General features: G+C 40.8%; 2 protein-coding genes, 2 long non-coding RNA genes and 2 pseudogenes across 6 annotated transcripts; 5 read left to right on the plus strand and 1 right to left on the minus strand.

The window, feature by feature from the left end:
- Window positions 1-10,128: 10,128 nt before the first annotated feature.
- On the plus strand, window positions 10,129-38,941 carry Bfsp1 (beaded filament structural protein 1). Its single transcript, XM_004840852.4, is given in 9 exon segments — window positions 10,129-10,478; window positions 14,325-14,385; window positions 22,233-22,328; window positions 24,987-25,079; window positions 25,981-26,088; window positions 33,350-33,570; window positions 34,892-34,977; window positions 37,833-38,712; window positions 38,714-38,941. Coding segments are annotated over 9 exon segments (1,962 nt in total). The 3' UTR covers window positions 38,781-38,941.
- A 9,792-nt stretch (window positions 38,942-48,733) lies between these two features.
- Window positions 48,734-324,070, minus strand: Pcsk2 (proprotein convertase subtilisin/kexin type 2). The gene is made up of 12 exons (XM_004840850.4): window positions 323,526-324,070; window positions 286,181-286,285; window positions 169,966-170,079; window positions 167,935-168,043; window positions 158,999-159,036; window positions 99,435-99,511; window positions 81,764-81,852; window positions 71,193-71,368; window positions 63,945-64,160; window positions 62,300-62,400; window positions 56,052-56,279; window positions 48,734-51,666 (listed from the first exon to the last, which is right to left on the minus strand). Exons 1-12 carry the CDS (start codon window positions 323,700-323,702, stop codon window positions 51,180-51,182), a joined length of 1,917 nt encoding a protein of 638 aa, XP_004840907.1. The 5' UTR covers window positions 323,703-324,070; the 3' UTR covers window positions 48,734-51,179.
- LOC110348341 (ras-related protein Rab-5A pseudogene) lies at window positions 72,530-73,535 on the plus strand (annotated as a pseudogene).
- LOC106009029 (vacuolar protein sorting-associated protein 26A pseudogene) lies at window positions 135,277-136,073 on the plus strand (annotated as a pseudogene).
- On the plus strand, window positions 148,934-162,706 carry LOC110348342 (uncharacterized). The gene is made up of 3 exons (XR_002393489.2): window positions 148,934-149,274; window positions 155,908-156,060; window positions 157,920-162,706. It is a non-coding gene; the product is annotated as an uncharacterized LOC110348342 (long non-coding RNA).
- Window positions 324,071-413,282: 89,212 nt separating the features above from the next.
- Window positions 413,283-444,488, plus strand: LOC147824631 (uncharacterized). Of its 3 annotated transcripts, XR_015441954.1 has the most exons (5): window positions 413,283-413,525; window positions 414,110-414,148; window positions 427,193-427,356; window positions 437,995-440,201; window positions 442,715-444,488. It is a non-coding gene; the product is annotated as an uncharacterized LOC147824631 (long non-coding RNA). The 3 variants fall into 3 exon arrangements; XR_015441953.1 differs by having other exon boundaries at window positions 437,995-444,488; XR_015441955.1 differs by lacking the exon at window positions 437,995-440,201.
- The last annotated feature ends 132,228 nt before the right edge of the window (window positions 444,489-576,716 follow it).

Genomic DNA, 576,716 nt, shown 5'->3' on the forward strand with positions numbered 1-576,716 from the left:
AGTGCCCACCATCACACTGAAGTGTTCTTTTATCCCTACAATAACCTCATTAACAGCATACTTTTTATTATCTGTGCTTCCTCAAAATTTCTTATAATTTGCATGGTCCTCTTGAATGGAATCCACATTCTTCTTGTCAGGAAGGTAAAAGAGCTGTTTCTGTCTGGTAATTAAGTCCCAGTAATCAACAAGCCACAGTTTTAGCTCTTCGGGGATCTTTACTTTAACTTCACCTCTGTTCATAAGTGTTTCTTTATTTTCAACAGTAGGATCTACCTGGGCCCTCTTCTTCCCAGGAGGCTGAGATGTCTCACTGGGACTGCCACCATCTCCATTACCAGGGGCTTTTTGTTTGTTCTTTTTTGTTTTCACTTCAACATTTTTCTGCTGCAGACCAGATGTCCTCTTTCCTGGAGCAGCCCCTCTCATCTTTCCCTCTGCGTATTGCTCCTGATTGGCCTTTTGAAGTTCTCGCTGTTTCTGCAGATTGGTGTCCACATATTTGAATGCTCTGCTTTCTGGAACCCTTTCAACCCAATTTTTATTCCAACCACTGTAATGTATAAAGTATTTTACTTATTTGTCCTTTATGCAACCTGTACACACTTTGCTTCATAAAGAAGAGGCCTATGAAATCACAGTACTTGTTCACCCTCCTGGAACTCGGGCTTTGGGTCCTGCTTGGGTGCCATTTGTAAGTGACTCACTGCCTACTTCTCTCACTGCGCCTGACTACCTACTGCCCCCGACTCCACCTCACCAGAGCTTGCCGCTGCACTTACTGAGCGTGATTTGCCAGCACCCACAGACCTCACAGGGCCACAACCGTGAATCCACCGCCAGCCAAGGGCACCTGCTGGGCACCACCACTGTGTATTTCTTAAGAACAAGTCATTTTCTATTTTTTATTTTTTAATTAATTTTATTGGTACATTTTAGATATACAATATAACGAATGGAAATTTGCACCTTTACATAATCTCTCTTGGTTCTTATTTTTTCCCCGTTCCCCAGGTATACAAGTCATTTTCTTACACGTCATAATTTGATTGTCAGAATCAGGCACTCTAACTCGGTTGCAATGAATACCTAATCCTCATTCCATCTTTCAGTTTCATCAGTTATCATAATAATACCCTTCCAGCTTCTCTATATCCCGGTCTAGAATCCAGGTCAGCACCAAGCTTTGGTTTTCATTGTCCCGCCCACTGTTGGTGCCTGTCAATCAAGGAAGCAGCAGTTCACCTTCATGGTGTAATTTGTTTTTAAAAATTGCTTCAGTTTCTGTAGCAGACCCCAAGAGGAACAGGCTAGATGCTCTGTGTCTTCCCGCCTCTGCTAGTGTTTGAATCTCAGGCTTTGCTTCCTGGAAGCTGATTTCCAGAATCCTCTATGTGTGTGCAGCTGGAAAGAGCCTTTCTTGGAAGTCTCCACCCTGTTACCCTTCTGTCACCCTTCTGTCACCCTTCTGAGCCACACTGAGCACGCCTCTGGGTGACTTTAGAGACTGGGCCTGATGGAGGTCCCCAGCTTCCTGGCCCTGCACCCAGGAGCCAGGAGTCTGCCGTTTGCTTCCTGGGTCATTGGCCACCTTACTCAAAGTGCGACCTTCTGTGGCTAGCTTTTGGGTCGACCCTGGTTCCTAGACAAGCTGTGCCACCGTGCATCTGTTTGCCCCCCGCTGTCTTGGTGTCACCTCCAGGACCCTAGGGCAGGATGCTTATTTCAGTGCAGTGTGGCCCCCTCGTGGCAGCCGTCTGCATATTCAGGAAAAGGATGGGCTGCACTGGGTGCAGATAAAGAGGTTAGAGTGGTCTGGGCTTAGAGTTTGCTAGGACTGCAAAGCAGTAAAGACAGACAGGCCATGTCAACACTGGAAATGTGTTTCTTGTGGTCTGGAGGCCGGAAGGCTGAGATCAAGGCGGTGGCCATGCTGGTGTCTTCCGGACCCCTCTCCTTGGCTCTTAGGTGGCTGTCTTCTCCCTATGTCCCTATGTTGTCCCCCCTCCATGTGTCTGTGTCTTAATTTCTTCTTATGAGGACCTGGTCATACTAGCACACATCTCGTGTTGGCATTTTACCCTAATTACCACTTCAAGGGTTCTATCCCTACACATAGTCATGTTCTGAGGAGGCTCTGAGTTTTGGGGGGACACAACTCAGCCCATAGCAGCAGGATTGAGGTGGGCGTGGTGATGCATGCCTGTAATCATAGCACTCAGGAAGCTGAGGCAGGAGGATCACTGTGACTTCAGTGCCAGCCTGAGCCACTTACTGAGTTCAAGGCCAGCCTGAACTGCGTAGAGACCCTGTCTCAACCCCTCCCCCAAAGAAAACCCCCAAACAACAAAATAAGCTTTGTCAGGTCTCTTTTATAAGGGCACAAATCCCTATGTCACCATTATATAAATAGGCATTGTCCTCAGTTGCTTAGGGAATAATGACAAGAAAGAAGTCTGGGTGTGTTCAGTACAGAAACATTTTTCTTTCTTTTTTTTGTTTATTTTCAAGAGTAGGTCTTGTCATGTAGTTCAGGCTGGTCTGGAACTCACGACAATTCTCCTGCCTTAGCCTCCTGAGTGCTGGGATTACAGGTGTGTGCCACCACTCTGTGCATAGTATTTTTACTCTGAGTGGTTTCAATATGTGATTGGTTGGATCTGTGGATGTTAGGTTCACTGCTAGGGAGTCCCAGCTACATATTTGCATGTTGATTGATTTTAATATGTTTCTAGGGAGTCTGAACTGAGATAACCAGTTAGAAGTGAAATCCAGCCATGGATTCATCTCGTTATCATGTTTTTTGAGCTCCATCAATTTAATGTCTTTCCTCATGGGAGATAAAAATCCTATAAATCATAGCAAAATTCCAAAGAGATATTTATACTTTAAATAGCATCAATAGATAGGAGTCAGGATATCACAATGGTACCACAGTCTGGTGTGGGATGATGGAAATTATACAACTCTTAGTGAATCTATACTTTTTGAGAAAGGCATTAAGTTTCCAAAAAAATTTAAGAAGAGGAAAATTTAAAAGATCCTATGATACAACAAGTGAAGTTTTATTCTAAAATGAACCTTGGCCTGGGGGTTGATGGCTTGGGTTTGAATCACCTTGGTGCACACCATCCAGGATGGACCAGGCTGGACAGAAAGCCAAGCAGTGAACGTTCCTAGTTGAAGAGCTGCCAACCTTTTTCTCCAAAGTCATGGGTTTCCCTCAAGACTTGTCCCACATCTCCTGCCTAGGGGGATAAACGCCAGGTGACTAGGGAAGCAGACTCAGCCTTCACCAGGCCTCTGCTTCTTCAAATCCCTTGTTTTCAGTGTGGCCTCCTTCCTGCCTCTGCCTGTGCCTGTGACCCTGGACTTAGTGTCATCACTGAATAACTTCCGGGTCACCTGTCGCCATAGGGCTTGGGCAGTCGCTGGGTTGTGCCGCCAGAAGTGAGAGATTATTCCAATGCTCAGTAAACCCCTGGAGTCCCCTCTGTGCTGCACCCTTTCTTCTGAAATGTCAGTTCTGGGGTATGTCTGTTTCTGTGGGGTAAACGGACTGTGGTCCACTTCCTCCTCCTAGTGTGACGGAGTGACGCACTTTAGCTATACCCAGCTTTTCTGCGATTCTCTGTGGTTTCTTTTTCCCAGTCCCCTCTTAGGATCTTGGCTCTCAGCTTTCTCCACCTTGGGGAACTCCCTCTGTTCAGTCTTCTGAAAGATTCTTGACATGCACTGTCCAACGATATCTTCTATTCTTCTGTGGAGTTTTACACTAAAAAAAAAAAAAATCTTCTTTTTGGTTTTTTGAGACAGGATCTTACTATGTAATTATTTGCTGCCAGTTTTGAGTGGGGCTTGGAGTAGTAGCAATCATTCTGGGGTTCAGTGCGGCCATCTGGTATGGGGCCCGCTGCCCCCATGATCTCTATCATTTGGGACCCTGGGGTCAGCCTCACCAAGTTCAGGGGCATGGCTTACTCTGCCATTGCTCCAATCAGCCCCTTTGTGGTCCTCCCCCTTTTAGGACTCAACTCTCCCTGCCCACATGCTAAACAGAGTGCCTTTTCTTTGACCATAGAATTTTGTGAGAATCCCTATCTCAGCTTATCCTGACTTTTTTGTGTTTTAATTAGTTGTGTATGAATTATGTCTTGCACCCTGAGGGCCAGAACTTGACCTTGTTCAATAATTCTCATCTGGTGTGGAGGTGCAGGCCTCTAATCCCACCACTCTGGGAGGCTGAGGCGGAAGGGTCGAAAGTTTGAGGACTGCACAGGCTGCATAGCAAGATTAAGGCTGGCCCAGACTACATAGAGAGATGCTGTCTCAAAAAATAAAAAGCAAAACCAAAAAATTAACCTCTTGGAACTACGCTTTGTAGATTGGTATTTTATAAAATTTGTCCCTGTGGATTAAATGGGAACAGCACTGTTCACTTTGTTGTATTTCTGGAGTATGTTTGTCTCCAGGGTGATCACTCTGTGTGGTAAGTCAGTCTTCCTGGTCCCTGTCTTCACCTCACATCCTCATCATGCCCTCAGGGTGAGCCCGCCTCTTCTGTGGCTCTTGACTTGGCTATGACCCTGTTATTTGTTCTGGCCAACAGGATGTGAGCACTTGTGACTCACACAAAGCCTGGGAGGGCTCTTGGCCTCTGCCTCAGCTCAAGCAGGAGGAAGGGGGTGGGGTGGATTTGGAACTGATCAGAAGCCCTGCAGCTGGGAGTAGTGCTATCAGCTGCCAGCCCTGGGGACCTGGAGTGTGACCATGAATACTTGTCACTGTGTGACACTTAACTTTGGGGTGGTTTGTTCTGTAGCCATACCACTCAATGTCAAAAGGAACTATGACTTAGTTCTTCTTTGTGTATCCTCTGCTCTGGAGGGAGCCTGAAACCTATTTAGCATCACCACCAGTGAGGTATATGTGGACCTTCCAAAAATGCTCGTGCAACTCTGATTTGGCCAGAAAACCTATTTTTAAACCATTTATGAGAAGGAAATAGAACAATAGCCCCCACCAGCATGGTTTAGAACCTTACATAGCTTTATCCTCCACTTAATCCATTATTTCACAGCTCTTTGGAGCTGCAATAAACTCAGTGAAGAAGATCCATGTAACTTTCTATCTTTGATAGCTATGACTTTAATTTGTAGTATAATTATGTGCAATTCATACAGCTAGCTGGTTATTATATGGTTCTGCTAATCCTTATTTTTAAGAAAATACTTCTTTTGATAATGATTTTTAAAACTGTAGATATGACAAAATATTTATATTCAGGAACATTCTCATCAAGTGGTATTAATTTCTTTTCATACCTACCACAGTTCATTTTCAAATTTCTCAAAGCTTGGCTATTAAATATTTAATATATATGAGCTTGTCATCAAAATCCATTATTTCCCTAATAATGATTAAAATGAAACCCAGTGGCCAAAATCCAATTGAGAGTTGGTCTATTTATTAAATTTAGATGGTATGGATTTTTCTTTAGCTCAAAGAATCTATTCCCTACATCATGAGTAGTGTTTTACTTGTTTTTACGTTTTTAATCTTATTCCCCCCTGCCCCTTTTTTTTTGGTACTGGGGATCAAACTAGGGACCTTTTGGTTGCGAGACAGGTGGCAGAACCACTGAGCTAAATCCTAAACCCCTTTAATCTTATTTTTATTATTCCACGCTTGCAGTATACAGTGATCACATTCATCAGGGGGCATTGGTACATGCACATAACACATCTTAATTCTTTTTATTTCCCCTTCCCTCTCCCTCCTCCTGTAAGGCCGTTGGCCTTACCAAACGCTCCGAGGAGCTGACTGCAGCGAAGAACACCTGGGAAGGAACACACCGGACAAGTTGGAAAGTAAAACAGACCTTTATTAGTCTGGCCAGATGGCACTCCCAAAGCAAAATAGCTTAGAGAGGCAACTGGCTCACAGTCCAAGGCTGTTTTTATAGGGGGTTGAGGGGGAAGTTAACATATAGAATTAAAGAAAAGGGGACAAAGGTTAATGGTCGACTGTCACGTATTGAGGGTCAGCAGACATTTGCAGCTTGTTCTATAGATTGTGGTGTCCGGAACATCAGTTCCGGGCAAACAAGGAGTTGAGTAGTTTACTTTGGGACTTTAGGTCTGTTACAGATTTTTATCTAGTGTCCCAAAACTAACAAGCATCTTTATCCATTAACTCACATTTAATCACAATGGGGCTGGAGAAAAGGAACAAAGGTTATGCAGTCCCACACTCCATTCCTTGGTTCTTTTCCAGTTCCACTTGTTTTTTTTTGTTTTTTTTAGAGGGGAAGAGGTTTATTTGGCTTACAGTTCATAGAGGTTTCAGTCCATAATCAGCTGGCTCCAAGGCTGGGATGGCAAAGAAGCATCACAGAACAGAAACAACATAGGGCACATAAGGCAGCAAGGGTAACAAAAGTTATCAGCATCTTTCTGCCCCTTTTATCTTATTCAGACTACCCATATTAGGGGGGGCGCCAAACTAATTGTTTACATGTAGTGATTTAGTAATCACACACCCTTAACCCCAGTGTAAGACCGAGGGCCTTACCAAACGCTCCAAGGAGCTGACTACTGAAGCACACCCAGGAATCCCAGCGGTGCCTTCAGAATGTAAGACCAAGAGCCTTACCAAATGCTCCAAGGAGCTGGCTAGTGAAGCACACCCAGGGATCCCAGCTGTGCCTTCAGAATGTAAGACCAAGAGCCTTACCAAACGCTCCGAGGAGCTGACTACAGCGAAGAACACCCGGGAAGGAACACACCGGACAAGTTGGAAAACAGACCTTTATTAGTCTGGCCAGACGGCACTCCTGAAGCAAAATAGCTTAGAGAGGCAACTGGCTCAGAATCCGAGGCTGTTTTTATAGGGGGTTGAGGGGGAAGTTAACATATAGAATTAAAGAAAAGGGGACAAAGGTTAGTGGCCGACTGTCACATATTGATGGTCAGCAGACATCTGCAGCTTGTTCTAACAATTGTGGTGCCTGGAATATCAGTTCCGGGTAAACAAAGAGTTGAGTAGTTTACTCTGGGACTCTAGGTCTGTTATAGATCCCTATCTAGTGTCCCTAAACTAACAAGCATCTCTGTCCATTAACTCACATTTTAATCACAATGGGGCTGGAGAAAAAGGAACAAAGGTTATGCAGTCCCACACCAGCATTATACTTTCCAGATTAAACTACCTCTGAAAAAGAAAGTTCCACTTCATTGGCATGAGGCTTTGGTATATGTGCTGCTGAAGTGAGCACTGGCATGAGGCTTTGGGGGGCACAGCTAAACACAAACCATAACACTCTGCCCCTGGCTCCCCAAAGACTCATGCATATCCCTTTATGCAAAAAAGCATTTAGTCCATTTTTAAGAGTTGCCAAAGTCCTAATAGTTTCAGCATTGCTGAAAAGTCCAAGTCCAAAGTCTCCTCTGAGATTTAAGGCAAACTCTTAGTTCCAAGCCCCTGTACAAATGAAAAGAAAGTCAAACATTTCCATCATTCAATGGCACAAGATAGACATTACCATTCCAAAAGGTACAAATAGGAGGATACAAAGGAATGGGACCAAAGTAAGTCCAAAATCCAGTAGGGCAAACATTAAGTCCCACAGTTCCACTTCTAGCATCTGAGACAATCTGTAGCAAGTTGTGAATTCCAAATGGGTTGGGTGGCTCCACCCCTGTGGCACTGAGGGTTGTTATAGCTCTCCTGGCTTCTCTCCTGGGCTGGCTCTGCTCCCTCCTTGCAGTTTTCCTCAAACGATTCACACTCCTGGGTTCTTCAAATGTCTGTGATCTCCATTGCACCTTTGGCTTCACACTCACAGATTCATACACTGCCCTCTCAGGAGCACACTTCCTGGCCTCCCAGGCCTTCTTCGGAAATCTGGGTGGAAGGCTCCCTGAACCTACAACTCTTCCATTCTGCATGGACCTAAAACCAGCACCATGTGGATGATACCAAGGTCTGCTGCCAGCTGGAGCAGTAGCCAGGCTTCTTTCTCTCTTGGCTTTAAGGGTTGAGTGCCTGGATCACTGAGCACTCTGAACCCAATCCTGAGAAACAAATTCCCTTGGCTGCCACTTTGGAACAACTTTCCTAGGTCGCTGCCATTCTGAAACATGGTGCTCTGGGGCTTTCTTTTCAAAGCAAAATCTTTCACCTTTACAATTCTGAGACTGCGAAGGGTGGAGTCCTTCTGCTTCCTGTGAGGTCCTCAAGCCATCTTTTCTAGTCTCCTGTTCCTTATCAGCAATCAAGATCTCCTCTGCTCTACCTTTGCAGACCACAGCTATACTGGAACTTCCTTTCTTGCCAAACTCAAAACATTTTAGATCATTAGCATGGCTCTTCAATCTTGATTCTCAACATAGATCTGGCTAAAAGCCCCCAACAGTAGCCATACTACTGCCTCAATATTTGACTGCCTTGAAATTTCTTCTGCAAGATTAATTAGTGCACTGCCCCTAATCTCAGTCTCAGGCAAAGTCTCTGGACACAAACAAAATGCAGACAAACTTTTTGCCAAGCCATAACACACATTGTCTGTGTAAGACCGAGGGCCTTACCAAACGCTCTGAGGAGCTGACTAGTGAAGCACACCCAGGAATCCCAGCGGTGTCTTCAGAATGTAAGACCAAGAGCCTTACCAAATGCTCCGAGGAGCTGACTACAGCGAAGAACACCCGGGAAGGAACACACCGGCCAAGTTGGGAAACAGACCTTTATTAGTCTGGCCAGACGGCACTCCCGAAGCAAAATAGCTTAGAGAGGCAACTGGCTCAGAATCCGAGGCTGTTTTTATAGGGGGGGGGTTGAGGGGGAAGTTAACATATCAAAGAAAAGGGGACAAAGGTTAGTGGTCGACTGTCACATATTGATGGTCAGCAGACATCTGCAGCTTGTTCTAACAATTGTGGTGCCTGGAATATCAGTTCTGGATAAACAAAGAGTTGAGTAGTTTACTCTGGGACCCTAGGTCGGTTACAGATCCCTATCTAGCATCTCTAGACTAACAAACATCTCCATCCATTAACTCACATTTTAATCACAATGGGGCTGGAGAAAAAGGGGCAAAGGTTATTCAGTCCCACAGTCTGGAGTCCAACAGCCAATACAGTCCTTCCCAACAGAAACCTCCAGAGCCTGGTCTTTACCGGCCTTCTGGTCTTCACCTGCCTTCTGGTCTTCTGAGCCCTGACCAGAATCTTCCATACAAAACAGCCTAAGGCGTTCCAGTGCTGCCTCTGTAGCCAACATCTCCTGATCTTTCCTAACTCTTCCCCTTCCCACAAGCCAGTTCCAAAGGCTTTTGAGCCACATGGCCAAGTAATGTTACAGCAATGACCCCACTTTTCTGGTACCAAATTTCTGTGTTTGTTACTTTATTCTCATTGCTGAGACAAAATACCCGAGACCCAAAGTTAGAGGGGAAGGGGTTTATTTGGCTTACAGTTCGTAGAGGTTTCAGTCCATGATTGGCATTGCAGAACAGAAACAACATGGTGCATACAAGGCAGAAAGGGTAACAAAAAAAAGCTCCACTTGTTTTTCCCACTGGAGAAAAGACATCAAAATCCTGGATGGGGAAATTACAACAGCTCACCGCACATGCTCCCTAAGTTACAGTGCCGGGGCATTCTCCCCAAATACGCTCAAGCGGTGTTAGTAGGAACTCCTACCATGGAGCCCCACACCATGGTCGCAGAAAGGAGCTGCTTACAGAACCAGGGGAAAAGACAAAAGGTCACTGTTTCGGGCTCTAACAGGAAGAGGAGAGAAGTCCTGGGGCCACACGCTGGCCTCGGTGGCCCTCGTAGCTCCCAGGGATCGGTGGACAGCACGCCCAGCCCCCCTTGTCCCCGTACTCACTCCACTCTGGGGCCCCGGGTCTCCCAATCAGGGAACAAAACCCTGGCGGCTGCGGTGACTTCCCCACCCCGGCGCTGGATGCGCCGCTAATCCGCTCACAAAGCGCCCGCTGCCGTCCCATTGTCTATGCCCAGGCACAGGGGGCCAGCGGCGGGCCGGCTCTGGAACGTGCCAAGCGCAGGGGGCCGAGGGGTTATATACAGGAGGCCACGGCCGGGCCGCCGCCCTCACGGAGTCATGTACCACCGCAGCTACGTGTTCCAGGCCCGCCGGGAGCGCTACGAGCGCGCCGCGGAGCCCGAGCGGGATGCGATCGCCGGGCCCCCTAGCCCCGCGCCGCTGCAGGGCCTGGGGGAGCGCGTGGCCGCCCACGTGCAGCGCGCTCGGGCGCTAGAGCAGCGCCACGCGGGGCTGCGCGGGCAGCTCGACACCTTCAGGCGCCTGGGCGAACTGGCGGGGCCCGAGGACGCCCTAGCGCGACACGCCGAGTCCAACCGGAGGCGCGCGGGGGACCTGGCGGCCGAGCGCACCCAGCTGCTGCGCCAGAGCGTGGAGGCACAGCGCGCGCTCGACGAGTTCAGGACCAAGTAAGCGGCGCGGAGGGAAACCGAGGCACAGCCGAAGGGACGCACAGCAGAAGGGACCCACAGCAGAAGGGACGCATGATGTGATCCCAGCATGCCAGGAGTTGGAGGCAGGAGGATCTTGAATGCAAGCCCAGCCCTGTCTCAAAAAAAGTGGGGAGGCTGGGGAATGTAGGTCAAGGGGAAGGCCCTGGGTTCAGTCCCAGTATTGGGGGTGGGGGGAAAGTAAGGCAAGCTTTCATTTTGATGGCTTTTCACAGTGAACATGAAATGGTCTCATTCGCGTCTCATGTATTTTAAAATTCAGGTAAAAATTTACAGTGCACAGATTGTAAACTCATAGTTTGGTGATTCTGGACGGATGCATCTATCCCGTGTAGCCACCCAGGAGTATTTCCGCTCTCCTCTTGCCAGTCCTTGTTCCCAAGCCCAAAGTTTTCTCATTTCTGTCACCGCAGATTAATTTTGCCTGTTCTACAATTTTGCAGGACTATCTACTCTTTTATGCGGGCCTTCTTTTAGCACAATGATTTTGCGGTGTAGCACTGTTATTTAATGCTTTCAGCTTTATCCTTACGGTGTCATTTTACAGAATGGAATTGAGGGTTTTTTGGGGGGTGGGGGACACCAGGGATTGGGCTTAAGACTTTTGTCCTGAGCTGCATGCTCAGCTGTTTTTAACTTTTTAAAAAAATCTTGAAACAGGGTCTTGCTAAATCACTGAGTTTTCCAGGCTGGGATTGAGCTTGTGATTCTCCTGCCTCAGCCTCCCAAAGTGCTGGGATTACAGGCGTGTGGGACCATCCCCGCCTGATACTGAGGTTTAGTCACATAGGGATTTGGGGCCAGGTCACCCAGCTGGGGAACTGCTGCACAGGAACTGGAACTCAGGGCTTGGGCAGCCACAGCTATTTGAACGGCCCTGGCTGGTGGCATTAGCCAGCAGGGAGCTTGCTCCTGGGCAGCACCCATGTCCCAGGCTGCAGCGTAAAAGAGCAGGAGGGATGCTGAGGAAGAGACAAAGAGCATCTATCCTGTCGCTAACCAGAAATACTTGGAAGCTGTCCCTTAGACTTCTGCCTCCCTCGTATTGGCCAGGATTTAGTCACATGGCCATGCTTGGCTGCAAGGATTGCTGGGAAATGTAGTTTTTCTTCTAGACAGTTGTGGGCCAGCCAGACTTCAAGGGTTGTAACTCCTAGGTGAAGGTAAGAATGGATATCAGGATGTGAGAAACTGAAAATGTAAATAAGGACTAAAAGGTATAATAGATAATATGAAATAGGAAGAAAAGGGGCAAAGGGGAAGGGGAAGTGGGAGGAGTAGGGGAAAGGAAAGAAGGGAATGGAATTAATATGAGAAAATGAAAAAAGGAAACAAAGTCTTTGTAAATAGGGAGGGATGGAGGGGTTGAAGGGAGGGGAAGGGAAGGAGGAAAATAAGAACAAAGAGAGATTATGCAAAAGTGCAAATTTCCCAAGATGAATGCCTTTATATTGTATACCTAAAATGTACCAATAAAATAAAATTAAAAAAAAAAGAATGGATATCAGGAGACATGTGACAGGGAACAGAGAAAAGGTCATTTGGGAAGGAATCTTCTCTTTTCATGGGTAAAATTTTGCCAGGGGGAAGCCTTTGCTGACCAGAATGATTTCTGCTGTCTGAATACCTTTTTTTTTTAAAAAAATTTTATTTTATTGGTACATTTTAGGTATACAGTATAATGACATTCATCATTGGAAATTTGTACCTTTACATAATCTCTCTTGGTTCTTATTTTTTTCCCCTTTCTGAATACCTATCATTTTATGGAAGTCTGGAAAGAAACTGACTAGGAGAAAAAACACACCTGCTCCTAGAATCTGTTGCTTGATTTATTGTGTGGATGTTCAAGTGTGGCCCTGGCCCAGTGGCATCAGTCAGCAAGGAGCTTCTGTGCTCTACCCAGGTGTGGGTGCTTGAGTCCTTTCTTGTTTGGAGGCCTCTAGAAGCCAAGCAGGAGATGGGGATTCTGGCACCAGTTGTTATTTGGGAGGTGACCCAGGGGCCCTGGTAGCACGGGAGAGCTGGGAGGATGGGGGAGGTGGCCAGTGGCAGTCACCTTTTCAAGCGCATTACTGTCTAGGCGCTTGGAGCTCTGCCTGCTGGTGTGGTCTGTGCCTCAGTTGTTTCTGCTGAGCCTGAGGGAGCTAGGGTATGTATGCAGCCACGGGTCTCCATCAGAGTTGAGGGCACTGACTGCACACAGCCTGGAGGAGGACTTTGTTGGGCAGAAACAGGGCAAAGTGCTGGCTGCATTGGTGTCCTCATCTTCCCATGGGCATAGTAGTAGCTGCTCTCTTTCAGTTGTTGTGAGGAGTAAGTGACATAATCTGGAAACATGGCCGCCCACACCTGCTGCTGCATACTATAGGCAGTAACGGGCCAGGGCAATGGTGTTGCTGCAGCCTGTGCCTGGTGGCCTTGTAAGTGGTGCTGAGCTGTGTTTTTGTTGCACTTGTGCCAAAGTAAAACCCTTCCAACTTGGGCCGGCTGGGTGGGAGGTAGTTGGGGGGCTGTTAGGGCGAGTCTCATCTTATTTACCTTTTCTAGTTGTCCCTCACAGTGTGCAAATGTCACCACTTTCTCATGGACCATGGTGTGTGAAGGACTGGGAAGCAGTGGGCAAGTTCTCTCCTCACCCTTCGTACAAAAGCTTTGTTTCCATTTTTTCTTTCTCCTTTCATTTTCTTTCTTGTCCCTTCCTTCCTTTCTCCCTTCCTCCTCCCTTGTTCCCCTTCCCATTTGAACATTTTCCTCCCATTTCCCAACATCCATTATACATTTCAGTCCTTATTTCCACTTTTGGTTTCTCACACTAGAGAAACAATGTATTTAAACACATGTGTCTAATTTATTTCACTTAGGAGTATAGTCTCAAGGCCCATACATTTAGCTATAAATGTCTAAGATCATCCTTTATGGCAGAGTAGTACTCCATTGTATAAAAACCCCACATCTTCTTTATCCATTTGTTAGTTATGGGCACTTGGGCTGTTTCCAAGATTTATCTATTACAAACTGTGCTGCTGTAAACATGGGTGTGCATATATCACTATGGTATGATGCTTTATTTTGGGACTGGGGATAGAACTCGGGACCTTGAGCTTGCGAGGCAGGCCCCAGAACCACTGAGCTAAATCCCTGGCTGATGCTTTTAATTCTTTTGGGAAGATACCAAAAAGAGGTATAGCTGGGTCAAATGGAACCTCTAGTTTTAGTTTTTTGAGAAATCACCACACTGATGTCCATAATGATTGTACCAGTCTACACTCTCACCAACACTGGAGAAGGGTTCCTTTTTCCCACAGCCCCTACAGCATTTGTTTTTTTTGTTTTTTTAGTTTTGGTGCCGGGGATTGAACTCGGGTCATTGCGCTTGTGCAGCAGGCGGCGAAACCACTGAGCTAAATCCCGGCCCCCTTATAGCATTTGTTGTTGGTTGATTTCTTGATAGCAGTTATTCTTTCTGGAGTGAGATGGAATCTCAGTGTTTTCATTTGCATTTCACGAATGATCAGTGACGTTGAACATTTTATCATGTATTTATTTGCTGTTCTAATTCTGCATCTGAGAAGTGTCTTTTCATTTCAGATGCCCATTTTTGGATTGGGTTTTTAAATTTGGGGGGGGTTCTGATTTTTTTGAGGTTTTTTTTTTTTTTTTTTTTTAGCTACTTCTTTATAATTAGTCAACTTCTGAAAGGAGAGTGTGCAATGTTGTTTCAAAATGACCTTCATGCTGACTGTGTGATCCACACGTGGAATCATGGATGCTGCCGACTTTTGCTTTTGTGTCCACACACAGGTATGAAAACGAGTGTGAGTGTCAGCTGCTGCTGAAGGAAATGCTGGAGCGGCTAAACAAGGTGAGTTGTGCATGCCTTTGGGTTTTGGTAGTGTGATTACAGCCTTGACTAAATGCTGGAAGCAGTTATTTTTGTGTACTTTCTGTTTGTGTTATTACAGGAGTTCCCTGTTTCTTTTGCTGTCCTTCTCTTCCTGAGTGTCCTAATTTCACTCATGCTCATTTCTGCACCTTTCCATCATAGAATACTCAGTCTCCTGGGAGAAACATGGACCATGGAGCTTATCTGTTATGCCAGGTGTACTAGTCTGTTTTCCATTACTGTAATGAAATACCTGAGGCTGGCTAATTTGTAAAGAAAGAGACTTCCTTACCTTACATTTTTGGAGGTTGCAAGTCCAAACAGCGTGGTGCTACATCCAGTGAGGACCCCTGGCTCCATACCTCATGGTGGGTGACATCTTGGTGGGAGGCCATGAGGAAGACAGATCACATGGCAAGACCGGAAGCCAGGGCCAAGGAAAGGACTGGCAGTGACCTGCCACCAGCACCCACATCTTGGAGGTCCCCCCATCTCTTGATGTTCCTATCCTGGGGACTCAGTTTCCAACTCATGAACCCTTGGGGACCACTCAGATCACAGCACTAGGCTACCAATATGTGCCAGTGCCATAGTGACCAGCTGGCATCTTCTTATTCAGACACTGATCCCAGATAGCAAATTGAGGAAGGAACATGGTTTTGGGCAGTGGTTATTTGGACACAGATATTCTGCTGTTGGCTAAGAGTCTTGACATTATTGTTTCATAAAGACTCAAGATAACAGAGGAAGAACTTTCCATTTCCCATAAGCCCTTTTGTCAGAGTATGAAAAGTAGCCACACATGGGTGCAGGAATGAACAAGGGAAGCTCAGCTTCTCTCTGGAGCCCTTCCTGCAGGGCTGTGTGGAGCTTGCCTTCATGGGGCCAGTTTCCCTCTTCCACTTTTCCATTGTGAGCTTGATTCACTGGGGTTTTGGGGCAGCAGGGAGAACTCTGCTACTGACAACAGAATAATCTTGGATGAAAGGGTTGGACAAAGCCAGAAATGGCAAAGAGCCTTAGGCATTGTCCTTTCTGGTCTTTTCAAAGTGGAAGGGCCAGTGGAGATTGGGTTAAAGTGTTGCTCACTTAGAGCTCATGGGCCACCATCTCCCATCCCCTTCAGGCCTGTAACCTAGTTACAGTGCTGATAAAACACAAGGCTCTTCCCTCTGTGCCCAGATGAGCCTTAGGATTCTTCTCCACAAGAAACTCCATGCCAGACAGCCATGCTTAGCTCAGGGTGTTTGCTGTTCCTAGCTCTTCCCAGTTGGTGTTGTCAAGGCCTGTTATGCTCATTGGTGGAAAAACCAGGATTCGAGTCCAGGGAAACCACGTTTTGCTGAGTGAATGTCACCCTCCTCTGGTGCCCCTACTCCGTGTGAGCACATGAAGTGTTGTCCAGCCAGGATCCTGTGAGAGGGTTGTCATCAGTTTCTATGTCCTGGGACTTACTCAGGCCAAGTGGGACGCCATAGACGAAGATGGTGGTGAGATGCACTTTGGGAAGCCAAAGGACGCTGCTCCTTCTTTGGCCCATGGAGTGCCAGAGTGAAGGCTCTGTGCTCCTTGTTGTTGGAGTTGGGAGTGTCATATTTCCAGCATCTGGGATACCCAGGTGCTCTGCTAACATCTTTAGCTCATCCCATTCTTGGTTTGGGTGGTGATAGCAGGCTGCCAACTGGGGCACCATCTTGTCCGCAGGCCACCACTTTCAAGGACACCGGTACCTAACGCCCTTCATTTAGGTGCCAATTGAGGCCCTCAGGCCCCTCCTCAGCCCCACTATATGGTACTTAGTGAGTGTTTGTCCTCACTGCGAGCAGCCCTTTCTCTGGACTTCCTCCCAAGACTGCCCCTTTTGCAGTGCCATCTTGGGCACACCTCAAGGAAGAGGAAGAACGGAAACCTTTTATTTTTCTTTTTGGCAGGATCTTACTGTGTAGCCCAGGCTGACCTTGACCTCACTGTCCTCCTGCCTCAGTCTCCCAAGTGCTGTGATCACAGGCATGCACTACTGTGCCCAGTTTTGAAGTCCTTCTTTTTACCCTTGGTGCAGAGTGACAGTGGTTTTAAAAACCTCTTTATCTTTTTCTTACAATGACAGCAATACATAGTCTCAGTAGAAAAATAAGACAATATAGACAGTGAGAACTAAGGAAAAGGCGTCTCACCATTTACTAGCTCCAACACCTTTGTGTACAAGTATATTGTGATGTAGAGTGTGGGTGTTTGAAGTGTCTGCCTCACAAGAACATCAGGAAGGTTTTGGAAAAGGATGATGCCCAGAGCTCCGATGAGGACCAGCACAGGTTGGTGTGACCGCTCCCTCCTGCTCACAAGGAGCTGTGCTGTCCAGAAGAGGAGTGTAGTCTGCTAACACGGCCTTGCATGGCTGTCATGTCTCTCTGAGCCTTGTCTTCCTCGTCTGTGAAATGGGAACCATAATGGTCCCTACCACCATTAGCGTGGAAGGACATCTACAAGCCCAGTGCTCATTAAGTGACATAGTTCTGTACAAGTATGTACCTTGCCTGTGACAGGGTGGTGGGCAGCCTGTGGTCATAGGACACAGCCCTTGATGTGACAGGCACCACCAGCTAGTTTCTCCCAGAGGGTGCCATGCCCAATCCTGTTGGGAGGGGAGATGAGTTTAGAGGGTGCACAAGAGAATAATGTTTTTGATAGTCGTGAATTTTTATGATTACCTTTTATTTACAGCAAGTGATATAAAATATTTCTTTTCAAATAAATCTAAGTAAGAGGGATTCAATCTACAGAAAAACACAGAGAGGCTACTGGAACACCTGGTACTTGGATGCAGTGGAAATCGTGCCCAAGCATGCAGATGCCAGCCTTGGAAAGTCCTTGCTCTCATGGGGGAGCCCTGGAATGGCCTTTGGTTATTAGCAGGGCAGGTGCCATCCCTAGACACCACCCAGTCCAACCCCTTCCTTCTGCTAGTGAAGAAACTCACACTTGAGGTTCAAAGACATCAGAGTCCCACAGCCCTCACACGGCGAGTGTAGACAGGCTACACTTGTTGATTCGGGCTCCTCCTCTCACTCCTAGGAATAGTCATGGAATCTGCAGCCTTCAGAAGCCAGATGCAGAGCTAGGTGCTGTAGGTTAAAGATGCCCCTTGTTCTTGACATTGGTCCCCATCCACTGTCACCTAGACATACTGGACACGCTGATGGCTTCCTGTGTCTCCCCAGCTCTGGGAACCTGTACAACCATGTGAGGCACAGTCCTGGGCGTTGACACCAGGGGCCGAACCTCAGCCACTGAGGGGCTGGGTGGGTGGATGACTCCCCAGGTGTCCTGGCTCCCAGTGACAGTGCAGCTGAGAGGCCCACAGAGCCCCTCAGAGGATCCCCACACTGAGCCCTGCTGTCACAAGGTAACCTGCTCAGGCACATGCCCTCATGGGCTTTTTTCCTTTCCCTGCCTTTCTTCACATTCCCAGCTTCTCAATGTAGCAAGACTTTCAGCTGACTCTAGAGCTTGTTGTTGCTAAATGAAGACACAGGAGCTTATTGGTCCCTAATGAGCCCCGAGTTTGCTTATCTTAAGGAAACTTAGGAGCAGACTTCAGAGTTTCTCTCTTTTTTTCTTTAAAACCTCTAGAATTTTAGGGATGAAAATTCAAGTCAAATGCTTCCACTTAAAAATGACTTACACATTTAAAGGCTGGCACAAGTGCTTCTCCCACAGTTTGTGCATCTATGGGAAAGAGCAAGGGACCAAGGAGGGCAGAATGTGAACGGTGGGACACGAAGCCCCACTGTCAGGGCTGGCAGCTTCCTGGTCCCAGAGGTCTTGAGGCTGGAAATGAACTTCCAGAGATGAGGAGAAGAATCTGGGAAGAGCAGGGAGGCTTGAAGGAAAGAAGGGTGGAGCAAGAGTGCAGAGGGAGAGAGAGATTTTGACACCCAAGATTGAAGGTAAAGTGTTTTTTGAATTAAATCTTAGCTAATTAGTCACTTTAATGAACTTGAATGCTCATTCTGTAGCAGCAAGGTTTTTAAAGGAATTTCTAGGTCCCCATGAGTAAGTTGTCAAGGGTAATTTTCAAGGGTGCTCTGAACTCTTATTTCTCTGGTCCCTTTCTCAGAAATGGGTGTCCCTGTCTTAGACCAGTGGTTCTGAGTCTTCATTGTGCTTCCACAACATTCAGAGAGTGTTAAAACCCAGATGGCTAGGTCCTGGCTCCAGAAATCCTGATCCAGTAGGTCTGGGATCCACAGGGGAGAGAGTAGTTCCATTTCTAACCAGCTTCCAGGTGGTGTGACCTAGGGACCACACTCTGAGAATCACTGTTCTAGATCCAGAACATCCACAATGCCAGGGTTGGATTGTTTCTAAAATGAACCCAGAGTATCAATTCAGAAAAATCTAGATGCTCCTGCTGGTGAAGCTTTGGAAAATTCAGCTGACAGCATCCCAGACATAATAAAAACACCAGCGTCTACACATTTCTGAATTCTGGTGCAAACAAAAGAAAATATTTCCAAAACGCATTCTCCCCAGCATACCAGCAGCTTCCATTCTACTGGCCTGGCTCACCTTTGGGGCTTGGAGGGCATCATCAGGAGATCTCTTTCAAAGCAGGACCCCATGAGTGGGTTGTAGAAGCATCCCACCCATGGGAACATGTGATTGGGCCTGACAGAGGACAAGCACTGACTGGTCTTTTGTTATGGCCATGAGCAGTTTTAAACTCTTATCAGTGGGACCCGGAGTGTTGCTGTGGGGTGATTCTGAGAAGGAGGTGGGAAAGGATGGCCGGCACCCACAGGATGGTGCCCCTCCTTGGCACACAGCTCAGGGCTCAGATTCCAGACCATGATCGTCTGTTAAGTAGAGAATGGCCCACTGGCCCAGCTGCCATTCTCTGAGCTGCACTCAGCAGAACCTTAGGTTCTGGGGGTTGCTTGTAGGTCTGCTGGGAGAACCAGGCCCTGTGGTCCACTGTGTCCTGTAAGAGGAGGATCTCTGGCTGTGGGTGTAGCTCAGTGGTACACCACATGCTTAGTATGTGAGATGCCTTGGATTCAGTCTTCAGCCCCTATCCTCCTGCAAACAAAAACAAAAGCAAAACCCCAAACATCCCTGCTTCGATTCTATACATTGGCTTCCATGGGATTCTTAGAAGGAAGGCACCTGTGACTGAAAACCAAAGTTTGAGGACCCATGACCCTGAGGGTTCCTTCTATTTCTTCTTCTTCTTTTTTTTTTTTTTGGTACTGTTACGGAAATCTCGGAAAGAAATGCACAGAGACACAGAATTCGGATAAAGTAATAAAATTTCTTCTCGAGAGTGGACGGAATGCCAGAAACCAGTCTGGTCAATATCCACGCCCTTTGTTCAGCATTTCCCTTTTTATATCCTTTTTAGCCATTATCTCATCCCTAGTGGTCTTTGATAGTAAATACAATTCCAGTTCCTATTTACAAGTCACAGACACAAGATCGGCCATATACATCGTAAATTTGCATGGTAACTTTGTTAGGTTAATGAAGTTACTGGTTAGAGTCAGATAATTTTCACCTTAAACGAGGAGTTACAGGAAAAGCAAATCTTAAAAGAACACATTACTTATTTTGCTTTTACAACTACCTTAATATTCAATCTATTAAATTATCTAAAACTTTTCCATATCAGTACCAGGGATCAAACTCGGGTCCTTGCGCTTGTGAGGCAGGTGACAGAACCACTGAGCTAAATCCCCAGCCCAGTTCCTTCTATTTCTAAAATTCTGAATGTTTGATCTCTAAGTTGATAGGTCCCCCACCACCTCAGCAGCTATTATGTATAGTAGCTGCCCTCTTCCTATGGTGCCTTGCCCCCTCCCCTGTGTGACATCATGCCAAGATGGTTGCTCCCACCAAAGACTAAACCCTTCTTCCCAGCATGCCCCTGTTCCCGCCTAGAAAGTAACCTAATACTCGCTCACCTCCTACCACCTAGTGACATCACCAGCTCCTCCATTCCCTAGTCACTACCTCACTCAACCCCACCTCAGCCCCTACAAACCCCACCCCAATCTCTATAAAAGACTCTCCCTGCCCCAGCCATATTGCTTTTGTCTCTCCTTTGTTCAGAGACAGCCCGGCAGATCTATTCCCCTAATAAAGGCTTGTTGTGGCCTGGTCTGGTCTTGGTCTTCAGCCCTTTTACCTGACATAAGTAATAACAAAAAAGGGCCCCTAAATCCTATTTCCAGCTCTTCAGCTCCAGTAACTGCAGATAAATTGTGGATGAATTTTGGTGAGACTTGAGATGCTGGAGAATTCTCCACCCTCCCCATCCTCAGCAGGCTTATGAGGGTCAGAGGGCAGATTGAAAACACCTGGAGAAATGGGCTCCAGACCTCTGCCCAGCACCCCTTCCCCTCTCCCTAGGTTGAGCTGTGCCTCTATGAGGGGTGTCCCCAGCTCCCAGGTAGAGTCCCTTCTCAGTGAGCTCCTCCTCTCGTGGAGTGGGCACACATCTCACATGTTTATTCCAGCGCAGGTCCCCAGAGTTCATGAAGCTGGCTTTTGTTGGCTCCACGAAGGTGTCACAGGAGTGAAGCTGGCGTTGAATGGAAAGCTCACTCGAGAGCCCTTGCGGTGGTCAAGCATTCCCACATCCTCATGGCCAGCATCAGTGATCCGAGGTCTTCCTAGGCCAGGGGCCTCTACAAGGATGATGGAAGAATCAAGTGCCTTTCCTGAGAATGCATCCCAAGGCCTGTCTAGAAATATCCCAACAGTGCAGGGTGGCAGGTCCCAGAATACCTTGGCCAGACCTTGTGTCTTGACCATCTTACCTGTTCATCCCAGTGTGGACAGTGCCCTTAAAGGTTTAGCCAAGCCACACAGCCACCTTCATTAATGAGAGTTCATTGCCAGTATTCATCCTGCCTGTTAACACGACATTAATAAGCCAGTGAGATCCCTCTGAGTGAAGCTTTGGATTGACAGATGCGTATGGCACAGATGTCGGGGTGAGGGGTCCCCCAGATCCCACTTGTGCCCATTTGAGGTAATGTGATCTATCCAAATAAGACCAAAGAGATGAAAACCTGAATCATGGGAAAGTTTGGGGAGCAAATTCATCTTTCTACAATGAATCTTATTTCCAACTCCAAAGGAATGGATGCTGTTCATGACAGTGCTCAGTCTAAAAAATGCATTTTGTCTTAAAGTTCTGTCTCAAGGTGAATGCTATCAGATCTTAGGAGAAAACAATTAAAATACAGGATTTCAGTACTAGGGGAAATGGTTTTTTTGAGTAGCCTTAGAAACTCAAGTCACTGATGGCAAGACCTGGAACAAATATAGATGTTACTTAGATGCTAAGGTCACTTGGTTTATAGATATTTCCTAACTCTCAGATGTTTCTAGATCAAAGTTTCAACACAGAGACTGTAGACATTTTAGGCTAGAGCATTCATTGTGGCTTGTGGCATGCACGTGTGTGTGTGTCCTGTGGACTGCAGAACATTTAGCTACCTCCCTGGCTCTACCCACTAGATACTAGGAGAAGCACCCCACTATTCAAGCTGTGACAATGAAAAGTGTCTCTGGACATTGCCGAATGTCCCTGTGGGTGTGCAGTCACCCTTGTTAGAACTGCTGTTCTACAACAGGTCCAGTGGCTGAACTGATTCTTTGCTGGAACACAGAGTTGCAGACCCCCCTCACAGACCTGCGACGGAATGGCAATCTGCATTTCCTGGGAGGTCCGAGTGCTCATACACCTGACTGACTTTGCACTTCTACCTGACGCTCCCATGGTGCCTGTGACCCCAGTGTACGACTGTTTCTCCTTGCAGGAAGCTGATGAAGCCTTGTTGCATAACCTGCGCCAACAGCTCGAGGCCCAGTTTCTGCAGGACGATATCAGTGTGACCAAGGACAGGAACAAAAAGGTAACTGTGCCGCCTCTGCAGCCCTTCCCCAGGTTGGGATCAATCTGTGAGCCCAGGTGCTCATGTCTGGAGATGAGTGGCTACCTTTGGCGTCTTTTCCTCTGAGCAAACGGGGGCTGGGCCGAGGGGACAGGCCGGTCACTGGCAACACTGGATGAGCCAGGCACAGAGAGGAGTAGGCAGTTGGGGTGCGTTGGGGTCGTGATGTTGGGAACTCATATCTGTGCGTCCACTTCCTCCTATCAGCTCCCAGGGACGGAGGTTCTCCAGCACCTCCCCATGGGACTCGGAGCAGCTCCAGATGTTGGGAGGAGCCCTCAGAGGTGTGGAGATGGTGCAGAGGGAGGCATCCTGGGTCTGTGCCCCAGTAGACTCCACCTCTGTACCACAAGGGAAAGCTGGCATTGCATTTGAGGATGAGGAAGCAGCCTAGAGAGGTCGGCCGCACGCCCACGGTTCCATGGCTCCAGGATTCGGTTTTTCCAGCACTGCAAGACCCCCAGAGTCCGGCCTGTGAGGCTGGAGAGCTGGAGAGAACTTGGACAGGACAGGAGAGGAAGCTCCTGAAAAAATGTGTTCTTCCAGAACTAAGAGCTATAACACTACATATATGTGTGTGTATATTTGTATGTTCTGTACTTATGCATTTTCTGGGCTGAAAAAAGTTGACTATTCATATTTTGACTTAGACTGTACCAGTGATGGTGAACCTTTTAGAGCTTTCAAAGACAAAAACAGCCTGCTGTGGCACTTGTGCCATAGGTTTGCCACCACTGGACTATAGCATAGACTGTCTATACCACAGACTAGCTGTAGATGCTGTAGCTTAATTAAGGGATCAAAATCACTTTGTAAAATTACAATGACAATATATGAGGTGTAATGGAAATAATGGTGAATGTTTAAATTTAAAATATTTATTATAGTAAAAGGCACATTGCCATGAATCCGCCTCCAAATGCTCCTCCTCACTGTGAACACACTTATCTCATTGTTCTTGCCACTTTTTGTTTGAGACAGGGTCTCATGATATAGTTCAGGCTGGCCTTGAACTTACTGTGTAACCAGGCTGGCCTGAAACTTGTGGTGATCCTCCTGCTTCAGCCTCCCAAGTACTGAGACTACAGGAGTGCACCACCATGCCTGGCCCTTTCTTGGTCCTTTCTGAAGCCATTCTGAATGTCCTCTTTCATGAGTGTCTTTAGTCTCAGTTGTGGCTGCCTTGATGTCCTCAGTTGATCCAGAAGTTTTACTCTTCTTGGTCATTTTGACTTTGGGGAAGAGCCAGAAGTCAGACAGTGTGAGATCCAGCGAATAAGGTGGATGAGGACACAGTGTTGTGTTTTCATGAGCCTGCCTTTCCTTTTAGCAGCACCTGGTGGCAGCATTCACTGTATGTACTTTTTTTGGTACCAGGGATCGAACTCAGGACCTTGTGCTTTCGAGGTAGGTGCGATGCCACTGAGCTAAATCCCCAGCCCTGTACTTTCAGTCATACCTTGTAAAGACACTTGTGAAAGAAAATTTCCAGAAGTGCTTCAGAAAGTGGCAAGAACAATGGGAAAAGAGTGTTTGAGGTGAGGGAGAAGATTTTGAGGTGGATTCATGGCAATGTGTCTTTTACTGTAATAAATTTTAAGAAGTTTAAGCACCCACCATCTATTTCAGGCATCCCATGCATCAACACCCTGGCTCCCTCTCACCTCTGTGGGGAGAGGCTGCCCGTTTCTCTGACCTGCCTAGCATGGAGCTCCAGGTGCCCACTGGCAGCTGGTTGGTGACATCCTCACTGGCCACCCTCCCTGCTTCTCCCCCCGCCCCCCCCGGCCACGTTTCCTGGCTTCATCCTCAAATCACCTAAGTGCACTCAGGTCCTTCTTGCAGGGTCTGCTCCTAGGGAAACCACAGTGAGTCGTGTGGCAATGCACTGGAAGCTCATGAGGGCTCTGCAGGGCTCTGTTCCCTTCCAGTGCTGTGTGTGCTGAGCGCTTGTGTGCTGCTGTGCACGAAAGCACCCTCCCCTCCTACTTGCAACCCTCCGACTTCTGAGATGGGGACTCAGGTTGGTCCCTAGAAGCAGAGCCAGGGAGAGGATTGGGAGGGAGCCCAGCCCAGGGACCCATCCCTGGAACCCTGCATTAGTCCTGCCAGGGGTGGGTGGGATGAGGTGGCCATGTAGCTTCCTGGACAAGGTGCCCAGGGTTGGCCAAGGAGGGGGCTGTGTTCTCAGTCATCACTCACAGCTGGGGACAGGCAATTGGCTGGAAAAGGGACCCGGAAGACCTGCAGATGGTGACCCTGTTTTATAGCTGAATCTGCCAGGCTCTGCAGAGCAAGGCTACCCGCTCATGAAACACTGTCCTGGGCTGGCATCAGGAGGGGGTCCATTGTCCCTCCAGGTCTTGTGCTCCTGCTTTCTCTGTGAAGACAGCAGCCCAGCACCAAGGTAGCTGAAGGGAAATGGCAAAATGAGCCATGCCTCAGTTTGCCCATCTTCTTCAATGTTTTCATGAAGGTTAAAGGACCTGTAGTGTGCCCACTCCATGGGGGACACATGCTGGGCCCATCAGTTGCAGCCCATCCCCATCTTGATTGGAGTCGGGGGAGATACTGAAGAACCTTTCCTGGGCTCACATGAATGCTCTCCCTGTCCCACAGAATCTTCTGGAAATCCAGACCTACATTGGCATCCTGCAGCAGATCATCCAAACAGCACCTCAGGGGCCCGCTATCATGTGTGAGATGAGGGAGGTGAGCATTAGGGTTGCAGGGGGACCCTTTCCTCACACCCTGGGGCCTCACTGATGTTGGGGTGAACTGGGTCAGATGCCTGGGTCGCTTCAAGTCTGGAGTTTCCTCTTCTTTGCTTGTGCTGTGAAGCAGCTGTTTTGACATTTGAGGCTGTTAACTTCCTTTGAGGTGGTTTCTCTTGGAGACACAGTTGGTTCCCTCTGTGTGCTCCACAGGAAACTCCCAGACCGCCTTCCTGCAGCCTGGTGTCTGCTGCCAAAAACGCTTCCAGGCAAGTGAGAAAGGAAGGTTACTTAGGCTCATGGTTCCGGAGGTTCCAAGGTCAAGGGCCACATCTGGTGGTGGCCCTCATGCTGGCAGAGCCCAGGGTGGCCCTGGGCATGGATGTCTCCTCTGATCTGTCTTCTCACAGAGCCACCAGGAGTCAGTCATGGGGCCCTCCTGGGAAACACCATCTTCCTGTGAAGCTTCCAGCGTCTCTACCGTACATTGGGGACTGAAGCCCAGCATGTGTTCTCACAGGGGACAGGCAGATCCCACCCACACACGCCCCACTGCCCCCCAGCTGTGAACAGGACTTCCTGTTGTTCTGCATCCTTATCCCACTTGCTGTGTCAGCCTTTGCTTTTGTATGTGAGTCTGACTGTGGTCTGATTTTGCATCCCTAGTGATGAACATGCTGGGTGTTGCTTCCTCTTCTCACGGGGCTCCAGTCCTATCATGCCTCTCAATGTCATGACCACAGTTGGCCCTCATCACCCCCAGAGGCCCTCCCTTGTGATACCATCCCCTGGGCTCAGAGATCCACACATGACCTGGGGGACACAGGCATGCGTCTGTCACAGGCCCCTCTTGCTCTGGCGTTTCCTCCATGTGATCTGAGCTTGGCCTTCTTTTGCAGGAGAAACTCCTGACGGAACGAGAGGTGGCCTCACTGCAGAGCCAGCTGGAGGAGGGCCGGGAGGCGCTGTCCCACCTGCAGGCACAGCTCGCGGAGCTGCAGGCCCAGGTATGTGCCCCACACGGGACGTGTACTTTACACATTTTGTTGATGAGTTGCAGGTGCGTGCAGGTACCCAGCTCTGAATTGTCACCCACCAAACACACCTGTGTCCTGCAGAAGCGGCCTTCCGAGCAGGTGACAGGTGCCCTGCTTTCCCTGACTGAGGTTCCCTGGATGCAGGACATTTCATGTCCAACCTGGGGGAGTCCTGGGCAAATGGAGGCGGGTTAGGGGACTCCCTGGTCACAGGAGTTGCCTGGGGTTCCCTCCCCACCAAGGGCGAGGCTGTCCAAGGTAGCCCTATCTTCAAAGGTGAGGTTGTCTCAGTGTCAGCGACCACTCAGGTCCATGTGGACAGGTTCATTGGTTTGTCATGTATTTTGGTGGACAGGAAGAGGCTTTCCTCAGAGCCACCTCAGCAGGAGGGGCCACTTGGCTTCTTGCGCCTCCTGTGTGCAGGTGTGTAAGGGTCTTTACAGCAGGGAGCAGACTGCTGTGGTCCGGGCCACCTCTGCCCTTCCCTGTTCTGTGCACAGGACACTGGGCCCCGCCTCCCAGGTCCACACCTGCCCTTCCTTGGAGGAGGAAAGGAGGGGGTGGCCTTTATGCCCTAGTCTCAGAAGATTGGAAGCAGACATCCTGACTTCTGAAGCTCCATTCTGTGGTGCTGGATGCATGACTTCTCCATGGTGGATTTGTTGTGCCAGGTTAAGAGTGTGTAGAATAGAGGGGCTGGCCTAGGTTTACACCTCACCATTTTGCTTCCTATGTCTCTTCTTGGGGTCAGTTTTCCTTTGGATGTGACATGAGCCTGATACAGTGGTCAGGGCAGTGTTTGCCTCCTGTGAGGCACCATGAGGTTGGGCTCCAGGCCACCCTCTGGGCAAAGCCTCCTTGGAATTGCAGCAGCCCTTGTTGGTAGCTTCCTTCTCGGCCAGGCCATTGTAGCTCAGTGCCCCCTTCCTCCCCCATTCGGTCCCAGCACCACATAGCTGCCCGCCTGTACGGGCAGTGCCGCACCTCCGAGAGGCTGGGCCCCGAATCCTGGCAGACACGGGTGCACACTGGGCTGGGGGTGGAGGCCATGAGACTCGGTCTGCCCCTCTCAGCCTCAGCTGAGGTGGTGTCTTTCACCGCAGCCACACCCTCCAGCGTGCTAGGTGGGTGCTGGGGACCTGAGCTCTGGGTCCTGCTGCCCACCCTGAGCACACTGTGTGTGGCTCCCACCCAGCAGCTGGGGGTCCGAGGTTAGGGACTGTCCCCAAACTAACTGAGGTCACAGCAGGAGAAATGGAGACTCGTCTTCTGAGGAGACAGAGTGTGGCTCAGAACTGTGACTGTGCTTTCCTGTGAGGTCTTGAGGGAGAGAGGGAGAGGGAGGAGAGGAGGAGAGAAAAGGAGAGGACAGGAGAGGTCAGGAGAGGAGGAGGATGTGTATGTGGTGTGTGAATGTATGTAGGATCATGTGTGTGTTACTGTGTGTATGAGGTATGTGTGGTGTGTGTGTGCCGTGTATGTAAGGTGTATATGTAGTATGTGTGTGTGTGTGTGTGCGTGTGCGTGCACGTGCTGTGTGCCGTGTGTGGTTGAGGAAGTAGGCACAGGCCCAGTCATGGTCTGAGACCAGTGTTTCTCACACTGGTCGTTACAACTCATTGTAAAATGAATTCAGCAGAACTGACTGGCACAAAAAAAGATGAAACCACTGAACTGCAACAATGTAAGAACAGCAGAGTGTGTACAGGTGAAAGGCAGGGCTTGTCTTGTGAAGCTTTGGTTTTAAACACTTACGTGTATGTATTTAAGTGCACATTTGTTCAGCACCCCCTATGCATTTCTGTGACGCACATGGCCTGTGCTGTGCAGTGTGTCACTCTTGTGGCTGGGGAGATGGTGTTGGAAACCACTGCCCTAGACACTGAGAAAGATGGAGGGCCCAGCCTGACATGGAAAGTTCTAGTTCCAGGGCAAACAGATTTCTGCTCTCTGTCCGTGTCTGTGTTGGCCGAATCTAGGAAACATCATGAAGGACCAGCCTGGTTTCTAAGGGTACAAGGTGCACTGGTGGGCACCCCAGTCCCCAGCAGAGGACTCGCTGGCAGACCCTGGGCTCATCCTCTGTCCAAGCAGGGTCTCACCCTTCTCTCCTGTGCCATCGTTCGGACACCTTCTCAGGGAAGCGTTGCTAAAGGCATGAAATGAATGACAAGTGAGCAGCTGACACTGAAGGGAAAGATCATCAGTGGAACCTGTGGGAAGTTGGGGCTGTCTGTGCTTATGTGGTCAGGGGGCTTGGTTCCAGGACCTCTGCAGCTCCCAACTCCCATATATGCAATGGCATTGTACCTGCACATAGCCTAGGCACAGCCTCTTGTGTACTTGAAATCACCTCTGGATTACTTAGCATACCCAATACAATGTAAATAGTTGCTCAATAAACAGTTTTACTGCGTTGTTTAGGGAATAAACAATGACAAGAAAAAATACCAGGGTGTGGTGGCACACACCTGTAATCCTAGCACTTGGGAGGCTGAGGCAGGAGGATGTCCTAAAGTTTGAGGCCAGCGTAGGCTGCACAGTGAGTCAAGGGCAGCCTGAAGTACATAGTGAGACCCTGTCTCAAAAAAGCCAAAAAGAAAAAAAGAAGAAAAAAGAAAAGGAAGGAAGGAAGAAAAATGTCTACACATATTCAATACAAATGCAATTAAAAGAAAAATGTTTTTCTACTCAGGTTGGTTGAGTCTTGGGTCAGGATCCTGAGATATGGGGGGTGATACATTCTCTGTCAGAATCCAACTGATGGGTGCATGAAACCCAGGTTTGCTACCTCAGTGACCACCACAGCTGAGGGCTTGAAGTAGCACCAGTCTCCCGCAGCTCTGTCAGCTGGGCCCTGTGTGGGCTCTGTGGGTGTCTGGGTCTCACGAGCTGGAGCAGAGGTGTGGCCTGCCATGCATGGGTGTGGCTATGGCCATGTCTGGAGGCTCGGGGTGGGGTTGTTGGTAGCACCCAGTTCTGGCCTGCAGCCCCGCAAACCCTCATCTCTCCTGGTGTTAGCTGGAGCGGTCACAGTGGGAGCACCCTCCTGAGCCCCAGCCTCTCCATGTCCATCCCTGCACAGTGCACAGAATCCACAGTGTCTGTCCTCTGACTTCCTCCTGCCCTGCTTTGATTTCCTCTGCTTTTAAGAGCTTGTGTGATGAGGATTAACTTAGCACAATTTCCCTTCTTAAAGGCTAATGGATTACCCACTGTGGTCGCAGCTGCAGAGTCCCCGGGCCGTGTAAAGTACTCTGGGTGTAACATAGGAGGCAGAGGTCCTGGGCTGAGGTTTTCCCTAATTAGCTCTTGGGGAAGCTCTGCTGAGGCTGGGTCCATGAGAGGGATTGAGGGGAGCCCGGGAATGTGCATTTTCTGTTCCCAGGTGATGCTGTAGGGGCAGAATGTTTGCATCTGATGGGTCCCAGGCTTGTGCCCTGCACAGCGGCACTGGTGTCCACGGCTGAGGTTTGGTGGCTTCCCAGGTCTCCCCGGGGATTCAATTGCAGGGGTCTAGCAGAGTCCTGGGCTTTAATTGGAGTCCAGGTGGGGGTGAGGGACCCAGGGCGCGGCACCTGGTTCCGCCTGGTGTCTGTGGCAGTGGCACCCGCGGTGACATCCCTGGCCCAGCAGCACCTGCTGGGGACTTGTCAGAAGTGCACCCCCCCCCCCAAGTGCCACTTCCTGGGCAGCCCAGGGGTGTGGCTGCTCCCCTTTTAACCTCTCTCATCTAAGTTAGCTGAACACAGATGCAGTAAGACCACGTGGATGGCACCTCTGACAGGCAGAGAAGAAAGGTCGGTCAATCTGGGCTCCTTAGATTGTACCGACTGCGTTTCTGTGGGTAGAAAGTGAAAACATATTAATTGCAAAGTGGGAGGGAATCGCCCAGGTCTCAATTCTCATGAAAAGTCCCTTTGCGCCATCTAGTGGTAAGATTTTGCCTAACAGTGAGTAGTCTCTGAAAGTGATGATTTCTTCCCTCCTGTTTCTGAAAAAGACCCCCTCCATGTGCCCTGGACACCCTGAGCCTTGATGCCTCGATGTCCCTGTGACAGAGCCACCTCCCTGCTGTGCTGTGACTCTGGGTCTCATTTTCCAGCAGCCAGCTGATGCTGATGGCGATGTGACTTACACCTCTTCATGTGTGAAAGTGGGGCTCATCCTGTGTTTTTTCTTTGAAAAAAGCTTCCCCCCTTTTTATTAATATGGATTTGTGATACATGAGAAATACACTTGCCATGGGGAATTAGTACATAGACATAACGCATCTGGAGCCTTATCGCTGCCCTTTTCCCTCCTATCTATCCATCTCCTCCATCCCCTGACCCCTTTCCCATCTTCAGGAGCTCTGCCCCACCGAGGTTCTGAACATTTGCATGGATCTGGAGGTGGAAGTCCAGGTCCACAGAGCCAGCTTTCAGGTCCCTGGACACTACCAGGAATCTGGGCTGACCTGTTAAATCATGCTGCCCGTTAAATCATGGGTCCTCATATCACGAGAGATAAAGATTTGTCTCCATGGGGTAGAAAGACACTCAGTGACTTTCCTGATCTCCCGTTTCTCACTTTGTGACAACTCTTTGTTCCACTTACAGTCTAAAGGTTTGCTGGTGAAAAGGAAGAGGGTCTATGTGTGGGTCACACTGAGTCCCCCGTGTCTTCCTCGAGAGCAGCTGGTGTTCATGCCTGTGGACATGTGTCAACGCCAGGCTTTCTAGGGCCCTGGAGTGTGTGTGCAGGTGCCTCTGTGTGTGTGCACGTTTACATGCATTGTGTACATGCATGTGTGTATAAGAAGGTGTGCTGCCCCTGCTCACTGCAGCAGAGGGAAGGCTGGGGTGGGGAGGACCTGCATTTGCAGGGAGCATCTCAGACCCTGTGCAGTTGGGTCGGAGTCCTGCTGTGGCAAGATTGCTGGGCAAGTCCCTCCACTATGTGCCTTAGTTTCCTCATCTCTAATGTGGGAATGAAAACACCCCTCTTCAATGAAGTTGCTGTGAGCTTGGTGAGTTGAGCCATCAGCTAGACCTGGTCAGCACAAACCCCGACTCAGCTCTGGGCTGGGGATCCATACCCTAAGGGGGGCAGAGATTCTTTTTGCGGTTTTTTTCTATTGCTCTTTCATCTGAAACAGTTCGAACCTACAGGAAAGTGAGAGAGTTGTCTCTTGAGCCTATGTCCCTGTTCCCTGAGACATAGGTCTTCTTATGTCATCTACCCCCCTCCCCAGTTCAGTGAATCTGAGGTCACTCTGAGATTTGGGCCCCCGAGGTGAGGGGGGTTTTCAGTCCCCTTCCTTCTTGGAAGTGTGTCCCGGAGCATGTGAATACTGGTATGGGTAAGAATGTGTCCCTGTCCCAGGAGCTGGCAGGTGTGCCATGGTATTCAACATTACAGATGACTGTTGAGTGGAATTTTTTTGTTTTGGAGGAACAGAAACCTGATTAAACCAGCTAAACAGGAAGAGTACTTTTTTATTTTGAAATAATTTTAGACTTCTGGAAAGTTGCAAAAACAACTTTGAGATTTCCCACATTCTTTGCATCAGCCTCTGCTCATGTTAGCATCTTAGAATCACAGGACAGTGACGGAGACCCGGAAATTAGCAGTGACACCATACTAGTGACATATGGTGCCAGCTGCCCCATAATGCTCTCTTCTGGTCCAGGGTCCTCCTCATGTCCAGGCATCTGGCCTCAGTCCTCTCCAGTCTGAGACTGTTCTTGGGCTTTCTATATTTCTGAGCCTGATGCTTTTGAAGAGACCAGAGCAGCTCTGTGTGGACCGCACTCCCTCCATGTGGGGTCCCTGTGTTTCCTCAGGATTAGTCTGAGGTTCTGCACTTTCAGTGCGTGACCTTGGAAGTGTCCTTAGCGTATGACATTGTGTGGCTAGATCTCCATACTGAGGATGGCAACTTTGGTTGCATGTGCCCCAGTGAGTCTAGAACCTGCCCCAGTTCCTGCTCCTTTGAGGTCCCTTTCCAAGTTCCCAGGAGAGAAAGCATATGGTGGGCCATGTGAGTTTGATCCACCCCCATTCCAAGCTGTGGACAGGAGGGTGAGGTCACACTGCTGCCAGGGTCCCCCTGTGACTCCCCTGTGATCTCCCTGTGGCTGGCTGGTTGGGGTGACATGGGCTGGACAGACACCTTCCCAACATGTCTGTACTCCCCTGCCTCCTCTGTTATATTTCTGAGCACCTTTGCAAGCGAAGTTTCCAAACTCATCACCTAGTGGATGTCACTGGCCCAGTGATCAGGTTGTGACAGGAGAGATTGTCCTCCAGGGCCCACATGGAGGCACCTGGTGTAGGGCGCGCTGTGTGGTGCACATGCAGACACCTGTCTAGGTGCTATCGAGGACTGGTGGCCAGCGTCTGCAAGAGCTCCTTAGAGATGCAGACTCTACCGCCTCACCCCAGGCCCCGAGTCAGAATCCAGGTCTTACCACCCGTGGGTGGGTCTTGTGTGTTGCAGCTGCTCCAGGTAGAAGTGGTACTTTTTGCTTGTTTCATTTTGTTTGAAGACATGCCTCTGTAATTCTTTCCTACTTGAGAATGAGATTGTAAAAGTATCACAACCACAGTCAGTAAGCTTGTTAACAGGGCATTTTGGGGTCCTTAGCATGGCTAGAAACTCCTAAAGGGAGTAGAAAACCAGCTCCTATTTTCCTACCTTAGTTTTTACTTGCTCTTTATTAATATGAAAATAGCACTTCCTTAATATTATTGTTATAATTTTATTGGGCCAGGAGGTTGGACGCGGGGCTTCATGAATCCTAGGCGTCTAACACTGTATCATATATAACATGCTCACATACACATTTTAGCTACATAAATGTAATTCTGCTGATCCAAACTCAGGAGAAAATTAAAGCACCCCAGTGGCTAAATAAGAACACGGAAGCATTGTCCTCTTAATTATTTCAGTGAAGTTAGCATTTTACCTCTTTAGCATGTGTTCTTTTCATGTATTGCTTTGGCTGCCAGATCAATGCTGTCATTAAGTGTGGAAAATGGACTTTATTTGGATTAAACATATATTATACAGGTTTTCATGCTCCACTTTGGTGCATATTCCAAAATCAATCGCTGCTAATCTGTCCCTGGAAGAGAAACAAATGAGGGATCAAAGAGAAGTTCACACTCTGAGGCAGAGCCTGCGGCCAGTGTGAGTCCCGAGTGAGGGCAGGGTGGGTTCCTTCCAGCATGTCTGTGCCCACAGACCTTGGCCCTGGAGCAGGCAATGAAAAATGCCCACGAGTGTTACAATGACAAGATCCAGCTGTACAATGAGCAGATTGAGAGCCTGCGGAGGGAGATCGAGGAGGCTGAGCGGACGCTGGAGAGGACTTCATACGACTGCCGGCAGCTGGCAGTGGCCCAGCAGACCCTGAGGAACGAGCTGGACCGATATCAGCGCATCATCGAGATTGAAGCCAACAGGTTCGGTTGCTGTCTGTGCCGCTGTGCGCCCTCCCCACCAGTTCTCATCCCACAGATCCCAACTGTGTGCCGAGCACAGTTCTGGGCAGTAGGGAGGTGGTGGGGAAGGGACACAAAATCCCTGACCTCATGGACCTCTAGGGGATGAAACAGAGACAGTGAATTTGGAGCCAAGGGGTGATGGGCAGATGCTTGAGACCCCAAATAGGGTGATCAGAGTCGGCTTTGTGGGAAGGCTGCCTTGTGCTCGCTGGGCCCCGGGCACACGGTCCAGCAGGCGTGTGTAGTGCTCAGCAGGACTGGTGTCTCCGTCTGGCTGGGCCATCTGGCTGTCACAGCCCCATTTGGTCTCCTCCATCACGGAGCTGTGACTTGGACCCCGCTTCCTTGAGACTGGGAAATTCCCTGCCCCGTGCTGATGTTGACATCCATATCCAGAGAACAGGTGAGGTATTGGGTTGTGCTCCTCCAGTTCACCAGCCCCTGATTTTCAGGGTTTGAATTAAAAGCAGCCCCTTCCCTGTAGAAACCCCAAATGGCCCTCTCTTCCCTTTGGCCCCGTCCTCTGTATGGGAGTGTGCAGTGGGGAGAGCAGGGCTTCCTTTTCCTTTCTGTATTTACAGTCAGTGTGTTTTGCACAGTTCCCTGTTAGACTTATGCCTCTGCAAGAGCTTTATGAACACATTAATGAAATCAAGTCTTGAACTGCATTTAAATGTCCTTGTGAAAAATTTTTTTTGGGAGCAGGGCATGCCTAAAATTAACGAGGTTCTCCTGGGTGGGTGTGTTCCTAACTTCTGATTTCAGTAGTTTCAAATGGAAAGAAATGTTGCAAGAACGGGAGGAGGAAGCCCTGAATACTCTACTGAGATTCCCCACTTGTGTACATTTAATTTCAATTGCTTTAACATTTTCTTCTCTCTCTCTCTCTCTCTCTGACTTATATTATTTTTTAAAAACAAGTTGGAGCTACCATATCTTCTTGGACCTAAATACTTCAGCTTGGGTTGGCTGCTCTTTAATTAAAAGCAAAAATGACAAAAAAAAATCAGAAAACCACCGTCTCACAGAGAAGTGACCCTTTAGATTATTAGTCTTATGCAGTGTTCCCATAGCTGTTCTGCAGGACAGGACTTGAGTTCAGAGGAATGACTATTTATGTCCTATTCCAGTGTGTTAATGCATACGTGCTTATCAGCTCACAGCCATCTGCCACTCACGAGCACTCTGATCAGTTTTGATCGGGGTCAGGGAGCGGTGCTCGTGCCCTGACCCTGATGGTGACTTAAAGATGGTGCCACCCTCTGCTTCTTTACACCAGGCTGAGCTCCGCCTTCATCGAGACTCCGGTCATCCTGTTCACCCCGAGCCACAGGACTCCTCTCAGCCTGGGATCAGGTGGGAAAGGTAATACTCCCCAGCCCTGACGCTGCTTGTTTCTTCTTGGAAAACAAAAATGCGAAAAGTGGGTCTCATTCCTGCGCCTTCCAACCTATCTGGAAATCAAATGCCTTTTGGGCAGGTCCCTTCCTCCCCTCGCTGGGAGATAAATGACCAAGCTGAAAAGTTTCTAAGGAGGAAGATGGGTGGGGGAACAGCCCACCTTGGGGATGCCATCCTCGGACACGAGCTGTGTAATGGGTAAGAGATAAGATTCCATTTTTGCCTCCTGCTTCTTCACTGTGGCAGGAGGGGGCACTGGATTGTATTCTCCCCCCTTATTAAATGAATTCATTTTTGCAGAAGCTGGGTGCAGTGGTGCCTCTCTATAGCCCAGGTACTTGGGAAGCTGAGGCAGGAGGGTCACTTGAACTTAGGAGTATAGAGATGATCTGAGTAACATAGTGAGATCTTGTTTCCAAACAAACAAACAAACAAACAAACACAAAAAAGTGAGCTGAGACAGCCTGATTGGAAAATGTGGCTCTACCTTTGGCGTCTGGTCTTTTTGGAATGGTTTACCCTGCCGTGAGATGTCTCACATCTCAGCCTCCCAGATCTGGACAAGTGCAGTGTTTTAGGAGAAAAGAGAAGGTGGTAATGTTGATGCTCACAGGGCTTTTTTTTTTTACTATTTATTTTTATTATAAGTTGGTAATTTATGATTGCAGAAATCTATGGGTCACAAAGTGATGTTGTGATCTACAATCAAGGTGGAGCAATTAAATCGAGCTATTTACCATATTCCTCTCTGCAGACACTTAACGTCTTTTTTTTTGGTACTGGGGATCAAACTCAGGTCCTTGCGCTTGCGCAGCAGGCGGCGAAACCACTGAGCTAAATCCCCGGCCCAGAATGTCTTGTTTTTTTTTTTTTTTTTTGGTACCAGGGATCGAACTTGGGACCTTGCACTTGCGAGACAGGTGCCAGAACCACTGAGCTAAATCCCTGGCCCACTTAACGTCTTTTGTGGTGAGACTATTTGAGATTCTGCCGTGGGATCCTGTGACCTTGGTCTTTCCATGCCTAGCTTACTCACTTAGCTGATGTTGTGCGATTCCATCCCCGTGTGTCACGTAACAGTGTTTCCTTCTTGTAGAGGCTGACTGGTTCTCTTCTCTGTGTGTGTACACCACTTCTTTATCTGCTCATCAGCCACTGAGCTCTGGGATTGATCCCATTTTGGCTGTCATGTCTGTCTCTTCAACACACTGATTCCGGGTCTTTGGGGTCAGTACTTACAGTGGGATTGCTGGATCTTATAGGGCCCTTAATCCCTGTTTCCTGGATAACTCAGGGGTGTGTGCCAATGGGCTCTGAGTCAGAATGTGGCTGGAAGGACAGTGCTCTGCTGCCACACACCCAGGGCACTCCATGGGGGAGCAGCCCACAGGGACCAGGCATGGCTTGGTGCTCTGCTGTCGCTATCCCCAAATGAGCTTGGTGCAAGGGACCCTGCATTTTCCTTCTGCAGAGGCCCTGAATTCCAAGCCTGGCCCTGTGAGATCCTCCTCTGAGACCAGCTGTCCTCTGACATGTCCCTTCCTGTAGCCTCTTCCCCTTTCTGGCTTTCTGACTGTTGCTGCCCTTTTGGGCTTCCCCGGCTTGCCCCATGGTGGGTCAGCCCACGCCAAGGGTTTGTACTCTGCTTGTCTTAGTCCTGGGGTGGATGAATTTCCCATTGCTAGGACAAAACACCTGACACCCACAGATTAAAGGAAGAGAGGCTTATTTTGGCTCACAGACTCAGTGGGTTCAGTCTGTGGTGGGCTGACTCCAATGCAGAAATGGTGTAGTAGAAGGGCCTGGCAGAGGAAAAGGTGCTCAACCCATGGCCACCAGGAAGCTGGGACAGGAACACACCCTTCCAGGTCAGCCCCCAGGGACCACCTCCAACCAGGCCCCACCTCCTAACAGCACAGTTAGCCACAAACTTGTCCATGGAGGAATGATGAGTGTAGTGCACCCGTGATCCAATCACCTTCCAAGCACATGAGACTCTTGGGGGACACTTTAGCTCTAAGCTGGTGGGAAGGGATGGAAAGGACTTTTAGGATGAAAAGCTTCTCACTGTGTGAGAGGTGCTAGAAAGCCTCAGAAATGAGGCAGGGTAACATTTTTGCATGTTTTCTTCATTTTCTAGTTTTTCCTTTCAGCTAGGAGTATGAGAGGATCCATAAGTGCATGGGGACAGGGGGTTCCTGTCGCTTCTGAATCAGTGGCATTGCTTCTCCTGTTGGCCCAGGAGGAAGGGATGCTGACAAGCTGGGGCCTTGTCTGTTTGGGTTGTTGGGATAAAGATGCATGAGGGAGCCACACTATGCTGGGTTCCATCCCCAAGCCTGCTGTCATCTGAACGTGTCAGAGGCCTGGGCAGCTCTGCCGTCCCTTCTTTGAGGAGTCAGAGAGACGAAGGACTTTGTGGAGTGGCTTCCTGGGTTCAGGTTGTGGATCCAGATGCCCTCTATGGGCTCAGCAGGGCACAGGAGTGTTGCTCCTACCTAGGTCCTGCAGTAGGACTGTGCATCTCTGATAATTGTTCCAGGGTGTCGGAGTGAGCAGCTCTTTCCTATCCTTTGCAGAAGCTCAGAGGGACGGAGGGACTTGTCAGAATTTTGTGGCTGGTGGCAGCGCTGGGGTCTCAGCTGGGCTGTGGAGCCGAAGTCCCCCTATCCTGGGTTTGCCCTGGGTTCTGATGTCCCACCCTGGGACGAAACATTTGCTTCCAGAGCCATCAGCATAGTTTTGAACAAATACATTTTCATTCCCTTTCATTGACAATGATACTGGAGTTACCGCCTGTGTTTTTGTTTTCTTGTTAGATCTCGCCAGGACCTTGCAAGACATCACAGCAGCTAAACCAAGGCAAAAAGGCCTCCCCAAGAACGTTCCATGGAAGAAGGAGATCATAGCTCAGGATAAAGCAGATAAAATTCTGGAAGACCCCCCGGTAAAAGATCCGGAAGACCCAAAGCCAGGACAGGGGGCAGCTAAAGAGGAGGCTGAATTCAGGTGTGAATTGGGGGGTGGAGAAGCAAGCTCCTCAGTCCAGGGAAGGGGTCTGGAAGATGTGCCAGACGGGGGGCAGATCAGCAAAGCCCTCGGGAAACTGTGCAAGAAGGTCAAGGAAAGAGTGAGAATCCACAGAGAACCAGCACCGGAGCCCCCCGCCGACCTCTACACCAAAGGGCGTCGCGTGCTGGTCACGGGGGAGGCCAGCTATGTGGACCCTGGGTTCTGCTCCTCCTCCATCCCCACTGGAGGTGGGGTAGTGATTTCCATTGAGGAAGGCTCTGTGTATGGTAATGGGCGCGTGGAGCCCTGTCCTGAGCAGCCCATGCCACCTTTGGAGAATGGACCAGGGGGTCCCCAGCGGGGAGAGGGGGAGCACACAGGAAACCAGCAGTCTGCAGACAAGGGGGAAGAGATAAAAGCCCAGGAACCGAAAGACCCTGGGGTGAAGGACCAGGGCCAGAAGGAAGAGGAGAGCCCCAGGAGACCCTGTCCTGTGGCCATACCCGGTCCAGAGGAACCATCTACACCCCAGCCTCCAGGGCCTGGGTCCGCTCAGGATGGAGAGGAGAGTAAGAGCAGTGGCCAGCCAGAAAGGGGCCTTCCCAGGCCTATGGCTTTCAAGAAGGTAGAAATGGTGGAATCCATTGAGCAGATTTCAATGGAGAGCATCGAGACATACGAGGAGACCTCTGGTCGTGGAGACCATGACCGGGAAGACAAAGGTGAATAAGAAACTGGGAGAGAAGGGCACGTAGGATGGCTGGGCTCAGTGGAGGAGGAGTCGGTGGGCCGCTGTAGGGAAATGCTTTGCTGTCTTAGGGCAGATGGTAGCAGTGTAGTTCCTGTGTGGGTTTGACTATAGATGACTCACTGGTGTTATCGGAGAACCTGCACTAAAATGTTTTCTTTGCTTGCACCCTGTGCCTTGTGTCATCCCTTGGGGCTGTGGGAAAGCAGGGGTTGCCACCACGCTCAGGACAAGGGTGCTTGGTCGCGTGGCCACCAGCCTGTCCTCACACACTTCTTCATGTGCACGTACAGACACATTCCGTCTCGAGGCATCTGGGTTTCACATGGAAAGATGCTCATTGATGACCTTGGGCCCCTTTCATTCCATTTCCACAGGAGTCTGTGCAGCTCAGCTTGGGCTCCCCTGGAAGCTGGTTCTGTTGCACAGGGTCAAATGCCAGGAGTTCCTGTGGAACAGCAAGGAGAAGCATGGGACCAAATTGGTTCACTGGGAGGACCGGGGAGCACATGCCTCAGAGTCAGTCTGTGCTGGGCGGGGTGACGGCATGGGGTTCAGCTGTGGAGCCACCAGTGCTGTCACGAGTGGGAGGCATCTTAGGGTACCAGCAAGGCCCTCACGTTCTGGAAATGTGTGGAAGGGGCAAGGTCCAGAGGAACGAGGCAGGCAGGGCACAGGGCCCTCTGACCCTGAGTAGGCACCTGGGTGCTGTTGGGTGCGAGCCTCACAGTTTTCTCACTTGGACCCTGCAATCCCAGGCCGGTTTCCAGAAGCAAACTTGAATGTCGCTGCGTAAGTTCCTGGGTTAGAAGTGAGTGGATTGGTCTGATGAGCATTCTTTGAGCACCTGCTGTGTGCTAGACTGTGTTTGGGACGTTTCTCAGATTTAGTAATGATTTCAATCAGCAGAGCAGCCCTGTCACACGGGGGCATCCAAGCTCTTCTGTATGCCTCAAGTACTTACTGTTTTATGTCCTAGGAAACAGAACTGATACAAAACCAAAATCTTTAGAAAGATTTTTTGTGTGTGTGCAGGGGCTGGAGACCAGGGCCTTGCACCTGTTAGGTAGGAACCCTACAGGAGCTCCATGCCCAGCCTGCAAAACTTGTTGCTCGTGAGCATCCATTTTCCTACTGACAGTCAAAAGCCAGTTTTACCTTACACGAATTAAAAAACCATTGCTTCCTGGAGGTGCTGGAGAAGGCACTGGGGATGCCACCTCCATGTGCGAAAGTAGTTTATTGCATTGGGTTAAAAAAAAAAAGCCACTGTGGTTTCTTCGTTATGAATAGCAGAATGCTAAATGAAGTCACCTGTCCTTTCTACTTAAGGCTTTACACAGTCTTGTTCTGAATTCCTTTGAGGTTTTGATTTCAAGAAAGAAATATACTCCTATTGTTCTTTCTAAAAGATGAATGGAGAACTCACTCCATCCCACAGTTTGAAATATAACTTAAAAGCATAAGCAAGAATGGTGGACACCATCTGTGGGAGCCCAGGATGCAAGAGATTTGGGCTGGCATGTCCATGCTATTAAACATCAACAGGGCTGCACACGTTTTCCCCCATTTGGTCTTTTTAGTTTTTGGACTATGTGTTCAGTTACTGTTCTTATTTAAAGAGGCTGGGTATCTGTTTTGGAATAAAAGGTCCTTTTTCTATTGTACTCAACCAACAAAGACAAATGGACTAGAAGTGTGTTGTAAGCCAGGCACAGTGCTGGGCACTGAAGAGACAGCAGGGACAATCAGATGTGGCCCTGCACACAAAGACCTGACATTCTGGTGGGGGAGGAAGAAAACAGAAGCTAGCAGAAAATGAAGTGAGGAAATTAGCTAAAGATGATACGATGAGGAAAAGCAAAGAGGGTGACAAATAGTGACCAAGTCTGCTTGGGCTGGGGGGCCCAGCGAGGACCCTGTGGAGGATGTGATGAGTGTCTGGATGATGACACGGGGCCTCCTGAGCAGATCTGAGGGCAGAGAAAACCGAAAGTGCAAAGGGCCTAGAGCAGAATGGATGTGGCCTGTTCAAGGGGAGGAGTGAAGGATACTGGAGTGGGACTGTGGGAGGGGGTGAGGTCAAGTGGGAGGTGGGGCATGGAAGCCCCATTGCCTGCTGTGTTCCTGTGCATGCTCCAGGCTTCTGCAGGTGCTGGGCTTCCTATGGCCCCGGAGACTGCCTGCTGCACACCCTGGGTATGTGGGGCGTCTGGGGAGTTCAAGCTTCTCGGGTGCCCTCAGCCAAGCCAGGCCAGGTTCTGGTGGCAAATATGTAGCTCTCATGCCCTTTGTTGGAGGACGCAGGGGCAGCATCAGCACACTTTGTGAGAGTTCACCAGGGGTTTGAACCCCGATGCCCACAAAGAAACCCGGTTATCCCTGTGCCCCATGGGGGCTCCTCTCTTTGCTGTCTCACGTTCTGCTCCACTGCACAAAGCTTCCTTTCAACAAAACCACTTGCCCTTGACTGCTGTCTCACAGTCAGCTTCTGGGGACCCAACCGAACACAGCTGCTTGGCCTCTGTTGCGTTCCCTGCCCAGCTTCCTGGGCTCTTCCTTGGGCAGCTCTGAGTTGGTATTGAGCAGCGTCCCTCCCTGGATACAGCCCTGATCACATTGCCACACAAGACACCTGCCTTCCTCAGGCCTCAGGCTGGGGAGGTGATCAGAGCCACGTTAGTCAGACCCAGTCAGGTGCCCTTACCTTGAAATGTGAGATCCAGGTGCATTGAAACCAAAACCCATCATGCTAGGCTGGCCCTCTGCAGGATGTGTCCCTTGAGGCCACCTGCTTGTTGCTGCCTTGTATCCTATCGCGCTCCAAACCTGCCAGTCTCCTCTGGAGGTTTGGGGCTGGGACTCTGCAGCCTGGGCCTTGTCCCTAACTTGCTGGCTGCTCCCAGGGTGGCTGCAGGAGGGGAGGGGCCTGCTCACTTCCCTTTGCTCTTTGTTCCTGTCCACATCACCCTGGTGATGCTTTTGCTGTAGTCTGAATGTCACCCCAGATTCATATGCTGAGACCCCCACTCCCAGGGCACTAGGATTCGGGGCCCTTGGGAGGTGAGGTGTCATGGGGAGGGGTCCTCCTGGACAGGGTTAATTCTCCTATAATAGAGGCTCCTGAGCCAGGACCTGGGCCCTCACCAGGGACCAAAGCTGTCCTTGTTGTCATCTTGGGCATCCTGTTTCCTGTGGGAAATCAGTTTCTGTTCCTTACAATCACTAACTTTCTGTTCCAGCAGCCTGAACAGAGGGGAGCAGCTCCTCCCCACCCCTTTTTGGGGCAGCAGTGGAGTCCAGTTTCCATTCTTTGCATTTGCAGAATGCAAATGGAGGTGGCCATGGAGGTTCCACACTGGCTTCTTGACACCCTGCTCAGAGGCCCGGTCTCAGCTCCATGGGCCTCCTTTTTGGGCCTCCAATGGCATGACACAGGCTGATCAAAAAATACAGTGAATTGTAATTTAAAAGTTATTACATTAAATGAAACATTGCCATCAGTCCCCCTCAAAGAAATGTCTCTTGCTTCCAACATTCATCCCAATGTCCTTGCCACTTTCTGAAACAGTTCTGGAAATTCTCATTCCTGAGTATCTTTTTGAGATATGATTAAAAACATGGTGAATGCTGCTGCCAAGGGCCATGCAATGGAAAGGCAGGCTTGTAAAAACATGATGGTGTCCTCATCCACCTTGCTCACCAAATCTGGTACCGTGCGACTTCTGGCTCTTTCCCAAAGTCAAAATGGTCATGCAAGTCAGTGTTTTGAATCAATTCAGGACATGGAGGAAGCCAGAACAGTGCAGCTAAAGACATTCAGGAAAGAGGACTTGCAGAACTTCTCCAGAAAGTGGTAATGGGACAAATGTGTTTGAAGTGAGGATGAGTTCTTTGGGGGGGGGGCGGGTTAATGGCAATGTGACTTTTACTGCAATAATTATCTAAACATGTACTGTATTTTTCCATCATACCTTGTTATTCCACCCTCTCCCCTTTGGGAGCAAATGGCTGCTTCCTGAATTCCTATGGTCCGGAGAGGCCTAGGAGCACCAGGGGTCCCTGCCCAGTCCAGCCCAGACACTGTGCTTTCTCATTCTCTCTGCCTGGGGTCAGGTCAGCCCCAAGACTTCCAACTGTTGCTTTTACCAGGTCAAACCAACCAGGCTCATGTTCTAGATAGAGAGGGGAACTTCACGAGAACCAGCTGCCTTTGCCCCCAGAGCCCTGGGTCCAGCTCAAATGGCCAGTGGGTTGTCAGGATCAGTGTGGACTCCACCAGAGTCTCTTCTGGCTTCACCTGCCCAGGCACAGCCTACCAGCTTTCATGTCCTGATGGGTGTGCTTTTGTGGCACCCTTGTGTTGTGGGTGACATAGGCCCCGTAGCCATGGGATCACCCTAAACTGGAGGCATACTGCCTGCCTCTTCCTTACATGGGGCAGCTTCCTTGTGATTCCCCAGCTTCCACTGCCTTAGACTCTCTGGTCCATGAAATACATGTGTTCCCTTTTGTCTTTGAATCAACTAAGTGCTCTGGTTTGGATTAGAAATTCCCTCCAAAACTCACGCTAAAGGCTGAGGCTTTTGGGGAAGTGATTTGATCTTGAGGGCTCTGCCTCAATCATACCTTTTTTTGTTTTGTTTTGTTTTATTTTTTGTGATAGGGTTTTGCTATGTAGATCAGGCTGGCCTTGAACTCACTGGGTAGTCTAGGCTGGCCTCAAACTCACAGTGATTCTCCTGCCTCAGCTTCCTGAGTGCTGGGATACAGGTGTGTGCCACCAGGCCCAGCTGATGCGGCCATACTTTGATGGCTTTATTGGGAGGTGATGGGAACTGGGATGAGGGAAGGGATCGTGGGGGTGTGACTGTGAAGACTGTACCTGGTCCCCAGCCCTTTCCTCTCTGGCTCTCTCTCTCTGTTTCTTGGAATGCCATGAGGTGAGCAGCTTTCCTCCTCCTTGCCTTTCCTCCATGCTGTTCTGCTTTGCCATAAGCCTAAAAGCAATGGAGCTAGCTGACCATGGACTTAAACCTCTGAAACCATGAGCCAAACCTTTTCTCTTTAAGTTGTTACCACAGATACTTTGTTACCACAACAGAAAGCTGACTAACACACAGGTAACTGATCTTTATACTCAATTTATGGTGCTTTATTATTTTTGATTCTATTAGGGTCACTGTTGTGGTTTCTGTCTCCTGACTGTAGAGGACTGGAGCATGAGACAGAGAGGCATGTGTTGACACAGGGTGCATGAATGAGCAGGCCACCATAGTGGGCAGTTGGGGCTCCATCCCCTTTACCTTTGAAGAGGCTTAGTAGAACATCTTCACATTATCCCAACCAAAGATGAGGAAGCTAAGATCTCTCTTCTCCAGCTCCCATCCATCCCCCATGGAAGGTGGCACCTCAGAACTCATATGGCCCTTGGCACCTTATGACAAAGGGCATTATTATTCAGCTACTTTGATGTCCTGCTCCCCCGCCTGCCACACAGTAGGCCTGGTGCATCTCTGCACCAGCACAGTGGCCACTGGCAGAGACAGAGCAGCTGGCCTTTGGCAGGAATGAAACCTTCACTTGAAAACTGGGTGGGCCAACAAGATATAGGGCAGAGCATGGGAACTTTTTTCTTGAAGGATCCACAGTCCCTGTCCTAGCTCCTAGACTTTGCTGTCAGAATGTGGCTCTGCCAGTGCAGTAGCATGCGGGTGTGGCTGTTTCCAAAACAGCTGTATTCATAAAACCAGGCTGTGCTGGATCTGGCCCAGGGGCTGCAGTTTGCTGACTCCCTGATGCACCAATGGGGTCTGCTACGAAATCCAGTTTGCACACTGGAAGGCATATCTTACTTGGCGTTCTTGATGACTTCCTCCCTCTCTCCCATTGGGAAATGACATTCAGTTCTGTCCTTGAGTTGGAACCTTCACGGAAAGAGCTTCAAGCAACCATTCCAATCATGGCCATCCTGAAATTAATTCCCTGTCATAGGTTTGTGGTTGGGACATGCTGGTGCATGAAGTCACCTCAAACTCTTACGTTACTTGGCATCTTCATGACAAAGCACGTTGTTGTTCAGATACTTTAATGAGTACAAATTCTTGGCTCCATTTTCTCAAGCTTGGATAAATGCACAAAAAGCCACACTGACAGGTTTTATTCAAAAAAGGAGATTTATTCCCTGATCAATAACTCCACTGTGTGTGGGCCCTTGATAGTTACACTACACTTTCAGCCTCATGCTTGAACCAGGAGTTTACCAGGTGGCTTTCTGGTCACCTGTGGCCAGTCAGCATTACGGCATGAGACCAGTAGAGGAAAAAGTATGTTTTCAGCTCCAGCTTGGACTAGTCCAGGGGATGTCCCCATGGGGATGTCTTTGGGACAGTATGAGTTGTGACTCACTAGGTCAGGGAGGGGAGATGGCACTGAAGATCCTTGGTGGAAATCGGTGACAGTTGACATTGGACAAGGACATGGCAGCCTCCCTGGGCTATTCCGACATTGGAAATTCTGAACTGAGATTTCTAACGCCTTCCTTCCTGGCTGTAACCCAGATTACGCAGGATTGAGGACTGGGAACTCAGCAGCATGGAATCGTCATCTCTGGGCTCAGTGCATTTTCTACTCAGTTCTTTCTTTCTTTTTTTTTTTTTTTTGGTACCAGGGATCGAACTCAGGTCCTTGTGCTTGCGAAGCAGGCAGCAGAACCACTGAGCTAAAATCCCTGCCCTCTACTCAGTTTTCTATCCACACTTTCAGAATGACTCTTTTCTGAGTTCTAAGAGAAAAACAGAGCTGGCACATTGGCTCAGAGAATTGACTCCAGGTGAGACTTTGATTCTTGGTTCCGTATAAATCCAATTTGAACCCAAATCTCATCAGAGTTTTTGGAACACAAGGAAGAGGTTCAATGAACTGCACAAGAGACTAGTGGAAAAAACCAAGTACTGGTTGATTAATTTGCAGTGTATTAATTTTTTCATTTTCTCAAAATAGGGAGGGATGGAGGGGTTGAAGGGAGGACAAGGGAATGGGGAAAAAGAACCAAGAGAGATTATGTAAAGGTGCAAATTTCCAATAATGAATGTCATTATATTATAACCTAAAATGTACCAATAAAATTAATTTTAAAAATTTGCAGTGTAAAGGTGGAGGGTGCCCCCTTCTGTAGACTGTGGTGCGTGTATCACTTAGGCTGGTGTTAGTGTTCTCTGGAGGCTGTGGGTGGGCTCAGCCTGGACCCCTGCAGGGGTGGTGCATCCTGTTGGGGCTGGTTTACCTTGAACATGTCTCTGTCCTTGACAGACTTTTCCTCTTTAGGAACTGGAGTTCCAAACTCTGCCTCTGTCTGCCAGCTTTCACCGCCTGACTCTTCACCTTTCCAAACTCCCCAGACTGCTGAGTGGCCTCCTTCCTCCCGCCCTTTCTGGTGACCCATTCTTTCTTTGAAGATAGAAAACCACCTGCCGACTACAATCAAGTCAGCTGCATGGCCCAGGAGATGCTCTGTGCTGATATTATATCAAGTTCCCAGAGATTTTAGAACTCTTTAACTTCTACCTTACCTAATCCTCTATCACTGTCCCTAATCTTTGTGTCTTGCTCTTTAGAAATTTCTAGCAAACTAGACTCTTTGCATCTAAAGACCTATTCTGGTTATGAGATCAAGAATTTCTTCAATTCAGCAGTTCTGTCTCCCTAAACATAAAGTGCTTGATATATGTCCTGAAGAATTGTTACTGTGTGGTTCTTTCTCTTCCCTTCCTTTCTCCCTTCCCTTCCCTTCTCCTTTCTATTTCTTCCTTCCTTCCTTCTTTCCTTTCTCTCTCTCTCTCTCCCCCCCTGCCCTCTGTCTGCCTGTCTCTCAACTGTTATTAGTACATGTTTGCAGTACATAATGATTACATTCATTGTGGGGAGTTGGTACATGTACATAACACATCTTAATTCTTTTTACATTCCCTTTACCTCCCCTTCCTCCATGTCTTGGTCCCCTTCCTATTTGCAAATGATCTATCTCCCTGTTCCCTATGACGTGTCTTTTATACTGTGTGGTTTTCATGTAATCATTCTAATCAATGAACATATTGATTCCATAAAAACCTATCATTAATTTATAAGTGACAATGATGACATAGAATAATAACTGCACAAGAAATTTATATATTTTTTAAAAAGCTTAATTTTTTAGGAATCAATCTCTGAAGTTAAGTATTGAACAGAAGTGTCTGTGTCACTTTGGGTGTTATCTATACTCTTCACTATCTGTTTTCAGTCAGAGGCTTTCTTAGGATTTTTTTTTTTTTTTGGTACTGGGGATCAAACTCGGGTCCTTGTGTTGGTGCAGGAAGTGGTGAAACCACTGAGCTAAATCCCTGGCCATCTTAGGATTTTAATAACTGAAATTGACAAATGCTGCATCAGAGAACAAATTATAAATTGTTTTTGCAATGAACTACTAGGATTTTTCTGTGCTAGCACGTGGTCCCATGGTGTAGGGTACAGCTAGTCTGAAGCAGTGCTCACAGACCATCCATGACTAGGGATTACCATGTGTGATGGTTGGCTTGGGAGCCACCTAGGGGATTAGTAAAGCACACTTCTGGGTGTACCTGGGTGGGTCATAGAGGTATGGCCTTCTGTCTATATCTGGTCCCTGGCCTCTTCCTCTCTGGCACTGTTCCCCTGTGCTGCTTCCAGGACACCATGAGTTGAGCAGCTTTGGTCCACCACACCTTTCCACCATGATGTGCCTGCCTTGGGGCCAGCTGGCCATGGACTGAATCTCCTCAAACTATGAGCCAAATGGAACGTCTTCTCCTTTAAGTTGTGGGTGTCAGGTATTATGTCCTAGCAACAGGCAAGTGATTAATATACCATGTCAGTCAGAATTTAGGAGTATGTTTCAAGGCACTGTCCAGTACTTTGTGGCAGAGACATCAGTGCTCATCAAGTATCATCAGGCATCTGACATTTCCCAGTCATTCTGTGTTCAAGTGAGATCATTGACCAGTATGTGACCTGTCGTCTCCTTCAGGGTGAATGTGGAAGAGTGGCTGAGAGTCTGCTATGGGTTCTGGAGCAGCCTCAGTTATGATTACAAACCACAGGATGGAAGCAGTGTGGATCCTGCCTGGAGACTGTGGCCTGGGGGAGTCATCTTCAGCCTCCTTAGAATTTGTGTGAATGATAAGCCTTGGTTGTATTAAACCACTGAAATTTTGAGGTTATTTGTAACTAGTATAATTTAATCTAGCTTAGCTAATGTATTCTAAAATGATGTTTCTGAAAAGTTTGTTTAGTTTTGTTTTGCAGTGCTGGGGGTTAAACCCAGGCCCTTGAGCATGCCAGGCAAGTGCTCTACAACCGATCTACATTCACAGCCCTTTTAAATTTATTTTGAAACAGGGTAAATTTGCTGAGGCTGGCCTCAAACTTGCAACCCTTCTGCCTCAGCCTCCAGAGTAGCTGGAGCTACAAGTGTAAGACACCATGCCTAGTTCTAAAGGACTTTTGACCGTGATTCACAGTAAGAAATATATTTTACATTGTGATCCAGCACACACACACACACACACACACACACACACACATGCATGTGCATGCATACATGCACACACACATGCACACATTCTGGAAACAAATATTCCATGAAACAATACTTATCTTTAATACACATAATCTAGTCTATTCTGCTCTATCCTCCTACAATATTCTATTTAAAAAATGCTGGTATCAACTTCCTAAACTGGTTTTACAATCCACTCATAGAAGTAACCTGAGTATGAAAAATACTGCTGTTAATCATTATCTGTGTATGATTTATATGCTAATCATGCCTCCAATGCATATTTACTAAAGTAGGCTTTTTGGATCTCTCTTGGGCAACCTTTTATTATCTGCCCCTTTAATGGATGGAGTGTTTCAAGTAAGATAGATATAGTACATCTCACATAATTTCTGGAAGGTTAAGTTTTATTGTTGTGCCTCCTAATTTACAACATATCTTTTAAAATTTACTTATAAAATTTTGTCACAGGGAGTAACAATGGCAACTTGAATAATTGTTATTCACTTATTTTCATTTTTTAAAATAAATGGCTATAAATAGCTGTCTCTTGTATTAGGATCAGGAATATCATAAAAACATCACCAGCTGGGCATAGTTTAGTGTTAATACTGCTGCAAAAAATGAAATAGAGACCAAATATTTATATATAGGACTATATATTATATTTTTATATACTATATACTCATATCAAAACTTGCTGTTTCTATTAAGAAGCTGATAAGTTATTCTCTAATTTCATAAATTATACCACAACTGTGAAAATATGGACAACTATTTTATATTTTTGTTGCTTATATAAGACATTTAATATTTATACAGAGAGCTGCAAAATCACAGAGGTGACATAATGGGAATTGAACATTTTCACCTGAATTTCCACCGACCTTTTTCTTCAGCCAGAATCTTGATATTCTCTGAATATTCTTTTAGAGATGAATATGCTATCTGTTTCTTCAATAAATACACATACACACATTTCAGGTATATGTGTGTATATACATTTATACAAGTGTATATATACACATATATACACACATGTGTATAGTCTACATATGTATATATATTTCTGTGTGCACTTGTACATACATGCACACATAATGTCCTTTGGTTTATTTTCAGACCATTAATGTGAAATGAATTTTCAATGATTTCCATTATTTTTTTTTCTTGAAATCTAAACTGGTTTAAAAAGACCTTTGCAACAAGTAATAAATTTCTTTTAAAAAATCATAAGTTGTATTACACTTTAAAGCAGTATGCGGAGAAAGTCACAAGGTATTGGAGAAGACAGATATTCATGCGAATGTGGGGCAGAAAAGAAAGTGAGGTTTCCAGCTTTCTTTCTCAGGGATGCCACTGTCAGGGGATGGAACCCAACACCCCCAAGTTGCTGGCTTTAGTGAAGGGACTCAGGCTGGGCGGGAGGGATGGGGCCAGGAGTGGCTGAGAAAGAATCATTTTGTGGGAATGGCCAGGTTCTGGGATCGGCTGCAAGAGGCCAATCTTCAGGAAGGAACGCAGTGACCATAGGCCACTTTGGTGATATCTGTTTGGTAATGAAATGGTGTGTTTGGGATTGGCAACCCTAATGACTGAGTTGTGTGTTAGATGTTCTCATGGATCTCTAAATTGCCAACATGGCAACTGTGTGCTTTGCTGGAGGCCTCCTGCTTCCTCCTGGCCCCTGGCTCCTTGGGGTGACATGGCAAAGCCCTCGTGGGACACTGAAGGTCTCATCTCCAAAGGTGCTGCTCACCCTTCCTGGCCCATTGCAGAACAGAGACCGCGTCTCCCACACAGAAATCATCACCCCGTGAGGGACTACATTTCCCTCCAGTGATGTTTTTGGGAGATCAGAGCCCAACTAGATGTGTGTAAAGCTGTCAAAAAAAACAAAACAACAAAACAAAACAAAACTCATCTTATCACATCAGATCAAGAAGTCTCAGAGTGATGTAGGAGAAGGAACATTTCCATTTTAAAAGCTAGCAAAGTACTCATCCAGATGTGTCACCAGACCTACCTTAATTTTTTCTTTTGGACAGTTTTGGGAGGAGCCCCCCAAACTGGCAAGAGTGCGGGGGTGGACTCTATTTAAATGGGGGGGGTTTGGGGCTGCACTGGCAGATTTTGCCATCACTCAGAGCTGCAGTTGGCGACAGACAGCCACGCCACTGAGGTCCTTGTCAGCTGCCTGCTGAGTTGATGAATTACGATCGTGGCGGTGGTGAAAAAATTTCCAACATTCACGCTTTTGAATCTCTTTTCCCAGTTCGGTGATTAAGGCTCTCTATGGACGGCACCTTTCTCATGATGTCAATGTAACCTCTGTCCCTGACAAATCTTTCTAAATTCCCACCCTCTTTGAAGAAAGGGTTTACAGCTCTCCCTGTGCTTCAGTGGCTGCAGAATGAGCCATCCCCACCAGCTGTGATTTTCTTGTGACTCCTCAGATGAGACCAGACAAATGTTCTTGGGGTCCCTGAATGTGACTTTTCTTCATGCATTCTTTACTCAGATATGAAAAATACCAGGGAGAGGGGAGCTGTCCCAGCTTTCCTTGTGGGACATCACACACTCAAATGACAGAAATAAGGAATAGTTACACATGGGGCGAAGATGTTGGTGGGAACACTATATTTGGGACAGAGAATAAAAAAGATAGCTTCCATCATAACGAAAATAATCATGGACAGTGGGCGAAGCTGCTGATAGAGAAGACAGTCGCCTGGGTGGGATGACAGTGATTGCTGGGTGCCTGCCAGGACTGTGGGGTGAGGAGGAGGAGGCGACACAGAGTGAAGGGTGTGGGAGGAGGCGGAGGTGGCTCTAGTTCTTGCCAAGGATGCTCTTCAGGCTCCTCTCCACGGCTTCATCCAGCTCTTCCTCCAGCTCCTGCTTCTTGGACATGGCCAGCTTGGACTGGTAATCCCGCACCACCTGGTCGATGTACGGGGCGCTCTGCGTGCCGTGCAGCATGAGGGTCCACTCCTTGAGCACCCCCTTCTGAGGTGCGCTGCCCACGAAGCCCAGCTCCAGCATCCAGGTCCCCCGGGCGTCCTCCCCCCACGTGTGGGTGGTCATGAAAGGCCACTTGTCGAAGCCCACCTTGGAGTCATCATCCCGAGGACGCCGGCTCAGCAAAATGGACTTGGTGCCCATGGGCGACGTCATGTTGATGTTCAGGTCTCCTCGCCTGGTGGCGTTGACTGTGATGACGGCCTGGACATGCTCGAGGTAGCGCACGAAATTCTCCTTCCCCTCGCAGGCAGCCGTGGTGAGCGTCAACACCAGCTTGCCGGTGGGTGGGATCTTCCTGGAGGCAGAGGGAAGAGGAGACAGGTGAGGGCAGGGGCAGGCACCATGCCAGGGCTTTGCAGGCAGCTCCAGGAGCAGAAGGAGCAGGGGGTTGGGGCTGTCACACAGATGGGGTTTAATTCCTGTGCCAGCGGTGTCAGTTGGAGGAAGTCGCAGATTGTACCTTCCCCGGAAGAGGGAGGTAGCAGGCAAGCTTGGGGCCCTACCAGTCTCCTGAAGCCCCCGAGAGTCACCTTGAATCTGTTACCTCAGCATCCAGAGGTTTCTTCTCTGTGCAGCACAGCCCAGGGGAGCCGGGCGCTGAACCCTCTACTGCTGGTGGACAGCATCGTTCAGTGGGGGGTCGCTCTGTCCCCGGGAGGGCTGAGCCTACTTGTCCACAGGGGCACTTGCCCTCCCTTCCTGCCTTCCTTGCTTTCTTCCTTTCATCCCCCTCTCTCTTCTTCCCAACCCCTCCCTTCCTACCTTCTTTCTTTCTTTGTAGTACTGGGGATTGAAACCAAGACCTTCACACTGAGCTATATCCTCAGAGCCCCCCCCCCCCCTTTGGGTACCGGGGATCGAACTCAGGACCTTGTGCTTGCGAGGCAGGCGGTAGAACCACTGAGCTAAATTCCCGGCCCTCCAGAGCCCCTTTTTTTTAAAAAAAATTTGAGACAGGGTTTTGTTGCCTAGGGAGGACTATAACTTGATGAGGCTCCTGCCTCAGCCTCCCAGAGTGCTGGGATTAAAAGCATGTGCCTGGGTCATTCACGGATTCTTTGCTGGCCTTTTCTCTCTTCCCTTGTCTCACATCTCCCTTTCCTCACTGGTGTTTCCTGGAATCATCTCTCAAAAAACTCAACAAGTGTTGTCTTGGGGTTGACTTTTGGGGCTGGAGTTCACACTGCCTTCCTTGGTACACAGATGCTGCCACCGATATAATTGTTATTACAAGTTGAACATCCCTTATTGGAAATGCTTGGAGCCAGAAGCATTTTGGATTTTGGAATATCTGCATGCACATAATGAGACATCTTAGGATTGGATCCGAGAATAAACATGAAGCACCCCTTTGTTTTGCGTGTGCCTTATACCCATAGCCTGAGCCTAATGTGGAATAGTGTGTTCAATGCACCTGTGTTTTGACTGGGATTCATCACACAAGTCAGGTGTGGAATTCTCTACCTGTGGCATCTTGTTGGAGCTCAGAAAATTCTGGACTTTGGAGCATTTTTGATTTTCAGATTAGGAATCCTCAACTTGTTTTCCCATTAAAAGAAGCTGAAGTCGGGTTAATGAATTCCAGAGAAAGACAGTCCTTGAAACTTTGCGGGGTGTCTTTGGCCCTAGGGTTGAAGTTCCTGGGGGTTCAGCCTAAGCGTTCCCTACCATGTCTCTCTCCATTCCAGTCTCCTCCTCAGCTGGCCTCCTACCCACATGAGAAGCTGGGCACATCATGTTTGAGGCACATCACATCTGAAGACTGTGCAGTTGACGGGAGGACTCCAATCTATGGGAAAACACCTCACTGGGGTAGAATTCTGCTTCTGTGCTTAGGGTCATGGAGTTTGGGGAAATTATGTAGGAGCTGGAAGTCTCACTGGCTTTGTGGGAGATCTTGAGAGGTTGAACAAGATCACATGTGAAACCCCAAGTGCAATGTCTGGTGGGCACATGGCACTGGTGCCCTTTCCTCAGTCCCTGTGCGTGCTAATGCCCTTCCCCATCTTTCCTGGAGCAGTTCTGGAAGTCCTCTGGTGAGTGTCTTTAGTAGTGTTGTAGTGGCTGCCTCGATGACCTGAATTCATTCAAAGCATTCACCTTTTATGCTCATTTTGACTTTGGAGAAGAGAAAGAAGTTGCACAGTGCCAGATCTAGTGAATAAAGTGGGTGAGGACACACTGTCATGTTTTTATGAGTCTGCCTTTCCACTGAATAGATAAACGTGTTCAATTCAAGGGGAGTATTTTGAGGGTGATTAATGGCAATGTGGCTTTTACTGTAATAAATAGGAAAACATTTAAATATTCATCATATATTTTAATCACTTAAACTATATTTCTAAATTCACTTAAAATTCAGAATTAGAGTCCACAGTCCCACAGTCTTAAGGAGTTGCAGAAGGATTGGGGTGCACCTGAGCTTGACGCTCCTTGCAGCCTGGCCAGCAGGACAGGTCTCGTAGCTCAGCTCCTTCCACAGGCAGGTGCAGCAGGGTGCAGCTTCTGAGGCTCCCCTTGAGCGAAGCCAAGCATCTTTTGTTGACTCCCTTGATAAAGCCTCTTTGGAAAATTGCTTTTCAAATTGACTCCTTCTCTGGCAAGATAAATGCCAAGGAAACCCACAAACCTGACACTTGCCACTCTGCACTCCTTCTTGCATGGCATGGAAAGTGGCAGTCGGGTGGGCTGTCTGTTGCTCTATGCAGCCCCCTGCACGCGTAGTTCCAGGGAGTCAGAGTGTAGCCAGCCCTGGGTCCCCGCTGAGTTCTCTGCTATGCACATCTGCCCTGGGCCTCACTCACCTGCCTCTCAGGACAAGTTAAGGGAGCAGGGTGGGTGAGGACCAGAGGGAACTTAGGGGATGCAGCTAGCTGCTGGCCCTGGCCATGGGGGCTCCTTCCTGAGTTCCTGGCTGGCCTGCTGTGCCTGTGGACACCATTTTGATACCTTTCTTGTGCCCAGGGATACTGGCTGAATACTTTCATCCCTCCTTCATTCAAAGCATAGTTATCCTGTGTCCAAATGTCTGTACTTGTAGAGGCCCTGGGACAGGGCCAGCCAGAGCCTGTCTCTGTGGAGAGCCCAGCTAGGGTCAGGCCAGGACACTCTCTGCTTCCTCTGTGTTGGAAACAGTGAAACCCTTTCACACTGACTTGAATTAAGTTAGTTACTGTGGACAGGATGGAGCATTCACCCAGAGGTTCCTGTCTTATCGGGGATCCCACAGTGACAGACCCTCTGGCATGGCAGTTAGGGATTCGAGGGACAGTGAACACTCACTAGGCAGGTTTTCCGGAGATCTTCAGGGAGTGCTCTTTAGGGAAAGCCCCAAGGCCTTATCTTGGGCATATTGGGTCATTCAAATGGTCTAATCATTTAGATGAAAAAACCCCTCATCTTAATATTTCTATCCCATAATATGTGTTCATAATGTATGATGAACATTTAAATTAAAAAAATTTATTACAGTAAAAGACACATTGCCACTAATCCCCCTCAAATTCCTTCCCCTCACTTAGAATGCACTGATCCCATCATCCTTGCTACTTTCTGAAGCAGTTCTGGAAGTCCCATTTCACTAGTGTCTTTACCAGGTGTGCTAAAAAACAATGTGAATGCTACTGTCGAGTGCTATCCAATACAAAGGAAGGCTTGGAAAAATGTGGTGTGTCCTCATCTACCTTATTTACCAAGCTGGCACTGTGTGGCTTCCGGCTTTTCTCCAAAGTCAAAATGGCCTTGAAAGGAAAACATTTGAAACAATTCAGGATATTGAGGCAGCCATGACAGCACAACTAAAGACATTCAGCAAGCAGAGCTTCCAGAGATGCTTTAGAAAGTGGCAGGGACAATGGCATTAGCGTTTGAGGGAAGGAGAGTATTTTGAGGAGGATTAACGGCAGTGTGTGTTTTGCTGTAATACAATTTAAAAAATTTAAACATTCACATATTTTCTTTCTCTCTTTCTCTCTTCCTTCCTTCCTTCCTTCCTTCCTTCCTTCCTTCCTTCCTTCCTTCCTTTCTTTCATTTTTTTGATACCGGGGATCGAACTCAGGACATTGAGCTTGTGAGGCAGGCAGGCGGCAGAACCACTGAGCTAAATCCGCAGCCCATATTTACATATTTTCAATCATACTTCACATAATAGAAACTTAACTCCTCTTTTGATGTGAATATAGCCCTCAACTCAGTGACATCAGCACTTTCTCAGCTTTGCTATCAAAGAGCCCAGATTTTCATATTTCAACCCAATCACTGCAAGTATTTCACTGCTCTGGAATTACCATGGGCACTAGACCTGCCACTAGAGCTTTTTACTAATGCCTTGTAATCTGATGCAATAATCTACTGAGTATAAAAACACTGTATTACCATGTATTACCATGTAGCTTTTCTACTGCTAAAGGGGGCAGGGTGCAGAGGTCGAAAATTGCTAAAAGAGAGGGTCAGAGAGGTCAAAAGTCTTGTCTACAGTGGTGAAGGCAGGATTCAAATTCAGGTCTCTGTGACTGATTCTGAGAGTGGCAAAGAATCCCAGACCAAAGGAGAATGGAGGAGAGCATGGGCCTCAGACCGGGTGTAGATGGGTCAAGCGCAGATGACTAACAGACACAAGGCAGAGGAGCACACACCCCTGAGATGGAGAGGGGCCATCCCTGGGCTCTGTCCCCACTTACTCTGGGTCCTGCACGGTGCCTCCCACACAGTGGAACCTCTCTGGCACGGTCTTCCAGTCTTTGGCCATTTTCACCATGGCGCCGGCATCCAGGACCCCGTAGCCAAAGAGATGATTAAACTCCAGGCCAACCCCATTGCGCCGCCACTGATGGACCTCATCGTGGAGCTGGTTCCTTTTGGAGGTGAGGACCGTCAGGTGCTGCATGTCTCGCCAGGTCAGCCCCATGCTGGGTGTGGGAGGCAGAGAGCACAAGAGTAAGGACAGGGGACAGGGCGGAGAAGGAGAGAAACACACAACTAAAATAAGTGATGCACAGGACACAGACCCTTGGGAGACTGCGGAGCATTTGTGCACTCCCCACTGGGGGAAGGGGTTCATGCACCAGTTAGAAACGCTGTCTATGTCAAAGAAAAGACTTTCTCGCCTATCTCATTAAACACTCATTCAAAAAAATGTTCTCACATGCGCATGCATGCGCACACACACACACACACACACAATGGAATGGCTCAAATGAAGATTGGCAACACCAAGTGTTGACAAAGATGTGGGGCGGCTGGGACCCATGGACTTTGCCGTTGGTGTGTAAATGGCTGCAACCGCTAAAGTTTTCTACATGCCGAGCCCACAGCCTAGAAATTCATTTCTAGATCTGCATCTGACCTAGATATGTATGTTTATCAGACATGCTCACAGCCCCAAACTGCCAACTACAAATGTCACCTACATTAGAAGGAATAAACCAGTCGTGGAATAACTTAGACAATGTATGATACTAGGAAGCGATGAGAATGAATGAAATATAATTATCCCAAATAATACTGACAAATCCGATAAATACAAAGTTGACCTATGGAAGCCAAAAAGAGAAGAGCAGGCTGTGGTGTGGACATGGTATGGGTGTCCCCCAAGGGCACCTGCACCAGAAGCTTGGTCCCAGGATGGCCCTACAGGGAGATGGCAGAACCTTTAACAGGTAGAAACAGGTAGGTGATGGGGTCACCAGAGACACTGCCCTCAAGAGGAATTATGATGTCCTCAGGGGACCCCAGTTAGCTCCAAGAGAGGATCATTACAAAAGCGCAGGATGGGCCCCTCCCCACTCTCTGGCTTTTGGTCCTGCCGTGTGCCTGCTCCCTGTCACTTGCACTGCTACCATGATGCCATCCACCATGATGTGATGTAGCTAAAAGGGCCAAACTAAAGCTGCTGCCTGGTCTTGGACTTTCAGCCTCCACAACTGTGAGCTAAGTAAACTATTTGTCTTTATTAAATACCTAGCATCGAGCACTTTGTGACAGCAAGGGAAAGGCTGTAAAAGCAACAAACAAATTGTTCAATTCCATTTGTGTAAAGTATAAAAACAGGACCAAGGAATCCATGTGATTGGGAGTTGGGTTCTTGGTTTGCTGTAGGACTCGTGAATAGAAGGAGACCTTAGGGCTTTTGAGTGCTGCCAGTGTTTGCTTCCTGACCTGGGTGCTGTCTACACGGGTCTGCTCCAGTTTTGAAAATGACACTGTCACCTTCAAGGGAAAAGGCGACTCAACATTGTTGTATGCCCAGTGCCCAGGAAGGTCCTTAGCACAAATCAGTCTGCTTGCCAAAGCTCTGTTGTGGAAACTAGAGTCTGCTATACCTTGGTGTCTGGTTTCAAATTTGCAAGTTGTAGCTCATTTGTGGGCTGAGGAATGAGCTTACTGCACAGGGTATCTGTCTGGGCTTCTCATTAAAATCTTTTCGGAGTGGGGACAGAAAACCCCCCTGCTTCCACCATCTTCAGACCAATTAAATCAGAATCTCAGGGAGTGAGAGCTCACTATTGAAAATTATTAACATTTCCCAGATCATCCCAGTAGACAAGCAAGGTGGAGAATCAGTGATTTTATGTGTAGCTATTATTTAAAAAATGAAACTGAGCAGGAGATAATAACAAGGGGCACTGCATGTAATATTCTGCTTTAATATTTTCTCATGAGACTCAAGTGTGCACGCACATGTGTGTTGGGTTCAGTGCAGAATTTATTTCTCATTGAAGGGCATGGTGAAAATAATTGGCAAAATTGAATTGCTGGCTGTTCTTTTCAGAAGTCAAACAATTTAAAGGACTCTGAACAACGTAACTCATTTGATAAAATTTGAACACATGCAGAGTTCATTGGTTTGAAGCTCTGAGTCAGAGGCAGTGTCCCAGTGATCCACAGGCACTGGGAACACAGATCTCTTTCTTTTAAGGAGAAAGGTCAAAGGAAGGTCAGTGCTTATTTGAGACTGTTCAGAACATATCTGGGACATATGGTCCCCTAGGACCCAAGAGAATGGTGTAAATCTTCCTGAAGCTGATTATGGCTAAAGGCACTATGCTTTGCTGGAATGGGATCATGAATTTACTAATTCCAAAGGTATGGACCAATGGGATCTAAATGACCTAAGGGCTGGATAACAGGAGGATGGTCCTTTAGCTGTGCCTTGAAACTGGGCGGTGCTTCCTGAGAGAGAGAGAGAGAGAAGAAGGAGAAGGAGAAGGAGGAGAAGGAGGGGAAGGGGAAGGGGAAGGGGAGGGGGAAGAGAGAATATACAGGACTTGTCACCTCTGAGATAAATGAGATAAATCAGTGTAGTCTCTACCCCAGGGTCACTATGTGACACTGTTTGGCTGCCCACTTGCATATGTCTGAAAAGTAAAATTGGCTTCCTCCTAATTGCCCTTTCTGAGCAATTTAAGAATTGATGGCATAGACTAGTCTGCAAAAGTGGATGTTTCTGCGACCTGTGTTAGTTAAGCTTTAACCCTACAACATCACCTAGACTCACAGGCGATTGTTACATAATAAAAAATACATTTAGAGTAGCTGCAATATAAATGTCATGGCGTTGGAGGTGGTAGGACAAGTAATGTGAGGTATTCTTCCCTGTTCTTGAGAGTTTTACACAACAGCTGGGAAAGCAAGACACAGCCTGTGACAGGTGCTGGGCGTGAAGGGATTCCGTGTGTGTCCCCCACCCAGTGCTGCACTCATTCTGAGAACGTCACGAGGAGGCCCTGCCTGTGCAGAGGCTGTGGCCTAAGGGGCAGGGGCAGCTCTGTAATGAGACAGTGAGAGGATAGTAAGGGAAGCTCAGGAGGCAGAGGGAACTCAGTGGTGCCTTGTGGTGGTCCTCAAGGCCCCCATGACGAACGCACATTCCCAGCCTCCTGAACCAACAAACGGGAAGGTGTGGCCCTGGGAATTTACAGTCAGACCCCTGCCCAGCTGTTTCTGCATACTGACCTGGAGAACTTTGGTCTAAATGATGGTTCTTAACTTTGGCTGCACAATGGAACCATCTGGGCACAGTTTAAAAAATAATCATGGCAGGGCCCAAAGGTCTGGATGCTATGGGCTTGTTTTTGACTCCATGGTAGCAGTGTCTCTTCTAGGTCCAATGGTTGGGCGCAGGAAAGATCTCAGCCCCGGAGCCCAGGCACAGTAGGGTTCAAATCCAACAGAGTGAACTTGGGCATATTGTTTTAGCATCCTGACCTCCAGCCTTCTCATCTTTAACATGGGGGATGTGCACACATGTGTGTTGGGCTCCAATGGAGAATTTATTTCTCATAGAGGGGCATGGTGAAAAAAAAGTGGCAAAACCCTGAATGACTGTTCTCTTCAGAAGTTAAATGATTTAAAGGACTTGGAATAACATAACTCATTTGATAAGATTTTAACCCATGCAGAGTTCACTGGTTTCATAGGTTTGTTGCAGAGCTATGTATAGTTCACGTGTGTATTAAGTACCAAGTGCAGGGTGGGCACTCGATAAATGTTTATTATTAACAATAGTAAAGTCAATCTTGTGTATTGGGAATTGAAGTAAGTTAGAAGAGAATGTACACTTTTCCCAAAGAAAGTATTGGTTATAATATTTAAAAGTGTATAAATACACATTTTTTTCAGTTTTAAGATTAAGTCATCCTTAAAATTTATCCTAAAGAAATATTCCTGAGGCTGAGCAGCAAAATTCCAGGAAGTCATTTGAATCTGATGAACAATATAACTTTCTATATCTTGCAGATAAGACTCAGAAAAGGTGGATGATTGCCCAGTTAGACACTTCTTTCCTTCCTTCTGTACCTACATTTCTTTCCTTTCTTATTAGTCAAACCTGAATTTATTCATAAGAGTATTATGCTCAGCTATAAAGCTCTATTTCCTGGCTTCCCTTGTAGCGTGGGGTGGTCATGTGACAGTTCTGGCCAATGAAAAATAAGAAGTTATTGAGTGGGATTTCTTAGAAAGCAAGCATGTGTTAGTGCATGTGTGCTAAAGGGATGGTGAATAATCCGTGCAGAAGCACGAATCTCTAGGAATACAGCAGCCTGGGCAAGTGGCTTTTCTTGTGAGAATCCCAGGGGACTGTGTGTCAAGTGCTGCCTGCTGAGGGTGGAAGGAGAGACCTGTTTCTGCTTGCACCTGGAGTGAGTGAGACCCACTCAGACTCCAGAGTCCATTCAGGCCCTGAGATGAACAAGGTCATCTTTAGGAAGTGTACATCACATGTAAGTTTTGGTTTCTGTTCTTAATAGGGCAGAGTATCTGTCTTTAATCCATAAGTTGTGACCAGTGTTCCTCTCCTGGTGTCCTCAATTTTCCATCTGACTTTTGCCAGAATAATCAAAGTTTTGACTGGTGTCAAAAGGTCTTATCTACAAAAGGAGAATAATTATGCCTGTGTGCTTGAAACCAGAGTGTTGGACTGGTTAGTCTTCCAAAGTTCCTCCCTATTCTAGGAGGTGACTCTTGCCTATTTTGTGAATAAGAACATGAACTGCGTGACGGAGTGCCTAGAGATGGATGCCTAGCAGCTGTGACAGGGGTGCGACACCCAGCTCCCCCTCCCAGGAGCCTGAAGCCAGCTCTTCACAAGCTGTTGGTGCTGCTGGCTGCTTCTCTGAAGGTCCCTGCACAGCCAGCAGTGACATTCATAGTATGTGCGCCATGTCCCAAGCCAGAGTGTCCATCCCTTGAGTGCAGGGCCGGCCACTGGCTTTGCTGAGGGACCTGTGCAGTAGTGTGCAGTGGCTGCACCAACGATCAATCCAAAGTACAGTGAACCCTCAAGTTACAATTGGCCTGACATACGAACAACTTGGGTTACAACCAGAATTTTAGCTTTAACTTATAAACAAAATCTTGAGTTATGACTCGAATGCTGGCTACTTGTGCTTCCAGACGGTCTCAGATACATATTTAATCCTTAAAGAATTCTGGAAGGAACATTACAACATTCTTTCCTCTGTGGGGTTAACTGAGAAATCCTGGGACAATGTCTTGCTAAGGACCCTGAGATCTGTCTGTACACAGACAAGAGACTTTGAAGGCTGTGTAGAGGAGCCTGAGCCTTCAGTTGACCAACTTGAGTTACAACCAGCCCTTGGGAATGAATTTAGTTCACCAGTCAAGGATCTACTCTATATGTCCAGCAGGAGCCAAGGTGCCTCTCCATGAGGATGAGAGCCAGGGAATGGGCTTCTCTTTCCCAGGAAAGCCCACTTCTTGGTCTATACCATGTGATTTCTTCCACTTTGTCACAGTGTTAAGAAGTGAATGCAGGGTAGGTACTAGGGAGCATAAATATGATCAAAACACATTATACACAAGGACCTCCACAACAAAACCATGTGGCACTAGGTGGAGGGAGAGGTGGAGGGGAAACAATTAAAGTATGCTGTGTGCCAATACAAATCTGCCAAAGTGCAACCAGTTTATCCGTGCAGCCAATATGCACTGATAAAAAATATGGGGAAAAATAAAAAGGGAAAGATGGAAGTGAATTCACCTCACAAATGAACAGATGTGGGGTAGGTGCATCCTGTTTGCCAAACGTTTTGAAAGGCCTTGCTAGATACCCAGCTTGGTGATTTGATTTTTCTTTGCTTATCTGAGGGTGAATATTCCTACAGGATAGAGGGGCAAGGAGCACAGGGAGGAGGATAAAGGGTGGACTTCATGGTGAGAGAGATCGCTGTGCCCCTGTGCGGTATCTGATACGTGTGGTCTCCTAAGGAAGTAGTTGTATTGTGTGTGTATGTGTGAAGGAGAGACAGAGATGGGGGAGGGGGGGGAGAAGAGAGAGAGATGAGGCTCATGGCCATTTAGAAATGTCCTGCAGAGTTCAGGGCCCTGACTCCCAGGCTGTCCCACCACTGTGGAGTGGAGGGGCACATGTCTCACCACCCTTCAGGGCCCTGAGTCATACACATACTTGGCTTCCAAAGCCAGCGCGAAAACCCCAGCTGCTTCAGGAGCCGCTGCTGATGTCCCAGAATGCCGCAGGGTGCAGTTGCCATACAGATCTGTGGTGGCCTAGAAGGGAAGATATTGAGTCACGAGTGAATAAATCACACTATTTTTGAATCCCCAAACAATGTGGAGCAGAGGATCATCTACTTATTGTATTTAAACTATGCCTTGTTCTGAAGAAGATTAAGATGAAACTAAGGATAAGCTTAAGGGTAAGGATAAGCTGTGTACTTATCTCTTTAGTCTGAGCTTCCTAGCAGCCCATGCAAAAAGGCAGATTATCATTATAGTGTTCAAAGGTAACTCAATTGTTTAAAGAAGCAAATGTATTCTGACTAGAGATTAGAGACATTTATTGCCTGAATCTGAAAAGGAAATATGATGAGGTGGAAAATAACAAGTCACTACCTCCACCTCATCAAGGCAATGGTTAAATTTGTTGCATTGGGACTCCAAAGAGAAAAAGTCCATTTTCAGTGTTTGTAAAACCTGGAGGGGCTGGGGATTTAGCTCAGTGGTGCCACCACCTGCCTCGAAAGCACAAGGTCCTGAGTTGGATCCCTGGTTAAAAAAAAAAAAAAAAAAAAGACCTGGGGGCTTTGTGAAGATCAAATGTAAACCACAGGAATTTGCCTTCTCCTCTGTCGAGCCCATCACTTGAGGAACAAAGGGTTAGGGAGGTGTAAAGGTGTCTATGGGGCAAAACTACCTTACTCAGAAGTCCAAGGCTCCTCGCTAGCCCGAGTAGAAAGAGCCATTGATAGAGCTGGAGATGTCACACCAGCGGCCTGGCAGGGAGTGGCTTCTAGTGGGAGGAGCGAGGTCAGGGGACAGGAGGATGGCGCCTCCCTCAGACCCCTTCCTGCCCCTCTCCCTGCCTGCCTTGGTAGGAGGAGAGGGCCAGGGCTCCTCTACCAGGCGGGGCTGATGCTGTCCAGCCTTCCCTGGGAGTGGAGGTGTGGGAAGAGCCACAGTGTGAGTGATAGCTCCAGACGGTCGACTTTACAAGTGGCTCGGGAATGGGAATCTCCCATGATACCCGGTTGCCCAGGGAAGATATTTTGCTTAGGAAATCATAGAATTATAACCTAAGTCTTTGATTCTTAACTTTTTCAATTAAAAAACCACGAATGGATTTTAAAACATTAAGAGAATCACAACTCTCTCTGAGAGGACACACAGGTGTGTCCAGTTTTAGGGGCTCTGGGGACTCGGAGAAGCTCATCCGGGGACGCTGTGTTTTAACTGCTGCCATGTGTGGGCGGGGCTTGGCTGAGGGTGCTGGTGTAATGTCCCAATTCACGCAACAACTTATTCTTCTGAGTCGCGTGCTGGGGCGACCGGCTGATAAAGCAGATTCCTTATTATTTGTGGGCCAAAGCAATGCACCAGAAATGCTCCAGAAACCGAGCTGGGAAGAGGCGGCGGTGGTCTTGCTTCCGCTTGCGGGTGTCAGTCTCCACGTGGTCACAGAGCGTCACCAGGCGTGGGGACAGGGGGTCCTCTGAGCCTGCCTAACTCTGAGGGGGGGAAGGGAAGGGAGCTGCGCGTCCCCCACGCCCCCAGGGCCTGGCCACCAGGGAAGGGGACAGGGAGCCCACGCTCACCACGCCCGCCTCGGGGTTCCTCTTGCGCCCGTTGCTGAAGGTGGACGCCAAGGTGGAGGAGCAGCTCTCGTCGTACAGCGCCGTCCTGCCGTCATTGATGGCCGAGTTGATGGAGATGGTCCACATGCTCGAGGCGTAGCCGTCGCAGTTGCAGTCATCGTAGCTGCCACCGTCTCCAGAGGCCCACACGTAGATGCTGCCCTTGCCCCCGCGGCCCTGGACAGCAGGGAGATGCTGCTGCTGAGCCCAACACGGGGAGCCAGGGCGTCCCAGCCCAGGGCAGGTCCTGGGGGGAGGGGGGAGGGGGGAGGGGGAGGGGTCTCACCCCACGTAGGGGCGGGCGGGTCATGATTTGGGGCTCTTCAGCAACTGAACTGAAAAAGGCTGGATTTGCTTTTTATCTCAATGAGAAATCACACCCTTTTCATGGGGGGGATGATGGGTAATTTTTTTTCAGGATGGATCCAACACAAAAATCACCTGGGTTTACAATTTAAGCTGGGAATAATGAGGTAAGAAAACTGAAAGAATCTTCTTAAAATTTACAAATGAGCGATTTTTTAAAAAGGCTGTAGTGGGCTGGGGATTTAGCTCAGTGGTGCTGCTGCCCACCTCACAAGCGCAAGGTCCTGAGTTTGATCCCCCGTACCAAAAAAAAAAATCAAAATATATGAAAGGAAAATGAAAGATAAATCTTTCTAGGGTTTATTATTTAATAACTATTATGATCCCATTCTTATATATCATTTTCGGCAAAAATGTAAATATACATATATATTTCCATTTAGCTATGTAACAGACACATAGACTCCTGTCAAACACAGTACTATATGACATTTCACCTGTGCAAGGGGCACCAAATGTAAGGAGGAAGTCTAACACCATCAGGTAGCGAGACAGCAGCTCAGGTGTTAAATACTCAAGGGTTAGTGATGTGCATGGTGATCCTCACCACGTGGTGCCCAATTCCAGGTGGTGAGCTTTGTCCTAAACAACCATGCTTAGCACTGTCCATGTGTCACCTCGTTCTTACCGTGTTTATCCCTCCATTTTCCTTTCCCTGACTTGGGGGAGTCTTCTCCTGTCTACAGCAAGAATCAGGATGGGGCCACCTGCCTCTGGCCTCCTCCTCTCCTACCCTGGAGGCAGAGGGGCTCGGGGTGCGGGATGTATGGAGAGGGGAGCAGCTGTAATGTCACCTCCTTGGAAGCCTGGAGATGTGAGAGGACAAAGGCAGGGAGAGTCTATCCCTGCCTGGCTGCCCAGGTCCATGGTCCCCATTGGGTGGTTTGCAGTAGAGACAGCCCTCAGGTCCTCCTGCCTCTGGCAACAAGAAGTGACATCTGCAATTGCTGCTAACAAGATTGGGAATCAATTAGCCTGTGATTAGTGGAGTGGATAAATGAACAAATATTTACCTAGGCCCCAGCTGGGGAAGGTCCTCACCTTTGTGCAAGTGCACAATGGCCCAGACTCTTTGGAATGCAGTTTAGCAGTTTCTTAGGACAGTAAATATACTTGCATCATAGGATCCAGAAGTTGTGCTCTTTGGCATGTATGCAAAAGAGTTGGTGATTTATGTTTGCATAGGACCTGCAAGTGGATTGTAGCGGACGCCTCTGTCCAATATTAGCAGGCTATAGTGGCACAAGCTTCCTGCCCCTCTATAAATTGGCAGTGTAATATGAGTGTGACCAAAGCTTTACATGAGTCAAATGGGAATGTCAGATGGCAGAGTTGGGCTAGTATTTCTCCTTTGCTAGTGGCTGCTACCAAAACTTAAGTCCTAGTCTGTGAAGAAGCAGGGCTCTGCTTAGTTCGCTTCCAGCCAAGGTCAACTGACTCCAACTAAATTCTTCCCTTCTAAATTAGCCATTTTCTCTCTTCTGCAAAAGAGATGCTAGTGCCCCTGCTTGCAATACTGTTATTAGCAGTTGTCCTGAGGCCTGCCCAGCTTCCGTCCTTCCCACCCTTGTAATGAATAAACACTGGACCTCCTTGATGTCTTTGTCTTTGCTGCCCAGAGCAGTTTAGATTGGGTCAAAGACCCAGCTTCTCTCAACTCTCTGTCTCTGTGTCTTTTGTTCTCTCTCTTTCCTATTCCACAGACCTGGTATTGTCTCTTAGGAGATCGAGACCCAGGACCTGGGTTTTTGATAATGTCTCATATAGTGGGTGTTTTGCACAGCCTTACTCATGATTGCCAGAAACTGGAAGCAACCAAGATGCCTTTGTAGGTGAATGGTACATAGAGATGATGGAATAGTGTTTTGTGTTACAGAGAAATGATCTATCAAACCATGAAAAGACACGGAGGAACTTTCAATGCATATTACTAAGCGAAGGAAGCAACGAAAAAAGGTTTTGCACTGTAGGATTCCACCTTGGGCAGTTAAGGCTGGCCGAGTCTCAGGAAGGTCATCTGAAGCCTTTTCTTCTATCTCTCTTCACAACAGAAATGAAAGGTGGAATTGAACTGCCAGCAGCTGTCTCAGCGGCTGAGCTGCAGACCCCACACTGCAGCAGCCTTTATCTGGCTGCGGGGCATAAATCAGGGCTCACAAATGTCCCTGTGCTCTCCCTGGCAGGAGGTCTTCATCACCTGCTAGAGGCTCTGGCGCCTGCTGCCCCTGGGTTTGACCCATGTGCTGATTAAATTTTAGCAGGTGGCACTAGGACCTCACCTTGCCTGGGCCTGATTAATCACTGCCTCCTCTGGCAGTCCTGAGCCCCTCCTTCCTGGATGGTGGCCTTCTGGGTCCCTCTCTTGCAAATGGCCTGTTCCCCACACATCCCTGCCTGGGGGCCAGGGGTGTGTGCTTGTATCCTTTGTAACCTCATCTCCTCCTGGTGAAGAAACAACTCATGTTCACACCCGTCTGCACCTCAGAGGATTTCCTGTAGCCCCGACTTCATTCCTAAGATTTTCCCAGTAGTAGAGACCTTAAAAAGTGAGGGATCAGGGGTTGGGATGTCATCATCAGACCCATCAGGGTAGCTGAGCTTCCTGCAGATGTGAGGGGACTTCGAGTTGCCTGTCACCTGGTTCCCCAGTGCTGTCTGAGCAAAGCAAGAAGCTGCAAAATAGCCATGTTCCTTGAACCTCAGACCTTGCACCGGCACCTCTGAATCTTGGTGCATGCATCACTGGGTCTTGGAGCTTCTTCCCAGGACATGCAGGGTGCCCAGTACCCTTGGGGAACAAATTTCCACCAATAGCTTTTATCTGGCACCCTTGCCACAGTCTGTTTCTGGGAGACCCCAAAGTGAGATGGAAGTGAACCATTGGGCTCTCTGACCCCTCACAAGTCTGTCTCCCCACTTTCCTTCTCTAAGGTGAAAGATGCTCTAGCAGGAAACCCAACATGTAGACCACAAAGTTAAAGAGGAAAAGACTGCCATAAGTGAAGGGAAAAAGATTTCCTTCTTTCCATCCCTCCTGCTTGCTCTTTTGTGCTTCCTCTAAGCATTTATTTTATTTTATTTTTTTGTACCGGAAATTGAACTCCGGGCCTTGGACTTGCAAGGCAGGTATGGTGACACTGAGCTAAATCCCCAGCCCTCCAAGCATTTATTGAACAACCCTAGGAGACAGTAACTCAGATCTCTAAGGAGCCAGGTAGGCGATGTTTATCTGTGAGGCAGGGACAGGCAACTGGGGATGGTGGGGTCTGGGCCAACAGCATGTCCCCGGTGAAGGCCTATTCCCCTCTTCTTCTTTTTCCTCTTCTTTTTTCTTGTTACCATATTGGTCAAATAAAACACAGGACCAGGATGCTAAGATTGAAGGAGACAGAAGAGCTTCCTTGGAGCGACACTCATTGTAGATGCCTTTGTTTAGGTGGAGACGACATTTCAGAGGTGGCTTTTTCTTTAGTGCAGATGAAGCAGCTGAACGAGTGACACATTGTCAGTGACAAGATTCTACAATACTGTCCGAAAAATGTCACTCTGAAACAAGGAAAGACTCATTCCCTCAGTCTGGGGAAAAGTTGAATGAGAATTCATGTATTTTTCATCATGAGCACTTTCCTCTCTAAAATATTTACAGGCTGTCATCTGAAGATAAGTCATAATAATTTTTCTCATAATCTTCAGCATGCTTGGCATGTTATGCACAAGAATCACGTTTTAGGGAGGCTGCGGATGGAGCAGAAAGGAATATAGTACCAGCTTTGCCATGTGGTAGGGACATTCAGAAGCTGTGGAAAACGATAGGAGCCACACAGGGATGCTCTGCACGGTGTCGTCTACATTGTAAATGTGGATAGAGCACAGAGTGCCTAATGCCTGACTCTCTTATGGGTTCAGGTGACACAAAAAGGTCTGTCAGTGAAAATCCATGGGAAGAGGAGCATCTGCCGCCTGCTCCTGAAAGCACCTCTGTCACCTGGTCTGTGCTTGGGCTGCAGTCACACAGAGGACAGTGAGTCGAGGGTGTGAGCTGCCCGTGTGTCAAAGGTTCCAACCATATGCTTCTTAGGGAGTCTGGGCATTGGAAGGCACAGCAGCTACACCTTCTGCTGCCTGACCTGTTCGTGGTAGATGTCCTTTATAAACTGCCACGGGTCACTGCCAGGCTGCCGTGGATGGGCTGTTTCTCATGGCCTTGGGATAAAACCCCGTGGATGTTATTTCCTAAGCAGGCTCTGTCCATGCACAGTCTTAAGTGCTTCTCTGAGGACCTAATTCCATTCACTTTAAGGACTCTTTGCCATTCCTGACTGTATTTCTGGGGCCCCTGATGGAAGGTATGAGTGTCGACTCTCCTAAGGCATAAGGTTTTGACTCAATCAGAAAGTTCCCTCCACTGTCTTGGGGCAACTTATAACTGGATGAAAAACTTGTCATTTTGGGGAAATTTAAGCCTTGGGGTTTCCAGCGCTTTGCCTCCCCCTTCCCAAAGGGAACTTCTAGCCTCAGGAAGGCCAGTGGCTCACCAGCAGGAGGACTTGAGCACATTCAAATGCTGTGGTCTAAGGGGAGCCAGGCTGTGTTGCAGAGTGGTTAGTGGAGTGTAACCCAATATGATTGGTATCCTCAGGCATTCTCAGTATCTTAATTCAGTATGATTGTTACTCTTATTTTTTTTTAAAAAATGAAATGGGTCACAGAAGGTACACATGGTGAAGGCCATGTAGAGATGGAGACAGAGGTGCATGAAACACGTGTCAGCCAAAGAACATCCTTAAAGTGTCTGGCAGAGTCCTTAAAGTGAACCAGCTATCTGACGGAGCACAGCCCTTTTCTATTTGTGCTGCTTGCTAATTTCCATTTCTAGTCCAAGGTGTCAGTGTGATGTCACCAGGAGCCATTTCCAGCACGGCCTTAACTCAGGAACGTCCCTCTCTCCTAGGGTTACATCACAGGATTCCTGCATGATACTCCTTGGAGGTAACTAGGCCAACAATGGAGGAAGGCCCTAAAGGAGGGGGAAAAAGCAGGCATCGTCTGCTGAGCAACCATCTTGGCTGTACAAGAGAAAGGCAGCCGATGTCCAGTTGACCTTGAGTAGTGACCGGATCGTTTCCACAGTGCTGGAGCCTGCTGTCCATCCCAAGATGGGAAGGGTATATTTGCTTTCTAGGACCACCATAACACAGGGCTGGAAACCTGATGGCATAAACACCAGGAATGAACTGCCTTGAGGTTCTTGGGCCAGCGCTGAGGACCAGTGTGCTAACCGGGCTGGCTCTTCAGTTCATACCATATCAGTTTTGGTGACATCTGTCACAGTCCTTGGCTGACACATGTTTCATGCAACCTCTGTCTCCATCTCTACATGGCCTTCTCCATGTGTGCCTTCTGTGACCCATTTCATTTTTTTAAAAAATAAGAGTAACTATCTACTGAATTAAGATACTGAGAATGCCTGAGGATACCAATAATACTGGGTTACACTCCACTAATGGCCTCACTTAGCTAATTACAGCTGCAGTGACCCTCTTTCCAAATGAGGTTACAATCTGAGGTACCTAGGGCTGAGACTTCCATGGTGAATATCTGGGTACACAGTTTGACCCCATAACAGAAAGGAAGCATAAGGTCTTGTTTCCATTCAGGCTTTTGAAAGACACTTTTCCATGCCGGCTGTAAGCCTTTCCAAGAGAACCCCATTTCTTACCTTGGAAGCCCAGTTTGGGGGAGGACGAGTCCTCTAATTTGGGACCAGAGTTTCCCCAAAAGCATCGGGGCAGGAGTGACAAGCGAGGTGTGTGGGGGCAGTGATCAGGTGGGGATGTCACTGAGACAGAAGCCTCAGGACAGGAGGACTGGGCTCAGAGCAGAAACACAGAGCCTTGAGGAGCCAGGCAGGTGGGAGGGCAGCCCCGGGACTGCAGCACCTGGCAGGGACCCCGTCATCCTCACAGGATACCACTTTCCTGGAGCTACCTGGTCCCCATTCCTGTGACACAGACAAGTGCATAGCTGGGTCACTAAGCAATTCACCACCAGGGATGTAACAGGGCCGCCACGTCCAGAAAAGGTCATTTTCTTTTCATTGTGGGGTTGAAACAGCCCTATCCCAGTTTCTTGGTATCTCAGGTTACAAGATATGGATCCTAGAGGTCCTTTAGAGTGACACCTGGAAAACTTCAATGGCATTTGTTAAAATGCAGGGGTGGGGCACACTTTGGGTTCAGGGCATGCTCCATCAGGGGTCTCACAACACCTTAGGCCCACAACTTGTGAAGCTGAGATAAGCCACCCCCAGGGGCTCTGCACAAATTCCAACCCACATGATCCACAGGCCTGCGACAGTGGAGTTTCAGGCTGGGAAGTTTGGGATGGTAGGGTCGGTGTCAGTAGAGACAGAACAGGCTCTGATGGAGAAGCGGGGACTCGATCCCAGGCATGTCCCAGTCTTTGAGCTGCGATCCTGTCTGTCTGGGGCGGCCCCTGCCCTGGGACCTCAGGGAAGAGGCTCTGCCTGTGTCCCTTGTCCTCAGTTCTGTCCCCTTCTGGGCTCAACCCAGGAACCCATTGCTCAGCTGTTCTGCCACTGGAGCATCGCCAAGTCTCACTCCTGGCTGTGCCTCCTGCAGGGCAGGCTGGATTGCTTCCTCCCCAGCCGTCCTTTCTCTGCTCACCTCTGCACAGGGTCAGGCCCTGCCGCCCTCCTGGCTTTGTCCCTCACAGCCCTCTGCCCAGCCCTGCCTCTTTATCCACAGCATGGTCACCACAGCTTCCCAGTCCTGTCCCACCTTGTGAGCGGGCCGGGGCTGGTGGTGGCAGGGACGTCTTTACCTTGTTCACGCCATCAGCCATGGCCTGCAATGTGAGCTCTCGGGGCCCGTCCACCGTCTTCCCGTTGTCCGTGGGGCCCCAGCTGGCGCTGTAGATGTCAATGAGCTGGGGCATGTGGCTGATGGAGGAGGCTTCGATGACATCAGTCATGAAGGGCTGGTCCAGCATCCGGATACCTGTGGACAGGTGTGACACAGGGAAAGGGGCTTTGGTACCCACTTCTCAGGAGACACGGGCATGGGGAAGAGCATGGCTCCTGGGTGTGGTTGGAGAGTTGGTGACCTCGGGTGCCCTGGGGGCCACCTTGGAGTCCAAAGACCCAAAAGGATGCACAGGGTGGGTATGGTGGTACAGGCCTGTAATCCCAGCTGCTTGGGAGGCTGAGTCAGGAAGATTGCAAGCTGCAGGTCAGCCTGACAACTTAGTGAGACCCTGTCTTAAAGTAGAATAAGAAGGGTTGGGGATGTAGCTCAGCACTCCCTGGGGTCAATTGTAAGTACTGGAGAAGAAGAACGGTGCACAGAGGGTCCCCCCACTCCTATGGGCCCCACCCTCGCCTGTCCTTGTGAGTCTCCTTGAGGGAAACTTTATCCCTTAGCAATCCTGGCCAGGTTCCCGACGGGGAGGGTGGCCTTTGGTGATGATTTCTGGACAAGCAGAAGCTCTGCCTGCAGTGTCACTCACAGGACTGCTGTCGCCTGAGGGTGTCCCCTAAAGGTTTGGGTGCTGTGTGCTTGCTCCCTGGTGTGAGGATGTGGCGCTCACTGGAAAGTTACTGGGGCATAAGGAGCACTGTCACAGGGGCATTGATGGCATTCTTGGGGGACCCCCATTGACTCCCAGGCAGTGTGTTGTTGGAAAAGAGCAAGGCTGGCCCTTCCCTGCTTCTAGCTTCTGGCCTCACTGTGTCATTTTCCTCGTGGGGATGTGCCACACTGCCATCGGCCACGAGGTCCTCACTAGAGGCAGTGTGATGAGGCCATACAATCTTGGCCTTTCATCCTTCAAAGCCATGAGCTAAATAAACCTCTTTTCTTTATACATTACCCAGTTTGGGGTGCTTTGTTATAGCCACAGAAAATGGACTTTAATGCAGGGACTATAAAATGAAGGGACAAGTATGAGGGGTGCAGAGAGAGGAGGAGATGCCACCGCAGCTGCAGGCTTGTTCATTCTTCTGACCACGCCTGGGCCCTGCTGCCAGGAAGCTGCGGCCCCGTGACTCCGAGTGGTGTGGGCTCAGATTTCTATACTTCCAGAAAGAAAAAAAAATCGACACCTTGGATCTTGGAAGTTCATTTTAGATTTGAAATTAGGGACTTCTTTCAAATCTGGACATGGCTTATCAAGGAGCAACAAGACCTAATGGGCCAAATACTGGAAATAAAATATGCTAGTTCAAACTAGTACTTCTGGGAGAGTCTGCTGTTGGCAAATCAAGCCTAGTGCTTCATTTTGTGAAAGGCCAGTTTCATGAATTTCAAGAGAGTACCATTGGGGCTGCTTTTCTAACCTAGACTATGTGTCCTTGATGACACAACCGTAAAGTTTGAAATATGAGATACAGCCGTCAAGAACGACGTCAAAGCCTAGCACCAGTGTACTACAGAGGAGCACAAGCAGCCATAGTTGTATACGATATCACAGATGAGGAATCTTTTGCAAGAGCAAAAAACTGGTTTAAAGAACTTCAGAGCCAAGCAAGTCCTAACATTGTAATAGCTTTATCGGGAAACAAGGCTGCTCTAGCAAATAAGAGAGCTGTAGATTTCCAGGAAGCACAGTCCTGTGCAGATGACAACAGTTTATTATTCATGGAAACAGTAGCTAAAACATCAATGAATGTAAATGAAATGTTCATGGAAATAGCTAAAAAACTGCCAAAGAATGAACCACAGAATCCAGGAGCAAATTCTGCTAGAGGAAGAGGAGTAGACCTCACTGAACCTACACAACCAACCAGAAGTCAGAGTTGTAGTCACTAAACCTCCAGTTTGAACTAGCTGGAATATTCTGCTTCCTAAATGTCAAATAACAGTGGAACTGGAGCATTTAACCAGCCCAGTATGACTCCCCAAAACAAAAGACTTATGATAGAGTCAAGTTTCTAATGCAGAATTATTCTAAGTGTTTTGAACTTAGTTTTTAATAACATGCATGTGTCCCTCTGACTGATGTTTCAGCAATAGAAAGGGAAAATGAGATCTGTGTGCACTTGTTTCCCTGGAAAGTTGGAGGGAATCATTTCTCATCATTAGGGATAAAGACAAATGACTATCTGGACCCACAGTTAACCATCCAGTTTCTACAAACTGGGACAGTAATCACCTGTGAAAAAATTAGAAATTATTAATTTGAGCTTTCTGAGAAAGATTTTTAGAGATTATAAAGATATTTATGCTTAGCTACAGTATTCACGTAAACTTTCTTCTGTTGTCTAAGATGTACATTCCACATTTTGGTAAGTTAACCACAAGAAAACTGTCCCACATTTCCAGGAAGAAAAGGAATATTAGCAGCATCTAAGTTATAGCCAGTCCTTTTATTTTTCTAAATGGGATGAAGTCAAATTTTAACTCCACCTTGCTTAGGAACATGAAAACTAATAAACGCATTTTAATGAATAGTGTTCCCTTCATGTGAGCTCTTCAGCAGAAATGAAGCAAACCAGGTATCTGATTTTTTTTTTTAATCACTGCTGGCCATTCATAGGTCTTGTTTGCGGGCAGGGAAGAGGCTTTTGTTCCCTTTGGACATAATACAGTCAGTGCACTAACAATTATGTACGTTCAAACTTGATTGTTTTAAATTTTATCTTCAGTTGTACTGTAAATAGGGTACTGCATTGTAGCCTCCATGTATGTTTATTATTTTTCTGTAATATTTAAGAGTTGCTTAAAAGTATACAAAGTGTAGTTACTAAAACAGCTAATTCTTTCTCTTACCCTTTGAAAAAAGGGGCTTCAGTTCCTACATGGCTAGCACCGTAATAAGCAATGTTATCTGTAATTTGTAACATAAATATTGCAATGTTAGTAACAATCTTGCAGCCTTGTTTTTCAAAGTCCACTCTATTTTGATGTTCCGTATATTGCACTAATTTTTAGATATTTTCATTATATGAAATCTACCATGTGTCAGACGATTTACTCTATTTAAGTGTAGAACTCCTAGCAGACTTCTAGTACATTTTACAGTAATTCAGAATTAGCAAGGAAAACAGTTCACCTGTGTTTAGTTTTATATTGAGGTGCTCAGGTTGGAATAAAGTGGTATATATAAAAAAAAAGAAATGAAGGGGCTTGACCGTTGTCTTGGTCACTTTCTTTGTTATTGGAACACAATCCTCAACACCTACATTTAAAGGAAGAGAGTTTATTTTGGCTCACAGTTTGTAGAGGTTTAGTCCATGGTTGACTGGCTCCAAGCCAGGGAGGAAGGGACGGGGCATGGTGGAGGACAGCTGGTCAACTTATGGTGGTCAGGAAGTAGAAAGAGTCATAGGAAGAGTTAGGAAGGGAGAGAAACCCTTCTTGGCTATGTCCACAGTGAGAGGCCACTTGTGGCCAGACCCCACCTCCTATAGCAAGTCAGCTGTGGTGCCCATGATCCAGTCACGTTCCACAGGTCCCGCTTATGATTACAAGAGGCCACAGGGGGACATCCAGATAGAAACCACAACAACCACGCACAGCTGAATTCTGAGTGCTGACACGCCTGCTTCATTCCCTGTGATCAAAGGACGCAGTCATGCCAGGACATTTTTACTTGGGCACCGCTGGAGCATGCCACGAAGATTGCTTGGGATAAGGACCGCCCAGGGCAAAGGTCATTGATATGAAATTGCTTTCTTTCTCAGGGGCCATTATGTTCAGACCTCAGGAGTCTGGGCGGGCTTTCTTTCCACCCCAGTGACTACCAGCCTGCATCATGCTCACATTGCAGTTTTCTTCCATGCTCCTGGACCCTCCCATCAGTTGCACATTTGAGTATTTTCTACAAGAGCAGGCAGCAAGGCCTTTTTGTGTGCATCTATTTTATCCATTTCTGTGTCCCTGGAGACAAGCATGATGCTTGGTATTTTCCTTAAGTTCGACAGATATTTGGTGAGTCCATATGTGGAGTTATTACTTGATTGAGTTGAGTTTCTCCCCAACAGAAATAGTAGATCCAGATTGTGCATCCTCTACCATGAACCCGCAACTCTAGTCACCATTTTTGCCAACAAACATCCAATTATAAGTTCACATCTTTTTTTCTTGGAGAAAGCTTATCTAGAACAAGCCTGGTCTTTGGTTTGAACTTTTGGGAAGCTACATTTTATGGTTCATTTTATAAGGAGATGGGAAGTTTAAAACTACAGTTTGCTCTGAATGCATCTCTATTTTATTTATTTAAAAATGTATTCAACAGCTGGGTATGGTGGTGCATGCCTGTGATCTCAGCACTCGGCAGGTTAGGGCATAAGGATTGCTGTGGGTTCAAGGCAAACCTGAAGTGAGACCTTGTCTCAAAAAAAAAGGAAAAAAGTATCCAACAAAGGTGGCCACAGGATGCACAAGATAAACGGAACAGCATCAATTTCCTGTGAAATTACACCTGGTCTGTGGGTGTGAAACAAGCACAGCACTGCTGGCCTGCGAGGAAAAGGCTAAGTGGACGCTCTTGAACTTGTCTGGTGCCCAGATGAGCAGGACTGGCCAGCTCACCTGGCCAAATTCAACCCTGGCCAAGGTGGGTCTTGATGGTTCCACCAGGCAACCAGTGGCCACCTGGGATTCTGTCAGAGCCGGTGTGGCATACCCAGGGGCTGGGCCCTCTCTTCCTATTTGCAGCTCTGTCCCTGTGCCTCTTCCCCTCTCCCCCTGCTGCAGGGCTCCCTTCATACAGAAGAACAGAGATCAATTTGCTGACCTCATTAGCAGGAAGGAAGCACCAGAGCTGGGCTCCTGGATGTTCTGGGGCCAGGTGCCTGACATTTTTTTTTTTTTTTTGCTACTGGGGATGGAACTCGGGTCCTTGCGCTTTTGAGGCAGGCCCTGCAAAATCTTTTTAAAAAACTTTTTTATTTTTCAATTGTATACCATGGGGCGTCCTGGAACATATGCGCACAGGTAAGAGGGTGCCACGCCATGCCTAGTCTTTCTTGGGGCTGCTCTGAGAGCCTGCCAAGCCCAGGCCCAAATCACTTGCTCTTCCCTCCCTGCCTGCTGTCTGTCACCTGCTGTCTTCAGCTCAGTGCACAGCACTATCCGCTGTCATAGGCTCTGCGCCTGTCCTGGTCTGTGGCTGGTGCGCCGCCCTCTCATGTCCCCAATGCAAGGGCAGGATGTCCCCCTGCTTGTCCTGCACTGCAAAGCCTGGAGGCCAAGGCTGGTGCAGTGCTGAGCGAGCAGAAGTGTAAATCAGGCAAATTTATGAGCAGTGATTGGGAAAGGTCATTATTTATATTGGCTGTGCGCTTCTCTGGCTTTGTGAATTTTCAGTCACACATTTTAAAATTTTAATTTCTTGTCTCAATCCCTTTGACTGAAGAAGTCAAACATTGGTATAAAAATTAAAATAAAAAAGAAAAGAATTGGGTTATCTTTTCGAGAATTACTTAAAGAAAGGCATCTTCAACATAAACAATCTTTTTCTTCAATATTTATGAAATTAAAGAAGTAGGTAATGAAATGGAAATAATGAAACTTTCAAACAATCTTTTTGGTTTTTTGGAATTTTTTTTTTTTTTGTTTTGAGACTGGGTGTCACTGTGTAGCTCAGGCTGGCCTTGAACTCACTATGTAGCTCAGACTAGCCTTGAACTCCTGGTGACCCTCCTGCCTCACCCTCTGAAGTGCTGGATTACAGATGTGTGCCATTATGCCAGGCTGTTTTTTTTAGAAATTATTAAAACTTCAAGACTGCACCAAGATGCTTGGGACGGCCCAGACGTCTGGCTCTCAGTGTTGCCCGTAGGCACTGCTTGGGGGCCAGGCTGGAGGGAATTTGTGTTCCTCTCCTGCTAGGCGGCATCTAGAAGAGGTGGTGACCGCTGTCTACATGGAAAGTGGGGCCCCTGTAAAGAACAGATTTTCAGAAGTCACCCGTGCCCAAAGGTGGAGCAGACTTAATGGAAGGAAGGAAGGAAGTTAGGCTCCTGTCACTGGAGGCACACAGGCTGCTCTAACCCACTTACTTTGGGAGAGTGAAAGTTTTTAATTTTCTTTTTAAATTTGAGACAAGGTCTTACTAATTCACTAAATTGCCCAGGCTGGGCCTCAACTTATGATTCTCTAACCTCAGCCTCCCGGAATGCTGGAATTATAGGTGTGTGCCACCACGCCCCACCGGGCAAGAATTTGGTTTTTAAAAAAATTTCATGACAAAATAGAACAAATTTTCATTACCAAATAATAAGAGAATAACAATAATTATTACACTGTGAGCTGTTATGTTCAAAGTAGTTACTCAGTATAAGATATAAATAACCCAAAAGATTCTAACAAAAGGAAACAACTGATAATAACACAAACTTTCCAACAAACTAAAATCAACTATTAGTATAAATAAAAAATTAGCATATATTTTGAAATTTTTTTAAAGCAACAGAATACTTAATTTGGGGAAGTATTTGAACTTCTCCCTACTACCTAATTATCTCTATTCTATTTTTGCTCTTTATCTGTATGTATATTATGTTTCTCATATAAGAGAAACCATGTGATATTTGAGCTTATGTGTCTGGCTTATTTCACTTAATAGAGGATTATGTTCTCAAATTCCATGCATTTACCTATGAATGCCTCAAGTTTATCTTTCTGTATGGCAGCGTAGTATTCCATTGTGTCTAAATACCACATTTTCCTCATCCATTTGTCTGTTGATAGACATATACACTGTTTCCAAGTGATAGCTGTTATAAACCATGCTGCTATAAACATGGGTATGCGTATATCCCTGCAATATGATGACCTTAACTCTTTTGGGAAGATGCCTAGGAGAGGACAGCTGGGTAGAATGGAATGTCTACTTTTATTTTTTGAGGAATCTCCAAACTGATTTGGGAAAGAGCTTTTAAAGGATACACATCAGCTGCAAGATTATTCCACAATTCACTAGCATGTGGTCTCCAGATTTCAATTTTGTTCCCTGTAAAAGCAGGATAATAATATATAACGATAAGGTATCTAGAACACACAATAAGTATGATGGGATTTGCAGAGTATGGAAATGGCAGGGTTTTGCCTGGGGCTCGGCATACAGTAAGGGTGAGTCACCATCATTTCCAGGCAGTAGGAGTTAATTCTCACTGTCTTCTTTCTTTGGAGTTGTTCTCATTATGCAAGCATCAGTGGACATTTGCACTAAAGGATCTTTAGAGTCCTTTTGGGCCCCAAGATCTTGAGATGCTGATAAGCTGGTAAGCAGGCAAGGTCAGCCCTGGAAAGTCACACCCTATTTTAACACCTGGAGGACACCTGAAGTTGGGGGCTGAAAAAGCAGCAAAGGTGAGCGGTGCTGGGAGGAAGGCCTTTTGCTTTACGGGTTGAGATGCTATTGGCTTTGGGGCTTTTGATTTTTCATCCCTGGACGTCACAGACCCAACCATTCCCATGAGCCATCCCTGCTGGCATCAAGGGCTCATCCATGGGTCTCCCTTCTCCTTCTTTGCTTTCATGGATTTAGCAGCCATGCTGGGGCATCTACTGTGAACCTGACCCTGACCTGGGGGGACAGGGCCCTGCCTGGTGGAGATTGCTGTCTCCTGGAGGACAGAGATTGGAGTCCCGGAGCCACGCTTGGGCTGGTGCATTGTAGGGTCTGCTTGACTGGAGCCCTGGGAAGGCACAGCTCTGGGGGGTCTGTGAGGGAAAAGCGGGTAGCACTGTCCTCATCCAGTCATCAGCCAGGGGAGCGAAAGCAGAGGAGAAGCAGCCGAGTGCTCTCTCTCTCCTGGAGCCGGGGTACACCCTTCCTCTGCTCTTGGACATCAGAACTCCAGGCCCCAGGCTTTTGGGCTCTAGGACTTCACCCGGCAGCCCCCTGGCCTCAGGCCTGCATCCCAAGGTCTCCAGCTGCAGATGGACTGTTGTGAGGAGCCCCAGCCTCCATGATCATGTAGGGCCCAAATTCCTGGCTACTCACTGTCATCTATCATGCATGTATGCATGCATGTATGTATGTATTCTATCAATCATCAATCTTTTTATTAGAACTGGGGAATGAACTCAGGGCTTTTGCACTGAGCCATATCCCAGTTCCCTTTTAAAAAATTTAAATTTTGAGACAGGGTCTCCTTGAGTCACTAAGTTGCCCAGGCTGCCCTCAAACTTCCAGCCCTCCTGCCTCAGTCTCTTGGCTGCTGGGATTACTGGTGTGCGCTACCATGGCCGGCCATTCTATCTATCTCTTATTACTTCTATCTCTCAGGAGAACCCTGATTAACATAATGTACAATAATCTACGATGACCAACACTAGGGAGCACAGGGAAGGAAAACTTCAAGGTGCTTTTATCTAGTGTAGAGGAGGAAACTGGTGGAGAGGTGATGTTGGAGGAAGCAGCGGGGTTTCTGGGAGCTGAAGGAGGAAGAGGAGGTGCCAGTGGAAACAGTATTCTGGGCAGAGGAAGTGCACAGGGGAAAATCCAGGTGGAAAGCATTCGCTGTGCTTTCTGATTTTGTTTGTTAGGAGGTTTTATGCTAACAGGGCTTTACTTAGACCTGAATACATGTGTGTATGGGAAGTTCATCTACAGCGAAGCGGGAGCCAGAAGTCACGGGGACATACAGCTGGGAACACCCATTCAGTAGTCACTTAAACTTCCACGTTGCTGCCCGAGGCGGGGGGGTGGGGGGGGTGGGGGACGGGGACGACGAGCAATGATCGCAGTTGACCACCAGGTGGCGCGCGAGCCCTCTCTAGTTCAGAAAGCTCCTGAAAGGAAGATTCTTCCCAAGAGTTTGGCTCATTTTTAGCAAATAATTAAAACCCAGCCAACTCCTGCACTTGTCAACCGGAGTGAGTAAAACATCCCCTGTAAATCTGTAAGGTCTAGGGGACTGGAACTCTGGTTTTGTTTGTAATTCTTGTGCAACTCTCCAGAGCTTGGGGTAGAATTCATTTTGACACTGGGGTGTGGAAAGGATGCTGGAGGGATGTGGGTTCTCCAGGGTGGACTGGAAGATCAGCCTGCTCTGCTGGAGAATTAGCCCATTTGATGGGCAGCCCAGACGTATTCGGAGTGCACAAAATAAAAGAGAAGAGAAAAAGAGACAAGAAGCCAAGGGGAAAAGGGACCCCATATGCTCTCAGAAAGCTAGGAGCTGCCCCCAACTCTTTCCCTCTTGCGGGGTGCCCTTCTATGGGTGTCTTGGTTCCAAAAAGCCAGATACTTCCAGTGTGAGGAGCCCTAAACATTATTTTGAAGACAATCATAAGATTGAAAAATACAGATTTGAATTTTCCTGTGGCCCCTGTTCCTGCCCTGTGCATTGAGAGGCTGCCTGGCCTCAATACCACCCAGGGGGTGAGCTCGCTTATAAAATACTGTACGGACCAAGAGGTGACCCTCCCTGAGTGCAGCATCTGCCGATCTAATGCTGCATTTTGGATGTCCACAAAGTAAAAAAGGGCTGAGGCCCCAGAGACAAAGGCTCCCTGTGTTTACATTCTGGAGAACCCCAGGTGGATTCTTTTGTGACCTTCTGCACCTAGATTAGGCCAGGCTCTCGCAAACGGTAGTGAAAGCTGTTCACACTGGGCTGGAACAGGGTATGCTGGTTTTATTTAGGCTCTGGAAATGTGAGTGTCAGCACAAAGTAGGTTTATGTTTCCATTAAATTGCTGGGAAAAAAAAATCAAGACAGTTGTTAAAAAAAAAAAAAAAAAAGGAAAAAGAAAGAAAAACAAAGTTGGGTGACTCAGCCTGAATAAATTAAGAAACAATTTGATGCAAAACTTGGAACAAGCCAGGCACCAGTCCATTCTTGGGCATCTTGTTGAAAGCTTATGAATCTCTTCCTCTCTCTCTCTCTCTCTCTCTCTCTCTCTCTCTCTCTCTCTCTCTCTCTCTATTTCTAAAGCCCCTGTAAATAGGAAATTATTAATTGTTAATATCTAGTGAAACTTTGGAAGAAGTTCTAGGTAGAACAGGTCTCCCTGAAGAAGTGATCCACCTTGCAAGACATTCTAAATGGCTCGGAGTATCTTTACAAGTCATTTATACACATATTATATTCTAAAGTCTCCATTTGCATCATATTAAAATGCTGTTGATGTTGAGATAGAAGAAGAGTGACTGTGTGAGTCCATTTATACAAAGTTCAAACACTTTGTATGATGTTTGCTATTAGAAAATAAGACTGTTGCTATTGGGTGAATGGGTAGTAACTGCAGGGCAGGGAGGGCTTTGGGGTCTGGTTAGATTTTATTCTTGTTGGTAACATGAGTACTGGATTTGTGAAAATCCACTGGGTTATGTGGTCACCATCTATGGGTGATACTATATTTATCATTGATTCTGCTGTGCAAATTAAAATTAAAAAATGTTTCCACTCTTGTGGTGGTGTGACAGAGCCATCTTACCTGCGACTTTGGAGTTGTACGCCACCCCAACCCCGCAGATATTGTTGTTGGCTGCTGCTGAAACTTCTCCTGCACATCTTGTTCCATGGCTGTGGGGAAATAAAGACAAATTAGATCCAGCATCAGAAGCTTGGAGGAGAGTCCAGAAGTTCTGACAGCTGGAAGCAATCGATTCTCTGTAATGGTTTGACTGGGGATGAGTTGGCCTGGGGTCACCCCATCTTCTGTCTGTACATCCCAACACCCTGGATCCTTCCCACTGCTTGGTTCTGTCATGAAGAGGTTTCTGAGAACATTTTTAACCTGAACATTTGATCTTTACTTTTTTTTTTTATTAAATTCTTTTATTGGTACATTGTAGGTATACAATACAATTACATTTCTCATTGGGAATTGTACCTTTACATAATGCATCTTGGTTCTTATTTTTTCCCCATTCCTAGACCTCCCTTCACCCCCTCCACCCTTCCCTATTTACAAAGACTTTATTTCCATTTTTTCCATTTCTCAGCATTTTTCCTTTCCCTTCTTTCCTTTCCCCTGCCCCTCCCACTACCCCTACCCCTTTGGACCTTTTCTTCCTATTTTGCATTATCGATTATTCATTCTAATCATTGGTACATTTTAGGTATACAATATAATGACATTCATCATTGGAAATTTGCACCTTTACACAATCTCTCTTGGTCCTTATTTTTCACCCTTGCCCAGCCCTCCCTTCAACCCCTCCAGTCCTCCCTATTTACAAAGATTTTGTTCCTATTTTTCCATTTTCTCATATTAATCCCATTCCCTTCTATTCTTTCCTTTAGCCCTCCCACTTCCTTCCCCTTTGCCCCTTTTCTTCCTATTTCACATTACCTATTATACATTTAGTCCTTATTTATACTTTCAGTTTCTCACACCAGAGAAACTATTCGGTATTTATTCATGTGTGTCCTATTTATTTCACTGAAGAGTATCGCCTCAATGTGCATCCGCTTAGCTATAAATGTCTCTAATTTCTCATTTTTTATGGCTGAGTAGTACTCCATTTTATAAAAAACCCACATTTTCTTTATCCAGTCTCCAGTTGATGGGCATTTGGGCTCTTTCCAAGTTTTAGCTATTACAAACTGTGCTGCTATGAACATGGGCACACATATATCACTGTGGTATGATTCTTTTAATTCTTTGGGGAAGATCCTCAGCAGTGAAATAGTGGGGTCAAATGGGACTTTCAGTCCTAGTTCTTTGAGGTATCTCCATACTGATTTCCACAGTGGCTGCACCAGTCTACACTCCCACCAGCAGTGGAGCAGGGTTCCTCTTTCCCCACAGCCCCGCCAGCATTTGTTATTGGTTGATTTCATGATAGCAGCCATTCTTTCTGGAGTGAAGTGGAATCTCAGTGTTTTCATTTGCATCTCTCGAATGACCAGTGATGGTGAACATTTTTTCATGTATTTATTTGCTATTTCTACTTCTTTGTCTGAGAAATGTCTGTTCATTTCAGATGCCCATTTTTGGATTGGGTCTTTAAATTTGGGAGGTCTAATCTTTTTAAGTTCTTTATAGTTTCGGGATAGTAGACCTTTGTCTGAGGAAGAGCAGGTGAAGATTTTTTCCCACATTGTGGGTTGTCTCTTTGCACTGCTGGTGGTTTCTCTTGCTATGCAGAAGCCTTTTAATAAGAAGAGATCCCACTTGTTGATTGTTTGTGCTAGTTCACGGGCAGCTGAGGTTTTGTTCATAAAATCTTTTCCTACACCGATGTCTTCAAGGGTTCTATCTAACCTCTGTTCCAACTGGTTCAGAGTTTCTATTTGAATATTTAGATCTTTAATCCATTTTGATTTTAGTTTAGTGCATGGTGAGAGATACAGGTCTAGTTTTAATCTTTGGCAAGTTGAAGCCCAGTTTTTCCAGGACCATTTATTAAAGAGGCTATCTTTCCTCCAGTGAGGGTGTTTGGCTCCTTTATCAAAGATGAGATGGCTGAGTGTGTCTGGCGTTGTTTCTGCATCTTCTAATCTGTTCCACTCGTCTTCAAGTCTGTTTCTTTGCCAGTACCAGGCTTTTTTTTTTTTTTTTTAATCACAGTAGCTTTGTAGTATAGTTGCAGGTTGGGGATGGTGATACCCCCTGCCATGTCCCTGTTACCTAGAATTGCTTTTGCTATTCTGGATCTCTTCTTGTTCCAAATGAATTTTTGGATTGTTTTCTCAAGGTCCAAGAAGTATGCTGCTGGGATCTCAATTGGAATTGCATTAAATCTATATAGCACTTTTGGAAGTATGGCCATTTTCACTCTATTAATCCTTCCTACCCAGGAGCAGGGGATGTCTGTCCATTTTCTGATATCATCTTCAATCTCTCTTTTCAGAGTGCCATAGTTTTCAGAGAAGAGGGCTTTGATTTCTTTCATTAGGATGATTCCTAGGTATTTCAGTTTTTTGGATGCTATTGTGAAAGGAATTATTTGCCCTATTTCTCTTTCAGTGAGTCTGTCATTTGTGTAGAGGAAAGCTATTGATTTTTGTGTGTTGACCTTGTAACCAGCTACTTGACTGAATTTGGTTATTAAGTCTAGAAGACTTTTGGTGGAGTTCTTGGGGTCTTCTATATAGAGTATCATGTCATCTGCAAATAATGACAGTTTGATTTCTTCACTATTTATCTTTATTCCTTTTATTTCTTTCTCTTGTCTAATTGCCATGGTTAATGTTTCCAGAACTATAATAAACAAGAGTGGTGATAGTGGACATCCTTGTCTTGTTCCTGATTTTAGTGTGAAGGATTTCAGTTTTTGACCATTTAGTATGATATTAGCTGTTGGTTTTTCATAGATGGCTTCTATCAGTTTGAGGTAGAGACCATCTATTCCAATTTTTTGTAGGGTTTTTATCATAAATGCATGTTGGATTTTGTCAAATGCTTTTTCTGCATCTATGGAGATGATCATATGGTTTTTGTCCTTGGCTCTATTGATATAGTGTATTACATTGATTGATTTTCGTATATTGAACCATCCCTGCATTCCTGGGATGAATCCCACTTGATCAGGGTGTATGATCTTCTTGATGATCTTCTGCATTCTGTTTGCCATTATCTTATTAAGGATTTTTGCATCTATGTTCATTAGTGAGATTGGCCTATAGTTCTCTTTTTCGATTGGGTCTTTCTCTGCTTTGGGGATCAAGGTGATGCTTGCTTCCAGGAATGAATTTGGGAGGATTGCTTCCCTTTCAATTTCACTGAAGAGTTTAAACAGTAGTGGCAGCAGTTCCTCTCTAAATGTCTTGTAGAATTCAGCAGTGAAGCCATCAGGGCCCGGGCTTTTCTTAGTTGATAAGTTTTTAATTACATTTTCAATTTCATTGGTTGATATTGGGTTGTTCAGAATTTTTAGGTCTTCTTTGTTCAACTTTGGTAATTCATATGTATCTAGGAATCTGTCCATTTTTTCTGTGTTGTCCATCTTATTGGTGTATAGTTTCTGGAAGTAGGTATTGATGATCCTCTGGATTTCTGCTAGGTCTGTTGTAATTTCACCCTTTTCATTCCTAATTGCATGGATTTGGGCCTTTTCTTTCCTTTTTCTGACAAGGTTGGCTAAAGGTTTGTCAATTTTGTTGATTCTTTTGAAGAACCAACTCTTGGCTTCATTGATATTTTTGTATTGTTCTCTTAGTCTTCATTGCATTGATTTCTCCTCTGATCTTTATAATTTCCTCCCTTGTATGAGCTTTGGGGTTGTCCTGTTCTTCTTCTTCTAGAAACTTGAGGTTCAGAATCAGGTTGTTTAATTGGGCTCATTCTGTTTTCCTAATATGTGTATTCACTGCTATGAATTTCCCTCGTAAGACTGCTTTCATTGTGTCCCATAGATTCTGATATGTTGTATTGTCATTGTCATTTAATTGAAGGAACTGTCTGATTTCTTCTTTAATTTCCTCTGTGACCCATTGGTTATTCAGCAGTGTGTTGTTCAATTTCCACATGTTTATGAAATTTTTTGAGTTTCTTTTGCTATGGATCTCCAGTTTCATCGCACTATGGTCTGATAATATACAGGGGATAACTTCAATTCCTTTGCACTTACTTAAACATGTTCTATGTGTGAGTATGTGGTCTATTTTGGAGAATGACCCATGTGGAGCTGAGAAGAATGTGTATTCTGATTTTGTGGGGTGGAAGACTCTGTAAACATCTGTTAAGTTCATTTGTTCAAGAGTTTGATTGAGTTCTAGTATTTCATTACTTATTTTTTGTCTAGTTGCTCTATCTATTTGTGACAGTGGGGTGTCGAGGTCCCCCACTACAATTGTATTAGTGCATATGTGACTTTTCATGTCCATTAGTATTTGTTTTATATAGTTGGGTGCACTAGTGTTTGGTGCATAGATATTTATGATTGTCATCTCTTCCTCTTGGATTGTTCCCTTTACAAGGATGTAGTGTCCTTCTTTGTCTCTCTTAATCAGTGCTGGTTTGAAATCTACTTGATCTGCCAAGAGGATAGCTACTCCTGCTTTTTTTTGGGTTCCTGTCACATGGAGTATTGTTTTCCACCCTTTAACTTTCAGTCTATGAGTTTCCTTTTGAATTAAGTGTGTTTCTTGTATGCAGCATATTGCTGGATTTTGATTCTTGACCCATTCTGCCAGTCTCTTTTTTTGATTGGTGAATTGAGACCATTAACGTTGATGGTTATAACTGAAACATATTGACTTGTCATTGCTATGACTTTTTCTTTTTGTTGGGTTCTCCCCCTTTACATTTAATTTCTTGTCATGCCAGATGGGTTTATTCTGCTTTGCTTTGTGGGGTTGTGATCCTCAATGTCTGTTCCTAGGATATTGTGTAAAATTCTTTGGAGTGCTGGTTTGGTATTCACGAAGTTCCTAAGGTGCTCTTTGTCATGAAAGTATCTTATTTCTCCATCAATTTTGAAAGATAGTTTTGCAGGGTACATCAATCTGGGTTGGAGGCTGTTTTCTTTTAGGGCTTGGAATATGTCACTCCAAGCTCTTCTTGCCTTGATGGTTTGTGTTGAGAAGTCTGCTGTGATTCTGATGGGCTTTCCTTTGTATGTGATTTGTTTCTTTTCTCTGACTGCTTGTAGAACTTTGTTCTTCTGTTGTGTTTCTGGAATCTTAACAATTATATGCCTATGTGTAGATTTTTTTTGATCAAGGCTATTTGGATTCCTATATGCCTCACTTATCTGTATGTCAAGCTCTTTTCCCCTGCTTGGGAAGTTTTCTGCCATTATTTCTGTGAAGAGAATTTTAATATCATCTCCACTCTCTCCTGTTTCTTCACTGACTCCTATCAGTCTTATGTTATTCTTCTTTGCATCATCTAGCAGCTTCTGGATTGATTTCTCATGTTCCCTTATAATTTTGAAGCAATTTTTCTTTTCCTGGTCACTAATTGCAATCTTGTCTTCTATATCTGAAATTCTGTCCTCACATTGGCTCCTTCTGCTGTGTAGACTTTCAGTGGAGTTTTTCATGTCCTGGAAATCTATTTGCATCTGTTTTATGGATTCCATTTGTTTCTTATGTTAGGATTCCATCATGTTCCTGAGCTGCTCTCTAGATTTATTAATCATGTCTTGCACTAGGGGCACAATTTCTCCTGTTATCTGAGAAATTATTTCTGATTTCATTTTTTCCAGATCCCCTTTTGTTGCCAGTTCAGTGGGTCCAGGTGGTTGAGTATCAGAGTGTTCCATCTCATTTCCCTTTGGGTTTGCTGTAGGTGATCTGGAAGTCTGGTTTTGAGACTTATTTACATGTTTTCTCATTTTGACTGGGGCGGGGGGCTCTTAGCACCTGCATGGATTACCTCCTCTGAGCTGGGTGAGGTGAGACAGGAGCTGGGATTAGCGGTAGGGATGGTGACCCAAAAGCCCTTTCCTGTGGGCTGGGAGCAGCAGAAGGGATGGTGGCCGGGAAGCCCCTTCCTCTGGACCAGGAGCAGTGGAATGATGGCTCAAAAGCCCCTCCCTCTGGGCCGGGAGGGGTGGGAGGGATGGTGGCCCAGAAGCCCCTTCCTCTGGGCCAGGAGCAGCTGGACAGAAGGTGGCCCCAAAGTGATCTTTACTCTTAAATCGGAAGTATCTTCCTGTAGAAACCACATAGGTTTCCTTAAAAATGAAACATAAAGCAGGCGTGGGCGGGCTGGGTGGCTCTGCTATTTCTGAAGAATCGTGGGCTGGTGCTTATTCCGAGGGCGACTGAGCACACAGGGGTGTAGTGCTATCCATAATGAGGTTGCAGCTTTTGCCTTCATTGGGTCTTAGCTTCCTCTGGGGGACCCCTTAATGCAACAGGTTCTGGGTCTCACCTGGGAAGGGTAAAGCACACCCTGGCCACACTGCACAGTTTCAAGGTAACCACAGAACCTCGGAGACTGACCAGATCAAGGATTATACCCATTAGGCAACCTTTCCAAGAGTTGTTTGAGTTCCACACAAGGCCTTTGCAGAGCTCATGTGGTAGAGTTTGGACCTGGAAGGTCCCCAAGGGCCATGTGCTAAAGGCTTGGTCCCAGCTTGGTGCTATGGGAGGGTGACGCTTTAAAAGGTAGGGACTGGTAGGAGGTCTTTAGTCACTAGGTGAGAGGGGTCCTCGAAAGGGATTGGGGGGCCTCATCCCTTCTTCTTCTCTGTCTGCTTCCTAGCTGCCCCAAGGCAAGCAGCTTTCTCTACCATACGTTTCCTGCCAGATACTTTGCCCCACCATAGACCCAAAAGGAACACAGCCACCAACCATGGACTGAATCCCCTGAAACTAGAGCCAAAACAAACCCTTCCTCATTATAACTTAATTATCTTGGTATTTTGTAATAATAATAAAGAGTTGGCAGATATATCATGGTTTAGAATATTATCTGCAACAGACATTGTATTTCCATGAATCCTCTCTCTTGCTCATTCTCTCTTTTCTTGCGCCAAGGGCTCCAAACACTTCCTCCTGCACATATTTCCCCTCTCCCTGAGTTGGCTGGCTTGGTGACTTGAAGGATGAGATTCCACTTGAGAGGCTCACCTGGGAAATCTGGGCTAGCCTGTGAAGGTACAGGCCACAGGCCATGTGGAGAAAGGAAAGGACAGCAACCTCCATCGTCCCATCACCTCAGATGAGGTGCCCGACAGGTGAGAGTAGCCACCTCTGTCCTCCAGACCCTAGCAACCTACCCAGCCAGCCACCTCACTGAGCTCCCCTGGGTTCCAGGCTCAGGAGCAAATAAATGCTCTTTCCTAAGCGGCTTCTCTCTGGGTAGTTTGTGACTTGACAACAGGGAATGGGACTTTACAACTCGGAGTCTGTGTCTTCAGCCCAAACAGCTCTCGGGGTCTGGCAGATCTGGATTCATGATCCAAGTCATCAGGAACTGCCAGTCCCAGGCTTTGAAGGTCCCAGGGCAGTGGAGGGGGTGAGCAAGTGGGCTGTTGGGGCACAGCCTGCAGTGGGGGACAGGTGCCAGGGCCAGGCTGTCCCCCCCACTGGCCTAGCTGTATGCATACACCCGCATACATGTTGAGCCCAGTGAACCCCTCCTCCTCCCAAGCCGCCTGTGCCATGACTCTGAGTCCTCCCAGAACTCGAATGAAATCTGCCTTAGGGCTCATGGAAACCCTGTCTCAGGCCCAGGCCTTGTGTGACAGATCTGTGGACACAAGTCACTCTGGCCTTGCTCTCGAGGTTGCAGGAGGAGCCTTGAGGATGGGGACACTTGGGCTCCAAGCAGCGGGGCCTGCGGAGTCTGTCCTGCCTGTGGCCTTCAGGGCAGCCATGCATTCCTGATGCTGAAGAAATGCTGAAAAAAACACTGGGAACAGGCTGAGCTCCTATGTGCGTGCATTGCAGAGTGAAATATGTGCACACTTCATGCTGATTCATAGATACTTTCAATGTAGACATGTAAGTACATATTTGTACTGATGTCTGCTCATGTATTTGTAGTTATATACTTGTATATTTACATGTAGTACATACTTATAGCTTATCTAGACATCCAAATATAGAGTAAACATATATCAAACACCTATCATATATAAAGTACGTATATATGTCATATATACATATATTATATTTTTAATCTTTTCTATTTCTTTTATTTTACTTTTAGTTGGTACATAATAACCATGGATATATATGGGGTGCAGTGCGCTAATCTTATGCATGCCTACAATGGTATACAATGTGTGACGATAAAGTCAAGGTAAGTAGTATTTCCCTTTCCTTGAACACTGATCATTTCTTTGTATTGGGAAACCTTCAAGTCCTCTCCTCCAGTTCTTTTTCGAACAAAGAGGGGGGGAAAGAGGCTGAAAAAAGAATTAAGATGTGTTATGTCCATGTACTAACTCCCCACAAGGAATGTGATCATCATGTAATGCAGACATGTACTCATAAAAATACTCATAAAAATAAAAATGGAAACAAAACAGAATACATAACTAGGGCCGCAAACTTAGTCCCCTTCGGTGCTGTGCTCTGCCCCTGCTGCTTGGGCCCTGTCCTCCAACTCCCACTCTTCCTCCCTACTCTTCCAGACCGAATAGATGGCACATTAATTTCCTTGTTATTTGATGATCAACCCTGACAAGCTCTCCTCTCTGGATGGGCAGTGTGGACTGAGGCCTCTCCGGGATAGCTCAGTCCATTCTGAGACATCAATGAGTAGCACACCTGCATGATCGGCCACATCTCAGGGCTATGGTGACTAAGGACAGAGCCCAGCTCTCCTTGCCAGGCACTGCAAGGGGACAGGGCAGGGACAGGGTGGGGACAGGCGCTGTCCAACACCCCCTCACAGCCCACCCCACAGCACTCCTTAATGCTCAGTGCCTGCCCTGCACAAATATTTTCCGGCAGTCCGGGGCCATGCCTGGGCCCACTGGGATAGTGAAAGTACCCGAACAGCAGGTCTGCAGCCCTAATTCTGCCCTCTCATGGGGAGAGGTAGGTCCTGGGCTCTCCAGAGGGGTGTGGGGGAGGGCACCTATTGTTGCTGATCTGGGACACTAATTATGATAAACAATAGGGCTCCTGCAGCTGCTCACGACCCTGTATCACTCATGACCTCTGTTCCCATGTCCCCAATGCCTTCCCGATTGTCTCAGGCTCCCCTGAATGTCAGGAGTATATCTGCCCAAATCCATTTTCACTCAGTGCTTCCGATAGCTCTGTTTGCCTCTACCACTATCCCCAGTTGTGGAAGGTGAGGGAAATACCCAGAGTGCCCCCGCCTCCTGACTTAGGTCACAGGACGCAAGTGACCAGTGTTGTGGGTGTGTTGCATTGCCAAAGTGGCCATGATCCACCACTGTCTTGAGTGATTGGGATTTTCCTGCCCCTCCCATGAAGAAGTGATATGTGTCTTCCCTGACCTTCACCTTGAATCTGGACGGGTCTTGTGACTTGTTTTGACCAAAACAATGTGGTCCAAGTGATAAGTGGAGGCCTCCTCCTCTTCCTTTTTCCTCTTTTTCTCTTCTGGGTCCTTTGCTTTTCTGTATCAATTTTAGCATCATTTTGTCTTGTTCCACTGAAAAATGCTATGGAAACTTTAATTGAAATTGCACTGAATTAACAGATTAACTTGACGTCTTTATATTGTTCCATCTTCTTATTCATGGACTCAGTACTGTCATCCTGCAATTCAGGAATGCTTTTATCTGTTTGCTAAGTTTTATAATTTTCTCACATGTTGTCTTAGATTTGTAATTATTTGATCAGCTCTGAGATGCAGCATAGTGTTGAATAAAAGAAATAATTGGCAGCGTTCTGTCTTGTCCCAGACCTAAAGAGAATGCTATTGAAGTTTCGCTATTAAGAATAATGTTTGCTGTAGGATTTTGATAAACAGACTCTATTATTTTCAATAATTATTTCTCCAACTGCATCCACATTTTAGATTTTATCCCATTTGCTGAGATTGTATTTCAGAGGCTGTATTTTTCAATTGCCATTGGTTCTTTTTTATATTCATGTTTTTATTTTGCTTGGATGTCTCCATTACTTATTTTACTTTTTAAATGGTTGCATCACTCTGGGCAAACAATACATAGCTTATTTGAAAATTTTTTGCAAGATCACTCCATGAAGTAAATTTCACCTGATATAAACTTGGGCCTGGTTTTTAATTTTGTTGGGCGTATTTTTTCAGAATTTTGGAATTTTAAATAATAGCCTAATTTGGAGATGGAGTTTTTTCTTCTTTCTTTGGGTTCTTTTTCTGGTTATTGTCCTATGATTGCTCTAGCTGTCTCTTTGGTTTAGTCTCCTGGGTCCTAAAATGAAGTTCAAGCCTCTGAATGTTGGGGACAGGCCAGGTGTAGCCGGCATGGCAGACTCCTGCAACTTGGCCAGTTTACATGAGGCTGTCTTCATCCTCCAGCCACCCTGGGTCTACAGACTCTTTGGACAGCCAAGGTCTGGCACAGCCTGCTGTAGTCTTTTCAGCTGCGTCTCCAGAGACAGAAGTTTCCATGTGAGATCTATCAGGGACAAAATGTAGAGATTCCCCTGCTAGCTTGGCATGAACTATGTTGGCTGATGCCTGCCCGATGAGCTCTCTAAGGTAGGACTTTGGATTTCAGCAGCCTGCTGGTGAGAAGGGCTGAGAACGACAAGGCGCGACAGGACATGTTAGGACACATGATGGGTCAGACCGAAACACTGCCCCTGGGGAGATCTGACCCTCCCATAAGCATCCCGTGCTTTTTGTAGAAGTGAGGAGCCCCCCTCATCTGCCTGAGGCTAGTCATTAGGCTTTGCAATTTTCCTACTTAATTGACCTGGTCGCACATATGCAACATCTTTGGACATAATTCATTGTTTCAACCAGCAATTCAGAATCACAGCCACTAGATGCTTGCCAGAAAATTCAACCCTGTGCCAAGTGTGATCTGGCTTGTGTCAAAGGCTCAGGTGAGAGAATGGCTGTCTGGGGGAGATGGGTGGATGATTGGACCATCCCCTTACTCCTTTTGCATAAACTCTCTCACTTTCCTAGCTAGTGGGAGAATCTTTGACTTAGTTCCTGTAGCAATCCCTGTACTGAGATTCACAATCACTTTTGCTGCTGCATAGGGAGTGCCTACCCCATGCCTTACTCTGTGCCAAGTACGCTGTGTCCGTGTCTCTGAGTCCCACGTAAAACCTTCCAGGTGGGAGAATCTTCCCCATTGTCTAGACAGGTAAACTGATTCAAGGTTCACTGAGTCCATACCCAACCACCCACACAACACTATATTTGTCCATGAGTGTCCACGCTATTTTTCTCTCTTAAGAAAATGCTTTTTTGTTTTTGCCACTCAAAGACCATGAAATCCCCCTATCACGCATGTACAGCATTAACTTCCAAAGCAGAAGTGATTATGCCAACATCTTTGTAATAGTCTTCTACAATCTTTATAATTTTCTCCATAACCCCTTACATCTGTATTATGTCTGTGTCTTTTAGCTGAAGGGGGAATTTAAATGATGAACACTTGTCTAATCCAGATAGAGGACTAGAAATAAAATAAAATAAAAACTATGGTTCCTCCAATGGCTCTGAATAGCTAAGAAAATTATACTCTGTTGGGAGCTCACTGAGCTCTGGTTTGGATGGAGAGAGGGTTAGTTAGGTGGTTATAAGCAGCAACCTTTAAGCTAAATCTACCTCTAAGGGAGTCTCGAAGCTCACATAAAAAAATGTTAGATTAGGTCTTTGAAAACCATCTGAATTTTATTATCCAGAGATGATTTCAGAATTAGTCCATAAAGACATAAGGAAAGATGTTCATTTCTTCCTGAACTATTAGGTGTCACCAGGGTAAAGTGTCAGTTTACATCAGCGTGGAAAGAGTGAGCCAACGAGGTGGTTGGTTTCACATACTCTTCCATGGCTTGTTGTGCAGGTTCCTCAAAATGAAATATGACTTTCAATAAGAAACAAAAAGTTAATTCCAAGGAATCTTTCTTGTCTGAAGGTTTAACTAACACCATCAATCACATTAGCTCCCATGGAGATAAATATTTTTTAGCCTCCATTTATCCTTCTTCCCCCCATCTCGGTTGCTTGAGTAATAAATATTTTCCCTCTTCCTGAATTTGTAGCAAACTTTTTGCAGCCAGGAATCACTTCTAATCTGGGATCTCTTACTCTTTAGGGCCTAATAGATAGAGTGTGCTGTGCCCTCGAATGCTTCATAAATACTGCCCGTGGCGGGGATGACATTTCCTTGGGGAATGCCTGTCAAAGAAATGTTATGCATGAGTGATTTTTATGGACAACAGCACAGTAATGGAATACAGATCTGCAATGTATCACCAGACATTGACTTACAGCTGAGCAAGGCTGCAAGACTATTGACAAAATGTGGACCTCAAACCTTGAGAGTAGCCGGCATCTCTAAAATAGACAGATGTCAGGGCCACTCAACATCATGGCATGGCTGAGAAGATGGGGCCACCCATCCATCAACCAGCCAATCAATATTTTCTGAATTCCAGCAAGAAGAAAGATGTGATGCTAGATCCTGATGCCTCACAGCCAATCAGTGATATCTCTTCTGCTCATTATTGGTGCTTATTAAATATGTAATATTTCCTACCTTTTTGCAATTTGGGTTATTATTTTGTTTGGCCAAATGGATTTCTCTGATTGCAAACGAGGAGAAAATTATACTCTGTTTGTAAATCTCTTGACTGTGTTTCAAATATATCCCTGGAGCTCAAATACTGCCTGTAATTATTAAATGCTTCACCATGGAATAAATAACACCAACTCTGTGAAAAGGGAACCATCTCGCAAAATCTAATCAAGTGCAGGGCAGGCCATTCCGATATACACACTCCCTCAGAGCATGTCTGTGTGGGTCTCGAGTTTATTTTCCTGAAGAGTCCTTGGTTTGGGGTTTTCAATATGTTCTTAAAGCAATGTGCACCTGAAGGAAAACAAGGTGGATAGGTTAGTCCGCAGGGCTGCTGCAAGGGTTAAGCACAGCACCCAGGAGGACAGGGTACTCCTGTGCTTGGTTTCCATCCAAGGGCAATGCTTTATTATTGGCTTGAGGTGCAATTGCTTTTCTCCTCTCCTCAGCAGTGATGTGGAGCTGCTGCTGATTCCTTCTGACTGCTCCTGCATCCTATGCACTTTTGTGAGGCAGCATGGGTGAAGTGGTGTGTAGGCACAGACCCCTTCCTGGGCAGTGGTGGGCAGCCCTTCCTGGGCTCTCAGTACCTGTTAGTGTGAGCCTGCTCAACAGAGATGGGGGGCAGAATCGATGTCACATCTAGGACAGATGCTGCAGGTCTCACGAAAGCCTCTGTGGCCCTGCAGCTTTGAGAGTCTGCTGTGCCGATCCTGTGCTGGCCCGGGGTGGGTGCTGGGCTCAGAGCTCCGGCCCCAGGGAAGGGACACTCCCGGAGTGTGGTGGAGGAGGCTCCTCATCTCATGTGCCTGCCCATGAAGTCTCTCCTCCATCTCCTTCTCTTAGCATCCTGCCCACGCCTTTCCTGCCCCTGCTCTTGGGTGAGCCCTTAGAATGCGGCCCCCTGTACCAGTCTCTAACACCCAGGTCAGTTACCCAGGCTGCCTCCTGAACATCCCCTGTACCTCCTTCTTCATTATCTTGTGTAAACTGCACACTTGCCCTCCAGCCCCAACTCTACCTGTTGCTCCACTTCAAATCCTGGGCTGAAGACTTCCACACTGGGCACCAAAATCTGCCTTTATCACTAGGTAGTGGTGAGTTTTGTGCCTCAGTTTCCAAAATCAGCATAATTTGGAGAGTTTTATCCAGAATTAATTAATTTAATATGGAATGTGACAGGAAAATATGGTGGATGGTTAAATTAAAAAAAGTATTTCAGGGGGCCAGGGATTTAGCTCAGTGGCTCCGCCGCCTGCCTTGCGAGCTCAAGGTCCTGAGTTCAATCCCTGGTACCAAAAATACCAAAAACCAAAAACCAAAACTATTACAGTACAGGACTCATTGCCATTAATCCCCCTTGCTTGGAATACACTTATCCCATTGTCCTTGCCACTTTCTGCAGCCGCTCTGAAAGTCTTTCATGAATGTCTTTAGTTGTGCTGTTATGGCTGCCTTGATGTCCTAATTGATTCAAAATATTTATGTTTCATGGTCATTTTGACTTTGGAGAAGATCTAGAAGTTGCATGATGCTAATCCAGTGAATAAGGTGGATGAGGACACACTGTGATATTTTTATGAGCCTACCTTTTTGTTAGATGGCACTCAGCAGCAGCGTTCACTACATTTTTGATCACTTGTCATAAAGACACTCATGTAAAAGGACTTCCAGATGGATAAGTGTGTTTAAAGTGAGAGGGAGTATTTTGAGAAGGATTGATGACAATGTGTCTTTTACTGTAATAATTTTTAAAATTTAAACATTCACTACGTATTTTGATCTGATCTAACACATAAAACTACTAAGCCTAGTGCCTTCTTATGTTACTGCAGCTGTGGCCAGGTTAGCACTGCAGACATTTGGGCACAGGCTTCCTCTTCCTGAGACTTTGCTAGCTCCTTAGAAGCTTGGACACCAAATCGAGTAGTGTTACAAGTACACAATTCAAGTCCCAGGTCTATTTGTTGCCCCTTTTTTCTGCCTGATTCATTTTAAGTTACCTTTTTCTTGCATAAAATATTGAAGACATGGGAAAATAGAGTGAACTTCCACCTACCCAGCTTTAACAGTGATTAACTCATGACCAATTTTACTTCCTCCACACAGCAACCCTCTCTCTCACCTTTTTTCTTAAGATACCAGTAATATTGAAGAAAATATAAAACATAATATCATTTAATCCTAGAGAGACGTTCTGGTAAACATGTCCTATAATCATGGGAAAGATGCTTTATTCAACCTGCCCTACGCCAAGCAGGAATCATCTCTAAGGTGGTGCCAACATTTTGGACCAAGGATTCTCCCCATGCTGAGGCTTGAACTTTGACCCCATCCTCCCATAATTGGTCACAGCAGTAGCTACATTTTCAGATGCCATGAGCTGAGCTAGACCTCATCCAATCTGTGATAATGTAACTGGCTGTGGTGGTGGACACGTGTAATCCAGCTGTAATTTATGAGGCTGAGGGAGGAGGATTGCAAGTTAGAGGCCAGCCTAGGAAACTTAAAAGAGAGTACAAACCATTCAGTGGTAGAGCACCTGCCTATCATGCAGGAGACTCAGGGTTCAAGCCCCAGGATAGGAAAGGTGGTGATGGTGGAAGAATGATTAAAGCCTCAATCTTTGAATAACAAGCCATGGTGGATAAGGATCTTTGAAAATGAGTTGATAATTGGGAAAAACTCATTCAGCGGTCAAAGTGTACACTGTCTTCAGTTGTTGGCTTCTATGACATGGGGATAATGCCTGCTGGGAGTAGCTGTGCCTGTGTCTCCAGTAAATGTATACTTGGGAATTCTTACTGCTGACAATGACAGATTTTTATTACACTAAACACTAATTGGTTCGCATTAGAGGTTTTTAACCAGTTTAAAATTGTTCTCTCAAGAACAAGTTTGCATAAGAAAATATTCAAAGGAGAAGACATTTCCTTTGTGTTTTTGTTTTTAAGGAACATTCTTGCAGTATACCACACAAGCAAATTTGGTTGGAGGAGCCTGTGTTTGAATTTAATAATGGGGTTCAGGAAAAACTATCCTGTTGGCTTATATTTTTGTGCCTGGATCAATCCATCAAAAATTAATTTAATGACTACCAGCTCCAGAGTGATAGCTGGTTGGTATGTGCGCTGGGACTGCCCTTTCTGATATCCATGGAGAGGGCTGGTGATCAATGCAGTTGAAGCCAGGCACTATGTGCATGGCATTCCTCATGGCCGCTTCCAATTATGTCCAACACCAGGCTTAGTGACATTTATTCCACAGCTTCATTTACTTATCTCTGAAAGTGGCTTATTTGCTAAGGGTATGCTAGGATTTGGTGTTGTAAGTCATGGCAATAAGAGGGCCCTCACACAACTTCCAAGTACTGCATGATGATTTTCAGATTGCAGATGAATTTGGCAGAGAGTGATTATGCTACTGGGCATCAGCAATGATCTTTCAAGAATATTACAAATTTGAATCTTACTTTTTTCCTTATCCTTTTCTGCAATTTCCATACCCTAGAGTCCATGTGTCTGTTCTCTACCCTAACACTCTTAGATCAACTTCCAACAGTAAGAACCAAGTCTAAAGCCATGTAGTCTACCAAGGAGCTTCCTGGATACACTCAGATATACTTCTTGCATAAGACATTAAAATGAAACTTATAAAAGAATAGTACAAATTCAGATTTAGAAGCAGTGTAAAACATGGATCTACTTTAAGTTTTATCTTGAACACTAATTGTTAGACCAAGGAAGCTATTAAATCTTTCTAAGCCCGTCTCCTTCAGTTTAGTTTCACTAAACTGAAAACAATAGCTTTTGTTTTATCTACTACTTAGGTTGCCATGAGAAGTGAAAGCCATGATAAAATACGCTATCCATAATGCATTTTTATACCATGAATTGAATTCCATATGTTCATGAACTTTACCCAACTACATGGATAATAGAGAAGCACTGTCTATTTTATTTACTTATTTAAATTAAATTTATTTTAAACTGAGGCATAAAAACAAAATTACTTATTAATGGCTACCATGTGATGTTTCAATATATGAATACATTGTATAATGTCAAGTTAGACATATCTGTCTTTCCAAACATTTAATCATTTCTTTGTAGTGAAAATACTTAAAATCCTTCCCCATGGCATTTTGAGGTATTCAGTATGTCGTTGTTATGTATAGGTGCCCTACCATGCAATAGCACCTTTCCTTCCTGTCTAACTTCCCTCTGGTCAATCAACCTCCCATGTGACACATTTAAAAGTTACAGTGCTCTTTTACTGAGCTAAGCACACATCTTAATTTCTTGATATTTTTTATATGCAATTAACTATGTAAGCAAGATATTTAATCAAAGGAAAAAAGAGAGACTACATTTACATGTTCAGTAGCAAAGGAGGTTGAAGAAAAGTGGCTCTTGGGCTGGGGATTTAGCTCAGTGGTTCCACTGCCTGCCTTGCAAGCACAAGGTCCCGAGTTCAATCCCTGCTACCAAAAAAAAAAAAAAAAAAAAAAAAAAGTGGCTCCTGTAGATGAAACATTTGAATAGCTCCACAGAGTAGGAACTTTATTCCAAGTATTCCTTCAAACCTCTGTCAACCACACTTGCTCTGGTTGAAAGTGAGCTGCTATAATTTTATAGCAGAAATGCTTTTTAAAAAACATTCAGGTATAGACCCGGTGGGGCAAACAGTTTCCCCACAATCGTTTCACCAGATCAAGCAAAGCCAGCATTTAAAAAATTGTCAATCACCCTGTGGTAGCTTGAGAAAGGATTTGTTATTTCTATTTTTATCTTTAATAAAGTAGCAAATAATTTCTAGCTCAACAGAACAAAATGGTCAAAAGATAATTCTTGAGCACTGTAATATTTTTAAAAATCCATGAATGTAAAAAATGTAGCCACCAAGAAGGAAAATCACAATATAATCAGTGAAGCATTGGGCTGATTTTGCTGGTGATAGTCAAGCCTTAAAGAAAATGACAGAAAACAAAACCCCAGAGCTGAAGGCCCACAGTGCCCAGGTCCGGCTCACCTGTTAAACCAGTCGTCTGTGTACCGAGGGTATGGGTAGGGGTCATTGCTGCTGAAGTCGTAACTGGCTTCGGCATTCTGAAAAACACAAGGCATGGCATGAGGTCAGCGAAGCCAGAGGCAGAGCAAGTGACAGTGCTGGGGGACATGATGGCTGATGCTCAGAGGGTGGAGCCCCTAGAGCCCTGGAGGGCTGTGTCAGTGCCCTCCCTCGGCCTGGTATCTTCATCTCATCTTTAGGCTCAGTTTCCCCTATGAGTTCACAGAGTTCACCCAGAATCCAGGGCTTATGATGAGCTTCCTTGATGCAGTTGGATGGATGGCCTGCGGTTCTAGTTTTCATGTCACAGTGAGGTGGCCTTTGGTCTCTTGCTTTACGAACAAGGTCCACTTCCAGCTCCCTACTTCAGCCTAGATAAGGTTATCTCTTTTTCTCTTAAGGATGCTAAACCTGTACCTGAGCCCCTAATATTGTTCACAACTAGCTTCGTTCATTCACTCAAAAGATCTGGACAGTTGTATGTATGTCACAGACATTGCCAAAATGGAGAAGACAATAGTGGAGTCCTTGGCCTCATGCAACTTACAGCCTACTTTGGGGAACAGACATCAAGCATATGGTCAAACCAGGAAATACACAATTGCGAACTGTGATAACCATGCACTTTCCACTCTGCAGTAGATAGCTAGGAGTATAAAACTGTAATTCTACACTTCTATTTTTTCCAATGAGAGTTTTTCCCCACACACATCAGTTGTGTTCTCATTTAAGTGATTTCGTGTTTGTTTTTTACAGATATGTCTCTAGTTGGTCTTTTATTTTGGTACCGGGGATGGAACTTGGGACCTTGTGCTTGCAAGGCAGGCAGCAGAACCATTGAGCTAAATCCCTAGCCCATCTAGTTGGTCTTTTATTTGTTTCAATGGTGGGAGGTGACCCTCTATTCCTTGGCAAAGGGTCCATTCCTACTCCATTGCTTCCTCTGCTTGCCCAGAGTTGGTGGTGGGGGAAGTGGCTCTCTGGAAGTTCATCTCTTCTCTCCTCTTTGTTTCTGGGTTCTGCTGTAAAGACCTAGATGGCTCCTTGGTCCACAGCAAGTCCCAGGGGTAAGGGGACACTTGCCTACCAGTTGTGGTGTTTCTCAGTTCCGTAGGACTGTGCTCCTTTGTGAGGTAAGACACTTCAGTTTGTGCCACTCTCCTGTTTGCAAATATAGTGTATCACTGGCATAATGTTTTAAAGACCAAAGTGATTAATTCCATTCATTTTTGTTTTGATTTGTTGCATGACAAAGGGCTGCTAGTCAGTAGAGTTGCAATGATTAGAACTGTAGTAGAGGTTTAGCATCCATCTGAAATCTGTAATTCCAAAATAAGAAACTTTTTGGGTGGTGATGTGACACCAAAGTGGAAAATTCCACACCTAACCTCATATGAGAAATCATGGTCAAAATGCAGGTAGTCTGAATATATTGTATAAAATGACCCTCAGCCTAAGTGACACATGAATGACTTTCATGTGTAGTCTTGGGCCCCACCCCAAGACAATCCTGGGTGTACGCAAATATTCCCAAATCTGAAAGAAATCCCAAATGGAAAATACTTGTAGTCCCAAGCATTTTGGATGAAGAATACTCAACCTCAACCTGTTCTAATTTAATAAACAAATGCACTTGGACAGAAGTGGAGTTTTGCCCTGCCAGTTTTCCTTGAGTCTTGAACATGTCTATCCTGTAGGTCTTCACCCAACACCAGGCATCTGGAGAGGAACCCTCCTGTCTCCAGTCCCCTCCTCCCTCACATGGATCCCAGATTACTTTCTTCACATGTAAAATTTAATTCCGTATTTGGTCTATGATCCTAGTCTCTGGGACCCTCTCAGATTGGCATTTTTTCCCCTTTACTCTCTTTGAGATATCTGGATTTCAGTTCTTTCAGGGACATTATTTAGAGATAGCAGTTTATTTGCCTTCTTCCAGAAGCATGTTCAGCCGCTCCTGTTTCTGAAGTTTTCAGAAGTAAGAGCATTCTTAGGTACAGGTAGCAGGGCAGGAATATTGAAAGAAAGACAAGTTAAAACCTCTTTTGAGTTTCAAAGCTGAGGTTTATACTTTAGTAATAGATGTGGAAAACTGTTTGGTAAGCCTGGTTTATTTCTCCACAGAAGAGATTGGAAGGTGATTTGGATGTGGAGCTTGGCATGAGCAGAGCCACAAGTGTCACCCCTTTTTTTGTTTTTGTTTTTTTTGGGTACTGGGGATCGAACTCCAGACCTTGTGCTTGCAAGGCAGGCAGCAGAACCACTGAGCTAAATCCCCGACCCGCCAGCCCTTTGTTTTGAGCTGTGGTCACGAAGTAGGATGGGGTTATGCTTGTTCTTTGGGAGGTCAAAGTCAGAGAGGTCCGAGATTCATCCTAGGACAGGGGCCTCAGGTTATAGATCTAAAGTGGCTCTGTGAGGTGCCTCACCTAATAATTTTGGGGTGCTCCTGACCCCCAGTGCAGGTTAGGGAGTAGCAGAATATTCTGTGGGAACTGAGGCTGGTGAGGACATGACCTTGGGAACAGCTGGCCTAGAAAGTTCTAGTGGTCAGGACAATGAAGATCCAGGGTTTAGGCAGAGCCTTTGTGGCCAGATGACTAAGGACAATGGGAATAGGGATGTCCTGGAAGTGTGTCCAGAGTAGACAGCAGATGGACAGCTAGCATAGGACTCCTACTGCTTCTCCTCAGTGCTGTATAAATTCTTTGAGCTTGAGAATAGTTCTAGAGATAGAGAAGGTGGTGCAAAGCCTGCGTTGACTATCAAATTTCTATCACCAGTGAATTTAGACTGGCAGATAGCATAGAAGATCAATTAGAGAGGAGCAAGAATTTCTGCACTTGCTACTTGTGACTGCTTTCACAAGCTCTCCACTCTGGCTTATTTTTCTGGCTCAAATTCACCACTTTGCTCTGGGTTGAGGCCGCTCAGCTCTCCATCCTGGACAAGATGGCTTCTCCCAGGCAGGTCGGGGTTAGAAGGGGCTGGCAAATTCTGACAGTAGAACTTGAAGCTGAGACCCTGGAAACCTTGCAATCATTTTTATAACAAGAAGAAAGACCATGTCAATGTTGTATGAGGTCAAACTTGCCTCTCAACGTCGAAACAGATGATAACGTAGGAATCCCAAAAGTTTGTTATTTTTATGCTGAATTTGATGACTAATAACTCCTTGGATAACACTTTACATTGAGCATTAAGTTTGGCAGAATGTTTTCTGGCTGAAAATCAAATGGTTTATAGCTGGGAAGAACAATGAGCAAATTTTTCAAGGGTTCTGTTTATGCTTTTATAGCCAAACGGAATCAACTATTGATTTGAATTACAATGTTATCTCCCATAAAATTACCTATGTACAAGAATAAGTTAAACTGGCCTTGAGTTATATGGGACTTTTCTGTGGTGACCATTAACATGGAAATTTGAGAGTAAGTGGTGTTCAGGTAAAGTCAGTGCTGTGGCCATTCTAGGCTGAGCTCAATGCTTGTTGTTTGGTCTTCTCTAACTTCTTTCTAAAATATGTGAGTCTATTTTCTTTCTTTAGAAAATATTCGCTATTTATTGAGCATAATTTAATCTTTGGTGATTCAGAATAGGGATGATTCAGAGTTGTTATTTAGAACTTGAATTGTCGTTGTACCCTCTAACTGACAGTGAGAAGATTGGGTTGAATCCAAACTGACCTCAGCACTTCCCTGGAAGTTATTTCTAGAAGAAACTTCTGATAATGTCTCCTTTTCTCTTATAAAAGTTGAGTACAGGGGAATAAAACCAACCTGTGGTATTCAATAATCCTAAGGCTTAATTTTGGAATGTTAGAATACATAGTTGGAAAGCAAGTTTATGCTTGCCCTGAGCCAGAAAGTTCAATAATTATGAGTTTGGTCATTGTTTGTAGGGTGTGAGTTTTAGGTACATGACCTGCATGCACTCTAAACTAAGAAGACAGGGGAGTACTAATTTCCAAGAAATCCTCTGACTTGTTATATCCCCACTCCCAAATCTGGAACTCAATGTCTCTGTGACCCAGGGGGCTTGCTTGCTGGGCTGTACAAGATGCTTGTGTCTGTGAACACAGCTTGTGGAGGGAGGAAGAAAAGAGTTAATGTCAGAGAGACCTGGTTTTAGCTGATTGTTGCTCTGAAAGTTTATCGATGCTTTGGAAACAGCATCTCCCTCATCTTTAAATTGCAGATGATAGAACTGTTCCCACTTTGTTGGTGTGAGGATAAAATAAAAGTCGGACAAGCGCACTGGACGTTTTCTCAGTTCTCACTACTCCTTTGATCACCTATGGCAAGAGTCACAAAATATGGCCCAGGCACAAAATCTGACCTGCCACTTGTTTTTGTAGATAAAGTTTTATTAGAAGACAGCCACATCCCTTTGTTTACAAACTGCCTATGGCAGCCCTTCAATACAGCAGCATAGTTAAGCAGTTACGCAGAAGCTGCAGAGCCCAAGAGAGTCACTACCTGTCCTTTGTTGGGAAGTCTGCCAATGCCTGACCCAGCATGTCCTAGGCCACATAGGCTCCCTGACTGCTAGCCTATAGCCTAAAGTATAGCATCTCACCCAGACCATGTCTTCCAGGACAGCCCCCTGGAACACATTTGGGACACATCTGTCTTAAGTCCTGCTCTCTGTAGGTGGGCTAGGGCAGCTGAAAAGGAATCTGGCCAGAACTAGTCAGACTACACCATGAGGAGTTTGAAGCTTATTCTTCCCTTGTCTCATGCCAATCAAAAGCTGGTTATCAGGTGAGTCTCTAGGGTCAGAAGCTGAGGCTCAGCCCATAGGGGCGCTGATGAAGTCCACAGAGAACACCCCACTATGATGGGGAGGAAGGACCTCCCTGGTTTCTCCCACCCCTGCCCATCATTGCTTGACGGCAGCTCCTGGGAGACCCCAACCATGTAGCTCTTCTGCCTTTCCACCAGAAAAAGTCCCATTGTCTGCATGATCAGAACATTGCAGAGAGGGGCAGATGAATGTAGGCCTCTAGCTTGCAGAAGCAATTGCTTCAATGAAGTGGGTACTTGTGGTGTCTGCTGCAATGACCTCATTCATCTTCCTTTTATTTTGGTACTGAAGATTGAACCCAGGGCCTTGTGCATACTAGGTCAGTGTTCTACCATGGAGCCATACCCCAGCCCCATTGTTCATTTTTAAGAGTGATGTTTGGTTTGAACTCTCATGATACTGGATTCTTGCAATAAGTTGATATATTTATATGGGCACCCAGTGATGGGATGGAACAGATCTTTTTAGAACACCAAGGAGCAAACTCTGGTCTGACTACAAAGTTTGGAAAGTGGTCTCTAGAATCAGGGCTGTCAAGTACAGTCAGTCATGCAGGTTGTGCCTTGTCTGAGGGTGCCTACCCAAGGGGAGCAGCTAGGGGCTGCCAAACCATGTGCTTTGGGGGCGGGGCCTTAAAAATCATTGGTCGCCCGGAGGGGCTGCCCTTGTCTTCTTTGTCTGCATAAAGGGGACATCTTTTCCTAATTGGTTTGCCTGGAGGAAAGATGCTGTTTTGCAATTCACCCACTGGTAGGGGGCGCCTGTTTTCAACTTCTCCCAAGTGCACTGTGTAGGTATGAACAGGTTTGTAAGCAATGACAAGAAAAGAGCCTCTCTAGTTATAGTCATATACGAGCCCAGACCTTTAAGAAACCTCACTAGGGTGGTAAGATGTTTTCTGTAAACATCAAGTAATACAAGACTTAAGTAACATCTCAAACAGTAGGTGTTTGTGATCATGAGGACATGGTGGCATACCAGTATGATTAATTGCCAATGCAATTCTACAGCTATAGGAATTCAGGACAAGAAACTACATTGCCTTTGTACCTTTATTCTGGACTGCTACTTTCCCTGAAGGCATTTAACCAAATAACCCAGCTAGAAGCTGTGTAACTGTATTAGCTGAAATTGCACTGTGCTCATGGACTAATGAAAGAGAAATGAGCCTCCCTAGATAGGCTCTCCAATTGCAACCATATTGCCCCAGAACAAAGCTCATATGTATGGAAACGGAGCAAGAAAATAGCCCAGTCCATTAGAGCCTAAAGAATTTCGCTATTGCGCCTACTTACATCTAATATGGTCATGGCTGAATGTTCCAAATTGTGTCTATTTTGATTTTCCTCAAATAATTCTCCCACATGCACTGGTTTAACGATAATATTCAGCTCACTTTTGACTGAAACCAACATTAAAGGGATTTATGTCTATATTAAATCTGGCTGTAAAACTTAATGAAATTTAACATTTCTCCAGCTCCCAAAAAATTAAGAGAAAAGATGCGTAGTCCAAAATTTGCTTGAAATCTCTCTTCTGTGCTCCCAAATTTCCCAGAGTGGTTTGTGTTTTACTTGTGACACAGTGCGCTCTGCCTGTGTATTTGCCCCTGGCAATTCTAGAACTTCCCTAGTCACTGGAGCACTCTCCAGATAAGGTGTGACCTAATGGTCAAGACACATGAGTATCACCATGTCCCGAGCCATGTACTGGGCAACTGGACTCTTATGTTTTCCAAAGTGGAGCAGCTCCATCCTTTGGCTGTCATTGCCACCCATATCAAAAGAACTGGGAAAAGTTGTAAGCTCTAAGCCTAAGAGGAGATAGCAATAATAATCATTCTGAATGGTTAGCACAAGCGTGTATGGGCATGCCACCCTGAACGTGCCCAATCTTGTCTGAATGGTTAGTACAGTGCCCTGTATTGATATGGTATCTTTCAGTTTTTCCAAGGGAATTTGAATCTGTTTTATTATGTTTTTCCCCAAATCCTGTGGGGAACCTATAGAAGGAAGGAGTTATTATAGATAGATGAGATAGGTAGAAATATTATAGGGAGTCAGATAGGGATAGGTCCTTGAGAGGGTCAGAGCAAAGGTGAAACACATCACAGCTGCACCGGAGACACATTGGCTAAAAACCAGGCCTCAAGATAAAGACAAGATGACCAGACCTACATACTTCCTCAAAGAACAAACACTGGACCAAATGAAGTCTAGATAGACATCAACCACCCTGGTGGGTAACCAGAAACCCATGGACCCACTACTTCCTAGGAGAATCTTTGTTCTTTCCATCCATGCTTGTTACATGACTTGTTTCCCAACTGGACCACCATTACCTAAGTGATTATTCTTGTAACCTTATTGGATGTTCATGGCTGTGGCCCATGTTGTACCAATGTGGGTTTCACCCTATAAAACTCTCCAGTAAAATGGGCTCCCCAGGCTACCCACTCTGGACCCCTCTTCTCCCTCAGGAGCTTTTCTGTCAATAAATATCTTCCTACTCTTAACCTCTTTTGTTCCTAGGACTCATTCTTCAATTTCTAGAGAACAAGAACTTGGGGTATCATACAGTTAACAGGTTGGGAGATACAATGAACTGAGTAAGCTGTTGCTCTGAGAGACAGCCTAATGCGCCCCCCCCCCCCCCGCCAGAGGCTTCTTTATAGTGATCTTTTCCTGTGTACATCTTCTTGGCTTGTCTTGGTATCGTAGTTGGCCAATGAAGCCTGAATTGGATTAGACTGAGGCCAATTCCCACACATAAATTTTCAACTTTTCCCTAACAGCACACATTCTTGAGATGATCTAATGCATTGAGAAGCTGTCACTCACTGGAATTAAGCTTCAAGAGCTGGCTTCAAGATAGGCTTCACAAGTTGAGTGGAAAAAATGTACATTTTTATTTTGATAAGCTGCCTCCTCAAATTGAGCATTTCCTTCCATTGCAAATGTGGAGTACCAACCACAGTATTATTAGTAGTACTTTTGAGCTTGCCATCAATATATATTTTCATGCTACATTACAGTTGCTGCAGATATGTGGAAATATCTTTTTAGCACACCCTACCTTGCCACTAGATTTTGTTATTTAATGTGTTAATAAAGAAGAACATAAGTTATCATTTCACAAGTGTGTATTGTTAATCTTTTGATAACTGTGATTCAAAATAATTGCCTTTCTTGGTGTTATGGTCCAAAGGTTTGTGTCCCTTCAATATTCATATGTTGAAATTGAATGTCTGATGTGTAAGTAATTAAAAGGGGAAGTCTTTGGTGAGTAGGGCCATAAAAGCAGAGTCTTCGGAATAGGGGTTAATGCCTTTATAAAGAGGCCTGTGGGAACTTCTCTGCCTTCTCTAGCATATGAGGACACAGCAAGAAAATGCCACCTATGAGGAGCAGCTTCTGCATCTGTGGCATCATGACCTTCAATTTCCAAGATCAAGAACCACGAAAAATAAATTTCTGTTGCTTATAAATTACCCATTCTAATATATTTTGCAATAGCAACCCAGAAAGCCTAAAAATCTTCGTTACCCTATGCATTTTGTTTTAAGTAGTTAAAATATTTCCAGAATGAGGAGACACTGGTATTTGTGTATACAGTTGGTGTGGAAGTTGGTGCAATGTTTAAAGAGAAATTTGTCAATATCTAGTGAAATAAAAATGAACTATTTGACCTAGATATCCTCTAAGAATTTGACTTAAAATACACTTGCATAAGTATGAAAGATGTATGTTCAAATGTATTCATGACAGCCAAGAGAGACTAGAAACAACCTAAATATTCAAATTAAGGACAAGTTAAATAAATTATAGGGCTCTCGTAAGATGCAAAACTCTGCAGCTCTGGTAAAGAATGAGATATGGGTCCTTCAAGAAACTCATTCTCAAGGAATACTGTTAAGTGAGAGAGGCAATGGCAGAAGGAGTGCATAATAAGCTCCTATTTACACAGAAGAGAGGAACATACTTGATGGTTAATGCATAGAGTATTTCTGCAAAGAGATTGCAGGGGCCTTTTATAGGACTTTGCCTCTAAGAAAGGCATGGGGTTTGGAGTAGAAGGAAGATGCAGTTTTCATTGAATAAGCTTTTGTTTAGTGTTAATTTTTTTTGTATCATAACAAGTAACATATATTAAGTGCTTATTTTTGGCAAGGGTCTCTTACAGAAGTTTCATAAATATTAGCTTCACTTTATGATATCTTCATGTGGGTATGACTCATTATCACACAAATGCTATGAGAAAAGAAAATGAGGCACAGAGATGTTGAATATTTGCCCAAGATCACATAGATGCAAGGGAAAGAGAAAGATTTAGACCCAGCAGACTGGCTCCAGAGGACTCTCTCTTAACAATGCAATCTTACTTCTCTGCATTGGAATCATAATCACCACGTGCTATTGCATGTATTGTTTAAAAGAGAAAAAAAATTACCAAATGAAAAAGTATAAGTTAGTGCACTTATTCCCTAGAGCATCAATGGTTTATTTAAATCCAAGTATACAAATGGAGCTAATAATTCAATGCTTTGCACTGAGACACACTTTTTCAAAGAGCTGGGAAAACACATCTCTTACTTTGTATGGTTTGTTCACTCTTTTTCTTTTTCTTTTTTTTTTTTTTTTTTACCAGCATGGCTTTATTTAGTGGATTCTCTTATATGGAGTCATTATAATGCTTTTGAAGCCAAAACCAACAAATAAGCTTCCAATAAGAAAGTGAATTCTCCTGCGTTCAACAACAGAATTCAGTCTACTTCTTTGTTCTCTCTTGATTACACTATTCCTCTTAGAAGGATTAAAAAAATATCTCAATAAGACAAATAATATTGATTTGATTCCTCAGATACTCAAATCTTGACAATGTTTTCTTTCTGAAATCTTTTCAGCATTATCTGACAGCCCTGAGGTTTCTGAGTACAATTTGAAACTCATTGGTTGTGAATGGATCTCACAAGATGCTGCTGTGGTTAGGATCTTGAATGTCCCCAGAGACCATGTGTTAAAGACTTGGTCCCCAGTCCATGGTCTGTGGGGAGGTGGTGGCATTTTTAAGGGGATAGAATGAGAGGTTTTAGGTCATTGAGGACATGCCCTCAAAGGGAATTGTGCCACCCTGTTTCTTTTTATTTTATCTTTTCCCTTCCCAGCTGTCACAGGTAAGCTGGATGATAAACTTGATTGGCTTTAGAGCTGCCTAAGGGATTAATAAAGCACACTTCTGGGTGTGTGTATGGGGAGCTATGACCTTGGGTACTATATCTGGTCCCTGGCCCTTTCTTTTCTTGTGCTGTTTCCCTGCTTTGCTTCCTGGCTGCCATGACATTAGCAGCTTTGCTTCACTACACACTTCTGCCATGATATTTCATTTTGGAGCCAGCTGACCATGGACTGAGTCCTCTGAAATGGTGAACCAAATATACTGCTTCTTCCTTTCAGTCTTGGGTATCCAGTATTTGGTCCCAGTGATGGGAAAGCTGATTAATACACCAGCCATGAGGTAAATAGTCTTGCTCTGCCTTGCACTCCCCACCATAATGTCCCCTCAGGTTTAAAAGTGACAGGGCCAATGGACCTTTCAAACTGTGAGACAAAATAAACCTTTCTATAAGTTGATTATCTCAGGTATTTTGTCGCAGTGATGGAGAGCTGACTGACAGAAGTGGTGGCTGCCCCCTACTTAAACAACCTGGCACTACAGGGCCGTGGCTCCTTTCAGTCATCCTTTTTTTGTACCGGGGATCGAACTCAGGCCCTTGCACTTGTGCAGGAGGTGGCAAAACCACTGAACTAAATCCCCAGCCTCCTTTGAGTCATTCTTATGATGCCAAAGGCAGAGTCTCTGTTAAGTGTTCCTGAGGCTTCAGCATCTCCTTCATCCTAGTTTTTAAAAATTAATTTTGGTGCTAGAGATTGAACCCAAGGCCTTGGGCATACTGGCATATGCTCTATCACTAAGCTATACCCTTATATATACCCAGCCTCCCCATCTCAGTTAATCTTCCTCTGACAGAGACAGGCCCTGGCAGGGAGAAATATTCACCTCTGTTGCTTTTGTAACCTGGACTTTGATGGTCATTTCTGCTTCTGTTGAGAGATATGGGCTGTTTTCCTACCTGAAATGGTGATTTATAAGTTCCCTTTAAAAGGCATTTTTTTAGTGTTAAAAAAGTGAAACAGGCCGGGTATTTAGCTCAGTGGTTCCATTGCCTGCTTTGCAAGCACAAGGACCTGAGTTTGATCCCCTGTACAAAAAAAAAAAAAAAAAAAAAAAAAAAAGTGAAACAACTCAAGGAAGATTCCTAGGTAAATAATACCACCAGTCACAAAAATTGCAAAGGTGTGCTGTGACTGATGGATGTGTGAGAAACACTGGAAGAAAGGTAAAATTATGGTAAAATTCACAGGTTTGAGTTCTCTGGGTATCAGCAGAGTCAGCATTAAAAGTAGCCCAAGAACCTACCCGGGGGATTTGGAATAGTAACTCTAAAGATGTCATGTCCTCAAATTTCAATCCTACCCCTTGCCATTTTAACATGATGGCTTCAGTTCTTTTCATCCTGCAGGTTATTGGCCTTCAAAGGTCTCCATTCTTCTTCTTCTTCTTTTTTTTTTTTGGTACGGGGGATCGAACTCTGGACCTTGCGCTTGCAAGGCCAGGCGGTGGCACCACTGAGCTAAATCCCCAGCCCCAAAGGTCTCCTTTCTTACATTCAGGCAATTGTTTATTTTTTTGTTGAACAATTTTTTTTTAAGTACCAACTATTTGCCAAGCACTGTGCAATTACAAGTCACTACTGGGTAAGTAGATGCCCTTATCTGAAGTGTCTTATTAGCCCTCTTGCCTTAATACATCAGTTATAGAACTTTTAATGAAGCCTTGGTTATCAGGTAATAGTGGCTCCTATCTCAGGCTGCACACGAGAATTGCTTGGAGGGCTTTTAGGAATGTGTTTGATGGTATGCAAATTTTAGTTCAATAAAATTGTTTAAAAAAGAAATGTGCTTGAGCAATCACTTGATCCTGATTTAATTGGTATAGGGTGGGGCTTGGGCACTGGTAAAACAAACCAACAAACACACAAACCTTCCTCAAGTGACTCTGATGATAGCCAAGGTTTAGAACCACTAAACTATCACCTGTAATTAACAATAGCTCATATTCTAGCCTCATTGTGGTTTAATATGTGGTTTGTGGACCAGCAGGCCTGAAAATGTTTTAGACTCAGAGTCTCAGACTTAGCATAGACTGACTGAATCTGCATTTCTTCTTTCTCTTTCTCTTTCTTTTTCCCTTTCTCCTCCCCACCCTTTTTTCCAGTACTAGAGATTTGACCTAGGAACTTCGCACCGAGCTATAGCCCTAGCCTTTTAAAATTTCATTTCATTTTAAAATATTGAGACAGAGTCTCACTGAATTGTTAAGTTGCACAGGCTGGGCTTGAACTTGCAATCTTCCTGCCTTAGCCTTTCAGAGTTCTAGTGATCTGTATTTTATTTATTGATTTATTTATTTATTTATTTATTTATTTATTTGGTACCAGGGATCAAACTCGGGTCCTTGTGCTTGCGAGGCAGGCAGCGGAACCACTGAGCTAAATCCCTGGCCCTGGTGATCTGTATTTTAATAAGGTCACCAGGGCATTCACATTTACATTGATTCTTATTTGTAAAACTGGTGCAAGGTTTGCCTTTGTCTCCCTCTCTTTCCTCTTTATACCTCCTTCCTCTCCCTGTTAGTCTTCTTCCACCTAAGCTCTTTGACAAAGAAGAAATTATTTGATAAGCCTTTCATATTTTAGCATGAATAAATTTAGCACATTGCCTTTCTCAGTATCATTTGCTTTGCAGAAGAGACTGGGCATTGGAAAGAGTTAAAGGACTCCGTCTCTAACAACACAGAGGGAGAGGGAGTATTTTGGGAGTATCAGGTGGAAGTCTGTAAAAGGTTGGCTCTGAGGACAGAGTCACACTGGATTCATTGGCTCTGAAGATTGAGTGTGGATGATTAGGAATAACATAGCATTCACTGTGCTGCTGTTAGGCAGGGGCTGTGGGATCGATTCTGCAAGAAAGAAGAGTACAAGTTCAGAGTGAAGGATTTCCTGCTAGTTAGTAAATGTTGGTGAATAGTGAGGCCTGAATTATTTTGCTTCCTGCTGCTTAAAGTTTCTGTCAAAACTTTAAAAATACATCCAATTATAGACAAAACGCCAAGCGGCATTAACAAGGCTAGGCATTAAAACATTCCTCTAAATGTGTTTATGTCTCCATGTATATGTTCCCTCTTTTTCTGCTGCTGTCTTGGAAAGGAAGGACATAGGTTTTCTGGACTCTGACAAATGATATGGATGAAGTAAATAACTGACAGTAACTAACAAGGATATAGATGAACTAACGAATGAACTAATAAGAATATAGTGAACTAACCAGCTATAGTGAACTAACAAGAATAACTAACAAGTGATATGGATGGACTAACCAATAACTCATAGCAACAAATGATGTTGATGAGCTAAGCAGTAACTAAGGGTACAGTAAGCTGTGGTTTGAATTTAGCAGCAGTGAAAGTTCCCAGAGTGAAGGTTCCAATAGTTGTGACTCTGCTTAGTCCCTGGTTTGTCTCAGCATCTGAACTTGACCTCTTGAGGGTTCGCAGAGATGATAGAGGTGGCTGCACTCCTGACCTAGCCACGGTGATGATGGCCCTAGAGCTGCTCCACCCTCCTGCCTGCTCCCAGTGCTGCTGGTCTCCTCTGCTTTTCTGAGACACTCACGGCTGAGGTCCGCCTGTGCAGCCCACAATGACAGAGGTGACATTGAGCAGCTGTAAAGAGCAGCTTGTCCATAGTGCTTCCTTTGTAACTGAAGTCTTTCAACTTCCACGGAGGCGTGCATAGCTCACATTCCCTAACTGTCTTGGATTACGTTGATTCTTTATTAAGGGGGAAGAAAGAGGCTTGCAGCATGCTGTGAGTATCAACACCCCGTTACCTGTGGAGTAAGGTGAGGGTGATTCAGAAGCCCTGGCTAAGGAGAGGGTGGAGGAAAAGAAAAGCTGTGGGTCTTAGAAAGGCAGTGGACTTTAGTCCTGGTGGCTTAATAAGAGGGCAAGGCTGGTGATCACTCAGGGTGGCCTCAGGGCTGCTCTTGGGGACAGGGACAGGAGGAAGGCAGAGGGGACCAGCTCAGCAGGTGCCAGGTGGATGGGGCCAGGCAGAGCTGTAGCCAGGGTACATCTAGCTATGAAAGTCTTTGGATACTGCCTGAGCCTTGCCACAGCCCCCATGTACACCAGTGTGGGGACATCAGAGACTCGGCTCTGGGAAAGGAATCAGAACATAATATAGCAGCCGGGGGCTCTGTTGTGTTGTCATGGTGATGAGGTACAAGTCAATTTGTGTTTCCCTGCTTTTGACAGTGATCTCTGATGCTATGGACTTGCTCAAGGATCCCCTGCCTGGGCTCTGGAGGGGGTGTGTGTCCTGCTTGTCCTTGAGCAGCAGCTGAGGTCAAGTTCACTACTTCTTTGCCCAGATGACCTGCAAGGGACAGAGACATTGCTGACATCCTGCCTACTCAGAGTGATTATATAGCTCAGTATCACCTGCCTCTCCTTTTCTAGCCCTAAAAATAGCAGAGATGCGTTCACTGATAGCTGAGTCACCTCCTCCAAGGGATTGTTCTGTCCAAATATTATTTATTGAAGACTTTATCTTAAACACAACTCACCCAATGTTTCTTCCTCCTGTCAAAATTACCACTGTACAGATAATAAATAGATTGCATAGGGGTCTGATGCTGTGATATATGCACATATGTTTTATATGAAAATTATTTATGTGTATGTTAGGGCAAATTAATCTCATTTGAGTCTCCCAAAAGTTTGTATTGGGGATTATAACCCCATTTTATGGATAGGAAAACAAAGCTTCAGTGATTTTATGTGATTTGCTCAAAGATTTTCCAGTTAGAAGTGGTTGAGTTCTTGCTAGAAATGAGACCTTCTGATTCAGAAACTCATTTTCTCCTTTCTGCCTGACATTCATAGCACATTGTGATGACAAAGGGTTGTTCTGGTTTAGATTTCAAATGTTCCCTAAAAGACTCATGTGTTCAGAGGTGGGGCTTTTGGAAGGAGATTGGATCATGGAGGTGCTACACTCATAAGAGGATGAATTTATTGATGAGTTCATAGCTGAATATACTGTTAGGAGGTGAGGCCTCATTGGAGGAGGTGGTCACTGGGGGCATAACTTCAGAGGGTCTACATCTCGGCCAGCTGACCATGGATGGAATCCCTGAAGTTGTGAGCCAAATAATCTCTTCTTTAAGTTGCAAATGTCAGAGGTATTTTGTCCCACTGGTAGGTACGCTGACTAATACAAAGGTAAAGAAGAAATCTATGGACTACAGTACCTTGTTTAGCTGGGCACATTCAGCACTGAGAGGGAACATCAGGTCCTACAGCTTATTAAATGGCAGCAAGACTGGCACTAACAAGTGGAGGGGACTCAGGTTTTTGTGTATCCACCCACTTTCACTTCATAATAAACCAAGCTTAAACACTTTTCAGTAATCTCACTCATTAGTTTTTGCCTTGAACAGTTAATCTCTGCTTTGGCGATTCTTTAGAATTACCTTGCTAAGAGGAGAAGATGAAAATAGAGGGTCATGACCTTGGGGTGTGAGTGGAAAGGAAGCACAAGACGCATTGTAACTATCTCAGTTTTTGCAGCTGATAAACAGCTAAGTGGAAGAGTTATCTTCCATGAAGAATTCGCTTGAGGCTTGCCTTTGAATGTGACCAATTTCACATTTCCTGCTAATGTAAAATGTGACCAAAAGAAAGGATGATCTCCAACTATTCTGGAGAAAGATGAAATTCATGCTGGCTCCTTTCACTGATATTCATTATTTTAATTGGTTTTGAAGCAAAAAAATCTTTGACAGCATTTGTGATGGGAATCCAATTTCATAACTCATAAGCTATAGAGACATGATCACAGCCTTCTTTGGCATGGCGTGCACACAGCTTACTGAGTTGCTCTAAGGTGGGGTATCTGTGTCCATGTTAATCCATGATCCTTTTGTGTGCAGGCCCACAGGCGAGTTATGGGCACTGCTTCCTTGGAAAGGAGGTACCCTGCTCCAGACCTTTGCAGATGACACCCCCTGACTCTCAGGGTTCTTGGATGTCTCTGCTGCCATCATTATCCCCTGTTCAACAATCAGGAGAGCTCCTCTGACCCTCTGCTTTCTGGACCCATGATTCCCATCACCCCAACAACACCCATTCTAGTCCCTCTCAGCATCTTCATGGCTTTCTCACAATCCAGAGTGGTGACCCTGATCCTGCTGAATTATGAAGGATGGTGGCTTGTTCCTTACCTTTCTCTTCTCTTCTCCTCTAATCACAGGGCATCTCATTGGGCCTACCAGAGTTCTTTGTCCACTTGCCTCCTCTTTCTTCTTTCTTTTCCTCTTCCTCTCCTTCTCCTCCTCCTCCTCTTCCTTTTCCATTTCCTCTTCCTCTTCTCATTCTTTTCTTCCTTCTCTTTCTTGCCCTTCTCCTTTCTCCCCCTTCCCTTCCTCTTCTTCTTTTTTTTCTTTTGACAGTGCTGGGGATTGAACTCGGGGCCTTCACACTTACCTATATCTCCAGTTTTTTATATTTTGAAACAGGGTCTTGTTAAGTTGCCAAATATCCCAAACTAGGCTTGAATTTGCAATCTTCCTGCATCAGTCTCTGAGTGCTGGGCTTACAGATGAGCACTACCACACTTCTTCTACTGCTTCTACTTCACACTGGCTTCTACCGCTTCCTCCTCATTCCATTCTCCTCCTCCTCTTCTTTGTTTTTGTATCTTTTCAGTCCCCTTTGGCGTTTCCTGTCCATACTGGACTACACCCCCAGAACTTTCAGGATCAAGTTTCTAGTTCCTAATTTTCAACTCAAGGCTGTTTATGGTCTGCTTAGTACCAGTTTTGCTGTAGCTCAGGGATTACCAAACTTTGTTTTTTTGAAAGGCCAAATGGTAAATGTTTTAGCCTTTTTGGGTCTTATGGTCCCTGTCACAGTGACTCCTATTTGCCTTTATATTGGGAAAAGAGTTGTTGCTGACATATAAATGAGTATGGCTGTATTCCCACAGAAACTTACAGAAAAAAGAAATAGCAAAAAAAGACAACAGGCAGGCTGTAGTTTACCTAACCTTGCTTATTGTAGGTTGAATTTCCTGGAAAGAGACCCTGAGTGACTCTTGATGGGGAGACCCCTATGTGACCTAATGTGGAAATATAGTATATCTCCGAGAAGCTGAGGCCTCAGTTATTTGAGGATTTTTCCTTAGAAGCTAACTAATAATTTTTCGCAGAAGCAGGCAGTGGAACCACTGAGCTAAATCCCTGGCCCAGCCCTTACAATTTCGCAGAAACTGCAAATATCTTCTGCAGATGTTTTTTTGGCCTGAGGTTTGCAAGTAGCCAATCTGAGAGAGTAGTAGTTCTCCTTGCTGCTGTTAGGCTGCTGCCCTGTAACACATCTCTGCATGTGCACCAGGATTCTCACATCCTAACAGGCTGGTGTACTGCATGTAGCTATCTTGAGTTTTCTGTTTTGTCCTTTTTAAAGCACTAAGATTCCTAAGATGATGTCCAAACACCCTGGACCTTCTCAGGTTTTATTAACAAAGTATTTTATTAAATTAAATTACATAACTGCAGGAGATATAGCATATTCAGAGCACAAACTATAAAAATAGGCATTTATAGGTGTTTTTCTGACAATATCTGAAATTTGCAGATGCTTTAGGACTGTAACTCCCTCGAATTTCGGGGTCCACTCTAGTGTCTCTGCAGATGTGAACATGTGAAGAAGAGGTCTTATTGCATGAATATGGGCCCTAAATGCAATGACAGGTGTTCTTATGGTGCTCAGAGATGCACAGAGGACAGCACGGGGTGGAGCCCAGGGTCTGCAGGCTGAGGAGCTCCCGGGAACCAGGAGAGGGTGTGGGTCAGACTTCTCTCAGAGCCTTCTCTTCTCTTCCCTTTCCTTCCTTCTTGCCCTGGATTGAACCCAGGACCTTTACACTACATCCCTAGCTTGTCTTTTATTATTTATTTATTTATTTGTTTTTTTTTTGGTACCAGGGTTCGAACTTGGGTCCTTGCACTTGCACAGCAGGCAGCGAAACCACTGAGCTAAATCCCCGGCCCAAGCTTGTCTTTTATTTTGAGACAGGACCTCACTACTTTGGCCAGGCTGGGCTGGAACTTGAGATTCTCCTGATTGTTGTCTGAGGACCCCAGTGTATGGAGCTGGACTGTGGACACCCTAGGAAACCAGCAGGTTTCTACCTTCTTCTCTCCCTGCAGGCATCTCCAGCAGGCCAGGGATTCTCTTGAGCCTTCCTGTGGCTGGCCTTGAGGCCCAGGAATGTGTCCACATTTAGGAAGAGCCCTCCTTGTGCAACACTCTGCCATGGGTGAGATCTCCCTCCATAGCACTGGGTCCTGTGTCCACTCTGTCCAGGCCACAGAAATGGTCAAAGATAGGCACCGGGCTCTACTGGACACCACTGTGCACATGGTAGATGCACAGTACCTGTGTTGAAGGAGTGAATAAACTGACAGAAACTCCCCCAGTTATTTTGTTGGTTCCAGAATGATTGGATATTATAAGACCTGTCAGGCAGAGCTCGATCATGTTCTGTATGCTAACAAAAGTATTAAAATATGGCCATTTGTCTTTGGAATTGGGCAGAACAACCTGAGCACCCTTTAGAGAGATTTCGAATCCAATCTTTCATTACTTGTACTTCTATACATCACATGTCCTTATCCTCAAATCTCCTTTTTAAAAAATATGTCAACATCATAGCACTTTTAATTATACCACATGTGTTTTATGTATATTAAATTAAACAGCAGTGTTGCAAGCAGCATTATTTGCATATTTTAATTGTCTTTTGCTATTGTTATTTTTTAGAAAAAAATAAGTGGAAAATGGGAAGATGAAATAAGCTGACATGAGAGATAAAACCAGAGGTCTCATAAAGTTAATACAATTGAAACAAGGTAGAACTCATTAGCTGTGCTGCTAAATGCAAATCTTTAGCCTCAATTGAATACTCAAGGAGTTAGCTATATTTGGTTGTGATAGGAAAGAAGAAAAGTTTAAAAAGTAGCCTTCTTTTTGAAGAGAAGTTATCAAAAATTACATCTATGAGTTGAGATATAACAGGGATTGCATAATTATGATAATTTTAACTTTTTTTTAGTTTTTTTGGAACATGATTTTACATTATAAGTGCATAGTTAGTGCTCAAATTTGTGAAAAGCACGTATTTTCAAAAATATTCAACTGGGAAAATAATCAAAATTTCATTCCCATTTATTTTATTTAGTTAAAAATCTCAAGATCTACTTACATTAGAAATCTTCATGACATTTTAAGACACAAAAATTGATGACAAAGGGAAAAGAAATGAACTATCTGGTCTTCTCTTGACACAGGACCTAGAATAAAGAGTGGTTTTGTAGACTCACAGGGCTGAAGGCCTGGGTGCACTCTGAGTTCCTTACAGGATGCTGGGGACAGAGAGGGAACAGACGGCTACACAAGGCTGGGTCTAAGCCCAGTCACTCCCATCAAGAGCTGCATAAATGAGAATGATATTGACAGCAGGTGGCTTTCTCAACCCCAGTGGCAACCGACCTCTTTCTAAGCCCTGTACACACTGAAAGCAGTTACATTTGCTGGAGACTGACTAGCAATTGGTTTACCAGGTGTCCCAGCAATCCCAAGATAGAGGAAATCTGAATTCCACAAAAAAGGTTCATGTGAATGTAGATGGAGATTTTATTTCCAATTCCCCAAACCAGAAGCCTTCCAAAGATCCCACAACTGGAGAATGAGTGAACAAAATGAGCTGTGGTATATCACACAATAGGGCCATAACAACAAAAAGAACATGTTATCAATATATACAACCACATGGATGAATCAGAAATGCAAGAAAGAGTTAGACTCAAAGGTTATCTACTGCATGATTCCACTTCTATGACATTCTAGAAAAGATAAAACTATAGGATTAGAAAACAGATGTGTGGCAGCCAGGGACATAAGGTGGGGCTGAGGAGGGCTTGATTACAAGGTGCAGAAGGGGGTTTCCTTGGGGGATGGGGATTTCTGTTTGACTTAAGTGCTATTTACACAATTTTATGTGTCTGTCAAAACTCACAGAAAGGTGTACCAGAAAGGGTAAAATTTTCTCCTTTAAATTAAAAGTGATCACATTGAGAAAAGAATCAAGAAAATAGTATGGCAGTGGTACCTCTGTTCATGAATTTAATTCTTTCCATGTTTCTGGTCACAAACCAAATTGGATGAAAACCAAATCAAATTTCCCCATAAGGTCAACATTGAACCTAATCACTGAATTTTGATTTGCAACCAGAATCATGGAAAGAATTAAGTTCATGAGCCAAGGCATCACTGTATTCACAATAGTTTCAAAAATATCAATACCTAGGTATTAATCAAGAAAGTGAAAGAGAGACATTTATAATGAAAACTCAAGTACTCTAAAGAAAGGAGATTGAAGAAGGCATCAGAAAATGGAAAGATTTCCCCTCTTCTGGATAGGCAGAAATAATATTGTCAAAATGATCATATTACCAAAACTGATTTATAGATTTAGTGCAATCCCAATCAAAATACCAGCAGCATTTTTCACAGAACTAGCAAAAACAATTCTAAAATTTATATGGAATCAGAAAAGATCTAGAATAGCAAAAGCAATCCTGGGCAACAAGAGCAAAGTAGGAGGCTGTTGGGAGCAATGCTACATAATTTTAGGGTAAAATCATTTGGTTAGCCTAGTTCTCCTGCCTACAGCCCAGCTATGGAATTCCAAGACGTAACTCCATTTTGGCCTCCAGTCACAACTGAGACCTCAATGATCCGATGATGCTGTGATTCTCCAGGACAAGAAACATCCTGGGAGCCGAGAACATCCTGGAAGGAACAAACATCTACTCAGTTCCTTCTTGTTCTTGGATTGTTACATCTTATTTACGCAGGATGTACTGAACTCTCTGCAAGTCATTTGTTACATTTGTTTCTCCCGATGTACTGAATAAAAGGTGGAGTAAGCTGGGGGCTGTCGTCTTTGCTGCCCAGAGCAGCACTGATCAGACCTGAAGCTCAGCTTCTTCTCAGTGTCATTTTTCTACCTTTCCTGTAATTCACCTTGTGCTGCTGTGGCTCACAGGAGACTAGGACTTACTGCAGAGGTTTTAGTAACATCCCCTTTCCCTGTTTCCTACAGGAGGCATCCTAATCCTGGATTTCAAGTTATATTACAAAGCCACAATGATAAAACAGCATGGCCCTGGTACAAAAGCAGACATATATATCAATGGGACAGAATAGAGGATGCAGAAACAACCCTAGGTGTACTCAGACATCTGATCATTGAAAAAAGGAGCCAAACACACTCTGGAGAAAAGATAGCCTAATTAACAAATGGTGCTGGGAAAACTGGCTGTCCATATGTAGAAGATTGAATGTAGACCCATGTCTCTTGCCATGCCCTAAAATAAAATAAAAATGGATCAAAAACCTAGATATTAAAACAGAAACAGTCTGCTGGAAGATCAAATGGCTAAAAGTCTTGGAGACATAGGCATGGGCAAGGACTTTCTGAACAGAACCCCAACTGCACAAGAAATAATACAAAGAATCAACAAATGGGATTATATCAAATTAAAATGCTTCTGTTCAGCAAAGGAAACAATCAACAGAGTGAAGAGATAACTTATGGGGTGGGAAAAAATGTTTTGCCAGCTATTCCTCTGACAGAGGACTAACATCTAGAATATATAAAGAAGAAAAAAAAATCAGACCTCCAAAAATAAAAGACCTAATAAAAAAATAGGCAATTGAAATGAAGGGACAATTTTCAAAAGAAAAAATACAAGTGACCAATAAGAACATGAAAAAATGTTCAACATATCTTTTGACTTTAGAGAAAAGTAAATTAAAATAACACTGAGATTCCATCTTATTCCAGAGAGAATGATCTTCATCAAGAACTCAAAAAACAACAAAAAGCTAGTGAGGCTGTGGGGGAAAAGAAGCCTTTTTACATTGTTTACAGGAGTGTAAACTAATACAACCACTATGGAAATCAGTATGGAAAGTCCTCAAAACACTAAAATTAGAATTTCCATTTGACCTAGCTATTCCCAGTCTAGATAACTCCTAAGAGTTAAAGGCATCAGTGATCCATGCATACCCATGTTTCTAACAGTATAATTCATAATAGCTAAATCTTGGAAGTGGCCATCAGCAGGTGAATGGATAAAGAAAATGTGATATGGAGTAGTACTCAAGTACCACTCTGCTCTAAAGGAGGATAAAATCGAGTCATCTGTAGGAAAATGGATACAACTTGAAACCATAATATTAAGTGAAATAAACCAGACACAGAAAGTTAAATATCACATGGCTTCTCTTCCATGAGAAGCCCAAAATATAAATAATTCAAAGAGCAAAATAAAAGATTGGAAACAGATTGTTTGCTTTTTTTTTTGGTACCTGGGATAGAGCTCAGGACTCCATGCTTGCAAGGCAGGCGGCAGCACCACTGAGCTAAATCCCTGGCCTGGCCCTGGAGACTGATCTTTTGCAAATGAGAAAGGGATCAAGAGATTGGGAGAAAGGGAAAGGAGGGAGAGGAGAAGTAAATAGATCATCCTCCCATGACCATGTAGCAACTCCTCAAGATGAATGTATTCATTATGTATCGCAAACTTGTACTAATAGCAAAAATAAATAAAAAGTAAATCGAACAATAGCAGTTATTAGATTTGGGTAATTTTATGTGCTAGTAAGTGAAGTGCACTTATCTTGGTAAAGATTTATGGGTGATTCCTAGCCCTACCTTTGGAATGCAGTGCCTTTTATCTCAAATCTTTTTAAATTTTGGTGTGTCTATTATAAAGAGCTATTTTAAAATTGATTAAATTGATAATTGGCTGGCCTGTAGGATGTGGAAGGGTCGTGTGGGGCTTTTCCCAATTGGGCATTTAATTACAGGCACAGAAAGCCTTAGTTTCCTTCAGCATCATATTCTTTCTGGCTCAGAAAAAGTTTAACTCCATGTAAGGAAAAAGAGATGCCTGGGGGGAAGCAGCCGAACCGTGAGAGATGGAAAGTGTCCTATTTCCTTGAGGATGGGTTGTAAGCAGCCTCCAGAAGTCTCCACAGGGTGGAGCTTCTGTGTTCTTGAGAACCCTGCACTCGTTTTGCACAAAAAGAGCTGAGTCTTTCTCTACTTCTTGCCTTCTGGTCCTCACCAGGGGCTCATTACCCAGCATCTAAATTGTGGCTTGGCTGGCAAGGAAGGGCCCTTTCAATTCATCTTTATTCCTGGTTAATTACAGCAATTGACACAACACTGTTTCTATCCCTAAATCTATTAACCAGCAAATGTTCGAGTCATAGCCTCTCAAGTCTCATTAATCTCATTGTTTAAGAGTTTTTTAAAAAAATCATATGTTTTATTTCCTCATTGTGGAGATTTCAAGTCAGCAGTGAAAATAAGGACAAGTTGGGCTCAAGTCTGATTCTCAGGCTGGAGATTTAGCTCAGTGGTTCCACTGCTTGCCTCGCAAGTGCAAGGACCGGAGTTCAATCTCGGTACCAAAGGGGGGAAAAAAGACACTGTCAAGGGCTTCAGACAGTCTTAGAGTGACTTCGACATTCTGAAGGCTTTATTTTCCCCCTCTTTGAGATCAAAATGAGGGAGGATGTGCTGGAGAAGAATCTACAGAATTATCCAAGGGATAATTTCAGGTTTCTCAGAATTAAAATTGCCTGTGCTCCTTGATCCAGACCTTGAACTTCGAGGGACTTATTCTTTTTTTGTTTTTTAAGAGTAGGAAAAATTTATTGGGAGAAAGAAAGCTTCTGTCTAAGAGAGACAGAAGGGGGACTGGAAAATGGGTTGCCCCCCCACCCCACTTTTCAAAGATGTTTTATACAGCAAAGCCATGTGATGAGGTGGCTACAAAGTGGGACAAAACTGTAAGACCCAAGGGAAATTTACAAGGTGGGCATGAGGTGGGGCAAAACCATGACCAACCAATGAGATTTCAAGTACAGTTACCCAGGTAATATTGATTAAATGGGGGTCAAATGGGGGAGCAAGTCACATAGCAAATGTACAAGGATTTTCAGTAAGGGTGGGGGTCAGGGATATTTCCTGGAGAGGCAGGGTTAAGACCTTGGCCCCCCACCCAGGTGATTGATACCTGTTTAGAATATCAATCACTGTTATTCATCCTACATGGGTGTGGTAGCTTCTCTTCTTTTGTAATACTGGCCTTCAGTGAATGTGTCTTCACTGTTCTCCGTGTTGGCTCTTTATGGGCTGGCCCTGTCTAACTGCCTACAAAATATCTAATTAACTTACCTATCTGAAATATTGCCCCCTCTGAGGAAGTACCCCTAACTACTGTGAGGGGGCAAAGGGCAAAGACCAGTCTGGCTCCTTCCTGCTGAAGAGGGTTGTAGTTGTAATCAGCAGTCAGAGTTACTTTACAGAGAGTCTGTCTAAAGGCCCTCGATAGGCTCCAGGCATTGTCATCTTGGTGTAAGACCCAGGCGAGACTTAGCACAAGTAATGCCATCTTGTTACAGGCCCTCCATCTTGTCCCTGTGGGTTTTGGGTTCACTAAAGGACACAGAGTTCCCAGAATGTACTTGTTTATCTGTTAAGACACCATGGAATGTACCATTGTTTCTGTGTAAAGAACATCCTGTTAGATAAGTAAAGAACATCTACAAACTCCCCTAACCACAAAAATTCCGCTTCTGTAGTTCTGCTTGCTAAGCTCCCGTGCAGCCCCTATAAAACCTTCCAACCCCCTGAGCTCGGGGCCTCTCTAAGCTTATTGCTTGGAGGGTGCTGTCTGACCAGATTAACAAAGATCTGTTTTTTTTACTATCTCAATCTGTCTGGTGTGTTTCCTCCTGGGTGATCCTTACTGCAGTCAGCTCCTCAGAGCGTTTGGTAAGGCCCTCAGTCTTACATTGGGTAGGCTTACAGCTTCGAGTCTGGAGGAGACAAAGCCAAAGAAACAGTTAAGAATACATGGGCTAAACAATAAGATCACCAGGGTTGTCATAAATATAGCCAACAAGTGTTTTTACTGAGAAGAACTAGTAATAGACTCTACAAAGAGGATAAGGAGAAGGTCCAGGGGACTTCAGAATCCAACATAGAAGTCATATTGTATAGTTTAGCAGTTATGAGCTGTTTACAAGGTTGATCTGGTGGATTCTGGTAAAAGAATTTTAGTACATTTGTCATTAGTTCCATTTGTATGACTGCTTGGAGTTGGTAGCCTCTAGGCAAGAATAAACAAAACTTTTAAGAAATTAGAGCATGTATAATCTAAGCATGAGCACACTAGAATGGAAGGACAGATTGAAGAGAAAGTTACATTTAGATACTGTAATAGTGATTGTAACCTGCTGCCTCAGATTCTTTCACTGATAGAGGTTATGTATAAGTCTGATACTTTGTCATAAATCTCTCTAGTTTTAGCTGTAAGAAGATAAGAAACAATTTGAAGAACAAATCTCCCTAAGATATTTAAAATTCTAGCTGAGCTTTTATAGATTTTACCATATTTTTTTCCTAATGATCCATGACTGTGGTCAGCTACTGGTGCAGCTAGAAACTGCTAGAAGGGGTCAGTGACTGGAGCCCCTTTTTATATCTAGCTTTATTACTATGGCATTATTTATACCTCTTTTGGTTATTCTTTTCTGCTGGGTGTTTAAGATCAAGTTAAAGTGAGACCTGTGTCAATCAGTATGAACCTCTTGCTATCTATCAAGGTCAGTTGAGTCTCCTCAGGCATTACTTTGGAACCATGCACAAAGCCTCTCAGCTCCTCTGTCAGCTGTCAGGATGGGTCACAGACTTGCTTGACCATGTTGCGTTCAGTGAGAGTGTGGGAGATTTTTCCTTTTGTGACCCTCCTTTGGCACATGGTACATTTGTCCTCTGGTGCCCAGCAATCTCCCTGCTCAGGAGGTTGAGTGACTTACCAAAGACAAAGGATCCTGTAGGAAAGGTTCCTTCATGTCCTGGATTCTTTGTTGACCTTGAGGGCCAGGGCCAAAATATTGGCTGTCCTCATAATCCAGTTACCTTTCTAGTTGTTGTCTTCAAACTTTAGTTGTTGAACACCCAGAAGAGAAGATCAGTGACATAAGTATTTCAGTAGGGGAAGTGAGCATAACTATTATAATTTCATCTGACATTAACCACTTTTAAAATACATTTTATCAACCATGGTCATTTTAGTAGTTGAATTGAATCCCTGCAGAATGTTAACAGACAACAGTTATACATTATATAGAAAAACTTGAGATCAAGAGCCACATGTAGTATTTTAGCATGACAATCATGATTACTTTGTAATACTTACATGTAGGGACTTATTCTAAATGGGTATTCACACAAGGATTCAAAGATCTATAAACATCTAAGGAAATATACTCATCCTATAGTTGATAGCAGCATGTCTTTGGGGAAAAACCGTGCTGTCAGGCATCAGGGGTTTGGTTAAATAAATGATGGTGTATCCATGCCGTGGGAGAGAATATATTGTTAAATAAGGAACAGCTTGCATGATATGAGGTATGGTATGATTCCAGCTTTGGAAAAAATATCTGGAAAGATCCATATACAACTGACACCTCCCCCAAATTGGAAAGTGAGTGGGATTTTAGAGGAGGACAAAGGAGAGAGAGAGAGAGAGAGAGAGAGAGAGAGAGAGAGAGAGAAGGGATATTGGAGTTTTTATTTTCTCTATACTTCTGTAATGATCGAATCTTTTTCATGATGAGCGAAAGTTGTTTCTATATTAAAAATGCAAATATAGAAGAAGCAAGGAGGATGCTTTTCTAAGAATTTAGTAACAATGATTAAACAATACCCCTTGCAGCCTGTTCAGGGAAGAGAGAGTTTCCAGGAGCTCTGATTTCTTTATTATCTCTCCCACAAATAGCTCCCTGTGGGGCAGTGGAAAGGCTGAGGCCCTGTAAGTCTCCCTTGACAGGAGGGAGACTCTCATTCTTCCCACATTCATATGGTGCTTTCTGCAGTAACTGGCTTCTAAATTGGCTCTTTTGCTAATAGTTTTTTTTTAAAATTCACTTTTTTCATTAGGTATAATTTATGTGCAATGAACTATGTGATCTTAAATGTGCAGCTTGATGCATTTTGGAGTCTACCCACTCATGTGATCCTCATGCCAATTAAGACACAGAATATTTTCCCCACCTCGGAAAGTTCGCTCGAGATGTGATTCCCTTCTGGTTCATCCCACCTGCCTCAGGCCACCACCATTTTGATTTCTGTCTTTATATCTTAATTCTGCCTGTTTTAGAACTCCTATAAATGAAAGACAGTATTGTATACTCTATTGTATTTTCCTTGTTTAGCTAACACAATATCTTGAGATTTGCTTATTTTGTTGTATGCTTTAGTAGTTGGCCTCACAAATATCCACTCACCACAAGGAGGTCTGGAGGTATTTGCCTTTAGGAGCAGCAGGGACCTTACAGCTACTGTCAACACCTTGCTGAGCCCTTTGCATCCAAGGTCCCAGCAAAGCCAGACTGTAGAGACACAGGTAAGTGAATCCTGGTTGCTGCCCATCAAGGGTCCAGAAGATGCCTCTTTCAGTTGGCCACCCTGGACCTGCAAAGCCTGAGCACACATCCCCACCCTTTCCATGCACTGAAGGGCACTTTCTTTTCCAGTCTGAGTGGCTATTTGCTGCTGTTCACTTAAAGGTTTCCTTTTCTTTTTCCATCCTCCTTTCCCTGTATCAGCCACTGTGTATTGACATGTGCCCTGTATCACACAAGGGGCGACTGGAAAATACAGTGAAAGTTTAAGTAAAAAAATTTATCACAACAAAAGACACATTGCCATTAATCACCACCCCCCTAATACTTTACCTCAGTTTGAACACACTTATCCCATCATTCTTGCCACTTTCTGCAGCAGTTCTGGAAGTCCTCTTTCCTGAGTGTCTTTATGAGATGTGGTAAAAAAAATTACAGTGAATGCTGCTGCCAAGGGCCATCCAATGAAAAGGCAGGCTCTTAAAAACATTATAGTGTGTCCTCATCCACTTTATTCACTAGATGTGGCACCGTGTCACTCCTGGATTTTCCTCAAAGTCAAAATGATCAGAAAAGGTCAGTGTTTTAAATCGATTCAGGGCATCAAGGTCACTGTAATAGCACAACTAAAGATATTTGCAGAAAAGGACTTCCAGAGCTGGCAAGAATGATGCGATAAAGGTATTTGAAATGAGGGGTAGTACCTTGAGGGGAATTCATGGCAATGGGCCTTTTATTGTAATAAAAAATTTCAATTTAAACACACATCATATTTTTGATCATACCTATACCATATATCCTACACTCTCCCTGTCCCTACCTCATATCTGTGTGCACTAGTGACCCTGGCTACCCCTCCCTTGCTGTCAGCACACCTAGGGCTGGGATTTCTTGCTGTGTGTTATACTTACTGTGGGTGGTGTGTGTAGGAGTTTTGGCTCCAACTGGGTCTATTTTTATGGCTGCCTTATTTATACGGCAAGTGACATTTTTCAGTTTTGGGGGTAATGTACAGTTAACTTTAAAAATAATCTATTAAGATAACATAGTGAATCAATTAAATAAAAATGATTAAATAACCAAAAGCTCAGTGGGTCCTGAGAGTCCAGGCTTACTTTCACATTTAGAGAAAACCTCCACTCTGGTATAATTCCTCATTAGCTATTAAAGACACTCTGAGCATCTTGGTTGATCATCATAATCAAAAGAGATTTACTAGGCACCCATTGTCACTCAGGATATAATGAGCCCCAGAGTAGACATGAGACACTGCTCGGGATTGAACATCAGTGACACTGTTACTAAATATATCCTGCCAAAACCTTTGTAATATGTAACTCTCCATGATGTATGGAAAATCCAAGCATCCAATTAATTTCCAGATCAGTGCCACTGGCTTCCTGATTAAGCACCATAAACCCTATTCAAAGCTCACTGTGGGCTATGGATTTGAGAAGCACTAAGCTCACTGTTGGCTTTGCTTCTGGTCCCTATTGACAAGACCCTGTTAAGGCCTGGATGCCCAGCTTCCCAGGTGCCCAGCGAGGCCTGTACTATCTGACAGTGCTTCTTTCTGCTTTTTAGAGAGGCAACTGTGGGCAAATGTCATCGTATTTTAAGTATTTCTGATTCTTTTTTTTTTTTTAGAGGAAGAGGAAGTAATATTTAGTAAGAAAGTCCTAAATTCAGGGCACTTTTACTACATTTTCTTTCTCTCTCTCTCTCTCTCTGTCTGCAAGCCAAGTGCCCTCCCAGCTCCCACTCTTACTTCCAATCCAGCTCCATAGAGGGCAGATCTTTGCTAAATCCAGGCATATTGTCTCCCCTCCCCACCTCGGTCCTAGGGGGAATTTGCAAATTCTTGTGGCTTATCCTGATCACATAATCACCAGTTCTCTCTCATTTCTCCAGTGCATCTCACGCCATTTTCTTCCTGGATTGATTCCCTTCTCCCTCCCCACCCACCCCCCAGACACACCAGCCTTCTTCAGATATTGGAGAAAGCTGAGTGAGTTGCTGCCTCAGGGCCTTGGAACAGCTTCTCCTTATGCTGCTGAACACCTGTAGTAGCCCTAAGGCATCAGTGCTGAGTTCTCTTTTCCAGGAAAGCCTTTCCTTACATAGCAACCCTGATCAGGTTCCTCATCTTCCCCATTCTAGCAAAGCACGGCAATGGTAAGTAAATACTCATTTCTGCAGAGTTTGTTTTACCCATTAGATGCTGTTTTATTTCTCCAGAAGAGAGAAGTTTTAACACCTAGCAGCCTGTAGGGTTCAAAGAAAACAGAAGCTCACTCTTACAACTCACAAGGAGCAGAGCTGTGTCCTGGAGGGTTGAGGCCAGCTCTGCTTCACTCTGCTCTGAGCTTGCCCAGGGATTCTCTCCTCCTGGGCCACAACCCTGCACGTAGCTTCCCACACCCAGCAGGGCTGACCCTGGTACCACCAGGACACCGTAGTGGTAGCAGTGTATAAGCAGTGCTAAGGTGAGGTCACCAAAGACATCATGGCTTCCGTCTGGCTCCCTTTCCTGGACCCTTGCGCTGGGAAGACAGCTGCCACACTGGGAAGACCTTAAGTAGTTCATGGAGAACCACACACAGGAGGGACAGAGGCCTCCTGCCAGCCACTGCTGCCACATGGGCCACCATGGCAGCAGGATGCTCTGGGCCTATTCAGTCCTTGAGATGACAGCAGCCTCAGAAAAGACCTGGAGACACCAATCCCACTGCTCCTCGAATCCTGACCCAGAGAAAGTCCCTGAGATTAAAAACTAGGTGTGGCTTTATGGTGCTAGGGTTAGAGGGTAATTTGTTATGGAACAATGTATAATTAGTATGTTATATAGTCCCTGGCATAGTGAGGACTCAGTGAACAGTTGCTGAGTGAATCAGTGAAAGCATAGCACTCTCCTCCTTTGGCCTAGGCTCAATGTGTAAACCAGAGAGGTGGATTAACATGTCTCAAAGCCAGTAACTAAATGGAGGCGGGATCTGCCTATCCACAAGATCCTCTTTAGTGTTATTTCTATTTCATTGATTTATCTCTCCCGAAATGGAAATCTTAACATCTCTATGCCCAAAGGGTTTCAGAAAATACAGAAGCTCCTATCAATCACATTAAGAGCAGGCCACACACTGGCTATTCTGTGTGGATTTCTTCAAGTCATTGTGCACCCAGGGGATACAAAGGATGATCCATTGGGAAAAAAGGGAAAAATATTACAAATTATTTTTTGAGCTTGATTTAAAACATTTAGATATTTATTTTAATCATGGTAAAAATGCATAGCATAAAATTTACTATCTAAACTAGTTTTAAGTGTAAAGTACAGTAGTGCTGAATACATTATTGTGTAAGCAACCTCTAGAGCTTTTTCATCTTGCAAAACTGAAAGCCTGCAACCACTACACAATGACCTCCTATAACCCCCCTAAATCCAGCCCCTGATGATGATAAATGTTGGCATTCATTCTCCTTTCTGTCTCTATGAATCTGACTTCCCTAGATACCTCATGTAAGTGGGATCATGCAGTATCTATCTCTTTGTGACAGGGTTATTTCTCTCAGCATTATGTCCTCAGGGTCAACACACACTGTAGCACATGACAGAATTCCCTTCCTTTTGTAAGGCTGAATAATGTTCCACAATATGTAGTCACACATTTCGCTTCTTGGTTCACCTGTAGATGAGTCTTAGATTGATTCGACCTCTTGGCTATTGTAAATAAGGGTTCTATGAACATGAGTGTCCATTTAACATTTTTAGGTCTTTGTTTTTATATTCTTCTTTAGAATTGTCTTTCTTGGTTGTATAAAGCACCTAGTCCACCGTTAAAGTAATACATAATACACTGTTTGAGGAAATATCTGTGGAGATACTGGGAGAGAATGCTCAAACATCTTCACGGATATGGCCATGTGATTAGAACATTTATTTTTTATTTTTATTTTTTTGCTTAAATTCTTTTATTGGTACATTTTAGGTATACAATATGTTTACATTTATCATTGGATGCTTGTACCTGTACATGATGCATCTTGGTTCTTATTTTTTCCCCATTACCTGTGCCCCATTACCTTTCCCCATTACCCCTTCACCCCTCCATCCTTCCCTATTTACATAGACTTCGTTTCCATTTTTTTCTTTTCTCATAATTTTTCCTTTCCATTCTTTCCTTTCCCCATCTCCTCCCACCACCCTTACCCCTTTGGACCTTTTCCTATTTCAAAGTATCAATTATTAGTTATTAATCCTTTTAATCCTTATTTACACTCTCATTTCTCACACTAGAGAAACTTCGGTATTTACACATGTGTGTCCTATTTATTTCACTTAAGAGTATGGCCTCAATATGCATCCATTTAGCTATAAATGACTCTAGTTTCTCATTCTTTATGGCTGAGTAGTACTCCATTTTATAAAAAAAACACATCTTCTTTAACCAGTTTCCAGTTGATGGCACTTGGGCTGTTTCCAAGTAGAACATTTAGAAACTTCTGATTTTGTGAGTGTAGTAGAGCTGTTGGATGTCTCATCCATAATGCCTTGCTTTTAGCATTTTGACACATACTGGACCAACTTGCGGTGTCCTCATCTCATCTCTCTCTCTCTGTGGCAGCCCAGAGGACAGCCCATTGCTTGTCCCTCCAACCCACTGTTAGCCTTGCCTATGCCCAGTGGGTTCCGGTGTATGGGGCTCATGCCTCTACCTCATGCATTCTGAGCTATGTCCTGCACCACCCACAGACTAGTGCCACTTGCTGCCCACCCTGAGACCAAGGTCTTCGCTGTTTCCAACCCCAACTCCTGCCTGTGCATCCTGGGAACAAATCCTAAGGAAACTGCTGGTCTGGGTCTCCATGTCCCAGCGTCAGGAAGACAGAAATGAACGAGAAACCCTTCGAAATTGCGTGACCATGGTGATTTGGGCATGGAGTATTGTGCATGGATGGTGAGAAGGAGCGTGACTCTGACATTCTCTCTCATTCTCGAAAGCAAATTAAGTAGATTCAAAGTAATTGACTATTTCCTTTCCTACAAAACCAATTCAGCTTTTGCTTCTTAATCAGATATTTTATTGGAAGGGAGGAGGGTTTCATAAGATTTCACAGATATAACAGACAACAATCTAATTTTCTTGGCTTACAAATGAAGATGCAGCCAGACAGCAAAGAATTTTTTTCCCCAGCACTCAGGAAGCTGAGGCAGGAGGATCACCAAGAGTTCAAGGCCAGCCTGGGCTACATAGTGAGTTCAAGTCCAGCCTGAACTACATAGAGAGACCCTGTCTCAAAACAACAACAACACCTCAATTCAGGGATGGAAAAAGCCCCAGAGATGTCTAGCATCTTACTTGATGCCACACAAATAGAAAGTGTTCCATCTGTGCTTTTAATAACATCATTTTCCTATGTCTTGATACACAATTGGTTAGATCCACAGATTTCTGCAGACTTTCTTGTAAAGAGTCAAATAATAAATATTTTAGGTTTTGAAGGCCCCAGTTGCCATTACAGCACAAAGCAGCCATAGAGAAGTAAACCAACAATTGTGGGTGCATTCCAATAAAACTTTATTTACAAGAACAAGTGGCCAGCCTGGGTGTTATAGTTTGCCAACCCCTAGGTTAGATTATGGAGGAGACAAAAGGCTTCTTTGCCTTTATGCTTAAGGGAAATAGCTTAATTTTAAAGCTGTCCTTTTAGCATACAAGTACTGAGAAATTAATTTTAAATAACATGCAGTCACTCAAGTACAGGTTTAAGTGTACATTCCTCAGACCTAAAGAACAGCTAGCTGGGTCCTGGATATAACAGTGCCATTTCTCCCCCATTTGCTTTCCTGTTAATCTTGTACATTAGCCCTGCCAGGCCCTGAGGTATTTGTTCCAGTCAGCCCAGCATACACATAGTACACACAGGGCAAGACTTGTTCCCCAAGAATTGAGATGACAGTGTCTATTTTTCTGTCAATATTAATTACTTGCAATTTAGTGTCCAATATTATTTTCTATATTCATTTCAACACAATAGGATGAGTCTAATTTGGAATGATAAAATTCATTTGCATTTAAATTGGTATTTGATGCATTCCCTGTGAGGAACTGATAGCATCCATGATCATAATTATAAGCACTATTTCTATGGCAGGTTGGCTTTCCCTGGGAAGGATTTGTAAATATGGAGCACTGAGTTCAGTATTAATAGTGATGACTGTGCGATGGCATGTTTCTCCAGAGAACCCTGTGAATAGAGTCCTTATATTCTGGGAATTCTCTTCTACTGAAATAGATATTACACAAAGCTTATCAGCTAAGAATATGCCCACATATATCTTTTCTTTTTACTTTTCAAAATGTTTTGGATAGTGATCCTGTATAGAAAAACCCTTGGTTAGTTTTTCAGTTTGAAATGCATGCTCTGAGATGGCGAATGGCTGTTGTTGGATGCACGTAGCACAAATGAATGAGGTGAAAGCATCAAGACAATCACTCCTGCCCCTTTCTCTGGTTCCCACTTGGGACGGACTGGGAAGTCTAGCGCAGTGAGGTCTTCTTCCTCTTGGTGTGGCTACGGGGAGGGAGATCAGTTCTCCACAGCAGCCAGCAAGCAGTAGAAATAGTCATTACCCGAACTGAGCACGTTGGGGTGACACTGACAGCTTTTCTTTCCTGGTGAAAGTCTGGTGGTTATCAAGGTACAAATAAGTAATTTCTACCACGAGTGGGACAGAAGGAGGTGCATAAGAGAGGTGGCGAGGAGAGCTGCGTGAGGGGCAAGTGTGGTCAGAAACCATGAAGGAGGCCATGGGAGCAGGACAGAGGCCGCGAAGCGGGCGAGGGAGGAGGGGAGGGGTGACTCTGTGGACCACGTGTCACAAGTGGGAAGGGACCTGATGCCTCTACCACTCTGCAAGTGCTTTTCTGGTTGGTTTGCGGAGAAGGCATTGGAGCCCCAGAGTGGGAGCAGGAAGCTCTTGTGGGTCCCAGAAGGAAAGTGAGGTTGGCTGGGTCCAGGATGCTGCTGGGGGGAAAAAGAAGCAGCAGTGTGGATTGGCCGATTGAGGAGAAAGAGGAAGGAGGGGGAGCAGAGACTGACTCCAGTGTTTGGGACAGGAGTCATTTGGATCCTTTGCTGAGATGGGGAGACTGGAGGGGGGTCAGGCTGAATGAAGCCACTGTTATGATGGTGAACTTCATGTTTTACCATCACTGACTGTGTGAGCTAAGGCAAACCACTAACCTCTCTGATCTTCAGTTTCTTGTCTGTGAGAGATGGATAAGAAAGCGCCCACTTCCCCAGCTAATGTGCAGACTCAATGGGATAAGGCCTGTAAAGCACAAGGCCAGGTACATGGTGCATGCCTACTCCTGCTATTTAGAAGAAAGGACGGAGCTGTGCCTCATGGTGCATGCCTGTAATCCTTGCCCTTTTCGAGGCTGAGGCAGGAGGATAGCAATTTTGAGCCCAGCCTAGGCAACTTAATGACTTAGTGAGAACTTGTCTCAAAAGAAAATGTAAAAGAAGAGCTGGGGATGTAGCTTAGTGAAAGGCCCTGGGTTCAATCCCTAGCACTGCAAAATAAAATAAAAAGAAAAAAAGAAAAAGAATCAAGGTGGGGAGAAGAAGAGGTGGGAGACAGAAAACAGATCAAGCTCATACTTTGTTAATCAATAGTCAACTCTCCACGTGAGGGGAGATGGATTTGTGAGCTACACTCTGTAAGCGACAGGTCAAAGCTCCCCGGCAAAATTCTTATATGGAGGCCCTTCCTGATCCCTGCTCGGGGCAGCCGCCTCGCCAAGTCCAGGTCTCGGCGAGGCCCGCACACCTGCAGGGGTGGTGGGTTCTCCGGGCCATGTTCCTCGAGCCGCTCTGGGAGCCCTGGGAGGGCTCCCGGTCCCGCCTGTGCAGGGGCTCGAAGCAGAGTCCTCTCCCAAGAGTTTTCTTGAAGGCTTTTTTGGTTCCACTTGTGAGATTGATGTTGTCCTTAATGATGAGGGAACAAGAAAAATGGCAGAGATGAAGACTGAAGAGGGCCAAGTAGAAAAATACTATCTCTTCTGTGATGGAAAGTCTGTTTCAGGAAAGGTAAACCTAGCCTTTAAGCAAGCTGGAAAGAGACTAGAGCACCAAGGAATTAGAATTGAACTTGTAGGTCAAATTGAACTTTTCAAAGATAAGAGTAATACTCATGAATTTGTAAACCTAGTGAAAGAACTAGCTTTACCCGGAGAACTGACTCAGATAAGTTATGATTTTAAATTTATGCAAGTTGAAAAGCCATATGGATCTTACATCAGTGCCAATGTCCGCTTGAGGTATTTTCTTAAGGTGACAATAGTGAGAAGACTGATGAACATGGCGAAAGAGTATGATCTTATTATTCACCAACTTGCCACCTATCCTGATGTTAACAACTCTATTAAAATGGAAGTGGGCATTGAAGATTGTCTACATATAGAGTTTGAATATAATAAATCAAAGTATCATTTAAAGGATGTGATTGTTGGAAAAATGTACTTCTTACTAGTAAGAATAAAAATACAACACATGGAGTTACAACTGATCAATAAAGAGATCACAGGAATTGGACTCAGTACTACCACGGAAACAGAAACTATCGCCAAATATGAAATAATGGATGGTGCACCAGTAAAAGGTGAATCCATTCCAATAAGACTATTTTTGGCAGGATACGACCCAACACCAACAATGAGAGATATGAACAAAAAATTTTCCGTCAGGTACTTTTTGAATCTAGTGCTTGTTGATGAGGCAGCAGAAAATCATCTTACAGAAAAAAGCTCCTGAAAAACAGGAAACAGAGAACAAACTTTCACCAGCGATATGAATCTCCAGACTCACAAGCATCCTGCTGAACAGCCTGAAATGTGAACTGAGTAGGAGGGAAAAAGGAAAAAAATCCATAACCATTAAGTTCATCAGGTTAAAGGTGGTTGCAGCATGTATGGGGGGAAAAAGGACAATACTCCATATATAATAGTCTTCCTTTATCTTACAGTGCTGCATTTATTTTACAATATAACTAAATGTTCTTCATGTATAAACATTTTAAAAAGTGCTTTCTTGAAACACTGGAGATTTCCTAAGCTGCCTTTTGAATTTAATTTAATTTTTTAAATGCATACTTTGATGATAAGCACTCAGATGTTGCATCAGTATAAACATTAAAGATTTTCATTTGAATAGGCTGGTATTTGCAGTTTTGCTTTCTTTCCTCATAATGTTGACTGTAAATCCTTTTCTTCTTACTAATGAATACCCTTTTCTCTACATGTAAAAAATTAAATATTTTGTGTTCAAATCAAATTAGAAAACCTAAGTGGACCTTATATCTTAAAGATTTAGAACATGGCATATTAATATTTTTGAGAACTACATTTCATTTTACAAATGCATTTGAGAAATGTACATGGAGTGTTTCACTGAAGGTGCTTCTGAGTCTATCATTTCATAGCTTTCTGCCTTTCGTCCTCTTTGAAGACTTGTGTTACAAATATTTTTTCCCCGGGGCTTATATGGCATGGCATTGTGGCCCTTTTCTTTCCCCCATATTAAGTAATCATTTTGGTATTATTTTCCAGCAGTACCACCGTATGTATTCTGCAACATGGGGTTGGCATATGTTGGCATTTTAGAACTTGTTACACCTATGTAATTTTCCCATAGTTAGAAATGTGTGTGCATATATATATATTATTATTTTTTAAAAAAAATTTAACAAATAGTCTTGTCACATGTATGCAAATATCACTTCCATGATTTTACAGATTTATTCATTCTTCAATGGAAAATTGGGAGGTGGGGGATCAGGAGGGAATTTTATACAGATCTGGGCAATTTCATGTTTGTTAAACTGGAATTATGGCTAGTTCAAACTTCATTTCGACCTCACCCACTCTGTCTTAATTTTTGTAAACACTAAATTCAAGTCATTTGTTCAGTGTCAAAAAAGAGGTTGCAGTCATCCACTCATATGCATGGGGTCTGATCTCAAATACACTAATTGTGGAGTGTGGAAACCAAAACAAAGCCTGCTATGTGGAAAGTACTCTCACTTAGGGTTCATTGGTTTTTGTACCAATATCTTAAAATACACTTCAGTGCAAGTTTTGTCAGTTAATCTTACTTTATGAGTAAGCTAATAACCCAAACTACATTTCTTTAAACCTGTTTTAGTACTACGGTACTTTGATAAAACGGTCAGTAACTAACTTCTTTCCTGGCCAAAGGTTCCATGTACCATGTGCTGGAGCATTTTAAATGTGAGTATCTATGAATGGTAATGTTTTCCTCCATGTAAGTGCCTGTTCAGAATTTTTAAAATGCCAAATATTTTCATGGTCACTTGCATGTAGTAATTTAGAAAATATTCAGAGATTTTGAAATCTAATTATATTTAACCAGCCTCATTGTGCAACCATAATGTATAATAAAGAATTTGAAACAGAAAAAACCCCCTGTTATATGGCCTGGGATGAATGTGACTGTGCTTGAGTGATGGGCTGAAGTGTTGTGTGTGAGGTGCTGGATAAGAATCCCAACAACTGGCTGCCAATTTGGACATCGTACTGGGACCACTCAGGGGCTGGTGCCTTCACATGGAATCTGCTGGAACATCTCTACAAGTTAGAGAAAGGCAACTTGTGTGCATGTTTGTATGGTGTGGTGGAGAAGGAAGATGGGGAGGTTCCACTACCATACCAGAAGAACTTCAGAGCCTTTACATTCAATAGGTACTTCCTAATAAATTAACAAAGATCCAGTGTTCACATCAGAGATGCAAACAATTATTCTATGGCCTTGATTCTGAAGACAGTCTTGTTAGGATTCACGATCATCCCTGTTTAACAGATGGGGACACTTAGGGCCAGAAAGCTCAAACTGCATTTTTTTTTTTTGCAGAGACTCAATGGTAGTCCTTGAACCAATGTACTTGGAAGAGATTTCCAACAACTCTTAGATTTACAACAAGTCTCTTAGTTAAAAAATTGGCAGCATTGGATCTATAAAGCACAAACCTTCTCTCTCCTCACGTAAAGAAAACATCTCCCATGCACTGTAATGCATCTTATTCTCCTTTCTCACAGACATCTCCTTGTGGAGGTTCTGTGCAGCCCATGTTAAAAGTACAGACCTCCTCATAACACCAGCCAGGTTGTCAAGGAACATTGCAGAGAGCCGGGCCCTGGCTTCCTGTTCTTAGTTTCAGGTTTTAATTATTGGTTAGTAATTAATGGTTCTTTCTTTGTGAAAAATAATTTACCATAGGTTGGGAGCCAGCAGAGTTACCATGGCAGAGAAGCTAATCTTATTTCCACATCAGAGATTCTCTCTGCCTTGGCCAGGAGGGTGGAAAATTTTGCTTTGCTCCAGCCTGTGCCCATGTAAGGTCAGGGTCCTCAGGAGCCACCTGGAGATGCAGGCTTGTGGCAAGGGCTTTATTAAGGAGGAGATCCCAGCAGAAACCAGTAAGGAGTTTCAAGGCCAAAGAAGGAAGGGAGAAGCCATGCCAAGGTGGGACTTGAGGCCCATGGGGGAGCTCTCATTTGGTCCTACAGGGGGTGTTGGTGAGCTGTTAAACTCTGTGCCACGGCTGTCCAGAGGGGATATGAATTTCCAGCAGCATCAGTGTGTAAGGGAGTGGGAGGCTCAGTCGCCCTGGGGAAAGAGCAGGTGCCTGCAGGTGGAGGTGCAGACAACAGTAGGTGGGATACCAAGAAAATGGTACAAAGGTGTCCTGTGGCAGCTGACTGTGGGGTTGTGAGAGGCAGGGTGGGGGTGAGGGACCTGGCAGGCGAAAGGTGTACCCCCAGTGTTAGGAAGCTTGGGGCTCCTGCAGAGGGACCTGTGGGTGAGTCTCCACTGGGGCTAGGGTTTGTCTGGACACTGGAAGCATTCAGATACCCGCCTCAGTGGTGAAGGGCATGCCTGCAGCCTTGGGGGTGGGGCGGGGTGCTGGATACCTAGCTGCAGGAGCTGTTGTGTGAACTCTGATGACTCATTGTCACCCAGGGCCTCATTTCCTCCACTGTGGACTCCTAGGCTAGGACACCTCTAATATCCCTTGAGTTGTCATGGGCTTGAATTTGGCACAGTGAGGCCCATCTTTTTGCGGACCCAGGATGTTTGATTCAACTGGTTGATGGAGGAATCGAAAGGAGATGAAAGCATTGGCCATGCCCTCATGCTCTCACTCACATCAGCCTACAGTGGAGGCAGCACCAGCCCTGATGCAGCTTAAGATGGGGAAACAGGAGGGCATTGGCTCTGGGCATCTGTCAGAGGAGGTTGAAGGAGTCCTGAGGGATGGATTTTGGCCACATGCAGTCATCCAGGGGACTGCTGCCCTCAGAACTGGGCTCCCTGTGTCCCCAATGAGCCTGCAGGGCTGAGAGTGTTGTTGAGAGATAATGAGCCAAGCTCTTCCTCTCATGAGATTTGAATGCTCAGTTCTTCTCCATGGGAAGGAAAGACCATCTTCAGTGAAGATGGCCTGTGTTTTCTACTGCTGCTGGAACAAGTTATTACCAGCTAAAACAGGGTGAAGCAATGCAACACAAGTTTATTATTGTGCAGTTTTGTAGGTTAGAGCTTATGATATGACATCAATGACTAGACACAGGTGCCAGCAAGGCTGTGGCTCCTTAGAATCACTTAGAATCCTCTTAGAATCACTTAGAATCCTTAGAATCTTCCTTAGAATCCTTAGAGTCACTGTGCCAATGATTCTAGGGGGAAAATTGTTTCCTTCCTAATCAGTTCCTTGTGGTACTGAGTCCCTGTCTCCTTGGAGGCTGTCATCTAGGACCATTCCCAGATTCCAAAGGTCACCTGCATGCCTTGGCTTGTGTCCTCCTTTCTCTATCTTCAGAGCCAGCAAGTGGATTTAGTCTTTGTACTCTGAATCTCTTCTCCCCTTTTTCTTTCTTCTTGCCTCTTTCTGATCTGGTCTGCTTTTCTCTCTCACTTGTGTTAGCCAACTTTCCTATTGTTGGGACACAACAATGCCTGACATTTACAACTTAAAGGAGGAGAGGTTTAATTTGGCTTATGGTTTCAGGAGATTCAGTCCATGGTTAACCAGCTCAAAGGCAGGAACATCATGGTGGAAGGGGCTGGTGGAGCAAAGCTGCTTAGTTCATGGTGGCCAGGAAGCAGTTCGGGGGAACAGTGCCAGAGAGGAAGGGGCCAGGGACAAGATACAGTACCTAGGGCCACACTTCTGTGACCCACCCAGACACACCCAGAAGTGTGCTTTACTAATTCACTGGGTGGCTCCCAAGCCAATCAAGTTGACACAATCAAGCTTACCTCTCACTTATAAAGAACATAGGATTGTATTTCCCCACTCCCCCCCGAGTCTCCCCATCTTGAATCAATCTTCATCTACTGGCCAAGTGCCTTTATATATACCATGTCACCCAACAGTCACAGGCTGCAAGGATTGGGCCATGGACATCTTGGGGGGTGGTGGTGGTTTATTCTGCTGACAGTATGGCTCTTCTGTCATCCTGTCTTCCTTTCCTCCTTTAATCTAGATGGATCCCTTCCTGATGTTGACTCTCTCTTGACTTCATTCATTCATTTTGCAAACCAGTAGGGATGGTTCACTGTTATGTTCAAAGTCCTGTTTGATGCATTGAGATGAGGAGAACACTAAGGCATGGGCCTTTTCCACATCAAGAGCACCAAGGATGCTGTCCCGTGCAATATGTGACATTGGTGGCTGGACAGATCTCCTTTGTTGGGTCAGTATCCCTGAACCCCAGCTCTGGGAGTCATGGCTGCTAGAAACACACAACTCTTTCCTCTCCTTGCACATTGCCCTTGGACAGATGAGTCACCCAGCCTGGGAAGCTCTGTGTGGGCACTTCTGCAGGGACTGCTCAAGTCTGACAGACAGACATAGGGGCACAAAGTTCTGGTTCTTGTCCCAGGAGGAAACCTGCTACGTGACATCACTCAGGCTCTGCAGCTCCCTATGGGACGAGGCCCAGCCTGGGCTCCAGCTGAGACCACACCACGTCCTGTCCTACTTTCTGCCTTGCCTTCTCCTGAGAGCCCTCACTCAGTAGAACCACATTCCTAGGAGTTCTCTTGTCATCTGCTTCCAGGGTATCTGAGCTAGGTAGTCAGTGATAATAAGCAATCCAATCTCTTTCACCCCCATCTGATGTGTGTGTGGACACACAAATACATATACACATACTGGACTTTTGTAACAATGGCAGACATAAGTGTTGTGCCTTCTGTCGGTCTATGTGCCTGTGTCTAACAGAGTATATTTATAAGGTGAAATTCATGACTAAAGTAGAATTTTTCAGACAAGAAATGGGTTAAGTAATTTGTCCTCTGCAATATGTGGGCCCTGGCTTAGAGTGAGACAAAGGAAAACTACTCTTATGAAGTTTTTGCATGCTTTGCAGTAGCAGCAGAGTGGAAGGAAAACATGAAAACGGAATAACACGCTAACTGGCAATTTAGTTTCACTCTCAGATTCTTTCTGTGAATTCATGATGAGTCCTTAAGGCAAGAGGAGCTTGGGCATGGACCCTGGGCTCTGACAGTTTCAGTCTTGTGATCTTTGTTTGCTAGATCCCAGCCACACAGTCTTGGGCAAGTTGATGTACAGCAAGTGCTCACAGCGGGTGTCCCAGGGCAAGAGGATTCCAAGGCCTTGTGCCTATCACTGAGCAAGTAAGCGTAATTGCCAGTAAGGTCAGCATAATTGTTTGGATTCAACTGTCCCCAAAGGCTCATATGTGAAAAGCCTGGTCTCCAGTGTGGTGCCACGGGGAGGTGGAAGAACCTTTAGGATGCGAGGTCTCATGGGAGGCCCTTGGGTCATCAGGGTGCATCCTTGAGACCCCACCCATCCTGTCTCTTTTAATCTGTCTCCTTCCTGGCTTGACATGTGACTACTCACTCTAATATGTGCTCCTGTCATTGCTATCCATCAACTTCACCAGTGGCCCAAGCAATGGGGCCCACCAGATCTCAGAACTTGAACTTCCAAAATCATGCACCAAATAACTTTTCCTTTTCATATAGTTAGTTGCCTCATGTATTTTGCTGTAGCAGTGTAAAGGTAATACCTTCAGTATGTTTTATTAACTCATTTTACAGATGAGAAAATTGAGGCATGGAGAGATTAACTTGCCCTAGGTCACAGTCAGCAAGTAGATGGGGGTAGATTTAATTCCAGGGGTGCTAGCCCTGGAGCTCTTAACTCTCACACTAAATTTCTGAATCTCTAGTTACAACAAAATTATTACATATAAAACCATCCCAGTAACAATAAGTAGAAAGCTCACATATTTTTAAGACAAAAGCAAACATATTGAAAAACATAAAAACTGAAGAGTAGTCTATTTTATGGACTCAGAGAAAAACCAAGTAATTTGGTGGAGGCTCAAATATCCACTATAACTAAGAAGATGATATTAATTTTCTATTGCTGCATAGCAAATTACCACAATCACAGGGGCTTAAAACACAAATCCATCATCTCAGAGTTTCTGGACATGGTCAGCTGGGTCCTTTGCTCAGGGCCCCAGTCGGATGCAACCAAGCTTTCAGTAGAGATTTCACCTAAAGCCTGGGGGCCCTCTTCACATTCACTGGTTGTTGTCAGACTTCAGTGATTCGAGTTGTAAGGCTGGTACCCTCAGCTTCTAGAGAGGCTACCACTTCTCTTACAAGTACTTTATTGGTAAAATAATAACTTTGGGACATAAGTCATGTTCTAGGTGGGATTCTTCACATTTTGACTGTGCCTCCTTCAGGCATCCTCCTCTCTACTGCTTGAAATCTTTTTGACTTCTTCCTTCTTTGGTCTTCAGATCCTCTTTGAAAGGACTCACCTGATCAGTTCAGACCCACCCAGGAGAATCTTCTCTTTGATTAGCTTAAATTAAACTGATTTGATTAGCTTAAGTTAAACTGATTAGGAACCTTAATGATAATGATTTTGAAAAAATTCCTTTAGTTTTGCCATATAATGCAGCCTAATCATGGGAGTAATATCCTGTAATATTTATAGGTCTTGTCCACACTCTCAGTGGAGCAATTACAGAATGTTCACATCAGGAGGACTCTTAGAGGGCACTTCAGAATTCTGCATATCATAAAGGCTTTATCTTCAAGGAAAAATTATAGAGAGATTTTAAACAGGAGAATGGAATCTATTTGAAATGAAAGCTATAGAACTTATAATTCAACATAACTACAAATATATACATTAGACAATTTCATGGCTCAGGGTTTGAGCTTCCTTAATTGAGGCTTGGGTCTTTCTTGTCATTTCAGAAAACTAGAATTGGATGATGGGCCAGACTTTAGGACTCCATCCAAATCCAGTCCACATTTGCCCTGGCAATGACCGCGTGTAGGCTGGGCTCCTGTGGACAGGCTCACTAGGGCCCTGCTGCTTTGTAATAGACATGGGCAAGCCTTGTGGATGGGACCACTTGGCTGTGGCTTCCCTACACTTCCTTCCTTCATATGGGGCACAAGAATGCAGGAGTCTGGGCAGGCCTATGCCACACACCCAGATCTGTGGCTCTGAGGGAATGTAATGTGAAGGAAGGAGAAAAGCAAAAGTGGATGCCACCATGATAGGTGCAGCATTTTTCATCAGAGATGTATGGCAAGAAGTGGTTGGCGAATTATGTGCAAGGTCTCTCTCAAGCAAGCCTTGGTCACTTAACCATTTTGGGTTCCCTGTAGAAACTCCGTGAGAAAAGCCAGTGAAGTGAGTTTACCTTGGTGGTCAGAATAAGAAGGAAATAATGACAGCAGGAAAAGCAATCTTTAAATATTTTTACAGTAGCCTAAGTGATTTTCTATGGTTTGCCATGTAGTGTAAATATTGCTACACTTTTTCTGAACATGTATATTTGATCATGGAAAAAATCCTAGTAATTTTATTAACATCCATCCAACCATTCATCCATCTATCCACCCACTCAATTACCCAAGCATAATTTAGTTATTTCTTTATAGAAAGAGTCTTTATTAATAATCTTCCTGGGGAATGAAGCCTCCAGTTGATTCTCCCATGAGCAAAAGAATTGAAAGACTTTATCCAGGTTTTAAAGTCACTGTTAATTAGGGAATTTGGGGTAAGGAAATGATTTCTGTGGGATACTTTTAGTCTAAGCTTCTTGGTAGAAGTAATTCTGTAGATGAAAATCCAATCACTCATCTACCCAATATCATATTGAGCAATAAATTCCTATGCTATTCCCTCCCCGACCCTGAGATCACAAGTTCATCTCTAGTCTTTGAATATGTTTAAGTTTCTTTCCTTCCTTAACTTTACAGCTTTTCTTGTTCTTGATTTTCTTCTTCTTCTGCTGTGTTCTTAAGTGGGTGGTATTTTATTTCCAAGATAGTACTGAGTTCCTTGTAATGCAATTATACACCTACATGTGAACTCCCTGAGGCCAGGGCCTGGAGTTTCCACTTTTTAATCAAGGCCAGGAGGACAGCATTTTGCACACAGTAGGAAGTCAGTATCATCTCCTAAGGTCTGACTATGTTCAATAGAACAAAGCTGAGTGAATTGAGCAATTTGGAAAATCAATTGAGCAGATTTTTTTCCTTTGCTTTTGGTTGTAGCTGTACTTTTAGGACTACACAAGGAGTTTCATTTTATTAAATATATATTTTTTTTTTTACTGGTAAACAGGAGGATTTTATTAGGTTTTAGGTGAACACTGGCTCAACAGACTAATGTCCAAAGGAAGAGCATTGAATAAAGAAAAGTTTTAGTTTTTATACATTTGGTTGGAGGGGTTGGTCTCTCTAGTGACATAGCAAGTGAGTTTACAGAAACAGGACAAGGGCAGACAGTTTTATAATTTAGCCTTGAGAGAAGATAGAGCCTTGTGAATCTTGTGAGTACAAGATGACATAAACTTTGTTTAAAAGACATACTTGTCAATTTTATCTGTACCAGAGTAAGGAGTTATAGCAAAGGGAGGGTAATGGTGATGGGGTAGGGGAACTGCCCAAGGCTGGGAAAAACTCATTTTCCTTCAAGTCCTGCTTCACTCCCACTTTTCGAGGATCACTTTTGCTACTAGAAAGGCACTGTCACTGCTGTCCTCAATGTTATTACCCACCAGTGGCTCTGTCTTCACACAACATTTGCAAGGATCAGCACTTTAAACTGGAAATCACAATTTTCTCATCTGGAATGCCTGTTTGTTTAGCCAGTTCTTTCCTGGTAGCAATTCCAGGGAAATGATTCTTGTCATAGGCTTGAATTAGGGCTTTGATTTGAGATCTTGTGAAGTTTGTCCTGATTTGTCTCACTTTTTCATGCTTGAACTGAGGCTTGTCTTGTACCTGGGTTTGAGATTTCTCAAAGTTATGTTTATACTCTCATCATTTGCACCTTGCTCTCTGGTTCTGAAACCAAGTCAGAATTTGAAACTCTGAAGTGCTGATTACTTTGGCCAGATAGTCTCTAGTATCTATACCAGGATAGGGGTTCTTTTCAAACCATTCATTAAGGATATACTTTTGACTCTCATTCAAAATCATCCTCTGTCATTGGCTTTTTCTTTCTAGTAAGCCATTTGAATATCTGCTTAGATCCATACCGTGGGGCCTGGAAGCGTTGTCACCTGGATCCCACAGAGACTAGAGGCTAACAGAATCACTCCCATAGACCAGGAAGTTTGTAGACTTTTCAGTCTATAATTGGTTGGTTCCAAGGCAGAGATGGCAAATAGTCATCACAGAGGGGAAATGACATGGTGTGCACAGGTAACAAAGGCACCATCAGGCCTTACCAGGATCTTCCTGTCCCTTTTATTTTATTCGGACTATTGGGATTAGAGTAGTGCCAAACCAATCACCCACTTGTGTATCGGTTTAGTAACCACAGGCCCTTAATTCCAGCATCACATATTCCAGATTCAACTACCTCTGAAAAAGGAAGTCCTGCCTCATCCACATGAAGCTTGCGGGGACAGCTAAACACAAACCATAACATTCCACTCCTGGTCCCCCCAAGACTCATGCATATCCCTTTATGCAAAAAAGCATTTAGTCCTTCTCTAAGAGTTAGCAAAGTCCTAATAGTTTCAGCATTGCTGAAAAGTCCAAGTCCCAAATCTCCTCTGAGATTTAAGGCAAACTCTTAGCTGCAAGCCCCTGAACAAATGAAAGGAAAGTTAAACACTTCCAACATTCAGTGGCACAAGATAGACATTACCATTCCAAAAGGTTCAAATAGGGGGATATAAAGGAATGGGACCAAGGCAAGTCCAAAATCCAGTGGGGCAAACATTAAGTTCCATAGTTCCACTTCCAGTATCCCAGACAATCTGTGGCAAGTTGTGAAATTCAAAGAACTTGGGTGGCTCCTAAGGCACTTCTGGTGGCTGCAGCTCCCATGGCTTCTCTCTGGCTTCTCTTCTCCCTCTTTGCAGTTTTCCTCAGATGATCCATGCTTCTAGCTTCTCCAAACTTCTGGGGTCTCCATTGCCCCTTTAGCTTCAAACTCACATTTTCACATACTGCCCTCTCAGGGGCACACTGCCTGGCCTCCCAGCCCTTCTGAAATCTATGTGGAAGCTTTCCTGACCCCACAACTCCTGCATTTTGCATGCACCTTAAACCAGTCCCACATGGATGATGACAAGGTTTGCTGCTAGCTGGAGCAGTAGCCAGAATTCCCTCTCTCTTGGCTATAGGAGTTGAGTGCCTGGATCACTGAGCACTCTGAACCCGATTCCGAGGAATGAATTCTCTAGGCTGCTACCATTCTGGAACATGGCGGGGCCACCGCCATTTTGGAACCTGGTACTCTAGGGCTGTCTTCTCCTCATTTTATTAAATAATTTTTATTTCCCCCCACTTTTATGCCAAAGGATGTCCCATAAAATAAACAGTTTTCTCCAGTACATGGATTGGGTCAGATGATGGTCATTTGACTGGTAGTCTATCAATCAAAATTATTGTAAAAAACATTTTCATGCCAGGATTCAGTCTGGTCTCCTGGTAATAAAGTTCCCTATTATCCAGTCAGGATTCACAAGTGCTTTGAACAAAAGCCAGGCTCACTTTCCAATAAGAAATAAAGGTTATTTAAGCCCCAATTTCTTATGCAATATTAATGTGCTTATTTAAATATTCATAGGTCTAAAAGCCTGGAGCAACATGTGCGATCAATTCTTGCTGGTGTCTGAGTCATCTCAGCCTGAGAGCCATGCCCATCTCTACCCATAACCCTTTCATCACAGCAGTCACCTGCCACTTGCCACCTGATGTGCTGAGCTCCAGGCCATTCCGTTGCCACAGTGCTGGCAGCAGCTCTAGCTCTTCACGGGCTCCTCCCAGAGGTGCTCACTGTCAAGACCATCAAAAGAATGGAAAAGTGCAGTTCCCTGGGGGCAGCTGCCTGACCTTACAGGCACTTCTGTTGGTTAAATACCAACCCTGGCACATCAGTGATGTTCTGAATTTTGAATGGAACCAAAGAGCCTAATCTGTCCTCTCCCATCTGGGAACCTAATTATATTTTCATTATCCTGAGGGGTTCTAGATTTTACAGAGGAAGCAGCTTGTGGGACTACTATCTCCTGAATCTTGTTCTCTCCAGGACAGTAGCCCTGGGGGCTCAGGAAGGGCCCAGGGTCTCTATTTCTTTCCCCAATATCATGCACTGTGGGGATGCAATGGTGCCACCTACCAAAGGAGTTGGTTGAGAGCTGGGAATTGAGGATCTACCTGCCAGAGTTTCTAGTTATCATAGGCAGAGGATCAGAGACGACTAGATTTAGCATCTGGCTTCATTTGCTATAGTATTGATGGATTACTATTCAATGTAAGTTAGTAAATATTTACTAAATGCCTGCTTAACACTTCTGAGTACTAAGGGGGATACAGGATATGTACAAAGTAACACTATCCTACAAAGAGTTTATGATCTAATTGTGATGCACTCCTACATAATATGTGAATAGCATTAGAATGAGTGAATGAATGATTCATTGAATATATGAATGACATGCCCAAAAAAGTGACCACAGTAATCACAAGAATCTTGAAAAACTTTAAAGAAACACACATGATGAGGCCTATCCCTAAAGATTTGGACTCAGGAGGTCTAGGGCAGGGCTGGAAATCTATACAGATGGTCTCTGATTTACAGTGGTTCAAACTGTGCATTAGACTCTATGTTGGCACTAAAGCAAAATCCATTCAATAGAAGCCCTGCTTTGAACATCAAAATTTGATCTTTTCCTGGGTGGTACAAAATCCTCTCTTGTGATGCTAGGTAAGAGCAGCCAGCTGCAGGTCCCCATCAACCACGTGACCACAAGGGGACACCACAGATCCACTGCAGTGTACTGAGTTGCCACATGTTTTGGGTACAGGAATTCAGAAAATTACACTAGATATTCAATACTTTTTCTTTCTTTTGTCTCTTTTTAAAGAAATAAAATAGCCTTTGAGTTAGATGATTTTGCCCAAATATAGGCTAATATAATGTTCTGAGCACACTTAAGATGAGTGGGGCTAAGCTATGGTGTCCTGTAGGTTAGGTGAATTAAATGTATTTTTGATTTATGATGCTTTCAACTTGGTTGGGTTTACTGGGACATAACCCTACCAGAAGTCAAACAGCGTCTGTGGATTCTCTTTAAATTGGGATGGGCATCTGTCAGGAGCAATGCTACATAATTTTAGGGAAAAATCATTTGGTTAGCCTAGTTCTCCTGCCTACAGCCCAGCTATGGAATTCCAAGACATAATTGCATTTTGGCCTTCGGTCACAACTGAGACCTCAATGATCCGGTGATGCTGGGATTCTCTAGGACAAGAAACATCCTGGGAGCTGAAAACATCCTGGGAGGAACAAACATCTACTCAGCTCCTCCTTGTTCTTGGATTGTTACATCTTATTTACGCAGGATGTACTGAACTCTCTGCAAGTCATTTGTTACATTTGTTTCTCCCGATGTACTGAATAAAAGGTGGAGTAAGCTGGGGGCTGTCGTCTTTGCTGCCCAGAGCAGCACTGATTAGACCTAAAGCTCAGCTTCTTCTCAGTGTCATTTTTCTACCTTTCCTGTAATTCGCCTTGTGCTGCTGTGGCTCACAGGAGACTAGGACTTACTGCAGAGGTTCTAGTAACGTCCCCTTTCCCTGTTCCCTACAGGCATCAAGTACTACAGGAGGACTGAGAGAGCGTCTTGCATGGGCAAAGGTAACAGGTGCTACACAAAAATTATACTGTCAGCAGAGTCTAATAACAGGCACCTTGCATTGGTGGCCCAGGCCGGGCACTTCTGCGGATCCTGGCTGGGCCTGCTTGCCTCTGTGGGTTGCCCAGGGTTGGCTGGTATTAGTGGGCTTGGCTGGGCAGCCCTGCTTTTTATTGTTGTCTGGGGTGACTCAGGCTCCCTGTGGTGGCAGTTAGACCAATTCTTTTTCATGTACCTCTCTTCCTTCTCCTGGGCCAGTGGGCTAGCTTGGACTTATGGTTCTAATGATGATGGCAGCAGCATGGGAGGGGACATGGGGACACTGTCATTTCCACATGACTGGATCCTGTGCTTTTTTTCTATACATATATGTAGGATATGTATGATATCCTGGGGAGCAGCCTCAAGCCAGTGCTTGGCAGGAGTTGGTGGGTAACTCTGAGGCAGGTGCTGTCTACATTGCTTCCTGGAGCTCCTGAGGGAAATTAAGCTCCTGTTGCCCTCAGTGGCAATTTGCATAATAAAGGCTCCTTCTGTGGCTGCCCTTCCTTTTATTTTTTATTTTTTATTATTTTTTTAGTTTTTATTTTTTTCTTGTTCTGACTGTGGTGTTTGGTTTTTTATTTTTTTTCCCATTAAGTTTATTGGTAGATTTCAGGTATAAAATACAGTTACATTCATCATTGGGATCTTGTACCTTTACATGAGTATTTTGGTTCTTATTTTTTTCCCCTTCCCTTGCCCTCCCTTTACCCTCTCCCCTCTTCCTTATTTGCAAAGACCTTGTTTCCATTTTTTTTCCTCTTCTCATATTTTTTCCTTTCCCTTTTTTCCCTTCCCCTACCCCTCCCAATTCCCCTGGTCTTTTAGACCTTTTCTTCCTGTTACACAAAATCAGTTATACATTTTTAAAATTACAATATTAAGATCTAGGAGACATTACCACGGATTTTATAGAATTTAAAAGGATATAGAAAGCATATTACAAAAATCTGTTTTGAAATAAATTTGATAGCTTCTAAGAAGTACTTTGGAAGACAAATTAATGAAACTAACTCTGGAGGAAATATAAAATTTGAATAGCAGCTATTAAAGAAAGTATATGCCTAGCTTGAAAACCTACCTATATGACAACAGCAGGCTCAAAAACATTTTAACTGATAAATTATATCAAACAATCAAAGCAGAAAAAAGAAGGAACACTTCTCCTCTCATTTTAGGAACTCAACATTGTGCTAATCCTAAAACTGGATAAAGATAATAGGAGAAAAAAGCATGAACATAGATAGAAATTTGTTTAACAAAACGAAGTATTGAAAGTCAGATCTGGCAGGATGTAGAAAGTGGTTTTGTTATAGGGATGACAGTGTTGGTTCAGCATTGGAAGATTCACCCCCAAAAGTCATCATTTAAACAGAGGAAAGGAAAAAGCCATATGATCCTGTCACTAGTTGAAGAAAAAGTATTGGACTAAATTCTACAGCTGTTCATGGTAAAAGCTATCAGGAGCCTAGAAGGAGAACAGAAACTTCTCAACAGATTAAAGACATGTACTCCATACTTCCAGCGAGAATGCCTTATATAAATGGAGAAGACACAATGCTTTTTCCTTAAGGTGGGGAACAGGGCAGATATGCTTACTCTTTATCTGTCCATTAAACTTTGAAACCTAGTCCCCACCAAAATAGTCTGGCAATAAAATGACACAACTAGGATAGGATTGGCATTGCAGAAGCAAAATCTTTATATTGTGAGACCTAACTAACTCCATTTTAAAGTTTGACTCCATCTTAAATATAAGACAGTAAAGTGGCCTTGACATAAATTCCACTTCACTGAAGTCAGCTATTCCCCTAGTCTCCTTTGTGCCCATAAACTAATGATAAAATGTCCTTGCTGTGGGACAACAGATTAAAAAAAAGAGACACAGCTCCTAACTCAATCCTCTGTCTGCCCAGAAAACAGATGCTCCTGGGCCCATTATCTATAGAACATTCTGTCAATGTGCTGATTGTTCCTTTTTCCCATAAACTCTACATGTAGCCACCCCTCAACCCCCCATGCTTGCTAAATATCAACCAATCATGTAACTGCTAAATGGAACATCCCCAAACCTTGCGGTAGCCACAATAAAAACCCTGCTGATTTGGAATTCGGGGCTCTCAATCCTGATCCGTTGCATTGGTGACAGTTGAGTGCCCCTGCTCGAGCTTGAATAAACGACCCTCGTGTGTTTACATCGGAAACGGCTCCTTGGTGGTCTTTGGGGACTTTGCGATCTGGGCACAACAATATGTAGATGAAACGATCATCTACAGAGAAAATACTAAGAAATCTCTAGGAGCCCCTAAAACTTGTACTTGAATTTAGCAGGATTAGAAAACACAAGGTATATATAAAAATTCAGGTCTGTGTATACTTGCTATAAATGAAGAATTGGATATTGAAATTTTTAAAAGTTATGTAGGAGTACAAAGGACCTAGAAAAGTTAAAAACAAAAACAAAAACAGTGTTGGAAGGCATTTAGTACCTAATTTTAAGACTTTTTCTAAAGCTACAGAAATCAAGGCAATGTTGGTATAAGGAAAGACATATAGATCATTTGAATAAAACAGAGAATCTAGAAATAGAACCACACATACATGGTCCACTGAGTTTTGAAAGATTATTTAACATTAGCATTTTATAGAATATAAACTCAATTCAAGAGCTGAGGAAGAGATAATGTTTTCAACAAACAGCACTAGAACACCTGGTATCCACATACAAAAAATTAAACTCAACCCTTTTTTTCCATACATGAAAATAACTTGAAGGGATCTATGAACCTAAATAAGAAAGCCTAAAAGTATAAAACTTTAAGAAGAAATTATAAGGGAAAATATTTATGAATTCAGGGTAGGCAAGAACTACCTAGGATACAAAAAACATGATGAATAAAAGAAAAAAATTGATAAATGAGATTCCATCAAAATTTAGAACTTTAAATGACATCAAAATGAAAAGTAGTCCTTAAACAGACCATATTACAATAGGTTATAACCTATGACTAGAATATATAAAGAATTCTTAGAGCTCATTAATAGACAACCCAATTAAAATGCAGACATAAGAAGATTATAAATAGCCAGTATAGCACAAGGAAAGGTGTGCAACTCTAGAATCAGAAAAATACTAATCAGTACAATAATAAGACTGAATTATACACTCATTAGGGAAATGAAGTTAAAAGTTTTAAAAGCCTTGTCATGACTTTTTCTTTTTGTTTATTCTCCCCCTTTGCATTTAATTTGTCACACCCAATGGATTCATTCTGCTGGGTTTCCTGGGGTTGTGATCCTCATTGTCTTTTCCTAGGGTATTGTCTAAAATTTTTTGGAGTGCTGGTTTGGTATTCATGAAGTTCCTGAGGTGCTCTTTGTCATGAAAGTATCTTATTTCTCCATCAATTTTGAAAGATAGTTTTGCAGGGTACATCAATCTGTGTTGGAGGCTGTTTTCCTTTAGGTCTTGAAATGCATCACTCCAAGCTCTTCTTGACTTGAGGGTTTGCATTGAGAAGTCTGCTGTGATTCTGATGGGCTTTCCTTTGTATGTGATTTGTTTCTTTTCTCTCACTGCTTGTAGAATTTTGTTCTTCTGTTGGATTTCTGGAATCCTAACTATTATATGCCTATGTGTAGATTTTTTTTGATTAAGGCTATCTGGAGTCCTATATGCCTCACTTATCTGTATGTCAAGTTCTTTTCCCCTCCTTGGGAAGTTTTCTGCCATCACTTCTGTGAAGAGTTTTTTTATGTCATCTGCACTCTCTCCTCTTTCTTCATTGACTCCAATCAGTCTTATGTTATTCTTCTTTGCATCGTCTAGCAGCTGCTGGATTGATTTCTTGTGTTCCCTTACAATTTTAAAGTAATTTTTCTTTTCCTCCTCACTAATTGCAATCTTATCTTCTATATGTGAAATTCTATCCTCACATTGGTTCATTCTGCTGTGCAGACTTTCGATGGAGTTTTTAATCTCTTTGAAATCTGTTTGTAAGTGTTTTATGGATTCCATTTGTTTCCTATGTTGGGATTCCATCATGTTCCTCAGATCCTCTATTTTTTTATCTGTGTCCTCTCTAGATTTATTAATCATGTCTTGCACCATGAGCAAAATCTTTGCTGTTATCTGAGTAATTATTTCTGATTTCATTTTTCCCAGATCCTCTTTTGTTGCCAGTTCAGAGAGCCCAGGTGGTTGAGTATCAGATTGTTCCATCTCATTTCCCTTTGGGGTTGCTGTAGGTGATCCAGAAGTCTGTTTTTGAGACTTGTTTACGTGTCTTCTCATTTCCATGGGAGGGGGTGCTTCTGGCGCCCACGCGGCTCACCTTCTGTGCCCTAGGAGCTTGGGATGGCAGTCGGGGAGCTTCCTTCCAGGTTCTGGGACCGGCTGAGCTTCTCTGCCCTAGGAGCCTGGGATGGAGGCGGGGAGCTTCCTTCCGGTTTCTAGGACCAGCTGAGCTTCTCTGGCCTAGGAGCCTGGGATGGTGGCGGGGGAGCTTCTTTCCGGGTCTGCCCTTCCTTTTAGACATTACCTCCCTTCCTCCCTGCTGGTGCTTCCTGGGGTCTCCACCCAAATCCAAATACAGTGCAGTTGTGCCTTGGTATTCAGGAAGGATTAGTGTCAGGGCCCCTTTATGCTAAAATCCATGGACACTCCCATCCCTTACCTGACTGGAGTACCACCTGCCACACATATCGCCTGTATACTTTACAGCATCTCTAGGTTACTTGTAATACCTAATATATGCAAATGTTGTGTAAATAGCAGTTATATTGTGTTGGATAGGAAGGAATGACAAAGAAAAAGTCTCTGTGCCCATTCAGTCAGAACCCATAGACATGAGAGAGCTGACTACACCTGTCTTCAAGTCCTGGTCTTGTAGTCCACCCAGCAGACATTCCCCTTGGGTTTTAAAGGCTCAACAGTAATTTTCTCACCTTTGTGGGCTTAGCATAGGAGGTCCTTGGAGCAGAGCTGGGGAAGGTGTAGTCACACCCATGTGTGCTTGAAGATGAGCCTTCCATCCCACAGACTCTGCCCAGGGACCCTAGGCTTGGCCAGCACCATGAGTCAACCTGCAGTCATTACTGGTCTGGGAGCCTTGCAGCAAGGAGATGCATCCTCCCTACTGCCCACTTTCACCTGCATCCGTGTCTTTCCCAACTTGTGTGATGCCGTGTGTGCATGCATCTTATCATGCATCTTTTGTTGCCCCCACCCCCAGGCCATGGGTGCTGCAGGTATAATGCAGCAGTGTCCTGAGCTGCAGAATTATCCAGTCTGTTTGTAAAGGAAAAATGGGTAAAGGAGGTTCTGATTTTGACTTGGTCTGAAATAGTCTCTTGACCAACATTCATTTCATGCTATTATGGAGGTAGGAAAGGGAAAATTTTAATTATTTGGGGTGGTGAGCATTTACTAGTGGGACTGGATCTCTCAGGTTAAATACAATCGTAGGACAACAGAGTAATAACACAAGTGGTTGTTATTATCTTTTGCTCTTAACACTTAACAGGCTCAACGTAGATTTGTTGAATTACATTAACCCAAATGACTTACATTTATATATTGATTTGCACTTTGCAAGGATTTTAATTCTCAGTTTAAGGGAAGGAACACTGAACTACTGACACACTCTGATCCCTCTCTTTTAACATACAAAATAACCAAGCTTTTAAAATAATTCTGTTTTGGGAAACATTTTGCCTAGTTTGATTATGAAGAAATTTTCTGAAGATTGGGTGGAATTTTAACTTCTCATTGAGCAGGAATCTTTCTTTTCTTTTCTCACTCACATAGAACAATTCTGTTTATTTGACCTTCAAGAGATTCCCAAGACATTCTGTCTAGGGCAGATGTTGCTACGCACATCCCTGCTGCCCTCTCTTCCCTGGTGAGCTCCAGCTGCCTGTGTCCATGGCTCTTTGCCCAGGGCTGGGTGGAGGAGGAAGTGCTTGGCAGCGAGAATCCCCCTGGGACCAGGGCTCCCCCAGTGTCCGATGGAGTTGGAGTGCAGATTCCCCAGCCTCCCAGGTACCTGATTCCAGGCATATGCATTCTGCACCACAGCCCAGATCTCCCGAGTGGGGTGCAGGTCCAGTTGTCCAAAGTAGTAATGTGCTTGGCCCCAAGGTGCCTATTGGCTACCTTTCCTTCTCTATTTCCTTCCCTCCCCTCTACTTCTGCTTCCTGGTTTACTTTCCAAATAAATATACTCCTTTTGCCCAACCTCATGACTCAGGATCTGTTGCTGGGGACCTCCCCAGAGTACCTTTCCCTGGAAAGGCACTCGGCTGGTTGCTCATAGCCAAGCCATTAAGTCACTTAAGCAGGTGTGACACTGTCCATGGGTCCTTTGCTCCACCATGTCCCAGCCTGTTGCTGTCCCTTGGCTTCATTACTCTGTTTTACTCCACTTGCCATTCTTATTCTGCTAAGGATAGGGTCAAACTTCTAATTAAAAATAAAGAAGATAAAGGTGGGTGAGGGAGACACTGTGATGGGTGAAAGCCAGTGAATTCCAGCCCCCCTGCTGAGGCCCGAAGAATGAGGCAAGAGGATGATTTGCTTTCTATCTCTGCAGCAATGTGTAAATGCGTGTACGTCCTCTGGAAGGTTCCAGGATTGTAATACATGTCGAAGACTTAGATCTTGCTCTGGATGAAAGTCATCAAGATGCACATTTTGTACAGAAATCCCATTTTCTATGGAGTTACTAAATGTCATCTGGGTTAAGGTTAGTGTCAACATTGTCTCTTCACCTATACCTCTACCCAGTGGCTGCAACCCTCCTCTTGAACATTTTCGGATATGTGGAACTCATTATTTCCACTGAGCTGCTAACCTTGTTGCTAGAAGGGTCTGCCTCTAGCTGAACTGAAACATATGCAGCTGCCACCCATGGAATGCTCCAATCCACAGGAGAATCTAAAAGATTTGAAAAATGTGCGTTTCCAATTCTTGCAGCTCTCCTGAGTAGGTTAGGAGGCCCTGTACCAATGTCATGACCTGCTGGCCCCCCTGCAGAGTTAGGGGCTATTAGAAACACCCCAAGTATCCAGCAATTGGGGACTGAGCTGTTTAAATAAATTATGGCATGAGGTAAAGCTATGGAGCCCTTAAAATTGTGCTTGGAAGAATATTTAATAGTATAAAAATATTCTTGACATTTCAAGCTGATGAGTGAACACTATATGCAATGAGTTGAATTTCATTAAAATATACACATAGAAATCAAAGTCCAGAATATTAAGAATGGTACTAGTATAGCTAGCTTAATTTGCTTTATGCGTTTCTGAAATTTCTACTGAGAGCATGTACTTATTTTTTAATCAGGCAAAATACTTTTGAAAAAAAAGGAAGAATAGCTGAGTGCTCAGAGCCCATCCTGGTGTGCTTCTGACCTTTCAGCTCTGAGGGGAGCCAGCCCTTGACATGGCTACCTTGATTCCTAGTCTCAGGTGAGGGTTTCGGCAGGTGGATCTTGCTGTCATCAGTGCTGCACCTGCAGCCAGGCAGGGCCCTGGGGGATTTTCTTTGAAGTGAACTAGCCTGCTCTACCCTACTCCCTCTAAAATTTGCAGGATGGGAGATTGAACCCAGTGCCTTTGTACTGAGCTACATCTTTAGCCCTTTTTATTTTTTATTTTGAGGTAGGGTCTAACTAAGTTGCTAAATTGCCCAGGCTCCCAAAGTGCTGGGGTTACATGGACGCACTGCCGTGCCTGGCTAGTATCTCTGTTTATTTTAAAATTTATTTTTATTTTTATTTTTTGGTACTGGGGATCGAACTCAGGTCCTTGTGCTTGCAAGGCAGGCGGCGAAACCACTGAGCTAAATGCCTGGCCCTAGAATCTCTTTTTAATTTGACAACTGGCATCAGGAACAGACGACCAGAAAACCCCCAAGCTGTGTGCAGGAAAGGGCAGGGTATGGAAGTCAGTAACAGTGTCCTCAGCCTTCTAGGACTGGATTATGGGTGCAGGAGGGAGGACACCCCGCCTCGGAACAACACACACTTGGGAAGCAGCAGACCCTTGTGTGGCTGCTTTGGGAGGTGCTGGGTCCTGAGGATGGTGGGAACCTTGGGAAGCACCAGTGCTCTGTTCATGAAGGGCAGCCCTCCCTCCCAGGCTGAACTGTCTGTCTGGCAATTCCCTGTCCCTTCCCTGTCTCTGTGGGACAGCAGAGACTTGGAGAAGTACAGCACATGCACTTCTCAATCTCCCCTGCAGACATATCTCAGATTTCCCACCCCTGTGATTTGGGAGGCTGCAGAGCAAGGAGGAGCACTATAGGGGCCATGGTCAGCAGGAGGCATAGACAGCCAGCAAGCTGACAGCTCTACACATGTTGTCAGTGGGGCAGAAGACCCGGGAGACAGGCAGTCACAGGGACATGGGAAGAGAAAGAGACCCACTGGGGCCAGCTCTGCAACTCCCCAGCAGGGTATTACCATCTTCTCTGGGAGACTGGATTCTCATCCCTGGGAACATAGATGTGGTTTAGTGTCTGCCATTTCTCTCGGGGGCTGCAATGCTTGAACTGTGCAAATGATTCATTTCATGTTTTTTTTAATACTAAAACGATTCTCAGCTCTATTTACAGGCTTGCAGATTTATAAGACACACAGTAAACACAAAACCATCAACACTCTGTTTCCTGAAGCCCAGCGAACGGAACATGTGGAAAACTTCCACGTTCTTTCGGAAATATAGATACACACCTTTGGGCAAAGGACCCAGAACCAGGAGCCTGGACACTTTTACTTTTGAACAATCCTTTCTCCTCTTTGAGGAGAAGCCCCTGTCCTCCTAAACAGAAGTCTCTTCAGCTACTAAGATGATATTTTTATGCTTCAACAGGAAGTTTTTTGGGGAAGTATAGGTTAGTGATAGTTGGGATACTTTGAAATGAACACACCAATGTGTGAATATCGTACTCTTTGGGGTAAAATGAAGTGATTGATTGTGCGAAAGGGCTTGCAGGTTTCATCATCTGGAAAGCAGCATGTGATTTGCTGAGAAATTGGAGCAGACGGTTCTAACCTGGCAGTGTTCACTGTGACTCTATGAACAACTCATGCCTGCCAAGTGTCATGCTCAGTGTCGTGTGTGTGTGTGTGTGTGTGTGTGTGAATGTGAAGTGGCCACAAGCAACAAAAACAGTGAAAAAGATCAAGTTCTTAACTCTCATAAAGTGACAGTTGCAAGGTGAGTTACTATAGTGTTTGGCTTTTTGCCTTTGGTTTTGTCCAGCTAGCCCCCAAATGGCTCATTTCCCCCATCAATTCAGCACCTTCTGCTGGAGTTGACCTAAACCTTGCCAGCTCTCTTCTCTGCCCCTCCCTGCACTGATTTTCTTGGCACTCTGTTCTTTCAAATTTCCAGTGTCTTTGGCTTCTTCTCACGAAATCACAGCCTTGATCTTTGCCTTTGGCCTGAGCTGTGACTCTAACAAAATAGGCTGTGTGAGTGTGTGCCTATCTGAGTGTGTATACACATTTCTGTATGCACTCACCTGTGTCTGTGAGCACATATGTGCATGTGCTCCATGCATGTGTGAATGTTTGTTCCTGTGCCTGCATGTATGTGTAGTCAAGTGCATTCCTAGCAATTTGAACACTGAAAAGCACGCCCCACCCCCCACCCCCCAGCAAGCCCGCTCCTACTTACATAGTTGGAGGCCAGGTCTGGGTGGAGATAGTCGATCCCTGTGAAAAGAACACAACACAGGAACCATAAGTTAATACTTGCCACTGCGTCCTCAGGAAAGCTGGCCCAAGAGGCCTCCATTTTGGGCTGGCACCTGGAGCCTTGCCCTAGGGTAGGGAGTGGGCATTGTCCTCCTGTGGGCAGGTGGGTTGCAGCCAGGTGCAGACAGATGCCCCCCGCACACCTGAGAGGAGCCAAGTCAATTAGAGCTCGGGTCAAGGATGATACTGGCATAAATGCACCTCGAGGGGGCTTAGCGACTGCAAGATGGATGGCTCACCAAGGCAGTGATCTAAAAGAGCTTTGTAGAAATGCTGACATTTCTAAAGCACTGACTGGCATTTCTTCTGAAACGAAGCCAGCCCTGGGGAGGAAGAGCGATGATTATTTAACAAGGCACAGGCATCGATGGATTAGGCAAGCATGCTCCAGCATAGAAATAAGAAGAGGGACTTGGCTGGGCGAGGAGAGCCATTATCAAAGGGCAAATGATTTCCAGGGAGGAGTCCCATGTGTGTGTGTGATGCATGTCTCTCCAGAATGTGGCTTTCCTTTCCAGGAAGATGAGGCTTCGAGTCTCTCTGCAGGACTCTGGGGCTTTCTCTTGAATATGGGTCTGTCTTGCCACCCAGGGGTCATTCCCAGGGTAGAATTATGGCCCAGAGCACTGCTGAGTCCCATCAGATGTTACTGTAGAACTTCAAGGACCACTGGAAATCTCTCATGTGGGTCTGCAGAGCCACATAATCTTTGCAGCAGTCACACCTGAGCATCCAGCCCTCAGAGAGACAGAGGGGCAGGGCAGGTGCCTGATGCTGCCTAGCATAGCAATGTTTATGAGCAGGTATTTGGAGTCAGAGACCGGTGTTTAACTCCCAGCCACCCTGATTACTAGCAGCAGGACCTCAGGCAGGTTGTTTGGCCTCTCTATGCTTGCTTCTTTTTCAAACTACTGAGAGTGAGAAGAGGGCAAAGGTTAAAGAAACTAATGCATGTGTGTGTTGAGCCCAGCAGCTGCTGTGTTCAATAACTATATTACGAAGCAATACTTATGCTGTGGAAGTATCATTAAGTGCCTCCCATGGCTGGTGTCTTTGCTGCATACTCTAAGGCTGTGCCGCTATTATAGCTTTGCCCTGCAAAAAGGAACCTCTATTAGGATGGATTATTAAGAAGAAGAAAATTTCTTTTGTTTCTTTCTGGGTATACAAATATATTCTGGAGTGGGAGCCACTGAATGATGGTACATGAGAGTCACTTCTCACCCACAGCTAGGTTGCCCGCTCCTTCCATTCCCCTCCCCAGCTCTGCAGAAGGGAAAGAATCAGAAGCTTTAAAGACTAATGATGTTTTTAAGCCTGACAAGGTGGGGAGTGCCTGTAATCCCAGCACCCGGGGAAGCTGAGGCAGGAGAATTACAAATTCAAGCCCAGCCTGGACAATTCAGCATTTTAGCGAGACTCTGTCTCAAAATTAAAAAAATTTAAAAGGGCTAAAGGGTTGTAATGTGACTCAGTGTGAATTGAAGGTCCTGGGTTCAAGCTCCAGTACCACTAACAAAACAACTCATGTTTTTAAATGTTGTCAGTTCTTGTTCTGGACCATAATTCAAAGATGGCCAATTTAGGATGTGGGTAGAACTAGGGATGAGCACATGCTTTGGGATCAACTGACCAAGTTCCATCTGGGGATCGGACACTGTCATCACTGGTGTGGCTTTGGCCAAGTGACACGGGTGCTCTGAGCCTTGACTTCCTCAGCTTTGAAGTGGGACCATTATTTACCATGCATAGCAGTTTTCAGGATCAGAGATAATTCCCTGAATGTTCATCTTTTGTAAAATGTTCATATGTTATATTTCTTGTCATCATGGGTGCTACCATCCCCACCTCACCAGAATAATGAGACAATGTGGGGAGAAAAGCAGTTTTAAAATTCTACCTGGTTTTAGAATGTAGTATTGACATTAAATTATATGTTTGATAAAACTGGTTAATTTTGTTAGGGCAATTTTTTTAACATATAGGTAAGGTTAAAAAAGACATACAAAAAAGCATACATAGAAATACGTTTTTTCTAACAGGAAGTTAATTTTTAAAACATGGCTTTGTATTCTGAGGGAATTTTAGAGAAAAATATTCTGAGAATTACTAGTCTCTTCTCTGTGAAGAAAAAATATTGGAGAAAGGAGATAATTTGAGATGAGAAGAAAATCAGACTTAAAACAAGATAAATTTAGCTTAATTAAAATAATTAGGCTAAAGAGAAGACTAAGTGCTAAATTAGAATGGATGGACTTTGGTCTGAGAAAATATTTATAGAACTGTGAAAGATGATAGACATGATTCAGAGAAATAATAATGAAGTAAAGAATGAAAGTAATAACCTGATAACCAGATAGCATTTTAATATTCTTGTATATTTGATTTTTTTTTTGTGGTGGAATCTACTGAATTCATTTCTTAATGAGTATTTATTTTTAATTCTCACATTATTAATGTACTATCATTTTCTGTGCTTTTATTTATTTTTCAACAGTGAATGGCTGGCCTGCTGCAGACTCTAGAAAGCCTAGTTTAGACCAACCCCATGTTGTGCAATTACTTGTGGTCACACTGTGACGCCAAGGCTCAGCCCACCTGACTCAGGACCAGTCAGTCATAAGGAATGTGGCACACAGATGACAAATGCTGGGTTATATTTTTCTTCATAAACCATTAATATTGTGCTATCAAATTAAATCCTTTCAAAAGTCTAATCCACACTAGTCCAAATTCTCAGGAAGCTCTGACAGTTTGGCAAACATCAGAGAATGAACAGGGAACTCATGTATGTGTTCCTTCTTAGGAGGTTAACAGTTGAGATGTGTAATGGTTCAAGACCAGGCTCTGGTTCAGTTCCTTCCACTTCCTCAAGAGAGTTGGCACCTTGAGCCCTTTCCACCCTACTGAATTATGTGTGATGAGAGTGGGCCTGATGCACATATTGTATGTCCAAAGATGGTGGCCCTGAATTGGCTATCCCATGTGTCTTCTAGGGGGTGACACGGCCATGCTTCTCCTAGACAGCTGGGTCCGTTGCCTCCTCTTCTATCTTGGTGGGCTTGTGACTCTTTCAGTCAACAGAAACAGGGGACATCACTGCATGACTTACAGGGCGAGGCCAGGAAAGGTCAGGGGTCCACCTGGCCCCTTTGGACGGTCACTTTGGAGGAAAGCAGATGGCCATGTAAGAAGCCCATTGGCAATGCAGTGAATTTGTAAGATTTTATCTCAGGATCTCTTTTGAGTATAGATTTAACTTTTTCCTTCTAGAATAAGGGCTTTGTCTTTCTTGTTACAATTTCCAACTCTGTCTCCTCCCAGCTCCCCAGCATGGTCAATCCAGATACCTGCCATGTACAGCTGCCTCTTGGGGGCCTTTTCCTAGGAGACAGTTGGATACAATCTACTTAACCTGCCTTACTGGCTGCCATCCCCTCCAAGGGAAGACTGAACAGATAAGCTGCAGTGACCACTGCCAGTCACCATGTGACTTCATAGAACCCATGCACTGGAGCTCCCTGTGAGACACCAGCTAGGTGCTGCTCAAGCGCAAGGTCCTAAGTTTGATCCCCAGTACAAAAAAAAAAAAGCCTTGGCCCATGGGTCCCTTGCTTCCCACACACTGGCTGAATGTGCATGTTCCTGATGTTCCCCCTCTCTCTGGCCCCGTGAGCCATACTGGTCTCTTCTCTCTGGATCTGTTGAGTAATAAACCACATCTGTTATTTCATATGTTTTTGTTGAATTGCCTCTTCTGTGTCTCCCCTGACCAACACACCCTGACCTAACTTCTTACTCAGTCAGGGTTCTCCCAGAGAGTGGCTATCTTGGCGGAAATAAACTGGGCACAGGTCAGACAAGCCAGGGCATGTGCCCATACAAACAAGTTTCCAGTCAGTCAGTAACCTGGTCACAGGTTAGACACGTAAGCATTAGGCTGCCCAGTAGGATAAAGGGAAAGATCTTGTGAAAGGTACTGCTTTGGTTTGAAGGTTTGTGTCGCTCCAAAATTCATTTTGAAACTTCATTCTCAATGTAATAGTGTTAAGAGGTAGGGCCACTAGAAGTAGGGTCCAATTAATGCTCACATAAAAGACGCCAAAGAAAGTGCCTTCACTCCCTTTGCCTTTCTGTCTCCTCAGCCATGTGAGGACACAACTTGGAGGTGTTGTCTTCAAGGAACAAGCCTCCACTGGACACCAAACTGGCTGGCACCTTGATCTTAAACTTCCTAGCTTCTAGAATTGTAGAAATAAACTTATGTCCTTTATAAATTACCTAGTCTAAGGAATTTTGTTTTAGTGGCAGGAATGGACTGAGACAGAAATTGGTACCAAGAGGTGACGTGTTGCTATTACTGCATACAGTACTCAAAAATGTGGAAGCAGCTTTGGAGCTGGATGATGGGCAGAGGCTGGAAGAGTTTGAAAGTGAAGACTAGAAAAAGCCAATACTTCTCTGAATGCAACATGAAGAGTGAGTCTGGTGAGGGTCCAGAGGGAAGGAACTAGAGGTACAGCCTGGATCTCCTTAGACTTTCTACGTTTTGTAAAGAGAATGTTGGTAGAAAATAGACAATAAGGGCAGTTCTGGTGAGGTCTCAGACAGAAACAAAGAGTAAGGTACTGGGAAATGGAGGAAAGGTGTTTTGCTACACAGTGCTTTATAGAAGGCAGAACTTGAATGTGATGAGCTAGGATATCAGGCAGAAAACTCTAAGGAAAGTGTTCAGGGTGTAGCACAGCTTGTCCTGATTGTATATAGTAAAATTTGGAATTTATGATTCAAAGGGAAACAGAACTTGTAGAACTAGAGAATCCTCAGCCTGGCCCTGTTGTAAGGAAGGAGACTGTGTGTTTAGGAGAGGACATCAGGGACATCAGGGGTGTGACCAAGTGAATGCCTGATAGGGAGACTCGTGTGGATGGAAGGAAGTGTGATGACATTCATCAGGACCATGGATGAATGAACTTGGAGCTGTTTCTGAGATCTTCCTGGCTGCCCTACCCTGCACAGGCATTGAATACCCAGGCCTTCAAGTCAGAATGGCTTGAAAAGAGGGGCCTGGGGCACCTGTGTGATCTCAAGGCTCACTGCTCAGGGCAGCCTCAAGTTTCTGCCCCATGCATTGAGGCACCCTGCTCCTTGGCTGCTCAGATGTGGCTGAAGCAGGCCAAGGTTTGGCTCAGGTTCCCTGCAGAAGGTTTGGCTTATGAATCTTGATGGCTTTCATGTGGTGGTAACTCTGCAGTGGGCAGAAGCATGGCTGCCTCTACCTAGATTATAAAGGATGCCTCAGAGAGCCTCAAGGCCAAGGCAGACAACCACTGAGATGTGACCATAGTTGAAAACTTTATAAGGAACATGTCCAGCAGAGCTGGAAGACTGGGACTGCTCTCAAGACCCCAGACAGAGAGGCCAGTATGTGACTCTGGCCTGGGGAAAGCACAGGCACAGAACTCCAAGCCACAGGAGCAATTGCATGGGCTGAGTCCAATGAAGCCATGGGACAGGGTTATAGGGAGTGTTGAGGGGTCATATGGACCCCACTTCAGTGTGTCCAGCAGGTGGGACAAGGAGTAAATGACTATTTTCAAGGCTAAAGATTTATTGTTTGCTCTTTTGGATTTTGGACTTAGTTGGGACCTGTTACCCATTGCTTTCTTCCTTTTTCTGTTTCCCTTTTGGAATGAGAATGTTTGTCCTATGCCAGTCTCACTATTGTATTGGAACATGTTTGCTTTTGCAGGATCACAGCTGGAAAGCAATTTGCCTTGAGATGAATGGTACCTGGGGCTTCACCCATATCTGATTTAGATGGTATTTAGATGAGACTCTGGGCTCAAGACTTTTGATTTGTAGTGGAATAAGTCAAGGTTCTGGAGATGCTTGGAAGGAATGAATATATTTGTGCATAAGAAGGACATGAATTTGGGGGCCAAGGGTGGAACATTATGGTTTGAGAGTTTGCATCCTCCAAAATTCATGTTGAAACTTAATCTCCAGGGCAAGAATGTTTGGAAATAAGGCCTTTAGGGTGGTGATTCAATCTTGAGGGCCAAACCCTCATGAATGGGATTAGTGCCCTTATAAAGGGCCAAGAAAGAGCAAGTTCATTCCTTTTTTGGTCTTAATGTCACATGAGCATGCAGTGCTCATCCTCTCCAGAGGAGGTGAAGATAAGACACCATTGTGGAAGCAGAAAAGGCACTTCTGCTGGTGCTTTCTCTGCTGGTGCCTCAGTCTGGGACTTCCCACCTTCTATCTGGGAGAAATAAACATGTATGATTTACAAATTACTCAGTCTAAGGTATTTTGTTTTAGCAGTAGGATCAGACTGAGATAGTTACATTGTAAATATCTACAGCCACTTCCCCAGAGTCTGGTCAATGTAGGCTAGAATTTTTAGCCATTCTTGTGAGAGAAGCCTCAAGGCCACATGAGAGGAAATTACAATGTAGTCACTCTGACACTGTCCATGGGTTTGTACAGGCAGCCAGCGTCAGCCACCAGCTATGCAGTGTGCCATCTTGGTGTCCGGCCTCTCTCTGCACCATGAGGCAGGGTCTGTTTTGCCTCCCCTAGAGTCTGGACTGATGATGCTGGGACCATCATCCAGCAGAAGTGGCAGGGATGACTGTCCCTGAGGGTCCAGCCTCAGTGAGGACTGGAGCTACCCCTTCTCTCTCGGAACACTTGCTCCTGGGAATCCTGACCTGTCTGAAGTCCAGCCAGTTTGCTGGAGACCCCACAGGGGAAGAAGAGGCCCCAGGGGTCCATGGAGAACAAGAAAGGCTGAATCTCCAGTGAGCTCCAGCCCCAGCTACCTCTGACTTCAAGTGCCTGAAAGACCCCAGTGAGATAGCAGCAGTACCCTATCATCCCACAGAACCAGGAGATTGTAACATGGTTGCTCTTTTAAAAAATCCATTCAGTTTTGCAGTGGTTTATTTTGCAGCAGTAGATGACTGAAACAATGGATATGCCAGAAGTTTTAAATAGGGAGTGGGCAGAGGGCTCATTTTTGGGAATCCCAAAGGCCATGCATTTGCAGAAGAAATATCAAGCAAGAAATTCTGCTGGGACTTTCTAAAGGGTTTGGTCTATCTGTGTGGAACAGAGTCAGGAGCGATCTTCTGAAGCATTAGGAAAGGGATACAGTTAAGAACTTGTTTTTTTTTTTTTGGTATGGGGGATTGAACTCGGGACCTTGCACTTGCAAAGCAGGCGGCAGAACCACTGAGCTAAATCCCCAGCCCACACAGGTAAGAACTTGGAAACAGGCACTTACAGTGCTCATAGAGGCTTCATAAGAGCAATGAACATGTGTTGTCACTGTAGTGTACTTTGGGGGGGGGGCTTCTCTGATGGCCGGCAGAGAACACCCATTAAAGAGACTTTTGGAATTGGTCATCACAAATGTGTTGTAGGTAGGCTTCCCCCCAACCTAGGTGCATCTTTTTCTTGGATGAGCTCAGCTCAACTGCTTTGGAAAAGTTTCTAGCCAAAGTATTAGGAAGGAAAGACACTCACAAGCTGCAGACATCTGTCCATGCACAGTTTTGTGCAGAGCTCCTCAGCCACGGGAGGAAGCTTTGCACTCACTTCAAACATCTCATGGGTCAGAGACACACCAAGGCCTTGTTTGTGTGTTGCTCTTCAATGACCCCAAGCAAAGGTAGCACAGATTTTAAGCATGCTGGCTTCCCTTGTTCCCTCCATCAGCACAGCTTCAAAGGCTTGCTTTAGACAACACAGTGTGCTTTGAGGATCTTCAGAAAGAACAGGCTCCATTGTTTCATTTCCACACAGCCTTTACATGTAATTAGATCCATAATGCACAGTGGAGCTTTTACCTGGGGGCCCAGAGGGCTGAGGAGGGACAGTGGCTCAGCCCCATGAAATAACCACAGGCTGGTAACTCTACAGGATCTACCCAGAGGCAAGGACATGTACAGATGGAAAAAAACCAATTCATCAAAGTCATACTGTAGAAACTCAAGTCTTCAAACTGTAGAAAATAAAGCTCTGTTAAATCTCTGGCAGGCATACAGGGTAGAATAATACAGAGGCGGTATCTATAACAAAAGGTTACCAAAGGCTGCTTTACAAGGGTCATTCTAAAAGTAGCATTAAAGTCAAATATCTCCAAAACCTGACCCTGTTACTCAAAAGCTGTTTCATGGATCCAGAGCCACACTGTTTGATAGAATTTTTTGTGATGATTGAAATGGAATTGGTCTGAATTTCAGCAGTCGAAATAACCCATGTGACCACCAAGAAATTGAAATGACAGGCCAGGGTTGTAGCTCCATGGTAGAGTGCTTGCCTATTGTGAACAAGGCCCTGGGTTTGATCCCCAACACCAAAAAACCAAAACAAAACAATTTGAAATGAAGCTGGTATGATCAAATAATTGAATTTTTTATTTTCTTTAGCTTTAATTCATTAAAATTAAAATTTAAGCAGCCATCTACAGCTAGTGGCTATTATATCATATAGTGTGATTTTAGAGAAATAAATGGTAATTATAAATAGATTTAGAACACTTCTTAAGGTAAAGTATAACTTGTGGCCCAATAAGAAATTAAGGTTCACTGATAGGAAGTTGTCATTTGTTTAATTTCTTATTTATTCATTCAAAAATATTTATTAAGATCATTGACGAGTTTAGTGGCCATTGATCCTGAGGAAGGTGAGGATTTGGTCACAGTTCAGTGTGGTCACTAAACCTAGAATCAGAAATGCTAATCCTGTCTCCAATGAGCATCTCTGAATCAATGACTCTCCCAATCTGAGGGCATGCAAAGACACACTTGCTTCCAAATGATGCAAAAGTTTTGAAATACTCACCATCATCCATAATCCCAATGGTCACACCTTTCCCAGTGTATCCCAGTTCCCAGGCCTCTGCCACATTCAAATCAAGGCCAGGAGTGCCATCAGCCTGTCCAGTGTTGATCTGGTACAGAAACACCAAAGCAGAGAATCTTATTGGTTTGGGGAAGTAAAGCATGTGCGTAGGTGTTTGTTTGATGTGTTCAGCAGCTACCTCGTGTCCCGGGGGCCAGTGAAAGGCCAAATCTCCCATGAAATAGCACTTTTGGGTGCCCTTCTCACCTCCCATGGCCTTCTCTCTCTATTTTTCCACATAAACAATTGATGCCTTATGTTTTATGTAAGTATGCAAAGCTGCTTCAATCCTCTCATTTCTGTAACTAGATTGTTATGTTTAAACTCATTCTATATAAAATCCTGGAGCTGCCATTGCCAAGAGACCCTCCCTGATTCAGAATCAAATGTTTACTCTCAGAGTTCTTTGTCTATACTTCATGGTTTTAATTTAGCATGCATTTTCTTGGGTTATCCTTACTAAATATAATTTCAGTATTAACAATATCATTGCCAAGAGACAATTTTATTACCAACATACTAAATGTTGCTCAAAAATATTTGTCCAACTGAATTAAGGATAAGTGGCTCACCCCAGCTTTCACGTAAATTCTGATGCTGAAAAATTAAGTCCCTAGCCCCCTTGAGAAAGAGAAGGGAAAACAAAAAGATTCACATTATTATGTTCATTCCCCTTTTTGCATGTATCTTTTTTCTGTGCAGATTTTCTCAAAGATAGTTTGTAAAATAAATAGTAAAGTCAGAGCTTTAAACTGCACAGTGGTCAGTGGCTATTGTATGAATGTCATTAGTGCTTTTTACAAAAATTACTGGTCTTCATCTTTTAGGCTCAGGTTAAGGTTATCCCTCTCCACCTCCTCTGAAGTAAGGAGGTACATGTGAATGGTTTTGGCCAATGGCAGGTGGGCTCATGAGTCACTTGTCACATCTAGGCATAAACTTTAAGAGCCAGTGTCCAATTTGCCACTTTTTCTTGCTGAAGTGCTTACAAAAGCTGCTGAGGCAGAGCTTGGTCGGCCTGAGTTCCTGAAGGATTATGAAGCATTAATCATATAGCAAATCATTGTGATTTGGAGTTCGTGTGTTACTCCAGCAGATCTAGCCTATTCTGACTAATAAACTCATTCAATTATCCACATTGGGTTTTGAGAATTCCATGTCAAGAAAGCATGAGGCATAGTCAAGCTCTGAAGCTCCAGGAGGGAAACTGTGATGCATCCCTAGCAGTCCACAGGGCTGTTACTGAGTTTTCTCTCTTGGTCATCACCTTTTAATCTTAAATAAAATGAAGCTTCATTCTCATGTGTAAGTGAGTCACTTTCTCCCCACAGTATGCCCTGCAGTTCAGCTTGGCTGAGATTGACTGATCTTTTAAACAAAACCCAAGCAGTCCACATGGATCATGAAGGACTGCTGGAAAACCAGAAAATACTGTTGTCACCAGACAGACTGGATGTGAGAGCCTGAAATCCTACAACGATTCATCCTTGTGGAATTAAATTCCCACCTTTGCAAGAAGCACTAAGAGATGCTACTTTTGCTACTCTAGTCTCTAAGCTCTCTTGCTTGACCCTTCTGCATTCACTGGATTCTTTCTCTTGGGCCTGTGACATTACTGTTCTCCAGTTACTCTACCTGCTGAGACCCGTGGGTCACTCCTCCCAGACCTTTGATTTGACTTTTATGTGTTTTTGCAAGTCTTCACTCACATATGGGTAAGCTTTTTCAGAGTCTAGTAGAATGTGACTTGCCACTGATAGTAGCTTTGACCCTATCAGGTCATGGGTATTTGGCAATTCCAGAAGAAGGCGGATTGGAAAGGAGGTGATAGAAAGTCCATGCATATTGGAGGGCATAGAGAGTTCATAGAGTCAGGTGCTGGCTAACATCCCACTGACTAAGGAGGAAATAGAAATGTATCTTTTATGAGGGGTTGCAGCATGAGAGATATTAGAAATATCAGACGCTTACCAGGTACCACTGCTTTGTAAAAAGAGGATCATTCATGTTGATGTCAATCTCATTGATATCTCTGTACCCTCGCTTCTTTCGGTTAAACCCTTCCTGTTGCAAGGCCATCTTTACCTGGAATGACAAGGCTGGTAAATTACCAAGTAACAACTTGAACATCCCTCTTCTGAAGTTCATTCTAACAAATTCAGAATTCATTTGTAAATAATGTGTTTTTTTCTCAGTAAAAGCAAATTATCTCATGCAGACTCTCACTTTATGATTATTTTCCAAGGACAACTACTTATAGTTGTCCCGAACAATCCAGACATGCTGATAACTCAAAGTAAGTTTTCTTAAAATAAGAATAAAACAGAGAAAAATATTCTCCAGGAAGATAAAAGTAGTGGGAGTCATTAAGTGAAATAAAAGAAAGCAATTGAACATTTCTATGAAGGAAAGGAAACGGATGTGGATTTAGGGAGGAGGAGAGTGAAAATTTCTAGAGGATGTCTCCAAACCCTCACATTTGTTGACAGTCCTGTGTTATCACATTTTGGGAATCAGCAAAAACCAAAAACCAAAAATAACCCAAGAAAACCAAAAACAAAACACCACCAAAAACAGAAAGCCACACCTATTAGGTGGCAAGTCCCACAGCAAAGCTCTAGAAAGTGAGTGAGAGACCTTTGAAAGGAAATTGATGGATGGTGCTGCTGGTCCTGCACTGATAGATAACATTTCATTTCTGGACACTGAGACTGAACCCCATGGTCGTGGATGGAAATAAAACTCAGGAGCTCAGTTAGTTCAAGTTGGCTCCTGGCCACGGCAGGCTTTGTATCATCCAGGAGACTTGCTTTCACTAGGACATTCACTACTTTATCATCTAGTAGTGGTGGCCAGTCTGAATGTCTACAAATGCAAGGACTGGGTGCATGGACACAAGAGTATGTGCTGGATATTTATTATGATTATTACAGTGTTTGTGGCTCAATATTCATTTTTCTTCTTCCCAATTCTCCTTTGTGTTTTTGGGGAATTTCTTTGATTCCACTGGGTTATGTGTTTTTGGGAGTGAAATTCTGGGTGCTTCTTGCTGTAAACAGTGGGGACTGCCTGGGCCTCAGGGTATAATGGTCAGGGCAAAATGGAGCATTAAAAGTTAGAATTTTTTTCTACTAGAGCTCCAACTTCATCAGTCACTGAATACTCGCCATCCACTCTTCTCAGTACAGATGAATGGACAGAATATGGAGATATGGACACCAGGGAATCAAAGTCTGGTTTCTTTCATTTCCACAGAGCAGGGAGGAAGTGGAAGATGGTGGGGAGAGATGAAGCAAGCCTGCAGTTGCCTACTGTCTTGTTGGATTCCTTCCCTTCTGTTTTTACTATAAAAGGCTCTTGCATACCTAAACTAAGTGAGATGGTGATTTGTAGCAATATGAGACATCTTCATCTTGGGCCTAACTTTGAATAAATCCTTTTTCCTTTCACCAAAAAAATAAATGGTCTCGTGTTTTTTATGGGGCAGTGAGCATAGGGGCCTGTGTGGCCCATGACAGTTTAGCATGTGGCTCTTAGTAGCTGGGGAAAAGGGGACCTTCACAGGTACCTTGCAACTAGGATTTGAATCTCAAGAAAGCAGTGCAAGGACAAGGAAGCCTGGAACCTCCTCACTCACTGCACTCTTCTTGTGGAAGATCCCGGTCACAGTTCCTGTAGCCACACTGGGAGTAAGACTGACTCTTCCACCCCTGCAGATGCACCCTGACATCTTCCTCCCAACTTCTGAGCAGAATCAGAAGTGAGCAGAACCTATTTCTGTTGCACACAATCAGGAACTCTGATTGACATGGGATGGGAGGAGGGCAGCAAGGGTGGAGGCAAGAGTGGAGGTAGGGAGGGAAGACTGAAGAGATCCGGATGCTACAGGGACCTGTGCTCCTGTGCCGACCTGGAACATGGAGCACCCTGGGGAGATGAGACCAGCTTCTGGTTCTGTGTTCTATACACCCATCCAGGAGGGCCAAGGTCACTTGCCAAAAAAATTCTAACTACCAGGAACACTATCATGTAGGAAGGCAGGGCTAAGTAGGTGTGAGTTCTTGGAGTTATTTCAAACAGGGACACTATGGCACAGCTAAAAATAAAAATTTCCCCCAAAGGAATAGCAAAACTATTGCAAAAATGAGATGGATGGATGCCTTTACGATGGCAAAAATCTAGACACAACTAATGCCCCATTAAATGTAGATGAATTGTGATTCAAACATGCACATACATATAAGCATATATATATATATATTTGTGTGTGCCCATATAAATCTCTACAGTGTATATGCATTCTCTCCCTCTCTCTCTCTGTCTCTCTCTCTGTCTCTCTCTCTTCTCTCTCTCTCTCTCTCTTTCTCTCTCCTTCTCTTCCAGATGCAATAGGCAGGGATTTTATTAGGGGAGGAAAAAACCAATAAGCTGTACCATGAGTTGACTCCAAGTCAAGGAGTAAGTGATCAGAGTTGGGTAAAACTATCCTTGAGTGCCCTGGGGTCTAAGGAAGCTTCAGGAAGACTGTGAGGACTGACTGGGGCTGACTCAATATCCCTGCCAGGCTCAGTCGCTGGCTGGGAGCACCGTGGGAAGGTGTGGCCTTGTTGCCACATGGTGAGAGGTTTCAGGGTGCACAGCTGGGGTCCCTGGGCAGTTACACCCCCAAAGTCAGCAGTCTGCTCCTTATATTCATTCTCATACCTCCACAGAATATATGCACATATGTGTGGGTGTTCCTTAATGTAGGACATTAAAGATGTTCATTGAAATGCATAGTTCTTAACCTGGAAAGAGAGCCATATAGCACACTTCTCTTGAAATCTTCTTTTATTATGGAAGCTGGAATTTAAACAAGTGTCACTCCAGCTTGGGAAAGGAGGAGCCTGGATTCAGCTGGTGTATCTTCCTTGCTTTGGAGCCACAATGGGGCTTTTGTCTGCTCTGCTCACTAAGGGGAGCCTGGGCAGGCTCTGCTGAGAGCTTCTCATTATATTGGACTCAATGTCATGAATAACTTCCCAGAGGTAGCACCTTGCTTTTCTAGGGTCTCTGGGGAGCATGAGTAACCACCATGCAGAAGTTTAACAACTTGTCTCCATGCTGTTTCCTAGCAGAATAAGAACAAAAACTCACAACAGATTTCATCTTCCTAAATACCAGTGCAGAAATGGCTATTACAACCAACTCAAGCTTAATCAGATCAAGTGGATGCTAATGAATAGACTGCTTAAATTCATTTACATAAAATTAATTTTTAATTCCATAAATGAGGTTTTAATGGAAACCAGTGATGCTTTGGAATGCTGTGGTCTCTGGATACCACCCTGTTTGCAACTTAGGAACCTAAGTCCCTAAGGAGGAGGCTTTCTGCTTCTATTTTATCTTCCTATCTTCATCGAGGATCACAGTTATACTTCAAGAAAGATGATGCCTTTAAAAATATATCTTTTCACTTGTCACAAATAATCAAAAAGCATTTTTTGACAATGTCACTGTGTAACCCTATCAATTGTTTTTATTTCTCTCGGTTCTCATTCAATCTTAATTCTTATTCATACTTAATTTTTACATAATTAGTTATTACATTATAGACACAATTGTATATTCTTTCTTCATTGAGTATCTTACCATAAGAATTTTAATATGCTATTATGTAACCATCATATTTTGATTTCTACACATCCATAGAATCATGTACCATAATTTACAACTCTTTCCTTTGTGTTGGTCATTTATATTGCTTTTTCTTTTAACTGACATTTCCATGACTGGAGAAATGAGGTTATAAACTACTTTTAAAGAACTCTGGGGAAGATTTCATCGTTAAAATTCTATAACCACAGATTGGTGTGATAAAACCATTAATATCAGAGAAATATTTCCTAGAATATAAATTATATTCCTCACTTTAAAACTAAAAGACCACCTAAATTAACCTTTCTTCTCCTTCCTCCAAATTCTAGCCTTTCATATGCAATACCTGATGTAACCATTTGGGCACAACATGAATGAGTTGTGTATAAGTTAGCCATAGCTTGTTTCCTTTCTCAGAAAAAAAATGTACATTTAACTTGGTAGTTAAGTTTATAACCATTTGCCAAAATGGACCATTGATCTAAGTAAACAAGAAATATAGGAAAGTAGGAGTGCTTGTTACTGGATATTGTTTTATTTATTTTATTTTATTTTTTGTTACTAGGGATCGAACCTGGGACCTTGAGCTTGTGAGGCAGGCAGAGGACCACTGAGCTAAATGCCCAGGCCCTGGATATTGTTTTATTGAAAATGAACAAACGGATGGTCTGCATGTCTGGATCAGTGTTTAAACCATACTTTGACTCTGTGTACCCCTTGGCTCATCTCATCTTTCTCTTCAGCTGAAAATTCCCAAATCAGCACATGTTTTTGTGTGTTTACAATGTGCCATTTACAGAGAATACTAGGATGGGACAGAAACCATCCCAGCACATTTGCTTACCACTTGACAGATAACAAGGTACTTTCACTATATTTAGTATTCCCAACAAAACTGTGGAGTGGGTATCATTACAGGTGAGGAAATGGAGGCCTAGAAACCATTGTCCAACAATTAAAAACCATGGTAGAGCAATTCTAAATGCTGCGAACTTTCCACTAAAGCCATTTCTTCTCCCTAAGAGAGGGCAACATTGTCAACCTTCTGGTATCTGGGAACATCTTTTCTTGAAGTGAGTGCAAGAAAAGAAACATAGAACCCCAAAGTACCATGTTTCTGAAAATGCTGGTTTATTAATCTATGGTCCTTGGGGAATGAGGTCATCAAATGGACACACTTTACTTCAGAGTTCCCAAAATAAAGTAGGAGAGCCCTAGAGAGAGTGGAGCCCATACATTCTAAAACACAAACCATAGGATCCACTTTGTAACTGCTGCTTTGTAACTTCTGAAGAGGAATAAGTAGTGGACTCTTGGACTTATAAACTATTTACTCAGTCAGTCTTAATCTGTGCAAAACAACTCTGTGCCATTAAGAACTCTGCCCCTCTCCTCCCTTGCTCAGAGCATTGTCTAGTTGCCCTGGGTCCCTGTTCTCATCTGGTATTGCATTTCCTTTAAAGATCCTGAGTAAATATCTCTGCTCTTATCTAAACTTTGGTTTATTTCTGATTTGTTGACAAAGTCATTGGCTGCACTGCACTATGATTTTCTCTATCACTAAGAATTATTTTATTTACCATTATTATGGGCTGAATTGTTTTCTCCTGAAAGACTGAGATCTTGTGAAAGTAAAAATTAAGATGGCTGCACTTCTGCCAAGATGGAGCAACTTTTCTCTGGGAACCTCAGAGATCATATTTGACAGCCTGCAGTCTGTCTCATGGATACAAATCCCTGTCTCTTGCATATACATGAAAAAAGCTGTCTGGGAAGAATGAACTCACAGGGCTACAGATGGCAAGTTTCCAACCTTGGAATTCTGCTGATTTATTGACTCTTCCAAAAGACTTATTGCTTGCTGGTAACCCTTCTCATCTCCCCTAGAAACCAATCATGTATAGCTTAATGTATGAAAAGACCTTCAGCATCAATCTAAAATTTGTTCAAAATAACTTGTGTAACTAGCAGATCCAATTGAAAATTGTTCAATGGAAGCTATTTTACATTACCTCATTGTTCTGCCTTTTTTTCTCTCCTAAAAATCCATCCCCCTTCTCTGTTTCCCAGTTTGAAAATCTATGTGGTACCCTGCTAAAAACTTTCTTTGCTTTTATTTTAATCTCATTTATAATTTCTAGGTTTACATGCCAAAGATTGCAACCTTATTTACGAATAGTCATTGGAGGTGTAGTTAGTTGAGATGAGGTCATACTAAGTAGGATGGGATTGCAAACCAATATAGCAGGTGTTGTACTGAGGACAGAGAGGCACAAGGGAAAAGTAACTATGGGAGATCATGGGAAGACAGGGGAGGTAGAGACTGGAGCCAAGGACATCAGGGTCTAACAGAAGCTAAGAGAAGCAATGAAAGATCTGCTCCTGGAAACTGCAGAACATGTGGCCCTGCCCACACCTGAATTTTGGACTTCTGGACTCTAGAACTGGGTGAGAATGACTTATGCTATGCTAAGCCAGTCAGTTTGTGCTAATTTTTATGGCAGTCTTAGGAAACCAACACAATCACTGAGAATGAAACTATGTCACAATGCTTCCTTTTCACTTGCACACATTATTTTTTAAAAAATTAATTTTAGTACCCTGCTCCATCTGGTTTGGCCTGCCCACTTGCATCCAGGAGACCACGAGCCCCCCCCCCCCCCCCCCCGCCGCCCGCAGACCCACCGGCTGCCAGCTTGGCCATGCGGGCGCCTATAACAACAGCCCCCGCCCCCACCTCTGGCCTCTTGGTTGTGCAGCTACCTGGTTCCACACTATAGAGGCACAGGGGGACATAAAGGCCATTGTCCTGAGTTGCAGAAGTGAACAACAGAGAGAGGGCTTCTCCCAGGCTCCTTGATGAAAACCGAAGCCCACTGGAAAAGTGAAGAGAATCTCTGCAATATAGGCACACCAGACCACTGTAGTTGCTAAGTTGGAGGGATCATCACCTCCCATTTGAACCTGGACTATTTTCAGGGGAAAGACAGCTGGAACCTGTAATAGAACCTTGCAGAGTTCAACCCTGTAGGAGGACGGGGAGCTCAATTTGGGACTTGCAGCCAGAAATCTACCTGAATCTCATGGGTCTGTGATTGGCTTACTGAGACTCATTGACTTATAACTGACAGTATCAAAAACGAAAATGAGAAGACATTTAAGCAAGTCACAAACTCAGACTTCCACCCCACAAAAGGCAATTTCTGGGGAAAATGAGGTGGAAAAATCTGATAATCAACCACCTGGACACCCTGAACTGATAGCACAGGAAGTAACAAAACAGATGAATGAAGCTCTAGAAAAATTTAAAGCAGAAATAATCTCCCAGATAACTACAGAGATGGTGAGCAGAGTTAAAGGCATAATTAGAGGCTCTAGAACAGAAACAGATAAAAAAATAGATGAGCTCAGAAACATGCTGGAAGCCAGGAGTGCCCAGCATAAAAAAGAAATGGAAACCACGATTGCCTAACATAAGAAAGAAGTGGAATCCATGAAACAGATTCAAACAGATATTCAGGAGATTAAAAACTCCATTGAAAGCATGCAGAGCAGATTAAGAGAATCTGAAGACAGAATATCAGATATAGAAGACATGATTGTGGTTAAGGACCATGAAGACAGAGAGTTTTTAAAAACAGTAAGGGACCACAAGAAATCAATCCAGCAGCTGCTAGATGATGCAAGGAAGAATAACATAAGACAGAAAGGAGTCCACGAAAAAACAGGAGAAAATACAATTGGCATAGAAAAACTATCCACAGAAGTAATAGTAGAAAACTTCCCAGACAGAGGTGGAGAATTGGACATACAGAGAAGTGAGACATATAGAACTCCAACTAGCCATGATAAAAAAACAAATCTCCACCTAGACACATAAGAATCAAGATCCCAGAAACCCAACAGAAAAACAAAATCCTACAGGCAGTTAGAGAAAAGAAACAAATCACCTATAAAGGAAAGCCCATCAGAATCACGGCAGATTTTTCAACACAAACCCTCAAATCAAGGAAAGCCTGGAGTCAAGTATTTCAAGCCCTAAAAGAAAATAACTTCCAACCTAGACTGTTGTATCCTGCAAAATTATCTTTCAAAATTGATGGGGAAATTAAATACTTCCATGACAAAGAACACCTGAGAAATTTCATGAACACCAAACCAGCACTCCAAACAATTCCAAGCAATATCCTAGAAAAAGACAATGAAGGTCACAACTCCATGAGGCCCAAAAGAGGGAAGCCACCAGGCAAGGTAAGAAACTAAAGGGAAAGGGGGAAAAAACCCAACCAAGAAATAAAAGAGCTAAAAATAGTAAAACATCATGACAAGGATGAATCAATATCTATCAATTACAACTATCGATGTTAATGGTCTCAATTCACCAATCAAAAGAAATAGACTGACAGAATGGATTAAGAAGCAAAATCCAACAATATGCTGTATACAAGAAGCACACCTAACTCAAAAGGAAATCCATAGACTGAAAGTAAAAGGATGGAAAACAGTTCTCCATGCCACAGAAACAGAGGAAAAAATCAGGGGTAGCAATTTTATTTGCAGACAAAGTAGATTTTAAACCAAAACTAATTAAGAGAGACAAAGATGGTCACTACATCTTTGTGAAGGGAACAGTCCAAGAGGAAGAGATGACAATCTTAAATATATATGCACCAGATACGAATGCCCCCAACTATACAAAACAAATATTAATGGATATGAAAAACCAAATAAGCTCTAATATAATTGTAGTGGGGGATCTCAATACCCCATTATCACAATTAGACAGATCATCTAGACAAAAAATTAACAAGGAAATTCTAGAACTGAACCAAGTTATTGAACAAATGGACTTAATGGATGTTTACAGAGTGTTCCACCTCACAAAATCAGAATACACATTCCTTTCAGCTGCACATGGGTCATTCTCCAAAATAGACAACATGCTTGCTCATAGGACATGTATAAGTAAATGTAAAAGAACTGAAGTTACCCCTTGTATATTATCAGACCATAGTGCAATAAAATTGGAGATAAATGACATAAGAAACTGCAAAACTCCCATAAGCACATGGAAATTAAATAACACCCTCCTGTACAACAAATGGGTCACAGAGGAAATTAAAGAAGAAATTAAACAGTTTCTACAAGTAAATGATAATGCCAGTACAACATACAGGAATCTATGGGACACAATGAAAGCATTTTACGAGGGAAATACATAGCAGTCAATGCCCATATTAGGAAAACAGAGAGAGAACTCAAATAAATAACCTAATGCAGAACCTCAAGCTCCTAGAAAAAGAAGAGCATAACAAACCCAAAACTTGTACAAGAGAGGAAATTATAAAGATCAGAGCAGAAATCAATACAATGGAGACTAAGAGAATGATACAAAAAATTAATAAATCAAAGAGTTGGTTTTTGAAAGAATAAATAAAATCAACAAACCCTTAGCCAACCTTATCAAAAAAAGGAAAGAAAAGGCTCAAATCCATGCAATCAAGAATGAAAGAGGTGAAGTCACAACAGATCCAGCAGAAATCCAAAGCATCATCAATACTTACTTCAAGAACCTGTACTCTAATAAAATGGAAAACCCAGAAGAAATGGACAGATTCCTAGATACATACGAATTGCCAAAGTTAAATGAAGAAGATATAGAAATTCTCAACACCACAGTTACAATGAGTGAAATTGAAAAATGTAATAAAAAATTTACCAACAAAGAAAAGCCCAGGTCCTGATGGCTTCACTGCTGAATTCTACAAGACATTTAAAGAAGAACTATTGCCATTACTCTTTAAACTCATCAAGGAAATTGCAAGGGAAGCAAAGCTTCCAAATTCATCCCTGGAAGCAAGTATTACTTTGATTCCAAAACCAGGGAAAGATACAACCCAAAAAGAGAACTACAGGCCAATCTCTCTAATGAGTATGGATGCAAAAATCCTCAACAAGATACTGGCAAACAGAATACAAAGGGTCATCAAGAAGATCATACACCCTGACCAAGTTGGATTTATCCCAGGGATGCAAGGTTGGTTCAACATTCATAAATCAATAAATGTAATACACTATATAAACAGAGTCAAGGACAAAAACCATATGATCATCTCAATAGATGCAGAAGAGGCATTCTACAAAATCCAACACCCATTCATGATAAAAACCCTAGAGAAAATCGGAATAGAAGGTCTTTATCTCAACCTGATTAAGGCTATCTATGAAAAACCAACAGCCAACATCATACTAAATGGTCAAAAACTGAAAACTTTCATACTAAAATCAGGAATGAGACAAGGATGTCCACTCTCACCACTCCTGTTTAATATTGATCTGGAAACATTAGCCACAGCAATTAGAAAAGAGAAAGAACTAAATGGAATGAAGATAGGAAAGGGAGAAGTTAAACTGTCATTATTTGCTGATGATATGATACTTTACATAGAAGACCCAAAAAACTACCAAAAGACTTCTAGACTTAATGGACAGATTCAGTAGAATAGCTGGATATAAGGTCAACACTAAAAAAAAAATAGCCTTTTTATATACAAATAATAGACTCACTCAGAGAGAAATTCAGGAAACAATTCCTTTTACAATAGCATCCAAAAAAAAAAAAAAAAAAGAAAAGAAATATCTAGGGGTCAATCTAACAAAGGAAGCAAAAGACCTCTACACTGAAAACTACAGCACTCTGAAAAAGGAGATTGACAAGCATATAAGAAAATGGAAAGACATCCCTTGTTCCTGGATAGGAAGAACCAATATAGTGAAAATGGCCATACTTCCAAAGATATTACATAGGTTTAATGCAATGCCGATTGAAATTCCAACAATATGCTTCACAGAACTACAAAAAACAATCCAAAATTTCATTTGGAATTAAAAGAGACCTAGAATAGCAAAAGAAATTTTAGGCAACAGAGATATGGGGGTGTCACAATCCCCAACTTGAAACTATACTACAAAGCTACTGTGATAAAAACAGCATGGCACTGGCAAAGAAACAGACCCCAAAATCAGTGGGATAGATTAGAAGATGCAGAAACAACTACAGATATGCCCAGCCACCTCATCTTTGACAAAGGAGCCAACCACTCTCATTGGAGGAAAGATAGCCTATTTAATAAATGGTGTTGGATAAACTGGATTTCAACCTGCCAAAGATTAAAACAAGACCCATATCTATCACCATGCACTAAACTAACATTGAAGTGGATTAAAGATTTAAATATCAAGACAGAAACCTTAATTTGCAGGAAGATAAGTTAGGTAGAACTCTTGAAGACATTGGTATAGGAAAAGACTTTATGAACAAAACCTCAGTGGCACAGGAACTTGCACAAAGTATCAACAACTGTGATCTCATCTTATTAAAAAGCTTCTGCACTGAACCAACAGAGCTAAGAGACAACCTACAATGTGGGAAAAAATTTTCAGCAAGTGTACCTTAGACAAAGGACTACTGTCTAGAATATATAAAGAAGTGAAAAAAATCAGACCCGCCCCTCAAAAACTCCAAGACCCAATTCAAAAATGGGCATCTGAAATGAACAGACATTTCTCAGACAAAGAAGTAAAAGCAGCAAATAAATATATGAAAAAATGTTCAACATCTCTGGTTTTTTCAAGAGCTGCAGATGAAAACAACACTGATATTCCACCTTATCCCAGAAAGAATGGCTGTTATAAAGAAATCATCCAACAACAAATGCTGGTGAGGGTGTGGGGAGAAAGGAACCCTTCTCCATTGTTAGTGGGATTGCGGACTGGTGCAATCACTGTGGAAATCAGTATGGAGATACCTCAAAGAACTAGGCTTAGAGGTCCCATTCGACCCAGCTATCCCCCTGCTGGGTATCTATCCAAAAGAATTAACAGAATCATTCCACAGTGATGTATGCGCACTCATGTTCATAGCAGCACAATTTGTGATAGCTAAAACTTGAAAGCAGCCCAATTGCCCATCAGCTGGAGACTAGATAAAGAAGATGTGGTTTTTTTAATAAAATGGAATACTACTCAGCCATAAAGAATGAGAAACTAGAGACATTTACAGCTAAATAGATGTATATTGAGGCCATCCTCTTAAGTGAAATAAATAGGACACATATGTGTAAATACCGAAGTTTCTCTAGTGTGAGAAACTGAAAGTGTAATTAAGGATGCACACCAATGAAATTGCCTAATGACATATTTCTCGGATTGTGTTTCCATTGTGTGTCATATGACTGTATCAAAATTTAAATTAGGGAGAAGTTTGGCTTACGTGGATTCTGCTAGCTTACTGGAGTTTTTTTCCAGACCACTATTTGTTCAATGTTGGTTTTGGGGATCTTTCTGAAACAAATCGCATCCTCTGGTATCTTGTTGGTACTTGAGATGTTTTTGTAAGTTATATGGAAAAATGTTTAAGTGCTTTTCAGTTTTGCTTTGGTTGAGTTCTACTGTATTTGAATATTATTGTAGTTTTTTCCCCTTTGAATTGTTATTCTTTGAATGGTTTTAATTTCTGTATGTGTGTGTGTTTGATAATAAAGTTATTTTTAAACAAAAAAATTAATTTTATTTGTACATTTTAGGTATACAGTATAATGACATTCATCATTGGAAATTTGCACCTTTACATAATCTCTCTTGGTTCTTATTTTTCCCCCTTCCCCTGCTCTCCGTTCAACCCATCTATCCCTTGCTATTTACAGAGACTTTGTTTCCATTTTTCATTTTCTCATATTAAATCCATTCCCTTCCTTCCTTTCGCCTACCCCTCTTACTTCCCCTTCCCCTTTGCCCCTTTTCTTCCTATTTCACATTATCATTATACCTTTTTGTCCTTATTTACTCTTTCAGTTTCTCACACTAGAGAAACTATTAGATATTTACACGTGTGTCCTGTTTATTTCACTTAAGAGTATCGCCTCAATGTGCATCCATTTAGTTATAAATGTTTCTAATTTCTCATTCTTTATGGCTTAGCGGTACTCCATTTTATAAAAAAAACACATCTTCTTTATCCAGTTTCCAGTCGATGGGCACTTGGGCTGTTTCCAAGCTTTAGCTATTACAAACTGTGCTGCTATAAACATGGGTGCACATATATCACTGTGGTAGGATTCTTTTAATTCTTTGGGGAAGATACCCAGCAGCGGACTAGCTGGGTCAAATGAGACCTAGTCCTAGTTCTTTGAGGTATCTCTATACTGATTTCCATAGTGGTTGCACCAGTCTGCACTCCCACCAACAATGGAGAAGGGTTCCTTTCTCTCCCAACCCATGCCAGCATTTGTTATTGGTTGATTTCTTGATAACAAGAAATTCTTTCTTGGGTGAGGTGGAATCTCAGTGTTGTTTTCATCTGCATCTCTCGAATGACCAGTGATGTTGAACATTTTTTCATATATTTATTTGCTACTTTTACTTCTTTGTCTGAGAAATGTCTATTCATTTCGGATGCCCATTTTTGAATTGAGTCTTTGAATTTGTGTGGTCTATTTTCAGTTCTTTATATATTCTCAACAGTAGACCTTTGTCTGAGGTACAGCTGCTAAAATTTTTTTCCCACATTGTAGGTTGTCTCTTAGCCCTGTTGGTTGTTTCTCTTGCAGTGCAGAAGCTTTTTAATAAGATGAGATCCTAGTTGTTGATTCTTTGTGCTAGTTCCCATGCTACTGAGGATTTGTTCATAAAGTCTTTTCCTATGCCAATGTCTTCAAGAGTTCTATCTAACTTATCTTCCAGCAAGTTTAGTGTTTCTGTCTTAACATTTAGATCTTTAATCCATTTTGATGTTAGTTTAGTGCATGGTGATAAGTATGGGTCTTGTTTTAATCTTTGGCAGGTTGAAATCCAGTTTTTCCAACACCATTTATTAAATAGGCTATCTTTCCTCTAATGAGGGTGGTTGGCTCCTTTGTCAAAGATGAGGTGGCTGAGTATGTTTAGAGTTGTTTCTGCATCTTTTAATCTATTCCACTGATCCTCAGGTCAGTTTCTTTGCCAGTACCATGCTGTTTTTATCACAGTAGTTTTGTAGTATAGTTTCAAGTTGGGGATTGTGATACCCCCAGCCATGTCTCTGTTCCCTAGAATTGCTTTTGCTATTCTAGGTTTCTTCTAATTCCAAATGAAATTTTGGATTGTTTTTTGTAGTTCTGTGAAGCATACGGTTGGAATTTCAATCGACATTGCATTAAATCTATATAGCAGTTTTGGAAGTATGGCCATTTTCACTATATTGGTTCTTCCTATCCAGAAACAAGGGATATCTTTCCATTTTCTTATATGCTTGTCAATCTCCTTTTTCAGAGTGCTGTAGTTTTCAATGTAGAGGTCTTCTGCTTCCTTTGTTAGGTTGATTCCTAGATATTTCATTTTTTTAGATGCTATTGTAAAAGGAATTATTTCCCAAATTTCTCTCTCAACGAGTCTGGTATTTGCATATAGGAATGCTGTTGTTTTTTGAGTGTTGACCTAGTTTTTTTAAAGCTCTTTATAGATTCTAGATAGTAGACCTTTGCCTGAGGAACAGCAGGCGCAAATTTTTTCCCACATTGTGGGTTGTCTCTTTACACTATTGGTGGTTGCTCTTGCTGTGCAGAAGGTTTTTAGGAGGAAGAGATCCCACTTGTTGATTGTTTGTGCTAGTTCACAGGCAACTGAGGTTTTGTTCATAAAATCTTTTCCTACACCAGTGTCTTCAACAGTTCTACCTAACCTCTGTTCCAGCTGGTTCAGCATATTTGTTTTAATATTTAGATCTTTAATCCATTTCGATTTTAGTTGAGTGCATGGTGAGAGATATAGGTCTAGTTTTAATCTTTGGCAAGTTGAAACCCTATTTTTCCAGCAGCATTTATTAAAGTGGCTATCTTTCCTCTAGTGAGTGTGTTTGGCTCCTTTGTTGAAGATGAGGTATCTGGAGTTATTTCGGCATCTTCTTATCTGTTCCACTGGTCCTCAGGTCTGTTTCTTTGCCAGTACCATGCTATTTTTATCACAGTAGCTTTGTAGTATAGTTTCAAGTTGGGGGTTGTGATACTCCCTGGTATATCTCTGTTGTCTAGAGTTGCTTTTGCTATTCTAGGTCTCTTCTTGTTCCCAATGAATTTTTGGATTGTTTCCTCAAGGTCTGTGAAGTATGCTCCTGGAATTTCAATTGGGATTGCATTGAATCTATATAGCAGTTTTGGAAGTATGGCAATTTTCACTATGTTGATCCTTCCTGCTCAGGAGCAAGGGATGTCTTTCCATTTTCTGATATCGTCTTTAATCTCTCTTTTCAAAGTGCTATAGTTTTCAGAGACGAGGTTTTTGATTTCTTTTGTTAGGTAGATTCCTAGGTATTTCAGTTTTTTGGATGCTATTTTGAAAGGAATTGTTTGCCCTATTTCTCTGTCAGCGAGTCTGTTTTTCATGTAGACTAAAGCTACTGATTTTTGTTTGTTGACCTTGTATCCAGCTACTCTGCTGAATTTGGTTATTAAGTCTAGAGGACTTTTGGTGGAGTTCTTGGGGTCTTCTATATAGAATACCATGTCATCTGCAAATAATGACAATTTGACTTCTTCATTTCTTGTCTTTATTCCTTTTATTTCTTTCTCTTGTGTAATTTCCGTGGCTAATGTTTCCAAGACTATATTGAACAGGAGTGGTGATAGTGGACATCCTTGTCTTGTTCCTGATTTTAGTGTCAAGGATTTCAGTTTTTGACCATTTAGTATGATATTGGCTCTTGGTTTTTCATAGATGGCTTTGATCAGATTGAGGTAGAGACCATGTATTCCAATTTTTTGTAGAGTTTTTATCATAAATGTGTGTTGGATTTTGTCAAATGCTTTTTCTGCATCTATTGAGATGATCGTATAGTTTTTGTCCTTGGATCTATTGATATAGTGTATTACACTGATTGATTTGTGTATGTTGAACCATCCCTGAATCCCTGGGATGAATCCTCCTTGGTCAGGGTGTATGATCTTCTGCATTCTACTTGCCAGTATTTAATTAAAGATTTTTGCATCTATGTTCATTAGTGAGATTGGTCTATAGTTCTTTTTTTCAGTTGGGTCTTTCTCTGCTTTGGGGATCAAGGTGATGCTTGCTTCCAGGAATGAATTTGGGAGTATTGCTTCCCTTTCAATTTCATTGAAGAGTTGAAACAGTAGTGGCAGCAGTTCCTCTCTAAATGTCTTGTAGAATTCAGCAGTGAAGCCATTAGTACCTGGACTTTTCTTAGTTGGTAAGTTTTAAATTACTTTTTCAATTTCAATGATTGATATTGGATTGTTAGAATATTTAGGTCTTCTTCACTCAACTTTGATAATTCATACGTATCTTGGAATCTGTCCATTTCTTCTGTGTTTTAAATCTTATTGGCATATAGGTTTTTGAAGTAAGTATTGATTATCCTCTGGATTTCTGCTGATTCCATTGTAATTTCATCATTTTCATTCCTAATTGCATCCATTTTTGCCTTTTCTTTTCTCTTTCTGATAAGGTTGGCCATGGGTTTGTCAATTTTGTTTATTCTTTAGATGAACTAACTCTTGGTTTCACTGATTTTTTTGTATCATTCTCTTAGTCTCCATTGTATTGATATCTGCTCTGATCTTTATAATTTCCTCCCTTGTATGAGTCTTGGGTTTGTCCTGCTCTTCTTTATCTAGTTGCTTGCGGTTCAGCATCAGGTTATTTAATTGGGCTTGCTGTTTTCCTCATGTGAGTATTCACTGCTATGAATTTCCCTCATAAGACTGCTTTCATTTAATCTCATAGATTCCATATGTTGTATTGTCATTTAATTGTAGGAACTGTCTGATTTCTTCTTTAATTTCCTCTGACCCATTGTTTATTCACAAGTGTGTTGTTCAATTTCCATGTGTTTATGAAATCCTTGCTGTTTTTTCTGGTGTTGATTTTCAATTTCATCACACTATAATCTGATAATATACAGGGGATAACTTCAATTCCTTTGCACTTATTTAAACATGTTCTATGAGTGACAATGTGGTCTACTTTGAAGACCCGTGTCCAGCTGAAAAGAATGTTGCACACATTATTTTGCATGTAAAATGCTCTTATAGCTTCATTTGGATACAGATTTCTTTTACTGTATGTAACTTTTGCCCATAAAGGAAAAACAAAAATGTTAGCAAAGCAAATTGGTTGCCATATTTCTAAGCCTCCTTGCTAGTGAGTCCAAGTCAGCATTGTTCCCATTCAAGGGTCCCTGCTGTGTTAGCAGGAGCCTTGGTGACCCAGCAGGTCTCAAAAGGGTGCTTTACTGTGGTCCCTAGGACTCCCTCCAATATATCAACCTCCATTCTGCAAGTTAATTGCACTAGGCCTGACAATGATAATTTTAGCACTTGTTTGCTGGGGGCCAGTCAGAAGATGAATGCAAAAAACACACATTTTGAATTATAGATGGATAGTAGTTTTTGCTTTGATGGCAAAACAAAGAAAATTAATAACAAAGGAAAGGCTTAAAGAATATTATCAAGGTCAGCCTAAGATATCAGCTAAAGTTGGCTGACATTTTAGGAGTTTTTTGATGTTAAGAATACTTATAAGACATACCTGCAAAGCTGTTCACAATAGTGTAGTAGTGTGCCTGTGAGTGGATCAATGGATACAAAATGTGGTATAGATATATATACCAGAGGCTCAGTTGTCTCACCTGTGAGATGGGCTGAACCTGATAATGGCTAATGTGGATGAAGCGTGGGTGTGAGCTATGCAGGGATCTGATACTTCTGCTTTTGGCAACAACCTCCCAAGGTTAACGAGGCAGGCAAGAAGAAATGAAGTTGGGGTGAAGAGTCATGCAGTGGGTCAGGAGTACAGCTGTGGTCCATACTATGTACTACTGGATTCTGGATTATGTCCTTTCCCAAATCCAAATGTTGAAACCCTGACCCCCAGTACCCGAGAATGTCATTGTGTTTGGAGACAGTGTCTTGTTTGTTTTTGTTGCTTAAATTCTTTTATTGGTACATTTTAGGTATACAATATGTTTACATTTATCATTGGGTGCTTGTACCTATACATGATGTATCTTGGTTCTTATTTTTTCCCCATTCCATGTGCTCCCTTCACCCCCTCCACACTTCCCTATTTACAAAGACTTTGTTTCCATTTTTCTCTTTTCTTATAATTTTTCCTTTCTCTTCTTTCCTTTTCTCTTCCCCTCCCAGTTCTCCTACCCCTTTGGACCTTTTCTTCCTATTTCAAATTATCAATTATTCATTTTAATCATTTTAATCCTTATTTATACAGTTTCTCACACTAGAGAAACTATTCAGTATTTACACATGTGTGTCCTATTTATTTCACTTAAGAGTTTTAGCTCAATATGCATCCATTTAGCTATAAATGTCTCTAGTTTCTCATTCTTTATGGCTGAGTAGTACTCCATTTTATAAAAAAACCATTTCTCTATCCAGTTTCCAGTTGATGGGTACTTGGGGTGTCTCCAAGCTTTAGCTATTGCAAACTGTGCTGCTATAAACATGGGTGCACATATGACACTGTGGTAGGATTCTTTTAATTCTTTGGGGAAGATACCCAGCAGGGGACTAGCTGGGTCAAATGGGACCTAGTTCTAGTTCTTTGAGGTATCTCCATACTGATTCCCATAGTGGTTGCACCAGTCTGCACTCCCACCAACAATGGAGAAGGGTTCCTTTCTCTCCCAACCCATGCCAGCATTTGTTATTGGTTGATTTCTTGATAACAAGAAATTCTTTCTTGGGTGAGGTGGAATCTCAGTGTTGTTTTCATCTGCATCTCTCAAATGACCAGTGATGTTGAACATTTTTTCATATATTTATTTGCTGCTTTTACTTCTTTGTCTGAGAAATGTCTATTCATTTTGGATGCCCATTTTTGAATTGGGTCTTTGAATTTGGGTGGTCTGATTATTTTCAGTTCTTTATATATTCTCAATAGTAGACCTTTGTCTGAGGTACAGCTGCTAATATTTTTTTCCCGCATTGTAGGTTGTCTGTTAGCTCTGTTGGTAGTTTCTCTTGCAGTGCAGAAGCTTTTTAATAAGATGAGATCCTAGTTGTTGATTCTTTGTGCTAGTTCCCATGCTACTGAGGATTTGTTCATAAAGTTTTTTCCTATGCCAATGTCTTCAAGAGTTCTACCTAACTTATCTTCCAGCAAGTTTACTGTTTCTGTCTTAATATTTAGATCTTTAATCCACTTCTATCTTAGTTTAGTGCATGGTGATAGGTATGGGCCTAGTTTTAATCTTTGGCAGGTTGAAATCCAGTTTTTCCAACACCATTTATTAAGTAGGCTATCTTTCCTCCAATGAGGGTGGTTGTCTCCCTTGTCAAAGATGAGGTGGCTCAGTATGTCTGGAGTTGATTTTGCATCTTCTAATCTATCTCACTGATTTTCGGGTCTTTTTCTTTGCCAGTACCATGCTGTTTTTATCATAGTAGCTTTGTAGTATAGTTTCAAATTGGGGAATGTGATACTCCCTGCCCTGTTGGAGACTGTATCTTTAAAGAGGTAAAGGTAAATGCATTACCATGGGGTCCAATCCAAAACTATTGGAGGCTTCAAAGAGGCTTTAAGGACACTGGCCACACAGAGGGCATTATGTGAAGACACAGAAAGATGACTGCCATCTACATTTTAAGAGGAAATCCCTGGAACAGATCCTTTCCCCAGGACCCCAAGGAAACCATCCCTGAAGCCATGTGGACCTCAGACTTCCAACCTACACATTTCTGTTGTTTCATTGTCCCTTCCTGGGCAGCACGGCAGCCCCCAGCTGAGTAATGCAATCCCTAGCACTCTAGCTGCAGCGCCTGCACGCCTCTGTCCTGCACTCCATTTTTTTTTTAGAACACAAGATATATAGATATATGTAATAATTTACAAGATTAGCTTACAATAGCCACCCACAGGGTCTGATAGGAGGAGTCCAGAGGGTCTCTCCGCACACTGGAGACCAAAGTGAGCTCCAGAACTGACTGTACTCCATTTCTCCTCTGCTCCCTCCTCCCATTTGGGTTGTGGTGAGAATCAAATAAGACCAAACATACATACCTGCCCAGAGTATGTACTCAGCAATGCCCAGAGTTACCACTGCAATCATGGCCAGTGTTGCTGCAGTATATCAGGCCCTGTGGAAAGGCAGTGGGTGTGCCCTCCCTTGTCCTGTCACTCCTCAAGCCAGTCTTGTCTTATTCCAAAGCAGTCCAGGGTGCCTGTGCCTGATTTCTGGCTCTTAGCTGATTGACGACAAATGAAATCACACATAGAAAGAGAGACCCATTGGAGCCATTCCCATGTGTCCTGAGCGCAGAAGGATGGCTGCAGGAGGACACATCTCTATCTCTCTTTTGTAAAGACTATTGATTTTGGGATTAGTTTGGGGTTCATAGGAAAATGGAGAGGAAAGTGCCAAGTTCCATGCCCCGTCCCTGCACAGGCACAGCTTTCTCCATTACCAACATCCAGCTCTGGTGTGATGGACGAGTTACAATCAAGAGACAGTGTACAGGGAGACATCACTATCACCCATAGCCCACATCTCATACTGGGGCTCACTGCTGGTCCTCACAGCTCTCTGACTTTGTCTCCCCAAGGCAATGTGTAATCTCAGCATTTGAACTAGTGACCAGGGCATGACTCACCAAGCCAGGGATGCTGAAAAGCGACTCTAGGGTAATTCGGGGGATAATGGAGGAAGAGGCTGCTCTTAGGTTGGGGTATTTAGTTCATCTGCTTTGCCACCAACTACTGGCCTTGGTTGTTAAGGTCTAAACTAACTTAGAGAAGACAGATGTTGGATAGGGAAGACATGGCCCAAGGAGGTCAAACAAAGGGAAGGAGAGAGCAGGTGGCTAACAGTCAGGGAGTCTGGCTGCTTAATTTCTTCCTTGAGCAAGCAAGTATGACTTTTTGCAGAGCCCAATTATGTGCAAATCACACGGCTTAACTTTTCAGAGAGCAGCGAGTTAAGCTACAATTATGGCTGAATGCACAGTTATCGATTGGCCTCACTGGAGAGGTTTTCCCATCTTGCAAGAAGGAAGGCAATCAATTGAAGAGAGAAGATATGGCTGCATGCCTCAGACCACAGTTCCAATCACTGCATCTTTGTGACAAGATATTAACAAATTGCTATCTATCATCTAAAGTGCCATATACAAGGTATGCCATGAGATAAATCAATGCAGTTAGGGAGGAAGCAGAGTGGTTTCCTTCCAGAAGAGCAAAGGGAAAGAGAATCAGCAAGAGTGCTGTCAGAGGGTAAAATCCCAGCTCTTCAGTTTGCTACAATATGTGTGTTGTGGTTGTTGTGCTTTGGTCTGAACTTGAACTTTCTCTTGCCAGGGTGGTGAGGGAATGTTAGTTGGGTTTAGGGGATAAAGCATAATTAAATATGGCAGCTACTGTGCCAGATGTTAAGGAAGAGATGGTTAGATGGGGGTGTGTGAGAGAGGACAAAATTCCAGAGAAGCCAGAAGCTCCTAAATGCTGCCTGTGGCCAAAATGACTTGTCTCCTCCATATGGAGTCTCCTGAGAGAAGAGTGCAGAAAAGAAGCAAAACAAAGCTAAGGCATAGTGACATTAATAGCCCTGGCCATACATACAGAAGAGCACTCCAGAGAGCCTACTGGGCCATGTGGGTGGTTATATTTCTCATCACATGAGGGCAGAAAGACCTTGGTGCTCTTGGGAGGACAAATGGCAGGACAGGGAGAATGATGGAGTGAGGAAAAGGGGAGGAAGGAGGAGACAGTTCTGGCCTTCTCCACTCCAGATGTGAGCAGCCAATATCCTCACATCTGAGCAGACCACTGAGTGCTCCACCTCCCCAGCATAGGAGGGGTGGCGGGAGAGTTGAATCAGGTCATCAGAGGTCCCAGAGATGGCACTCAAGGCACCCACTGAGAATGACCAGCTCAGCACCTGCAGGAGTACAGGTCTGTCTTGCAAAGCATCTACATCAAGGTACTGAGGGGAAGCCCCCCTCTCCCCCCAGCAGGTTGCTTTTCCTGGCATAGTTGAAGACTGGCACCATTTACTGTATTCCCTATAGCAAAGATTGCAGTATTATTTCTTCAAATACTTTCAGTGAGGAACAAGCACAAATGCTGTCTGCTACAGAGTACACATGGATTCTTGAAAATTCCCAATTATCTTTTCTTAAACTGATAGATACTGAAGGTTTGATTTTTTTGATTGGAAAATGGGCTCAAGAGTTAGAGAGGAGGGAGGATCTGCTTCTGCAGTTCTTCTTTCCTCAGGGCATCTTTTTTTTTATCTTCCTCCAAGTTGGCCCCTTTGTTGAGAGCAAAGCCTTGTCAATTCTTTCCTCCTATCATTGTTGTATTAGTTGGTAACGGAACAGTTCCAGGGTGATGGGGCGGAAGAGAAATTCGTGTTGCAACTATAATTGGCATATGTCTGAAGTATTACAGGGCTGGTGACTGTGTGTCCCCAGCACCACGCAGCTGATGAATAGCTCACACAAGCAAAGCAGCCCATGATGACAGAATACCAACAGGAATAAAGGTCAGAGCTACTGATTCTTAGCACACTCCTATGTAGGCACAGAGCAACCAGCACAGGGTGTCCCTGAGACTGGATAGTGATGCAGAACAGATCAACACAGTACTCTGTGGACATTGCTACACAGCTCCTTGGGACACAGAACCCAAATACATTCAGGCCTGCCCTCTGAGAGAACATCAAGGTGACACATGGTCACCCTACAGTGTCTTAGTTTCTTATGGCAGCTGCAATGAATTGCCACAAACTTGGTGGCTTAAAGCAATATGAAGTGATTCTTGCAGAATTCTGGAGGTCAGAGTCTCCAACTGTGGAGTCAGAAGGGCTGTGCTTCTTCTGGAGGTTGGGTAGGGGAGGGTCCTGTTTTCTTACTTTTTACAGTTTCTGGGGGATTCTTGCAGTCCTTGGCTCCTGGTCTCTTTTATCTTTCTTCCAAGGCAGCAGCAGTGGGTCAGATTTTTCTTGCATGGCATCATCTTTTCTTTCTTTTCTGCCTTCCTCTTTCAAGGCTTTCATTGGGCCCATCTAAGCAATTTAGAATAATATCCCTATATTCAAGTCAGTTTATTAGCAATCCTAAGTCCATCAGTGACTTTATTTCCCCCTTGCTGTGTGACATAGCATATTAATAGATTCTAGGGGTTAGGACATGGACATCTTTGGGGTGGTGGCTACCACTTGTATGAAGGGAGCTGATATCCATAGTGAGAAATGAGGCTGACTGCTGGTTATTTCTATGGGATATAACTTTGCATGGATGAAGGAAGTCTGATGGAGACAGAGAACCCCAAATTCTTTTGGGGGAAGACACAAAGAAGCTCCATTATTAGGTGAACCACAGTTGGCAAAGTGTTGGTGAGGGCCCTTATTTAGTGGTGAGAAGGTTATAGTAAAATAAACAGACCTCTTTCAACAGCTGATGTCAGATAGCAACTCAGGAGGAATGGTTAGCCCCTGGATGCAGAATCAGCCTCCCAAATGATATTAGTATGTTGAACTGGTTGGGATAGGTCAATTAAGCAACATTTGACAGCACATATAGTTGTAAGATTCTACTATGAGATTAAAAAAAATCAGTTACACAGCCATAGGGAAGAAGAGAGCTTCCTTTATAAAAGAGATGACCAGTTTAATGTGAAAGAATAGTGTTGGTATCAGTGGGTGGAAAAGCAAATTCAAACTCCAGCTGCTATAGCAGACACAGAGTCCCAAGGCAAGGGAAGGATGTTGAGACATCCAGGGAGACTGTACCTGACACATGAGCCAGGCCAGTTCTGGAGTGCATATTCAGAAGGGTGCTGGGAGATTTTATGTTCAGAGGAAGGAAGCTAATGACCATCCCAAGAAGCCACATATCTAGGAACCCAGAGATGTGTGAACTCAGTTCATGGGTTGGACTGTAGATGATGATACCTGAGTGAAGAATGCTGTGGTATGGGTGTAACTGGTCCACTTTGGGGGCCAGGGATTTAGCTCAGTGGTATCGCACCTGCCTCACATGTGCAAGGTTCTGAGTTTGATCCCTAGTACCAGAAAAAAGAAAAAAGAAAAACAAAAGAGATAGCTGATCCACTTTGAAATTCCTTGAAATGTAATCCCTATGGTCAGATATTAAGAGGTGGGACCACTGAAACCCGTGGGACATCATTGGCTCTCACCCTCACAAATGGATTAATCCACAATGACAGCTAATTTGACTGGGTATCACTCGGTGTCCGTCTTTCACCATCTAATCCCCATGTTGCCTCAGGAATCTGCCAGCAAGAAGGCTATCATTAGGTGTCATACCTTGACCTCAAGCCAGAACCATGAGCCAAAAATTAGCCTCTTTTCTCTTTAGCTTATCTAATCTGTGGGATTATGTCATTAGTGACAGAACATAGACTGAGATAAAGAACGTCTGCTGATGATTCCAAATGGTGACTTGATGGATAAGTCTCCCAATGACTTTTCCAGCAGCCTTTACCAGTTGGACTACTATATTTGTGGTATGTCATGGTGTAGTATTTACTCTCTCTTCAGCCTCCCTGAAGACAGTATACTCCTCTGCTCCATTGATACTGAGTTTGGTCATGTGAATTGCTTTGGCTCATTTTGAGAAAGGATACTTGCCCATCTTTGATTGCTTGCATTTCAGCCATGCTCATAAGAAGAACATGGGCCTAAAAGAATGATGTCCTACTCAGGTAGAGGAGAACTGTTCCCACTGACCTGCAAATTTTTATTGTGCAACCAAAAGGAAGTTTTTGTCATCCAACACACAGATGTATAGGTGAGAAATGGGCTTGTTATATGCCACTGATTCTTGGCAGTTTGTTACACAGCATTTTTGTGACCATAGATGACAGATACATTGCTGTTATGTATTCTCTTTTATCTCAGAGTATGTTGTGCCTTTTGATTTTGATAGGTTATAGTTGTGTTTATTTCAAGGCTGTTTGAGTTCTTAGTAAATCTTCACTGTGTAGATTCTAGATACTAAGGAAGAAAATATATGATTCTAAGCTAACATTCTACAGTGGAAATACTTGGTATGTCTTTTTTTCTGGATGAAGACCTTTGATATGCTGATTTGGAAAAACAATGATAGGTACAAGAATCTTCATTGCTGCTAAAAATATAGAAGAGAGATTACTAGAGAAGTTGGTACAAGTACATAAGAAATAGGTGGAGAGAGAAGGGAGGGAAGGGAAAGAGGATTGAAAAAAAGGACTCAAGGTGTGTTTTATACATGTCTCAACTTCCCTCAAGGAATGTAAACATTATGCACTGCAAACATGTACAAACAAACCCAAAACAAAAATATGCTAGATTGAAGACCATTAGTTGGTATAACTAGTATGATCTGTTAGAGAGAGAGAGAGAGAGGGAGAGAGAGAGAAGAAATTACAGAAATTACATGTCCTTTAATAGAGGAACAGTTTCAAGACATATAGCAGTGATTAAAATGAATGTTTAGAGGAACTGTCTCCAGAAATACAGCACAATTATTAAAATGAATGAACCAGTAACAATTAAAATACTTGTCCATGTTTTATTTTAGACAAAAATACAAACTACAGAGAAATATGTATATCATTATCTTATTTTTGCAAAAATACCAGCACATTAATGTGTGTGTGTGTGTGTGTGTGTGTGTGTGTGTGTGTGTATGATTTTAAAAAGTCTAAGAGCATAGTGGCAAATATTGGCTACCTTTACAGAGTGATATTGGGGAAAAAAGAAATGGAAAATTTTTGTTTTTAATCCACCAGCTTAAGAAAAGAAAAAAGGTAGGTAATTTTAATTTTTGTTCCTTCCGGAATTTTCCAAAATCTCAAAGATAAATGTTGGTTGCTTATGTGGTTAAACATTTTCTTTATCCACATTGTAAAACGCTGACTGGTTTGGCTTTCATGGTCTATTCGAAGGGTCCACTAATGTCACTGGATGAAACAGAGATAGACAAATGGGTACATCACAATTTCGTTCAGGGAAGCTCTGGGTCTTTGTTGAAATAGGTGACTTTGTCTTGCAGTAAGAATAAAGAACACACATTTTCCTAGCAAAAGAGACTGCTTTTCTCACACGCAGGAAAGGAAATAATTCTTGTCTTTTTAGGTGGGCACATCGACAGTCTCATAAAAGGTGGTGAGAAGCCAATGTAATGGGCTCCATCACCACTGGGTGAGCACTAACTTGCCTTCTGCTGTGGTTGGGTTAGCCATATACTTGGAAAGCTGTGGTGTTTCATCTAAGGATGGGCAAACAGGCCAGAACCAAATTGCCTATGACTTAAGAGGACATTTCAGGGAGATGTATTAGTCAGCTTTCCCTTTGCTGGACATAACACCTGACCTCCACAATTTAAAAGAGGAGAGGTTTAATTTGTCTCATGGTTCCTGGGGATTCAGTCCATAGTTGGCTGGCTCCAAGGAAGGAATTTCATGGCAGAAGGATGTGGTAAAGCAAAGCTGCTTAGTTCATGGTGGTTGGGAAGTAGGGTAGGAGAACAGTGTCAAAGAGGAAGGGGGTGGAGATTATATATAACATACAAGGTCACACTTCAAGGACTCTCCCAGACACACCCAGAAGTGTCCTCCACCAATCCCCTGGGTGGCTCCCAAGCCAATCAAATTGACATAATCAAGCTTAATCACCAAACACAACAAAAGCCACAGAGAAATGGCAGTGATTTGATAGCTGGTGGCTGAAAAGTGATTTTGGGGGAAGAATATAAAAGTTCAACAGGAATTTTTATTAAATTACTTGTTATGTGAAGGCATAATATAAGCCTATTCCTTCCTTTTACAAGGAAGTTTTAAGCTAACCACTGTTGTTCCCTAATACTCTGTGGAGTGGATTTGCATTTTGAGGATGATGACAAAAAGTGGAGTCCTGTTTCATGGGTGAGAAAGTGCAAAAGTAGAGGGGCCCTCACACCCTTCAGGAAGATAATTGTGGGTGGGTCACAATATTGTCTTGTGTGAGTCAAATTGGAGCAACTAAAACTGTCTAATTCCATTTATTTGCACAAACATCTGAAGTTAATTTATTAAGTGTCAGATATTCCACTGGGAATTTATGAATAAATAGATCTGTCTCCTAAGTGTAATTGATAGGAGCTGTATTGGGTTCAACGACCAATGCACAATCATTTCCCTTACACAAATCAGGATGAAGGAGATATTAAGGGGAGGACTGTGCAGGCTGCAAGACTGGATCTACTGTCTACCGGCATTTGGTTTATGAAGGGGATTCATGCATTGCCTAGCATACACCATATTCTAAATAAGTCAGCAGGGAATAATGACACCAATAACGCAGATCTTGGAATGTTTGTGAAGAACTTCTGAGTGGTGTTTGTTTCTCCATCTCTATCTCAGTCTGCCTGTCTCTCTGTCTCTCTCTGTCTCTTTCTGAGATATGATGGCTCTGAGTGTGACCCACAGCAAAATCAAGTGTCCCTATGGCTGGCAGAGGTTAATCTGACCCAGGAACACGCACACTTCTCACTGAGCAGCAGCCAGGAGGGCAGCTCAGGAGTGGAAAGATACAAACCTTCACAATGCCCAGGTGGACACTGAGAGGTGGCATGAACCAAGTTCATGGAAGATGTGGAGGAACCAGATACAGAGATAGATTTCTCAGGAAGCATAGTCTGACTGTTGAGGGCACATATCATTATTTTTTTCCTGTGTCTGTCTCTCCTAAAAACAGTTCTAAAAACATTTGTCTGAAATATGCTTCTGGATCATAACTCCTTGAGTGGGAGTTGACTGCTCAAGTGAAAAACTACTCAAGACATATTGAAAGCTGGGTATGGTGGTGCACGTGTGTTTAATCCCAGCTGGGTGGGAGGCTGAGGCAGGAGGATTATGAGCTTGAGGCCAGCTTGAGCAATTTAAGGAGACTCTGTCTCAAAATAAAATAAAAAGGTCTGGACATGTAGCTCAGTGGTTAAGTCCTTGTCCTCGGTTTGATTGACAGGAAAACACACACACACACACTCACACACACATGACATACTGAGAGAAAACAAAACTGCCAATACTATGAGATGTAGAACTTTCAGTCCATTTAGTGCTAGAAATCAAAGGAATTGTTACTAAGCCTTGGGTCACTGCAGCTAGATAAACACATTTGGTGGCTTGTCTCTGTGGCATCCTGAAAATAAGAGAAATTTCAGCAAAAAATCTGACTTCATCACCTCGAGTCTCTGTCTTTTATCTTCCTCTTAGTTGGGAAATGCAGTGTGGCTATTGCACACTGAGAGCCGACATTCACCCTCTCTCTACTCCACCTCAGCCGCCCCAGCTGAAGTTTATTTCCACAACCATTGAGGAACTCACATTTTTAGAATAAATGACTGATGGGTAGGAGGTGGAGGCTGGTGCTGGTGCATTTCCCTTTAAGAGCTACAATCACATAATCCAAGTGCCATTTGTATAAGCAGAAACAGAAAAAGCCTTGGTGAAGTGTACATAGCATATGTGTTAACTTACAATCATTTCCTGTGTTTAGAGAGGCTGAGGGATACAGTGCAGGCAGGAGGGGCCAGCTCAGTCCTGAGAGTCCTTCAGACGGGGATGTTGGCAAAGAACTGTGCCCTTCTAGCACATGTCTCAGATGGTGAATTCATTACTGGACAGACCAAGGACACCACCAACAGTGAATTTTGGTGGCAAAGACTGAGTTTGCATGGAGCTTCTTGCTCAAAAATAAATAAACCAGGAATTGGAGAGCAAACCAGTAGGCACAGGGAAAGGAGAACATCATGCTGAAGATGCAGAGAAGCACTGCATTAAAAATGACCAGCTTCATGAGCCAGAGGGAAAGTCCCTGGTGGATTGATTAGGACATAAATCAAGACTGATGAAACAGAAGCCTGAATCCCTAAGAAAAATGGATGGGAATAAACACATGAAGGCAAGATCAAAGGTAAACTGATGAAACAGAAGAGGATGGCAAAGCCAAAATCATACTTAAAATTTGTTCTGAAAGCAGCAAAGAGAAGAACTGGTAATGTAGAAAAATGGGTTGGTAATGACAAAGGTAAATTTGAACATTTTTACCAGAAAGAGATAAAAATGTTGAAAGAGAAAATTATAGACATGTAAAACATAGAACAAAGAAGCAGAGATTCAGCATAAAAGTTATAGTTAATTTTGGAGGTAGGAATATTCCTAAATGCTTTCTCAGTAGCGAATATTACAGCTCTGGAACTGGATTGGTCTACAGTCACTTGATATTTTCATGGAGACCTGGTGAGCCTTCCTCCAGCTCTCCATTTGTTTGTATTATGGAATCCTCAATATCTCCTTGCTGACAGGCTGCAGGAGGAGGCGCTGAGGAGGAATTTCTTGAATCATTTGTTTTTGTTGGTGCTGGCATTGGGGTGGAGACTTTGCTTAGGAATTTTAGTTAGAGAACCATAAATTTCTGGAAACTGAAAGGAGGCTTGTGCCACATAACAGGTAGCTCTATGTAGGGATGTGTTGTATGGATTTTTAAAATTTTTATTTGCACATGTTTGCAGTATACTATGATTATATTTATCATGGGGTGTTGGTACACAACTCATGAATGTTATAAATGCCAAATGTTGAGCCCTAGGTCCTAAGACCTGGAGATCAAAATACTAACTTGAGATGCATCTACTGCTAGAATTCACAGTAACCTTTACTAAACTGGGCTCACAGACTACCCCTAGTTAGAAGGCTACTTGACTCTTTTATCGTTGGTCCTTTGACATGGAGCTTCAATAGCAGCAGCTGGGCAATAGCAGGGAACATCTTGAACTCAATATTCCAAATTTTTCAGTCTAGACTAGCTCTTTAGTTTGGGAATACACCTTGCAATATTTCTGGAGAACCAACCAATCAACCAACCAACAAAGCTCTGGTATAGACAGAAAGCAAAACACTTGATAATACAGGTTGAAAGGCTCACCACATTCTAGGTAAGATTAATAATGGTAGATCTATATTCCAGGGGACATTTAAATTGCAGAGATAGAGAAAAAAATCTCAGAAGCATTTGAGCAGAGACAACAAAAATCACATTAATAAAAGGAATAAAACATCAAAATGGGTGAGGCCTTCTCTCCAACACTAAGTGGCAGAAGCCAATTAGCAGACCATTTAAGAGGCCAGTGTTTGTATTACAGCCACTGCTGCCACATAACAAATTGACATAGGTGGCTTGAAGCAACTGTGTCCTTATGTTTACAGGTTCTGTGGGTCAGGAATTTGGAGATGGCACAGAAGGATGGCTTGTCTCTATAATACTATTTTTGGAGCCTCAGCTGGAAAGACTCAAAGGCTGGGTATGATTGAAAGGTTGGGCTGAATAAAATTTAAGGATTATTATCATTGGGTTAGGACTTCAGGATGCATGTGGCCAAAGGAAGAATATTATCTTCTTAGTCCTACATATTTGGTACCATTTTCATTTCTTCTCTACATCTTTACAGAGACTGGGGATCAGCTAGGGAAATTGTTCTCATTCCCCAGATGTCTAAGTTCTGGATTCTTTGCATAGTCACAAGAACTTTTTCTTTCTTTAGAATGCAGCGATGCTTTAGCTTGGATTTCAAGGCACCAGAGTACGGCCCACTCCATGTGTTCACCTTCATTTCCACAACATACTGCTTCCACCATGATGGAGACAGGCTGGTCTTCCCGCTAAATCCTCATGCATTTCCTTTTGTCTTGTGCTCAGCACACATTCACTCACATCTCAATGCTTTTGTGTCAAAATATCAACATAAACTACTCCCTACCCTTTGATATCTGCTACATTTCCCAATAACAGCCATCATTATTTGATAATTCTCCTTGCAAAGAGATTGACCGAACCACATGGTCTTTTAGCACCAGGACACTGGGTGTTTCTGGCGCTTTGGTGTTACACTACCATTAAACGATATTTTTCCAAGGGGAGAACCTATCGTGTGAAAAAATATTTTCTCCCATTCTTAGAGAAGAAAAAGAGATTCTGCCACTTGCGTTCTACAGCTTTGCATGTATGGAACAAGGTTCTATGAAAGTCCTCATACCACTTCTCTACCACTTCAGCCACATGTGACAGGCCACCATTATTTTGTGATGGATTGTGACTTTCATCCACCACACCCACTTCCACACATGAATTTGATCCCACTACCATTAAGCAAACAAATGAAGATCACCCATTTGCCTGTGTCTGATCAGCATTTTAAAAAGGCAACAACATATTTCATTTCACAATGTGAAATCAGGTCATTTTTATACAACTATTTTATGGAATCTAAAAAGAGCTGTGTACCCCTAGATGTCTTCTACTGGAAGGTCTTATGCCAATTGTTGCATGGATCTCTCTAAAAATGTGTACTGTTCTTGATGATAAAAATACATAACCTGTCTCAATGAGTTCCACAAAATCATTTCAAAAACAAGATGCTATAGGCAATACTATATCCTTCCAGGAGTGCTATCTTGAATTTTATGGCAGTTTGATGTGCTTGAAGTTCAGCTATCAAGGAGTACCTACAGGTACTAGTGTGTTGAGATTGTTTTCCCTATGAATTGCAGCAAGCAGAATCTCTTGATCAGTCTATGAATGAAGCAGATTAGTTTACCCTCCCAGTGTCTCCCCGAGCTCCATGAAGGTACTAGCCTGTCCCCTAGTACCAGCCCTCTCCCTCTTTGCTTTTGAGTTCTTGGAAGTGTCGAATACAAAGTAGGAAGTTGAGAAGTACAGTTGAGAACAGCTTAACATTTTAGAACACAGCTACAACAGTGGTTCCGTAAGATTGTACCTCCTAATGACACCTTAGCTATCTTAGTTTGTGAAGTTCACCCTGTAATGTTCACACAATGACAGAATTGCTTAACACGTATCTCAGAACATATCTCAGTTGTTAAGTAATGCATGGCTGGGTTAATTGGATTTTTAAAGAATGAAAGCTATGTTGAAGAGATGATTGTTTTAGGACTGCTATTCTCCTGAAAAGAGCCTGATCAAATGGAAAAAAATTCAATTTAAAACAAAAATAGCAACAATAATTTTAAAAAAGCAAGCTTCTTTTTGGAAGATCCTGAATCCAGGAGACGCCAGGTGTGGATATATCAGGGTGCAGGGACAGGGAAGAACACTGGCCAAGTTTTGAGTGCCTGCCTGATCACATTGTATGCAGGATGTGGGTTTTGAGTCCTCTCTTTCCTCGTTCTCCAGGGCCATTAAACAACTTCATCATTCATCTCAGGGGAAACAAAGGGAATTACCTTGGTAAATGAGAAGTAGCTTTTTTCTTTTGTTTCTTCTACAAATTGCATGGAAAGCTACCTCCTTCCCCCAGTTTTTAATAAAATCACTGCATCCAGTTCTCAATTACAGATGAGCACAAAATGAATATTCTTCAAACTAAATGCTGAAAACGTGCTCTAAAAAAGAGCTTGGCAAAACTGCCCTGCCCGCTAAGGTCTTTCTCACAAAACATCACAAAAACTTAAACCAAATCCATGAATCTCCAGGACAGTTTTCATTATTTTCTGCTGAAAGCAATGATCCAATTAAATGTGGGAAATCTGACCAAATTATGGACATGCATCATCCTCTGGAGATTCTCCTTTATTGTTCTTTGAGGAAAGGTCTCTAGAACTGTCTTGGCTTCCTGGAATTGCACGTTGGAAATGAGCTGAGTCAAACTCATTGAGTCTTTTCCATCCCTGGTCATTGGTTTCCTTTCAGTGGTGGAAGCTGCAGGTTACTTCCAATCTACCTCCCTTTCAAGGAAGGGTCTCAAGGAACCCCTGGCATTTTTTCTGTACAAAGATAACCACACTTCTATTTTCTTGGGTATCTACAGCAAGATTTATTTATGACTGGTTTCTTAAATGTCTTTTATATCAAAGAAACACAGAAATTTCTTAACCTGTATTTACCCACACTGACACAGACTGAGACAGATCTTCTTTATCATTTCCAAGGATAATCGATTTTGTACTTGGACACCCAGAATGCCTACCCCATTCTCTGATCTTAACACTCAGTTCATCTCAGCCTCAGACAGGCCTAGAGCTTCATTTCCATGGACTTGGAAATATTTTCCATGATACTACTTGGTACCACCTGGGCCAGCTGCACTATCAGCTGGCAAATAAAAAAGTGTGAACAATGGTGTGCACATTCCAGGCTAAAACCTCTGTGTGTGTGTGTGTGTGTGTGTGTGTGTGTGGTGCACCTGATGATTAACTAGCTTGGTGTTCAGAAGCCCATGACTGCCTTCGTTGCTCCTCACTCGATCTATTTCTACATGTTCTGCCATTTGCCTGATGTTTGCTCAGCACCTGGTAAGCAAAGAGCTTTCAAAAAGGTAGAAAAAAGAAAATCAATATTTCTGCCCATTTAGACAGCCTCTCTCCATTCAGAGACATTGGCCCAGCATTGAGGTGGAAAGCAGGCGATCAATGCCTCTTAGGGACCCGAGAAGGCGTTCTGTCAATTCATCTAAGCAATCGATAGCCCTGAACTAGTTACTAGCCTGGGTGCAAGTGACTGGGTTTTTATAAAGCTGTGGCTTGAGGAAATGGCACCATACACCTGTTTGTCCTTCTTGTGTCATGCGTCTCTCCAACTGATGAGAAGCAACACCCTATTACTCTGCCATAAACAATTGTAAGAATCTTAATAGCACCAAATGGAGAATACTTTAGAATTATTATGTATCCAATCCTTTCAACAATCGTGTGCCATGATACTATACTGTTCTTGTGGAAGTGCTGAAAACGTATCTGCTGGAACAAATCTTTACTGTTCTTCTCTTTGGGAGGTAGAACTTCTGAAATTGGTGAACTGTGACTCTTCAGCCAGCAAAGTGTTGTCACCTGCTGCCAAGATGAAGGCCACACATTTTGTTTTCTTTTATTGTTATTTTTACTCTTCATATGCGTTCAACTTTTGGGCTTGCCTAGGCAGTACTGAGTGAAGAGAAATTGTCTTGGGTCACATATAAAATATATAATGTAGTTAATGTATATAGTAAACAAACTTTTTATATATATATATTTATTATAACTTTAAAAAGGAGGGCATCAGAATCTTAAAACTAGTGGGATAATTGACCTTGATTTTGTGAAATGAATGCATCCGTGCCTGTGAGAATTTTTCTTGGAAGTGGTCACAGTTCTTAATGGATGTTCATGGTGCTGGGCAGAAATTTTGGCTCTAATTTTACTTTTCATGGGGTTCCTTCTTAAAAGTAGCTGTTGATCAACGTACACACTGCCAAGAAGTGTGAGGGGAATTTTTCTCTGGGAAGTTAGGTTGTATAAAAGTCTATTAAAGAGATGTGATCAAATTTTTATTTGAGTTAAATGTCTGCAACTCTATACACTCCAAAATTGATAAATAGGCAACTATTTATTGTTGTAGTATTAGCAATGCTTATAGTAATTATAACATGAGTAAAAAAATAGTTGATACATTTTATTCTTCCTCTACCACAGCTGCTAAAAATAGTTTGAAAATTAAGAAAATTTACATTTCTATTTAGATACAGTAAGTGCCTGTCTTCACAGGCACACACACGTGTAGGTGGGCTGAAATGGTCTCATCAGTGATCGCTGCATTTCAATTGCCAAGCCTTGCATGTGCAGGCAATGTCTGATACACACAGGTTTCATGGACTGCGCAGGAGCAGTAGGCAATAGGTAGAGTTAGCATTGCACTGTGCCCTCCCCTCCTGAGGTCCTTGTCACCTAGATAAGTCTGTTCCCTAGGACCATGCAATGAAGTCATGAAAAATATTGCTGAAAAATCATGTCATAATATTAAAGTTTTCCAGTCATATGGGGCTGCATTACTAGCTGTCCAGGGCTGCATGTGGCCACAGACTCTGGGTTGGAATCCTTGCTAGGGGAAGCAGGTCACTGTATGAGGATGTCCAGCTCCCTCCAATACTGCTGGGCTGGAGAGGTTGTGCTCTGGTCCGTCCTCAGGGAGGTCCCTGAATTCAGTCATGGGAGTGGCTCCCTTGTCATCCAGGCCTACTGAGTCCTCAGATGACTCCAACCCCATCTGCCTGCCACCATGGGAGACCTCAAGCAGAAACCGCCAAGCTCTTCCCAAATTCTTGTCCTACACAGCAGCAACAAGACACAACTGCTGCTTCTTTCTATATCTAGGTGTAGGTGTAGTTTCTTATAGTGCAGTGTCAGGCAGAACAACGATCTACCATTTTATTGGCCTCATGAGGTTTGAATAACTTGCCCAAAGACATGAACAATTTCAAAGTTGCTGATTTTGTACCAGATTTGTCCCAGTAGAAAACCAATACCCTCTTTGGTTATTTAGAAAAATGACTTCCTTAGAAATCTTAGAAATGCATGCATCAGAGTTGCGCTGAAAACACTGAATCAGCGGAAGGAAGCTCCCCCACCACCATCCCAAGCTCTCAGGGCAGAGAAGCTGAGCTGGTCCCAGCACCTGGAAGGAAGCTCCCCCGCTGCCATCCTAAGCTCCTAAGGCAGAGAAGCTGAGCCACGTGGGGGCCAGAAGCACCGCCCCCTCCCCCGTGGAAATGAGAAGACACATAAATAAGCCTCAAAAACAGACTTCTGGATCAGCTACAGCAACCCCAAAGGGAAATGAGATGGAACAATCTGATACTCAGCCACCTGTACTCCCTGAACTGGCAACAAAAGAGGATCTGGGAAAAATAAAATCAGAAATAATTACTCAGATAACAGCAAAGACTTTGCTCATGGTACAAGACATGATTAATAAATCTAGAGAGGACACAGATAAAAAAATAGAGGATCTGAGGAACATGATGGAATCCCAACATAGGAAACAAATGGAATCCATAAAACAGATGCAAACAGATTTCCAGGAGATTAAAAACTCCATCAAAAGTCTGCGCAGCAGAATGAACCAATGTGAGGATAGAATTTCACATATAGAAGAAAAGATTGCAATTAGTGACCAGGAAAAGAAAAATTGCTTTAAAATTGTAAGGGAACACGAGAAGTCAATCCAGCAGCTGCTAGACGATGCAAAGAAGAATAATATAAGACTGACTGGAGTCAATGAAGAAACAGGAGAGAGTGCAGATGACATAAAAAAACTGTTCACAGAAGTGATGGCAGAAAACTTCCCAAGGAGGGGAAAAGAACTTGACATACAGATAAGTGAGGCATAAAGGACTCCAAATAGCCTTGATCAAAAAAAATCTACACATAGGCATATAATAGTTAGGATTCCAGAAATCCAACAGAAGAACAAAATTCTACAAGCAGTGAGAGAAAAGAAACAAATCACATACAAAGGAAAGCTCATCAGAATCACAGCAGACTTCTCAACACAAACCCTCAAGGCAAGAAGAGCTTGGAGTGATGTATTTCAAGCCCTAAAGGAAAACAGCCTCCAACCCAGATTGATGTACCCTGAAAAACGATCTTTCAAAATGGATGGAGAAATAAGATACTTTCATGATAAAGAGCACCTCAGGAACTTCATGAATATCAAACCGGCACTCCAAAAAATTTTAGACAATACCCTAGGAAAAGACAATGAGGATCACAACCCCAGGAAACCCAGCAGAATGAATTCATTGGGTGTGACAAGTTAAATGCAAAGGGGGAGAATCCAACAAAAAGAAAAAGTCATGACAAGGCTTTTAAAACTTTTAACTTCATCTCCCTAATGAGTGTATAATTCAATTTTGTTATTGTACGGATTAGTATTTTTCTGATTCTAGAGTTGCACACCATTCCTTGTGCTATACTGGCTATTTATCATCTTCTTATGTCTACTTTTTAATTGAGTTGTCTATTAATGAGCTCTAAGAATTCTTTATATATTCTGCTCATAGGTTATATGCATTGTAAATATGGTCTGTTTAAGGACTACCTCTCATTTTAATGATGTCATTTAAAGTTCTAAATTTTGATGGAATCACATTTATCAATTTTTTTCTTTTATACATCATGTCTTTTGTATACTAGGTAGTTCTTGCGTACCTTGAATTCATAAACATTTTCCCTTATAATTTCTTCTTAAAGTTTTATACTTTTAGGCTTTCTTATTTAGGTTCATAGATCCCTTCAAGTTATTTTCATGTATGGAAAAAAAGGGTTGAGGTTAATTTTTTGTATGTGGATACCAGGTGTTCTAGTGCTGTTTGCTGAAAACACTATCACTTCCTCGGCTCTTGAATTGAGTTTATATTCTATAAAATGCTAATGTTAAATAATCTTTCAAAACTCAGTGGACCATATATGTGTGGTTCTATTTCTAGATTCTCTGTTTTATTCCAATGATCTATATGTCTTTCCTTACACCAACACTGCCTTGATTACTGTAGCTTTAGAAGAAGTCTTAAAATTAGGTACTAAATGTCTTTCAACACTTTTTTTTGTTGTTAAATTCTTTTATTGGTACATTTTAGGTATACAACACAATTACATTTCTCATTGGGAATTGTACCTTTACATAATGCATCTTGGTTCTTGTTTTTTCCCCATTCCTAGCCCTCCCTTCACCCCCTCCACCCTTCCCTATTTACAAAGACTTTATTTCCATTTTTTCCATTTCTCAGCATTTTTCCTTTCCCATCTTTCCTTTCCCCTGCCCCTCCCACTACCCCTACCTCTTTGGACCTTTTCTTCCTATTTTACATTATTGATTATTCATTCTAATCATTGGTACATTTTAGGTATACAATATAATGACATTCATCATTGGAAATTTGCACCTTTACACAATCTCTCTTGGTTCTTATTTTTCACCCTTGCCCAGCCCTCCCTTCAACCCCTCCAGTCCTCCCTATTTACAAAGATTTTGTTCCCATTTTTCCATTTTCTCATATTAATCCCATTCCCTTCTTTCCTTTCCCCTAGCCCTCCCACTTCCTTCCCCTTTTCCCCTTTTCTTCCTATTTCACATTACCTATTATACATTTTAGTCCTTATTTACACTTTCAGTTTCTCACACCAGAGAAACTATTCAGTATTTATACATGTGTGTCCTCTTTATTTCACTTAAGAGTATCACCTCAATGTGCATCCACTTAGCTATAAATGTCTCTAATTTCTCATTTTTTATCACTGAGTAGTACTCCATTTTATAAAAAACCCCACATTTTCTTTATCCAGTCTCCAGTTGATGGACATTTGGGCTGTTTCCAAGTTTTAGCTATCACAAACTGTGCTGCTATGAACATGGGTGCACATATATCACTGTGGTATGATTCTTTTAATTCTTTGGGGAAGATCCCCAGCAGCCAACACTGTTTTTGTTTTTGTTTTTAACTTTTCTAGGTCCTTTGTACTCCTACATAACTTTTAAATTTCAATATCCAATTCTTCATTTATAGCAAGTATACACAGACCTGAATTTTTATATATAGCTTGTGTTTTCTAATCCTGCTAAATTCAAATACAAGTTCTAGGGTCTCCTAGAGATTTCTTAGTATTTTCTCTGTAGACGATCATTTCATCTACATATAAAGATTTTGCTTCTACCTTGCCAGTCCTATCCTAATTGTGTCATTTTATTGCCAGACTATTTTGGTGGGGCCTAGGTTTCGAAGTTTAATGGACAGATAAAGAGTAAGCATATCTGTCCTTGTTCCCCACCTTAAGGAGAAAGCTTTGTATCTTCTCTATTCATATAAGGTATTCTCACTGGAAGTATGGAGTACATGTCTTTAATCTGTTGAGAAGGTTCTGTTCTACTTCTAGTCTCGTGATAGCTTTTACCATGAACAGCTGTAGAATTTAGTCCAATACTTTTTCTTCAACTAGTGACAGGATCATATGGCTTTTTCCTTTCCTCTGTTAAAACGATGACTTTTGGGGATGGATCTTCCAATGCTGAACCAACACTGCCATTCCTATAACAAAACCACTTTCTACATCCTGCCAGATCTGACTTCCAATAGTTTGTTTTGTTAAACAAATTTCTATCTATGTTCATACTTTTTTCTTCTATTATCTTTATCCAGTTTTAGGATTAGCACAATGTTGAGTTCCTAAAATGAGGGGAGAAGTGTTCCTTCTTTTTTCTGCTTTAATTGTTTGATATAATTTATCAGTTAAAATGTATATGAGCCTGCTGTTTTCATATAGGTAGGTTTTCAAGCTAGGAATATACTTGCTTTAATAGGTGCTATTCAAATTTTATATTTCCTCCAGAGTTAGTTTCATTAATTTGTCTTCCAAGGTACTTCTTAGAAGTTGTCAAATTTATTTCAAAAAAGATTTTTGAAATATTCTTTCTATATCCTTTTAAATTCTGTAAAATCTATGGTAATGTCTCCTAGATCTTGATATTGTAATTTAAAAAATGTATAATTGATATTGTGTAACAGGAAGCAAAGGTCTAAAGGTGCAGGGGAAGTGGAAGGGGTAGGGGAAAGCAAAAAAGGGAAAAGAAAAAATATGAGAAAAGGAAAAAAATGGAAACAAAGTCTTTGCAAATAGGGAAGGGTTGAGGGGGTGAAGGGACGGCAAGGGAAGGGGAAAAAATAAGAACCAAGATACTCATGTAATGGTACAAGATCCCAATGATGAATGTAACTGTATTTTATACCGAAAATGTACCAATAAACTTAATGGGGGGGGGGAAGAAATGCATGCATCAGAAAAAACTATCATTATGTCTGTAAAGACAAAAAGAAAACCAAAATCCTTATTTCTATGCCATAATGCCTTTCAAATTAGTCAGCTAATTGCAGAGGGAACCCAATGGGATCCAGAATATGTGAATAAAAAGTGAACCATCTCTCTTTTATATGCTTCCTTGCAGATCCATTTGGGGTGAAGAGACCATCTCAGGCCTCTCCGCGTTGCAACGAAAAGGTAATGATGACAGGATACCAGCATCATTGCTTCCCCTAGGGCAGAAACCTTGGAACTTTGTTTTCCAGGCATTGTTCAGGGTTTTTTCCTGTTGGTCCTGACCAGCCTCAACTGTACCCTCAGTTTCTCTGTCTTATCCAGCCTTTGGGGGGTGGGGGTACTTTTTGGGAGCAGAGAGAAAACATTCTCTGCCCACCCTTGGCCAGCCCAAGGCAAGTCTGAAGTAGGCTTCTCATCCGTTCCTTGGCATCCCTCTGGGAGATGAGCACCTTACTGTTGACTGTACTTTTTGGGTGCTGAAGTCAAGGCATCCACTCCAGTTATTCACTACTTTAAACCCACAACTTTCCGAGTCTCAATGTACTGTGCTTTTTCCCATTGTCTTCAAAATAACAAATCCGTGAAAACTGAATTACAGTTCAGTGCTCCTGTGGTCCCTGGCCATTTTTCATCCTGGTGACTCTGCTGGCTGGTAAGAGATACTATGCCTAGGTAAGGAGAAGCCTGGTACACCCAAGGCCAAACTGTGTCATATCTAGAGATATCTGGAAAACCAAAGAGTACCTTGCTACTGTTCTCCAAGATCCCAACCCTGTGACTGTGGTGGCAGAACAGTTTCAGGGACAAAGGATTTGAGTCAGTGAAGTAATGCTAAAAGCTTAATTACCTTGGGCAGGTAATTTAAACTCTCTGGATCTCCTTTTCTTCAGGCATAAAATGTGAGAGTATTATGGACCCAAAACTATCTGGACTTGAAGCCTAAAAATGCAAAATGACCTATAATGAAGAAACAGAAATGATAGCAACACCAAACATTTATAGAATGATTTGCAAGTTCTTAGCTCAATTACCACTTTACAACAACTTAATTCTCATTACTACGATTATTCTCACTTTGCAAATAAGGACGTGGGTGCTTGGCCAAGGTCAAGAAGGGAAAAGGTGGATGTATCAGGATTTAGATTCTAGACTCTTTTTTTTTTTTTGACAGGCAGTATTTACTTATTTATTTATAGTAAAACATTTGTTGGTACATTTTAGGCATACACAATGATAACACTCATAGGGAATTTGTGCTTGTACTAGATCCTAGACTCCTAAACAACTTCTCTTTTTTAAAAAACTATCAGACACATAAAGTCATATATATTTATAGGATACACTGTGATATTTCAGTACATGTATACAATATATAATGATCAAATAGGGGTAATTAGGATTTCTATCACCTCAAATCATTTCTTTTTTCTTTTTTTTTTAAAAGATGGGTTATTTTTGTATATCTAACTAGCATAGTTGCAACTCTCCTATGATACTATTTACATATTTATTTATTTATTTATTTTTGGTACCAGGGATCAAACTTGGGTCCTTTCAGATCATTTCTTACTATTGGCAAATAAGCATTGATGTTGTATTACAGAAAATAATATTGCAAGAATTTGGAGAGGAAAGAAGAACATTTCCAGCAGTGATGATCACTAAGTTGGAGGCCCCCAGAAACTTGTCTTTTTGTTCCTCACCCCCATTGCCCGGTGACCATCCAACCTCCATAAGAATCTCTCTAGGCTGCCTATTTCTTCTGGAGGGAAAAAGCAATGCCTTAAATCATGGTGGAACCTGAGCCATGAGATTCTGGAAAATCAGTTGCGTACATTTGGAGCATGGGCCATGGTTGATCTATTTACTTTTCCTTTGTAAACTTTTTATTTTGAAAAAAAATAGAAAAATAGTGAATTCACAAAATTGAATTCTCACATACTCCTTACTCAGATTTTCTAAATATTCAGTTTACTGCATTTACATTATCTTTCTCCCTCTTTAATCCTAAATTACTTATTCCTGTGCCTTTGAGAGTAAGCTGCAAATACCAGTTGCCTTAGGTTTAAATCCTGTAGTGTGTGTTTTCTAAAACAACCATTTTCTCTTACATAACTGTAGTTCAACTGTGAAAATTATACTGTTGCCTAATCTCTATATCTTATTCAAATTTGAACAATTGTCCATAAATGTTATTTATGGCTAAAAACAAAACAAAGCAGAACAACAATCTTTTTGTCTCTAGAGAAACAAAAGCCAAAGATAAAGGAGGGTCCTCTTTGTTAGGCAGGACTAAGTAGATTAAAAGCAATGCTACCTATTGTACATACAGTAAGGAAAAGGTTCACATACCCAAGAACACACAGCACAGTGGAAAACTGTTCTCTGAATTTTGGCAGGTCAGGATTTCCCAGCAGTGGTTCTCAAATTTAAAAGGTGGGTCACTATCCTCTGGAAAGCTTGTGAAAACACAAGATTTCTGGGACCTGCCCCAGAGTTTATGATTTGGTAGGTCCAAGGTGATCTCTGAGAAAATCCTAGCAAGTTCTCAAGTGATGCTCGTCTAGGAGACTATAGTTGAGAATCACTGGTTTAGAGACCCGTGTTGCACAGTGTCCCCTGCCCAGGATTTCATGTGAAGAGCTCATAAATGATCTCCCACTTATCAAATCCTGTGTCCTGCTTTTAGTTCCACTTGACCCTTTGATAGAAGTCAAAGGGCATTTCTCTTTATTGGAGTCCTTCCATTTCTACCAAGACATTCCAACTCCCATTCAGGAGTACTGAAAAAGAAAGGCTATTTTTGGCAAAGTATTATTTGTGTTAATCAGAAACACTGAAATCAGCCTTTGGGTTAGAGTCATGCCTGGCTGAGCTCACCTTATATCAGCTGCATCACAACCAAACTATATACACATGAGTGAGAAAGAAAGGGTCTCTTGTAGTTTCCTGTAAGTTTTGTTTGTTATATAGAAAAAGCTGGCTGAACCACACCTTTATAAGCGTATTATGAAATTGTGAAAGTTAAGAGATATAAAGAGTTCTGGGTAAAGTGAAGGTGACAATCATAAAAGAGTAAAGGATTGTGTGAGAACCTGATAATGCCCAATATGACTGCAGATGGGATGAAACACACTTTCCTATTCTTTTCCTGGAGGAAGTGTAAATTGGCACAACCCACCTAGTGTGTGTAGGAAGATTCCATAAAATTCTACGGTGGGTATGCTGTTTGAGCTAGAAATTCAACTTTTAAATATGTAAGTGAAAGTTCTTTGGGTGCTTACCTACGATTCCAACTTCCTTCCCCTATTCTCATACCCTTCTACAGAGATTATGTAGTCAGACACCTGCTTACTGGCTTCCCTTGCAGCTAAGGAAGGTCATGAGATCTGTTCAGGCCAAGAGCTACAAGGGGGCTTTGGGGAAAGATTCTACATCCATAAATAAAGATCTCTATCTCATTCTCAGCCATCCTGCTTTCTGTCTTTAGTGGCTGGAGAAGGAAGCTGTGTTCTCTGGACCTACAGCAATCATCTGCCCACCTCTAGCCTTCCCGTTAAGGCCTTTATTATTAGTCTTCTTTAGTTTTGTTCCAGGCAGCAAACAGATTCTTAACTGATATACCATTCCACAGTTTTTCTTTCTGTCATGTAAAAGGAGAGATCTAGAGCTGTAAGGTCCAGTAGGTAGTCACTACCTCATCGGCTACTGAGCACTTGAAATGTGACAGGTCTGAGTTGAAATGTACTGTAAGTATAAAATGCACACTGGAGTTTGAAGACTTAGTACTGGAAAAGAATGAAAATATTGCTGGGGATTTAGCTCAGTGGTTTTGCCGCCTGCTGCGCAAGTGCAAGGACCCAAGTTCGATCCCCAGTACCCAAAAAAAAAAAAAAAAAAAAAGGAAAATATCTCATGATTTCATATTGAAATGGTAATACACTGTATTTTTGATATATTACATAAAAGATGTTATTAAAATTAATTTCACACACTTCCCTTACTTTTTGAAATGTTTCTACTTAATACATATAAACAGTACGGCCAATACATTTCTGTTGGACAGCACTGTTATAAACAGATAGAAAATTAATGGTAATGGTCACTTCTAGGTGTGAAACTAAAAGAGAGGATCAAATTGGGGAGATGTTTTCCCCCTTCTATATACTTGAATTTTCTACACTGAGCATATATTTCTAGGTTATTTCTGTGAGTTTCAGGAATATAAGAGAAGATTAAAACAAATAAATTAATGTATATGCACACATGCTTTGTTGACTATAAATGTGGGTAAGTGTTAGCTGTAAGATGGACTTTTAAAACTTGATAACCGTCTTTTTTGAAACATTATATGTTCTTCAATATGTGTTTCAATGTAACAGGCATTTTCAGTCTCTACAACCTTAAATATTAGGCAAAGTATACAAACACTAGTAAGACTTGTGATGAAACAGCATGTTTGTTTTAACAGCAAAATCCTATCTATGAAACAAGCTTGGTTTTGAATAATTGGGGCATATTTATGAGATCAGCAACAAACATAAATTTGTAAAGGAATTAAAATGTATTTGAGTTAGGTTGTATATAACTGGCAGCATTTATAATTACTTTCTGTTCATTGCTGGAACATAGCAACCTGTAAAACAGCCAGATTCATCCTTCCTCTTGCTTTTCTATGATGCACTGGTAGGTTTGTTTTTCTCCCCTAAACCCCTGAGTCATTAAATTTCAGATTTAACATTGATTTATTCCTTTGGAGGGCTAGCCAAATACAAAGACAAATTACTGGGCCTAAGTGATTCAGCAGAAATAATGGTTTGTTTTTAGTCAACACTGTGTTTAGTATGTTAATTATTATTATTTTTAATTAAAAAGCCAGCACACAGATTTCCAGTCTGCTAGTGGAGCTGGAGAGGAAAACAGCAGCAGGGGTTTTGGGAGCCCAGGCGCAGAATGCAACAGGCCAGGCTGTGAGAAGGGGTGCATCGTGGTGTCTCAGCGCCACATTGACTGGGTATGGACAAAGTTGAGATGCATATTGGGGCTCAGGTGCACATGCTGGAGGCCTGCAGGGCTACTTCATGATTGTCCACATTTTAAGCGGAAGCCCTGGCGATTAAGCTTCGATTTCATCCATCTAGTCCCAGCTCAGCCACCAGGTGGTGTGTTGTTGGCAGCTCAGTTTCCCTGCAGGACCTCACCTTTCAGGCATAAGATCAGGCTTTGGGCTGGGAGACAGTCTCCAAACTCCTTTTCAGCTTTGATCTTGCCTTCTTCCCCTCCTCTCTTCCTTTCCCTTCTGCAGCACCTTCTCACCAAATGTTCAGTTCATCAGTAAAAAGCATAGATTGACTGACATTTAAAACCACAGTTAATTAACTACATTACAGATGTCCCTATTACTACTAATATTATTTATTAACTGATGCATGTGTATTTTAATATGTACTTTTCTATATACAGAATGTATAATTTTATTATTGTATATAATTTTAAATAATACAGTTATACATACTTTTATAATTATCTATAGTTATAGACAATTATATAATAGGTACACACTGTATATAATTTACATGTATTATACGTGATATAATTGTTACCTATACCTATACATATATGTACACATTTAAACACACACACACACACACACACACACACACACGAAGCTTCATTGTGGAAACCATACATATAAACTCACAGACCCCTCAAAATTTCTCTGGGAGGATTGGAGGAAAAATAATCCAGTGTAATTATACATTTAAATCTGTTGTTAAATCTAAATTTAAAAATGCTTTATAACTGCTGCTTGGAAATTTAATTTTGGGAAATGGGTGATGAGCTTATGTTTCCTTTTGTCTCTTTGGGTTTTCACTTTCCTGTTTCCCCTCTGCTGGAGCTCTTTCAAGGGTGAAGAAAGAGGTCTGTGTCGCCTGCATCCCATTACCAACCAGGGTGCTAGGACACTTGTCTGGGTGGATGGTCAGACTGAGGACTCCACAAAGAGCTTATTAGCAATCTTGTCTTAACATGGGCATAATGTGTGTCCATACAGCATGATTTACTGGATTCATTGAGGCAGCAGTAAATAAATTTGGATGCAGTGAATTGTATTAGGAAAATATGACTGAGCATTTAAAGATTTTTCTCAGTGAAATAAATGGTATGTTTGCTGACAATCTCTTTCCCATGCATTAATATGGAAAAAGTGACTTACCAAAAAAAATGGTAATAGAAACCAGCAAATACCTTAATTTGTGCTATTATTTCAGCCAATATAAAATTCAGGGAAGCAGAAATGGCACGGGTGGAGACACAGCGGTAGCAGCTGCTCCACGACTCCATGGAGCGTGGTCTACTTGAGGGATGCCACGTTGCCATGGCAGCAAGCTATGCCTGGGAGCTGCCTGCAGCCTCAGACAGCAGCGTTGCCCCAGGGAGGGGGCGGAGAGCATCCCGTGTGCCTTGGGTTGTGGCAGGATGGGGGCGGTGGCCTGTGATCTGGCATTTTGTTAAGTCTGTGGAGGACGCAGGATGTATCCAAATTGGTTGCTGCCTTCAAGGAACTTCCAGTTAGGCTAGCAACCTAGAACAAGGGATATGCTTATCTGATACAAGAGCTTCTTCTGGGGGTGCAGGGAAAGTGCAGTAGCAGAAGGCTATAGCAGTCAAGGAAGCTTTCTTGGAAGGAGGCAAGATACATATTAGATCTTGAAAAATAAATGAAATTAAAGTGGGCTCCCCGTTCCCATGGTAGCTATGCACTTTTAAATTAACCTGTTTACATTAAATTAGTGCAAAGTCACAGAAATTTGTGGTTGGATCTAGAAAGAATCTGGTCTGACTTTCTGTATAGAGGAGGAAACAGAAGAGGGGAGGCTTGAGGGGACACCAACTGGAGCAAGGTCTGGGTAGATGAGTCAGGAAAGAGCCCAAGGGGAGGTTGCTAGGGTTGGAGTTTCCACCCCAGGGCTGTGGGCAGTGCTTTGCCCAGTTCTCTGCAGACCCTGATGGGAGCCCTTCTGTGGGCCTCCAGACCTGCCACAGGTACCTGGCTCAGCTGGGCATCAAGCTGTGGAGCCTCAGACAAGGCTCCTTCCTTCCTCAGCCAGTAAGTCTGACACTCAGAAGACCACAATAAAGTAAAGAACTTACTGAATCTGGATATGAACTGATTTTTGTTACCACAAACCATATCCCATTGTTGATTGCTTTTATGTTTAAATAAACTTATTTTGGAGTAGTTTTAGACTTCTAGAAAAGTTGAAGTACAGAGAGTTCCTATATTTTCTTTCCCCAGCTTCTTCTATGATTAACAGCTAACATGAGTAGGGAATGTTTCCCATAACTGATAACCTTATACTGATTTCTTCTCCTTCTTCTTAACTACAGCCCATACTTTATTCAGATTTCTTAGTTTTAATCTAATGTCCTTTTTCTGTCTTATGATCCCATTATTTTTCTTTGGCTTGTTCAGATTTTTGAGACAAGGTCTCCCTATGTAGTTCAGCTCACCTTGATCTTACTGTGTAGCCCCACGTTGACCTTGAATTTGCAGCATCCTCCTGCCTCAGCCTCCCAAGTGCTGGGATTTTAGGTGTGAGCCACCATGCCTGGCCTCACATTACTTTTGATTGTCCTTAGATTCTTCTTGGCTATGACAATTTTTTGACTGTTTTGGCATTTGGTGACTTGCACAGATTTGATAAGTTCTAGCTCTGTTTGGCGAAGGGATTTACGTGTTGGATGAGGATTTGACTGCCATTCTAAATGCTTTCATGATTCCCTTGATCTCTGATCTTGTGGTAGATTGCGATGTTGACCTTGATTTTTCACCTGTTTCTGTACCATACTCTGGCTGTGGCCTCATGGTGGGTGGACATGTTTCTCTGCCTCTGGACATTGGGCTTGGTCACACTGAGCTGCGCTGGCCAATGTCACATGGGCAGAAGGGACAGTGGGTTGGATTGAACTTAGATTAACATCCTGTGATTCCACTTGACCTTCTTTGTTTCCTTCACTGTCAAAAAGGAACACTCCTGGGCTGGCCCACTGGTGAGCAGGAACATGCCCAGGCTGGCCCGCTCTGCCTAGATCAGCTTTCTCCAGCCACCCTGGAAGGGTGAATAGTAATCGATGATTGTTGTTTTCTGCATCTGAGCCATGGACACATTTGCTGTGTGGCAGCAGTTAATGGATATATACCCTAGCACTGAATGTACCAAGACTCAAAGTGTTTTAGTCTTTAAAAAAAAACCATTTCTTTGGGAACATGTCATTATGGGGATCATGTGCCTTGTTGACTTATTTTCATGTCTGTCATGAGAGGACATATTTCTTATTGAAAATATGAGCTGCTTCAGCTCTGAGCCAAAAGGCCAATATCTTCAGTTACTGACAAACTGTGTAGTGATTTAGGAAATCAAAACCAAGCTGCTTAGGAATGTGCTTGTTCATGTCCTCATCCTTCTACAGCTGTGCACTTGGTGTCTGATCTTTGCTGTTGAGCACACAGGGATGGGCAAGGGATGCAGTCTCAGGCCTCAGGGATCTGAAGTTTTAGGGGGCTGTGGATAAAAATGAAATTACAGGGGAGTATTTTTCTCAGAGGAAGGCTGTTGTGCACATGTTTATGGAGGGCTCTGACCTGGCTATGGGCTCAGGAAATCTTCCTCCAGGAGGGCTGGTCTGGATTCTGAAGCAAGGGGCATTGATGGGAGGAGGAGGGGAGTGCTCTGTGAAAAGGGAATGGTGCTCTGCTGCAAGAGGCAGGGAAGCAGCTTCACAGAGCTGCTCAGAGCCTGCTGGGGCTGGACCTCACCACAGGAGGGTCTGAGGGGCAGGGTGAGGGGCTGGCTTCTGGCTGCCCAGTATCGCAGCCCTCTGATTGTTCAGGATGACCACACTTCCTTCTGTGGATGCAGAAGTAGAGAAAGAGACTCCTGTCCTCATGTGCCAGATGGATGCATAGCTCCGGCTCAGGCTGCACCTCCTGCAGCACGGATAGAAAGGCATGGATGGTGGGGAGCTTTCCTATGGTGGCTGCTGGTGGCTGAGCATTCAGGGGCAGGGGTGAGTATGAGGCAGTGAGACTCAGCAGTAGGAAGAGTGATGAGGACCAAGTCATGCCTGTGTACTTGACAAGTTGTAGGATGCTACCTAGGTTGTGGCTGGAAGAAAAATAGCCATGGTGCGCTGTGCTGTTTCCTGCTCCTTGGAAAATTGACCAGTTGATTAAAAAAAAAGTGCAACAATCACCAGTTACTTCCCATTGAGTCCCTATTTATAATCTGTTTCTGCTTGAGGGAAGTTCAAAGCATGAAGGAGTTTGCTCTGCAGCCCAGTGGGCTGATGCAAGAATCTTGCTCCACCTCCCTGCTATGTCACCCTGAGCATGTGGCACAGCCTCCTGCTGCTGGAAGGAGCTGCTTGTAGCAAAGATGGCTGGAAACAAGCTGTGTTCATTGGCTGGGGCTGGCATAACAAAGCACTACATATTGGGAGGATTCAACCCTAGAAATTTATTTGTTCAGAGTTTTGGAGACCGAGAGTCTAAAATCGAGATGTTGACAGGTTGGTCATTCTTTTGGCTTGCAGATGGCTGTCTTCTCCTTGTGTCTTCACATGGTCTTCCCTCTGTGCGGGTCAGGGTCCTAATCTCTCCTTATATCAGGTGCTACAGTCTGTATGTTCTCTAAAATTCATGTGTTGAAACTTAGTCCACCATGTGGTGGGAAAAGGAGGTGGAGTATTTTAGGAAATGATTAAGGCAGGAAGGCTGTACCCTCATGACTGAGTTACTGCCCTTTACAGAGGCTTCCGAGAGAGTTTATCTTTCTTGCCCTGTGTCCTCTTTGCCATGGGAGATACAGCGTTCTCTTTCTGGGGGTGATGTAACTGGGCGCCATCTTGGAAGGAGACACCAGACCCCTCACCGGTTTGTACCTGCCAGTGTCTTGATCTTGGGGCTTCCCAGCCTCTAGAACCATGATAAATGCTTTTCTGTTCTTTATAAATTTCTCAGTCTGGGCATTTGGTTATAGCAGCACACATGGATTAAATCATTAGTCATATTGGACGAGGTCCACACAAATATGAGCTCTTTAACCTTAATCACCTCTTTAAAGGCCTGTCTTCAAATACAGTCCCATTCTGAGGTAAGGGAGTTAGGGCTTCATTGTATGAATTTTGGAGGGACACAATTCATCCCAAAATATCAACAAAACCTCTTACCTATCAAGATAGACAACTTACTAACCAAGACTCCCATTAAGACCCTTACTTCAATATAGATAATAATGTTGTGAACTTTACTCATCCCCATCAAGTTCAAAATAGATAATAATGTTGTGAACTTTACCCATCCCCATCAAGTTCCCCACCCGGCAAGAGCCTTTCCCAAAGCACCCAACTCAGCCCTGAAACTGTTCTGCTGAGGCACTGTTCTCTCTCACCACCGAAGTCTGATATATGTAGCTTTGTTTGATCAACAACTTCCTCTGACAGCCTTTTGGGAATCAAATAAAATGGTGAATAAAGACTATCAAGTTGGCCCTGGTGGTGCCCTATGATCCCAGCAATCTGGGAGGCTGAGGCAGGACCACATAAGTTTGAGCTCAGCCTGGACGGCTTAACAATTCAGCCAGATCCTGTTTGTTTTCTTCCCTATGCCAATCTCATCACAAGCAAAAAGGTTTTCAAAGCTTGAACAATAATTTTTTTTCTTCCTTTGTCATGCCTGAAATTGACAAAATAATCTTACTTCAAAAACCTTCCGTCTCTCTGTTTTGTCTGGGTAAATCTCTGCCTAATACCAGTCAGCAGTTTTTAAATTATTTTCAACTTTCTCATAGTCCTCAGAAAGTCAGAATCAATTGGAGGTTAGGCAAAGGTTTCTCTAATGTGTAATACAATTCTGTTGAGCATGACAGAGGTGGAATTTTGCAGACTCTAGCAGTTGAGTGTGAATTATGGAATCAACTACTGTTATGTAAATTATAGGAAAATAGAGGATAATTTTTCTCTCCCTGAAAGATTAGAGAACAGTGCTCTTTATATTGAAAGTAGTACTTATCCCCGCCTGATTTTGTTGGAGTCACTTTGTATGTCTGTCTTTTTTGGAAGCAGAAAGTTCCTAGAAGGAAAGGCTATTTTATTAGCTTTACACTTCCTACATAATTTTAGATCTACATGTCAGGTAAATGCTGACAACCCAGTAAAGAACACAGCCAGCCTGAATTTGGGGGTTCTGGGAAGGACCTCCAAGAGTTAACTCTAAAGGAGAGTCCGAGTCCAGTTTATTGAACTGGGTCTTTTGTGGATAGCCTAGGGGGATTATCTTAGGTGGGGTGATGCAAAGAGGGGTGAGTGAGATTGGGGGAGTGAGAATGGCTGAGTACGTGGCCATAGCAACGGGCGCTGTGATCTAGCAGGTGGGGAGGATGGGGCAGATGTGTCACGTTCTAGCAGAACAGGCATTGTTCCTGGGCTCAGGCAAGGGGCTGAGGATGTAGGAATGGGCTGTGATTGTTCTCAGAACTCAGGAACTTGGGAGACTGGTGAGGAGCAGATGAGGTCAGACTTATCACTACACAGAGTCAGTCTTCAATGCAAATCGATGGCGCAGGCTAACATCAGTCTTCAGCAATGGGGCAGATGCTGGGACAAGGAAATAGTCACAACTGTGTGCATCTCGCAGGGCAGCTGCTTGCCATCCTTCTCACCCTGCCCTTCCCACCAGTTTACGCCCTCAGAATTGCTGTTCTTTTTCACAGATGAGGACATTAAGGCTTGGAAAAGATAACTTCATCAAGGTCACAGTTTTGGGAAGTGACAGGAAAAAAATGAAACCCAGATCTAAGACAGCTGCCCTTGGGATCCTGAAGAGATGGGTTCTGGATCCCCTGGATACCCAAATCTTTGGATGCTCAAGTCTCTTATATAAAATAGTACAGTATTTGTACAGAACCTATGGGCATCTGCATATACTTTAACTCATCTCTCTGCTACTTAGAATATTTAATACAATGTTGATGTGATGTAAATAGTTGTTTACTATATTGTTAGGGAATATAGTAAGAAAAAAAGCTTGTACGTGTTTTGTGCATACACAATTTGTTTCTGAATATTTCCAGTCTGTGATTGGCTAAATCTGCTGGTGGGAACACACCAGGACAACTATGTTGCTTCCTAATGGAAAGAAAAGAAAAAAAACCCTCTGCTTTCCTCTTGAGTTACTTGGATAGTTAACATTGAAAGCCAACCATTTATTTAAGGCAGCTGAGGCATTACTGGTTTATATGACACCAACAACATAAACCAATCAAATTATTAACAGAGGGGAGGAAAGAGAAGAAATAAGTCTAGGAGTTGTTTGATACCATAATATTTTGCTTCTTCTAATAATGTTTTGGTCTTGGTAGCTTGTTTTGGTTTCCATTACACCTTTTCTACATTGAAGCTATTCCTGACTTTCTGGTTAGTTCTCCAAGGATAGGAAACCCTCAAGTGGGGAAAATTAGTTTAGGTGGAACCCAGCAGGGTGTGGGTCTGTAAATACCTGCTCCTCCCCATTGTGTAGGACTAGTCTGAGGCCTGCTCTGCCTGAGCCCCAGATGCCTCCAGGGGTCATTTGCTTGGAAACATACATTTTACTGTCTTCCTTCTCTTTTCTTCTCACTTGCCTATCTTTGGATAAAGTGGTCTGGCCAGGGACTGGGGATTCAGCCCTCCTCAACCTCAGGGGTTGATAACTGCAGTTATGAAAAGAAGACAGATACCAGGAAGGAGGAATCTCCCTGGGGTCCATGGTGGAGTACAATCCTTTGTTTCAGAACATGTGCTATGAATCCTATATTATTTCTGAGTACACAGCATCTCCTGGGGTACAGCTTTTGCAATAGGGGAGCTCTCCTGGGACTTTCTGGAGCATCATAGTCCTGGGACTCATTGCTGGGAGGAGTGGTGATGTCAAGGAGGAGAAGTGTGTTCAGAGGCTGAAAATGATGAGAGATGAGAAGTTGGATATGAAAGACCAACTCCCAGAGTCCTGCCACTCAAAGCATGGCTCTTCACCAAAGGTGCATTGCTAGTCCTTTCTGGGAATTTGTTACAAATGCAGTCTCAGGCCACCATGCTCTTACACCATGCATGTCTGCCTTGGAAAAGATGACTTTGGACTGAACTCATTGTGAGCCAAATAAATTTCTTTTTCTTTAAGTTGTGGATTTTGGGTATTTTGTCCCAGCAGCAGGAAAGTGACGATGACACCATATAGCTTGCTTTGTCCAAATGGAACACAGCAAATATGCTATTAGCAGTCTTGAAAAGTGCTTGGGCAATGGGGTTTGTCCCCTCTCCATCCATCATGGAACACTGTGACTACCAACATGTGACTAAACCTAGGATCACCTGTTGGAGACATGAAGTACATTCCCTTGACTTCCCAGACAACAGCCAACATGGAAACCAGAAATTTGAGGAAGGTCAGTTAAAATCAGTCAGATGTACCTATGTGGATGACTCTAGGCAAGACAAGCAGAAGATCCACCCAACTGAACCCATCCTAACTTGCTGAGCCAGACAATTGTGAGTGAAGAAATGCTTATTGTTGAACTCTGTGCCACCTTGGTGGTTTGCTACATAGCTAACATTGACTTCCTGAGACTTTTCATTTTTAGTTCTGCACTCCAACTTCTTGTAGGAGCAGAGGTTGGCAATTATTTACAGTGGGGAATTATATGAAGCCAGGCATAAAAATAGCCATACTTATCATTAGAAATGAATTTCTCCTCTTCCAGTTGATTCTTTAATGAATGATTAATTCTTGCTTGCCTACCTTTTATGTGATGAAAACAAACATATGTTTTTCCCATAAATCTGCTCCTTCCTAGAACATTAGCTCAAAAATGAACATTGCACATCATGAAATGAGGTTGTTCTTTCTCTCTTTCCCCTTCTTTCTGCTTGTGGATGAATGGAGTGATCCTGCCCTGGCTGTTTTGATTGTGTATGTACTCTTCCCAGGGGCTTCTCTTTCACAGTAGCAGATTATTCCCCTTGGTTTCCCCAAAGAAATGACAATAGAAGTAAATTGTGGTCCTGAAGCTTATTCAAAGGTCTTGAAAGCAGAGGCAGAACTTTGACATTTGTGGGCATCCCTGGCAGATGGCAGAAGTTGAGTGGAATGTCCTGTGGAGATGAAAAGCTACCAGACACAAGTGGTCTGGGGCCACATCGTTTAGAAAATGACAAATTTACTCATTGATTCCTGACTTAGGCCAAAATAAACTAAATCAAAACAACCCCCACACTGCAGATTCAGCCACTTGACATTCCTCAGGTCATATATGATTTAGAACACATTCTGCCTTTGGAACAGGGATTGGCAATGTTATTTTCCATCCTATATGGATCTTGGGCAAATGCAAATGTGATGGCAAGCAAGTAGACCTCAATACATTTTGGGTCTCAAATACCCATTCATCAAGAGACAGTGACATCGCTCAACTCATGGAGGGCAGGCACATGGCTCCTGGGAATCTCTAAATGACACACAAGGGCTAGAGTTCAAGGGCTGAGCTCTCTTTGTCCACATTATGGATGGAAATGGAACTGGATGTGGTGTTCTGCCCTCATTTTCTTTGGCATTTGGAACTATGTTCCAGCCGGAAGCCTATTGTAAGCAAGTAAATCAGCATGAACCTGGATGACAGATCTTACAACATACTCATCTGTCCAACGACATTGCATCTGGAGCTCAGGATGGACACTGGGGATGTCTGACACATCAAAACAAGTTTGAACAACCCAGAAGTTTTAAAAAGACTCACTGTAAAATAGAGTCAGCATTTTCTGTTTTAAAATTGTCTTCTGATTTATACCTTCATCTCTGTTACCAGCTATCCTCTAGCTATTTGGTTGTGATTTTTTCCAGACATTCCCTAATTGTCTTTCTTGCATCCAAGTCTTTTAAAAAAAATAATTGTCTTTGTTATTTTTCACCTTTCATATGTTGTTTTTTTGTTTTGTGAAAAAACTCTTCCCATGTCAATTTTATTTGTGGGTAATATTTTATTTCTATGTTGAGTTACTTTTTATTTCTCCTCTCTTAAAGAATGTCTGACAATAGGGGCTCAAATGAAAAAAGGACAACTGCAGCATCTCAAGGGAATGTGGAGGGATGGGGTCAGTTATATTGCAGTGAAGAGCAATAGATAGCGGCTGCTAGTGGAAGAAAAAAACACTTCTAATAAATGAAGATTTAGTTGCCTGTTTTCAAGATCCAAGTTTGGCAAAGGGACATTAATGAACACAGCTAGAACCAGCCAGGCAACACAGTGTAAATTCTGAGAAATGAACCTCATTTCAGTAAGACAAGTAAAGGAAGAGGGATCCACAGGAAATGGAAGGTGTTTGGAAGAACTCGAATGAGAGTCAGACTTCTATTTGCAGAGCTCACAAGGATGTTCCAGGAGAGAAAGTTTAATAGGGACAAGAATTATTTATGTACGCATATGCACATTTCTCTCCCTCAGGCCCACCACTTTGTACTGGGGAACAGTTGAGTCAGCTCCCAATTCTTTATTACAGAGACTTTGAAGCTGAGAGGAGATTAATGTGCGTGGAGAGGCTAAGTTGATTTACTTAACTCGGTGATTGCAGGAGGAAAGGTTTGAGGAGAGAGGAAAGGAGACTTCGGGGCAGACTATGCTGGGAACAGGATGTGTCAGGGTGGGAAAAGAAGATGTGACAACCTCAAATAGCTGGGTAATGGGGAAGGAGCAAAAAGTGCCCTGTAAGAAACGCTCCCATTAGCATTCTTAGGTTAGGAAATATTGGAGTTAATATTTAATGACTTTTGGCTGCTGGGTTGGGTTTGTCTGCAAACCAGACAGCGTGGAGCCTGAGAATTACTTATGTAGTAGAGAGTCTCCCTACACCATCCACTCTTACAATCTAGCTGCCACATCAAAACATCACACACCTCAGTATGGGCCACAGCCAGCCTTTGGAGAAAGGGAGGAGTCATGTGAGTTTATTGATTAAGCACAACTCGATGCTGTTTTATGATTCAAAATTGCTGATGGGAATGCATGCTTTCTCTGCCTGAGATGCTGTCCTCAACCCTATGTGTGGACACTGCACTCACAGAGGCTGATCTGTACACACATATAGACACGGATGCACACATTCAACTTTACATAGAAAGAGTTGGCTCAACAACTTCATTGTGTTTTTTCTCACTTTGGGGTAAGTACAATTGGGAAGGATGAACAACAGCCCCTGTGAGGGCAGGGACTGTGGGGAGGGAAGATGATACTTACAAAGCAGGCATAATTTGTCCATACAGGGTGCTGAGGAGCCATCCTAGGGGTCAGGACTGTGGGGATCCCCTTCTGACAGTGGGGAACCAGCCAGAAAGAGGTGAAGCTCAGGAATGGAGCCCAGCAGCCTGACTTGAGAAGCGTCCTTAACCTCGGTAACCACACTTGCTCTGGCTGTAATGAGCGGTTGTCAGCCGTAATGACAGAGTCCTTAATAAAGACTCCGGGGGATCCCGGGTGGTTAATCTTTAGCGCTGGGACCGGGCCTGAGCTGTGTTCAGGGAGCCCTTAGACCCTGCTCCTGCTTGTCCGGCAGGTGTGAGTCGCCTGGGGACAGCTGGGATGCAGCCGGAGAAAGTGACAGATACCAGGAAAGGAGCCTGTGAGGAGAAAGGACAGCGCATCCTTGACGGGCACCTTCCACCTCGCTCTCCATCCGGGGTCCCTATGGCCTCTCCCTGCCAGTTCTTTGGGGTCCACGAGGGGTCGAATTCGGTGGGGACACAGAGGAAGGGGGCGCAAGGTAGCAGATTCACCAGCCCTGGCCAGAGGATGCGACTCAATTTCCCCTCAGAAGAGCGCAAACTACCTCGCATCCGCAGCCAGAGCGCCCCGCCCCTCTGGGATTTCCCGGTCAGAAAGCGATCAAGGATGAACCAAGTTTGCACTTCCCTCCCACAGATACCTGGGAAGACTGCCTTTTGCCAAGAGTTTTGAAAGTCAGGCAGCTCTTAAATTCACAGGCCCCTTGGAGGGGGCCCGGAAGCCACCGTCCTTGGTCCTTGGGCCCTGGGATCTGGCTGGAGAGATGTGCAGAGAAGGCTGCACAGAGTTTTTGGGAGACCAATAGATGAGTCTCATTGCTTATTTTCCTGGCTTATTTCAGAAAAGATTTTAAAAGGTTTTTCAGAGTTTACTATCTCTGATTGCAAAGAAATCCTTCCTTAGGTCTGTGCTAAAATTCTTTCTACAATTTAACAACATATCCTGAAGAGCCACTTAGACAACATATAAGGAACACTAGGCACCACAAACCTGAAGGACTCACACTTAGATTTGTAAACATTTAAGAAGGACCTGATAATAAGTGGTGAAGAAACATGTGAAAATCTAATTTTTGAGGCCAGTGACTTGCAGATACTGGAGAATTGGAAAGGACCTTAAAAAAAAAAAATCAATGGAATAAATCAATACACCCTACCAGAGGTATAATTTTAAAAGTCATTCAAAAGTAACAACTGGTACCTTTGGGTTTATTTGGCTTAATGTGCAATAAAAGCAGAACAAACAAACTCACCTTCCCAGCAAGAAGCCAGAAGCTGACCTGTTCCTAGTCTTTGGGCTACCTTGGGAACTTAAGACTGTCCCCCACAACTTGGTCATATCGCAGCATAATTCAGGAAGTACCCTTTCAGGGCACACAACTTCCAAATGAAAGAGGTTTCCACCTGGAAATATTTCATTTCCTGTAAATCTGGAAAAATCTGCCCAGCTTGATTCATTCCCACTCCTGTTCTGGAGTTGAATATAGATTTCCCAGGACTCTTTTCAAGCCTAGCTCTGGTTTTCCTCTGATATAGCCAAGTTGTTGCCTATTGAAGCTTAAAATAATAAGCCAAGTAGAAAGGAAGTCAAAGAAGATTTGAAATCCTGAAAATTGCTAACGGAGACATCCATTTGTCTAGTGAGGTGCTATTTCAAGATAGAGTTTAATGGCTAAAATTGCTGTTTTTGATCACCTGCACAATTGTCTGGCAACATATGTTAATACTCTCAGTAATTCAGTCTCTTTGGGGTGGAAATGGGTTAGGGGCAAGGCTCAGGTCTATTTCCTACTGGAAAGAGGCACTTAGTCCTGGCTAGAAACAAAAGCATGTCATTAGTCACTGCTGCTCTGGTTGAAAAATGGAGTTTTCAGAGCTTACCTTGTGTATGTGAGCTATTCATTTACAGTCAGGTACACATGACCTGCACCTCATTTATCTATTAGGGTATGTTCTGTAAATGGATTTGGGCCTGAAGTTTTCAAAGGTTGACCAAACAAACGTCCACCCTTTTATCTTCCACTCTGTGGGCGTCAACATTAATGTGGGCCTGCCATTAGTAATAGTTGACTTGCAGAGACAAACCTTATAAATTATGGCCTATTGTTGTGTGAATCAGCCAGCAGTGACCCAGAAAGCAACTTGGGAGGCCTCTCCCTCTCTGGGATGCAAACAGGTTGGGTAGAGAGGTTGGGAAGGAGGAGGCAGTGGGCTCTTGTCCTGTTTGCCAGTCTCTCTGCTTTTCCCAGCAAAGTAAGCCACGACGAGGCCTTATGTCAGCTGTTCCCTCCGGGGCATCATGTGGCCCTCTTGAGGACCAGAATGTGAATTGTTTTGGATTCCTTCTGGTCTGGAGGAAGGTGAGCATATCTCTGAAAGGCCAGTACCACAAGATCCAAGGAATAACTCTTGTGTTCCCCCTCATGTGACTGTCAGGACCTTGAGATGTGGTGGTCCCAAGTGGTGCCCTATGAGTGCAAAATACATTCTTGATTTGGAAGACTAAAAATGAAAATACGGACAACAATATCTCACTCACCTATTTTTAGAATATGGATTATATGTTGAAATGATAACATTTTGGGTATGTTGGGCTACGTGAAATACATGATTAAAATTACATTTTAATTGCCTTGTCTTTTTAAAATGTGATTTCTAGAAGAGATAAGATCACCTATGTGGCTTCCTTTGTATTTTTTTAGTTTTATTTTATTAGTACACATTTGCAGTACATAATGATTACATTCATCATGAGGAACTGGTACACGTACAGAGCACACCTTAATTCTTTTATGTCCCTGTCCCTCCTCTCCTTCGCCCCTCTCTCCATGTCTTGGTCCCCTTCTTTCCTTTGTATTTTTGACAGACAGCATTCATCCTGATGGTGATTTCAGAGAGGAAGATACTCTAAGATAGTGACCCAAATTCTCTTTTTAGAAAACAAAGTGGGATAATATGTGGGAAGAACCTCAAAGGAAAAGGAAAAGACTTGGGTTTGGGACATATAAGTCTCACAGTTTTAGATTTCCCTGCTCTATTCCTTAACTTGACTGTAATGTCTTTGGGGCCGACATGGTGGCCATAGCTAAAATGATCTTGGGGACACTCCATGGTGGCCCACTGTTTCACTGTGCCTATCCCCTTGTGGCCTTGAAGGTCACCTCTGCTGAGAGGAAGGAGAGTCTCTGGGCAGGGCCAATTGGATGAGCTTTTGTTGTCCTGGCAATGCTGGGGTTTCTGTTTGTTCTTGAGCTAGTTGTTTGCACACTGTCTCTCACTTTCTCATTTATTAAAAATGCTAATATTTGGCCTGCTGATTTCCAGGGTTGATATATGGATCAAATGAATCAATAGGTTTGGGAGTACATTTGAAAAGCATTAACTGGTTCCTAATGAATGGTTTGTTAATGACCCTTAAAGAGTAAAGTGCTGGTGGAGGGGAGGAGAGGGTGGACTACTGCATAGGCAATGAAGGGTCTGTGGTTCCATTGCCTAGCTCCTGGGCTCATTGTCATGGTGACTGTACCCACAGTGATTGCAGAATTTGGACCTCGCAGAAAGATGGGGCCAGAGTGCAAAGGTGACTTCTGAGTTTTGAAGTTCATAAAATTGAGTCTATAAACCTGAAAAAGGAGAAGCTGCCTTTCAGCATCATCCACTTTGGAAAGAACCTTTGATGAATCCCTGTTTGCAGCTAAAATAGAGAATTCTCCATGAGAAAGGGTGCAGAGTAAAGCGGTCAGGCTTTTAAAACAGAGTGGGACATATCTTATTGATCTGGGTCCTTTTTTCAGGGCATACACTGCATGGGGAGAGGAAGTCTAACTGTCCCCCAGATCTTCTAATGAGCTCATTCTAGCAGCATTTAGAGCATATGACAGGTACAGAAGGAGGAAAGAGAAAAAGCAGCATTGTCTGGAGACATCCCTAAAGCCATTGCATCAGGTTTGGAGCCATCGTTTGGGGTCTTATAAAATTCTTGATCTCCTATTTCTCTCAGGTCTGGATTCCTGGCAGGATCAAACAGACTGCACAGGATGAGAAGATATAGGTTCTTGTCCTGGCCCCTGTCTGGCCATTATAAACCACATAACCAAGAGACATCTATCATTGTCAACATGTGGTTTAATGGCTGAAGGTACATCCTAAAAGTTGAGAACTTTTTCACATTCTCCCAGAGTGAAATGGTAAATCACCCACTTTTAGATTCAGGCATCTACTTGCTGGGTCACCTTGGAAGACTAGCCATTTACATTTCCACATAGATGGTGATAACCCTGTTTTCCCCTTCCATGCTCCTGAAGAGATAACAATCAAGTTGTAAATGCTTAAACTTTAAGAAATATATGCATAGGATATTCATGTAATATTTATCAGGAATTATTAGGAAATAAGGTATTCCACTTCAATGAAAATTTCCCAGGAAATGAAACATCTATTTAGTACTAAATAGATTTAAATAACAGATATTTTCAATGGAAATATTTCAATATCTACTAGAATGCAGAGTAGAAATTGACAATTTTTCATAAGGGCAGAGATTTTTTTTTAATTACAGTGCTCATTAGTACACAGTGCTGAGATTAGAAGGTCTCAAAATAGATTTGTTTTTTACTTAATGGACTACAGTCTACTCTGACTATTGAATCTTTTTTGATAGTTTTTTATTTTTATTTCCTCTATCCTGAAGGATGATTTAATTAATTAATTCCATATTTTTTTTTGTGGTACTGGGATTGAACAAAAGGGACTTTACTCTGAGCTATGTTCCCAACCCATTTTTGGTACTGGGGATCGAACTCAGGACCTTGCACATGCGAGGCAGGCACGGTGCCACCAAGCTAGATCCCTGGCCCTGTTCCCAACCTTTTTTACATTTTTTTTTTTTAAATTTGAGACCTGGTCTGGCTAAGTCGCTAAGTTGCCCTGGCTGGGCAAACTTGTAAAACTCCTCACTCAGCTTCCCAGAGTGCTGGGATTACAGGCTTATGCCACCACGACCAGCTCAGTGAATATATATATATATATTTTTGTACCGAAGATTGAACTCTGGACCTTGCACTTGCAAGGCAGGCACCAGAACCGCTGAGCTAAATCCCCGGCCCCAGGGAATATTTTTGGATGGCACACTTGGTCGAGGCTGTTATGTGACTTTGTGGTAGAATCTGGAAGAAGTGATGGTATGGCAGTTCTGGGGCTGGGCCGCCCGAGGCCTGGCAGCCACAACCCTCCTCAGCATCTTGGAGTGTCACCGAGCTGGGCTAGCCTACTGGAAGATGAAGGACTACAGGAGCAGAGTTAAGTCCATTCAGATATCTCAGCCAAGGCTCCAGATGTTTTAGGCTTGGGTTCCTGGCTAAGATCAACAGAGTTGCCTGCCTAAGCCCCAGCTGCCCACAAATGCATGAGGAGGCCACCTAGATGAGCTCAGTCTTAATTATTGACATGCACAAGTTATAGTAGCTAAAGAAATCATTGTTTTAGGTCATTCCATTTTGGGATAGTTTCTTATCCAGCAACAGCTACCAAATACATATACAAAACTCTCTACACTCAAGTTACCAGGGCTTTCTTTCTACCCCTAAAACATGGAATTTGTTCTGTTCTCGGAATCTTTGCACTTTGGCCTGGATTGCTTTTTCTGCAGATCTTTGCATGTTTAGCTCTCTGTCTCTGTCTCTGTCTCTCTCTGTCTGCCTCTGTTTCTCTCTTATGCAGTTCTTAGCTTAAAAATAAACTCTGGTGTGACCCTCCTTGACCATCTTTCCCTAATTGCCCTACCTGGTTATCTTCCATCACACTATCCAGCTTTAACACTCTGCATAATATTTACCATTTCTTAATATATTCCTTTTCACTTACTGCATTTTTTTTGTTTTTGTCTATCTTGCCCAATTAGAATATAAGCCCTATGATATCAGGGAGTCTGTTGCAGGGCCAGGACCTGGAATACTGATGATACATGGTAGGGAACTCAATAAAATCTTGGAAAATGCATAGAAGGTTTTCCTTTGCTTGATATGGCTTGGCAGAAGCCACATGTAAATATGGACAGTTGTCACCCCCTTGTATCCACAGAGTTCTTAGAACTCCTTTTCTGGCCCTACCCATCTCCTGCCACTGCTGCCACCATCCTCCGACCACAGTCTTCTGCATCTCCTTTTGCCTAATGGCTCATTACCTCTGACTGTGCTGTTCACTTCAGAATGGCCTTTGACTCTCTTCTCTCCTCCTCTGAGACTCTCAGCTTAAACTTCAGCTCCTCAGCTCAAACTTCTATCCATCTCTGGTTACAAAGGAGAATTAATTACTCTACATCCTTGATTTTAAAGGTTATAAAAATGTTTCTATGATATTTTTGTCCATTAGCCTGAAAATTCACTGAGGTTAGAGATGATTCCTTATTCCATTTTGCATTCTCAGTGCTTGGAAAGGGGTCCCCAAAATTAAACAGGATAAAGTCAGTGAAATAATTCTTCATGAAACAGGAAATTAGAAAAGATGGCATAATCTTACAACTTAACATGGTTGGTACCCTTGTTTCTAGATTGACCTAGCTAAATAAGTCAATGAAAAAAATTTACCATATCATACCAGCCTTAGTGAAAGGAAGGAATGAGTCAATCTCTTCTCAAATTAGCTATCTAAATGAGAGATGCATGACATTTGGATTATAAAGCTTTTTCTAAGTACTAATACATTTGCAAGGGAGACTTTACTATAATAAAGCATTATGATTAGGTCTGACAGTTTCTTCAGGAAAAATATCAGTGCAGAAATAGTTCTATGCAGTTTATTATGTACTCTTTACATAAGAATTCAGAATAATATAAACATTTGGAACATAAAAAAATTGGAATCACTGAAAGTATTTCTGGTAATGAACCTGTTTTAGTCAGTTTTTCATCACTGGGACACAATACCGGACACCCACAGTTGAAAGGAAGAGAGGTTTATTTTGGCTCACAGTTTTAGAAGTGTCAGTCCATGGTTGGAAGCCTCAACTACAAAACAGTATGGTGGAAGAAAGTTGCTCATGTCACCATGGTCAGGAAGCAGAGTGGGAAGGAAGGAGCTGAGGAGGGAGATGCACCCTTCCAGATCACAGCCCACTGGCCTGCCTATTCCCAGGCCCCTTCTCTTAACAGCACACTCAACTGCTGAACTCAGTAGTAGATGAAGCCACTGATGAGCACAGCTCCCCCAGGATCCAGTCACCTTCCAAAAGCCTCACCTCTGAGTGCATGAGAGCGTTGGGGGAACCCTCCAAATTTAACCCTAACCGAACCCAAAAGGTTGATTCAGGTTTTTGGACAGATGGAGAGATAATGAGAGATGTAAGGAGTCCCCACCCCCAGGGAATAGGGTCCCCTCTCTCACTTCTCATTAGCTTTCTATCTCTTCAAGGACCGGTCAGATCTTCACACATTTAAACTTGGAAAAAAGCAGTTTTGCTTTCAAACTCTGTTGTCTGAGAGATACACTAAGTCCTCACCTGTTGGAGACATCCTTTGTTAGAGGAGTCAAATGATTCTCTCAGAAAGTTCAGGCTTTTCTGCCAGTCAGTAGACAGGCTCACTCACCAAAGGACTTATTTTCATTTTTATTGTTATATTTTACATGCTTCACATGTTCAATCTCAATACGAAGTTGAAAATGAGCCATCTCCTTAACATAATAATTTATCTACAAACAAAGAGACAACCAAGGAGCTAAATTTGTTCTCATAAACTCAGTGCAAATTGAATTGCCAATACTAGTAAGCTGAAGGGAGATGAGATTTGTATTGTCCATATAATTGTGTTTCAAAAAAAGTCCTATACAAATAGTTCATACTAGTAAATCCAGTATTTAGGATGGAAATGCTGTTCATGCAAATTCTGTCCTCATTGTGGGAGTGACACTTTTGCAGAAAAATGTCTAGCTAAGAAAAGACTGCATCATTGACAGTGAGAATGCCTGACAGTAGACAGTAAAGAAAGAAATCGTGTTCAACTTAATTGCAGTAGTATTATTTTAATGTTTGTGTGTATGATACAGTGGTAAACCTGCAAGACTTGGCTAATTACCCAACCAATGAATTAATAAAGTGTTTTTGTAAACTTATTTATTTATCTAACAAAGGTTTAATGAATGCCTGTTATTATAGGCAATGTGTTAAATGCTAGGAATAAGAGGAATAAGTAAAGAAAAAAGAGTCAGTTCTAATCTATGTTTAAGCTTCATGGGGAGAGGAAGAGAGACTCTTATCTCACCACATGATGTTTTGCATTGCAATATGATGTAGATGCTGAGAAGATGCCAGTGCCATGCTTCCAGAATCATGATCAGATTACTTTTATTCTTTATAAATCACTTAAATTCAGGTGTTTTGTAATGGCAACAGAAAATGGACTAAGGCAAAGGTAACTAAATATATTACCATATGGTAAATCAAGGAAGAAATCTCATCATCAAACAGAAACAGAAAACAACCACAATAGCAGCAACATATTGGAAAATAGTGAGGTCTGGAGCTCTCAATGCTGTTGTATCCAGTACTGGATAAATTTATTCAAATGGAGTCCTTAAAATCTTTGTGAGAACTGGAGTCATGCAAACATCGTTCACAATGTGGGTTGGATCCTGGTTCCCAGTATAAATCCAAGAGCTGGGAAAGGGTCTCTGTCCTTAACAAGGTAGAAAATAGCTTCACCATCTCTTGAGGCAAAAGAGGGAAACCTAAAATTTTGTTCTCTACTAAGCTTTTAATCAAGAGTAAACATGATAGGAAGAACATGTTCAGACACATAGGGACCCCAGTATGTACTTGCTATAGACCTTCACTGAAAGAACTACCAAGGGAGTTTGGAGGAGAGGAATGGGATAGCAGAAGCAATAGTGAACAACAGTAACTGAAAACTGCAAAAAGTGTTGGTAAATTTGAATATGCTCAGGGAGAATGATGAAGAATAACTGATAGAACCTGACATGGGCTGGAAGGGAGTTGGGGAAAAGATATTGGGTCATGGAATTGTACAGTGAAGGAAAATTTAGTATCAGGTAACTGTTTTGACTTGAACAAGGAGTTCCCTACTGAAACTCAATAAGAAAATTCTTGTTTCCTCAAGGTCAGGGGTTACTTGAAGTTCTATGTCAAGCAGGGGCAAGTTATAGAGAGAAGTCAGGTAAATGTTTCATTTTACTTACTTTTGTACTTTAAAAAATTTGACTCTCTATATTTGATCTCCTACATCCTAGTTGCAGATAAATATGGGGGATATTTCAATTTGGGGATTTCTAACAACTTTACTGTAAGCAATACATACACACACACAAACACTCACACATGCATGCACACACACATATTTCTAGCACCAAAAATTATAGAAAGCAACAACATCTTTCAAACTCTTTAATTGAAATCAACACAGCCAAGTCACAATTTCAACTTGCTAATAAACAAGAAGGCTATATGCAGCCAAATATCTATTGTTTACAAGTTTGGCATTTTAAAAGGTCAAAAAGAGAATTGGTTATAAAATGAAATGACCACTTTTCCCTTAAAATCTATCATACTCTTTTAGATTACATGACACCTTATACCAAATCCACCCAAAGAAAAAGTGACCTCAAATATAAGGTGATGGCCCATTTTCCCAAAAAGAATATCCAAAAAATGTTTGATGGGGAACTTAGATGTAAAAGCTTTTTGGGAAACAGATCTGTCAGCCCAGTGTCTTCTTATGAAAACTAATTGGTCAATTTCCTCTCTCACACTGAAGTGGACAACGACAGAGTGTTGATTTCAAGCTATTGCTCTTTCTCTCTCAGATTTTGTGACCTCTTTTATACAAACTGTCCAGGGCCTGTGACACCACGGCCCCTCCTCCCGGTCCAAGTTGCTTAATGAATTGTCACCATGGTCCTGAGGGAAGAGCTCCTGACATCTTGGCTTCCATTGAGATTATCTGAGATTCAGTACATTCTGAATACACTAGACTCCAGTGCTGAGAATTTCATCCTAAATCCTAAAATCCTATTCCCAAATTCCTAATATCAAACACCTTTTCTGTCTTCATCTATCCTATAAGTCATTCTTTCTGTGGTGAGGTGGAATCTCTGTTATTTTCATTTACATCTCTCAAATGACCAGTGATGTTGAACACTTATTCATATGTTTATTTGCCATTTCTACCTTCTTTGTCTGAGAAATGTCTGTTCATTTCAGATGCTCATTTTCGGATTGAGTCTTTACATTTGGGAGGTCTGACTTTTTAAAGTTCTTTATAGATTCCAGATAGTAGACCTTTGTCTGAAGGACTGCTGGTGAAAATTTTTTCCCACATTGTGCATTGTCTTTTCACACTACTGGTGGTTTCTCTTGCTGTGCAGAAGCTTTTTAATAAGAAGAGATCCCACTTGTTGATTGTTTGTGCTAGCTCACAAGCAACTGAGGTTTTGTCGATAAAATCTTTTCCTACACCAATGTCTTCAAGAGTTCCACCTAACCTCTTTTCCAGCCTGTTCAGCATTTCTGTTTTAATATTTAGATCTTTAATCCATTTCAATTTTAGTTGAGTGCATGGTGAGAGATATAGGTCTAGTTTTAATCTTTGGAAAGTTGAAACCCAATTTCTCCAGCACCATTTATTAAAGAGGCTATCTTTCCTCCAATGAGGCTGTTTGGCTCCTTTGTCAAAGATGAGATGGTCGAGTGTGATTGGAGTTGTTTCTGCATCTTCTAATCTGTTCCACTGGTCCTCAGGTCTGTTTCTTTGCTAGTACCATGGTGTTTTTATCACAGTAGTTTTGTAGTATAGTTTCAAGTTGGGGGTTGTAATACCCCCTGCCATGTCTCTGTTACCTAGAATTGCTTTTGCTATTCTGGGTCTCTTCTTGTTCCAAATGAATTTTTGGATTGTTTTCTCAAGGCCTGTGAAGTATGCTGCTGGGATTTCAATTGGGATTGCATTGAATCTATATAGCAGTTTTGGAAGTATGGCCATTTTCACTCTATTAATCCTTCCTACCCAGGAGCAGGGGATGTCTGTCCATTTTCTGATATCGTCTTCAATCTCTCTTTTCAAAGTGCTATAGTTTTCAGAGAAGAGGTCTTTGATTTCTTTCGTTAGGTAGATTCCTAGGTATTTCAGTGTTTTGGATGCTATTGTGAAAGGAATTATTTGCCCTATTTCTCTCTCAGTGAGTCTGTCGTTTGTGTAGAGGAAAGCTATTGATTTTTGTGTGTTGACCTTGTATCCAGCTACTTAACTGAATTTGGTTATTAAGTCTAGAAGACTTTTGGTGGAGTTTTTGGGGTCTTCTATATAGAGCATCATGTCATCTGCAAATAATGACAATTTGACTTCTTCATTTCCTATTTTTATTCCTTTTATTTCTTTCTCTTGTTTAATTACCATGGCGGTTTTGAAAACTATAGTGAACAGGAGTGGTGATAGTGGACATGCTTGCCTTGTTCCTGATTTGAGTGTGAAGGCTTTCAGTTTTTGACCATGTAGTATGATATTGGCTGTTGGTTTTTCATAGATGGCTTTTATCAGATTGAGGTAGAGACTGTCTATTCCAATTTTTTGTAGCATTTTAATCATAAATGTGTGTTGGATTTTGTCAAATGCTTTTTCTGCAACTACTGAGATGATCATATGGTTTTTATCCTTAGCTGTATTGATGTAGTATATTATATTTACTGATTCGCATATGTCAAATCATCCTTGCATCCCTGGGATGAATCCCACTTGGTCAGGATGTATGATCTTCTTGATGATCTTCTGCATTCTATTTGCCAGTATTTTATTAAGGATTTTTGCATCTATGTTCATTAGTGAGGTTGGCCTATAGTTCTCTTTTTGGGTTGCGTCTTTCTCTGCTTTGGGGATCAAGGTGGTGCTTAATTCCAGGAATGAATTTGGGAGTATTGCTTCCCTTTCAATTTCATTGAAGAGTTTAAACAGGAGGGGCAGTAGTTCCTCTCTAAATGTCTTGTAGAACTCAGCAGTGAAGCCATCAGGACCTGGGCTTTGCTTAGTTGGTAAGTTTTTAATTATGTTTTCAATTTCATTGATTGATATTGGGTTGTTTAGAATTTTTAGGTCTTCTTTATTCAACTTTGGTAATTCATATGTATCTAGGAATCTGTCCATTTTTTCTGTGTTTTCCATCTTATTGGAGTATAGGTTCTCAAAGTAGGTATTGATGATCCTCTGGACTTCTGCTGGGTCCTTTGTAATTTCATCCTTTTCATTCCTAATTGCATGAATTTGGGCCTTTTCTTTCCTTTTTCTGATAAGGTTGGCTAGGGGTTTGTCAATTTTGTTTATTCTTTCGAAGAACCAATGCTTGGCTTGATTGGTTTTTGTATTGTTTTTTAGTCTCCATTACATTGATTTCTCCTCTGATCTTTATAATTTCCTCCTTTCTATGGGCTTTGGGTTTGTCCTGCCCTTCTTTTTCTAGAAGCTTGAGATTCAGCATCAGGTTGTTTAATTGGGCTCATTCTGTTTTCCTAATATGAGTATTCACTGCTATGAATTTCCCTTATAAGACTGCTTTCATTGTGTCCCATAGATTCCGATATGTTGTATTGTCATCGTCATTTAATTGAAGGAACTCTTTGATTTCTTCTTTAAATCCCTCTGTGACCCATTGGTTATTCAGAAGTGTGTTATTCAATTTCCATGTGTTTATGAAATTTTTGCCATTTCTTTTGCTATTGATCTCCAATTTCACTGCATTATGGTCTGATAATATACAGGGGATAACTTCCTTTGCACTTACTTAAATATGTTCTATGAGTGAGTATGTGGTCTATTTTGGAGAATGACCCGTGAGCAGCTGAAAAGAATGTGTATTCTGATTTTGTGGTGTGGAATGCTCTGTAAACATCTGTTAAGTTCATTTGTTCAAGAATTTGATTGAGCTCTAGTATTTTGTTGCATATTTTTTGCCTAGTTGATCTACCTATTTGTGACAATGGGGTATTGAAGTCCCCCACTACTATTGTATTAGTGTTCATATGATTTTTCATGTCCAATAGTATTTGTTTTATATAGTTGGGTGCACTAGTGTTTGGTGCATAGATATTTATGATTGTCATCTCTTCCTCTTGGATTGTTCCCTTTACAAGGATGTAGTGACCTTCTTTGTCTCTCTTAGTCAGTGTGGTTTGAAATCCACTTGGTCTGCAAAAAGGATAGCTACTCCTGCATTTTTTTCGGGTTCCCATCACATGGAGTATTGTTTTCCTCCCTTTAACTTTCAGTCTATGAGTTTCTTTTTGAATTCAGTGTGGTTCTTGTGTGCAGCATATTGTTGGATCTTGCTTCTTTACCCATTCTGCCAGTCTATTTCTTTTGATTGGTGAGTTGAGACCATTAACATTGATGGCTGTAACTGATACATATTGAGTTATCATTGTCATAACTTTTTCTTTTTGCTGGATTCTCCCCCTTTGTTTTTAATTTTTGTCATGCCTGGTGGATTAATTCTGCTGGGCTTCCTGGGGTTGTGATCCTCATTGTCTTTTCCTAGGATTTTGTCTAAAATTGTTTGAAGTGCTGGTTTGGTATTCATGACGTTCCTAAGGTGCTCTTTGTCATGAAAGTATCTTATTTCTCCATCAATTTTGAAAGATAGTCTTGTAGGGTACATCAATCTGGGTTGGAGGTTGTTTTCCTTTAGGGCTTGAAATATGTTACTCCAAGCTCTTCCTGCCTTGAGGGTTTGCACTGGGAAGTCTGCTGTGATTCTGATGGGCTTTCCTTTGTATGTGATTTGTTTCTTTTCTCTAACTGCTTATAGAATTTTGTTCTTCTGTTGGGTTTCTGGGATCTTAACAATTATATGCCTATGTGTAGATTTTTTTTAATCAAGGCTATTTGGAGTCCTATATGCCTCACTTATCTGTATGTCAAGTTCTTTTCCCCTGCTTGGGAAGTTTTCTGACATCACTTCTGTGAACAGTTTTTTTATGTCATCTGCACTCTCTCCTGTTTCTTCATTGACTCCAATCAGTCTTATGTTATTCTTCTTTGCATTGTCTAGCAGCTGCTGGATTAATTTCTCATGTTCCTTTACAATTTTAGAGCAATTTTTCTTTTCCTGGTCATTAATTGCAATCTTATCTTCTACATCTGAAATTGTGTCTTCACAATTGCTAATTCTGCTGCATAGATTCCATTTGTTTCCTATGTTGGGATTCCATCATGTTCCTCAGCTCTTCTATTTTTTTTTTTTTTTTTTTTTTTTTGGTACTGGGGATTGAACTTGGGTCCTTGCACTTGTGAGGCATAGGGTGGAACCACTGAGCTAAATCCCAGGGCCAATACTTTTTTTGTTTCTTTGTTTTTTTGACTTCTGTTTTTTATCTGTGTCATCTGTTGATTTATTAATCATGTCTTGAACTATGAGGCACAATCTGTGCTGTTATGTGAGAAATTATTTCTGATTTTATTTTTTCCAGATCCTCTTTTGTTGCCACTTAGGGGAGTCCAGGTGGTTGACTATCAGATTGTTCCATTTTGTTTCCCTTTGGGGTTGCTGTAGGTGACCTGGAAGTCTGGTTCTGAGGCTTGTTTACATGTCTCCTCATCTCTATGGTGGGGTGGGGGTGCTGCTGGTGCCTGCATGGCTCACCTCCTCTGTGATGGGAGCGATGGTAGGTTGGTCTGGAAGCTTCCTACTCTGCACTGAGAGCTGTGTAAGGTTGACCAGGAAGCCTACTGTGTGCTGGGAGCTGTGGCACACTGATCCAGAAGCCTTCTCTGTGCTGGGAGCTGTGGCATGCCTAGCCCAAGACTCATTTTCAAGGTGCTGATTTTAGCTCAGTTGTTTTCCCTTCCTCTTTTCTAAAATTCTACTGAAATAGCCAAAAGATGTACATTTAAGATAAAATATGCAACAGAGCTGTAAGGTCCAGAAGGCCAGACTTGACAGCCCAGGCTGGAATAATTTCTGGATGAGTGGGAGCAGATCATGGTCATGTGATCACAGGTTGGGTTGTGAAAGGCAGCGGTGGGGTAGGGTGGTGAGGGGTTCACTTATATTCTAGATGGGGATGTCTCCCAAAGGCCATGTGCATGCTCTATGTGTTTACTATTTATCTTTAAAAATTGGTAATTTTTTAGTTTCATATATAAAAGTACCTGTGATTTGTGTTTCACACTTTGTGTAGCTGATAAACTCAGTCATGTTCTGGGGTGCTGGGAGTTTTGGATACATTGAGGTGCACAGAGATGCTATCTGGGTCCTGCTCATGTGACAGCCACAGCTCTGCTCAATCTCCCTGATTGTGAAGTGACTGATTAGCAATAGCAGTTGTGCAGGTTGTACCAATGTAGTCCTTGGGATTAAATGAGTTAGCTTGTGCACCACATGAAATACAATGTCAGCTGTGGATTAATTTCCTGATGAATGTTAGTCATATACAGGTGTGGTTCTCAGTGCAATCACTAAAAAAGCAGGGGATATTGCCACAGTTTTGGATAAGATGAGGTTTAAGGGAGACTTCTAGCAATATGCTTTTTTTGTTTTTGTTTTTGGTATTGGGGATTGAACTCGGGACCTTGTGCTTGTGAGGCAGGCAGCAGAACCATTGAGCTAAATCCTGGGCCCAACTTCTAGCAATATGTTATGAACTATTTGCTGGGCAGAGAGAAATGCATAGGGAAAGAGAAGTCTCTGTGAGTTGCAACAATTATGTTAGTGTTTGGATCTTAAATGGCCCTCAAAGGCCCATATATTGGTAGACCATGGTGCTTCTGGGAAGTGGAGGGATCCTTAGGAGATGGGCTTAGTGGAAGAAAAATAGGTCACTGGGGCATGCCTTTGAAGGCCATATAGGGACCCTGGCCCCTTCCTGTTTCTGTCTTTGCTTGGTTGCCATGAGGCAAACAGGGCCCCTCCACCATGAGTTCCTGTCATGGTTTACTGGGCTGACACAGCCCAAGCAACATGGCAGAATGATGATGGATTGAAAACCTCTGAAACATGAGCCAAAAATAAACCTTTCCTCCTTTTGATTGTCCTAGGCATTTTGTTGTAGTATCAGAAAGCTGACTAGCACAAATCACTATCCCAAATTTAATTCAGCAATAAAATACATTATTAAAAATAAAAGTAATGAATAAGAAGATGAATTCAAGCAATTAACCCAGAGATCAGAGCAAAGAAAGAGAGAAAGAAATAAAAGAAGTAGAGATAAGAGCAATGAGTGAGACACCTGAATATCTCATATGTATATATAATCAGAGTTTTAGAAGGAAGGGATGAGGTAGAGGAAAATAAGCAAAATGTATTTTTAATTTGCAGGAAGATTTTAGTCCTTAGATTAGGCAACCCTCACTGGAAGACAGTTAAGATTATTGAAAATAAATCATGTTGAGAAATTTCTGAATTTCTAAGATAAAAGAAAAGTCTTATAAACCTTTAGAGAAGGGAGAAACCATTTTATAGGAGGGAGAGTCATGTGGGGGTTCTCAGTCACTATGCTTTTCTTTTGAAACACTACATTTTATGAGAAAATGGAATATAGTTACAGAGTCCAGGGGAAACAGATTGTGGCTCCTGAATTCAATTTGAAGCAGTATAACTTCCATATGTGAGGGCAGGAGAAATGAAGTCAAGCTGGTTATCCTGGCTATGGACAGGAAAGAGGAGAAAGGAAACAATGAAAGAATATAAAACACACAGGACTTGAAGAGAGGAATGTCAGGTCCACATGGTCCTTGGACACTGTGAGGGGGATGACACAGATGTCACAGAAGGAACTGATGTCATCCACCTGCATCAATCAAGGCAAATGCCAGCTAAATATAGCCACACCAGTAGACACTCAGAAGAAACCCTGCAAGAGACAGGTAGGCATGACAGACACCAAAGAGCAGCTCAATGAATGCAAGACAGCCACCACCTCCATGTTAATATCAGGAGCCACAGAAGCTGAGTGACAACCACAGAGAGAGGGGTTGTTGCCCATGATTGGAAGGAACATCCCAGAAGAGATGTAGCAACCACAGAACTCTGAGTATCCAAGGTGGCTTTGGGATGATTGCCCGAGGCTATAACTCTTAGAAATCAAAGGAGACTCAGCCAACACCAACCATGGGGGAGATGTTCTGTGTGTTCCTCAGCCCCTGGCATAGTGGGAAGTGCAAAACTGTCCTAAGCATATAAGGATTTGTGTAGCACAGTGAGCATGCTGGTTTTAATAGTCCTGTAGAAAACTTTGCAACTGACAAGCAGATGTTATGCGTTATCTTTAAGTACTCATTTAAGAAATAATTATGGACTACTTAGAACAAAATAAAAATAGAAACTCTCATTTCAAAGCCTTTGAGATGAATCTAAAACTTGACTCAATGAAGATATTTTTATCCAAATAATATTTATTATCCAAATAATATTTATTAATAAAACTTCCATTACAAATGAAATAATATAGCATTAAATCAAGAAACAAAACCAATAATTTCTAAGAAACAAGAAGGGGGTACTATTAAGATTAAAAACAAATAAAATATCCCCATCCCACTCCAGAGAGTGGTATTGATAAAACCAAGTTTGGCTTCTTTGAAAGGGCCAATCTAATACATAAACCTTTAAAAACTGTAATAAAGAAGAGAGAAAATAGCAATACATTGCATTGAGAATAAAAGTATATGTATCTATAATTATAGATACATAAAGGAATTTTAAGAGGAAGCTCCATGCAAGTTCATAGCAACAAATTCGATAACTTAGAGAATAAGTCAAATTTAAGGAATATATAAATGACCAAAACTGACCCAAGAAGTTGAAGAAATGTAAGTAGACAGTATGGTTAAAAGAAATGGAAACAGAAAAGATGAACTTCTAAAGAACAAGACTAGCTCAGTTGTAAATTGAATTGTACCGACCTTCAAAGTGCCTATTGTTTCTTTGCTATCCAAGCTGTCCAAGCCCAGAAGACATAGTCTCCAGCTGGGTTTATAAGTTGAATAACGCCTGAGTAAAGACTCACAGGAAAGGACACTAGAAACAAATTTCTCTTAGAAAAATAGATTTTTAAACCTCTAGACAAGACATCAACAAATTGAATCCAGAGTACAATAAAAGATAGTCTCATGGCAAAATAAGATTTAATCTAATGAGGTCTGCCGACGCACTACCGAGGTTGCGAGTCAGGCGGAACATGCTCAATCAGCCCACTCCCAGGCAGCAATCCACTAGACACCCCCCTCCCCGCTCCTCTGTACAGCCACCTGGTTCCATACTACAAAGACGCAGAGAACACCAGACCACCAGACCATGGTACTGGGTCCCAGCACTCCCATCCCAGAGGTAGGGGCTTCTGAGCAGCCATCCCACTGCTCCTGGTCCAGAGGAAGGGGCTTCCCGGCCACCATCCCTCCCTCTGCTCCCAGCCCACAGGAAAGGGTTTTTGGGTCACCATCCCTACCACTGCTCCCGGCCCCTGTCCCACCTCTTCCAGCTCAGAGAAGGTAATCCACGCAGGCGCCAACAGCACGCCCCCGCTCCCCCAGTCGAAATGAGAAAACACGTAAATAAGTCTCAAAACCACACTTCCAGATCACCTACAGCAACCCCAAAGGGAAATGAGATGGAACACTCTGATACTCAACCACCTGGACCCACTGAACTGGCAACAAAAGGGGATCTGGAAAAAATGAAATCAGAAATAATTTCTCAGATAACAGGAGAAATTGTGCTCCTAGTGCAAGACATCATTAATAAATCTAGAGAGGAGCTGAGGAACATGATGGAATCCCAACATAGGAAACAAATGGAATCCATAAAACAGATGCAAATAGATTTCCAGGACATGAAAACCTCCACTGAAAGTCTACACAGCACGCGAGGAAGAAGCCGAATCACCCCGCTGCAGACAGGCAGGTCTGCCCATGCCCTTCCTAGGTCCTGAGTCGCACAGAGCACCCCGAATCAGCCCGCTGCAGACAGGCAGGTCTGTGCACGCCCTACCGAGGTCCTGAGTCGCGCGGAAGACTCCGAATCACCGCGCTGCAGACAGGCAGCCACCTGATTCCACACTACAAAGACGCAGAGGACACCAGACTGAAGAATTTCTGATAAGGGTTAGTCAACTTGTAGGTACAAATCTATTGTGAACATGCGTTTTCATTCCTCTTAAGTAAAAACTTAAGAACAGAACTGTTGGTTCTTAATAGTAATACAAGTAATTTCTATGTTGTTTTCCAAAATGGTTTTATCATTTTACATTCATATTAGCAGTATTTGAAAGTTCTAACTGGTTCACACCTAAGCTGAAATCTGTTCTTTTAAAACTTTTAACTTCATCTCCCTAATGAGTGTATAATACAATCTTGTTATTGTACTGATTAGTATTTTTCTGATTCTAGTGTTGGACACCTTTCCTTGTGCTCTACTGGCTATTTATCATCTTCTTGTGTCTACTTTTTATGTGGGGTGTCTGTTACTGAGCTCTTAACAGTTCTTTATATATTTTGGCTATAGGTTATATGTATTATAAATATGGTCTGTTTAAGGACTACTTTTCATTTTCTTAGCGATGTCATTTAAAGTTCTAAATTTTGATGGAATCTCATTTATCAATTCTTTTCTTTTATACATCATGATTTTTGTATCCTAGGAAATTCTTGCCTACCCTAAATTCATGAACATTTTCCCTTATAATGTCTTCTTAAAGTTTTATAGTTTTAGTCTTTCATATTTAACTTCATAGATCCTTTCAAGCTATTTTTATGTATGGAAATAAAGGGTTGAGGTTAATTTTTTACATACAGATAACAGGTGTTCTAGTACCATTTGCTGAAAACACTATCTTTTCCTCTGCTCTTGAGTTGAGTTTATGTTCTATAAGATGTTAATGTTAAATAATCTTTCAAAACTCAGTGGACCATATATGTGTGGTTCTATTTCCATATTTTCTGTTTTATTCCAATGATCTATATCTTTCCTTATGCCAACACTGCCTTGATTTCTGTAGGTTTAGAGGAAGTCTTAAAATTAAGTAATAAGGGCCAGGGATTTAGCTCAGTGGTTCTGCCGTCTGCCTCACAAGCACAAGTTCCTGAGTTCGATCCCCGGTACCAAAAAAAAAAAAAAAGAATTAGGTAAGAAATGTCTTCCAACACTGTTTTTCTTTCTTTTTTTGTTTTTACTTTTCTAGGTACTTTGTACTCCTACATAACTTTTAAATATTTACTTGATTTTGGAACAATGAGTTTAGGAGAAAAAGAGAAAGATACACGACAGCAGTAGAAGCTATTGCTTGTGTGTTCAGTATTCACGCTTTGTCTTCTATCTGCATCATAGAACTTGTGGGTTGTTGAGGATGACAATATGCTCAACTAATGTTGTTGCTTTAAAATGGCACTGTACACATCATTAAGGAAAAGATTAAATTCCTCTAAAAGATGGCAAAAACCAGGCAAATTCTTCACCTGTCTTTGATTAAAGACCGACTCTTTGCCAGGCAGTCACCTGGGTATGTGCAGTTGTGAGCAGCTGTGGGCACCATTCTCAGGACCATTACCCTTTAACCAGGAAATGTAAATGAGAGCCACATGGGGAAGATGCACTTTCACTAAAAATCAAATAGAAATAAAGCAAATTGTCTAAGATATTATCTTTGGTTTGTCAAATTGATGAAGCTGTAATATTATAATAATACTCTTTTGATAGAAATGTGCTAAAAAAATCTTTAAAATGAGCAAACTGGTGAATGCCACAATTCTACATCTAGGAATTTATCTTCTGCAAATAATCTGAAGTGCATTAGAAAGCATATATAAGAATTTATTTATGAAAGTGTTCTCTGAAACTCATTTACTATAAAAAACTAGAAATGTCCATTGTTCAAAAATTGGGAAATTGTTAAATAAATGATGCAATAGCCACACAATAGAGAATGATGTGGGTTTCAAAACGCATATTACAGAGGAAACTAAAACAAACATTGATTTTTACAGTAGGATGCCAATTTCATAACAAAATAGAGACAAAACCCTGGCACAAAAAGTATTAAGTGATGTTTATCTTTGGGTAATTTTTATTTTTAAAGTTATACCCTTTGAAAATATAAATGGATTGATATAGAAAATTGATATGAGTTTTTGAATAATAAAAGCATGTGTTTTACTATTACCAGTTTAAAAGTTAATAAAGTATATATATGTATTTTTTCGTACTGGGTTCAAACTCAGGTCCTTGCGCTTACAAGGCAGGTGCGGTGCCACTGAGCTACATCCCCAGCCCAATAAAGTACACTTTAAAGAGTGGTTTTAGCTTCAAAGAAAAAATGAGCAGAAAGTATGGGAGGGTTCTTCATCCCCCTATTGCCTCATGTCTGCAATCTTTTCCATGCTGACATCAGGAGTCACAGTGGTACATGTTCAAGATTGATGTGTTAGTCTAAAAGAGGAGCTTCACACTGATGCATTTGTGATGCATTGTGTTATTTTTATGTGCCAAACTAATTTGCTGTGACTTAGGCATACAAATATGGACATTGGAAAAGCCCAAATCTGCTATCTATTTAAAATAGGTCAAATTCAACCAAGACATCAGCTAATCTAATAAGCCTAAGTGATTGTGCAAAGTTGAGAGGTAATCTCACTTTAGACATTTATATCCAAAATTATAAGTTACTTGTACTGCATATTTATTCCACGGCCCTTGTGGAGCGAATTGAAATGCTTCCATCCAGGCACACAGTGGTGGCAGTAGCATCTGCCACCCTTACTTCCTTCTCTGACCCAGCAGTGTAGCACAAGGGCCCACCTTTTTCCCCCTGGAGCTTTGGAGGACAGCTTCAAGAAGTCCATTAGAATTGCTAACTTGTTTGATTTAAAGCGAAGCTAAATGCAGTAGCTTGTTAGGGCTGCGGTAACAAAGTACCACAGCCTGGGTGGCTTAAATGACACAATTCTGAGGCCATAAGTCAGAGATTGAGGTGTCAGCATGGCTGCTTTCTGCCAAAGCCTCTGGCATGTGGGTGGCTGTCCTCTCCCCATGTGTCCACAAGGTCTTCCTTCTGTGTGTCTGTGGACATATTTTCCCTTCCTCTAAGGGTCATATTGGATTGAGATTCACACTAGTGACCTCATTTTAACTTGATCACCTTTTTAAAGGCTCTGTTTTCAAATATAATCCTATTCTGAAGCATTTGGGCTTAAAACTTATGCATTTTCAGACACAGTTCGACCCATAATGCCAAGCATAGTGCTTCACCCATTGGTGGGGAACAGGGGACTTAGTCCATATGCTGCTGCCATAACAGAATGCTGCAGCTGGGAATTTAAAAACAGGTTTACTTATTTGGCTTTTAGTTCTGGAGGTCAGAAAGTCCAAGCCTATTTGTGCTGGCACCTGGCAAGGGCCTTCTTGCTGTTTTGATGCAGGATGGACAGAAGGGCTAAAGAGTTCTTGCCATATAGACATCAGGCCAAATTCATCCCTTTTATCAGGAACCCACTCCCATGATAAGTAACCCACTCCCATGATAACTGCACTAATGCATTCACTGTAACAACTACTTCATTAAAGCACGTGCTTGAAATTGGTGCTCATGTTGTGATGTCATCTTCCTCAAGTGGGGGTCTGCTTGTTTCCAGAAAGGCCCCATGAAGGGCTGCCAGCCAGTCAGGTGGCTTTGGAGTGGGAAGGGGGAAGGACAGGGACAGGGACAGTTACAGGCCCCAGACTGCAGAGCTGGCCATCAGTTGGGAGCTAGGTCACTTTGGATAAGGAAGGTGGGCATTCTGGGAGAGAAGGGGAAATCATACAACCTACAGAGTCCCAGGTATGTGGCTCTTTCAGGTGGGCACAGAGGTCATGTGTAAAGTAGGGTGATGAGGACTCCAAAGTAAAGGCACCTTGTGTATAAAGGCAGGCAAACCCTAAGCCCAGGTAAAGCACAAGTCTTCCCTCTGCTCCCTCTCCTTCCACCGGAGTTGCTTGAGGACACTGGTTGGCCAGGGTAAGGGTTTTCACTGAGAGGCCGAGAGAGGACACTGTCACCTGTGTGCTGCTGGCAGCAAGGATGTCTCCCAGGTCTTGGAGAGATGAGACCTTCCTTCCAGCAAGGCAGGAGGAATCTTAGGCTACTGGTTAGAAACAAAATGATAAGGCTGCATCTATCTTGTGCTTGAGCTTAGACTCATACTGGACAAGAAAGTGTAAACCTTCCCTTCCTGGATCTACTGACTTCTTGAGGTTCTTTTATATGGCTTTCTTGTTTCTCGTTATATCAACACACATGCACACATGCATGTGCTTGTGCGAGACCCTTGAGATGCCTCCAGCTCCTCATGGAAAAGCATTTACTAGATTTTCAATGTGCTCCCTTCTCCCTTGCCCTTGCAGGCCCTTCCTCTTCTCTCAGCAGCGCGCCCAACACTGGATCCAGCAATCATTATGATTTTCTTGCTTTGCCCCCTGGACAGTGTCACGGTTTATAGGAAGCATCAATGCGGCCAGGCCTAGGTGCCCAAATGCTTAGTCAAGCACCAGCCTAGATGTTGTGCTGAAGGTAATTTTTAGATGTGATTAACATTTAAAGTAGTAGACTTTAAGCAGGTCACCAAATAATCTAGGGTAATCGTAAAGAGGTGGGTCTCACCCGGTCAATTGAATGCTTTAGGAGAAAAGACTGAGGTTCCCAGAGGAGGGTGAGTTCTGCTTCCAGAATAGGTACATGCTTGAGCTGCAGCATTTATTCTTGTTGGAATTTCCAGCTTGTCCTGGGAATTTCAGACTTGCAAGCCCCGAAATCACAAAAGCCAACACCTTAGAATAAATCTCTGTCACTTTCTCTCCATCCTATAGGTGCTGCTTCCCAGGGGAGCCTTGATGAATGCAGGCTGTGAGCATGACCTCATCTGTCAAGGTGGAGACAAGAGCTTAGGTGCTGGGGAGCGGACTGGGCTATTCTGCAATTCATGAAGCAAAGCAGGTGAGTTTAAAAACATTGTGATCTCTTACAGAATCCCTGACAAAACTAGGATTTATACATCAATGTTTACCGCTACGACTGAAGGGAGAGTCATTGCCGAAACATTGCAACAATTGCTACATTTTTCTCTCTCCAAGTACGTCTTTGTACTTCTGCTTTTACTTTAAAGCTTAAGCTCTGGAATGGTCCTTAGTCTTCTTCTTATAAAGCATCTGACACATTGAGGTGTTAAAGAAAAGGTTAATTTTCTTTAAAAAATTCTGTGCAGAGCAGGCTCTTCCAAGTTCTAGGGAGGCTGCACCTCATTTCCCCATTTATCACCAAAATTCTTCCTCCTGCCTTTAAAACACTTTCATTTAACATTAGCATTTGATTAACCTTTTATTCAAGAGACATCTGGGTTTTGTTATACAGTATTATGCCAATTCCAGCTTGTTTTTATTTCAGATAAATTTCAAGTAGCCACATGTGTCAGGCAAAAGGTCTTTTTTTTTTTTGCTTTTTTTTTTTTTTTTTTTGCAAGTGTGCTCCAGCATGCATCTTTACTTCTCTGACCAAAGCTTGCTTGGAGAAATCAAGAACAATTGAATAATGGCAGCAAGATTTTGTTTTCTGAACAGAATATTTGGAGGACTATCCTGGGGAGTTTTGCCTTACATTTATGCCTTTTCTGCAGGCTTTAAAAATTATATTTTCTATCAATTAAAATTCACATAAAATACAGGTTAACTGAGAAGACTAAAGGTCAGTCTGCAGTTATGGCCATATAAAATATTCTCAGCGTTTCCTAAGGAGTTTGGTCCAAAGAACATTTTTCAAGTGTCCTTTAAGATCATTAGTAGTAACCCAAAGGTTGGGTCTGTGATGTGCTGGGTCACAGATGAAGTTGACTTGGCCCAACATCTATATTTGGAGGAAGGAAAATTCCATTCCTGATCTTTGGATGATGGATCACAGTTGCCAGGGACAGAATCGATCCAGGATTTGTACATACTAGCACTTCCTCCAAGACTTGATCTGAAGGTTACTCCTCTCCTAGGGCCACTCTGTCTGGTGCTGTATACAGGCGGAACTCAAAATACAGTCCCTTCAAGAACTAAGAGGGAGCCAAGGAGACGGGGGATCACTTCCATTGAGAGGCTGAAAGGCACTGTCAGTAGCATGCTGTGTCTCTCAGCAGCCCAACACAGGTGCTGTTTCAGGCTGCATGGGACCTGTTGATTAGGGAGTCAGGGGCCATGAGCAGGGGTGAGGTTGGGAGCCACTGGAGACCTGGATGCATTTCCTTCTGTTGATCTTCCAAATGGGAAGGATGATACCTTTCTGGCCCATCTCACATGTTGCTTGGGGGATGAAAGAGCTTTGTGAGATGGAGATGGAGCTGATAGGGAGGGGTTGTTATGATGGGGTGCTCCATAGAGCTAGGGCTGTGTGACCACCCATCAGAGATCTAAATGTTCGTGGAGAATGTGGCTGGAGCCACACAGTCCATCATGGGAGATGTGGATCCAGCCATGGGAGGTGCCACAATACACTTGTCATCTAAGGGGTATTGGAAAACCTCTGGGAAGCATGTTTTACTCCTCTATATCCATAAGAAGACGGATAGATAGGAGTGAGGTAGGCAGATAATTCCTACCCCAGCTGACCCTGGGTGAGGCAGGCTGCTAGTCTGATTAGGTAAAGGAGCTCCTTGGAGAGCCACCACCAGAGATCTGATTGTTTCTTGCCTTTTCCCTTGAAGGACAAGTTTGCTAGTCAGGCAGTTCCTTAGAAGTAGAAACTGAAGCCTTAATCGATATTCCAAAAATGCTTACCCTTGAAGTCCTACAGTGGTCAGACTCAGGCTGGAGAGAGAAACACTTAAGAGTTAGGATGGATCTTAGAAATCTCTTACTTGTGTACATGCTTTGGCCTCCAGTACACTGGCGCTCAGTGTGGGGGACCCGGCCTCAGCGCCCTTCCACATGGTCCTGCTGTACCGAACTGGCCAGTTTCTTATGGAGACTCTGAGGCTGTGTCTGTGTGTAACCACATGGTGGAGTATGGTAAAATGTGCTCCAAATAACTCAATTTATCATGCAAATCCCACATGTCATTCCATGCCACCTTGAAAACTCCTTAAGGGTCAGACTCACTCCTAGTGACAACAGTTGGCCCTTTGTGTCTATAGGATACACATCCATGAATTCAGCCAAACACAGAAAGAAAATGTGCTTTAAAAAATTACAACTATGTTGGAAGTCTGAGGCAGGAAGATTGCAAGTTCAAACCCAGCCTGGGCAACTCAATGACTTAGCAAGATTCTGACTCACAATAAAAAAATAAAAAAAGGGCTGAGGATGTAGCTCAAAGTAAAGGCCCTGGGTTCAATCTCTAATACCACCCCTGACATTATATTCATACTGAAGATGTACATATTTTCTTTTTTGTCATTATTCCCCAATACAGTATAACAGCATTTACATTTTATTAGGTATTAGTAATCTAGAGATGATTTAAAGCCTATGGAAGGATAGTACCACACCATTTGTGTACGGGATTTAAATACCTGCAGATTCTGGTACCCTGGGGTCCTGGACACAATTTCCTGTGAATACCAAGGGATGACTGACATTTTTTGGGATAGATCTCTCTCAAGAGTTTCATCCTCAGTTATTCTCTAGTCTCTTTGTCTCCATATCTATGCAACTACATATCTATCCATATCTCTATCTACAACCATTTATTTGCCCATCTGTCTCTCCTTCCATTGTCACATGGTAGTGTCTTCTGTCTTTTCCATTTGAATGTCACATCATGATAAAGGCAGTGGGTTCCCTGCCCAGTTACTCAGTGGGTGCAGCACCTATAGACTGTGTCTTGATTAACTGGGCTAATGAGGTCTAAGTCACCATATTCAGGTCTAATTGCCTAAAGAAACTCCTAGTCCTAACCATTCTTTGGGCAAGGTAATAAGTAATAAGGAAAGAAAAATAAGGAACGTGAAATCTGAATAATCTTTAATTCATGGTAACTTATTTACAAGACTTCCTCAGATGCATTATCTCCAGCCTGTGTTATTAATAGGAAAAAGACAAAAGGTCTTGGTTTATTAAAAAAAGCCTGGCGTAACACTTTTATTCACAGTGTGCATGCCCTTTCAAAGGAAATATTCCCACTAATGAGTCTCTTTCTCTTGTCCATTAGCTATTAGGCATTTCTTAGGGGAAAAACCCCTTTCCTTTAATTAATGTGGCAGTTCTTCAGGCCTCCTTTGGAGATGTTGTTTTTATCCTGAGCTGCAGAAATAAGATGATGAGAAGACAGCATGAGCTTATCTGTATTTGATAAAACAGTGAGGCTCTTTCCTCTTTCTCTCCTTGAGTAATCTTGACTGCAAAGTAACAGTTGAGTCAGGAGCAAGCATGGCCAATGAAGGAAATGAATATTTCTGCTTAATGATACATAGGAGTTGGTACAAGTGGCAGAGTGGGAGCCACTGTCTACTTCCTCTCTTTCCTGCAGATCCTTAGATATTACAGAATGGTTTAGACAGATAGAATGATGGATGGATAGATGAATAGATTTCCTTATCTTCATTGGAAAAAAGAAAGGATTGCCTCAGTGGAGCATACAGCACAAAAAATTCCTGAAAGATGGAGTCAGACTAATACAGACTATTCTAGAATAGGAAGGAACTGTTATGGATTGTGTTCATGACACTGGGAGGCTCAAAGTTTGCGAATGATCTAGGGAAAGGGCAGTGTCCAAAGACAGCCAAGTGGCTCACTGGAAAATCATGCTAGCAGTAGCCAGGTGGACAACAGCCTCCCTGTAATTTCCTGAGAGGGGCTTTGTCCACAGGAAGAAGTAATGAGCACAAGACTCAGATGAGAGTGGCCGGGTGACATGCAGAGCATTCAGAGGATTCCCATCTCTATGAGCAAAGCCTGCTGTGCTGGCTGGCCATGTTCTGAAGTTGGTTGACTAAGAGAGAAGACACTCATGAGGACTCCCAGCAGCCAAGAGAGAGCAGCACTGTAGAGATGAGCACAGACTATCAGGACCCAGTGTAGACACCACAGTCTGTAGATGCTCAAGTCCCTGTAGAAAATGATGTGTATTTGCATTTAATATCTGCAGTCCTCCCATAGACTTTCAATCATGTCTAGATTACTTGTATTACCCATGCAATGTAAATGCTATGTAAATAGTCATTCTACTATATTGTTTAGGGAATAGTGACAAGAAAAAATAATCTGTACCTGCTCAATACAAATGAGGTTTTTTTTTTTTCTGAATACTTTTGATGTGTGATTAGTTGAATCTATGGGTGCAAAACCTTTGATATGGAGGGTGAATGGTACATGATCAAAGGCTAGCCAGGGAAGAGAAGCCACCTAGCTTCTCATATTAAGTGGGCACATTGATAAGCACAGAGAGAAACACTGCTGTGTGGTGACTTGCATACCCAGACTAAGCACCTTGACTGGCTATACTAGATGAGGTGTTCTCAGTTTCATGGCATAAAGTCAAGGTGTCATTGCAAGTGGTGAAAATAGTTGCATAAAGTACCCCAATTTAGGATCTAGTCCTTGCTGAGTTTTGCCTCTAAGGGGACAGGAATACTTGACTTCAAAGTTCATTAGCTTTTCTTCTGGACTTCATTCTTTAATATGGTTGGAGGAAGCATCTCAGCAAAAAGAAAGTCCCAGAAGGGTGGAGATTAGGTGAGGGGCCATTGTAGATAAGGGAGAAATTTAATTCCACTGCATAGTGAGGAGGACAAAGAGGCTGGCTGCCAAATCTGCCTGGTAGAGGGGTACTTAGCATCGGAAGTCCACCAAGGAGGAATGTCATATGCCTAGTTTGATGGTGAACTTCACCCAACTCACTACACATTCAACTAAAAATATTTCTTTTCTCCAGGGAAAAGAGGAAGAAGCCAAAGAAGGCAGAAGGCCATATTTGGTTGGAGTTGTCATCATGTCACTTGTAAGACTTACCAGACAAATGCAAGTGCAAGGGATAGAGAGAAAAAATTCATCCAGATTACTGCAAAGCAAATCAGAACAATTGAGTTTTGGGCAGACACAGAGTCTCTGAACCATTGACTTGAGAGTTTATCATGTGCTACCTCTTATTTCCAGACATGCCTATCTGGCCAGCTAGAAAGCTTAATGATACATGGAGAATGCCAATTAATTACTCAGGTATTAGGGCAGGGGATGTAGCTCAGCTGTACGGTGCCTACCTGGCAAGTGCGAGGTCCTGAGTTTGATCCCCGGTACCCCCCAAAAAATTACTTGGGTATCATTTTGATCTTAAACATTTCTGACACAAGATACATTTTGTTATCACTTCTTGACAGGAGGAATTAATGGAAAATCTCCTACTTGTCTTAGGTCCATTTAATACCACAGATGCTATAGCACTGGCAATAGCTGCTCCTTTGTGAGTTGTCCTTGGTGGAGTTACTTCTGCTTCTCTTTCCTGTGGTTTGGCAGTCTAAATTCCAAAGAAAACCTGCACCTAAGTGATTAAGATGTTAACTGCTAAATAATCTTTTAGATTTAGAGAACCTAGGACATCTGGTGACCTTCAGCTCCCATTAGTGTGTGTGAACCACACCTCCTGTCATTCTTTAGTACTGAGCATTCACAAAGCTTGGAAGTTGAAGAACCAGCCTTCCTTCCCATTGTTCTGGTGCATCTCCTCTGCTTCCTATAAAAGCCCTTTTGTGAACTTGAGTTCCCCAAGATGGATTTTGGGGGCAGCAATAGCTCCTCCTCATCTTCTCAGGGTGCCAGCAATTGAGTAAACTTGATTTCTTTCCTACCAACTTTTGGCTTTTAGACATTGACTTTTGAGTGTTGAGCAGGCTGATTCTCAAAGCTATAACAATGCTGGAGTATTTCCCTAATGAAAGAGTTCTAGAACAACACACTTTTTTCGTGATACATAGCCCACTGTATTTAGGTGAAGGACCCTGTGACCATTATAACTCACTACTGTATTTCCTCAAGTGTTATGTAAGGCACACTGGACATAGTATTTGGTCTCTTGGTTCATGGTGTGTGGGTAACTGTGGATCTAGGGAACACTGGAAAGTAAATATCTCCATAGCTGTTGAGTTTATCCCCAACAGTGATAAATTAAATGGGTATTATGATCACTAATTGTGATATATCATCTTGACTTAAGTAAGAACTTCCTAGCATTAGTAAAGTTCTAGATGTGTCTATTAGATGATTGATATGTAGGCCAGCAAACCAAGGGGGGACTGCCAACCTGGATGTGGGTGGTACCAACCAATTGGCTTGTAGCTTGGATAGAATAAAAAAAGGAAAGGAGGAGTGTTCCCTTTTTGAAGGCCAGTCTTCACCATTGTCTTTGAACATTGGTCACCAGTTTCTTCAGCCTTCCAGCAGAGACTCTTCAGCCTTCCGACAGCCTTGCATAGGTGACTCTATAGTGAGCTTCCAGACCTTCAGCCTTCACCTGCTACTGAATCTTCCAGCTCTCCAGCACACCGACCACCATTCTGAGTTTTCTGCCTCTGATCTGTAGATGGCTATTGTGACTCTCCCACTTCTGATCATATAAGCCTACCTAATAAATCCCTTTGTATAATTATACATATATTTTATACTGATTCTGTTCTTCCAGAGAACCCTAACTAATACAGGGACAAAGCATAGTCAGTAAAGACACCAGGAACTTTCTCTGGATGATACTGAGTTTGAGGAGAAGGCTATGCCACACTTTCTGAAGTGCAAAGGGCCTATATCCGATTTCTGTGTGGCCTAACTTTGGAAAGATGCATAGCCATCAATCCAGGAACTGAAGCATAATTTTGATCCATTGGTTCCATTTCTGGTAACTCTCCCAAAGAACCAATTATACATGTGAACAAATAGTTACAACATATCATGACTTGAAACGTTTGAAACCACTTAAATTTCCATCAGTAGGTTCATAGTTAAATAAATGGTATGCATATATTTTGGCATACTTTGTTATAGTTCATAAAAATTCAATACATGTACACTTATAAGTCAAGTTTTCTACCATATTCTACTAAATGGTAAAAAGGAATTTGAGAAAGAGTACATACAACATGATCCCATTTTGGTTAAAAATCTCAATACAAAAAATAAAACTCCCCCCTCCATATGAACACACATATCCAAGCTGACATAAAATAAAATGTCTAAAAGATGCATGTTAAGCCAGTAACTTTCTTCTGGGGAGGGAAATGAGATTGATGGGAGTCAAGGACATTTAAAATTTTGTTTCTACATTTGTCTGGATTTTTAGCATAAAATGTGTTTGTGTAATTAAAAGCAAAGGAAAAGTATTTTTAAAAAACACTTGGAATCAACACTTCAGGAGCAGATTCAGCAATTTTATCAGAGAAGGAAGGATGTTTTCCTGTGGATGGGCTGCAGGGACATATCCTGAGACACTAAGTTTTAAACATTTTAAAGCTTTGGAAGTGAATATTTAAGACGGCCAGGTTTTGTGGAATAAAAAGAAAGTAAAACAAAACAAAATCAGAAAAAGAGAAATGAATTTCACTACAAAATGCGGAGACATAAGAAGCAATTCTGGAGGAAAAGGAATCAGGAAGCTCTCTGACTTCTCAACAGTACCACCATATGCAAAAGCTTTTTTCACTCTGAGGGTTGTCCCTTTCTAACCTGATAATCTATAACTGCCAAACCAGTATCAACTAATTCCAATATAGAATAAAAGTCCTAAAAATCTCTTCCCTTAAGTAACACTCTTCATCAAGATGAGAGAGTAATCTGAGATAGAGAAATGTAGATGATTCAGGAAAGACCAATATGACACTGGACAGCCAAAGGGTAGTCCTGGATGAGAGTGAAAAAGTCAAGGTTAAGAGGTGTGAACAGGTCGAGAGGGAAGGAAGCCAACCAAAGACTTCATGATGGATGACAACCAAGTGAAGCAATGGAGAGTCCATCTGGTGTGTCTGTCCTTACTGAGAGAGACTTAGCAAAGTATCAGACAGCAGAGTGGTAAAATTAGATGTGGAGACATAAGATATTGAGCAAATGAAAAATAAGACCATTATTAACTCCAGGGAAACAAAAAGCTGTTTGTGAAATGAGAGATCACTGGTGTAAGTGGCTGAACTGTGAATGACACTTGAGTTTTCATTACGATATAAACACTAACATTGATTTAGCCTCATGTTGTGATATAGCTATTTTTTCCATTAAGTTTATTGATACATTTTAGATATAAAATACAGTTACATTCTTTGTTGTGATCTTGTACCTTTACATGATGTATCTTGGTTCTTACTTTTTTCCCCTTCCCCTGCCCTCCCTTCAGCCCCTCCACCCTTCTCTATTTGCAAAGACTTTGTTTCTATTCCTTTTCCTTTTTTCATATTTTTTCTTTTCCCTTCTTTCCTTTCCCCTACCCCTCCCACTTCCCCTACTCCTTTAGACCTTTTCTTCCCATTACCCAATATCAATTATACATTTTTTAAATTACAATACCAAAATTTAGAGGACATTACCACAGATTTTACAGAATTTAAAAGGATATAGAAAGCATATTACAAAAATCCTTTTTGAAATAAATTTGACAACTTCTAAGAAGTACCTTGGAAGGCAAATTAATGTAACTGACTCTGGAGGAAATATAAAATTTGACTAGCACTTATTAAAGAAAGTATATTCCTAGCTTGAAAACCTACCTATATGACAACAGGCTCATATACATTTTAACTGATGAATTACATCAAACATTTAAAGCAGAAGAAAGAAGGAACACTTCTTCCCTCATTTTAGGAAATCAACATTGTGCTGATACTAAAACTGGATAAAGATAATAGAAGAAAAATGTATGAACAATAGTTAAACAATAGTTTGTTTAACAAAACAAAGTATTAGAAGTCAGATCTGGCAGTATGTAGAAAGTGATTTTATTATAGGGATGGCAGTATTGGTTCAGCATTGGAAGATCCACCCCCATAAGTCATCATTTTAACAGAGGAAAGGAAAAAGCCATATGATCCTGTCAGTAGTTGCAGAAAAAGTATTGGGCTAAATTCTACAGCTGTTTATGGTAAAAGCTATGAGGAGACTAGAAGTAGAACAGAACCTTCTCAACGGATAAGACATGTACTCCATACTTCAGCAAAAATGCCTTATATGAATGGAAAAGATGCAATGCTTTCTCCCTAAGATGGGAACAAGGGCAGATATGCTTACTTTTATCTGTCCATTAAACTTTGAAACATAGGCCCAAACCAAAATAGTCTGGCAATAAAAAGAAACAATTAGCATAGGATTGGCAAGGTATAAGTAAAATCTTTATATGTAGATGAAATGATCATCTACAGAGAAAATACTGAGAAATCTCTAGGAGCCCCTAGAACTTGTATTTGAATTTAGCAGGATTAGAAAACACAAGGTGTATTTAAAAATTCAGGTCTATGTATACTTGCTATAAATGAAGAATTGGATATTGAAATTTAAATGTTATGTAGGAGTACAAAGTACCTAGAAAAATAAAAACAAAAAAAGAAAGAAAAACAGTGTTGGAAGACATTTCTTACCTAATATTTTTTTTTTTGGTACCGGGGATTGAACTCAGGAACTTGTGCTTGTGAGGCAGGCGGCAGAACCACTGAGCTAAATCCCTGGCCCTTATTACTTAATTTTAAGACTTCCTCTAAACCTACAGAAATCAAGGCAGTGTTGGCATAAGGAAAAATATAGATCATTGGAATAAAACAGAAAATATGGAAATAGAACCACACATATATGGTCCACTGAGTTTTGAAAGATTATTTAACATTAACATCTTATAGAACATAAACTCAACTCAAGAGCAGAGGAAAAGATAGTGTTTTCAGCAAATGGTACTAGAACACCTGTTATCTGTATGTAAAAAATTAACCTCAACCCTTTATTTCCATACATAAAAATAGCTTGAAAGGATCTATGAAGTTAAATATGAAAGACTAAAACTATAAAACTTTAAGAAGACATTATAAGGGAAAATGTTCATGAATTTAGGGTAGGCAAGAATTTCCTAGGATACAAAAATCATGATGTATAAAAGAAAAGAATTGATAAATGAGATTCCATCAAAATTTAGAACTTTAAATGACATCGCTAAGAAAATGAAAAGTAGTCCTTAAACAGACCATATTTATAATATATATATAACCTATGGCCAGAATATATAAAGAACTGTTAGAGCTCAGTAACAGACAACCCAAATAAAAAGTAGACACAAGAAGATGATAAATAGCCAGTAGAGCACAAGGAAAGGTGTCCAACACTAGAATCAGAAAAATACTAACCAATAGAATAACAAGATTGTATTATACACTCATTAGGGAGATGAAGTTAAAAGTTTTAAAAGAACAGATCTTAGCTTAGGTGTGAACCAGTTAGAACTTTCAAATACTGCTAATGTGAATGTAAAATGATAAAACCATTTTGGAAAACAACATAGAAATTACTTGTATTACTGTTAAGAGCCAAGAGTTCTGTTCTTAAGTTTTTACTTAAGAGGAATGAAAACACATGTTCACAATAGATTTGTACCTACAAGTTGATTATCCCCTATCTGAAATTCTTGGGACCAGAAGTGTTTCAGATTTTCATTTGAAATCCACTTGATCTGCAAAGAGGAAAGCTACTCCTGCTTTTTTTCTAGTTCCTGTCACGTGGAGTATTGTTTTCGACCCTCTATCTTTCAGTCTATGAGTTTCTTTTTGAATTAGGTGTGCTTCTTGTATGCAGCATATTGTTGGATCTTCTTCTTGTCCCATTCTGCCAGCCTATTTCTTTTGATCGGTGAATTGAGACCATTAACATTGGTGATTATAACTTATACATATTGACTTATCATTGTCATGACTTTTTCTTTTTGTTGGATTCTCCCTCTTTGCACTTAATTTCTTGTTGCACCCAAGAGATTCATTTTGCTCGGCTTCCTGGGGTCATGATCCTCGCTGTCTTTTCCTAGGATTTTGTCTAAAATTTCTTGAAGTGCTGGTTTAGTATTCATGAAGTTCCAAGGGTGCTCTTTGTCATGAATGTATCTTATTTCACCATCAGTTTTGAAAGATAGTTTTGCGGGGTACATCAATCTGGGTTGGAGGTTTTTTTTTTTTTTTTGTGCCGGGGATCGAACTCAAGTCCTTGTGCTTGCAAGGCAGGAGATGGAACCACTGGGCTAAATCCCCTGCCCGGAGGTTGTTTTCATTTAGGGCTTGAAATACATCACTCCAAGTCCTTCTTGTCTTAACGGTTTGTATTGAGAAGTCTGCTGTGATTCTGATGGGCTTTCCTTTGTATATGATCTGTTTCTTTTCTCTAACTGCTTGTAGAATTTTGTTCTTCTGTTGGGTTTCTGGAATCTTAACAATTATATGCCTATGTGTACATTTTTTATCAAGGCTAGTTGGAGTCCTATATGCCTCACTGCTCTGTATGTCAAGTTCTTTTCCCCTGCTTAGGAAGTTTTCCGCTTTCACTTCTATGAACAGTTTTTTTCATGTTGTCTGCACTCTCTCCTCTTTCTTCATTGACTCCAATCAGTCTTATGTTATTCTTCTTTGCATCATCTAGCAGCTGCTGGATTGATTTTTCATGGTCCTTTACAATTTTAAAGAAATTTTTCTTTTTCTGGTCACTAATTGCAATCTTATCTTCTCTATCTGAAATTCTGTCCTCACATTGGCTTATTCCGCTGTGTAAGCTTTCAATGGAGTTTTTAATCTCCTGGAAATCTGTTTGTATCCGTTTTATGGATTTCATTTGTTTCCTATGTTGGGATTCCATCATGTTCCTCAGCTCCTCTATTTTTTAATCTGTGTCCTCTCTAGATTTATTAATAATGTCTTGCACTATGGGCACAATGTCTGCTGTTATGTGAGAAATTATTTCTGATTTCATTTTTTCCAGATCCTCTTTTGTTGCCAGTTCAGGGAGTCCAGGTGGTTGGGTATCAGATTGTTCCATCTCCTTTCTATTTGGGGTTGCTTTAGGTGATCTGGAAGTCTGGTTTTGAGGCTTGTTTACATGTCTTCTCACTTTAATGGGGGACTGGGGGTGTGCTGCTGGCACCCACGTGGCTCACCTACTGTGTGCTGTTAGTGGTGCTCATGATATAACTATTTTAAAGCCAGAAGAAATATAAATATAACATATGTGTGTATGTTTGTGTGTTTTGCATTTCAGAAAGTTAAATTCTCATTTTCATAGACAAAGCCAGTAGACAACATCTGAAAGGAAGCAAGCCAACACAGTTTAAAATACACATATTGTTGTAAAATGCAGAGATCAACAGCATAAGGAATGGTTAAAGAATTGGTGTACAGGGTGTTTGAGGGACTGAGATGTGAGACTTGGGAATGTTGCAGTAAAACCTTCTGTCTTTAATTATAAGCCTTGCATCTGATTTTTAGAACTGTAGACCAGAGTATTTTGGTAAAATCAGAATGACAACAAAACCACCTACATATAAATAAATGTGATTTTTAAATGACAAATATAAGATTGTTAAAAGACAGCAGTGTATACAGATGCTCACACAGACATGGACCCTAGTGTTATTTCATTTAATGCTTAAATCAACTCTTGTTACAGGTGCTACATCAATTAACCACATTTTGTCAATGAGGTTATGAGAAGTTAAATAGTTGGAAAGTAGAATGGTGTACCTGAAATTAAAACCAGAATTTACCCAAAGCTCATAATGTTGGCCACAGGTCTATATTCCTGGGAGACTAGGAGGTTACAGGAATTCAAAGAGGGGAAGAAAGCTCTGAATTCATTCTGTTTTTCCCCAGATCAAGCAGTATTAGAGTTCAGCAAACTTGAAGTTTCTCCTACAGTTCAAAGAAAATTTAAATCCCATGTAATTTTCTAGTTGAAGAGGCACTGGATTTAATTTTATAAAAATAATTTTATTTGAGGTTCTTTTAAACACAGTTCCTACATACTTTTTAGACAGGTTATTTTTAGATTTGTCAGTGGGCAACTTAAAATGCTGTCCCGAATCTCTGTGGATAACAGTAACACTTCACAGCTGGCAGAAACTTTTCCTTTCTATTGTATTTGATGGCCAAAGTTACCCCACAATTTAAATAAGCATGGCTAATGTCATTCAGCATTTCACAAATGGGGATGCTCAAGGCCATAAAGGCTAAGTGCTTTCTGGAGCCCTCGTGGACAGGATGTGACAGGGTTGTGATTACGACTCACATTCCTGAGTCCTCCATGCACTCTCTTTCCACTGCACGTATTATCTATCACACAGCACCTGTCCCTGTTACCACACCACAAGGGACACATTGGTTTTGACTCATGCAAAAATTAACACTTTTGGAAAAGCCTACTTCTTTTAGATCTTTCAAAAATGATTCAGTTTCTTAAATTTGAAGAACTTGAACAAAGAATGGGTGATTTTGTAGGAGAAATCTCTTCTCCATTGGTTTTTCTATATTGACACATTGTTTAAGGCATACATAAAATAAAATTTGGTAACAACTCTTGTGTTAGTTTTCCATCACTATGACAAAATACCTGAGGTAATTAACTTATAAGGAGAAAAATTATTTAGACTCATAGTTTCAGAGATTTCAGTTCATGATCAATTGGCCCTGTAGTTTTGGGTCAATAATACAGCAGAGCATCATTGTCAGAGTCCACAGTACAGCAAAACCACTTATATCGTGAGCCAAGAAACAAACGGAGGAAGATTTTTTTTTGGGTCAGGAATTCTGGAAAGACATGACAGGTAGCAGCAGTTGTGCACATTGGTGCTGAAAAGTCCTTTTCCAAGATGGCATCTTCACTCATGTGTGTGGTATTTTGGTACTCCTTAGTCTCTTTCTCCCCATGACCTAGCAGCCTCTCCATCTGGCTTAGCTTTCTCACAGCAGGCGTCTCAGGGTGACCTCATTTCCCATGTGGCAGGTGGCTTCTAAGAGGAAGTGGAACCTACCAGGTCAGGTAGTAGCTATCCCTAGAGTCAGGTCTGCATCACGCCACCACATTCTGCTCAACAAAATTGACAGAGCTTTCACACAGGTGGAGAAATAAACTCAATTATTGGTAGAGGAGGGATGTGGTTGCACATGTGATAAGAGGTATTGTTTTGGGCATCTTAGCGAAATGCCAGTGCTGCATTTAACTGCATGACTTATTCATTAGCCAGAGACTGCATGGAAGTAATTGTTGCCAATATAATTTAGAACAAGGTGTTGAGCTTAGGGGAAAGTCTCAATCTCAGGAAAGCACCCAGAGGGACAGAACATGCTTCTATTCATTTTATGAATTAAGAAAACAGACAAACATTGTGCCAGACACCTCTCCTTCCTATGTTCAGGTTGCCTTTTATTTCTGAGCATAAGGGAGATAGATCCACAGGTCTCATCCCTGTCATATTATGACATGCATGGTGCCAATTTTTGCCCACTTGGAGGAGAGTGATTTGTGGCATTTCTAACCTGAGGGATTTCTGAGTGGGTTGAACTCCTCACATGACTTCTCCCCCTTTCTGTTCCAGGGCCCCTGAAGACCTATGTTAGGATGGTGGCCAGCCAAGATGGTGGACCCTTTAACAGCATCAGTTACTGAAAGATTATGTGAGTTGGAGCTGCTGTCAGCCCATGCTGGACTACAGCAGGAGTGAGAAGGAAACATTTACATATTAAGCAAATAGTATTTAAAGCCTAACTTGTTACTGCAATAATCTAGCTTATCCTAACTAATATTTTTATCATTCACAACACTTTGGTAGGAAATTCAAGAACTCCAACATAATATGGTGCAAGGAACATGGTTTTAAATTGCACTAAAATTTTTTAGAGTAGGCCCAGACAAGGAGAATAAGTAGAGAACTAAATGAGGGAAGAAGTAGATGACACCATCACCTTTTCTCCTCTGGCAAAGTTATAATGAATTTATGAAACTAATGAGTACTTTTGAAGATGAGGTCACCATTCTAGCTTTGAAGTCTTAGGCATTTATTTGCAGATATTAGCACTTTCATTGTGATTCCATCCTAGAGATTAAAAATTATGGCAATTTATTTTCAGATATTTTGACTTTCATTGTTATTAATGATAGAGATGGTAAAATGGAGATAATTAGTGAAAGTTAAGTAACTAGCCCATGTCACATAAACAAGTGTTAGAATACTTTCCTTTGAGTGCACTTATATAAGTTAAATGATAGGTTATATTTTAGAAGTTGAGTATACGATCCTTAGAAGAATTAGTCTATTTCTGAGATGTCTTGACTTACTCATTTAAGAGGACTTGCTTTATTAAATTTTAGAAAAATCTGATTTGGTCCACACTTGTGAACCACCTGCTACTCTCATGATTAGCAATTACCCATAGATTTTTGTTCTTTGATTAAACTTTTTCATGATTCAACATCAACCAGTTGCAGCTGTGTGAACAAGCTATCAACTAAATTCAAATTGCCTCAAAGGACTGGATTGAAAACTGGTTGGTCTGGTGATTTTGGTCATATGAATGACTGAATTAGATTGCACCATGGCAAATAAACTGATTTCTCAGGGCAACAAACACAAACAAATCAACCAGATTCAGAGGATGCAGTCAAGCCATATAAACACATCCTCAAGTAGCATCCCTGGTAAGACACTATTTTTCATTTAACTTGAATAATATTTTTAGAGTTTGGGTGCTTTATAATTTCCTTTTAATGTGGGGTCAGTGTGAGATACTTCATAGTAATAAATTTATAACATCTTGGACAAAGGGTTCTGAGGTTTGCCATTTTTCTCTCTTATATACTGATGCTTATCAAAATCACTGATGATTGGAAAATGGGAAGGAGACTAAACCAGATCCAGCAAAATCTTGACAGCTCAGAATAAATTCTAGCAAGATGAAAAACTCAAGAAATAAATCTAAGTCCTTTGTTTTAGACTCAATCTCTATCCCACCCCCAAGAGTGGACTGATTAGCAGTGTACTTGAGAAGGACCGAGAAGTTTCAGCTAATTGTAGGGTCAATATTAGTCAATCTATGACTTCCAAGAAAAAAAAGCTAATAGGATTTTAGGATGAGTTTAGTGATGAGTAGCTTTCAAAGTATGGGACAATATAGGCACTGAGGGTCCAGTACTACTACTGTAACATAACATCATCAGAGTAGAGCTGGTTAATGTGTTCGGTTGTCAGAAAATGTTCAGAGAGATGTATTCAAGAAAGCACGAGAAATGAATGCCAAATTCAATTAAAACATCTGGAAGAACCAGGAATATTTGCTATAAGAAGGTGTAGGGTAGAGAATGACAACAATTTTCAAAAGTTTCAAGGGTTTTTACACCAAAGACGGAATCATTTGGCCCAAGAATGCAAAACCTGGGTTGGGGACCAAGGTCATAAGGAGGTAGCATTGAGGTTACCATAAGGAAGAGCTTTTTCTTCCTCTTTTTTCTCTTTTTCTTCTTTGTTTGGGGGATGTGGGTATGAGTTCTTTTCCCTCTTTTTTGCTTTATTTTTTCATGCTTTCTTCAAGGAAGATCATTTACATGAACTACCTTGGCAAATGACTGAAGCCACGGGCTGGTCACAGAAGTGTCTTGCTGGATGCTATCTTCCCACCCTGGGAAGTGATGGACTGAGATAAACTAAACTAGTGGTCCATGGACAAATTTATTCTTCAGATGTATTTTCTTCAGCTTGGACAGTATGTTAAGAAATTTTGACATAGTCCCTAATATTTTTAAAAGGGTAAAGATTCTGCCCAAATGTTTCTTTTGACTGATTTCTTTAAAAACTTGATCTTGCAACCATGGGCTTCCAGCTTTGGAGCTAGAAATCAGCTCCAAAGAGCTGAAGAGGATCTACTTCCTTCTTTTGATAGGGTGTGTATCTTCTGGTTCTCTTGTCTTCACCACCATGGATTGTGTTCCTCCAAAGAGGCAGAAGATAATTTTATTATTTATCATCTTGCTTGAGTTACTGCTTTGCCTATGCCTGACTCACCTCAACATAACTTATTTTTCGGTCTCTCTAGGTGGTCAGTTTGTCATCCCTGTCAGACACAGGACTGGGTACCTTACAAAAAACGGGACTTAGAAATCAATGGTTTTCAAACCTTACTTTTTAGCTGAAGGACCCCCACCCCTCCAAACCCACCATGCTCAAATAAAATCTTACACTGAATCTCAATTTATAAAATACAATAGAGGCACCATCGTCTATGAAGTAGATGAATAATCTCTACCTAATCATCTCATGTTTCCCTTGAGATAAGAAATAGAATTTTAGGGCTGTGCTAAATTGGTTTAAATAGCACAGGATTTAACATTCTCCTCTAAAAGACAAGGATGCTAATTCATAAATGATAGTTCTTCCAAACACTTTGGAGTATTGGTTTAAAGAATATTCCATTACTCAGGTGAAGATAAAGGTATGTAAAGGAAGGATAACAAACTAGTGAGACTATCTGGGGTTTAGTCCTGGTATTGATGTCTGGCTAAAAGGCTTCAAGGTGGTCCCTGGAGTCAAAGATAGGAAGATGCAGGGGTCACTGCAGAGACCAGCTGGTCCACAGACCCCACAGTACAGATAAGGGGAGTGGAGATAAAGCTGAAGTGGTTCACTCAAAGACACATAGGCAATTGGTGTCAAAGCTACTACTAGAACCTAAGAGTGACCTCAGATTGGACTCGCCCTCATGCTCTTTCTCTCCCTGATAGACAATTACTTGAGTGTCTTTCCACAATCAGATTTAATTGCTTTTCTTTTTTTCAGTTCTCTGGGGGGCTTTCTCTTGCTGATTCTCGAAGGTGTCCTTACAAACTAACATCCATTAGGAAATTCTCTATACTTGGGATGGGGCATTCTCCTCTTTCTGGGCACTGGAAAATAGAAAATTGTTTTGTCTTACCTGTTTTTCTTTCAGGCAATATGTTCTTTATTGCTAAATGGGATATATTTGCCATAGAGAAGATGGAAAACACAACATTCTCAGTATACATAATGGCAAACCAATTAGATAATCTCCAGCAATTCAGTTGTTATTCAGACATGAATCTCTTCTTTAACTGCTGTTTACTTATTTCTAGACCTGCCTTCACTCCTCTTATCCTCTCCTGAACCTACAAGACTTTAAAATGACTGGAAATGGCAGGAATTCAATTCCATTCATTTTCAAAATTTCCTTGATGTGAATTTAATAACATCAAAATTGTTTATAGATGGAGATGTGATCACAAACATGTCAATCAGCTTCGTAAAGGGAAAACAGCTAAATGAATTTAAAAATAAATGAGGAGAGTTCTTAAGAGTGTTTTTAAACCTTTTTGGGGGCAACTTATAACCTACCTTTGCTTCATTAAATATTTTGGGACTATTCTGTAGCTACATAAACATTTTAATTATTTGTTTATGTCACTATTAAAGAACATTTACAGTCTCCTTCAGCTAAGTATTGAATAAAACTTCATTTTGAAGCAGTGGTTTGGGAAACAAGAGATTAATTTATAGGTAGATTTTTGAATCTTAACACACATTATTTTTACGAACCCTCTTTTTCTGAAATCCATGAAAAGGTAATAAGCACTGAATCAGCACAACTTGGATTTTTAGTTTCCTCAATTGGAGGCTAACGATCTTTTTGCCTTTGGTTTACAGTAAAACTTGATATTTCTCCTGGCTTATATAGTTTCTTACATTTGTATGTATGCCAATTCTCCAAGATGAATGGAATTATTATGTATCTCAAACATATACCAACAAACAAATTAAAATAAGCTCCATAACTGAGGTTCTCCTCTTGCCACCCCAAACAGAGACTGTTTCTGGGCAACTTTGTCAAGCAGCTCAGGGAGCCAGGTCCTGTATCTGAGATACATCTTCTTTGGATTTGAGTTATTAAGAGCTTGATTCCCTCTTGATTCTCTTTTTGAGTCAAATGTGACTCTCTGCCTTATAACATAGGCTGGGCCACACACAGCAGTGTCCAGTTGAAACAAAATTCATACGTCCATTTTTATTACATAAGTTTGTGCATTTCTATATCCTTTGAGAAAGTGTTTGAAAAATGTATGTAGAAGTGAAACATTTATAGCTCTAATAAGTAATTACAGGCTTGGCTAATTTACTTTGGCAAAATGTGGATGAGTTAGGACACACTGATTGGATTGGTCTTCTCTTGACCATGGATCCTTTTACTGTAATTCCTTGCTACTTCACTGTCTCCTTTCCTGGATCCCAGGTATCTTCCCATTTACACTTTGGGATGCCCTAGTGCTTGACTCCATACAGCTTCCCTTCTCTCCTTACAGTCATTTCTCAGATCATCTCAACCACTACTCTCATGGCACTGAATGCTACCAAGATGTGGATGATTTGCAGTTGACTATTTCCAACTCTGTCCTCTCTCTTAGATCCTTAAATCTGTTTGTTTATTTTATATCTCCCTTGGATACTTAAAAGGAATCTTGAATATTAACATGCTTAAAATTAACCTCAAATTCTTTGCCTGCTGAACATTAACACCACTGCATCTACACGAATGCTATTTTAATTCTATAGTAATTCAGGGCAACATTTTTGGAGTCACATGCGCCTTTCCTGTTTCTCTCCCATTTCTCATCTAACCCTTCAATAAATACATCCTTGAATTTGAAGACCCTCCCTTCACTATATATATCCAAGTGTAACTTGTTTCTCACTGCCATTACCACATCTACCCTGGCTCAAGTCACCAGCCTTTCTCTTTTATAATAATGTAATCACCTTACAGGGACCAATCTCTGATTTCAAGTTGTTCTCTTTTTAGGCCCACCCCATGGTCTATTATGTGCCTGGAGGCTAGAGAAATTCCATCTCACTCTTAGTCTGAAGTTCTTAGCCGGACAGTAACACTGTCAATGGTCTTTCTGCCTTTCTCTTCTCTGATCTCATCTTTTCCTGTTCACTCCTTCCCAGCCTCGCTGGGATCCTTGGGATTCTAGAACATCAAATGTGCCCTGCTTTCCTCATGCTGGTTCTTCTGCATGAAACATGCTTTCTCCAGATATGTACATGGGTGTCTTATCCTCACTGAGTCTCTATTAATAACAACGCCACCCTACCAGTGTAGTCAGGCTTGCAGGCCTTTTTTACAACAGACACACCCCTCCTGGAAGCTCCCTCTCACCACTGAATTGTGCTCAATTTAGCCTCATAATACTTTTTTTTAAAAAAAGGATTCTTATATCTCTCATGTTCTTTTTAAAAACATTTTATTTTATTTGTACATTTTAGCTATACAATATAATGACATTCATCACTGGAAATTTGCACCTTTACATAATCTCTCTTAATACTTTTTTTTTGTACCTGGGATCGAACTTATAACCTTGTGCTTGAGAGCCAGGTGTAGTGCCACTGAGCTAAATCCCTGGTTCATAATACTTAAAAAAAACAACAACACCCATCACACAAATAGTTTGTACATCTATTTCATGTTTATCTCCTTCATTCCCACTTGTACACAAGCCTCCTGGGAGGAGGATTTTTTGTTCACAGTTGTATTTCTGGGCCCAGAACTGTGCCTAACATGGAGTTTGGGCTCCATAAATACTTGTTGAATGAATAAATGGTTTTCGAGCAAACAACTAGGTAAGGGAGTTACATGGTCAGTTTAAAAAAGACCACAGAAAACTCATTTTTAGAGGAAATAACAGAACCTTTTACAATATATAGCACATTTTCTTTTGCATCTTGGGGAAGATGGGGGAGGTAATCAATCGAGGTAAGCTGGGAGAAACTTGTTCATTTAAGATTTTTCCAAGAAGTCCTAAAAGTTTGCCAGCCTGCCATTTGAGAGTTTTGGTCTTGTGAGTTAGGAAGGTGACAGTCATTTTTCTCATGTTGCCTGGAGCTCTCTGGGTTTGCTCAGCTGGCCTCCCTGGGGTGCCAGCCTCTTCTTTAGGAATCATGGCTGGGAGCAGAAGTCATCATTTAAAAACTGCTCACGTCTAGGAAAACAACCAGGCTCACTCAGGCAGCTTTCCTCCTTCCTTTCCAAAGCTGTAGTAAATAATTCTCCTCGGTCCCCCCACCCCAAAAGTTAATTATAGCACCAGCATCAGCTCCTGGAGGCGGGAGCCAGGCACATCTGCAAGGGCCAGAGGAGAGGCTCAGAGTCCTCCCTGCTGCATAATAAAACCAGAGGATTAGGGCAGATGAACTTTCCCCATGGGGGGGGCACTGATGCAGACATCTCCCCTGGTTCTCCTCCCCCTCCCCCATCATATCTCCTTCCCCCAAGGCTGCCAAGTCTCTCTCCAAATGCATCACTTGCAAACATCTGCTGTCCTCTTGTCATGGTGTCTGGAAAACGAATTTGGCCGTCAGATGGGAGGTGAAGTCAGGAACTGCTCCACTTGGGTCCTGGGGCTTCGCCATTTGGGATCAGAATGTTGCCAAGATCATGCATCACACACAGGTTCATAGCACTCTCAGGAGAGAAGGGGGGTTGGGGGAGGGGAGCTGGGCTGAACAGGGCCTGCCCCTGACCCTGGAGCACATCAATTTTGAGAAAACTGGAATTTCTTCCACATCTCCAGAATTCTTGTCAGCCTCAGCTTTCTCAGGGAATCTAGGGGCATCACTGATCCATGTCACTGAGCCAGGGAATGTGAGCATGAGTGGGACAGAGGGAGGGGACAGGAGTCAGGTGGATCAGAACTTGCTCCTCCAAGATTGTAAGCTCCCCAGAGGGTCAGCACATGGCTAATTTGTGTCTATGCCTCCAGATACACTTGGGGCTGATCCATGGAAAATGGACTCCCAGAAAATGTCTCCTGAGTGGAATTGAAATTTTGGGATCAGTAGGGAGGGCAGCTGTAGTGGATACTGTGGTGTGTCACCAGATCTCCTTTCTCGATGCTTCCCATATCTTCCTCAGCTGCTCAAGATGGCTCAGAGTTTGTCTTTCACTGAGAATTGCCTTTGGTAGCAGGAGGTGGCTTGCCTAAGATCAAGTGCCTTTCTGGGGAATGCCCCTTGCCAATACCTGGTCGTTATGGAGGTAGAGAAGCCTGGTCCCTTTCCTTAGAGAGAGAGTGACTGTAAAGGGCCATCCCTGCTTCTGAGCTTCCTGTGGGATTAAGTGGAGCCCTTGTTTCAAGCACATTCCAGATTAGCTTCTCCCTCTGCTGAATTCAGTCTTCCTCGTACCTCCAAGAAATCCCCTACATACAATTCTCCACCTCAGAGTCTGTTTCCAGAAAATCCATGAGAAGACATCATTTTGTTTACATTTTCATAAAGATATCACACCCCAGGGATTGAATATTAAAGTGTGTGAATTGGGAATGATGAGTAGCTCAGATGAACTTTGAAAATTCCTTCAGGAAGTTAGACATCAGTACTGTGTCTCAGTCCACCACAAGTGTGAACTTTCAGAATCTAGTTATAACCTGTTGTTCCCACAGCAGATGGAGAAACCTACATTTAATATTTTGTACCATAAGTATTAACTTTAAATGTATCACCTCTCACCAAGAAAGATGATGAGCTCCCACTGTGAGAGTCACCAGAACCTGCTCAGTCAGCTGACCATCGTGAAATGATGTTCATGACTCCTCAGGGCAAAGGGAACTAGGCAGAATTGGGAGCTAAGTGCCCACCCTTCTAGTTTTAATCCAAATTTTCCTCCTTCCTTTCCATTTATAGCTGAGGTCTGAATTGATGTAAGTTATATAAACTTAGGATGTAACTCTAGATTTTAAAAACTACATTATTTTTAATTTAGAGGGGCCAGTACAAAATTTGATAAAAATATGGTAAATGTTTAAAATTGTAAAAAAATATTATTACAGTAAAGGACACAATGCCACTAATCCCTCTTAAAGTACTCTCCCTATCTTAAAAGACACATCCCATCATTCTTGCCACTTTCTGAAGCAGTCCTGGAAGGGTCTTTAATTGCACTGGCATGGCTGCCTCAGTGTCCTGGATTGATTCAAAATGTTTACCTTTTATCGTCATTTTAACTTTGGGGAAGACCCAGAAGTTATATGGTGTCAGATCTGGGGAATAAGGTGGATGAGGGCACAGCATCGTGTTTGGATGAACCTGCCTTTCCTTTGGATAGCACCCGGCAGCAGCATTTACACTTTTGATCACATCCCATAAAATCACTCACAAAAGAGGAATTTCAGAACTGTTTCAGAAAATGGCAAGAATGATGGGATAATTGTGTTTGAAGCCAGGGGTAGTATTTTGAGGGGAATCCATGGCAAAGTGTCTCTTACTATAATAACAATTTTTAAATTTAAACCTCTCTGTATATGTGCATTGTACCATATATCAGCAAGAATATTTTTTGACCATCCCTCCTGCCACTCCCAGCCCAGAGAAAGGGGCTTCCAGGCCACCATCCTTACTGTGACTCCCAGCCCAGAGGAAAGGGCTTTTGGGCTGCCGTCCATCCCACCATTCCTGGCCCAGAGGAAAGGGCTTTTGGGCCACCATCTGTCCCGCTGCTCCTGGCCCAGAGGTATGGGCTTCTGAGCCACTATCCCACTGCTCCTGGCCCAGAGGAAGGGGCTTCTGGGACACCATCCCTACTGCAACTCCCAACCGAGAGGAAAGGGCTTTTGGGCTGCCATCTATCCCATCATTCCTGGCCCAGAGGAAGGGGCTTCTGGGCCACCATCCATCCCACCCCTACCAGCCCAGTGGTAGGGGCTTCTGAGCCACCATCCCACTGCTTCTGGTCCAGAGGAAGGGGCCACCATCCCTACCGCCACTCCTGGCCCCTGTCCCACCTCTCCCAGCTCAGAGGAGGTGAGCCTCGTGGGTGCCAACAGCACCCCCCCCCCCAAAGTCGAAATGAGAAAACATGTAAATAGGTCTCAAAACCAGACTTCCAGATCACCTAGAGCAACTCCAAAGGGAAATGAGATGGAACACTCTGATACTCAACCACCTGGACCCACTGAACTGGCAACAAAAGGGGATCTGGAAAAAATGAAATCAGAAATAATTTCTCAGATAACAGGAGAAATTATGCCCCTAGTGCAACACATGATTAATAAATCTAGAGAGGAGCTCAGAAACATGATGGAATCCCAACATAGGAAACAAATGGAATCCATAAAACAGATTCAAATAGTTTTCCAGGAGATAAAAAACTCCATTGAAAGTCTACACAGCAGAAGGAGCCAATGTGAGGATAGAATTTCAGATATAGAAGATAAGATTGCAATTATTGACTAGGAAAAGAAAAATTGCTTCAAAATTATAAGAGAACATGAGAAATCAATCCAGCAGCTGCTAGACTAAGCAAGGAAGAATAATATAAGACTGATTGGAGTCAATGAAGAAACAGGAGAGAGTGCAGATGGCATAAAAAAACCTCTTCACAGAAGTAATGGCAGAAAACTTCCCAAGCAGGGGAAAAGAACCTGACATACAGATAAGTGAAGCATATAGGACTCCAAATAGCCTTGATCAAAAAAAATCTACACATAGGCATATAATAGTTAAGATTCCAGAAACTCAGGAGAAGAGCAAAGTTCTACAAGCAGTTAGAGAAAAGAAACAAATCACATACAAAGGAAAGCCCATCAGAATCACAGCAGACTTCTCAACACAAACCATCAAGGCAAGAAGAGCTTAGAGTGACATATTCCAAGCCCTAAAAGAAAACAACCTCCAACCCAGATTGACGTACCCTGCAAAACTATCTTTCAAAATGGATGGAGAAATAAGATACTTTCATGACAAAGAGCACCTTAGGAACTTTGTGAATACCAAACCAGCACTTCAAACAATTTTAGACAAAATCCTAGGAAAAGACAATGAGGATCACAACCCCAGGAAGCCCAGCAGAATTAATCCATCAGGCATGACAAAAAGTTAAAAGCAAAGGGGGAGAATCCAACAAAAGGACAAAGTTATGACAATAATAACTCAATATGTATCAGTTATAGCCATCAATGATAATGGTCTCAACTCACCAATCAAAAGAAATAGACTGGCAGAATGGGTCAAGAAGCAAAATCCAACAATATGCTGCACACAAGAACCACACTGAATTCAAAAAGAAACTCATAGACTGAAAGTTAAAGGGAGGAAAACAATCCATGTGACGGGAACCCGAAAAAAATCAGGAGTAGCTATCCTCTTTGCAGACCAAGTGGATTTCAAATCACACTGACTAAGAGAGACAAAGAAGGTCACTACATCCTTGTAAAGGGAACAATCCAAGAGGAAGAGATGACAATCATAAATATCTATGCACCAAACACTAGTGCACCCAACTATATAAAACAAATACTATTGGACATGAAAAATCATATGAGCGCTAATATAATAGTAGTGGGGGACCTCAATACCCCATTGTCACAAATAGGTAGATCAACTAGACAAAAAAACATGCAACGAAATACTAGAGCTCAATCAAACTCTTGAACAAATGAACTTAACAAATGTTTACAGAGCATTCCACACCACAAAATCAGAATACACATTCTTTTCAGCTGCACACGGGTTGTTCTCAAAAATAGATCATATACTCACTCATAGAACATATTTAAGTAGGTGCAAAGGAAGTTATCCCCTGTATATTATCAGACCATAATGCAATGAAATTGGAGCTCAATAGCAAAAGAAATGGCAGAAATTTCATAAACACATGGAAATTGAATAACACACTTCTGAATAACCAATGGGTCACAGAGGAAATTAAAGAAGAAATCAGACAGTTCCTTCAATTAAATGACAATGACAATACAACATATCGGAATCTATGGGACACAAAGAAAGCAGTCTTATAAGAGAAATTCATAGCAGTGAATACTCATATTAGGAAAACAGAATGAGCCCAATTAAACAAGTTGATACTGAACCTCAAGCTTCTAGAAAAAGAAGAGCAGGACAACCCCAAAGCTCATACAAGGGAGGAAATTATAAAGATCAGAGGAGAAATCAATGCAATGGAGACTATAAGAATGATACAAAAAATCAATGAAGCCAAGAGTTGGTTCTTCAAAAGAATCAACAAAATTGACAAACCCTTAGCTAACCTTATCAGAAAAAGGAAAGAAAAGGCCCAAATCCACGCAATTAGGAATGAAAAGGGTGAAATTACAAAGGACCCAGCACAAATCCAGAGGATCATTAATACCTGCTTCCAGAACCTATATGCCAATAAGAGGGAAAACACAGAAAAAATGGACAGATTCCTAGATACATATGAATTACCAAAGTTGAATGAAGAAGACCTAAAAATTCTAAACCACCCAGTATCAACGAATGAAATTGAAAATGTAATTAAAAACTTATCAACTAAGAAAAGCCCAGGCCCTGATGGCTTCACTGCTGAAATCTACGAGACATTTAGAGAGGAACTACTGCCACTCCTGTTTAAACTCTTCAATGAAATTGAAAGGGAAGCAATACTCCCAAATTCATTCCTGGTAGCAAGCATCACCTTGATCCCCAAAGCAGAGAAAGACCCAACCGAAAAGGAGAACTATAGGGCAATCTCACTAATGAACATAGATGCAAAAATCCTTAATAAGATACTGGCAAATAGAATGCAGAAGATCATCAAGAAGATCATACACCCCAATCAAGTGGGATTCATTCCAGGGATGCAGGGATGGTTCAACATACGCACATCAATCAATGTAATACACTATATCAATAGAGCCAAGGACAAAAAACATATGATTATTTCCATAGATACAGAAAAAGGATTTGACAAAATCCAACATGCATTTATGATAAAAACCCTACAAAAAATTGGAATAGATGGTCTCTACTCAAACTGATAAAAGCCATCTATGAAAAACCAAAAGCCAATATCATACTAAATGGTGAAAAACTAAAATCCTTCGCACTAAAATCAGGAAGAAGACAAGGATGTCCACTATCACCACTCTTGTAAAATATAGTTTTGGAAACATTAGCCACGGCAATTAGACAAGAGAAAGAAAGAAAAGGAATAAAGATAGGAAATGAAGAAATCAAATTGTCATTATTTGCAGATGGCATGATACTCTATATAGAAGACCCCAAGAACTCCACCAAAAGTCTTCTAGACTTAATAACCAAATTCAGTCAAGTAGCTGCTTACAAGGTCAACACACAAAAATCAATAGCTTTCCTCTACAAGAATGACAGACTCACTGAGAGAGAAATAGGGCAAATAATTCCTTTCACAATAGCATCCAAAAAACTGAAATACCTAGGAACCAACTTAATGAAAGAAATCAAAGACCTCTTCTCTGAAAACTATAGCACTCTGAAAAGAGAGATGGAAGACGATATCAGAAAATGGACAGACATCCACCGCTCCTAGGTAGGAAGGATCAACATAGTGAAAATGGCCATACTTCTAAAACTGCTATATAGATTTAATGCAATTCCAATTGAGATCCCAGCAGCATACTTCTTGGACCTTGAGAAAACAATCCAAAAATTCATTTGGAACAAGAAGAGACCCAGAATAGCAAAAGCAATTCTAGGTAACAGAGACATGGCAGGGGTTATCACAATCACCAACCTGCAACTATACTACAAAGCTACTGTGATAAAAACAGGTTTGGTACTGGCAAAAAAACAGATCTGAGGACCAGTGGAACAGGTTAGAAGATGCAGAAACAATGCCGGACACTTTCAGCCATCTCATCTTTGATAAAGAAGCCAAACACCCTCACTGGAGGAAAGATAGCCTCTTTAATAAATGGTGCTGGAAAAATTGGGTTTCAACTTACCAAAGTTTAAAACTTGACCTATATCTCTCACCGTGCACTAAACTAAAATCGAAATGGATTAAAGATCTAAATATTAAAATAGTAACGCTGAACCAGTTGGAACAGAAGTTAGGTAGAACTCTTGAAGACATCGGTGTAGGAAAAGATTTTATGAACAAAACCTCAGTTGCCCATGAACTAGCACAAACAATAAACAAGTGGGATCTCTTCTTATTGAAAAGCTTCTGCACAGTAAGAGAAACCACCAGCACTGTGAAGAGACAACCACAATGTGGGAAAAAATCTTCACCTGCTTTTCCTCAAAGATCTACTATCTCGAATCTATAAAGAACTTAAAAAGATCAGACCTCCCAAATTTAAAGACCCAATCCAAAAATGGGCATCTGAAATGAACAGACATTTCTCAGACAAAGAAGTAGAAATAGGAAATAAATACATGAAAAAATGTTCAACATCACTGGTCATTCGAGATATGTAAATGAAACCAATGCTGAGATTCCATCTCACTCCAGAAAGAATGGCTGCTATCATGAAATTAACCAGTACCAGATGCTGGCAGGGCTGTGGGGAAAGAGGAACACTACTCCACTGCTGGTAGGAGTGTAGACTGGTGCAACCACTGTGGAAATCAGTATGGAGATACTCCAAAGAACTAGGACTGGAAGTCCCATTTGACCCCACTATTCTACTGCTGGGGATCTTCCCCAAAGAATTAAAAGAATCATACCACAGTGATATATGTGCACCCATGTTCATAGCAGCACAGTTTGTGATAGCTAAAACTTGGAAACAGCCCAAATGTCCATCAACTGGAGACTGGATAAAGAAAATGTGGTTTTTTAATAAAATGGAGTACTACTCAGCCATGAAGAATGAGAAATTAGAGACATTTATAGCTAAGTGGATGCACATTGAGGCAATACTCTTTTAAGTGAAATAAATAGGACACATGTGTAAATACTGAATAGTTTCTCTGGGGTGAGAAACTGAAAGTGTAAATAAGGACTAAAATGTATAATAGGTAATGTGAAATAGGAAGAAAAGGGGCAAAGGGGAAGGGGAAGTGGGAGGGGTAGGGGAAAGGAAAGAAGGGAATGGAATTAATATGAGAAAATGGAAAAATAGGAACAAAATCTTTGTAAATAGGGAGGAATAGAAGGGTTGAAGGGAGGACTGGGCAAGGGGGAAAAATAAGAATCAAGAGAGACTATGTAAAGGTGCAAATTTCCAACAATGAATGTCATTATATTGTATACCTAAAATGTACCAATGATTAGAATGAATAATCGTTAAAGCAAAATAGGAAGAAAAGGTCCAAAGGGGTAGGGGTAGTGGGAGGGGCAGCGGAAAGGAAAGAAAGGAAAGGAAAAATGCTGAGAAATGGAAAAAATGGTAATAAAGTCTTTGTAAATAGGGAAGGGTGGGGGGGTGAAGGGAGGGCTAGGAATGGGGAAAATATAAGAACCAAGATGCATCATGTAAAGGTACAAGTTCCCAATGAGAAATGTAATTGTGTTGTATACCTACAATGTACCAATAAAAGAATTTAAGAAAAAAAAGAACATTTTTAGAGGAACCACAAGCTCATAAACAATATGAATCATCACAGCTTTATATTTAAAACAATTCTGACATTAAGAAGAGTACTATGTTTTTTTTTTCTCTCTATCAATTATGGCCATGTGTCCCCAGGGAAGTCACTTCCTCTCTTTGAGTCCATTTTATCTCAATGGTAAAATTATATTTTGCAGCCTCAAGGCAAATGATTCCATCCATGTTTTCTCATGTCTCTTCTTCTTCTTTTTTTTTTTTTGGTTAAGTTTATTGGTACATTTTAGGTATTCATCATTGGGATCTTGTACCTTTACATGATGTATCTTGGTTTTTATTTTTTCCCCATTCCCCTGCCCTCCCTTCACCCCTTCTACCCTTCCCTATTTACAAAGACTTTGTTTCCATTTTTTCCTTTTCTCATATTTTTTCTTTTCCCTTCTTTCCTTTCCCCTACCCCCACTTCCCCTATTCATTTAGACATTTACTTCCTATTTCACAATATCAATCATACATTTTGATCTGTATTTACAATTTTAGTTTTTCACACCAGAGAAACTATTCGGTATTTACACCTGTGTGTCTCAGGACTCTTCTTGCTGTATACCTCTCTTTGGGCAGAGGAGCAGGAGAAATTAATTTATGAAATAACAAATCAGTTGCAGAACAATACCGAGTGTAGTACATACAGCTCCTTACCTAACCATGGGACTTCTGAGAATCATGACTCAGCCTTGGACCAACTGATGCTGGAAGGAAATGAGAATTTGAAGGGACTCCCCCACCTAGACATGAATGCTCTCCAGAATTAAGAGTTCTACATAAATGCAAAATACTATTAGGGATATTGTGTTTGCTGTAATAGTAACAACAAACCCATCATTATTACTTCCCTAATCAAATCTGTTTCCTTTTCCCCCTGAAGGAGATATTTGGAAGACAAATATTTCTCAGAATCTCAAAACCTTAACCCTTCACCATTTTAGAGGTAGCAATTCTTAGGATAAAAGTCAGCATATTCTTTGAGTATACATTCTTTTACAAAGGGTCAAAGCTGTGTGCTTTCTCTTTCTAACAGTCCCCCAGGCTGAGCGTGTGGCATGCATTCCTAGGATGATGTTCAAGGGTCTGTTAGATCCTGGTATGTGCCCACTGCAGGAAGGTTTGCTCAGAACAAAAATGGAGATTTTTCTTCAGACATTTTAAAATTTGAAAGTATAAGGTAATGGTGCCATTTCTTCTCTTACCAAAATGTAATCTAAGTAATGAAATAGTTAACTAATATAAGTCAAAGAAAAAAATGCTTCCTCCACAATATTTATAGGTAATCTGTCCTTATAAAAATTGTGGTTAATGCTAGGTATTTGAAATGAATTGGAAGCTAAGAGCTTTGTGACAAAATTTTATGTAAATTAGGGAGGAAGAGGGCACATAAATTTCTTAGCTGGCTTTGAGCTTCTGAGGTTTTAGTATTTTTTGCAAAAAGAAGTGTGTGGATTGTGACTAAATTGCTGTATCATTGCTCTCTATAATAGTTTCTTGGGTTCCTTCAGATCTTACTCTTCCCACCATCTATACTTAATTTTTCTGATCTGATTCATATATATATATATATATATATATATATATATAAAATTGTGTAAGGTGTTTACTAATTATAGCTAAATCACTCCCATTGAGTTAGATTTAAATGCATTGTTGTGTCATGTCAGAAAAGCAGCAATTATAAGTCATTCCCAGCTTCTGTTAACCACCTGAGTTTCAACTATGAGACTAAATCCGTTTAAAAAATATTGGTTATTATATTACTAAGTCCCATGGACAAAGGTCTGGTTCATTCATTAGCTTAGACTTTTACAAGCAAATCACATGATTCACATCTAGAGAATTTCGAAGAGTAGAAAGGTTTTCTTCTGCTCTGGTGGTAAGGTGGTGAGATGTTTGAAGTGATTCTGTCACTCAGTGAAAGTAACTTCTGTGGGTTATTGAAACGTCATGTAACTCCACAAATATATTCAAGAACAGCACTTTATAGAACAAAAATAGATCACTACTGGACCATGTGGCTGCTATCTAGACAGGTGGACACATTTGGAGGATAAAAAAACTAGAAAGACCTAGCTCCTAAAAATAGGACACAAAGACAATATCATCCATTCTTTGAGACAGAGGAAAGAAGGAAAATTACCATTGGATGGATAGAAGTTTATGACTTGTAAAATTGGATCAGGTTTAAAAATAATCTTGATAGGTAATTATGTGGTCTAGTAAAATGGCTGAGAAAAGAAAATAAGTGCTATTCTTGAATTAAATATGACTTTCTCAGCAAATGAAATTCAGGTCATTTTTATTACATTGCTTGGCTTCCACTCAACTTGTGTGTGTTGCTCATAGAATGATATGAATCCTTCATATCTTTAAATTCACTTCAATATAAGAAGGATTTGACAGTGAAACAAATATTTTATTTTTTTATTATTTTTTATGGCAGCAGTAGGTTTAATGTTATGATTGTATCTAAATATTGAACACTTTGAAATAAATAACATGACCAGACAACTGTTATTTCTTACCAATCATGGTGGTCTTAGAAGTTGAGTTTCTGCAGAATGTTAACAGACAACAATTATAATACTTTACAGAGAAAACTGGAGATCAAGAGCAGCACAACATTTTAGCATACAATTATGATGACATTATTGCATTAGAAAAAGTAAATTTTGTTATTATCTCTGAAACACATTTAAATGTTTAACTTATTATAGAACAACTTCTAGTCAGTCATAGTCATCTTTATCCAATTACAAGATATTAAATGACATAAAATTTACCCAAATTTGTCATCCTTCCAATAGACTGTCATCCAAGAATACACCTGTCCATAGATACACCTCATAGTTCAGTTATGTCTAATCTTTAGTGTTTAGAGTGACACTGCCTGAACTGCACAGTGTTTGAGCATCTCTTTTCTTTTTTTCTGGTGAAATGATTTATTTTTAAAGGCCAATTTTTTGGTCTGTGCCAATTAATTTTATTTTACTTTATTTTTTCCTTAAATTCTAATGGAGTATTACTCAGTCATAAAGAATGACAAACTAGAGATATTTATAGCTAAATGGATGTATGTTGAGGCCATACTCTTAAGTGAAATAAATAGGACACACATGTGTAAGTACCAAATAGCTTCTCTAGTGTGAGAAACTGAAAGTGTAAATAAGGATTAAAATGATTAAAATGAATAATTGATAATTTGAAATAGGAAAAAAAAGGCCCAAAGGGGTAGGGGAAGTGGGAGGGAAGGGGGAAGTAAAGAAGAGAAAGGAAAAATTATGAGAAAAAGAAAAAATGGAAACAAAGTCTCTGAAAGTAGGAAGGGTGGAGGGGGTGAAGGGAGGACAGGGAATGGGGAAAAAATAAGAGCCAAGATGCATCATATACAGGTACAAGTACCCAACGATAAATGTAAACGTATTGCAACAAATATTTTAAATAAATATATTCCCCAGCAAATTTTCAAGTACTAGTAGAGTTCATGGGTTTTTGATATGTTCATCATAGCCCACTGTTAGGTTTGTCTTCAAGACTGGTTGATGCTGCTCTGGTTAAAGTTGAATGAATCCCACAGAGGTTTTGGGCAGAGAATATCTGTTCTTTACTCTGATGGGGTAATGACATTTTTAATTTCATTATTTCATCCCAGTTTTCAACTTATTTATTACATCTTCAAATTATTTTAGCTCCCCAAATGTTCCATATGTATTTCCTTACTTTAATTGTGGCACCATGGCTGTGAGTGTGATCAGAAACAGACTCTATTCAAAGTTTGTTCTTCATGGGATTCTTAGTGAAAAGACTTGGGAGCAATAAAATGGCATTTGATTTCCTTTTCCACAATTATGAATATATCTAAGGGGAAGCTACAAAGAAGACTATATACTTCTACTTCCTGGATATGTATTTCAGAATAAGATACAGATACAAAAAAGAGAGGAACAATGCTATTTCATGAATTAAACCTTTGAGGAAAAAGAATTAATCATCCATTCATTTGGCAGTCATTTATTAAGCACCTAGTATATATTCAGATACACATTATGTAAGGCTATTTCAGAAATAAATGACACAAATATTGCTGCTTAGCATCAACATGATGATACTCAGCAGTGTGTTAACCTTTAGCAGAAAAGGAAATAATAGTAAGAGGAAATGATTGGAAAAAGAAGAGAATACCTTCAAGACCGCCCACATCCCTGCATACTGATGAGGAAATGTGAACATATTGAAAGCAACACTTTCTAATCCCTTTCTAGTCTTTTTTCTTGCTTTCCCTAAAGCACAAAAATTAACTGCTATATAAGGGACAGATGTCATTGAAGTTTCTCTTCTAAAACTATACCAAAACAAAAGATTACCTAGATCCTCTGTCTTTTTCTTCTTTATTTTATGTATTGGTAGCAGATGTTGGTTTCTTTGGCCAAAAAGCTGCCTAGGTAGATCCAGCCCTGGAGCCAGAATCAGATAAAGACTACCCTGTGCACTGTGATACTTCTTTTCCTTACATTTCAACCCTGCCCCCAGGAACTTTCCCAATTATCCTGTTCTTTGGGTGTGTAAGGTTCCAGGGGCTCTGGATTGCCCTTCACAAGCCCCCAGACACCGAGTGAGCGGGGACAGGGAGTAGTGTAGAGAAGAAAGGAGAAGGAGGCTGAGGTGTACATGGCTAGAATTAGGAAGTCAAGGAGACAGCACATTTCAGAGATCAATAAGACACCTTACGCCGAGCTCTTGGTTTTTAAGACATAATTTGAAACAACTATGCAAGAGATAAAAGCCTAGGTCAACAATTCTTATGGTTACTTAGTCCTTCCTTTCTTTGTTCTACATTTTTGTTTACTTCTCTTTTTGAAATCTAACTGAATGCACTTCAGAAAAAATTGGTGAATCCCAACACTAGTCTTTTTAATCCTTTTGTTTAAGATCTGGAAACCCACTAGGAAGAATCCTTATATCATCACTCTTGCACTACTCATAGTCAGTATTTTTACTCAGGAATAGTTGCCACCATATTTTTCTATTACCAGATGCCAAAATTACATGACTTTAAGAACATCAGGAAGGAGAGATGCAGGCCTTAAAGTAACATTTTGGAATGAAGCAATCATTGATAGTAGTTTTTTTTTCCTTCTTCTTTTTGTAAAGAATTATGATATTTTTGTTTTTATTTTTTTTCCTAGAATGAGTTAATGATTGCTAAGATTTGTGATATTTCACCTTGATGAGAAAGCTTCCTTGTTGCCTTATGTCAGTCTTCATGGGCAAGGAAGGTGGTTTCTTTTACCAGGAACAGGGCATTAACCAGGACATTTCTAATAGATAATGAAGGAGGGACAGACTATCCACTCAGTGATAATAGGTGATATTTTGAGAAGAATAACAAATAACTGGAATCACTCATGTCCAAACTTCTTCCTTCTTACTCAACTCATCTCATTTTCTTCCCCTGCAAAAACATCACTCTATTCTTCAAGAATCAGCATTTTGGAAATCATCTCAAGATGTGGGGAAATGAGACAATGGAAGGCTATCATCCTGAGTGGGCTGTCTGGACTAAACATGGGCTTTTTAGATTCACAGTTCCTCAGTTCTTCCCAGCCTCTGCCTGTTAAGCATCTCTTTCTTTCTGACTCTAGATCTGTTTATGTCTTTCTTCTCAAATGATGTTGGGGCAATAGTCTTAATCATGCAAGAAGAGAAACCAATGGGACTTTGAGGAAAATATAGAAATAAAAAGAAAATAATTGGGCAAGTTCCTGGGGGCAGGGTTCAAATGTAAGGAGAAGAAGTATCACAGTGCACAGGGTGGTCTTTATCTGGTCCTCCTCCTTGGAGGCAAAGTTGAAACAGTCAAGCTCCTTGTCCTATCGCCACCTGAGGAATCCCCAAGGAATGAGTGGTAGAGTCAAAGCCAGGGATATTATCACACAGAAGGGAGGGCTTCTCCCCCAGGGACTGATGCTAACTTCACAACAGACCCTTTAAGAATATTTAGCAAGAGCTGGCAACCCAGACCATTTGGCACTTCCTCCAAAAGCAATGACAATATGGCTTCTCAGAGCAGAAATTCTCTGAGCCACACGGGAAGATCTGGGTGGAGGAATTAGAGAAAAATTGCTGGTGACTTGTCAGCTGGTGATCTGCTGGGGAACCTTTAATTCCCAATTTCAGCTCAAGTTAAATCCAGCAAAATATTCACACGAGAAGTCCCACAAGAATGTGTTTCCAGATTCCATTAGCTCAGAAGGCGTCTCGTGCAATTCTCTAATTCAGATTCTCATTTGATTCTCATTTCACTGCTCTTCCCTATGAGTCCTGGGGAAGAGGTTGTGCTCCCCTGCATGCATAGAAAGCAACTTACTTGTGGTGTTACTTTCCCCATTAGTGATTTGCATAAATGAAACCAGAGTCTACCTAATGGAATGAATGTGCAGATCAGTGGAGGTAATAGAAGACTGGAAGAAGAGGATTCAGTTAGGAAAGACAGGGAGTGAGAATACTGGGAATTTCCTTATGGCTAAGATGCTACACTTTGAGGAAAACTGGATTTGGGATGTCTGAAGAGTAGAAAATGAGTCCAGGAGTTCAAAAATGAGATAAAGATTGGATATAAAAAGTGGGGGTCACTAGCATCAAGAGACCCTTGGCCCATGGGGTAAATTAGATCAGTGTGAGAAAATGCAAGATGAGAAGATAGACTGAGACTGGATACTGGGGAGCCCACTGTCTGTTGTGAGCTGTTCACTTCCTGGGGCCCTCACTTCCCTATTCAGAATATGGGTTATGGAAACCTCCTCAGAGCATGTGAATTCAGCAGGAAAAACCATCTATAAAATGGCCCATTAAAATTGCTTGGTGTCTTTCCATCCATCACAGGCCAAAATATGCTCCCAGGCAACCCAAAGACTCACACAATGACCCAGAAGAGGACAGCCAGGGAAGGAGTGGTACCCTGGTTTTTCTCCTTCCTTGGCCCTCTAAAGAGGCCTAGGGTTATTTATTATGCACAATACAGAGGAGTAGAGAATGTCTAGTGCGCCTCTGCAGAGGCTCTTTTGGCCATCACAGTTCATTAAATGCTGTTACTTCTACCCCCACTGCCTGCCCCCGCTCTGTATGCACTGATCGAACTCCATTGTACAGAAGAGGCTGAGAGGCAGGTTTCTGGGGAGAACTCACCCTGGGGTCTCTCTCCAGCTGCTGCTTGTGCTGTAGGCTGCGTCTTCTTTTAGCTTTTGTGAGGCCATTGTGATAAAAGTGATACAGGCCTTCCATGAAAGGGAGCTGTGGAAACCAAACAAACATAAGGATGATTAGCTTCTGGGTTGGCCCAGGGACAGGGACTTATCTGGGGCTGCATGCAGGAACTCCAAGGGATGAGGTGTGTGTGAAAAAACCATTGGCACATCTCCCATTAGACTTGGCCATCTGTTTCCCTGTCTCTGTACTTGTTCCTTTAAATTCTTGAATATTTTTTATCTGCTGCTCTTTTTGCTTTCCCTTCCCCAAATACCTTCTATTCTTTCCCCTATTTTTGGTTTCTCTACATCCTAGATTCCTTTTTCTTTTCCATAGATTCTTGTCTTCATATTCATACCCTTATCAAATTCTCCAGTCTCTTCTCCTGGGGTAATGTTTATATTCCATGTATCATCTGGTTGCTTCAGAATCAGATTATGACCTTGTCCTACCTTTATAACTGGATTGTCTTGCATCTTGTGCTTAGTCTGTGATCCCTTAGTGCTTCCTATTAGCCCAGTTACAGTGCAGCCATCTAAATTTAGTGATACCTGTTGGATGACAAGCCATGTTCCCCCTTGACTTCCTGTACCTAGGATGCTTGGATTCAGGAATGAGGGTCAGAGTCAGATGGTGTTATGGATCATGTGCTCACAGTTGGAGCTTTTCTTGGATCTATGGGTGGATATGGGAATATGGGTCAAGAATATGTAAATTAGTCCACTGATTGGTTTAGCATAGTTCTGGGTGTGGATAATGGGAAGTCCCACCCTGGGAGTGGGTGGCACCACCCATCAGGCTTGTAGACTGAATGGAATAAAAGGGAAAAGGAGGCTCACTGCTATTGCTTTGCTGCCTTCTGCCTACCCTGCCATGGACTGTTTCTCCTCTGCCATTTTCCTCTGCCCCACCACCCTGCTTTGGAGCCAGTTAACTATGGACTGAAACCTCTACAAACTGTGAGCTAAAACAAACCCTTCCTTCTTTAACTTGTGGATATTGTGTCTCGGAGATGAGAAAAGTAACTAAGACAGGTGAAGAAGCCACAATAATGTGAGCTTGTCTTTGACACAGGGCTTCTAAGAATCTTAGAGCCCCTAAGAGGACCATCATTTGTTCTATGATTCTAGGTGACTTGGAGAAGAATTTTGACATGAAAATTGGGATTTTTGAATAGGGCTCATATTCTGGTATCATCCAGCAAGATAACCTTGGACAAGTCACTTATCTGGGCCTCTTTTTCTCCTCTGTATAAATACAAAGACTTCACGTTCCCAGATCTCTGCCCTTTCTCCATATATCTTTATACTGATGAATCTATGTGGTTCTTAACTTGATCAATTAATTTACTTGAATGTTTGAAAACTATAGGAAAATAGTGTACATATGTACATTTTTCTGGAAAGAGCACACGTCGTTTTCGTGAAATTGTGAAAGGGGTCCTTGAACTAAAGTGTGTCACTATTTAAAGTATTTGTCATTGAAATTTAAATGTACGTGTTCCCACTCAGTGTTTGAAAAAGAAGAGAAAGGGTTGTGACTGCTTTGAAAGGAAGCTTTTACAAATTAAATGGGGCTTATTGACCTTTTTTTTCCCAGCTCAACCAAGGCCTCAGTGTGGCACAAATATTCCTTAAGAAACATTTATAGCAAATTAGGGGAGAAAAGAAAATCACAAACAACAAAGCAAAAATCCTTCACAGTTTTATTTTAGCAGTATTGGATGTAGCAGGTTAGCTTTTTTTGTTCCAGTCTGCTCACTCTCAAGACCAACTCCTACTTTATTTTTAATAAAATGAGTTAGTTTCAGGTCTTCCTCTTTGGCTAACATGGTTGGATGTTCTCACACACATACAACTACACATAATACATATTGTCATATAAAATGAGTTTTCACTTATCACTCATATGCTATCATAAAATTCTACTTTGTATCTCCTTATTTACTACATAGTATTCCATTATATAATATATATCATGATTGATTTATCATTTTCATTATTGATGTATATTCAGCTCTTCCTTCCTTCTTCCTTTCATTCTTCCTTCCTTTCTTTCTCTCTCTTTCCTTTCTTTTTCTCTCCCTCCCCCCTTCCTTCCTTCTTTTCTTCAGTCTTACAGGTAAAGATGGAAGAGCCTTTCATGAACAATAGAGTAAGAACCTCCAAAATCCTCTCTTAAAACTAAATACTGAATAAAATATTGCCAAATCAACTTATTCTGACCTCTGGAAATTATCAAAAGCTTGCAGCATCCCAAGGAACATTTATTTTAGAAAAACAATGTGATGTCAATAATAACAGCAAGATTTCTGGGCATTTGACCTTGCCCTATTCCCATCCACTTCTCCCCAGATCTACAGTACTTTTGAAAGCTTATAGCTTCTCTATTACAGAAGCAGTGAAAACCAGCAAATTAACAGACATTTGTGGGTTTGGAGCTATTAACAAAACCCCATTCCCTGACAATTTTATGGAAGATATCCGGCAAAATTTCATTCACAGAGTTGGTTGTTATTTGGTCTGACCTAGAGTTTGCTCAATAGGAAAAGCCCTATTTCCAATGTTTGTTGAAAACAATATATGGCAATTTTTGAAGCATAACTTCCTGAGGCAGCCCCACCAACTAAGGAAAAGAAGAAGCTGACCAACAAACTTAAAGGAAAGATATAAAGAATGAGATGTCCACAGAGGGCTTAACAGTGTTGCAATATAATTTCAGAGACTTAAAAGGCCATACACATGTGGAGAGCTGTGGACATAATCAGGTAAAGTCTAAGAAGATTCTAAATTTTCACATTTGGTCAACCTTGAGGCTCTGTGAGGCCAGGCAGGAAAGGCCAAGGCAAAGCTGCAAACTGCCTTCCTGAGCACTGAAGGCATGTCTCAATACAGCCACAGAACCCATCATTAAAAGGTAAAAAATCCACTTCAATTCAGGTCTTTAAGGAAATCTCTGTCAATCATTAGGTTACCACTTAAGCTAACCAGATTCAATGGAACACTATAAAAAGTTATGTAAAAAGTTATATAAAGTTGCATACCTTACAGAGCTAGTCCAGAAAGGGACTAAACAAAGAAATAGCAACAAAACAGTAAGAATAGCAACATAATAAAATCCAGAAACAACTACAATAAACAACAATAAAAAAACTAGAGGAGAGCAATGAATCTGATCTCCAGAGTTGTCAGAGTATAATTATTTAAAATGGCCAGTTTTCAGGAAGAAATTGTAAAGCACACAAAGAACAAGAATATGTAATCTATATACAGGTTAGAAAAAAGCAATCAATAAAAACACTCTCAGCAAGCCCAGATGTAGATTTACTAGACAAAGACTTTAAATCAGCTATTAATAATACACTCAAAGAGCTAAAGGACTTGGTACATGTACATACCACATACATGTACCAACTCCAAACATGAAATGTAAACATTATACTGCAAACATGAACCAAAAAAAGTAGGGAATGAAGGGATGGGTGGAGAAGGGAGGAGGAAAGATACAGGGGATGGAAAAATTAATTAAGATGTATTATGTGCATGTACCAATTTCCCACAAGGAATGCAAATGTTATGTACTATATGCATATACTAATAAACTAAAATAATAAAAAATTAAAAGAAAGACATAGTTTTAAATAAATAAAGAGGTAAATAAATAAATAAAGAGGTAAAGGATGCCATGTCTAAAGAATTAAAGGAAAGTGTGACAATGATGAATCATCAAACAGAAAATATAATGATGCTCATTGAATGCGCTGGCAGCTTTGGAGGCTTTTGTGTGATTTCTTTGCCAGTAGAACTGGGCCTACACTCAAGCAAGCATGTCAAAGGGGCCTGAAGTTGGCATTGATCTTGGCACCACCTACTGCTGTGTGGGTGTCTTCCAGCATGGGAAAGTGGAGATAATTGCCAATGATCAGGGAAACTGAACCACCCCAAGTTATGTCTCTTTCACTGACACCGAATGACTGATTGGAGATGCTGCAAAATATCAAGTTGTAATGAACTCCACCAACACAGTTTTTGATGCCAACTGTCTGATTGGATGAAGATTTGATGATGTTGTAGTCCAGTCTGATATGAAGCATTGGCCCTTTATAGTGGTGAATGATGCAGGCAGACCCAAGGTTCAGGTTGGATACAAAGGAGAAAAAAAGAGCTCCTATCCAGAAGATGTATCATCTGTGGTGCTGACAAAGATGAAGGAAATTGCTGAAGCTTATCTTGGGAAGACTGTTATCAATGCTGTGGTTACTGTGCCAGCTGACTTTAATGACTCTCAGTGTCAAGCAACCAAAGATGCTGGAACTATTGCTGGTCTTAATGTACTTAGAATTATCAATGAGCCAACAGCTGCTGCTATTGCTTATGGTTTAGACAGAAAGGTTGGAGCTGAAATAAATGTTCTGATTTTTGATTTAGGAGGTGGCACTTTTGATGTGTCAATCCTCACTATTGAAGATGGAATCTTTCAGCTTCATCTGCAGTTCTATGTGAAGATTGATAAATCAGTTTTTACTTGTTTTATAATAAAACATAATTTGGATATCTGAGTTGATGGTTTTGTGATTTAGCTGGGTAAATTATCTTTGTAACAGATAAGTTATTCATAAAAATTAAAAAGCTTATATTCCAATGTGAAAAAAAGAAAATATAATGACCTAGAAACTATTTTTAAAAATCTTAGAGCTGAAAAATACAATAACTGAAATAAAAAAATTCTTATTGGGCCTCAGTAGCAGATTTAACATGGCAGAAGAATCAATAAACACAAATATAGGTCAGTTGAAATCATCCAATTAAAAAAAAAGAAATGAAGTACAATGAGCAGAGAAATCCTCAGAGATTTGTGGGAGCCCATCAAGTATATGAACATACATACAACAGGAGTCTCAGAAGGAGAGAGAAAGAGGCAGAAAGACTGTTGAAGAAAAAATGACTTGAAACATCCTCAATTTCATGAATAGCATTAATATACTTATCTAAGGAGCTCAGCATAGCTAGTAGGATAAATTCAGAGATCTACACACAGACACAACATAATGAAATTGTCAAAAGTCAAAGAATCTTGAAAGCAGCAAGAGAAAAAATACAGGAAAGGCCAGGGATTTAGCTCAGTGATGCCACACCTGCCTTGCAAGGGCAAGGCTCTGAGTTTTAAACCAGTATTAAAAAAAATACATAAGAGATGCTCAGTAAGATTAACAACTGACTTCTTACCAGAAGCCATGTAGGTCAGAATACAGTGGGATCCAAGTAAACCAATAAATTCTATTAACTAGCCTTCATAAGATAAAGAAAAATATCATACATTCCCAGAAAGACAAAATCTGAGGAAATTCATCAGATCTGTCCTAAAGGAAGTACTGACTTTAGACCAAAATGAAAAAACACTAGTCATTAATGCAAGTCCACATGAAGAAATAAATAACATTAGTAAAATCAACAATGAAGGAAAGAATTTCACTAAAATTTAGAGGAAATAAATAAGTTTTTAGGGAATAATATGAATATATGTGTGCCAACAAGTTAGATTCCAATTTTGGTGAGATAGACAAATTCCTAGGAAGATATAAATCTCCACTGGCTCAAGAAGTAATAAAAAACTTGAATAGATGTATGATAAATAAAGAGACTGAATTAGTAGTTTAAAAACTCAGGCCCAAATCATTTCACTGGTAAATTCTATCAAATACTTAAAGACCTGATAACAATCATTCATATTCTCTTTCAAAAAATAGAAGAGAAAGAAACTTCCCAATGTATTAATTGAAGCTAGTATTATTACCCTTTCATGACAATCAGATAAAGATATTACAAGAAAATAAAAGTATAGACTACTATTCCCTACAAATGTATAACCAAACTCCTTGTAAAAATACTATTAAGTTGAGTCCAGAAACACATAAAAAGGATTATCCAGCAGAACCAAGTGGGATTTAGTCCAAGAATTCAAGGTTATTTTAACATCAGAAAGTTAATTAATGTTTTTTATAACCATATCAATAAAGGGTAAAAGTCCCACGATCATAAATCGAGAAGAGCATTTGACAAAATACAACACCTTTTTGTGATAAACGTATTTCCTAATAACTAGGAATGAAAATGAACTTCCTCAATCTGGCGAAAGCATTTTTGAAAAGTCCACAGCTAATATTATATGTAATGGTTGAAAGAAAAGTTGAAAAACTTCCCTTTAACATCAGAATGAGACAAAGCTCTCTGCTCTTGCCACTTCTACTAAACAGTGTATTGGAGGTTTTAGGCAGGTCAGTTAGGCAAGAAAAATAAATGAAAACATCCAGAGTGGAAGGGAATAAGAAACACTGTATTTGCGTAAAATACATCTTGTATATAGAAATTGTTAAAGAATCTATAGTACAAAAAATCATTCAGCAAGGTTGCAGGATTTGAGATTGACATACAAAAATCAGGTATATTCCTATACACAAGCAATGAATATCTTAAGAATGGAATTAAGAAAACAATTGCTTTTGCAATAACTTTAAGTAAATATAATACTCAAGAATAAATTTAATGAAAAGAGCAAGATTTATATACCCAGAAGTACATAACATCATTAAAAGAAATAAATAAATGAAAACCCCATGTATGTTTAGCATGCCAATTCTCTCCCAACTTATCTACAAATTCTAAACAACTCCTTTAAAAAAATCTCAGTTGTTCTTTTTCCTCATTCTAGAATTCAAATGGAAATATAGAGGACCCAGAGTAACTAAAATAATTTTTAAAAAGAAGAACAAAATTGGAGAACTCACAGTTTCTGATTTTTAAAAGTATTGTAAAGCTACAGCAATCAAGATAGTGTTGTACTGGCATAGCAGACATATTTGGGTAAATAAAATAAAACAAAGTACAGAAGTAATTTATAATGATTTGTGGTCAGTTGATTTTCAAAATGAATGCTGAAGAAAGACAAGGTGAAATAATAGTGGATATCCACAAGAAAAAGTGAATTTGGGTCCTTATTTCATGCCACACACAAAATTTAACTTTTTCAAAATGAGATTTATAGCCCTAAGTGTAAGAGTTAAATGAAGACGTACATCTTCATGACTTTGGTTTAGACAATTCTTTCTTAGCTATGACCTCAAAATCACAAAAAATAAATTAAAAAGAATATAAATTAGATTTTATTAAAATGAAGAGTTTGTGTCAGAGGAGATGAGCCACCTCCAGTGCCCAGGAGGAGGCTTCCAGACTGCCGTACCACTGCCTCCAGCACAGAGGAGGTGAGTTGCATGGGGACCAGCAGCACACTGCCCCCTCCCCCTGTCGAAATGAGAAGACATGTAAACAAGTCTCAAAACCAGACTTCCGGATCACCTAAAGTAACCCCAAAGGGAAACAAGATGGAACACTCTGATAATCAACCACCTGGACTCCCTGAACTAGCAACAAAAGAGGATCTGGAAAAAGTGAAATCAGAAATAATTTCTCAGTTAACAGCAGAGATTGTGCTAGTAGTGCAAGATATGATTAATAAATCTAGAGAGGAGCTGAGGAACATGAAGGAATCCCAACATAGGAAACAAATGGAATCCATAAAACAGATGCAAACAGATTTCCAGGAGATTAAAAACTCCATTGAAAGTTTATGCAGCAGAATGAGCCAATGTGAGGACAGAATCTCAGATATAGAAGATAAGATTGCAATTAGAGACCAGGAAAAGAAAAATTTCTTTAAAATAGGAAGGGACCATGAGAAATCAATCCAGCAGCTGCTAGATGATGCAAAGAAGAATAACATAAGACTGATCGGAGTCAACGAAGAAGCAGGACAGAGTGCAGATGACTTAAAAAACTCTTCACAGAAGTGATAGTAGAAAACTTCCCAAGCAAGGGAAAAGAACTTGACATACAGATAAGTGAGGCATATAGGACTCCAGCTAGCCTTGATAAAAAAAAAAATCTATACATAGGCATATAATAGTTGAGATTCCAGAGACCCAACAGAAGAACAAAATTCTACAAGAAGTTAGAGAAAAGAAACAAATCACATACAAAGGAAAGCCCATCAGAATCACAGCAGACTTCTCAATGGAAACCCTCAAGGCAAGAAGAGCTTGGAGTGATGTATTTCAAGCCCTAAAAGAAAACAGCCTCCAACCCAGATTGATGTAAACTGCAAAACTATCTTTCAAAATGGATGGAGAAATAAGATACATTCATGACAAAGAGCACCTTAGGAACTTCATGAATACCAAACCATCACTCCAAAAATTTTTAGACAATACCCTAGGAAAAGACAATGGGAACACAACCTCAAGGAGCCCAGCAGAATGAATTTATTGGGCATGACAAGAAATTAATTGCAAAGAGGGAGAATCCAACAAAAAGGAAAAGTCATGAAAACGATAAGTCAATATGTATCAGTTATAACCATCAATGTTAATGGTCTCAATTCACCAATCAAAAGAAATAGACTGGCAGAATGTAATTAAAAATTTACCAACTAAGAAAAGCCCGGGTCCTGATGGCTTCACTGCTGAATTCTACAAGACATTTAGAGAGGAACTACTGCCACTACTACTGAAACTCTTCAATGAAATTTAAAGGGAGGCAATACTCCTGAATTCATTCCTGGAAGCAAGAATCACCCTAATCCCCAAAGCAGAGAAAGACCCAACTGAGAAAGAGAATTAAAGGCCAATCTCACTAATGAACATAGATGCAAAAATCCTTAATAAGATACTGGCAAATAGAATGCAAAAGATCATCAAGAAGATGATACATCCTGACCAAGTGGAATTCATCTCAGGGATGCAGGGATGGTTCAATCAATGTAATACAGTATATCAATGGAGCCAAAGACAAAAACCATATGATCATCTCAATAGATGCAGAAAAAGCATTTGACAAAATCCAACATGCATTTATGTTAAAATGCTACAAAAAATTGGAATAGACAGTCTCTACCTCAATCTGATAAAAGCCATCTATGAAAAACCAAAAGCTAATATCATACTAAATGGTCAAAAACTAAATCCTTCACACTAAAATCAGGAACAAGACGAGGATGTCCACTATCATCACTCTGGTTCAATATAGTCTTGGAAACATTAGCCACAGCAATTAGATAAGAGAAAGAAATAAAAGAAATAATGATAGGAAATGAAATCAAATTGTCATTATTTGCAGATGACATGATACTCTATATCAAAGACCTCAAGAACTCCACCAAAAGTCTTCTAGACTTAATACCCAAATTCAGTAAAGTAGCTGGATACAAGGTCAACACACAAAAATCAGTAGCTTTCCTCTACACAAACAACAGACTCGCTGAGAGAGAAATAGGGCAAACAATTCCTTTCACAATAGCATCCAAAAGATTTTAATACCTAGGAATCAACCTAACAAAAGAAATCAAAGACTTTTTCTCTGAAAACTATAGCACTCTGAAAAGAGAGATTGAAGATGATATCAGAAAATGGAAAGACATCCCTTGCTTCTGGGTAGGAAGAATCAACATAGTGAAAATGGGCATACTTCCAAAACTGCTATATAGATTCAATGCAATCCCAATTGAAATCCCAGCAGCATAATTCATAGACCTTGAGAAAACAATCCAAAAATTCATTTGGAACAAGAAGAGAGCTAGAATAGCAAAAGCAATTGTAGGAACAGAGACATGGCAGCGGTTATTTCAACCCCCAACTTGAAATTATACTGCAAAGCTACTGTGATAAAAATACCATGGTACTTGCAAAGAAACAGACCCGAGGACCAGTGGAACAGATTAGAAGATGCAGAAACAACTCCAGTCACACTCAGCCATCTTAACTTTGACAAAGGAGCCAAACACCCTCATTGGAGGAAAGATAGCCTCTTTAATAAATGGTGCTGGAGAAATTGGGTTTCAACTTGCCAAAGGTTAAAAGTAGACCTATATCTCTCACCATGCACTCAACTAAAATTGAAATGGATTAAAGATCTAAATATTAAAACAGAAATGCTGAACTGGCTGGAACAGAGGTTAGGTAGAACTGTTGAAGACACTGGTGTAGGAAAAGATTTTATGAACAAAACCTCAGTTGCTTGTGAACTAGCACAAACAATCAACAAGTGGGATCTCTTCTTACTGAAATACTTCTGCACAGCAAGAGAAACCTCCAACAGTGTGAAGAAGAGACAACTCACAATGTGGGAAAAATTTTTCACCTGCTGTTCCTCAGATAGAGGTCTACTACCTAGAATCTATAAAGGATTTAAAGAAATCAGACCTCCGAAATTTAAAGACCCAATCCAAAAATAGACATCTGAAATGAACACACATTTCTCAGACAAGGAAGTAGAAATAGCAAATCAACATATGAGAAAGTGTTCAACATCACCAGTCATTGGAGAGATGCAAATAAAAACAATGCTGAGATTCCACCTCACCCCAGAAAGGGTGGCTGCTATCATGAAATTAACCAGTACCAGATGCTGGCAGGGCTGTGGGGAAAGAGGAACCCTGCTCCACTGCTGGTAGGAGTGTAGACTGGTGCAACCACTGTGGAAATCAGTATGGAGATACCCCAAAGAACTAAGACTGGAAGTCCCATTTGACCCCACTATTCCCCTGCTGGGTATCTTCCCCAAAGAATTAAAAGAATCATACCACAGTGACATATGTGCAGCCATGTTCATAGCAGCACAATTTGTAATAGCTAAAACTTGGAAGCAGCCCAATTGCCCATCAACTGAAGACTGGATAAAGAAAATGTGGAGTTTTTTAAAAATAAAATTGAGTGCTACTCAGGCATAATGAATGAGAAATTAGAGACATTTATAGCTAAATGGGTGCACATTGAGGCGATACTCTTAAGTGAAATAAATAGGACACACATGTGTAAATACCGAATAGTTTCTCTTGTGTGAGAAACTGAAAGTGTAAATAAGGACTAAATGTATAATAGGTAATGTGAAATAGGAAGAAAAGGGGCAAAGGAGAAGGGGGGAGGGGTAGGGGAAAGAAAACAAGGGAATGGAATTAATATAAGAAAATGAAAAAATGGAAACAAAGTCTTTGTAAATAGGAAGGGATGGAAGGGTTGAAGAGAGGGCAGGGGAATGGGGAAAAAATAAGAACCAAGAGAGATTATGTAAAGGTGCAAATTTCCAATGATAAATGTCATTATATTGTATACACAAAATGTACCAATAAAATTAGTTTTTTAAAAAAGTAGATTTGTGGTGCTCTTGGTCTGAGGAAAGGAAGAATAAGCAATGACCGGTAATAATGATGGGTTTCTTTCAATGGTTATAAAAAATACTCTAAAATTAGATTGTAATAATGATTGTGCAACTTTGTAAGTATATTAAGACTCACCAAATTGTATACTTTTGATTGAAGAATTTTATATGTGAATTGTATCTCATTAAGTTGTTCATAAAACATTCAGTGATGAATGAACATCGCTGTAATTGTCACTATATGCATAGATCAAAATTTTCCTATATGATATATCCTAGGAATTTGATTACTCAGTCATAGATGAGAAACATACATAATTTTGAAAAATACTTTAAAAAAATTCCCTGTAAGGTTGTAACTTTCTATGTATTCCAAGAACTACTGCAAAGTTAATTACAATAAAAACATTCATTTTTCTATACTCTCTACAACACCCGATTTTCATTTAATGATTGACGTCTTAACTTTTGTCAGTTTAATAGATAAAACACACCAACTTATTTGTATTTCTTTAACTATTTTGAACATTTAACTATTTTTCATGTTTATTTCCATTTAAATGTCATCTCTTTGAATTGCCCATTTTGTCTCTAGTACATTTGACTATTGAATATTTCTGTGCTTCTTGTCATAACCTTGGCCCTTGTTTGGCACTGGAGAGAGAAAGACAATTGTGATATGGTTCCAGTCTGCAAATAGTTCTGAGTCCACCAGGAAGGCAGAGTTGCACATAGAAGCATATTAATGGCTCTGTGTGGTGAAGTAGTTTAAGAGCATGAATTCTGGAGCCAGACTGCCTTGCTTTCAAATCTGACTCTTCCATGTCATAGCCATCCAACTTTTGGCAAGTGGTCTGACCCTTCTGGACCTTAATTTCCTTATGGATGATACTTTGCAGTTAGGAAAATTAGGTGAGATCATGCAGGAAAAATGCTTGAAATATGCTTGCACATAATGAACACTCAGGAAGTATTAGCTACTATTTTTATTTAGAGTATAATGTGCTGTAACAGATGTATGGTCAAGGTGTCCTGGAAGCCCACAGGACAGATTAAGTCAGAGGGATATCTGGGGAATGTTATATAAAAATTTTTCAGGAAGAAAAGAACATTCAGGGTAAGAGAATATTTTCCATTTCTACTAAAGTTTATAATTTCATAGTGTTTCCATTTTGAAGAATGTGATCTTTTGATAAGATAGCTGTGATTCTCTGACATTTCTCATATCAAGCGATGAGGTCCATGATCCCAACTTAAGTCTGGGGAATGTGACTGCTTTGGTTAAAAGAGTATGGTGAATTTGAGTATGCTGGTGTGTACCTGTAATTCTAGCTACTTGGGAAGCTGAGGCAGGAGGATCTCTAGAGCTTAGGAGCTTAAGCTCAACTTGGGCAACATAGGAAAACCCCATCTCAAAGAACAACAAACAACTAAAAAAACAAACAACAAAAATGAAGAGTGTGGTGGAGGTGATGCCATGTGACTTCTGAATCTTGCTCATTAGAGGCCATGTGACACCTGCCTTAGATATAGTCTGAACACTTGTTCTTAAAGTTGTGACCTATCATGTGGATGACTATCTGTCCTCAAGCTTCCATGTTAGAAGAAGCCCAAACCACCTGTGAGGCATGTACAGTGCTTTGGTTGATGATCCCCGATGACTCAGACTTCATATTAGCCCAGTTCAGGTTCAGAATATGTAGATGAAGCTTCTGGATGATTCCAGACTCCAGCAATTCCACTCAATCTCTATCCATGATGTCTCCATTCCTGAGTGTCAAGACACTGTGACTGATAGACAAGCCACCTCCACTGTGCCCTGACGGAATTTTGATCCCAAATTTATGAATATAATAAAATGGTTGTTGTTTTATACTACTGAATTTTGAGTTGTTTTGTTATTCAGCAATGGATAACAAGGAACAAAGAGCTAACTGAAAAAATAAGTTTTATTTCTTTATCTTTCAGTACTGTACAACTTGAAACTCTATAACAGTTGTCTGTTGGTCTGTGACAACAGCATTATGATGGTTAAGCTTGACTGTCAACTTGATTGGCTTGGGAACTGCCCCGGCGATTGGTGAAGCACATGTCTGGGTGTGTTTGGGTAGGTCGTGGAGGGAAGACCTTGGGGTCTATGTCTGGTCCCTAGCCCTTTTCTCTCTGGCACCGTTCCCTCTCTGCTTCCCTGTTGCCATGTACTAAGCAGCTCTGTTCCACCACATCCTTCCACCATGATGTTCCTGCCTTGGAAATTCACTGACCCTGGACTGAATCCCCTGAAACTCTGAGCCAAATTAAACATCTCTTCCTTTAAATTGTGGGTATAGGGTATTGTATCCCAGCAACAGGGAAGCTGATTAATACAAGCTTGGAGCAGCTTGATAGGAGCCCTCCAGGGACATCCTTGGTCGGGGGCTGAGGTCAGATCAGCATACACAAGGTGAACTTTAATGGCACAGACAACTTTGCTAGGGGACTGGTGTGCGAATGAAAATCTTTTGGAGCACTGGAGCTTTTATGATTTAGTTCCTGTTCATTAATAACTACATTCTCAAGGGCAAATTTAACATAAATCTTTAATGTGCGTTTTCCAGGCTCAGTGGTTCCTGAATAGTTTCTCTTCTGAACCTCACTTATATACTTTGGGTAATGTTAAGATTTGATATAAAAATGTGAAAGGAGGGAAAGGAAATGCAGGTGTATGTCTATTGTGCTCCAAAGACTTATGTCTCTGATCACTATTGGGTGGCAGGAACTTAGAGTTTTATTTTTTTATAATGGAGGGCACTATAAATCTGAGAGTTTTAACATTGAAAAGGAACTTGAGGTTAAGTGCCAGGAGCATGAGAGAAACATGTTTTACTATTATTCTAGTTTTGTTTTACTGATTTTTAGAAATTAAATTTGAATGGATGCAAAGAGAAAACTTCTTTACATTGGAATTCCAATTAATAAAGATAGAAGTAATGATGGAAGTTGGATATCATCATTTAGGAAAGACTGTAAGTAGTAATTATGGCTGGCAAGCACTACCAGTGGATTCTGAAATTAATGGATATTATATGATGATAAACAAAGGGAGACTGTATCTTTTTAGTGAAGAACTCCAGCACAGGCCACTTTGATCAGGTGACCTACATTGACCTCACTGTGATGAGACATCAAAATCAGGTGCCTTGTGATATGATACACTGAGGACACAACCTCCCTTATGTGATTTTCTTGCCCAAAATATATGCTATGTGTTTGATCAGGTGGAAACATTAGACAGACCCCTAACTGGCCAGTCCTCTCCAAATTCATCATGTTCAAAAAAGACGAAAGACCACAGAACTCTTCCAAATTAGAGGAGACTAGGAGGTGTGATAATTAAATATATATAATTCATATCATGGATTGGATATTAGATCAGAAAAAGGGATATTAGTGTGACATTTGGAAAATATTGAATAAGGTCTGTAGATTAGCCAATAGTATTTTATCAGTGTTTATTCCTGGATTTGGTAATTGTATGGTGGTTATGTAAGATACTAGCTTTAGGGAGGCTGGATTAAGTATAAATGGGAACTCTGTGTAATGTTCCCTTTTAAACCTACAGTAAGTATATTATATATATTATATTATATGATATATCAACTAATTTTCTATTTTAACTATTTTAAGTGTGCAGTTTGTTGTTACTAAGTACAATCACATTGTACGACCATTGTCAATCACCTATTTCTGGGATCATTTCATCGTCCCAGGTTAAGATATCCCAGGTCTATATTCATTAATATTACTCCTTGACACCTTCTTTCTGCTTACTGTCTCTATGAATTCAATTACTGTAGATATTTCATATAAATGGAATCATAGAAGACTGTATCTGGCTTTCATGTATCGTATCTTTTGTATCTAGCTTTCACGTTTTATGTACGTTGTAGCATATGTCATATTTCCATCTTTTATCCATTTATCTGTTGATGGACATGGGTCACTTCTACATTTTGGCCATTGTGAATAATGCTGCTTTGAATGCCAGTGTATCTGTGTTATTTTTGTAACATTTTAAAATTCTCAAATTATTTCAAAATTACAGGTTAAACATGCAAAAATATCATTTAATTTGAATATTTCCTTAGTTTCATGTACAGGTCCACCACTTCTGATCACCATACACCAAGGTCACCCTTCATGGCTGGGTCACCTGGGGTGGTTGAGGTGCATCTTCTGGATCTGTCTGACTGCTCCTGGTGACAGACATTGTGGCTGAGGGTGGAGGGAAGAACTTGCCCAGCTGAGAGGATTCTGGTGAGAAGCCTGGGCCACCCAGGTGTCCATCCAGCACCCTTCCTGGCACATGGCTTTGGTCACCTTCCTGCTCTGTGTCCCATCCCCCTTTATAATTATGACTATGATTCCATGAAGTCCTGGCTGGAATTCACAACCAAGATAAGTGGGACTCAGTGACAGCCAGGCTATGGGTGACATCCCCACTCTGTGACTTTGGGGCTAGGGTCTTGGATTCCTTAGTAAGAGGAGCCATCTTGGCTGTGTATGAAGAGGGAGCTAAATGGTCTCACAAAGCTAAAATCAGAAACTCTGATCAGATTCCTTTTGGGGAATAAATCTATAAATTGACCTACTACAAACTTAACAAAATACTAACCTGACTTTTTTATGGCCTTTGGAGAGGAACCCCAGGTCCTTTGTCCATTGAGCATCTGACAAGCAGTTACTGGGAATGCTGGGCAAGCAGGAGCCCTGCCACAGGGCTGGGGGTGGGGTGGGGGACACAAGCACTGTGACCTTACACTAGGAGGAAGCACTTGCTGCCTGAAGTCATCAGTGAGGTGCTGCTATGGGTACAGCCCTTGATTTCTAAGTAAGTGTAGGGTAACAAATAGCAAAGGCAGATTAAAACCCACGGTCAGTCCCCAAACACTCATTTGGTGTCCAGGTAAGAAACTCCCAGATAGCAGGCATTTCACGTATTTTCAAAAATTTTTTTGGTTGAAACACACACACACACACACACACTTCTCTTACACCATCACTGTTCCCTTGTTCTCTTAAAGTAAAGCAAGCACAGTTCCAAAAGGAAGAAGAAAAAGAGGAAAAAAGTAATCATAACAAATTGTTGTCTCCAAAGTCCAAGCTGCGTGACAGTATAATGATGCTGTTAACTCAGACTTGCAGAGTTTCTAGACATTCTAATTATATCTCAAAAATGTACAGATCCCAGGATTCCTTTCACTGATCCTTTCTGTTCTTCCTGCTTATTTTCCCACTGATAGCCCTGGCTCCCAGCTGGAGCGCCTCCCTGAACCCACGACCTCCCTTCTCCCAGCAGCAGGGAAGCCCAGGGAACCTCAGCTGTTGGTGGATCCTCATGGGCCTGTGGTGTTTGCCTTTGGAACGAGTTCTATCCCCTTAGTAGGAGAGGAGCTGTGTCCACTGCCGTCACCTTGTTTTGGGCTTCTGTGTGTTTGCTTGTTCTCAGGAGAGTCTACTGCTTATCACAGATTCTTAAATAAATCCAGCATCTTACATGGTGAAGACTTCCTGGACCAGAACCATTGATTTCCTCTGGCTGCTTTCTTTGCTTTTGTCCACTGTACATGTTTTCAGGGTCAGAGTCAGCCTCAGTTGGGAGTATAGTTTGGTAGAACATTGGAAATCACTCTACATATAAAGATTTTTATAATTTTATATTCAAGAAAAACTGCTGTCAAGAGGTTGAAGGACTAAAAATTGGGAGATAAGACAAGACAGCAAGGATTAAAAACTAGCTTAGCTGACACATTGCTTATTGATTTCATTTTGGGGCCTGAATTTCAGACAGGGATGGGCTCTGCCTTTTCTTGACATTTCCCAGAGACCATCCTGATTTCCCTTGATTCTGAGCAATCTTGGGCAGGGGAGGGCAATCTGCACTAGGTTCAGAAGAGGAAGGAATGGATAGTGGTGTGTGTGTGTGTGTGTGTGTGTGTGTGTGTACTGAGTGCTTAGTCTCATGAAAGCACAGTTACCTTTGGGAAGCACAGCACCCTAGGCCAGAGGCAGATGATGTCTCATGATTTCTGACAGGATGGAGGTCTCTGGGGCCAGACAGGAAGTGAGGAGAGAGAAGAGAGACAGGAAGGAACAACAGCAGGCATAGTCCAGCCCTCGGACAACTGTTTCCCTGCTCACTAGAGTTGTCTCCTGTGTATGTATGCTAGTGGCCCAGTTGTTCTCACTTGCACCTTTCTCCAACTTACAGCACCTCTTTTCTGAAGCCTAGACCTCAGGCTACACTTTCCGGCTATTTGAATCCCACTGCTTCTTCTGTTTCGCTTTGGAAGATGGAGATGGATACAAAGTGAGGCTGGAGAATGACCAGCAGGACTACTTCCTCGCTTGCCAAGAGTGTCACCATCTTGTGCCTCCTGCACAGGGTCAGTTTCAATGCCTCCATCCTTGGCTTCATGGGAGAGTCACCAGGCAGCTCAGAGAACATGATCATGGTGAACGTGGGAAACAGGCAAGCCCAGAGATGAGGCTGTGTCTCTGATGGTTGATAAACTCTGGGTCCAATAAGGCTCTCCAGCACTACAGACAGGTTTCAGTTGCATGGAAGGCCAGTCATGCATCCTCACACTTTGGTGTTTTCCACATACCAAAGCTTTTAGTAGCTTAAAGAGATCACCATATACTTAGTTCACAATTTCATGGGTCAACAATCTAGTTTCAATGGCTGGTTGCCCGGGTCTCGATTGAGGTACCTTCTACATTGGCTGTCAGCTATGGTACTAAGCATTGGTTGGCTGTTGACTGGGGCTGTCTCTCTCCACATGGTCTCCCATCTTCCTATGGCCTAGACCAGGAGCGATGTCATGGATGAGGCATGGTGTCTGTAAGTATGGCCAATAATGGAGAAGAGACTAAATGGAAAAGTCCAGGCCTCCTGTGACCCAGGCATGGAACTAGCATGACAGAACTCTACCAAAGCAAGCGGCCAAAGCAAGTCAGTCACCAGTCTAGACTCAGAGCAGGGGAGGACTTCAAAGCCCTAAGGCAACTACAGGGAGGCCAACAACTGGGGACATCAATAAAATGGTTCATCGTGTTTGGAGTGGAGCAGGAGGTCCACACTGGAGATGCCTCACAGACCAGTTCCACACATGGGCAGAGGTACTGGGCAATGCTTTGGAACATCAATTTCCAACCCCCTCATGGCAGGATATGGTCGTCATTATTTTTGGATCTGCTAGATGAGCTAACTGGTGCACAAGGGAAGCTATCTTCAATGTGAGGCCACAACCTATGGTGTTGCCAGTTCCCAGCAGCAAGTAGTTCAAAGAAGAGATGCAGTTATAAATTCACACTGCTGCAACATGCTAGGATCTTCACAAACACGACCATAGCATTCAACCCATCTCATGGGGAGGGATGGATGTTATTGTCAGTAAGGGTGGGAGATATTATCTCCATTTAAAATATGAAGTGACAGAGGTCCAGGGAAGTTCCTGTGAACATAGGTCTGGCAGATTGTGAAAGCCATGCTCTTTCTCCCAGTTGTCACTCTCCCTGCAATGTCTTTCCTACACAAGGCTTGCCTCTCCCCAGGTCAATTGGGGGATAAGCCCTGCATATCACAGATACCTGCTTAGAGACCACTATGAGTTTCCCTGGATGGTGTGGAGACAAGGTGACCTCAGTAGGAATTCTGAAGCTGCTAACAGACAGGTCTGAGCATCAGCTTCAGGACAAAGAGAGGAAGAACAATGTCCACAGTGATTTTACTTCATTAACAACAGAATTAACAACATACAAATGAATGTGTTTAACTAATACACAGAAGAACTATCTATCTCCATCATAAAACTGAAAATTTTTTGTTGAGCAGACTTAACAAAATCACTTCTGCTATCTGGGCTAAGGATGAGATGACAGCCCAGGACCACAGGGGACAGACCCCATCCCTCCCCATGGGGCATGCTGGAAGTGTCTGTCTGGAGGAAATACTGCACCTGCTGGCCTACCCTTAATCTAGAGACAGTCTCACTTGGTGATGAGTGATTAACTGCTCTGATCAGCTGCCTTGTTTGCACTCATTGTCACTTGACTGAATATCCTTGGTCAGTTCTAACAGGGCCAACCTAACCTACAGCTGAGTGTGTCCCTCACACTTTACAGTAAGGAAATGCTTCCTACTTAGAGGAAGACTCATGCACAAGGCTGGTTTTGTATGTGAAATAAGGATCAGGGGAATCTTAAGCTGAAAAAGGAAAGTTGAGCTGCTGACAGGTTGCCTAGATTTTCATTGTTCAGAGTTATCCTGGTATGCTGAAAATAATACTTTCTCGGGAGACAGATCTGGAGAAGACTGATCTGAAAACTCCATGGGGACAATACGTGTGTTGCTCACTAGTGTTTGACAGTGTATCCATGTCATACATACTTGTAGAGTCAATTAAAAACCTCAGGTGTTGCCAAGTAGTTATGTGACATATGTGGATGGTAAGTCTCTGTGTGGATGGTATTCTCTGACAACAGTAAATCATTGGGTGCTTTGGGGTCTGAGCATACACTGTAAGTACATGAACCATGAATAATATAATGGGGAGAAGTGAGGCCTGTGGAAAACTGGAAGGCACATGACCCTGTTCAAGACAAAGAATTGCAACTATTGGGGTGGCAAAACAAGGCTCAAGTTGTGATCCAGTGAGTGATACAAATGTGCTTGTGAGCGCCAAACAGTGTAGGACACTAGTGATTGCCTGGCAGAAGGCATTTCTTAGGAGGTATGGAGTTGAAAGAAACTCCTGAGATTGAACTAGGAGTAGCAATATCCCCAGGTGTTCTTGGGAAAAATTTTTTTCCCTTCAGCAACAGACAATTAGTGGCATTCTGTTACTTTTGTCTGTAGTTGGGCCCGAGCTTTCTGGGTCAGCTATGGAAGACAAGAGAGATTAACCAGTCCCAAACATCATCTGTGGGGCTTGAGTTATATCTGAGTGATAGAGGAAGGGAAGGGGTGGAAGGCAGATATGTGAGCTATGAAATTCTGTGCAAGCATCTTCATAAGCAAGCTTCCCCTTGGAGCCTGGAATAACCCAGAGGAAAACAGCACTTGGTTAAGTCAACATTAAACATGGATTGTTAAAGGGCTTTATTGGCATCCCGTTAAATTCACAAGATATACAATAAGGTCAGAGGTAAGGAATATCTATCTATCATCTATCTTTCCAATTTTGTATATCTGACAGCAATGGTATCAAGGACAAGTTGCAATATAAACATAAGTCCCACTGGGACAAAGTTAGAGACAGCATAGAAGCAGTTGTAAAAGAAGAAAGGAGGCTGACATGACAGAAAGCTAGTTGCACTTTGAAAAGCATGACAGCTAGAAAGCCATGCAGCTTCTGAAAATGATGCTGTTGTCTTCTTCATCGCCATGGAGAGACCTTCATCATATAAGGTTTTTAAGAAAACAAAATGGCATGTGCAAGTGGTGTTCCCAAGTAAAAGGATGTTCAGCTAATTTTCACCTACATATTAAAAACAGGTGGTAAAATTTAAGATGATTTAGGATGATTTAATTGCCCCTGTTTACTTCTCAATATTCTCTTCTACCATCAGCTTTGTATACTTAAAAAAACCTGACATGCACAATAAAGGCATTTTCATTTTGTAAAATAAAAGGAAGCACAATTCTTAACATCTCAGCATTTTTATGTTGGAAATCACCTCAAAGAGTATCTAGCACTACATCTCACTTCTCAGAGATCACTAAGGTGAGAATTTTGCCTGAGTTCCTCTTAGAAGGGGAAGGCAGTCTTTATTTGGAAGCATTCTGTTATGCTTGGTGGGGCCCATTGGCCATAGGTACCTACAGAATCAAAAGATGCACTCTGCCTGGGAAGATTTCACTTTCACCTATGAATTGAGGAGATGCCAAGGAGACCAAGTGACAGAGTATAGAAGAGAGAGGAGCCAGCAGGAAGTGTGAGGCTGGGCACACGGGGGCCATTGCTCATGGTACAGTGGTGAGGTGCCTGAAGGACCTATCCATGCATGCCTGGTGCATACTTTAAAGTTGTTTGTGTTTTTGCACCATAACTCCCCTTTCTGCACCCCTGATGTCATCAGCAAAACACATTCTGCTCACAAATGCCTTGTTAATGCTGAGGGTTGTGTTGGGGTGGGGAAATTAGGATAGTGGCCGAGTTTCAGACATGAGTTACTGTTCTGAAGAATAGAGAAGGCATGTTGGGATGGAGGCAGGATTTGTCACCTGGAAAGTTTGGAAATTAGATCCAGAAATGAAAAGAGGATCTGACCCCATCCTTGCAATCTGTAAGAGTATTGTACTTCTATGGGGCATGTAATGGAGATATGAGTGGATTTTATTTAGATACCAAGGATCCAGCCATTTCTAGTTGACTCCTGGACCACACAGATAAGAAAAACAAGGTGCAGAAATTTAAATGCAGTGATTACAGTCATGTTGCTCTGCCATGGCAGAAGTGGGATAGAACTGACTGCCGAGGAAGTTTTGCTTAGCACAGTTTCACAGAAGGAGAGGCCTGAATGTTAGTGGTGAGTCAACGTATACACTAGTTGTAGTCATTTAAAAAAATTAAAAAAAATAGCTTTAGACTCACAGAAAAGTTGCAAAACTAGGGCAAAGCATTTTTAGAGACTTGTCACCCAGAGTCCCCAGTTGTTAACCCTTTACTGCATTTTCTTTATATTAATTTTGGGGAATCATTTAAGAGTTGTAGATGATGGGTTTGCTTCCTAACAACAAGAGAGTACAAGTATCAAAACCAGAAAGTTAATAGTGATATCATATTGGAGACATGATCAATATGTTACCAATTATTTTAATAATATCCTTTGTAGCAAGAAAAAATCTGGTATAAGGTTCAATCCATGCTCATGTCATGGTGGTCATTTCTCTTTCCTTTTTAATCTGAAAGAGTTCATAAATGTGTGTGTCTTTTTTTTCATGACCCTAATACTTTTGAAGAATACCCAGAAGTTATTTTATAGAATGTCCCTAACTTGGGGTTGTCTCCTGTTTTCTCATCATTAGATTGCAAGAATGTGCTTTGGTGGGGACATTCCACACCTTGTGTATGCTCCTTGATGCAATGCACATCGTCTGTTAGGTCTGGCTACCTCCAGTTCACACTAACAGTTCTGGTCTCACCCACCTAACAGTGAACTTACAAACTGACCACAAGACACATTTGTGGGCTCACATGTTCTGAACATTCAACTATGAAAATGTTGGATAACTAAGAAATTCTATTCCAGTGTACTCTGATTGCTGTAATTACCCAAGCAGGAAGCAACTCATTGGGAATGGAATATAAAGCATGTGTCTTCTATAAGTTTATCTTTATTCTTTTCCTTTTAATTTGGGAGAGGAGCATAGTGGCAGTGGAGGAGAAAATGGGGATGAGGAACTGGACATAACTTGTAAATAAGGCCAGTACTCCAAACTCTAAAGGGATGTAATGATGGAAACTACTCAACAAGAAGCCACTCCACTCTCAGTAGAGTGGCATATGGATGCACAGAAATCATATGCTGTCTCATAAAACTCAATCAATGAGAAACAGCACAAGATAATTTCATACAGAAGGCAAACAAGCCACATTATTTAGATGAATAAAGTAAATACAATTTCACTAGAGGAGTGGAAGGCTTCACAGCTTCTTTAAACAGATGTCTTTCATGGAATAGAAGAGACTGATCGTTTATGGGTATCTTCAGCTCTGTCAACAGGAGGCAGCTGGTGGAAGGAGCGCATCATTGTTTTGAGTAAGTAGGCAGAAGATGTTATTCAGCCTCAAATTATTAGGGTGTGTTATAAGGCTAGCATGCACTGGGAAGGTCTTTTGCATTCAGAACTGGAGACCAATTGCTAAGAGTTTTCCATACCCCAACTCATGAAGTATTTGTAAGAGCTTGATGGAACCATTTGGTGAGGTGAAGTCCTCTAGAACAGCCTATATAAAGAATATTATGCCTTCACTTGCACATGAACTTCAACTTGCCATCTTTCAGTGTGCCTCATCTCCACAGGGCTCAACAAAAGCATAAGAATGCATGATGGATGATCCTCTAGAGGTAGCAAATTTGCAAGGGATTATGGGGAAGGGAAACTCAAAGAGGCAGTGGAAAGTCACTGGGGTCTAGTGCTCAGGACACCTGCCTCTTGGCTCACCTGGCCCACTTCTAAGCCACTGCTAGGCATCTATTCTCCATGAATAAGATTCAACTCTTCCTGTGACTCCAGGAACTACACTTCTTTCTAACCAGGAGCATAACAGTCTGAAAGAGTTTGGGTTATCTACGGTTGCTCTTTTTGGTTTTGGTACCCAGGATAGAATTCAGGACCTTGCGCTTGCTAGACAGGCGGCGGCACCACTGAGCTAAATCCCCGGCCCTCCGTGGTTGCTCTTTATTCTAGTACTGAGCTAACAATCGGCATAGAATACAAACTATGTAACTTCAAGAACTGAACAATGGATCTATATTAAATCTGGAATGACAGCCAGGTAAAGAGACAAGTACTGGATCCCTCACTTTCAGCCTCACTTGCAAAACATTTTTTTTCCATTTTCAGGAAAAATTTACATATATTATTTCATAAAGGGACATTTAAGAACAAACATTATATCTTTGGAGTATCAAGATGTGATCTACCTATCAATTGGGCTGGGATCCCAGTGATTTACTACTCTTACTTTCCTTGCTTTGTGAGTGAGTGGGTCACTATCTAAGTGAGTGGATATGTCCTAGATTCATGTATTTCTAGCTTGGGAGAAGTAGGATGCATTTAATTATTTTGCACTTAGCCAAACTAAACATGGATAAAACTGGCTGATTCTACCAGCCATTCACTGAAGCTTTAAGGACAATAATTTATTGAACCATTAGTACCTTTGATGTCATCAGCTAGTGACACTGGGATCAGAGACACATAACCTGACTTTCTAGTCACATCAACTATTAAAAAGGATAGTTCAGTCTGCTGCCAAGACATACGAGGCCCCACAGAACAAAAGAACCAGGGTGAGATCTAGGCTCCTCCAATTCTCTATTAGTTCAACTTATTTTCCTAGGGTTTCTAGCATATGTCTACTCTCATACCTTCCAGTATGCTTCAATGCCTGCTTCTAACTACCTGTGAAATCCAAACTCCTCAGTTGAGTGTGGGTGACCTCTCATATTCTAGCCTGAGTCCAATTCTCTGACCTTATCTCCCAGCCAAAATCCAGTTAGGCAAAACTAGCAGACAGAACTAGTCATAGTCCTAAAAATCCCTGGGCTGAAACCTGTTGAAATCATAAGCCAGATGCAAATTTTCCTGACTTTAAACTTGCTTGCCTTGTGAAGTCCCACTTTCTGCTTATAGTCATTGCCTCACATGCACTATATCCTTATAAAACTTGCCAGTGCTCTATTTGTTTATAAGGGGCACTCCCACTCATCTGTGACTCCTTGAACTTTATGTCCTTTCTGTAGCAGATGGTGCTGATGTCCTGTCTGCATCCTTTGGCCTGCCCTGGAGGTCACCTGTAGACAGGACCTACACATGCAAACAATTTTCATGCATCTCTCTGGCTGTGACTGTTCTCAGTTTTAGAGAATATTTTCACAGTTGAAATTGAGCTTCCTTCCATCTTTTTGAAGTTGTCTTAGACCTGTGGGATTGAAACCCAGTTGCCAACTTGTTCCCATGTCTCAGTGGCTGACATCATACCTGCTTATTCAGTGTACTCAGTGCATGTTTGTTCAATGAACTGAATATTCTGCTTTTATGCTTTTCCTGGTCTATCTATGGGTCTTGTTAATGTTGTTGTTGTTCATTAGGCTCCCATAATTCTTCTTTGGTTCATTCCTCCTTTATAGTTAATGGAAATGGATGGTTTGTTTCTGGCTTCATCTGTGAACTCCAAATTTCATGCCAAACCTCAGTGAGAAGATAACTCTCTAAAGTTCCCTTCAGTATTTTCCTCTCCCTGAAGAGTTACTTTATTGAGACAGGGTTTCACTAAGTTGCTAAGTTGCCTAGACTGGGCTTGAACTTGTGATCTTCCTGCCTCAGTCTCCCAGAATACTGGGATTACAAGCATGCACCACCACACTCAGTCACAAGTGTTGCTGTTGGACTCCAGGAGATCACAGATGGCTTGTTTCCCATCCTTTTCCCTCACATTGAGCTCTCACTTGCTCTCTCATTCTTGGCTGACAATATCTAGAAACCAGTCAATAGGAACGAACCAGAGTGGATTCCTGGATGCCAACTACCTTCCTGTGTTTGAGTGTCCAACATCTTTGAAGAGAACTGTATCCTCTTGATGAAACTAAACTGTTTTTCCCTCACAGAAGTGGAGAACAAGCTAAAGTCATAGAAGGATAGGCTTTGTGAGTCACTTTATTCTCCTCTGTCTCTGGATTCTTACTGATTAAGTCATGAAATGTTAGCCAGTTAAGGGGGATTAGTCAATAGAAGCCACTTAGCACAGCACAAATTACCATCTTCATGTAGCCCTTTCCAGCATGCTTGATGTTCCTTATTGCATTATCTCATGACATATATGCTTGTCTTGGACTGAGTGTTACATGGCTATGCTTAATCTTTACTTTTTTCTAATCGTTTATTTTGGTATTCATTTGGTGCTTACTAATTGTACAGCACTGTGTTTTTTTTTTTTTTTTTTTTTTTCGGTATTGGGGATGGAACTCGGGAACTTGCACTTGCGAGGCAGGCAGCGGAACCACTGAGCCAAATCCCTGGCCCTGTACAGCACTGTGTTAGTCACTAAGGGAGTAAATTCCTGTGATGTCGTTCACCAAGTGTAAATCCAGTAAGTTGTTGGTGTGGAATCCTTGGCTCCATGAGTAGCTATGTTTGGAAAATGGGAATTTATAAAAATTTTAGGGGCAAAATGGCAAAAAGCAGACCTAGAAGACTTGAAATAAATTGATATGGTCAGACAGAGTTGGTTTATGAAGCTAATTGGTCATAAAAATTTCACTTGGTCCAGTTTCCTGTTTCATCCAGTCTGAAAAGCTGGTTCAATGGTTCCAACAGTACCTTTGTCTAAAGCATAGCCAATAGGCAAACAGAATTCAAATGCTCTTTGCAAGTAGCTAAGAAGGCAAAACTGTTAAACTAAAGTCTTTCTAAGATCCCTTCCAGCTCTGACAGGCTATAATTTCATAATTGCCATTATTATTTGTCAAAATCTAAATGACTCTGGATAAATCAGTTAGAATAATGCAGGCTTGGTTAGTTAGGTATGTCACAATATTTTGGTGGGGTAGCAATCTCCAAGTGGTCTGACAAGTGTTTAGAAATCATTATTCATAAAAATCATCACATCTACCCCAAGTTACTGTAACACTACTTACCTTCTTGTCCTCCACTCCACCCTGTACCATTATACTTCTTAAATGAGTTGTTGACAGTTGACACTTCTACTTGCTGCTATATTTCACCACTGGGCTTCCTTTTGAGGCAGACATTATTACTTTCCTTCTCAGACCCCCATCCCCACCTTACTATTTAGTACATGCCAATCTCTGTATCTCTGTGAATTTTTACTAGATGGTCAAATTCTGCTCTGAGAAAAATGCGGAAGAGTTAACATCAGCCCTAAATAGCAGTCAATCATTAATCAATGACTGAATGTAACTGGTGTATCAATACCCCAGCTCCTGCCCCTCTTGGGCAGGAGAACCCTGAGGCCCATGTGCTGTAACAGCTCCCAGTTTCCCAGCGGGACTGCACTCTAGTTATTTACAGCAACAACTTGCTCTGTAATGCACACTTCCTTCCTGCTTCCTTTCCTTGTCTTGATTCTCCTGCCTCCTATCAGTACTCTCCAGAACCATTTCTTGAATAAACTACTTACATTTAAGTCCTTGCCCCAGGAGTCACTCCTGCAACTCCAAACTAACACACTCCTCTTCTTCTGGTGTGCTAAGGCCATGCTCTAATTTCAACAATGACTTCTTTAAAACCAGTGGCCATCATTGCCCATTGTATCTTTCTCTCTTAGCCCTGTCCTGCTCTCCTTTCACACCCCTTCATGTCTTGATTCTCCTTCTGTGTCTGTAACAGTGCACCTCTGTCTCCTCTCCTGCTGCTCCAGACCTTTCACATTCTGTCCCAGGGCTTCTTCTCCATGTCAGCTGAGCAGGGATCCTGGCAGTGCTGTCTGCCACCACACACATGAGGTGTGCACGATGGATCCTTGTGCATCTCACTTTCTGTTTTTTGACCTCCTTGTCTCTTTTCCACTTTGGTGACCCACCTTCACAGACATTCTCAGCACAGGAAAGTGCTCAAATTTTGGAGTCCTGAGTTGCAACACTCCACCAACTATGGCTTTTCCCTTTCTTTTCCTTTCCTATTACTCTCAATTAATCTAGTCTTCTATTTCAGAACAATAAAGTTTTTGAGTACTCCACCCAAATTAAATGCTACTTAAGAAAATAACTCACTTGGACCTACTCAAGTCCATTCTCCCCAGCTGGGCCTCCAGTACTGCTCAGGAATTATTATTTATTCTTTGTCGGCTCTCTTTCCCACTCCTTTAGCTGTGTCTAAAATTTTATCTCCTTTGAACCCCAGTCCCCTCTCCCCTCATGCTAAACATAGACTTTATGTCTTACTCCTTTGATATAATGGTGGCTCTGCCATGGTCTCCTCTGGGGCCATTTTCTCTCTTTAATCTCAAATTGAGGAGTGCTCCTTTTCCATGCTTAGGTTGTTACTTTTCCTTTCAAATAGAACTAAAAAGTGGATGATAATGAGGAATTGAGACTGAAGAAGTTCTGGCAAAAGGATTTATAATGAAATCAGAAGCAATTTTAAGATAGATTGAACATAAGCAATACTATGAGTTACATTTATAAGTGCAAAGTTATTTGCTTGTAACGCGATGTAAAGAATAATGTACTTAAAAAATACTGGGAGGTATGAGAGGGAAGATGAGGGAAACATTAAAATGCTAATTTCCATTATATTGTATACCTAAAATATACCAATAAAATTAATGTTTAAAAATGCTAATTTCTCCATTTTGTAAAGCTGTGACTAAATTTGAAATAGTAATCAATTAATATGAAATTATGTATACAATTATCTACCTACTATTTACCTACTATTTATATAAAATGTTTAATCACAAACTCCAAAATGTTATGCACAGAATTTTCTTAATTTTATGAAAATCTATTAGGGAATAATATCTCTTTTGTGTGATAAACTTATTTGAAATTTAACAATTTCCTTAGTTTTCTGTTTTCTCTCTTGTTAAGCTCCATAATTATTAAATTAAATAATTTAAAACTTAAACTAGCATGTACAATGTGATTTCCATTTCTGGAAAGCAATCTACCTATTGCTATTCTCTCTATACACATTCATACAAGAATATTTGCAATAAATTTATCTAATGCTAGTAATGGTTATTTCTGAATATTGAGACGGGATAATTTAAAAAAAATGCCTTTTTTAATGCTTTTTTGATATTACTTGGTACTTTTTAAAATAACGAAACTGAGAATATATGAGTGTTTATTGTCAAATTTAAAGTTATAAATAAAGAGTAACCCAGGATCTTACTGTTTTCTTCTTGTTCTTGTCAACTTTTTATCAACATACTATAAAATTCTCAAGTCTGTTTTGCTCCATGTCAGAAAATAAAGAAGTTGTGCTGCTACTTCACATAAAATGTAAAAGTTTGTTATTTTATCATACTCATCAGAAGATCTTAGCACACCAAAACACTATGCAAAAATTTACAGTCAAATTAGCTTTAGGGACAAAAGTCAAGGCAAAGTAATTTTCTTTCCATATACCTCATGTAGAAGTCACCTATTGATTCACAACTATTACATTTGGACAGCAGTGTTAACTCAGATGTGATCTCTGTACTCCCTATCACTGGTGGACATCAGCCAAGAAATAATATGTCAGGACTTGCCAACAAACACATCTCAATAAAGAAAGTAAAAATGTAACTTCTGGTTTTGAACTGTCTTGTTATTATTTGGATTTCAAATAATAACCTACAAATTCAATACGATATTTCTTTTGGAAATAATGGACAAAAGAGCAAATATAAAATGAAACCACTGTTCCAGTCAGGAGAAAAAGTTTCAGCACCAGGTTTCATGTTTTACTCTTCAAGCCTGACTTCCTTGAGCAGTTATAGCTGAATATGTAATTATTGCAAACTTAACTATAGTATCATTCTCTGGCATGCTATAACATTATGATCTACAGCTAATAAGACCTTTTGAAACAGAAGTTGATTTCCAGATATTCATTCATGTGAGAAAAAGAGATGTAATCCCCTCCCGTTTAGTACTTTGATCATGTTTTAACTGCAGACTTTATTTTCTCTGTAAGAGTTCATCCATTCTACTATCAGTAAATTCTAAGTTGGAATTTCAGGGACACACAAAAGTATGCCAGCCACCCACTTGCTGGCTGCCACTTTCTTCTATTCCTAGCTGAACTGTTACCAACAGGGAAATGGACCATACAGGGGCAGTTTCTTGGGGCAAATTTCTATTCTGTCTGGGCTTATGGCCAAATCATCAGGTAGTGACTCCACTGTATCAATCATCTGGGAGATACATACAGATCATTACCTATTACAAATAGGCATACTGGCTGCTAGCAGGAGGTACAGAGCATCGAAACAGTTTTATATTCTTTCTGAAGAAGACAAATTAAAACCACTTGGAAAGTTGGTTGACAACATGACACAACAATATAAGGACTCTTATGGGCTTTGAAAGATGAGTTTTGTTGTGATTTGACTTGGTTTAGTTGCAAAGTTTAGAGATTTACTCCAGCAGCATAAGAAAAGACTTATTTATTTATAGCATATTACTTTGGGTAATACTGGCTTCTCTAAAAGTAAACCTTCAAATCTCAGTGCCTTGATATAATAGCAATGTATTTCTCACTCACACAGTCTCCTGTGTCAGGAATCAGAGACCTAGACTGCTTTTGTCTGGTGACTCTGCTATCTTTGGCTGCCAAAGTTGCTGTTCTCAGTCATATCTAGCCTCAGAAGAAAGAAGAACACAGAGCATTAATTGATAGGAACTTTTTATGCACTGGGCATGGAGGAAGTACACATCTCTTTTGCTTACATGACACAGGCTAGAATGGCCACATATTCATATGATCTAGAAGGCAAGCTAGAAATGTGGATTTGCTATGGCAGATGAAGAGGGAAGTGAACACTATGGTTAGGGCTTTGGCCATCATTACAGGTGTCATTTGCAGGGAAAGTGGGTCTAGGGAGCTACCAGGAACTCAGGAGAAATAGCTGCATCTCCAGTGGGCTCTCTCATGGTGATTGTGCTCTAATCTTTTCTCTACTGCAACTTGCCAGTCAAATTTTATAAAGCAGCCAATATGATTGGCTGGGACAATCACCATGATCTTTAATGAATTAAATTATTGGGGCCATATCATTTCATGGGCTGTGGGTAGCTCATGGATGGGATGCTATTGGGCTGGGGGTTTATTCCTCCCCTAATCCATTGTTACTCTGCAAAAGTACAGCCCATAACTGTTTCTTTGAATCACCATCTTGTTATTATTGCCACTACTAACAATTGATATTTTACTCTATCCACATAAGATCATGCCCAAATCCTTACATGCACTGCATTATTTATTTTTCACCATCACCATATTTTTAAATTTTTTTTTTGAGACAGGGTCTCCTATTTTACCAGGCTAGCCTTGAACTCTAGGTTCAAGAATATTCTTGCCTCAGCCTCCCAAGTAGCTGGGACAATATGTGTGGACCACCTTGTCGAGTAACAATCATTTTATTAACAATTTTCAGAAGACAATGAGCTTCTGAGAGATTTAGCGATGCAGTCAAGTTTCCAGGGCTGACTCAAAATCTTAATCTCTTTACCTTTCAACATCACTGTTTCTGGTTTGCTTCAGCCACAGGAAAGGCATTGGCTATAGTGAGTACTGTGATAGTTAGAGTGGTGTTGGAGAAAGGAACACATAATATGCAACTGAAGTCCCAAGTGGAGAGAGAACACTCTGGTCTAGGCCAACCAGAGAGGACCTGAGGGATGAGCATGGACTTGATCTAAGGAATAATTAATTAAATTGAAGTCTCAAATAATTAATGGCAGCTATGTCTGGGGAAGCAAGGCTGAGATTTTTCTCTGCCAAGACTATGGTGGTAGGTCTTGTAGGCTCAGGACTGTTCCTTACAGGCTTCTTAGGTAGGAATCTTTTTGGAAGAATCCAATCTGTATCTTGTTTTCTACCTCTTTTTTTCTCCAAACCATTCCAGTCTTGATCTAGGGAAGAATGAGATAGGGGATAAGAGGAGGATGCTGTTAGAGAACTCCTCTTCTGGCTGAAAGTGAAAGAGTATAATGTGGGTCCAGTATGGTTGGGACACTAAGGCATCGTTAAAGGGGTGGGAGTAGATATCTAGAAGAAGTGTCCAACTCTAATCGATCATCAGGGAAACTGCAGTTAAAAATCACAGTGAGACACTACTACTTACCTACCAGAATGGCTCACAGAAAATAGGTGAAAATATCAAATATTAGGAGAATGTAAAGCAGCTGGAACTCTCACGTCCTGCTAGTGGAGATATAGTTTGGCATAACTATAGTTTGGCATAACTATTTTGGGAAACTGTGTGGCTGTTTGTAGTAGGAAGAGTTCTGAGGCAGCCTCTCAAATTTCTGCTCCCTGGTATAAATGAACTGTATAAACACTTCCCCTGAGTGTGGGCAGTGTAGGCAGGACTTGGAGTAGGATGGATTTCACTTCTTTGATTAGATCATACAAAGATGAAGGGATTTATGAAATTAATTAGGGTCCCAGATCAATTGACTTTAAATTAATCAAAAGATTTGGAAATTATCACAGTGATTTTGACTTAATAAGGTTAACATTATATCTCAAAAGTGACCTCCAGAGCTAGGTGGTCCTGGCCTAGAATCAGCAAGAAAATGAAGACTCAAATCTCAAACATGCTCAGAGTGGGTGCTTCCCTGGTCATGCCTCCAGGTGAGGGCAGAGCAGGCTGATTCCTGGACTTCAGCTTGAGGGCTGTAAGCACAGGATTTAGCTAAATGTACCAGGCTCCTTCCCCAGGAATTCTGTGAAATTCCACATCTGGCTGGTTTTAGGCCACCTGGTTTGTAGTGATTTGTTACACAGTAATAAAAAAACGAATGCAATCTCCTAACACCAAATGTAAGCATCCTCTCGGACTCAGCTCCACTCCAAGGAATTTCCAACAGAAAGGCATATATGGGCTTAGCAAAGCACACACACAGCTGTCCCTTGGTATCTGAGGGCATCGGTGCCAGGACACTCAGAGGATACCATGTCCTTGGATGCTCAAGTCCTTTTGATGATGAAGTGGTGTGAAATTTACACGGAACCCACACACATTCTTCTGTATGTACTGGAAACCATCTCTAATCACTTAGAGTACCTCGTACATGTAAGCACTGTGTAAATAGTTGCCATACTGTACTGTTTAGGGAGTAATGCAGGGGAAAAAGGTTTGTACATACTCAGTTTCAGACAATGGCTGGTTCAATCTATAGATGTGCAATGCCTGGGTATGGAGGCAACTGTACCTCAATGTCCTCAAAAGCCACACTGGTAATAAGCAAAGCTGAAAATTCTACAGGAGAGCAAGAGGAGGCCCACAGGCTGACGAGAGTGTCTCCTGATCTGGGTGCTGGGTCCACAAGTGTATTTATTTTCTGAAGACATTAAGCTGTGCTCACTCCTAAATTAAATTACATTACACATGCAGAAAAGTAAAGTCAGCAGAAATTTATTTTTATTACCGGCTAGCACAACTATTAGATTATTTTCAGAATTAAAAAATTTGTCACACATATAAAAATGGCCACTTGATTTTAGCTGTGTGAGCACCCTAAAGTCAATCCCCTGCAGGTCAGAAAGAAACCAGGTTCTCATGAAACAAAAAGACAAATCATCTTTTACAAAACATTAACTCTTGATTTTTTCAAACCTTAACTGTTACTTCACTTTTGGCCTATTCTCAACACAACTCCACTAAGTAGTTTTTGTTTTCTGTTTCAGGGGAATTACGAGGAACAGTGTGTTGAGAATTCGAAGCCGCTCTTTGGGTTGAGGTCTCGGGGACACTGCAAGCCCCTCGCCCTCTGAACTTCTGTGTCTGTCCTCGTGTGCACAGGGTTTTGGAGCCTGGCCAGGTCATGATAAAATAAAAAATGTGATTCTCTACACACCTGTTTGAGATAAAGTTGCAGATATTTTTATTCCATTTAAAAGGAGAAACATAAATGCTAATGGTTTTGTAAGAATCCATTAATTAAACAATCAACAAATACTTTTCTAATATCTCATTTATAGGAAATCATGCTGCTATTAGGGCTGTAAGAAGAAGTGCATCATTCTCCTTTTGGAGGATTTAGAGTTCATCTGAGTAAGTACAGATGCATACATGCTAGTGGATAACATATGTTCATATGTTAATGTCAAATAAATGGGAAGTGTAGCAAAAAGTGTAAAGCAAAGAAAGGAAAGATATCAGAAAAGAAGGGAAAATATGGCAGAGTTCTTGGCAATCGGGGAAGGCTTTTTGGAGGCAGAATAGGATAGAAAAATAATTATTTTCCATCAAGCAAATTTGGTTTTAAATTTGAGTTCTTTCATTTGCCAGCTATAAGAGTTGCTCTTAGAGCTTTCAGATCTTCATCTGAGAACTGGAGCTGCTGCCTATAATTTCCAGCAGAAGGTCTATGAGGTTAGAAGGAGCCCACTGAGTGAACAGCAGCAGATCCTCCAGTCTGCATCCTGCTCTTTCTTGTGGAGGAATCAGAATCAGAGAATCTTTGGTGCCTGATGTTAGGCATTACTGGGGGCAGTAAGAGATGGGAAACTGCTGAGGGCCACAGCATGGGAGGAGAAGGGCATATTCAGGATTTCAAATGCAGAACAAATAACAAAGGTCAGCAATAGTACAAAGCTGTATCCTGAAAGCAGGGCAGGCAGTGCTTGGGAGACTGAGGATCACAAACAAAGCTAAGAAAGTTTCTGTAGGCACAGCCAGCACAGTAATGTGCTGGTTATGGCGAGCGAGCCAGAAATATAGAAGATATAAGCCCTGCATATTTAGGTTTCCAAGGGAAAAAGAATAGCTACACTCCCCTTGATTTAGGCCTGCCCACAGTGAGCCTCTTCCTGATGGCCCTGTAGGAGCCTGGAGAGGGGAAAGCTCCTTGTGGTCTATAGCTCAGGAAGGATAGACCCGGGGTCTGAGAGATGGGCACTCCTTGAATCCAAAGGAGGAACTAACTGAGGGTTTAGTTTGGACAGGTGTCCTACACAGACGCATCTGGCAGAAGTATCCTGTCAAGACAGCCAACAGGGCAAAACCACAGGGTTTGTTAAGAGGCACCACAGGAGAGTGCTGGGGAGGGAAGGAGAGAGAGAGAGGGTAAGGGGAAAGCCTATAATTTCAGAATTGTGGTGCAAGATCAGTGGACTCCTTCCAAGAAAGAAAGGGAAGAAAGTTACCTGCTTTCACCCAAAGTGCAAGCTCCTGGGGATTTAAGGTGAGTCCACCCAAATAGTTCCAATGTGATGAGACTGCCTGTATAGCTCCTTACTGGAATTCCATCATCAGAAGTACAAATCCCAGCCGTGCATGGTGGCACATGGCTAGGATCTCAGCTCTCTGGGAGGCTGAGGCACTAGTATTACCAAGTTTTAGCTCTGCCTCAGCAATTTAGCAGTTTAGCAAGATTGTCTCAAAATTAAAAAATAAAAAAGGACTGGGAACTATCTCAGTGTGAAGGCCCTGGGTTCAATCCCTTAGTACTACAACAACAAAGTATGACTCCTTCATTAAGCTGTTTATTCCTATTGAAAAAATAATCATCTAGAGTTAAGCCATGATCAGTCTTAGCTACACCTAGGTTTGATGATTTCTCTGATCAGATTCTAAGGGTATGTTTTGAAAGGAGGGAGGAGGAGAGAGAAAAACAGGGTAGCAATGTCTGCCTCCCTGAGAAAAGGGGCCCTGCAGGGGAAGGCATCACAGGCGGTGGTGTCCTCCTCCTCCGCAGCCCTTCGGTACTCAACGTGCCCTCCCAGCTTCTGTAACAGAGCAGAACCCCCAGGAACTAAGGAGTAAAGACTCCTGGGTCTTCTCAGAAGGTTCGTGTGGCAATCTTCATCTTCGAATGCTTTTATTCTGGGCCTCTTTCTGAACCAATTTCCTCCTCAGCCCCCACAGGCTCAGCAGAATGAGTTTAAGGACTTTAGCTCTTAAATGTTCTCAATACCTGTCAATTAATAGCAATCACTACTATACTTTATATTGGTGCCTGGATCCTGGGTCTTGCCAAATTTGGGGAGGCACATGCCTGAAATCGTGTAACTCTAGGAGGCTGAGGCAGGAAGATCATACATGTCAGTCAAGCCTGATTAACTTAGGGAATTATGGAGACCCTGTTAAGAAATAAAGTAAAAAAGGGCTCCTTTCTTTGGGAAGGAGGGGGATCTGCTGGTTTTTCGGTTGGATGCACTCACTCTGGAAATAGCCCCAGGCCCTGGGCGGGGACGCTGGCTGCTCCTTCGGCCGCACCTCGCACCTCTTCTGCCCAGCTCCGCCAACGCTTTCCTTCCCCCGGAGCAACAAGTTCTCAGCTGAGCGACCTGCCCGCGCGCAGCAGGCCGGCGCCCCGCCTCCTCCCGGACCTCCGCCAAGCTAGTCTCCAAACCCAGCTGGGATGGAAATCTCGGCAGTTGCCTACGCCTTCTGCGGGCGGGAGAGCCCGCCGCCAGCCACTCCAGGCGCCTTCACAGTGTCTGGGAGTGAGGCGGGAGGCTGGGAGTCGGGATGGGAGCCCCCAGCCCGCTCGCCCTTCAAGGCTCAAGCAGCACCTGGAGCAGCCAACGAGCATCTTGCGCCCCTCTGCTCCGGGGCCGTGGAGGAGGGGATGGGGGCTCCAAATGCCCCCGATCTCCATCCCGCCTCCTGGCAGCCAGAGACATCCTTCTGTCCTTCGAGTCCCCTAGCTCCAGCTTCACCCTCCCTCCACTTCACCCGGCGCCAGGTCCCCTGAGGACGCCAGAGATCCTGGGATACGGGCACGGACCCGCGCGCCACTCACGTTCTGTCTCCCCTGTGGGTCCCCTAGCGGCTCCAAAGGAGTCCAGAGGAACCCGAGCTACCCAAACAGTCGGTCTCTGACAACTTCTTGGAATGGGGATCCCCGCGCTCTCCTGGGAAAGCCAGACTGGCCTCCCACAGATCGGGAGAGGACACCTCGACTTCTTCCTAGGGAATTCCCCTCCAAATCGACCTCTCCTTCTGGTCCCTCCCAAGCAGGGAGTTGAAACTCCCAGCCTACCATGAGTGCGCTCAGGGGGTGGGCGGTCGTGGGCGAGGCGCCAGGGCGCAAAAGTTCTGCCTGGATCTTGGGAGAGAGACCAGTTAATGTGACAAGCCTCCTAAAGTCAGGAAGCTCTTGTCCCCAGAAAAGAGCAGGGACCCAGTTCCCGGGAGGTAGGGAAGCCCTGCACGGGCGCGGGGTCGGGGAACACCGAGGTGAACAGCAGTGTCCACTCCTGGTGCCCTGTCGGCGGGAAACGATTCTTTCTCTGGGGGTTGGGGGTGAGGGAGACATTCCTGGCAAAGCAGCCAGCGCCAAGCCCAGCTGTTCCGGGCTTCACCCCTCCAGCCTCAGGCAGCCTGAAGAACTTGGTACCTCGGACAGCAGCCCGGGCGCAAGGCGTCGTTTGCAAGGTGTTACCCTCTTTTCGCCGCCACCAAGTCAAAAAGCAATAAATTATTTTGATGACCTTACTAGTGCAGACGAAGGACATTTTAATTACATAACCCGTGAAAGATCACCGGAGGCAATGTGTTTAAGCGCCGATGGCAGAATATCTGCATCGCAGGAGAAGGAAAACTTGCAAATCTGCAGGGAGATTGCGCAGGGCTGCTGCCCTTCGCGTGGAAGCGACATGAGAAATGCACAGGAGAGCTTACCTTCCGGACTCCGAAGCCGTGCTCCCCGGCAACTTGGCGAGCTTCTTCCTCACCCCCTTTATGCAACTCCACGAGAAAATGATTCGTGAAGATGGGTCTCTCGGCAGATGCAGAAACCATGACACAGAAGAGGAGCCCGGCGGCCGCCTGCCACCGGGAGCCACAAGCCCCCTTCATCCTTCTCTGGAGTGGAAAGTGGGGCTGGGAGGCTCGCAGCCTGCTGGAGCAGGGCACCCGGAGGGAAGGCGCAAAATAAAAATAGGTATGGAGTGTTTTTGTTTGTTTTGTTTTGTTTAAAAAAAAATCTTTGTATAGGGAAGGGGACTGAGCAGGGGCTTTGGAAGTAGCCGATCAGAGTGTGTTCGCCTTCGGCTTCTGGCTGGCGGGGAAGCTGAGCAGTCCGGCAGCCCGGCTCTTGGGGTGCGAGTGTGGAGAGCTGTGTGCACCGGAGAGCGAGAGCGAGTGGCTGGATGTCTGTGCTTGATGCTAAATCTGCATTTTCAGCTCCTCCTCGGCTCCAGTTCCAAGGGGGTCGGAGGCGAGCACCAGCCCGGGTGACGCGCTCCCGCCGGCGGCCAATGGGGTCCTAGCCGAGGCGGCCCCGCCCCGGGCCGCCCCCGCCCCCGCCCCGCCCGCCCGGGGCTCCGCTCCGGACCCGAGCCCCCGCCCGCCGCGCGCGCACAGGAAAGTCCCGCGGCCCGGCGCCGGGTGATGTCATTGTTTGTGGGAATCTGAGGGCTCTGGAAAGGGAATTACGGCGGGTGCCGCTCTCGGGGAGCTGGGGCACCGTCCTCTCCCCATTCCTCCTCCTGGCTGCAAAACAACTCTCTCTCTCTCCCCCCCCCCCCCATTTATGGCAATAACAAAGCAATATTAACCCTCCTCCCGCCACTTTACCAAATCCCAGGGAAGGTTGCTTTGCTCCCCTTCTGTCCCCGGAGGCTTAGGAAAGCAACCTCCTGGGGGTGACTTCTGGGAGCTAGGGCACAAGAATGGTTTCGATGCAGGTCAGGAACTAAACAGCTGGGAAGCCAGCGGGGGGCCAGCCTCGTCCGCGATCGCCGAGGCGCCTCCGGGAGACTCTGCTGCACCCCCAGAGTCAGCCTTTGGGACTCGAGCTGGGGAATGGCGCGCTTCGAGGCGCAGCTCCGGACTGGGGGGCTTGGGTCTGCTCGGGGACAGCCAGGGAGCGAGTGTCAGAGGGGGTCGCGACCCGTGCCAGGCGTGGGCTCCAAAAGGCAGGGGGTCAACTACGTTAGCCATTTCAGAAAGGAGCAGTGCTACTTGACTGCGCATTGCTGACCACTGACTTCTTCTTTTTGGCCAAGTGGGAGAGCTAGCCTCGCTCTGCCTGTATAGAAATGGGTGCCATTGTTTTGAAGAAATTGAAGTATTGTTGAGCTACAGAGTGTTTACACTGATCTTGCTCATCATGTAGTACCAAAGTTCAAAATCCTACCTTACTTGGACAAGAAGTAAGAGACTTGTTTTTAGGAGGGGAGGGAGGTGTCTCACATTTCATTTTAGCTTGAAGTCACACAAGCAAAACAAACATTCTTGGTAGAAGAGAAAGCACTCTTGACGCCTTGGGTCACACTGGTTAGAGATCTTGTTGTTGGTACAACTGAGTGCCTCCAAGCCCTTTCAAGCACTGCTGAATAAAAAACATGGATATTGCTAAAGGTTTTGGCTAAAATGTAAGAAACTTGTATTCCATTATCATTATTATTACTTAAACTTCTAAAAAAACAAAAAACAAAAAACCTCCAACAAACCAAAACAACAAAAACCAAACCAGGAAGGTGGTAGGACATGGGCTAAAGATGAAAGGGAAATGAGGTTTCTGGAAAAGTATTAATAAAAGTGAGCAGACTAACTTGGGGTGCGTTAGTTTGTTACTGCATAGGAACTCCTTCCTGCCAAGATTTTCTCCCTAATTTCCTCCATGGCATTGCCCCTCTGTTCATGTGCTTGACCAGAACAGAAGGCTTTCTTACTCAGGGACCTTCAGCTCCTCTGCTTCCTCCATTGCTTGTATTTCATCCATATTTTGAATCAAGACACCAGATTGATATGTGGCAACACTAGCCACATGGTTCTTCCTGCCCTGTATTGTTAGTTAAGAAAAATGGCATTAAATGTGAAAATTACATCAGATAGATTCACAATCATGGAGTGCATTTCCAAAGCAGCAACAAAGATAAAATCTAAGTCTTTAGAAAAATAGATCTGAAGAGCATCGAATAAATCAATTTAGAAGATTATGTGTTGGGAAAAAGCAGTGCTAAATCTCTCTGAAAACGAACATGAAATTACCATCTATTTACAGATATTTATTAATTTTTTCTGAAACCACAGAGCAATCCTTCATTTCCTAAATAAATTCCAAAGATGAAATGTGAGTAAATGCTGAACCTTATATATTGCCATGGTTTGAATATGACTTGTCTTCTATAAAACTCAGTATGAAATTTTTGAGCACCACTGTGGTGGTGTTGGAAGGTGGGGCCTTTGAGGGGTGCCTGGATCCTGAGGGTTCTGCTCTTCATGAAAGGGTTAATCCATCCGTGGTTTGGTGAGTTACCATGGGAGTGGCTTTGCTTTGAAAGTGAGCTCTTTCTGGTTAGCTTAGTGAGTCTCACCATCTGATATCCCACTACTACCTTATGATGCAGCAGGAAGCCCTCCAGATGCCAATGTGATGCTCTTAGGTTTCCCAACATCCAGACCTGGGTACTAAATAAACTTTTGTTTTTTACAACCCAGTTGGTTTCAGGTATTTTGTTATTTTTGGTACTGGGGATTGAACTCAGGACTTTGCCCTGGCAAGGCAGATGGAGCCACCAAGCTAAATCCCTGGCCCAGGTATTTTGTTATAGTAACAGAAAATGGAATGAGACATATGTCTACATTTTAAATAAAGCCATGTCAGGGTACAAACTGGGTAAAACCTGAATGACTGATTACAATGTCATTCTTAGTGGTTTACACAGAATACAGCTTATCATATTGTCAAAACAGCATAGCAAATAAAAAGAGTTTTTGTGATACAAATGCTAAATTTTTAGTGCACGACAAAGTAGTATGCCAGTGAAGAAAATGTATTCATACATTGGATTGATATTTGAAATGCAAATATATAGCCATGCATGCATGCATATTGCTCTCTTAAATGGCTATTTCTCAAGGTCTTTTTTCATTTCCAGTAGGGGTTTTGGAGAAAGGAGGTGAACAGGAAGGAAAACGGTGGCATTACGTTCTGCTGACCCAGGAGCCAGTTGCCAGGAATTCTGCTTCAGCCTTTGCTATTGCTGGCAGTGTATGTCACTTGGGCTGAATCCTTGCTTCTCCCAAAACCTGTATCTCTTCATTTGTAAACAGACAGTTGGATTAGATTGCCTTTCCCCATCCAAAAATGTGTAATTTCAAAGAGATGCTGAAGCACCAACTATGAAGGAAAGAACACCATCAATAGCTTGGCAAAATGTAGAGAAAGTTCACTCTTTTTAATATTACAGTGGCCAACAGATTGATTTCTTTTTGTAAAACGCCTCAAAACTTTCTCATATTTACTAATTTTATAGACTTGAAGGGGAAAAAACCTGATGTAAACAGATGGAGACTTGGTAGTAGACATGGAAACCATCAACATCTTGGGTTTCATTCAGTTTATTTACTGTTGTATATGTAGCAATAACGTGGGGTGTTTGGTTATGATGAAAATGTGACTCAAACTTCCACTGTCTCTAAAGATCTTGTCTTACAGAGACCAGAATATGCCCATTTCATGGATTTATGACTGTACATCATTAGATATATGGGTGATTAAAACAACCCACACCACAGAGACATGATCAGGACTTTCTCCTTCAGATGTAGTTCTAGAGGGAAGACTTTGAATCCACAGAGCATTGGGTCAGAGCTAACTTAACATGGGCTGGGGCACAAAGGAACCCCAGGGGAGACTGCTGGACTTTTGAATGTTCTTTGGGCCATTAGATAAAAGATCTGATTTTTCTGTTAATTTTCTTACATTGAGTGCATGCAACTGAAGGTCATGATTTAAAGGGCAGCCCTATTAGAAACTAGACTGTGCTTAGGATTTCTTCTGCACCCGTTCTGAGCACTCTCAGTGCAGTGAAGGTGCCTTCATTGGCAACAGTCTTCTCCCATTATATCGGTATATCAGGTCTTAAAGAGGATTCTTCCTACACCCTCCCCTACCCCTGCTCTCTTTCCTAGACCATTTTCAAGATTTGTGAAACTGCTATCTCTCTGCTGCTTTCTGTCAATTTTTTATCTCAACATTAAGTTTTTCTTTTTTTTCTCAAGACCTCACCTCATTTTCTGTGGTATTTATATACACCCTTTCATTTGTTGTTACTTAAGATTCGGGTGCTTGACATACTTTAATTAATCTCTCGGTATACACCAATACCTTCCAAATCACTGGAATTCAGTTTGTCCTGCCTCCAATTCCTATAGCATTTGCCAACTTACACGGTTTTCTTAAGTGATTTTTCTGTTTTTCCTTCAGTCAAAAATTTTCTGCAAACTTTTGTCATCTAAGCCATCTTAAATTAATATAGTAGGGTGGATTCATGGAGCTTCATCAAGTGTTTTATTATTATTACCGGGTTGAGACTAGAATGCTTTGGGTTATACTCATTATAACTTCATCAAGTCATGAGATTTACTCAAACTAATCAATTCTTCATAAACAAAAGCTATTCCTTGCATCCTTATTTTCCAGGACAGTGAAAATTTATTTCTTGGGCTAATTTAGGTTCTATTATTTTGATGGGATTTGAAGTAGCTAAACAATGAGGACCAAGGGCCCTTTTAATCTTCCTTTGAAAATTAGAAATACATTGCTATTCACTATCTTTAGATTTCTCCCTAGGTCTACAGGATGACAAAATAATGTTTGCTCACTTGGAAAATTAATTAGTTATTTCTCAGGGCTTATTGGAACATTGCTTATTGTCTGAAGAAAGTTATTACCTATTCATGAATTCTCTACCTTGTGTTATTTCCCTTTTCTTTTTTCATGATCTTTAAAAAAATACAGTAAATCTTCCTCAATTCACTTTTTGAAGTATTATGGAAATTACCTTTAATAGCAAGACTTTTTTGTACTCCTCAAATTGCCTATAATATAGAAACAATTTAGAGAAAACAAATATGTGGCTTGTTAGCAAACATAAACTGCGATTTACAAAGATAAAAATTTTATGTATAAAATGGAGTTTCAAACATTAAAGGTAGACAGCATTTCTGTAAGGTCAATCCTGCCCATTGTAATGAAATATAAGATTCTAGGACAGTTTATACTTTGACCTGAATGCATTGGATAATTATACACTATTTAAAAATCAGTTTGGATGATCTACCCAAAGTAGAGAAATGGTGTGTGTTATGGCTTGTATCTAGATGTCCCCCCAAAGCCTCATGTGCTCATAGGTGGGGCTTTTCTGAGCCAGCTGGCTTGAGGGCATGTGATACTGAGACTAAGGATGTGTGTACTAAATTATCCACTGACTGGAATTAGCATAGTTCTGGGTAGCACCACCCCCAAAATTGGCAGCTTGGATTGGGTAAAAGGGAAAGGCAGGCTTGCTTCTGCTGCTGCTGCTTTTCTGCCTCCTGGCTACTGTGCCATGGACTGTTTTTCCTCTGTGATGCCCCTGTGCCATGTTTCCCTTCCTTGAAACCAGCTGATTATGGACTGAAACCTCTACAGACTGTGAACTGAAGCAAACATTTCCTCCTTTAACTTTGAGTGTCCGATATTTGGTCCCAGCAATGAGAGAAAGTAACTAAGACAATGTGTAATGTTATTTATCATGCTGGAAAAACAGTTATAAAGTTATGGTTGTGCTCTTAGGTATATCATTTTTTTCCTTTGAAAATTTCTGTCCCTTCCTGGTTTGAAGAAACACAGCATAGTTTATTTTTAGGAAACATCATCCATCATACTGTATCTATTTTATCTTATGATCCTGCAATGTCTATTTTATTTTCTTGTGATACTAGAGAGAAAAAACCAAAAAATTCATCTTTACTAACAGGTATTTCTAGAATTAGCCATGTGACACAATCCTTATAGATTTGTAGACTTATTTTTTCTTTTAAGATTCTATTTACATAGAACCCACTGGAGTATATTTAATTTCTAACAATGCTTTTCACTATGCATTAATTTGTGCTAGAGATTACATACTAGTGGGATCCAGTTTGAAGCCATGTTTTATACAGATGGAAATGATAATAAAACTAGCCATAATCCTCTAAAAATTGACCATTTCGCGTAAAAATTTAGGAATGTGGCTTCTTTTACAATAACTGAAGATTTAGCAACAGGGTTGCAATTAGCTGGAGTTAGTGGCTATTGTTCTCCCCACCTAGTTTAATAGATCTGAGCTGCCCAGTTTGCAGAATCCCCTCCTAGCCTCCTGATTCACAGGTTTTGTATTCCTGACCTGGCTCCTTAAAGTCACTTGAATTTGTGACTTCTGGTTTGAGTCATCTATGGAGGTCTTAATTAATTTTGCTATAAGGACTTTTAATAATGTTTTTTCTAGAACATATTCAACTAATACAGAAATAAAAGTGTATTCTCTGAATTATTAGCATAGATGTAACAAAAAATTAAACTTGGACGTCCAGAAAACAGACTTCTGGGGAAAGGCACTCTGTCCATATTTGATAGCACAGATTAAACAAATTGGCAGTACCTCCCGTCTTGGGTAGTGAAAACTGTTTGAAATGTCCAGTATGACTAGTTTTTATGTCCTGTACTTTGCTATTAGGTAATAATTAGAGGAATTCCAGGAGAAGATAAAACCAGGGTTACCAATCTAAGCAGAATGAGAGGTTCAGGCAGAATGTGTGTTAGTCTACAAATGCCTGAGAGGTCAGGGTGGTGGTGTGGGGACACTGTGAGGCTGGAAGTGAAGGCTTCTTTCTTTTGACTTTGACTATGTTTTGTCGTATGACTGATGCACAACACTTCACCTTCTTGAACTCTGGGTGAATTGGGGGGTAGAGATTGTGCCTAAGATCATGTTTAGGGATAATATACAGTAATCATATCTAGATTAGTTTCTTGTTTCTCTCATGTACCTCATATCTCTTAGGGCATACTTGTTGAATATGGGGTGCCTTAGTGCAAAAGCACAGAAGTGTGGTTTTGCAGAGTGTAGTGGTCAACTACTGCCACTACAAAGCTGTGTAGCAATTTATCCTATACCTCAGGGCTTACAGCAAGTGTTTTATTCTAGCAATCTGGTTTCCTGTGGTGTGGTTGTTCTAAACTGGACTTGGTGAGTGGTGACTTTATTTCAGGCTGCAGGTTGGCTCAGCTTGGTTCCAGCCTGTGTTTGGTTTAGGTTTGCTCCACATACTGATTCTGAAGCCCAAGACTAAGTGGCAATGGTAACCCAAGGCAAGATATTTTTGCAGCTTTTTCTTGGAGCTCAAAATTCAAGCCAAGCTTTGCAAAAATTTTCAAGACCTCTGGGGTTTAATATTCTACTGGGTGAAGCAAAACAGATGGTCAAGACCAATACTACTCATATTGAGAGGTTGAGGGAAGAGAATATTTTCTCAATAGAAATCTAAACTTCAATACCAAGCAAAGTCCCACATTCAAGGAAATTTTATTAAAGAGAGTATTTTCATGAATAAGCACAATTTAAACAATTGGTTTAGGAATCAGTTGAAAGGGTTAATTTAAAAATAATATCTATAATGAATTTGGGGAGTAGTGTCCTAAAATGTTGAGAATGACGATTTTAATAATCTCATTTCTGTGTTGAAGAATGAGTCACTCCCCTCTTAGAGTACTGGAGGGTTAGCATGGGTGTCCTCTTGGGCATTCTCTTCAGAATAGCATTACTGGGGGCTGTATCTGACTTGAATGACAATGTTAAATGTGAGGACATTGGATGTAAAACTAACTTGCTTCAGAATAGATCAGCTCAGATGCTGATCATGATAAAATGTATGAAGTCTAGAGTTTTGAATAGGTAAAGGAATCTAATTACATGACCTTAGACTTTGGGGCATATTCCAAATTGTAGTTCTCCAGGTGTATTTACCACAGTTATTTACCCAGTTAAGAGTGATAATGTTATAACCCTAATTGGCTTAAACAATGAGGGAAATTTCTTGTTTCACATCCTCAAGAGTCCAGAGGTATGGCTGGGAATTTAGCTTAGTGGTTTCACCACCTTCTGCGCAAGCGCAAGGACCTGAGTTCGATCTCCAGTACCAAAAAAGAAAAAAAAAAAAAAAGAGTCCAGAGGGAGATATAGATTCAAGTATGGCCAGATCTGGAGATTTTATCATCTTCACTTTTAGGATCTATTGTCCTCTTTGGGTGAACTTCAGAGGAAAGAGCTTCTTTCCCAATAATTTTTGTGAAATTTTGGAATAGCAGCCCATTCACTTGGCTTGGAACCTGTGACCAATCCTTCTTTAATTACAAGATCTCAGCTACCTGTCTAGGCCTGTGTGCTGTGCTTTTTCCTGGAGCAGATACCCACATTTAGTTTGATCTAAACCACCTGGACTGAGATTGGAGAAGTTTTTACTGTACAAAAGGAAGCAAAGGGGCTCTTCCTTGGAGAAGGGCAAGGCTGTTAGATAAAATAATAGATGTCTATTACTTCTTGTTTTTCAAAGGGGGAGAAACCATTAGGGCGAGAGACAATTTATGAAGTAGAACTACACTGAGAGGAATTGACTAAAAGATAAATCTTGTAAGTGGTATACTAAAATATCCTCCAAACACCAGGTAGAGAGGCTGGCATTCAATGGATTGGTTATTTGCAGATATTAAGAAAGATCATTCAGTGGTATGGGCCCAGCAGTAATGATAGCTCTTAGTCTGTGGCATGAACATGTCACTAACTTATGTCTAGTAACTTGATGATGGAGGATTGCCTCAGCTGGTTAGAGTGTGGGGGTGGCATAGCCACATCATGGGTTTAGCTTTCAAGAGAGGATGCCTCTTAGTCATCTTGCCATGTAGAAGTATGTAAATGCCAGGATTCTAATGAGGATATAAATCTTTAAAATGACATATATGGGGCTGGGGATTTAGCTCAGTGGTTCTGGTGCCTGCCTCACAAGTGCAAGTTCCCAAGTTTGATCCCTGGTACAAAAAAAAATACATATATGGATGCTAGAATGTGTCTCCATATTTCCTTCACTGGCAGAGAAAGGAGAAAGGAGGACTCTTGTTCTTAGTTCCACATGAGATGGCAAAATCATCTCAGCTGTCACCACTGCCCACAGTACTTTACGTATAATTACATTGTTTCTTCAAGGTGCCCTTATTATTTCTTCTCTCATCTTTCCCAGGAAACATGCAGTAGGAGAAGCTGGCAGGTTTCCTTGGCAAGAACAGTTGAATAAATAAGGAGCATGAGCTTGCGTCTTTCAGCTGAGGTGCTTTGTCAGAAACCACAGCACTGTGGCTGTTTGCAGATTTTAAGGGTTATACTCAGCATCAATCAAAGGGAATTTTAAAAGCTAAATCATTGAATGGTTTGAGAAAAAGGTTTTGATAGAACATGAAGTCAATTGTGCTCATATGGCTGAATATATTGGTCTGATGGCATTTCATTTATTATGTTAAAGTATTAGACAATGGTAAACCATCTACTGACTTATTGAGTGGTGAGTTGGATTGAGTGAGGAATCTCATGATGAATAATTGGTTTTGATACTTCAGAGAGGACAAAGAACCTGAGTAAGAGACCAGGTGGTGAATATGTTTACTTAGTTTTTTTTTTTGTTTGTTTTGTTTTTTTGGTACTGGGGATCGAACTCAGGTCCTTGCGCTTGCGCAGCAGGCAGAGAAACCACTGAGCTACATCCCCGGCCCATCAGGTGGTGAATATGGATAAATTGGACTCTACAATACTACCAAAGTTCACAATACTTTTGTATTTTTTCAGTATTATCATGTAAAGCCCAATAATCCATACTGTATATCTCCAGTTATTTCTACTTTCTCCTTAAATCCCTCCATCCTGCTGTGCCTGGAGATAGACTTTTATGGATCACATCCATGAGTGTTTGCTTTATGGTTTTCCTTAGATTCCACCAACAGGAGGCACTATTAAAAAAAAAACTGGAGAGGAGGGTAGGAGGGTCAGCTCAGGTTTTTATTTTCTACATCCCTTCCTGGCTGCTCAACATATATAGACTTCATTCCTTTACCAAATGCCATCTATTCTGTCAGAGAGCTACTCCAGAGCCCATTAAATGCCCTCTTCCCTATTTCTGTGGGACTAATAGTGTAATGGGATCAGTGTATTGCTAGTCGCAGGGGCGTCTCTCTGCTTCATTGGGTTTTCTCGATCCTCTGATGCATTTGAAAGCAGTCTCTTAATAAACTCTCTTCAATGACTCCATTTGTGTCTACCACTTCTTTCTTGCCAGCACCCTGGGTGACAACTTACTTTTGTAAGATGTGATACACACTATACATTGTTGAGATGCACGATACAAATGCATTAACTTATTTCCTATTTAAACAGAGCATTTGTGATGAATATACCCACAACAAATCTCAGCCTTCTGGGAAGTGGCTGGCTGAGCACAGCAGCCCATATAAACAAAATAAAATAGCATAACACACACACACAAAATGTGAAATGGACACAAAAGGAAAAATATTAAGAGAAAAACAAAAACATGTGACGAGGATTAGGGAAAAAAAATGAGAATATCAAAAATTTTAGGAAAAATTCCCTGGACCAAAGAATTAGAATTCAAATTGGGAAAAACCAGGACATCCTAATATCTGAGAGATAGAAAATTAAAACAAGACAAAGGAGAAAGGAGTGGAGGTGCCAGAGGGAGAAGGGGAGGGGGAGGGGAATCCACCGAATAAAATGCTTGGGGAAAGAAGAGGCCTGAAGGAATTTAGGAAGCAGTTTCCAGTCTCCTGCGTGACCACTCAGAGCCACTGGGCAGAGTGAGCGCTGTCCGTGGTGCTGACCGAATCTACCGCTTTCCCTTTTCAAACCAGCTGAGATGAAAGAATTATTAGGGCTTCACCAATTGCTTTCAGTCTTCCCCGGAAATTATACGAAAGGGGTTGTCCACAAGAGCAAACCGTCCCACACCCAAGGAAGGGAGAACATATCATTCATCTGTTAGCTGTTACATGTCTGTACATGATTGATACCAAAATCGCTGCCACGGCAACTGATCTGAACGCGTCATCAGGCAGAACAATTTAGCACGAAGATAGGTGCAAATGTGAGAACTTGTAGAAACCATTTCAAAATAAGAGGCCAGAGTACAAATAACTCTTTTAAGTCCAAAAGATGGAGAGACTCCAAATGTCTATATGTAAATATGAGACTGGCATCTATTTCTTCCATTACTTTATCATGGGCTAAAAGGTGATTACCTAATATCCCAAATACGAGGGGGAAATGTGAAGAAAGATAAAGTGAAAATAAGTTAGTTGATGAAACAAAGACTGTTTTGAAATTTGGGGAAGAAGTCACAACTTAATCTGAAGTTTCACTTTTTATATCCTTATTCTTCCTAACAACACTAAAACAAAACAAAACAAAAAAACAACCCAGGTCTTTTCCTTATATCTTCAACCTGATTATCCTTAACAGAAACATGGTATGTAGTTTCTCAGATAATATTAAGTGTATAACCAATGAGAAATATTTCTCTATCTGGAAGTTTTGAAATTCTGATAGTAAAAATCTTAAGTAGAAAATACAGGATTTAATACCTTAATGTGAGCATTTTGGTGACTTGAAAACTCATCTTTGGATTAATGTGAACTTTTAGGAAGATGGGAAAAGGAAATAGGAACAAATTACAACAGGGAGGAGAAAATTAATCTTATGAGACTACCAAACAGGAATAGGATGTGTCTTCCTAGTTTTTTGACCAAGTTCTTAAAAAAGAACCACATGCACAATATGTACTCACTATCACATTTCCAATGAGCATTGCTTGGATACAAGCACTTGGAGTCACCTTGTGTTACTCTTCTTCCCTTTCATCTTTTTTCGGGATATTGGGAGTCAGACTCAGAGACTCATACTTGCCAGGCGGGTGCAATACTGCTGAGCTACATCCCCAGCCCTTCCTTTCATCTTCTGATTTGGAAACAGTCTCTGGATGAGCTGACAAGAACTTTAAAGGATTAGGACACAGATTCTCAGTCTTGTCAGACAACGGCTCATTTGTACTCATTTTATGGTACTCATTTTTGCCCAAATTAACACCTGAAATATCTATTCCATTAGGTTATTTTGGTTTTAAAATAAGCATAAATAAGTGTGCATCAAATCTATATACTACCTCAGAGAATAGGAATCTCTTCAAGTCATTGAGATCTGAATTGCATTGTCCCCAATCCCAAGTGGATGGCAGCCTGGGAGAATTTTACTTCCCTCCAGTGTATCTGAATATTTTCAGAGATCCCTCCCTCACACATGCTTTCACCGCAGGACTCTGGTACACCCACAGGCAACTCTTCATAGAGTTATATTAACTCAGACAGAAAATGAAGACACAGGCCCCTCTCTAGTGTCCTTTTCCAGATTTGCACAATATAAATACATGCAGGTCCTCAAGAGTACCACTGCTTGGAATAGATTGGAAGATGCAGAAACAACTCCAGACATACTCAGCCACCTCATCTTTGACAAAGGAGCCAATCACCCTCATTGGAGGAAAGATAGCCTATTTAATAAATGGTGTTGAAAAAACTGGATTTCAACCTGCCAAAGATTAAAACTAGACCCATATCCATCATGCACTAAACTAAGATTGAAGTGGATTAAAGAGCTAAATATCAAGACAGAAATAGTAAACTTGCTGGAAGATAAGTTAGGTAGAACTCTTAATGACATTGGCATAGGAAAAGACTTTATGAACAGAAGTTCAGTAGCATGGGAACTAGCACAAAGAATCAACAACTGGGACTTCATCTTATTAAAAAGCTTCTGCACTGCAAGAGAAACTACCAACAGAGCTAAGAGACAACCTACAATATGGGAAGAAATTTTTAGCAGTTGTACCTCAGACAAAGGTCTACTATCTAGAATATATAAAGAAATGAAAAAAATCAGACCCCCCAAATTCAAAGACCCAATTCAAAAATGGGCATCCAAAATGAACAGACATTTCTCAGACAAAGAAGTAAAAACAGCAAATAAATATATGAAAAAAATGTTCAACATCACTGGTGATTAGAGAGATGCAGATGAAAACAGCACTGAGATTCCACCTCACTCCAGAAAGAATGGCTGCTATCAAGAAATCAACCAATAACAAATGCTGGCAGGGATGTGGAGAGAAAGGAACCCTTCTCCATTGTTGGTGGGAGTGCAGACTGGTGCAACCACTGTGGAAATCCGTATGGAGATACCTCAAAGAACTAGGACTAGAGGTCCCATTTGACCCAGCTATTCCCCTACTGGGTATCTTCCCCAAAGAATTAAAAGAATCATACCACAGCGATATATGTGCACCTATGTTTATAACAGCACAATTTGTAATAGCTAAGGTTTGGAAACAGTCCGAATGCCCATCAACTAGAAACTGGATGAAGAAGATGTGGTTTTTTTTATAAAATGGAGTACTACTCAGCCATAAAGAATGAGAAACTAGAGTCATTTATAGCTAAATGGATGCATATTGAGGCCATACTCTTAAGTGAAATAAATAGGACACACATGTGTAAATACTGAATAGTATCTCTAGTGTGAGAAACTGAAAGTGTAAATAAGGATGAAAATGATTAAAATGAATAATTGATAATTTGAAACTGGAAATGGTCCAGAGGTGTAGGGGTGGTGGGAGAGGAAGGGGAAAGGGAAGAAAGGAAAGGAAAAGTTATGAGAAAGAAAAAAAAAATGGAAACAAAGTCTATGTAAATAGGGAAGGGTGGTGGGGGTGAAGGGCACATAGGTAATGGGGAAAAAAATAAGAACTAAGATACATCATGTTCAGGTACAAACACCCAATGATAAATGTAAATATATTGTATACCTAAAATGTACCAATTAATATATAAATAAAAATAAAATAAAATTACACACACACACACACACACACACACACACACAAAAGAGTACCAGTGCTTTGGGGTTAGCATTAAGTGCCCTTTGGGAAAGCAAGTGAGTTAGAGAAAGAAAAATCTTTTTACTGTTATATTGATTTAATGATCACTAATAAATTGATCTCATAACAATGGAACCATGGATGCTTCTTTGCAATGACACAAAAATAAATACCTGTAAGACACCAAATGTACTCAAATAATATCCTATGGATGTTCATTGGTGAGTCCTGAGAAATACTAAAGGGAGAAAATATTGGAAACCAGAGAATGAATTGCTCTATCTTTGGGGGGTTTGTTCCCATTAGAAGAGGAGAAATGGAACATCCTTGAACATTCATTGGGTGTTTTAAAGCAAAAAATAGGTTCAGAGCATCTGTCTCAGGCTTTGAACTTATTTGCAAGTTGATTTCCTCCAACAGCTCCTTCTCTCAGAAGTTTGACTTATTAGATGTTTCTTGACTCATGAACAAAACAAATCAAAATGAATCTATTAACTTTTTTGAAACTGGTGATTTGTCTTGAAGAGTTCTTGGCATCTTTGCTGAGAGTCTGTTTTGATAATTTTGACTATAATTTTTTTTTTACCAGAATAGAGTTATTTAGGATGCAAAATAAGGGCTACAGTTCTCTCTTATCCTGCTACAGATCACTGACAGTTTGAGCCCATTAGCAAAATAAGCAACTCTATTTTCACAATCAGAACAACATTCCTCCTTCTCACCAGAGCCTGATAAGACAATAAGGCAAAGATCTTAATAAAAAATTTCAGTTAGGGGCCAGAGATTTAGCTCAGTGGTTCCACCGCCTGCCTCCCAAGTGCAAGGTCCCAAGTTCGATCCCCAGTACCAAAAAAAAAAATTTCAGTTAGGGAAGAAATCTATTCTACAGTTTGGGAAGTATAATTAACAGCAAAGTATTATATTCTTAAAAATTGCTGAGAGATTGGATTTTAAGCATTCTCAACACAAAAAATAATAAGTAATGTATTTGTCAATTTCTTCAATTTATTAAACCTATTCCACAGTGGATACATATTTGCAATAATATGTGTACAATAAATTTATATTTTATTTGTTACTTAAAAATAAATAAATACAAAAACTCTGAGTACCTATCAGCATTAAGAACACTATATAAACAAAGACATCTTCCAGTGGATGGGTGGGTAGGTACATAATGTCCCAGGACAAGGACAGGCACTTGGACTGAGTTTATGTGACTTTGAAGGAGGAATACTTTGAGTACTAATCACCCCAGGTACAAGAATGTGAATGGTGAGGACCAGGATGTCAGAGGTAAAGTATATGGTAGCTCTGATCAAGCACATAGATTTGCTCATTTTACTGTTCCACAATCTTTGCAGGATGCTATGGTTTGGATCTAAAATGACCCCCCCAAAAGGCTCATGTGTTCAGAAGTGGGGTTTTTGGAAAGTGACTGGATCATGAAGACCTGTATTTCTTTAATGAATAAATCAATTATTGATTCAATTTGATGGCCTCTGGAGGTAATAGAAACTTAGGGAGTGGGCCAATTCAAAGGGAGTGGGTTATGGGGAGTGACTAGGGGGATGATATTTTGTTTTTTACCCCGGGACTCTTCTCCCTCCCTTCTCTCTCATGCCTGGACACCGTGAAGTGAGCAACTTTTCTCATCCAATTTTCCTCTCACCATGGTGTTTCTGCCTCACCACAGGCCTAAGAGCAATGGAGCCAGCTGACCATAGACTGAAACTTCTGAAACTATGAGCCAAAATGAACTTTCCTCCCCTCAGTTGTTATTCCCAGGTGTCTTTATTATGGTGACAGAGAGCTGACAAGCACACAGTGTAAATAAGGAATGTCTGTGTGTGTGTGTGTGTGTGTGTGCGCGCGTGTGTGTGTGTGATTACCTAGATAAAGCCAAGAGCTACCACATGTGGTTCTGTGATGGTTGGAACCAGAGCAGCAATCTTGGTTTGAAAAATATCTTGGGAATGTAGTATACAGCTTGGACACTAGAAGCACACTCCAGGCAAAAGCTTGTCTTAACTGACAGAGTTGACCAAGATGACAATGAAGTTCTAAGTCTTTTAACAGTTTAAAACTTGACTTCTATATCTCCTTTGTGTGAAGCACTTTGCAATGGTGGGAGTTTTATTAAACAGAGTAGGAGGGACCTGGGAAACAAAAAGGTGCAATGGAGTCAGACAGGTCAAACTCTAAGACCTGAATTGGTGCTCATTAACTCGGTGACTAAGAGCAAGATTTTAAACAATAGAGCCTCTGCTTATTCCTTTGTTAAACATTCTAGGATCATGAGAATTAAATAAGATAGAGCATACACAGTGCTTATAAATACACAGTAAAATTATTATATGATCAGAAGCATAATTATTAATTACTAAGTGGAAGAGCCATGGTTTCAGTCCCTCTGGGTGCTACTATCTGCTCAGCAGAGGTTCAGGTGGAACCAGTGTGGCTTTCTGGAGTCTATTTTGCTCTGGGATGATCTTGAACTTGGCCAGACCCACTCAGACCCTGGAATGTTGTTTCAAAGCAGCTGAAGGCTTTGGGTAGGTTAAGCACTAAAGCAAGTGATTATTTGGGGCTTCTTTGCCATAATCTGAACTTTTACCTGAAAACTAGAGTGAAATAATTTGGTCAGAGAATGATCTAACTGTTGGTCATCATAATAGAAGCAGAAATGCTATGGGCAGTGTCCAAACATTGTCTGTACAAGGAAGAAGGAAGGCAACTTTGGCTTCTTTCCCTGGTTTGATATCTTTTCTTTTTACCACTGGATGGGATGCAGCCCTGTATAATTTTTGTTCAGAGAACACCTGGCTAAATTGGCACTATGTTTACCAAGGTGGGAACAGTAGTCATTATGCTCTGAAGGTTACAGCAGTTAGATGCAGGGAAAGACAGGGGCACAGATGGGATCTGGGTTGTTTCCAAGTCCAGCTTTGACTCTTAACATTTTTTTAATTTTTATTTTTGGTACCGGGGATCGAACTTGGGTCCTTGCGCTTGTGCAGCAGGCAGCGAAACTACTGAGCTAAATCCCTGGCCCCCAGCTTTGACGCTTGATTCCCAGCCTTGACGCTTGATTCCCAGCCCTGCTGACTGACCAGAAGTGACCTCTGCAACCACTGGATTCCTGGCTGGACACTTACAAAGGCACGAGGGATGAAGAGATAACTTCTACCCAAGCCCTGCTAGGGGTCCCTGTCCAGCTACCTGATGAGCCTGGCTTCTGAGTGCCCCGAAAGTGCCCCTAAGCTCACCTGTGTCATTTTCTCAGGATGTCTGGGTGGAGTCCATGATGCTCTGGTGCCCTGTTCTGGACCCTTTATCCCTCAGCACCTCCAACAGCTGTGCAGAGTTGAATTCCTATGATACATTTTTTATTCTGTGGCACTCAGTGGTTTTACTTTCCTGATTCTGCCCTGGCATCTTGCTTGATTTCTATCAGGCATCGTTCTTAGACCATATCAGCTCAGTCCCCTTGGAATCACTAGTACTGAGAAGGATTGTGATGGAATCCTGTCATTTTTTATCTAAGTTCCTTATTAAAACATCCAAGTGAAAACTTGATGTGCATTTTAAAAGTAAAATGCATGCCAGGAGAAATTTGCCTACCATGTCACTCAGTATTATCTTTAGAAGGTTTTGCATGAGAGCTGTCTCATTACTTCTTGCCAGTTTAGACTTTATTTCTTCTGAAGCACTGGTATGCTTCTTTCTTTTTGGGCATATCTTTGATTTTCATTTTTTGCACTGGCTCCCAGGAGGCTCAAAGTCATATATAACGCCCAACTACAGGAACTTTTTAGCTCTCTATGTGTTTGATTATTCCTCTCTTCCATGAATTTAATCAATTTTATTTTAGTAAACTTGGAGCATACTTGCCTTTTGGTGCAACTTGTGTCAAATTAGAAATGGTTGAGATGGGATAAGAGACAGACAAGATGTATTTTTCAATACCTTACCTAGTGTCACCTGGGCTAGACACTAGACTTACATTTTCTCTAAAGCACTCTTATTCAATTCACATACAGTAAGCTGAGGCCCAGTGATATGAAGGAATGCTAACTGGTCACAGACAGAGCCTGATTTCTCCATTACGTCAGAGGGAAGCACATGGGGATGGTGAAATAAACACCTCCGTCCCTCTCAACCTGAGTTCAGAACGAACAACTTGACATGGGTCCCTTTCTCACCAAGAGGAGTTTGTGAATGTCACTGAAACTGGAAGCAAGTGTGTGGGGGAATAGAAGATGGAGGAGAAGTCATGGGAATGCTGGAGGTGATGAGGCTGATGAAAATGACTGATGAATCATTTTAGTGCCGAGGAAGAGTGGGATGAGTTTCAGCCACTGTTCTCTCTTCCCTCATTGCAATTTCAAAAGTCCCATCCTATGGGAACTGACACCTTCCTTTGTGGATTTTATTACTGGATAGGACAAATCTCCTGATTTTAATAATCATAAAATATCTAAAGTGATTTGCTGAATATATGATTAATTGCATGCTCACCTTATATCAGGAGATGTTGTCAATTCTTCTCACATTCTTGAACTCATTTAATATTTCAAATAACATTTAAAGTACTTTTTATTAGTATATATTTGTGATACATAAGAATTGCATTCATTTTGGGGAATCTTGATCATTTTTAGTTCCTTTCCCTCCCTACCCTCGGCTCTCCCCTTTTCCCTGAATCCCTTTCCTCATCTTCAGAAAGTTTACCTCCCTGTTTCTTGCAATCTCTCCTTCATTTTGCCCCTTACATTATCTATCTCTTGGGTTTCTCATATAAGAGAAACCATAGATACTTTCCTTGTTTCTGTTTTACTTGTGTCAAAATGGAGGGACAAAGAGCTTATGTTGCTCCCTTGACAGGATCATGGAGGAACTCAGTGGTGGAGTCAGGGTTGAAACCCGGGGAATCCAGGCCTTGAGCCCAAGCTCTTGGCCATGATGGTATGCCTTATTCTTTCTCTCCTTGGGCAGGAGGAAGAACAGGTTTCCTGAGTGAAGCACATGGGGATTCACATCTGGATTCCATAACTTCTTAGCTACATGACTGGAGCTAGTTACTTAACCTCTTTAAATCTCAGTTTCTCTCAGAGTTCTTTTAAGTGCCAAGTGATGGAGTTCCCTTGAATCCAACATTTACTTATTTGTTGAGCACACATAAACTTCGAACTAAGCTAGGTGCTTTGAATTAATCCACTTATGGGGAGAAAATTATACCAACATTCAAGAGTTTTGCTCACAGAGACAACATAAAGATGCTCAAAATACTTGCCTAATTGGAATGCGTTTTCTTGCAGCTGGCCCTCAGGCCTTCCAACTTCTCTGCAAAAGACAAGAAAAACTGTTACTGAAGATATCTTCTTCTTTGCTCTTTTTTCTCCCTGCCCTGCACTGCACCCCTTTCTAAGGAAATTTTCTTTACTGTACTTCTTTCAAAGGGAATGTTAATGACTTTGCAAATCTACTATCCATAGTCCCATAGTCACCTTTGCAAATCACCCATCCACCCCCTTGAGCCTCTCTGAAGACCTGGAAATGGAATATTCAGTGGGTAACTGGTGCATGGCAGGGCAGAAGGATGCTATTCCACATCCCTACATTGGTACCACCAGGAAAACGGCATCCTGGCTGAAACTCTTCCGTGCTATAAGTGTTAGCACGGAAGATGAGCTCCGGGAAATGGGAAGGCTGTGTTGGCCAGGGCAAAAGAGAAACAACAGTTCCAGGAGACAGATTGTGACTCTTCTTTTTTTCTTTTCTTCCTTGAGTTTGGTGGCAATAAAGCATATGACATGGGATCACCCAGGCTGATCTCAGTCTCAGGTTGGTAAATAATCTTCAGGATTTATGAAGGCAGCACACACGTCCAATGAAAAGAATCCACTGAACAAAGAAGGCAATCAAAGAAGGCGACTGAATTCTGCCTTGATCTGTGTAATCACCAAAGCATTTCAGAGCAGGAGAGGGCAAATGAAAGAGAAAGGCGTAAATGAGCCATGCCACCTGAGGCTTCTGGGTTCAGAGCTTGTTGGCCCACACTGAGTGGCAGAAAGGAGACCTAGTTGCTTTGAGAGTGTGTATGCTTCAGTTATGGCTTAAATCAAAACAAGGTGCTTTTTTTTTTTTTTTTAACAAATGACTGATTATTTTTTTCTAAACCGTGTTTTGTAACCATCTTTTTTTTCAACTATGGAAACCTCTCCCCACTGCGGGGAAAAATCCTCATAATGAAGTTTGAAGATTTAGGAAAGTTATTCTTACTGTTTCTTTCCCAGGGCCGCTCCCCACCTCTCCTGCCTTTACTGTTTCCTGTGAGAGTGTGGCCCGGCCTGCAATGGCTCTCCTATTGGGTGCTGCAGGGAGAAAGGGAAGGCTTGGCTATGCCTTCAGAGGAGGCTGTGCCCAAAACCTGGGGTTTATTGGTAAGTGGGAAAACACTCTAGTCCGAGTAGGGGGCTGGCATTTGGAAAGAAGCGGAAGAGAATGTTAGGGGTAGGTGGAAAAGCAAAATCAACATTTTAAATTTTTTATCATTTTATTTTTTTTAATGAGACAAGGTTTTGCTAAGTTTCCAGGCTGTTCTCAAACTTGCAATACTCCTGCCTCAGTCTCCCAAGCAAAGGGACTGCAGTGTAAGCCACCATACCCAGCTATTGCTTTTTAAAGTTTGTAATTGGTCAACAAATTACCCTAGAATTAGATAGAGACTACATACTTTTCCCACTGGAACAGCAGAGGAATATTATGGGAGAATAACAGAGTTGGGGTTTGTTTTTTATAGTAGCAGAAGATTCCTTTGTCTGGAACCCTTTAAGTCTGTGGGACACCTTCTGATCAGAATTATTCTTTACTTGTTAGAAAATGGAAAGTTTATAAACCAGTCTTATTTTTGAGTTTCTGTTAAAGGTTGCTTGTAGTAGGCTCTTTGGAGGCAACCATAAGCTGACAACAAAACCTAGTTAAACTTATTCTATTACTTTTTTCATTTTATGTTTACAACTGCATGTGTTGGTCTTTATTAACCCATTTTGTTGGTGAGAAAACTGAGGCTCAAGGGACTTTCCAGCATCAGACTGGGACTCACAATGAGGCTGGCAGTACTCCAAACTCTTAGGTTACATTTTGCCTTCAGGCCTCAATTTCTGCAGGGTGTAGCCAGCAATACTGAAGTAGGAGAAGTGAAGGAATGAGACTCACTACACCCATCAGGTCAGTCCATGGGCTGACACACTTTCGTTGGCAGATGTTTGTTTATACGCCATAGTGTATCCCTTCCTCCATGAGGACACTTCCTGAGAAGCATCCTCTGTGGTCTGTTCTAGCTCTAGAGCCTAACATGCAATCAGAAGCACAATGTTGGACACAAGGTAAGATGACCATTGGCTCAAATTTGGGAGTGCTGTTGGTCAAATCTGTATGGTGGAATTGCAATAGGCAGAGAGGGCTTCCTGTAAGAGGAAGGCAAACCTTACACTGTAATCCTGCTTCTTGGGACATTAGGCAAACCTTGATCAGAGCCAGATAGGCAGGAAAGGGTCCATAGGTGAGAAGATTAGCTAAAAATAATGAATTGAAATAATTTTAAACTTCTTGAAAGTTGAAGTGGCAAGCCTGAAGTTCACTGTCATTGGGAAAAAAAAGAAATTGTATAACTCTGCATAGGGGATAGGAAGAAGTGGGGAAATGTTGATCAATGAGTATTAAGTTATAGGTAGATGGGAGTAATAAGCTCGGGTGTTCTACTGCGCAGAAGGGTGAATGTAGAGAATAATTATTTGCTGTATATTTCACAAAGCTACAAGGTAGGATTTTGACTGTATCTATCATAAACAAATGATGAAAGCATCAAGAGATAGATATATTGAATCTGATTTAAGCATTACTCAATGTCTACATGTATCAAAATATCACATTGTACCCCAATAATATGTATAATTTTTGTTTTTATGTGTTGGTTAAAAATAAATTTTTAAAATTCATATTTAAAATACTCATTTATTTGGACTTTTTTCTGTTTATAAATAATTTTAATGAAAAACTATTGGTTTAAAAGTGAAACATTCTTTTTTTTAATTTTCATTATTTTTTCCTAACATGTTAAATTCAAGTAGGCTGATTTAGCCCTTTCAGCATCTGAGGCTTAAACATAACTGTGTCATTGTTCTAGTGGGAAAAGAAGAATCAGTTCTTGTTCTGTTCCTGACTCTGCCTCCATGCATAGATGGAGAATTTGGAATTTGGGCTGAATGTTCTTTTTTAAAAAATTAATTTTTTTGTACATTTTAGGTATGCAATATAATGACATTTATCATTGGAAAATTGCACCTCTACATAATCTCTCTTGGTTTTTATTTTTCTCCATTCCCCTGCCCTCCCTTCAACCCCTCCATCCCGCCCTATTTACAAAGATTTTGTTTCCGTTTTTTCATTTTCTCATATTAATTCCATTCCCTTCTTTCCTTTCCCCTACCACTCCACTTCCCATTCCCCTTTGCCCCTTTTCTTCTTATTTCACATTATCAATTATACCTTTTAGTCCTCATTTACACTTTCAGTTTCTCACACTAGAGAAACTATTTGGTATTTGCACATGTGTGTCCTATTTATTTCACTTAAGAGTATCACCTCAATGTGCATCCATTTAGCTATAAATGTCTCTAATTTCTCATGTTTTATGGCTGAGTAGTACTCCATTTTATTTTTTAAAAAATATACATTTTCTTTATCCAGTCTCCAGTTGATGGGCATTTGGGCAGCTTCCAAGTTTTAGCTATTACAAATTGTGCTGCTATGAACATGGATGCACATACATCACTGTGGTATGATTCTTTTAACTCTTTGGGAAAGATAATGAATATCTGGGGAATATCTGGGTCAAATGGGACTTCCAGTCCTAGTTCTTTGAGGTAACTCCATACTGATTTCCACAGTGGTTGCACCAGTCTGCACTCCCACCAGCAATGGAACAGTATTCCTCTTTCCCCACAGCCACACCAGAATTTGATATTGGTTGATTTCGTGATAGCAGCCATTCTTTCTGGGGTGAAGTGCAATCCCACCATTGTTTTCATTTTCATTACTCAAATGACCAGTGATGCTGAACATTTTTTCAAATGTTTATTTGCTATTTCTACTTCTTTGCCTGAGAAATCTCTGTTCATTTCAGATGCCCATTTTTGGATTGGGTCTTTAAAATTGGGAGGTCTGATTTTCTAAAGTTCCTAGATAGTAGACCTTTGTCTGAAGAACAGCAGGTGGAAATTTTTCCCACATTGTGGGTTGTCTCTTCACACTGTTGGTGGTTTCTCTTTCTGTGAAGGAGCTTTTTAGTAGGAAGAGATCTCACTTGTTGATTGTTTGTGCTAGCTCATGGGCAACTGAGGTTTTGTTCATAAAATCTTTTCCTACACCAATGTCTTCAAGAGTTCTACCTAACCTCAGTTCCACCCGGTTCAGCGTTTCCGTTTTAATGTTTAGTTCTTCAATCCATTTCAATTTTAGTTGAGTGCATGGTGAGAGATACAGGTCTAGTTTTAATCTTTGGCAAGTTGAAATCCAATTTTTCCAGCACTGTTTATTAAAGAGGCTATCTTTCCTCCACTGAGGGTGTTTGGCTCCTTTGTTGAAGATGAGGTGGCTGAGTGTGTCTGGAGTTGTTTCTGGATGTTCTAATCTGTTCTACTGGTCCTCAGGGCTGTTTCTTTGCCAGTACCATGGTGTTTTTATCACAGTAGCTTTGTAGTATAGTATAGCCATGTCTCTGTTGCCTAGAATTGCTTTTGCTATTCTAGGTCTCTTCCTGTTCCAAATGAATTTTTGGATTGTTTTCTCAAGGTCCATGAAGTATGCTGCTGGGATTTCAATTGGGATTGCATTGAATCTATATAGCAGTTTTGGAAGTATGGCCATTTTCACGAAGTTGATTCTTCCTACCCAGGAGCAAGGGATGTCTTTCTATTTTCTGATATCGTCTTCCATCTCTCTTTTCAGAGTGCTATAGTTTTCAGAGAAGAGGTCTTTGATTTCTCTTGTTAGGTTGATTCCTAGGTATTTCAGGTTTTTGGATGCTATTGTGAAAGGAATTGTTTGCCCTATTTCTCTCTCAGTGAGTCTGTTGTTCGTGTAGAGGGAAGCTCTTGATTTTTGTGTGTTGACCTTGTATCCAACTACTTTACTGAGTTTGGTTATTAAGTCTAGAAGACTTTTGGTGGAGTTCTTGGGGTCTTCTATATTGAGTGTCATGTCATCTGTAAATAAGGGCAATTTGACTTCATTTCCTATTTTTGTTCCTTTTATTCTTTCTCTTGTCTAGTTGCTGTGGCTAATGTTTCCAAGACTATATTGAACAGGAGTGGTGATAGTGGACATCCTTGTCTTGTTCCTGATTTTAGTGTGAAGGATTTCAGTTTTTGACCATTTAGTATGATATTGGCTTTTGGTTTTTCAAAGATGGCGTTCATCACGTTGGGGTAGAGACCATCTATTCCAATTTTTTGTCGGGTTTTTATCATAAATGCATGTTGGATTTTGTCAAATTCTTTTTCTGCATCTATTGATATGATCATATGGGTTTTGTCCTTGGCTCTATTGATATAGTGTATTACATTGATTGATTTGCATATGCTGAACCATCCCTTCATCCCTGGGATGAATCCCATTTGGTCAGGATGTATGATGTTCTTGATCATCTCTTGCATTCTATCTGCCAGTATCTTATTAAGGATTTTTGCATCTATGTTCATTAGTGAGATTCGCCTGTAGCTCTCTTTTTCAGTTGGGTCTTTTTCTGCTTAGGGGATCAAGGTGGTGCTTGCTTCCAGGAATGAATTTGGGAGTATTGCTTCCCTTTCAATTTCATTGAAGAGTTTCAGCAGTAGTCGCAGTAGTTCCTCTCCAAATGACTTGTAGAATTCAGCAGTGAAGCCATCAGGACCCAGGCTTTTCTTAGTTGGTAAATTTTTAATTACATTCTGCCAGCCTATTTCTTTTGATTGGTGAACTGAGACTATTAACATTGATGGCTATAACTGGTACACATTGACTTATCATTGTCATGACTTTTCCTTTTTGTTGGATTCTTCCCCTTTGCATTTAATTTCTTGTCATCCCCGATGGATTCATTATGTTGGGCTTCCTGAGGTTGTGATCCTTGTTGTCTTTTCCTAGGGTATTGTCTAAAATGTTTGGAATGCTGGTTTGGTATTCATGAAGTTCCTAAGGTGCTCTTTTTCATGAAAGTATCTTATTTCTCCATCCAATCTGAAAGATAGTTTTGCAGGGTACATCAATCTGGGTTGGAGGCTGTTTTCTTTTAGGGCTTGAAATACATCACTCCAGGCTCTTCTTGCCTTGAGGGTTTGCATTGAAAAGCCTGCTGTGATTCTGATGGGCTTTCCTTTGTATGTGATTTGTTTCTTTTCTCTAACTTCTTGTAGAATTTTGTTCTTCTGTTGGGTTTCTAGAATCTTAACTATTATATGCCTATGTGTATTTTTTTTTTTTATCAAGGCTGGTTGGAGTCCTATATGCCTCACTGCTCTGTATGTCAAGCTCTTTTCCTCTGCTTGGGAAGTTTTCTGCCATTACTTCTGTGAAAAGTTTTTTTTTATGTCATCTGCCCTCTCTTTTGTTTCTTCATTGACGCCAATCAGTCTTATGTTATTCTTCTTTGCAACATCTAGCAGCTGCTGGATTGATTTCTCATGGTCCCTTCCTATTTTAAAGAAATTTTTCTTTTCCTGGTCACTAATTGCAATCTTATCTTCTATATCTGAGATTCTGTCCTCACGTTGGCTCATTCTGCTGCATAAACTTTCAGTGGAGTTTTTAATCTCCTGGAAATCTGTTTGCATCTGTTTTATGGATTCCATTTGTTTCCTATGTTGTGATTCCATCATGTTCCTCAGCTCCTCTATTTTTTTATCTGTGTCCTCTCTAGATTTATTTATCATGTCTTGCACTATGAGCACAATCTCTGTTGTCATGTGAGAAATTATTTCTGATTTCATTTTTCCAGATCCTCTTTTGTTGCTAGTTCAGGGAGTCCAGGTGGTTGAGTATCAGATTGTTCCATCTCATTTCCCTTTGGGGTTGCTTTAGGTGATCTGGAAGCCTGGGCTTGAGACTTATTTACATGTCTTCTCATTTCACTGGGGGGGGGTGCTGCTGGCTCCTGCACTGCTTACCTCCTCTTCGCTGGGGCCTGCTCTGTTCCTCAGCACTGGGGGTGTTGGTAAGATGGCCCAGTAGGTTCCTGGCTGAATGTTCTTAAAGATGTACTCATTTATTAATTATATACTTAACAGTAAATTTCCCACACTCTTACTTTCCAGAGGCCACTGATTTTGGTGGACTAATTTCTCTCTTTTCTGGAGAAGGTCTTAGCAAAGTGATGTGCATGTTAGTGTGTGCATGTGAGTGTGTGCATGTGAGTGCATGATGTGCACTATTCTCCCTAAGATCTGAAATGCCTATGAATGCTGTTACTTTGTTTTTGCAGTTAAATTGTAGTTTGGCTGGATAGAAACTTCTAGTTTGTACATCTGAAGATATTATTTTATGTTCTCACTAGATTTTTAAGCAAGAATTTTCTATGATGCAATAACTTGTGCTCATATTTACTGAATTATTTTCAAAACAGCCCCAGAAAATCAGTTGGCTGTACAATTGGGGAAGACACCAACAATATAACTTCCCAAATGATTTTGCTTCTTAATACAGCCTTTAGCCCACTAAGATATTTTTCACATTCTAATATTCTTTTCTTTTGTGTTCTATCAAAAATAAAACGAACTTGAAATTATGTCACCTATGAGAATACTATTTTCAGATCTGATGTACCTATAAGTAAGGAGATCATTAAAATAGAATGAGTAATACATGGCTCTTAAGCATAGAGTATAAACTCCTGAAATTTCACCTACCTACTGATTTTTGTAATTATAATCAAGTACTTCTGAAATAATACTAGATGAAAGTAGTACTCAACTAAGTTATTCTGAAAGATGCATTATGTTTTCAGTATTTTCTGCTACAATTAACTTCACACATAACTGTTAGTCCAATTATGTATCGTGCACCTGCAAATTACTATGCAATTTGCTAATTGGTGTAGCTTGTATTGTTGAAGAAACATTGTCTTGATTTGGAGATACAGGAAAATAATGTGATTTTAAGTGACAACTTCTTTACCTCTTTGTAAGATGAAACATATTGGATCCCTAAACCCAAGTCATGATTTACATAATAATATCTCACCTGTAGTGTTATCAGTTAAAATAGCTTGTTCTGCTTTGTTTCTGGCCAATATATCCTGTTCATTGCCTACATGTACCTAACAGTATAGTGAGGTTCATACCACTCACTTCTATTTGGGCATGATTTCATAAAGGATATAACTATAAGAGTCCTTAGGTATCTTGGGGATGGGTTCCAGGTCTCTCTATGAATATCAAAATCTGAAGATTTCAAGTCCCTCAATAAAATAATGCAGGATTTTTCATATAACTTACACATATCCTCCTTTCTACTTTAAATCATCTCCATATATTATAATGTTCCTGTTATGCAAATAGTTGTTTATTGTATTGTTTAAGAAATAATGAAAGAAAAAAAGATCTTTACATGATTAGCACAGATGCAGAGTTTTGGGATTATTTTCATTTTTATTAGAGCATCTGAGCTATAATTTTGAATGTCTTTGATTTGTAGTTGGTTGAAGCAATGGATGTGTAGCCTACACATATAAAAAACTGACTGCATGCCCTGTATGATTTTTAAAATGTAACTCTTTGCATGTAAACATACACATGGACCCCAGAACCTCAGAGCAGAAATAAACATTTGTCTCCTTTGTAAGTTGTCTTAAAATTTGAATAAAAGATAGTTCTTTCTTTCTTTTGCTGACTGTAAGAGACATAGTTTTTTAAATTGAAAAACTATAGCTCTTAATTAAATAAACCAGGTCCAGTAAATCTGAATGTTTCAGGACAGTTCCTAGAAGCAGATCAAGACAGCAGGGGTCCTGTGTGAGTGATTTACAAAGGTTGCATGGAGACTGGACAGGGCCTGGGAGGTGGAGAGGGGAAGGGTAGAAGATGAGCAGTCCTCTGATTTCAAGACTCCTGCTGGCTGGTCCAGCAAGGAGCAGCAGGGTGAGGACTCCAGCTCAGAGTTTGTCTACATGGGAGGCCAAGGAGTAGTCATTGGCTAAGGACAGAGTCAAGGTGCAAACTCCTAGGCACTTCCAAGTCTCTGTATAAGCAAGCAGCTCCCATGTTATAGGGGCAACAGCTGAAAGAGAGTCACTAAGGCAGTTTCAGAAGTAACAGCATAGAAAAGAAGGGGAGGGACTACAGGAAGGATGAAAACAGATTCCAGGACCTCTGGGCAGAAAGCACACATGCCTATCTCAGCATCCCTGGCTCTCTAACTTTCTTCCTCTGGCCTTTGTGTCTCCTCCAAGGATGCTCATCATCAGAGCTCCAGTTCCTGCTGAATTTTAGATCTCAGTCCTTGAGAAGGTCAAGATATGGATTATGTATTTCTACAGTGAAACTTGAATTTTTACTTCTTATCATGATAAAACAGTGGTTTGAGTAACTCAGATGTTTTTATCCCAAATTCAGAAAAGAGAAAGACTCTCTAGGGGAATTGGGGTGATTTATTTATGTTTGCACAATTTAATGAGGGTCAGTCCTGCTCTGCTGCCCATGACATTGGTCACTCCACTTCCATGGGTTACAGCACACTCACTGGTCCCTGCATCGATGTTAACCTCTGTGCTATGATATACATTTACTCCTCCATATGATGTGTACCTACAAACTCAGTGAGCATTTGCTCACCAGCATGTACAAACCCATGAGGGGAATCTGCAGGTGCCCTTAGAAGTGATAACATTTCACGGCTCACACTTCTTTGTTAGATTTGATTCTCAATCTTAGGTTAGAGGTCTTATACGGGTGGCCTGCAGATGTGTTGCAATTATTTTGAAGTAACTGTCAAATTCATACAATGGGGGAATTCAAATTGGTGCCTGGATTTCAAGAATCTCAGCAAAGTTAGACCTAGCCAATTACATCACATATGCATTTTCCACACTAATATCTGTAGAACTGATCAAGGGCTCTTTCCTTTAGTTGTCATTTTCACTTTGCCAGTCTCTGCTCTGGGCATGCTTCTCATTTCAGTCACCTGCTGGGCTCAAATAGTCGTCTGCATTTGTGACTTTTACAACACATAGCTAGTGAGAAGAGAGACAGGTAATTTTGAATGCCTGGGCCTTTAGTTATTACCAGTAATAAACAGAAAATGATGAATTACTTTATGAACTAAGCAGAGCTTGGAGGAATCTTTCTTGTCATGTCATGGAAATATCCCAGACCCTACATTATTCAAAGGAAAGCTCCTTGCTTTAGAATGGTTGGGCCTACAGGGTGTGTTTCTTCCTCCCACTTCTTCAGGCTACAGATTTCCTATGCACTGCATTTCTAATTAGCATCCTCTGAGAGAGGGAAGAGAACTATACAAGAAGCATTAAATCAATTTTGACTAGAAGTAAATTTGAAACTCAGATGAACTTAACTGTTAAATGGATAAGCTGTTTAAATTGAGTCTTCCCTTTACTTTTAACATCTGTTTTATACTGTCTCTTCTATTAGCACATTTGAAGAGTTTATTCTGTGTATTAATTATTTTTGTGAGCATGTACACAGACACACACCAGGTTTTTGCATGTCCTGTGCTTAATGTTGACATGGATTTCATATATTCATGTTATACTGACAAGAGAGTAGGATTAAATATCTAGAGACCTCCAGCTTTGCCTTTAAATCTGTGACTGTGCCTTGGTTGCTAACTCTCCCATGGCTTTAGTTTCTCATTTGATAAAATCAGTAGGGTATAAAGCTGAGCAAAATGTATAGTTAAGTTCCTCCTGGATTTGAAAGGCATGATTTCCCTACTCCATCCAGGACTGCTTGAAGACTTAATATTCAGTCTACACTTTTTTATATCTCCTATATCTCCATAGCAAGATGCTCAGATTCCAGGCAGCCAACCTAACTGAGGGCTTCCTCCGGTGGAGCTTGTGGTAGTTTTGACCATAGTCTCAAGGATGGCTAATGAAATGAAGGTCTAGAAACTCTTTACTATGATTGTACCATTATTGAGTACATTTTTGAGAAAATATCTTTTGGTACTGTTTCTTCAACCAAGATTTCATTTTACTGAAGTATTATATGAAAAAAGGATTAAAATGTATCCATAAATACATACACCATCCTCTTAAATAGCAACTTTAATCTAAGGCTCTTCCTAGTATGGTTTTGGTTTCTATATATTTTGCCAGGAGACATGAACACATTCACGGTTCTAAATTAAGTTCATCAATCTCATCCAAATAGACAGTATGTAAACAGGATAAAAAGAAGAATTCACTGGAAAAAATAATGAATCTGAAAGAGATTTCTAAAAACATGGAAAATAGAATCAGTTTGGTGTTACTTTAATTTTTGATGATTTACAGTGGGAGTTCTAATACCCAGCAGGTACCATTTGACATTTTCATCTCCAATGCTGTGAAAAGATTAGCACTTACTGGTACTGATTCAAACTAGGATTTATACTGGCGATGTCATTTTTATGGAAAGCACAATAAAAGAGATTAGAAAGAAATTGCCAAGTGGTCCAGGTCTAATCAATTGTAGAATGCTTTCATTGGGAATTTCCAATTTTACCAAGAACAAAGTTAACATGCAGGATAAGCAGCAGGAAATGAAATTCACATCAGGACTTAAGAATTGGAGCCAGGCCAAACCAAACCAAACCAAATCACGGGATAGAACACAATGTCACTCTACCACCTCCCCATTGGCCTTCCAAGAGAAGCATCTTACAGTCTTCTGAGGCCAGGGATTATGCAAAGAGACCAAGATTTTAAAAACATTACAGGGATACATGCATTCCTATGTTTATGGCAGCACAATTCATAGTAGCTAAATATTGGATGCAGCCTATTTGTACAATAACAGATGAATGGGTAAAGAAAATGTGGCATATGTACACAATGCAGTACTACTCTGGTATAAAGGAGGATAAACTTGAGTTAGTTTTGAAAAATGAATGCACCTTGAGGCCATAATGTTAAGTGAAATAAATCAGACACACAAGCTTAAATATTGCATATGTTCTCTTTTATTAGAAACTCAAACTATAAATGAAGAGCAAAATAAAAGATAAATAATAGGGAATTGGGAGATAGAACTTTTGCAAATGGGAAAGGGACTAAGAGATGTTGTGAGGGGGAGGGAGGAGAAGAGAATGAAAAAGAATTGAGATGTGTTATACGCATGTACCAATTCCCCAGGATGAATGCAATAATTACGTGCTACAAACATGTACTAATAAAAAATTAAATTAAAAAATGAAAATATGCAAACACTGCACTCTACAGGCTCAAGATGAAAGGCTTGAAGATGGATCCCTACAGGGAAGAGTATAATCATGGTCATGGTTTTATGGCTGAGGATACAGAGGCAGCACAGAAGAGAAAGTAGTTGAGTCTGTTGTAAAGAACAGAGAGAAAGGAATCAAGAGTGGCTTTCAAAGGGAGCTCATATAAGAGCAGAGCTTTGAAGAATGAATGGAAAGGCAATGGAGGAAGTACATCAGGCAGAAGGAACAGCAAGTGGAGAGGAAGGGTATCTGGACATAGTGAGTAGGACCTGAGTGGAGAGAAGGGCCTGGAGTATGGATTCTACTTTGTAGGTGATGGGGAAAACACTGGCTGGTATAGTTGTGTGCACACTGTGGTTGTATAAGTAGTCCAGGCAGGGAGTGCTACCTGATCTGAACTCTTTTAGGATGACTCCATGTCACCAACCTAGTGTTCAGTAGCTGGTCTGGTGTGAAAATCTACTTGGTCTCTGCTTCCATCCTTGCCTCCAGAGTGTGATGGTATAAAAACGCCACTCTCTGCTTAAATCTGTCAATGTCTGCTCATGGAACTTGAGAGTTTGTTGGCTGATTCATCCTGTGATTGCTGATTAAGCCACATCCCTTAGCACTCAATGAAGATTCTCTGTCTCTTTATTGCTCCTCAAATGCATTGATATCAGGGGCTTTGTGCCACGATTTTCTTTTTCTGGACTGCTTTCCCCTGGAAATGTCAATGTCCACTTCTTCAGTTGGCCCAGGTGCTTAGATGTCACCTCAACAATGAGAACTTCTCCAGCTCTTCTGAGTGCTCAGTGTAATTGTGAGTGAATGAAAGAATGGAGGAGCTAGAATGTGAGGGAGACATTGATAGAGGCAAGTATCCCACAGGATGTGTGGGAAAATATAAGGAGAGAAAATACAGGTAGATGGGAAATTCAGGACAATGGATGGTATTTAGTAAGTGCACAGATGTGGGAGACTTCAGGATGAAGAGGAGCAGAGGATCACATCCAAGTCTGGACTGGAAGTCTGGATGGATTCAGAAAGAAGGACATGTTTTTGGAGGAGAGAACAAATGTTCAGAGGGTAGATAACAATGATCAGGTAGCTGACATCATGTTCCATGCACTGTGCATCCTGTACATTAAATCAGTACTGTGATGGATGATCACTCTTATTATCATCATCACTTCTTTCAATTTGAAGAATATGAGGCTCTAATCTGTTCTACTGGTCCTCAGGTCTGTTTCTTTGCCAGTACCATGCTGTTTTTATCACAGTAGCTTTGCAGTATAGTGGTAGGTTGGGGATTGTGATATCCCCTGCCATGTCTCTGTTACCTAGAATTGCTTTTGCTATTCTGGGTCTCTTCTTGTTCCAAATGAAGTTTTGGATTGTTTTCTCAAGGTCCATGAAGAATGCTGCTGGGATCTCAATTGGGATTGCATTGAATCTATATAGCAGTTTTGGAAGTATGGCCATTTTCACTCTATTAATCCTTCCTACCCAGGAGCAGGGGATGTCTGTCCATTTTCTGATATCATCTTCAATCTCTCTTTTCAGAGTGCCATAGTTTTCAGAGAAGAGGTCTTTGATTTCTTTCATTAGGTTGATTCCTAGGTATTTCAGTTTTTTGGATGCTATTGTGAAAGGAATTATTTGCCCTATTTCTCTCTCAGTGAGTCTGTTGTTCGTGTAGAGGAAAGCTATTGATTTTTGTGTTGACCTTGTAACTAGCTACTTGACTGAATTTGGTTATTAAGTCTAGAAGACTTCTGGTGGAGTTCTTGGGGTCTTCTATATAGAGTATCATGTCATCTGCAAATAATGACAATTTGACTTCTTCAGTATTTATCTTTATTCCTTTTATTTCTTTCTCTTGTCCAATTGCCGTGGCTAATGATTCCAGAACTATATTTTACAAAAGTGGTGATAGTGGACATCCTTGTCTTGTTCCTGATTTTAGTGTAAAGGATTTCAGTTTTTGACCATTTAGTATGATATTGGCTGTTGGTTTTTCATAGATGGCTTCTAACAGTTTGAGGTAGAGACCATCTATTGCAATTTTTTGTAGAATTTTTATCATAAATCCATGTTGAACTTTGTGAAATGCTTTTTCTGCATCTATTGAGATGATTGTATGGTTTCTGTCCTTGGCTCTATTGATATAGTGTATTACATTGATTGATTTTCATATATTGAACCATCCCTGCATCCCTGGGATGAATCCCACTTGATCAGGGTGTATGATCTTCTTGATGATCTTCTGCATTCTGTGTGCCATTATCTTATTAAGGATTTTTGCATCTATGTTCATTAGTGAGATTGGCCTATAATTCTCCTTTTCAGTTGGGTCTTTCTCTGCTTTGGGGATCAAGGTGATGCTTGCTTCCGGCAAGGAATTTGGGAGTATTGCTTCCCTTTCAATTTCATTGAAGAGTTTAAACAGTAGGGGCAGCAGTTCCTCTTTAAATGTCTTGTAGATTTTAGCAGTGAAGCCATCAGGGCCCGGGCTTTTCTTAGTTGATAAGTTTTTAATTACATTTTCAATTTCATTGGTTGATATTGGGTTGTTCAGAATTTTTAGGTCTTCTTCGTTCAACTTTGGTAATTCATAGGTATCCAGGAATCTGTCCATTTCTTCTGTGTTGTCCATCTTATTGGCGTATAGGTTCTGGAAGTAGGTATTGATGATCCTCTGGATTTCTGCTGGTTCTGTTGTAATTTCACCCTTTTCATTCCTAATTGCATGGATTTGGACCTTTTCTTTCCTTTTCCTGATAAGGTTAGCTAAGGGTCTGTCAATTTTGTTGATTCTTTCGAAGAACCAACTCTTGGCTTCATTTAGTTTTTGTATCATTCTCATAGTCTCCATTGCATTGATTTCTGCCCTGATCTTCATAATTTCCTCCCTTGTATGAGCTTTGGGGTTGTCCTGCTCTTCTTTTTCTAGAAGCTTGAGGTTCAGCATCAGGTTGTTTAATTTGGCTCATTCTGTTTTCTTAATATGTGTATTCACTGCTATGAATTTCCCTCATAAGACTGCTTTCATTGTGTCCCATAGATTCCGATACATTGTATTGTCATTGTCATTTAATTGAAGGAACTGTCTGATTTCTTCTTGAATTTCCTCTGTGACCCATTGGTTATTCAGAAGTGTGTTGTTCAATTTCCACATGTTTATGAAATTTTTTGAGTGTCTTTTGCTATGGATCTCCAATTTCATCACACTATGGTCTGATAATATACAGGGGATGGCATCAATTCATTTGCACTTACTTTAACACGTTCTATGTATGAGTATGTGGTCTATTTTGGAGAATGACCCATGTGCAGCTGAGAAGAATGTGTATTCTGATTTTGTGGGGTGGAAGACTCTGTAAACATCTGTTAAGTTCATTTGTTCAAGAGTTCAATTGAGTTCTAGTATTTCATTACTTATTTTTTGTCTGGTTGATCTATCTATTTGTGACTGTGGTGTGTTGTGGTCCCCATCTGCCATTGTATTAGTGCACATATGACTTTTCATGTCCGTTAGTATTTGTTTTATATAGTGCACTAGTGTTTGGTGCATAGATATTTATGATTGTCATCTCTTCCTCTTGGATTCTTGCCTTTACAAGGATGTAGTGTCCTTCTTCGTCTCTCTTGATCAGTGTTGGTTTGAAATCTACTTGATCTGCCAAGAGGATAGCTACTCCTGCTTTTTTTTGGGTTCCTGTCACATCGAGTATTGTTTTCCACCCTTTAACTTTCAGTCTATGAGTTTCCTTTTGAATTAAGTGTGTTTCTTGTATGCAGCATATTGTTGGTTTTGCTTCTTGACCTCTTCTGCCAGTCTATTTCTTTTGATTGGTGAATTGAGACCATTAACATTGATGGTTATAACTGAAACGTATTGACTTGTCATTGCCATGACTTTTTCTTTTTGTTGGGTTCTCCCCCTTTACATTTAATTTCTTGTCATGCCAGGTGGGTTCATTCTGCTTTGCTTCCTGGGGTTGTGATTCTCAATGTCTGTTCCTAGGATATTGTATGAAATTCCTTGGAGTGCTGGTTTGGTATTCACGAAGTTCCTAAGGTGCCCTTTGTCATGAAAGTATCTTATTTCTCCATTAATATTGAAAGATAGTTTTGAAGGGTACATCAATCTGGGTTGGAGGCTGTTTTCTTTTAGGGCTTGGAATATGTCATTCTAAGCTCTTCTTGCCTTGGTGGTTTGTGTTGAGAAGTCTGCTGTGATTCTGATGGGCTCCCCTTTGTATGTGATTTGTTTGTTTTCTCTAACTGCTTGTAGAACTTTGTTCTTCTATTGTGTTTCTGGAATCTTAGCAATTATATGCCTATGTGTAGATTTTTTTTTGATCAAGGCTATTTGGAGTCCTATCTGCCTCACTGCTCTGTATGTCAAGTTCTTTTCCCCTGCTTGGGAAGTTTTCTGCCATTATTTCTACGAAGAGAGTTTTTATGTCATCTGCACTCTCTCCTGTTTCTTCATTGACTCCAATCAGTCTTATGTTATTCTTCTTTGCATGCTGCTGGATTGTTTTCTCATGTTCTCTTATAATTTTGAAGCAATTTTTCTTTTCCTGGTCATTAATTGCAATCTTATCTTCTATATCTGAAATTTTGTCCTCACATTGGCTCATTCTGCTGTGTAGACTTTCAATGGAATTTTTCATGTCCTAGAAATCTATTTGCATCTATTTTATGGATTCCATTTGTTTCCTATGTTGGGATTCCATCATGTTCCTGAACTCCTCTCTAGATTTATTAATCATATGTTGCACTAGGGGCACAATTTCTCCTGTTATCTGAGAAATTATTTCTGATTTCATTTTTCCAGATCCCCTTTTGTTGCCAGTTCAGTGGGTTCATGTGGTTGAGTATCAGAGTGTTCCATGTCATTTCCCTTTGTGGTTGCTGTAGGTGATCTGGAAGTCTGGTTTTGAGACTTATTTACATGTTTTCTCATTTGAACTGTGGTGCTGGCTGTTGGCACCTACACAGATTACCTATTCTCAGCTAGGAGAGGTGGGACAGGGACTGGGAGCAGTGGCAGGGATGGTGGCCCAAAAGCCCTTTCCTTTGGGCTGGGAGCAGCAGCAGGGATGCTGGCCCTGAAGCCCCTTCCTCTGGACCAGGAGCAATGGGACAGCAGCTCAGAAGCCCCTACCTGTGGGCCAGGAGCAACGGGACTCAGTGATCTGGTGGTCTGGTGTCCTCTGTGTCTTTGTAGTGTGGAACCAGGTGGCTGTAGAGATGAGCAGGGGTGCAGGTCCATTGGATTGTTGCAGGGGCATGGGCTGATTCTGTGTGTTCCATGAGACTTGGGCCCTCCGTAGGGCATGCACAGACCTGCCTGTCTGCAGCAGGCTGATTCGGCATGTTCCGTGAGACTCGGGACCTCGGTAGGGTGTGTGAATACCTGCCTGTCTGCAGAGGGCTGATTCCAAATGATTCTTATTTTAAATATTCACATTTAAAAAAATTCTCACTTGGCAAATTAGGTATGGCTTTGCGTAATAAACAGCACTGCAAGTGCATTTTGCTTACTACTACTTTGGAAATTTTAAAGAAGTCCTCTATAATAGAACTTGAATCTTTTATGCAATAGATTTAAACTATTCCCTTTCTGCCTGAGCCCCATAGACATCTTGGTACTAACAGCTTCACATGGTGCTCTCCAGGCATCTGCAACCCAGACTGCACTGCTTCAGGAATTACTGGGATGTAAATGCCTTCCCTAGGAGTTGTGCAAGATGGCAGCACTAAAATTCCTGTGATGCATGTTATAAAACTGTCATTCACTTTCATTGTCACTAATCAGTGAAGTAAAGGAAAGTGGAATATTTTTAGAGAAATAAGAAAAAAAAGAATGAGGGCCTTGATAACCATGGAAAAAAGACTCATTTCTTCAGAGAGGCTGTGACGAAAATCCTTGCAAGCCACTGAGAGCCCAACAGAGCAAGGCTGGGTGTGAACACATTGCTGGGCAGGTGGTAGCATATGTGGGGAAACAAAGAGAAGCCACACCCATTTCCATACATATTTTTTTCACAGCAAGTGTACTGGGCTTTACTTCAAGCAAATTCCTTTGTAAGCATATAAATGGGCAGTCATTTCCTGTGAAATTACTGATTGAATCAAGGGGGAGTTGAAAATATTGCTTAAGTTTTTTTCATTAAGATTACACACATTGGGCCAGGGATTTAGCTCAGTGGTGCCACTGCCTACCTTGAAAGCACAAGTTCCTGAGTTCGATCTCTGGTACCACCAAAAAAAAAAAAAAAAAAAGATTGCACACATTAATGTTGCCTGGATGACCAAATTTGACCACTGGGCCTATATCCCTGACTTTCTTCCTTCCTTTCTCCCCCTTATGTCTTTTCCCTTTTAAACATTTTCATAAAATTTATAACTTAAACCTCTTTTATTATTAAACAGAGTACACAGGCAGAAAAGTGCAAAAGACACAAGATGCACATTTTAACAAATAACTATGAACACTCAACATCAGCCACATAGACAGAGAAATAAGGTGATTTTCTTACTTCCTAAGCTTAATGTCCCAACAGCCCCTTCCTCAACCCACTCCCTTCTCTCTTCTCCAGAAGTACCTGGTCATTCTCCTGACATTTACAATGGTCACCTTTGCTTTTCTTTCCAGTCTCACCACTTAGAAATGCATCTCCAAATTAGTGTTTTACTTGTCTTTTACCCATGTGTCCATGGAATCATACTCAAGCTTTTTCTTTTGGTCTTGCTTTTTTTCTCAGTGATATATGTTGAACATCTAACAACAGCATTGTGTGTGGCAGGTCACTCATTTTCATTTCTCTATAGAAAGGGTCAAACTTTGTTTCTAAAGGACCAGAGAGGAAATATGTTAGTCTTTGCAGGCCATGGAAAGACTATCATGTATTGCTATATTTTTATCTCACTTCTATAAAATAAGCCTTTAAGACTGTAAAAACCACTCAACTCACTTGCTATTAAAAAAAGCAGGCCATTGGCCACTCTTGTCCCTTGGCCATGGTTGGTGGCCCTTGATCTAAAGCACTCCACCATATGAAAGACCCCCTGATTGTACTATTGCAGGATATTTTGTTGCTCTCAACTTGTTTGCTTATTATAAATAATAGTTATTCTCAATTGTTATCTTAAATTACCCATATAATTATCTCTTTCTTCAATAGTTCTATATCCCTGCTTTTTCTTCGCTATTACTTCTTTGGCCAATTCTAACTTAGTGTCTTACCTTTTTTGTGTGTTTGTTTTCCTTTGATTATTTGCTGGACATTGTGTTCAAAAATTATTTATGAAATAATTTTTCCTCCAAAGATTTTCCTTTGATTTTACTAGGTACCTAGGGTCACTAACAGTTAGGCATCATCTTAACCTAGTTTTAGGTTTTAGAATTTTCTGAATTGGTCACAGGATTTGAAGGCATTCTACAGCCTGCAAAAGGGCCAGTTTGCCCTCATTTTACCCTGACTTCTGGAATCTTAGACCCTAATGGGAGTAGGTGCCTTGATAGGAGCAGGACTCTGGCAAATGTTGTCTTCATCTAGTGAGGTTGATTCAATTTAATGGATTTAGCAAGGCATGATGGTGCACACCTATAATCCCCGCTACTTGGAGGCTGAACCAGGAAGATTGCCAAGTTCAAGGTCAATCTGAGACCCTGTCTCAAAAAATTAAAAACAAAATAAAAGGGCTAAGGTGCAGCTCAGTGCTCCCTAGGTTCTATCTTCGGGGGGTTGGGGGGAGGGCAATTCTGGTTATCAGCCCTGTTAGCTGTTAGCTCTATTTTCCAGATAGACACTTTTCCTCAGTATGGAAGGATCCTGGAGTCCTGGGCTCACCTTTAGATTCCCTTCTCTTGGATCTTGTTCCAGTAATTTCCTCACTCTTTTGTTAGTTTTTGATGCTAATAAAAGGTTTTAGGCATTTTTTCTGCATTTTTTTAGCTTAGGTAATGAATTACCTAGTCACTCATTATTAGAAGTTGGAATCATCTTAATTTACATTTTCATTTTTTTAGAAGCCAAATTTTAAATCAGTGTTCACAGATGAAAAGAGTACTGTAAGACCCTTGAAAAGCCATTTGGATAGAATTAATCCCCCCTCTTCAATGAAGCATTCTGTAATCCTTAACAATTTTCTATTTCAAATGCATATTGTAGAAAATTTCTAAACTGTAAATGGTTTTATTTTCTTCTTACCTACTAAATCAAAGTCAATCCTGTTAGAGCTTTTTAAAATTAATTTTTTTTAGCATAAATACAAAAGAAATTATGCTAAATCCTTGTATTCTATTTGTGGATTTCTCCTCTTGCTTTGTATATGAGTTCAAAGAACGAACAATTTCTATTAAACTATCCATCTTACAAAAATGAATACAAACATCACTGAACCTTGCACTTTGATTTATTTCCCCAAAGAACTAAATTACATATAGTATGAACCTGAGACCTTGGGGAGAGAAAAATCAAGGGGATCTGTAACATAAATTGTCAATGCTTTTAATAGTTTTAGGAAGTTTAATAAAAAGGCCAAAAGACTTCTCAAAATCTGAAAAGAAACACATCCATGATAGGATAAGTCAGACAAAACTCAATTCCCAATGGAAGCAAAAAGCCAGAAATAGATGGCAGAGGTCCTGGTCACTCACCCTTCCTGTGGCTGGATGGGGAGCATGAGAGACATCAGGTCAGGAGTGTGAATCTTATGCTTAGATAGACAGGGGGCACATCTGTCTAGGAATTTGAATCTAATTTTAAAAAATAATAGGTGAGAGACCCTGTGGCAGGGAACCAAAAATATTTCATAGCAACTGGGGTAAAAAGAACACAGAGTGAGAGTTTTCTTCTCTTTTTTTGTTATGTGCTCTCAATTTGCTCTTCCCTCTACTTTCCCCAAGAATCAATGATCTTCAGTATCTAATGGAAAACCCTAGCAAATGAAGCCTTGCCCTCACACTGGGCCTTTAATGTGTCCTGAGTGAACTGGTGCTGTGGCTTAATGTCCTCGTGGCTTTCTGCTCATTTTATGAAGCCAAATCAAGGACCGAGTGTCTGCGGGAATTTTAAGTCTGCACTAGGTAAACAGAAATAAAAATGTGCAGTAGTACTTATTCCACCCAGCCAAGTAAGCAGCAGCTGTGTCTCTTGGGAAGAAATGAGACTGGGAGACAGAACATGCTCCCACTTTGGAAGGCTTCCTAGAATCCTTGGAAAATTCTTACTGTGAAGCAGTCAGTAGAATGTGCTTGGGACTGTGCTAGGCAAGATCCTGGCCCTTGCCTTGATATGGAGAAGGCTGCCTTCTAGCTGCAGAGTATAATTGTGTCTTTGACAGTCTGTCATCCTGTGTTCTGATGCTTCCTAGCCAGAAAACCTGAGGCCACTATTCCTCCCCGAGCCTCAGTGTCCTCATCTAACAGTAAGGTAATGAGTCCTGCCTTATAGGGCTGCTTTCAGGACTACAGAGACTATTTCCACAAGCCAGGATACATAGGATCTGAGTCAAGTAAGCATGACATAGATACAAGTGTTCTGTTGCTGCAGTCCTCATCTCTGCTCTTTAGATACTGGCACAGAAATATGATGAAAATAAGACAATGAGTGATAAATGCCTGATGTGAACTAGAGAAGAAAGCTGCTACATCCTCACCCCCAGCCCACATCACTACACCTTCCCTGTTCCGCTGTCTTCATCCACACACAGTGCACTCCTCCAGCAAACTCTTGCCCAGAAATTGCATATATTTTAATCTGTCATTCCAGAAACTTCCTGAAAAATCAATAAGCTTTTCAATAGAAAGCACGGCACAACAGTTTACACCCCAAGTCTTTGAACCTCTCACCACAAATTCCTCAGCCTATGGTGCCCACCAATCCCAAACTATTTCCTTAATCATTCTTAACCAGTCATTCCTGGCCAGGCCCACAGCCACCACTGAAAGACTCAGCTTAGACTAGACTTTACAATCTCATAGGTAGCCCTGCTTTGTCTTGTGGCCTCTAAAATGCTGCTATGACTTGCAACATATTCAGGGAATGAGCTCAGCTTTGTCTTATCAACAGGCAATTTTGGAGACATTTTTAGACAGCAATTTTCAACACAATGGGGGCACAAGGGGGATAGAGAAAGTCATTTCTTGTATTCCCCAGCAAGCACTACTGTGCCTCATTCCTAGGAAGTGCTTGGCTAGGGCTGGATGGACACCTCACATGAACCCAGGAGTGCCATTTGCAGACAGCCCTCGCTCAGAAGAATTTCAGGTGTGACTCAGGGGTCATTGAAATGTTAATAAAATTAATGTGTAGGAGCCAATAATTATTGACTATTTATGATGGGCCAAACACAGTTCAAAATTCCCTTGAGTTTAAGGCCTTTATTTTTAAATGTAAACCAGGCATGGTGGCATACACCTGTAATCCCAGCTACTTAGAAGGCTGGGGTAGGTGATATAATGATTTGCTTAGAATGTTCAAGGTACCCCAGTACCCACGAGAGAGAGAGAGAGAGAGAGAGAGAGAGAGAGAGAGAGAGAGAGAGAGAGAGAGAGAGAGAGAGAGAGGAAGAAAGAGGGAGGAAGAAAGAGGAAGGGAGAGAAAGAAAGAGGGAGAAAGAAAGATCCTTATATAGATAAAAATGAGCACATGTCAAAGATTTATTTAATTCCTTGCTTATTGAGCGAACTGGTAAGATGATATAACCAGTTCAAAGGAGAATACAGTGACTACAAATTTTTAGTTAGATAAGCAAAAATAAAATACATTTAGAAATAACTGTAAAACTGTCAATGTCCCTAAGGTAATAATCAAGTGCATTCTACTGAACTCTTGTTTTCACTTCACAGATGAGAGCGATTTTCATTACTGTCCTTTTCCTATGACTTCAAAGTTGTGAAATAACTCAACGATAATGTAAGGTGGTGATAGCCCAGGGAAATATTCAAGACCCCACTAATTTTTCTGTCTCCCTCCATCTTAAAGCCTTTTGTATGCCAAGTATTCAGAACAAACATGTTAAAAAGAAACAAACCATCAAGAACATGCAGCAAAGTATCGAGAGAGGAGATTTCATTACTCATATTAAAGTTGTCTGTCTTTTTGAAAGTCTGCAGCAAACATCAGGTGATCTAGCAAAAGACTGGAACTTTCCCTGTGAGACAAGGATCAAACCATGGTCACTCACTACTGCTGTTCTGATTTTTCAGTATATCGGAGGGCTTATTGAAAGGAATAGCACAGAAAAGAGAATAGAAGAAAAATAAAAAGGGATGATCCTCTGGTACATGAAATGATGTGGATGTGTGTTGAATGCATTATGCTATGTGGGAAGAGCTAGGGTAAAAAGGCTCCATAGTTTACAGTTCCATTCAGATGACACTTGAGGGACAGAAAGTACAGGGATAGAAAGATTGGTAATGTCCGGTATGGACAGGTAAAGGAGTTCCCTACAGGTGGGCGCAAGGGAATTTGTGGTGTGCTGAAATTTTTAAAATTCTCAGTTATGGTGATGGTTATGCAATGTTCTGCATTTATCAAAACCCATAAAACTGTGCACCCAAATGATATCATTTACTGTATGTAAATGGCATCTCTGTAAGCCTGACCAAGAGCTAGAGTCTAGTCTGGAAGGTGAGTGAGTGCGCTGTGAGAGAAGGTGAGGGAGAACTACGGCTGGGGTGAGTGTGGTCAGAAAATGTCAGGGACGCCTCAAGTGAACAGGGCACTGGGAAAGTGAGGTACAAAATGAGGCAGAAGTGAGAAGCCAAGTGCCATCAATCCCTTGAGACCTGGGCCACGCTATGCCGCCTAGTGAGAGCTGGGTAGTAAGCATGGCTCTGCAGAAGCATCCCTGAAACCCCACAAATTACAGATGGACCTAGGGTCAACCCTCAGCCAGAAGAACAGAGGAAAACAAGAAAACTTGGGAAGGTATAAGAGGTAAATTCTTTGTCATAGCTATTTCATGTTAATTTTTTATTTTTAAAATGTTTTATTAGTACATGTTTGGGGTACATAGTGATGATATTCATGCAGGGAATTGGTGCATGTACATAACACATCTCCATTCTTCCTCTCCCTCTTCCTGCCATCCCCCTTTTATTTTGCCAGTGTCCGATTCATTTATTTATCTTACAAGTCCTTATAAAATTAATTATCATATATACAGATTAACAACCAGGCTAATAGGCCAAAATCACGTTAAATTTTTTAAAGCAATAATTTTTATTTTTAAAGTCAGTTTGAGATAAGCTCCTGCACATGCAGTAAAGGTAGACTTCAATTAATGTCTCATTGCAGCCACTGATTTATTTAAGAGAAGATGTAACCCTTGTCCTATGTGAAAGCAAATTCTAAACACAGCGTAAATATTTAATGTACTATCTAGGGTCTTTAAAATAATAATGATAATATTCCAGGAAATATTATTTAATAGTTATATAGTTTCATGCTCAGGAAGCACTCAATGGGCATAACATTAAAGGCAGAAAACATATAGCAAAGATTAATGAATTTGGCTAAATAAAATTTTAAAAATTTTAATGTTCAGTACTATAAGTTTAAAATAAGTTACATGGTAAAAAGAAACTAGCAAATGTTTTTGCAATATAGGACAAACACAAGTTATTATCTTAATTTTTTATTTGTTTATTTTTAAATTGACAGATACTATGGCATGTTTTTTTGCCGTATATTAGATTTTTTGAATTATTTTACTGAAGTATCATTGTCATTGGATCAAAGTATTTAACATGTAACAGTCTATATATTTTGACAAGTATACACTGTGAAACTGTCACCACAACCAAGATATTGGGCACACATATAAACCCTCTTCCCCCTTGGTAATACTTTCTTCTTTTCTTGGAAAACCACTGATCTGCTTTCTGTCTTTGCAGAAGAATTTTCTTTTTTTTTTCCCATTAAGTTTATTGGTATATTTTTGGTATAAAATACAGTTACATTCATCATTGGGATCTTGTACCTTTACATGAGTATCTTGGTTCTTATTTTTTTCCCTTTCCTTGCCCTCCCTTCACCCCTCCACCCTTCCCTATTTGCAAAGACCCTGTTTCCATTTTTTTCCTCTTTTCATATTTTTTCCTTTCCCTTTTTTCCCTTCTCCTACCCCTCCCAATTCCCCTGGTCTTTTAGACCTTTTCTTCCTGTTACACAATATCAGTTATACATTTTTTAAATTACAATATTAAGATCTAGGAGACATTACCACAGATTTTACAGAATTTAAAATGATATAGAAAGCATATTACAAAAATCTTTTTTGAAATAAATTTGACAACTTCTAAGAAGTACCTTGGAAGGCAAATTAATGGAACTAACTCTGGAGGAAATATAAAATTTGAATAACACCTATTAAAGAAAGTATATTCCTAGCTTGAAAATCTACCTAGATGACAACAGCAGGCTCATAAACATTTTAACTGATAAATTATATCAAACAATTAAAGCAGAAAAAAGAAGGAACACTTCTCCCCTCATTTTAGGAACTCAACATTGTGCTAATCCTAAAACTGGATAAAGATAATAGAAGAAAAAAGTATGAACATAGATAGAAATTTGTTTAACAAAACAAACTATTGGAAGTCAGATCTGGCAGGATGTAGAAAGTGGTTTTGTTATAGGGATGGGAGTGTTGGTTCAGCATTGGAAGATCCACCCCCAAAAGTCATCCTTTTAACAGAGGAAAGGAAAAAGCCATATGATCCTGTCACTAGTTGAAGAAAAAGTATTGGACTAAATTCTACAGCTGTTCATGGTAAAAGCTATCAGGAGCCTAGAAGTAGAACAGAACCTTCTCAACAGATTAAAGACATGTACTCCATACTTCCAGCGAGAATGCCTTATATAAATGGAGAAGATACAATGCTTTCTCCTTAAGGAGGGGAACAAGGGCAGATATGCTTACTCTTTATCTGTCCATTAAACTTTGAAACCTAGTCTCCACCAAAATAGTCTGGCAATAAAGTGACACAACTAGGATAGGATGGGCATGGCAGAAGCAAAATCTTTATATGTAGATGAAATGATCATCTACAGAGAAAATACTAAGAAATCTCTAGGAGCCCCTAGAACTTGTACTTGAATTTAGCAGGATTAGAAAACACAAGGTATATATAAAAATTCAGGTCTGTGTATACTTGCTATAAATGAAGAATTGGATATTGAAATTTAAAAGTTATGTAGGAGTACAAAGGACCTAGAAAAGTTAAAAACAAAAACAAAAACAGTGTTGGAAGACATTTAGTACCTAATTTTAAGACTTCTTCTAAAGCTACAGTAATCAAGGCAGTGTTGGTGTAAGGAAAGACATATAGATCATTGGAATAAAACAGAGAATCTAGAAATAGAACCACACAGATATGGTCCACTGAGTTTTGAAAGATTATTTAACATTAGCATTTTATAGAATATAAACTCAATTCAAGAGCCAAGGAAGAGATAGTGTTTTCAGCAAATGGCACTAGAACACCTGGTATGTGCATATAAAAAATTAACCTTAACCCTTTTTTTCCATACATGAAAATAACTTGAAGGGATCTATGAACCTAAATAAGAAAGCCTAAAAGTATAAAACTTTCAGAAGAAATTATAAGGGAAAATATTTATGAATTCAGGGTAGGCAAGAACTATCTAGGATACAAAAAAGGTGATGTATAAAAGAAAAAAAATTGATAAATGGGATTCCATCAAAATTTAGAACTTTAAATGACATCATTAAAATGAAAAGTAGCCCTTAAACAGACCATATTTACAATGCATATAACCTATGAGCAGAATATATAAAGAATTCTTAGAGCTCATTAATAGACAACCCAATTAAAATGTAGACATAAGAAGATGACATATAGCCAGTATAGCACAAGTAATGGTGTGCAACTCTAGAACCAGAAAAATACTAATCAGTACAATAATAAGACTGAATTATGTACTCATTAGGGAGATGAAAAGTTTTAAAAGCCTTGTCATGACTTTTTTCTTTTTGTTGGATTCTCCCCATTTGCATTTAATTTGTCACATCCAAGGGATTCATTCTGCTGGGTTTTCTGGGGCTGTGATCCTCATTGTCTTTTCCTAGGGTATTGTCTAAAATTTTTTGGAGTGCCAGTTTGGTATTCATGAAGTTCCTGAGGTGTTCTTTATCATGAAAGTATCTTATTTCACTATGAATTTTGAAAGATAGTTTTGCAGGGTACATCAATCTGGGTTGGAGGCTGTTTTCTTTTAGGGCTTGAAATACATCACTCCAAGCTCTTCTTGCCTTGAGGGTTTGCATTGAGAAGTCTGCTGTGATTCTGATGAGCTTTCCTTTGTATGTGATTTGTTTCTTTTCTCTCACTGCTTGTAGAATTTTGTTCTTCTGTTGGGTTTCTAGAATCCTAACTATTATATGCCTAGGTGTAGATTTTTTTTGATTAAGGCTATCTGGAGTCCTATATGCCTCACTTATCTGCATGTCCAGTTCTTTTCTTCTCCTTGGGAAATTTTCTGCCATCACTTCTGTGAACAGTTTTTTTATGTTATCTGTACTCTCTTCTTTCTTCATCGACTCCAATCAGTCTTATGTTATTCTTCTTTGCATTGTCTAGCAGCTGCTGGATTGATTTCTCATGTTTCCTTACAATTTTAAAGCAATTTTTCTTTTCCTCCTCACTAATTGCAATCTTATCTTCTATATGTGAAATTCCATCCTCACATTCGCTCATTCTGCTGTGCAGACTTTCAATGGAGTTTTTAATCTCCTGGAAATCTATTTGCATCTGTTTTATGGATTCCATTTGTTTCCTATGTTGGGATTCCATCATGTTCCTCAGATCCTCTATTTTTTTTATCTGTGTCCTGTCTAGATTTATTCATCATGTCTTGGACCATGAGCAAAATCTTTGCTGTTATCTGAGTAATTATTTCTGATTTCATTTTTCCCAGATCCTCTTTTGTTGCCAGTTCAGAGAGTCCAGGTGGTTGAGTATCAGATTGTTCCATCTCATTTTCCTTTGGGGTTGCTGTAGGTGATCCAGAAGTCTGTTTTTGAGACTTGTTTTCGTGTCTTCTCATTTCCACAGGAGGGGTGCTTCTGGCGCCCACAGGGCTCACCTTCTCTGCCCTAGGAGCTTGGGATGGCAGCAGGGGAGCTTCCTTCTGGGTGCTGGGACTGGCTGAGCTTCTCTGCCCTGAAATTATTTTAGTATTACTTTATAGATGAACACCTGAGAAGTTTTTTTTGTAGACCACAGATCGTGATGGGAGTAGGTAATAAATTTCAATGCTGATTTCGTGTCAAATTTCGTCAATCCAGTTTCCTTCAGGAAAATAACCTGCATGCACAAGCAATGAGAGGCAAAATGGTGGGGTGGGTTTGGATTCCTCTGGAGTACATTCAAAGAGCAGATCCAGGCAGAGGCCGTACAAGGAATGTGCCCATCCAACTTCAGTGACAGTCGCGCCGCCACCTCATCACTCAGAAGAGTTTTCATTTCCTAGAACCTTATATAAATGGAACAGTATGATATGTGCTATTTTTTGGTCTGGGTTCTTTCACACAGCATCGATGTTTTGAGGTTCATCCTTATTGGTGCATGTCTCAATAGTTCTCCCCTACTTATTGTTGTATTCTTTTCAATGAATATTTGATCTGATTCATCAAAGAGGCCATCTGGACTTGGAGTTTCATTAGGGAGTGGTTTTAAAAGGATCTCAATTTCTTTAACAAATGTTGTACTATTTAAATTATATATTTCTCTTTGAGTGAAGTTAGGTAGTTTGTGTCTTTTAAGAAATTTATCCATTTCAAGTAAGTTTTCTAATTATCATTGTAACTTTTAATAATATAATATAATAATCACTTAGCCTGATGTTAATTAATTTTATTGATGAACCAATGTTTGCTTTTCTTAATCTTTTTTATTCTTTAGGTTCCAAATATTTGAATATTTTTCTCAATGGCTTTCTTTTATTTATTTCTAATTTAATTTCTTTGTGGATAGAGAATGTACTTTGTATGACATGAATGCTTTTTCTGTTTAGTTGTTCTATCAAGTATTGAGGTAGGCGTTGAAAGCTCTATTATAACTTTGGGCTTGTCTGTTTCACTTTGCAGTTCTTTGGTGTTCTTTAGATGAATTAAACCCTTTATCATTATGATCTGTTTTTACCTCTAATAATATTCTTTGTTCTGAAATCTATTTTGTGTCCATTAGTGAGATGCCTTCTGTTTTTTCTTTTAATAATGTGATAGACACACCCAATGTGTCCTATATTGCCAAGACTTTTTAAAGGGCTATCTCCAATGAGTGCAGTGGAACTTCTTACTTGGTTTTAACCTATGTAATATGGAAAAGGGGATGGGACAGCATTCTCATTTTTTATTTGTTTTATTTTAGATAGATTCAGTATCTTAAGCTTTAATCTTTCCTTATGCAAGGGCCGATCTCTCATTAATCCCATACAGTGTATTTTTCATCTCACATATTTTAGTTTTAATCCATAGAAATTGGATTGTGGTCTCTCCTCTACTTCACTTTTGAATATATAAAATACAATTATAAAAGTAGTTCTGTTGTCCTTATATGCTAATTTCAACATTGGGGCAGTTCTGTGTCACTTCTATTTGATTGATTTTTTTCTTGTTATTATGGATCATATTTTCCTGAATCTTTCTATGTAATTATAGATGAGATGACAGACATCCAAAATTTTACTTTGATGGTGATGACTATCTTTTACTTCTGTAAGTTTTCTTGAGCTTTTTTTCTAGGAGGTAGTTCAGTTACTTGGAAACATTTTTATTTTTATCATTTCAAATATTTAAAAAATCTTCTAAGCAAGGCCAGAACAGTTAAACTTTCCTCTACTACCAAGCAAAACCCTCCCAAACACTATACAGTAGTACCAAGAACCAAGAGGCTTTCCAGTCTGGCTGGTGAGAAAAAGCACTATTTCTGGCCCTGAGTCACATCGCCTTTAACCTTTTCAGATGCTTCTTTCCTTGGCCTCAGGAAATCAAACTGGTCTGTGGATCACTGCTGTGCTGCAGGTCGCATGGGAGTCTGCTGTCGACACTCTGTGCCATGGACTCTTGCTGCCTTTGTCTCCCTTGGTGCTCATCTCTACCTTTCAAAGAAGAGTCTGCTGGTCTTTACCTTGGTCTCCTTTTTCTGAGCCTTATATTGAAACTTTCTCGAATCAGTAAGCTGAGGCAATTCTAAGAGTGATTTCCTTTGTTTCTGATCTCTCTGGGATCACTGTTCTTCATTGTCTGATGTCTGTTGTCTTGAAAAAGTCATTGTTCCATAAAGTTGAGCCTTTTTTGGTTGTTTAACATGGGAAAATAAATCCAGTTCCTGTTACTCCACCTGGACTTGTAGTTTTGAAATGTGATATTCAAATGTGAGATCAGCTAATAATTACAAGCAAAATGTCTTATGCCTAGGAACACAGCCAGATGAGAAGGGAATCTGTATATATGAGAAACACTTTATAGCCTTCTTATTTATGTGACCCTTGATCATTTTTCCTAATAATCAAAATCTGAGAGATCAAGTGTATTTGTAGATACGTCAGTGCTTTGGACATCTTATAATGTTTTGAAATTATTACCAAATTTTTTCTTTGTCTTTCCATGGCAGGATATTTCTCTTCCTGTTACAACGGAACAGGAAGACATGACAACAGAATTCTTAAACAGAATGGGTGGTAATTGAAAAAAATACTCTTCAATTTGACTAGCTTTTGATTACATAAGATAAAGAGTAGAGAAAAGGTATTGAAAGTGTGAACAGATATGTGAGGTGTGTGTGTGTGTGTGTATGTGTGTACATATAGGAACAGATCATCAGAAATGTGTATTGTCAGAGTTCAAATCTTTTCTACCAAAGCCCACCAGATAGGCATCCTATACATCCTTATCAAAATATGTATGACCACTTCAAGGAAGAGTTCATAGCTCAACGTTAAAGACTGTTTGAGTTGAAGACTTTTGCTCTGGGCAGTGGCTGTTGCTAAGTCTGAGGTTTGCCTGAGTCCATCCAAGCCTCAGGATGTGTGATCTGTGCTGGCTCCCTCCTCTTTTAGCACACCTGGGGCAGACCTTCGTACAAGCTTTCTCAGGCTGTATAATCCCCTGAGCACAGTGGATAATCCATTCTGCTTTAAAGGTGAAGAAGGAGGGAAAATTTATCTTTCTCTTCCTTCTTAGCTAATTTTAATTTTAATAGGGCCTTTTGCTGTGGGAGCTCCTGCTGAGAATGAGGCTGGTCCAGAATAACCAGGAGGAGGGTGGGGAGCTCTGTGGGTTTATCTGTCAGCCAGTACAGGTCCTGTAGCTCCGGGAGCTCAGTGTGGAGCCTGAATCTCTGAGGTGTTGCTCAAGGCCAGTGCTATCATGGAGATGACTGACAGATGCTTGTCCACTGTGAAGGCGCAGGGAAGTAAGCCGTCCCTGTGCCTGTCTCACCCCACTGGCACATCCTCTACTGACCTCATTTTTCAGAACCAGAAGCCCTGCATGCATCAAGTCATCTTCTTCATGCATGAGCATTAGAAGAGGCTTAAACAAACTAATACACAAAATAGAAAAAACTTTCAAGGAGCTGGACACTGCATCAAAACGTGGCAAGAATTGTAAACCATCATAGGAAGGGGACCCATCAGGGAAGGGGATACATCAGGGAACATTCTTCCCAGCCCTCTTCTGTCTGACTCTATGTGGGGCAGAGGTCTCTGGGTCCTGCTGCTGTTTTCAACATGATTCCCATCTTTGATGCTGGGAAATTGTGACCTTCACACAAGCTTATTTTTCACTTCCTAGATGGCTTTAGAGATTTCATGGTTCCTGTGGCAGGAAGTTTAGAGGATTCCTGAGACATCCTGTGACCCAGTATGGCCATGTCACTGGGCCCTAAATGTGATTTCACACTTTTGTAGCCACAGGGATGGTTTTTATTCATTTCCTTCACAATGCTCCACAACTGTCCCAGCTCGCCGCCTTCTCCCTGGTCCCTTCAATGGGAATCACCTTCCCGGACTCCAGTGAAGGCTGAGTCCTAGTTTCTCCCACTCCTAGGCCTCTCTGTTGCTGGTTAACCTCACTGAGAGGATGGACCAGGCATCAGAGTGCAATTCTGGGCTTGTCTGTGGGGTTTCCCAATGCCATGCTTCCCACAGTGCCCATCTCATTGAGCCAGAAGCCAGGTGACTCAAAAGATGCTAGTACTAGAACTGAGATTTTACAGTTTACTTCTTTTTCTTCTTTTTTTATGGTGCTATGGATTGAACCCAGGGCATTTGCACTAAGCTATATCCCCAGCCCTTTTTGTAATGTCTTATTTTAAGAGAAGGTCTTTTAATGCTGCTAAGTTGGTTGCCCAGGCTGGGCTGGAGCTTTTGATTTTTCTGTCTCAGTCTCCTAGAATGCTGGGGTTATAGGTGTGCACCACTATACCTGGCTTTGCATCATTTTGTATTTTTAAAAATTATGTAGACAGAAAAAAATCTGTGTAGTAGGAAAGAAAGTATAGAAACAGGCCCATATACATATATATATATATATATATATATATATATATAAATTTAGTATATAAAAAAATCAGGATAATAGATTATTGATAGTAATATTAGGATACCAAGATAGATATGTGGAAAACAACAGTTTATCTATTATGCTTTATATCAAAATGAACTTTAAAAGAATCAGAAGTTTAACTATGAAAAATGAAACTATGAATAATTTAAATAAAATACTTAAAATAATCTTGATGTGGGGGAAGATGTTCAAACATGAGTGGAATCCAACAACTATTCCATAATGATTAATGTAGCTACAAAAAATTTAAAAATCCAGAATGATAAAAATTATGATCAAGCAAAGTCAAAAGAAAGATGATAAATATAAGTACCACACAGTAACTGATTGCACCACTGGAGCTCTGAAAGATGATAAATAAAAACAAATCACAACTCAGATGGAAAAAGTCAGTTACTTAAACACATAAAGAGTCCTGTGCATTGATTAGACAGTCTCAAAACCACAGTAGAAAAATGACAATGGTCTCAAGTAGGTATTCCAGAAAAAAGAAATACAAATGGCCCTGCAAAAGGAGTCTATCTAACTTAGAACCATTGAAACTTGATGGAAACCCACAATTGGAATAGCACTTTAAATTTCATAATCAAAGTATTTAATAATTGTGACAGTAAGAGGGTCAGGATATGGAAACTTTCATACTTTCATATCCATGTGGCAATTGGCAATAATTATAAAGATTATAAATGCACATCTTTAAGCTGCCATCTTTTGGGAATTTTTTCTAGAGATTTATTCATTTATAAGTACAATTTTTTTATTCTCACATGTATTCATTTTCTGTGGCTGCCAAACCAAATTATCACAAACTCTATGGCTTAAAATAACAGAAATTCATTTCCTCCTATAACTGGGGTCCACAAGTCTGAAGTCAGTATTGCTAGGCTGAACCAAGGTACAAGCATGCTTCACCCCAGCTCCTGCTGTTTGCCAGCCTTTGTGGTCTCATGGCTGCATTGCTCCAGTCTTTGCATCTAGAATCTCCTCATACATCTTGTTGGCCTGACTTCCCTGTATTTCCAATGTAATCTTCTCTGGTTCTTGAAGGATACATGTGATTGGATGTGAGGTCAATCTAGGTAATATAAAATCATCTCCTCCTTTCAAGAGGCTTCATTCAAACCTGCAAAATCGTTGTCATGTCTGGTGCCATTGTCAGGCTCTATGGCTGATATCTTTGAGGGACATTTTTCATCCTGTGACACCAAGATTGTACATCACAGTATTGTTGGTTATAATTCAAGATTGGAAACAATCCAAATTCCCATCAGTGGAGATATAATTAAATAAATTATAGCATACTCATAAAATGGAACTTTATGTATATTCTGGAAAGGAAGGTTTGCCAAGATGTTGTGTTAAGCAAAAATTACAAGGTACTAGACATAAGTGATGTATGCTAACCCTGGTGTAAACTTACAGACCTCCCTATTTATGCATATTCATTTATACTGGGATTGAATATATATTAAATATTTCTGGAAAGATACCCAAAAAATTAGTGACAGAATTTGTCTATTGGAAGGGGAATTGGTAAACTGAATAGTTGAGTTTAGGGGTGGAAAGAAGTTCTTATTTTTCACTCTGCTTTCTTTGGAAAAAACTTTTACATAAACTATGTGAATTTGTCACTTGAAAATAAAGGATTTGAAAACCTTACTAAAAATCAATGCATGTTCACAGTGAGACATTACTGGTGTGAATCTAGACTGCCTGTTGTCCTGAATGTAGTGAACCTTCTGGGAATGGCAGGGTCCTTCATGTAGGGTGTCTGTCAGCTCAACTTCTGCAGCCCTGCTCAGACCTTGCTGGGAAGCTGTGCACCACCCCAGCCTAGGGGTCTAGGAGCAGCCTTCTGGTAGATTAGTTGCTATCTCCATCGTCCATTTGACTCCTGTTGACATAGCAACAGTGGAAAGAAGGCTCTCCTCTTGCTATCCCCTCATCCTTCCCCAATTCTCTCCTCCCCCTGCCCTGATCAGCAGGTCTACTATATGGCCAGGCTCTTTGTCAGCAATGCAGTTCCACCTTCTTCATTTTGGAGAGATGCCAACCTCCCAATCTGCAGCACAATGGGAAGGATGTGGCCCCCTCAGTGTGGGCAGGGACCCCTCTCATTGCCAGTGTTGTGTTCCCCGAAGGCTGAGAGTCCAAGGGCTATGTATCAACCCTCCTTCTGCAGGGCTGTAGGCTGACAAGGGGAACAGCTCACCTAGAGTACATTTTTCTAGATGATTTTTCTCTATGGCACATCCTTCCCAGTGCAGAGATCAAGTACCTCACACCTTGACTATCAGAAACAATTAGAAATGTGAAAGAAGCATACAAAAGGTATTTTCTATATCCAAAGTAAATTGAGCAAGTTTATTCTTTAAATTTGCTGCCCTTAATTTGGAAGAGAGAATGGAGTTTCTAGTTTTAGGCCTTTTGTCCCTCACTTTACCCATGTGTATAAAGTCTCTGTGACCTGATTTCCACCCAGGCATAATTCAGAGAAGTAAATTAGAATTGAGAAGAGGGAAACTCAAATGCAAACAGATACCATGAAGCATCATGAAAATTACAACTTCCCAACAAAAAGGGAAAGACAGAAGCAAATACACCTTTTCCCCTTTAATTTTGCAAGATACAGTTTTTCTGCACTTTGACTCTCAGTTTTCAAATATTTAATGTGTCATATTTAAGAAGGCAGAGAGAAAAGTGTAACACATTTTGAGATATATTTATTTTAATGAAAAGTTCATTAAACATCTTTTATCTCCAGTGAACTGTTCCATCTGGGGTACATATTTGTTCCTGTGGCTGGCTTTCTGACACATTGATGAACCCCCTGAAAATGGTACCAAGCCACGCAAATGTGCACCTCGATTTTCTTGTACCATGTGCAAGTAGACCAAGAGCTACAATTGAAAAGGCGTTCCTTTCATGAATGTCTTCAGTCTCCTATTTCCAGAGTCTCACTTCTAACAGGGCAGGCATTTATTGCATGTAAATTTTCCAGTTCATCCTCTGTAGAACCAAACATTTGTTCCACATCCCCTGCCACACCTTGCAGAGTTCATTAATTTTCATGGCAGGTGCTAGGACTATATCATGTTTCCTTTGAGAATAATACACCTTGACCTAATGCTCATTGTATGAATGCATGAATGATTGTTGACTGAATTAAATATTTAAGTTTGCATGGCTCCTAACTAAGCATTTTAGGGTTTTACTAAACATGTCTCCTAGATGCAGATTGACCTGTGAGGGGCCAAGACCCAAGGGAAGCCTGGGATCAGGCTCTACTTCTTGCTACTGGACAGAAGAAACCAAGGGAAGCTCATATGGTGCCAAGGGTTGAAACTGAAGTCATGCAGAGCTGGCCATGGCAGTCACATTGGACTGTGTTTGGAATGAGGAAGCAGGTGTTGTTCTGGGATGACCAGTGAGGAGGAGAATAACGCTCTCATGAGGATGTGCACAAATTCATGGTTTGCAAAGTACAAAGTACAGCAGGCAAGGTTTTATAAGCATCCCAGTTGTCTAAGAGCTCTGTTCCATAGACTTTTATTTTTTAAAATCTTTTATTGGTACATTTTAGGTATACAATACGTTTACATTTATCATTGAGTGCTGGTACCTGTATATCATGCATCTTAGTTCTTATTTTTCCCTCCATTACCTGTGTGCCCTTCAGCCCCTCCACCCTTCCCTATTTACATAGATTTCATTTCCATTTTTTTTCTCGTAATTTTTCCTTTCCCTTCTTCTCTTTCCCCTTCCCCTCCCACCACCACTACACCTTTGGACCTTTTCCTATAACAAATTATCAATTATTCATTTTAATCATTTTAATCTTTATTTACACATCCATTTTCTCACACTAGAGATACTATTTGGTATTTACACATGTGTAAATATGTGTCTTATTTATTTCACTTAAGAAGATGGCCTCAATATGCACCCATTTAGCTATAAAAGTCTCTAGTTTCTCATTCTTTATGGCTGAGCAATACTCCATTTTATAAAAAAACACATCTTCTTTATCCAGTTTCTAGTTGATGGGCACTTGGGCTATTTCCAAGCTTTAGCTATTACAAACTGTGCTGCTATAAACATGGGTGCACATATATCACTGTGGTATTATTCTTTTAATTCTTTGGGGAAGATACCCAGCAGGGGAATAGCTGGGTTAAATGGGACCTCTACTCCTAGTTCTTTGAGGTATCTGCATACGGATTTTCACAGTGGTTGCACCAGTATGCACTCCCACCAACAATGGAGAAGGGTTCCTTTCTCTCCACACCCCCACCAGCATTTGTTATTGGTTGATTTCTTGATAGTAACCATTCTTTCTGGGGTGAGGTGGAATCTCAGTGTTACTTTCATCTGCATCTCTTGAATGACCAGTGATGTTGAACATTTTTTCATAGATTTATTTGCTGCCTTTACTTTTTTGTCTGAGAAATGTCTGTTCATTTCAGATGCCCATTTTTGAATTGGGTCTTTGAGTTTGGGGGTCTGAATTTTTTCAATTCTTTATATATTCTTGATAGTAGACTTTTGTCTGAGGTACAGCTGCTAAAAATTTCTTCCCACATTGTAGGTTGTCTCTTAGCTCTGTTGGTGGTTTCTCTTGCAGTGCAGAAGCTTTTTAATAAGATGAGATCCCAGTTGTTGATTCTTCATGCTAGCTCTTATGCTACTGAGGATTTGTTCATAAAGTCTTTTCCTATGCCAATGTCTTCAAGAGTTCTACCTAACTTATCTTCTAGGAAGTTTAGTGTTTCTGTCTTAATATTTAGATATTTAATCCACTTCAATCTTAGTTTAGTGCATGATGTTAGGTATGGGTCTAGTTTTAATCTCTGACAGGTTGAAATCCAGTTTTTCCAACACCATTTATTAAATAGGCTATCTTTCCTCCAGTGATGGTGGTTGGCTCCTTTGTCAAAGATGAGCTGGCTGAGGATGTCTGGAGTTGTTTTTGCATCTTCTAATCTATTCCACTGATCCTCAGGTCTGTTTCTTTGCCAGTACCATGCTGTTTTTATCACAGTAGCTTTGTAGTATAGTTTCAAGTTGGGGATTGTGACACCCCCAGCCATGTCTCTGTTGCCTAGAATTGCTTTTGCTATTCTAGGTCCCTTTGGGTTCCAAATGAATTTTTGGATTGTTTTCTCTAGTTCTGTGAAGTTTATTGTTGGAATTTCAATTGGCACTGGATTTAGTTTATATAATAGTTTTGGAAGTATGGCCATTTTCACTACACTAGCTCTTCCTACCCAGGAGCAAAGGATGTCTTTCCATTTTCATATATCCCCCTTGATCTCCTTTTTCAGGGTGCTCTAGTTTTCAGTGTAGAGGTCTTTTGCTTCCTTTGTTAGACTGATTCCTAGATATTTCATTTTTTGGATGCTATTGTAAAAGAAACTGTTTCTCTAATTTCTCTCTCAGAGAGTCTGTTATTTGTGTATAAGAAGGCTATTGTTTTTTGAGTGTTGACCTTGTATCCAGCTACTCTATTGAATCTGTCAATTAGTTCTAGAAGACTTTTGACCCAGTTGTTTGGGTCTCCCCCCCCCCATTAAATTTATTGGTACATTTTCGGTATACAATACAGTTATATTCATCATTGGGATCTTGTACCATTACATGAGTCTCTTGGTTCTTATTTTTTTTCCCCTTCCCTTGCCCTCCCTTCACCCCTCCACCCTTCCCTATTTGCAAAGACCCTGTTTCCATTTTTTTCCTCTTTTCATATTTTTTCCTTTCCCTTTTTTCCCTTCCCCTACCCCTCCCAATTCTCCTGCTCTTTTAGATCTTTTCTTCCTGTTACACAATATCAGTTATACATTTTTAAAATTATAATATTAAGATCTAGGAGACATTACCACAGATTTTACAGAATTTAAAATGATATAGAAAGCATATTACAAAAATCTTTTTTGAAATAAATTTGACAACTTCTAAGAAGTACCTTGGAAGACAAATTAATGAAACTAACTCTGGAGGAAACATAAAACTTGAATAACACCTATTAAAGAAAGTATATTCCTAGCTTGAAAATCTACCTAGATGACAACAGCAGGCTCATAAACATTTTAACTGATAAATTATATCAAACAATTGAAGCAGAAAAAGAAGGAACACTTCTCCCCTCATTTTAGGAACTCAACATTGTGCTAATCCTAAAACTGGATAAAGATAATAGAAGAAAAAAGTATGAACATAGATAGAAATTTGTTTAACAAAACAAACTATTGGAAGTCAGATCTGGCAGGATGTAAAAAGTGGTTTTGTTATAGGGATGGGAGTGTTGGTTCAGCATTGGAAGATCCACCCCCAAAAGTCATCCTTTTAACAGAGGAAAGGAAAAAGCCATATGATCCTGTCACTAGTTGAAGAAAAAGTATTGGACTAAATTCTACAGCTGTTCATGGTAAAAGCTATCAGGAGCCTAGAAGTAGAACAGAACCTTCTCAACAGATTAAAGACATGTACTCCATACTTCCAGCGAGAATGCCTTATATAAATGGAGAAGATACAATGCTTTCTCCTTAAGGAGGGGAACAAGGGCAGATATGCTTACTCTTTATCTGTCCATTAAACTTTGAAACCTAGTCTCCACCAAAATAGTCTGGCAATAAAGTGACACAACTAGGATAGGATGGGCATGGCAGAAGCAAAATCTTTATATGTAGATGAAATGATCATCTACAGAGAAAATACTAAGAAATCTCTAGGAGCCCCTAGAACTTGTACTTGAATTTAGCAGGATTAGAAAACACAAGGTATATATAAAAATTCAGGTCTGTGTATACTTGCTATAAATGAAGAATTGGATATTGAAATTTAAAAGTTATGTAGGAGTACAAAGGACCTAGAAAAGTTAAAAACAAAAACAAAAACAGTGTTGGAAGACATTTAGTACCTAATTTTAAGACTTCTTCTAAAGCTACAGTAATCAAGGCAGTGTTGGTGTAAGGAAAGACATATAGATCATTGGAATAAAACAGAGAATCTAGAAATAGAACCACACAGATATGGTCCACTGAGTTTTGAAAGATTATTTAACATTAGCATTTTATAGAATATAAACTCAATTCAAGAGCCAAGGAAGAGATAGTGTTTTCAGCAAATGGCACTAGAACACCTGGTATGTGCATATAAAAAATTAACCTTAACCCTTTTTTTCCATACATGAAAATAACTTGAAGGGATCTATGAACCTAAATAAGAAAGCCTAAAAGTATAAAACTTTCAGAAGAAATTATAAGGGAAAATATTTATGAATTCAGGGTAGGCAAGAACTATCTAGGATACAAAAAAGGTGATGTATAAAAGAAAAAAAATTGATAAATGGGATTCCATCAAAATTTAGAACTTTAAATGACATCATTAAAATGAAAAGTAGCCCTTAAACAGACCATATTTACAATGCATATAACCTATGAGCAGAATAAAGAATTCTTAGAGCTCATTAATAGACAACCCAATTAAAATGTAGACATAAGAAGATGACATATAGCCAGTATAGCACAAGTAATGGTGTGCAACTCTAGAACCAGAAAAATACTAATCAGTACAATAATAAGACTGAATTATGTACTCATTAGGGAGATGAAAAGTTTTAAAAGCCTTGTCATGACTTTTTTCTTTTTGTTGGATTCTCCCCATTTGCATTTAATTTGTCACATCCAAGGGATTCATTCTGCTGGGTTTTCTGGGGCTGTGATCCTCATTGTCTTTTCCTAGGGTATTGTCTAAAATTTTTTGGAGTGCCAGTTTGGTATTCATGAAGTTCCTGAGGTGTTCTTTATCATGAAAGTATCTTATTTCACTATGAATTTTGAAAGATAGTTTTGCAGGGTACATCAATCTGGGTTGGAGGCTGTTTTCCTTTAGGGCTTGAAATACATCACTCCAAGCTCTTCTTGCCTTGAGGGTTTGCATTGAGAAGTCTGCTGTGATTCTGATGAGCTTTCCTTTGTATGTGATTTGTTTCTTTTCTCTCACTGCTTGTAGAATTTTGTTCTTCTGTTGGGTTTCTAGAATCCTAACTATTATATGCCTATGTGTAGATTATTTTTTTGATTAAGGCTAGCTGGAGTCCTATATGCCTCACTTATCTGTATGTCAAATTCTTTTCCCTTCCTTGCGAAGTTTTCTGCCATCACTTCTGTGAACAGATTTTTTTATGTCATCTGCACTCTCTCCTGTTTCTTCATTCACCCCAATCAGTCTTATATTATTCTTCTTTGCATAGTCCAGCAGCTGCTGGATTGATTTCTCATGTTCCCTTACAATTTTAAAGCAATTTTTCTTTTCCTCCTCACTAATTGCAATCTTATCTTCTATATGTGAAATTCTATCCTCACATTCACTCGTTCTGCTGTGCAGACCTTCAATGGAGTTTTTAGTCTCTTGGAAATCTGTGTGCCTCTGTTTTATGGATTCCATTTGTTTCCTATGTTGGGATTCCATCATGTTCCTCAGATCCTCTATTTTTTTAATCTGTGTCCTGTCTAGATTTATTCATCATGTCTTGCACAATGAGCAAAATCTTTGCTGTTATCTGAGTAATTATTTCTGATTTCATTTTTCCCAGATCCTTTTTTGTTGCCAGTTCAGTGGGTCCAGGTGGTTGATTATCAGATTGTTCCATCTTGTTTCCCTTTGGGGTTGCTGTAGGTCATCTGGAACTCTGTTTTTGAGGCTTGCTCATGTGTTTTCTCATTTCCACGGCGGGGGGGTTGTGCTTCTGGCTCTCACATGGCTCACCTTCCCTAGGGAGCTTCCTTCTGGGTGCTGGGACCGGCTCACCTTCTCTTTTGGGTCTTCTATATAAAGTATCATATCATCAGCAAATAATGACAGTTTAACTTCTTCCTTTCCTATCGTTATTCCTTTTATTTCTTTCTGTTTTCTAATTGCTGTGGCTAATGTTTCCAGAACTATATTGAACAGGAATAGTGATAGTGGACATCCTTGCCTTGTTCCTGATTTTAGTGTGAAAGTTTTCAGTTTTTGACCATTTTGTATGATGTTAGCTATTGGTTTTTCATAGATAGCCTCAATCAGGTTGAGATAAAGACCTTCTATTCCAATTTTTTGTAGCGTTTTTATCATGAATGGGTGTTGGATTTTGTCAGATGCCTTTTCTGCATGTATTACGATGATCATATGGTTTTTGTCCTTGACTCTGTTAATATAGTGTATTACATTTATTGATTTACAAATATTGAACCATCCTTGCATCCCTGGGATAAATCTGACTTGGTCAGGGTGTATGATCTTCTTGATGACACTCTATTCTTTTTGCCAGTATCTTATTGAGGATTTTTGTATCTATGTTCATTAGGGAGATTGACCTGTAGTTCTCTTTTTGGGTTGGGTCTTTCCCTGGTTTTGGAATCAAAGTCACACTTCCTTCCAGGAATGAATTTCAAAGCTTTGCTTCCCTTTCAATTTCCTTGATGTGTTTAAAGAGTAATGGTGATACTTCTTCTTTAAATGTCTTGTAGAATTGAACAGTGCAGCCATGCAGACCTGGGCTTTTCTTTGTTGGTAAATTTTTTATTACATTTTCAATTTCTCTCATTGTTATTAGGGTGTTTAGAATTTTTATTTCTTCTTCATTTATCTTTGGCAATTCATATGTCTAGGAATCTATCCATTTCTTCTGTGTTTTCCATTTTATTAGAGTACAGGTTCTCAAAGTAGGTATTGATGATGCTCTGCATTTCTGCTGGGTCTGTTGTGACTTCACCTTTCTTAATTCTATGGATTTGGGCCTTTTCCTTCCTTTTTTTGATAAGGTTGGCTAAAGGTTTATCAATTTTGTTTATTCTTTCAAAAAACCAACTCTTTGATTCATTAATTTTTTTGTATCATTCTCTTAGTCTCCATTGCATTGATTTCTGCTCTGATCTGTATAAATTCCTTTCTTGTACAAGCTTTGGGTTTGTTATGCTTTTTTTTTCCCCAGGAGCTTGAAGTTCTGCATTAGGTTATTTAATTGAGTTCTCTCTGTTGTCCTAATATGGGCATTGAGTAGTATGAATTTCCCTCAAAGAACTGCTTTCATTGTGTCCCATAGATTCCTGTATGTTGTACTGGCATTATCATTTCCTTGTAGAAACTGTCTAATTTCTTCTTTAATTTCCTCTGTGACCCATTGTTTGTTTGTTCAGGAGGGTGGTATTCAATTTCCATGTGTTTGTGGGAGTTTTGAGGTTTCTTTCTTTTTTTCTTTCTTTTTTTGTTATGGAGGATAGAACTCAGGTCCTTGTGCTTGTGCAGCAATTGGCAAAACCACTGAGCTAAATTCCCGGCCCAAGTTTTGCGGTTTCTTATGCTATTGACCTCTTATTGCACTATGGTCTGATTATATACAGGGGATAACTTCAATTCTTTTACATTTACTTAGACATGTCCTATGAGCTAGATGTGATCTATTTTGGAGAATGACCCATGTGCAGCTGAAAAGAATGTGTATTCTGATTTTGTGGGGTGGAACACTCTGTAAACATCTATTAAGTCCATGTGTTCAATAGCTTGGTTCAGTTCTAAAATTTCGTTGTTAATTTTTTTTCTAGATGATCTGTCTATTAGTGATAGAGGGGTATTGAGGTCCCCCAGTGCAGTTGTATTAGTGCTTATTTGGTTTTTCATGTCCATTAATATTTGTTTTGTATAGTTGGGGGCATTCGTATTTGGTGCATATATATTTAGGATTGTCATCTCTTCCTCTTGGACTGTTCCCTTCACAAGGATATAGTGACCATCTTTGTCTCTCTTAATTAGTTTTGGTTTGTAATCTATTTTGTCTGCAAATAAGATTGCTATGCCTGCTTTTTATGGGTTCTTATTGCATGGAGAACTGTTTTCCATCCTTTAACTTTCAGTCTATGAATTTTCTTTTGAGTTAGTTGTGTTTCTTGTATACAGCATATTGCTGGATTTTGCTTCTTAATCCATTCTGTGAGTCTATTTCTTTTGATTGGTGAATTGAGGCCATTAACATTGATAGTTATAATTGATAGATATTGACTCATCCTTGTCATGATGCTTTACTGTTGTTGGCTCTTTTATTTCTTATTTCTTTCCCCCCCTTTCCCTTTAGTGTCTTACCTTGCCTGGTGGCTTACCTCTGTTGGGCCTCATAGAGTTGTGATCTTCATTGTCTTTTTCTTGGATATTGCTTAAAATTGTTTGGAGTGCTTGTTTGGTGTCCGTGAAATTTCTCAGGTGTTCTTTGTCATGGAAGTATCTAATTTCCCCATCAATTTTTAAAGATAATTTTGCGGAATATGTTCCATAGACTTTTGATCCACTGTTCCAAGGTAAGTAACCAATTTTGCGCCTAATACCCAATTTTGTAACCTAGTATTGGCTGAGAAGGCAATCAGATTAATTTTATGAGAATATTTTGAAACCTGTGCAATAATTCTGCATGGTTTTGTAGGGGAATTGGTTTTGTAGTAAAATTGTAGCAGGATAAAAGATGCAGATGTTGAGGCCAGGGGTCAAAAACTTCAAGGCCTGACATCTCTAGAGGAGGAGTCCCATGCTAGCTTTAACAGTATCTTCATGAAGTAAGGCTTGGGTTTGTTGAAAGCCAAAACACTTCCGTGGCTTTCTTCACTGTCATCAGGAACTGTGGTCTCTTTGGTAGATACTGGTGGGCAGTTGAGAGAGAGACTTTGGACTGCAGGGATTTCTGCAATTGGACACCTAAAAGCTGCCTTCTGATGAGAAGAAGTGGGAGACAGGGTGGCTAAGAGGCCAGAAGGCTCAAAGAGAAAGCAAGCCAGAGATAGACACTGTGGCCCCAGAGATGTTTGGGATTCATGGGTTCAATTGTTTCTGCTTTTCATCCTTCTTGCCCCCACCTGAGGGACCCAGGTGAGTCTCTTGTCATTGGATGTTTTTGATGATCTTTTATTTGAATTCCACTGACAGAATTTCTCTTTCTTGCAGCCCCCAAAAGACCTGACCAGAACATGTGTTCCTTTGTGGATGCTCTTTCTACAAATGAAAGGGGAAAATATTTAGAATGGAAAGTATGCACATCATGTGATCTGAAACTAATGCTTGTGAAATTGAGGAGGCACCACTGACATGGCTATGCAAGTGCAAAATCGTTATTGTAGTGGTATTAACTGCCCCATATTAGTGGGGGAGGGGGAGGCAGTGAGAAGAGCGGCCATTTTAGACTGACCTGTAGTTTAGAGTGCATCATTGACTTGCTGTGAGCTTTGATGACAAGCTTTATGAGAATATATTTTTTTTCATTTGTGTATGGAGTAAACACACTTATGCTGCTTTGAGAGAATAAGAGGTAATATATGTGGAGTGCTGAATAATAAGGCTGGCACTTAGTAGACACTCTGTGAGGAGTGACTAATCACTAGGACCATGAGTGCACAGGCAGAGAATTAGCTGATCATTTGTGACTGTCACAGCAAGTGTAAAAGTGAAAGGAAAAATGTATTTATGTGAATGGACTATTCTGAAATTGACAAATGTTGATTTGTCAATGCCCAGGTGTGTAAGAAGGATCACAGCATGTGTGGAGATGTGAGCAGGTTAGGATTGAATGAGGAAACTGTCACCAGGAGTGAGGATATCAAGGAATTAACCCATGAGACATACTGTGTGTCACATGGAAAATTTATAAATAACCTTGTGACAGTTGACAAGAGCAGTGACAGGCAGAAATTTCCACATGTTGGATACTAAGCCTGGATACTACAGGAACTAGTTAGTCTAATGGAGGTATGCAAAACAGATAGGTTAACCTCTAAATGTGCTCAGGATTAACAGACCTAAAATCAGTATCCCACATGATCTATGCCTGTGTGATCTGGAATCACAAAGGGAGTGTTGTGCCAAGTGATTTTCTCTGGATTTCAGTGTGCAAGCGATTCATTTGGGGATGCAAATCCTGCTAAAATGCAAGTGCTGACCCAGCAGGTCTGGGGAGGGACTTGAGACCCTTCCTATGTCCCCTGATTTCCGCTAATGCTGATGCAGCTAGTCCCTGGATCCCCAACTTCGTGAACTGAGGCTCCATGTAAGAGAAAAAAATCATTGGAGAAAATAATTTTGGACTATTCATCTAGATTTCCCACATCAAGAAGTTGAGAATAGAATAGACTTAGAAACAATGTGTTCTTCAAATCCACTTGTGCAAAATCTTAAACACTGAAGGGCTTTGAGCTTTAAGCCTCCAGGCATCTGCCTACCCTAGTGTCCCATGTGGAGTTAACCTGACAGGGCGCTGCTCGCTCTCTCTCTGCCTCTGCACACCTGGGCACTTGCCTCCCTCAGTAATGTCTATGCCATCGATAGTAAGTGGGCGGATGTGATTAGGGAAGCAGCCTATAAAATTATGTCACACAAGGGTCTGTAATCCTTTCAACTGTGACAGTTCATTGTCATTTAGCAGAAATTGCTGGTTATGAATATTTAACAAATTTGCAATTAGCTCATCTACCAACATGATTACTGAGATGGAAGAAGCCATTGAATAAAGCTTCTAGCATTATGTACCTAGCACCTTTCTGATTATGCATGCTCCTACATCTGTTTTTGCTTTTGCCTTCTTCCCTGGCACCATTTTCACTAATTTTTATAAAGCCATGTGCCATGCCTCACTGTCTTCCACAATCTCATATTGTACTAACTAGTTAGATTAAGGCATATTTCAGATTCTGGATGGGAAATTCAGCACTAAACTTCAGAAGAGACACAGATGCAGAGTTAACCAGCAGCAAGAATGCTGGTTAATCTTGCCCTAATTCCTCATCAATTTCATCCGTGGTCCAAATTACTGAATTGTCAAGGTTCATTTCTTTTTCAAAAACCCATCACATATTATGTACTAGATTCATTCCAATTAGGTTATAATACAGAGTAGTTAAAACTAAACCCACAGAGGAGAGATTGAAGGGCAGAAAATCTTGCAGTTGGTGATGTGATGTGTGCTTAATTTCTTTCCTTCTCTAGGCTCCAAATCCCGAAAACTGAGGACAATGGCCATGACTTTCTGGTATTTAAGTATTAAGATCCTAGGTTGTTTGCCTATTCTGTTAGAATTAGCATCTTGCTATTCTACTGGAGAAATAAAAGAAAAATTAAAAAAATAGAGTAGTTATAATATAATACAGTCAATCGCAGGATAGAAAAGAGAATCATTATTATTTTATTTGGTGAAAGCTTTTACCTTTGTTGGTAAAAATAACTCCTAGCAGCAACATAAAAATACTTGTGCTTGATCTGGGAAACAAAAAGAAAATATTTCACTACTCAAAACAGACAGTATGTATCTCTGTGCTTTGACTATTAATCAGCTTTGCTGTGAAAGGATTGTTATTTTTTCTAAGTCATTTCAAACTGTCATCAAGGCGGGGTAGGTCACATTATCTTTGCGCTCTTTGCTGAATTGTACTGTTTTCTTTTTTGATAGGTTGTATGCCCTGTTTTTCTTAGTGTGTTTAGAAAATGATCTTGATTATTTCTTGCATCTAGCTTGAATTACTAAAAAGGTACTGTTTCAGAAATATAAAAGAGTATCAAGAATATCTTTTTCCCACATTGTAGGTTGTCTCTTAGCTCTCTTGGTGGTTTCTCTTGCAGTGCAGAAGCTTTTTAATAAGATGAGATCCCAGTTGTTGATTCTCTGTGCTAGTTCCCGGGCTATTGAGGTTTTGTTCATAAAGTCTTTTCTTATTCCAGTGTCTTCAAGAGTTCTACCTAACCTATCTTCAAGTAAGTTTAGTGTTTCTGTTTTAATATTTAGATCTTTGATCCACTTTGATTTTAGTTTAGTGCATGGATGGTGAAAGATATGGGTTTAGTTTTAATCTTTGGCAGGTTGAAATCCAGTTTTTCCAGCACCATTTATTAAAGAGGCTATCTTTCCTCCAGTGAGGGCGGTTGACTCCTTTGTCAAAGATGAGGTATGTCTGGAGTTGTTTCCACATCTTCTAATCTATTCCACTGATATTTGGGGCTGTTTCTTTGCCAGTACTATGCTGTACTCTTAAGTGAAATGAATAGGAGACACATGTGTAAATACCAAATAGTTTCTCTACTGTGAGAAACTGAAAGTGTAAATAAGAATCAAAACGTATAACAAATATGAAATAGGAAGAAAAGGTCTAAAGGGGAAGGGGAACTGGGACAGGTAGTGGAAAAGAAAGAAGGGAAAGAAAAAAAATATGAGAAAAGGAAAAAATGGAAACAAAGTTTTTGTTTATAGGGAGTGGTAGAGGGGTTGAAGGGAAGACAGCAGAATGGGGAAAAAATAGTAACCAAGTTATATCATGCAAAGGTACAAATTTCCAATGATGAATATCATCGTATTGTATACCTGAAATGTACCAATAAACTCAGTGAAAAAAACACACCAATTACTTAGTTATTTATAAAAAAAAAACCCTGAGTTCCCCAAAACTGCTGATCCTCTGGTTTACCTTGTGTAAGAGTGGAAGGCTTTGATGTTTGCAAAATACTTCCACACTCCATAGGTCACAGTTCTAAAGATGCTCCCAGACTCTGCTTTTTAGGATGGGCTTTTCCCAGCCCTTCCACTGCTGGGCTCCAGATCTTAACGTTTGGGCTCATCCTAGCACTGATATATATATTTTTTTGACCACATTTGTGAGTTGGTAACCTTCTGGCCTTCCCATTTCTTTCCTATTGCTTATCTTAGGCCTAAGAGAATTTTTAAAGCACTTACTTATTTTTAATCCAATAATTATAAGCCCCTCCCTATCTACAATTTGCTAGGTTACAGGAAATAGAAAGAAACATGACACTGTTCTTATTCTCAGGTTGCTTCCTGGAATGGAAACCTCAGGCAGGAGGCCTGGCAAAGGCCCTCCAACAGCTCAGCCTGAGGGTTGTCAGCCAGTGCTCCCATAGTCAGTCACCAGGGTGAGTAGGGTGATCCACAGCAATGGATTGTGGGTGGGAAGAAGGGTGCCTTAAAGATGACAGAAAAGCAAATATTTGGAGGCCCAAACAGCACAGACTATGAGCAGTTAGAACACAGCAATGTACTCCTCATTGCACCAATATACAGCTGCTTGTTTACCTCTCAACTATGAAAGTTAACATATATACACAAAATGGTTTTATGAGGTCTTGCAGGTCTATCACCCAACTTTGCTTATTTTGTAAAGGAAGGAAAAATAAAATTCATATGTGCTGTCAGCTTCATGGCTTCAAGAGACAACACAATGGAACAGAAGAAAGGACTCAGAATCAGGTCCACACAGATATGGGAATAAGACAAATGGTGGGGGTGGCATTTTGGGTTTGAGGGGAAAAGTTGGGACATTCAATAGTGTGAGTTAGTTAACTACATGGAAGATCAACTTGGATCTATCCTCCATAATCTACATAAATTCCAGATTGAATTAATGACCTGGATGTAAAAAGTAAATCATTAAATATTTTAGAAGGAGTGCAAAATAATATCTTTATGAATTTTGGGGAAAGAAAAGATTTCTTAGAATTAAAAGCCATAACCCTTGAAGAAAAAGTGATAAATGTAACTTCACTAAGACAAAAAGTCTTATGTTTCTTGGATACAAATCTGAAAAATTGAGAAGACAAGCCACAGTCTGAGGAAAAATATCTGAAATGTATATTATCAGTTTATATGAAGAATCATATTTCAGAATACGTGAAGAATTCTTATTAAGATGAACAGTCCATTAGAAAAATTGATTAATTACACAAGCAATCAAATTTTAGAAGAGGAAACATGAATAGCTAACAAACAGTTGAAAATACATTGCATCTTAAAAATAATTAGGAAATCCAAATTCTAGCATGGGTTACATAGGAAGACACTACATACATAGGAGGTATTTTTGATGTTTTATAGCTTAAGTTGGTTGGGGTGTACTTGTTTATTATATTGTTCTATATACCTTGTACATTTGAAGTGCCATAGACATATTCATATATGTATTTATAATATATATACTTACATATACATATATATTCTAGATGTGTTGGATTTTATTAAATTAGTGCACATCTCCTTGCAGGATTTAATCCTCTACCTTGAGCACTTTAGGAATTGCATTATATGGGAATAATGCAATTGAATTTGATTCTTTTCCAGAAACCCAAACTGACATAATTCAATAGATCCTGGGTTAGTGGAAAATGCTGGGACCTGAGGCATTGGGTGGATGATCCTGGCATTAAGCCTCTCTAGACTTCAGTTTCCTCCCTGTGAACTGAAGGCCCCCATGGAGATGGCTGTCCTGACTCTTGCTTTGCAATTCTGTATTATGGCAGCATTGCTCAGTATGTTGAAAAGGATCCATGAGATGCTAATCGGGATTCCTTGAGAATAGAGCTCTGTTATCAAAGAAGTTGGAAGGCATTTGTCATTGTAATGAAGTGTCCTTTGGGGAGTCTGGATCTGCATGTGCGTGGGGAGGTGGAGAAGGAACAGGAGCACTTGTTTATGGGGAGAGAAGCCAGGCAGGAGGATTTGAGCACCTTGGGCAGTTCCCTCCTGCTGTCCCACTTCTGGCTCCAGGGGCACGGGAGTCCTTTATTTGACAGATATTTATTTCATGCCTTTGTGCAGCCGAAGATAATGACAGGAGGAGGGCCAGGAAGACCTTCTGTTCTCTGCTTTCCTGGTCTCTTCTTTGGAAACACACTTAAGGTCGAGGCCATGTATTGCTTTGGCCTGTGAGAAAACAAAGCCAACTGGCTGCACCTGCTTCCCGCCCCGAGCTCTCCAGATGCCATGGAAATCAGGAGAGGCTCACACACAGAAGGGGGCCTTCCTTTGTGAGGCTGGTAAACAGCTCCAGCCGGGGTTTTTATTTTCTGCCAAAAGCAAGCGTGCAATGAATAGCTGTGTGTTCCTGGGTACTTCACTCAGCCCACCCTAGACTTCAGATTCTCATCTTTGAAAAGAAGAGGTTTTATAAGATTATTTTGGATGCGTTTCCTTGTTCATGTATTTCCTATGACATTTATAAATGTGGCTGTTCAAAAGTTCCTAGGACTCGGTTGAAAAAGCAGTATAGAAGCATTCAACAAGGGAATCGCTTTGTAAGGCATTCATCCAACATAATAGTTATTGGGGACTTACACTGGGTTCAGTGCTGGGGGAATAGCACTGAGCAAGAACAAAGTCCCTTCTCTTGTAAAGGTTAAATTTTAATGGGAGGAGACAGACAAAACACAAGATGCTACCTGAATATCAGGTAATAATACTAAGGAGAATTAAAAAGCAGGATACGTGGAGGGAGAATGCCAGCAAGAGATTATATTGTACAGGAAGTAAAGGGAAAGCCTATTTGGTAAGGTAGCATTTGAGTAGAAGTCTAAAGGGCAGGGGAGCCACTGTCTAGGTAAAGAAAATGACATGCACAGAGACCCTGAACCAGGGGTGTGACATGTTCAAGACACAACATAGTAGCAACAGGAAAGTGGTTAGATGTGAAGTGAGCTATTGGGGAGTGGTGAACATGCTGAATTCATCCAGAGTAAATCGAAAGCAAGGAAAAAGAAGATGGTTGGCATGATTCAAATAAAGTTTTGGAGAAAAGACCCTTCTGCATGGAGAATAGGAGGAAGGGAGCCCAGCTGGGGGCTGCATGATCAGTAGCTCATGAGGAGACACAGTGGTAGTTTGCAGAAGGCTTTGAAGGTGAGATTTTGGAAAACCCCAGGGAAATATTTGGATTGGATCAGCCCTGGGCAGAGGGATGGGATTCTATGAAGGCAGCTTCTCTTTGGAACACGAGGCCAAGATAGAAGCAGGGCCCCAGGGTACATGTGTGACATGAACTGTGTTATTTATTGTAGAGATAAAATGACAACTCCAAGAGGTACAAAATACACCATGGGAACAAGTAGAAGACTTGAAAATTAAAGAGTTGTGTTCAAAATCATTTCCTGACATACAGTAATTACTGTAGTGGTCTTACAAAGAACCTAGGGCTCTAATAAACTTATACTTCTTGTGACATCATCAATATATAAATGTAAATTGATTTATTCTTATGTTCCAGCTAGGTTTCCCAGCATGTTGAAACAGAGAATAAGTAGTATAACATTGGTTTCTTTTTCAAAACTAGACATACATTTATTTCTGTATTATGTGAAAGAGATGCAGAATTAGGATGTCTGGGCCTACAATGACATGCTATGATTCAAGGTTCCTTATGTTTTGCTATTCTGTTTTTATTTTTGTGTTATCTCATTCCTCATTTATGAAGAATACATCCAATAAAGGACTACTTCTAAAGTACACAAAATACTCTTAGAACTCAGCAATAAGAAAATGAATAACCTGATTTAAAAAATGGGCAAAATGCTTAGACACCTCACCTAAGAAGATACACAGGTGGTAGATAAGCATTTGAAAAAATGCTGCACACGAAACATTACCAGGAAATACAAATCAAAACATTACGATACCACTACACACCCATTAGAATGACCAGTATCAGAATATGGACACAGAAAATGCTGGTGAGGATGTGGAGCCACAGAAATGCTCATTCACTGCTGGTAAGAATGTCCAGTGGGACAGTGTGACAGCTTCTTATAGAGCTAAACATGCTCTAACCATGCAACCCAACAGTCATTTGGTGTTTACCCAAAAGGATTGAAAACTTACATACACACAAAAATCTGAGCACAATTCATTATTGCCAAAGCTTGGAAACAATCAAGATACCCTTGAATAGGTGAATGGACAAATTGGTACATAGATCATAAGGTATTATTCAGGGCTAAAATGACATGAGCTATGAATAAAGACATGGTAGAACCTTAAATGTGTGTTGCTAAGTGGAAGAAACCAATCTATAAAGGCTGCACACTGTAGAACTCCACCTATAGAACATTCTGGAAAAGGCAAAGCTCTGTAGAAAACACAGCAATGGATGTAAGTTTAAATTCATAGCTCAGACTAGAACCTTACCTGTAAATGTGTTGGATTATTTAAGACTCAGAGCTAGAGAGCACAGCTTGTTTGGAAGAAATGCTGATCTACTTATATTTAGATTCAAAACACCTGCATTTGGAAGAACATAAACAAATAGTGAGTGCTTCCCTGTTTCCTGAAAACAACATGTGAACTGAACCTCATCTTCATTACATGTTTTTGGAAGTCTTAGCCTCTGCTTAGACTTCAGGTGTGCTCCGGCACCCAAATGTGCTACTTGGTTCAATTTCTGGCTATCTCAGAAGTGTTTATCATTTCTCCACATCCACCAAAACTCATGCTTTCTAACACTTGGATCCAAAGAGATTTGATTCTAGTCTTAGAGGTAAAATTAGAAGAAGGAGAACAAGAATTGCTTCACAATGTACCATTCCCTGATAAGCTAGCTTTTGAGACAGGGAGCTCATGTGAGATAAAAATTCTGTAAGTAAAAACAGAAAATTTTTAAGAGGGCTAAGTTTCATCTTCTTGCTTTTATGTACCTCCTATCATACTTGGCACAATAGCTTGACAAAAAGCAAAAACAGAAACCAAAGCAAAGTGGCATTTGCTCCTTCTCAGCTCTCACAGCCCCCTGGAAGGCAGCAAAGATGACCTCCTCCTAGACAGGTCCTCAGCCCTGTCTGCACATTAGAATCCCATGTGGACCTTAAGAGCCCTACCCTGGGGTCCTGCCCAGCTCTATTAAATCTGCATCTCAGTGAGAGAGACCCAGGCAGGTCATGTTAAGAATGTCCCCAGTTGATTGCAGTGGTCATCATAATCAGTGTTAACACGTGTCTGACTCATTCATGGGATCGTTGAGCTTTGCTGAATATAAACTAAATGTATATTTCTAAAAAATTGAATGTAGAAGACACTTCAAAAATTTTACCAAACAGTTCTTTAGGGATAATCAAATCCATGCTTCCAACCAGCACAGAAAGCCCTATTGTAGCATCCACAACTACCAACTACTGTATATCTGCTCAGTTCATTCCAAATCCTGTCCCAGCTAAACCAGCACCTTTAGTTAAACTCAACAGAATGCAGTGGAAAGAGTTGTGGGAGGGGGCCCAAAATCTCCACACTCTTAGAAATTAATATTTATATTGTGTTTAGAATTCTTTTTTGAGTGTATGAGGGGTTAATATTCCTGTCCATCTGATGACTCGTTAGAAGGGGAGCCCCTGTTAGAAGTGCAGGTTCCCCTTTGTGCATGTATCGGTTTTGTTTTTTTGGTTGATTGTACTACACACATTTTTTTTTTCTTTTGACGCACATGAAATCCCACTCTCAATTTTCTTTTAGAGACAGATTTTTAATACATTTAGTGATAATTTTAATGAAGAAAAAGGAACTATGTCTACATTTTAGGTTTGACTTTGTGGGAGCTGGAAAATCTGAACACAAAAGATGAGCTGCAGAAGCAAGTAGGAACCTTTTCTCAGAAATGTTAATACACAAGAAAATTGCCTTTTCTCCTGGGTGTGGCAAGAGAGACAGAAAGGTTGGGAGCATTTGGGTCTTCAAAATGCTTTGTATTTTGTTTGCAAATTCTGAGGAAAGCAGATTTTTGAAGTAAGTTGCTGAAAGGATTTTTTGCTTAATATTAATTGAGTATTAAAAAACCATAAAGAAGGAGTGCAAAGAGAATTGGACCCACAAAAATGTAGTTTTAAAAGGAGAAATAAATCCAGGAGGAAGTGTCCAGTATGGTCCCACCTTTCCCTTTAGCCCATTATTCCCACATTCATGTTAAAAAAAAAAGAGTTAAATGCAAAAGTTACAAAGCAAGAGTCTTGCAACACAATAGTGGTATAATTATCGGTCCATTTCATTATCATATGCTTGCTATAAGCTACCCTAAAATATACAAAGTTTTCTGAAACTGGAGATGCTAGGAGCTCATTTAATTTTTGAAGGAGCTAAAATCCACACACAAAGCTAATATATTTATTTTTCTAAATGATTTTTTCTCAATTCCTTTTAACTCTTGAAATTTTTCCATTTCCCATATTAATGAGAAGGGAAAATAGGTAAATAGAATAACATTACATGCTTGAGAAAATAATATGAAAGTAAAATTCATTTCTAACTAGTTTACCTATCTGTTATATTTTGTGTAAATACGATGTAATTAGGTATTTTTGTCATTTGAAAATTAAGCTTCAGTCATAATTGTGCCTTTCATATCTCTAAGTAGGTCATTAAAAAAACCAACCAGGAATTTTTATATTTTTCTATAATATACTGAGTTTTAATTTTACCATAATATTCTGAATTTCTTTATTAATTATTTGCATGCCAATTCAATGAGTGTGGTTAGCAATTGTACATTGTTTATATTTAGTTTTTTTTACTTCAAACACACGTATCATTTTTATTTTACTACAGTGACTTATAAATGGTGGATTTCTAATGCCTTTAAATTGCATGTAATAGCCTCACATTTAATAGTCCAATTATCCTGAGAGCCTGATAACAAAATCATAATAAATGATAGAAAAATCCATCATTGTATCAATTATCTATTGACACAAAACAAACAACCCCTAAATATACTGGCATGGCTCAGCCATTTTTTTATGATACTGGGTTCTGTGGACCAGGAATTTGGGGACAATACAGTGGGGGGTTCTTCTGTCTGTTTGTGGATGTCTGGAACATCAGCAGAAAGGCTGGAGGACAGTGAGTGTATGGATGACTGGGGCTGGAATCATCTGCATGGGTCTCCACTCATGTATCTGATGGTCACCTACTTGGAGACTGTCTGGGTGATTTCTCTCATCTGGCAATTTGGTGGCTGGATTACAACAGGAGCACCCCAGGAGAACCCATGTGCCACCCTGTGCCACATTTTAAGACCTTGGCTTCTAAATCACACAGTAGCCCTGCTGCTGTAGACACTAAACCTACTCAGGACAGGAACACAGACTCCATCTCTTTGTAGGATGATGTCCAGGCACCTGGAGGAGGGGCTCATGGAGATACCAGGTGGCATTTTTGGAGAACAGCCTGCTATATATTTATAATATTTTTTTTGCCAGACTTTGAAACTAAAATAATTTGTTAAGCTTATAGACTTCAGGTTGTTTCAAAGATAGTCTTTCTTGTAGGGCAGTGGAATAAATCATGGAGTCATCTATGAAATTAATGTTTATACAATCTGCAGGTGGCTGAAACCCAGAAAATTAGGAATAATTATGGATTTTTTTTTAAAAAAGATGACATTGTTCTTCTTGGTGACTTCTAAAGCTTTGTATATCTAAGTCTCAAGCACATTGTCATAGTAAGATTCTGGGAGTCTTGTGAGAGGAGAGAAAAGAATAGTGACTTTAGCTTTGTAAATCTCTTTGAGCAGAGACAAATGATGTGATCACCCCAAGGGAGTCAGCTTTTCATCATGGAAGGAGCACCTAACCAAATCTGCATTCTGAACTCCGTTACTTTGTACTGTGTTGTGTCCTTGGGCTAGTTACTTAACTTCTCTGAGTCTTGGTTTCCACATATGTGAAAGATGAGTAATTGCAGCCCAGAGAATAGGCTGTTATGAGGATCAAATGAATTAATCTGTGGGAATATGTTTGAAAAACTACAAATTATTATGCAAAATAACCTGGGATTCATGACAATATTTCTTATAGAGTTTTGGGGAGGTTTAAGTGATGGGACAAAGGTAGAAAACTCAGTACAAGATAACTATTATGTGGTATGCAAAGGTAAAGTGTCATTCTTTCTATTGGTTGTATGCTGGGAACAGGAACACGTGGTGTAAACAGCTAACAGTTTTATATATAGAAAAGTAGATGTAATAAAGATTCACTGAGTTCTTTTCAAGTGTTCAATGTCTGAGAGATTTCTGCTCTTGATCTCTTCAGTGCATCCCAGGTTTATGCGAATCTCTGCTAGTTATGAGACTTGGTAATAAGCTCTGACTCAGTCATTTCAAGAGTTACATGAAATGCAACATTTCTCACTTTTGATATGGAATTTGATATTTAAGTTTATTTCTGCTTTGACAAAGATCCTCTCTAAAAAAGGTTAGCCTTTCTCCAGGCTCCTGAACACCGGCCTTCTCAGCTCACTGAGGCACTGAAGTTCTCACACACAACACTGGTCATGAGAACCAGCTTTCTGCAGAGCATGGCGTCTGACTTCCAACCCTTGTGCTATTTTTGCAGCTCCAGGAGCTGAGTTTGGAGGATCAGAGTGAAGAAGGCACATGGTCTCTGTTTTCAGGGAAATAGCTTCTGTGTACTTCTGAAGTTTCCAGAGGTGATTGATTATGTAGAAGAACTGTACTGTGGGAATATGGAATCATGATGAGGCTATTCAAAAAGGAACCCTAAAATAACAGACTAACTTGAAAGTGGAGGGAGAAGAATGAAGAACGACTAGGATATCATCCTGAAGACAGAAAACAAATACTACCTCTGAGAAGAAATTCACAAGCAGGATACATACATAATTTAATATATAACCTTCCAGGGAGTGGCTTTTGGCTTTGGTCACCGTAGTTACTCAGAAGTCACCCTTAATGAATCCAATCAGAACACCTATGGGTGAAATCAGGCCTTAGCATGTTTCAAGCTGTGATTGCAAGAGCATCCTGTGGAGAAGGCCTTCTTTTCATGTGTTAATGTCTGGGTATACAAAGCGGGCTTTCTGGGCAGGCAGGCAGCATTACTTGGGGGCTGGTTGGAAATGCAGAGCCCCACACTCACTGTGGGCAGCCACCAGAGAGAACAAATACAGAAGGGTAACCTGCCCCTTCTAAGAGAGCTGGGACACACTCATCTCCTGCCTGGGATTTCAGAGGCCCAGGCTCTTTGGATTTAGGTGAGTGGCCCCTTCTTCATGTTCTCAGGCTTCCAGCCTTGACTCAAGAGATGCACTATAACTTCCTTGCCCCTGCAGCAGATAGGCAAGGTCTGAGTTGTGCTACCTAACAGCTTCCCTGGGGCTACACTTGCAGATGGTGGTCATGGAACACGTGAGCCAATTCTCTAATAAATCCCCTCTCATATATCTAATGTATAAAATGGACACCCACCACTGCAGACCTGAATTAGAATATGCATTTCATAGTACTCTTAGGTGCACAAAAGTTTGAGATGGATTATTCTAGTGCATAGATCTCAAATCTGGCCACAGAGTAGAGTTATCTGTGGAAATTTTAAAAGCCCATGTGTTCACATCTCCCTGTGCCTACCCCACCTAAGTCAGAACTTCTGGGTATAAGACTAGAAAAATCTTGCAAGTGAAGCAGTTAACAATTCCCAGGGTTGCTTAGAGTTTTTTTTTTGGTGCATTCCCAAATCACAATGACAGCAAAAGAAACAACAAAGGGAAGATAATCTGAGTGCAGAATTTTTCTACTTTTAATATTTTTTGCCTTATTTTTTATAGTCAAGCCATTGGTAATTTGGAGCAATTTTTAAGTTATTCAGTTTTGATGAGATTTTCCAAAGTATTCAACTGAGTTTTACTTTGAAAAAAGAATACAAAAGAAGTGTCTTTTCACATGTATTTCACTGTCATTACCTAACATTTGAAGAGCTTACATGATATCAGAAATTGGGAAGCTGCTATAGCATACTTGGGAATAAACAGAATTGGGTTTTCATAGGTGCTATATTTTGATGTGGAATGTCCCCAAAGGTCTATATATTAAAGGCTTTTTCCTGCATGGCAATGGGAGGTGATGTACCCTTTAAGAGGTGGGCTTAGCAGAAAGTCTTTAGGACACTGGGGGTGTGTTCTTAGAGAGGATTTTGGAACCTGGAGCACTTTCTCTTTTTTATGTCCCAGCCATGCATTTAGAGGCTTTGACCCACCGCGCACTTCTGCCATGATGTGTTGTGCCACCCTGTTCCTGAGATGATGAGGCCAACTGATCACAGATGGGAACTTCTAAAACTATGAACCAAAATAAACCTTTCTCTTTACAAGTTGACGATCTTGGGTACTTAGTACAGTAAAAAAAAATTGACTAACACATAAAGATGAGACTTAACTCTTCGGAGCAAAAGGATACTGAGAATTCTCATAAAGAGCAGATGTAAACACAATTCTCTAGGCCCAGTATTTCCCATTTCTGTTTGGGAAGTGCCTCCAATGACAAGAACTATCAGAAATGTCACCATCATAGAAGAACAAAGTTGTGTCCTCATACATCATGTACAAATGGGCTGATATTTTTGATCATTATCTCCCAACAAACTCAAGGGCTCCAAGTTTCAAGTCTCCTCATTTGCTGTTTTCAAGAAAATACACCTTTCAACTTAGAAAAATTAACATTGAGCTAGAAAAGGGAGGAGCAGGCAGAGGAGATGGGGAGGATTCCTCAGGTGTCTATTGGATGCAAAGACATCTCAGGAATCTGTTTTAAATGTAGTTAGCGATTTTCACATCTAATTTGTACCCAAAGCAAAATCCTAAATTCCTCTCCAAGCCTCTTTGAAAATAAAACTTGCATGTGTCCCTTTGTCTACTGTCCAAATCAACAGTGATGCTTTGCCAATTGCTACAGTTTAAGCTATTACGGTGAGCACATGAGACAGTGATGGGACTAGAAACCTCAATTAAAAGATAATGCTAAGCCAGATCATTCTTCTTCTTTAATTAAATTCTTTCATTGGTACATTGTAGGTATACAACACAATTACATTTCTCATTGGGAATTGTACCTTTACATAATGCAGCTTGGTTCTTATTTTTTCTTATTTTATTTTTCTCCCTTCACCCCCTCCACCCTTCCCTATTTACAAAGACTTTATTTCCATTTTTTCCATTTCTCATCATTTTCCCTTTCCCTTCTTTCCTTTCCCTTGCCCCAACCACTACCCCTACCCCTTTGGACCTTTTCTTCCTATTTTACATTATTGATTATTCATTCTAATCATTGGTACATTTTAGGTATACAATATAATGACATTCATCATTGGAAATTTGCACCTTTACATAGTCGCTCTTGGTTCTTATTTTTCACCCTTGCCCAGCCCTCCCTTCAACCCCTCCATTCCTCCCTATTTACAAAGATTTTGTTCCTATTTTTCCATTTTCTCATATTAATCCCATTCCCTTCTATTCTTTCCCCTAGCCCTGCCACTTCCTTCCCCTTTGCCCCTTTTCTTCCTATTTCACATTACCTATTATACATTTAGTCCTTATTTACACTTTCAGTTTCTCACACCAGAGAAACTATTCGGAATTTATTCATGTGTGTCCTGTTTATTTCACTTAAGAATATTGCCTCAATGTACATCCACTTAGCTATAAATGTCTCTAATTTCTCATTTTTTATGGCTGAGTAGTACTCCATTTATAAAAAAATACATTTTCTTGATCCAGTCTCCAGTTGATGGGCATTTGGGCTGTTTCCAAGTTTTACCTATTACAAACTGAGCTGCTATGAACATGGGCACACATATATCACTGTGGTATGATGCTTTTAATTTGGGGGGAAAGATCCCCAGCAGTGGAATAGAGGGGTCAAATGGGACTTCCAGTCCTAGTTCTTTGAGGTATCTCCATACTGATTTCCACAGTGATTGTACCAGTCTACACTCCCACCAGCAGTGGAGCAGGATTCCTCTTTCCCCACAGCCCCGCCAGCATTTGTTATTGGTTGCTTTCATGATAGCAGCCATTCTTTCTGGAGTGAAGTGGAATCTCAGCATTGTTTTCATTTGCATCTCTCGAATGACCAGTGATGGTGAACATTTTTTTCGTGTATATATTTGCTATTTCTACTTCCTTGTCTGATAAATGTGTGTTCATTTCAGATGCCCATTTTTGGATTGGGTCTTTAAATTTGGGAGGTCTGATCTTTTAAAGTTCGTTATAGATTCGAGATAGTAGACCTTTGCCTGAGGAAGAGCAGGTGAAGATTTTTTCCCACATTGTGGGTTGTCTCTTTGCACTGCTGGTGGTTTCTCTTGCTGTGCAGAAGCCTTTTAATAAGAAGAGATCCCACTTGTTGATTGTTTGTGCTAGTTCACGGGCAACTGAGGTTTTGCTCATAAAATCTTTTCCTACACCGATGTCTTCAAGGGTTCTACCTAACCTCAGTTCCAGCTGGTTCAGAGTTTCTATTTGAATATTTAGATCTTTAATCCATTTTGATTTTAGTTTGGTGCATGGTGAGAAATACAGGTCTAGTTTTAATCTTTGGCAAGTTGAAGCCCAATTTTTCCAGCAGCATTTATTAAAGAGGCTATCTTTCCTCCAGTGAGGGTGTTTGGCTCCTTTATCGAAGATGAGATGGCTGAGTGTGTCTGGCGTTGTTTCTACATCTTGTAATCTGTTCCACTGGTCCTCAGGTCTGTTTCTTTGCCAGTACCATGCTGATTTTATCACAGCAGCTTTGTAATATAGTTGCAGGTTGGGGATTGTGATACCCCCTGCTATGTCTCTGTTACCTAGAATTGCTTTTGCTATTCTGGGTCTCTTCTTGTTCCAAATGAATTTTTGGATTGTTTTCTCAAGGTCCAAGAAGTATGCTGCTGGGATCTCAATTGGAATTGCATTAAATCTATATAGCAGTTTTAGAAGTATGGCCATTTTCACTATGTTGATCCTTCCTACCTAGGAGCGGTGGATGTCTGTCCATTTTCTGATATCGTCTTCCATCTCTCTTTTCAGAGTGCTATAGTTTTCAGAGAAGAGGTCTTTGATTTCTTTCATTAAGTTGGTTCCTAGGTATTTCAGTTTTTTGGATGCTATTGTGAAAGGAATCATTTGCCCTATTTCTCTCTCAGTGAGTCTGTCATTCGTGTAGAGGAAAGCTATTGATTTTTGTGTGTTGACCTTGTAAGCAGCTACTTGACTGAATTTGGTTATTAAGTCTAGAAGACTTTTGGTGGAGTTCTTGGGGTCTTCTATATAGAGTATCATGTCATCTGCAAATAATGACAGTTTGACTTCTTCATTTCCTATCTTTATTCCTTTTATTTCTTTCTCTTGTCTAATTGCCATGGTTAATGATTCCAGAACTATATTGAACAAGAGTGGTAATAGTGGACATCCTTGTCTTGTTCCTGATTTTAGTGTGAAGGATTTCAGTTTTTGACCATTTAGTATGATATTTGCTGTTGGTTTTTCATAGATGGCTTCTATCAGTTTGAGGTAGAGACCATCTATTCCAAGTTTTTGTAGGGTTTTTATCATAAATGCATGTTGGATTGTCACATGCTTTTTCTGCGTCTGTGGAGATAATCATATGGTTTTTGTCCTTGGCTCTATTGATATAGTGTATTACATTGATTGATTTTTGTATATTGAACCATCCCTGCATCCCTGGGATGAATCCCACTTGATCAGGGTGTATGATCTTCTTGATGATCTTCTGTATTCTGTTTACCATTATCATATTAAGGATTTTTGCATCTATGTTCATTAGTGAGATTGGCCAATAGTTCTCTTTTTCGATTGGGTCTTTCTCTGCTTTGGGGATCAAGGTGATGCTTGCTTCCAGGAATGAATTTGGGGGTATTGGTTCCCTTTCAATTTCATTGAAGAGTTTAAACAGTAGTGGCAGCAGTTCCTCTCTAAATGTCTTGTAGAATTCAGCAGTGAAGCCATCAGGGCCCGGGCTTTTCTTAGTTGATAATTTTTAATTACATTTTCAATTTCATTGGTTGATATTGGGTGGTTCAGAATTTTTAGGTCTTCTTCATTCAACTTTGGTAATTCATAGGTATCCAGGAATCTGTCCATTTCTTCTGTGTTGTCCATCTTATTGGCGTATAGTTTCTGGAAGTAGTTGTTGATGATCCTCTGGATTTCTGAAGCTGGTTCTCTTGTGATTTCACCCTTTACATTCCTAATTGCATGGATTTGGGCCTTTTCTTTCCTTTTTCTGACAAGCTTGGCTAAAGGTTTGTCAATTTTGTTGATTCTTTTGAAGAACCAACTCTTGGCTTCATTTAGTTTTTGTATCATTCTCTTAGTCCCCATTGCATTGATTTCTCCTTGGATCTTTGTAATTTCCTTTCTTGTATGAGCTTTGGGGTTGTCCTGCTCTTCTTTTTCTAGAAGCTTGAGGTTCAGCATCAGGTTGTTTAATTTGGCTCATTCTGTTTTCCTAATATGTGTATTCACTGCTATGAATTTCCCTCGTAAGACTGCTTTCATTGTGTCCCACAGATTCCGATATGTTGTATTGTCATTGTCATTTAATTGAAGGAACTGTCTGATTTCTTCTTGAATTTCCTCTGTGACCCATTGGTTATTCAGAAGTGTGTTGTTCAATTTCCACATGTTTATGAAATTTTTTGAGTGTCTTTTGCTATGGATCTCCAATTTCATCACACTATGGTCTGATAATATACAGGGGATAACATCAATTCCTTTGCACTTACTTAAACATGTTCTATGTGTGAGTATGTGGTCTATTTTGGAGAATGACCCATGTGCAGCTGAGAAGAATGTGTATTCTGATTTTGTGGGGTGGAAGACTCTGTAAACATCTGTTAAGTTCATTTGTTCAAGAGTTCGATTGAGTTCTAGTATTTCATTACTTATTTTTTGTCTGGTTGATCTATCTATTTGTGACAGTGGGGTGTTGAGGTCCCCCACTACCATTGTATTAGTGCATATATGACTTTTCATGTCCATTAGTATTTGTTTTATATAGTTGGGTGCACTAGTGTTTGGTGCATAGATATTTATGATTGTCATCTCTTCCTCTTGGATTCTTGCCTTTACAAGGATGTAGTGTCCTTCTTCGTCTCTCTTGATCAGTGTTGGTTTGAAATCTACTTGATCTGCCAAGAGGATAGCTACTCCTGCTTTTTTTCGGGTTCCTGTCACATCGAGTATTGTTTTCCACCCTTTAACTTTCAGTCTATGAGTTTCCTTTTGAATTAAATGTGTTTCTTGTATGCAGCATATTGTTGGATTTTGCTTCTTGACCCATTCTGCCAGTCTATTTCTTTTGATAGGTGAATTGAGACCATTAACATTGATGGTTATAACTGAAACATATTGACTTGTGATTGCCATGACTTTTTCTTTTTTTTTGGGTTCTCTCCCTTTGCATTTAATTTCTTGTCATGTCAGATGGGTTCAATCTGCTTTGCTTCCTGGGGTTGTGATCCTTAATGTCTGTTCCTAGGATATTGTGTAAAATTCTTTGAAGTGCTGGTTTGGTATTTATGAAGTTCCTAAGGTGCTCTTTGTCATGAAAGTATCTTATTTCTCCATCAATTTTGAAAGATAGTTTTGCAGGGTACATCAATCTGGGTTGGAGGCTGTTTTCTTTCAGGGCTTGGAATATGTCACTCCAAGCTTTTCTTGCCATGATGGTTTGTGTTGAGAAGTCTGCTGTGATTCTGATGGGCTTTCTTTTGTATGTGATTTGTTTCTTTTCTCTAACTGCTTGTAGAACTTTGTTCTTCTGTTGAGTTTCTGGAATCTTAACAATTATGTACCTACGTGTAGATTTTTTTTGATCAAGGCTATTTGGAATCCTATATGCCTCACTTATCTGTATGTCAAGCTCTTTTCTCCTGCTTGGGAAGTTTTCTGCCATTATTTCTGTGAAGAGATTTTTTTATGTCATCTGCACACTCTCTTGTTTCTTCATTGACTCCAGTCAGTCTTGTGTTATTCTTCTTTGCATCATCTAGCAGCTGCTGGATTGATTTCTCATGTTCCCTTACAATTTTGAAGCAATTTTTCTTTTCCTGGTCACTAATTGCAATCTTATCTTCTATATATGAAATTCTGTCCTCACATTGCCTCCTTCTGCTGTGTAGACTTTCAGTGGAGTTTTTCATCTCCTGGAAATCTATTTGCATTTGTTTTATGGATTCCATTTGTTTCTTATCTTGGGATTCCATCATGTTCTTGAGCTCCTCTCTAGATTTATTAATCATGTCTTGCACTAGGAGCACAATTTCTCCTGTTATCTGAGAAATTATTTCTGATTTCATTTTTTCCAGATCCCCTTTTGTTGCCAGTTCAGTGGGTCCAGGTGTTTGAGTATCAGAGTTTTCCACCTCATTTCCCTTTGGGTTTGCTGTAGGTGATCTGGAAGTCTGGTTTTGAGACTTATTTACATGTTTTCTCATTTCAACTGGGGCGGGGGCCTGTTGGCGCCTGCATGGAATACCTCCTCTGAGCTGGGAGAGGTGGGACAGGGCCCAGGAGCAGTGGGAGGGATGGTGGCCAGGAAGCCCCTTCCTCCGGACCAGGAGCAGCAGAACAGAAGGTGGCCCAAAAGCCTTTTACTCTGGGCTGGGAGCAGCGGGAGGGATGGTGACCAGGAAGCCACTTCTTGTGGACCAGGAGCAGTGGGAAGGCAGCTCAGTAGCCCCTACTCTGGGCCAGGAGCAGTGGGACTCAGTACTGTAGTCTGGTGTCCTCTGCATCTTTGTAGTGTGGAACCAGGTGGCTGCCTGTCTGCAGCGGGGTGATTTGGCGTCTTCTGTGAGACTTGGGACCTTGGTAGGGCATGCACAGACGTGCCTGTCTGCAGTGAGCTGATTCGGTGTGTTCCGCGCCACTCGGGACCTCGGTAGGGCGTGTGCAGACCTGCCTGTCTACAGCAGGGTGATTCAGCATCTCAGATCATTCTTGTCCATATTTATGCTACATCTGTAAGTTCTGTGATATCCAAGGAGGATTGGATGAGAACTCACTGCACATACTGAACCTGCTATGTCTCTATCTTCCTCTTCAGGGCATTGCATGAGCAGATACATTTTCTCCTTGTGAGATCTAGGAAGAATTGTTATAAGCAAAACAGATATTATAGCAACTGTGGAACATTTATTTAAGTAAAGATGCAGACTGTAGGTCTGCATAGATTATTGGAAACTATAGACACAATGTATATATCAAGTACAGGAAAGCAAGCTGTCTTATCAGGAATGTGAGCTACTCAACTCCTAGGGATATTTTCCTATTGTGTTACTGGGAAAAAATTCACACATTTTAACTTTGTAGTTATACATTTATTTACAATCTGTTTACAACTACTAATAAAAGAAATATATATTATCTTGCAAGGACATAAATAGGCTTATTTGTGAGTGGGTTTACTCTTCAATATGTTTAAAAATTTTATGCACATACTCATATGTGAAACTGCTTAATTGAGAAATAAAACTAAATTAGTTAATATTAAAAATACTCTTATTGTACATCCTAATGGTGAGCTCATTTACAATTATATCGAATAAAGATATATTTTGAGAGAATAACATTTTATTTCAAGGAAGATACCTTTCTTGTTTTTCTTTTTACTGTAAAAGCTAAAAAGATTGATTGTTAAAAAAATCACAGAATATAGAAAAGTATAAAGAAAAACTGAAAATTACCTGTAATCTTACCACTTGGAAGTGGAGTCTTCTAAATATATAGATGCTTATCATTATCATATATTTCTTTCCTTTTTTTGTGATGCTAGGTATTGGACCCGGGGTGTTGTGCTTGTTAGGCACATACACGCATGCAAGAGCTCGCACACATGTGCACACACACACACACACACACATCTTACAATGGATCATACCATAAAAATTTTGGTTAATTTTTAATTTTAACAGTTGTTATACTTGTATCTAAATCGTCCCCCAAAGCTTCATAGGGTCATAGGTGGAGAATTTCCGAGGTGGCTGGGTTAGGGTATGTGATGCTGGGATTAAGGTTGTCCCACTCTGGGTGTGGGTGGCACCACCCAAAAGGTGGGTACCCTGGAAGGAATATAAAGGGGCAGAAAGAGGCTGCTTTGCTGCCTTCTTCCTACCCTGCTTTACTATGAAATGTTTTTCCTCTGTGATGCCCTCTGCCATGCCACCAATTATGGACTGAAACCTCTACAAACTGTTATGTAAATAAACCTTTCCTCACTTAACTTGTGGGCTTTGGGTATTTTGTCTTAACAACAAGAAAAGTAACTAAGACAATGGTATAGCATGAACAATAATTCTTAGTTAAAAATTTAGATCTAGATTATTATTTGTCATTACTGTGTGGTTATCCAAAGTATAAACTACATTTACTTGCCTAATAAGTCATTTATTCATTTATTTTTATTTTTTTCCCCATTAAGTTTATTGGTACATTTTGGGTATAAAATACAGTTACATTCATCATTAGGATCTTGTACCTTTACAGGAGTATCTTGGTTCTTATTTTTTTTCCCCTTCCCCTTCCCTCCCTTCACCCCCTCCACCCTTCCCTATTTGCAAAGACTTTGTTTCCATTCTTTTCCTTTTCTCATATTTTTTTCCCTTCTTTCTTTTCCCCTACCCCTCCCACTTCCCCTACTCCTTTAGACCCTTTCTTCCTATTATACAATATCAATTATACATTTTTAAAATTACAATATCCAAATCTAGAAGACATTACCACAGATTTTACAGAATTTAAAAGGATATAGAAAGCATATTACAAAAATCTTTTTTGAAATAAATTTGACAACTTCTTAGAAGTACCTTGGAAGACAAATTAATGAAACTGACTCTGGAGGAAATATAAAATTTGAATAGCACCTATTAAAGAAAGTATATTCTTAGCTTGAAAACTTACCTATATGACAACAACGGGCTCATATACATTTTAACTGATAAATTATATCAAACATTTAAAGCAGAAAAAGAAGGAACACTTCTCTCCTCATTTTAGGAAATCAACATGGTGCTAATCCTAAAACTGGATAAAGATAATAGAAGAAAAAAGTATGAACACAGATAGAAATTTGTTTAACAAAACAAACTACTGTAAGTCAGATATGGCAGTATGTAGAAAATGGTTTTATTATAGGGATGGCAGTGTTGGTTCAGCATTGGAAGATCCACCCCCATAAGTCATCATTTTAACAGAGGAAAGAAAAAAGTCATGTGATCCTGTCACTAGTTGAAGAAAAAGTATTGAACTAAATTCTACAGCTGTTTGTTCATGGTAAAAGCTATGAGGAGACTAGAAGTAGAACAGAACCTTCTCAACAGATCAAAGACATGTACTCTATACTTCCAGCAAAAATGCCCTATATGAATGGAAAAGATACAATGCTTTCTCCCTAAGGCGGGGAACAAGGGCAGATATGTGTACCCTTCATCTGTCCACCAAACTTTGAAACATAGGCTCAAACCAAAATAGTCTGGCAATAAAATGACACAATTAGGATAGGATTGGCAAGGTAGAAGCAAAATCTTTATATGTAGATGAAATGATCATCTACAGAGAAAATACTAAGAGATCTCTAGGAGCCCCTAGAACTTGTATTTGAATTTAGCAGGATTAGAAAACACAAGGTATATATAAAAGTTCTGGTCTATGTATACTTGCTGTAAATGAGGAATTGGATATTGAAATTTAAAAGTTATGTAGGCGTACAAAGGACCTAGAAAAGTAAAAAGAAAAAAAAACAGTGTTGAAGACATTTAGTACCTAATTTTAAGGCTTCCTCTAAAGCTACAGTAATCAAGGCAGTGTTGGTGTAAGGAAAGACATACAGATTATTGGAATAAAACAGAGAATCTACAAATAGAACCAAACATTTATGGTCTACTGAGTTTTGAAAGATTATTTAACATTAACATTTTATAGAACATAAACTCAATTCAAGAGCAGAGGAAAAGATAGTGTTTTCAGCAAATGGCACTAGAACACCTGGTATCCGTATATAAAAAATTAGCCTCAATCCTTTATTTCCATACATAAAAATAACTTGAAAGGATCTATGAACCTAAACATGAAAGACTAAAACTATAAAACTTTAAGAAGAAATTGCAGGGGAAAATGTTTATGAATTTAGGGTAGGCAAGAATTTCCTAGGATATAAAAAACATGATGTATAAAAGAAAAAACTTGATAAATGAGATTCCATCAAAATTTAGAACTTTAAATGACATCATTAAAAAAATGAAAAGTAGTCCTTAAACAGACCATATTTATAATGCATATAACCTATGACCAGAATATATAAAGAACTCTTACATCTCATTAATAGACAACCCAATTAAAAAGTAGACACAGGAAGATGATAAATAGCCAGTACAGCACAAGGAAAGGTATGCAACACTAGAGTCAGAAAAATACTAATCAGTACAATAACAAGATCATATTACACACTCATTAGGGAGATGAAGTTAAAAATTTTAAAAGAACAAATGTCAGCTTAGGTGTGAACCAGTTAAAACTTTCTAATACTGCTAATGTGGATGCAAAATGATAAAACCATTTTGGAAAGCAATATAGAAATTTCTTGTATTACTGTTAAGAACCAACAGTCTTGTTCTTAAGTTTTTACTTGAGAGGAATGAAAACACATGTTCACAATAGATTTGTACATACAAGTTGAGTATACCTTATCTGAAATTCTTGGGACCACAGTGTTTCAGATTTTTGTTTGAAATCCACTTGATCTGCAAAGAGGATAGCTAATCCTGCTTTTTTTATTTTCAGGTTCCTGTCATATTGAGTATTGTTTTCCACCCTTTAACTTTCAGGCTATAAGTTTCTTTTTGAATTAAATGTGTTTCTTGTATGCAGCATATTGTTGGATCTTGCTTCTTGACCCATTCTGGCAGTCTGTTTCTTTTGATTGGTGAATTGAGACCATTAACATTGATGGTTATAACTCATACATATTGAATTATCATTGTCATGACTTTTTCTGTTTGTTGGATTCTCCCTGTTTGCATTTAATTTCTTGTTGCATCTGCTGGATTTATTCTACTGGGCTTCCTGGGGTTGTGATCCTCATTGTCTTTTCCCAGGATATTGTCTAAATTTTTTTGGAGTGCTGGTTTGGTATTCATGAAGTTTCTAAGGTGCTCTTTCTCATGGAACTATCTCATTTCTCCATCAATTTTGAAAGATAATTTTGCAGGGTAAATCAATCTGGGTTGGAGGCTGTTTTCTTTTAGGGCTTGAAATATATCACTCCAGGCTCTTCTTGCCTTGAGGGTTTGCACTGAGAAGTCTGCTGTGATTCTGATGGGCTTTTCTTTGTATGTGATTTGTTTCTTTTCTCTAACTGCTTGTAGAATTTTGTTCTTCTGTTGGGTTTCTGGAATCTTAACAATTATATGTCTATGTGTAGATTTTTTTTGATCAAGGCTAGTTGGAGTCCTATATGCCTCACTTATCTGTATGTCAAGCTCTTTTCCCCTGCTTGGGAAGTTTTCTGCCATCACTTCTGTGAACAGATTTTTTAATGTCATCTGCACTCTCTCTTGTTTCTTCATTGACTCCAATCAGTCTTATGTTATTCTTTTTTGCATTGTCTAGCAGCTGCTGGATTGATTTCTCATGGTACCTTACAATTTTAAAGCAATTTTTTTTCCTGGTCACTAATTTCAATCTTATCTTGTATATCTGAAATTCTGTCCTCACATTGGCTCATTCTGCTGCATAGACTTTCAACGGAGTTTTTAATCTCCTGGAAATCTGTTTGCATCTGTTTTGTGGATTCCATTTGTTTCCTATGTTGGGATTCCATCATGTTCTTGAGCTCCTCTCTAGATTTATTAATCATGTGTTGCACTACTAGCACAATCTCTGCTGTTAACTGAGAAATTATTTCTGATTTCATTTTTGCCAGATCCTCTTTTGTTGCCAGTTCAGTGGGTCTAGGTGGTTGAGTATCAGATTGTTCCATCTCATTTCCCTTTGGGGTTGCTGTAGGTGATCTGAAAGTCTGGTTTTAAGACTTGTTTATGTGTCTTCTCATTTTGACAGGGAAGGGGGAGTTTGCTGTTGGCACCCATGTGGCTCACCTCCTCTGTGCTAGTGGGGGTGGTACGGCTGCCCAGAAGCCTCCTCTTGTGTGCTGGGAGTAGCTCACCTCCTCTGTGCTTGCAGGGGTAAGTCATTTATTTTTAATACATCTGATTTGTTTCTGGAAATAATTTTAAAAACTAATTACTTTAGGATGTATCATCTCAAAGCTTGTTTTGGAATTTAGGATGGACCTTCTCAAACTTCAAAGAGGTACTTAAGGGCTGGGGATTTAGCTCAGTGGTTTTGCTGCCTGCTCTGCAAGAACAACTACCCAAGTTAGTTCCCTGGTACAAAAAAAAAAAAAGAGGTACTTAAAATTCAACTTTGCTGCTCTTTCTTGCTCTGCATCATGATATTTTTTTCACATTTGCATAAGACTTCTTTTCTTTCCCTATGTTATATACAAATAGAGAATCAGGTCAGTATAGCATCAAAGACCAAGATCACACATGCTAGACCTGCACAATTTCTGGCTTTCTTTTTAGAAGGAAGGGCATGTAGCATTTTAGCCCTCTGGAATGTGTCTTATTTAATAGGATCTTAAAATTGAAATTTCTAATGAAAATGAAGGTATAATAGAAATGAAATTCCAGAGTGAGGTGCCAGATTATCATCAGCAGAATTTATAGAAAAAGTCAATTTCAAAACTTTTGGGTTCCTCTTTTAGGAGCTGAACAGAGCACAGATGAAGAGAGAGGATTTTGTGGTAAGTAGTTTTAGAGAATTGCATTCTACTAGGCAGTGTAGAGATTCACATGCTTTCTTATGTCAAACCTAGTTCTGCAAGTAAGGGTGCCATGGGGCCATTTGGAGAACTTGAGATGCAACCCCTGGACTTTGGTGTCCCAGGAAATGGAAGTCTGGCTCCTTCAGGAGGAAGAGGAGGAAGGTGAAAGGTCATGAGAGGGTTGCTGGGTCCTCAGGAGTCTGCAGGTGACACTTGCCTATGCAAAGGCAGTGTGCTCCCTGCCACCCTGAGTCATAGCTGATCTTAAGTTGTTTCAGGTCCTGAGGAAAAGGATTGCCTAAAAGGGGTTCTAAGAACCACAACAGTGAGCTCTTGATACAGAGACCAGCCAGAGACAAGCGGGTCCTGCATTGTGAGACCTGCCTTTGGAATCATGAACAAAGATATCCCAATGGGTATTTTCAATGGGGAAGCATGGGCTGGTGTTCTCCTGGCACCAGAGTGCTTGTGTCAGTACACGGTTTTCCTACAGCCTCCTGCCACACAACCTCTGTCTTCCTCTATCTGACAGACCATGGTGGAGCTAGCTTGGAGGTAGCATGGAACACCAAATCTTGGTCAAATACGTCATTGCTATCAAGAACTGGTCATTCCAACTTCCAAATTGAGGCTTTATGTGCTAGTTAAAGTGGTCATAATGGTTCCTATTGCATAATTCATTGGATCTATCCCAGATTTCACCAAGTGACAGGGAATCTACATTAAAGAGAAATGGTAGGAAAATCAAATGGTGTCTTGAGTTTATCCTTTGAAGGAAACATGTTCAGTGGGCTTCCTGCCCTAGAGCCACCTCATAGTGGCTTCCAATCAAAAACATGGACTCTGCTGCAGACCTTGTTGGTAAAAACACTGGAAATTGATGTGTGTGTGTGTGTGTGTGTGTGTGCACATATGGAACTTTCCATGTGTCATTAAAAAGGCTTTTACAAACTGCACAGTTTGTGATAGCTAAAACTTGGAAACAGCCCAAATGCCCATCAACTGGAGACTGGGTAAAGAAAATGTGTTTTCTTTTTAATAAAATGGAGTACTACTCAGCCATAAAAAATGAGAAATTAGAGACATTTATAGCTAAGTGGATGCACATTGAGGTGATACTCTTAAGTGAAATAAATAGGACACATATGTATAAATACCGAATAGTTTCTCTCTTGTGAGAAACTGAAAGTGTAAATAAGGACTAAAATTTATAATAGGTAATGTGAAATAGGAAGAAAAGGGGCAAAGGGGAAGGAAGTGGGAGGGCTAGGGGAAAGGATAGAAGGGAAGGGGATTAATATAAGGAAATGGAAAAATAGGAACAAAATCTTTGTAAATAGGGAGGAATGGAGGGGTTGAAGGGAGGGCTGGGCAAGGGTGAAAAATAAGAACCAAGAGAGACTATGTAAAGGTGCAAATTTCCAATGATGAATGTCATTATATTGTATACCTAAAATGTACCAATGATTAGAATGAATAATTGATAGTGCAAAATAGGAAGAAAAGGTCCAAAGGGGTAGGGGTAGTGGGAGGGGCAGGAGAAAGGAAGAAGGGAAAGGAAAAATGATAAGAAATGGAAAAATGGAAATAAAGTCTTTGTAAATAGGGAAGGGTGGAGGGGGTGAAGGGAGGGCTAGGAATGGGGAAAAAATAAGAACCAAGCTGCATTATGTAAAGGTACAATTCCCAATGAGAAATGTAATTGTGTTGTATACCTACAATGTACCAATAAAAGAATTTAATAAAGTGCAAAAAAAAAAAAGGCTCTTACAGGCAAGTGTAGAATTTTTCTTAAAAGCTAGAGTACATAGTATATCCTACCTGAATGTTCATTTTGAAGTGTCATTTACTTGGCAGGGAAGAAAAAAAAAAAGATTCCTGCCCAAGAACAATTCAGAGACATTTGGTAGTTATTTTTGCATTGTGGTTGTTATGGTTTTTGTCTAGATATCCCCCTAAAGCCTCACGCAGTCTTAGATGGGGCTTTTTCAGAGGTGGCTTAATCTAGAGTGTGTGATGATGTAATTAAGAGTATGTGATTACTAAATCAGTCCACTTATTGGTTTGACACCACCCTAATCCCAGGAGAATGATTTAAAACATTTTGAATTTGGCCAGAAAGGCTCCAGTGAAGTTGTAGTCTTCAAAGATAGAGCAGAGGAGATATTGATTGCTGAGAAGGAACAGAATAGAAAAGATGGCCTGAAGGCATCACAAGAAGCAGCAGGACTCCACCCTTTCCAGCCTCAAAATTGTAAAAGTGAAAGACTGCTTCAAGAAGAGAGCCTCAGAGCACCATGTTTAAGAATGGCCATGGTCTAGGGAAGTTGTACTTCAGAATTTGGTTCATAGGCATAGGACCTCTACACGTAAGAAAGAAGGAAACCTGGCTACTGCTCCAGCTGGCAGCAGACCTTGGGGTTATCCACATGGCACTGGTTTTATGTGCATATAGAATGCAAGAGTTGTGGGGTAAAGAAGGCTTTCACCCAGATTTCAGAAGAAGGACTGGAACACCAGGCAGTGTGCCCCTGAGAGGGCAGTGTGTGAGGTTGTGAGTGTGAAGCCCAAGGTACACTGTAGACCCCAGAAGTTTGGAGAAGCCAGGAGCATGGATAATCTGGGGAAAGTGGCAAGGAGGGAATAGAGCGGCACAAGAGAGAAGCCTTGGGAGCTACAACCACCAGGAGTTCCATAGGGGTGGAGCCACCCAAGCCCTTTCGTGTTCACAACTTGCCATAGATTTCTGGGAATGCTGGAAGTGGAACTATAGGATTTAATGTTTGCTGGATTTTGGTTTTGCTTTGTTTATATTCCTTGCCATCCTTCTGTTTTTAACTTTTGGAATGGAAAGGTCTATCTTGTGCCATTGAATGTTGGAAGTATTTAACTTTCTTTTCATTTGTATGGAGGCTTGCAGCTAAGAATTTGCCTTAACTCTCAGAGGAAACTTTGATCTTTGGTTTTTCAGAAATGCTGAAACTGTTGGGACTTTGGCAACTCTTGGAGATGGGCTAAATGCTTTTTTGCACAAAGGGATGTGCATGAGTCTTTGAGGGGCCAAGGGTGGAATGTTATGGCTTGTGTTTAGATGTCCCTCAAAACCTCATGTGGTCACAGGTGGGACATTTTTTCAGAAGTGGCTTGACCTAGAGGATATGTTGCTGGAATTGATTCATGGAGCAATGCTAGGCTCAAGGGCACTAGGATTAAGGGTGTGAGTGCTACCTGCCCTTAGTAGTCTGGATAAAATAAAAGGGGTAGAAAGATGCTGTTAAGCTCTGATTTTGCATTACTACCTTTGGTCCACCTTGAACTGTTGCCTCTGTACCATGTGTCACCCTGCCTTGGAGCCAGCCAGTTGTGGACAAAACCTCTACAAACTGTGAGCTAAATAAGCTTTTCCTCCTTTGACTTGAGTGTCCGGTATTTTTCTAAGCAACGAGAAAAGTAAGTAAGACAATGCTTATAAGTTTATTTTGTAGGCACACTGTTTACTCACATGAGAAGGTGTCAGTTGGTAGATTGAGCTGAGAAATGATGATGAAAGCAGAAATCATAGATAGAGGGGAGAAAAAGAAACTGTCGACATCTGAGAACTGTGAACTTTGGTATATTCTTTTCCTAAGCTGATTACCTGGAAGCTGGTGGAGAGAGACCTGGATGGTCTGTATTTGAGTAGGTCAGGTAGGGATATGGATGAGGACACTTTCCACTGTCCATCAGATGAGGGCGCCCGCCTCATGGACCATCTGCCCCTGTTCTGCTTTCATCGCCTTTCCCTTGGTCTAGCCTCCCGGAACCACTTGGTTCTGCAGGACCTCATTGTTTGAAATCCTGCCCCCAACCTCTTTTTGACCTGTCTTAGAGGGTTTAACAGCCTTGCAGCAGGGAGGAAAACCAGAGATCTGGCCTAAAGGGTGATTTTTATACATTATATAGAGCAGAGACCTCTTCCTGTTTGGGGAAAAAAATACACTTGGGACAGTAAAGAAAGAGGAGGAGGCAGAAGAGATAAGGTCAGATCAGATATTCAGGGAAAAGTTTTTTTTTTTTAAGAGGGCAGCTGTTAGGACACAAAGAGTTAGCTTTAGGGAAATTGTAGGAAGTGGGTGAGGATTTGGAGGGCTTTTTTACTGTCCATGATGGGGTATAGTTCCCCTTAGTGGCTTTTAAGAGTGCTGCACTGAAGAGGGACATTGCTTTTCAGTCCTTTTATAGCTCTTCTGAAAGCGATGGTGCACAGAGAAAGAACGAAGTCATGTCTACTCCAGCTGTACACATTAAAGATTAGAGACGCCTTCAGTAAAGACATTCCTCTTTCCAACCAGCCATTCACCAAGCTTACCACCACGCTATGCTATTTTTAGAGAATGTGATTTCATATGTAATGATTTGGAGCATACTTTGGGAAATGTGATTCCTGGCTTATATTATCTCAAGATGAATTTAGAATTAAAAAAAATACTAATTCCCTTTCTTTCTGGTTTAATTGAGCAGAGCTATATAAAGTTTAATGGGAAAGAATCACTGTGCTGGGTTATGTTGTGTTATGGTTTAGATCTAAAATGTCCTCCCTAGTCTCATGTGTTCAGAGGTGGAGCTTTTGGAAGGTGATTGGGTCATGGGGCTGCTGTACTCATCAGCAGATTAATCCATTGCTGAATTCAGAGGCTTTTGGGAGGTGGGGCTTGGTTGTGTCACTGGGGGTATAGCCTGGAAGACTATAACTTTGTCTCCAGCTCCTCCCTTGTACCTCTCTGCTTTTTTGCTGCCATGAGTTGAGCTGTTCTCTGCAGTGATGCCCTTCCACCATGTTGTTTCTGCAGTGGGATCAGAAAGTCATGAACAAAACCTACTGGAAATGTGAGCCAAATAAGTCTCTCTTCATTTAAGTTGTGAGTGTTTGGTATTTTGTCCTAGTGACAGAAAAGTGCCTAATAGAAACCGTGTTCCTCATTCCGATTTCACATCCTTCCTTCAGAATATGAACTTATTTAGAAATAAGATCATTGTAGATGTAATTAGTTAAGATTAGGTCATTCTGGAGTTGGGTGGGCCCTTAATCCAATATAACGTGTCCTTGTAAGAAAAGGAGAGATACACAAGACAGATCCTTACAGGCTATTGCCATATAAAGATGAGGCAGAGGGGGGGTGATGTTACTTACCTGCCAAGGAGCAATGTGGATTTCCAGCAAAGCTAGAGCTAAGTGAAGGTCATGGGGTGAAGAGTCTCCCCTGGAGCCTTCAGAGGAGCAGGACCTGCTGACACCTTGGATTTGGACTCTAATTTCCAGAACTGGAAGAGAATCACTATCTGTTATTTAAAATGACCCAGATCCTGGCAATTTGTTAAGGCAGCCATAGGAAATTGATACAACAACTGTGCCTTAAAATTAAAAAAACCTGAGATCACAATCTTAAAAACTTGAAGACCACTTAGCAATGAAAATTAATGAACTATCCCTACATAAAAAATCACAGATGAATGTCAAAGTAATTACGGTGAATGAGAGAAACTGGATTAAAAAAAGTACACTGTGTAGATTCATTCGTTTAGCCCTGAGTACTCTCAGGGCTAACAATGTAAGCTAAGCTATAGCAGCAGAGAGTAGGTGGTTATCTAGGGCAAGTGTCCTAGGATGAACAGAGGGGGTCCAAAGGAGGTTAACCAATGGTACAAAGGACCTTTTGGGTTGATGGGTATGTTCACCATCTTGATGGTAGCAGTTTCTTCCTGTATGCCATGGACTTCTCATGTATACCTAAGTATGTGTAACGTATTGCATTTTGACTGTACTTAATAAAGCTGCTTCAGATGAAATGACCTGGGGACTCATTAGTTTAAAATAACCCAGAAAATATCTTGTAAACCTGCCTGGAGGAATGGTGACATAAAAACCAGCACTTCCACGGTTGTGCGCTGTCTCGTGCTCTCCCTCTATTCTCGTCCTTAATTGAAAGTGTTAAACCAAACACATTATTGAAGCAAGTCTAATTATTTTCTCTGGACTAGCCTCTGGTGAATTAAGAAAAGGGAGCCAAGAAAGCCATTTCAGCCCTGAAATAGCACTGCAGGATCTCTCCTTCTCAGACAATCTCTGCACACAGCAAACCCGAGCTCTTCCACAGCATCCGTCACGTGCTCTGGGGACATCCCCACAGTCACAGTCACAGCCACAGGGAGGGCAGCCAGGGAGAGGCTCCTTCCCCTCGTGCTGTGGCACATTCACTTTTTTCTCTTGCTTTCCCTCCTGGCTTTAATTAAACGTTACAGCTGAAAGAGGCTCCCAAACAAATGATGGGCGGGCTCTGCCCATTACCGTGCATCCTGAAGACCCGGTCAGAGTGGGTCTCTGTCCTCAAAGGCTTTGCCTCCTCTTCCTTGGAAACCCCACAGCCCTCTTTGTCTCATCTGCACTGTGGAAATGAGCTCTGAGCACACAGCTGCTTTGGCTGCTTCCTTTTGTGTGTTAGTATTGCCTCAGCCCTCCCGGCACAAGGACATGCCTGGCCTTCTGACCCCCTCATCTCAGTGTTCTTTTTCTCTTCTAGAAGCATCTTCACCCAGACTCAGGGACACAGTTTACCCTGACAGGGCTGAGAGCTTGCCAGCAGCATGCATGATTTCCCTTGAGCTTCCTTTGCATCTCGCTGTCTCTGGCACCTCACTTGTTTGGGTGGAGCAGTGCAGTCCAAGGTGCACGGGCTGGCAAGGTTTGGACATTAAACATTCCCCAGGAGGACACTCCATCCACAAATGTGGGATGAGAGAGGGTGGCTGGTGGTTTCTTCTCCCTTTGCCAGGGTACTCTGGCTCCCAAGTGTCCCACTGTGTCCTCGGGTCCCCAGATCATGCATTGCAGTGTACATCATCTCTCTCCTCACCACCTGCATGCTTTCTCGTTCTCCTCAGGGTCTGCTTTTGGAGAATCCTGTCTGAGTCTCTGCAAAATACTGGTCTTCAGTGTTCCCATCTTCTGTCCCCCTCTCTTTGTAGTGCCTGTTTCGTACAGTTGGATCGCCAGCCAGACCTCCCACTATGGCCATAGCTTCAGCCCTCCTTGCATCCCACCCAGAGTGTGTCTGTCACAGGGATGCACCTTCTGTGTTCAAGAGAACTATAGGAGCAGAGCATGGTGCCACACATCTGTAATCCCAGCACTCTGGAAGGCTGAGATGGGAGGATCTCACGTTTGAGTCCAGTCTAGACAATGTAACAGTATAGTAAGACCCTGTCTCAAAAGAAAAAGAGTGGGAATGGAGTTCATTGTGAGGGCTCTGGGCTCAATCCTCAGTGCTTGAAGAGAGTGAAAGCAAGAGCTAGAGTGAGAGTGAGAGAGAGACACAGAGAGATTGATTACCCAGAGGAGACCTGGGAAAAAGCCACAGAGGGTTCCTTAAGCATTGGCAATGCCGGCAAGCACAAGGCCCCCAGCCCCCAGTGGGTATTGCCTTGCCTCTGCACTGTCCTCCTCCCAGGCCTTGGCTCCTGGCTTCTGGGGAGGGGATTAGGGGTAGAGTGCAGAGGTGAGAAATGCCCCTCCTCTCCTCACTGCAAGGTTTTTCAGTTTTTCTGCAGCTTGAAGTGATGCCTTGGTCCCAGACTGTGGGCCCCAAACTATTAGGGTCACACCCCTGTGTTTCACTGTGGTTAGCAGAAAAAAGTGCCATGTCCTGATCCTTGGAAGCCTCAAGACATCACTGGAATGGACAGCAAAGGGCCTCTACACATGTGATGAAAGCTACAGACCTTGGGGTGGGGGATATTCCTGGATTATCAGGATGAGCCCCATTTAACCACATTCTCAGCTCAAGGAGAAAGAGAAGGTGGAAGAAAGGGGATAGATTTGAGGCCTGAGGGGGATTCAACCCACTATCTCTTTCAGATTGAGGGGTGCGGCATATGTGTGGCCTCTGTATCTGGAGCTGACTTTTGGAGTCTGCAATCAGAAAGGAACCCAAATCTGCCAGCAGGATAAGCCATCATGAATGGTTCCTTCTAGTGCTGGGAAAGGGACACAGCACTGTTGACACCTTGGTTCTAGCCCAGAGACCCCATATTGGACTTCTGACTTTAAGATCATGCATGTGTGTTCTGTAACCCACTAAGTTTACAGTTATTTGTTACAGAAGGACTAGAACATGAATACAGTCACCACTGAGAGCTCCTTTACATGCTCAGGTCCACCAGAAGAGGAAGGCAGCCTTGGATGAGTGCTCCCCCCACCCCACCCCGCCGGGGCTCCTGACAATAAACACTTTGGAATTCTCTCATTGGGCTTCCGCTTATCTGAGAACCAAGGCAGAGCCCAGGGCATGGGATCTGCAGCCATGGATGGGATTCACCCTTATCCTTGCCTCTAATGAACCATGTCCCGCTCTCACACTCCATGTTCCCTTATATCTCACCTTCTCTGCTTAAGATTTGCTACAGAATCTGTATGTGCATCCAGATTGTTGCTCAGGCAAGGACTTTGGCAAGTTCCAAACAATTCAAACAGTATTTTTTTTTTTTTTTTTACCCCACTATTAAATCTACCTCTCTTGGAGAGAGAGAAATATCGTTTTGGGACCATGTGACCTCAGCTAGTACATCGGCCTGGATTACTTGTCCACAATATCAAGCTAGTTATTCCAGGTACTAAGGAGAGTGGAGAGGCCCAGTTCACAGATAGGACTGTGGTCACTTCTAATGGGTTTGACTGTGCACTCAACTCAGAACAGTCATGAGAAGCCCTTCCTGCCCCACAACCAAGCTCATGGAGACCTAAAGGTGATCATTGTGGTGAGGGTCATAGCTCACCTGAGACCTCACAATTTTATTTTCATACACTGTATTATTTTTGGAATCAGAAAAAGATGAATACGTTTTGTTTTTATTTTTATTTAAAGAGTATTCTGAACAAACTCATCCTGAGATATGTAAGTGTTTTCATTATTTCAGGCGATGAGGTCGTGTTTCAAAGTGTTTTTTGTTTTTCCCTAGGATGACAGTTTTTTAAGAGGAAGTTTTTAGTTCTTGCTGTTGTCTAAATCTTCTCTATTTTTTTTGTATTTTTTTGTCTCTTTGATTATTTAAAGACAGAGAAGGAAGAGCAGCATATCTTCTACCCTAATGGTGAATTTATCAGTTTCTTCCAGTCTTCTGACAAATATATTTTTTCCTTTTTACTGTTATTTAAATATATTTAACAATTTTTATTAGTCCATGTTTATAGTACATGATGCTGGCATTCCTTGTATGGAGTTGGTGCATGCACACAACACATCTTAATTTCTTTTTCATCCCCTTTTCCTCCCTTTCCTTCCTCTTCCCTCCTTCGCTTGATCCCCTTCCCATTTGAGAAAGGTTTGTCTCCCTCCTTCCTATTACTTATCTTTTATTTTGCTCTTTACTTATAATTTAGTTTTCTCATGTAAGAGAAACCATGTGATATTTAAGCTTGTGCATCTGACTTCACTTAAAATTTTATTAGCATCATATAAACTTAGATTCTGGTATTGCTTTTGTGGATAAAATCTTTTATCAAGTTTTAGTGACTCATTTTACCACTCAATCCTTTGCCCAAAAAAAGCTATGTTGCTTGATATTAGTACACTTATACCAACTCTTTTGCTTAGCATTTCCAGAATATTTCATGTCACTTATGTTAGATGTTTATAAATGTCATTTGCTCTGTATTTTAAAAGATCCAGGCTATGTTTGTTTTGTGTTTTAACAAAATTCACATTGATTGTGATTACAAATATATTTGGGCTCAATTTTATCTTATATTTTGACTTTTTCATCTTTTTCTTATTTTATTTTTCTTTTTTAACTTTCTTTTGGATCATGGATGTGTTTCTCTAATTCATTTTATTCCTTTCCAGGTTGGGAAATTATATATCCTATTTATATACCTTATTTCTGTTACTTCAGTGGTCACCTTAGTGATTTTGATCCATATATTTTAAGTTTTTACTGAAGTGTAATTTACATATAAAAATGCACATATCAGCCTACATGACTTTTGCAAAATGAGCTCCTCATGTAGACAGCATTGAGATGAAATACAGTAACCCCTTTCCAGTGGTCTCCTTGGCACCTTAGAAAATGACCCAAATGTCCTTATATAAGTTTATCAAGGTCTAACATTCAGCATAATCTTCATTCTTCTCTCAAACAAAATAAGATTTTACTTTAGAATATTTTACCTCCAATCACCCCATCCTGATTTCTGTATGATTGTTGAGGGTTTTACTTTAACTTTATTTTATACATCAACACATTCACCACGACATGCTATGTTTGTTGTTCTTCTTGCTTCTTAGATTTTCCAGCCTCCAATTTTTCCCCCTTGAAGTTTCCATATTCACAGTCTATTGGCAAAAATAAATCTCCATTTTGTGTGTCTGAAAATGTCTTTATTTAACCCAAATGTATCTTTGCTGGCTGTACAGTTCTTTGTGACAGTTACCTTTCTCTTAGTGCTTTGAGAATTTTATTCCGCAGCCCTGTACCTTCCATTATCATCGACCCGCTGCTTTCTTGCTCATTGTTTTGTATTTTCTTTTTTCCTAGTTATTTCTAAGATTTTTTAAAAGAAATGTAGAATCATGTAGTTTTACTAGGATCTAGTTGCATATGAATTCCTTTCGATTTGTCCTGATTTTCTGTAGCTGAGGATTAATGTAATTCCTTCAGCAGTATTGGGAACTTTCCATTGTATCAGCTATTGCTATTGCTGTTGACCTCTGCCTTTTCATTTTCTGTCTGGAATCTTGATCACACATGTTGTGCCTTTTGACTCTCTGCTATTACACTGTCATCATTGTACTCCCCAGCCCTTGGTACTTTTATTCAGACCTGCTTTCCCATCCATCAACTCATCTCAGATGTGTCTAATCTGCTACTTTCTCCATCCACTGAATTTCAAACTTTAATTATGACAGTTTCTTCAGAAGTTCTATGTGGTTCTTTAAAAAAAACTTGGTCAACTTTGAGTGTCTTTTTTTCCTTTGTCATAGTCCCAACTTTCTTATCTCTATGCATTCATTAAACCTATTTATCTTATGTTGTATATGTGTTAATTCTAATGTCTTTAGTCATGACTAGCCTGGTTATCTTATGTGTTATTTTTTGACTATCACTCACAGTACCTTATTTTCCACGTGTTTGGGGGTTTGGTTATGCTCTGCTTAACAACATTTTGACCAACAAGAGACCACGTATATCCACATATATGATTACAATAGAGCTGGAAAGTTCCTGTGACCTTGAGACATCACAGCCATCATAATGTTGCAGCACATGCATTACTCACATGTGATGATACAGGTGTGAACAAACACATTGCACACTAGTTGTGGAAAAGTATAACATATATAATTATGAATGGTACAGAGTACTTGATAATAAACAGCTATGCTTCTGGCTATGTATTTAATGAACTATACATTTTATTTTACTTCTACTTATTGGAAAAAAAGTGTCATGCTGGAAGCAGCCTCCAATACCTGATGTTTATTCTGTCTCTCAATTGGACCGAGAGTCCATGTCAAGTGATTGATTTTACCACTGAGGGCTGTGTAAGCTCACTATTCTCCCCATGACACATTTCTCAGAATGTGGCCAAATGGTAAGTGACACACAAGCATGTTTGATTGTGAGCTCATGTTGCTTAGATCTTTACCTCTAGAAATGCTCCAGAATTTTAGTTCAAGGTGAAAATCTTCTAAAAAAGATGTGTCGGTGTTTCTGCCAGATATGTATGGTACCAGCAACTCAGGACACTAAAACTCACAGTTAAGACCTGGTGGCTGTGGTCACAGGTTGTTAAGGAAGATTATTTAAAAATTTTACTATTATTATTAAGGTTCCTGCCATTACCAAAGCTGAGACACTGATGGGTCTTCTGCCTTGGAAGGATTAATTTTTTTCCTTTTCTGTACCAGAGAGTTTTTCTTTTATCAGTCCTCAAGACCACCAGTTAAGGCCCCAGTTTTGTCTCCTGTTCCCTATTATATATCTTACTGAAAGTCAAGACTTAGATCACTTGAGATCAGAAATACACAGAGAAAATTCTAAATACAGCATTGCTTACTTTTTTAGATTTAGGTTTTTAAAAAAAATTGTATTCTTCAAAGATCTTCCTTATTTTTCACCAGCTATGTTAGCCATGAATTCTTAACATTTTTCATTTTTTAATGATGATACATGCATTATTTAGTAAGTGATACATGCATTATTTAGTAAGATTTCTCAATATTATAATATGTCATATTATTGAAAAATGAAACTCTTATCTCCTTCATCTCTGCTGCATTTTTGAGTGTGTGCATGATTGGCATGTCCCACTTTGGGCAGCTGGTGTGTCATCAGCTGGGGACTCTGGAAGCCTGGGTAGAATGTGCCTAACTTATACAGATGCAGGATGAGAAAGCTAGATCTTCAGGGACTGATTCAGTGCCCATCACTGGCGAGACTGCTTCAGGAAATACTGACCCTAGTATTTTTTTTTACCTGCCTTGTGCACAAGCAAGAAAAATCTTTCAGGCAGAGAATCACTGGTATTTGCTGTCACTATATAGAAGTGAATGCTGAGAGGCTTCAGAAGGGATCCTGATAGGACATGCCACAGGATGTTAGGGGGCACAAGATCAATGCAAACTTTAATTTGGAGAACTTGGGCTTTGAGTTTCTTGCCCTCTTTAATTCATGAACATATAGAAAGAGGAAAAAATGCAAATCAAACAGAATAGATTTCAATATTACTGCTAGCTGAGCTATCTAATGATATGAGCTGTTCTTATCATACTTTTAGTGGAATGTAGCAATGTGCAGAAAATGTCAAATTCTGTGTTATAAGAAGGTTGGTATAAAGGAAGAGATAAAACCAGAATAACTAGAGATGGATAACATTGGGCCTGGTTGCATGACTCAAGGGCCAGGCTTGTGCAGAGCAGAGCTAATAGTAATTGGCTGAAGCCAGTTGGACTCTTTTTTTTAACAGGAGATGTATTGCTTTGCCCTTTAAAGGTTGCAGCCTGCTCGGAAAAGATCTGCGTGCAGCTATGCGGGGCATTAAGGAAAATGCCTTATTCATCTGCAGGAGCCCAGGCTGTTCTGCAGCAGGAGCATTCCTCGTGGGAGAAGCTCTCTGCCCAGTCCTGGATGCCCATCAACAGGCAGCAATTGAGAAGGTTGTGACAGTGATTGCCCCCTATTGTCAACTTCAATATTTGATTGGAGTCCTATGGGCTAACTCAGGGGTCAAAAGATTTGTTTATAGAAAGTCAAGTGTAAGTGTTGACCAGGAGAATCGAAACCTTTTTCTAACACAGATGTTACCATTTGCCAGCCTGAAACACTGTTGAATCTGTCCAATCTTTTTGATGAGAAAGTAGCCATCTGCAGGGAGGGGAAAACAGGAAAAAATCACAAAAGGGCAGATAGTTGCATAGTCATCAAAAGTGACATGATAAGCAGAGCTTGGTTGCTATTAATCAGTGCAGATGTGCCAAAACTTGAACCAAAGTTGTTACCTGTTTAAAGGTAGTGGTTTCCATGGCACCCAAGATTTGGAAGGACAAAGGTATCTCTATGGTATTCTTGAGTTGTTTAATGCAATTTTCATCTCACATAAATGGCAGCACATGTGTGTATCATTATGTTTTTTGTTTCTTCCATTTGTATTAATTCTTGGAACTTGGCCCATACACACACACACACACACACACACACACACACAGCCACATTCTTTAGTCATGTGGTTTTTGTTCCATGTGTTCTATGGATAAGCCACCAATTCCCAATTGATAGAAGTTTGAGATGCTGCCAATCTTTCTTGATTAGAAACTATGATGTAGTCATTAACTTGAAGCACATGTTATTTTGTATATGGGAAGATAATTAGAAATAATATTTTCCAGAATCACAGAGATACTGCTGAACTGAAATTGTGAAGATTGGTCATTTTTAATTGATGATATCGAATTTCACTGTTTCCTACCAGTAGTATGAGAGTGCTGGCTTCCCCAGTACAGTGTGTTGTGAGACTTGTTATACTTTCCAGCTTACTAAAAAAGCTACAGTGAAGGTGATTTTAATATGCATTTCTCTGATCATACATAACACTGAACAACTTTCCTGATGTGTGAGAGCTATGGGTTTTGATTGTTTTTGCTTGGGCTTTGACTATGGTAGTTATCTCTATTTAGATTCCAGGCCTCCTCAGAATTATGTCTGGAGAAAATCGAAACTGATCTTTGGCACAAAAGAAGTTCAAGTCCCAAAATAAGTTTCAATCTGAGAGTCAAATTCATGAAGTCTGCAGGTGTAAAATGTATGATGAAGGGAAATAAACTATGCTGATGAGGAAATGGTGTAAATGCACATTTAATAATAGGGCACATACTTGTAGTAAAATACTAGAGGAAAAAAGCAGACTGATATCTAGGACAGAATGACTCTTTTTTTTTTTTTTTTAAATTTGGGATATGTCTGTGGAAAGATGACTGGAATGGTTTATGAAAACTTAACCATGGTTATTTCTGGATGGAAGGACTATATACTTCTTTAATTTGTGCTTCTCTGTATTTTTGAGTTGTTGTCAATTATTAATTGCTATTTTAAAGCATTGCAATAATATTGTTTTTAACAAATACATTTTGCCACATTGCCATATTGCCATAAAAAAACCTACAAAGTGATAAGAAGAGCACTAGACTAGGAATTAAGAAACCAAATTTAAAAAAATATTATACTCAAAATTAAAAAAAATTTAGCCAATATTCAAAAACATAAAAGTTGTACATATTTATGGGGGCTACCATGTAATGTTCTATACATATTGGAGCAATGATTAAATAAGGTTAAATATATTTATCTCCTCAAATATTTATTATTTCTCTGTGATGAAAACTTTCAAATCCTTTTAGCTTTTCAAAATATATAATACATAACTGTTTTATAATCATCACACTGTGCAATAGTATCCCAGAGCTTCTTGCTCTTATCTAACTGTAACTCATTACCCACTGAAGGAGATACAATTTTTAGGCCCTGTGATGTTGTTAATATGCTTTCAAACATTGAGCTTATAATTCAATTTGGGAGGTTTCAGTTTAATCATTTCTTTTTTTTCCTTAAATTCTTTTATTGGTACATTTTAGGTATACAATATGTTTACATTTATCATTGGGTACTTGTACCTGTAGATGATGCATCTTGGTTCTTAGTCTTTCCCCATTACCTGTGCGCCCCTCACCCCCTCCACCCTTCTCTATTTACATTGACTCTGTTTCCATTTTTTTCCTTTCTCATAATATTTTCTTTCCCTTCTGTCCTTTCCCCATCCCCTCCTAACACCCCTACACCTTTGGACATTTTCCTATTTCAAAGTATCAATTATTCATTGTTAATCCTTTTAATCATTTACACTTTCGGTTTCTCACACTAGAGAAACTATTTGGTATTTACACATATGTGTCCTATTTATTTCACTTGAGAGTATGGCCTCAGTAAGCATCCATTTAGCTATAAATGACTCTAGTTTCTCCTTCTTTATGGCTGAGTAGTATTCCATTTTATAAAAAAACCCACATCTTCTTTAGCCAGTTTCCAGTTGATGGGCACTTGGGCTGTTTCCAAGCTTTGGCTATTACAAACTGTGTCGCTATAATCATGGGTGCACATATATCACTGTGGTATGATTCTTTTAATTCTTTTGGGAAGATAGCCAGCAGGGGAATAGCTGGGTTAAATGGGACTTCCAGTCCTAGTTCTTTGAGGTATCTCCACACTGATTTCCACAGTGGTTTCACCAGCCTGCACTCCCAACAAAAATGAAGAAGGGTTCCTTTCTCCCCACACCCCCTCCAGCATTTGTTATTGGTTGATTTCTTGATAGCAGCCACTCCTTCTGGGGTGAGATGGAATCTCAGTGTTATTTTCATCTGCATCTCTCGAATGACCACTGATGTTGAACATTTTTTCGTATATTTATTTGCTGCTTTTACTTCTTTGTCTGAGAAATGTCTGTTCATTTCAGATGCCCATTTTTGAACTGGATCTTTGAATTCGAGGGTTCTGATTTTTTTCAGTTCTTTATATATTCTAGATAGTAGTCCCTTGTCTGAGGCACAGCTGCTAAAATTTTTCCTACATTGAAATTGTCTCTTAGCTCTGTTGGTGGTTTCTTTGCAGTGCAGAAGCTTTTGAATGAGATGAAATCCCAGTTGTTGATTCTTTGTGCTAGTTCCCGTGCTACTGAGGTTTGGTTCATAAAATCTTTTCCTATGCCAATATCTTCAAGAGTTCTACCTAACTTATCTTCTAGCAAGTTTAGTGTTTCTGTCTTAATATTTAGATCTTTAACCCACTTTGATCTTAGTTTAGTGCATGGTGATAGATATGGGTCTAGTTTTAATTTCTGGGAGGTTGAAATCCAGTTTTTCCAACACCATTTATTAAATAGGCTATCTTTCCTAGGATGAGGGTGGTTGTCTCCTTTGTCAAAGATGAGGTGGCTGAGTATGTCTGAAGTTGTTTCTGCATCTTCTAATCTATTCCACTGATCCTCAGGTCTGTTTCTTTGCCAGTACCATGCTGTTTTTATCACAGTAGCTTTGTAGTATAGCTTCAATTTGGGTATTGTGATACCCCCAGCCATGTCTCTGTTGCCTAGAATTTCTTTTGCTATTCTAGGTCCCTTTGGGTTCCAAATGAATTTTTGGATTGTTTTCTCTAGTTCTGCGAAGTATATTGTTGGAATTTCAATCAACATTGGATTGAATTTATATAGTAGTTTTGAAAGTATGGCCATTTCACTGTACTGGCTATTCCTATTCAAGAACAAGAGATGTCTTTCCATTTTCTTATATCCTCCTCGATCTCCTTTTTCAGAGTGCTGTAATTCTCAGTGTAGAGGTCTTTTGCTTCCTTTTTGGATTGATTCCTAGATATTTCTTTTTTTTCTTTTAGATGCTTTTGGAAAGGGAATTGTTTTCCTAATTTCTCTCTCAGTGAGCCTGTTATTTGTGTACAAGAAGGCTATTGTTTTTTGAGTGTTGACCTTGTATCCAGCTACTCTACTGAATCTGTCAGTTAAGTCTAGAAGTCTTTTGGCTGAGTTTTTTGGGTCTTCTATGTAAAGTATCATATCATCAGCAAATAATGACAGTTTAACTTCTTCCTTTCCTATCTTTATTCCTTTTATTTCTTTCTCTTTTCTAATTGTTGTGGCTAATGTTTCCAGCACAATTTTGAACAGGAGTGGTAAGGGTAGGCATCCTTGTCTTGTTCCTGATTTTAGCATGAAAGCTTTTCATTTTTGACCATTTAGTATGATGTTGGCTATTTCTTTTTCATAGATAGCCTTAATCAGGTTGAGATAAAGACCTTCCATGCCAATTTTCTGTAGGGTTTTTTTTATCATGAATGGGTGTTGGATTTTGTCAAATGCCTTTTCTGCATCTATTGAGATGATCATATGGTTTTAGTTCTTGACTCTGTTAATATAGTGTATTACATTTATTGATTCATGAATATGTAACCATCCTTGCATCCCTGGGGTAAATCTGATTTGTTCAGGGTGTATGATCTTCTTGATGACCCTCTGTATTCTTTTTGCCAGTATCTTATTGAGGATTTTTGCATCTATATTCATTAGGGAGATTAGTCTGTAGTTCTCTTTTTGGGTTGGGTCTTTCCCTGGTTTGGGAGTCAAAGTAATATTTGCTTCCAGAATGAATTTGGAAGCCTTGCTTCCCTTTCAATTTCCTTGATGAGTTTAAAGAGTAATGGTGATAGTTCTTCTTTAAATGTCTTGTAGAATTCAGCACTGAAGCCATCAGGACCTGCACTTTTCTTTGTTGGTAAATTTTTTATTACATTTTCAATTCCTCTCATTGTAATTGGAATGTTTAGAATTTCTATATCTTCTTCATTTAACTTTGGCAATTCATATGTATCTAGGAATCTGTCCATTTCTTCTGTGTTTTCCATTATATTAGAGCACAGGTTCTTGAAGTAGGTATTGATGATGCTCTGGATTTCTGCTGGGTCTGTTGTGACTTCACCTTTTTCATTCTTCATTGCATGGATTTGAGTCTTTTCTTTCCTTTTTTGGATAAGTTTGGCTAAAGATTTATTGATTTTATTTATTCTTTCAAAAAGCCAACTTTTTGGTTCATTAATTTTTTGTATCATTCTCATAGTCTCCATTGCATTGATTTCTGCTCTGGTATTTATCATTTCCTCTCGTGCAAGCTTTGAGTTTTTTATGCTCTTCTTTTTCTAGTAGTTTGAGGTTCTACATTAGGTTATTTATCTGAGTTCTCTCTGTTTTCCTAATATGGGCATTGACTACTAAGAATTTCCCTCATAGAACTGCTTTCATTGTGTCCCATAGATTCCTCTATGTTGTACTGGCATTATCATTTACTTGTAGAAACTGTCTCATTACTTCTTTAATTTCCTCTGTGACTCATTGTTTGTTCAGGAGGGTGTTATTCAATTTCCATGTATTTGTGGGAGTTTTGTGGTTTCTTATGTTATTGATCTCCAATTTTATTGCACTATGGTCTGATAATATACAGGGGGTAACTTCAATTCTTTTACATTTACTTAGACATGTCCTATGAGCTAGCATGTGGTCTATTTTGGAGAATGACCCATGTGCAGCTGAAAAGAATGTGTATTCTGATTTTGTGGGGTGGAACACTCTGTAAACATCTATTAAGTCCATTTGTTCAATAGCTTGGTTCAGTTCTAGAATTTCGTTGTTAATTTTTTTGTCTAGTTGATCTGTCTATTTGTGAGAGTGGGGTATTGGGGTCCCCCACTACAACTGTATTAGTGCTTATTTGGCTTTTCGTGTCCATTAATATTTGTTTTGTATAGTTGTGGGCATTCGTATTTGGTGCATATATATTTAGGATTGTCATCTCTTCCTCTTGGACTGTTCCCTTCACAAGGATGTAGTGAGCATTTTTGTCTCTCTTAATTAGTTTTGGTTTGTAATCTACTTTGTCTGCAAATAAGATTGCTACCCCTGCTTTTTTCTGGCTCCTGTGGCATGGAGAACTGTTTTCCATCCTGTTACTTTCAGTCTAAGAATTTCTTTTTGAGTTAGGTGTGTTTCATGTATACAGCATATTGTTGGATTTTGCTTCTTAATCCATTCTGTCAGTCTATTTCCTTTGATTGGTGAATTGAGGCCATTACCATTGATAGTTATAATTGATAGATATTGACTCATCCTTGTCATGATGTTTTTACTGTTGTTGGCTCTTTTATTTCTTATTTCTTTTCCCCTCTTTCCCTTTCGTGTCTTACCTTGCCTGTTGGCTTCCCTCTGTTGGTCCTCATGGAGTTGTGACCTTCATTGTCTTTTTCTAGGATATTGCTTAGAAGTTTTGTAGTTCTGGTTTGGTGTTCATGAAATTTCTCAGGTGTTCTTTGTCATGGAAATATCCAATTTCCCCATCGATTTTGAAGATAATTTTTCAGGATACAACAGTCTAAGTTGGAAGTTATTTTCTTTTAGGGCTTGAAATAGTTCACTCCAGGCTCTCCTTAGTTTGAGGTTTGGTGTTGAGAAATCTGCCATGATTCCGATGGGCTTTCCTTTATAAGTGATTTGTTTCTTTTCTCTAACTGCCTGAAGGATTTTGTTCTTCTGTTGGGTTTCTAAGATCTTGACTATTATATGTCTAGATGTAGATTTTTTTTTATTGTGGCTAGGTCAAGTTCTACATGCCTCACTTATCTGTATGTCCAGTTCTCCACCTGTCTGGGAAGTTTTCTACTATTACTTCTGTGAACAGTTTTTTTTTTATGTCTATTGTACTTTCTTCTGGTTTTTCATGGACGCCTATCAGTCTTATGTTATTCTTCTTTCCATCATCTACCAGCTGCTGGATTGATTTTTCATGGTCCCTTACTATTTTTAAGAAATCTCTGTTTTCATGGTCCTTCACTGCAATCTTGTCTTCTATATCTGATATTCTATCTTCAGACTCCTTTAATCTGCTATGCATGCTTTCAATGGAGTTTTTAATCTCCTGAATATCTGTTTGCATCTGTTTCATGGATTCCATTTCTTTGTTATGTTGGGTGATTAAGGTTTCCATTTCTTTTTTATGCTGGGCATTCATGGCTTCCAGCATTTTTCTGAGCTCATCTATTTTTTTTTTTTATCTCTTTCTGTTCTACAGCCTCTAATCATGTCTTTCACTCAGCTCACCATCTCTGTAGTTATCTGGGAGATTATTTCTGCTTTGAATTTTTCTAGAGCCTCATTTTTCTATTTTGTTACTTCCTATGTTATCAGTTCAGTTTGTCCAGGTGGTTGATTGTCAGACTTTTCCACCTCATTTTCCCCAGAAATTGCCTTTTGTGGGGTGGAAGTCTGAGTTTGTGACTTGCTTAAATGTCTTCTCATTTTTGTTTTTGGTACTGTCATTGGTTCAGTTCCTGGGTTGATACTTTGAAGTAGCTTATTGTAAGTATCTTTGTTGATGTATTTAGAATCCTTATGGAATGATTGCTTCTCAGAGGTGTCTTCCAGATATAGCTGGTCTTTAGGTTTTTGAGTCTCTAATGGCTCTGAGGCTATCTCATTTTCATTATACCAGGAAGGGCAACTGATTAGATCAATCAGAACACCTTAACCCAAGTGATACTATCAGTAACACAATAGCATCAAGTACCTCTTAGAAAATGACAATTTGTGGTAGTTATTAATCTATCACCTTTAACTGTGTGAATTAGATCACAATCAAGGACCAACCCAACTTATGCTTATATTGGATAAACTTTTCAATATCACAACTTTATCCTTCAGGATGGGGAATTAGAAAGAGTTGGGCAGGGATGTACAGGTAGGTAGGAGGATAGGGGAAAGTTAGCAGTGAGGCCAGAGAGCACAGCCAAGAGAAGGAAAGAGAAGAAAAGACAAGTAAAGAAGAAATGCAAATTAAGGCCAGAACAGGAACACAAAGAGGAGATGAAGAACAATGTAGGAAAACATAGGAGCAAGGCAGAGAGAGAGAAAGAAAATAGAAGAGAAAGAAAAAAGAGAAAAATAAAAATTTTAAAAGAGTAGAAAAGAAGAAAAAATATTAAAAATAAGAACAAAAAATAGTGGTAATTTTGAAAATAACAAATAAAAGATAAAAATGAAGCCCCCCCCCCCCTTCAGGGTATGTCTCTGCTGTCACTATAGACAATGTGGGCAGCAGTGTGCAGTTATAAGTCAATGAGTCTCAGTGAGCCAGTCACAGACCCTGAGATTCAGGCAGATTTCTTGCTGCAAGTCCCAAGTTGAGCTCCCTGTCCTCCTGCAGGGTTGGACTCTGCAAAGTTCTATTGCAGGTTTCAGCTGCCTTTCTCCTGAAGGAAATCCAGGTTCCAATGGGAGGTGATGATCCCTCCAACTTATCAAGCATGGTGGTCTGGTGTGCCTTTATTGCAGAGATTCTCTTGACTTTTCCAGTGGGCTTGTTTTCATGAGGGAGCCTGAGAGAGGCCCTCTCTCTGTTGTTCACTTCTATAGCTCAGGACAATGGCTTTTATGTCCCCCTGTGCTTCTGTAGTGTGGAACCAAGTAGCTTCACAGTCAAAAGGCCAGAGGGGGGGTGGGGCGGGGCCTGTTGTTGCAGCCTCAGGTGAGGCCAAGCAGGCAGATGGTGGGTGTGCCAGGGGTGGGGGAGTGTCGGGGGTGGGGGGCTTCCTCACCCTGTCCTGGTGGCAAGTTGGTGGAGCAAGCTGGAGGAAGCAGGTTGCAGTCAGGGTGCAACTGCTCTCTAACATTTCTTTTTTTCAGATCATTTTCTTTACTATTAAATGTTTGCAGTACATGATGCTTTGTATTCCTTGTGTGGGGTTGGTACATGTACATAGCACATCTTAATTCTTTTTCATCCCCTTTCCCTCTTTTCCCTCCCTCTATATCTTGATCCCCTTTCCATTTGAGGAAGAGCACTCTCCCTCTATCTTTTGCTCTTTATTTATACTTTGAGTTTCTCATGTAAGAGAAACCATATGATATTTAAGCTTGTGTGTCTGATTTCTATCACTTAACGTTATGGCCTCAAGATGCATCCATTTCCTTACAAATGAGTCAAATTTATCTTTTTATGGCAGAGTTGTACCCTATTGTGTAAATATCACATTTTCTTTTTTTATTTTATGGAAAAATAACATTTCAAAACAAAATAATAAAAGAATAACAATAGTTAATACATTGTGTATCGTTATCTTCAATCAGAGTATGACATCAACAAAAAAGATTCTCCCCTTCAAAGAAGAAACATATATTATTTATTACTTCTCTTTATCTTTCCAAGAGTTAAAATAATCATATTACAGTGATACATGCATATCCATGTTTATAGCAGCACAATTTATAATAGATCTTGGAAACAGTGTATATTGCCATTAACAGATAAGGGATATGTGGTATTTACACATAATGGAGTACTACTCTGCCATAAAGAAAGATAAACTTGAGGCATTTGTAGGCTAATGGATGCAACTTGAGAACATAAGGTTACGTGAAATAAGTCAGAAACACAAGATTAAATATTGCCTGGTTTCTCTTATATGAGAAACTCAATATATATGCAAATGAGGAGCACAGTGTAAGAAGATAAATAGGAAGTTGGGAGAAATTCAGATGGTTCCCCAAATTACCTATTTCATTGTTTCCAAAATATTTTAATACATTTACCACATTTTCTTTATCCATTTGTCTATTGATGGCCATATAGGTTGGTACCAAGATTTAGTTATTATGAATCATGCTGCTATAAACATGAGCATGCATGTATCAAATTGGAAAATTGGACAAGTTTACTTTAAAAAAATTCCTTATAACTCTAAAATTGTTCTTACACTTTGAAATGAGATTCCTATAAACTATTGCTGATAAAGTCCTCTCATATATATGTTTATACCTTGAATAGCTGTACTTGGTCAAATCAAGGCAATTCTGTGTATGTCTGTTGTTTCTTATGTAAATGCATTGTCTGTGAACAGTGTTGGCGTGCAATACACAGTGAAAGTCTTCATACAGAATAATTATCTTTTCAAGGCTTATTGAGAGAGGTTTCCTTGGTAACAAGAAATCAAACCTACCCACTTCATCTTAGGGTCAGAACAAGGTTCTTGTTCTAATCATCATTTCTGTTTTCAGATACAAACTGTAAAGAAATCTCAGTGAGGATATTCAAATATTAGTAATAAGTAGCTTTGCTCTCTCCAACATGCTGCCTTGAATTGTTCTCTTGTAGCAGGTTTACACCCATTGTCAGGGATTAGTATAATGTTTCAGGGCACAAGCCTCATTCATACCTCTTTAGTACTTCTTCTCTCCCTCAGAGATTAGTGGTAGGTACCAGCTATTGAATATTTATTATGTGTCAGATACAGTACTAACGATTTGTAGACCATTTCTCCAGTCCTTTCAATAACTCATACAAAGTCAGCCTTTTGCTGTGCAATAAACACCCCAAACTTGTTAGCCTAAACCTCTAATTTGTCTCATGACTCTGTTGCTTAGAAGTTTGGTACAGGCTTAGGCCAGAGTGTGTTCTGGTCTCAACTGGGCTTGCTCATGTATCTGAAACCAGTAGCCAGATTGGCTGAGGTCCAGCTGGTCTGCAGTGACCTCTTTAAGAACAGATCATTTCTAGGCCACTTCTGTTCCTTGTGGTCTCTCATAATCTACCTAGACATGATAATGCACAGTCCTCAAAGTGGCAAAAGTTGGTGTTCCAGTGTGCATGTATTTTGTCTGCCTCATGCTTCCGTATTTGTCTCTTTGGCCAAAACAGGTCACATAGTCCAGCCCTAAGTCAGCACTGGAGGGATCTACACAAAGGCGGGGAGAAAGCAACCATGGCTGTAACTTCATAGATACTTTGGTGGCAGGTGCTTGATAAAGACTGAACAATCAGTCTATAGAGTGAAGCCAGTAAGAGTGGAGAATGCTTGTAATTGTGGGAAGAAGCTGGAAGAAGAGTAAAATGAAGCACTTTCCAGTGACATCATACCCAGGGGATGCCTCTCTCAAGAGGTGACCAATGCCCCAATTTAGCCCTGTCATTCTGATGGAAATGCTGAGAGCAGGCTCTTTAGTTTTCTGAAGTTTCAGGTAAGTCATTTTGTTCCCTCAAGCCCACTAGCACCATGGACAGCTCTTTCATAGTACGTGGAGAAGGACCTTAAGGCTCAGATGTTTTTCTTTTTGACTTCTCCATGTTAATTAAACCACATTGATAAAAAATAACAAGTGTTCACTAGTAGGGGGACAGTTCTTTGATTCTCAGGCCTGGAAGAGGCAGTAAAGATTAGGTGACACCCGTTGAGGATTTCACAGATAAGGAGGCTTCAAAGTTAGAACCAGAGCTTCCCAGTGCAGAGATCTTTGTATGCCAGCACATCCTTCAAGGGAAATTCCAGCTCTGAGGAGGACTCACCTTCATGCAAGTGCTGCCTTCCCTTCACAAAGTCATTGCTGATGAACTTTGAAAGCCCTGTGGAGCTGCACAGCACTTGCCTTTCTTTACCTTTCAAACTAGGAGCACACAGTGCTTGCCACACAGCCTCCCACTTGCTTCACAGAAGTGAAAAGGGAAATAACACTGGGAAGTGATGGGAGCAGGGGTGAAGTCTGGGACTCCTTGCTCTCCCTTTAGGGTGTGAGTCCATAAGATCCTGAAGGCTCAAGGCCAGAGCTGGACACACTTGTCTGGAGAGACTCAGCTACAGGCTCCCACCCACACAGGGAAATCCTGATGAATCAGGAAAGAGAATGTTATCAGCAAAACACTTGAAGGCTGTTGCTGAATAGCTTTTAACCAACAATCTAGAGATCCTTCTCTCAGGGTTGGGGGAAAACAAAGCCAGCTTGTATTCAAAGCTTTGAGTAGGTACCAAAGGCAGCATAAATTTAGCCAAGTGGAAATTCACTTCAAATAAAGACACAATTTTCACCAGCAGTGAGCCTACCCTGGAAACACAGCATCCCCCACCCCCACAATGGGTGCATTTTATTTCCTCCTTTGCAAAGAATTATAGAAACCATGACTGCTTTGGTGCTGTGAATGACACAAATACAGTCAATAAATGCACCTATATCTTGCTTAGCCTTGGGCTTGGAGGGGGCCTGGGAGGAGCTGTTCTTCTAGCTGGATCATCTTCCAAGAATTCTGCCAACATTTCTGGAGAAAGCAAGGGCCATCTTTGTCTTTGGGGACTGGCTGACTTGGAATATTGAGCTGGAGGTGATCAGTAGGCATCCTTGGATTTGGAAATTGTATGAGACCCACTGAAGTTTCATGATATGCTGTTTCATCATTTTGCAGTCTACAAGGACATCTACCAGAGAATGGTTGATGAGATAAATTTCAGATCAGCAGAGGCAACAAGTAACACATAACATACCCAGTGCTCATTTCAGAGATGAGGAAAGGTGCCAGGGGACTGGCCTTCAGGGTTCCTGCCACAGTGACATCTCTACTTACAATGGCATTACTTCTAAAATTCTTTCTTCCCAGCTCTTCTGCCTAACAAATGTTACCATTCACCACCCTCTTCTATACTACATTCAGGCCCTTACCTCGACTCAGGCCTCTTTCCAGCTTTTCTCCTTCATAATTGTCTCATCAGGTCATGGTCTACACTGTTGCCCCAGGATCTTTCTACAAACCTCATGGGATCCTGTCCAACTCCTGATTGCTACCCTCTCCATCCAAACTCCTGCTCAGTGCACGATCTTCCTGAGGTGGAGCTTCTCCATCATTATCCTCTAGAGTTGAGCTGTAATGAATGGATCAGGTCTCCAATATAAGGATGAATTTCCAGCTGCCATGGCATGGTATTCCCCCAGTTACTCTAGGAATCCCTCCCCATGCATCTACTTGGTGAACTTCTACTGAACTTCACAGGAAGGTGTCTCATATGTGAAGTTCGTCCAGAAGTCAAGGTTAGAGAAGGTGAAAAGGCTCAACTTGAGATGGGATGAAAAGTGAGAAGAAAGGTAAGGACATAATGGGCAGGAATGTGCCATGGCCTTTGCTGTCCTTTGATAACCCACTTTGATGAGTGAAAGGCTCATTTATTCATCCATGAGTCCTCTCTCATTTTCCTTTCTCACAGTATGTCAGCATTTATTCCAGGCCACTCTTGGCATGCAATCTTAAAAAGTAATATCTGTGTTTGTGTGTGTGGGCTGTGCACATCCTCAAAGCTCCGTGGATTGACAACCATGGATTTAAGGACAGCATGCAACCATTTTGTAAATAGCCTTCTCTGACAGTTTTTATCATCAGGTTCTTTAAATGACTGTGTTTCCCAGACTCTAGGATACTTACACAGAAAAGAGCAGAAAGGCAATTAAAGTAAGTTCATATATGAGTGAAGAAAAGGCGTAGTCTCTACTTTGAGGTGGGTTTTTTGCTCTCAGTTCTCTTTAGGGAAAATTCAGTGACCCCAGGGTTTAAGTCATTCTGAGACACAGAACTTCCATATTATAAGCAGAGCCAAGGCATCTCAGTAATTACTTTTTGCAGTCACCGAAGGCTCTGGAAAAGAAAGACATACTTCTCCAGCAGCTTGCAATTATAAAATAAATCAGCATGTGTTTAAATTAAATGCTAACTGGATCTCATTATTATTAGAGCTGGCTTGTTCTCGGGTGCTCTGATTTCACAGTAAAGGACACAGTTTAGCAAAAGACAGGCTGCTCCAGATTCTCATTCTCAGGAGTTTAAGGGAAAGGAAGTTCTTTCCTATCTACATTGTAGCAACGTCAATTTTCTTTGTGCCCACAGAAGACCTAGACTAGAGGTCCATGCGGACTCCAGAGACCATACTTTTCTAATTCTGCAATTTGCTTTTTATCAAATGCAAATGCTTAATTGATCAATTTCATCCCTTTAAAGTTTGTGCAGGGGGTTCAGGAAGGAAGTGATACTATTTATCAAAACCAACAAGGCATTAGGAGAAAGCCTACTGTCTTAGGCCAGGTTCCCTGAGAAATAAAACCTGAGACAAGAATACATGTGTAAGTGTCTCATAACAGAAGGACCCAGTAAGAAGGAGAAGAAAATCCTAACTTGGAGAAAGCTGGACTTTCACCATCTATATTTTAATGGGAACCTGAGGGAGTTCTGATGTGTGCTCAAGTTGGGGAATTATTACAGGATGTGATAAAAAATACAGTGAATGCTAAATTTAAAAAGTATTGCAGTAAAATACACATGACCTTCAAAATACACCCTCTTTCTTCGAACACACTTATCCTATTGTTCTTGCAACTTTCTAAAATACTTCTTCACCCTCTGGAAGTCTCTTTCATAATCATCTTTAGTTGCTCTATCATGGCTGCCTTGCTGTCCTGAATAGATTCAAAACATTTACCTTTCATGGTCATTTTAACTTTGGGGAAGAGTCAGAAGTCACACAGTGCCAGGTCCAGTGATTAAGGTGGATGAAGACACAGTGTCATGTTTTTATTTGACAGAAACTGCCATAAATGGTTTGAACTGACTCAGGACATCAAGGCAGCCATGGCAAGACAATCAATAAAGAGAATTTTCAGTACTGCTTTAGAACATGGCAAAAATGATGAGATAAGTGTGCTCAAAACAAGGGGAAGTATTTTGAGGATTGATGGCAATGTGTCTTTTACTGTAATAATTAAAAAAAATTTAAACATTCAGCATTATTTCAATCACATCTCAATATATATATGTGCATGATATCTAAATCATGTATAGGTAGATAAATAGAAAGCTATATGCATGTGCATATCTACCTAAATATATACAATGCAGTATTTGAGCAGACCTGTGTTTCCAACTTGGTTCAAAATAAATGAATCATTTGTTTTAAGAACTCAGATATAATGGGGTTCTTACATTGTCAGAGCCTTCTGTGATTCTTTGGATGCAAACTACACAGTGTAACACAAGTGGTCTCTAGGAAGATGGAGAGGGGGAACAGAACAAGAGACAAAGAGGGGCTACTATATTTGGAGTTCATTTAGTGGCTGGAGTTTGGGAGGTTGTTCATTCATTTCACAGTTTCCCACAGAGCTGCCATTCTGCTAAGGTCATAGGATTCGTTTGAGCCAAAGGACTTTCAGATGATGTAGAGGATATGTTATCCCTACCTCAGCAACACAGGAATGACCATGTCAGCATGAATGCCTAAAGGAAGGTACTGATGAAGAGCCACCAATATACAAAGGAAAGTTGAAGTGGGAGCATTCACTTCCCTAAAGATGTGACCTTTGACTTGGGCTTTTGTAACCAGATGGAGAGAATGGAGAATTGAAAGCAATGTAGGAAGAAGGGATGGTGTTGAGGAACCTGGAGGAATTTGGCCAGGCAGAGGTACTGGAAAGGAAAGGGAAAGCGATAGTTGCTTAGGCTAGAATGAGAAGATGACTGAGATCCAGATTAAAGATCTCAGGCTTCAGCATCCAGGAGGTGAAGGAAGTGGTTGCAACTTCTGAAGAGAGGATGGTGTGATATTGTTTTCTCTTAGGAGCCACACTCTGGAGATGCTTTTAAAGGAATCAGAAGAGGAGGTCCTGGGGAACAGAGGCTGCTTGAAGGAGTCTTTTGTGACTGTTCAGGTAAGAAGTGCTGACAGCAAAACAGTGGGGCTGGGAAGAAGGTGAGGCAGAAGACATGGTCAATCTTGACAGCCAGATGACAAGAGTATAGGGGAGAAAGTGGCTGGTGTTGACTCCAAGTTTCAGAGATGGAGACACACTGAGTGGTGGTTGATGCCATTCACCATCAGAAGATATGGTGGAGGGAGCTTTTCTGGAAGGGAGACAGGAAGAGAGACATTAAGTTAAACTTTGATTTTGTAATATTATAAGTGTCTAACGGACTTCAAATTTGAGATGTTCACGTGGCAATTGGGAATGTAGGTCTAAACAGAGCATCTTTGGCTATAGGTTGAAATCTGGAAGTGTTGGTCAAGAGTTAATTCATTCAGTAAATGTTGGTTGAGCATGTTCGGTGTGCTGGACACTGTTCTCTACACTGGGGACATAATAGTGGACAAGATTGACAAAATCCTTGTCCTTATAAAGCTTAATAATAGTACAGAAATCAGAAAGTAAGCAAACAAATACAATGGATGGTGTCAAAGGGAGTTCAGGTCCTTGAGAAAAATAAGTCAGAGTTGAGGATGAAGAAGTTGGGAGGTAAGTGCAAGTTTAGAAAGGATGTTTGTGGAAAGGATCATTGAGAAGGTGATACTGAGTAAAGACCTAAAGGTGGGAGAGACATGATCTGTATAAATAGCAGAGAAACAGCATTTCAGGTGGGGAAACAGCAAGTATAAAGCTTCTTGGTTGGAAACCTTCAGTACATATTATAAAGATGGCAAGGAAGTCAGCTTGGTCATCTAGAAATAAGGTAGCAAGAGGTAAGGTCAGAGAGAAAACAGGGAGCTGTATCCTGAAAGAACTTGTGGCCCATTGGAAGGTCTTTGGCTTTAATCCTCAGTAAGGCAGGGTTTGATTTGAGAGATGCTAAGATCAGATCACTGTAATGAAAATCACACCACAAGGGAGGGGGCACAAAGGAAGAAGACAAAGAGACCAGGTGGGAGGCTATGCAATGATATTGATAAGAGAAAATGGTAGCAGAGGCCAGGATGTGAACCAGGAGGTGAGGAGAAGTGGTCAGAGTCTGGGTATATTTAAAGGTAAAGAAAGGTAGGAGGACTCATTGACAGTTTGAAAAGGGAGAGGGTGAGTCAAATATTTTCAACATGAGAAAACTAGAAATACATCGTTGACTCTTACAGAGATAAGAAGGATTAAGGAGAACACTTTCGTAGTGGTGGCAGATCCCGGGGCCTGTTTTGGACATTCAGGATGTCAAAATTTGAGATGTCCTTTCTCTCTCTCTCTCTTTCTTTTTCTTTCTTTCTTTCTTTCTTTCTTTCTTTCTTTCTTTCTTTCTTTCTTTCTTTCTTTCTTTCTTTCTTTCTTTCTTTCTTCCTTCCTTCCTTCCTTCCTTCCTTCCTTCCTTCCTTTCTTTCTTTCCCTTAAATTCTTTTATTGGTACATTTTAGGTATACAACACAATTACATTTCTTACTGGGAACTTGTACCTTTACATGATGCATCTTGGTTCTTATTTTTTCCCAATTCCTAGGCCTCCCTTCACCCCCTCCACCCTTGCCTATTTACAAAGACTTTATTTCCATTTTTTCCATTTCTCAACATTTTTCCTTTCCCTTCTTTCCTTTCCCCTGCCCCTCCCACTACCCCTACCCCTTTGGACCTTTTCTTCCTATTTTGCATTATCAATTATTCATTCTAATCATTGGTACATATTAGGTGTACAGTATAATGACATTCATCATTGGAAATTTGCACCTTTACATAATCTCTCTTGGCTCTTATTTTTCACCCTTGCCCAGCCCTCCCTTCAACTCCTCCATTCCTTCCTATTTACAAAGATTTTGTTCTATTATTCCATTTTCTCATATTAATTCCATTCCGTTCTTTCCCCTACCCCTCCCACTTCCTTCCCCTTTGCCCCTTTTCTTCCTATTCAACATTACCTATTTTACACTTTAGTCCTTTTTACACTTTGAGCTTCTCACACCAGAGAAAATATTTGGTATTTATACATGTGTGTCCTATTTGCTTCATTTAAGAGTATTGCCTCAATGTGCATCCATTGAGCTATAAATGTCTCTAATTTCTCATTTTTTATGGCTGAGTAGTACTCCATTTTATAAAAAACAACACATTTTCTTTATCCAGTCTCCAGTTGATGGGCATTTGGGCTGTTTCCAAGTTTTAGCTATCACAAACTGTGCTACTATGAACATGGGTGCACATATATCACTGTGATATGATTCTTTTAATTCTTTGGGGAAGATCCCCAGCAGTGGAATAGAGGGGTCAAATGGGACTTCCAGTCCTAGTTCTTTGAGGTATCTCCATACTGATTACCACATTGGTTGCACCAGTCGACACTCCCACCAGCAGTGGAGCAGTGTTCCTCTTTCCCCACAGCCCCACCAGCATTTGTTATTGGTTGATTTCATGATAGCAGCCATTCATTCTGGAGTGAGGTGGAATCTCAGCATTGTTTTCATTTGCATCTCTCGAATGACCAGTGATGCTGAACATTTTTTCATGTATCTATTTGCTATTTCTACTTCTTTGTCTGAGAAATGTGTGTTCATTTCAGATGCCCATTTTTGGATTGGGTCTTTAAATTTGGGACGTCTGATCTTTTAAAGTTCTTTATAGATTGGAGATAGTATACTTTTGTCTGAAGAAGAGCAGGTGAAGATTTTTTTCTCACATTGTGGGTTGTCTCTTTGCACTGCTGGTGGTTTCTCTTGCTGTGCAGAAGCCTTTTAATAAGAAGAGATCCCACTTGTTGATTGTTTGTGCTAGTTCATGGGCAACTGAGGTTTTGCTCATAAAATCTTTTCCTACACTGATGTCTTCAAGGATTCTACCTAACCTCAGTTCCAACTGGTTCAGAGTTTCTATTTTAATATTTAGATCTTTAATCCATTTTGATTTTAGTTTAGTGCATGGTGAGAGATACAAGTCTAGTTTTAATCTTTGGCAAGTTGAAACCCAATTTCTCCAGCACCATTTATTAAAGAGACTATCTTTCCTCCAGTGAGGGTGTTTGGCTCCTTTACCGAAGATGAGATGGCTGAGTGTGTCTGGCGTTGTTTCTGCATCTTCTGATCTGTTCCACTGGTCCTCAGGTCTGTTTCTTTGCCAGTACCATGCTGTTTTTATCACAGTAGCTTTGTAGTAGAGTTGCAGGTTGGGGATTGTGATACCCCCTGACATGTCTCTGTTACCTAGAATTGATTTTGCTATTCTGGGTCTCTTCTTGTTCCAAATGAATTTTTGGATTTTCTCAAGGTCCATGAAGTATGCTGCTGGGATCTCAATTGGAATTGCATTAAATCTATATAGCAGTTTTGGAAGCATGGCCATTTTCACTCTATTAATCCTTCCTACCCAGGAGCAGGGGATATCTGTCCATTTTCTGATATCATCTTCAATCTTTCTTTTCAAAGTGCTATAGTTTTCAGAAGAGGTCTTTGATTTCTTTTGTTAGGTTGATTCCTAGGTATTTCAGTTTTTTGGATGCTATTGTGAAAGGAATTATTTGCCTTATTTCTCTCTCAGTGAGTCTGTCATTCGTGTAGAGTAAAGCTATTGATTTTTGTGTGTTGACCTTATAACCAGCTACTTGACTGAATTTGGTTATGAAGTCTAGAAGATTTTTGGTGGAGTTCTTGGGGTCTTCTATATAGAGTATCATGTCATCTGCAAATAATAACAATTTGATTTCTTCATTTCCTATATTTATTCATTTTATTTCTTTCTCTTGTCTAATGGCCGTGGCTAATGTTTCCAGAACTATATTTTACAAGAGTGGTGATAGTGGACATCCTTGTCTTGTTCCTGATTTTAGTGTGAAGGATTTCAGTTTTTGACCATTTAGTATGATATTGGTTGTTGGTTTTTCATAGATAGCTTCTATCAGTTTGAGGTAGAGACCATCTATTCCAATTTTTTGTAGGGTTTTTATCATAAATGCATGTTGGATTTTGTCAAATGCTTTTTCTGCATCTATGGAGATAATCACATGGTTTTTGTCCTTGGCTCTATTGATACAGTGTATTACATTGATTGATTTTCATATATTGAACCATCCCTGCATCCCTGGGATGAATCCCACTTGATCAGGGTGTATGATCTTCTTAATAATCTTCTGCATTGTATTTGCCAGTACCTTATCAAGGATTTTTGCATTATGTGCATTAGTGAGATTGGCCTGTGGTTCCCCTTTTCGGTTGGGTCTTTCTCTGCTTTGGGGATCAAGGTGATGCTTGCTTCCAGGAATGAATTCAGGAGTATTGCTTCCCTTTTGATTTCATTGAAGAGTTTAAACAGTAGTGGCAGTAGTTTCTCTCTAAATGTCTTATAGAATTCAGCAGTGAAGCCATCAGGGCCAGAGCTTTTCTTAGTTGATAAGTTTTTAATTACATTTTCAATTTCATTGGTTGATATTGGGTTGTTCAGAATTTTTAGGTCTTCTTCGTTCAACTTTGGTAATTCATATGTATCTAGGAATCTGTCCATTTCTTCAGTGTTGTCCATCTTATTGGTGTATAGGTTCTGGAAGTAGGTATTGATGATCCTCTGGATTTCTGCTTGGTCCATTTTAATTTCACCCTTTTCATTCCTAATTGCATGGATTTGGGCCTTTTCTTTCCTTTCTCTGATAAAGTTGGCTAAGGGTTTGTCAACTTTGTTGATTCTTTCAAAGAACCAACTTTTGGCTTTATTGACTTTTTGTATTGTTCTCTTAGTCTTCATTGCATTGATTTCTCCTCTGATCTTTATAATTTTCTCCCTAGTATGAGCTTTGGGGTTGTCCTGTTCTTCTTTTTCTAGAAGCTTGAGGTTCAGCATCAGGTTGTTTAATTGAGCTCGTTCTGTTTTCCTAATATGCGTATTCACTGCTGTGAATTTCCTTCATAAGACTGCTTCCATTGTGTCCCATAGATTTTGACATGTTGTATTATCATTGTCATTTAATTGAAGGAACTGTCTGATTTCTGCTTTAATTTCTTCTGTGACCTATTGGTTATTCAGAAGTGTGTTATTCCCTTTCCACGTGTTTATGAAATTTTTCCTGTTTCTTTTGCTATGCATCTCCAATTTCCTTGCACTATGGTCTGATAATATACAGGGGATAACTTTAATTCCTTTTCACTTACTTAAACATGTTCTATGTGTGAGTATGTGATCTATTTTGGAGAATGACCCATGTGCAGCTGAGAAGAATATGTATTCTGATTTTGTGGAGTGAAAGACTCTGTAAACATCTGTTAAGTTCATTTATTCAAGAGTTCAATTGAGTTCTAGTATTTCATTACTTGTTTTTAGTCCAGTTGCTGTATCTATTTGTGACAGTGGGGTGTTGAGGTCCCCCACTACCATTGTATTAGTGCATATATGACTTTTCATATCCATTAGTATTTGTTTTATATAGTTGGCTGCACTAGTGTTTGGTGTATAGATATTTATGATTGTCATCTCTTCCTCTTGGATTGTCCCCTTTGCAAGGATGTAGTGTCCTTCTTCATCTCTCTTAATCAGTGTTGGTTTGAAATCTACTTGATCTGCCAAGAGGATAGCTACTCCTGCTTTTTTTAGGGTACCCATTGCATGGAGTATTGTTTTCCACCCTTTAACTTTCAGTCTATGAGTTTCCTTTTCAATTAAGTGTGTTTCTTGTATGCAGCATATTGTTGGATTTTGCTTCTTGACCCATCCTGTCAGTCTATTTCTTTTGATTGGTAAATTGAGACCATTAACATTGATGGTTAAAACTGAAATGTATTGACTTATCATTGGTATGACTTTTTCTTTTTGTTGGGTTCTCCCCTTTTACATTTAATTTCTTGTCATGCCAGATGGCTTCATTCTGCTTTGCTTTCTGGGGATGTGATCCTTAATGTCTGTTCCTAGGATATTGTGTAAAATTTTTTGGAGTGCTGCTTTGGTATTCATGAAGTTCCTAAGGTGCTCTTTGTCATGAAAATATCTTATTTCTCCATTAATTTTGAAAGATAGTTTTGCAGGGTACATCAATCTGGGTTGGAGGGTGATTTCTTTTAGGGCTTGGAATATGTCACTCCAAGCTCTTCTTGCCTTGATGGTTTGTGTTGAGAACTCTGCTGTGATTCTGATGGGCTTTCCTTTGCATGTGATTTGTTTCTTTTCTCTGACTGTTTGTAGAACTTTGTTCTTCTGTTGTGTTTCTGGAATCTTAACAATTATGTGCCTATGTGTAGATTTTTTTTTTTATCAAGGCTATTTGGAATCCTATTTGCCTCACTTATCTGTATGTCAAGCTCTTTTCCCCTGCTTGGGAAGTTTTCTGCCATTACTTCTGTGAAGAGATTTTTTATGTCATCTTCACTCTCTCCTGTTTCTTCATTGACTCCAGTCAGTCTTATGTTATTCTTCTTTGCATCATCTAGCAGCTGCTGGATTGATTTCTCATGTTCCTTTACAATTTTGAAGCAATTTTTCTTTTCCTGGTCATTAATTGCAATCTTATCCTCTGTATCTGAAATTCTGTCCTCACATTGGCTCATTCTTCTGTGTAGACTTTCAATGGAGATTTTCATCTCCTCGAAATCTATTTACATCTCTTTTATGGATTCCATTTGTTTCCTATGTTGAGATTCCATCATGTTTCTCAGCTCCTCTTTAGATTTATTAATCATGTCTTGCACTAGGAGCACAATTTCTCCTGTTATCTGAGAAATTATTTCTGATTTCATTTTTTCCAGATCCCCTTTTGTTGCCAGTTCAGTGGGTCCAGGTGGTTGAGCACCAGAGTGTTCATCTCATTTCCCTTTGGGGTTGCTGTAGGTGATCTGGAAGTCTGGTTTTGAGACCTATTTACTTGTTTTCTCATTTCAGCTGGGGTGTGTGTGTGTGGGGGGGGTACTGTTGGCCCCCGCGCTGCTCACCTTCTCTTAGCTTGGAGAGGTGGGACAGAGGCTGGGAGTGGCAGTAGGGATGGTGGCCCAGAAGCCCTTTCTTCTGGGCCTGGAGCAGCAGGACAGATGGTGGCCCCAAAGCCCTTTCCTCTGGGCCAGGAGCGATGCGATGGACAGCGGCCCAAAACCCCTTTCCTATGGGCCAGGAATGGTGGGAGGGTGGTGGCCGGGAAGCCCCTTCCTGTGGACCAGGAACAGTGGGATGGAGGCTCAGAAGCCCCTACCTCTGGGCCGGGAGCAGTGGGACAGAAGGTGGCCCAAAAGGCCTTTCCTCTGGGCCAGGAATGGCAGTACCCATTATTTATTGAAGTATAGAGATCAAGTAAGAATGGTGGCTTGGGGTTGAGAGTGAGGTGCAGCTGGAGATAAAATGTTACAAACTGAATCATAAAAGTGGTATTAAATCTATGCAATCCAGTGAAACCATCAAGGGAAAAATGTGCCCATGAATGTGCATAAAGTAAGTCAAGTGGAACATGGGGAATAGCATAGACAAATCTGTAGAGAGTACTTGCTCTTACATTATGGGCAGGAGAATCACAGGAAGAGTCAACCCCCCCCCGCCCCAATATATGAGACTGTCCATGAGCAAGTCTGAATATTTCCATGTGATTGAAGTTGAAAATGAGGGCCATAGGCTACAGGAACGTAAACAAATAATAAATACAAGATTCATGTAGTTCAATGGCAATTAGGATGATTGCAATATGAGGCAGAATACCTTTTGTTTGGTTGTTTGGTTATCTATTGTCACATGAAAAACCACCCCAAAAGTAAGTGGCGTTAATCAACAATAGCATGTATTTTTTCTCACAAATCTGCAGGTTTGCAGTGAGTAGGTGAGGACAGCTCATCTGTACTCCACTCATCATTAGTTAGGGGGGCTTGGAGGTTGAGATGAGACTGTCTCACTCACGTGAATGGTGGCTTGTGTGACTGGTGACTGGGATCTCAGCTAGGGCTGCCATCTGGAAAACCTATGCATGGCTCTGTCCTGAGGCCTCTTCTTATAATGTGGTTTAAGGTTCAAAGAGTGAAGGCCAGGTGGAAGCCACATTTCTTTCTATGACCCAGTTCTGGAAGGCACACAGAATCCCTTTGCAGTCTATACTCCAGTCATTAAAGCAGTATCAAAAGTCCACAAAGATGGAAGGGATTAGAAAATGGGCTTCCATTTCTTGATGAGGGTAGGGAAAAATTTGGAACATCACACAGAACCAGAAATATTTCTGTGCTCATTTTTTGGAAAATAAAACCTGTCATACATCTTGGTGAATTTTCCACAATCTAGGAACTGTATTATCAGGGACAGTGGCTGAGAAATTTGTCACTTACTGGCTTTTTGTATCAAGATAATGATGTACAAGACAGTAATACCTATTTTTTATTTACAATGAGAAGGAAATGTCATTGACATAGGACTACTCAAATACTTTATGCCTTCCTTCTACATGATGAACACAGAATCAGGACAAAGGGATGAGACATTTCTGTGGATGACTTGAATAGCATCAGGTTAGAATGATGTTTGAATTTTTGTCTTGTCAAAGGGATATGAATTATTGATACCTGCTGACTGAGATTTTTGGTGTGTCTCTCAGTTTTTTCTTCTTTCTCCTTAGCTGACCACCTGCTCCTGTGGGATAAAGTCATACCTCAGTATAGATATGGCATTTGCTCCAGGACCTCTAAAGACACCAGAACCCAAGGATTCTCAACTTTCTTGTGTAAATGACATTGAATTTGCATATAACTTCCTGAATATTTAATTTGTCTCTAGATTATTTATAATACTACAATAAAAATTCTACATGGCTAGTTGTAATACTGTATTTTTTAGGGAGTAATGTCAAAGAAAAAATCTGTACATATTCAGGGCACATGCAATATTTTTCTGAATTTTTTTGAATCTGTGGTTGACTGAATCCATGGACATGGAGTCCACTGATGTAGAAGCCTGATCATCTTCTTTCTTTTGTCCACACTATCTCATTCATCTAGGGTCACTGAGGGGACCCATTCTGTTCTTGTGAATTTCCACACTTCTAATTGGTCATATCTCAGTCTTATAGCTTATCTCTCAGAAAACATTCTTCTTTTGTTTTCTACTTCTTGTGGGAGAGAGGGACAAGACTCCTGAATAAAGAGATTAACTGTCATCCTGATAGAAACCTGTATGCATTAAGATGATAATGGGTAAGATAGTGAGAAAAAGGTTGCATTGGGATATTATTTGAAGATGAAGCTTTGAGGATTTGCTAATTGGTTTATGGGGGAGTGAATGAGTGAGAGGATTAAGGGAATTCCAATGGTATAGGAGACTCTGGTGCTCCATGCACACACCTCACCAAGATTACACACCTGTCTCCCCAAAGATGGTGCACTTGACCTACCCAAGAAGGTGGACCTGTCCTCAGATGCTGTGAAGCTATTTTCTCATGGCTCCCACTTGCCTCTCCCTCTGGAGAATTGATTTCAGTCAATGGAGCCAGTCACTTAGAAATGTTGGAGTGGGGGTAGGAGAAAGCTTGTCACAGTGACCCACTGATGCTTGTATGCTAAAGCCTGAGCTTCTGCCTCAATGTGGGAAGCCCTGGTTTGTTCAGTCTGATGCTAGACTCCTGCATTTTTCATGATTTTGTTGAGTTTGTTCTACCTTGTCCAGTTTTCCTTGTAATGCTGCAGGTTCTCCTGAGGGTCCTCTCATAGTACATCACGTGGACAGGAATCTCCATCTTGCACATCTAAAAAGCTCTGAAGTTTTTGGTTTGAGTAAGTAGGTGGAGACATTTCCTGAGAAAAGAAACACCAGAGAACAAATGGGTTTAAGAGATAAAAGATGAAGAGTTCAGCGTGTACTTATTAAGTTTAAATTGCTATTGGACATCTAGTGGAGATATAATGTAGATAGGTGGGTATCAGAGTCTGTGATTCAAAGGAGAGGTTTGGGCTACAGATAGGAACTAAATAAAGGTATATAATTTGGACTACAGGGCTAAGGCACATTTCTGCAAAGAAGTAATGTTCATTCATGGCTTGAAGTCTGAACATGCTTAGCAAGGCCATGGGGAGAAGCTGGAGCTTTCATGGGAGAAGGAACAATAGGTGTGAATTCAGAGTCATTTCTTACTGATGTCAGAAGTAATTGAGTCTAGATGTGTCCTTTTGCCATTGTCAGAGAGAGCAAACTTTCTTAGAAACTGATGAATTTAGAAGGTATTTAAGGCTAAATGATACCCTCAACTTTTTTTCCTAGTGCTTTTCCAGGCAGACTTTAGCTTCACCAATAAAAAAAATTATTAGAAAGACTTATACAAAAAAAGAAGAAGAAAAACTCCCACACATGTCAAGAAGTTCATATTTTATGGTATAAAGTAAAACTGGATATAGAGCAGCATGGCTCACAGGAAGCAGGAGGAGCCAGGGACCCTGGAAGAAATAAAGAGTAATTTTGATTACAAAGTTTAAAAATCAATTTAATAGTGAAAGAATTAAAAAGGGATGAAAGTGAGCAAGAAATGTAAAAATGAGGTTAACACCCCGAGCCAGGAAAGAGTGGCAATGATGCAGAAAACAAATATTGACTGAATTGGAGAGAGGATTGGATGCAGAGAACATATCTTTCCAGGATAAAAGCTGGGCAGAACCAAACTAAAGAAGGAGAAAGATGAAATAACAGGGCCAGCCAGCCATGGAGCTACAGGAGACTGGTTTAGCCTGGAGCTGGGAGCATCATACTGGAAAGGCTGCCTTATTTAGACCCAGGCAAAAGGACAGTTAGAACCATCCCAGGCTTGCTATATAGCCCAAGAGCTCATCTCATCTCCAAAGCAAAGGAGGCCTCTTATATAAGCAGCAGATTTGTACCTGGATGGTCCCCACACAGAGGAGAAAAGCTTGGAGGGAGGACACTTCCTTTTGATCACAGGGCTGTGGTCTTTGCAGAAAGGCCTGCTGGAGAGAGATCTAATCAAGTGTTCTTATTGCAAATATGCACGTTAAGAACTTGGGTTATTTTTATATGCCATGCAATAGCAATTAAAGGCCCAAAGGAAAAAGAACATGTGACTCAAAGGGCAGCTTAGCTAAAGAGAACATGCTTAAATCAAAGTGACTCAAGCTTCCCCCAGCACTCACCTTTGCCAATAAAGTAGAATTGGAGAGTCAGGCAGGTCCCTGTAGGAATCACTCAGTGTTCCCGATCTGTGGGTGATGAGCTGTTGTAACAGAAAGATGACAGGAAGGAGAAATGGTGCCAGGCTCATGTTTGCTCAGGCTGTGTGAACTTGGGCTCATGTGGCTCCTCTAGACCTTGAGTTTTCTGAGAAACGAGTAAGGAATCTTATCTCTAAAGTCTTTTCTACTCCTAAAATTGTTGGATTCCAGAAATTGTTTCTCTTAAGTAATGTCTTGTGGCCTGCAGTCTGACCAGAGAATCCAGGAGGTTTTTGGTAAGTGACAGGTGAAAAGAGGCTGCCCACAGAGGAGGAACTGGGCAAGCTGATGGGGCTGTGTTCACACCCTGCATGTCATGGACTGTCTTTCCCTGAAGCCAACATTTTCTACTTGAATTTCTATTTCTGCTAAAATACAGGGAGCTTTCAAAAAAGTTCTCTACTTGGGAAAATTTCTCATTTTCTGGCAGCCCAAAATCCATAAGAAGAATAGAAAATAAAAGCAATTTCAATGCTTCATTTTTTTTTCTTAGAGTTCTGAAGAATTAAGTCAACAAGATGGCCTTGGTTTGAGATTTTCAGGGTCTCTTGTTGAGTGCACATGCAGAATAATTAAAGTGCCCACTCAGAATTGGGTTATGAAAAATAGAAAACATTTTGAAATGGATAAGTCATCATTTTCTTTTTCATATTTTATTGTTTTTTGTATTCAGTGCAATAATAATTACAGGCATAGCCAATTAAACACAACTAATGAAGAAGAGGGCACCAATTTCCATGTGTACACATTTTTTTTATCAGCTCAGCCTTAAAAATAATTAAGTAGACCTATTATCAGATGTCATCTAATTTTTAGGATTCTCATGACTTTTGTCAAGTGAAACTATATAATCACGTTTCAGTGCATAATAAGAATTCTTCTTTAAAGAATGCTTTTCCTATACCAATTGTACTTTCTCCTGTTTTTTTGTGGACTCCTGTCAGTCTTATGTTATTCTTCTTTGCATCATCTAGCAGCTGCTGGGTTGATTTCTTGTGGTCCCTTACTATTTTTAATAAATCTCTGTTTTCATGGTCCTTAAGCACAATCCTGTCTTCTGTATCTGATATTCTATCTTCAGATTCCCTTAATCTGCTCTGCATGCTTTTAATGGAGTTTTTAATCTCCTGAATATCTGTTTGAATCTGTTTCATGGATTCCATTTCTTTCTTATGTTGGGGGATCATGGTTGCCATTTCTCTCTTATATTCACAGAAGTAATAGTAGAAAACTTCCTAGACAGAGGTGGAGAATTGGACATACAGAGAAGTGAGACATATAGAACTACAACTAGCCATGATCAAAAAAAAATCTACACCTAGACATATAATAGCCAAGGTCCCAGAAACCCAACAGAAGAACAAAATCCTTCAGGCAGTTAGAGAAAAGAAACAAATCACCTACAAAGGAAAGCCCAACATAATAATGGCAGATTTCTCAACACAAGCCCTCAAATCAAGGAGAGACTGGAGTGAACTATTTCAAGCCCTAAAAGAAAATAACTTCCAACTTAGACTGTTATATCCTCAAAAATTATCTTTCAAAATTGATGGGGAAATTAGATACTTCCATGACAAAGAACACCTGAGAAATTTCATGAACACCAAACCAGAACTACAAAACTTCTAAGCAATATCCTAGAAAAAGACAATGAAGGTCACAACTCCATGAGGACCAACAGAGGGAAGCCAACAGGCAAGGTAAGACACGAAAGGGAAAGAGGGGAAAAGAAATAAGAAATAAAAGAGCCAACAACAGTAAAAACATCATGACAAGGATGAGTTAATATCTATCAATTATAACTATCAATGGTAATGGCCTCAATTCACCAATCAAAGGAAATAGACTGACAGAATGGATTAAGAAGCAAAATCCAACAATATGCTGTATACATGAAACACACCTAACTCAAAAAGAAATTCTTAGACTGAAAGTAACAGGATGGAAAACAGTTCTCCATGCCACAGGAGCCAGAAAAAAGCAGGGGTAGCAATCTTATTTGCAGACAAAGTAGATTACAAACCAAAACTAATTAAGAGAGACAAAAATGCTCACTACATCCTTGTGAAGGGAACAGTCCAAGAGGAAGAGATGACAATCCTAAATATATATGCACCAAATACGAATGCCCACAACTATACAAAACAAATATTAATGGACACGAAAAGCCAAATAAGCACTAATACAGTTGTAGTGGGGGACCTCAATACCCCACTCTCACAAATAGACAGATCAACTAGACAAAAAAATTAACAACGAAATTCTAGAACTGAACCAAGCTATTGAACAAATGGACTTAATAGATGTTTACAGAGTGTTCCACCCCACAAAATCAGAATACACATTCTTTTCAGCTGCACATGGGTCATTCTCCAAAATAGACCACATGCTAGCTCATAGGACATGTCTAAGTAAATGTAAAAGAATTGAAGTTACCCCCTGTATATTATCAGACCATAGTGCAATAAAATTGGAGATTAATAACATAAGAAACCACAAAATTCCCACAAACACATGGAAATTGAATAACCCCATCCTAAACAAACAATGGGTCACAAAGGAAATTAAAGAAACTAGACAGTTTCTACAAGTAAATGATAATGCCAGTACAACATAGAGGAATCTATGGGACACAATGAAAGCAGTTCTATGAGGGAAAGTCATAGCAGTGAATGCCCATATTAGGAAAACAGAGAGAGAACTGAAATAAATAACTTTATGCAGAACCTCAAGCTCCTAGAAAAAGAAGAGCATAACAAACCCAAAGCTCACACAAGACAGGAAATTATAAAGATCAGAGCAGAATCAATGCAATGGAGACTAAGAGAATGATACAAAAAAAAATCAATGAATCAAAGCTTTGGTTTTGTGAAAGAATAAATAAAATCAATAAACCTTTAGCCAACCTTATCCAAAAAAGGAAAGAAAAGGCTCAAATCCATACAATGAAGAATGAAAAAGATCAAGTCACAACAGACCCAGCAGAAATCGAGAGCATTATCAATACCTACTTCAAGAACCTGTGCTCTAATATAATGGAAAACACAGAAGAAATGGACAGATTCCTAGATACATATGAATTGCCAAAGTTAAATGAAGATATAGAAATTCTAAACACTCCAATTACAATGAGAGGAATTGAAAATGTAATAAAAAATTTACCAACAAAGAAAAGCTCAGGTCCTGATGGCTTCACTACTGAATTCTACAAGACATTTAAAGAAGAACTATCACCATTACTCTTTAAACTCATCAAGGAAATTGAAAGGGAAGCAAGGCTTCCAAATTCATTCTGGAAGCAAATATTACTTTGACTCCCAAACCAGGGAAAGACCCAACCCAAAAAGAGAACTACAGGTCAATCTTCCTAATGAACATATATGCAAAAATCCTCAATAAGATACTGGTAAAAAGAATACAGAGGGTCATCAAGAAGATCATACACCCTGCCAAAGTCAGATTATTCCCAGGGATGCAAGGATGGTTTAATATTCATAAATCAATAAATGTAATACACTATGTTAACAGAGTCAAGGACAAAAACCATATGATCATTTCAATAGATGCAGAAAAGGCATTTGACAAAATCCAACACCCATTCATGATAAAAAACCCTACAGAAAATTGGCATGGAAGGTCTTTATCTCAACCTGATTAAGGCTATCTATGAAAAAGCAATAGCCGACACCATACTAAATGGTAAAAAACTGAAAACTTTCACACTAAAATCAGGAAGAAGACAAGGATGCCTACCCTTACCACTCCTGTTCAAAATTGTGCTGGAAACATTAGCCACAACAATTAGAAAAGAGAAAGAAATAAAAGGAATAAAGATAGGAAAGGAAGAAGTTAAACTGTCATTATTTGCTGATGATATGATACTTTACATAGAAGACCCAAAAAACTCAGCCAAAAGACTTCTAGACTTAATTGACAGATTCAGTAGAGTAGCTGGATACAAGGTCAACACTCAAAAAACAATAGCCTTCTTGTACACAAATAACAGACTCACTGAGAGAGAAATTAGGAAAACAATTCCCTTTCCAAAAGCATCCAAAAGAAAAAAAAGAAATATCTAGGAATCAATCCAAAAAGGAAGCAAAAGACCTCTACACTGAGAATTACAGCACTCTGAAAAAGGAGATCGAGGAGGATATAAGAAAATGGAAAGACATCTCTTGTTCTTGAATAGGAATAGCCAGTACAGTGAAATGGCCATACTTTCAAAATTACTATATAGATTCAATCCAATGTTGATTGAAATTCCAACAATATACTTCACAGAACTATAGAAAACAATCCAAAAATTCATTTGGAACCCAAAGGGACCTAGAATAGCAAAAGCAAATTCTAGGCAACAGAGACATGGCCGGGGGTATCACAATCCCCAACTTGAAACTATACTGCAAATCTACTGTGATAGGAACAGCATGGTATTGCCAAAGAAAGAGACCCGAGGATCAGTGTAGTAGATTAGAAGATGCAAAATCAACTACAGATATGCTCAGCCACCTCATCTTTGACAAAGGAGCCAACTACCCTCATCCTAGGAAAGATAGCCTATTTAATAAATCGTGTTGGAAAAACTGGATTTCAATCTGCCAAAGATTAAAACTAGACCCATATCTATCACCATGCACTAAAGTAAGACCGACATGGATTAAAGATTTAAATATCAAGACAGAAACACTAAATTTGCTGGAAGATAAGTTAGGTAGAACTCTTGAAGACATTGGTATAGGAAAAGACTTTATGAACAAAACCTCAGTAGCATGGGAACTAGCACAAAGAACCAACTACTGGGATCTCATCTTATTAAAAAGCTCCTGCACTGCAAGAGAAACCACCAACAGAGCTAACAGACAACCTACAATGTGGGAAAAAATTTTTAGCAGCTGTACCTTAGACAAAGGACTACTATCTAGAATATATAAAGAACTGGAAAAAATCAAACCCCCCAAATTCAAAGACCCAATTCAAAAATGGGCATCTGAAGTGAGCAGACATTTCTCAGACAAAGATGTAAAAGCAGTAAATAAATATATGAAAAAAATGTTCAACATCAGTGGTCATTCGAGAGATGCAGATGAAAACAAACTGAGATTCCACCTCACCCCACAAAGAATGGCTGCTATCAAGAAATCAACCAATAACAAATGGTGGCGGGGGTGTGGAGAGAAAGGAACCCTTCTCTATTGCTGGTGGGAGTTCAGGCTGGTGCAACCACTATGGAAATCAGTATAGAGATACCTCAAATAACTAGGGCTAGTGGTTCCCTTTGATCTAGCTATTCCCCTGCTGAGTATCTTCCCAAAAGAATAAAAAGAGTCATACCACAGCGATATATGTGCACCCATGTTTATAGTGGCACAGTTTATAATAGCTAAAGCTTGGAAACAGCCCAAGTGCCCATCAACTGGAAACTGGATAAAGAAGATGTGTTTTTTGTTTTTTTTTAATATAAAATACTACTCAACCATTATGAATGAAAAACTAGAGTCATTTATAGCTAAATGGATGCATATTGAGGCCATAATCTTAAGTGAAATAAATAGGACACACGTGTAAATACCGAATAGTTTCTCCAGTGTGAGAAACTGAAAGTGCAAATAAGGATTAAAATGAATAATTGATAATTTGAAATAGGAAGAAAAGGTCCAAAGGGGTATGCATGGTGGGAGGGGAAGGGTAAAGGAAAGAAGGGAAAGGAAAAATTATGAGAAAAAAATATGGAAATGAAGTCTATGTAAATATGGAAGGGTGGAGGGGGTGAATGGTATACAGGCAATGGGGAAAAATAAGAACCAAGATACATCATATACAGGTACAATCACCCAATGATAAATGTAAACACATTGTATACCTAAAATGTACCAATAAAAGAATTTAAGGATAAAAAAAGAATGCTCTTCCTGAGTCCCTTACAGTTTAAATTGGATATATTATTATATATTTTTATAAAAATTATAATTTCCTTACTAAATTCCTTAAATAGACTCTGGATAATAGTTGCTTTAGTGAACACAAAATTTGTTCAGTTTGGTGATTTAATTCCATTTATTGATTGACATTGTAAATGCATGTAGTCATATTGTTAATAAAATTGATTTAATAAAATTGATTTAAAATATCTTGCAATACATTTTAACACATAAAGCACAGCCCCAACTTTGCCTGAAAAGTGTCCTCTCTGTGCTGCAGCACCTAATACCTCTAATATTAAATAGGTTGGAAATTGTTACTCCCATCCCTTGAGAAGAAATCTGGACAAACTAAAAATCAACAACTTTCCTTGGATCTATGAGAGAAGTGAGTTTTCAGAACAAATTGGTCACTTCAAAATCTGAGGAGAAAAATGAATAATAGCTGAGACCTGCAAAACCAGAGCATAAATTGGGAGCAATAAATTTGTTAAACATAAATAAGACTGTACTGGTAATTTTGATTAACAGCTGGAGGCATAAGAATATAACATGGTGAGGAAGAATTCATGGAAGCCACAATCTTAACCTAAGCCTTTGCAGGTTTGTGGAATCCCATGGCAACATATAACCTCATGCCAAATGGCCATTGTGCAACCAAAATTACAAGACATGCCAAAAAGAAAGGAAACCCAGCTTGAAGAGACAAAGCAGGCATTGGAACCATACTCAAATATTACAGTCTTTGAAATTATCAGATATTTAAAATAACCATGGTTAGGTTAATATGTAAAGAGATCTAATGGGGGAAACGAGACAATACCAGAAGCAAGAAACAAATTGATAACATAAACAGAGAGGCAGAATTCTGAAAATTCTGAAAAGATAGAAAGGAAATGTTAGAAATAAAAGCACTGTAACATAAGTGAAGAGAGCCTCCAATGGGCTCATGAGTAAACAATAAAGATGAGGAAGGAATCAAGAAGGTGGAAGATAGGTCAATAAAACTTCCCAAAATCAAATGTAAAGAGAACAAAGAATAATTAAACCAGAACAGAAAATTCAAGAAGTGTAAAGAAATTTAAAACATATGTGTGTAATTGAAATACCAGATGAAAAAGATACAACGGAGAGAAGCAAGATTTGAAGTAACACTAGTAGATAATTTTCCAAACTATGATAGACATCAACACACAAATCTAAGAAGCTAAGAGGTTATCAAGCAAAATAGATACATAAAACCAAAAACCAATACAAAAACCCTATATCTATGTACATCAAATTCAAAATGTAGAAAATGAAAGACAAAGGAAAGGAAAAATCTTGAAAGAAACCAGAGAAAACTGCTACCTTACCTATAAAAGAATATGGATAAGAATTGCATCAGATTTTTTCATAAAAAAACCACGCAGGCAAGAATAGTGTAGTATGATATTTAAAGTATGGTTGTTTATAGGAAAAATTCCCCATCAATCTGGAATTCTAAACTCAGCAAAAATACTCTCTAAAACCAAAGGAGGAATAAAAGCATTTTCAGACAAATGAATACTTATGGAATTCATTCCTGGTAGACCTATGTTTGTACTATAGTTCTTTACAGAGAAGGAAATAATGTAGCTCAGAATCTCAGGGAGATATAGATCTATAACAATAAGTAGGTATGGAAACAAAGAGTCACAGAGAAGGAACCAATGAAAAGTAACAATATCTTATTTATTATCATTAATTGATCTAATATGATAATAGTGAGAATGTATTGGGTGACTGTAGCATATACATAAGTGAAGTGAATGACAGGAATGCTTTAAGGAATGGGCGAGAGGATGTGAGACTATTCTTAGAAAGCACCAACATTATATGTGAAGAGACAGTGTTATTTGAAGATGAACTTAGATTAGCTAAAAATGTAAGCTTAAGGCAACTACAGTTTTTTTTTTAAAAAAACCTACAGTAATTGATATGCTAAGAGAGAAGATAAAATGAAACTATACAAATGCTCACTTAAAAGTAGAGGAAGCAGAAGAGAACAGTGACAAACATGGCTGGTGTAAAACTTAATGTATCAATGTACTTTTAGACAGCATCTTTATTTTTATTTTTATTTTGGTACCAGGGTTTGAACTCGGGTCCTTGTGCTTGTGCAGCAGGTGGCAAAACCACTGAGCTAAATCCCTGGCCCATCAATGTACTTTTAAACAAATGAATTCAACATATCAACTAAAAGATTATCAGACAATAAAAAAATACCACAGTATGTGCTGTTTACAAAAACTCACTTTAAATATAAAGATTCTGAGAAGTTAAAATTAAAAGGATAGCAGAAGAGATAGCTTGATAACACCAATCCAAAGAAAAGAGGAGCTGTTATATTAATTCCAGAAAAGGAATCTTCAAAATGAGAAAAGTTGTCAAGGATAAAGAGTGGTGCTACACAATGACAGATGGGTCAGTTCTCCAAGATGACATAGCAATCCTAAAGAAATATGTACATAACAACAGAGCATCAAAATACATGAGGCAAAACCTGATATAGCCAAAGGAGGAACAGAAAAATCTGCTGTTAGACTCAGAGAATTTAACCTTCCTCTGTCAGTAAGCATATATTAAGTAGACAGAAAACCAATAAAGATATAGTTTATTTTAATAGCACTATCATTCAACTTGGTTTCATTGAAATTTATAGAATCTTGCATCCAGAATAGAAAACACATTCTTCTCAAGCCTGCATGAAACATTCTTGAACATTCTAAAGCATAAAACACACCTTAAGAAGTTCAAAATTTCCTTCTTTCCTTTCCCCTTCCCCTCCCACTTTCCCTACCCCTTTGGACCTTTTCTTCCTATTTCAAATTATCAAATTAAAGAATTGATCAATTCTTTAAAAGATATTACCTACCAAACTCATACAAGAAGATACAGATAACTCTAATAGTTCTATATCTGGTAAATAAATTGATTCAATAACCTTAAAATAAGCAATTACCAGGCCTAGATATTTCACTACCTTCACATTTAGCATGTTTTCATGTTAAAACCACTCAACAAACTAGAAATAGAGAACTCTGAATTTGCCAAAGAATGTCTTATAAAATAACCTCCAGCTAACATCATACTTAACAATGATAAAATGGACATTCCCTGTAAGATCAAGAATGTGTCATGTGTGTCCTTTCTCACTGTTCTTATTCAACACCACACTGGAAAGTCTAGCTAGTGTTCTAAGATAATCCAAGAAAATAAAAAAAGGTACAGTTTGGAAAGCAAGAAGCAAAACTGGCTTCATTTATGTATGATATGATTGTCTATATTGGAAAGCCAGAAGAACTGGTGATAAAAAATTTATATAGCCTCTAAATGAGCCTAGCAAGGTTTCAGGATGCAAGGGTAATATATCAAATATAACAATAATGTAATATGTACAAAATTAATTTTTTTCAGTATGCCAACTATAAATCACCAAAGGTATAAAGTAGCAATGGAAAGAATTTTTTTTTAGTTAAATTTTTTATTGGTACATTGTAGGTATACAACACAATTCCATTTCTCATTGGGAATTGCACCTTTACATGATGCATCTTGGTTCTTATTTTTTCCCCATTTCTAGCCCTCCCTTCACCCCCCTCCACCCTTCCCTATTTACAAAGACTTTATTTCCATTTTTTCCATTTCTCATCATTTTTCCTTTCCCTTCTTTCCTTTCCTCTGCCCCTCCCACTACCCCTACCCCTTTGGACCTTTTCTTCCTATTTTGCTTTAACAATTATTCATTCTAATCATTGGTACATTTTAGGTATACAATATAATGACATTCATCATTGGAAATTTGCACCTTTACATAGTCTCTCTTGGTTCTTATTTTTCACCCTTGCCCAAGGCTCCCTTCAACCCCTCCAGTCCTCCCTATTTACAAAGATTTTGTTCCCATTTTTCCATTTTCTCATATTAATCCCATTCCCTTCTATCCTTTCCCCTAGCCCTCCCACTTCCTTCCCCTTTGCCCCTTTTCTTCCTATTTCACATTACCTATTATACATTTAGTCCTTATTTACACTTTCAGTTTCTCACACCAGAGAAGCTATTCGATATTTATACATGCGTGTCCTATTTATTTCACTTAAGAGTATCGCCTCAATGTGCATCCACTTAGCTATAAATGTCTCTAATTTCTCATTTTTTATGGCTGAGTAGTACTCCATTTATAAAAAAACACATTTTCTTTATCCAGTCTCCAGTTGATGGGCATTTGGGCTATTTCCAAGTTTTAGCTATTACAAACTGTGCTGCTATGAACATGGGCACACATATATCACTGTGGTATGATTCTTTCAATTCTTTGGGGAAGATCCCCAGCAGTGAAATAGCGGGGTCAAATGGGACTTCCAGTCCTAGTTCTTTGAGGTATCTCCATACTGATTTCCACAGTGACTGCACCAGTCTACAGTCCCACCAGCAGTGGAACAGGATTCCTCTTTCCCCACAGCCCCGCCAGCATTTGTTATTGGTGGATTTCATGATAGCAGCCACTCTTTCTGGAGTGAAGTGGAATCTCAGCTTTATTTTCATTTGCATCTCTCGAATGACCAATGATGGTGAACATTTTTTCATGTATTTATTTGCTATTTCTACTTCTTTGTCTGAGAAATGTCTGTTCATTTCAGATGCCCATTTTTGAATTGGGTCTTTAAATTTGGGAGGTCTGATCTTTTAAAGTTCTTTATAGATTGGAGATAGTAGACTTTTTTTGAGGAAGAGCAGGTGAAGATTTTTTCTCACATTGTGGGTTGTCTCTTTACACTGCTGGTGGTTTCTTTTGCTGTGCAGAAGCCTTTTAATAAGAAGAGATCCCACTTGTTGATTGTTTGTGCTAGTTCATGGGCAACTGAGGTTTTGCTCATAAAATCTTTTCCTACACCGTTGTCTTCAAGGGTTCTACCTAACCTCAGTTCCAGCTGGTTCAGAGTTTCTATTTAAATATTTAGATCTTTAATCCATTTTGATTTTAGTTTAGTGCATGGTGAGAGATACAGGTCTAGTTTTAATCTTTGGCAAGTTGAAGCCCAATTTTTCCAGCACCATTTATTAAAGAGGCTATCTTTCCTCCAGTGAGGGTGTTTGGCTCCTTTATCGAAGATGAGATGGCTGAGTGTGTCTGGCGTTGTTTCTGCATCTTCTGATCTGTTCCACTGGTCCTCAGGTCTGTTTCTTTGCCAGTACCATGCTGTTTTTATCACAGTAGCTTTGTAGTAGAGTTGCAGGTTGGGGATTGTGATACCCCCTGACATGTCTCTGTTACCTAGAATTGATTTTGCTATTCTGGGTCTCTTCTTGTTCCAAATGAATTTTTGGATTGTTTTCTCAAGGTCCATGAAGTGTGCTGCTGGGATCTCAATTGGAATTGCATTGAATCTATATAGCAGTTTTGGAAGTATGGCCATTTTCACTCTATTAATCCTTCCTACCCAGGAGCAGGGGATGTCTGTCCATTTTCTGATATCATCTTCAATCTTTCTTTTCAAAGTGCTATAGTTTTCAGAGAAGAGGTCTTTGATTTCTTTTGTTAGGTTGATTCCTAGGTATTTCAGTTTTTTGGATGCTATTGTGAAAGGAATTATTTGTCCTATTTCTCTCTCAGTGAGTCTGTCATTTGTGTCGATGAAAGCTATTGATTTTTGTGTGTTGACCTTGTAAGCAGCTACTTGACAGAATTTGGTTATGAAGTCTAGAAGACTTTTGGTGGAGTTCTTGGGGTCTTCTATATAAAGTATCATGTCATCCACAAATAATGACAATTTGATTTCTTCATTTCCTATCTTTATTCCTTTTACTTCTTTCTCTTGTCTAATTGCCGTGGCTAATGTTTCCAAAACTATATTTTACAAGAGTGGTGATAGTGGACATCCTTGTCTTGTTCCTGATTTTAGTGTGAAGGATTTCAGTTTTTGACCATTTAGTATGATATTGGCTGTTGGTTTTTCATAGATAGTTTCTATCAGTTTGAGGTAGAGACCATCTATTTCAATTTTTTGTAGGTTTTTTATCATAAATGCATGTTGGATTTTGTCAAATGCTTTTTCTGCATCTATGGAGATACTCATATGGATTTTGTCCTTGGCTCTATTGATACAGTGTATTACATTGATTGATTTTCATATATTGAACCATCCCTGCATCCCTGGGATGAATCCCACTTGATCAGGGTGTATGATCTTCTTGATGATCTTCTGCATTCTGTTTGCCAGTATCTTATTAAGAATTTTTGCATCTATGTTCATTAGTGAGATTGGCCTATAGTTCTCCTTTTCAGTTGGGTCTTTCTCTGCTTTGGGGATCAAGGTGATGCTTGCTTCTGGCAAGGAATTTGGGAGTATTGGTTCCCTTTCAATTTCATTAAAGAGTTTAAACAGTAGTGGCAGCAGTTCCTCTCCAAATGTCTTATAGAATTCAGCAGTGAAGCCATCAGGGCCCGAGCTTTTCTTAGTTGATAAGTTTTTAATTACATTTTCAATTTCATTGGTTGATATTGGGTTGTTTAGAATTTTTAGGTCTTCTTCGTTCAACTTTGGTAATTCATATGTATCTAGGAATCTGTCCATTTCTTCAGTGTTGTCCATCTTATTGGTGTATAGGTTCTGGAAGTAGGTATTGATGATCCTTTGGATTTCTGCTGGTTCTGCTGTGATTTCACCCTTTTCATTCCTAATTGCATGGATTTGGGCCTTTTCTTTCCTTTTTCTGACAAAGTTGTCAATTTTGTTTATTGTTTTGAAGAACCAACTCTTGGCTTCATTGATTTTTTGTATCATTCTCTTAGTCTCCGTTACATTGATTTCTCCTCTGATCTTTATAATTTCCTCCCTTGTATGAGCTTTGGGGTTGTCCTGCTCTTCTTTTTCTAGGTGCTTGAGGTGCAGCAACAGGTTGTTTAATTGGGCTTGTTCTGTTTTCCAAATATGTGTATTCACTGCTATGAATTTCCCTCATAAGACTGCTTTCCTTGTGTCCCATAGATTCCGACATGTTGTATTGTCATTGTCATTTAATTGAAGGAACTGTCTGATTTCTTCTTTAATTTCCTCTGTGATCTATTGGTTATTCAGAAGTGTGTTGTTCAATTTCCACATGTTTATGAAATTTTTTGAGTTTCTTTTGCTATGGATCTCCAATTTCATCGCACTATGGTCTGATAATATACAGGGGATAACTTCAATTCCTTTGCACTTACTTAAACATGTTCTATGTGTGAGTATGTGGTCTATTTTGGAGAATGACCCATGTGCAGCTGAGAAGAATGTGTATTCTGATTTTGTGGGGTGGAAGACTCTGTAAACATCTGTTAAATTCATTTGTTCAAGAGTTCGATTGAGTTCTAGTATTTCATTACTTATTTTTAGTCCAGTTGCTCTATCTATTTGTGACAGTGGGGTGTTGAGGTCCCCCACTACCATTGTATTAGTGCATATATGACTTTTCATGTCCATTAGTATTTGTTTTATATAGTTGGCTGCACTAGTGTTTGGTGCATAGATATTTATGATTATCATCTCTTCCTCTTGGATTGTTCCCTTTACAAGGATATAGTGTCCTTCTTTGTCTCTCTTAATCAGGGTTGGTTTGAAATCTATGTGATCTGCCAAGAGGATAGCTACTCCTGGTTTTTTTTGGGTTCCTGTCGCATGGAGTATTGTTTTCCACCCTTTAACTTTCAGTCTATGAGTTTCCTTTTGAATTGTGTTTCTTGTATGCAGCATTTTGTTGGATTTTGCTTCTTGACCCATTCTGCCAGTCTATTTCTTTTGATTGGTGAATTGAGACCATTAACATTGATGGTTATAACTGAAACATATTGACTTATCATTGGCATGACTTTTTCTTTTTTTTGGGTTCTCCCCTTTTACATTTAATTTCTTGTCATGCCAGATGGCTTCATTCTGCTTTGCTTCCTGGGGTTGTGATCCTCAATGTCTGTTCCTAGGATATTGTGTAAAATTCTTTGGAGTGCTGGTTTGGTATTCACGAAGTTTCTAAGGTGACTTTGTCATGAAAGTATCTTATTTCTCCATCCATTTTGAAAGATAGTTTTGCAGGGTACATCAATCTGGGTTGGAGGCTGTTTTCTTTCAGGGCTTGGAATATGTCACTTCAAGCTCTTCTTGCCTTGATGGTTTGTGTTGAGAAGTCTGCTGTGATTCTGATGGGCTTTCTTTTGTATGTGATTTGTTTCTTTTCTCTAACTGCTTGTAGAACTTTGTTCTTCTGTTGAATTTCTGGTATCTTAACAATTATGTGCCTATGTGTAGATTTTTTTTGATCAAGGCTATTTGGAGTCCTATATGCCTCACTTATCTGTACGTCAAGCTCTTTTCTCCTGCTTGGGTAGTTTTCTGCCATTATTTCTGTGAAGAGATTTTTTTATGTCATCTGCACTCTCTCCTGTTTCTTCATTGACTCCAGTCAGTCTTATGTTATTCTTCTTTGCATCATCTAGCAGCTGTGGATTGATTTCCATGTTCCTTTATAATTTTGAAGCAATTTTTCTTTTCCTGGTCATTAATTGCGATCTTGTCTTCTATATCTGAAATTCTGTCCTCACATGGGCTCATTCTTCTGTGTAGACTTTCAATGGAGTTTTTCATCTCCTGGAAATCTATTTGCATCTGTTTTATGGGTTCCATTTGTTTCTTATGTTGGGATTCCATCATGTTCCTCAGCTCCTCTCTAGATTTATTTATCATGTCTTGCACTAGGTGCACAATTTCTCCTGTTATCTGAGAAATTATTTCTGATTTCATTTTTTCCAGATCCCCTTTTGTTGCCAGTTCAGTGGGTCCAGGTAGTTAAGTATCAGAGTGTTCCATCTCATTCCCCTTTGGGGTTGCTGTAGGTGATCTGGAAGTCTGGTTTTGAGACTTATTTACATGTTTTCTCATTTGAACTGTGGTGGGGGCTGTTGGCGCCTGCACAGATTACCTCCTCTGAGCTGGGAGAGGTGGGACAGGGGCTGGGAGCAGCGGTAGGGATGGTGTCCCAGAAGCCCCTTCCTCTGGACCAGGAACAGTGGAACAGTGGCTCAGAAGCCCCTGCCTCTGGGCTGGGAGCAGCGGGACTCAGTACCATGGTCTGGTGGTCCGGTGTCCTCTGTGTCTTTGTAGTGTGGAACCAGGTTGCTGTCTGCAGTGGGCTGATTCAATGTCTTCCTTGCAACTCAGGACCTCTGTAGGGCATGCACAGACCTGACTGTTTGCAGTGGGCTGATTCAGGAGAATTCTTGATGTTATTAACTGGGAAAATTTGGGCAACAGAATTAAGAAAGTAGTATTGACTTGTACATATGAATATAAACACATGATTGAATAAATAAACACATGGAGCAGAATAAACACATTTCCTACTCAAAAGAATTCTATACAATTTTTTGTAGCTGTTCTGCCTCTAATAAAGCAGAGCATAATTTCTTGTTCCTTAAATGTAGGCTATACATAATGACTTCCTTCTCAAAAATACAGTTCAGAAAAGGTAGGGGGAAAAGGGTAAATTTAGCAGGAAGACACTTGATCAGGTTATCTTAAGCCAGATAATCAAAGTTAACATCAACAACAATAAATCACATTGATATCATTTGTCCTTAATAGGATGTGATAAGAAAGGTACTTTGCTTTTGTCTCAATGATTCTATTATACAAGCTTAATGATGAGAATTACATCAGAAAAATCCCAAGAAAAGAATACTTTATAAAATACTTGAAAACTTTCAAGTTTATCAAAACCAAGGGAAGTCTGAGATATTGTCATAAATAATAAGAGTCAAAGGACACAAGAAGACAATATATAAGTTAGTATCTTGGAGCGATAATAAGGACATTAGGGCCTGACGTAGTGATATATGCCCATACTCCTAGCTATCTTCCTGGCTTGTGCAAGGCCCTGGGTTCAAGCCCCAGTACCACACACACACACACACACATACACATTCACACACATACACACACACATGACATTAGATGAAAACTAAGGAAATCTGAATACATTATAAATTTAGGTAATAAATAGTATTAGTACATTAATTGTGACAAATGAACTTTAGTAATGTAAGATAATTATAACAAGGAAAATTGAGTGTGTTAGGTATACAAGAACTGTGCAACAGTTCTATAAATCCAAAAGTGTATGACAGTATAATGGGAGATACATGAATGGTACATTTGTCAGAAGTCAGAAATGTACAACACAGTGAGAATGTAGTCATTAATTCATTTATGCTAAAGGTTGCATTTTTTGAATTCTTGCATGAAATTCATGTGTTACCTAGGAAAATTCAAGGAACAAGAACTTGAAGAGAAAAATGTTTATTACCTCCCATTGTTATGTGCGGTTCTAAAAAGGGAATACTAGGTATAAAAGGATTAACAATGTATAAGTAGTGGCTTAAGTATAACACATATACCACACTAATTCAAGATGTTAAAAACGGGGAAAGTTGCAGAGGGATGAGGAGTATATGGAAACTCTGTACTTCTCACTGATATTTTTTTTCTGCAAACTGAAGACTGTACTCAAATGTCCACTAATTAAAAAAAAAAACAGAAAAAGCTAATTAATTTAAAAGCCCCTAAAATTTCCCATTCTGCCAAAGGAGTTTGGAGGAAACAGCAGCCTAGCAAAAACTATAAATATGGTTACAGAAAAAGCTCAGACTGGCTGAAGCTTCTCCAACCCCAGAACAAAGTCCAGCGATGGGGCTTCCATGGTGAAACAGTGCTTAGTACAGTCTCTTGGGAGAGGTTACCTGTGGCTATCGACATGCTCTATGGATGCGCTCTTGCTCCCCAATTCCTATTTGCAAATGAACCTGTGTTCTGCTGATTCATGTTTTGTAACATCAAGCAAGAGAGGTTACTGGTATTTCTGTCCAAACACACATCACCTGGGATTTTAGGTCCATTAAACTCTTCCAAATGGTTGATAATGGTCAGCCTGCACTGCTACATTAGCAGAAGCAAATATTTGGCTTTATGAAAAGACAAAGTCTGTTGAATCCAACTAAGAGGCTTTGAGTCACAGGGCCAGCTGCTGAGGCCCATAAGAGAAGGGCAGGGACTGACATTTAACACCACCCCATTTATTTTTGTGTTAGAAGGATAACTGCTTCCTCAGAGATCCTGACGGCTCATTCCGTGCACTTATTTCTACATAACAAACTACACCACACATAATGGTTAAGCCAAATATTTCATTTTACTCATGATTTTGAGAGTTGAGGATTCAGGAAGGGCTTGATTGTACGGTTTTTCTCTCGTTTGTCATTCTCTGACAGCTGGAAGAGCAGGAATTGAAGGATCCATATTCAAGATGGCCTCCTCTCCCACAGGACAGGTGTCTTGGTGCTCTTTGCCCTCTTGCCCCTTCCACATGACAGCTGATCCTCCAGAGCCTTTTGCTTCTCATGGTATGGTGGCCTTGGGGTAGTCACACTTTTGACTCTTAAATGGCAGCTGTCTTTCTGTGGGAAAAGCAATGTTGAGTTAGTGTTCTGAAAGACAGGAAGTAGAGGCCACCATCTCTTAGGAAGCGAGCTTGGTGACTTCTTGTATCTTTTCTGCCACATTCTATTAGTCACAGCAGTCCCAGAGCTTTCCCAAATCTGGCAGAAGGGAGTATAGATCCCAAGTCTTCAGAGGAGGAGAGCCAGTTATCATTATTAATCTGCCACACACTTCCAATACCCTACCTAGCTGTACAGGGGAAGTGTCTGGTGTCAGCTGGCACATATCCTATACAGAAATAATTGTCATCAGAAACCAGATTTCTAGGGTGATATTGTTTTCTCTTAGGAACAGGTTGCCAAGTAATTAAAAAAGTATGGACCAAAGTAAAAAACACTTAAAACCATCATTTGAAAGCAAAAGGATGGTGAAAAAACTTGCTATTACATGAGATCCATACCATGTTTTTATTTTGTTGTTCTTATTTTGTCATGATTACACTTCGTTTAGTGGAAAGTGAATAGGATGGCTTCATGATATAAATCTCCAGAGTGCGTTGTCTTGTCTTTAGTTTTGTTTCCATCTCTATGTCAAAGTGTGGGAAACTTAAATGTTCCAGAAATATTTATTTGGTATTAGGCAGCACTTTAGAGCAGTATGCACTGTGCATGACATTTAGCACTATACATTCCCATCTTCTACACTTGTGAAAACTGTAAACCAGTAACTGTAAGCCAGAGTTGTAGCCATCTTGCTGAGGGTCCCACAACAACTTAGCATATTAGTTATTAGAAAAAATATTTGGATAGTACTCTGTTCCCATAGGCAAGACCAGTTCTACTTGTTGGTATGTGGAAGAAGCCTTCCACTGCTCAAAAATTACCCACTGACACCCAAAATGCTTTGCACTAGAACTCATTTGGTATTACTCCTGGTGAAGAGTCACAATGTTAAGTGAATACCATTGTGTGTGTGCAGAATGGGAAGGAATTAAAACATAAGAAGACTGAGTTTTTGTGCAGAACTATTTTTTCTCAAGTCTTCCTCCCCTATGGAACAGCCCGGAATTCTCTGAAGATGGTGGTAGTTTTAGAGATGGACGTGATGGCAGGGACTGTGCAAAAGAGGATATTTACACAAAAGCAGGGCCGATGTTTCCCTAAAAAATAAGAAAGAAAGAGTTATCATTTTGGCTTAGCCTAGAGTCCTAGAAGGGCAGGTGGATGTGAAGGTGTGAGTTAGAAAAACCAGGGAAAGCAACAAGATGAGAAACCAATAATTGTCAAAGTCAAAAGATAATTCAGGCCTATGTGCAGTACAAATGATACTGTATATGTCACTGTATCATCTGAATAAAAATAATTAGCAGTGTCTTGTCTGCTTTTTTGCCGGTGTGAAGAGAAGTGCACATTTCACAGATGTTCCCCATAGAAAGATGTCAAACCTGAAATGACAGTGCGAGCAATCAGAGACATTGTGCATCAGAGAATGCAAAATGCAATGAATCGCCATCCACCCACAGTAAATTCCATCTGATTGCTGTGCCTGGCCTGCTCCTTCTCAAACAGCCGGAATCTTAAAGATGGGACATTGGATCAAGGGCAGCCTGGTTTTCTGGGAGCTGAGCACTGGACCTCTCAGCCCACAGCTGAGAAAAGCAAGTGATTCAGCCTAACAGAACTGTAAAATAAATAATCATCCACAAAAATAATCCCCCTTGCCATGAAGTATTGGCTTAGTCTCAGTGAAAAGAGAAGCATTGCCCAGTTCTTGGGCTGTGGAACAAACATATATCCTGGCCTCTTAGTGATTCTGCTGTACTGTGGGTACAATTTGAATATCTCTACTGTCCTTATTTTACTTCCTGTAAAGACTTAGGGACAAACTTGCAGTCCTCCTGCCTCAGTCTCCCACAGGTCTGTGATTACAGGTGTGCAGCACCATGCCCAGCTTCATTGGTTGGTCTTAAGGAACAAGTGACAGTGAGTCATGTAGAAGAGATGACAGGGTAGTGAGGATGCTTCTGGCAGTGGGCATCACATGACACATGTATAGAGTTGACAATAAGCAAGCAGGGGTGTACTAGGGGACTGTGTCTGTAAGTGGGCCAGGAGGGCAGGCCAGACAGGACACATGCAGGGAGGCAAAAGTCTAAGCCTAATAACTGAGGCAAAGACAGGAAGAAGTGAATCTGAAGAGTCTAATTGACTAATACAATGCCATCCAATTGAAAAAAAAAGCTGTGGACCTGAGCCATCCATGTGGGTAAATTTTTATTAAATGAAGGATATTCTAGGGCTCACCATCCCCCAAAATATACATTATCCTTTCTCTTTTACCAAAATCTATGGAACCAATAGACGGTGACTTAATTTTTGCTGTACCTTCTAATTCCTTTTTCCTTTCCCTGGCTCTGCTCATGCAAATGTTCTGTATTTACTTGGATATTTGCTCTTTTTCTGCCTACCTAATCAATTTTCCCCTACCTGTTTTTTCCATTACACATTTCCACAGCTAAAAATACCCAGTTTGCACTTTTAAGCACTCAACCTTACTTTTCATCTCCAGAACTTGTACTTCTGAAATATCTAAAAAGATCATCTTCTCTCTCTTTGCTCACATTAGCCTGTTACACTTTAAATGCATTTTTATTACAATATGAAGCAAGGAATTTTGCTTTTATTAAAACCACCCAAAAGCTATTTACTCAATCATGTCTCACTGATTAATTTTGACTCTTTGGAAAATCTATTTTGTTATTACCAGAGTATGATTGGGAAAAACTAAACCTATTGACTTTTGGATTCTGGGGCTCCTTATTCCTACTGGGGATTTGTTGCTTTATCAGGTGACAGACAGCATAGTGGAGAGAAGTAGACAGTAGATCTGCAAGGACAATGGAAAGCTCTTGCACAAGATGTGCATAATGTTGTGATTAGAACATGAAACTGCAGTTACCTTAATTGGGCAACTATTTATGCATCACTTACAAAGCAGCAAACAAACTTCTACAAATGAAACAGGAATAAGAAAATGTCCTTTGAAGATATAAAAACTGGAAAATCAGTCTTGTGAGAAAGGACTTGCAGGTTCTAGATGTTCATGTTCACAAAGCCATGTCTGTTTACCATCTCCATGCCAAACTAGTTCTAATTCTATGAAGCGGTGTGGAGTGGTGGAATTGGCTAGGTACATGTGCCACCAAATCCAGTTTTTCTGTTCAGTAGTGGTATGATCTTGAGCAAACTGTTTAATCACTGCTTATCTTAGAAGATATATCAGAATAGCGTAGATTGAGAGTCTTATAAACAACAGAAACTTATTGCTTACTGTTCTGGCGGCTGGGAAATCCAAGATGAATGCTCTGCTTCCTGGTTCACAGACAGCAATCTTTTCAAGGTGTCTCTACATGGCAGAATGGGGCAAAGGAAGCTCTCTGAGGTCTCTTTTAGAAGGACACTAATCTCATTCATGATGGCTCTGCCTTCAGGACCTCATCACCTACCAAAGACCCCCACCTCCTGATTTGATTCAATTTGATTTGATTCCATTCATTCCATTCCATTGGGGACTAGGACTTCAACATATGGATTGGAGTGGGAGGCAAGCATTCAATCTATAGCATTTTGAATCTTCATCTCTTTGTTTGTAAGCTGGGGATAAAAGTAACTTATCAGATGTGTTTGATATTTGTCTTAATTATTTCTTCCTTTGTGAGTTAATCCTGAGACAGGAATTATCTCCAGGGTGATGCCAGGAAATTGTGAGAAGAGAAGGAATTCAATGAAGAATGCATTAAAGAACAGGGTATGCTGAGAGATACTGGGTCTAAATCCTGATGAGACCGGAACACACCCACCTGGAAGGGAAGGTCACAGGAGCATTTGTTCACCAAGTCGTGTCTGCTGTTGGCTGAGGGATAATCTCAGGAGGGTGATTCTCTAGTACATCTTGCCTGCTTTGGGTATGACTTATATGCTCCTAGGGTAAAAAAGAAAAAGAAATAAAAATTAAAATGGAAAAACACAGGTGATTGTGGTAGGAAGGTGATGCTGTGTGATGGACAATGGGTGCAAATATGTGTACAGCACCATATCAGCTGTGAGAATTACATGAGACAGCACAGATAAAATCATGAGGACAGTGCCTGGGACCTGGGAGAGGTTCCATAATAGTGGTATTAAGAATATAATGAAGAGCATGAACTGGTGATAAAAATCAATACTCAAGGGATTAGATTGCTTGGGGGTCCATGTACTTCAAGATGCCCATGGAACAATCTTTCTATAATGCTGATAAATGCACTGTAGTCACCATGTGGAATAATTCAAGCTTTCCTAGAGACATATTTTATCCAGTCATACCAAGCAACCTAATTGTACCATCAGCAGATACCTTCTTGTCAAGGTCCTCTAACACCAAGACTACATCAAAGGAGTGTCCCAGGAAAGCGAGTGACTACTGTTATATAATTCTCAACATGAAGGATTGTGGCTGGGAGATCAATAACAAAAATGCTGGCAGTTTGGGAAACTTATAGTGTTCATTTTGATGTTATTTTGATGAAGATGAAATCTACAAGAGGACAAGATAGGAATTTCTTCATATGAAAGAGACATACATTTTCTCAAACTTCTCAATTACTTTAATTGTTTGGTTAGTCATTTGGCTTTCAGGAAATAGAAGCAAGTTCTGACAAAATCAGCTTTAACTTCTTGATACAGTTTGAGCTTAACCAATAACTAAATCTAGAAGACTGTACATCCAAAATAGTGTAATTTTTCTACCAGAAAGAAGGGCTCATGTTAATTATGCAAATACATTGGTGCTTGTTTTGGGTAGATTCTTTCCCACATATAATTAATCAAAATCCAACAGCTTATAAGCTAACTGCTTTATTGTCACTTACTATTATCAGTCTTTATTATTATAACATAAAGACCTACCTTCAATCTGAACATCAGTACATGAGGCTCCTGCCAAAGAACAAAATCTTGAGCCCCCAAAAGTCATCCCTAATCAAAAAAACAGCTGCAAGTACTGACATTAGGGAAAGAGCATTTAAGAGACAAAGTCTCAACCCCTTTCCATGCTGTCTGAAATCTGCCTCTATGTTAAATCTATCAGGCACCAATCTTGAACTGCACCTACTTCATTCCCTGTAGAATCACCTTGACTATATATTTGATTGTAGGCCTCCCAGTTTGTCCAAAGTCCATGTAAAAAACCAACTATCAGATAGAAACTCATCTGCACTTTCAAAAACTTGATCTCAGAAAATTCCATAGAAGATTTCATTAAGAAAAATATCTTTTAGAATTTATGTCAGTGTAAACGTACTTCTATTGAAGTATTGTATACTTGCTTTTCGGAAAATTTTGTTTTTTTCATGGCTTACAGAGAATCTAGAACCAAATATTAGCTCATAAAACAAAATTAACTCTCATGGTTAACATACTTGCTTCTTAGTCATAGAATTAGTTTTATTACTTTGTTATATGTACATCCTTCATGATGATGTATGTTCAGTTCTGTCTCAAAGAAGTCAGGTGGGAAAGTGAGCTGACATTTGGTAGATTTAGTTAATGTGTTCTCTTTTGAAAGTACTGGAGTATCTCTTAATCTCCACTTGTCACTGTGATATAGCTTCTATTTTCCTCCCTTTCTATGGGTGAAGAGATCCCCCAAGCTATTCCTATAGTTAGCAGCAGAGTCTAGATTTAGATGGTCTAGAATAGCAACATAGTCTAGATTAGGTGGTCTAGAGTAACAACAGAGTACAGAGTAGATAGTTTTTGAAACTTGTGTCAGGCTGAAGCCAGTATGATATAAAAAACCAGCCATAGTAAAAATGAATCTCCTTACCTGACTCATGAATGAAGACCTTAGTGTATGTTCATTTTATCAATTTTTCCAGAATGTGGAAGAATAAATGAGAGTATGGCGCCACAAAGCCATTCAATGGATGATAATGTGGTAGAAGAGGATGCTGGTGCTGATTGGTAATGCCAGTGGGAATGGTGATATGGATGAAGATGGTGGCGCTGTTGATATTGATGGAGTTGGTGGTTATAACCATGGTGTTCATGAGGACAATGATATGGATGAAGGTGAAAATCTTGCAGAGTTTTTTCTTGTACAAATGGAACTCATGTTGGATTCCAATCACTTTCCTTTGCTCTCACTATTGTCCTTAAGTTTGTTCCTAAGACACGAAGCCTAAGAAAAACTACAGTTTGTTTCCAGAGCTGGATTCAGGTGCTGTAGTGCCAAAAGTCAGGAAAATTCTCTACAAGCGAATGTATAATGTGTTGCTAGTACAAACTAGGTAAGGGGTCCCAGAGCATAACATATATCAGTTTTGTGCCTCTTTTTTTATATTCTAATTAACATTTTATTTTTGCATACAATTTAACATATATTAATATTTAAAGGCTATATAACAGTTTACCATAGTAATAGCAACACACTAAGATCCATTTCTTTCAACTGATGGGCTTTTAAAAAAACTTGTACAAGTAGTTTTTAAGTATTTTCCAGGGTATATGCTACTCAAAATGACTTAGTATGTCAAAAGATAAGGTGTAGAACTCTTTTTGTCCCCTTTTAAAAAATGACTACTAATATACAATGCTTCTGGCTTGAAGACACATGCACACTTAAAAATTTTTACTCAATATAACAGCAAGAACTAGGTCAATGTTGTTTCCATTTTCACTTTTAATATTAGTTCATTTGACTATGAATTGAGTTTTACTTGTATCATTGCATTTATATTCTCTCTATAAATCTGCCCACTAAGGAGTATAAAGCCTTAAAGATTTCGATCTACTTTAAAAAATTATTAAACACTTGTAAATCCAAACAGCTTTTTTGTTCCACCATTCCTTCTTTAGTATACATTTTTCATTCTTTTAAATGATCTACCTTGTCAATGTTTTTCATTGCCACAAAATTTCTTTGCACTATTAGGATGAAAATATTCTTTTTTTCTTTTACATATAAAATTTTCATTCATTTGGAATAAAATGCATTATCATATGAAAAGTGCATCTAATATCTCCACATTGATCCAGCTGGTCCTTCTATTAACTTTTATTACTTTTCACCAAATGCTTTATTAATCTTACACATTCTATTCAGCATCACAAAATAAGGATTAACAGAATGCTTTAAAGATTCAAAAGGTAAAGTTCCTATTTTTTAAACCTAAATTTAAAAAACTTGTATCTCTGCCTTAGTTTTCTAGATAAATTATCAACATTGTCAAACTGCACAAAGCATTGTTCGAATGTTAAGCAGTATTATAATAAATCTATGTTACATATTAGCATTCATCTGGATGTGGTTTTATACCCAGTCTAATCCTCACAGTAATTATGTTAAATATTATTAGTTTTATAGATGGAGAAACACAAACTAAGATCTTCCCAAGATTAGATAACAGGTAAGAAGTGATGCAAGGACTCTCCATTTACTATTTATCCATTATACTAGGATGTCTCTCATGAAGAGTATTCTCATATTTCAAGTTTAGCTGTTTAAACCTGCTTCTATTTAAGCATCTTTCTTAAATTATCCTAATACAGTTGCATAATTTTCCTTAAATGGCTTATATATTAATACTTAAATATTTTTTTAAACTGCACTTACCACTGGACTCTAGAAACAAGATTTTTACCTTACATATCCTGCAAATTCCTGAATTGGTGTTTTACTGTTAATACAGTTAAATATGTTTAGCTAGTTATAAAGCCATGTAAATAGAAAATATGCTGCCTTGCCTTTCTCATTTTGTAAACTTTTTTTTTTTACCACAATCACATTTCTTCAACCATATGTAAATATGGTGGCAATACTGCTTAATTTCTGCTTGAGAAATGTTTGTTTTCCCAATATGAATGTCAGCTCTTAATTTTAATTACTTATCACATTATGAGTAGCCTATGAAATCATTACCATAACTAATTAAACCAAAGATGAATGGTAAGTTTTAAAAAAGTTAATGCAGTTTACTATTACGATTTTTATCATTTTGTGCTACTGATGTTGATGTAATTATTATTCTACTGAACAGCAGTATTACAATTCTGAGTCACAGGAAATAACTTTTGGTTGTTGTATTATTTGTCAACATTTCACTCTGCACTTTGTTCAGAATGAGGACATTTTTATGTTTGGGTTTTTGTACTGAAGCTGTATTTTCCCCCATATTCAATTAGTAGCATATCATCTTTCATGATATAGTTTTGTGCCTCTTTCATGTCTTTGTTACTGGACAGAGCACCTGACTAACATTAATAATAAGTAGTTGGAAAGGGGTGGTGAAAGCTCACTGTGGACAGTTTCTAATGTAAGGGCTTTCCATGGTTTATTTATCTAATTTTACTTAATACAGCTGATACTCAAAACAATCCCAGAAGATAGATTATGACTGTGCCTCCCAATTTTTTTGATTTAAGAAAACTTTTTATTATAAAAAAATTTCAAACATGAAAAAGTAGATCATATTCATCACCCAAGTTCAATAACTATCAATTCATGGTCAACATATATCCCCATTCAATTTCACCTTGCTTATATTTTTGAAATAAATCTCAGAAAGTATATCACTTGGCCCATAAGTATTTCAAGACAAACTAAAATGTAAAAACTTGAGTGTGTGTGTGTGTGTGTGTATACACGCATGTGTGCTTTTAACACAGGCACAATGCCATTTAAATTGACCCTGGAAGCCATGTGTGGTGGTGCGTGCTTGTAATCCCAGTACTCTGGGAAGCTAGGGCAGGATCATTGAAAGTTCAAGTCCAGCCCGGGCAATTTAGTGAGTTAATGATATCCTGTCTCAAGATAAAGAATTTTTTAAAAAGGGTTGGGGTGTAGCTCAGTGTGAAAGCTCTGGGTTCAACCCCCAGTATCATAAAATGAAATGAAATGAAATAATATTTTTCCCCATTAAGTTTATTGGTACATTTTCAATATAAAATACAGTTACATTTATCATTGGGATCTTGTACCATTACATGAGTCTCTTGGTTCTTTTTTTTTTCCCTTCCCTTGCCCTCCCTTCACCCCCTCCACCCTTCCCTATTTGTAAAGACCTTGTTTCCATTTTTTTCCTCTTCTCATATTTTTTCCTTTCCCTTTTTCCCTTCCCCAACCACTCACAATACCCTTGCTCTTTTAGACCTTTTCTTCCTGTTACACAATATCAGTTATACATTTTTTAAATTACAATATTAAGATCTAGGAGACATTACCACAGATTTTACAAAATTTAAAAGGATATAGAAAGTATATTACAAAAATCTTTTTTGAAATAAATTTGACAACTTCTAAGAAGTACCTTGGAAGACAAATTAATGAAACTAACTCTGGAGGAAATATAAAATTTGAATAGCACCTATTAAAGAAAGTATATTCCTAGCTTGAAAACCTACCTATATGAAAACAGCAGGTTCACAAAAATTTTAACTGATAAATTATATCAAACAATTAAAGCAGAAAAAAGAAGGAACACTTCTCCCCTCATTTTAGGAACTCAACATTGTGCTAATCCTAAAACTGGATAAAGGTAATAGAAGAAAAAAGTATGAACATAGATAGAAATTTGTTTAACAAAACAAACTATTGGAAGTCAGATCTGGCAGGATGTAGAAAGTGGTTTTTTTTTCTAGGGTTGGCAGTGTTGGTTCAGCATTGGAAGATCCACCCCCAAAAGTCATCATTTAAACAGAGGAAAGGAAAAAGCCATATGATCCTGTCACTAGTTGGAGAAAAAGTATTGGACTAAATTCTACAGCTGTTCCTGGTAAAAGCTATCAGGAGACTAGAAGTAGAACAGAACCTTCTCAACAGATTAAAGACATGTACTCCATACTTCCAGCAAGAATGCCTTGTATAAATGGAGAAGATACAATGCTTTCTCCTTAAGGTGGGGAACAAGGGCAGATATGCTTACTCTTTATCTGTCCATTAAACTTTGAAACCTAGTCTCCACCAAAATAGTCTGGCAATAAAGTGACACAACTAGGATAATATTGGCATGGCAGAAGCAAAATCTTTATATGTAGATGAAATGATCATCTATAGAGAAAATACTAAGAAATCTCTAGGAGCCCCTAGAACTTGTACTTGAATTTAGCAGGATTAGAAAACACAAGGTATATATAAAAATTCAGGTCTGTGTATACTTGCTATAAATGAAGAATTGGATATTGAAATTTAAAAGTTATGTAGGAGTACAAAGGACCTAGAAAAGTTAAAAACAAAAACAAAAACAGTGTTGGAAGACATTTAGTACCTAATTTTAAGACTTCTTCTAAAGCTACAGTAATCAAGGCAGTGTTGGTGTAAGGAAAGACATATAGATCATTGGAATAAAACAGAGAATCTAGAAATAGAATCATACATATATGGTCCACTGAGTTTTGAAAGATTATTTAACATTAGCATTTTATAGAATATAAACTTGATTCAAGAGCTAAGGAAGAGATAGTGTTTTCAGCAAATGGCACTAGAACACCTGGTATCTGCACATAAAAAAATTAACCTCAACCCCTTTTTTCCATACATGAAAATAATTTGAAAGGATCTATGAACCTAAATAAGAAAGCCTAACAGTATAAAACTTTAAGAAGAAATTATAAGAGAAAATATTTATGAATTCAGGGTAGGCAAGAACTACCTAGGATACAAAAAACATGATGTATAAAAGAAAAAAATTGATAAATGGGATTCCATCAAAATTTAGAACTTTAAATGACATCATTAAAATGAAAAGTAGTCCTTAAACAGACCATATTTACAATGCATATAACCTATGAGCAGAATATATAAAGAATTCTTAGAGCTCATTAATAGACAACCCAATTAAAATGTAGACATAAGAAGATGATAAATAGCCAGTACAGCACAAGGAATGGTGTGCAACTCTAGAATCAAAAAAATACTAATCAGCACAATAATAAGAGTGAATTATACACTCATTAGGGAGATGAAGTTAAAAGTTTTAAAAGCCTTGTCATGACTTTTTCTTTTTGTTGGATTCTCCCCCTTTGCATTTAATTTGTCACACCCAATGGATTCATTCTGCTGGGTTTCTTGGGGTTATGATCCTCATTGTCATTTTTTAGGGTATTGTCTAAAATATTTTGGAGTGCTGGTTTGGTATTCATGAAGTTCCTAAGGTGCTCTTTATCATGAAAGTATCTTATTTCACCATGAATTTTGAAAGATAGTTTTGCAGGGTACATCAATCTGGGTTGGAGGCTGTTTTCCTTTAGGGCTTGAAATACATCACTCCAAGCTCTTCTTGCCTTGAAGGTTTGCATTGAGAAGTCTGCTGTGATTCTGATGGGCTTTCCTTTGTATGTGATTTGTTTCTTTTCTCTCACTGCTTGTAGAATTTTGTTCTTATGTTGGGTTTCTGGAATCCTAACTATTATATGCCTAGGTGTAGATTTTTTTGATTAAGACTATCTGGAGTCCTATATGCCTCACTTATCTGCATGTCCAGTTCTTTTCTCCTCCTTGGGAAATTTTCTGCCATCACTTCTGTGAAGAGTTTTTTTATGTCATCTGTACTCTGTCTTCTTTCTTCATTGACTCTAATCAGTCTTATGTTATTCTTCTTTGCATTGTCTAGCAGCTGCTGGATTGATTTCTCATGTTTCCTTACAATTTTAAAGCAATTTTTCTTTTCCTCCTCACTAATTGCAATCTTATCTTCTATATGTGAAATTCTATCCTCACATTGGTTCATTCTGCTGTGCAGACTTTCGATGGAGTTTTTAATCTCTTGCAAATCTGTTTGTAAGTGTTTTATGTATTCCATTTGTTTCTTATGTTGGGATTCCATCATGTTCCTCAGATCCTCTATTTTTTTATCTGTGTCCTGTCTAGATTTATTGATCATGTCTTGCACCATGAGCAAAATCTTTGCTGTTATCTGAGTAATTATTTCTGATTTCATTTTTCCCAGATCCTCTTTTGTTGCCAGTTCAGAGAGTCCAGGTGGTTGAGTATCAGATTGTTCCATCTCGTTTTCCTTTGGGGTTTCTGTAGGTGATCTGGAAGTCTGTTTTTGAGGCTTGTTTATGTGTTTTCTCATTTCCACGGGGTGGTGTGCTTCTGGCACCCACGCGGCTCACCTTCTCTGCCCTAGGAGCTTGGGATGGCAGTGGGGGAGCTTCCTTCTGGGTGCTGGGACTGGCTGAGCTTCTCTGCCATAGAAGCCTGGGATGGAGGCAGGGAGCTTCCTTCTGGGTTCTGGGACCGGCTCACCTTCTCTGCCCTAGGAGCCTGGGATGGAGGCGGGGAGCTTCCTTCTGGGTGCTGGGACTGGCTGAACTGTGTGCCTCCCATTTTAAAGATTGGGAAAGAAAGATACTAAGAGGCTTAGTAATTTTCAAAGAGCCTACAGAAGGTACAGTAGGGGTGGGACTGCAATCCAGGATACTAATCACAAGTTGGGAGCTCTCAGTTGACACTTAGTCTACAACTGAGACAGGAGAGAGCTGGAGAGGTGGATGTGGACCAGTGTCCGAGAAAGGACTGTGTGCCCTGCACTTGCCACCTTCTCTTCCTCTCTGACTTTGGTAGGTTTAGAGAGGCCCAGTTAATGCACGTGGGTGAACATCAGGGAATGGTGAGCTTCACCATTCCCCTGCCCAGCACAGAGCAGGGGAGAGAAGGAAGGGCTGGGCTGGGCTGGGCCCAGGTCAGGAGGGCACCTTGCAAAGCTGAAAGTAAGGATGTCACAGAGATGGGGGGTTAGGGCCTGCAGTGAACACTGTTTCTGCCCCTACTCACAACCCTCTGGGTTGCTTCCTGTTTGGGTGCAGCTCCTGCAGCTTCGATGTGTTTCAGAGTCTAACAGCACTTCTTCTTCAGAGGCTGCCTTTGAACCAGTGCAGCCATTTTTGCCTCATAGCCAATAACAGATAGGGTAGGAATAAGCATGAAAGCCCAGACACCTTGGGAACTCTAAGGTGTAATCTACACAGCAGAGATAGCTATGGGATAAGGCTGAGGATACCCTCTGCAGGACGTGTCTAGAACCCACTCATCCTTGGTTTTCTCTCTTCCCCTGTCCATGTCGCCCATACCCTTATCCATCTCTCTCAGGATTATCTCCTCCAGAAATCACTTGTTTTGGAATCTTCATCCTTGTGTCAGTGTTTAGGTAATTTAACCTAAGCTAAATGTTTAAACATGCTTAAAATCGGAATAGGGTGTTATACACATACAGAAACAAGAACTTTTACAAAATAGCACATGCAAAGACATTATGATGAATAAACTGCAAACTAAATATGGAAACATTAACACTAGATAGATATAGTCTATTATGTAGTATCTGTATCTGAAAGCAAGGGGGACTCCTTGAAGGAGGTGAGTTTGTAAGCTTATAAAGTGAATGCTATGAATAGATTGGGAGACATAAACCAGTTCCTGCCAACTTGACTTTTCTGCGGTCACTTTGAATGCTTTCAAAGTAGAGTTCACACTTGATGGATTTTTGTAATTTTTAAGTGTGAACATTCGAAACCTAAATAGTTATCCTGCCACAGTCACTGAGCATGTGACTTTAGCTACCATATGCAATAATTCTGCCTTAAATTTCCAAAGTGCTTCTCATATAACTACTATAACCAGCCATCCTATTTCCATACCATCTTCAAGCCAGTAGAAAACCTGGTGACCCAAATATTTAATGCTGTAAATAATATTTGAAGATTAAAAACATAGTTTAAAAACTTTTTGAAAATAAACATGTATAAATCTTAAATACACAACTTAATGTATTTCTGCAAAACAAGCACACACTTGCAGTTGACACCTAGACATGAAGCAGAACACTTCTGGCCCTCAGGGGGCCCCTTGTGGCTCCTTCCAGTCAATGTCCCTTGCTGAAGCTAACTCTGTGTTCATCTTCTATCACAAGAGAACTCTTCCCCTGGTTTTGGACTTTATATGAAAAGGATCGTGCATTAAGCACTTTGAGTCTGATTTCTTTAGTTTAACATGATGCTGATTAGCTGTCTCATCATTGTTCATTCTGTTCTATTGCTGTGTTTTATTGTGTGACTCTGCCCTTTATCTACTTATCTATTGCTATGATGTGGTTATGGTTGTCCCCTAAAGGCTATGTTCTGAAGTCCTGGTCCCTGGTGTAAAGCTACTGAGAGATGACAGAAACTGTAAATGCTGAGGAAGGTAATTAGGTTGTGCAGGTTCCACCTGCAGAAGAGATTAATGACCATCAGCAGGAAGTGGCTCAGGTCTTGTGGGAATGGATTGGTTTCTGTGACAGCAGGTTGTTATAAAGTCATTTTGGCTTTTCTGGCTTGCTCTTTTGCTTCCTCTCCTATGATTTAATCTCTGTCTAGCACACCCATTCCATAAAATGCTATCTGCCATCATGCCCTCACCAGGAGCCAATATTGACACAATGCTCTTAGACATCCAAAACTGTGAGCTAAATAAACCTCTTTTATATATAAATCATCCAGCTTCAGGAATTTTGTTAGAGAAAGACAAAACAAGGTAAGACATGAATCATGTTGCTATTCATGAACGTGTGGATAGTTTTAAGTTTGGGACTCGTATTAATTTTCTGGGGCTGCTGTAACAACAGAAATTATCTTCTTACAGTTCTGGGAGCCAAAAAGGCTGTGCCCCATCTCAGAGGTACAGGAAAGAACCCTGCCTTGCCTCTTCTAGCTTCTGGTGTTTGGAGATATTCCTAGTTTGTGGTCCCATCACTCCAATCCCAGCCTCAGTCCCCACATGGCCTCACCTTCTCCTTGCTTGTATCCTTGTTCCCTTCTGCCTCTTGTAAGAACACTTGTCATTGGATTCCAAGTCCATCCAGATATCCAAGATGATCTCATCACAAGATTCTTAACTTAATTACATCTGCAAAGACCTTTTCCCCAAATCAAGTCATATTCAGTGGTTCCAGGGGTTAGGATATAGATGTATCTTTGGGAGACACTGTTGAACCTGCTATAGAGTTGCTATGAAGAGTGCTGCTATGAACATTCTCCTACATTTTTTCTGGGCATGTGTATGCATTTCTTTGTAGTTTACACCAAGGAGTAGAAGTATAGGTTATAGGGTGTTGCTTTAGCTGTATTATAGCCCACCAAATAACTGTCCAAAGTAGTTGCAGTGTATATCACAGATCACCAAGATTAATCTCAGCATGTCACAAATGTGGAACTGAGAAAACTGATGCTAGGATATGTTAACTAATTACTCAAAGTTTCAGAGATGATTAGTGGTAGAGAAGGAATGAACATATTTTTCAAAATGGCACAGGACACTACTTAGCAATGCTAATATCCTCTAGTGTTTTCCTTGAATTTCACATTTCATGCAAAACACAATTAGCAGATCTGTTCATTAGCCCAGATGCCAATATGCTGACATTTCTTTTCCACATGCAGTGTTGGCTCCCAGTGGGTCCATGGGGGAATGCCAAAGTGGAGATGGCAGCTCAATCCTGGCATTTGGAAGATGAGAAACAAACACCAAGATGGGCTATCTTATTGCTGCTTGGCAGAGACCAACCTTGTGCCATCTTTCTCTCAGTTATTAGCAGAACTTTCCTTAGAGCCTTGTATTTGCTGGAGCATGACAACAGAAGAAAAGATTAAAATACTCTGTTGCAGAAAATGGGGGCAAGGAGTTAGTTGTTACTCTTCAGAAAATAAAGAAAATAAAGAAGAGAAAGCAGAGAGCCCATAGTTGAAGTGGTCACAGAAGACCTGGGGACTTTAGGGGTGGCAAGAAGCACAACAGGGCTCCTTGCTATGATGCATGGTCCCCCTCTCTTAAAATGCTTGATGAAAATAGGTATTTTATGGGGTAAGGATGAGTCTAGATTTTATCTTTTGGTGGGAGCGTTTAGAAGAGCAAAGTCATATTGAAAGAGGAATCCAAGACAGAAGTACCACGAAAATGTTTGCGACTTCTCAATAATTCAGATAAATTTTGAGATATTGTAGACATTTACAGCAGGTAGAAAAGGGAGGTAGAGGTGATTGTGTAGAGGTACCTGTGGCCAGGAACCCCTAGTGGATACCAGGGTCTCATTATATGAGTTCTTTTCAGTAGAATTGGCTTAAGTACCGGAATATTCTGTTACCTAGTTCAGTGTTCTTCTCTGTATATCAAACATGACTGAAAATGCCCTTACATGGCCCATAATGAGGATGAAACCTCAGCAAAACACATCTTGGTTATTGTCCTAGGTTGGGACTGTATAATAGGTAAATGCCTTTGGATTAAAGAAAACTTGGCTGAAGTCAAGCAGGATAACACTAGTCAGTGACCAGCTTTGCAGCCAGTACATTGAGATTTTACTTCTGGTTGTAATTTTTGATTTGTCCTAAATTATTCCTTGGCCTTTGAATCCTTCCCTTGATTTCCCCAGGGGGACTTCCATCCACCACAAGGTGTCTTTCTGTTGTCACTGAAAGTCTACATTTCATCAAATGTTTCCTCTCTTGTTTCCAGGACAAGCCAATCCTAAGAGGGACCTGTTTGGTGGCCCAGAAGTTTGAGAGCCTTCTATCTGCTTCCTGCTTTGATTGCTTTCTCTGACTCCTGGGCATTAGAGTCAACTGTTCCTCTTCAGGAACGAGTGTCTCCTTCCAAACAAGATGTACTTTTCCTGTAGCCCAATGTAGGAGGAAATTACTTATCATCTGTCCTCGGAGAGGAGATTGATGAGTAAAGGAAATTGAAGAGACCTTTGCCTCACTGGGGTTGACTAGGGATACCTGCACTTGTGAGGATTGTTTACCATCCAACTCCACAGAGGAGGACTTTGGGACAAGCTGTGTGAGGAGAGGCTGGCCTGGTCACCTGGATGCGAATGAAACACTGTGGGTGACCACTTGAGCCACAGACCTCTACGAAGAAAAAAAGCCAAAGAATAGGTTGGGGCATATTTCCACACTTCACTTGTGTTAGGATGGTAGGAGGAGGACGTTGGTGGCTTCTTATGTCAGTGAAGAGCAGAACATTAGGGTCTGGGGAAGAAGGAAGCTTTTCTTGTATTAAGTAATGAACTGTGAGTGTTCTGACCAGTTGTCCAGGCATTTAAAGCATTCAGTTCATCTGGGCCCTTAGTAATCCTGTCCAGTGAACTTGGGTGAGTGCTTAGCTCCTTTGACAGGGGGACCTGGAGAGCAGGAGGAAAAGTTCCGCGGAACCCTTCACATTTGGAAGAGGCAGGGAGGTTGCAGCTGTTTTTAAGGTTTTCTTCAAAGAGAATGCAATCCTTCAATGCACCAGAGTTGAGAAATTGCTTTAAGTAAGGATTTAAAAACTTTTATTTACTTTTTTTTTTTTTAGTTCTTTTATTGGTACATTTTAGGTATACAATTCGTTTACATTTATCATTGGGTGTTTGTACCTGTACACAATATATCTTGGTTCTTATTTTTTTCCTGATTACCCGTGGGCCCTCCACCCCCTCCACTCTTCCCTATTTACATAGATTTCATTTCCATTTTTTTTTCTTTTCTCATAGTTTTTCCTTTCTCTCTTTTCCTTTCTCCTTCCCCTCCCTTCACTCTTTCGTCTTTGGACCGTTTTCCCTATTTCAAATTATCACTTATTCATTTTAATCATTTTAACCCTTGTTTACACTACCAGTTTCTCACACTAGAGAAACTATTCAGTATTTACACATGTGTGTCCTATTTGTTTCACTTAAGAGTATGGCCTCGATATGCATCCATTTAGGTATAAATGACTCTAGTTTTTCATTCTTTATGGCTGAGTAGTACTCCATTTTATTAAAAAAACACATTTTCTTTATCCAGTTTCCAGTTAATAGGCACTTGGGCTGCTTCCAAGCATTAGCTATTACAAACTGTGCCGCTATGAACATGGGTGCACATATATCACTGTGGTATGATCCTGCAAAATTATCTTTCAAAATCGATGGGGAAATTAGATACTTCCATGATAAAGAACACCTGAGAAATTTCATGAACACCAAACCAGCACTACAAGCAATTCTAAACAATATCCTAGCAAAAAGCAATGAAGGCCACAATTCCATGAGGCCCAACAGAGGGAAGCCACCAGGCAAGGTAAGACACTAAAGGGAAAGGGGGAAAATAAGAAGTAAAAGAGCCAACAAAAGTAAAACATCATGACAAGGATAAATCAATATCTATCAATTATAACCCTCAATGTTAATGGCCTCAATTCACCAATCAAAAGAAATAGACTGACAGAATGGATTAAAAAGTCAAATGCAACAATGTACTGTATACAAGAAACACACCTAACTCAAAAAGAAACTCATAGACTGAAAGTAAAAGGATGGAAAACAGTTCTCCATGCCACAGGAACCCAGAAGAATGCAGAGGTAGCCGTCTTATTTGCAAACAAAGTAGATTTCAAACCAAAACTAATTAAGAGAGACAAAGATGGTCATTACATCCTTGTGAAGGGAACAATCCAAGAGGAAGAGATGACAATTCTAAATATATACGCACCAAATCCGAATGCCCCCAACTATATAAAACAAATATTAATAGACATGAAAAACCAAATAAACAGTAACACAATTACAGTGGGGGACCTCAATACCCCACTATCACAGATAGACAGATCATCTAGACAAAAAATTAACAATGAAATTCTAGAACTGAACCAAGCTATTGAACAAATGGACTTAATAGATATTTATAGAGTGTTCCACCCCACAAAATCATAATACACATTCTTTTCGGCTGCACACGGGTCATTCTCTAGAATAGACCACATGTTAGCTCATAAGACATGTCTAAGTAAATGTAAAATAATTTTATTTGCTTTTTAAAATGTGTGCTACCTAGGAGAGCCAAGTCTTTATCTCTAGCCTCTCTGAGCTCATGTAATTCCCAGTTGGCTCCTGCTGAAGCTTGAAATTGTGGGAATGTGAGAGCTTTTATGGCCCATGAATCTCAGGATGGAATACAATTTTCAGCTTCAGGACACGCAAGGAAGCCAGACTGAGGTTATGTCACAGTGTTCCAGTTACTATTGCTGTGTAACAAAGCACTGCAGAACTTAATGGTGTAAAACAACAATTTGATTCTGCTCAAAGAATCTATGGGTCAAGAATTTGGATAGGAATGACTTTTCTCTTCTCCACAATGTCTGGGGCCTATTCTGGGAGACTCAGAGATGGTACCTGAGTGAGTGGCTGGGAATGGGTCATCTGGAGGCACCTAACTCACTTATCTGGCAGTTGGCTCAGATCTCAGCTGGCTGGAACACTTACACATGAATTCACCATGTGGTTTTTCTGGATTGGCTAGTTTGATTTTTCTTTGTGAATTTGGGTTCGAAGACCAAGTGCCTCAAATCAAGGCAGGCATGGATAGCCCTTTTGTGATCCATCCTTAAAAGCAATAGCATTATTTCTATCATTTCTATCATACTTTATTGGTTGTGGTGATGACAAAGTTCCATACGTGTTTAAAGACAGGGATATAGACTCTCTAACACTCAACAGGAGGAATGTTTAAGTCACATTGTAAGAATATAATGTGGGATAGAAGATACCATAGAAGCCATCTTTGGAAAATATAACTTACCCAAGCCACCAGTGATTTCTTGACCAATATGGAAGTTAAAGAAGTTGGTGATGGGTAGAGGGATGGATGGAACCATCCAACTGTGCACTGCAGATAGACTTCCAGTTGAGATAGAACAAGGTCACAGAATCTATACATGTAGGCTCAAAGCTCATGACTCCAGTCTCTGCCATGAGCATGTTCACAAATGTATATAGCTGGTTACAATTGGGATGGAGGAAAAAAAGTTGGCTAATATTTTAGTTCAGGCTACTCTAACAAAGTACTGTAAGACTAGGTGGATTATAAGTAAAAGAAAAATTTTCACAATTCAATGTTGAAAGCCCACGATCAGGTGGTATGCATGTTTGGGTTTTGATGAGGACCCTCTTTTATGGTGCAGGCAGGTTTATTAGTCAACTTTCCTGTTGTAGGACACAATACCCTACATCCACAATTTACAGCAGGAGAGATTTAATTTGATTCATGGTTTCAGGGCCATGATCAGCTGGCCTCAAGGCAAAAATATCATGGTGAAAAACCATGGTAGAGCAAAGCTGCTTAGTTCCTGGAAGCCAGGAAGCAGAACGAGAGAATGGTGCCAGAGAGGAAGGGGCCAGGGATAGATACAGATTCCAAGGTCATGCTCTACGACTGACCCTATACACTCAGAAGTGTGGCTCCCAAAGCCAATCAAGTTCACAACCCACCTTAACCATCATAGCAGCTGACTTGTTGAATCTTCACATGGTAGAAAGATAGTGAGGTAACTCTCTGGTCTCTTCTTATGAGGGCATTTATAACATTCATGTGGTCTCTGACCTCATGACCTAACTGCCTACCAAAGACCCTAGCTCCCAATACATCACATTGTGATTAGGGTTTAAGTGTATAGATATTAGGAGACACAAACATGCAGTCCCATTTGGATAGCCTAGTGAAAGTGACCACAGCTGGCCAAGCAACTAGACAACATGTTCTTCTGCCTGTGAGTTGGCTGTGTGCCCATCTTTACGGAGAAACACATAGGTGGTCCCAAAGCTCTCAAGGACTCAAGCCCCCTTTGCTTATTGGCCAGTTGTCTAAAATAGGTGTTTGACTTACACCTGAGATGCTGCAAAAGAGCACTAGCTTCCATCAGAAGTTCAGCCCTGCACTGTACCCATTTGGTTAGTCTATTGACTGGATGCTAACATATTTTTAGAATGACTACTTTAGGTCTGATTCTCTGTAAATTCAGCTTCCAATTTGCATCCTAAGTGAGAATTACAAATGAGCATTATCACCTTTGGAAAATAAAAAGTGCATTTAATTATCCTTAGTTTTATGAACACTGTATATAATTTCCCATCGATGTAGCCTTTTTAGAGAGGTTTAAAAGTCCAACGACTTATTTCTGGCACTAAAAAGGGGCCTATTCAGTTTGCTTAGGACTTAATAAAATCATTAAGAGGTACAAAAGGTCTGCTTCTCAACAGTAATAAAGGTTTTCAAAGTGATTAAAGGCTCTTTCATGTCCTAGGGGTGCTCCCTTTTGTAAGAACTATGCTTGTGGAACTGTCAGTAGTACCTTCTCCACTTACCAATGTGTCCTAGAACCTGTTCTGACCATATGGCTGGTTAGGCTCTACCATCCAAAGAACTACAGGCCTGCTCTGGCCAGTTGAGTCTAGATCTTACCTCACCTTTTTGTGTGAAAGGATTGGCTCTGGAATTACAATTTCCTTGTAAACAGTTAATGCTCCAACAAGACAGGTACACATGTCCTGAAATGAGTCAAGGCTTACTGCTAGACCATTTGGCCATTATATTTGTCTTCTGGGAACAGTTGGAATCAGTTATCAACCAAGTGGTTGTGAAAGATCAAACCCAATGTTGAAGATGCAATAACGGTGGAGAGAAAGCTAGAGAACTCATAGTGCCACCAAACCAACAATCCAAATGGTGTTTACAAGCCCCCAGCTGGAGAACCTTAACAACAACACAACAAAACTGTGGCATGGAAATGCTGTGTTTTCTGGCCCAAGGTAAATCTACACCTTCCTCAGGTGCTGTTATAACGAGGGAAATGGACTGGAAGAGGAGAAGTTCTAACCCAGGGGAAGAGTTTCTGAGGCCCCAGTACTGAGTTGTTCAAGTGATTAAAGTGCTTAGATTTTTCTTAGAAAATCTCTCTCCCCTACTCTTCCTTCTTTTTGCTTCTTGAATACCCCACATAAGGGTGTTTCCAACCATAGTATTCATTTTTCCTTTGAGAAAAGTGGATTTACAGAGTAAAGACAGTTTTACATAGATGCATTGTACATACGAACATGTTCACATGTATCTTTTTTTGGAGCCAATTAGTATTTCAAATCATAACTAAAGACATAAAGATTGGTACTACACACCAAATACTGATGGACATTTCCATACTTGGATAAACCCCTGGTATTTTTACAAGTACATGTAAATTGTAGGAATTAAGTTTTCATAAGACTTTCTGCTACTATTACTTTAAGAAGGATAAACTGACAATGCACAGGGAAATGTCTGCAAGGACATGTATGCCAAAGTATTAATGTTAATTATCTCTGGGTAGTAAAGCTTCAGTTGATTCTTTTTCTTTCTTGAGTCTTATAATATCTAATTCTCCTACAATTTGTTTTTTTAAATTGCTAGTACAATTCATAGTAATTAGTTTTATTATCTGGAACTAGTATGTATGTGTATTGGATCTTGATCATTGTTACTTCCTCTTTCCCCTTCCACATTCCCCTTTCTCTTCTTCCCCACATCCTATTCCCACACAGTTTTTAAATGTTTCTGTGACAACTCTCTTTACAGCAGAAAGATACAAACATTAGCCAAAGAACAGAAACTACTGTAGCAAATGAAGCAGGGTCAACTCATGACCTCCTAGGTACATATGAGAGGTTTTGCTATCTACTCCTGGGTCCACAAGTCAGCAGCAATGACTGGTGTCACATCCTTCTGCCTGTGAGCGATATCCTTCACTGGGGTTCTCCAGGTGCACAGAAAACGTGTCATTTCCAGTAAACACCGCTCAAAGACTCCAGTAGCATGAAGATTCTGAGATACTTTTCTTGCTAGCAGAAAATACCCCAAGAGCTGGTGCCAAGGAGTTTGGATCCTGGATATTTGAATGCATGAGGTCAGTTTACAAAATAAATGTATATCAAAAAGTCACCTTTCTTCAGGTAAGGCTAATTCTGGCAAACATGGTAAGATCTAAAATGTGCTAAATGCTAAAATATGCTAAATTACTTTCCTTCAACTACTTCTTAGGGTAGCTTACCATTACTTCTTTATAAGATTACAGAAAGTTCCACAACCTATTCTCCAAATGTGGATGAACCTTAATGATTAGCATACCTACATTTCTAGCTTCAAACGAGTCTCTAAACTCATTAGCAAAGTGAAGATAAGAATACTTTATCATGGTATTGAAAGAATTATATGAAGTTGTACATGTAAAGGATTTTTATATAAATTGACTATCATTGTTGATCAATACTATAACATGAAGCAGTCCTAATATGACATTATAATCTGTACTGCTAATTGGTTTCTTGTGTTTGTGAAAAATATAGAAGAAGAATCAATAATTTTTTGCCTCACAAAGTGACAAGACAAAGCCCACGAATACTCTGATATAATTTCACACAAATTGCTTCACATGGAAACCTGGGTGTTTTTCAAGTACCTGCATTTGGTTATTGTACCATTAATTCCCCCATCTTCAAGTGTATCCCTGTCAACTACTAAGAACCCTAGTTTATATATCATTATTTAGGGAATAGGTCCATTTTGAAGGCTTCAGCTTTAAATTATGGGCATATAAAGAAGAGTATTTCATCTTCTCCTGATAAAGACACAAATAATGGGGAAAATTTGAGAAATAAATTGGACTTGTGTGGATTATTCATCCTGTGAGCAGGGCACGTAGTGCCTTGATTCCTAGGTGCTGTCAAAGTGTCAGTGGCAAGTTCCAGAGAACCAATCAAACAGATCTAGGACATAAAGCACTTGATGTAACCATCCATAACCCATAACAATCAAGTGAATTTTTTGTGTTGTCTGGTGGGAGAATAACAAATAGGGGGAAAAAAGAACCCACCAGACTCCACGGACCATACAGCAATCCCACGACAACTTAACACTTATACAAATGACTCAATGCTATACAGCAGATATATTCCTAATTCAACCCTTAGTCAAAATGGAATGAGCTGAGCTCCTTGGTTCATTCCTGTGTTTTGTGGGTATGGAAAATGAAGGGTAAAGACATGACCAAGGCAGAGAGAAGAGTTAAGAAGAGAAGCTGGCAGGGCAGTCTACCACCATTTCCACATTTCAGGATATCAATGTAGTCAAGAACCAATTTTCCACAGTGACCACGACTGCTGTTTTGATCAGCTACTGCTCACAGCCATCATGGGGATATATGACTGACATCCCAAAGCCACACTGCCACAGCTCCCAATTATCTTGGGTGAGTTTCACTTCATCACCACAACCCGTGCCTCACACTAAAGCAGGGCATAGTTATGATACATGGGGGAAATGAATCCTATTTCTGACTTGACTTTGTATCCAGTTAATGGATACTTATCATGGGGTGGTTTTTTGGTTATTTCCTGAGTTTTTTATACACATAGGCAAAAAAGAAGTTTAAACTCATCATCAGGATCAAAGTAATCAAAATTTCTGGGCATCTACATGGCAAAGCTATGGTGCCTATGTCATTTAATATCTGAGTCAGGACACTTAACAGGGAAAAAGGCATGTTTTAATAATTATATAGGAATAAGCTAAGACTTTTTTGGGGACAACCAAAGATGTAGGAATGATTCCAAGTAAAATTTATTTAGCAAATAAGAAGGTAAAAATTTCTCAACCTAATCACTCTAACATTACCTCATTTATGAAGGGAGAGTGTAGAGTATCCTAAGGCTGACATATCACCAAGTAGACAAATAGCATTAGATACCACCTCACCCAGGGAAGGATAAAAATAGGAATACAGCCCAAAATGGGCAAATTGCTCTCCTTATGTGTGAGAACATGTATGGAAAATTATTTCCTTTTTTTATATAAAGAACAAGCTCTCCTAGAGAGTCTTCCCTCATTCCTTATGAGAATTTCCCCTTCCAACTTCCTCTATCTATTTATTTCCAAACCTCAGTCATAGCATAAGAACCTACAATGCAAAGATTATGGGCTCAAAGCTTAATTACAAATGCTATTCATAATTAAATGGTCCAGAATGGGTAAGTCACATGCTCCTTTTCTGTCTCCAGTGATTCCAGCCACCTATCAAGCTAATAAAGCAGGTATCTCAAGACTATTGTCTATTTTGAAAAGAATTACAGACCCATGCCTTGCTACACCACATCACAAATAACTTCTACCTCAGACAGGTGCAGAAGAGTTCAAGACAAGAATCCTATTCCTCCTTGTGAACATGATATGCATTCACCAGCCAGCGACTGGCATTCTACCAAGATAGCATTTCACTTTGAAGCCTTAAAGGAAGGGAGTAAGAAAAACAAAATACAAAGTCAAACATGACACCTGCATGGCCAGCATGCACTTTCATTCTAAGAGAGGTAACACTTTGGAGGAAAACAGAAATAAATGTATGTGCAATTATAAAAGACACCAAGTATCAAAAGGGAGGTAGGAAGATAGTCAGAGTGTCTTAAAAATGAAGGGCTCTTCTGGGTGTGGTAGCACATGCCTGTAATCCCAGCACTCTGGAAGGCTTGGGCAGGAGGATCATAAATCATAAATGTGAACCCAACTTGAGAAACTTAGTGAGACCTTGTCTCAAACATAAAAAATAAAAGAGGACTGAGGACATAGCCTAGTGTGAAGACCCTAGGTTCAACCCTCAGTGCTGAAAAAGAAGAAGGGGGGGAGCAGGAGGAGGAGGAGGAGGAGGAGGAGGAGGAGGAGGAGGAGGAGGAGGAGAAAGGTGCTATCCTTCAGGCATCTTCCTCATGCTATAGAGTCAATTATGGCAAGATTTTGCATAATCTGTATTTTAAACTAGAACTCTATTCATATATTCAGTAAGAAGTACTAATGCCTTCCTGGACTGCTAAAGAAGCAAAGTGAACATTTCCATAGAAAGCTAAAGGAATATTCATAGAAATCAAAATAGCTTTGTCAAACATTAAAGCAATTATTCTCATTTAGATAAACATCAATAATTTCATCCAACCATTAATGAACTCCATTTGAACAGATTTTGGTCCTCTAATGAAGCCCAAGGAGTACAGGACTAGGGCCATTTTATCCATCTGCCCCAGTGTCCTCTCAATCTTGGGACGTATTGACCAGAATCTCAGGAAGAGGTCCACCATGGCAGTTGTTTCCACAGTGTCCATGCTGGCCTCTCTACTCTTGATCATGCAGGAGTAGGCCTCACCCTTTTCCTGCTCCAGCTCTCTGCACTCTCTCTCCTCCCCCAAAGAAGGGCAACCAGCCAGGTGTTAGAACCTGCTCCTCTCCTGTCTGCATGCTGAAAGTTTTTGGCTTTGCATAATGCAAAGAGCAAGACACTCAGACTCAAAATTTTGTTATTCCATTCCACTAGCAAGCATCTTAGAATTATTTCATCACTGTTTATTAGAACTAGGAAAGAGATTTTTCTTCATTCAACTTTTCTTTCCACAAGTGAAGAAGAAAACCACAGAAAGATGAAAAGACCAGTCAAAGGTGAAATGCCTTGCTTGGTAGGAACTCAGGGACTAGAATCCAGGTTTCCTGACTCACTGTTCAGTGCTCTTTCTACTAAAGTATTCTGTTCCCTGAATTTACTTGGATGCTTCCCTAGTGTTTCATTTAAGAAGTAGGAGGATTGACTAAAGCCTTGTTTAGCATTTCTAGGAAGGTCCTAGATGTAGCTGTGGTGTTTTCCGCTACTTTCCTTTGATAACACACAGTACAAGAATTTAGGTGGCTACTGACAAACTCTCCTACACATTTAATGGTAAACTCATGATCGGGGGCAACTATCCCTTTTATAATTTGATGCCTACAGATTTCTCCCTACTAAAAATCCCATTCCTATCAGCAAACAAAATTTAGACATCAGTGACTTGAAACCTGGTAAGGTTAAAATTCGTTTCATCATTTAGGGCTTTTTGCTAGTAAGAAATATATTCAGGACACAGCAAAAACAGACAAAAATGGATCTCAAAGAAAAAATAAATAAAATAAATAAATAAACTAATGTAATCTGAAGCCAAAATAAGAAAATTTACTCTGAATCAACAATATCACAACGCTGTGGGAAATGTTTCCTTGGCGAAAAGGAAAATGTTTTGCATCTGAGTTCTGTGCCAGTGAAAATTTCAAGTTGAAAAATGTTAAAGGTTGATAGAAATAAAGCTTGCTTCTCAGAACCTTATGTTTATGCATAGTTTGAGATATTTTTAGGACTCTGAAGGTAGACAAAGATTATGAGGAACAAATTTAGATGTTTTGTTTCACACAAAGAATAAAGTGATTAAAATTGAAATTAATTAGTATGGAGGTGGAAGAGGGGGTGTTTATCAAGCTGTCAAAGTTTCCTGATAGATTTTACTATAATCTTTCCATTAACCTTAGGAAAATGGCTGGTAAGCCAGCAGCACAAACAAGAAAAGAAGACCCAAGTTGCAATGTCCTGGGATAAGACTGGATCAAAGACATTTGCCCCAGGCACAAAGAACAGAAGCTACACATATCATCAGAATGCTTTCTATGTTTTCATAGCATTTGAGAAAAAAAAGAAACCCCTTTAAAATGAAGAACATGCAGTGTGTACCTCCAAATGTGTACATTCTAGGGAAGCCCTGCGTATAACTGCAAAGAAAACCTCAAATGTTGAACAAATATGCATGAAATGAACCCAACTCTTCCATCCTTCTCCTGCTCTACCCCACAGCCCATGGTAAGATGGTCTCATTCAGATAATTGCCTCTATTTCTTCTGAGCTGTGCTATTTCAAGACCATTTGTGTTACAGCAAATCAGCTTGACTCAGGGTTGCAATAGAACTCACAATATTGTGCACTACCCATGGTTTCAGAGAAGTGGGTTTTTATTGTAAATTCTGCTAAGTGAACACAACGATGTGGATGACTTTGAGGTCCATGTGGCTCAACTCTATAAATGACAGACTTCTGTACTTTTTCTACCTACACATTGTTAGTAGGGCTCACAGAAGATCTGTTTGATGTTAAGTCTTGTGTTGGAACAGGTTGTTTTGTCCAAAGACCCTTGAAATAATTGAGAGATTAAAGGATGAGTAAGTCACAAGGCAGTGGGTCTAATTACAGGATTTCTTGTGACTGTATAGTTTACAACATAAAGTGAAAAACATTGTAGAGCAAATGCTTCTTCACCTCAAATTGACACCCTAGCATTGATAGAACATTGACCTCCATGTGCCTTTTTTATTTGATGATGCTCCTTCAGGTCTTTACATTTCATCATTGGTGATTGTCATCATGAATGAGTTTAAATAGGCAAGCATTGCAAAACATGCAAAATTTTTATTTGTATATGTATATATTTTGAGTTTCTTATATAAGAGAAAACATAAAACATATAAGCATTAACATTTAAGCATTTAAGTTATGTTCTCAAGTTGCATCCATTTACCTATGAATGCCTCAAGTTTATCTTTCATTATGGCAGAGTAACACTCCATTGTGTACAAATATCACATTTTACTTATCCACTTATTTGTTAACGGAGTTGCTTTAGGTGACCTAGGAGTCTGGTTTTGAGACTTGTTTATGTGTTTTCTCATTTCAAGTGGGTGTGGGGGTGTGCTGCTGGCACCCACGAGGTTCACCTCCTTGGTGCTGGGGGTGGTGGTACAGTGGCTCAGAAGGCTCCTCCTCAGCGCTGAGGGTGGCTCTGCTTCTCAGCACTGGGGGCAGTGGTATGGTGGCCTGGAAGGCTCCTCCTCAGCCCTGAGGGCAGCTCTCATCTGTTAATGGATATAATCTGTTAATGCTGACTCCAAGATCTAGCTATCATAGATCTGCTATAAACATGGGTATCCATGTATCCTTGTAATATGATGTCTTTAACTCTTTGGGGAAGATGCCTAGAAGATAGAGAACTAGGAAGTAGGGAAAAATTCAAATAGTTCCCCAAATTCTCTATTCTGTTGTTTAAAAAATATTTCAATATATAGGATAATTTGTTTCATTTATAATACTAGTTTCTCTTAGTTCATTGAGGTGAAAGTTTTGTGGTGTTATCTATTTGTTTCTTTTTTTGGAAGGGAGTCTATTTTTTGTCTATTATTTGTACTCTCAGTAACATTTTATTCTTTTAAGATTATGGTAACAGCATCTTATTATTTTCTAATTATTCTGTTATAAAATTTTAAAAAGTTTTATAGAAGCAAAAAGAGTGCTTTTTTAATATTTTCCTTATTAATATCTACTTATATTACATTAAAATAAAAAAGAAATGCAAGATCAACACAAATATTGAGTGACCTTTGGATGCTTCTTGGAATGGTCTCTGCTTGTTTCTGTCAATCAGATTTCTTCCTTCTAATCTCAACATTTCCTTCCCAGAATATATCAGCCTCAATGGGAAACACATTCCACTTCGTGAAATAATTGTTCAAAAGGTTGGCTGCCTCAGGGCTGATTTTTGGATTCTTTACCTTGCAGAGTTGGTCAACTTTCCCTCTTCTCTTACCTCCCTGTCTCATCTCCCCAACTAAATATTAAGTAGACTCTCAGTTAAAGAGTAGAAGCTATTCCCCTCTCATCTTTCAGAATGCATATATAGTGGAATTGCATATTTTTAAAATGCACAAATGTCAAGGTAAACAAAAGGAAACTTGTGATACTTGCATAAGCTCTGATTTACCCAAAGCTCAGTCAGCCCAAAAGGAGAAAAACATCCCAAAAGGACATGATTCACTGGGTCCACACAGCAGGAGAACCTATTCATCCTCTAGGATTGCTTCAAAAGGACTTTCTGAAGATAGGTGTTACATAAAACTAAGAGATTCCTGGTATTGCAGTGCAGCCTAATGAAATTCTCAACAGTTAAGCACCTTTATTGATTCCAGAGAATTCATCAGAGAGAAATGGAATAATAAGGTACATTAACACTTTCTGTGATATGTAATCCTTTTCAGAAAGCTTTGATGCCCTGCAGAACCCAGAGTTAAGAAAATAATTTGCTCTCCAGTCTCCTGTGACCCTTATCCAAGAAGGAAGGCAATTTCTCCTAGCTAGGTTTGCATTTCACTGACTACTTTTTCATATCCAAGGCTTTATTATAGTATTAATCTTCTGCTTGCAAATGGATGTGCAATACTTACAAGGGTTTATTTTTGTTGTTGCTCTTTAAATAATGCATGTTGTTTCTTCATAAAACCGGAGACAAAAAGAAATTTCTTAGTTCTGACTACAGTAGACAAAATAAGAAAATTGATAAGCCCTAAATTAACCTGGCCCACACCAGTCCTTCCAGCAGTAGCTTTAACCAGTTTGTCTTTACCTAGATATTTGGACCATAAAGGTCATTAGTTACAGAAGAAGTCCAGATGCCTGGAATTCCCTGAGCCACAATAGGGTTCTTGGATTGAAGATGAGGGATGGTGTATTACATATTCAATTATCCAAATTATATTTTGTTATTGTTCCCTATCCTGTGCCAAGAATACTGCCAGAGCCACAGACCTAGAAACCAGTAAGCCAGACCTGCTCTTTCCCTTCATGGTGAGTACACTCTAGTTGGAAAGCAGTCATTTATTTATAACACTATATGCATAAGTGTATACTTAGAGTGTAGCTGAGGAGGTCAAAGCAGAATGCTAAGAGGATGTGCTCTTGACACCAAGCCAAATCACCCTAGCAGTCCAAACATTGGATATTCAGGTTTAATCTGTGGGATATATTCTTCGAATAACCCTGCCATCTTGGATAATACATCCCTGTGCTGGGGATTTGAAGTTGACTTCTGTATAATCAGGAGGCCTGGCTGGATGATCAGGAAAATTCCTTTCAGAGCTAAGATTCTCAAACCATAATTTTTATTTTATATTTTCTTCCAACATCCACTCTCTAAGTAAGGGTCATGGATGACAGACTTTGGACAAGTGTTCAAGACATGAGACTATCTAGCTTTCAATGACCTTCAGCTTTGCTGGGAAGACTGAAACATAACCAAGTCCTGGTGAGAAGGAGGAAGAGTCAAAGTCCATGGGGCTCAACGAGGCCACCTGCTCCCTGTTGGCCTGTCCTTCTGGGGTCCCATGACCAGGAGATGACCTGGACCTGGGACATCCCCTGAGTCTCATCCTTATCTTGATATGAAAAGAGGACCAGCATGACCAGGGCCATGCTATGGGATAAGAGCACTGCAGCTGGGACACAGATGCTTGGTCTGTTGCCACGCAGCACCATTAACGCCAGGGCTGGGGACCCTGGGCTTGTGTTGGCTGATATCCTGCCATATCTACAGTCTTCTGACAGCCCCTATCCTATGAATGAGCTGTTTTCTTGTCTTTTTTGCCTTCTTGTCACTGTATTGTGTCTCCGGGCCAGTCCCTCAGGCTCAGCTTCTTTGCCTAGTGGTGGCCCACACCCTCCTTTTCCTCCACCCCACCTGAAGCAGCCTTAGCCATGACCCAGCTATCCTAGCCATGCTTTCTCCTAGTCCCTTCTTTCCCCTCTTTCCTCCACAGCCCCAATTTTCCTCACCTTGCTTTACTACAACATACCCCTCTGTCCCCTCCACATTTTCTCCTTGCAGTCCATCATTTGTGACATGTGTGACATTCTTCTTTGCAGTAACTGTATTTTCCTCAGCATCCCTGTAGATTTCCTAAAGGAGGCTAGATCATTTGTGTCTCTCCAGACAATCACAAGATGCTAGGTACAAAGCCATGGGGCTGTGGTCTGGAAGAGGGCCTAGTGAGCTTGCCTGTGCCCCTACTTCCATCCACATCCAATCCCTCCCCTCCAAAAGAAAACTTGGTATTTCTCCCCAGAGCTTTGGTCCATGCCTGGGTACTAAAATAGAAGACTCATTAAAATTCTGCAGCCTTAGGGAAGTTACGTAGCTTCATAAACCAAATCAGTAAAATGGGGATAATGAACTCCAAGGAGATAATGTCCAGAAGTGATCTATGTAGAGTGTGGTCTGAAGCCTGTGCTCACTAATATCAGTCACTCTGGTGGTCACACCTTCCCTCAGATCCTTCAGTGTCTCTCTTGGCTCCTTACCCATGGTAGTTAATTGTAGGGTCAACTTGAATAAGAAATTCTTAGCAGATTAGTAGAGCACAGTTCTAGATGTGTCTGGATGATTGACTTATAAGCTGAAAACTGAAGAGGGAAGACAGATCCTGGATGTGGGTGACACCAAATGAATAAAAATGGAAAGGAAGAAGTCTGTCCTTTCTGCTTTTTGGGAATAGCTTCAGCCTTCATCATCACCTTTGGATATTTGTCTTCAGTTCTTTCAGGCTTCTATTTTAGTACTTTCTGCTCACACACTCACTGCCAACTCAATACAATCATTTTGTCTGAACTAATTTTAATATTACTTTCTAAACTTAATTTTCAATTTTCACATGTGCAGTAATATCTCGGTTCACAAACTTAATTCATTCCATGATTCTAGTCACAGAATTCATTCTATGATTCTGGTTGCAACCAGTCATGGAATGAATTCTGTGACTGGAATCGTGGGAAGAATTAAGTTCATGAACTGAGGCACAGTGGAATTTCTGTTGTTGGCAGAAGCTGTTTCAGAAGACTCCTGAGGAAACCTCTGCCCCCCTCTTTTCTTACATTTGGTACAGTGTTCTGCTGTTGTTCAGGGCAGTATTTTTTATGCCATCTCTCTTGATCTTGGGCAGTCAAGATGACTTTTCAGGGCAGTCATTTAGGAAGCTCTTCTCTATGCTTTTGCCCAAGTACTTTATAAAAGGTTAAAACAAACTCTTTTAGAAGATGAGCTTTTATTGGCAATTTATTTCTGTAATTGATGGAATTAAAATAAGAGTGGCAAATTAGCTGAGTTTGATCTCAGGTACAGAGCTTGACATGAGTAATCCCTGTAATGCAGCCCTAATTGCTATCTGCATGACTCTGTGATTAGGAACACTACATTATTTATTTAGGCTTTGATGCTAATCTCAGAACTAGAACCAACCAACAGCTCTTTAAATTTCTATTCTCAATGCTGCCTGCTGCTTCTATAGATTCACACTATAGGCCAGGAAGCAACAGGGGGGTTTCCAAAGCACAGTTAGTTCTTCAAGGTAGGATGGGAAGGAGAAGGGGTGCTGGGTTCTGAGACACTGGCAGAGTATAGATCATTAGAACAGGGATGAAGGTCAATGTGACTTTATGCAGCTGCTCTAGATGGTCTTGGCAGAAGAACTTCTTGGGAAACCTGTGAAGTTACTGGCTTTGACAGTAGGACCAGCCATAGACAAATGGTGAGACAGGTCGGTTTTACCCTGGGCATCTCCTCCTGGGGGCCCTAGACCTGCAAATTCTACCTATGTCCACAGTTAGAAGCTTCCTGGTTTGGTCTGTTTCCTCACTCCTCATCAAAATCACACACTCCTGAGTGCTAATTTCAGGGCCTTATCAGTTCTCCATCATTCAAATAAGGAAGCAGTATGCGATGGAAAGTCCAAGGGAGTCATTACAGGGGCCTGAATTTAAGTCCTCAGTGAAAACAGTGGAGCCTTTAGGAGTACTTAATTACATTTGTGCTGATCTACGACTTCTGTCTCTAATACTTGGGGTAACAAGAGTGACCACAGTGAGTTTTATACAGTACAGACTAGGCTTAGTAAATGTTAATTTCTTTTTGTTTATAACCATTAACAGCCTTATTTGTTAATCTCCCTTTAACATATTTGTGTTTAATATAGACTTTTTAAAAATCAAACATAATATCTTAGCTCAAAGAAATTACTAAATATTGGTAAAATTTCAAATGCTGAAAACGTGTGTGTGTGTGTGTGTGTGTGTGTCTGTGGGCAGGCATGAGCACACATGCATATGTTGGGAAATGGTATACTTTTGTGTCCAATATGCCAATATGCTGTATCATATAATTAGTTTCTGATCATTATTCCTTGGATGTCAACTTCTACTCTGTGCCTTATCTCATGCAGCCAGTTACTGGGACCTCAGCAGTTTTCTTAAAGCTGAGAATCCTCATCCCTATCTCTATGACTCTATTAAATGATGCCATTTCCTGGTTGCCCCAGGCTAGAGTCTGTGTCTAGAATCTTGGTGTCCCTGCTCACTTGCTTGGTTTACTTTGACTGTTTCCACAATATTCCCTACCAATTCTTGTTATCCCATTTCTTGAGTCCCCATCATTGGTGATCTAACTCCTTTATCATTGCTTGAGGACAGTTGCCACAGGTGACCAGCTGTCCTTTTCTTTGCAAACTTCTGATGATGTGGGACCATGTCATCTGCACTCTTACGTGCTAGGTGGGCCACTGTGGGTACTGCATGGAGTAATCGACTATGTTGTCAGTAAAGTAGTGCATGTGGAGGACCTATTACTATTTTTCTCCTATGAGATCTGGTGAAAACTTTGTAATTAGTTCATAAAACACCAGACTAGGAACAATTATTCAGGAATCTTAAAAAGTAGATTAATCTTTGTAGTAGATTAATCTTCTTTGTTAGGAAGATTACATCTCTGTGTTTAGACCAATTTTAAATTTTCCAAACACTCACGAAGTCATTTGATAGAATTCACCACACTCCTGTCAGCATTATTAAAGTAGCTGATTATTTAGTTTGGAATTAAAGTTTTGTTGGTGGGAAGGTACTCAGCGGCTATTTATGCTCAGAGTCAGAATCCAGTGGACAGTGCTGTTTCTCTCAGCGCTCATATGACTGGAGGAGCCCTGGCAGCTTTCCTAGGTGCCCAGCATGCAGCTGGTTGATCCTGGGGTTTCTTAGTCTCCACAATGTATAAGCCAAGTATATGTGAAATTTCATAAAGAATTTCATTGAAAAATGTGTGTGTGTAAGTTCTATTGGTTTTCTGGACCCCAACCCCACACAGATTATATAAATATATATTCAACAAATATATATTCAATGTGAAGATGGCTCCACTCTCAGACCATCCCAAAGGTGAGATCTTGCTCATGTTTCTATTATCACATGAAGTATGTGCATTACTCATTCAGAACATGTAATAGGATGACTTAACCCAATATGAACCTTTTATTTCTTACTTTTTCCTGAAAGATTATTATATATTCTTGCTGAACTGTGCATTAATTTCATGCCCCTAGAATAACAATTTTTGTTTCTAACTATGAGAACCAAGGACAAAGTCATGATTATCAGATTTAGAGGCTATTTATTAAAGCCTCTAAAGAATTTCGCAAAACATAATTTCCAAGCTTTGGGAGGAAGAATTGTGAATGTCTCTGAAATGCTCAATCAGAGTAGGTTTTTGACACAAAAGAACTCTTCTACAGGGGTCTGCTGGTATGTGTCTTCATAAACACCATCTTCTATCTATTTGGAAGAGAAAATACATGAAAAGAACATTATTGAGAGGGATTTCCTTTGTCTGCTGGCAGCCAATCATTGAAAGCAAAGAAGCCAAAGGAAAGTGAGAAATCTACACGTTCAAAGCAAGCAACCCAATGAAGTCCCATCTTGTGGCACCTGTTTCTGGGTCCATGGCTGAGTGTCTCACATGGCAGTCACTGTTGATCACAATGCCCCGATCACTGCTTTTTGGTGCAGCATCTCTATCAACTGTGTACCAGTGGTGTTGAGAGATTTAACCCATTTGGTAGAACAGGGTACTGATGAGGCATAAACCCTCTCTTAATATGTGGCTTTGTGTGACCACTTAATAGTGCTTGGTACTGTACTTGTTTGAGGAGTTCCTCTCTACCTGTGGGCCAGTGTCCATAGAAGGAGAGGAAATACAGTGTCTGAAACCAAGATTTGCCCAGTATCTGTGATAGTGAGTTAACAGGGTTTGGTCATCTGTATGAGTTTGCCTTAATTTGGATCATGCCTCTGCCTTCTATTTCTTATGTTGCTCATTTTAGGTGAGACCAGAGAAAGAAGAAAGAAAAAAAACTTCCTGAGTGTAGTATACAAATACATTTGTGTATTGGGGTGTGTTTGACTTTTTCATGATATAAAGGACTATGTTAGAAAATAAAAGTTATTATAAGCATTTACTGGGTGTCTACATTCCCTTCAATAGTCCTGATTTATTAGTTAAGAGCCAGATGAAAGCAAAGAGCAGGTCCTAGGCCAGCGAAGTGCCTTTCTAGATGTGTTCTTGAGAGGGTTGCAGAGAATAAGCACCACAATTCTCTCATCCTGGTTCTTCTTGAGGCTGCTCTTAGGGACAGAGGCAGTTTGCTTGGGAACTCTGACCCTACCTTGCACCCTTCCTGTCCACCAGAGCCAGTGCCACAAAACAAGGTGGAGAGAGGATCATTCTTGTGGGGTTTTAATGGGATTGCAAGCTACCAGACCAGAGCTTCAGCATCTTGAATGCTGAATGCTATTCATGAACACTTGAGCAAAAGTATTATTCAGAAAGCCTGTGATAAAATGAATCTGTCTTTCCCTGGTTGTCACAAATCGCTTTTATTGGTTTGTGTATTGGTTGGTGCCCAGTATGGAGCAGGTTTCCAAGGAGATAACACCAACATGGAGACTGAATGACTTCACTGGAGAAAAAAATAAGGGATACACAAAGGCCCTAGATGGAAGATGATAGAGTAAGACAGGACATAGGGAGGATACAATGCAGAAGGGGAGAGAGTACAGGGTTGGATACCTACCAGTCCTTCATTTATGTCCTTACTTGGCCAGTTGTTAGCCATGTCCTTGGGCATATTTCTTTTTTGTTGTTGTTTTGTTGGTTTTTTTTGGTACTGGGGATCGAACTTGGGACCTTGCACTTAGAGGCAGGCGCCGGAACCACTGAGCTAATTCCCTGGCCATTGGGCATATTTCTTAATCTCTATTTCTTGATTCAAGAAATGTGTGGGATGATATTGGTACCCTTCTCTAGAAGCTGAGTAAAGATTAAACAAATTAATGATTCCTGTCTGTTTTATTTGATTAAATAACATAAGCCACAGTCTTTCCTAACAACTGCTTCTTTTCATTCCTCACATCCATGAATACATCATTCTTCCTGAGATTCCCCATTCTTCTCAAGTCTCCCCATTTCCAATCTTGCTAGTTCTCCCTGACTATGTTTCCTTCATTGGATAGTCCTAGAGTAGCCTCTTCACTGGTCTCCCAGACTGAGGCCAACCTACTGCAACCATTTTGGACTCTGAAATCAGGACAGTCTTGTAGAATATAGTTAGACTCTTATTCCTCTCTTTTGTCATGGCTTAACCTCATTAGTGGCTTCTGGCTGCACTTGACCTTCATATATCCCTTGTGGTCTCCAAGTTTTACCACTCTGACTTCACCACTGCCTGAGTCATCACATTCCATTCTTGGTTTCCTCAGTTGTCCACGCACTATCTTCCCTGGGGCCTTTGTACCTGTCATCACTGCTACTTGAAGTACTCTGTTCCTTCTCTTTTGGCTTATTCCTGCTCATCCTCCAAGTCTTGGTTTAAATTTCACTTTCCTTGGCACTTCTCTTCAAACTTTGAACTAACTAGGTCTTCATGAAGTACAGTTTGTCCATCAGAACCCTGTCCCACTAACTGCATTTACTCATATGACTGTGCAACTCATGCCTTTCACCACTTATCTGTCCTTCTCTGAAAGGCAGAGAAGGGATCATTTTGCGGAACATGTTTTTCCCCCATAATCTACTGCAGCGTCTAGGAACAGGGGATGTTCTCTGTACTTTTTGAATGAGTAAAGAAATAACTGATGAATGGAAAGAGCATAATTCAGGGCCTAATGCACAAGGAGAAGCATTCTGTGCCTATGATTGACTGGTGTTATGGTTGCTGGCTGGGGCATCAAGATGGAATTAATATGAGAAAATGAAAAACTGAAAACAAAGTCTTTGTAAATAGGGAGGGGTGGAGGGGTTGAAGGGAGGGCAGGGGAAGGGGGAAAAATAAGAACCAAGAGAGATTATATAAAGGTGCAAATTTCCGATGATGGATGCCATTATATTGTATACATAAAATGTACCAATAAAATAAAATATAAAAAAAGAAGGAATTGCTGAAAAGGCTGATGATGGGAACTCAGACAACACTGCCACATGTGTTCAGTGTCTCACACACCACAAAGAGGTTAAGTTCAGCCCCACTGTCTGCATCAGAAGCTACCAATGCCCTGGCCTGTTCTCTCAGGAAACACCTCCACATTGACACCTGGGACTCTGACTGAGGGATTTTAAAATGTTTAAAAATATTTTAAAAATTTATTTTAAATTAACAAGTAATAACCATGCATATTTATGGGATACAATGTGATATTTTGACAATAAGATTCAATAAAGCTATTTAACATATCTATCAGCTTACTAATTTATCATTTTTTGAGGTGAGAACACTAAAATTTATTTCAGCAATTTCCAATCTAATGGATCTAATCTAATCTAATCTAATCACCATAGTGACATGTACCACAGGACCACTACTACTTTTGTGCATTACACAGGTCTTATGTTAATCTATAAATGGTGATGATAACACCTTAAATGTTACCACTTTGGGTGACATTTTGCATTTTTGGGCTGTGAATCCTATGATAGTTAAGCTTAAATTTTAACTTTATTGGCTTGAGAATCACTTAGGGGATCAGTAAACAGACTTCTCAGCAGGTCTGGGTGGATCATGGAAGTGTGACCTCAGGTCTATATTTGGTTCCTGTTTCATTCTCTGGTGTTGTTCCCCTCCTCTGCTTCCTGGACACCATGGGCTAAGCAGCTCTGTTATACTACATCCATTCTTGCCATGGAGCCAGCCAACCATTGACTGAATCCTCTGAAACCATGAGCAAAGCAAATCTCTTCTCATTTAAGTATTGGCTTTGGGTATTGTGTCTCAGCAATGGCAGAGCTAATATGAATCCTGACACTACAATGGTGATCTTTCCTGTGCCATCTAAGAAGTGGTGGTTGGATTTCAAAGCATTTTGCTAAATCTGCCCTACTTCTTTCTCTATGTCAGCATGATCTAAGCCACAGAGAATTGAAATGGTGGTGACTACATAACACCAGGACATGGAATCCAGGTACAAACCCTAATTAATGCATTAGTTATAAAGCACTAATAAAGTAGCTGAGAATTCCAGCAAGGCTCAAGTTAGGTTTCTGAGGAAAATGGATGGGGCTGGATGGACCCACACTGTCTTATTATCAACTCAAGGTCACCCATGGGGGGCTGATTGCAATGTTTCTCATGGGCTTTTGTCATGAGGAGTCTTGATTAAAGATACATCATCTTCTGATACCTCCTGGGAGCTCAAGTCCTTCTTTTATGCAAGAATTCTCCCCAGATGACATCCTAGCTGGATGCACTGAGGGTCTATGTCTCCTGTCTGTCAAATTCTCATGCATTGTCTGTAGACATTGTCTGCTGTTATTGCTTGGTGTTACATTTACATTGTTCTTTTGATCTCTTCTTGAATCTATGCTATGACACTTCAAACCAGCCTAATAATTCTTCTAAAGCAGGTTCCTGTACCTATACCTGCACTAGTGGTGTCTTCAGTGGCAAGGAATAGAAATAGACTTTGGTCACTTAAGCAGAGAAGTAACTTTAATGGAAAGATCTCAGGAACTCAGGCAAAAGGGAGACTGGAGAATCAGGCTCATGTGGTGGAGAAGTTCAGGAGAGACTGGGAGCAGGTTGGTTAGGGTGCCATCAGTCACCACAAACCCAGTACTGAACCAGACACCCAGCCACACATTAGTTCTCAACAAGATCAAAGCACTGAGTGCACCTGATTGGCAGATTCTCTTTCTGGTGCCCAGAGCTGACATTCTGCCAGCAAGCCCTGCATGTTCTGGTTTTGCGTGGCCACTTCTAGTTTCTCCCACACCAAGAACATCTACTGAATCCAGTGATGTCAGGGCCCTGTCTGTGTCCTCTACCCTGACTACATTTGTGCACCTGGCAGTGTGTGATGCTGGCCTCTGCACTTCTATCTTTGAGGCCCTCCTCTCACTGAGACAGGTCTCTTTGCCTGGCATGCCTCACGACCAGGGAGTAGTAGTGAACCAGTGGATGAGGGGGACGGGAGTGCACACTGTTCATCAGTTGGGATGATTCCAAAATGGGGACCTAGCAGTCCACAAACAGCTTACTTCTGGCTATCCACAGAGGTGACAAGTGCTGCAGCACACCCTGTCTGAGCCCTGCTCTTCCCTGTCTTCTTCATGAGTCAGCTTTCCCATTGCTGGACAAAATACCCAACATACACATCTAAAGGAGGAGAGGGTTAATTTGGCTCATGATTTCAGTGGGTTCAGTTCATGAACAACTGGCTTCAAGATGGGAACAGCAAGGAAGACTGGCATGGCAGAAGAGATCTGTTCTCAGCATGGCGGCCAGAAAGCAGAGGGAGAAGGAAGGAGCCAGGGATGCAACACTCTTCCACGTCACATCCCTAGCTATCTGCTCTTTCTGATCAGGCCTCATATCTGAACATGGGACTTTAGGGGACATTTGCTCAGACTCAGGCATTCACCCAAATGGGCTTCTCCCATTAAGATTCTTTTCATCTGTTAAGACCGGGGGTACAAATATATCCTTAATAAGTTTTCCAAATGTAAATCAAACCAACATATTCATTTCTTTGGCCACCAATGTTTAAAATTTTAATTTTAAATATCCCTGGGAGAGCACAGATACTCCAGATTGGCAAATTTTTTTACCACATCAAGTTACCTTCTCCCTAACATTACATTTACATTAGTCTCCTAGATTCCTGAGTCTGTGATCTTTGCTAAACCTTTGTTCAAATAAAAACCCTCAGTGAAAGCTTCCCTGACTGAAGGCTGAGCAAATCCCTGACTCCTCCAGATCTCCACCACTGTACCAGTGATCAGTGCAAGGTTCTGTTACTGTCCATCCAGCTGCATAAGGATGAAGGAGCATTCTGTTCTTGCCCCTCCATACCTCTTCTTTTTATTTTTTATTTTTCCTCCATTATTGTGAAGTTTGTGTGATATAAAAATCATTTTAACTTGAATAATTTAGTGGCATTTATTACATGTTGTGCAACTACCACCTTGACTTGGTTCCAAAACATTTTCATGGTCTCAACAGAAACTCCCATCCACTGGGCAGTTCCTCTCCATACCTCTATCCAGAGCCACAACCCTTTGGTCCTCATCAGTCTTCTTTCCATCTTTGTGTTCTTAGTGGGAACTTCATAGTCAACACTCAATGCATTCTTTTGGGGTGAGTAAAGGATGATTTGATGCAAGACGAGGCAAGAGTAGGACCATAGCATCTTTATACCAAAGCACTCTGTGGTTGAGAAGATCACTCTGGATCCAGACTGCCTGGATTTGGCTGGAGTCTAGTTTTACTATCTGAGTAGCTCAACTAGATAGCTTTTTAATGCCTCAGTTCCCCCACCTACAAAACAAGAGCAGTAACAGTGCCTATGATGAGAAGATGTCATGACAAGCTGATGAATTAATGTGTGGAAAACCTCAGAGCAGAGCCTGGCATAGAGGAAACCAGGGTACCAGGGTAGTGTGTGCTAAATATGATGGATGTCACTCTACATTGAGTTGGAGTACTCTGCTATGAGTTCATCTTCCTAGACAAAATCAGGGATGGAAATATCTTGGGCTAGAAAAGTGCCATGCTGAGATGGAACAGCTCTCCATGAAAAAGGTTATCCATGTTGTTTATGCTCTTGGTAATTATCTGCCTCCTTATCCCATTCTTGTCTCCCTGGTGGGCCCACTTCACCATCCTTCCCTAAACCATACCAGACCCTGTCCCGATCTCAGGTTTGACCTTGAATGCAGCTAGAATATCAGTTCCAGGAGGGTAGAAACCACATCTGCTTTGTGCGTCTCTATTCCCTAAAGCAAGAACATAATCAAACTCAGCGATTGGCTCCTGAATAAATAAATAAGTCCAGATAAAATTGATTTATCATTCCAGCCATAAAACTCCAGAATGCATTCTCCAGACCCTCAGCTGCTTGCTCTACTTCTCAGGGAAAGTTGTCAGAGAGTAAAGGCTTATACAAGACCTGCTCCTCTCACAGCTTTCTGCCTGTACCTGTTCATGTTACCTCTACCCTTAGTGAGGGATGAAGGTGGAGGGGAGAGAAAAGACCACTGACCCCTGATGTTCTTTGCTGCTGAGCCAATACTTGCATTGCTGTATGTTCCAGCCTGGCTTCAGCCTTGACGTAAAACTCTCCAGTTCTATATAAGTAATGGTCATAATTAATAATAAATGAACAGCCTGGGGAATAGCAGAGAAGAATTTAGTGGCTGGTGATTTACACAACTGCACACTGTGCCAGTGTAAGACATGGATATGGAAAAAACCCGTGGAGCTCTCATTTCAGAAGCAGGCCACTGCTAATAAGCACCATGCAACCAGGAGCTCACAGCCTTGCAGAAAATTGCAGTTGTCACCCCACATTTTCCTGGGTGTCAGAGAGCGGTGGGTATTTTTATCTCCAGTCTGTCTTCCTCTAAATCAGGGGTAGGCCCCAAAATCCAGGCAATTTATGGAGGAAAGGCAGAAAAGTGAACATGAAGGAGAGGCTGTAGAAAGGATGTGAACACAAAAGGAAAAGGAAATGTGAACATTTTGTACTTTTAGGAGAATTGGTGAAACAAATAGGTCTTGGAGAAATGATGAAGACCTATTTCTGCAGAAAGCAAACCAAACTGCGCCATGGGTGGCATGACAGGAATGAGCTCTGTGGACTTCCTAGTTCAGAAGCTGTAGCTTAGCATTCACTACTTTTTCATACCACTCATTCCTCCCAGATTACACAATTTCACACTTTTATGCCAATTCCTCCACCTTCTCTCCAATCTTGAATTCCTGAGATGGAAGTCAATAGTGGCAAACATTCTCAAGATCACTTGGTGGATCAGCTGCCATAGTGACCAGGAGGCAGGGGATGTAAAATCATAAGGTTACTAATAGGATTTGCAGACCACACAAAAAAAGCTTGTGTACAGTGGGTGTGACAGATAGCAAGCTCATGGGATGAGTGAAAGCTGTCCCCACAATGCTCATGGATCAAGGCTATCTTATAGCCAAGAACTGTCCCATTATCTCACCTGAAACAAAACACATGTTCAGGGCACTGCTAAAAAGTGCCACCATGTGCTAAAAAGTGCCACAGTTCAAAACCTGTAGGCAATTGCAAGTGTCACCACACACTATTAGGGGTGTAGAGGAGAATATCTTTGTCTTTCAACCATCACTAGCCTGTAAGAGACTATGACAGTGTGTAATCAAGGAGGAGTGAACAATGCAGAAAACTTCACTGCTGGATGCAGGCTCAGAGGAGGCTGTGGGTGTCCATCCTGGGCAAAGAAAACTTCCAAGATTTTATTTGTCCTATGCATAGCTATAGTTTGGGAAGCATCCTTAGGAGGTACTAGAAGAGATACTAAACGATGAGCATTATCTCAGGTCAGTTTCCCTAGAAGCAGACCCCAAGAAAAGGAACTGCAGGGATTGAGAAGCAGCATGGAGAAAGAGGTAGACAATCAAGGACGTGGTGTCCAGGAATATTTAGTCATGCCTTGATTCATGGGTCCCTAGAGCATAAATTATACTGCCAAACTGTTCTCACCCTGGGGCATCAGGGCTGGCTTCTGTAGTCCATATAAATCACTCATGTCTCTGGCTCCCCTCCTCAGCATAGGATGTCTCATCAGCTGAGAGCTGTTGCCTCTGCTTCTGGCCCCAGAGAAGGGAACAGTGATGAGCCATTAGCAGCCAACACTCACAGAAGCTGAGGTGAAACTGCCTGGCAGTGCACCAAATGAGTCTCCTGTAGACACTTTCTCTGCAGGCTGAGAAATCCCACAAGTGAGAAGCCTGAGTTGACCAACCTGGCCAGACAGCGACACAGGTTCAGAAGAGACCAAAAGAGTGGCTGCAATTAAGTCTCATAAGGGAGCTGATTCTGAGGCTGAGAATGGAGTGGCCAGGGAGATTATTCTCTCCACTTTCCCACTCTTCCAGTTACAGAAGTCACTGTCCCTGCCATTGCCATGGGTTCTTGCTGGCCTGAGAGCACTCCTTCATCTGGGTCTGGTCCTGAGCCACACCACTTGCTTTGGGATGAGATATTAGTGAAATGGAGACCCTGAATATGCAGAGGTACTTTAGAATGCTTCCCCCTGACTCCTGAGAACAGTATCTTACCAGTAGCTGGCCACAGAGAAACCTGGGGCTGGATATAAACCTAGTTTGCAGCCCTGAGCTAAGTCCAGCCATTTCCTGCTGAGCCTGACAGAGATATAGAAACCTACAGACTGGAAACAAGAAGATAAATGTCCTTATAAGTGGCTGTTTGTAATGCAGCAAAGTCTGACTGATAGAAATGGGGATGGTTAAATGAGGAGAGGAGAGGATTTTTATATTTAATTCATGTAGTTAAAAATGGAAGTAAGGTTTTATTAGGGCAGCCATACTGGAGTGATGTAACGTATACTTTGAAGGGAGGCCAGGGGAATGGGGAAAAAATAAGAACCAAGAGAGATTATGCAAAGGTGCAAATTTCCAAGGATGAATGTCATTATATTGTATACCTAAAATGTACCAATAAAATTAATTAAAAACAACAACAGCAACAACAGCAGCAGCAGCAGCAACAACAACAACAACAACAACAGCATAAGAGCTCTCCATGAGAATTGGACCTCATGGAGTCCCAGGAGTTGACTGAGCAGTCTGCAGGTGTTTCACACTTCTGGATCTTCTTTGCAAGGCCATTTTGAAGCTACTATTTGGCCTTCTCTTTCAAAAGACCTAAAATTTGTTATAGCTTCTCTAAACCCAGGTCTAGATGTATATAGCACATTTCTCCAAAAAAGACCATTAAATAGAGTGAGTAAAATTTATATGGGGTAACAGATGGTCCAAATAGATGATGTACTTTATTGACCTGAAAAGTGAATTGACAATTGTGCCCTTCTCCAGCAGGCACAGACATAACAGATAAAGGTAGATGGCAACATTGATGGCAGGGAAGTCTAAAAGGCTTCAGTGCTTTGCTATGTGAGCACCTTTACCTCAAAGTGACTTTCCAAAATGGGCTTCCAGGCAGGAGCAGGAAGTGTGTAGTTCAATAGCAAAGGTGCTGTCCAGCCAGCTTTGAAATTACTGGCTTTCCTAGCATGAAACCTAGAGAAAGTTAGCATAAATAAAAAATTATGTGCTCTGTTTATTTCCACTCTTACTTGACTTATGTCTATGATCTTGGATAATAGGAAATTAAACACTGACAAAGAGAAATATTTCCCTATTTGCCAAACATGTGTGCACATATTTATGTGCATGCATACACACACATGCGCGTGCACACACACACACACAGGCCTATGGTACAGATCCAACTTCAAAGTGGAAACACATTCCAATCACTTAATGGGAGGATCAAGAAAGATCCAAATGAAAAATCAAGGCTGAGGGGTGCTGGAGAGAGATAGAGCTATAGAAACAGAGATAGAGATGAGAGAGGGCGGGGGGAGACTGTAAGAAATAGAACATGGGGATTTCTAGAGAATCATTTGTGATTGTTGAGAACTAGATTTTTTGACATCTTTTCATTAGTACACATCTGCAATGCATAAGAAAGACATCCATCTTGGGGAATTGGTGAACTGATGCACACACATATTGCATCTTAATCATTTTTACTCCTCTCATTCTCCCCTCCCTCCCATCTCCCCAGTTCCCTAGATCCCCTTTCCATCTACACAAAGTTTATCTCCCTGTTTCCTACCATCTACCTTTTATTTTGTTCTTTAAGTTATTTATATTTTGGGTTTCTCATATAAGGTATACCAAGAGCTAGATTTTAAAAAAGAAAATACACAATGTAAAGTGGCAGATATATGTTCATAGGGAATTTGAGATATATCTTAGGTATATCATTGGGAAAATGAGCAGAGGTTCTCCTCTTCCTTACATCCACACCATTATTCCACTCTTTCCCTGACTTTGGTCTTGACCACATGACTCACTTTAGTGTATGGGACACCAGTGAGCACTGGTCAACTTTGCTTTAGTCAAATCCCAGAAGCAGAGCTTCCTAGATGAAGGAAACAGACCCCAGGTGCACGAGTGAACCTTGTTCACCCAGCCCCACTGAACAGCTCAGCTGAACTTGGTCACTTCATCAGGTCACAGAGGCATGAATAGAGACAAATAGCTGCTGTTTTATGCTGCTAAGCTAGAGGATGGTTTGTTACATAGCAAACCCTAACCAATACACTTGACCTTATGATAGGAGACACAGGAGAAGGAGTTAAAAAACAAGATCCTTGTTATAGGACCTACAATCCAGCTGGGACATAAAAAAGGTAGTTAACGAGGCAGCATGATGATGTGATGTTGGCCACCATTATATTCTGACTTAATAGATTGTAGAAAAGGTGCTAATTAGGAGATATAAGCAGGAAATGAGAAAGAAGTAAAGGTGTCAGCTAGTAATGGATGGTTAGAGAGGGAAGGGCAGGGTGCCTGGGTCAGCACAACCCAGGGAAGTACTAAGCGTGGGGAGCTGGGGCAGGAGCAAACACAGGAATCAGGGCCGGTAGGAGGAAAGTAGAAGGGCTGGGGCTTTGGCCATGAACCTCAGTATTAAAACAGAAAGTGTCAGGCAACTGTGCACAAGTCTGGAATAATTTAATACTCGAAATTTCAATAATGCAGGTGCCTTAGAGGCTGTACTGGGATAACGAGGAATGGTGACAATAAGTCTCACAGGTATCTGGGACTCCATTGGCTCTGCCATCTCCCTCTCACAGGAACAGGATCAAGGGAAACCAAATCCCATGATCCATCTGGAAACTTTGGGGTGCCATGGACCTTTGCTTGACCCCAAGTAGGCCAATGGTCCTCCTTCAAGAGGGAGAGAGAGGAAATTCTAAATCTTAATCTGAAGTTGTAAAGGATAAAGCTGGGGGCCAGCCAGGCCAGACACTAGCCAGGGATTCCTCCTCATGGGAGAGAAAGTAAATCGATGAGAGAGAAAGAGAGAGAGAGAGAACGAGAGCGAGAGCGAGAGCGAGAGCGAGAGAGAGAGAGAGAGAGAGAGAGAGAGAGAGAGAGAGACAGCTCATTACTCCTGAGCCCTAGCCTAGTCCTTATCATGGTCCTTCCTGGATCTGGAAGTGCAAACCACCTGGGCTGTGGTTATTCCCCAAATGAAACCCAGCTCCCTGCCTTTTATTCATCAGGGATTCTGAGAAGAATCAGGACAGAAAGTGTTACTGGGATGGGGAATTTTTAAACCAAGGCACAAAAGCACACTTACTGTGGTTGTGGGGTGGTCAGAGAGAAGGAGAAGGGCACTATAAGAGTGGGAAAGATAAGGGACTCTCCATAAGGGATAAAGCTGTTCATTTAAAAACTGGAGAGAGAAGCCCTCTCCATGCTATGTGTGCACAAACTGAGTCAGCAGGTCCCACCCACAACCCTCCGAACCACACCTCTGTGTGCTGGCGCCCACTGAGCTTCCCTCTCTGGGCTGTGCTGCCTTCCCACCTCCTTCAAGCCCATTTCTCCAATGATGTGGCCTCAGATCCTGCCAGCAAAATAACTCTTCTCTTCCTGGGGTTTCAGAGAGATCTGGGCCCCACCAGGAGTCCTTACTACATCCTGCTTTGTATTTTTGTGGGTTGTTACATAGACAATATCTCCTTATCAGGCACAAACTCAGAGCGTAGGGAGAAGAGTGAGAGGGTTAGGGGTGTGGCTAACTCTTTGTGCTTTACCTGGATGAGCACATTGATTAAGGGTGGGGGTGGGCCTCTTCTGGCTATGGGCCCATGAAGGCTGCAGGCTGCAAATAGTGAGGATGTGGAAGATTAACTTTAGAGGTATCACTTTTGCCATGGCCACCTTAGCTGCAGAAGAGTCTGGGAAGCTGATGCCTGGTGCCCAGTGCATCACCACCTTGAGCAAATCCAAGACCAGTTTTGAAGAGAAGGGGAGTAGATGCTGAGAGCCAGCTGGTGTATTCCAGGAAGAGATTCTTTTCTTCATGCATCCATCTAGAGGCTCAGTGGCCTCACCTCTGAGATGAAGATGATAATCATTCCTGGCTTATAAGGTAGCCAAGAGGATCGTACAAGATGACCCCTGAGGGTACCTAGACAAGCTCATGGCAACTACAGCAGGCTCAGTAAGTGTAAATTGTGCCCATGAACTATGTAACAACACAGACACTGAGAGTGGAAATATCCTAAGATTGATTTATGAATGTTTTGTGAGTCAGTGTTTACCCACCAGTTCAGAGTAGCTCCTCTACAGTCTGTGGGGGATCCCCAGGTTTGTCCTCATAAGACAATTCGGCGGTTTCAAGGAGCCCCTTTTGCTGCTCCCCAAAGCCTATCAGCCCTACCAGGATACAAGTTTACTAGTGGGCATTTTTGAATGCAAATGAACTCTCCAGCCAAGCGCATTGTAGAAATGTTGGTCTGGAGATCCTCACTCTCCTTTCCTCTGTGTCTGTGCACAGTGAATTAAACACAAGGAGAGATCAGCTTCATAGAGTTCACGGTGAAAGGCAGCAGAGAGAAAAGGCCTAGGTTTTCTGCTTACCATAAGAGGCTAAAGTATTTGCTCAGTAACCAAAACGGGCTAGGACTCAGTCCTGCTCTCAGAGCCTCCCCAGCTTCTGAGCCATGGCTGGTTCCTGTTCATGGCCCCATCTCAGTGTAGTCATAGTATGTGCACAAGAAATGGGTGTTGAATGATGAACGTGTATCACCAACTCCAACCCCTGAGGGGTCACATTCTATGGGCTATCCTTCCAGATGATTATGAAAGCTTCATTAGGTTAGCTCTTTCTGGAAAATGCATTATTCAATAAAAAATAAAAGTGTATGTCTCAGTAAACATGCATAAAATTTATTAAATGGTTCCAAAGAAAACAGTCATTTTAACAGAAGAAAATCTAAAGATAGACCTGATGTTTTACAAGTACTTTGGAGAAAGAATTTTCTGTCCCTAGTGAATGTGGCTTTAGCTCTAGGTTGTAATTTCTTGGAGGATGATAGCTACTCGAGTTGATTTTCAACCTCATGAATTATTTTCCAGTGATACAATGATGAGGAATTTTAGGCCCTGTGATGATTAATCTTGACTGTCAATTTGACTGGATTAAGAGACTCCTTGAGAGGTGATTGGGTTGTGAAGGTTACAAACCTCATCAATGTTTTAATCCATTGATGAAAGTTCACAGATGAATAAGCTAACAGGAGGCAGATCCTAGTTGGTCATAGGGGTGTGTCCATGGGGACTATATCTGGCCCCTGACTTCTTCTTCTCTGGCTCTTCTCTTTGTTGTCTGCTTCCTGGTTGCCATAAGGTGAGCAGCTTTCCTCCACCACATCTCTCTTCCATGCTGTTTCTGTCTTGGAGCCAATGTATCATGGACTGAAACATCTAAAACCATGAGCCAAAATAAACCTTTCCTCCTTTGAGTTGTTTATCTCAATCATTTGTCTTAGTGATAGAAAGCTAACCAAAAAAAATGTTTATTTGGAAACCTATCAAAATTCATTTAGACATTTAATTTTGCATTTGCTGCAATAAAATGACATACTTAATGAGAAAATATATTGATTTTTTTATTGACCCGACTCTGTAAATTGAACATATTTTGACATTTAATCCATTTGTGTACCAGCTTAATTCTTCTTAATGTTTCTGTTTCTCTAACCCTGCCCTGCTTCGTTTTGGTCTGCCCAAGATCCCTTCCTAGACTAGGAGGCATAATAATTAGAACTCCTACCATTTACTGAACATTTACTATGTTCCAAGAACTCTGTTATCTGGGGATATGCTCCTTTCATATGCATATTAATTAAATCTAATGAAACTCTTTGTGATAGGTAGTATCATAATCTCATTTATTACTCCTTAAATTAAGGGTGAAAGAGGTGAAGACTTTCCCAAGTCACTCAGTGGCTATAGAGTTGATAACTATTAAGTGACACAGCAGAAATTTCAACACAGTTCTTTAAGCTCTACAGCCTGTGCTGTTAGCTATTCCCTTACTGCCTTATAGGGTTACCTTGGACAAAGAAGATCCAGAGTCAAACTTCATAGTCATTGTATAGGCTTCTTGATGCTTCTAAGATCTGAAACTTCACCTTGGATTCCAAGGTCCTTCTCTTCAGACCAGTTACAGGCTGTTCTGAGCTGGTCCCTAAGGGAAACTTCCTAGAACAAAGGGATCGTCTGCTGCTCTTAGCTTGAATTTCCTGACCTTCATCATCCTTTATTGATTTCAGAGTTGGTGGGGATTCTTAATGAGGAGTTTACTCTCCCATCTTGTTGTAATGACCCTTCACCAGCATCAGTATTGCAGAAGTGTCACATTTTTAAAGTTCGTGTCCCTTTGTTAATTAATTCAGAGATATCCTGCCCTGAAATTAAAATCTTCCCGTCTTGCTTGGGAATACTTTTAACCTTGCTGTCGTAAACTGGAAGATTCCTTAATACTTTCCTGTAACATATTGATCTGAAAGAGTATTCATAACAAGTTTGCACAACTGAAAAATGTCACAGGCATTTAAGCAACCTTGTTTTTGTGGCATCTCTTCTGGGAAGATGCTTATTTAGTTCTTTTCTTAGGGAAAAGTAATATAAATTACTTTGAAAGCAAATTTATTGTTTCCAACCAGATCAGGATTTGGAGTGCCAACCTCTTAAAGATGGGTCCCAGGAAACAAGTCAGCACTCCATGGTTTGGTGCTAATTAGAAAAAGTCATTCCATGAAATACTCATAAATCTCTGGGACTGGAAGCATTCAACTCCTAAGAATACAGCAGGGATTAAAGAAGGTAATGCATGTAAACCATTTTGCACAATATCATACTCAAAGTAGTTATTTAACATCATCTTCCATTCCATAGTTCAGGAGTTCTTTGGAAAGAATCTAAGATACACTTGACTCAGTTTTAAATCTATTCAACAGAAGGTGCTTAACTAGATTACAAGGCCCATGCTATGTATGTAATGTTGCTGAGAACCTAGAAAAACCTCTAGAGCTCTTTACATACCCAAGTAAAATTACAAGGAGCTCCTCTAAATTCCTCCTTTAAGATCTCCAAATGAGATGTTTTCAAATCCTCAGTGAACATTTCCAGCCCATTATACATCTAAGACATCCTTTGTGCGTTCTCCATTCTGAATCTGTAGGAACAATGCCAGCTTTTACAGATTGTAATGGGCTTCAGAGCTGCAGCACCTAAACATTTTTTACTGCAAAAATTCCGGCAAAGTTCTGAAGCATTCCTTCTCTGGAAGTCTGAGTGAGGGTGTTTCCTCTAAGTGGGGAAGGTGGTACCACATTCTGACATCTCTTGATAGCAGTGATTTAATATTGATCTACTTCCCCACACATTGACCAAATCATAATTCACTACTGCAAGAGCAAACAGCTTGCAATTTTTCATTTAGTTTTATTAGATTATTCCTAAAGAGCTACTTGAGCAATGAGTTGAGCAAACCTAGGTTTCCATTTTGAGCCACTGAGGTTGATTCCAGTAAGATTTCCATGGCTTCTTTTGGTCAGAAGAAGAAAGGAAAGGGAAGCATGTTTGTTGCCCAGGTGCCCATTCCTTACTGGGGAACAGAATTTGGGGGTATCTTTGGAGTAGATCTGATGATGCAGCCCAAATTCTTCATCGTGCTCTTCTTTCTGAGTACATTTCCTTTCTCATCTCTGCTTTTTGTATCATGTTGCTATTTGGATAAACACCTATTCTTTTTTTTTTACAGCTATTCTTAAAAGCTTATTACCATATTGCTTCCAGCCAGACTCTTCTGTTGACTTGGTTCTATCCTAGCACCTGCAGAGGTGACCAGTAACATCTACAAGGTTGTTTTTGCATAGTTGCCTGGCAGAAGGATAAAGCCAATGTGTGCATGTCAAAGTGGTTTGGAAACTGATCTGAGAGGCAAATGTCCCAGGAAGTGATTAATAATTTAAATCCTGACCTAAGCTCAAAACAAATGTGCTATGACAGAGCAAGATGAGCCTTCTGCACTGCTGTAACTGGCAAGTAAAAGGATGCTAGTATCCAGCAGATGGGGTATATGGGTCATGTTCAGGAGCTCTCCATATGTGGTCTCACCTGTCATTCTGGGTGGGCTTCCCTCAATGACACAGCCAAAGAGTGGAAGGGAAACATGCCAAAGAAAAGACCTTGGGTTCATGCCAATTCATTCAAACTAAAGCCAAAGTAAGAGGTTCCTCTTGTCATATATGCTTCATAGATCTTTATCTAGAACTTGGCATTTGGTATCTGCACTTTTCAATTGCCTTTAGCCATTGTAATTCTTCATCTTCATCTCCATGATTCCTGTAGCAGTCTGAATCAGCCTATGGACATCTTCTCAGGATTACATTTTTAAACCACAAAATTTATAGAATTTGTAAGGAAAAGAAATATATTGAAATGCCTTTATCAAAATATTACACAAATAAATCGTGACAAGGTAATATAGATGGCTTCTTTCTATACCGAGTGAAATGCTTTAATTTTGTATTTTGAAAACTTCCTACTTAGAGACATGTTATGAAAATCATACAGAATATTTCATTAATTATATCTTTCACCGAGTTTTCTAATGTTAACAGCTTAGATAACCATGGCACATTTATCAAGATGAGGAGATTAACACTGTATAAAACCACACATTCTATTTAAATTCACTTTTTTCCATCAGTGACTTTTCTGTGTTCCAGGAGCCAACTGAGGGTCCCACACTGTGTGGAGCTGTTGTGTCTTTAGTTCTTCCTGACTTTAACCCTTTTGAAGAACGCTGGTCTTAGAACATCTCTTAATTTGGATTTAGCTGGTGTTTGCTTTTGATTAGATTGTGGTTATACACTCTTTGCAAGAACACGTATTTCCTTACAAATGTGTGCAATAACTAGCTAGGGTAGTAAGTGTAGTAAATAACTATCCATTAAGTGTATTAAATAATTTACCTTAATTACAAGGACTGTGACTTTGAAGTGATGATGACGTTTTGTGAGGAACAACTGAAATACAGTATGACAATATCCATGGACTGGATCCATGGCTGTTGGAGATGAGGCACTGCTACCTCTCTTTTGTGTCTCTTGTGTGGGTCCTCGTTGGCTTCTGGTGGTGCTCACACAGACTCACACATGACACTTGCCTATGGTAGAGACTGGGCCAGGGGTGCCTATAGCAGGGAAGGGAGGACCTCTCTCTACTCAACATAAGAAACACGGGCAATTTTCCAAGTGAAAGCTTGCTCTTCAGTAAATTTCACCTTTGATAAAGTGGCTGACTTAAACATTGTGTGTACACATATGCTTGTGTGCATGTGTGTGAGAAGAGATAAATTAATTTTCTATTGCACAGAACAAACTACCATAAACTTAATGGCTTAAAACAAGACCCATTTGTGAGTTCACTTTCTGGGGGTCAGTTTAGACATGGCTTAGTTGAATCTCCTGCATTCAAGAACTTAGCTAGGACTGCAGTTTCATCCAGTTCTCGGTTCTCTTGCAAGATCATCCAAGTTTTCAGCTGAATTCAGTTCCTTTCATGGTACTTCCTGTCTCCCAGACCAGCAAGAGCAGGTCTCCTTGACTTCACCTGTCCCTGACCTCTAAACTCACTTATAAGAGATCACCTAAATAGGTCAGCTCCCCTGGGTCATCTCCCTTTGAGAGACCCAAACTGAACTGATGAACAGCATTAGTTACATCTTTGTATTCAGGTGTTTTTTTTGGTACCAAGGATCGAACTCCGGTCCTTGTGCTTGAGCAGCTGGGTGAGAAACCACTGAGCTAAATCCCTGGCCCATCTTAATTACATCTTCAAAATCTCCTCCTCTTTGCCATAAAATGTTACCTATTTCAGGAATGATATTCCATCATATGCACAGGTCCTGTCCACACACAGGTCCTGTCCACACACAAGGAGTTACACAGAGTATGTACTGTGGAAATCAGGAATCTGGGAGACCTTCTGAGAATTTTGTCCACCAAGGCAGATGAAGAAAAACTTAAGCAAAAGCAATCCAAAACTAGCCCCAAAACTCCACAAAATTTTAAATTCCCTAATTAATGGGAATTGCTGAGTTTCAAGAGCAGTATTGAAATAAAATTAAGGTCTGGAGCATACAATTGTCACCTAAAGCTGTGACATTTGCTACATGGTACAGAATAAAGCATGAAACTGGGCATCTTGTCTAATAGGTGCTTAAATATATGTGGGTCATGACAGTAATGAGATTTTTTTTTCCAGATTCACATAATCGTGGAGGAGAAGTTACAGGTGAAATTTTATTTGCTGTTTAGGTAAATGAAAGAGAGGTCTACTTGTAAGTTCTAACCCGTATATGGCAGGAAGACCTCAATGATTATTGTTAAGATGATGAATAATACTGGTGAGGTGAGGAAAAGTGACCCCTCCCATGTCATGGGTGAGACAAGTGGGTCCCATTTGGATTTTAGGCATCTTTTAAAATGTGCCAATCATAGAACTGTATGGCTCCCAAACCCTTTCTAATGACTGGCTATAAATGCTTATTATAGATCTGCTTCTCATATATTTTACTCAGGTTACTTTTTTTTCTGCAGTATCCCTCAGTTTCCTTCTAATTGGTTAAGACCTTAAAAAACTTTCTCTAATGAACAAAATAACTAGGCAATAACACCAAAAAGTGTTTTGCCTGATTTAATCATTTCATGATGTGTATATACATAATAACAAAATATCACATCATACACTGTAAATATATTCAGTCTTTATTGGTCAACTATAATAAAGCTGGGAGTGGTTAAAAATTAATTGATTACAACAGGACAGGCTTTCCACCAGCCGCCAGGACAGGGTGAGGAGGACACCCCTGGGCAGGACCACCAGCTGACAGCTGGGCCTAACGGAGCCGGTGGGGCGGAGTGGGGCCAAGCGGTTGCAGGCTGGCCAGGACCTGCTTGCTCTGGCTTGCTCCACCAGCTTTCCACCAGCTACCAGGACAGGCTACTTGGTTACACACTGCAGAGGCACAGGGGGACAAAAGCCATTGTCCTGAGCTCCAGAAGTGAACAACAGAGAGAGTGTCTGTCTCAGGCTCCCTGATGAAAACAAGCACTTTGGAAAAATGAAGGGAATCTCTGTAATAAAGGCACACCAGACCACCGTGATTGGTAAGTTGGAGGGATTATCAGCTCCCATTGGAAATTGGACTTTCTTCAGGGGAAAAACAGCTGAAACCTGCAGTAGAAACTTGCAGAGTGCAATCCTGCAGGAGGACAGGGAGTTCAACTTGGGACTTGCAACCAGAAATCTGCCTGAATCTCACGGGTCTGGGACGAGCTTACTGAGACTCATTGACCTACAGCTGCACATTGCTGCCCTTGTTGTCTATTGTGACAGCAGAGACACACCTTGAAGGAGGCCCTTTTTTTTTTTAAAGGTGATAGATTAATAACTACCACAAATTGTCATTCTTTAAGGGGTATTTGATGCTATAGTGCTACTGATTGTATGAGTTGGGCTAAGATGTCATGATTGATCTAAACAGATTTCCTTCCTGGTATAATGAAAATGAAATAGCGTCAGAGTCATTAGAGACTCAAAAGCTAAAGACCAGCTATATCTGGAAGACACCTCTGAGAAGCAATCATTCCATAAGGGTTTTAAATAGACCAACAAAGATACTTACAATAAACAACTTCATAGTATCAACCCAGGAACTAAACCGGGGCAGTACCAAAAACAAAAATGAGAAGGCGTTTAAGCAAGTCACAAACCCAGACTTCCATCCCACAAAAGGCAATTTCTAGGGGAAATGAGGTGCAAAAGTCTGATGATCAACCATCTGGACAAACTGAACTGCTAGCACAGGAAGTAACAAAACAGATGAATGAGGCTCTAGAAAAGTTCAAAGCAGAAATAATCTCCCAGATAACTACAGAGATGGGGAGCAGAGTGAAAGACATGATTAGAGGCTCTAGAACAGAAACTGATAAAAAAATAGATGAGCTCAGAAACATGCTGGAAGCCAGGAATGCCCAGCATAAGAAAGAAATGGAAACCATGAAATAGATTCAAGCAGATATTCAGGAAATTAAAAACTCCACTGAAAGCATGCAGAGCAGATTAAGTGAATCTGAAGATAGAATATCAGATATAGAAGACAGGATTGTGGTAAAGGACCATGAAAACAGAGATTTCTTAAAAACAGTAAGGGACCATGAGAAATCAATTCAACAGCTGCTATATGATGTAAAGAAGAATAGTATAAGACGGATAGGAGTCCATGAAAAAACAGGAGAAAGTACAATTGACATAAAAAAAAACTGTTCACAGAAGTAATAGTAGAAAACTTCCAGACAGAGGAGGAGAATTGGACATACAGATAAGCGAGGCATATAGAACTCCACCCAGCCATGATCAAAAATAATCTGCACCTAGACATATAATAGTTAAGATCCCAGAAACCCAACAGAAGAACAAAACCCTACAGGCAGTTAGAGAAGAGAAACAAATCACCTATAAATGAAAGCCCATCAGAAACACGGCAGACTTCTCAACACAAACCCTCAAATCAAGGAGAGCCTGGAGTGAAGTATTTCAAGGCCTAAAAGAAAATAACTTCCAACCTAGACTGTTGTATCCTGCAAAATTATCTTTCAAAATCGATGGGGAAATTAGATACTTCCATGACAAAGAACACCTGAGAAATTTCATGAACACCAAACCAGCACTCCAAACAATTTTAAGCAATATCCTAGAAAAAGGAAATGAAGGTCACAACTCCATGAGGCTCAACAGAGGGAAGCCACCAGGCAAGGTAAGAAACTAAAGGGAAAGGGGGAAAAAGAAATAAGAGCCAACAACTGTAAAACATCATGACAAGGATGAGTCAATATCTATCAATTATAACTATCAATGGTAATGGCCTCAATTCACCAATCAAAAGAAGTAGACTGACAGAATGGATTAAGAAGCAAAATCCAGCAATATGCTGTATACAAGAAACACACCTAACTTAAAAAGAAATTCATAGACTGAAAGTAAAAGGATGGAAAACAGTTCTCCATGCCACAGGAACCCAGAAAAAAGCAGGGGTAGCAATCTTATTTGCAGACAAAGTAGATTTCAAACCAAAACTAATTAAGAGAGACAAAGATGGTCATTACATCCTTGTGAAGGGAACAATCCAAGAGGAAGAGATGACAATCCTAAATATATAAGCACCAAATACCAATGCCCATAACTATACAAAACAAATATTAATGGACATGAAAAGCCAAATAAGCACTAATACAGTTGTAGTGGGGGACCTCAATACCCCACTATCACAAATAGACAGATCATCTAGGAAAAAAATTAACAACGAAATTCTAGAACTGAACCAAGCTATTGAACAAATGGACTTAATAGATATTTACAGAGTGTTCCACCCCACAAAATCAGAATACACATTCTTTTCAGCTGCACACGGGTCATTCTCCAAAATAGACTCCATGCTAGCTCACAGGACATGTCTAAGTCAATGTAAAAGAATTGAAATTACCCTATGTATATTATCAGACCATAGTGCAATAAAATTGGAGATCAATAACATGAGAAAATGCAAAACTCTCACAAACACCTGGAAATTGAATAACACGCTCCCAAACAACCAATGGGTCACAGAGGAAATTAAAGAAGAAATTAAACAGTTTCTACAAATAAACAATAATGCCAGTATGACATATAGGAATCTATAGGACACAAGGAAAGCAGTTCTATGAGGAGCATTCATAACAGTGAATGCCCATATTAGGAAAACAGAGAGAACTCAGATAAATAACCTAATGCAGAACCTCAAACTCCTAGAAAAAGAAGAGCATAACAAATCCAAAGCCTGCACAAGAGAGGAAATTATAAAGATCAGAGCAGAAATCAATGCATTGGAGACTAAGAGAATGATACAAGAAATCAATGAATCAAAGAGTTGGTTTTTTGAAAGAATAAATAAAATCAAAAAACCTTTAGCCAACCTTGACAAAAAAGGAAAGAAAAGACTCAAATCCATGCAATTAAGAATGGAAAAGGGGAACTCACAACAGAACCAGCAGAAATCCAGAGCATCATCAATACCTACTTTGAGAACCTGTACTCTAATAAAATGGAAAACACAGAAGAAGTGGACAGATTCCTAGATATGTATGAATTGCCAAAGTTAAATGAAGAAGATATAGAAATTCTAAATACCCCAATTACAATGAGTGAAATTGAAAATGTAATAAAAATTTACCAACGAAGAGAAGCCCAGGTCCTGATGGCTTCACTGCTGAATTCTACAAGACATTTAAAGAAGAACTATTGCCATTACTCTTTAAACTCATAAAGGAAATTGAAAGGCAAGAAAGTTTTCCAAACTCATTCTTGGAAGCAAGTGTGACTTTGATTCCAAAACCAGGGAAAGACCCAACCCAAAAAGAGAACTACAGGTCAATCTCCCTAATGAACATAGATACAAAAATCCTCAACAAGATACTGGCAAACAGAATACAGAGGGTCATTAAGAAGATCATACACCCTGACCAAGTTGGATTTATCCCAGGGATGCAGGGTGGTTCAACATTCGTAAATCAATAAATGTAATACACTATATTAACAGAGTTAAGGACAAAAACCATATGATCATCTCAATAGATGCAGAAAAGGCATTTGACAAAATCCTCGTGAAGCCCAACCGACCTCCAATGCTGCTTGACAAAGTTCCAGCTGGGGGAAAGAAAGGGTGGAACACATCGGACCCTCATGTTTTATTTTTTTCTTGCCATAATGTTTATAATTGTTCCTCTGGTCACAGGAGTCATTGTGTTTGTGACTAACAACAAACTCTCCATGAGGTTAATTGGCAATGATATATTGAAATTTGATCTGGCTCACAAGTCTCAAATTCCAGTTTCTCTTAGTTCTATTGCCACATCCACTCCTAAAGAAACCTCTCCTAAAACCCCCTCTGTTTTCCCACTACTATAACTCCCTCTCTTATTGCTGACATTCTTTTTACTAAAGGGGTCTTATAAAGAGATTGAAAGGACAGACTTTAGATGTAAGAAATAGTGGGAAATGGGAAATAAAAAGAACGTTAAGACAGGTAAATGCATCAAGGAGGCAAATTACTCAATATTTCTCAAAGTGCTGTAAATATCTCCTGCTCATGGACTATGAACCCAAATGACATTTAGTTAAGATGAATAGAGCTAATAGCAAACTATATTAACCATTGTGCAGTTTCTCAAGGGCTAGCTGGTGACCACAAGTTTGACATTTAATTAATTAAATCTTGCTTGTACCCCCGCTGATATAGGGATTTTGATTAAGTTACCCTCTGGAGATTTTGATTAAGTTACATTCTATTCTGCTTAGGTATGGGAAAATAAGGGGACAATTGTAATTTTTAAGAAATGTATTCATGATGTTCAATGAAATGAATCAGCTTAGAAAAAATATACTGTTTAGCAAAAATAACCTTTACCTCATCAGATATTGCTAAGGCAACATAAAATGTAAACATATTCTGCCCAATGCCTCTTAGCTATTGCTTAAAGATATAAAAATAAATCAGACCCTGAGATTTGTCAGAGGGAACCTGAACATTGCTTGTGAAGGTTCTTTTCTCATCACCAGCCCAGGACGTCTCCCCTTCCTACCCTACATAGACTGCGGCTGGTCCGTGGCAAAATCCAACACCCATTCATGATAAAAATGCTACAGAAAATTGGCTTGGAAGGTCTTTATCTCAACCTGATTAAGGCTATCTATAAAAAAGCAACAGCCAACATCATTCTAAATGGTCAAAAACAGAAAAAACTTTCACTCTAAAATGAGGAACAAGACAAGGATGGCCACTATCACCACTCCTGTTCATTATAGTCCTGGAAACATTAGCCACAGCAATTAGAAAAGAGAAAGAAATAAAAGGAATAAAGATGGGAAAGGAAGAATTTAAACTCTCATTATTTGCTGATGATATGATACTTTACATAGAAGATCCAAAAAACTCTACCAAAAGACTTCTAGACTTATTGACAGATTCAATAGAGTAGCTGAATATAAGGTCAACACTTACAAAACAATAGCCTTCTTGTACACAAATAGCAGACTCATTGAGAGAGAAATTAGAGAAACAATTCCTTTTACAATAGCATCCAAAAAAATGAACTATCTAGGAATCAATCTAACAAAGGAAGCAAAAGACCTCTGCACTGAAAACTACAGCACCCTGAAAAAGGAGATCTAGGAGGATATAAGAAAATGGAAAGACATCCCTTGTTCCTGAGTAGGAAGAAACAATATAATGAAAATGGCCATACTTCCAAAACTGCTATATGATTTAGTGCAATTCCAATTGGATTTCCAACAATATACTTCACAGAGCTAGAGAAAACAATCCAAAATTCATTTGGAACCAGAAGAGACCTAGAATAGCAAAAGCAATTCTGGGCAACAGAGACATGGCTGGGGGTATCACAGTACCCAACTTGAAGCTATACTACAAAGCTACTGTGATAAAAACAGCATGGTACTGGAAAAGAAACAGACCCGAGGATCAGTGGAATAGATTAGAAGATGCAGAAACAACTTCAGACATACTCAGCCACCTCATCTTTGACAAAGGAGACAACCACCCTCATTGGAGGAAAGATAGCCTATTTAATAAATGGTGTTGGAAAAACTGGATTTCAACCTGTCAGAGATTAAAACTAGACCCATACCTATCACCATGCACTAAACTGAGATCTAAGTGGATTAAAGATCTAAATATTAAGACAGAAACACTAAACTTGCTGGAAGATAAATTAGGTAGAACTCTTGAAGATATTGGCATAGGAAAAGACTTTATGAATAAAACCTCAGTAGCATGGAAACTAGCACAAAGAATCAACAACTGGGATTTCATCTCATTCAAAAGCTTCTGCACTGCAAGAGAAACCACCAATAGAGCTAACAGACAACCTACAATGTGGGAAAAATTTTTTAGCAGCTGTACCTCAGACAATGGTCTACTATCTAGAATATATAAAGAACTGAGAAAAATCAGACCCCCCAAATTCAAAGACCCAATTGAAAAATGGGCATCTGAAATGAAGAGACATTTCTCAGACAAAGAAGTAAAAGTAGCAAATAAACATATGAAAAAATGTTCAACATCACTGGTCATTCGAGAGATGCAGATGAAAACAAACTGAGATTCCACCTCACCCCACAAAGAATGGCTGCTATCAAGAAATCAACCAATAACAAATGCTGGAGGGGGTGTGGGGAGAAAGGAACCCTTCTCCATTGTTGGCAGGATTGCAGACTGGTGAAACCACTATGGAAATCAGTGTGGAGATACCTCAACGAAGTAGGGCTGGAGGTCCCATTTGACCCAGCTATTCCCCTGCTGGGTATTTTCCCAAAAGAATTAAAAGAATCATACCACAGAGATATATGTGTACCCATGTCTATTCCAGCACAGTTTGTAATAGCTAAAGCTTGGAAACAACCCAAGTGCCCATCAACTGGAAATTGGATAAAGAAGATGTGGCATTTTTACAAAATGGAGTACTACTCAGCCATAAAGAATGAGAAACTAGAGTCATTTATAGCTAAATGGATGCATATTGAGGCCATACTCTTAAGTGAAATAAATAAGACACACATGTGTAAATACCAAATAGTTTCTCTAGTGTGAGAAACTGAGAGTGTAAATAAGGACTAAAAGGATTAATAACTAATAATTGATACTTTGAAACAGGAAAAGGTCCAAAGGGGCGGGGGTGGTGGGAGGTGAAGGGGAAAGGAAAGAATGGAAAGGAAAAATTATGAGAAAAGAAAAGAAAAATGGAAACGAAGTATGTAAATAGGGAAGGGTTTAGGGGTGAAGGACAGACAGGTAATAGGGAAAAAATGAGAACCAAGATACATCATGTACAGGTACAAGCACCCAAAGATAAATGTAAATGTATTATATACCTAAAATGTACCAATAAAAGGATTTAAGAAAAAAATTAATTGATTATTTTTTTAAAAGGAATTTTCTTCCCCCTTGACTTTGGAATAGCATAATAGTTATGGGCCTGGTCATTGGGCCTTCATCAATAGATTGCCTTCAAATGGAGGAAAAGTTGATGGAAAACTAGACTATATTTTAAGAGATGCTGTATTTAACTAAAGCAGTGGATCAAAACTCATTCTCTTCTTTTTGAAGAGAAATTTTGCAGCTGTTAATGACAGAGATCTCATGGAAGGTTTTGTAAAAATTGTGGTTAGTCATTTTGCCTCTAGAGCTTTATAGAAGGACTCCAGGATGGATTTGGGATACTATCTTTAAAACTGCTTTCTTTGTTTGGATTACAGAGAAGAGCCCAAAGCCAGACACACTGTTATTAAATTACTTCTCCAGCATGAAGGTCACCAAAGTCTAATGATTCTCTAACTGGCAGCTCAGTGAAAATTTTTCTATGCTCAAAATTTTTGGTTTTGGAAGCTTTCTTAGAGACTAGAAAATATGGTTTTAGGATAAACAAAACCAGCTTGGTATATATTTTGTATTCATAGTCATAATACAAAGCACAAGCCCATCAAGACCTGGGTAAGAGAGAAAAAAGTAAGGTGGAAGGGAGGCCATTTCAGTTTTGATAACTCTGTTTTGCTCATTGAGTCATTCTATTTTGTTCATTCCACACTTAACAGGGCAGGCGCCCTGTATACCTCTCATCAGGCCTTGCCCTGGAACTGATGAAGAAAAGGAAAAGTTTGGGTTGGACCTGCAGTCTGTCTATTGTGAAAGGTCAGGCAATCCTGGCTCCTGTCAGATCCAGCCTGGTGAGAGGCCCCCTTGCACTGCTTGTTCTGCCGTTGTCCCTACTGGACAGAGCTGGCTTCCTAAGGGCGCAGGCCTCCCCTCTGAGCTTTCCACCATGCTGTTACCCACTCACACTCCCTCCTCACCAAGCACTCTCGCTTGTTGCATTCAGGGTGTACATTGGTTTCCATAGCAGCAGTGATAATACATACAAAAAGTTTGGCTTTTTGGTTTGCTAATAACTCTTTGTCCTTAGCATCATGTATTCCTACAATCCCAGGGAAATTTAGATTCAATATCCAAGACAATTTACTGACATGCTAACAGAGATTATCTCTGACTGATGAGGGATGATGATGATTTCTTTTTGTGCTTATCTGTATTTTTCCAACTTTTTACACTGAAGGATTTATTGCTTTTGTCATTAGAAAAATATGAAGTTGTTGGTGGTTACATAAAAGTATTAAATACAATGTACTGGTTCTCTAGAGATTTTGTTTTAGGATATGTGCATCCTACTCAAGATGTTGGTATGTGGCAAAGTAAATATTATTCTTTAATAGCTCCATTTTCTCACAAAAGCTGTGGCATATACCTTTCCAAACAGGGTAAAACCCACTCTGCAATGTAATAATGATCGATGGTTTATTTATAGATGTCATTTTATTCATGAATTCTATGTTTGAGATTTTTGTACTCAGTTAACATTCTAAGCCTCTGGACAGAAAATAAAACCAGAAGAGCTTGCCTTCCTTTTGTTAATTTTAGGAAAAAACAATCTTCACAGGAGAAAAAATCTCTCTCCTTTCTTAAAATGCTAAGGATATTTACTCATTACTAGTTTACATACTTCAAAAAACATAACACAATGCCAGTTAAGTAACTTTAAACCCTTAGAACCTTTAGAACTTTAAACCCTTAGAATTGGATTAGAATCCAACTTTTATGAAACTAGCTTAGTAAGGCATGTTAGTGTCTTGGAACCTTCACATATACTGTGAATTTATAATGTGTAATTATAATGCCATTGATAGAAGGTGGAGCTGAATAAATTGGGTTTTTGACAAAAGATAAAAGGTGTAGAGGGCTGAGGATTTAGCTCAGTGGTGCTGCCGCCTGCCTCAAAAGCATAAGATCCTGAGTTTGATCCCTGGTACTGCAAAAAAACCAAACCAAAACAACAAAAAACAAACAAAAAAGATGTAGAGTAGCATCAACTTAGCACCAGAAATAAATTTAATTTTACTAAAACTGCCATTGGCTGAAATTTTGTTTGTAAATCTAAAGTAAGTTCTTTCATATCAATAAAAAATTTGACATAAATAGTGTCAGAAGAAAAATGAAGAAGCAAAGTGAAAACTGTTCCTAATTTTTAGAGTGCTTTTGAGGTGTTACTATGCTACAGTGGTGATTATATTGTAATTATTATTGACATGTTTAAAGCTGTTTTAAGTTTTAATGTCTTCTGAAATCACCAATGAATTTAGTTTTCAAACCTTACCATGAGCACACAACTGTGTGTACACCCATACCTAGAAACAAAAAAGATTGAGAACCATAATGCTATAGAAATCCCTCTTCTGTCTCCCCAAGGGCAGTTATCTAACTCATGTTTACTTTTGTGTATGACTGAGAGTCATCTCCATTTTGGAAAAATGCTAAATTTATGGTTTGCTGTTAAATTGATGTGAAGTCCATGTTCCAGCATTATCTGCCCATCTGTCCTTGTTCTGACCTCTGGACGAAGAATGGGCAAGTGCAATGCCTCTTCTGCAGGACAGTCCTGAGTTATTTGAAGAGTGACATTATATTTTCCCCAAGTGTTCTCTTTACTAAAACATGCACATTTGCTTTAGAGAAGCAGATCATCTAAAAACGTTTTTATCTAAGAAACATTTATACATAGTAATTTCATTTTGCAAGAGGATCCCTGGTGGGTCTATATTTTTTTACTAAATCTTTGTGGATCTGGAAATACTAGTGTGTCCAGAGTGAAGCAAAGCCAAAGCCATTCTTCCATCCACCTGGTGCATCATATCTGGGGTGATAAAATTGTTCTCAGCAACACTGCATATTCCTGACCATGACACTACATTAACAGCTTTGGGGAGGGAATGTGCTAGGGATGAACCCAGGGCCTTGTCATGCTAGACAAGTGTTCATCATGGAGCTACACCCAGCCCCATCTTAACATCTTTTTAGAAACTTATATTTAGGACTAGATCTGCTGAAGTGATCTTATGATAGGACTTTTGCTTTCTCTCTCTATCTCTTTCTCTCCACAGTGGTTAGATACAATGAAAGAATAATTATCCTAAAAAAAAAGAGAAGGAATTATTTCTGGGAGGTGAGAATTGTATTCAGAAGTTTGACTGTATCTTCTTCTTGTAACTCAGCAGAAGTTGGCTTTGGAGATTTTTAAAAATAAAATCAGTAGACACATGTCTGGGTGATTGCTAAAAATGGACAATGAGAAAAAGTGGTTTTGCTACTCTACTCTGGAGTATGTCTAAAGTTTTCAATAATAAAAAATGTACTTTATTTTAAAGAAGAAAGAGAGCACTGGATCCTCAGGCTCCCATAATACAAGAGAAAAATGATAATAAAGCTATTAGAGGATTCTCATTCTTTACTATCGTCAATCTTGAGAGTTTTCTTTTTTAAATGCAAATTTCATGAGGCAGCAATGAAGAGAAAGCATGGGAGTCTGTAGATGGAATACTGAACATTGGCGCCATAAAACCAACTTGGATGAAGATGGTTTGCTGAAAACTGGCATAAGAACAGGATCACACAGAAGGGGAGCACACAAAGAACATTTAGTTTGAGATCAAATACATGTAACTAGAGAAGGATTCATTTCCAGGGGGTCAGGGGAAAAAGATAATTTTACACATGAGACTCATACAAATTTACCAGGGTTGAGGACCAATGTTGGCACAGTGATAGGAATAAGGACTGGTTGGGAAGAAGCAGTAATGAAGAGGTTCAGTGGTTCTGAGTTAACTACTTGAGATGATACATGGTCCTAGTGACCAGCAGGTAGCATAAGCCATGTGCAAATCACCATGTGAGTTCTAAGCCTGAACAGGTGTATATCCAATTCAGTAAGATGGGTCCACCAATCATGCACTAGGACATCATGGTGTGGTAGCTACTTTCCAAAGATGATCGTGTTGCAAGACACTTTCTGGTAGTCATATCCTCATGTGATAGTCCTTTCCCTTTGAGACTGGGCTTGGTCTGTGACTCACTGTGAGCCATGGAATGTAGCAAAAGTGACACTGTGTGACTTCTGAGGCTGGGTCGTAAAGTGCCTTGCAGTTTCCCCACCTTGCCATTGGCTCATGTTCTCTGGGGGAAGCCAACCATCCATGAAGAAGTCTGACCACTCAGCATACTGAGAAATCCCTGCTGGCCACAGGGAAAGGCTGCCTGGAGACATATGCCCACGCAGCCTCTAGCTGTCCAGCCACACCAGATGGGCACCAGATATGCAAATGAAAACTCATCTTGCTGCCTGGTGTGCCTGTAGTTGATTACAGCTCCAGCTGTCATCTGATAAGAAATGAGTAACAGACCCACTTGAGACATGCCCAGCCTCCACTGGTAACATACACAACCACAAGAGGCAATAATAATATCTTTATTTTAGACTCATATGCTTTGCTACATAACAACAGTTACCCATGCCACATGACAATGACAAGTTGCCATACATATTTCTAAATACTAATTACTAAATACTCTCAATGTTTGTAGTTCACTCACTGTGGCCCATCAATAAACAGTCACTTCCACTTAGTAAGATTGGTTCACACACTCTTCTGGAATTCAGCCAGGACTAGTCAAGGAGGGGCAGATGGGCCCTTTCTTAATTAGAGCTGGCTTTGTTGTGGCCCCTGGCACTGAACTTTGCCTCAGGAGGTACCAACAACCAGGTTCTTCAGGAGGCGTTTGATTTTTTGCTTTGTGAAGTTGCACACTGAGAGTTGTTACTCAGAGAGGACATCAGCAAATTTAGACTCTTGGTCTCTTTTTCAAGTAGTTTAAATGAACAAGCAAGAAATTTAAAGCCAACTAAGACCAAAGGAGTTTTCATTAGAAAAACTGCCCAGAATGTGGGTCCCCAAGCCCTAGGCTATGAACCAATCCCAGTCCTGGCCTGTTAGGAACCAGCTAGCACAGAAGAAGGTGAGCAGCAGGCAAGCCACCAAAGCTTCCCCTGTATTTAAAGTGGCTCCCCAAGGCCTGAGCTGTTAGATTGGCCTTGGCATTAGATTTGCATAAGAACACAAACCCTACAATGAACTGTGTGCAAGGGATCTAACGTGCACACTTTTTATGAGAACTCAATGTAATAATAGAAATAAAGTGCACAATAAATGTAATGTACTTGGAGCATCCCAAAGCCATCTCTCTCCCACATCCATGGAAAGACTGTCTCCCAGGAAAGTGGTCCCTGGTACCAAAAAGTTGGTGACCACTGGCCTAGTACGTGACTCTTCCCGCAGAACCCAAGGAGAGGCTTACAGTTCCAAGGAGGAGTGCAGACTTTTCCTCTAAGGTGCTTTGAACTTCACGAAGTTCAAAGATCTTATCCTTATGAGTTCCCTAAGGTCTGGGATTCACCTTGTCCTGAGTTGATGGGAATTTGAAGATTTCTAAACCAGCATCTTCCCTCTAGCATGGAACCTTTTTATTTATGCTCCTACTTAACTTGTATTTCAGGTCTGGAAACTGTACTCCTATGTTGCTCTCTAGTGAAATTATTGAACAGGTCTTTATTAGTAGTTTGGAAAATAAAGAATTTCTGAGTTCTACCCCTTCATTCACAGGAGTTGTATGACCTTGGATATGCAATCAAGCCCCTTTGGACCTCAACTTCTTTGCACTATAAATAGGACAATAAAGTATCCTACCCCTGGCTTTTGGGAGGGTATAACAAGCTTGTGTATGCAAGTCTTTGCAGAATACCAGGCATATAACAACAGATCACAAATGGCATCTGCTATTATTATTATTAGTAGTAGTATTCCTGAGAGGATGAAGATTCTGAACATGGCAATCCTTCCAGAAACAGGAATCCTGCCTGGCAGGCAAGCTTTGTTGGCAGTCTTCTGCTGGGACCAGACATATCTGATTTTATACTTTCCCTTTTTCAGGAGATGTTCCAGAGGCTACATTATGGACCCTCATGGAGGGTCTTCTCCTAGGGCCTACTCTGATGACTTGCTCCAGGCCTGGGACTATTTCCATCCATTTGCTATTAATAAAGCCCTAACTATAATACTAAAAAATGTTTTCCAAAGAAAATTTTGAATTCTTTTTGGTGATCTTGTTTTAAAACCCTGAGCAGGTAGATCCTTTATAAGAAGAAGGACAGGAATTAATTTATGGCTTCATTGATGAAAGGGAAAATTTTCATTTTAATAGAATTCACATTGGAATAAGACTCATAACTCAATCATTGGACCAAATTTTTCATTCATCACCTTTTAAGGCCCATTGAGTTCTATGGTATTGGTGGCTAGTAAAGGCTCCCACCACACCACTTCATTTGTCCTTTTACCCCATGATCAAGCTTCATTGCATGCTATTACCACATGCCCACCAGTATAAGATAAAAGGGCAAATTTATATCATATGCAATCCCATTATAATACTGTTTTTATCACGTCTTTTGAATATTTATCTTCAAATAATATTTCCTTTCAAAACATAATAACTTGTGTTTTATAAAAGAATCCCACTTGGTTAACCAATAGTGCAGGTTTATTTTTTCTCCATCTCTCCCATTCCCACTTCCCATCATTTAAAATAATTTTACCAAGTTAAATGAGTTGAAGTGGTTTATTCACTAGAGTTGTGGGCTCCTTGGGTAGAAAGAAAAATCTGTTTCTTAGAATTGAATCTCCATCTGCTTCTTCAAGTGGGTGGAGATGTTTTTAGACTTGTGTTAACTCCTGAAAAACATTGTATTTGATTCAAGATTAATTGTGTGATCAATTACTTAGGATGTGTAAATTGGCATGTTTCTAAATAGCTACGTGACAGTGAATATTAAGAGGCTTAAAATGTTCCTTCCTTCTGAATCAATCGCTGTACTTCTAGCAATGTGTCCTAATGAAGATAAGAGACCAAAACTTACAAGAAGTTCATTCCTACTCCCAGCCTCCTGTAGTGCCTGGAATGTAGCAGATGTTTAACAGATAGTTGCTGAAGAATTGAACGATTAAGAGGTATACTTTGCTTTGCACACCCTTCCTCTCTCTCCTGACCCTGGACTTCTGGCCCAGTGTTGCCAGAACAGAAACCATCTCGACCAGTGACCACACAGGGAGGATGGTGCTCATGCCAATGCTGGGTGCCATTGTCCTGGCAGCAGCCTTTGCAGCCACTTTGGACCCTTGATTTTGTCAGCTTTCAGAATACAGAACAGGAGGATGATGTGATATTAAAATCATCCGCAGTGAGCCATACTGATGCAGCAGTTTACAGAGACCACTTTCCCCTGTACTAAGTAAAACCCCATCCCTCCTTGTTCCATTTTTCTGTGTTATTCTGCATGTATTAATTTGCCTTTTCTGAAATGAGGTGTGGAAGAGAGCCATGTATAATGCAAAATTAATTTTTAAAATTTTTCTTATTTCTTGGCTTTTGCCCTTTAGTTCATCTTATTGCTCAGGTGATGTATACTTTGCTTTATTTGGCTGGAATAAAACCAGCATTGACTTAAAAAAAGGAAGTGTGCATGGCCATATGGGTTTTAACATCAAAGTATCAGAATTCGTAAAATTTCCAACAATGGGGGATAGTTAAATACATGATGATCTAATCATACAATAGGCTATCATTTAGATATTAATATTAAGAATTAACATTACTAACATGAAAATAAAATTATCATAAAATTAAATAAAAATAGAGAATCAAATTACATGTATGTCAGAAAACTAAGAATGCAAAAATATATGTATGTTGATCCTCATCTCCTTGTTAGTAACCCAAGCCACTTCACAAAAGCACCAGGAAAACCCACTTGATCACATCTTAACCCTCAGTTTCTTCCACACAGTACTAGCAAAGAAAATATCAATTCAACACCAGCTTGTCTAAACTGAGCATGATTAAGTCACTGCAAAATGATAATAGCTAGTATTCACTGAGTTACTTTCCTATGGGCCAAGTAAAGTGCTGTTTTAATCATTTTTGCATCCTTTAGTGCTTGCAATCTTAACAGCTATTCCCATTCCTAATTTACTATCCAGAAAACTCAGAGGCTAGGTGACTTGCCCAACTTGAATTTGAACACAGAGTCTGAACTCAGAGTTCAGGCCTTTAAATTGTGCACTGAACTGCTTCTCCTACCTATGAGCTTGGTAAAATGTTCTTGACTTAGAGCTTAAGTCCATTCCCTTCATAATCTCTTCCTTTTCCTAATGAGAAACCCTTCTCAAGCTCTTTCCTTGTGAAGGATCTATGAAGATTTCTAGAACACACATATTTTGCCCCTAATTACTGCTTACCTCAGTTGTCAACAGCATTTCTCATATTAATACTATAGTTCTAAGAAGGGAGGTTGGGGAAAAAGTAGTTGCACCTTCAGAGTTTCCTTTTAGGTTGCAAGCCTCAGGTTCGGTTGATGGAACTCCATAATTTTCCAGAACGTCCCTTCATTCTCTCACAAATGCAAATACAGTAAAACCTAGAATTGCCAGTAACTTGGTTTGCAAATGTTCTGCAAGACAACCAAACATTTCTAATAAATTTTATCTTGATAAATGAGTGACATCTTACAAGATGAATAGTAGGTAATGCCAAACTTAACATGATCACAACTGAGCCGATAGTTTTACTCTCTCACTAGAGGATTGAATGTGATCATCTGCCAATAGCAAAGGTCATGGAGGAGAACTGGAGGAGGAGAAAAAGGTGGAGAAATCTCTTACTTCAAATGAGATTATGGAGGTGTGCAAAATGTGGGAAACAGCAAAAATGTTGTAGAAAAGCACCACGCAATAAAGCTATAGCAGTGTGAGCAATGAATCTGTTTATCAACAATGCAATGTCATATTTCCGCAAAATTCTCAAAAGGAGGCAAAAGCAAGTGTCATTGGATAGGTTCCTTCTTAAAATTGCATGAAAAGAAAATGATTCCATTGAGCCAAAACATAGCAGAGATTTTGTTAGTAAAAGTCATCCTGTACAATAATCCTCCTTTCTACGTATGTAAGTGGCAAGTACCAAAGGGCTGGCCTCTGCTTCAGGGTCATAAAATGGCCCACTCATATGCAGATCCAGTGAACTTATAAAATGAAAAATAATTTAAATAAAGAATTCAAAAATATTTTTGGAGCCCAAACTTTTGCAACAACTCTCAAGCTGCCACCTTGTAAAGACAATGGCTTTCTTGGAGAATAAAAATTCTGATCTAGTGAAAAGAATCTGTAACATTTGAAATAGATACATGTTATTTTCTTGCACACAAAGCAGTGTTCTGTTTTTCTTTAGAAAAGAATTGGCATATTAAAATCACAGCTCTGGGGTGTTTTGACTGATCATGCAGGAGGCAAATGCAGGTAGATGGATCGGCTTCATTAAGGGAATGCATATCACACAAATTCTAGAGAGTATGGTAGCAAATGTCTTTCTCATGACTAGATGCCTTGAACAAGTGCTTCCCTTTATAGAGGAAAAGCAACTATGAGACACTGAAAATAGGTCTTTAGTGAGGTACCACACATGATGAGCCAATAAAATGGCCCAACAGGTGCAAAGCTTCTGAAGAATTCACAGATCAAGTGACTATAAATATGTAAGTTCACTGTAGGATAATGAGCCAGTGAGTCACCAAAGAGGGTAACTTAAGAATGGTTTCCATCTGGCACTTTAAGAAAAGCCGGGAACATCAGCTCAGCACAGCAGAAGGGCTGTAGTGTGTGTGTGTGTGTGTGGTGTGCTTTTCTTGTTAATTCTAATTGTGTTGGAAGAAATTCTCCTATTAGCCTTTCTATGTCCCAAGAGCTAACTTTAATTAACAACAACAATTAAATACCCTTGACCATGCAGATCCATCTAACTACTGCTCTTTCTTTCCACTTTCACTGTCAAGTTTTCAAGAAGATGGACGAGGTAGCTCAGTGGAGTGATTTTCACCCTTCTCAGACAGAATGTGACATCATTGCTTATCACTAAACAATGCATATGATTGACATACTTCAAAATTATTCCATGCCAGTCTCATTGTCTTACCTAATTCTATATCGAAGTATAAGGACCTTTATCTTATACATATTTATATTGTTTAAATGATTGTAAGTCTGTGGTTTTTTGATTAAAAAATATTTATCTACCCTAGAGCTGAGAATAAAAGGCCATACTGTGAGATGACTCCTTTAATGCCCTCAAGGTTTAAAAATACCAGATGGCATAATCAGGAGACCTCTTAAAAATATGGTTTGTACTCACAAAACTTCAAATGGAAAATGAAATAGGTTCCATTAATAATAAGCAGCTAAATCTACCTATGATCTCAAATAAAATGTATATGCTTATTATAGTTTTAAGAGAGACATAGATCATTCAAGATCTGTGTGAATGTTTAGAGAATGAGCAGGTGTGGACCTGAAGACCATTCCTGAGACACAAGTGTGATAAACTGTGCCTCTATATTACATGATTTCTATGCACTAGCTAATTCCAACTCATCTCTGAACTTTACCCTGGTCACTATACAGAATCTGTAGACTCTCTGACTCTAAGAGTACATTACCCTAACCATAACATGAACTAAGAGATTTTGGCTAGGAACAGTAAAAGTTTAAGGGTGTCAAGGAGAGTTTGCTGAGCATATTACTTTACACAGTATTACATGAGCAGTGATAAAAGAATACCCCAAATGCTTAAATTTTTAAAAATTTATTACTGTAAAAAATATACTACCAGTAATATGCCTCCCTTTAAATACACTTATCTCATCATTCTTGCAACTTCTGAAGCAGTTCTGGATGTCCGCTTTCTTGAGTGTCTTTAGCTGACCTGTTGCTGCTGTCTCAGTCTCCTAAATTAATTCAAAACATTTATATATCATGGATATTTTGACTTTGAGAAAGAGCCAAAAGTTTCATGGTGCCAGATCTGGTGAACACATCACTATGTTTTTATGACCTATCTTTCCATTGGCTGGCACTCGGCAGCAGCATTCACAGTATTTTTAATCATACATCATATACAACCCTTAAGAAAGAGGACTTCCAGAGCTGCTTCAGAAAGTAGCAAGAGTAATGGGATGAGCATGTTCAAAAGTGGGGCTGGAGGGAATGTTTTAAGGAGGATTAATGATAATGTATCTCTTATTGTAATACATTTTTAAATTTAAACATTCACCATACAGTTTAACCACACTTCCTTCATATATCAAAGTATTCATTGGTGCTCATTTCTTTCACATGTTATAATGGCAGGTTCTCCCATACTTGCCTGCTAAAGAAAGAGCAAGTGATAGATGTAGGTTTAGTTTATAGCTACAAATATTTCACCCATTGGTTTTTATATTCAGTGACTCACCATTACCCAGTGCTATATCTGCAGATTTGCATGTTGCTCTAAAATCTCTTCTTCTTGAAGCTGCAGACTTCTAACTACATAGAGTTTGAAAGACAAAAGGAGAAGAAAGCCTGAGAAGAAGTGGTAAAGTGAATGAGTGGCTTGATGTTAGCTGGAGAGGGAGTGGAAGAGAACCATTTCTCTACTTTCTGGGCCTCAGGGCATGGAAACACTGCATTGGCTGCCTATGAAGGAGGGTGTTAGAGAGCTGGCATCAGGGAGCTTCTCAGTGTGAAAGACATGCCTGTGTTTCTTGAATGCAAGTGGTGCTTAAGGAGACTTTGCAGTTATCATGACTATAAGCTTAGTATGAGTTTTGAAGATGAGAGAGAGAGAGAGCTGGTATGTGACTGCTCTTGGGATCACATGGTTTAGGAGAGCATTGGGTATTACTACATGGGAAGGTGGTGCTGCACGTGCCATGACAGGAGCCAAGGGAGATGCAGTTCTAGCTCCCTGATGAGGACAGCCAAGAGCCATAGCGAGAATGGGACTCTGCCCAAGAAAGATGCACACACCCCTGACTTCAAGCACTTCTCTTCAGCCAACGAGTAGTGTGCACATTCCAACCCCTCTGGTGCCCTATTGAGGTCCCTGGAGTACTGCATCCACACAGCTGGCTAGAGAGTACCTGAGCTCTGGTCTGTAATTTGAACACAGACAACCATGAGCCTTAAGTGACAGGCAGAAAATCAGGGACGAGATTGAACTTACTAGAGAGGTGGTATGCAGAGCCATGAACCTTTTCAGACACAAATGCAAAGTACCAGCTGTGATGTTGTATACGCTCAAAGTTTGTTTTGTGCTTATCATGATGTTCTTGTGTTAAAAAACAAAACAACAGAAAGCATCTTGACATGGTTGCATGTCAGAGTAGTCATGTCAGAAAATCATGCCCAAACACTTTTTTTTCATCACACAAGGTTATAGCAATGCTACCAAAAATAAAATAGTAAACCTGTTGAGGATATCATTATAAATTAAAGAGAAGGTTAAAAATATAGCATAGTCTTTTAGGGTAAAATCCAGTGAATTAAAGATCTGGAAATGTCTGAGAATCAACATAACTTTTTATAGATAAGCTTAATTCATAATAAACCTTGATTTTAAGTACTCTGGAGCTATTAGGAAATTTATAATTAAATAAATCAACACTAAAAAGACAAAGAATGAAATAAACTAAAGAAAGAAAAAGGAAGAAAATTATGGATGAAATAAAAGAAGGAGCTAGAAAATAGGAAAGCAGACACCAAAAAAAAGAGGTAAAGCAAAGCTGTATTAAAATAATGATGATAAACTATTAAAAATCTTTAAGAAAAGAGGAGAGAATTTAGAAATGTAAAAAGAAAATGTGAAAGAACAAAAACAAATTAATAGAGAAAATTTTAAATAATCACATAACAAAGAATCTACAAGAACTTTACAAATAAAATTGAAAGCCTAAATTAAGTTAACTATTTTCTAATAGTACCAAAATTAATTCTGGAATTTAGAAATTCTAAAGGACACCATGAAAAATTTAAAAAGTTTTCAAAGTATTATGTATCCAAGAAGCACCAGACTTAAGTTTATCACATTAACTAAACCAAGACATAAAAATTAAAATTATTCAAATTATTTTATCTCTAATATTGATGTCTATATCAAAATTATACAATAAAATATAAACTAACATAAATATTAATAACAAGATCTTAATAAAATATTAGGAAATACAATTTAAGCAAATATTTTAATAAGCATTATAATCAAATATTTATTTCAGAAATGTAAAGGTAGTTCAAAATTGGTAAATCTAATATAATGTATAGCTTGTTAATGTAATATAGTATACCTCAAGTGTCATAAAACATAAAATTATCTAAAGTAAAAAAGATTTCAAGAAAGTCTACATTTCTTGCTCATATAAAAGGAAAAACAGTATAATAAAAATAGTATATGAACTATGAATGGGATACAGTCACATATATAGCATATGAATTTCCATGTTTAAAGCTAGTAATTGTAAATGTCTCTGTTTTGTGAATAAGATAGGGATGCTATCAAAATTTATTAACATTCTGGAAGTGCTAGTCAAAGAAATTAAGCAAGAAAAATATATTAAGTATATATGTTAGAAAGGAACATGCAATATTAATATTATTTGATTTGGTTTAAAAGTATCTTGAAGTACTCCAGCCAAAATACAATTATAAACAACTAAAGAATTCAGTAAGATAACTGGTAACTAAGTTAAAATAAAAAAATTAAGAGTTTCTTTATCCAAAAACTATAAGTAGCTTGAAAATAAATGGAAGAAAATATCCAATTCAAATAATGTAACTAAAGGGTAAACCCCTAAAAACAAACTTATCCAGAAAAATATGATATTTAAAATTTTAGGTCTGCATTAAATTTTTTTCAGTTAAACTAAGCTATTTGACTTCTTTCATTTTAAACCTCTTTCCCAAGACATTAGTAAAATGGCACTTTTTTAAAATGATAATTTTTTATTAGTTCATGTGTGCAGTGCATAGTGATTATATTCCTCTTGGGGAGTTGGTAAGTGCATATAACACATCTTAATTCCTTTTTACATCCCCTTCCCCCCCTTTTCTTCTCTCGTCCCTCCAACCCTTGGTCCCCTTTCCTTTAGCAAAACCCACAAATTCAAAGAGAATGGCTAGCAAGTCATTGAATGGGAAATGGGCACTGAGTTCTGCAGCAAAGGAAGCGGAAAGGAGAGGGTGGCTGATGGTGGCGCAGGAAGTGCCATCCTCACACAGAGCCCTGGAAGCCTCACTCAGAGCCCCTGGGACTCTGGACAGAAGCACCAGGTGCTATAGAACCAGAGCTCTGGGGTGGGCTGAGCACATGCAGGCTGGCAGGAGGGAGGTCTCTGGAGGATGCTGGGGTTTCCTGGACTTCCCCATCATCCTGGGGCTCTGGAGGCTGAATTTCCCCCATCTGCCATCTCCTTCCTCATTCATTCTTTGCCCGTCTCCATCCTCCTAAAGCCCCTGGGAACTTGACCTCCAGGGACAGCATCTCCTGGGCTCCTTTGCCTTCTGGTTCCCATGAATCCAGCCAGAGCAAGGAACCTCAGGAAGCCGGAGTGTGGGAGCAGAGAGATAAGTTGGGCACTGATTTCCTGTTCTGCAGGCTTCTACACATTTCAGCTGCATGATCTGTGGCCATTGCCCCTATCCAGAAACTCTAAGCATCCTACTTGCAAGAGGTTTCTCTAGCCTGTCTCCCCTGGCAGCTTCTGGCCTTGAGGTAGTGACAGTCTCCTTCTTCGCTGGTCCCAGGGGTGTCATCTTCCTTTGTGGGTTTCCCTGAACCTGCCCCTTCATGAAACTGCTCTGGCACTCACCTCAAGTTGCCTTCTGATTCTTATTGGGCCCTGCTGGGATGGGTGGGCCCAGGCACAGGCGTCCCTTGCAGTAGGGGTCCACTGTAAGGAGCACAAACAAGTGTATTGATAGCATTTTCTGGTATAGGTATGATTTTTTTCTAGCAAAAACCTGAATCCAGGCATGGTGGCCCATACCAGTAATTCCAGTACTCTGGGAGGCTGAGGCAGGAAGATAGCATGTTCAATCTCAGTCTGAGCTTAGTGAGAGTCTGTCTCAAAATTTTTAAAAATTTGTTAGAAAGAGCTGGAAATGTAGCTCAGTGTAAAGATCTTTAGTTCAGTCCCGAGTACCAGAAAAAAAAGAGGCAGGGAGGGAATCTTGAAAAACCTGTTAACCTTCTAGAGGAAAGCTAGCAGGACATAGATGAAGGCTTTGACCTTCATTTTATAACTTTTGGCACATTCAGTCAACCAGTGGTTTAGAGCACAAGTCTTAAAGCCAAGCTTTCTAGAATCAAATTCTTGTTCTACCAGACCTATATGACTCCCACGTGCCTCAGTTTTCTTATCTGTAAAACCTGAAAAATAACTTCTACTCATAATGCTGTCTTTCCAGATTATTTATTTTTATTCTTGTATTTTATTTTAAAAATTTCATTAGCACATGTTTGCAATACATAATGATTACATTCATGATGGGGAGTTGGTACATGTTCGTTCATAACATCTCATCATGTCTTAAGAATTATGAGTAAGTATATGCAAATATCTAGAATCGTGTCTGACACACAAGAATTTGATAAATGTTGTATTTATTATGACTGAAAATGCATTTGTACTTTAAAAAGCCATAGGGCTTATCTAAGTACATAGGTCTCAAACCATAATTTTTATGCTTTTCAATATTTAAGTCATGAAGTGATTTACTTTGTAGAAGCTGGATTTTAAAGATATAATTAAACAAATTTTGATAATATAGTAGTACAAAAAAAGCACCAGCATCCAAAAAAACTGCTTGTTTGTGCACTACCCAACTGGCTAAAGCCAATGTGATCATTTATGGTGAGCTCTGAAGAAATAGGTGTTTTTGATGGAAACTTGGCATAGACCCTTAACTATAGTAGTGTTAATACTTACTATTATAGTAAAGCCACCATTATTTTTAATGAAACATCTGAATACATTTTAAAAAGTCCTTTACTCGGGGGTTATTTTGAGCATCTATTTTGAGGTGATGTTTAAAAAAGTTAACATCAAATCAAATTGTAAATTAGTTTAAATCTGTTGCCTTAAGGGCCTACTAAAGAATGTGCCACCAGACTTTAAAGTTATAGTTGCAATATCGTCAGTATCCTTGTCTAAAAAAAGAAAAATCATTGTTGACTTAAACATTTTCTTTAACAACTGTCTTTTTTTTTAATCCAATTTTTCTCTTTCTTTTTTTCATTGAGAAGTTCTTTTACCTTCCCTACTCACTGAGAAGTCTTCACTTTGTGGTACACTTTCTAAAGCATTTCTGATTTGAATATTTTTGTACATTTTTATCAATTATTAAACCTTCTCTTCTAGTGTGAAAAAAATATTTAGACGAATAATGCGTCTTACCTAAAGGAGGAAAAATGCATGCATAATCATTCACACTGTGGCCCTGGGTAAAACATCAGCTCTTTCTGGGATTCATTTGTTCATGAGAGTTTTAGTAGACATTCTCTTAGTTCCCACCCAGCTCTGAAAGTCTGTCCCACTCAATGGGGGGCCAGGAACTCACTCCAAGGACCCATGCATATGGGAGCATCTATGCAGAGCTAGGAAGTGATATCCCCCACCACTTGGCATGGCTTTTTCCTTAGATGCAAAGTTTTCTAAAAATAATTAGTGGAACATGTTGAGTCACTTCATTTTCCAAAGGTGGGCACCAAAACACAAATTGGAGAACAAACAGTTCTTAATGACAAACTGCTCAAGATTCCAAGGGGCCTGGAAATCAGCCCCTCTTCAGAACCAGTCAGGAACAGCAAGAGAAGGGCTCCTACCCTTTTCTCTACTCTGTTATTTGTCTTCATAGTGTACAGCCCAAGTTAGTAACTCAGGAGAAATTAGGCATAAACAGGGTAGCTCTGTTTATTCACTGTATTTCCAGGAAATTTGATGAAGTAGCTTTGCCTGCCTTAAATCTTATTTTTCTAGCCTCTCTAGCTCTCCCTTTTAAATTTCATCTTTCTGCTTGGGTTATATTAACCACATGAATAATTAGTAATTAGCAGCCTCCAACTTGCAGTGTGCTAATGGCAGTAGATTTATTTGGCTCAAAAATCTACTACTTTATTTTTGGACCATTTCAATTTCATGGTCAGATATTAAAACTGTAACTTGCAAATTACAGAAAGCAAATGGAAGGGCCAAAAAATGAAGCAGTTGGGTAATATATATGCAGTTAAGATTAATTCACTCTACCCCTGTAAAATAATCCTACTTTATGCTTTATAACATTTGTCCTTGCTTGTATCTCTAGAACTGAAAACTCTCTTAGGTCACTTCCTATTTCCATGGCTAAATGTAAATTACCCATGAGATGGAAGAAGCACTAATAATTTAGGTCTGGTGACAACATAAACAAACAGCACAGCCACCTCATTTTGACAAGTTTTTGGCCTTCCCTCAAATAGGATGTTGAGTAGCTCTGTACTGAAAGCCTCAAGTCCTAGCACATTCTCATGCCTGTCTTCCTTGGCCAAGGTGGAGAAAGGTGGGTGGGAAATAATGGAGGCCTGAAGGTGCTGCAGAGAGAAGTTGGTCGTGACTACCTCTGATGAGTTCACTGGTGGTTCATTTGGATGACTCCTTTAGAGTTACAGTTTGGGGTTACAGTCTTAAAGAGGTGTTAGTGTCTTCATTCCACAGAGAAGTAAGAGAAAGCAGGACATGAGGCAAATAAGATATTCTCCAAGGCAACCAGGTGCATTAGAATTCTCTCACACCATGCTTTCTTCATGTTGTTCCATCAAACCAGATGGATAAATGACAAATGGAGAGGTTTTTCCAGTTGAATACAATTTGACTCTGTTGCAGTATTACTTAATTCTAACTCATGCTCTGTGGGATTAGAAACCATATGCTTTCCATACATGCATGAAAGAAATTTAACAACAACAAAGTCTGTATGCTGAGGAACTCCAGCCTTCTCTAACTCATGGGATTATTGTGAAGAGAGAAGGAAAGAGATTTGATGTGTAATTGGTATAAAGACCCAAACTGGAAAGACATGTTGTTACATTCAAAGAGTGAATAGTCTGACTGAGCAGATGAACATGAAAATAGATGACTGTACTTTAGAAGGACACTGCTTTATAATCTACAAAAGGAAATTTAAATGTTATATGCATGGCCTCAAATCTAGCTGTCAAAGTTAATTCCTATTGTGTTTATCATTGCAAATGCTGTTCATAATCTTTGGGGTCCAATACTTTGCCATAATAGTAAATTCACAGAGTTCTATTTTTAGCTTTTATAAGCTTAGTTCTATATACCAGTTTAGTTAGTCCTCCTTTGATACTAAATCTAAGCTTGCCCCCTGCCCTTATATTATTATTATTATTATTATTATTATTAATTATTACCACTAAGCAAGCAAATGGAGGACTTGGGAATCAGACCCCAAAATCTCTGAGCCTAGGGTCCTAAGTTCTATGCTACTTTTTCTTGTTTTGCTTTATTTGGCTCAAGCACTGATATTAATTTGGTATAAGTTGCCTGTATTCAATTATTAGGCTATTTTGCATAAAACATAATATTTTGGTTTCTCCTGGATACTCAGAAGGTCAGTCAATGTGTGTCCATATCCTCCTTGGTAACAAGTTGCTGAAGTTGATGACACTGTGTAGCAGATGGAGGATGAGGTCTCTGGTTAGCCAGAGTCCCCACAACTCCCAAATGCTTGCTTAGTGCTCATGGACATATGGCTTAATCTCCTTGTGCTTTTGTCCCACCTCAGTAAAATGGGGAAATAAGAATCTCCACCCTCAAGGTGGTGAAGATGGACTATATTAATTGTCATCTCTCTAAACCTTTACAGGCTTGCCTGGTATGTCAAAGGCATCTCACAGGTGTTAGGTATGGTCATTAAGCCTGTGAGCTGGCTTATGTAACTTTTGATGTAGGGGGTTAATGTAATTTCAGTTTCTTTAATGTAGTAATTCCCAAACTTGAGTGTACACCAAAAAGCCCTAGAGCTCTCACTGAATCACAGATTGCTGATCAACCTCCAGACTTACTGATTTAGTAGGTCTTTGGTAGGAGCTAGGCATTTATACTGCTGAATGCACATTTAGAGTCTTTAAACTTAAAGAAGATGGAACTATGTGTGCACACACTGACCTGATATTTCCTTAAGTGTGATTTTCCAGTGTGCATTATCACAGTCTCGACTCTTTCCAGTTTCCTAGGCAAATTGGGGAAGGTTTGGGGATCATAGACGATATTAGCACAACCTTGATCAGGGCAGTGATAGCATTTAATGCAATCAAGAAACATGGAACCCCTAACTGCAACTGAATCATCCTAGAAAACAGGATCCTTCTGATGGAAAATGTTTTCGTAGCTTTCTAGGCAAAGGAAAAAAGATCATCCTAGACTGATAATAAGACTCATCAAACTGGGACTTTAACTTTCAGGATTCATAGGCACAGGAATAAACTATAGCTGCTCGTGGTGCAAGGAGGATATAAGAGTAGGAATCAGGCAGTCTACGTGAATGTCTTCATCGGGACAATTCCTCAGAACCCTCCCAGGATGTGGCAGTTCCTTTCCTCAAGCTTTCTTTGTAATCCCTGTGAGCATCCACTCAACCAAATGAACAGCATCCTGGACATTCTCACTGCAACAACCACTTTTCCCATTGGCTGCTCTGCTTCCTACATGGCTCCATTTTAACTGATTATTTTATATGGGATTATGCCAATAATCAGAAATTTTCTGTTTCATTACATGGGTCCAGCAGACATTGTGTCTCTCAGATAAAGATTCCATGTAACCCAATGTCATTTAGGATAATATAAGCTTTCATTTTGTCATCTGATTCTTTCTTCTAAAATGGAATGCCAAGAGAAATAATATAGTTGATTGAATTAGCCTGAGGTTAGTCCACTTAGTTAAGTTTTTATAGTGAAGAATGGCTTTGTTAATAAAGTCCTTTTTAACAAAAAAAGATTATGCTTAAAATAAAGTTCATCTTAAACCATGAAAGCCTGGATTATCTTGAAGTCTTAGGCTATATTGAGCTGAACATGGATTGAGTATTACTTCTATACTAGCTAAAGGAGAGAATGGTAAGAAAAAATAGCTCTTAGCAAAGCCATAAATTCAGGAAAGACTATCTTTGTTTAAACCTTCTCCTTTATAATTTACCCTTACCTGAATGGATTTCTCCATAAATTCTTGGAAATTTTCTGTAAGATTCAAACATTAAAAAATTTGAAATTTCAATATACTGTGAATTGAGTTATTGTTGAAGAAATAAAGGTCTCAGGAGAAATCTATACCTCCCTCACATTTCTGATGTTCTGCTTTTTACCTCTATTCATCCCCAAAAGATGGCTGTTCTTTTGCGTGCTGTTTCTGTATAACAACAAAAAGTCTTTCTAGAGTTTAATACCTGGGTATTTAAAGGTATAATTGATTGTATAAAATTGCAACAGTTCAAAGTCCTCCACCATTGTATCTACCAATCCCGGCAGCTAACATGTACTACTGAGTGCTTCAATATGACTGTACTTTGCAAGCTTCCTTATAATGCTACATGAAATCCTTACAAAATCTTTGGAAGTAATTAACCTCTAATGAGGAAAGCAAGCAAGCACAATTGAGTAACTTGTTCAATATTATACAGCTTTCAATAGCAGGGCAAGGTGATGACAAAACTATTGCTAACTTCCAAAAATGGGAGCCCATTTCTTGCTTCCTAGTAGAAGAGAAAATCTGATGCTCCAGGAGGATAAGGACAGCTCCTATAATAGATCTTGCTGGCTGTGAAATAGACTATTTTACAGGCTGATATAAAAAGCCGGCAGAAAGGTGATGTTAATGACACTTCAGACTCCTTCTTGGTATCTTTGCATTTCCAGATGCTGAGCGGGAAAATCTCTCTGTCCCTAATTATTTTTGACAGTCTTGAAAATGAAGTCAGGTCAGAGCTATAGTCAGAATCCTCAGTCAGAATATTCAGGCTGCATCTGAATTTATTACAAAGGACTGAGAAGAGCTTGATTTGAGTATAGGAGACTCAGTCAGGGCTCAAAAGAATTGGCAGAGGCAAGGCTGAAGCATAATTGGAGGAACAATAATAATTATTATTATGGAGATTCAAGGTACATGTCTATAGAACCAAATACCCAAGTCAGCACTTAGATCATAGCTTCTAAATTTATCTGTCTTCTGAGAGGCTAAAGCAATGTTCTAAACAATAGTCAGAGAAATGATTGAAGTGAGCAATGAAAAGCATGAAACATAGCATTGTCCTTGCAGCCTCAATGGTCCTGAAGTCTGTCTGTTGGAAAAGAACTCATTTTATCTCATGCAAGACCCTGAAGGTTTTTAAAACCAAGTGCCTCCCTCATCCTTTGAAACTGTCACATTCACACAGGGTCACTTTTTTCCTCTGGATATTTTCCTGACCAACATGCCCCCACAACAGTCTCTCAATCTGGGTCCCATGGTCCCCTATGGTCTAGCCCAATTTTGCCTCTTCAGATGTCCTTCTCTGACTCTACCCAACACAGACGACTCCTTTAACAGCAGTTATCACACACAGTCATGTGGTCCTTCTCCCATATTTGTCTTCAATAATGATTTAACCTATCCTTCAGTAGTGATTTAGTCCTATTTTAACTTTCCTTGTGTAGCCGCCTGTCTCTTTATCCCATTTTAGAAGTTCCTTAAAACAATCTTTGCATGTAGCACAATTAGGTAGAGAGGTAGCCACCTGCTCTGGCAGGAAACAAAAATGTTCTTTTGGACAGAAGTGGAGGGTAGAGGGAAGTGGGGACAGCCAGAAGTAGGGTGGAGGTGATACGTAGTAAGCAAATTACATGGGTGTGCAGTTCAGTGAAGAGATCTGGTAGACACAGATTAAGAAGTTGGGGAATGAAAAGTATTGTGCATGCCGGTAGAAGACATTTGGAAGTACACGAACAGATAAATTTTACTGCTTGTTCTTAAAGATGAAGACATTGGGAAAATGAAGCAAAGTGATGTGAAGACAGAGCAGGAATCCAGCAGTCAGAGAGCTGCTGTGCTGAGACTCAAGTTCTATGCCTTCCTATTTGAGTCAGGTCACACTAGTTCCTTCAACTCACTGTTTCCTCATCTGTAAAAAGGTGATAATGAGAGACTTATCTCTAAGCTCTGCTGGGAGGATAAAATGGAGTATATACATGAAGAGCCCATGCCACATAGTATCTGACATCCTGAGTTGCTAATCCCTACCCCTTCTCACTGATGGAGAACTGTGAGGTGACAATTGGAATTACAGGATGGCAAGTGGGGCCAGCAGGAAGATGTAGAAGACATTTTGAGAACCCGGGTCCACTCTAACAGGGAAGCTTGGAGTTTCATTTCCTTAATAAAGAAAGCAAGGAGATGACCAAGGAAATCAAGTATACTTATGCATCCACTATTTCTCAAACACTTTGTTGAGTTCTAGGTTGCCAAGGATGCTGCATAAGACACAGTCTTTATGGCCCTAATGCTAAATAACAAAAAGCATTACACAACAGAATAAATATACAAGGTCTGAAATTTTTGAAATATCTTTATTTTAATACAGAATATAAGGTAGAGTAAGTAATTGGATGCTAGCAAGACTAACATCAGTCATGAAAAAATACTAGAAATAGTTTTGTGAAAGAACAACGTGACAAGCAAAAACAATTTGATTAGGGAAAACAATATGTTTTAATGAGAAAAGATGTTACTGCCACTCACTGGTTAGCTTCTTATGAAAAACTGCCATGATGTCTGATTTTAGACAAAATCTCTCCTAAGAACTGTAATAGTTTTGGAGCATTAACTACAATACAACCAGTAACACAAGATGTTTTCTAAGCATAGAAGCAAAACAAAGAATAAAAACAATGGAATCTAATTTCAAGAAATCTAAAGGTTGAAGTAAATGACACAGTACAGAAAAAGCACATAGTTCAAGTCTGAAAAAAATCTCAGATAAAATGTATGCTTTTACATTTCCACAGAGCTTGTATTTGAAATAAGTATTCTCAACCTTTGCATAGAAGCCAAAAGAACTATAGTAAAATTTAGTTGACAAGATGGAGCAATATTAGGTAACTTGATGCATTATATTAGGACTGCCATTATTCTTGCTAGGTCTATGTGGAAGTTCAAACATAATGAATCAGTGAATAAATGAGGAAATAAGTAAATAAGTGTAAAAGTAATAAGTGAGTTAATTAACAAAGTAAGAAATAAGATAAAATACTTAAGTGGAGATATCTGCAAGTAGGACTGTAGAGGCAAACATACCCCAATGTCATGGATTCATGGTGGCCCCCTGGATGTCTCAAGACCTTAAGTGACCTCTCTAGTGACACTGTACCTAACACTCGAATGCCTACAGTGGCTGAGCATGATTTCTGTCCACACTGAGAGCCAGGCAGGGCAGTTAGGTTGTTTAGCTTTCTTTCCAGGTACTCTATGAAGGCAAGATTTCCTCTGCTATATGGAGTTGTGTCCTCCACTGTTAGTTCAAGTCCACTGGAGCCTCCTACACTGACCTTTCATAAACAGATTCCATCTCACCCCAGAGCAACAAATTCGTGTCAATATTTTGCTTCATTCCCAATGATGAATCCTTGCTTTGCTGCAGTACTAACCTGCTGTATGATCCTTGGGAGAACATTCTTATTTATCTTTGTCTCAAGTAGACAATCTCAGCTCTTTCACAGTGCTATAGAGTAGGAAGGTGCTATCCTTCAACCAATATTACAAGAGCATCGTTCCCTTCATCCCTTCAGAAGCCTGCCTACTAAGACACCTACTAACCTGGAACTGTGGCCCCCCCACTGTCTTTCTCACTAGGTTATCTGCAGGTTGAAATGAGCTCATCCGTGACAAAGGCAGTTGAAAAGTTGAAATTACCACACAACATCAAAACAAGATAATTTTTTGGCACTATCTTTTTCAAAGGAATCTGTTTTTCAGACTTACTCAAGGGGATATTTAAGTGATATTGCTTTAAATAATCTCTAAATATTTGATTCTGTCACAAAAGAAAGCTTGACAAATGAAACCTTCTATTACACCATTTTCTCTACAAAACTATAAAGTGAAAATGCTAAGATAAAATTAATGATATGAAAACATTTGCTTCTTAATCCCTTGATAGCTGGGACAGTATTTTCATTGTCTCTTGCCTTCCAAGGATCTAGGGAAATGTCAATTCTGTTATTATAGTTTAGATCTGAAGGGTCTCCCAAAAGCCTTGTGTATTTGGAAGGTGATTGGATCATGGGGGCTCTGTACTCATCAGTGGATTTGTCCATTGATGAATTCATAGCTAAATGTGTTGTTAGGAGGTGGGGCCTAACTGGAGTCACTGGGGACGTGACCTGGAAGGGTGGATTCTTTTTATCAGCTCCTCCCTTCTCCCTCACCTTCCTGGCCAGCATGACATAAGTATGTCTCCTTCACTATGCCCCTCTGCCATGTTTCTGCCTCGGAACCAGCTGACCATGGACTAAACTTGGGAAACAAAATAAACTTCTCTTCCTTTAAGGTGTGGGTGTCTCAGTGACAAGAAAGTGACCAGGGCACCCATAGAGGAAGCTCTATGGATAATCTCCACACTAATTAAAAAACATTTTTCGAGGCTCATCCAAATGGCATAGATCCTCAACTCCTTGTTTCTCTGCAAAGAAAGAGAGTGCACTATTAATTCTCTTTACATAAATTCTGTTAAATGCCAAGCATCTCTTTGAAGAACTCAGTGAGTTATATTCTATTGCTCTACTGTTTCTAATGACCTTTAGTTCCCTCAAATACACATGGAAGGCATTTGATTTCTCCTGTGTGGGTCAGAGTATTGGTGAATTACCTGTCAGTGATGGGCATAATGGGCGCTCTTGTGCCAAATTCATTTACATGTCTGGGCTGCAGAACATCTTCTGTTAGTGAAATTGAAAGGAAAATAAACAAATACGAAGGCCTGGAAATTAATTCAATACAAAATACTTCTTCTATGAGTGGCAAAATAACTGAAAAACCATGTGACATTTCATCATTCCTAGGAATAATCTTCAACTTGGCCAACAGTCAGGATACTAATCTTAAGACTAGAAGAACAAAAGTGATGTCAGCAATATGATAAACTAAGTGTTTACAGCACAAGATCTCTTACAGAAACATCAAGTTGAACAATGATTTACCTGTGATAAGACCTTCAGGATGGCTAAGGAATCCAGGTGAGTGATTGTAACACCTGGCAGAATGCAGACATCATCAGAAAGAACACCCAGAAGAGGGCAGGAAGAACAGGTGCACATTACTCTCATTCCCTCTCTGTCCATGCAGCCCAGCATGGAAAGTGATACCTCCATGTGGGGAAAGAAGAGTGAGGAAAACACCTGATAGAGCCATTAAGCCCAGCACCAGTCTCCCCAAGGAATGCCAAGCTGGCCCCCAGCACCAGGCTCGAGGCCATCAGCCTCTGCACCATCACTCCTACTGAACACAGTACCAGAAGTCCTAGCCAGAGCTGCAGGCAAGAGAAAAAAATAAGAAGGGGTTCAAATCAGAATGAAGAAGTAAAATCGTCTCTGTTTGCAAATGACATGATTTTATATATAGGAAATCCTAAAAATGCTACCAAAACCTGTTAGAATTAATAAATGAGTTCAGTAATGATGCAGAACACAAAATAAACATATAGAATCAGTTTCCTTTTTATATACTGAACTTTCTATATCAAATAAAATGTATTTGTATTTTCTGCACACTCTGAAATACCCCAAAAAGAAGTTAAGAAACCAATCCCATTTACAGTGGGATCAAAAAGAATAAAAGACTTGAGAATAAATTTATCCAAGGATGTGAAAGACCTGCCCACCAAAATGATGAACAAAATTGATGAAGACACAAATAAATGGAAACATACCATTTGTCCTTGAAACAGAAGAATCAAAATGTGTATACTAACCAAAGTGATCTATGCAATCCTATCAAAGTTCCAATGACAATTTTCACAGAAATATTTTTCTAATTCAGAAATTCATTTAGAAACAGAAAAGATCTAGAATAGTCAAAAAGTCTGGAGCAAGAAGAATATAGCAGCCAACATCCCACTATAATACCTAATTTCAAAACATCCTACAAAGATATCATAATCAAAACATTGTGGAACTGGCATAAAAAGAGACCCCAGGACCAATAAAACGGAATAGACAGCCCCCCCCATCCATGCATTTAAAGTCAATTGATTCTTGACAGAGGTGCTAAGAATACACAATGAAGAAAAGATAGGTTCTTCAATAAATTATGTTGGGGGAACTGGATATCCATATTGCAGAAGAATGAAATTTCACCCTATCTCACTGAGTATAACAATTCAAATGTATTAAAGACATGAATGTAAGACCTAAAACTGTAAAATTACTAGAAGAAAACATGAAAAATTTATTGGTAATGGTATAGGTAATTGTTTTTTCAGATGTTATCCCAATAGCAGAGATTGTTAAAGCAAAATATAGACAAGTGAGGTTATATCAAATTAAAAATCTGTGCGGGAAACAATCAATGGAAGAAAGGGACAACTTACAAAATGAGAGGAAATATTTATAAACCATATATATCAGCCAAATAACTAATATTCAAAATGTATAAGGAAATCAAGCAATTCAACAGCAAGTAAACAAATAACCATATTAATAACATGCAACAGCATCACTAATCATGGGGAAAATGTAAATCAAAATCACAATGAGATATTACCTCACATCTGCTAGGATAACTATTATCAAAAAGCCGAAAGATGATAGGTGTTGAGGAGGATGTGGAGAAAAGCAACTCTTGTATATTGTTGATAGGTATATTGTTGGTAGGAATGTAAATTGGTGCAGCCTTTATGGAAAAAAATGAGGTTCCTCAAAACTTAAAAATATATAACTACTAGTATAATCCAGTAACTCAACTTCTGAGTATGTATCCAAAGGATATTAAGTCAGTAGGTGAGGGATATATCTGCACTCCCTGTGTTTGTTGCAGCACTAGGCAAATAGCCAAGATAGGGAAGCAATTAAAGTGTCTATCGACAGATGAACGGACCCAGATCTAAATCTCTACATATATCTGTCCATCAAATCACATAAATTGTATGATTTAAATATATGCACTTTCTTACAAATAAATTTTACCTTAATAGAGTTGATGAAAAAAAAGGTGAGGGAGACATTTTGATAGATTAATAACTTAGCAAAAATTAGCTGATGAGAGAAGAAACCCTTACTTTAATACTGAAAATTGTCAATTGTCTTAAAAATTGTCATTTGCTATATTTCCTAAAGTGGGTTTTTTCAATAGTCTTGAAAAATGAGAGTAAACTGTTTTCTAAGGTTAAATAAATGTGGGAAATAGATGACTGTTCTATCAGTACATGTTAACATAATAAATAGACTTTGAGGAGTCCTATAAAGATATTTATTTCACTTGGAATCCCCCAAACTTATTTCAAGTGACACCTATTTAAAACTTCTCTTGTCTATCCAAACCCTTTCATGTAAACATACAAAAAGCCATGCGGCTAATTAAGAGACAATGTTAGTTAAGAGCACAGGTTTTGACAGACACACAGTTTTTGTTCTACCACTTACTTAGCAGAGACAGGTTTGGCAAGTCATAGGAATAGTCCATGTCTCAGCTTTCTCTTCTGTAAAATGAGTTAAACAATGGATGCTAAATCATGACATTGCTCTTAGCACTAAACAAGTAATTTATTGGAAATGATTAGGGCAGCATCCAGCCTACAGGAGGCACAATACATGCTGGACCTTGTGAGTTGGTAGGAAAGCTGTGACCACAGTTCATGTTTGGGACAACCCCAGCCCATCGCCAGGACTGAGTCAGCAAAGAAACAATTTTACAGGTACACGAGACTTTCTATGGATATCTGATGCCCTTTTATTATTCCACAGCTGACCGGCGCCTCCCTCCCTGTCATCTATGCTATCCTAGTAGGAACAAGAAGAAAAGCAAACTGTGCAGAAGGACTGAATGAAAGAGGAGTTTGTCCTCCTGGAACTGCCCATGAAGAAAGCATGGGACATGACCCAAAGCAGTCTGAACTTTGTGTCATTTTTATCATTGCCTCAAATAAAAATACAGTGAACCTTCTTGATGAGAGGTCTTAGAATGAGGAGAATCATCAAAGTAGCAAGCTAAAGAGGCATCTGGTAAACAAAACAGAGCAGAAAACAGGGCTCCATTTGCTTTACCTGCAATGGATGTGAACCAAACACTTAAGATTACTGAGAAATGTTGTTGATTCTAAATATTCAGATAGACTTTTATTTAATTATCCTGGTGTATCCACAAGTTTTCATCTCCAAATTGATGACAGGAATTATCTGCGCTCTATCAGAGGGGCAGCCTACCACACAGCATAGGCAGCCTTTCAGAACACATGCTGGGAAAAGATGGGTTGCCATAGCAACAGCATCCCGCTCACTTGAATCCTCCTTCTTCTTAGCACCCTCCTTGCCAGGGCCTCATCTTCCCTGGAAGACTTCTTTGTTTTTTTTTCTTTTATGATTAATATGCAGAAGGCAAGTACCGTTGCATCATGCTAAGCCCTGGATCTCGGTGTAGATAAAGAATTAGGATCAAATGATAAATATGTTCAGTTCTTCCCAAACTGGGATGCATATGAAAATCATTCATGGCCTGAAGATTAGGTGCCTGTGCCTGGCTCCAGACCTATGACTTCCTAAGATGTCAGTCTGGATGCAGACTTATTTAATAAACTCCATTAATTTGGAGAACTGCTAATTTACTCCAAGAATTGCATTTTATGCACAAAGAAAATGAGATCCTAAAGCCTCCGAGAGATAAGTGAACCTAGCCTCCTCCTGACCTCATGACAGGGATAAGTGAACCTAGCCTCCTCTTTGACAACTTGTTTATATGTGAAGGGCAAACTGCATCCAATTCATGTTCTCAAGTTCCAGGAGAATTCTCTGCATGTTCTTGCTATATGCCCAGTCTCAGGACAACATACCCTTTGCCCAAATCTCTTGTCATTAATTTGCCTGATTAATTGGCGACTTGGCTTTTCTATGAGTGTGATTGATTTAATCTCTGGAAATACTAGTAGTGTCTCCTAGCTGCCATGTGCTCTGATTCATTTCTGTATAGATTTTCCATCAAATGAATATTCTGGTCTACATAATGGCTAACAATCCCTTCCTCTACTTTTTGAATATTTTATGATTCAGTGAAATAGGATACAGAAAAAGCAGACACAATGGATTCTGTGTATTTGTACACTAAGACAAATTTATCTCTTAGGCTTTAGAAATACAGGGCTGATAACTTTGATTCCCAAGAGCTTATAAAAGATACAGGAAACATGGGACATGCCAACTGGGGTAAATTAATGATACACTATTTTGTATTTATTTCTAAACTGCCAGCTCTTGGAAACTAACACTAGTGGATTCATACAGTGGTAGATTTCTACCAGTGCAGAACCTGGATGGTAGGGCCTCTAAGAATCAGAATGTAGATAGTGAGTGTGTGAAGTTCTTAGTACAAATGATGGCATTAGTTCAAAATCGTGTGCCTCCACTTAACCCAGACTCTTTGGGCAGTGGGATGGTATTGCAAAGAATAACCCTATGAAGTAAGTTCTACTATTTTCCTGGCTTGTTTTACATAAATAGGCATTTTTAACAAAATTATTGAGATTTGGGGCTGGATAATTCCTTGATGTTGGGAGCTGTCCTATGCATTATAAGATGTTGAGTAGCATCCTTGACCTCTACCCACTAGGTGCCAGTAATAACAAAGATGACTCCACACATTACCAAATATCCCTGATGGGGCAAGGTCACCCTTGGTTGTGAACATCTGCTCTACAATTTATTATCCTGGAATATCCCATCTGTGACTCTTCCCCACAGCTACTTTTAGAACATTTCCCTCCATGACCTTGAACAAACTGCCTGCTTAGTTCTTTCCTCTTTAGTGTCCTTACTGAGATATCATTCACATGTCACAAAATTTACCCTGAGTGTAAAATTCAGTGCTTTTCATAGTTGTGCAACCATCACCACAGTCTAGTTTAGAACATTTTTATCACTTCCAAAATAAACTCCCTACCCACTGACAGTCACTTCCCACTCCACAGCCCTGGCACTAAACATCCACTAATCTATATCTCTATAGATTTGCCTATTCTTGAATTTTCACATAGATAGACTCATAGAAAATGTAGGCTTTTGTGACTGCATTTACATAGATAACCAGGTTGTAGAGTTTATCAGTAACTCATACCTTTTTGTTATCAGATACTATTTCATTGTGTGGATATACCATGTTTGTGATCTAGTTGTCAGTTCTTGAACAATTCAACCGTTTTCATTTTGGCTATTATAAATACTGGTGCTATGAAAACTCATGTACAAGTATTTTTGCATGCATCTGTGTTTTTATGTCTCTTGGAAATGCATCTAGGAGTGGAATTCCTGGATCACATGGTGCCTCTGTTTAACTTTTTGAAGAACTGCCACACTGTTTTCCAATGGGTGCTTGATTTTACATTTTAACAGCATGAGTGTCTCAGTTACTTCACATGTCTACCTAATTCTTGTGACCCACCTCTTAAGTGCTAATTTAATTTACTGGCATTCTATAAGTATCAGGTGAAGCTGGGTGCAAGCCCTTTGGTGATAAAATAAATATAAAATATAAATGTTTTGTTAACTGCAGGTGGCAAGATTTTATCACCACCACCCATGCCAGCTGTTGTCAGGAAGAAAGGCTAAATAGCCATGGAAAAGCCAACTACCCCACCTCTCTAGCTCTACATATTTGCTATCCCAATGGAACAAGTTACCTAATTCAAATGTTCTCTGTGCATACCTACAGTTGAAAGAAGTTGGCCTTCCAAAATTGGTAATTCTATTCATGCTTTTTCTGAGCTTTTACTTTTTATATGAAAAAATGACTGTTTGTTAGACCAGCTTTAGAATTTCCCTGCAACCCTGTTTGGAATGGGCAGTTTGGTCATGGTCTGTGTGGCTAAACTCTGGGAAACTGTGGACTAGTGGACAAATGCTTCCTCTGCTCCACTTCAAGGGGAACTAGGGAAGAAGTGCATTCAGGACCAAGTCCTTTTCCTTAGCTTTTAACTACTGTCAGTCTCTGCCCCTCAAAAACTCTTGAGTCATTGAAGAATGCTTTTGGATGTAACTGACAGCTGGAGACAGTTGCACCAGCCAAAATGTGTCCCCATGAGGGGATTTGGGGCATACAGGGATCTTTGATTCCACACAAGAGAAATTTCCCTTACACACGTTGAGCAGAAAGGAGAATTTGGTGGAACTAAGCTTGCAGAACCTAGAAACCCGGGGGAGGGATGAGATGGGAACCCAGGTGATGGATATTATGGTTTTCGACTTAGGGTGTCCCCCGAATTGTCGTGTGTTTGGAAGGTGATTGGATCATGGGATGCTCTACCTTTCTATGATAATCCACCGATGAATCTACTGCTTCCTGCTCTGAGGGGGCAGTCACTGGGGGTGAGACCTGGAAGGGTGTACCCTTCCCTGGCTCCTCCCTTTTCTCTCTGCTTCCTGGCCACCACGAGCAGCTCTCCTCCACCAAACCTTTCCATCATACAGTTCTGCCTTGGAGCCAACTGACTATGAACTGAATCCTCTAAAATCTATGAGCCCCCCCAAACCTCTACTCCTTTAAGCTGTGGGTATTGGGTGTTTTGTCTCAGTGACATGGAAAGTGACTAAGACAAAGGTAGCACTCACCATAACAGAAACGAGTGTGCACCAGGTACTTGCTATCTGTCCAGCCATGCTTACCTAAAGCCCTTTCTTCATTCAAGTATCACAACCACTCTAAAAGGTCATGACTATTCACCTATTTTACAGGTGGAGGAACCCAGAGAGCTTAAACAACTTCCCCTGGGTGTCCTAGTTAGGGAATGGCAGCCTGATGCCCATTAGGCTGCCCTGCACACATAGACCTCAGCCACCTGCTCCCCCATTCTTTTTGGATATGTAATTCAGAGTGCTTGGCTGCTCCAACCCTTCAAATACTCAAAGAAAGAAACAAGGTTTAATTAGAACTGCATGATGGATATGAAATCCTCTTCTTCCCTGAAGCATTTCGCAGTACTCCTGGATTCAGCTCGATTTGTAAACAGCCATGGACCTGATCCACATTGTTTTGCTTCCTGCAAGACTGCTTGTTCTGAACAGTGCTCTGGATAAAACCTCCAGCCAGGGCTAAGGGATGAAGTTGGAAAGAACCCCCATGGCTCTGCTTCTGGTTTCCCTGATGGAAAAGTAGCACTCAGGTTCGAGGACAAACTACCTTATTTCTTTTTTTAAATTCATTTAATTTATCGGTAAATTTTTGGTATACAATATGATGCCATTCATCACTGGGATCTTGTACCTTTACATGATGTATCTTGGCCCTTATTTTTTCCCCATTCCACTGCCCTCCCTTCACCCCCTCCACCTTTCCCTATTTACAAAGATTTTATTTCCATTTTTTTCCTTTTCTCATATTCTTTTCTATTCCCTTCTTTCCTTTCCCCTACCACTCCCACTTCCCCTACTCCTTTAGACTTTTTCTTCCTATTACATCATATCAATTATACATTTTGATCCTTATTTACACTTTTAGTTTTTCACACCAGAGAAACTATTTGGTATTTACACATGTATTTCCTATTTATTTTACTTAAGAGTATTGCCTCAATGTGCATCCACTTAGCTATGAATATCTCTAGTTTCTCATTCTTTATGGCCAAGTAGTACTCCATTTTATAAAAAAACCCACATCTTCTTTATCCACTTTCCAGTTGATGGGCAACTGGGCTGTTTCCAAGTTTTAGCTCTTACAAATTTTGCTGCTATAAACATGGGTGAGCATATATCACTGTGGTATGATTCTTTTAAGACTTTTGGGAAGATACCCAGCAGGGGAATAGCTGGATTAAATGGGACTTCTAATCCTAGTTGCTAGAGGTATCTCCATATTAATTTCCACAGTGGTTGCCCCAGTCTGCACTCCCACCAACAAAGAAGAAGGGTTCCTTTCTCCCCACAGCCATGCCAGTATTTGTTATTGGTTGATTTCTTGATAGCAGCCATTCTTTCTGGAGTGAGGTGGAATCTCAGCATTGTTTTCATCTGCATCTCTCGAATGACCAGTGATGTGGAATATTTTTTAATATGCTTATTTGCTGCTTTTACTTCCTTGTCTGTTCATTTCAAATGCCCATTTTTGATTTGGGTGTTTATATTTGAGGGGGTCTCATTTTTTCAGTTCTATATATATTCTAGATAGTAGACCTTTGTCTGAGGAACAGCTGGTAAAATTTTTTCCCACGTTGTAGGTTTTCTTTTAGCTCTGTTGGTGGTTTCTCTTGCAGTGCAGAAGCTTTTTAAAACTTCTGGTAATCTTCTCCAAAGAATTAAAAGAAGCATACCACAGCGATATATGTGCACCTATGGTTATAGCGGCACAGTTTGTAATAGCTAAAGCTTGGAAACAGCCCAAGTGCCCATCAACTGGAAAGTGGATAAAGAAGATGTGTTTTCTTTTTTTTATAAAATGGAGTACTACTCAGCCATAAAGAATGAGAAACTAGAGACATTTACAGCTAAATGGATGCATATTGAGGCCATACTCTTAAGTGAAATAAATAGGACACACATGTGTAAATACCAAATAGTTTCTCCAGCGTGAGAAACTGAAAGTGTAAATAAGGATGAAAATGATTAAAATGAAAAATTGATAATTTGAAATAGGAAAAGGTCCAAGTGTTTGGGGGTGGTGGGAGGGGAAGGGGAAAGGGAAGAAGGGAAAGGAAAAATTATGAGAAAGAAAAAAAATGGAATCAAAGTCTGTGTAAATAGGGAAAGGTGGAGGGGATGAAGAGTGCACAGGTAAAGGGAGAAAAAATAAGAACTAAGATACATCATGTACAGGTACAAACACCCAATGATAAATGTAAATGTATTATATACCTAAAATGTACCAGTAAATATATAAATAAAAAAAGACGAGATCCCAGTTGTTGATTCTTTGTGCTAGTTCCCATGCTACTGAGGATTTGTTCATAAAGTCTTTTCCTATGCCAATGTCTTCAAGAGTTCTACCTAACTTATCTTCCAGCAAGTTTAGTGTTTCTGTTTTAATATTTAGATTTTAATCCACTTGGATTTTAGTTTGGTGTGTGGTGAAAGATAGGACTGTTGAGGAGCAGAGCCGCCTGAAGCCACTGGCACTGCCCCACCCCCTTCTGGGCCTCCCAGCCATGAGGAGTAAGGAATGGAGCTATGCGGGCTCCTGCATCACTAACCCAGCACCCTGCCCCACCCCTCCTGTCCTCCTGGCTGCGCCTGTTACTGGATCTACACCACAGAGGCACAGGAGGTCATAAAGGCCATTGTCCTGAGCTGCAGAAGATAGAGCAGAAGTGAACAACAGAAAGAGGGCCTTACTCCTTCTAAGTCCCCATCCTGAAGGGTAAAGTTGCTATATTGAAGAGTTTATTCACTATAAACATATTTTGGTCTAGTCCTCAATTTTAATTTAATTCACACGGTTAAAGGTGATTAATAACTATCACAAATGGTCATTTTTTAAGCTGTGCTTGGTACTATTGTTGTTGCTGATTGTATCACTTGGGCTAAGGTGTTGTGATTGATCTAAGTTATCCTTCCTCGTGTAATGAAAATGAGATTGCCCCAGAGTCATTAGAGACTCAAAACCTAAGGATCAGCTATATCTGGAAGACACCTCTGAGAAGCAATCGTTCCATAAGGGTCCTCCATACAAGCAACAAAGATACTTACAATAAGCAATATTGAAGTATCAACCCAGGAATTAAATCAAGGACAGTACCAACAATAAAAATAGAAATGAGAAGGCATTTAAGCAAGGCACAGACCAAGTTTTCTAGCTCACCAAAGGCAAATTTTGGGGTAAACAAAGTGGAAAAGTCTGATAATCAACCACCTGGATACCCTGAACTGATAGCACAGGAAGTAACAAAACAGATGAATGAGGCTCTAGAAAAATTCAAAACAGAAATAATTTACCAGATAACTACAGAGATAGTGAGCAGAATAAAAGACATGATTAGACACTCCAGAACAGATACACATAAAAATATAGTTGAGTTCAGGACCATGATGGAAGCCATTAAATCCCAGCATAGGAAAGAAATGGAATCCATGAAACAGATTCAAACATATATCCAAAAGATTAAGAACTCTATTGAAAACATACACAGCAGACTGAGCCAATCTGAAGACAGAATATCAGATACAGAAGACAGGATGGTGGTCAGTGACCATGAAAAGAGAGATCTCTTAAAACTAGTAAGGAACCATAAGAAATCACTCCAACACCTCCTAGATGATGCAAAGAAGAATAATATAAGACTGATGGGAATTCATGAAAAGCAGGAGAAAGTACAAATGACATAAAAAAACTGTTCACAGAATTAATGACAGAACACTTCCCAAACAGAGCAAAATAATTTGACATACAGATAAGTGAGGCATATAGGACTCCATCTAGCCACGATTAAAAAATATCTACACCTAGACATAGAATAATCAAGATCTCGGAAACCTAACAGAAGAACAAAACACTACAAGCAGTCAGAGAAAAGAAACAAATCACATGCAAAGGAAAGCCCATCAGAATCACAGCAGGCTTTTCAACACAAACCCTCAAGTTAAGGAGGGCCTGGAGTGAGGTATTTCAAACTCTAAAAGAAAAAAAACTTCTATTCTGAAAAACTATCTTTCAAAATTGATGGGGAAATAAGATACCTCCATGACAAAGAAAACCTGAGAAACTTCATGAATGCCAAACCAACACTCCAAACAATTCTAAAAAATATCCTAGAAAAAGTCAATGAAGATCACAACTCCATGAGGCCAAATAGGGCAAATCTATCAGGCAAGGCATGAAATTAAAGGGAGAGGGGGGAAAATGAAAAAGAGCCAACAGGAAAATAACATGACAATGATAAGTCAATACATATCAGTTATAACCATTAGTGTTAATGGCCTCAATTTACCAATCAAAAGAAACAGACTGGCAGAAGGTATTAAGAAAGAAAGTCCAACTATATGCTGTATACAGGAAATGCACCTAGGTCAAAAAGAAACTCATAGACTGAAAGTAAAAGGACAGAAAACAGTTCTCCATGTGACAGGAACCTGGAAAAAAGCAGGGGTAGCTCTCTTATTTGCAGACAAAGTAAATTTCAAACGAAAACTAATTAAGAGAGACAAAGAAGTTCATTACATCCTTTTACTGGGAATAATCCAAGAGGCAGAGATGATAATCATAAATGCATATGCACCAAATACTAAGGCCCTCAACTGTGCAAAACAAATATTAAGAGACATAAAAAACCAAATAAGCACTAATACAATTGTAGTGGGGAACTCAACACCAAACTGTCACAAACTGATAGATCATCTAGACAAAAAATCAACAATGAAATACTAGAACTGAATCATGCTTTTGAACAAATGGACTTAATAGACATCTACAGAGTGTTCCACCCCATAAAATGAGAATATACATTCTTTTTGGCTGCACATGAGTCATTCTCCAAAATAGAGCACATACTAGTTCATAGAACATGTTTAAGTAAATGCAAAAGAATTGAAGTTATCCTGTGTATATTATCAGATCATAGTGCAATTAAACTGACAATCAATAGTATAAGAAACCACAAAACCCCCACAAACACATGGAAATTGAATAATACTCTCCTGAACAACCAATGGGTCACAGAGGAAGATAAAGCAGAAATTAGACAGTTTTTACAATTTAATGATAATGCCAGTACAGCATACAAGAATTTATGGGACACAATGAAAACAATTCTACTAGAGAAATTCATAAAAGTGAATGCCCACACCAGGAAAACAGAGCCAGCTCAAATAAAAACCTAATGGTGAATCTTAACCTCCTAGAAAAAGAAGAGCAAGACAAACCCAAAGCTCATAGAAGGGAGGAAATTATAGAGATCAGAGCAGAAATCAGTGCAATGGAGACTAAGAGAATGATACAAAAAATCAACAAATTGAAGAGTTGGTTTTTTGAAAAAATAAATAAAATCAATAAACCCTTAGCCAAACTTATCAAAAAAAGGAAAGAAAAGGCTCAAGTCTGTGCAACTAGGAATGAAAAGGTGAAGTCACAACAGATCCAGCAGAAATCCAGAGGATCACCAATACCTACTCTAGAAACTGTACTCTAATAAAATGGAAAAAACAGAAGAAATGGACAGATTTCTAGATGCATATTAATTACCAAAGTTTAATGAAGAAGATATAAAAATTCTAAACACCCCAATTACAATGAGTGAAATTGAAAATGTAGTTAAAATTTACCAACAAAGAAAAGCCTGGGTCCTGATGGCTTCGCTACTGAATTCTGCAAGACATTTAGAGAAAAACTATTGCCACTACTCTTTAAACTTTTCAATGAAATTGAAAGAGAAGCAATACTTTCAAATTCATTCCTGGAAGCAAGTGTGACTTTGATTCCAAAACCAGGGAAAGACCCAACCCAAAAAGAGAACTACAGGCTAATCTCCCTAATGAACATAGGTGCAAAAATTCTCAACAAGATACTGGCAAGATACTGGCAAGATAGAGTGTCATCAAGAAGATCATACACCCTGACCAAGTTGGATTTATCCCAGGGATGTAGGGATGGCTCAGCATACATAAATCAATAAATGCACTATATTAACAGAGTCAAGGACAAAAACCATATGATCATCTCAATAGATTCAGAAGAGGCATTCGACAAAATTCAACACCCATTCATGATAAAAAACCCTACATAAAATTGGAATAGATAGTCTTTATCTCAACTTGATGAGGGCTATCTATGAAAAACCAACAGCCAACATCATATTAAATGGTCAAAAAAATGAAAACCTTCATGCTAAAATCAGGAATAAGACAAGGATTCCACTGTCACCATTCCTGTTCAATATAGTTTTTGAACCATTAACCACAGAAATTAGACAAGAGAAAGAAATAAAAGGAATAAAGATAGGAAAGGAAGAAATTAAACTGTCATTATTTGCTGATGATATGATACTCTACATAGAAGACCCAAAAAACTCCACCAAAGGACTTCTAGACTTATTGACAGATTCAGTGGAGTAGCTGGATACAAGGTAAACACTCAAAAATCAATAGCCTTCTTGTACACAAATAACAGACTCACTGAGAGAGAAATTAGGGAAACAATCTCTTTCACAATAGGATCCAAAAAATGAAATATCTAGGAATCAGTCTATCAAAGGAAGCAAAAGACCTCTACATTGAAAACTATAACACTCTGAACAAAGAGATCAAAGAGGATATAAGAAAATGGAAAGACATCCCTTGTTCCTGGGTAAGAAGAACCAATATAGTGAAAATGGCCATACTTCCAAAACTGCTATACAGATTCAATGCAATCCCAATTGAAATTCCAACAGTATACTTCACAGAACTAGAGAAAACATCCAAAAATTCATTTGGAACAAGAAGAGATCTAGAATAGCAAAAGCAATTGTAGGCAACAAAGACATGGCAGAGGATATCACAATCCCCAATTTGAAACTATACTACAAAGCCACTGTGATAAAAACAGCATGGCACTGGCAAAAGAAACAGACCTGAGGATCAGTGGAATAGATTAGAAGATGCAGAAACAACTCCAGACATACTCAGCTACCTTATCTTTGACAAAGGAGCCAACCACCCTCATTGGAGAAAAGATAGCCTCTTTAATAAATGGGGTTGGAAAAACTGGATTTCAACTTGCCGAGGATTAAAACTGGACCTTTTCTTCCTAGTTCACAAACTGTCTTATTTCTAATGGTTTCTCCCACTTGTAGCAGGGTGGACTTGGGCAATTTTGTCGCTTCTCCCCAATTTACTTTCCTCGTTTGTAAAATGCAAGTGTTCATTGTATCCACTTCATGGGATCAGCAAGAAGATTAAAGTATTCAACACCTGCCACAAGTACCCAGGACAGCACCTGTCACCCAGCCAAGGTGAAATGTATGCCTCATACAGTTATCTGGATCAAGTAGGGATCTTTGATTCCATACAGAAGAAATCTACTTTGCCTAAATTGAGAGGGAAATGGTGAGGGAAGAATTTAATGGAAAGCAGATCACACAATCTAAGAGGCTGGGAAGGAAAAGAACTCAGGCAGCTGCAAGAACCCAGATGGCATAAGGAAGTGGTGAATGAGTTCTGTGGTTTGTTTTAGGATCCATGGAGTAAAATGTTGTCTTTCAAAAAAACATAAATATCTGTGCCTTTTCTGAACAGTTGTTTTTGTTTGACCTTCTGAATTTTTTACTGCTTATTTTTCTTTCATAGTGATTATTTCTCGAATGTTCAGTGCCATACAAACAGTGCCCATCTCTAGCAAGTGAATAAACTGATTGGATGGAAGATATTCTTCTGTGCTGGCCCTGTCATTTTCACTACATGTAACTACCAGTTGCCTCAGATTTCATATTTATTATAAATTTATTCTATTTCAGGTGATGTAGTGGTTACCATTTATTTAATAGCTATCATGGGCCAGGCACTGTGGTTAGCACCTTAAAGGCATCACTTTACTTGGTCCCCATATTCCCAAAAGACACTGAAATGAAGCATTGTTGCCACCTTTTATAGCAGAAGACACTACCTTTAAAAGGGATTGAGTAAGTTAAACACATTCACACTTCTATCAAGGGGCAGTTGAGTTTGAAATTTTTTAAATGGCATAAACTGATTCTCAGCCTACCTTATACACACTCTCAAAAGATTCTTAAATAATACTGTAATGGCAATGCAGTAGCAGCCATTGCTAACATTAATTGATTCTGCACTGTGTACTAGCAGCCAGCTAAATGACTTACTTGTATTACCCCAAAGGATTTTGAGACAGTGATGTAGACTAAATTGTGTCTCCTCAAAAGTTATAGTTTGATGCCCTAACCCACAATGTCACTGTATTTGGAAATAGGGCCTTAATAAATGAGGTAATTAAGATGAAATGAGGCTAGAAGGCTGGGGCTTTAATCCTGCAAGAGCATTGTCCTATTGAAAAGGGTTAGGTACCAGCAGTGCCCAGAGAGAGAATGGTCGTGTGAGGACACAGAGAGATGTAGCCATCTGCAAACCAAGGAGCAATGCCCCTGGAGAAGCCAGTCCTGAGAGGACTTTGGTCTTGAACTTTGAGACTCTGGAAATATGAGAAAATAAATTCCTGTTTTTTAAGCCACTGAGTCTATGGTGTTTTATTGTGGTAGCCCTTGAAGACTAATCAGCTGTTACCATCTACTCTTTAAGGAGAAAAAATTTTCACACATTGATTTGGCAATAAATGTTTGCAAACCATATCTCAGAGAAGAGGTTAATATGCAGACTACATAAAGAACTCTTGATACCCAAGAACAACAAAAACCCAGCCCAATTGAAAAGTAGGCAAAAGACTTGAGTATGCATTTCTTCCAAGAAGATATGAATGGCTAGTGAATGCACAAAAAATGTTCAATGTCACTCATCATTAGGGAAATAAAAAGCAAAGCCACAGTGACCAGCTCCCACTTATGAGGATGGAGTGGATCAAAACCCAGAAACTATAAGTGGGAGAGGATGTGGGGAAACTGGGATGCTTGTGCACTGTTGGTGGGGCTACAAAAATGGTGCAGCTGCTACACAGAATAGTACGGCAGCTCTTCTAAACACTGAAAGTGGCATTATCACATATGACCCAGTAATTCCACTGCTTACTAGATATCCAAAAACTGGAAGTAGGGACCCAAGTATTTGTACTCCCATGTTTATAGTAACAGCAATCTGAATAGTCAAAAGACAGGAACAATCCAAGTATCTGGGCCCTATAAATGGATAAAAATGGTAGTGTACACATGCACTGGAGTGTTAGCAGTCTTGAAAAGGAGAGTCTGACATACACTGCCACATAAAAGACATTTGAAGATAATTATACTATGTGAAATAAGCCAGTCACAAAAGGACAAATATTGGATGAGTCTACTTCTATGAGATATTTCAAGAAGCCAAATTCTCAGGGAAAGGAGAATGGAGGTTGTTGGGGGCTGGAGGAGAGCAAATGTAATTTATGAGTTAATGAACACAGAGATTCAGTTTTTCAGAATAGAGAGTTATCACAATGGATTATGATAATGGTTGCAGTGAAGTGTGATTGTACTTAATTCCACTGAACTGTATGCTTGGAAAGGTTAAGATAATAAATTTTACATTATATACATTATACCATAATTATATTTTTAAAAATAGTCACATAAAAGCTTTATGAATATATATGTATATGTAATTATTTAATTCCAAAATTTTCAAAATTAATAGAAAAAAATCACAATACATTTAAAAAAAATTTTTAGAACTGAATAGTAAACTCTCCATATAATAAATACTGTGGTATCTTAAACACTTTAATTAACACTAAATTATCTTAAACACTAAATTTTACAAATTTAGAAGAAAAAAATATAGCTCTTTAAATCTCAGAGTAGGATGTTTTTAGGAAACAAGCAGAAACCTTTAATGAAACTAATCAGAATCTATACTTTCTGTTCCTCAGTGGACTCATTAAAAGGGGAAAGGTCTAACCTTCACCAGGAAGAATAAAACTTGCAGCTTATGTATGCAAAAGGAAGGATTATCCTCTAGGACATATAAACAGCTTCTACCCACCAGTAAGACAAATCATTAAAGGGAAAAATGGACAAAACATATGAGAGGAAAAGTTACAGAAGAGAGAACAGCAAAGAAAACTGAATATGGGAAAAGATAATCTTTATAAATAGGAACATGAAAATTCTGACAGTACAATGACTTTTCATATCACCAGTGATATTAACATTGTTATTTTAATTCTAATGTTAAATTCTAATTTTGATTCTAACTTCTAATTCTTATCTAAGTACACAGAAATTACAGTAGAGGAAGTGTTTGAGGAAGGAGACTGGGCATAATAGAGAGGGTCCCAGCTGCAATAGGGATTGTTTTCTCATATGCTGTAGGCGAGGCAAAGTACAGGTACACGTTTCTTCATATCTTTGAGTCTGATGCAAGATTTTTTATTAATTTTGTGAAAAGGAAGATTTTGAGGCTACCAAGTGTTGGAAAGGTTGCTGAGAAACAGGAGGTGTCCTCACCCTGCTGGGAGAGTAAACTGACACCATCATTTTGGAAAAGAATTTGACAACATTAGCTAAAGCTGAAGGTGCAAATATCTGATACCCTAGCAATTACATTTCTAGAGAAATTTCTGTTCTGGAGAAACCCTGTGCATGTGGTCAAGAAGATACACAGTTGACTGTGGGTTCCACATTTGTGGGTTCAACGAACCATTGATCAAAAATATTCCAAAAAATGTCATCTCTACTGAACATGTGCACACTTTTCCTTGCCCTTTTCCCTGAACAATGAAGTGTAACAGCATTTATTTGCATAGCATTTGCACTGCATTAGATACCATAAATAATCTGGACATGATTCAAAGCATACAGGAGGATGTGTGCAGTTTAGATGCAAATTCGAAGCCATTTTACACAAGGGACTGGAGCACCTGCAGATTTGAGTATCCATAGGGATCCTGGAGACAACACCCTTGGAATAGTGAAGGATGTCTGTGTGCAGAATATTCATAAGAGAATGTTGTAATAGTTAACATTTGGAAATGGCATAATTCCATTAGCAGGAACCTTAGTAAATCAACTGTGATATATTTATCTCATGGAATACAAGCAGCAATGACAACGCATACATCAATGCTGTACACAGCAATATGGGTAAGTCTTACAAACATAAGATGGGCAAAAATCAGATTGCAGAAGAATATATACTAGGGCTATGTTATTTATGTACATTTTAAAAACATACAAACTGCATGTGCCTAAAAATAAAATTACTGAGTCTTAGGTTATGCTAATCTTTCACTTTGCTAGATAATACCAAATGTTTCTTAGGAATGCATGCATATACCTAACTCATATAAATATGTGCAAATGACAGCAGACTCTGTTTGAGGAGGGAGAGTGGGTAAAATTAAGAGAGGGGTCTCAGCTCAAATATTCAGGATTACCTTATAAGCTGAATAGTAGGCAAAGTAAAGTTACATTTTTCTTCATGTTTTTGAGTTTGACATAAAGATTTTATATTAATTATATGCAAGTATTACAACTGGTTGGTTGGTTCATGCTTTTGGTGGCTGCCATTGGTTCCTAGCTGACATCCATCCTTTATTAATGGACTCCTCAATTCCTTATTTCCCCTACTTTCATCCAGCTCTGACATCATCCATGTGTTCATATGCAGCTATCATTGGCCTAGCTCTAGAAGTTCTGGGATGCTCCAGTCTCTCTGACAGTCAAGTCATAGTGTGCAACCCACTTCTGGTCAACGAATTGAGAGGAACTTTGTGTTATG

Source organism: Heterocephalus glaber, unplaced genomic scaffold (genome assembly GCF_053883595.1).
Source record: "Heterocephalus glaber isolate CG9 unplaced genomic scaffold, H.glaber_assembly_v1.0 deba00001532, whole genome shotgun sequence".
In the NCBI taxonomy this organism is placed as follows: domain Eukaryota; kingdom Metazoa; phylum Chordata; class Mammalia; order Rodentia; family Bathyergidae; genus Heterocephalus; species Heterocephalus glaber.

What these genes read in the sequence shown, in the direction of transcription:
- Pcsk2 (XM_004840850.4), bottom strand. Translation starts at nt 323,702, where the DNA reads ATGAAGGGGGCTTGTGGCTCCCGGTGGCAGGCGGCCGCCGGGCTCCTC. An exon ending in ACGGCTTCGGAGTCCGGAAG is followed by an intron (nt 286,286 to 323,525) that starts GTAAGCTCTCCT and finishes TGGTTTCCACAG; the next exon opens with CTCCCTTTCATGGAAGGCCT. An exon ending in CATTGGGATTATGGATGATG is followed by an intron (nt 159,037 to 167,934) that starts GTGAGTATTTCA and finishes TTCTTTTCACAG; the next exon opens with GGATCGACTATCTCCACCCA.